Here is a 549,457-nt window from a genome sequence, read left to right on the forward strand (position 1 = left end):
CGCCCCATTATATTTTAAACTTAGAGAGGCCCATGAACAGATACCTTACTTCAATGAACTGACTTTTATACAACTTCGGAAAGCTTTTACAGAGTTATGATTAAATACATTAAACTCTGCTTATAGAGATGGGAGACACAGAGGCAGACCAACAAACAAACGTGTTTGCATTAGGGGATGTGCTGAAGTAAAGGACCTTATGCATTATATCTTGCGCTGCCCCTTATATAATGAAGCAAGAGAACGGTTTTTAGCACCTATAACGACAAAGTCCCCTGGCCAGAACCCCTCTGACATGATTTTATATCTCCTCACAGACATAGATAAGTATGTGACCTGGCGTGTAGAACTCTTTGCAACTGCCGCTAGAAAAATTAGAGCAAATTATATAGCCAAGATAGCCACCAACTGTAAAGAAGATGAATTTTTTTGACCCTATCTACATCAAGCTATATTCTATCTTTATCACCAAACTCCAAATATAATTGCACATTGTATTAACATTTTTTAATATATTAGTGGCCATGTGGTGATTTCAGCCCATACATTTTATTGTTTAATGACTTAACCTGTATATTAAGGTACTTTTATAGCTCTGTTTAGAGTAGGTAATGCCTTGATAATATAATTTTTTGCATTAATCCGGCATATTTTCTTTTAATTGTTGAATGATTCTGTGTACATTGCAGCGGCCTTTTCCTATGTGCAATAAAACTGACTGACAAGGGGCTCCATCCAAATGTCAAACAGAAAGTAATCTCTCAAGATCTGCTGTTGACCTGACAGTCAACACTAGTATTGCAAGTTGTCTAACAGGATTTTAACATTTACCAATTCAGTATCTGCCAGACAGAGCTGGGCATGAAGCCATTCCATGAGAACAAGCATTTTGAGCCACGTGCAAAAAGTTTCCACAAACAGGAAGGTGTTACTGCTGAACTTTGATTTGTGAATGTTAAGAAAATATCATGCAGAGTTGAACACCATCTTTGTAAAGACTGAAGAACGCTGTTAGCCATTCTAATAGCATCTAAACAACCCTTGTTTCACTATTGTGCTTGAATTTACAATCTTCTATAAGGATGCTGTTGATATAATAGGGGGGGAAATACTCTCAGGCTGCCAACTTGTCCCCATTTACCTGGGAGCAAGTCCTACTGAACGCAGTGGAACTTACTTTTGAGTAGATATGCATGTAATTGCAGTCAGGGTGGTCTCAAGGCTTTTGGGGAATCCATTGCATCTACCACAGAGGTCCTGATACAGGGGGAAACTACAGCTGCTGCTACTACTACTAATAATAATTTATTGTTTTACATATGTTCAGAGGTGGTAATTATAAATTTACATATTCTAGGACTCAGCCCTGCTGCTAAAAAGAGATTCTGGGGCTGAGTATCCCTCCCCGCTTGCTTACTTGAAATATTGCAACCAGAAATGTCCACCAAATCGTGAGTTTATTAAAAGAAAACAAGGCCATAAAAATGGTCTGCAATTCCTTCAGTCTGTTGCCACTTCTTGATCTGGTCCTATTAGAAGCTGGGACCTTATTAGCAGACATTGGTAGGTGGCAAGGTGTATGTGTATGTAAATGTTTGTCTGCTTATTTCTGCATATCAAGCTGTTGTTAAAGGAACAAGTCAGGTCAGGATTTTCCCCCCTGATCAGTTAGCAACCCTAGCTAGGACCCTCATTTAGACGTGACCTGTAATATTGTTTTTAAATTTACTCACTCATGCACTGAACCTTTGTTTATCTCATTCTGTAATCCATGATATAGTTGGAAGTCAGGTTATTGTGCAATTGTTTTTCTGTCCACTTGTTGGGTTGTTAACATGCAGTCTGGCCCTATGCATGTTTTCTCTGATTTCAATGGAATTTGCTCATAAGTAATTGTGCAGAGAACTTGCAACCTCAGTGGAATTTCAGTCGTGAAACTTCTTTCTTCAGTTCATAGGTCTGTTGTGAAAAATAATTCCCTCCCCCCACATCAGTCTTCTAGAATTTTTTTTCGCAATTTCAATAAATGAAGAAAAAAATTACTCTACAATTCATCAAAGATTATGAAACAAGTCTAAATAATATATTGTTTTAAAAAGAAATCACCCCCTTGACAGTATTTCCAAAGAAAGCTGCAAACCACTTCATTTATTTTCTTTTTTGATTAAGCTGTGCATAGTATTTGCAATGAGTCTGCCTGGCAAAAATCCTTACATAGCTCCTTTATCACGAAGTCTCTCAGCAGTAATGCTTAAAAATGCTACTGTCGGATATCCACGTTTGTAAAATCTGTTACAATTCAATATGATTTTATCATACTATAAATTGGCAATTGTTTATCCACAGCATGAATTCAATTGCTAGTTCCCTAGATCAGAGGAGTACTTCAGCAGCGAAAGCAATTAAGCAGTAAATAGATTTTGAGCTTTGTGGGGGCAGGGGACATTACCTATTTTGTCTCTGTCAGCTCTGGAGGATTGCTTGGAAACTGCAGTTAGTGCAGAGCAGGCTGCCTTGAACACTTTCATCAGCAATCCAGTCTGCGCCCTAGCTTCCTACAACCGTAGCCTTTTACACACATGCGCACACATCCCACTTGAGAACTTTAGCCGTCTTGAGCATTCTCTGAAAGCTAAAAAACTGTCTGCATCAGTATTTAGTGACTTGAATTCATGCCAGTAGGAAATAGAATTTTCACAATTCCCTGCATTTCCAACGTTCAGGCTATGTGTGCAATTTATAGCATTGTCCACAACACAAGAGGGAGGTATCAATAGGAATGGGAGATTGCAGAATTTTTGAGGGAAATCTACATACGATCTATCTAGAATCACATGTATTATCCATCATGGGCCCCGAGCTCCTGATGAATCGTAAGTCCACTTTCACTTCAGAGAAAGGGGTATTCCAGCTGAGGATTTAGGACAAATGGTACTGGTGTTGCACTCAAAGTCAAGCAGGAAGAAAGCCTTGAAACCTGTCTTTTCAACTTCTTCTTCTTAAAGCTCTTCAGTGCCTGTACCTCAAGAGGCACCTTCCATGCCTCTGCCCTTGAATTACTATAATGAATTTCAAAATTGCATAAAATCACCTACAAATCACCCACCCTAACTCAGTGTGTAGCATGGGTTTCCAGTGTCTGGGGAGAGCACAGGCCTGTCTTACCCATAGAGGCTAGTGGCGCGGGGCGCCAGGGCACCAAATTCTGGAGGGCGCCAGGCAAGAGTCCGGGGAACACCAAACGAGCATGCTGAGTGAGCGAAGGTGCGTGCGCCGCTCCCGCCGAGCATCAGCTCAGTTTTTTCCCTTTTAGCCTGCAGGCACCGAATTCTGCGGGGCGCCAGAAGGCTAAAAGGGAAAAAACCAAGCCGACACTCGGCAGAAGCGGTGCACGCACCCTCGCTCGCTCGGCGCAGGCCTGCTCACTCAGTGTGCTGGTGTGCTGCCTGCCATGCCACTGTGGCACAAAGCAGCTAGCTAAGCCGGGAGGCAGCGCGTCCAGCCTCCGCCTCCTCCCCGCCAAAGGAGCCACCCTCCAGCCGCTGCCCGCCTCCTCCAGCCCTTAAAAAAAGGTTGATAACTCTGGGAAAGTGGTGCGCCAGAGGGATCTCTGCACCACGGCACCAGATGTGCTTAAGACGGCCCTGGGAGAGCAAATCACTGACACGGTCAAAGCACCCTGCCCCCCCGAGCCAGGTGGGGTCGCACTGTGCTGCCTGCCTGCCAACGCAGGGGGGAGCTCAGCCAGCTGACATGGCCCTTGGTGGGCGAATCCCCCCCGACATCCGTGAACATCCTGGGCCAGGATGTGCTGGGGTCACCCCTTGCCCACCTCCCTCCGTCTGTGCCCGCTCACTGTGGACCTGGGCTGCTCTGCCGTCTTCACCAGGTCAGTACAGGGATCCCTGCAGAAGCCAGCACCTGGTTGCGCCCCCTCAGAATTTTGCATCCAGGGCCACCACCACCCCTGTTCTCCCGTGCTACACCACTGCCCTAAGCGCAGCATCAGAAAAACCTTGGAAAGGGATCTACACTACATTCACACCAAATGCCTATTGAAGTGTCCTTTGGAATTTACATTGATGACTCTGTAATGTGAGCACTGCAAGATTTAATATTAAAATTCCTTCCTCAAATGTCCTTTTGGAGTCATAATTGTTCCTTAAATTACTGGTAGGAATGTTAAACTACTTTCCAACAATCTGACATGATTGCTGAGGCTGAATCCTTCTTGTTGCTAGTGGTCCTCAGTACCTTCTGGAATCAGGCGAGGTCACAAGAAAGACCTTCCAGGATCTTGCACCCAGTCAGGAACCCTGTTTTGGACCCCATTAATTGGGAGAGACAGGATGTCACCACAGATTAACAGCATTTCTTTTGCATAGAGCACCTAAATTAAACTACATGGAGCTGACTAAAATTCAGTCTGACAGTTGTGAAATTATTACATATTTTAATATGAACATGCTAGTTCCATTGTGCTCAGAGTATCTTCAAAAGCTTGCAAACTACTTCAGAACACCTGCAGTTGCCGATAGCAAACAAAAAGATCATTATTACTCAGAACTTGCTTTTATATAGCCAGTTGAACCCACAGCAACACTGGTGAAAGTCACCAAAAGAATATGTTCACTGTAATTTGATACCTAATAAGGTGTACAGTCAAATGGTATGTAGTCCTGCTAGAATTTGTCCTTGTTTCAAATTGTTGTTTGAGGGACATTATTGTTCTTTTAAGGGATTTATTATTATTATTTATTGATTATACAGTAATCGTCCACGGAGTTGTGCCAAGTTCGTTGGATTCTCAGCTCAAATCCCTACATGGTGAATCTGTTGAGGGGAATGGGTTTAATCTCCCTAGTTGAAGGATTGGGAGAGGGTGGAAATGGAGAGGAAACAAAATGAAACTGTTTTGGGGTTTTTGGCCATCAACCTGTGGGATTTGTACATAACTGGATGTTGAATGCAGTGGTAGTTGTACTGAATGTGAAATTTGTATTTGTATATAACATATATTGATTTTTGTTGAGACAAACTGCTTTGAAATTTCCTGAAAAATAAAGCACAATAAAAGTTAAATTCATCCTATTTTCTCTTTCACAAATATCAACAATTTTAATATGAGAAAATAAAGATTAGAAAATCACATTTTGGGAAAATTTCTATCACAATCCTTTACTTCCACATGAAGGCAAGCACAGGACAACTTATTCAAAGCAGAATTCTAGTAAGCAGTGTCTAATAGCAGAGGTTGCTAATTACAGGTGTATAATAACTTTTATCATAGTTGGCTCAAAATCACTGCTAGGCTTATTTCTTGCATACATGAGAAGTACAAATATAAAGACTGCGAACTTAAAAGTGCTATAAAAAGACAAATGATGTATTTTATTATATACGAGAAGCACTTCAGGCTCCATATAGGTTTTATTTGTACTCCAGCCTGACATTTACTGGGGCTTATTGTTCTTGGAGCTTTTAAAATCAGATGGTCACTTTTCAGATACTTCTAACAGCAAAAAAGCCATCCAAATGTTATTGGACAGTAAAAAAATAAAATCATTGTCAAATATTTATACAGTGGTACCTCAGGTTACATACGCTTCAGGTTACAGACTCCGCTAACCCAGAAATAGTACCTCAGGCTAAGACCTTTGCTTCAGGATTAGAACAGAAATCGTGCTCCGGCGGCGCAGCAGCAGGAGCCCCATTAGCTAAAGTGGTGCTTCAGGTTAAGAACAGACCTCCGGAATGAATTAAGTACTTAACCCGAGGTACCACTGTACAGCCTAAAAAAACAAAGGTGCAATCCTAACCCCATCACTTTTATGTCATATTGTATTTTATCGTACTGTCTTACTGTAAAATACAATAAATAAGGAAAGCAATAAAAACACAATTTAAAAACATACAGCATATAGCACAGCACATTACAATTGCTACAGTAGGCAGAAAAATCATTAAATGATTGAATAAGGCCCTCAGCAATTTTTGCGTAGTCCTGGGGGTGGGGTGGGATTTGGGAACAACGGGGTTGTGCCAATGGAAGTTAAGCCAGTGTAAACGACAAAAAGAAGCATGCCAAGGGCCGGGAATGGGCATATTGAGGTGGGGAATGAGGTGAACCAATCCTAACTCCTATCATTCACTTATCCTACCTACAGAGATTAGTGAAACTAGCAACATCATAAATGCAAATATTACTAAATTAATTCCACAGAAGTCAAGAAAATGAAAGCTTACACTGCTTCACACCTCCTGCAGGAACAGTTAGGATGCTACTTAAACTACACAGGAGATAGGCCATAGGCCTGGTGTACAAAGGTAAAGGACCCCTGACAGTTAAGTCCAGTCGCGAACAACTCTGGGGTTGCAGGGCTCATCTTGCTTTACTGGCAGAGGGAGCTGACGTTTGTCGGCAGACAGTTTTTCCGGGTCATGTGGCCAGCATGACTAAGCCACTTCTAGTGCAACAAAACACTGAAAACAGAGCAGCGCACGGAAACGCCGTTTACCTTCCCGCTGGAGCAGTCCCTATTTATCTACTTGCACTTTGATGTGCTTTCAAACTGCTAGGTGGGCAGGAACAGTGACCGAACAATGGGAGTTCATCCCGTCGCAGGAATTCGAACCACCGACCTTCCAATCCAAGGCTCAGTGGTTTAGACCACAGCGCCACCTGCATATAGGCCTGGTGTATCTGCCTGTTTAGGGGTTTCTGTCCATTCTCTTTATTTTAAAATTTTAATAGTGTTGGCAATGTTAAAAATACAGTCAAAATACAGCACAGTTTCTACTAGGTAATCCTTTTTTATTTTTTGATACCAACAGCCCAGAGGGTGGTACTTTGAAAGCTAACAGCTGAAAGACTGCATTTAATGAGAGATCGGATGCCAATTTTCTAGTAAGGCTAAAAAGCATTTTTATTAGTCTTCTGTAACTTACTCTGTAAAACCACTTCAAATACTTGTTTTTAAAGATACTGTCATATTTGAACCAAAGTACTTCAGTGCTTGCAGCAATATAGAGAATAAATGCAAATCACAGGAGTCTATGCACTTTGCTAACCAACTGAAGTGTCTATGGCTGCAATCCTACATGCACTTACCTGGTAGTAAGACCATCTGAACTCTACTGTATAGGGCTTGCTCCTGAGTAGACACAGGATTGCACTGGTACAATGCGTGTGGAGGGAGAATTAAGCCACAAAATGCTAGGACTCTAGGGAGTTGGCTTGATGACCCATAAAGCTGAGAACTTAAGTGTTTCTATTTTTGAAGTCCGCATGTAAAATATAGTAAGCATTTTATTATTTATTATTCAGTATGTAACGCGAGGTACCACTGTATATATATTTCATGTTATAGCAAGTTTCTAGAGAGTACATTATGAGTCTTTGTAAATTGTGTTTCTAAAGGAACTTTTGTTATTGCCAAACGCCAATGTGTTCACACTATTACGTTTGTTATGAATAAAAAAATCACTTTAAGTTAGAGCTTAATAATTATTTCACTATTAATATACTTCTTCTTAATTGTATTTCACTACAGTGGTACCTCGGGTTACAGATGCTTCAGGTTACAGACACTTCAGGTTACAGACTCCGCTAACCCAGAAATAGTACCTCAGGTTAAGAACTTTGCTTCAGGATGAGAACAGAAATCGTGCTCTAGCAGCGCAGCAGCAGGAGGAGGCCCCATTAGCTAAAGTGGTACCTCAGGTTAAGAACAGTTTCAGGTTAAGAATGGACCTCCAGAACGAATTACTAATACAGAGGTATCACTTATTAGTATAGATGCAGGTAGGTAGCAGCGTTGGTCTGCTATAGTTGAAACAAAATAAAAAAACTCCTTCCAGGAGCACCTTGGTATCCGAAAAAGTGTGCATGCACACGAAAGCTCATACCAATAACAAACTTAGTTGGGACGCAGGTGGCGCTGTGGGTTAAACCACAGAGCCTAGGACTTGCCGATCAGAAGGTTGGCGGTTCGAATCCCCGCGACGAGGTGAGCTCCTGTTCCTCGGTCCCTGCTCCTGCCAACCTAGCAGTTGGAAAGCACCTCAAAGTGCAAGTAGATAAATAGGTACCACTCCGGCGGGGAAGGTAAACAGCGTTTCCGTGTGCTGCTCTGGTTCGCCAGAAGCAGCTTAGTCATGCTGGCCACATGACCCGGAAGCTGTACGCCGGCTCCCTCGGTCAATAAAGCGAGATGAGCGCTGCAACCCCAGAGTCAGCCACAACTGGACCTAATGGTCCAGTTTACCTTTAAGGTGCTACTGGAAGGAAATTTTTTTCGACTAGTAGTATACTTCTTAATTGTATTTCAGAGCAACAATTACTTTGATAAAATACATATTTTGTTGTGTGCAAATGGCTTGAGATACCTATTAGGTCCATAAATTACCATATAGCATATATTCAGCACAAAAAACAGTGACAATTTTGTGGACAAAGGACAGCTGGACATATAAAGGGCCCCATTACCTTCAGGAGCTGAGGGCCTCATCAAACCTAAATCCGCCCTGCATATATGTCTCTGTGTATGTGTCAAAACAAAAAAATTTTTTTCCTTCCAGTAGCACCTTAAAGACCAACTAAGTTAGTTCTTGTGCATGCACACTTCTTCAGATACACAGAAGTGTGCATGCACAAGAACTAACTTAGTTGGTCTTTAAGGTGCTACTGGAAGGGAAAAAAAAATTTTGTTTTGACTATGGCAGACCAACACGGCTACCTATCTGTATCTGTGTATGTGTGTGTGTTTATGCTGCAAACCACCCTGCGATCCTCGGATGAAGAAATGTGGTAAATAAATAAATAAATAAGACCACGACTTTCGGAGGCAGAGCAGCCTCTCTGAACGCCGGTTCCTGCGAGGAAGCGAGCTTTTCTCCGTCGATCCCGCCGCGCTTTCACGCGCCCAACGGCGAACCAACCAGGCGGCGCCCTCGGCCGCGGCGCGCATGCGCCAACGGCGAACCGCGGGGGGGGGGGAGAGGAAGCTGATCCTGAGGGAGGCGTTCGCCGCAATGGCGGCTCCGGCGCCCACGGCCGCTTCCTCCCCGCCGGCCGCCCCGACGCCCCCCGCGCCCTCTCCGGCCGCCCCTCCTGGGCCAGGGGCAGGAGCCGCCGCCCCGCGCGGCAAGAAGCGACCCTCCAGCCCGGGGAACGGCAGCTCCGCTAAGAAGAAGCGACTGGCGACCGTTGGCGTCGGAGGAGGCGGGAGCTGCCCTCAGGTACTGACGGGCGCGGAAGTGCGCCTGCGCGGGTTTGCGCCCGAAAGGGAGGGGCGGAGGAGGAGAAGACACGCCTCTTTCCCCGCCCCCTCTTGGAACGATAGCAGTAGAGGCGTGTGTGTATATATATATATATATATATATATATTTATATGTATGTATGTATGTATATATATGTGTGTGTGTGTGTGTGTGTGTATGTACATGTATATGTGTATATATATATATATATATATATATATATATACACACACACATTTATATATTTATACACACGTATATTTCACAAATGATACAGTGCGCTTCCTCTCCGTTTATTTCCAAGCTTTTCATGTGTTCTGCAGTCCTCTCTGGTGGTAAACCACCGTTGAATTCAGTGGATCTTTCTTCCGGGCAAATATGCATAAAATTTGGGAGCGGAAGTTTTTTGTTATTATTTCGTAAAATTTATACACTGCTTGATTTTTTTTAAAAAATCAAAGCAGTTTAAAAAAGGCAAAACAAGAAAATCAAGGAAAAAAATAGTAGCAAGTTTTCTGTGTGTGTGTGGAAGTGGAGATAAAGGCTCCTGAAAGTTTCAACGAGAGTTTGATGGAAAGTACATGAAATCCTCCTTGTGTTGTATTCAACACATTGCTGCCATAGCTGGGCTGAAACAAATTGTTTTATTTCTTGTAAGTGGCATTATCATTCACCATTATTACAACACAGTTATGAGTTTATTTATGAAGATATGTCTCTGACTATTTTAATCCTTCTTAAGTGGCATAATCACTATTATTGTACAGTTATGTGTATATTTATGCAGATATATTTCCAACTTGTGACACTGAACAGCAAATGGGAATGTTTGTAGTTCAAAAATTAGGGCGACAGCAGCAAGTGGTTTTTTGCGAGATTTGGGTTGTATTGTGTGTGTAAATATGGATAAGATTTACTCAGTTTTGTTGGCTTTGGGTGTAAGCATTGAATATGCATCTACCAACCCCTGAGGAAAAGCAAGCATATCTGTGTTGCATGCAAGTACAGGCAACAACCAATTAACCCGTGTCTGAATGATGCACAGTTGTGCATGTGCGTATGGCACTGAACCCGGAAGTGACCCGAAAACATGGGGCTCATGCGAGGGCCAGGAACAGAACCCCCACACAAAATGGTTTTTGACTGTGCCTTGGGATTGAACAAATAAACCAGACACCCAATTAAGGAATACAGTAGAACCTCTACCTGCGTCCCGCTCTACTTAGGCCCGCTCCAAGTCGCGACCGTGGCAAACCTGGAAGTAAACACCGGGTTTGCCGCAATTCACGCACGCGCAGAAGCTGCTGCCGCCATCTGCACATGCACAGAAGTGGGCTGCCGCCAAATGCGCCTGTGTACAACAGCGCTTCTACCAGTGACCCGTTTCGCCATAAGGAAGGGCCTCCGGAACGGTTTGTGGTCATGAGTAGAAGTTCCACTTACTGAAGAGATCTGGTACAATTCTACTACTCTCATAGTGAGCTAGAAGCTTGTGGTCAAATAATCGCCTGGTTCCTATACTGACTGGAAAGAAAGTGTCTTAGTAGTTTTCTCTGCACTCTTCCCCAAATCTCCGTTTTTCAACTACCTTTCTGTCATGTTTGTAAATATTCCATTCTATTGCACCAGCTCAGCCAATCCATGAAAGTGGCTAAAGCACATTGCGCAAACATTAAGACAACCAAAAGAAATTCTTTAAATACATTAGTGGCAGGAGATAATCTAATGAGGCAATGGGACCATTAGATGACAACAGGGTGAAATGTGTGCTAAAGGAGGACAAGGAGATTGCAGAGATGCTAACAAATTATTTGCATCTGTCTTCACAGTGGAATATGTAGGGCAGATCCCAGTGCCTGAACTAACTTTTGCAGGAAGGGAACCTGAGGAACTGAGGCACATAGTGGTGATGATGGGACAAAATTCTAGGCCTAATATTAATCGAAAGAAAATCTGACAAATTGCTGAGTCCAGATAACATCCACCTGAGAGTTCTCAAAGAACTCAAATGTGAAATTGCTGCTCTTTGAACAAAAATATGTAAATTTCCCTCAGATCGGCCTCCGTACCTGAGGACTGGAATAGTCATTGTAAATCCAATTTTTAAAAAGGGATCCGGGGGGATCCTGGAAATTACAGGTCGATTAGCTTAACATCTGTCCTAGAGAAGTGATGGAAAACAGTGTTAAATATAAAATAGCCAAGCATGTAGAAGAACAAGCAGCATGGCTTCTGCAAAGGCAAGTCTTGCCACCCAACCCTATAGAGTTCTCTGAGTTTGCCAACAAATATATACCAGTAATTAGAAGTAATCCAGTTGGCATAGTGGACTTGGGTGTTCAAAAAGCTTTCAACAAGGTACCTCACTAAAGACTCCTGAGTGAGCCTAGCAATCTTTAAATAAGAGAGGACATCTTGGGAATCAGGAATTAGTTAAGATGCAGGAAGCAGAGAGTAGGAATTAATGGACAGTTCTCTAAATGATCTAGAGTTAGGAGTGAGCAATGAGGTGGCCAAGTTTGCTCAGGACACTGAATTGCTCTGGGTCATTAAAACAAAAAGAGTTTGTGAAGAGCTCCAAAAGGACCTCTCCGAACTGAGGGAATGGGCACTAAAATAGCAAATATAGTTCAATGTAAACAAGTCTAATGTGATGGTGTACATTTGGACCAAAAATCTTAATATCACATATCTGCTCACAAGGTCTGATCTGGTGGTGACCAACCAGGAGTGAGAACTTGAGGTCATAGTGGATACTTCAGTGAAGATGTCGACCCAGTGGGTGGCAGCTGTGAAAAAGGCAAATTCCATTCTAGGGATCATTAGGATAAGGACTGAAAATGAAACTGCTGGGGCCATTCTACAGTTATATGGTGCAACCACAGTGTAATAGTCTGTACCGTTCTGGTCATCTCTCCTCAAAAAGGATATTGTAGACTTGGGAAAGGTTCAGAAAGTGCACCCAAAATGATCAACTCCCGTATGAGGAAAGGTTATTTATTTATTTATTTATTTACTTACTTATTTATACCTCCCCTTTTTCCCTGGCAGGTTTCAACATTCAGGACTTTTTAGTTTCAAGAAAACATAAGAGGTGACATGATAGAAGTTTATAAAATAGACTTTTAGAAGGCATCTGAAGGCAGCCCTGGTTAGGGAAGTTTTTTAACATTTGAAGTTTTATTCTGTTTTTAATGTTCTGTTGAAAGCCGCCCAGAGTGGCTGGGGAAACCCAGCCAGATGGGCGAGGTAGAAATAATAAATTGTTGTTGTTGTTGTTGTTGTTGTTGTTGTTGTTGTTGTTGTTGTTGTTGTTGTTGTTTTGTTGTTGTTGTTGTTGTTATGAAAAGTTTTTCTATGATCACAGTTGGCCACTGTGAGAACAGAATGCTGGTCCTTGGCCTGATTCAACAGGCTCTTCTTGAGTTCTTGAAAGATTACTGATCCAGTGGCCACATTCAGATGTTGCAGGAAGCTACGCCATGGCAACTTTGGGGCCATACTCTCACTCTTACAAGTTTGTGGTGAGATTTAAAGCTTCCAAGTTGCAGTGTGGAACAAAATGCCCTTTTCCATTTCATCTGAATATTTAGATGAAATAGGAAATTGTGATTTGTAGTTATGAAATAATGAAACTAATTTTTGGTTTTTGCTGCTCATTTTTAAATGATGGTTATCCTCCAGATTTTGCTGGACTCTTAACTCCCATCATCCCTCACAGTTAAGAGTATTATCAATGTGTGGCGAGCCTCAGGTTCCGTACCTCCAGTCTTCCATATCCAGCTCTTCCACCAAGGATCTCAAGAATAATGCCATGTTATAATCACAATACCATGGATAGCATTGCTTATTGAACAGGGGGGAAAGGCTTGGCCCATTCCATGCAAGAGATTCTGAATCTGTAGAAATCAGCAGATGAAGCATGGAGCGAAGTTATTATAGCCTACTAATTTCTACAAAATAAGCTTACTTGTTGAAAGCATAGGAGCCAAGGCTGGTAAATAAGTTAGCAGCTCTGCATGTTAGATATGTTCAGCTAAGAGATAGTGACTGACCCAAAGTGAGTATCATGGCTGATGTGAGAATCTGAACCCAGAACTCTCCAGGCCAAAAAAATTAGTCTACCCATGACAAAACAACTGCTGTATTGTTCTTCTTTGGCTTTTGTTTTTAGTAGCCTATCAAGAAACAAATATTTCTTTGTGAAATTGTGTGTTTGTGTATGTTCAAGTGTCACAAAATAGGCTCCCCTATCCATGTGCCTCTGATCTTCTATATAGGATATATTTTGTTCCTAAGATTACCAGGTGGAAAGGTTTCAGTACATTTAATAATTCTTCAAAAGAATGAACTTGCATGATATTTTATTTAAAAGATTTAAGACACTGTCCTCACAAGGTAGTTTACAAAATGTTACAAACAATAAAATAACCCACCAACCCAACTAATTGAAAACAGGAGCAGTAATTTTTTTAAAACAACAACAGTGTATTGCAATTAGCTAAAGACAGACTGAAATAAAAGTTTCCATGGACCACTTGAAGGCTAGCAATGATGGGGCCATGTGTATTTGCCTAAGAATGAAGTTTGAATAATTTAGTCTGGGTTTAATCAAACATGTCTCACAAGTTTTCCTCAGATAGGCTGACTTGCCAGCTGCAACTGAATGGGTAAAAAGTGCTCCTGGCCACCTATAAGGCCTGCACATCCATGGACAACACTGAGTCCAGGAAACTTCCCAGATTGTGTACCCATCTCCTCAGGGAGAATGCAATCCCACCGAGAACCAGAGACAAATATCCATTCATACCAGCAGTTTTCCCAGCCCAGAACACATCCAGTTTATCTGGATTAAGCTTCAGCTTGTTTGCCAACATCTAGCCCCAAACTGCCTCCAGACACCTGTTTCCAGATTTCATCGGATAAACTCCACCTGCTTCAATTCTTGTTTGTAGAAAGTGTTAAAGATGTGTGTGTAGTCTCCCTGTCAGCTCCTGGATTAAGTTGTTGCACGTTACAGATTTCTGAACAAAGAAGGGAGCAACAACTTTATAAATAGGAATGTAATCTAAAAATGAACAGTCTTCTACCCCCAAAAGGATTTGTGCTACCCCAAAGAGGATTTGTTGCATATTCAGTTTGAAAAAGGCCGTCCTGGCAAATTGCAAAGAACTGCCTCCTATTTACTTTGCCTTTGGATTACCCCTGCCTTGGAACCAATCAAGAACAGATTATAGAACTTTCCCCATTATGTTGCTTTAGGGATTTAAAAAGGGAGGAGGAGGGCTTTATTTTTATTTCCCAAAGTGTAAAAAGCCTCAGATTCTCAAGATTCTAGATTTGCTTCTTTCCGACAAACTAGAATAGACTTCCTCAAACTTGGCCCTCCAGATGTTTTTGGCCTACAACTCCCATGATCCCTAGTTAGCAGGACCAGTGGTCAGGGATGATGGGAACTTTAGTCTCAAAACATTGAGGGCCAAGTTTGAGGAAGCCTGAACTAGAACAATGCCGTCCCTAAGGAAACATGGTTGCTGTTGTTTTTGCCGCTGCAGCACCTGGTCCTCTCTAGATGTTTTGGACTACACTTCCTATAAGCTCCAGCCAGCATGGCCAATGGTCAGGGATGATGGGGATTGTCCACAATATCTGGCGAGCACCAGGTTGTGGAATAAAGATCAGCAGAAAGGAAGCCAGCATTTTCTCCCAGAATGTCTATACTGGCCAAGATGGACATTGTTTGGAGTAGGGCAAACAGAATCAAGTATCTGACCACATTCTTGGGTTTCAATTGCAATCCCACCAATACAAAAATGACTAGAAGACTCTGGACGCTTTCGCTGTTGACTCCTGAACAATGGTAGTGTCAGGGTTGAGTGCATAGCTAAAGCTCCATAATTATGCAACCACTGTTGCTATGCTGGAGGTTTGGGAATTTCCAGGTTGTGGATGTTAAAAAATTTGCTGTAATAAACATGTTCTTCAGTATGCCTTTAACATGACCTAAGATAACCCTTCTAAAACCCTGAACATCACTTGTATGTATGTATGTATAAATAAATAAATAAATAAATAAATAAATAAATAAATAAATAAATAAAGTTCAGCCAAGTGTTGTGCTATGAAACAAAAGTTTTCCAAAGTTCAGCTAGATACTTCAGAGGAGGCCAAGAAGAGCCCTGCCAGTGCAGTGAAGCTTCCTGTGTCACAGATTGACACATCTGTTTCCTCCAGGAGTTTAATGGAAATGTTGCCATCTTTGTTAGTACACTTGAGCCATTCAAAATGTTGCGCTCAAGTACACACACACACACACACACACACACACACACACACACCGTTTATAGAGCTTGCTTGAGACAACTTTATTCCACCACTGATGTGACTAAATCTACTAGTATTTCATATATTTCAGTATTTTGGCTCTCAAAGCACAAACTTAAAAAAGATAACCATTTGAAAGTAATTTAGTGTTGCAGCCTAAGAGGCAGTGATGTTAAATTCTTGAGAATAATCTTTTGGAGAATATTCTCAAGAATATTTTCGATTAATGAGGTGTCTGCATTTAAAGCAGCTGTGTAGACAATACAGAATTTACAGTTTGTGGAGAATATTCTCTGGAGAACTTTCTAGCACTACTAAGAGGCCGTTGCTTTTTAATCAAGACTCCATGAAGTTATTCTTTGCTGTCAGAATGCACTATAGAGAACATAGAAAAGCTACCCATCACTTCGTCAGAAGTGCTCCAGTTGGATGCATAAAATAGTAAACAGTCCTTCTTGGACCAGCTAGTTTCAAACTATTTTGAACTGCTGTTATTTCAAAGCATTATTTTGAATGTGCAAATCAACATCTACATACCAGAACTGGTCCTTGTCTGGGTTCTTGCGGGGGGTGCTCTTCTCCAGACAGCGTCAAGGGATTGGAAATATACTTTGTCGAACAGTCCCCCTCGCAAGGGGTCAGGTTTAGGTGAGGTTTTTCTGATTATGGAGCACATGTGCTCAGGCACAACTTTGCAGCACCAAGAGGGGGCTCTGAAACAGCCCAGAGTCTGGAAGAAAAGCCCGTAGCTCTAACAAGTGAAGCATGTTCCCCCCCCCCTTGTGTTTTTCAGTTAAGATTATAAGTGCACTAAGATGTCACACTGAAGAAAAAGAAGTGTTTTGAGAGGAAAGGGAATCCTGTGGCCCTCCAGATGTTTCACTGCAAGTACCATCTTCCCAGCTATGCTGACTGGGTCAGATGTGAGTTGGAGTCTGGAAGCTGGATGCAAATAAATTCAGACATCCAAAAGCTATAATCCAGAGATTTCTTGCTCATGCTTCCACCTTTGAAGATCAGAGTTGTTCTCGCTCGCTCACTTTTTAAAAATGTGGAAGACTGGGACCAAAGCTCACAATCTGAAAGAGAGCTATTGCTGAATAAGGAAAAACTATTGTTTATTAGAATGGGAAACAAAAGACGAGCTGGTTAAAGCGTCAGTAACCCACTGGGCAATGGATATAGGGTACAATATAGAACAAAACCTCTGGGAGAAACTTTAGAAGAATGATTTGAAATTTACTGCATACTACATACTGAAAGAGAACTATATGAAAATGATCCAGAGATGATATTAACTCCAAGTAGATTGGCTAAGATGTATAATGCAGAATCTGATTTTGTGTTGGAAATGTAAAGAAGGAGCCTTTCTTCATATGTGGTGGGCATGCAAAAAAGTTTTAAAATATTGGGAAATGATATCTAATGAGATTGAAAAAAATGTTCAGAACAACTTTTCCCAAATAACCAGAAGCATTTCTGTTAAGGATTGTTCAGACAGAGGTTCCCAGGAGTCAGAAAAAATTATGTATGCAACAACAGTGGCTCAGATTTTGCTAGCTCAAAAATGGAAAATGAGGGAGGTCCCAAGCAAGGAAAACTGGCAGCTCAAGATGATAGAATATGTAGTTAGCAGGCCTAACAAGCAGAGTAAGAGAGCCAGAAGAGCAGGTATTTAAAGAGAAGTGGAATTATTTTTGTCAAGTATATTGAAAACAATTGTACACAGTTGAAAACGCTGGCAGTATTAAAGTTAAATTCAACAATATAATAAACACTGAAGTAATGTAAGATAGGAAAATAGAATTAGATGGATATATCAAAATATGCAAGAATGGTGGATACTTAAATGAACCTTGAAAGGGGAAGGAGGGAAGTCAATGGATGTATGGTATAATAAAAATGTTTAATTTGAAATGTAAAATTTGTAAATTTTATAAAAATTATATATATGTAAAAAATGTAGAATACTGACTCCCAAAAGTCCTGGTTCGTGTCATAATCTTGGATGTTGCTATCAACAGCATCTTTTAACATGTTTACTTCTCTTTCTGATTGTGTGTGTGATACTGAATGGAGTTTTTACAACTTCTTGTTGTTTTCTTTATGAGTGAAAGTGGACAATCTTCTAATACTTTGATTAAAATTTAGTAGGGCTGCTGGGGGCCAAACTAAATAATCACAATGGCTGGATATGGCCCACAGGCCTCTTATGTAAAAAACCTTTCAGTACATTAAATGGCCTGTAAGCATTTTGAGTGAAACCATACATCACTCATGTTTTGTGATTTGCTAGATTGCCTGCCATTAAAAAGGGAAATGGTGACTGCTGGGCAATGATACTTCTCCATTCTCTTGCAAGCCTGTAAGTAATACAACAGAAGAAAAAACCAAAAACTTTTACAGACGATTTTAGCTTTGATCCTAAACATGCTTTCTTCAAAATACTATTGAGATCAATGGATTTATTTCCAAGTAAATTAATTCAGGATAAGGGTACTTGCTAAAACATTTTTTGTAGCTGAAGTTCTCAAATGAAGCTTGTGATTCAGAAAATGTGATCTAAAGGGTATAATTTGATTACTTAGGCTGTGTTCCTTTGTGAACAGTTTTATACACATTTAATAAGTTGAGAGTAGGTCCCTTTGGACTCTGGCATTATTTTTGAGTATATGCCAAGGTTTTAGGGGAAGAAATGGAGGCAGAGAGAGATTTTACTTTCTTGGGCTCCATGATCACTGCAGATGGTGACAGCAGTCACGAAATTAAAAGACGCCTGCTTCTTGGGAGAAAAGCAATGACAAACCTAGACAGCATCTTAAAAAGCAGAGACATCACTTTGCCGACAAAGGTCCATATAGTTAAAGCTATGGTTTTCCCAGTAGTGATGTATGGAAGTGAGAGCTGGACCATAAAGAAGGCTCTTCGCCGAAGAATTGATGTATTTGAGGAGACTCTTGAGAGTCCCATGGACTGCAAGAAGATCAAACCTATCCATTCTTAAGGAAATCAGCCCTGAGTGCTCACTGGAAGGACAGATCCCGAAGCTGAGGCTCCAACACTTTGGCCACCTCATGAGAAGAGAAGACTCCCTGGAAAAGACCCTGATGTTGGGAAAGATGGAGGGCACAAGGAGAGAAGGGGACGACAGAGGACGAGATGGTGGGACAGTGTTCTCGAAGCTACCAGCATGAGTCTGACTAAACTGCGGGAGGCAGTGGAAGACAGGAGTGCCTGGCATGCTCTGGTCCATGGGGTCACGAAGAGTCAGACACGACTAAATGACTAAACAACAACAACATATGCCAAGGTTTTGGTTATTGAGGCCTGAAACATAATAAAGACTGAGCAGGATTCTGCTTCATAATGTAACATGGCTGTAGAGATCCTAGTGTCTGTTAGGGTAACCAGAATTCAAATAGGTTTGTGTGACAGGACTTGCCTTTACAGAAGCCATACTGGCTCTGCTTCACCAAGGCTTGTTCTTCCTGCTTGGTTATTTTATCTTTATACTTGCCACCAGTTTTCCTGGAACAGATGTTAAGCAAACCGGCCGTAATTTTCAGGATCCTTCTCTGGATCCCTGTTAAAAACATAGTGTTACACTGGCCATTTCCAGTCCTCAGATATGAAGGCTGATCTGAGGGACATGTCTTTGTTTGAAGACCAGCAATTTCATATGTGCTGTGGCAGACTCAGAGAGAGAGAGAGAATTTAGGTTGCCAGTGTGTACTCTGGAGCCTAGAGCTGATAAATGGGCACTTCCTCATTTCCATGTTATATAATACAGCCCTAATTAAAACCAAGACTCAAAGAAGCTTTGTGAAGTCCGGAATTCTTAATTTTGGTTCAACTAACACAAGAATATACACAATGTGCCTTGTCGCTTTCCAGAATTCCAAATTCAAAGTGAAGCTAGACTGTTCTTGGCTCAGTTGTGGCTTGTATAAATGGGTCCTGAGATGGCAGAGCTCTTTCAGCAACAGAGACTTAGATTGTTGTTCTTTGGAAAGCTTCTTCAAAAAACAATGTTAAACTGATTTTAATAAAACGTCTTTCTCAGTAACTAACTGTACTTGGACTTCACTAGGGTTGTCACCCGAAGACAGCAGGGTGGGGACTTAGCCCCCACAGAAATATTTCAAGCCCTTCTGTCACTTTTCAGGTTTCATTATGAAAAGGATGAGTAGCCATTTTACTTCAAGAGAAGTAAATTTTAAGGAAGCAACGTGCAGGTAGTATTCTGTCCAGCTGGTTAATAAGGCGTAAGCCTGTTCTACTTTCCAGTGTTCTCGCAAAGGATAGCTGGCAAGCACTTGGCACATCATTTAAAATGATTTACAAATTCATATATTTTGAACAAATTATAGAACTTTCATCTAGGTTTTAGTTGTTTTGCACTGACTCATATTAAAAGCAGATGAAGATTTTCTCCATCACTTTATCTCTGTGCCAGGGAAATCTTCGCCTGCCTAATTCTGTATATTGGGCGCATTAAAGACACAAGAGCGGGGCAGAGATAGAGACCATAGCAAGTGAATGCTACTGGTCATGTAAGGCTCAGAAAGGCTGCCAATTTTTTTTTTATTCTGTACAATTATGAAAGGTCTGTGAGAAGCCCATCTTCCTGTACACCCTAGCCCTCCTCAGGCATTCTTCTATGTCAGGCATGTCCAAAGTCTGCTTTGGGGGCCTAATCCAGTCCGCTGGTCAGTTTAATCCAGCCCCTGTGGCAGTTTATTTCCTGGGGTAAAATCCTAAAAATACCTCAACAACATCAATCCTAAAAAAAATTCAACAACTCCAATCCTAAAAAAAGCTCAACTAGCTCAACAACTTTGGGGTAAAATCATAAAAAAGCTCAAAAACCTCAATCCTAAAAAAAGGTTAACAACTTGGGTTGGCCCTTTGGTCATCTCTCATGGCCCTTCACTTCATCAAATCTGGCCCTCTTTGAAAAAAGTTTGGACACCACTGTTCTATGTAAACCAGCCTCCCAAACTAACCTGGTTCCAAGTGCATTCCGCGCCTCAAAACCATCCAGTTGCCATCAAGCAAAGATTTATTGTTGCCTTGTTTGCGCCTGACTTCTCCAGCCAATCTGTGAGAAGCCGAGGACGAGGGAGCAAGGACGGCATGGCTGGCTGTCACATAGAAGAGGGAGCGAGCTTGTTTTCTCCTGCTCTGTCAGGTACGACTCGAACCAGTGGCTTCAAGTTACAAGAAAGGAGATTCCGACGAAACTTTCTGACATTAAGAGCTGTTCAACGTTGGAACAGTCTCCCTCAGGAGGTTCTGGGCTCTCCTTCCTTGGAGGTTTTTAAGCAGAGGTTGGATGGTCATCTGTTATGGATGCTTTAGCTGAGATTCCTGCATTGCACAGGGCTGGACTAGATGATCCTATGGGTCCCTTCCAACTCTAACCTTCTGTGGTTGTCCTTTAATCTTCCTGCCACACTTGCCATTGTCTCCTGTCACACCCTTTGAGAACCACTGCTGAAGCAACAGGTACAGTGGTACCTCAGGTTAAGTACTTAATTTGTTCCGGAGGTCCGTACTTAACCTGAAACGGTTCTTAACCTGAAGCACCACTTTAGCTAATGGGGCCTCCCGCTGCTGCCGCACCACCGGAGCACGATTTCTGTTCTCATCCTGAAGCGAAGTTCTTAACCTGAAGCAGTATTTCTGGGTTAGCGGAGTCTGTAACCTGAAGCGTATATAACCTGAGGTACCACTGTAGTTTGCCCTTCCCACCTTTGTTTCCAGTAAAACCTCCTGAATTTCTTAAGGCTTTTAATTTTAAAAAAATTTAACCATGATTGTTTCTGCCTTAGCCTCAAGAACTATGAATTGGTAGAATTCAGTGCTGCCAATCTGTCTGTGGAATGATTTTTGCTCCATCAGAGGCATCCACTAGGAGAAATGGAAATGGATATGTCAATTCCCCTTTCCCATTGCAGCCACCCTTCCCAAATCTGTCCCAGAGGGTTGGGGGACCTTTGGGAATAGTGTGGGCTGCAGAGACAAGAGGGAATAAGAGAAAATTGCCTCTCTTCGTCTTGCATTGGTAGACATCTCCATTGCCCTAGAATGAAAGCACTGAATTTCACTCCATATTTTGAAACGATCTAGCCGTGCTCACTTTTCCTCCAACACTTGACTTGCATTGTCTCTGTAAATTTGATGGTCCACAAATTATGTATTTCTGTATTTCCGCACATAAATTGGGTTAAGATTAGCCACAACAAGCAGACCAGTGTAAGTGGCTTGTGAGCAGAACCTACAGCAGGTAAATGGGCGTTGTGGGTTGGGGAGCTGTGAAGTCGCATTTTTGCTCACTTGTGTTTTTCCTCCTCAAACCTGACAAATCTTTTTTCTCCCAGAATACCAGTGCAGAGACAGTGACTGAAAACAAAACTGTGACCACAGATCCCAGTACAGGGCCAGTAGAAACATCTATAAAACCATTGCCTTTTAAGTCTCCAAGCTTCGTCGTAAGTATATAGTTATACATGCTTAATATTTTATCCACCATGACGCTGGTCTTGAAACTTTCCAGATATGAGGCATACTGTATATTTTGCCCAAACCTGCAATGTAGGGCCCACTTAAATGTATATGCCCAACGCTCTCCCCCTCTCCCCTTTGCCACACTACTTTTTCTTGTTCTCTCCTCCTTTTTTGGTTGCTGTTTTTCTTCTTCCATTTATTTATTTGTTTGTTTATTTCTAAAACTCAAGAGCTGGTCATAGCAAATAAATGCTGAAACAAGTTGCTTTTACTTGATACCTGAATCCCACCAGGGAAGGCCTAGCTGGATCTCCAAGGCAGGGAGCTGAATAGGCTGGGTGCCACAACAAAGAAGGCCTTTCCTACCATACCCACCAAGCCAGGGGTCGGCAAACTATGGCTCACGGGCTGGATCCGGCCCAATTGCCCTCAGGATCTGGCCCACGGACGGACCGTGGATCGTATGGATTCTGTTTGTTAAATTTTTTTCATTAAATTTTTTTCCTGCACCGCCATTTTTTGGGGGGCGCCATCCCCCCCCCACACACACCATGGCGCTTCCTCCCTCCCTCCTCCTGGCTTTTCCCCGCCCTGCATAGAGGAGGAAGGGAGCTGGGCTGAGCTGGCTGAGTGCCATTTTGGGCAGCTCCTCTCTGGAGCCAGCCAGCCCTTTCGGGCCGCTCGTCCTGCCGCCGCCGCCAGCCTCTGCCACTTGCAAGGGCAGGCACAGGAGGGCAGGCACAGGGAGAGCGCAGCGCCAACAGCAGCAGAAGCATAGGTAGGCAGGGGGAGGGGAGGGGTTGGAGAAGCCCTTGAGTCATTGGCCTCCCTGGCATGTGGTGGGAATAGGCAGCCCAATGTCTACACTCTGCAGTTTTTGCTAGTTACATTAATTAATTTTAGATGGACATGTATGGTAAAAAAAATTAAAAGAGGGGGGCAATGTTGTAGGTTGTGCCTAGGAATAGGTCCCAGGTCTAAAAACTGAAAATGCAAGTGTTGGGTTGAAATAACGACAGACAGGTAGCGAGTGTCATCTGGGAGGCATCTCTCGAGCAAGTCTCGGGGAGTCCCTTTTATCGAATATTACAGCATTGCCACATATGTGCTTATTGCTGATTGGTCAACACAAGTACAAAGCAAAGGTTGCATTAATCACCAATAGATTAAAGGGTGGGAAAGGGAACACAGAATTGGACAGGCGTGAAAACCTCCTTATTAAACTTTTACTAGTGATTGATATAGCATTCATCCATAGATGTGGTCAACTATGCATTAAGAACAGGTCAGGTACGAACTCAATGTGAACTGAACATTCTAGGAATGTTTCAGCTTAGAACGGTTTGCACAGCATCATGTGCAGGAGCGAAGCGTGAGAGCAAGACTTCCCATCAGGCCACAGTCGTGTATAGGATCATAGCATCCAGCATCCCATCATGCAAGACTGTTCTTTCCAATAGTACACTGCTGCATTAACAACACTGGACAGTATTCAACTAAGTTCTTCTCAGATCCATTGAAATTACTGAACCTCAGTTAGTCATCATGTCTGTTAACTTCAATGGATCTAGTAGGACTAGCATTGAATACCACCCACAGGATTTTACTCAGGCTTCCTTTATTTGAAGAAAAATAACGTTTCCATAAAACTTTTCTCATTAAAAGTCTATTTCTCCATTTTATTCATTTTATCCAAGCGCACTAGTTTCGGTACAGGTCAAAATGTCCTCCTGTTGGTTGCTGCTAAAGAAATGTTGTTCATTTTCTGCCTAACTTCAGCTAAATGGATGAAATAATTTTAGTAGCAATTCAGTCCAGCAACGAAATGCTACTTTGAATGTATTAATAGTGCATTTGTTTTTTAAACCCATTTTTAACCATTTCAGCACTCTGGCATTGGTGGAGCTGCAGCTGGCAAGAAGAACAGAACCTGGAAGAACCTGAAACAAATCCTTGCATCAGAAAGGGCATTGCCATGGCAACTCAATGATCCAAGCTGTAAGCTGCTTAGATGCTTTCCATGTATTTATAAATAACAGCTTTCTTGAAAATACACCTAAATTGTTTTCTCTGCATGAGATAGATTGTGACCAAGTTTACCTATGCAATTAAAGATCAGGTGGACATTTTTCACCATAAAAAGGAAAGGCGCATGAATGAAATGACATGGGACTGGGGTATAAATTACCTGCAAAGGATGAGAAATGTGAATGCAAATAGCACTGGTTCACTTGGGACTATCCACTGCCTTCTCTGTGTGTGTTACAGTGCCATCCTGTGCATGTCTGCTCAGAAGTAAGTCCTACTGAGTTCCTGTGTGAATTCAGTCTGCATATAACACAATTGGCACCTTTTTAAAATAAATAAATAAATCAGTCTTTCATAGTTGTCAATAGATCCATTCTCCACTAGCTGTAATAGCAAAATACTAAGGACAGATAACAAGATAACATCATTGTCATGGCTATCTAGTTAACAGGCAACTGGCTGGCTGCTGTAGGAAACAGAATACGGGAAATTGTGTAATCTTGATCTAATTTAAGAATGCATATTCTCAAGAAATTAAGTTTTGCAAACCATACACCTTGAGTTTTCAGCCTAACAACTTTGTGTGAAGAGATTCTTTGAATTAACAATGAGATGGTGTGCACATTTCAGTTGCAGCATTTTGGCAAGCCTCTAGTGTCCTGGGGCCCACACTTGTCAGCGGTACCTTGGTAGTGCAAACTTCTTAAAAAATCAACGTAGGGCACTGGCTTTCAGGCTTCTTGCCATCATGGAACTCCTTCCACATTTATTTTTCCACCAAGGAACTCTGAAGAATCACAGAATATTCTGGTTTGTGTTCTAGGGTGCACACTCAATTCATAGGAGACCTGCCTAGGGATTATTGAGCCTATAGAATCTCAGAAACACATTCTCATATTCCCTAGAGGCTGTGCATTTCATGGTGTGGCTGGTATTCTCAGAAAACTACATTTTACAAGACCGATGATGGCAGACAATCTTCAAGAAATCCCTGATAAGCAGTCAGTGACCCCCAGACTTCCTAGAAACACCACCGGACTAGAGTGGTAACAGCCAACACAACCCTGAGATTTCTTGCAAGACTGCCCAATTAACTTGGTGTAACCTAAAGCATATAGACATAAGAAAAGAAAAGAAAGAAAATGTGTGTTTCTCATAGTAGAGCCGTTGCTCTATTGTAGACCATCTGACTTAGATGTAGAGGGTTCCAGGTTCAGTCTTTGGCACCTTCCAGTAGAGATAGGAAATATTTCCTGGCTGAAACCCCAGAGAAGTGCTGTAAGTAAGTGTGGACAGTTTTGAACTAGCTGGATTTTGTATAAAGCACCTTCCCTTGATCTACGTTCAGAGCATGGGCTAAGAAATGTGCTAAGAAAATGCAAGCAAAAAGGACTGTAGCTGGAAACCATGCAGTGCTGATACAACTTTGGTCAGGAGTTTATTTGAGCTAGCATCTTACTTTGGATGTAATGCTACGCCTCTGCAATACTATATTTATTTTATTTACAAATGTATAACACCCTATTCTTTGTCAGACACACTCAGACTTATAGCTGGACTGGATGTTATGGCTGCAGAGTAACTCACAACATGATGATGGCCCCAACTCATGCGGTGAGTTACTCTAATGATGTGGCAGCGGAGAGGATTAGTCCTGCGGGAGTGGCCACTTCCCCATGGGGACAGTAACATCTCTACTAACTCCCAGCGTAAAACGTAGCCCCTTTAATATTTTTTGCAGCCACTTAATTAGGATTAAAGGAAAGTGGCAGTAGAAGGCTGACACTTTATTAGACTTTAATTCTTTGTGCAGAAATAAATGTGCCACTAAGTGTTTTTCAGCATGCTGGCCTTAGCCTGGTGTGTTCCTAGTGCCTTGTAGCTGGCAACCTGCTGATGATGCTATTTCTACTGCATTCTCTGGTTTCAGAAATAAATTTGCATATATTAGGAAGGTGGTTAGAAAGCAAACAGTTGAAGGATGTAAAAACATCTGCTCGGGAGTATTTTTCAGAAGATATTCATGCCATACATAATGATTAAAAGAAGCTGATCTGCTAACTTGGAAATGCTTCAGCCATAAAATCTGTACTGAAATCATCTGAGAGGAAGCGAGTTACAAAGACACAAAATAGCTTTGTGGTGAATATATGCTGAAATTGAGGATATTTTAAAGCACTTTGCCTGTAGAAATGTTTGCTTGTGGCAGTGTTTGCTATTACTCCCCAAGCAGCTCCAGTGACTAGGAATTTCCAACTCCTCATTTAAGCATTCACACAATTTTCTAGGTCATTGACCAGGCTTAAAGTGGTACACGCTTAAAGATTTATCTGATTTAAAAGATTAGTGTATGCTCTCTCCACGCACCCTGGATTATATTAGTCTTGAGCAATGTTTGTGGTCTTATAATATGAGAGGCATATGCCAAAGGCTGTGTTTTTCATGTATAATGCTGATGAACCTGCAAGCTACAGGGTGTTCAAAAAGTAGCTATACACTTATGGACAATGTAATACAGGTGGTGTATGGTTACTTTTTGAACACCCTGTATTTGCAATATATAACAGCAATTTCTCCCAGCCAGTTGCCTACATTTAGGTTCCACTTTCAGATCTGGAGACTAAACTCTTCTTCTCATCTAGCAACAGAGATCTGCACCAATAGCTGGTACAAAGGCACATACATTTCCCTTCTATGTCGAATGTCCTACTGACCCTATTGGATGCATCTTTCAATGTGACTAGAGATGCATATCAACATCTGAGGTCACAGGTCATTGTGCATAACTAATTGCCCACATGGGTGATGCTGTGGTCAAAACCACTGAGCCTCTTGGGCTTGGTGATCAGAAGGTCGGCAGTTCAAATCCCCACGATGAGTTGAGCTCCCGTTGCTCGGTCCCTGCTCCTGCCAACCTAGCAGTTCAAAAGCATGGCAGTGCAAGGAGATAAATAGGGACTGCTCCGGCAGGAACGTAAATGGTGTTTCCGTGCACTGCTCTGGTTTTGCCAGAAGCGGCTCAGTCATGCTGGCTACATGACCCGGAAAAACTGTTTGCGGACAAATGCCGGCTCCCTCGACCAGTAAAGCGAGATGAGCGCCGCAACCCCAGAGTCGTTCACAACTGGAGTTAACTGTCAGGGGTCCTTTACCTTTACCTTTTTACTGCTGAATTGGGATCTTTGTTTTTATCTTTCTCTCTTGCTATTTATAATTAGCATTTTGTATTAGTCATTTAGCACCATAAATGTGCGTACTTTTTTTTTTTTAAAGTAACAACAAAAAGACAGATTCCTGCTTCACAGGCGCTTACAATCTAGAATTTGATGCAGGGGATGCAATGGTAAAAAGAAGGGTAAACAGTGAAAGAATATGTTCGGTTCAGTGACACACACTTAGGTAGATGAGAAGTAAGGGAATAAGCCAAATTCTTAATGGAAAAGGTAGGGTTTATGGAGGTTTGAAGGAAGAAAAACAGCTGACTTAATGTAACTGGGAGTTCCAGGCGCAAGGGAGAAAAGGTGGTCATTTGAGAGACTGAGTGATCAGTCCTATATGTTTCTACTCAGAAGTCTCATAGAATTGAGTGAGGCTTATTTCCAGGTTAACGGGTATAAGATTGCATCCTAAGAACTTTGGATGACTGGGGATGGAGCTGGAGAGCAAAGGTTTGTGTGGGTGGAGAGATAAGGCCGAGAGGCAACACCATGAAGTATTTGAAGCTACAAATAAGTATGTGCTAGATCTGGGAGTGGATGAGAAAGTTTGTGTAGGGATTTTAAAAGAGGCACCATGTAGTCTGCGACACCACATCTTGACCAAAATTGGTGAAACCATTATTTAAGACAATAATTTGAGTAATGTCAGCATTTAATTTGGTTTAGTACTTGCTAGTGGTGTGCTTCACATTGTTTCGCTAGGCAATGCAACCTGACTCTTCCATGCTTAAAAAAAGGTAAAGGACCCCTGACAGTTCAGTCCAGTTGCGAACGACTCTGGGGTTGCAGCGCTCATCTCGCTTTACTGGCCAAGGGAGCCGGCGTTTTCCGCAGACAGTTTTTCCAGGTCATGTGGTCAGTTCTGGTGAACCAGAGCAGGGCACGGAAACGCCGTTTACCTTCCCGCTGGAGCAGTACCTATTTATCTACTTACACTTTTTGGTGTGCTTTCGAACTGCTAGGTTGGCAGGAGTTGGGACCGAGCAACGGGAGCTCACCCCGTCGCGGGGATTCGAACCGCCAACCTTCCGATCGGCAAGCCCAAGGCTTAGTAGGGATTAATGCTTTCTGCAAATGCATTCAAGCTGACAAAGCTAGTGTGCTCTGCATGTGAACAATGTCCTGCCATCACTGCCACTAGCCCCTCTCTCGATTAAGGGTGTGGATTCTCAGGGACTGGAAACAGGACTCCAGTCAAATTGATGGAATGATTCTAGTCAGGCCTCAGGCCCAAGAATTTGTAAATTAAGAACTGCTTTCCAAAAAGAAGTTAAACAAGGAATTGAATGCTTCTTTCTCTCTTACTGGCACACCTCCAGATTTCAGCATAGATGCTCCTCCTTCCTTTAAACCAGCCAAGAAATACTCTGATATTTCAGGACTTCCTGTAAGTATTTTTCTTTTCATATTTCTTAGATTGGCTTTGGTCTTACTCTGTCCTTATTCAAACTCCTGCACAGAGGGATGGTCCTAAATAGCAGTAACAAGTTCTCCCTGTTCTGGGGAACCATGTAGTACTTTTGGACACTTATCCTCAATTGGGAGAATTGTAAAGGCAGACAAACCTCTTGGAAAAACCAACCTGTCACTGCAAATCTTCTTCAAAGTATAACCAAAGCACAGCATTGGCTGGGCTGTATGGCACACACTGTCAGTTCACCCAGAACAATGGTGAGGTCCAGCCAGTCTGCCTAGTATTTTTAGGAAGTGATTATTTACTCTAAAACATGCCCCAGTGCTCTCTGCAACACACTTGCATTCTCTGCAGGTGGAAAGTTTAAAGAAAAAACTCTGGCTGTACAATAAAACACATTTTTAACAATTTGCCTCAAGACAGTAGGGCCTATGATCTTTTATTTAACTCCTATTTAGTTCCTTTCAGAGTAAAACCTATCCCCCAGGTGGCTTACAGAAGATAATTAGTTTCATGTAAATGCGAGATAATTTATAGTTTCATATTTATTTATTTTCAGCATTTAAATCCTGCCCTTTATGCTTTCATGATGGCTTACAAAAATCAGTTCTAAGACAGTCCCTGCCCTTAGGCTCACAATCTAAAAAGATATGATGAAGAGAAAGGACTCAGGGGCGTCTTGCAAGTGGTGCGGGGCACCAGGGTGCCAAGTTCTGGAGGGCGCCAGGGAAGAGGCAGAGGCTGGGCACTGCTTCAGGCGGGTGAAGGCAGTGAGCTGATGCTGAGAGGAGCTGCACCCAGCCTCCGCCTCTTCCCCGCCGGGGGAGCCACCCCCCCGCCGCTGCCCGCCTCCTCCAGCCCCGCAAAGCTGCCAGCAGCACCGTAAAAAGGAGGTCAGCTCTGGGAAACGGGTGTGTGTGTGCCGGAGGGATCTTTGCACCACGGCACTGGATATACTTAAGACGGCCCTGAAAGGACTGCATAGCAGGCGAAAAAAGGAAGCTCAAGCAAAATTTCTTGCAGCCAGTGTCAGTGGCGATTCTGGCAGTCTTGTCCTTGATAAAGATCAATCCCTCCCTTAAACACCCCCCACCTTTGATGTCACGCAGCAGGAAGGGGCCTCTGGTAGCCTTTTGAGACCTACCTTTGTAGGTTCAGGCAAAATTCCTACCTAAGAGAACAGCTCCCTTGAATGGGATGAGTCCTGTTTCACTAAGGAAACTGTTGCAGGTGTAACACACCTTATGCCTTTTTTCTGGCTGTTTGGAAACTGGGAAATTCAAAAGGACAGTTACCAGAAACAAACCAATTTGAGTTACTTTCATGGAGTGCTTTCTAAGGGTTAAAAAGGTAAAGGACCCTTGACAGTTAAGTCCAGTTGCAAATGACTCTGGAGTTGCGGCACTCATCTCACTTTATTGGCTGAGGGAACCGACGTTTGTCCGCAGACAGTTTTGCTGGGTCATGTGGCCAACATGACTAAGCCGCTTCTAGAGAAACCAGAGCAGCGCACGGAAACGCCATTTACCTTCCCGCTGGAGCGGTACCTATTAATCTACTTGCACTTTGACGTGCTTTCAAACTGCTAGGTTGGCAAGAGCTGGGACCGAGCAATGGGAGCTCACCCCTTTGCGGGGATTCAAACTGCCAGCCTTCTGATCAGCAAGCCCTAGGCTCTGTGGTTTAGACCACAGTGCCACCTGGGTGCTAATTATGTGCACTTAGTAAAATGCAGTTCCCTTGGACTCTTTAATTGTACATTTTTAGACATAGTGTGTAAGTCGCTCTCTAAGAGGTTCAGTTTTCCAGTTCTTTTTGGGTGGAAAGCTTAGGAAACGAGTGTTCAGACACATACATAATTGTTTTGTAGCTTTATGCTGTTGTGTACTTTATGGAAAATTGAGAGGACACACCCATACCTCAAGGAGCTTAAGAGCTAAAAGCAGACAGAAAAACAACAGAAGAAAGGTAGGAAAACAGAGTTATGGGTAAATGAGGAAAAAATATGTGACTATTTCCATAGGTAAAGCCATCTTGAATCTTTTTGGGGTATAAGGCAGGGTAGATTTTTTTTAGTAAATGCAATAAAATAAAGGTATCAAGAAATCCCTTTATTTTATTACATTTACTTAAAAATGTCTACCTGTAATTCAAGCCTGTGGGGTAGGCAGACTTCTGGTTTACCTTCAGAAAGCTCACACTGTCTGTCATTTTGCCTCTAAGTCTAGGGAGTTCTGAATGTGTGCCACATGAAGTAACACAGAGATTACCAAAAACACCCGACAGCAAAAGGAATGTTTGCTTTTTGTTCCATTTTGGCTCTCTTTAGTTTTCTAGGGAGTTTTTCCTTTTACCTTCTAAGTCTGCCTTGTAGCACTGCCTATATTGTTGTGGGCGGAAGTCTGCTCTTGCCTCCAATAAGAGCTCTTAGCGTCACCTGTTTCATTTAGATAACTGGATTAGTGGGTGTTGCTGTTGTTTTAAAAAACCAGCTAGAGATCTTCAAAGGAAGCCCTAAATTCGACTTTGCAATTACTTCCTAATGTAAGGTGCAAAAGGAGTATTGTAAAAATCTAAGATGCTCCTTGTCTTCACAGTGGCATCCCCACTTGTCCTGGTTGAAGCTGGGCTTGCATACTTCTGTAAAGAGTCTTGATCATTAAAATGGAGAAAGCAGTGAACATTTTCATCCAGATGCTGTTTGTAATTTTTAAACCGGCATTTGGAAATGGTTGCGGCATGCAGAGGAGGGGATCCTGCACCACCACATGATCTGCATGTGGGGATCTCTGGTTTGGTCCCTCCAGGAGCAGAACTGGGAAAGACTCTAGCCTGAGAAGTTGGATACTGGCAGAGAAGCCAGGGCTGGGCTAGAGGAACCAGTGGCCCATCTGACCAGGGCTGTCTTAAGCATAAAAGGTAAAGGTACCCCTGCCCGTACGGGCCAGTCTTGCCAGACTCTAGGGTTGTGCGCCCATCTCACTTAAGAGGCCAGGGGCCAGCGCTGTCCGCAGACACTTCCGGGTCATGTGGCCAGCGTGACAAAGCTGCATCTGGCGAGCCAGCGCAGCACACGGAAACTCCGTTTACCTTCCCGCCAGTAAGCGGTCCCTATTTATCTACTTGCACCCAAGGGTGCTTTCAAACTGCTAGGTTGGCAGGCGCTGGGACCGAGCAACGGGAGCGCACCCCGCTGCGGGGATTCGAACCGCCGACCTTTCGATCGGCAAGCCCTAGGCGCTGAGGCTTTTACCCACAGCGTCACCCGCGTCCCGGTCTTAAGCATATGTCAACCTTTTTTTAGGGAGGGAACACCAGCAGCGGTGGAGGAAGCCTCTTGGGACGGAACAGCGCTGCTGGTGACGCGCCCAGCTTTGCGGGGCTGGAGGAGGCGGGCAGCAGCTGGAGGGCGGCTCCTCCAGCGGGGAAGAGACGGGGGCTGATCACGGCACCTCCCGGCTTAGCTGGCTGCTTCGTGCCACAGTGGCCATGGCAGGCGGAGGCTCCGGGCGTGGTGCTGCTTCAGCGCGGCATGGCGGAGGCAGGCGAGGGCAGCGAGCAGGCTGGGGGAGCCGGCCCCGTGGAGATCTGCAGCGCCTGATGCCCGGCTCAAAGACAGCTAGCAGGAGGGGCGGCGCACATGCCTGAGCCTCAACCTGCTAGGCGAGCAAGCACGCCGAGCGAGTGGGCCTGTACCAAGTGAGCAAGGGTGCGTGTGCCCCTCCTGCCGAGTGTTGCCTCAGTTTTTAGCCTTCTGGCACCCCACAGAATTCAGTGCCTACAGGCTAAAAGGGGAAAAACCGAGCCAAAGCTCGGCGGGAGCGGTACACGCGCACTCAGCGCACTCGTTCGGTGTTCCACGGACTCTCAGCTGGCGCCCTCCAAAACTTGGCGCCCCGCACCACTAGCATCTATGGGTAAGACGGCCCTGCATCTGACACAGTTTAAGGCAGCTTCATTTGCAGCATGTCCAGCTGTTACTTTTGGTCCTTGCATAAAGGTGTCCATCAGCTGCTACTTTCCAGAACTTCACTGCACAGGCAGTTCTCAACAAGGATGTTGAGTAGCCCTTCTGCCAGAGGCATGTAGAGGAGCTGTTGGGAGCCCCCATATATAGTGTTCAAGGGCTACACTAGAAAAGCAACATCCATTGCAATGGGCCAACCCCTGAGGTTGGGGCGGGCTCAGTGGGCTTCCTAAATCAAAAGGGATGGATCATGCAAAGTATTAGCTTTTGCCTCAGCATGTCATCATTTTTTAATATTGTCATTCTGCAGCCATCATATTAAAACAAGAGTTTCATTTAGGGGTTGCATTTGCACTTTTTAGATTTCTCTTGAAATTTAAAAGATGAGCCCCTGGTCATATTAATGCAACAGAAATTTCATTCAACGCTGGAGGTGGGGAGAATTAAGTGCTCAAACATCTGCCTCCTTTTGAAGACAAACCAGCCCTGTTGCTATAGCAACAAAGATAATTATATATAGCTCAGCTCTGTCTGTGGTCTTCACCCTAAGCTTACAGAAGTTTAAGACTTTTTCTCATCAAAGTACAGTGTTACTTTATCTACCCTATTTTTTGCTCTATAAGACTCACTTTTTCCCTCCTAAAAAGTAAGGGGAAATGTGTGTGCGTCCTATGGAGCGAATGCAGGCTGCACAGCTATCACAGAAGCCAGAACAGCAAGAGGGATTGCTGCTTTCGCTGCATAGCGATCCCTCTTGCTGTTCTCACTTCTGAGATTCAGATTTTTTTTTTCTTGTTTTCCTCCTCCAAAAACTAGGTGCATCTTGTGGTCTGGTGCGTCTTATAGAACGAAAAATACGGTAACGTATTGTATAATTTGGGAGTGAAATTTATATATTCCAGTGTAGTTTATATAACCCCATTGCAGTTATTGCTGGGATGCAGCAATGTCTCAGTGTCTTATTTCCTAAGATGAAGAATATGAATTGAAGATAAGTTAAGGCCACACAGTTTTTGCATTGCTGTAGTAAATATATCTAGACAGATAGTTTTAAATAGAAAATATTGCTGCTGGAATATCTCTCTAGGCATCCATCAGTGTCTAAATGTTTCTCCAGGAAGAATCAGGAACTCCACCTGGCATAACACTCAAATCACAAAGTTATATTGTGGGTTGATTTGCCTCCTCTCACACCACTGATGGAAAACTCGACACAAGACTATAATAGCCATTGAGAGACCCATCTTCCTCCATGAATTTGTCCAGTCCCCTTTAAAAACTGCCTAAATTCCATTGTTAATTATATACTATCTGAGGAAGTACTTATTTTGTCTATCTGGAGCCTACAGCCAATCAATTTCATTGAATTTTATAGACCACAACTAAGTTTAAAGTCTTGTGTCAGGTTTTCAGGCTGCTAAATGGAACCTCCATACTCAGAAGAAATAGACCTTCTGAATACCAGTTCTTGTTGGGCAAACGATCTTTATTTTATTTTCTTACATTTATAATCCTACCTTTCTTCCGTCATGGAACCCAAGGCAGCCTACATGTGGTTCTCCAGTGCTTACCCACCCAGGGTGGTTTGCTGGCACTCGCTGAATGTTGCTCTTAGACCAGGGGTCAGCAACCTTTTTCAGCAGGGGGCCGGTCCACTGTCCCTCAGACCTTGTGGGGGCCAGACTATATTTTTTTTGGGGGGGGGAATGAACGAATTCCTATGCCCCACAAATAACCCAGAGATGCATTTTAAAGAAAAGGACACATTCTACTGATGTAAAAACACCCTGATTCCCGGACCCTCTGCGGGCTGGATTGAGAAGGCGATTGGGCTGCATCCGGCCCCCGTGCCTTAGGTTGCCTACCCCTGTGTTAGATAATCCAATGAAGTATATTTATTCAGAAATCTAGCTCTGCAGGTTAGCTGATGAGCATTCAGAAAGTAAGCTTGTCAGACCTAGTTCTTCTAACTGCCCATCCATTTGTTGGTGTAACCTGCCTTACATAATACAGTTAAATATCTTGCCTGTTTATATGTTATTTATTGACATGGTTCTCTAAAGTTCTCTTTCAGAGGAGATCACAGAAATGCAGTTATTTGGGTTCACTGTTAACAGTGTTTGTTTCTTTAGCTTTTGGTGGAAATTAACATTTCACAACTAAACCACATAAAGAACTATTTAACTGCTAGGAGTCTGGATGAGCAACACCACGGTGACCAGTCATTTCCTTTTGCTCTTTACATCGTATTTTGTGATCTTGAAATAATTATGATTTCAAAAGCTTTGCTAAAGTTGCAAAAATATATTCAAGAATATCGCCATCATTTTATTAAGGAGACAATATGCCTCTTTAGGGCAAACAACGGGGGTGAACCATTTCCATAGTGCCCCGATTTGTGTGTGTGTGTGTGTGTGTGTGTGTGTGTGTATAAATAATTTTATTTATTTATTAAAGTTCTTATGTTACATTGGTAAACGTTATCATATTACATCACAAGGCTTATTATACTATAATTTTCAACATGTATATTTCAGAGGGAGAAGTGGCTGGGGCTGGCATGCTAGTTTAGTTGGACCTTTGCTTTAATTCATTATAGTGTGACTAGCATATTTTCACCTGTTTTAAAAGTGTGAGTGTTTTCACAATTTTCAGCTCAGATGTTTGTGTGTGTTCTTCTTTTAGGCAAACTACACTGACCCACAGAGCAAACTGAGATTTAGTACCATTGAGGAGTTTGCCTACATTCGGATGCTTCCATCTGATGTTGTTATGGGTTACCTCACTCTAAGGAAAGCATCAACTGTGGTTCCCTGAGAAGAGGAAACAAAAGCCAAAGCCTTGGGAATCACTGTGCATTTGTGTGTATATAATAGGTCAAAGTTCTTAGAAATAAAATATGAATTATAATTATTGATTTAACCTTGATGCTTATATTTCCTTTGTAAACAATTTGAGCAATGTATCATTGTATTGGAGCCACACTTACAGTCCTCCACATTTTATACATTCAGTACTTTTCTTCCAGGGTTTTTTTATTTATTTATTTCTGGGTGTTAGTTTTGGCTTCTTACATTTTTCTCTTAAGCATTTTGACGTGACCTATATTTTTCATGAGATATGCTGCTGTCTTACATCTCTGAAGGCACTGGCCAATAGGAAAACTACCTAAAGAAGTACTGTGTACATACAATTGGTTGGGGGATGTTAAGGCAGCAATCTTACATGCAGTTACTTAGGAGTAAGCTGCATTGAACTTAATGGGGCTTACTTCTCAGTAGATGCGTATAGAATTGCGAAGTCTTTCTGCTAGTAAGCTGGTAAACGAAAGCAGATGTATAATTATGTTCTGCCAGCCTGGCTTGTGGTTGGAAAATTATACGGTTCCATACGAAGAGGGTACGTTAGCAATTTCTTTCACTTTCCCCCCCTGCATCAGAAAGAGTACTGCAGTACTCAAACGAAAAGTTACTGCCTTTCTTTGCTTTTGGACCAACCCTTTTTAACACTTCAAATCTCTTGGAGAGTTAGCAACAACCTTGCATAAATCTGATTTAAAGGAGCAGACCCTTATTAGGGAGTTAACTTCCACTTTCTTTTACTTTTATTTGCTTTTATAAAAGCACAAAATCAACCACAGAACAAAATCATCACAGAAAGGAGGTATGAAATATCAAAGCAGAGACAAAGAGGGGGGCAGAGACATCCGTATTCCATTCCAGGCTTTTGATACAATGCAAATTATGACATGTCTATGAAAATAAAAACTTCACTTTCGAGTCAGAGGCTTTACAAGAGTTATGAGAGGATAGTGACATTTAAGAATCACACAGACAAAAACACACCCAGAGAAGATCTGGTTAAATAAAACTGCCATAAACTTACATTTTTCCTGGACACTGAATACCAGCAAACGATAGAAGTTCAACAGCTCTTTCAGAAAATATGCAAGCTTGTGCAGTGCGACAGATTTCTAGAGGAAGAGAATTCCATAACTTTGGGTAAAAAGGTAAAGGTGCCATATTTTTCGCTCCATAGGGCGCACCGGACCATAGGGCGCACCTAGTTTTTAGGGGGAGGAAATAAAGAAAAACAATTTTACTTTCCCCACCCCAGCCCCCAGAACAGGTCCAGGAGTGGTGGCAAGATTGCACCCAACCTCACCGCCGCTCCCAGAGCTTGCAGGGGCTGGGGACGAGGGAAGCCCGAGCTTCCCCCGACCCCAGCCCCCAAAACAGGCTGCTATCCACCCGAAGGCTTGCAGATAGCTGCCTGAAGCCCGGGGAGTGCAGCAGGAGTTGGCGCTGCGCTCCCCGGGCTTCAGGCAGCTATCTGCAAGCCTTCGGAGCCCAGCGGGAACTCCCGCCGCGCTCAGAAGGCTTGTGGATAGCTGCCTGAAGCCTGCATTCGCTACACAGGACGCACACACATTTCCCCTTCATTTTTGGTGGGGGGAAAGTGCGTCCTATAGAGCGAGAAATACGGTACCCCTGACCATTAGGTCCAGATGTGAACAACTCTGGGGTTGCGGTGCTCATCTCAGTCTATAGGCCAAGGGAGCCGGCGTTTGTCCACAGACAGCTTCCAGGTAGTTAACCACAAATGCATCTCTTTGGGCCCTTGCTGTTTGAATTTGGTGCCTCAGCAGTACATTCAGGAACGTCTTTTCAGTTGTTCTTAATGATTGTTTGGTACAAAGGAAAGAAAACAAACTCTTGAGTTATGTTGGGCTTTAGGCTGATGTGGGCTTTATTGGTTAAAAAACAACACCTTGAACTGCACCTGTAAAACACTAGGGGATAATACAGATGATGGTACCTTCCTGAGCAAAGAGGTGGTAGAAGAGCAAAAACAGAATTCAGTATTTTCCAAGAGCAACTAATGCAATGCATAAGGGAGGATGGATTCAGAATTAGCACTTGGATCAAGCAAATCTGACATTCATGATGTGCACCTGTTTAGTAATGATTCATCGTTTATTTACACACATTTTTTCTATAATATAGCTAATAATAATAATAACAGTAAGCACTTTTAATTATTCTGTCAACATTTTCCTTTAAATGTGCCAGCTTTGGGCAGCTGGCACACTCTATGGGAGAATGGGCAGGGGTGCATTCTCAACTGTCTCTCAGATGTTTGGCTATATGTGGACAGATAGCTAAGGGAAAAACTCCTGCAGCACCTGTGACGGGAAAGAGCCACTCAGAAAACCAGCACAGGGCTAGTCACGCAGGCAGGCTTGCCATGCCCCTCCCTTCTCACCATCTGGTTTCCCCTCCAAGTTCTGAGTCACATTCTTCCTCTTTTCCCAAACAGAGGGCTCCAGGAAGTAGGTTGTTTGGCTTGGAATTAGTCAGAAACAGGTGGCTCCACCTATTGGGAGTTAGTCTAGAGTCTACAACAAGCAGCCCTTTGTTATGAACAGCTCTCCTGGACAACAGAGGAAAGAGTAGCGGCAAAGCCACTACTAGCGTTCAGCAGCCTTCGAGACGTTTTGATTAGCCAGAACAAATGGTGCTTTTCTGAAAACCCACACCTTGGTAAACCTTCACGATCTGAAGGTGTTATCCATGGGGCCTGATGGTGGTGTAGCCTACTGGGAGCAGACCAGTTCAGCACTCACAGTTATCTAGGCCAGGCATTGGCAAACTTGGCCCTCTAGATGTTTTGGGACTACAACTCCCATTACCCCTGACCACTGGTCCTGTTAGCTAGGGATGATGGGAGTTGTAGTCCCAAAACATCTGGAGGGCCGAGTTTGCCTATGCCTGCATTATAATCTCCCAAGTAATTCTGATAGAGTGGAGGAAGGAAGGTCCTCTCCTCTCTCCAGGTGCCTGCAGGCCAGGTACCATGACTACTAGGAAGTGTAGTTTTCCAGGTGCTGCAGAAATGCTTGCTGCTGGGAAGTTACATCTCCCAGGGCTCCTGGCATCCAGCCATAGCAGTGTATCAGGCATCAGATGGGAGTTTGGGGACACCTTCCTGCTTCCTTCTGGTTCATCACTGCTGAAACAGCAAAAAAAGGGGGGTGGACGAAGGAGCACAGATATGGGCATGTGCGTGGGCAGGCAAAAAGAAGGACTTGTTCTCCAGCTTGGATTAATATCTAGGATGCAGAAGAACATATGGGGTCCTGCAGCTCACCTCATATTAAAAATGAACACTGTAAAGCTGACAAATTTTGTATCTTCAAGCCGGGAGTGGAGTGGAATGTGCATTTTGGTGACATGATCCCATTTTATCCTTTTAAGGTAAGTTAGGTTTAGGGACGCGGGTGGCACTGTGGGTAAAACCTCAGTGCCTAGGACTTGCCAATCGTCAGGTCGGCGGTTCGAATCCCCGCGGCAGGGTGAGCTCCCGTTGCTCGGTCCCAGCGCCTGCCAACCTAGCAGTTCGAAAGCACCCCCGGGTGCAAGTAGATAAATAGGGACCGCTTACTAGCGGGAAGGTAAACGGCGTTTCCGTGTGCTGCGCTGGCTCGCCAGATGCAGCTTGTCACGCTGGCCACGTGACCCGGAAGTGTCTGCGGACAGCGCTGGCCCCCGGCCTCTTAAGTGAGATGGGCGCACAACCCTAGAGTCGGACACGACTGGCCCGTACGGGCAGGGGTACCTTTACCTTTACCTAGGTTTAGAGATGACTTGGCTGAAAAGGAGTATGCCTCTTTTGGGAGACTGCTGCGCAACATAGGGGCCACCACTGAGATAGTCTAGCATGGCTGCGTGTCTCCAAATCATCTCCAAATGGAGCAGAGTATGAACCCTGGATTTAAGAGCCTGGGGAGGAAATGTATGGAGGGATGTGTTGATATTGTGGGCCTAATTTGAATACAGCTTTAAAGTAATGATCAGCACTCTTAGTTGGGCTCAGAAGCTGAGATTTGGCTTCACATTATGCTCTTTCCGTTAAAAAGTAGTGCTCTTTAGAGATATGAAGCAAAGGATGGAGAGAACTGGATTTGTTGGCAGGCTTTTGCCATCCACTATGGCGCTGTGGGTTAAACCACAGAGCTAGGACTTGGCGATCAGATGGTCGGTGGTTCGAATCCCCCTGACGGGGAGAGCTCCCATTGCTCGGTCCCTGCTCCTGCCAACCTAGCAGTTCGAAAGCATGTCAAAGTGCAAGTAGATAAATAGGTACTGCTCCGGCGGGAAGGTAAACAATGTTTCTGTGCACTGCTCTGGTTTGCCAGAAGCGGCTTAGTCATGCTGGCCACATGACCTGGAAGCTGTACGTTGGCTCCCTCGGCCAATAAAGCGAGATGAACGCCGCAACCCCAGAGTCGGTCACGACTGGACCTAATGGTCAGGGGTCCCTTTACCTTTACCTTTATTTATTATCACCTTCATCTCTCAATCAGCAGAGTCAGGCTATCTAACGTTAACCAGTTTTCAGAGTGGGAGGAAAAGGACTCTTTAACTGCTAAGGAGAGGCAAAGGAAAGACAGTGCAGAAAGAAATGTAGGCAGTGGGTCCAAGATTGCATTCAGCTTTCTCTGCCTGTTTCCAGGGGAGATTCGGAATTCTCAGTATTCAGAGCTTGACTTACAAGTGACTATTTTTCACATAATGCAGCTAGGTGTTAATTGGCAGGCAGGGCAGCTAAACCCACACTAAGGCAAAGTGATCTCTGCAGCTCTGTTTAAAAGCCAGACCACAGTTTGTCTCCAGGCATCCTATCCAGAGAGCATTGCAGTCGTCCAGGATCACCGGTGCATCCATCACTATGGAAAAGCTCCAGTCCTTGAGCAAGGCCTGCCACTCATTTATCCACCAAAGCTGATAAAAAGCACCCCTGAGCTTCAAGGACCAGTCCCTGGGAGGGGCGCTGTTGAAATGTCTCCAAGATTTAACTCCCGCCCTCAGTCAGAAATTGAGTCCCAACAGCTGCCATTGTCACACAAGCAAAATGCACTGTAATCTGAATTAACACCAGCTTTGTCAATTTGTAATGAAATGCCAGTTAGCATAGAATGGCTTAATGGTGTTCAAGGAGCAAGAAGACCTATACCTTTCCTTCACGGTTTTATTTTGTATACTGTACTGGGGTCAATGAGCAATGATTCATTGTACACAGAGTTATACTCACAACCACCTTTTCCTTATTCAAGTTTAATTTAAAGACGTCCTCATTAGTAGATCTTATACTTGCTTACCCATAACTGTTGCCTTGGCATACGTAAATCCCTCAGGGTCCCTTTAGAAAACTGTTTGCTGGTTTCCTTTTCTTTGCCTCTTTAAGCTGAACAACATTTATCCTGGTAGCATTCACCATTGCCAGAAATAGGTAAAGGTAAAGGGACCCCTGACCGTTAGGTCCAGTCGCGGACGACTCTGGGGTTGTGGCACTCATCTCGCATTACTGTTCTTTCATTGTTTACCCTTCTTTTTACCATTGCACCCCCTTCATCAAATTTTAGATAGTAAGCTTCTGTGAAGCAGGAATCTGTCTTTTTGTTGTTACTTTAAAAAAAAAATAGTACGCACATTTATGGTGCTAAATGACTAATACAAAATGCTAATTATAAATAGCAAGAGAGAAAGATAAAAACAAAGATCCCAATTCAGCAGTAAAAAGGTAAAGGTAAAGGACCCCTAACATTTAAGTCCAGTTGTGAACGACTCTGGGGTTGTGGCGCTCATCTCGCTTTACTGGTCGAGGGAGCCGGCATTTGTCCTCAGACAGTTTTTCCGGGTCATGTGGCCAGCATGACTAAGCCGCTTCTGGCGAACCAGAGCAGCGCACGGAAACGCAGTTTACCTTCCCGCCGGAGCAGTACCTATTTATCTACTTGCACTTTGATGTGCTTTCGAACTGCTAGGTGGGCAGGAGCAGGGACCGAGCAATGGGAGCTCACCCCGTCGTGGGGATTTGAACCGCCGACCTTCCTATTGGCAAGCCCAGTGGATGCAATTGTCTTATTGATTTTCCTTTGACACCAATTGCAACCTCATCTCCTTAGAGCCCATTTGGGATTGTATTGGCCAAATCTCTGTCCTTTCATATGTCTTTAAGGCCTGGTCTACATGTGCATCAAAATGAGATGGTAGCGTTCTGAGGCAGTAAAATGAGCTTCTGGTAAATAACAACCTATTGAGAAAATATGAGCCCTTCAAATAACCCTGAATACAGAATTTAGCATTCAGAAGGGTGTGTGTAGGACATTCTTACAACGGAAAGGAAATACTGGCAATAAAATTGCAGAAAATATTGAATAATACTCTACAAACATATGGCTGAAGAAAAGGAAGTAAAAGCATTAACAGATTCAAGCATTACTCAAACTGGCATTTATTTATTTATATTTATTAGTCGCCCCATAAAATGATTTCTCTGGGCACAGTAAATGGATCAGACTAATTGTAAAATGAATCTGTAAGGCAGCAAGCCAGAAAATGTCATCTGCTGGCACCGTCTTAAACAAATAACCATGAAAGAAGAAGAAAAAATGCCTTAAACAGTCATTTCACTCCCTTTGAGTATTTGAAGTGGGCCACGCTTCGGCCATAAAAATGACATTTTGTAAACTATTAATAGAATCTCCTAATGCCGGCCTTGTCTCGTTTCAATTAAATTTTGACTTTGAAATGAGATGGAAGGACAGAAAGGGGAGCAGATTCGTAATGAACTAGCAGCAAATTATATTGCACTCAGAATGGAAGGCAAAACTGGGCCACAGACAGTGATTAGCGCCGGCTCTGTCCAAAACTAATGAAGCAGAGATGGACTGACAGAGCCGGTACTGAGGTCATATTTACAAGTGATGACTCAATCTGTTACACATTTAACTGTAAATTGGTTAAATCTGAGTTCCATCCCAGAACAGCCAAGTGGCCCCATCTCCCTCCGTCTCTTTCAAAAGCTGCTTCTTGTGGAGCCTTTGGCTTAACCCCTCAGTCCTCATCTTTAGTTGAAATGGAGCTTAAGTGCTTGTAACTTTTGATAACGTTCATCCCTTTCGGCTGTCCCCTTTTCATAGTGACCTCAGGGTCGCCTAATGTAAGTGCCGGAGTAATCACTTTGGACTCCAATGGCAGCTGTGATTACTCAGTCCCTTCTAATGCTTTGCATGTTGGACTTAACATCAACGTTGGTTTGGTTAGATTCTGGGTTGGCATGCCTACTGCAGCAACATCATTTTGTGAAGTTTGTGTTTCCCTAGCAAAAGTTGTTACTGGGTTTTGAAAGGGGCACAGTCTTCTCCGAAAGACCAGGGAAGGAAATCGGAGGAAAGCGCAGCAGGAAAGAGGGCAGGACTCAGTTTTTGTCTGGTCCAAATTGTCTCTGTGGCTTCCCCCCTTAAGGTAAAGGTAAAGGGACCCCTGACCATTAGGTCCAGTCGTGGCCGACTCTGGGGTTGCGGCGCTCATCTCGCTTTATTGGCCAAGGGAACCGGCGTACAGCTTCCAGGTCATGTGGCCAGCATGACTGAGCCGCTTCTGGCGAACCAGAGCAGGCACGGAAACACCGTTTACCTTCCCACCAGAGCGGTACCTTTTTATCTACTTGCACTTTGACATGCTTTCAAACTGCTAGGTTGGCAGGAGCAGGGACTGTTGCGGGGATTCGAACCACCAACCTTCTGATCGGCAAGTCCTAGGTTCTGTGGTTTAACCCACAGCGCCACCCGCGTCCCTTCTCTTCCCCTCTTAGAGAGGGCTTAAAAATAGTGCCGTCTTAAGCATATCCAGCGCCGTGGTGCAAAACTCCCTCTGGCACATGCACACACACCAGTTTCCCAGAGTTGTCCACTTTTTTTAGGGAGGACAGCGCTGCCAGTGGGGCTGGAGGAAGTGGGCAGCAGCTGGAGGGCAGCTACTCTGGCGGGGAAGTGGCGGAGGCTGGACACGGCGCCTCCCGGGTCAGCTGGCCGTTTCATGCCACGGTGGCCATGGCAGATGGAGGCTCCGGGTGCGGCGCTGCTTCGGCGCGGCATGGCAGAGGCAGGCAAGAGCAGCAAGCTGATGCCAGGAGGTGCTGCGTCCAGCCTCCGCCTCTTCCCCTGGCGCCCTCCAGAACTTAGCGCCCTGGCGCACCGCACCACTAGCCTGTATGGGTAAGACGCCCCTGCTTCAAATGTATGTAAGAAAAGGTTACTCGTCCTTTTTCCTCCTCTTCTACTTTGCCACTTTAAAATTCCCTGCTTCTGCTTTGCTTTTGCTGACCATTTTATGAAGTACAATGTAGACATCCATTTGAGCCTGTACATCTGATTTAGACTGTGTGGATTTATTCTGAAAGCCATGCTCTGAACTGATACTGCCAGCTTGCCCCCCTCTTAACAACTGTGACATGTCTTTGCCATATTTGAAAAGTACTTAGTCTTTAAATTTTTTTTTAAAAAAATAATAATATTGAAACTACCGTAAGCCACTGCCAGCCCTCCAACTTAACCATTAGCTTAATCTAGTCCAAGTATTTGTTGCAAAGTCTGCATCCTCCAAGTTTCTCTCACTTGAACAGTCATTGCTTGTTGACAGCATGTCAGTTGCTTTATAGCAGTACTACCAAATCTTTCTTCCTGCCAGGGGCCTTAACTGCTTATGAAATGAACGATATAAATCAAGTGCAGAGCTCAAATGTCCAGCTGAGCAGGCGACTGCATCGAAAGGGAGGTGGAATGTACAGAAACAATGAATCTTGTGAACTGATGTCTGCGGAAATGGGAATGGTATATAGAGTTCGGACTGATTTAAGGGGATGTCTGGACTGAGAACTGGGTGAGTAAGTAAGGAACTGTGTGGTGTTTCGGCTTAAAAAAAAAAAGATGTACAGCAGAGTCTTATATATGTTTGCTTGAAAGGAATTCCTACTAAATTCCTAAAGGTTTCCTCACACGCAAGGCTGCGCAGAATTGCGGCCTAATCCTATGTACAGCTAGGCATCGCTAAGCCTGTTGATTTAAATGGGCTGAGGCATAAATAAATGTGAATAATTTTGCTATCAAGGTTGCAGTTCTGTGCACAATTGCCTGGGATTAAACCCCATTGAACAAAGTGGGCTTTACTGACAAGTAAATTTGCAGAAGATCAGACCGTTCAGCAGCAATCCTATGTCTCATATGTATGGAGCATGCCCTATTTAAATTAGCTGGAATTATTTCTTAGTGTGGTCAAGGCTGACCAGATTAAGGTGGTTGGGGCCCCCAGTGCAGTTCCCAAAAGTGTCCCCTTCCTTCTGCCCAAAAGGAATGCATAAAATCAGATACTGCAAAATGAGCCCTTGAATACTAACAAGTTTATCATGGAATAAGCTTTCGTGCACTACAAAAAATACTCAGCCTGTGGTGCTTTACATCTCTCAGCAAAAAAACCCCACAAGTATTTATTTCTTTGCCAACCTTGATAAACAAAAAGAAAATATTCTGAGCATGTGCAGCTTTGCATTTTTAGCACACTTTGTTAACACATCGTTGTTTTTGCTCACTTCCTTCCCACCAGGCCCCAAGGCAGCTGAGGAAGTATATTTCTTATAGTATGTGTGGTGGTGATGGGACTTCATGTTTCACCATCTCTCATTCTTAATATATAGTATCACTTATCTAGTGTCATAAGGCTTGCCGATCAGAAGGTCAGCAGTTCAAATCCCCGTGACGGGGTGAGCTCCCGTTGCTCTGTCCCAGCTCCTGCCAACCTAGCAGTTCGAAAGTACATCAAAGTGCAAGTAGATAAATAGGTACTGCTCCAGCGGGAAGGTAAACTGCGTTTCCGTGCGCTGCTCTGGTTCGCCAGAAGCGGCTTAGTCATGCTGGCCACATGACCCAGAAACTCCCTCGGTCAATAAAGCGAGATGGGCGCCGCAACCCCAGAGTCATCTGCAACTGGACCTAATGGTCAGGGGTCCCTTTACCTTTACCTTTAAATAGTGTCATAATATTGTCAATAAGAGTGTTCTCTTTCTCTCACTTTATATAGACTTTTGAAATTGCCACCCTGTAGATCAAGACCATCCCCCGAAACATCATACATACATCACAGAAAGGGTGTAGCTCAAGACCAACCCCCCAGATACATCATACCTACATCACAGAAAGGGAGGTCTACAGGAGAAATCTGAGTGCTTTACCTCCTGTCTGCCAGGTTACCTGTTTAATGGTCACTTGATTGGATTGCCTGGGGAGCCTGGCCAGTCTTTTGTAATGATAAATAGTTCCTGAGCCAGGTCACAGGCCCACACCCTGTTCATATCTTAACTGTGCCCTTAAGACAGGATTTGTGAAGGAAAGAGACAATGAGGAGGTTTCCCACTTTGACCTTGCAGAGAAATAATTGAGGTCAATTTGTTCAGGCCTTTTTTCTGTGGGGTATTCAGACATGTGGTTTATATATTTATGTACGTGTTTGCTTGGTACATTTATGAACATTTATTACATATCTAAGACCTTAAAATTCTTATCACACCTGTAACCTTCTTGCAATGAAAGAACCGCCAGAAGGCCCTTGGAGCTGGACCTCAGTGTCCGCGCTGAATGATGGGGGTGGAGATAGTTATTGTGCCTCCTCCCACTCTCCTCTTTTCCATGCTAAACATACCAGGAGCTTGGGAGTAGCCAGGATTTGTGTGTGTTTTTTGGCAGCGGCGGGTGGGTGTGTGGAAATTTCTGTTGCTTTGGAGTGGGGAGATGCAGAACTCCTAGGAAATTTTCAGGGGTGGGGGTTTGGGGCTGGCTTTACTAACATTTACAAGGCAGCCAAGTGCCTTTTCCTCATTTATTTATTTATTTATTTATTTATTTACAGCTTCACATCCCCTGGAAGTGGAAGTGAGGCCATGCCTGGCATCTACAGGATGAGACCTGCACCATCACAAGCAGGCTGAAGCCTTTCAATAAAATGTTTTAATAAAGAAATAACCTTCAGCCACCTTGTAAACATTAAATTCCAACTACCGCCCATCGCTCAGACATCTCCCCCAAGTTGTCACGGCCTCCACAGTCTTAGGCAGCAGTTTGTTCCGCTTTTCATTCTGTGCTTCTCAAAAATCATATTTTATTTCCTTGTTATAGTAACTGAATTATGGTGCTGGAGGAGACTCTTGAGAGTCCCATGGACTGCAAGAAGATCAGACCTATCCATTCTTAAGGAAATCAGCCCTGAGTGCTCACTGGAAGGACAGATCCTGAAGCTGAGGCTCCAATACTTTGGCCACCTCATGAGAAGAGAAGACTCCCTGGAGAAGACCCTGATGTTGGTTGGGAAAGATGGAGGGCACAAGGAGAAGGGGACGACAGAGGACGAGATGGTTGGACAGTGTTCTCGAAGCTACCAGCATGAGTTTGACCAAACTGCAGGAGGCAGTGGAAGACAGGAGTGCCTGGCTTGCTCTGGTCCAGGGGGTCATGAAGAGTCGGACACGACTGAACGACTAAACAATAGCAACAACATTAACTGAAATTTTCAACCTGTTTGATTTTACGCCATAAGCCACCTTGAGAATCTTTGGTTATAAATGCCGTATACAACGAAACAAATAAAGGGATGCTGCGGTGACTCATTGCCTGTGCTTTTCCATGTCAGAGGTGTCTCATCAAACAGGAAGAGGAGCGCGTCTTTCCACCAATCTGTCTCCACTTCTCATCTCTCTCCCCTCTCACCCCAACATCCTGCCTGCTCAGGCCCCCAGCTACACTAGACCAACTGGGCTTTTATTACCATTACGATTAAAGCTCTTTGAGTTCTCTCTGTAGTTTTTAACTGCTGGCAGATATAATATCCTGAATCACATTTCCTTCTCGGGTTTGCGCTGCAGCTGGCCTCTCATTGGGTCAGGACTTTTATTTTTTAACACCTGGATAGTGGTATCAGATACTGTCTCTCCCCTTAGCTATGTGGCCTTTGTCTCTTGGAAGCAGCTTGTTTGGAAAGACCCAGGTTTCCAAATGACAGCTATTGTGTTGAGTCCTGGGCCTGGCCTTCTTCCTTCCTGAGCTTTAAATGTGCTAACAGGCTGCGATTGAATCTCTGCTGGCTAAGCCATCTTTTACCCACAAAGCCGGGCCATCCTTTTCTGTATCCTATATGGGCCAAAGTAGAACATTTTAACAGCCTAGGAGTGTATTGGAAGCTCTCTGAGACCGAGGATCACATGCAGGGTGTGAACTGGCAGTGGAGAACAATTTCCCCTACTGAAACAAACCCATTGTTACCTTCAGAATCTATTGTGTTGACTGAAGCCAAGCAAAGTTCAGCTTTCATTTTCTCTCTTCCCCCAGTCATTACTGAGGTCTCTTGCATTCATTTTAATGGGGGGTTGTGCGGGACATCCCCCAATTGACTGAACCTATGGCGTTGCCTTATACTGGATCAAACTGTTGTTCTGTTTGGCCAGTACTGAATATTCCAGGGAATAGCCAAAGTGGTGCCATTTGGATGTTGTGGATTACAACTTCAGTCATTGCTCGCCATTAGTCACGCTGGCAGGGGCTGATGGGAGATTTAGTCCAAAACATATGGGGCACATCTTGTCGCTTACACATGGTCAACTCTGCTTGACATCAACTATCCAAGGTGTCACCCTGAGGTAACCCACATCCCTACCACATGAGATCCATGATCTGGAGAGTCCCCAGATTCTTAAGCCTTTAGGATGGGAAAACAAAGATAGAAGCATGGAGGGTACCTCAAAGGTAATCTAGAAGGCTATAGTATCCCAGAAAGAAAGGAAGGAAGGAAGGAAGGAAGGAAGGAAGGAAGGGGAAGAGGATGAGGTTAAAAAGAAAGAGAAGGCCCTGTCTGCTACCCTAAAAAACAAAACCAACACTTTGAATGGAGACAGAAGCCCATGGAGATGGCAAAGCACAGTATAAAATGTTCTTCTTGCTTTAGTCCCATTTAGCAGACAGTGGGAGCTTCCAAAAAGGGTGGTTTAATATTGCAAATGATATTGAGGTATTGCTAATGGGTCATTGGCAACAGGTTTTTCCTGTAAAGTGAAAATTCAAATAAAATGGAGGGAAAATGTGGGCTGTCATCTTGATGCCAAAGATGCCGCAAAAAAATGTGCATGCGGGAAGAGAAATGATCCTACAATGAGCGCCCTCTCAGATCTATTCTGGACATCTCAAAGGCAGCTCCACAAATACTTTTCTAGCCAAGTCAGCTCTCCTGATATGAATCCCCACCTACTCCTTGAAAAACAAGAGGGATATGAAGAGGCTTAGTACATTTAAAAGCACAGGCACCATCTCTGAATCTGGCAACTATGCAATTTATTTCCACAAAGGAAAGCAAATCTTAAAAGAAAAGCCAGTTCTGTTACCTTGAGCCACAAAGTGAGATTTCTATATTTGGTTTAAATCAACAAATGACTTATCAGAACCTTATCTTATTTCCCTCATTCTCTGTGGCCTAAAAAAGAAAGAGCGTGAAGCAGGTGCTCAATCTACCTTTTTCACAGGACTGGAAAGCAGTTCCTGACTTTCTTCTCAAGGGCAAAGGATTAAAATGTAAAAATTGCATCAAAACGTTTGCACAGAAAAATTAAATTTTCAGCATGGAGATGACAAGGAAGAAAGCAACAAAAGGCATTATATTTCTGAAAAACATTTCACTGATTTTGATTTTTACAAAAGCACATATTCTTACCTGCCTACAGAAATACATTTAAAAAATAAGTAGAAAAGCACATTCGGAACTTAAATCAGCACTGTATTTGCCAGAAAGCATGGGTTACCTCAGCCCATAATACATTTCCTGGGTATGCTGGAAAGAAAATGTGAACACCGTAAGAATTGTGAATGGGTATTAGGAGAAACTCCATTAAAAAAAAATCCTATTATGGGAGAACCAAGGGGTGGCAGGTCTTAATATACTGTGACTGAAAGCTGTGGAAGGAAATGGGGTCGCGAGCAATGTTAGGGGGAGCACCCACAGAGGCAGGGGCTCAACAAATTTTGGCCTTGCACAGGGCACCGCTGAAATTTGAAAGACCAAAGTAGGGCCCCTGCTACTAGCCCCTTGGGGTCATCTGTAATGGGAACCACTTCAAATTCTATTATTGGGATAATTTTGTATGACGGTAGTGAATCATAGAATCATAGAGTTGGAAGAGACCACAAGGGCCATCGAGTCCAACCCCCTGCCAAGCAGGAAACACCATCAGAGCACTCCTGACATATGGTTGTCAAGCCTCTGCTTAAAGACCTCCAAAGAAGGAGACTCCACCACACTCCTTGGCAGCAAATTCCACTGTCAAACAGCTCTTACTGTCAGGAAGTTCTTCCTAATGTTTAGGTGGAATCTTCTTTCTTGTAGTTTGGATCCATTGCTCCGTGTCCGCTTCTCTGGAGCAGCAGAAAACAACCTTTCTCCCTCCTCTATGTGACATCCTTTTATATATTTGAACATGGCTATCATATCACCCCTTAACCTCCTCTTCTCCAGGCTAAACATGCCCACCTCCCTTAGCCGTTCCTCAGAAGGCATCGTTTCCAGGCCTTTGACCATTTTGGTTGCCCTCCTCTGGACACGTTCCAGTTTGTCAGTGTCCTTCTTGAACTGTGGTGCCCAGAACTGGACACAGCACTCCAGGTGAGGTCTGACCAGAGCAGAATACAGTGGCACTATTACTTCCCTTGATCTAGATGCTATACTCCTATTGATGCAGCCCAGAATAGTGTGTAGATTATGGCTACATTCCTCAAACTAATTATTCCAAAAGCACTCTTATTTGATTCCAGTAGTATTCCTCTGAAGCAAGCGGCTGGAGGTTATGAGTCATAACCTCAGGATGCTTATTTCGGAGGAATATTATTGGGATTAAATAAGAGTGTTTTTGTCTGTGTTTATCTGCAAAGTGTTTGTCTGTGAAAAACAGACAAAGAACCATTGATGTTCCCATTGCCAAAAGACTTTGGAATAGAATCAAGACTTAATTAATTGTGGCTTTCATCTCTTGATAAAGTTGTGATAATTTTGAACAATATTTACAAGAAGCTGTTGGGGAGGAAGATTCCCTTTATATCCTGCTGTACAAAAGAAAAATAAATAAAATTATCAGTAGGGTGGCAGAGTTTTCCCTGCAGCTTGATGCTACTATAATACTGTCTGTCTTGATGAAATATTATAGTTTAACAGGCACCAGTGCTTGGATGTGACACTAAACTATGGCATAGCATTGTGTGCCTGGGCCTGAGACTCATGAAAACCACCCCCCTCCAGCACAGCTGTGAAGAGGAAAGCAAAGTCTTTCACTTCTGTTTTCAATTAACTGCAGTTTAACATTGCACCTGAACCCCGAACTGTAGTTAACATTCACTGTGGTTCATTCAATCATACAAACTTCATAAACCATGGTTTGAAGTAATCTCATTTCAATAAACTATAGCTACAGTGGACGCTCGGGTTGCGAACATGATCCGTGCAGGATGCACATTTGCAACCCGCAGCGTTCGCAACCCACAACAGCGCATCTGCATATGCGTGGGTTGCGATTCGGCATTTCTGCGCATGTGCAAAGCGTGATTTAGCGCTTCTGCGCATGTGTGAGCGCCAAAACCCAGAAGTAACCCGTTCCGGTACTTCCGGGTTTCGGAGGGTCCATAACCCAAAAAGACGCAACCTGAAGCATCTGTAACCCGAGGTATGACTGTAATTCTAAACCCTGCTTGTCTGGTTACTTAAAAATCTAAGTGAAAACAAAAGCGCCCAATAAAATATTTCGTAAAAATTATTAAAAACAAAAGCATCCAACCTTGCAGCTGTGCTGCAGGAGGTGAAGAAGAGGTGGCTATGGAATGCATTCATTAATCTTTGTTCACATAAAATTAAGTTGTAATTCAGCGTTACATCCAAACACAAAGTTACGGGGGGGGGGGGGAGGAACAGGAGCAGCAGCACCCCCAATACATTTGTATTAGTGCCTATATAAAAACTAAAGAACATATGGAAAATTAACAAATGTTTAATAGCATTTCACCTTACATAAGCTGAGCTGGTGCAATTATATTTCCCAATAAGCTTTCTATTTCTAACGACTTGTTTTAAAAAGCACAAAAGAAGTACTAACAGCATTGCAAACACCTTGATCAGTATCCCTAAAGGCCTGCCAAAACTCCAACTCAATTATTTACTATTCAGTGTCTCTTTTATGCTGTTTACTATAAACTTACTTTCTCTACTACCTCATCTCCTGCCCCCAACTCACACTTTTAAGATTACTCTATTTGCTGAACTTCAGAACTAAAAATGTCAAAGGTGCAAAATCAGCATGCAATTTTTTTAATTGATTCCAGCCATATTAACAGCTGTGAAATTTGGCAGCAATGCTGCAGAAATGATTTAGCTCTTTAAAATAAATAAACAAACCCCACTCAATAGGATTTTAAGTGGATATTGTTAGGAGTTTCTGGGTGCTAGGCACTTCTTAATTACTGGAACCAGGAAGTGTTAGAATTTAATAAAGGCTCAGGGTGTTAAACTGAGTGCTAGACTACTCTAATCCCTGGATTTAACAAATTTCAACAGCTAATTAGGCCAGGCTAGCTTCCTCTTGAAGTGACAAGCTATGGGGCTATTAAGAGGACAAAGAATCACAGAGGACAAAGAACCACAGCTGTGGGGCGGCAAATGGGTAGGTCTCCCTCCCTAAATAGATAAAGCCAGAGTTTAGAGTTTAGGAATGATGTCATTGTGGAGGAAGCTGAAATGCCAGAGAGGCAGAACATGATGTTTTGTGTCTGTTTGAATCCAAGGCTGTAGCTATGGAAGAAGCAAGAGCCTTTGGGGTGCTGATGCCCCTCCATCGCAGGCTCAGGTTGCATGTCTGTGTAAATAAACCATATATCATAAAGACACCACAGTCTCCAATGTGTCTCATTTCCAAAAGAAAACGTGAACCCTGGGTGAGCTTCTGGAACCCCTGGAATTTCACGCTGTTCAGGGATTGGTGGTGGCATGCTGTTTTGGGGCTTTTTAAAAAAACAATTGCACCTCAAAATTTAGGAGAGAGCTGTTGAATGTCAAAAGTCAATGTTTATGTAGCAACTGGGGAGCATGACTCGAACCAATGGCTTCAAGTTATATTCTGATTAAAAGTGCAGAAAAGCTTTCTGACAGCAAGAGCTGTTCGGCAGTGGAACAGACTCCCACAAGAAGTGGTGCACTCTCCTTCCTTGAGGTTTTTTAGCAGAAGTTGAATGGTCATCTGTCATGGAAGCTTTAGCTGTAATTCCTGCATTGCACAGGGTTGGAATAGATGACTCTAGAGAGCCAGTGTGGTGTAGTGGTTAAGAACAGTGGACTCGTAATCTGGTGAACTGGATTCGTGTCTCCGCTCCTCCACATGCAGCTGCTGGGTGACCTTGGGCCAGTCACGCTTCTTTGAAGTCTCTCAGCCCCACTCACCTCACAGAGTGTTTGTTGTGGGGGAGGAAGGGAAAAGGAGAATGTTAGCCTCTTTGAGACTCCTTCGGGTAGTGATAAAGCGGGATATCAAATCCAAATTCTTCTTATTCTTCTTCTCTTGAGTCCCTTCCACCTCTATGATTCCATGAACTTATTGTGAAGTAAGAGGCACAGAGCATGAGCACTGAGCCTTTAATTCATCTGTGCAGACTTAAATTTGACTACATTTGGCCAATTATTAACATGTTTGCTGAAAGTCTTGCTTGTTTTCTCCCAGGCACCATTTTCCCTTTCTCAATGGTTTTTTTTCAGCCTGAAGCTGAATAAATTGTATACAGTGGTACCTCGGGTTACAGGCGCTTCAGGTTACAGACTCCACTAACCCAGAAATAGTACTTTGGGTTAAGAACTTTGCTTCAGGATGAGAACAGAAATCGTGCTTTGGCGGTGCGGCAGCAGCAGGAGGCCCCATTAGCTAAAGTGGTGCTTCAGGTTAAGAACAGTTTCAGGTTAAGTACGGACCTCCGGAACGAATTAAGTACTTAACCCGAGGTACCACAGTAGATGTCTGCTCCTATCACTGGATGAAGAGAAAGGGGGAGGGAGGAACAGGAAAAGCTTCGTTGCTTCTCCCCAACTGAGAGGAGAGGAAATGACACCACACAGAGCTTTCTTTACCAACTGCATTTCTACGGTCCGAGTCTACTTAACAGCAGTGTGGCTATGTAAAAGGTAAAGGGACCCCTGACCATTAGGTCCAGTCATGGCCGACTCTGGGGTCGCGGCGCTCATCTCGCTTTATTGGCCAAGGGAGCCGGTGTACAGCTTCCGGGTCATGTGGCCAGCATGACTAAGCGAACCACAGCAGCTCATGGAAACGCTGTTTACCTTCCCACCAGAGCAGTACCTATTTATCTACTTGCACTGGCGTGCTTTTGAACTGCTAGGTTGGCAGTAGCAGGGACCGAGGAACGGGAGCTCACCCCGTCGCGGGGATTCGAACCGCCGGCCTTCTGATCGGCAATTCCTAGGCTCTGTGGTTTAACCCACAGCGCCACTCACATCCCTGCGTGGCTATGTAACTCACTAGAATATGCAAATTGTCACAATGCCCATATGGTGGGACAGAGAAAGGGAGGATGTGACAGAGACAATATTTGAGTTTGGGGCTTCCTGGTTCATACTTGGGCACTCTTGGGCACTCTGCTGCACTAACTTTCAGAATAACACCCAGATAAACTGCACTGCATACATTCTAGGACGGGCTTAGGGTTTTAACAAAAAAATGTCAGTGTTCATTTTTAGATACCGACGAGGCCATGCTGTCATCCACATATAACATATCCTGACCTTTTAATTGGAAATGTTCTAGTTCCAGGGTGGAGATGATGCTTTGCTAACATTCTGAGAGATTTGGATGCTGCATCTGACTGAGGAAACAAGACTAGACGATATTTCATGCTGAAGACTGAAAGGAAAATAAACCTTGCTCCTGTTTGTGACAGCAGTCCCAGTCAGCTCTGTAAGTGGGCAGCAAAAACATTCTTTCTTTTTTCCTTCAGCAGATCTTGGAAGATGCCCAGAACAGTATTTTCCTAGCCTGGCTATATATTTTTTCCCTTTGGAACTACTTGTGTTAGAGTTGCCTCAGTGACTAAGGGGAATTCTCTGAAGTCAGTAGGTTGGGAATGCTGGGGGGATGCACTTACTTAAGAGATATTTCACAGCCCACTTATAAACTCATTTGCTCAGAAGCAAGTCTTGTTTATTTGTCTGGGGTTTTGTACCATGTTTCTACCTAACAGCCCAATCCGATGTAAGTTGTTTACAGACTAATAAAGCCCAACATCTTTCCACGTTGTAATGGAAAACTGAACATCATACCCAGCAGACTCAAACTGTGTGTCAATTCCCTTGAAAATAGCAAAACCGTCCCCACTTTAGGAAGACTGAAAATGTGGGGATGGAAGCATCACTCAACCTTGCCTGGAGGTTAGTTTCACTGCAACTATCTTAGTAATGGTTAAACAATGCATAAGATTTATTAATAGTCTTTTTCAACATAACAATGAATTGGCAAATGGAAAACAAAATTTTACTTTATCTCATTTTTTGTGAGCATATTGTATCATAGCAAGCATGCTAGGGGCAGATAATTGATACTGGAAAACGAAACAGACATCAGTACTCACAGATTACGTCACTGCTCAAACTTTTAGACAAGATGTAGAGAAGATAAAAAGGAAATTTGAAGTCTAGAGTTTAATCATCGGCTGTGGATGATTTCAGGATTACACTCCAATTCATTTCATGGATTAGGAACACAACATGTGATCGGTGCAGCAAAATGGGTGGAATTAACACTTGCCCTGTTGGTCTTTTTTTCTGTTGGTTCTGATCCAGCTACCAGATTCTCACCTCCTTTTCTCTCACTGGGTTTTCCATTTTGTCCTCTGAATTGGAAGAAATACTATTTTCCCAGTTATTGAAATAGTGCTCCAGTTTTCTCCCAAGGGAAATCTCCGTCAAATACTCACCGTAACAGAACAGCAATGCATCCTGATACAGTTATGGCACACACTCCATCCCAGCGCCTGCTCCACCCCTCTTTCTCCCGAGAGAGCCCTGAATTAATTGAGGCAATTTTCAAAGCTGACTGCATTGAGTGAAACACAAGCATGAAATGTGTCTCCTGTAGTTGTGTATATATTTTCAAAATGGTAAACAGAAGGCAAGGGGGCAAGGGCAAATAGCTTTGACAGTTTGTTAGATTACCATTTTGCTCATTTATTTGCTTGACTGCTTTATGGGTAACAGCCTTCGAGGACTTAATGCCCCGCAGTCTCACTGCTTCACAAAAATGATCCATCTATTCAGGTATCCTCTGGAAACTCTTGCTGAAATGTAAAACACACTACTTCCTATAATTTTATTTTTGGAGATCTGATTTGTGGATGGCATCAAAAAGCAGATGTCTAGCCCCCCTTTATGAACTCAATTATATGATGTCAATTGCTGCCACATCCTTTGCTAGAAAGCGCTTACAACTGTGCTCTCTGTCGTGCAAAGAGGACCCTTCCCCCCAAAAAAAACTTGTTAGATGTTAATTTTAGAGCTCCTCTTGCCAAATGTGCAAATGCCGAAAGATCTTTGACATCCAGATGTTGGCAATTCAATGAATTTCGATGAATGCCGACACCATCGTGAATATGATTTCATGTTCTGCTAACATTTGGCTTTACAGAGCAATGGGGTTTTCTACATCTCCACTTGGCTGCATCTGTGTTATGCTCACAGCTGGTAAAACTACACCCCTTGTTAGATGTGTAGGCATGTTGGTGGGATGGGGTGGGGTGGGGTGGGGGAATCAAATCCTCTAATTTTTAAGAATGAAGGAAGCTGCCTCCTCCGCTTGACCTCTTGAGATTCTTCCCTAGAGATAAACGTTGTATGAAAAAGGTGGGGAAACACACAATAAGGCTGCTTTCAGATTTCTAGATGGGTGGCTATTGGCGTTACTCAACCACTGATCTTCTGTTGCAAGCTAGAAGCAAAATTGCAACTGACTTTCCACACTATTGGGCTTTTTTATGTGCATACCCCCCCCCTTTGTTCTTTCCACACTAGTGGGGGTGTCATAGCTGTTGTGGGCGGGGCCACTTGCATCTCAGCACACATTCAGTATAACACTTCTGGTGAGAGTGCCATCATTCTGACCTTGCTTTGATTTTGTTAAATTCTTTTAATTATCACTAAATTACTTCTCCAGGTTCTGCCCCCCCACCCCCCGCATAAAAGAGAGGCACAGCACCGTAACACGAAAGTGATCTAATGCTTTAGTGCCATAACACTATCCAGCCCTACTATAGTATTATGATGTCAAAACCTCTGTTTTATGAGGGAAAGGAGCTGGAAAAGTGTTTTAGCAATAATTAGAAGATCAATTAAAGGCACAAGATTGGCACCCACTGCAGATGTTATCATGGATGTGTGGTGAACTGTGATAGGTACATCACTGCTCATGTAAAAAGCCTACCCTTTTAAGAAGACAAAATAGTAGTGATCTGCATCATCACTCCTTCAGAAAAAGCCAGGCTTCTTGAAGTCTGAGGAAAGATGGAAGAACCAGATGGAATTCACCCACCTAGAAATATACTTTGTCCCTTCTGTGCACCTCTGAAAAACATTTCTAGTGCCATCACTGCTAGTGAACAAGGCTTAGAGGGGAAACAGCCAGAGTTGTTCTGGCAGTAATAAATGATTCCCCCCACACCCTGTTAATGCAAAATGTGACATATCACAAAATCAGACATTCCCTGGGATGTGGTGCAGGTGGGAAACATCACATTTCTAAAATTGCAATATTATCCTTTTGCCACCAATGCAGTTCTGCGAATCCAAAGTACCTGGTGTTCAGAGAGGGCTCAAAGAACAAGGATATATGGAAAAGACAAAAGCACGCTTAATCCTAGCTCACACATTTTGACAAAAGCGTACTACTTTAGAGCACACTCAAAAGGTGGTTTTGCTCTGGAAAGGACTTCTCTGTTTGCTTCCAGGCAAAATAGCCGTTCCAAGAAGACAAACAGAAGAGGATATTTCTGAAAAGGCAATGATTTGCACGCAATGCCTAGTGACTCTGCTGGAAATTTGCACCCCTATCAAAAGATGCAATGCACCCAGAGTTGCCAGGTCTATGGGTTTAACCTGATGTTCCAGGGTGATCTCTAGAGGAAAGACTTATTATCTCACAGGGTTGCCATATGTCAAAAATTTGCCGGACATATCTGGAATACTGGAAATGGCAGAATGTCCATTTTTGCCAATTTCCCATAAAAATAGCTCAAAAAAGGCAAAAAAAGCTCAGCAACTTTGGAAAAAACTAAAAAAAGGTCAACAACCTTTTTGTCCAGATTGTCACTGTTTGAAGTATGGCAATCCTACAAATATCAATGGGGTTTTGGTTTGGCATGAGAGCTTTTGCAATTTCCTCCCCACCATGTCAACCAGGGGACGCGGGTGGCACTGTGGGTAAAACCTCAGCGCCTAGGACTTGCCGATCACATGGTCGGCAGTTCGAATCCCCGCGGCGGGGTGAGCTCCTGTCTTCGGTCCCAGCTCCTGCCCACCTAGCAGTTCGAAAGCACCCCCGGGTGCAAGTAGATAAATAGGGACCGCTTACCAGCGGGAAGGTAAACGGTGTTCCGTGTGCTGCGCTGGCTCGCCGGATGCAGCTTGTCATGCTGGCCACGTGACCCGGAAGTGTCTGCGGACAGCGCTGGCTCCCGGCCTATGGAGTGAGATGAGCGCACAACCCTAGAGTCTGGCAAGACTGGCCCGAACGGGCAGGGGTACCTTTACCTTTACCTTTATGTCAACCAGACACTTTCCCTGACTGACCAGATGCCATCCTGTGGCCACACCACAGACCATAGCCTCTGCCCTTATTCCACCAGACTCTACCCCTTGGTCCACCAAGTAGCCTCCTTCTGTAGCTCAAAGACTCTCCCTCCACATTTTAGGATCGGAGCTTCAAGAGAACTGGCTGGCCTAATCTAACCAGCTCCACGGAGCCAGATGAAAAATGTGATATGAATTTATTTCTTTAGGCAGTTTCCCTTTATTTTATCTTGGGCTCTTGGGTCTCCTGCTAATTATTCACCCTTTCAGTGTTTGGCCAGTTTTCAAGATGAGAGCTGAAATCCTCTGCACTCTTGCTTAGGATAAATAAAAATGCGTAAGATTAGGGTGCATATTTTACATATTGGGTTTCAGATTATAGATGATATTTCCCAGATTTCATCCCACTCCTTTCTCCTATTTTAAATCTCCCCCCGCCAGTAACTACAAAGAGATAGTGAAAAATGAAAGCAGAGTCCATGTTTCTGGTTTGCCTATGTAACTATATACCAACATGTGATGGTTCTTCTGCCTTGGATTACTCTGAAATGGTTTCTTGGATGTTAATTATGAGCTTTCAAACCCACAGATTCATCTGTGAATCTTGCTTTTTTTTTACACTGGCACCGTGGTTACGATTTAATAGGCGTCAAGAAGAGTTTCTGGTTTGGATTATCAATTACAGATGTTTGTCAGTAGCACTGCTTCCTTAGAGTTTAGAGCTTTCTGAACCCTCTTATGAACACCATCTGCTCCTGAAGATTAACTAGATTTATACTAGTTCATGATTCTCAACCACAGCTCTCTTGAAGAGTTTTCTCCCTTTGTTAACATCATATCCTTTTATGTGCTCATAACGAATCCCACAAAGAAGGAAGTTGCATTCTTGCCTATCACAGTGAAGGCTGAATCATGCAATTAATTTGCTTTAACTTTTCTGCAAATGAAGTTGTCAACGTCTTCCTTAGAACAAAAAAAAAGTGACGTTCTATTTTCTGCCAATCCTTATAGAGTTGAATGGGAGTTTGGGGCTGAGCTAAACTGATTCCCCTGCTCAATACTACAGCGTCCTTGACAGGTGAGCATCCAGTCTTTGCTTTAAACACCTTCAGTGAGTGAGAGTCCACCACTCCAGTGGTATAAGAGTGCTGAAGGTCGGCGGTTCGAATCCCCGTGACGGGGTGAGCTCCCGTTGCTCGGTCCCTGCTCCTGCCAACCTAGCAGTTCGAAAGCACGTCAAAGTGTAAGTAGGTACCGCTCTGGCGGGAAGGTAAACGGCGTTTCCGTGCGCTGCTCTGGTTCGCCAGAAGCAGCTTAGTCTTGCTGGCCACATGACCCGGAAGCTGTACACCAGCTCCCTCAGCCAATAAAGTGAGATGAGTGCCACACCCCAGAATACGCCACGATTGGACCTAATGGTCCTTTACCTTTACTAAATGTGTGTTGGAGATGTGACCTAAGACTGTGTTAATCAGTATGGGCTGACGACTTATGTTCCGTTTATGATCAAGTAAGCTTGTAATCCTAAGCCTGGGGTGGTGAAGGTGGCAGAGGTGCCAGGTTGCCCCCAAGACTGAGGGGTCCTGACAACGGTCGCACACATGTCAGGTCACGCATGATGCCTGTGCGACGTTGTGACATCTGGAGGAGGCCAAGTGCTCTGGAGGAACTGGCCACCAAAACTGTGCCATGTGTTGTGCTTGCGCATCGCACATGACATCAAGCACATGCGCCACGCACTGGTGCCCCTCAACACTGAGGGGGCCCAGCCCCCTTCCAACAAATATCAAGGGGTCCGAAGACACCTCAGTCCCCTAAAGTTCGCATGCCTGGAAGGTGGTATAACCACTCATTCAGTGACTTGCACGGCAGCAGGATGGAAGTCACACTGAAGGCAAGCTCTTGCACTCCCCCCAAGAGGATCTCTTGGAGCAAAATAGGCATCAAAATAGCTAACAGGCCAAAAGCCAAACTTCCCATAAAAGCTGATGGGATCTAAACTGCGGGTGATTAACAACGGAAAAGTTATTGGGGTCGTGGTGGTAAACAGCTCACTAAAACATAAACTGTATGGCACAGTTTGAATGTAACATGTTTGACTTTCTAATTCATAGAAACTGGGAATAAACATTGAACCCACGCCCTCCCCCCTTTGCATGCCGGCCTTGTTGCACCAGCCTTGGTTAACTTGAACCAGAGCTCCCCACTGCATCTGAAATGGGGAACTGTAGCTTAATGTCAGTTTACTAGCCAATATTTTAAACCGTATTCAAGCAATGCATACTTATGTAACATCTGAGGACATCTTCTTTACTCAAGCAAGCCTCATTTGTGTGAATCAGTTTAGAAATCTGATCCATTCACTCTTATGAGCAAAAAGTACATTCTTCCAACAAGTACACAAGTGTTTTTTACTCTCCTGCTATAATTGTTCTCTTCACCTTCATGACTCTGTTTTTAAAATATATGTTATCAGCTTCTCCCTCTGGAATTTATTTCATTTTCCTTTGCATCTAATTTTTATTATACCAAGGTGATTCATAGAAAGAAAAAATTAGTTCCAAAAATGGCCTGAATTGAACACACTGGGCTATAGCCCTCCACCTACTGACAACTAAAATAACAGATAAGCTGAAAATAACCAAAGACAGATGGCAAAGGTGCAACAAAAATGTCTAGGGCCTTTTGAAAATATATTTGAAAGAAAATGAGGTACTTGGGAAGAAATATATACTGCTCTTCTAATATCAGATTTTTTTTGTCCCTCAGTCCTTTCACCCTGGCTCCTCTTCTTCCAAAAATATAAATGAAAAATTCAACTACACACACTCTTGTCTCTTCCACTCCTGAGAAAAGATTCCAGAGACTGACATTTTATTACAGGTGCCTACCAGAAGCACACAAACTAGGACCAACCAATCCAAGAAAACTGAGCATTTTGCAAAAGGCATTTGCTTTTTCATTGACACTCTTTATACAAAAACAAAACAATGCACCTGATTAAAGGCTGCAAGTTTTGAATACAGAAGTTAACAGAAGTTGGCTTTCAAAACTTGGCAAGTGTTTGGGTGGGAGAGCTTCACTTTCTTTCCCCCTTATGTGTGAAAAGAAGGGAGAGCAGGCCTCCCACCAGCAGTGGCGGAGCTTCATGCTCCAGCACTGCGGGGGTGGAGAGCAGGCGGGGGCGTGGCTGGCGCACGTCCCAGGGGCATGGCGCACGTCCCGGGGGCGTGACGCGCTGCCTGCGGGGGCATGGCACCCAGTGGGGGGCAGCCACGATGGCACCCCATCGGGGTAGCGCTGCCAGGGGCGGTGCGCTGCCCCCGCACCCCTCTTCCTCCGCCAGTGCCCACCAGCCCCACAAACCTGTCTGTGGAGAACCTATAGGGACTGCCAATGTTTTACGATTATGTAAAACGGTGCCATAAACTTACTGCTATGTTTCTCTCTCTCTGTGGAGCTAATCTCATTGAAAGAAAGCAGAGGGACTGGAGTTCAATGCAGGAATCCCCTTCCCTCCTTTTAGGGGTGTGGTGGCTTTGCAGGATTACCAGCACCTCTCCCCCCTCCCCCCGGACGATGCAGAACTGTGTGTCGGGGGTCTATTCCTGCCAGAGCGCAAGCTTTGGCTCCTGTTCCTAGCTCGACATCCTGCTCCACGTCAGCCTGTCGAATTGGCCAATGGCAGGCTGGTGCAGAGGGTCGGTGTGATGGCCTGGGACTCGGGCTCAGACTCGGAACCAGAGGAGTCTCAGTCTGCACCAGACCCTTTGCCTCAGGCATCATCTGAAGCAAGTCTGGGGCCTGATCCTGAAGAGTCCCAGTCTGCACAGGTTCCCCTGCAACAAACACCAGCTGGGCCGAGTCAGGGGCCTGAGCCTGCCCTGGCTCCAGATGCAGGGATTACCTCATTGCCTTCAGCTGGGCCATCACTTACAGCTGCTCCACTACCAGTTGGGTCAGGGGAGGCTGAGGCGGCCCCTGGGTCTAGTAACCCACCGACATCTCCCGAGCTGCAGAGACTAAGGTCCGAGAGAAGGAGAGACTTGAGTACTCGCAAGAGGAGTGCTTGTCTTCCAGCGAGACAGGGAGGTGAGTCACAGGGGGATCAGGACCGGCCATTACCCCGACAAAGATAAAAGGCTGTCAGACACCTCCCCAGGTTGTGGGAGCAACATTGCTGTATGCCAGATCCTGCCTGAGATCCTGTACCTGTCCTTGCCTGGTTTCCTGCCTTGACCCTGTCGGATTGACTCCTAGTGGAACCTTCGGATTCTGGACCGGACCTGGACTGTGGTTCTCGGGTTACCCCCGGGCCCAGCACAGTTGGGCTCTCTGTGGGGCTTGTCTGAAGGAACAACCAGGCTTCCCTTAGGACCACTCAGCCCACACCAGTTCCCGACACCAGCTCTTCTTCATCAGAGAAAGAACCAAGTACCAGGCGATATGAAGGACCAATGGACAAGTAGTCTGACCTGAAGCAGTTTCCTATGTTTCTATTACAACTTTCAGGTGCACACCCAGTCCACAACCGCACTTCCTAAAAGCAAAGCATTTAGAGCAATCCATTGACTTTCCTGCAGATATCCAAGTGGAAAACTTGGATATAGCAGCGGCACTGCTGGGAAGGACAAGTGCCTCTTGAGATGTAAATGCTGTGAACTCTCTCTCCGTCAAAACCCAAGTTGTAAATATGCGTGAAATAAACCATATTTCTTAAGGATGCTATCCTCCTTTGTGCCTTTGTGAAACACCCCCAGGGGAGCGCCTGCAATGCCTGGAATCTTGTGTAGCTGCTCAGAGAAGACAGGGGTGGTGTGTAACAGTATGCTACTATTCGAAAGACAGGGCATGGTTTTCCTCTGGTCATTCTAGGAGAAAAAATTGCCGGGCTCCACTGGTGCTATTCAGAGAGGCCTTGACATTTGCAGCTTTATGTTGTATAGGATGAGAATGAGACCAAGAATGAGAACATATTGAAGCTATAATATCAGAGTTTCCCATTTCGTGTTGTTGACTTTTTTCTAGTAAGACGCAGGACCAGCTTGCAAATTTAATTATTTTTAAATAGTTACCATCTGCCTTACAAATTTTAATGTATTATAGTTATAGTTGCTTAATGCCTTAAGAAAGCTGCCAACTCTTAGTAGACACTTGTGAGACCCAAAGGTTCAGGAATAACTTCATTCAGGATCAGTCCTTTTAACAGAGCACTGAAGGCAAGGCATATTCCCAACCTTGCCAGGAGATGCAGAGGATTTGAATCAGGGACCTTCCAGGGGAGCCAACTGTAGGAGGCTCTTGGTGCCCAAGTACCCACAACAAAATTGTGGGTACTCAGCACCCACACCGCAACTTCCGATGTCCCGCGAAGCACTGGGAACCCTTGTTCCTGATGTAGATCTTTATTCTCTGCTTGTTCCTGATGTAGATCTTCACTCACCCCTACTTTCCTGGCCAGGAAGGGGCTTTATTTTGTGGTTCGCCACAGGTGTCAAACCCTTGAGCTAGCCCTGGCCACTGATGTCCTCCAGTGACAAGTATCCAGAGGTGTAGTGCCAGGGCCGTCTTAAGCATATCTGGCGCCGTGGTGCAAAGCTCTCTCCGGCACACCCCCCCCCAAGTTTTTTAGGGAGGACGGTGATGCCGGCGGGGCTGGAGGAGGCAGGCAGTGGTTGGAGGGCGGCTCCTCCAGTGGGGAAGAGGCGGAGACTGGACACGGTGCCTCCCGGCTCAGCTGGCCGCATTGTGCTGCAGTGGCCACGGCAGACGGAGGCTCCAGGCGCGGTGCTGCTTCGGCGTGGCATGGCGAGCTGATGCCGGGAGGCGCCACGTCCAGCCTCCGCCTCTTCCCTGGCGCCCTGCAGAACTTGGCGCCCTGGCGCCCCACGCCACTAGCCTCTATGGGTAACATGCCCCTGTGTGGTGCTTCTGATTCTGGAAGCAGCATATAGCCGTCATGACAACTGGATTTCCAGTTTCATATACAGCCTTAAAAAAAAGCATCCATCCGCCTGGCTGTGTTCCTTGCAATTTTGCAGCCTGCTCAGTTTTGCATAATAAGCAACTACACTGCAGGGAAAGAGGCTTCCACGTCAATCTGTGGTTTTCACAAAGTGCAGCCCCAGATAATTTATTAGGAGGATTTGCAGCACATTATCTAAGTACTGCTAATTACAAACTAAGCTCCAGAGACGCAAGTCCAAACTTTCCAGCTACAGTTTCCATTAATAGCCTGGATGAACTGTACGGGTTTTGACCAACTTTTATCACTGCAGGCTGCAGCCGTGTGTAATGAGGTAAGACCTTTGCTGGCAAAGCGAGAGCGAGAGCAACAGCTTAGCTGCAGATGAGGAGCAGCGTGTGTCCTTGAGTGTTTGTCAATCACACAGGAGCATTTCCCAGCTTCTTTAATAGTTCTCCACTATTTTAATCTAAACTGTGAATGTTCACTTTCAGCCAAGTCTACTGGCTTCCATGGTAAAGGAAAGGTCTAAAATGCCCCCATGACAAATAGGGAAACTCCAGCCCTGCCATGAAGCCCAAGAATTTTAAAATCTGCTACTAAAACTGAAGCACCTTCTTTCGCAGTTTTTCTTACTTAAATAATTTTGGGAAGGATGAAAAATCAGCACTATTCAGGCATTGTGTTTTGTCAGAGCAGTATTTTGAGAGGTATTCACACCTCTGGAATATTTCCGTACACAATTTTCGCTAATACACACATTTGTGCAAGCATATTTTTTTTTTTGCAAAAAAACTGGGCCTAAAAACTTGACACTTGAGGTCAAACCATGAACTCTGACAACTGTAGCCACTGCAGGGTGAAGGAAAAGCATTAACCCTCAAAAACAGCTGGACTGCACAAGTCAGCTTTGCTTACAGACATGCTAGATCCCTCCTCCAGATTATTTTCCACTGTGTTTGCCAATAAAGAAGCTAGTCGCTACTTCACGTTTTATGTTTCCCTTGGCATATCAACAGGAAGAAGAGGAAACAGTGAAGGTTAGCATCTGTTTAGATGGGGAAGACACAGAGGCAAGAAGGAATAACAGGAACTTAGGGGAGAACCTAAGCAAGTGCCGTGATTGGCTTGGGAAACATGGTCTATTTATTTAATACGGTACTTGATACTCTGCTCTCTCGGGTTAGAGGGAATTAACTTTTTAAAAGTTAAAAGCCAGTGCTGGTGTGTGAATGCTGCTTCCTGTATTATGTGGCATTTTGAATAGATCATGGGAGGAATTCACTGTTATGCTATTAAGATAATGCCATATCTGAAATATCACACTTCCTCATACAAACCTGTCCTGGTGTGAGATCTTTGGGGGAGGGCCTTCTCTCAGTCCTGCCACCCTCAGAGGCCTGATTGGTGGGGATGTAGAAGATGGCCTTCTCAGTGGTGGCTCCTTCCAAACCACTTTGGAACTCTCCCAAGTTAGCCTGGCTCCCTCCTTGTTGTCCTTCTGCTGGTCCTTCTGCTGGCAGTTGAAGACTTTCTTGTTCCAACCGATTTTTGGGAAATGACAGCTTTTAGTTAAAGGGCTGTTTTATTGGTATTGTTGCACACCACCCCAATCTCCAAGCGATGCAACATTCCAGGGGTACTTTGGAATGAGGCACAGCGGACTGTGGTGTCTTTATGATATATGGTTTATTTATACATATATACAACCTAAGCCTGCAATGGAGGGGTTCACAGCATCAACACTCTAACAACGACGCAGCATAAATAACTGATTTTGTTTACTGACTCATCGGGAATATTTGACCCCCCAGGTAAGGACGGCACTGCCTCTTGCACTGCACTGAGTAGTTTTGGAGTTGGGAAAGTTAATTCTTTGGGCTATTGGAAGTTCTGTCCTTCTGCCCCATCCAGAACATAGATGACTCTTGGTTCTTCTCCAGAAGAAGCTTTAGGTCAAAATCATGCCCTTTAGCCCTGCAAGCCTCTTCCTCTCCAACAATACCCATCCACCCCTCTGCCCCTCTCTATCTCTTTTACCCTCTGGTGCTGGAGTTGTCTTGTTAACACTCCCCACCCCCCCGCAACCCTCTGCATTTTGCTGTCTGAATGCATATGGATTTGGCTGGCAAGGTTAAGCTGGGAGAGGCTTGAAGTGAATAGCCTCTAATATGATTTCAGGTGCTTAATTGGCCTTTAATAGGCTACTTTATATTCCGTGTGTTAATCTGCCGTTACCTGCTGCTAGCCTTCTGAATGGGCTGGGCGATCATTTCAATTACTTCTGCTTGTCAAGCGGGCTGCAGCTTGTGACTTGCCAAACACAGCACACATGCCAATAAATCTCCTGGGAGTTGCCAAGCATCTGAGAGGCCATAATACAATATTGCTGGACTCTGTGCTGTGTTTGGCTTAGTGTATCATAAATTGTGCAGGTCTACAGTAGCATGTTAGCGTCAACGCTAAGGACCACTTCCTTGCTGCAGGGTTGCTTGAGCATAACACAGCAGAGGGAATAATTTATGTAACAGAAGATGAATCTCCCCACTCCTGCACCTCACCTTCTGTGACCACATCCCCTTTTCTCTCAATCTGGCTCTGATGCTGGATGTGTGGTTGGGCTGGTGAGACAACCGCTTCAAGTACAGAGCATTGGGGCAGCAAGGCAGGGAAGGGTTCAATTCAGCTCTCCATGTATCCTTTAGAAATCCAGCTCAGGCCTGGCATTAGCAACTTGGCACCCTTGGGAAACTGTGAGGGCCCCAGGGCCCTTTGAAATCTGCCCTTGGCCCCAAACTAGATGACTGGGTAGGTGTGGCGATCACACAGGGTCCCCAGACGTTTCACCGTCTATTGATCCCTGTGCCACCACTTTATTTCTCGCTGCCACCACCCGGGCCCTACCTGGGACAATACTGAGTCCAGTCAGGGTTAAATTGGAACATAAACTTTTGCTTATTTATTGCAGTTTAACAAACGTGTGGTTTCATAAACGGTATCGGTCAATTACAATCATGGGGTGCCTATCCAGACCTATAATTTCCGCTACCTGCTCTCACTCACTAAACCACCTCTCAGATATTTCCTTGTCTTCCTAGCTCCTATCTGTTCCTGACTCAGCTTATTTCACTACACGAACTCAACCTACCCACAGACTCTATCCCAATTCACTCCCACTCCAACCAACCAGCCAACTCCCAACGAACTCCTCCCTTTGCCCCTCCCAGAGCTGGTTTTATAGTCCCTCTGACTCCACCCCCGGGTCCTGATTGGGTAACCTGTTTAACTATTTCACCTCCAGCACTCTCATATGTTAACATCACAGTAGGCAACCCACCATTTTATATTTCCCACAGTGCCCCAAAGAGACACAATCTCAGGCATATTGTGCATAGCTGTCAACCTTCCCTTTTTTTGCGGGAAATTCCCTTATTCCAGCGCCGTTTCCCACTGCTATCCCGGATTGTTAGATATCCCGTAGACTGTCCCAGGGACAGGTGAGGCTGCTGATCCCTTATTTCCGAGGCTGCTGATGCCTTATTTTCAAATCTGAAAGTTGACAGCTATGGTATTGTAGGAAATATATAATGGCAGCTTGTAGCTTCCCACCAATGCTAGTAGGTGGGCCTGCAGCTGAGGGCCCACCAGTGTAGGAAGACACTTTGACCCCCTCAAGCCTGGAGATGGCTTCTTATGTGAAAGGGGCAGACAAAAGCAGCAAGCAAATGGCTCAGGCCTACCTGAAGTCTCTCCCCACTCAGAGATTGGGGTGCACGCAACACTATTAGGGCCAAGCCAGATGTAACTGGGGTACCCATTTGTTTCCTGATTTTTGTCTGCTCCGATTATATCTTGTTTGGCCCTAATAACATTGTGTGCACCCCAGTCTCTGAGAGGAGACAGACTTCATGGAGCCCTGGGTTTGGTTTCCTTGGAATAAAGGTCGATAGAAACTATGGTGTCTTTTTCTATACAAATATATGCAACCTGAGCACAGGATGGAGAGGTTCCCAGTATTAACACCCCAACAGATACAAAATCACAGGCCTGGATGGAACCAATGGATATCATCCAGACTGACCCCCACCCTGCAACAATATAAAATGTTTTGCACTTCTTCTTGATAAAGCTCTGTCTCCTACAGCAACCTGTTGATCTCAAAGATTATTTAAATTGCCTTTCTGCTTTATAAAATATATGTCCCTCTTGAAAAATATGGTTTTGCCTCATAAGTATACTGTATTGGGTTTTTTAAAAATGAAATGAAATGAACTATTTCTGTTTTTGGAACTATTCTCCATAAGTTCCTGTCTGTCATTTTCTGTAAATAACAGCTGTTTCCCAGGCATTTGTTAGATGCTAATTAGTCTGGATCCTTTTGCAAAAGCATCACCGGGCATGCTTGCTTTAAAATACACAAATCAGATGCTAACAGACAGTAGCTAAACTCCTCCATTGTTATCAACGTCCATCTTGCCATATGGCTTGCAGGCTCTTGCCTCTCCTGCACCCAATCATATTCTTTTCCACGTTCCACAAAAATCTGCTCTTCTCGCGTCTGCGCGTGCACGGGTCGCGATTCGCCGCTTCTGCGCATGCGCATGACATCATTTTGAGAGTCTGCGCATGCGCGAGTGGCGAAACCCGGAAGTAACCCATTCCGTTACTTCTGGGTCGCTGTGGAACGCAACCTGAAAACGCTCAGCCTGAAGCCACTTTAACCCGAGGTATGACTGTAGTCACTTCCTTTACATCACGTGTGTTATTTTGACCCTAATCCTGTGCTTTTTGTTCACAGAAATACAGGTCCTCCTTGACCGCCCTCTTCGGAGGCTGAGGCTGGTCACATAAGGGGAAATCCACCCCCCTTCATACAGTGACGGAGCAAGCCGATCAGGCGCCTGGGGCGGTGTGCGTGCCCTGTGCCCAGGGATGGGGCCAGCCACCCACGGGGCGTGACGAGCTAGGGCAGGACTCTCCGCGGGGCCTCTGAGCAGTCTGTCTGCCTTCTCCCACTCAGCCGCCCTACAGCTGAGGGGGAGGCGGCGGGAGGACCGTTTGGGGTAGCGTGGAGCCTGCAGGCGCCCAAGCCACCACGTCACTCCCAGGAGAGATGCATGGCTCGGGCGCGCTGCAGGCCCTGCGGTGTCGCCCGGCATGTTGTCAACCCCCCCAGTGGTGACACCTAGGGTGGCCCACCCCCACCGCACCGCCTTCCTCTGCCCCTGATCCTGGCCCCCTTTCAAATCCCCCGCCTGTTCACACCGCAGGGCAAGGGAGAAGGACTTACTTTGCATTTCCAGTTAGGCTCTCCAAGGCCTTGAATTGTTTCTTAAAGGCCCTTGCTTGGCCAGGTCCTTTTGCATAGGGTAGCCCAGGAAGTCCTCTGTAGCTTGCATTTCTCCCTTCCAAATAATCCCAAACCCTACCATTTATTAATCTCTAGGGTTTAGTGGGTTCCCCCTCAATCTATAACAATATTCTGTGCATAGCTGTCAACTTTCAGATTTGAAAATAAGGGATCAGCAGCCTCACCTGTCCCGGGGGCAGTCTACGGGATATCTAACAATCTAGGATAGCAGCGGGAAGCAGCGGGAAACGGCGCTGGAATAAGGGAATTTCCTGCAAAAAAGGGGAAGGTTGACAGCTATGATTGTGTGTAATGTTGTAACTAAGGTAATTCCAAAGGGAATGTCAAGCAGGGAGGGAGGGAGGAAGAGAGAGAGAGAGGAATTCTAGTGGAGAGAGAAGATTGGAGGAGGCTTGGAAAGCGAGTTTGAATGTTGGGGGGAGGCAGTTGAGAGCGGTGGGTTCTAGAAGGGGGGCTCTTGGTGGGGGACGTGAAGCTGGGCTGGGCTTAGGATCAGTAGGAAAGTCGACGTTGCCAGGGGCATGTGGCAAAGAGGGGCTCTGCCAGCTGCCTGGGAACAGAGTTCCCTGAATTTAGGTGAGCCACAGAGCCAGGGCTTGGTTTGTACTGCTAATGCCCAGATTCCTCACACCACCCCCTCCAAACACCTGGGAAGCAGCTGAGTCCTGCTGCGAAACGTAAGCCAGGGTCTCTAAATTTATGTCCCTGACATTTCCCACCTGTAACATCTTCCTCTGTTTTTATTTTCCTTTCGGTCTCCCAGATCCTAAGCCAGGCAGCTGTGGCCCCATGAAGAAAAATGTTGATCACGTCTCCTACCTAGGCAGTTATCTTTCCACAAGGCCCAACATTGATGCCAAAATCCAGCATCGCCTGAGTTCTGTGAGTGTGGCTTTCTCCCGACTGAAGTGCAGAGTGTTTGAGGACCGGGACATTTGCAGGGAAACCAAAATGCTTGTTTACAAAGCTACTGTACTACCAACCTTACTATATGTTTGTGAAACATGAACCACTTATAAATGCCATCTCCAACTCCTCGAAAGAGTCCATCAACAGTGTCTCTGAAAAATTTTACACATCACTTGGGAAGACAGGCGAACTAATACCAGGGTACTGGAAGAAGCACAGATCACCAGCGATGAAGCAATGATTCTTCAACATCAGCTTCGTTGGACTGGTCATGTTGTGCAGATGCCTGATAATCGCCTTCCAAAGCAACTACTCTATTCCGAACTTAAAAATGGAAAGCGTAATGCTGGTGGTCAACAAAAGAGGTTTAAAGACTATCTCAAGGCAAATCTAAAAAAATGTAGTATAAACACTGACAACTGGGAAACAGGCCTGCGAGTGCTCCAGTTGGAGAACAGCCTTTACCAAAGGCGTCATGGGTTTTGAAGACACTCGAACTCAGGACGCAAGGGAGAAACGTGCTAAGAGGAAGGCTTGCTTGGCAAATCCACACCGTGATCAACTCTTGCCCGGGAACCAATGTCCCCACTGTGGAAGGACGTGTGGATCCAGAATTGGCCTCCACAGTCACTTACGGACTCATTGTTAAAACCGTGTTTATGGAAGACAATCTTACTCGGCTACGAATGATCGCCAAAGAAGAAGATGAAGAAATGGCAGAAGGGGAGGCCTCTGTGGAAGTTGTGGTACGTTAATTCCATGGGAAATTTATTCCTCACATGTGCCAGGAGGTTGTGGTGCCAACCTGAGCGAAACAGGGTTGGGTGGGGGGGAGCAGGCCCATCTCTCCCCAGCCCCTCACCCCCTCCTTCCAAGCCAGGGTTGGGCCATTATGTGCCCAGGCAGGAGCGGCGATCGTTGGCAGCCAGTGGTGACGTGGGCATGGGCAGCCTTGCAGGGGTGCTTGTTCTGTCCCCCTCCTTCCCTGAGTCAGCTGGCCAGACACCCTCACCAGCGCTCAGGTTGTCTCCGCTGTAGTTTGGGGGCAGGCCCCTCTGTGGGCCCTATGTCCCCACCGCAGGAGGGCCCTGCCTCTGCTGGCTTGCCTGCCCATGGGCTGCTGCTGAGCTACTATGTGCCATGCAGGAGGAGGGATATAGCGGGTGGGGGGAGCAGGAAGGAAGCTGAGAAGGCAGATGGGGGGGGGAGAGAAAACATTGAGGGGACTGTGCCCCAGAGGAAAATCATTGGGGAGGGCCCACAGGACCCCTGTGTCCTAGAGTGGATTCCTATGCCAGGATAATACAATGTCCTTCTCCCTTTGCAGGGCCATGGTTTGGGAAAGGCTCCGGCCAAGCAGCAGCCCAGCAGCACCATGGGGAAACCCCAAATGTGCAGGTATGCTGGGCAGTGGCGTAGCGTGGGTTGTCAGCACCCGGGGCAAGGCAAGTAATTGGTGCCCCCTAACCCAGAGGGGCAGAGAGCTGCGAGTGTGAGCGCGCGCCCCCCCCCAGATGTTGCGCCCGCTGCGGCTGGCCCCCTCTGCACCCCCCACGCTACACCACTGATGCTGGGACCTTCTGTGGCAGAGGACGTGTTTCCCAGTCACCTTGCCAGCTGGAGGAGGAAGGCCTGATTTAGATATTCCTATAGTTTTATGGGGAGGATTTCTCTGTGGTCCACCTGGCCAGGACATGGGGGGTGATTCTCTCCCATGCCAACCCCATATCCCAAGGCTGGGCCGGGGCAGTTTTAGGATGGCACGACCAGTGTGCTCACTCTGGGCACCGTGCTGCAGAGAGTGCCAAAACAATGCTGAAGAACAAAGGGGGGCATGCCGAATCTTATGGTCGTACAGGGCTCTGTTGACATTTGAGAGCCCAAAGTTCCCCATTGGTTGGGCACAGTTCCAGATTAATACCTGTGGCAGTCAAAATATTGCTGGGCTCCTCACAAATTATCTCCTGATACTTTTTTGATTTTACCAACCAACAATACTAATAAACCGATTTTATTACGGAAAACAAACAGTATTTATTTTAATCTGTTGTCACGGGACCCATAGGCCGGTTCCTGCTCTGCCCATTGGGCAATGTGGCTCTGGTTGGGAATGCTTCTGTGGAGATGAACTCCACCCCCCAGGGTCATTCCTTCCTTCAGACAAAAGCTGACATGCTGTGTGGAACTGCACCAGGGGAAGATGTGGCTCTCCTTGCCTTCTTAGCTCATATTTTTCTCTAATTTCTGCATCCCATGAAAATGTCCTTCCTGAGATTCTAGCCAACCTCAACGGCTGGTCTCAGCTACCATAATGAACCTTAGAATAAAAGAGATACATGTTATTATCTATAGATTTATCTTGAAATCCTCCAACCAATCAGACCAATGGAGCTTGTTTCTTCCTTAGGAGAGAGGCCGGCCAGAACAAGGGGGAAAAGGCTCCCACGCCAGGTAAGTGGAAATGCCAATTGAGTGCCCTATATGATAGAAATGCTTCCTTTCCGTGTCCCCCCACCCTCGTGTGCCAGTCTGGTGCTAGCAGGTGGGGAGCCAGGAGCTTGCTGATGTCTCCGTTTTCTTTGCAGGGAGGGAGCCTTTCCCCAAAGTATACCTTGTTCTGGTCAAATCCCTGGAGAGACGTGAGGACCCTCAGGTACTGGGGCAGAGGGAAGGAAGGGGTCTCCGAGGAGTCTGCCTGCCTCCTCCCCCTCAGCCGCCCTACAGCTGAGGGGGAGGTGGTGGGTGGACCGTTTGGGGCAGCGTGGAGACTATGGGCACCCAAGCCCCCCCTTCACTCCCAGGAGAGATGTGTGGCTCACGGTGAGTGCCGCCTGGCATTTTGTCAGCCCCTCAGTGGTGACACCTGGGGTGGCTGCCCCCACCGCACCCCCTTCCTCCGCCTCTGCCTTCATATCTACCTCACAGCTTGGGATCCAATGGATCTAACTTTTCCCTTTTCTTGTGAGGAATCCTATTCAGAATAAGGGAATTTCCCTTTAAAAAAGGGAAACGTTGACAGCTATGAGGGACTGGCTGATCTGCTGTGTGACTGGAACTTGTCAAATGCAATTACCATAATTAATAATTATAAACAATGAGGAAACAAAAAAACCCAACCTAAAACACTTTTATGACTTATCAAGGATGTCAATTATCTCTCTCTGTAGCGAACAGAGCTCCTTTCAGCTTCTGCTCAGGCAGATCCACGCCTTTCCTTCTTCTTTCAAATGCTGTGACTCTCATTCTTCTTCTCTCCTTCTGGTCTCTCCTCAGCATCTATTCCCAACACCGTTAACAACCATTCCACCTGTCCTTGGCCACACTGTCCTTGCATTCTAAGCCCCGGGGTAGGCATTCTGTGGGAATGTTGAGGAAAACCAAAGAGGATATATTGATTAAATAGCATCCCTCCTCACTCAATGCTAGTGAGCAAGTAGCAGAGCACATTCCGTTGCACACTGCTGGAAGCAAGTTGAAGGGTTCGTTAGAATCATTTAAGTTAAGCAGTCCAGTCTGGCTTGTCCAGATTGGATTGTTCCTGGTAAATTTCCCCTTTAGGTAAAGGTAAAGGGACCTTTACAGTTAAGATATGAATAGGGTGTGGTCCTGTGACCTGGCTCAGGAACTATTTATCATTACAAAAGACTGGCCAGGCTCCCCAGGCAATCCAATCAAGTGACCATTAAACAGGTAACCTGGCAGACAGAAGGTAAAGCACTCAGATTCCACTTTCTGTGATGTAGGTATGATGTATCTGGGGGGTTGGTCTTGAGCTACACCCTTTCTGTGATGTATGTATGATGTTTCTGGGGATGGTCTTGATCTACAGGGTGGCAATTTCAAAAGTCTATATAAAGTGAGAGAAAGAGAACACTCTTATTGACAATATTATGACACTATTTAAAGGTAAAGGTAAAGGGACCCCTGACCATTAGGTCCAGTTGCGGATGACTCTGGGGTTGTGGCGCTCATCTCGCTTTATTGGCCGAGGGAGCCGGCGTACAGCTTCTGGGTCATGCGGCCTGCATGACTAAGCCGCTTCTGGCGAACCAGAGCAGCGCACGGAAACGCCCACTGGAGCAGTACCTATTTATCTACTTGCACTTCGTGCTTTCGAACTGCTAGGTTGGCAGGAGCAGGGACCGAGCAACGGGAGCTCACCCCGTCGCGGGGATTCGAAGCGCCGACCTTCTGATCGGCAAGTCCTAGGCTCTGTGGTTTAACCCACAGCGCCACCTGCGTCCCTAAATTTCCCCTTTAGTTCCCTATTAAATACAATAATGACACAACAGTCTTCTTTTAAAAGTAATGATAAAGTTTACTTACGGTACATTCAGTTCACAGTATTGTCCTGAAGGCAGCCTTTATCTTGTAGTTACAGTAGTAGAGGAAAGAAGTCTGAGCTAGACCTCAGACTTTCTACCTTGTGGCTTCCATCCTCTGTAAGGACGAGCCATGTGTTGCTGGCTAAGAGCCAGAAGAGAGGAAGATGGCTGCGCGGCTTGTCCTTTTATAGGGTCTGCCAGGGTCACGCCCATCTACCTGGTCACACACAGGGGGATGAGGTTCCAGAGCAGGTATGACAGGAAGTCCTCCCTGCCTGGGGCCACATTCCCCTGTGTGTCCACTCTAGGCAACAGGAAATGTTGTATTTGACTGCTACGGTGATGATACATCCCACACATTCATTTAGAACAGGTGTGCAATTTCCCCCTGGATACTAAGCGCTTATCCTGACTTCTGTTTGCACCATGCCTTCCAGGCACAGGTCTGCACTTTAAAGCAGGGGGGGTAGGCACTTCCCCAGGGGAAATCCATGTTTTACCGCTGAATCAGATCAATTCACAGAATCCACAGAAAACTTGATTGTCATTTGCTCCCATTCAGGGGGAAGCAAAACAACAACAGCAATGCCCAGACACAGACTTTAAAGCATGGGTAGGCAAACTAAGGCTCGGGGGCTGGATCTGGCCCAATCGCCTTCTAAATCCGGCCCGCGGATGGTCCAGGAATCAGTGTGTTTTTATGAGTAGAATGCGTCCTTTTATTTAAAATGCACCTCTAGGTTATTTGTGGGGCATAGGAATTCATTCATTTTCCCCAAAAAATATAGTCCGGCCCCCCACAAGGTCTGAGGGACAGTGGACTGGCCCCCTGCTGAAAAAGTTTGCTGACCCCTGCAGTTGAAAGTATGGTCCTGTACCGAGAAATGTGGCCCAAAAGGAAGTCTGGATGAGCCCTTAAGACACTGATTTCCAAGTATATTATCATCTGGAGTGGAATTCTTCCATATTTGGGGAAGCAGAGGAGTTGCTGAACTTGCACAGGAATGGCCATCTGCATCACCGTTGCTATTCCTCCTTCCTGAATCTAATATACCGTTTGGGGTTGTGTGCCAGAAATTACATGCTTGGTTTCTAAGGGCTAGTTCATATATATGCACATCACTTGTTTCACCCACAGCCCATACTTATGTGTGAAGCTCCTATATATGTACACACACACATGCACACACATGTTATCATAGGTGGTCATCAAGTGATGAACGTGCACTTGTGGACCAGCCTAAGGTCTGTTGAATAAAAAGCAAATATTGCCGTAATTTAGCTTTGAGTCATGCAGGCCTACAACATTATCCCAGCTGCATTAGGGCAGGTTGCTCTCCTGGCAGAATAAATCTTGAAAACATTCACATGCTCACCAAGGAATGTTCATCTCATAAGAAGCGTCACCTTGCATACTTTTCTGTCTCATAAACTTGAAGGTCAAATGAAACATTCATTGACAAATACAGAATATGAAACAGTCTCAAATCCATGTGCTAACAACCCACAAAAGGGAAACAGATGGGGCAGTGAGTCATGCACCCTCTGTTTATGGATCTTTGGGGACCTTTAAGGCAAAGCCCTATGCTGGTCACTGAAAGGGGAGTATTCATGTTCATTTAATTCAGATTTCCATTCATAGAGGGTTAGCTGGGGAAGTAATTTGATTGCCAGCATATAATGGTAGAGTGAAGAGCTGCAATTTAAAAATGAAAATGCAGTCTCTAAGTCCTTAGTAACAGTGAGGATGCTTTCTGGATTAAGCTAAAGCAATGGCGAACTTTTTCCATTTTGCCAGTATCCTTTTTACTGATTTTCTTCCATGGTAAAAATTATACATTCCAAAAAAAATACAGAAGAAACAAAAGATTTCCAAACCAAAAGATTGGTTTATTTACCAAATAAACAAATATATATAAACCCTTAAATTCCTAAAGAAGACTTGTATTATTTAAATATTTTTGTTGATTCACAATTACTTAATTTCTCCATGTGACTTCCAACCTCCTCACTGAGGGTTCATCCTTTTTTTATTCTTATTATTATCACTGCTTCCATATTCCTTCTCTCCATTTCTTTCTTTATTCTATCTCATGTGTTATTTATCTAACTTGCAAATTGAGGAGTTTAGTCAAAGCATGTCCAGGTTTTCACTTGTGGACAATGTTTAATTAAATATTCTTTATAAATTCCCCATTCTTTTTTTTTTTTTTTTACCTTCGAGTTGGCTGTCTCCTAATTGTCTTTGTCAATTTTGCTAATTCGAGATATTCAAACAATTTCTCCTGCCACTCCTCTTTTGATGGTATCAGTTCACCTTTCCATTTTTTGGCGACCAGTATTTTCGCTGCTATTGCAGTGTATAAGAATATTCTTCTTTTTTCCTTAGGAATCTCTGGTCCCAATATTCCCAAGAGGAAGAAGGCTTCTGGTTCTTTTGTGAAAGTTTGTTTGAACATTTTTAAAAATTTCCTCGTTTATCATATCCCAATTTTTTCAAATTTCAATGCAGCCCCACCACATATGAACTTCTTCCATTTTGATTTCTCTTCTGAGAAACCCCTGTACATGGATCACAGAGACTTTAATGCCGAAAAGGATCCCACTGGTTCTTTCTCACAGGCCTGGCTCCAGGTACGCGTGGGCCTTGAGCAGGCTGCTTATCCTTCCAAGTGTCCTGATTTTCCAGGGACAGTCCCAGAATTACAAAAGCAATCCTGGCTTCTGATTGGATCCCGGAATGTCCCTATTTCCCCTGCCAGCACCACTGCCACCAAGCTCAAGGAGGAAGATGAGCCAACACTTGTCCGGAGCGACGGCAGTGATGGCAGTGGTGCCTGTGCAAGAGCATTGCGTTACTTCTCCATAGTCTCTCCATGGCTGTCGCTGCTGGTCCCTGGAGCAGCTCCTGGTTGCCCTCCTCTGCACATGTTCCAACTTGTCAACATCCTTCTTAAACTGTGGTGTCCAGAATTGGACACAGTATTCCAGGTGTGGTCTGACCAAGGCAGAATAGAGTGGGACTATTACAGTGGTACCTTGGGTTAAGTACTTAATTCGTTCCGGAGGTCCGTTCTTAACCTGAAACTGTTCTTAACCTGAAGCACCACTTTAGCTAATGGGGCCTCCCGCTGCTGCCGCACCGCCGGAGCACGATTTCTGTTCTCATCCTGAAGCAAAATTCTTAACCCGAGGTACTATTTCTGGGTTAGCGGAGTCTGTAACCTGAAGCGTCTGTAACCTGAAGCGTCTGTAACCCGAGGTACCACTGTACTTTCCTTGATCTGGACACTATACTCAGGGCCGTCTTAATCATATCCGGCGCCGTGGTGCAAAGCTCCTTCCAGCGCGAGCCCCCCATTTCCCATTTACTTTAGGGAGGACGGCGTTGCCAGTGGGGCTGGAGGAGGCAGGCAGCAGCTGGAGGGCGGCCCCTCTCGCAGGGAAGATATGGAGGCTGGACGTGGTACCTCCCAGCTCAGCTGGCCACTTCGTGCCGCGGTGGCCACGGCAGATGGAGGCTCTGGGTGTGGCGCACCTTCAGTGTGGCATAGCGGAGGCGGGCGAGGGCAGCGAGCTGATGCCAGGAGGCGCCACGTCCAGCCTCCGCCTCTTCCCTGGTGCCCTCCAGAACTTGGCCCTGGCGCCCCGCACCACTAACCTCTATGGGTAAGAGGCCCCTGACTATGCTGCTGCGGATGCAGCCTAGAATAGTGTTGGCTTTCTTCTTGCTGCTGCATCACACTGTTGACTCATGTTAAGCTTGCGGTCAAGGGAGATGGCCCTAAATTCATAATACAATCAGGATTTATGACCTGGTGAAAAATTGTATACTAAACCAGGTAACTGATGAATTTCAGAATCCCTGCACTCTGCTCCAATGGGCACAAAACACTTGTTCCACTTTAGGGAGGGATAGGCTTTCATACAGGCAACTCTCAACTTTCTGGACATCCATCCTCCACTGTGAGCATGTGCTTCCTGTACTCATTAAATTTATTTTTGAAAGCATCCTTGCATGGTCAGGCTACTCAAATGCGTGTGTGTGTGTGCGCGCGCGCACGCGCGTGTGTGTGTACGTCTACGGTGGGAGATCTAGTATATGTGCCTTTCCCTCCATATCCACATGTATACAAGATTGGGATCTTGGCTTTTCCACCTTTGAATTTTCCTAGCTGACAGTATAATTTATCAATGTCATCCTGAGAGGGTAGTTTGACAACAAACAAAGTAGTGGTAAGCAAAATAGACATCAGATACTTTTGCATCCATTTCTATGTGTAAATGAAACCTCCAGACTAGCTTTGGCTCTTATTCATGCTGTTGTTGACTCGCAGAAGTGGCTCTTCAATGAGGTGGGAGCCTCCACGGGTGGATTTTTCAGCACCAGCTCAGGCCGCGGAGAGGGAGGCTCAGTTGCCAAATGAGACACAGCCCCAGTGAAGTGGGAGCAGTTTATTTTGGTGAGGTTTGTGCAGGAAAACTGTGCAGGCGTTTTGTGGCACTGCTTGTTACTTTATGGAAGAGCTGTGCCCTGTTAATTTTCGGGTCTTACTCATAATTAATACGTATAAATTTGTTACTGAATTTCACCTTTTGTGATTTCTGATTAGGTGAATCATTAAGGAATTTTGACCGAGGAAAGAAGAGTCTCTCTCTCTCTCTCTCTCTCTCTCTCTCTCTCTCTCTCTCTCTCACACACACACACACACACACACACACTGTGGGGATCACTGCATCCCTAGTAAGCTTTAGATTCCTGCTACATACTGTATTCTCAGTAAACCTTTCACTACAATTTAGGCCTCTTTACACTAACCATCATAACTAAAAGGTTTCTTGTGACATACTGACTTTGTTTCACAAAGAAGCAACAACCAACATGCCATTAGCTACACAATGAAGCTTGTTACCTAATACCTGCCTGGATAAGATCACAGCAAAACAATTCTCAGTTGCTGCTTTTGCCCTTTGGGTTGGCTGGAGGTTATGCATGGCAACAACTTGAGAAAGACAAAAATGCACTTCCAAAGAGAGAGACTCTGATCTTATTCCTCAACCCAGTAACATTGGCCAACTTGGATGACCCCTGCCTTGAAGAACAACCTTAAACCATCACATACAAAGCAGAGCTGATGTCTTTCTGAGCATGTGCAGATGAACTGTAGTCAAGATAACAAAGGAGCATCAAAAGAGGAGAGTTGCTTGGACAATTGTGTGTGTGTGTGTGTGTGTGTGTGTGTGTGTGTGTAAGAGCCTGCTTGAAGGCACCATCTTTGGTCACCAGCTTTGAATACTCCAGAAGCAGTGACAGGCTTCTTGCCATTTGCTCCTAGGTTGGCCATCTAGCTGCAGCCAAAGCAATCTAATGGTACGTCTGTAATGGAAAAACGGTATTTCACTGTAGCCATAAAAACTTGACCTCAGTACAAAAACTATGTACCAGCCCAATATAATCCCTTCCACAACTTGGGAGGTATTAAAACTTCACAATGATAATTGTTGGGAAACAGCTACATTTGCAAAGAAAAGAAAAGAAAAGAAAAGAACGCCTTCCTTTAACCTCAAACTTCAGAATGGCTCAGCTAATTTTGCTTGAATGCCATAGAAAGAAAAGAAAAATTATCTGCCTGAGGCAGACATAAAGGCATGAAAAAAATTCACTCAAATACTTAGAAAGTAACAGAAGCAGGGAAAATAGCACCAGGGCTTTAGACTAGTAAGTGTGAACCATAATAGCAGTTAAAAACAAAACAAAAGTAAAAAAAAATGTACCTATAAGACTAGATAGATAGATATAGATAGTGGATTTATTATGGATATTTAGGAGTCAACTAATTGAAAACACAGTTTGACAAGCGTCATGATTAGAAAAGCCCTCTCTTCGTGACTCTTCGTGACTCCATGGACCAGAGCACGCCAGGCACTCCTGTCTTCCACTGCCTCCCGCAGTTTGGTCAAACTCATGCTGGTAGATTCAAGAACACTGTCCAACCATCTTGTCGTCTGTCGTTCTCTTCTCCTTGTGCCCTCAATCTTTCCCAACATCAGGGTCTTTCCCAGGGAGTCTTCTCTTCTCATGAGGTGGCCAAAGTATTGGAGCCTCAGCTACAGGATCTGTCCTTCTAGTGAGCACTCAGGGCTGATTTCCTCCAGAATGGAGAGGTTTGATCTTCATGGCACTTTCAAGAGTCTCCTCCAGCACCATAATTCAAAAGCTTCAATTCTTCAGCCATCAGCCTTCTTTATGGTCCAGCTCTCACTTCCATACATCAGTACTGGGAAAACCATGGCTTTAACTATACGGACCTTTGTTGGCAAGGTGATGTCTCTGCTTTTTAAGATGCTGTCTAGGTTTGTCATTGCTTTTCTCCCAAGAAGCAGGCATCTTTTAATTTTGTGACTGCTGTCACCATCTGCAGTGATCATGGAGCCCAAGAAAGTAAAATCTCTCACTGCCTCCATTTCTTCCCCTTCTATTTGCCAGGAGGTGATGGGACCAGTGGCCATGATCTTCGTTTTTTTGATGTTGAGCTTCAGACCATATTTTGCGCTCTCCTCTTTCACCCTCGTTAAAAAGTTATTTAATTCCTCCTCACTTTCTGCCATCAAGGTTGTGTCATATCTGAGGTTGTTGATATTTCTTCCGGCAATCTTAATTCCGGCTTGGGATTCATCCAGTCCAGCCTTTCGCATGATGAATTCTGCATATAAGTTAAATAAGCAGGGAGACAATATACAGCCTTGTCATACTCCTTTTTCCAATTTTGAACCAATCAGTTTGTTCCATATCCAGTTCTAACTGTAGCTTCTTGTCCCACATAGAGATTTCTCAGGAGACAGATGAGATGATCAGGCACTCCCATTTCTTTAAGAACTTGCCATAGTTTGCTGTGGTCGACACAGTCAAAGGCTTTTGCGTAGTCAATGAAGCAGAAGTAGATGTTTTTCTGGAACTCTCTAGCTTTCTCCATAATCCAGCACATGTTTGCAATTTGGTCTCTGGTTCCTCTCCTCCTTCAAAATCCAGCTTGCACTTCTGGGAGTTCTTGGTCCACATACTGCTTAAGCCTGCCTTGTAGAATTTAAGAATAACCTTGCTAGCGTGTGAAATGAGCGCAATTTTGCGGTAGCTGGAGCATTCTTTGGCACTGCCCTTCTTTCGGATTGGGATGTAGACTGATCTTCTCCAATCCTCTGGCCACTGCTGAGTTTTCCAAACTTGTTGGCACATTGAGTATAGCACCTTAACAGCATCATCTTTTAAAATTTTAAATAGTTCAGCTGAGATATCATTACTTCCACTGGCCTCAGTGGCGTAGCGTGGGTTGTCAGCACCCGGGGCAAGGCAAGTAATTTACGCCCCCTAACCCGTGGATTTGCGCCCCCTAACCCATGGATTTGCGCCCCCTAACCCATTGATTTGCCCTAACCCCAGATGTTGCGCCCGGTGCGGTCCGCCCCCCCTGCACCCCCCACGCTACGCCACTGACTGGCCTTGTTATTAGCAGTGCATTCTAAGGCCCTATTTTAGGCCAAATATGTTTTGGCTATGAGGCGATTCCACAGTTCAATCTTTACTAGGTTTTACTGAATCCAGGGGGACATTCTGACCACTATGCATAAGATTGTCATTTATGATTACTACTGTGGGCCTATTCAGGCATTTCATAGGTTTACATTTAAAATGTGAAGTGTGGGTGTGCAAACCTGATGTTTTAAAATACAGATATCTGACAGTTACACTCACTAGAGAGCAACCTAGGGTGCCAACCTGAATAAAATATTGTGGGGGCCCAGGTATGCCCCACCCTGTATAACTGATCACACAACACAGTGCACACGCCATTTGAATGGGAATGCCCATCAACTTCGTTAGGGCCCGCCACCCTCAAATATTTTATTGTGGGGGCCAAAGTGCCCCCGACCTCTTTGAATCATAGAATCATAGAATCATAGAATCATAGAGTTGGAAGAGACCACAAGGGCCATCGAGTCCAACCCCCTGCCAAGCAGGAAACACCATCAGAGCACTCCTGACATATGGTTGTCAAGCCTCTGCTTAAAGACCTCCAAAGAAGGAGACTCCACCACACTCCTTGGCAGCAAATTCCACTGTCGAACAGCTCTTACTGTCAGGAAGTTCTTCCTAATGTTTAGGTGGAATCTTCTTTCTTGTAGTTTGGATCCATTGCTCCGTGTCCGCTTCTCTGGAGCAGCAGAAAACAACCTTTCTCCCTCCTCTATGTGACATCCTTTTATATATTTGAACATGGCTATCATATCACCCCTTAACCTCCTCTTCTCCAGGCTAAACATGCCCAGCTCCCTTAGCCGTTCCTCATAAGGCATCGTTTCCAGGCCTTTGACCATTTTGGTTGCCCTCCTCTGGACACGTTCCAGTTTGTCAGTGTCCTTCTTGAACTGTGGTGCCCAGAACTGGACACAGTACTCCAGGTGAGGTCTGACCAGAGCAGAATACAGTGGCACTATTACTTCCCTTGATCTAGATGCTATACTCCTATTGATGCAGCCCAGAATTGCATTGGCTTTTTTAGCTGCCGCGTCACACTGTTGGCTCATGTCAAGTTTGTGGTCAACCAAGACTCCTAGATCCTTTTCACATGTACTGCTCTCAAGCCAGGTGTCACCCATCTTGTATTTGTGCCTCTCATTTTTTTTGCCCAGGTGCAATACTTTACATTTCTCCCTGTTAAAATTCATCTTGTTTGTTTTGGCCCAGTTCTCTAATCTGTCAAGGTCGTTTTGAAGTGTGATCCTGTCCTCTGGGGTGTTAGCCACCCCTCCCAGTTTGGTGTCATCTGCAAATTTGATCAGGATGCCCTTGAGTCCATCATCCAAGTCGTTGATAAAGATGTTGAATAAGACCGGGCCCAAGACAGAACCCTGTGGCACCCCACTAGTCACTCTTCTCCAGGATGAAGAGGAACCATTGATGAGCACCCTTTGGGTTCGGTCAGTCAGCCAGTTACAAATCCACTGAGTGGTAGCATAGTCAAGACCGCATTTTACCAGCTTCTTTACAAGAATATCATGGGGCACCTTGTCAAATGCCTTGCTGAAATCAAGGTAGGCTACATCCACTGCGTTCCCTTCATCTACCAGGCTTGTAATTCTGTCAAAAAACGAGATCAGGTTCGTCTGACATGACTTATTTTTCAGAAATCCATGCTGACTATTGGTGATCACAGCATTCCTTTCTAGGTGCTCACAGACTGTTTGCTTAATGATCTGCTCCAGAATCTTCCCTGGTATTGATGTCAGACTGACTGGGCGGTAATTATTTGGGTCCTCTCTTTTCCCCTTTTTGAAAATAGGGACAACATTTGCCCTCCTCCAGTCTGCCGGGACTTCGCCTGTTCTCCAGGAATTCTCAAAGATGACTGCCAGTGGTTCTGAAATCACATCTGCCAGTTCTTTTAATACTCTTGGATGCAGTTCATCTGGCCCTGGAGACTTGAATACATCTAGACTAGCCAAGTATTCTTGTACTATCTCCTTAGTTATTCTGGGCTGTGTTTCCTCTGCTGAATCATTTGCTCCAAATTCTTCAGGTCGGGCATTGTTTTCTTTATCGGAGAAGACTGAGGCAAAGAAGGCATTGAGGAGTTCAGCCCTTTCTGTGTCCCCTGTTTGCATTTCACCATCTTCTCCTCTGAGTGACCCCACTGTTTCTTTGTTCTTCCTTTTGCTACGAACATACCCATAAAAGCCTTTTTTGTTGCTTTTAACCTCTCTAGCAAGCCTGAGTTCATTCTGTGCTTTAGCTTTTCTGACTTTGTGTCTACACGTGCTGGCTATTTGTTTGAATTCCTCTTTGGTGGTTTCCCCCCTTTTCCATTTTTTGTACACATCCTTTTTTAATCTTAACTCAGTTAAAAGTTCTTTAGATAGCCACCCTGGCTTCTTTAGGCACCTTCCATGTTTCCGTCTCATTGGTATTGCCTGAAGTTGTGCTTTTACTATCTCCCTCTTAACAAACTCCCAGCCATCATGAACTCCCTTTCCTTTTAGTATTACTGTCCATGGGATCTCACCCAGCACTTCCCTAAGTTTTATGAAGTCGGCTTTCTTAAAGTCGAGAAATTGTGTCCTAGTATGCTTGGCTGCTCCTTTCCGCTGTATAGTAAACTTCAGAAGAGCATGATCACTCGCGCCTAATGATCCTTCCACTTCTACCCCACTAACCAGGTCATCAACATTGGTTAGGACCAGATCTAAAATGGCTGTTCCTCTTGTTGCTTCTCCCACTTTCTGGACAATGAAGTTGTCTGCAAGGCCAGTGAGGAATCTGTTTGACCTTATGCTCTTGGCTGAGTTTGACATCCAACAAATATCCGGGTAATTGAAGTCCCCCATTACTACTATCTCCCTTCCTTTTGCATGCTTGGCCATCTGTTCCAGGAAGGCATCATCTATGTCCTCCGTTTGGCTTGGGGATTTATAGTAAACTCCCACAATGAGGTCTCTGTTATTCTTCTCTCCCTTAATTTTGACCCAAATGCTCTCACTTTGGCTTTGAGGTTCTAAATCTTGGATCTCTTCACAGGTATACACATCCCTGACATATAACGCCACTCCTCCTCCTTTCTTGTCTGGTCTGTTTCTCTGAAATAGATTGTATCCCTCCATTATTACATTCCAATCGTGGGACTTATCCCACCAGGTTTCAGTGATTCCTATTATGTCATATTTAGTTTGCTGCACCAAGAGCTCAAGCTCATCTTGTTTATTTCCCATGCTTTGCGCATTAGTGTACAGACATTGAAGTCCATTAATCATTCCCCCGTGTCTCTTATTTAAGGATTTTTTCCTCCCACCACTAGGTCTGCGTGCTGTTTGCTCCATTCGGTCTATGACATTTGGATGATCATCTTCATCAATTGATAGACTCCTACCTTCAGGACCACTGTCTCCCTCCCCCACATTAGTCAGTTTAAAGCCCTCCTGATGAGGTTTCTGAGATTTTTTGCAAAAACATTCCTCCCAACCGTTGTGAGGTGCAGCCCATCGCTTGCCAGAAGTCCATCTTCAAGAAACTGCATTCCGTGATCTAAGAATCCAAACCGTTCCTGTTTACACCATTTGCGAAGCCAGTTGTTCACTTCCACTATTTTTCCCTCTCTCCCTGGGCCACGTCGTTCAACTGGGAGGACAGATGAGATGACAATTTGTGCATTTAATTGCTTCAATTTCCTGCCCAGAGCCTCGTAATCTCTTTTGATCTTCTGGAGGCTATTGCTTGCAGTGTCATTGGTTCCCACATGAACCAAGAGGAAGGGGTATTTGTCAGTGGGTTTTATGATTCCTTGCAGTCGTTCAGTTACATCTTGGATCTTAGCCCCGGGGAGACAGCACACTTCCCGAGACATCTTGTCAGGCCCACAGATAACTGCTTCTGTTCCCCTCAGTAGGGAATCCCCTATCACCACTACACGCCTCCTCTTAGGTCTGGTCGGGGTTCTTCCGTGAGCTGTCCGTTCCAAGGTCACCTGCACATTCCCTGAGGACTGACTTTGCTGCTCGTCTTCATATACCTGATCGACTGTAATGAGGGAGAGATCCTCAAATGGAGTCTGCTCTTCGTCTTCCATGCTAGGGGAGAGGACCTCAAAGCGATTGTGTATTTCTAAACAATCCGAGCGAACCCTGGCCCTCCTACTTCTTTGAGTCACGTTTCTCCATATATCTGGCTCCTGTGTTGGTGAACTAGCCTCCTTCTCAGGGGAGTCCCCTGTCTCCTCCTTGGTGGAGACGGTGTGCTCTGTTGCTTCCAAAAAGAGCTCCAGCTCTCTAATTCTTTGGAGCGTAGCTACACGTTCCTCCAGTTGCTGGACTTTGTCTTTTAAGAGGGCAATCAACATGAGTTGGCTCCTACGCTAGAGAGCCAGAATTGATGGTTGAGAAACCTTGGTGAGAAACCAGGATCTCTTGCTGTATATTTTTAAAAACAGAAAATGCCTGAAATAGCAAAATAAATATGCACCTCCATAAACTTGGTTGCTTGCTTTGATCACTTTATATATTAAATGAATATTGATGAAAACGTCTGGCTTTTCTGCATTGATCCAGGTACAGTCCATATCGCTTGCTAAATGAAAACTTGAATATCCAAATGGATACTTCATGTGTGGTTCTTTAGCCTGAGGTAATGACCAAACATGTGCCTGCACGGTCTTTATTTAAAAAGGCAAAATCCCACTGATCATCTGTTCAGGACAGGGGGGCCAACTTGCCCCCCACATTAACCTCCCAAGCTTGTTGCAGCCGCTGCCTGGCTCCTGGGCTGCTGGGCAGAGGCTGAGGCGCATGGAGGGTGCCTGGCTGTGGTGGGGGCGGTGCCCCCCTAAATATTGGGGGATGCTGCCCCCTGCCCTGCCCAAAAATATTGGGGGAGCTGAAGTCCCTTCTGCCCCCTATACCTGGCGCCACTGGTTGAAGAAGAGAGAAACTGGATTCCATCTGCTCCACTCCCTTCCCCCCCCCAACAGCTGTTTGGTGGGATTTCAGACTTTCCCCCCTTAAGGGCTGTGTGTAGCATGCATCGTAACAGGCTAGAAAGAGCAGTGAAGGGGGGGAAATCTATTCAATCTGCATATATGGATAAACCTACTGAATTTGCACTTCTTAAGACAATAGATAAATTTCCATGAGGATCAGAGCAAAGCGCAGGGTCAGCAAAACATGAGTAAACAACCAAATAAAAAAGTCTTACTTCTTTCTTAAAGCTAGCCACAGCAGCGGCGTAGCGTGGGTTGTCAGCACCCGGGGCAAGGCAAGTAATTTGCGTCCCCTAACCCGGGGCAAGGCAAGTAATTTGCGCCCCCTAACCCCTAACCTGCCGCCGCTGCCAGCTTCTTCTTGCTGCTGCCTGGGCTGGGGTATTTACGGTAAGGTAGCCATGGCGGCGGCGGCGGGTCTGTGTCAGGTGATCTGAGGCGAGTTGCCGCTGGCACTGCCGCCCAAACGACGCCGCTTGCCCAGAGGAGGAGGAGGGCAGAGAGGCGAGGAAAATGCAACATGGCCCAGCAGCTGCAGCAGCGGCGGCGGCGGCGGGGCTGTGAGGAGGGGCTGCCTGGTGCGCCCTCCGCGGCCCTGACGCGCGGGGACCGTGGCGAGCGCTGAGAGCTGCTGCCTGCCGGACGCCTTCAGCCCGGACGCGCGCACAGCTCGTCGGTTCCGCGAGACATGGGGCTCTGCTACAGCCTGCGCCCGAGGCTCTTCGGCGACTCCGGAGGCGGCGAGCGCCCCCCCCCCGATGTTGCGCCCGGTGCGGCCGGCCCCCCCTGCACCCCCCATGCTACGCCACTGAGCCACAGTAGGAGCGGTCCATGTTTCCCAAGGGTGGGGGTTTCAGAATCAGGAGGCCACTACCAAAAATCCCCTGCCCCATGTCACAGACCCTGGGAGTCATTTTGGACTCACAACTGTCCATGGAGGCGCAGGTTAATTCTGTGTCCAGGGTAGCTGTCTACCAGCTCCATCTGGCACGCAGGATGAGACCCTACCCGCCTGCAGACTGTCTCGCCAGAGTGGTGCATGCTCTAGTTATCTCCCGCTTGGACTACTGCAATGCGCTCTACGTGGGGCTACCTTTGAAGGTGACCTGGAAACTGCAATTAATCCAGAATGCGGCAGCTAGACTGGTGACTGGGGGCAGCTGCCGAGAACACATAACACTGGTCTTGAAAGACCTACATTGGCTCACAGTATGTTTCTAGGCACAATTCAAAGTGTTGGTGCTGACCTTTAAAGCCTTCAACAGCCTTGCTCCAGTATACCTGAAGGAGCATCTCCACCCCCATCATTCCGCCTGGACACTTAGGTCCAGCTCCGAGGGCCTTCTGGCGGTTCCCTCATTGTGAGAAGTGAAGTTACAGGGAACCAGACAGAGGGCCTTCTCGGTAGTGGCACCCACCCTGTGGAACACCCTCCCTTCAGATGTGAAGGAAATAAGCAGCTATCCTATCTTTAAAAGACATCTGAAGGCAGCCCTGTTTAGGGAAGTTTTTAATATTTAATATTTAATGCTGTATTGTTTTTAACACTTGATTGGGAGCCACCCAGAGTGGCTGGGGAAACTCAGCCAGATGGGCAGGGTATAAATAAATTATTATTATTATTATTATTATTATTATTATTATTATTATTATTATCATCATCCTCCAAGTGTCCCTATTTTCCAGGGACAGTCCTAGATTTACGGACGTCGTCCCAGTTTCTGATTTGATCCTGGAATGTCCCGCTTTTTGTTAGGACATCCCGATTTCCATGGAAGAAATGTTGGAGGGTATGGGGTTATGTGACCCCAAGCCAAGGAGATAAGTAACTATACAACCTTTAGAAGACATCTGAAGGCAGCCCTGTATAGGGAAGTTTTTTCTAATGTTTAATGTTTTATTATGTTTTTATATATGCTGGACGCCACCCAGGCAACCCAGTCAGATGGGCGGGGTATAAATAAAATTAATAATAATAATAATAATAATAACCCCAAGATGTTAAACAACAGCTAAATGGTCATTTAAATCCCCACTCCCCATGACCTAGATCATAAATTGCTAAACACTCAAGAATATATAACAGAGGGAAATGTGGGCATCACAAACCATTACTTGCTTTGTGTCTTGGTGTAGAAACTGGCTAAAAACAAACTTTGCTGAATGAAAGTTGAGTAGTTGGGATCAGTCTTCCTTAGGAGGAAGAATGAGTAACTCTGTCTGATTTCGGTGTGAGCTAGTCATCTCCAGGGTGAAGGAAATATGGATCACAAATTTCTGAATGCTTTAAAATAAACAAATGACGGTGAGGACTTCGCCTCAGCCAAATCACCTCACCCCTCACATTTCTCTCCAGGCCAAACTGGCCCAAGACCATTTGCCGCCTGAAGGAGAAAAAGAAATGGCGTCCTTGCTCATGTCACAGTTCCAGGTAAGCAAGAATGGTCAAGTCATACTAGCATGTGATCTAGAAAATTTCACAATTGCCTCTCCTTGGGAGTAAAACTACTACCACTCCCACCATTTATTATTGTTATGATTATTCAGACTAATTGCTGCCTTTTCATGGCACCCAAAATCAGCTGTTTGAGGCAGCTGCTTCACTCTGACCAGTGGCAGGACTGACCCTGTCTATCATCTAAGTGCTATCACGCTTATCATCACTGCTATTTTTCTAGAAAAAGAGGTGTCGGAACTCACCCAGAACACCTCCCTCATTCTCTTAGAATGGCAATGAAGCCCACCTGATAGGTGCTGGAGCTGAGTCCTGGTGAGTTCTGGCTGAAAAAAAGCCCTGGTCATCAGTATTTTAGACTGTGCAATCTGAGCTACACAAATCATAAATTGCTGTATTTACTTGATGAGTTGAAAACTGCCCCCTCATGACGCTCGAACAGTTTTCTTCCTGCCTTCCTAGCTTAGGTCACTTCCAGTATTGGAATTCCCGGCACGAATTCCAGGCACCAGAGCCCAGGAAGGGATCCCTCTCCTCAGCCACGGCATTCAATACCTCTGAGGGATAAACACAATGTTAAGCCAGTTCCCTCTGAATTCACTTCTTCATATTCAAAAAGTTATCTGAAAAACTGCTCTATCTTCAAGAACAGCTGGAATGACAGAGGCTTGAAAAAAGAATCTGATAGTCCAGAGCATTAACATCTTTGAACCCTTGGCACTTCAGAAATCCAAAAGAGGCAAATCACATTAAAGCCTGCATTTTGGGTAGCGACAAAACCAAGCAGGAGCCAATTCCAACCAATCTCATTTTCAAGCAAAGCGGTTTCAGATAGTGATGAGGCTGAATACTGAATAGCTGTTGATGTGATATTCGTTCCAGCAGGGAAAGCCCCTGGGCACTGAATTCTTTACTTCAAAATACACTATTTTGTTTGAGCAAATTGCTTAATGAAACTCTTTCTAAACAGAATTCTGTTGCCCAAGCACACTAAGGCAAAACGTTTGTATCAGGTTTGAAAGTTGAAAGCTTGTTGCATTCTAAAAAGATAATTTAATCATATGATCACCTACCTACTAGCGATGAAAGTGGATTACTAGAACACTACAATGCCTAGCTGATACCCTAGGCCAGTTTCCCCCAAAGTGTTACCTGTGGGGCATGGTGCCACCTGCAGAGACATCCCACTGCACCCACAAGTCGCTGTCAATCCTTCACTCTTATTGGGGTACACTAACAGCAACCCCCACTGGGGTGAAAGGGATTTTCTCCTTCTTTCTAACGTCAATTTTAGGGTTTGCATATTCCGCCTTCAGAGCAGCAGTTTTGCCTGTATAATAGCTGTTTCATGGCCCAAGAAAGAAGAAGAAACACACGCACAGAGCAAATTACGGTACATTAAAAAAAATACAAGCAAGGGTGAATAAGGGTCATTGCCACATCACTGTTATGTTAGGTTTGCCATATCTTGAAGAGCAACAAAGAGGACAGCTCAAGCCACTGCCAACCCAAGCTGTGCATGCCTGCAGCCGTGCCCGAGCAGCCCAAGCTGCCAGTTCTGATGCCGGCACCCGAGCCAAAACCCCCAAAAAGAAAATAAATAAATAAACCTAAAAACCCAGACATTTCCTTTAAAATGTAAAAATCCCTCCAGATGGGCATGCTGGCCCCCCAAAAAAGAGGACATGTGTGGGATTTCCCGGACATATGGCAACCCTGTGTTATGCAACAGGCTAGATTTGATTAGCTGAACAAAGGATGGTCAGATGGAAATGAGGTGTTTGGCTTACACTGTGCAGGGCGTTAGAAGTGATTTCTTGATGTCGCATTGTCAAATGACCCTTTTCCACACCAGTTCATCGGCAGAGGAGCCCTGCACATTTTTTGTGGAACCTCAGAGCGTTGCAGAGTATTCTGGAAGCTGTTCCATGGAAGGGCGCATTCTCAGGATGACAATGACCTCAAGGTTTTCCTCTGCAGACTGTCCCGTAGAAAGAGGCCCTCACTTCCTTACTGCTGTGCTGGGTGTGGGAAGATGGTGGACCAGCTCTTTTGGAGAAGTTTGCCTGCCATTGCCGAACTCTTAATAAGCTTCCTACGTGGAGAGCCAGCGTGGTGTAGTTAAGAGCGGTAGACTCGTAATCTGGTGAACCGGGTTCGCTTCCCCGCTCCTCCACATGCAGCTGCTGGGTGAACTTGGGCCAGTCACACTTCTTTGAAGTCTCTCAGCCCCACTCACCACAGAGTGTTTGTTGTGGGGGAGGAAGGGAAAGGAGATTGTGAGCCGCTTTGAGACTCCTTAAGGGGATCTGTCCAAGGAAAGGATTGGGTGACATATTTTACAGGAATATATTGCCCCCATCCTGACTCACCCTCACAAGTTTACCATACTCAGTTTATTAGAACTGCCAGAATGGCCCAATCAGATTAAGGGGCTAATCGTAAGCCAACTAGCCAATAAAACTCCAGGAGAAGACATGATCCCAATGGAGAGCTATAAGATAAGACCTGATTTCTGGTCACCCATTTGTGCAAAACTGTTTTCACACATTAACAGCTCAGGTCACATACTGGAAGGGTGGAAGCGGAGTATAATTGTCCCCATATATATAAAGGGTGATAAGAAAAGCCCTGCCAATTATAAACCCATTAGTTTGTTAGATGTAGCCTCTAAACTATATCCCAGGCTCCTCCTTGGGAGACTGAAAGAATGGGCAGATACAAATAAGGTGATATCTGAAGTTCAGGCAGGTTTCCAAAGAGGGAAATCCACATTGGACCAGTGCTTTGTGATGAAATTTCTGCTATTTAAATACATCCATAATTTGAAGCAAAAATTATATGTCGCTTTTATAGACCTAAAGTCAGCTTTTAATATGGTCCCAAGATACGCATTGTGGCAAAAATTGGAAAAGACAAATATGGACCTCCGTCTATTATTTCTCATCAAAACATTATATACTGACTCCTTAAGGGGAGTGAAAGGTGGGATATCAAGTCCAAACTCTTCCAAAGACCTCCCAGGATTCCTAGGAGCACAGTTTGAAAATGACTTTGAATTATGAATTCATACCCTCCAAGTGTCCCTATTTTCCAGGGACAGTCCCAGATTTACAGAAGCTGTCCCAGTTTCTGATTTAATTCCAGAATGTCCCACTTTTCTGTAGGACGTGACTATTTTCACTGCAGAAAAGTTGGAGGGTATGGAATAAGATGTCCCCAGGGCTTTCTTTTTCCCAGAACTCGGTTATGGCATCTCTTAGGTGGGCGCCATTGCCATTATAAGAGACCAAGGGAGGCGTTGATGGTGAGTTCCAGCATCTCTTTTTCTAGAAAAATAGGGTATGAATGTTGGAGGGTATGAACAACAAGCAACTGAGACCAAGATTAACTGCAGAGAGGTTCCGTAACTGCAGAGGTGTTTGCTTGCTGTGATAAATGCTTTGCCTAAAACTTGCAGTATTCTCTGAGGCTCAGGAAGGATTTTTTAAAAAACAGCCCTCAATCAGACTAGGAATCAGTGTGCACAGAACTGAGGAAAAGCTTCCAATGAAAAGAAGGGAGGAAAGGTGAAGCAAATTGTGTCGGGCCAATTTCACGACTAACATTAGAAATTCTCCATATTTCAGAAGAAGGCTAGAATGGAATGCAGATTAAAACCCAAACATGGAACAAAAATGAAACGGAGTATGAAGAAACCTGCTGGCCCTCAGCTACAGCCCTCAATTATATAAGCAAGTTGCTTGTGGATGAGGTGAAGCTTTCCCCTTCTGCGATTCTCTTGGGCAAAATGTGCAGTTCACACGAGGCAAAAAAGATACTCCCTTCAGACCTCCTAGAGAAGTAAAATGTTCTTCACACCACAGCATTTCACACATTACACAAAGTGGGTTTCCCACAAAGTACTTTGCTTCTTTAGTGCTTCTCTGAGTTTTTGTTGACAAAATTAGTCCCAAGAGGTAACCCAAGAATGCTCAAATAACTCTCCAAAGAACTGAAAGGGGCTTCTAGCTATTAGAATTTCATGCCACTTCAAAAGAAGTTTTAAAAACAATTAAATGGGAATTCTTAACAAAATGCACAGCTGTTTTAAGTAATGAAATCGGAAGGATACAATTGCTTAAGGATATTTTCATGCAGTGCTATGCAGACACTCCTGGGAGATGCTAGGCGATGGGTACATTTCTAGTCCATCAATGACAAGTGTGCAACTAGTCCAAAGTGTGACCTAGGCTCCACCTGTTGCTCAGCTTGCGAGTGTCCCTTTTGAAACCTATAGAAGGATATTCCTTTAAACTACCTAAAAAGGCAACAGACTTCAGCTGAGGTTGTTTTTTTAAGTAAGTTTCAGAGATAACGGAATCAAGTTCTGATGCTATTCAGGTCAGTATAGGGCATGGGTAGGCAAACTAAGGCCTGGGGGCCAGATCCTGCCCAATTGCCTTCTAAATCCGGCCCACGGACAGTTCCGGAGTCAGTGTGTTTTTACATGAATAGAATGTATCCTTTTATTTAAGACGCATCTCTGGGTTATTTGTGGGGCATAGGAATTTGTTCATTTCCCCCCCCTTCAAAATATAGTCCGGCCCCCCACAAGGTCTGAGGGACAGCGGACCGGCCCCCTGCTGAAAAAGTTTGCTGACCCCTGGTATAGGGCCCTGCCTTATATTTATCAGCAGATGCTAGAAAGGGGGAACACAGTGTCGCCCTAGAGCAGGCATCCTCAACCTTGGCCCTCCAGATGTTTTTGGCCTACAACTCCCATGATCCCTAGCTAGCAGGACCAGTGGTCAGGGGTGATGGGAATTGTAGTCTCAAAACATCTGGAAGGTCGAGGTTGAGGAAGCCTGCCCTAGAGCCTTGCAAAAAGGTAAAGGTAAAGGTACCCCCGACTGTTAGGTCCGGTCACAAACGACTCTGGGGTTGCACGCTCGTCTCGCTCTTTATGCCGAGGGAGCCGCCGTTTATCTGCAGACAGCTTCCGGGTCATGTGGCCAGCATGACTAAGCTGCTTCAGGTGAGCCAGCAGTGCACGGAAATGCTGTTTACCTTCCCACCGGAGCGGTACCTATTTATCTACTTGCACTTTGATGTGCTTTCGAACTGCTAGGTTGGCAGGAGCAGGGACCGAGCAACGGGAGCTCACACCGTTGCGGGGATTCGAACCGCCGATCTTCTGATCGGCAAGCCGTAGGCTCAATGGTTTAGACCACAGCGCCACCCATGTCCCTTGCAAAATCAGGTACAAAACCAACAAAATGATAATCATGAAATGGAAGATGGGAGTGAAGACCGGGGAAGTGCAGGAGCCACTGAAACACGAAATCATGAATAGAGGGTGGAAATAACTCCTGCGTGCCATGTTTTGCCCTGTGGTAGATCACTATTCTAGACGAAAAGGGTGACTTTTAGAATCAAGATTCGGGGGGGAACCATTCAAAATGGCAGGGGAAGGCAACGTACTCTTCAGGCTGAATAGTCCAGCCCAATTTAAGGGCTGTCAGCCCTGTATGGTTTGGCTTGATGAAGCTGGCTGGGCTCTTTAAAGGTCACTGCAAAGAGAAGCAATCAGTCACAGATGGGCAAAGGTGTCGTTAGCTTGTCAGCTGGAGCAACAGAGCTGGGTCTGTGTTCAGCATTTATTCAACAGGCTGAGGTGGCATCCAGCAGCCATATATATCCCAGCATATTTTCTAATGAAAAGGACAACAGCCCAAGACTCCATAGCTCAGACTCACACTATTGGCTATCGATCTGTGTTTTGTGTTTTGTGTTTAATATCATTAGCATCTGCTTTTACAAGGATGCAAGAGGCTCAGTTTCCTTAAGTGGGTGGTGTTAATGATCCCCTCGCCGAGATTTATAGCATTTCAGCCTGTTCCTTAAAAGAAAGCCATACTAATTTCCCAAAGCACTGGCTACGGAGAATTATCGCTGAAATATCACGCAAGGAGAAAGATTCTACATTCCAAGTGCAGTACAGCTGGGCTCTGTCTGTCTTGCAGGGAAATTCTGTCTTGCAGGGGGCTGTTGAGAAACTGCCAAGAAAATGGCATCCACCCAGTAATGTTTCCAAGCAGGACAAGTTCATAGGTCCCAGGCCCTAAGGAAGTCAGATTATCCTCCACCAGGGCCAGGGCCTTCTCAGTGATGGCTCCGACCTGATGGAATGCTCTGTCCCAGGAGACCAGGGCCCTGCAGGATTTAACTTCCTTCTGCAGGGCCTGTAAGACAGAGCTATTCCACCTGGCTTTCAATTTGAACTTAGCCTGATCTTTTATTCCCCTTCCTTCCTTCCCTCCCCCTCCCCTTTTTATGAAGATTACACGCTCTGGGATCCCACAGCTAATTCTTCCCTGGTCTCCTCGCTGGCCCAAATAGGACTAACTTAGCCAGCTAGCCTTGGTGATCATCTAATGTTTATTGGATGGATTTCCCCCCTAAATTGATTTTTGATTTTATTGTTATTCACGTTTTATACTGTATTTTATGCTGTTTTTTGTTGCATCAATTAAGTGTTTTAAAATTGTTGTTAGCCGCCCTGAGCCCGGTTTTCTGAACCAGGAAGGGCGGGGTATAAATTTTATTTATTATTTATTTATTTATTTATTTATTTATTTATTTATTTATTATATTGGGAGGCAGGAAATTACTGTCAACTATTGGCAAGGGCTGCTGAGGGCTAACTGGGCGTGTAGGCAGTGGCGGAGCTTCAAGCTCCGGCAGGGGGGGCAGAGAGCAGGCGGGGGCGTGGCTGGCGCGCATCCCAGGGGTCGTGGCGTGCGTCCTGGGGGCGTGGTGCCCAGCGCAGGGGGGCCCCAGCTGTGATGGCACCCCACTGGGATTGTGCTGCCAGGAGCGGTGTGCTCCCCCCGCACCCCAGTTCCTCCGCCGGTGGGTGCAGGGACTGAGCTTGCGGACCTTCTGCTGTGCCCCAGAGGCAGAGCTTGTCCCTACCTGAGTTTCTTGCCCTCCCAACTTTCTTTCAGAAACGGAATCTAGCACAGGAGATATGTTATGCATGAAGAGAGGATGTTCCTGTTTGCTGTCATTGCCAAGAAATATTCAAAAGGTCACATTAAATAGATGGAGGAAATGAAGTGTAAAGCAATCTAATCTTGATACTGGTGGAGGTCATGATACTCCTCTGTCTTGCAAATTAAGGCAGCGTTTAGTTGTGTTATTGTGGCCTTGGATATTTTTGCACTCTTTTGTAAAGAAGCTTTCTTTTTTAAAGTGAAAAGCAAAAATATGCACCTCTAATTAGGAGATACAGGATCATAAAGTAAAGTTTCCTTTTGAAATTTTGCTTTGCTTTACAAAAGTTGTTTAAATTCAGTCCCACTGAACTGAATTTTAAGATATTAGCAAGTGCTTTGCATTTATGCATTTTAAGTTTCCTGTCGCTCATAAGAGGACCACAACAAAGATGCAAAGGATCTGGGACTCACAAATTTTCTGTCTGAGCCCAGGGCAGACAGGTCTGCTTTCTTATAGCATAGTTAACAGTTGCTCATTCTACATCTGCCTATTTTATTTCTTTAAATTTTGTTTGTTATAATTGCTCTGTTTTATATACAGCACATTATAAAATGAAAATAAAAATAAACTTTACAAATAATAATAATAATAATAATAATAATAATAATAATAATAATGGTGTGATGTGACTTCATGACAATATATATTTCCTGTAGTCCAGATGGATGATTTATGTATGGATGTGTGATGGCCTTAGGGGTTGCTTGTGCGTAGGTTAGGTTGCCTGGTTAAACCGTTTCTGTCTGGACAGCCATCCACTCCGTGGCTGTTCAGTCGCTAGCAGAATCCGTCAGTGGGCGTTTCTTGAACCTCTTCCAGCACAGATGTTCTTTGATGCCAAGTCGCCGCCTACTTTCCCTGCGCGGAAGTCTTCTGCGCAGGGTGGGTGTGGGCAGCGGAGGACCTGTGCTCTCCTCGCTGGTCTCCTGCGAAGAGTCCTGGAGCCTCCTCTCTGCTTCCCCCATCGGCCCCCCTCTATCCCTGGTGTTGCGCTGATTTTCTTCCCCAGCCAGAGACCTGCCTCTCTCCCTGCTTGGCCCCTCTCCAGCATCGCTGTGGAGCCTCGCCTCCTCTAGTTCCGATGGCAGTTCCCTGACATCCATCTCCCCCCCAGAACCCCCTCCACCCCCGGCCCGACCTTTGGATCCAACTTCGTCCCTGTCCTCGGCCGACGATGCAGGGAATCCCCGGAAGGAGCTGTCGCCATCCTCAGAGGATTCAAAACCCGCTTCCCACCCGCTCTGATCTCTCCCCGCGGGGTGGGCCTCCCAGTCTGAATCTTCCCTCTCCGACGCTTCTCCTCCCTCCTCTTCGGAGGCAGGAAAACCCTCAAAGTCGTCCTCGTCATCGGTGGTGCCAAATTGCTCCTCCCAGAATCTCGCTGGTGGTTTTGGTTTGTGTGGGAACCGACTGTGGAACTCTTCCACTAGATACCCGTCATTGATTGCCTCCGCGGGAACCCACGTGTCTTCTGACCGGTGTTCTCCCTCCCAAGCTACCAAGTACTCCACCTTGCGCCCTCGCCACCTGGAATTGAGTATTTCCGTGGCTTGGTTGTGGTGTTCCCTCTCCTCTACCTGCGGGTGTGTGGTGACTTCTCCCTCCCGTCCCGGGAATTCCCACCCCTCCCTGTACAGAGAGAGTAGGGACCTATGGAACACCGGGTGTAACTTCATGCTGTCAGGCAGCTTGAGCCTGAATGCCACGGGGTTCACCTGCTGTGTTACCTCAAAAGGTCCCAGCCGCCTCGGCTGCAACTTCTTGCACCCTCCCTTAAAGGGTAACCCTTGGGTTGACAACCACACCCGGTCTCCCACCCGTATGGTCTCCCCTTCCCGACGGTGCTTGTCTGCCTGCCTCTTGTAAATTTCCTTGGCCCGTTCCAAATTCATCTGGAGTTGCTGGTGCAAGGCCTCCATTTCTTCCACAAACTGCTCTGCTGCAGGTATGCTCCACCCTTCCTCCCCCCTCCCCGGGAAGGCCCTGGGGTGACACCCATAATTGGCCGTGAACGGGCTCATTCCCGTGGACACGTGTTCAGCGTTATTGTACGCAAATTCAGCCAGCGCTAGTTTCTCTACCCAATCGTTCTGTCTCTCGCTGACGTAGCAGCGTAGGTATTACTGGAGTATACTGTTCGCTCGTTCCGCTTGCCCGTTGGTTTCTGGGTGTCTCGCCGTCGAGAAGCCCACCTCGACCTGCAGCAAGCTCATGAGCTTCCTCCAGAACCTTGAAGTAAATTGTTTCCCGCGATCTGAGATGACCCTCGAGGGAGCTCCATGCAACCTGAAGATGTGATCCACAAACAATCTGGCCGTTTCCTCTGCCGTCACCGCATGTGAGCAAGCTATGAAATGGCACATTTTTGTCAGTAGATCGACTACTACCATGACTGCTGCCTTCCCCCTTGATTTGGGCAAATCTGTCATAAAATCTATGGACACCACCTCCCAGGGTCTTCCCGGCGTGGGTAAGGGTTCCAGTAACCCTGCAGGGGCCGCCCTCTCCCCCTTCGCCCTCTGGCAGCAGTCGCACCCCCGTACGTACTCCCGTACATCTTCCCTTACCCTTGGCCACCAGAACTGCCTGGTGACAAGCAGCATGGTCTTGTACTGACCAAAGTGCCCCGCTGTTGGGTTGTCGTGGAGTTGTTTGAGTACCCTTCCCCTCAAGGTCTCCCCCGGTACGTACAGCACTCCCTTATAGTACAGTACCCCTTCCTTTTCCTCAAACTCTCCATGGTTTTCCCTTCCTTCCCGTAGTTCCCTGATTTTAGTTTGGGCGAACTCGTCGTCCCTGGTGAGACCGGCTAGTTCTCATTTCCCAACCAACACTCCCCCACACACCCATCTGTCCTCAGGGAACACGTGTCGGGCTTCTGGCGGTCCCTCTCCTTCCATGTACTCCGGCTTCCGGGAGAGAGCATCGGCTCTAACGTTCTCCTCTCCCGGCACATACTGGATCTCGAAGGAAAACTTGGAGAACTCTTGTGCCCATCGAATCTGTCTCTGGTTGAGCACTCGCGCAGTCCTCCAGTACTCCAAGTTCTTGTGATCCGTGCAAACCTGGATCTTGTGCCGCGCCCCAATAACAGATGTCTCCATCGGCGAAACGCTGCATAGATAGCTAGCAGTTCGCGGTCATACACCATGTAGTTCTGCTCCAACTTGCTCAGCTTCCTCGAGAAAAAGGTGCACGGCCTCCAGTCTTGCTGGGTTCCTGGCTGCAAAAGTACGGCTCCTATGGCGCGGTCTGACGCGTCGGTCTCTAGCCTCATGGGCTTCTCCAGATCCACGTGCAGGAGCTGCTCTTCCGATGTGAACGCTTTCTTCAGTCTTTCAAAGGATTGCTGGGCCCCTTCCATCCAGACGAACTTCTTTTTGCTACTGAGACAATCTGTGATGGGTGCTGTTAAATGGGCGAAGTTCTTGATGAACTTCCTGTAGAAGTTGCTGAACCCTAGGAACCTCTGCACGTCCTTCCGGATCTTGGGAGCCTTCCATTCCAGTACCGCCTGCACCTTGCTGGGGTCCATAGCTAGGCCCTTGTCTGACAACTTGTACCCCAGAAACTCGACCTCCCTTGCGTGAAATTGGCATTTTTCCAGCTTGACCCACAACTGGTGCTTCTGCAGTCTCTTTAGCACTTCCCTGACGTCTCTGACATGTTGCTTCTCATTGTCAGAATAGATTAAGATGTCGTCCAAGAAGGCTACGCAGTTTTTGTACAGCAGGGACCCCAACACGTGGTGCATGAAAGCTTGAAAGCAGGCGGAGCCCGACTGTAATCCAAAGGGAATAACTAAGTACTCAAAGGCTCCCAGGAGGGTGAACATGGTGGTTTTCCATTCGTCCCCCTCCCTCATCCTGATCAAATTGTATGCTCCCCTGAGGTCCAGCTTGGTAAAAAATTTCCCCTGCCTCACCCGTGTTAAAATGTCGTCAATCCTGGGCATTGGGAAGGTCACGGGTTCTGACACCAGGTTGACGCCCCGGTAGTCCACAACGAGCCTGGGCTTATTAGTACCCTTTTTGTCCACAAAGAACACCGGACTGCCCCCCACCGCCTTTGATTCTCTTATGAAACCTCTTTTCAGGTTCTTGTCAATAAATTCCCGCAACTCCTGCATCTCCCTGTCCGACATGGCATACAGTTTACCCACCGTCAGCTGAGCCCCTGGGAGTAAGTTGATTTGGCAGTCAAAGGGCCTATGGGGGGGGTAGTCTATCCGCCTCCTTCTCGCTGAAGACCTCCTGCAGGTCAGCATATTGGGGTGGCACCTTCTCTTTTGGCTCCACAGCCACTCCAGCCACCCTGGCCACTGTCATCCTTGGGGTTTCCCCCCCCCCCATACAGTGTTCCAAGCAGTAAGCTGACCCAAAGGTGACTGACCGCCATGCCACTACTGGATCATGCAGTGCCAGCCAGCTCATTCCCAGTATTATTGGGGGTCCTGACAGTGTGGCTACATGAAACGCAATGGTCTCTGTGTACCTGGAAACCCTCATTCTCATTGGCGGGGTCTGGTGCATCACCTCCCCTCCCAGAAGTTCCCTGCCGTCGATGGTTGTCACTTGCAAGGGAAAATCCAGAGGCAGCAAGTGGAGTTGGTGTTCTAGAGCGAAGCTCTTGCTGAAGAAATTGCAGGAACTGCCTGAATCCAGCAGCCCCTTCCCCTTGACTGGGTGCCCATTTGGGAGTTCTAGCACCACTTCTATGGCTATAGCTGCCCTGGGAGGGTCTGGTTGGGGCACTTCTATTGGTTGTTGGCTTGGCTGCTGCCCCCGCTGATTGGCAGCCAAGCTTGGCCGTTTCCCTGGGCCTGATCCGTTTCCCCCTTCCCCTCACAGCCAGCCGCTCCCATCATCCCTTGCCAAGCCTTTCTTTGAGGGCAGACCCTGGCAAAATGTCCTGGCCGTTGTCAGAGGAAACACTTCTTGTCGGTTTTCCAATCCTTTCCCTCCCTCTTGCGCCCTTCAGTGGAGTTTGAAACCTCTCTCGCGCGCGCCCCATCTATTTCCATTGGCTCAGCCGGCTGGGAAGGCTGCCTCAGTATTTCAGGAATGCGGTAGTCATGGCAACGTTCCCCTCTCCCTTCGCTCTTCTCCTGAGCCCACGCTTCCTGTCTTACGCCAATCGCAAGCACAGCCTTGGTCAGCTGGTCCATCGACTGCGGGCGGGGCGCACGGGAAAGCTCATCCTTGACCGTTGGGGACAACCCCTCCTCAAACAACATCTGAATGGGTTCAGCGTCCAGATCCCACCCAAGCCGGTGGATTAACATCGCAAAGCGCGACCAGTAGTCTCTAACAGATTGGCTCCCCTGCTTGCACCCCATCAATTGCCGTCGAACCACATTTTGCTCCACTTCGCTGGAATACATTGCATTCATTGCCTGAAAAAATTTCCTGGCGTCTTTCAAGGCGGCATTTTGCGTTGCCATTAGGAGCCTGATCCATTCCTGTGCCCCATCCTCCAGATGCCCCACAATGTAGGCCACCCTCTCCCCATCATCCGCAAAGTCATCATGCAGCAGTTCCAAAGCGTACTCTATTTCCGTTCGGAACGCGTTGTAGTCCTGGGGATTCCCCCCAAACTTGTGCACCAGCCCCGGTACCTTCCTTGTGATGGGGGTGGGTCTGACCTTGGTATGCTGAGCCCTCCGTTCGTCCAGCCTCGCCATCAGCAGAGCCACATGCTGTTCTAAATCTCGGTTCCTCTCCACCAGATTCTGCACTCCAGCTGCTCGCTCCGTGGCGCCGGCTTCTCCGGTTTGACTCATTATGCTCCCCTGCCTGTCGCTGCGCACAAGCAACTTCAGGGACTGACGGATTGCTGTGATGGCCTTAGGGGTAGCTTGTGCGTAAGTTACCGCCGCTCTGGGCTAGGTTGCCTGGTTAAACCGTTTCTGTCTGGACAGCCATCCACTCCGTGGCTGTTCAGTCACTAGCAGAATCTGTCAGTGGCCGTTTCTTGAACCTCTTCCAGCACAGTTCTTTGACGCCAAGTCACCGCCTACTTTCCCTGCGCGGAAGTCTTCTGCGCAGGGTGGGTGTGGGCAGCGGAGGACCCGTGCTCTCCTCGCTGGTCTCCTGCGAAGAGTCCTGGAGCCTCCTCTCTGCTTCCCCCATCGGCCCCCCGCTATCCCTGGTGTTGCGCTGATTTTCTTCCCCAGCCGGAGACCTGCCTCTCTCCCTGCTTGGCCCCTCTCCAGCATCGTTGTGGAGCCTCGCCTCCTTCTCTAGTTCCGATGGCAGTTCCCTGACAGGATGATTCTCAGAAATGCCACCAAGAAGGAAGCAACTATAAGATTTTGTTCTAAGCTGTTTTAAAGGTTTGTTGACAGGCAGGAAGTTGGGACATAAGTTTTTTAAAAAAACATAGTGCTTTTTTGAATATTCAGATATATCTGACCTTAAACTGTCAAATAATCCAGATGTTTTATTTTTTTATTTTTGAGGTGGGGAGAGTCCACGTACATAAATGGAGTATTTAAGGACATGTCTCTAGACAGTGAAGTGTTTTTCAATATCTTGGGATTATTTTCTCAGCCAATAACAGCTGGGATAAGCATTGCAGTCCAGCAAAGCTTTCTCACTCAAGTGTTCTGCAATATTTTGCTTCTGAAAATCTGAAAATAATATATAATGTTGCCAAAGTGCTGGTTTCAAATTGCGAGCAGCACTTCATCAATCCCACAGAGAATGAGTAAGAGGTCTGGGTGGAAAACATGGGTGTGGGCAGATAGAAATGCACTCATAATATGAATCAATTGCTCCGATCATAAAGGTGTGGTTAATATTGCACTGCAATAATAAAATTGCCATTGGTGCTGTACAGTAGAGCAGAGATGAGATGAGGCCACAGCAGCTGGGCTAAGGATAGACGTGATGCTGCAACAGTATGTGGGCCACATTGTCTCATGGAAAACCACCTTTGCTTTTCCATTTAGCTCAGGCAGCACATGTTCTTCTGTCAATAACCTGGACCCAGTTATTCAAAAAATCAGCCAATTGTGTTGCATGGAAATCACTGACAATACCAAGGCATGTACAGTGGTACCTCTGGTTACATACGCTTCAGGTTACAGACTCCACTAATCCAGAAATATTACCTCGGGTTAAGAACTATGTTTCAGGATGAGAACAGAAATCGTGCTCCAGCGGCACGGCAGCAGGGGGAGGCCCCATTAGCTAAAGTGGTGCTTCAGGTTAAGAACAGTTTCAGGTTAAGAATGGACCTCCAGAATGAATTAAGTACATAACCAGAGGTACCACTGTAGTTAGACAGTGACTGGGTTCAAATAAAAATTTTTTAGCATTTTAAAAACATGCCCACCAACGCATATTCAGCAGTGGGGGGAACCCTGAATGGCCACTCTATTGGCGGGGCATCACAGCAACAGACCTAAGGTAATATGTTTAGCCTGGTTCGCTTTTGATAAATATTGATCACTGTGTATTACACTTAAATGAAAAACCTTAAGAGTATCACTGATGCATTTTCAAAACAAACTCAAGCCATTTCAACTTGCTCAAACCTACATTATATACATCTGCCTGTCAGAATATATAAAAAGGTGAAAGGTAAAGGACCCCTGACAGTTAAGTTCAGTCGCAGATGACTCTGGGGTTGCGGTGCTCATCTCGCTTTACAGGCCAAGGGAACCGGCATTTGTCTGCAGACAGTTTTGCCAGGTGATGTGGCCAGCATGACTAAGCCGCTTCTGGCGAAACCAGAGCAGCGCACGGAAACGCCGTTTACCTTCCCGCCAGAGTGGTACCTATTTATCTACTTGCACTGGTGTGCTTTCGAACTGCTAGGTTGGCAGGAGCTGGGACCAAGCAATGGGAGCTCAGCCCGTCGCGGGGATTCGAACCACCGACCTTCTGATCGGGAAGCCCAAGAGGCTCAGTGGTTTAGACCATAGCGCCACCCGCGTCCCTGTCAGAATATGTAATATCACTCATTTCTTTGAAGGCCCATCAGCTGCAAAGGTGCAAGTGCAACTTGGCTAACGTAAGAAAATCCCTGCATACAAAGACAAAAGGCTGCCCAGCCCAGCATTTTGTTTTCAAAGTGGCCAACCAAATCACTTTATCCTAACCTCCAAAGCAGCTTACAAGTTCCTTCAGGACCAACTAATTCCCCTGTGCTCTACGTCAGCCACTGAGAGCCTCTAATGGGGCACTTGTCGTGATGCCCCACATACCTGAAGTTTGCTTGGCTTGTACTCAGTTGGCCTACAGGTGTGGCAGGCCCTGTCCTGTGGAACTCCCTGCCATTAGAGGTTTGCCTTCTTTCAGACAGCTTCTGGAAACTAGACTGTTCCTATTAAACCAACCACAATGTCTTTACTGAAGTTCTGTGATGTGCTTGACAATATTTTTACTGATTTGATTGTATTCCTGTTATGTCGTATTTAACCTTGATAAAGGTTAATTTTTTTTAAAAAAAATCAAGAATACATTTCTGCTTCCATATAATAGCTATATCAAAAATACAGTAAGCCCTCATCTTATATGCATTTGACTTGCATGTGGCTGAAATTGCACAGGTCAAGTCCCAAGCAAGGTGGACAGCTTAAAAGCTCTTTTTGTGCCCAAGTTTTTAAGCTCTTGGCCTCACTTGCTGGTCAAGGCCTGCCCACTTTGCCAACTTGGGGAGCTCTTTCTTTTTCTCCTTCACCCATTAGCCAACAGCTTCACTCCACATGACTTCCATGCATATGTATTGTATAACCCTTGGAAGTGAACCCTCACATAAGACGTGGGGTTGCTGTATAACAAGTCATCAAGATCCTTCCCAAGGACACTTGGTCGTAGATGGCCTTGTAGGAAGAGGGCACAGAACAGCTGGAACAGGAATTGGCACCTGATGTTTCCTCTTTCTTTCTTTTTCTTACAAATGGCTGGAGGAGAAGAGATGGAAAACAACCCTCTTTTCCCACCACCTCCTCTCTGCTGGAACTACCTCAGAGGGTCCAAAGGAGCACCCATGATTAAGTCACTGTACATAGGTTTGTACATAAGCCCCGTTTGTAAGTTTAGCTTATGTATTTACAGTACATTTCATTATGTAGCTGAATTTCTATGTGCCACTGCAACACAAAACCTCCTTTATGTAAATTTATAGGACCTCTCCTCCCCAAGTGGTGTAGGAGTTTAATTTAGTGGTGTAGGAATTTAGGAATCCGAGTTGCCATATGACTCGAGAATAGGAGCAGGGAAGAAATTTGATTCAGCTTGCATTTAAAGGCGCATCTATGAAATTTGCACTTTCCAAAACTATATGAGAACTAAAAAACAGTCATCCTCCAAAATTTACACATCTCCGAATTTTGCACTGCAGAACTCCAACCAATGTTTATAAAAATGTATATAAGTAGATATTTATAAATACCTTGTCATGTGAAGCTTGTAGTGGGTTTCCTAATAGCTCAATATCCTTGATAGCTCAAAAAGTGATTTAATTGTGTCTCGTTCTAAATGTCTGCAAAAGGTTGATGCTCCCACTACTTTTCACAATAGTTTAGAAAAGGGAAAGCCAATAAACCAGTCAAGCTAATCTCCTGACTTGGGCAGAATTGTTCTCTTTGGTGCTTTTACTGGTGTTGTGTCTAGACTAGTGTTTAAATGAGGCAGGAGATGAAGGCTTCCAAAACCTTCTGTGGTTGGAGAAATTAGTCACAGCTCAATGGAACTTGGTAGAAATTCTAGGTTTTGCCCTGGTTCCAACCACTGTCATCCCTTTCCCATACAAAATGGTACAGACAGGATAGCAGCTGCCTAATATTAAGACTTTGAAGTGCTTCCAAGACTCTGGTTCTTGTGGCCTAGTGGTATCCAAAAGCTTGTAACAAACTGTTCCGGCGTTGGAAGTGAATAGCTCAGGAGGAAAAGCTTCCCCCATGGATCCAGTTCAGATTATAAATCATGGATGGAACTATATTGTGATGGCATCCAAAGATGATCCAACAGGGTATTCCACTTCTTAAGGCACTCCCTTATTGGAAAATTATCCTTAACATTAACTAGGCAATTATGAACAGTCAACACAATAAGAATCGTAGAGTTGGAAGGAACCCAAGTGTCATCTAGTCGAATCTCAGCTGAAGCATCCATGACAGGTTGGCCATCCAACCTCTGCTTAAAAACCTCCCAGGAAGGAGAGACCTCAACTTCCCGAGGGAGACTGTTCCACTGTTGAACAGCTCTTACTAACAGAAAGTTTTTCCGTATGTTTAATCGGAATCTCCTTTCTTGTCACTTGAAACTATTGATTCGAGTCCTACCCGAATGAGCTTGCTCCCTCTTCCATGTGACAGCCCTTAAGATATATAAAGATGGCTATCATATCTGTTCTCAGTCTCCTCTTTTCTAGGCTAAAAATACCCAGCTCCTTCAAGCACTCTTCATAAGGCTTGGTTTCCAGACCCTTGATCATCTTGGTTACCCCTCCTGTGCACACATTCCAGCTTGTCAACATTTTTCTTAAATTGTGGTGCCCAGAATTGAACACAGTATTCCAGGTGTGGTCTGACCAAGGCAGTATAGAGTGGTACTGTTACTTCCCTTGATCTGAAGAAGTGTGCATGCACACGAAAGCTCATACCAATAACAAACTTAGTTGGTCTCTAAGGTGCTACTGGAAGGAATTTTTTTATTTCGTTCCTTTGATCTGGACACTATACTTCTGTTGATGCAGCCTAGAATGTACTGCTAGTAAGCCAGGTGCCTCCATCTTATATTTGTGCATCTGATTCTCCCTGCCTAAGTGCAGAACCTTACATTTGTCCCTACTGACATTCATTTTGTTGGCTTGCGCCCAGTTCTTCAATATGTTAAGGTCATTTTGAATTCTGATTCTGTCTTCTACAGCATTAGCTACCCCTCCCAGTTTGCTATCATCTGCAAATTTGATGAGTATCCCTTCAAAGTATCCTTTGTCCGAGTCATTTATAAAGACGCTGAATGATAACAGGCCCAGGACAGAACCCTGTGGCACACCACTTGTCACTTTTCCCCATGGTGACGAGGAACCATTAATGAGTACTGTTTGGGTTCGGTCTACCAAACAGCTACAAATCCACCTAACAGTTACCTCGTTCACCCCACATTTTACCAACTTCCTCACGAGAATATCATGGGGGACTTTGTCAAAAGCCTTACTGAAATCAAGATACACTATGTCCACAGCATTCCCCTGATCCACCAAGCTTGTTACTCCATTAAAAAAAGAGTTTCATCTGACATGCCTTGTTTTTGAGAAACCCATGTTGGGTCTTACTAATCACAGCATCCTTTTCTAAGTGCTCACAGACTGACTATCTGTTCTAGGACTTTTCCTGGTATCATTGTCAAGCTTTTCCCCATTTTGAACATGGGGCCAACAGTTACCTGCCTCCAGTCTGCAGGGACCTCACCGTTCTCCAAGAATTCACAAAGACAATAGAGAAAGGCTCTGAGATTACACCCACAAGCTCCTTTAGTACCCTTGGATGCAGCTCATCAAGCCCTGGAGATTTGAATTCATTTAAAGTAGCTAAGTGTTCCCTTACTACCTCTTTTCATATCTTGGGCTGCAGCTCCCTCCTTACATCATTTATTCTGTTACCATCAGGTTATCATCAGGGAATTGCTTTCCTTCTGGTGAAATCCCATGAGATCTTGGAACTCTTGTGAGATATGCTGGAAGCTGCCACTGCACAAGCCCACTTAGTGAGGCTTCAGTGGGGGATGTTGGCAAGCAGGAGTTGCCGCAGGGGGACCTTACGTGGCAAAACAGGATGGGCTGCTCTTGCCACCAGTGAGTTGTTACTGTCACTGTGGATCCTTCCTTCAAGCCTCCCACTCCCTTCCTTTTATACCTTCATTGCTCACCACAGCCCTCCAGTTGTCCTTTCTCTTACCTCTTATTGGGGTGTGTGGACTTGAGTCCTGCCCTGCATAATTGATCACAACACACACACACACACCATTTGAATAGCGATGCCCCTCAACTTTCACGGGGGCCAGCCCTCTCAAATATTCTGTTGGGACCTCAGCCCCTAGGAGTTCGCTCCTGTGCTCTTATGGAGTGTTTGCAAGCGCTTAAACTTCTCTATTGCTTTAGCCCGGCCATTGCTTTTTTTAGGCAATACTAATTCTTCTTCCTCTGCCTATATTTTTTGTTTGCTGCCTCTTTGCTCATTCCCCCATTTTCAGGGGCCTCGTTTCTCTGTAGAGCGCTGTGACTCTAATGTTAAAGGTCCTAAAAGGTCTTGTTTCAGTGTGTGTGTGTGTGTGTGTAGAAGTATATATGGGTAGAGGAAGTGCATGTGATAAGAAAACCAGGGGATGGAGCCACAAACAGATATTGCTGGGTATGCATTTTAAGAGCCAACCGTGTCATGATGACGAGTCACTGAAGGTTTTGCTTTGGAGGAAGACATTTTGATAGACAGTGGACTGCCATTACTGGCCACCATCTGTACATAATCCGAGGGAGGGTGGTTTGGTGTGGGCCTGAGGCCACGCAAAGGAAACACTCGGATCCCAACCACCTCTAAATTTAAGCTCAGACTTGACAACTGATGAGCTCCAGAAGCTGGGTGACAAAGCCACACTTATGCTGTGGTTCCCCCCTTCCTCTTCATTTAAAAGCTCTTTGATGGTACTACTTGCGACTCCAAATCCAACAACTGAAGAATCACACCAGCATTTCTGTGGCAAGGGGCTACTTTGATAATTTGAGACAGACATCATTCTTAACTTCATTTTTTAAAAACAGAATCAACATTTGCTTTGGCAATATGGCCAGGTGGCAAAAGGCTAGCAGTTATTATTATTAATCTCGTAAAAAGATGTTTATGTGTAAGATGGGGTTTTTGGCCAAAGGGTTGTGGGGATGGTAAAAGAGAGAAGGGAATGTGCTTGGAAAACACATTCAAACCTCCAGAATGTAGTGAAGTGTTCAGGGTCGGCTTTAAGGGGAAATCCAGCTCCCAAACGTCTAATACTTGCTTCTGTTAGGCCTAATAAACACAAACCACAAGTGTTGTGGGGCCGGGTGGTGTGGAGGGTGAGGTGTGGTCCCTTCTGCTCTCATACACAGCTTTGTGTGACTTCACAACACACCAAGCCTGGTCAAATTTTCACCCTTCCCTACGTGTTTCTGTTATTCAAATCATGTGTTATGATTCAGAAACCAGACGGCACTTGCTCACCACATACAACTAAAACATACAACTTGTGAGCCACCAGATCAAATGCAGTGCACCAGTTATCTGTTGCGGCCTGTCAGGAGCTTGACAGACACCCATTGTTTTTGCAGAAGGTTTATTGACACCCATAAGATCACCGTGGCAACCTTAACCTTAACCCTGGCGTGTGGGAATCCCTTGCAGACAAACACAACGCCTGGAGACAGACAGTATCCAGAGAAGAAACAACTCCTGCGAGGAGTGCAGAGAGAAGAAATGCCATGGTGCATCTGCACCAGCGAAAAGAGATGCCTTTGTCTGCCCTAGCTGCAATAAAACATGTCTCTCCCCTATCGGTCTCTACAGCCACAGCAGTCGCTGTAACTCTCCAATGGTTTGACTTCCCTCCTGAAGGTGCACTCCTCCATTGTCTCTCAAGACAGATGGATGCTAACAGAAGGGGGTGGGGACTAGGTATGATGTAAAATGTGCCTTTGCAGTCAACAGCCAGCTATTTTATTTTAATGCAGATAGCATCAGCTTCATAGATTGATACTTAACCATTTGCCCCCGTTATGAAGAGGATGAGCTTCTCAGAAGCTCATACTTGTGAGAGGAGGAGGCTATTCCATGGTCATGTTGCTTGCTTTGCAGAATGTACAGTGCCTTGCAGATTAGCAGTGTCTGTTGGGTACTTACTCCCCCGCCTGAACGGTGCTAATAAACATGTCACAAATAATTCCCCAGTGTTCTCTCCTCTCAGGGAAACAGACTTTCTTGCATCTGCCCCTGGAACACCCTAACACTTGAAGGAAGCGCAGAGCTGGGCTCAAAAGAATCAAAACTATTCTTTGTCAACGTGCTTCCCAAAGATCTCAGCTGCTCTTTTTAGGGGCTCCTAGTTTCTCTCCAGCAAGCCTAGCATGGGGGGCTTCTGCAATCTTTGCTGTGGGTGTGAAGTACTTAAGTCAAGAGCAGAAACTAGAAACCCAGAGGCAAAGCACATGCCACTAGCTAAAGTCTCCTTTATAAAGTAGATCCCCTGTAGTACTGACTGCTGGCTTCCATATTGTCTACTAGGTAATAAAAATGTTTTCTCATGATGTACCCTATGATTTCTCTTCTGTGACCACCTCCCTTAGCTCACTGAACACTACTTTCCTGTGAGGTCATTCCCTCCCAACACTAATCATTGCAGTCAGACTTAATGTATGAAAGCATTTTCTTATTTTAGCCACTGGTTTCATGCAGGAACAGTGAGACCTGCCGCTCTTCATACAAGTCTGATGTACTAAACCCCTTGTGTGAAATTCAACAATTAAGTCCCAAAATTTTAACAGTGTGTGTAGTGGTTAAGAGTGGTAGACTCGTAACCTGGTGAACCGGGTTCGCATCTCCGCTCCTCCACATCCAACTGCTGGGTGACCTTGGGCTAGTCACACTTCTCTGAAGTCTCTCAGCCCCACTCACCTCACAGTGTGTTTGTTGTGAGGGAGGGAGGGAAAGGAGAATGTGAGCCGCTTTGAGACTCCTTTGGGTAGTGATAAAGCGGGATATCAAATCCAAACTCTTCTTCTTCTTCAACACCTGGTGCTGCCTCAATATAGCTGCATGCTTCTTTTGCGGGGTTCCATTGAAAATGGCTTCTCCATGCAAACCAGGAAATGGACCCCCTCCATCCATTTCTCTTCATCCCACCCACTGTTCCATGTGGCCCCGGGTGCTAGCAACCCACACTATGCCACAGAGGTCTCATAAACACCTCTTTAATTTTGCAATAAGGTTTTCAGGCATGCAGAAGTAAGTAACCTCTCATGCAGATAGGGTTGTTCACAGAGGGTACCTTTAAAGCACATCCAAAGCTTTCCCTCAAAGAATTATGGGCATTGTAGTTTGTTAAGGGTTGCTGGGAGGTGTAACTCTTTGTGGGGTGAACTTTAGGGCCCAGAATTCTTTGAGGTGGGAGATGCGCTTCTAATGTGCTTTAAAGGCAGTGTTGTTGTTTTCTGGGGGTACTCAAGGATACCTTCCCCCTCCAAAAACAAACAGAAAACCATTAAAAGTGTGGCACTTACTGTAACAACTTCATGGTGAGCACTTTTCCTAGAAAAAGGAAAAGCACTTTTTAAAGGTATAGTGTGTATCCAGCCTCAGTCATATGCAGAGTAGGTTTATGGAAATAAATGAACTTAAATTACGTACTTAACTAGCATAAGTCCATCACTTTCTGTGGGTCTGTATCAGGCATAGGCAAACTCGGCCCTCCAGATGTTTTGGGACTACAACTCCCATCATCCCTAGCTAACAGGACCAGTAGTCAGGGATGATGGGAATTGTAGTCTCAAAACATCTGGAGGGCTGAGTTTGCCTATGCCTGGTCGACACTGAGAATGGATTGGTTAGATGCAACCCGTAAACATCTCTTGGTAAAACACTGTGAGAAAGGAAAGACATTTTACTTCCTTTGAGGTTGAGAGAAGAATGTCTCCCGAATCGCAAGTCTCCTTAAGGCTCTTTATATTTCCCCCCCTTAAATTGCATGTAACTAGTAAAGTTTTCCATGATTTGATGTTCTAATTCAAACAATGAGCTGAGGATATTTCTGCCTTGTAGGTGATTCTACTAAATGCTACTCCCCAACAAAACATGTTAGATGTACCCATATGAATCGTGAACAGAAAGAAAGAGCTAAAGCTAAATCCCAATGTATTTAGTAGTTTTAATATTTTAATATTTTTAATATTTTTTAGTATTGGCTAAAAAAAGCAATGGCTGAGCTAAAGGATTTAACAACAGTTTATTCTGTAGAATCCCCCTTTGCAGTATCTTGATTAATTGGTCACTTTCTAGTCCTCAAGAAGGAGGCTGATCTTAGGGATAAGCTGCATAAATTTGTTAGAAGATGAGCAAATTTCACATTTGTGTTGTTTTTTTCCTTAGGTTGTTGCCATCTGGAAGTGGTGATTTTTCAGTTTTTAATTTCTCAACCGGGCCTATAATTTCATCTCTTTTTGTCACAATTCCCCTCAGACTCCCTTCCTGCGAAAGTTAGTTCAGGCACAGGGATCTGCCCTACCTGCTGAGAAGACAATGCAAACAACATATTAAGCTTCTCTGCAATCCCTTTTTCTTCCATTAGCACAACTTCAACTCCCTTGTTCTCCAATGGCCTTATCTGTCTTCCTAACTAGTTTCCTGTTTCTAATGCATTTTTTAAAAATTGTTGTTGGTCTTCCTGTTTTGAGCGATGTGTTCTTTGAATATATTTTTTTCTACATCCTAGTCTGCTTGCATTTCTTTTGCCAAAGTTTACATTGCTTGTTGTTTTTCTTGTTTGGACAAGACTTCCATTTTCTGAAGGAAGCCTTCTGGCCTCCAAAAGTTCCTTTGACTTGGCTCGCCAACCCCTCTAACATCCTCTTGGCCCTGATGCTCCCTTTCCTGATCTGTGGTGTACATTTCAGTTGTGTTTCTGGTGCTTTGGTTTTAAACAACTCCCAAGCATTCAGGAGAGACCTGACCCTCTTAATGTTGTCTTTCACCTTCCTTCTTTGGTAGAGCATTAGACTCTAAGTCTTAATCTCAGAGTTGTAGGTGTAAGACTCAACATGGGTGAAAGATTCCTACATGGCAGGGGTTGGACTTGGATGACCCCCATGGTCCCTTCCAACTCTATGATTTTATGAATTCTTTAATCTTCAGGAAGTTTCCTTGTACGAAGCCAAATGTGACCGTGTTGAACTTTCTTGGCAATTGTCCAGTTACATATATGCCTGCCCCCCATTGGGCAAAAGATTCCTGCATCACAGGGGCTTGGACTAGATGATCCTCGTGGTCTCTTCCAACTCTATGTCAAATTTGGTAGCACTGTAGTCACTGTTTCAACCAGTTCACTTGCATATCAGACCAAGTCCTGGGCACCACTTGAGATTAAATTCAGAGTCACCATCCCACTGGTCCCATGACCAAATGTTCTCATCATTTAGCATTTTTGCAAATGCTACGTCTTTGCTGTGACTAGATCGTGCAGGCACCCATTTTAAATGAATCAGCTATTATTGCAGCGCTTTCTCCTTTGGATGCCGCCTTGATTCCATTCTCCAACTCAAAATCATCAGGGCATTTGGGCTAGGGGAACTACTGTTGGAGTCAGGTATTGCCACCCACAGCAACTTATGCGGAGGAGATTGTCCCTTTCGGCATTCCTAGCATGCTGGTCTCTGTGTCCCCTTTGACGTGAGTGATGTCGCCTCCAGTACCTCCTTCCCTGTCCTCCCCATATAGTTTTAACCAGAAATTACAATGTGCTGCCATCTCTAGGCTCTCCTTTAAAATCAAGCCCTCCAGTTTGCCCATTTGGGCTCACAGGCATCTAGCATCAGCATATCAACACCTATATAGAGTATCATTCTCCCAATGTCTTTGCCATCTTGTTTCCTGGCACTTTCAATGCCTAGTTCCACCCTTCTCCCATCTGGATCTTTAATGCTGGTTTTGGAGGTGGGAAGAACTAAAACACATTAGCTTCCCCCTCCTGCCCTTTGCAGGCAGTGACTTTGCTATGAAAATAGTAAAGGTAAAGGTAAAGTTACCCCTGCCCGTACAGGCCAGTCGTGTCCGACTCTAGGGTTGTGCGCCCATCTCACTTAAGAGGCCGGGGGCCAGCGCTGTCCGGAGACACTTCCGGGTCACGTGGCCAGCGTGACGAAGCTGCTCTGGCAAGCCGGCACCAGCGCAGCACACGGAAACGCCGTTTACCTTCCCGCTATAAAGCGGTCCCTATTTATCTACTTGCACTTAGGGGTGCTTTTGAACTGCTAGGTTGGCAGGCGCTGGGACCGAAAGACGGGAGCTCACCCCGCCGCGGGGATTCGAACCGCCAACCATGCGATCGGCAAGCCCTAGGCACTGAGGTTTTACCCACAGTGCCGCCCATGTCCCTTGCTATGAAAATGGCAGAAGTCAAAAGGTGGCGCTAGGAAGGTGAGCTGCAAAATTTCAGAAGGATGGGTTCAGGGACCAAAGAGTGAACGGAAACAACAGCTTCAGGCTTATATTCTGCTCAGTTTGCACCACATGTCACAGACTGAGTGCCAGTCTGACTTGACAAGAATGGAGGCGGCACAGAAGAAGAATAACATGAATGTCCACCATTTCCAAGCAAGTGCCACTAGCATAACTATCAAAGCACAGAACAAACAAGAACAAGGTGATGCGTTATTTCAGTGTCCTCTCCCCAAAGCACTGCAGTTGGACAACCTTGGTAAGTTCATTCATATGCTTAGAAGCTAGACCTGTCAGTTACAAAAGAGATTTTGCTCCCACCATCCTAATGCTTTTATATACAGCAAGCTTAGAGATAAATGTTTCAGCTTTGGAAAACACTCTCTTTTTGTTTTTTGAACATCTGATTTGCTGAAATGCTCTGAGACGTTGTGGGCAAGCCATGAAAGTCTGGAACAGCCCCACTTCATGATTCACAATTTGTTCTAATATTTTGCCCACCACTAGTATAGATATATATATTTGTTGTTGTAATGGTTATAGGGGTTGCTCGTGCGTAAGTTGCCGCCACTCCTGGCTAGGTTGCCTGGTTAAACCTTTTCTGTCTGGACAGCCATTCACTTTGTGGCTGTTCAGTCACTAGCAGAATCCGTCAGTGGGCGTTTCTTGAACCTCTTCCAGCAAAGAAGTTCTTTGACGCCAAGTCGCCGCCTACTCTCCCTGCGCGGAAGTCTTCTGTGCAGGGTGGGTGTGGGCAGCAGAGGACCCGTGCTCTCCCCGCTGGTCTCCTGCGAGGAGTCCTGGAGCCCTCTCTCCGCTTCCCCCATCGGCCCCCCTTTATCCCTGGTGTTACGCTGATTTCCTTCCCCAGCCGAAGAGCTGCCTCTCTCCCTGCTGGGCCCTTCTCCAGCATCGCTGTGGAGCCTTGCCTCCGCCTCTAGCTCCGATGGCAGTTCCCTGACAGTTGTGTTGGACAATTGCTGCTTGTTTTTCTGCTGAAATATTGCAATTCTCAGGCATATCAATAAAAAAAGTTTACTACTCCGGAAATGATATACCAAATTGTATGGTCATTAAACACCCTGCTTTGAACAACAACAGCAGCAGCAACAACAACAACAACACCATGCAAATACTATGATTTTACCAGGTTAAGCAGGGCGCAGAGTCACAGCAAGATATATGTGCTTCCAACACCAGTCTTTCCAACTATGTGTAAAAACTAGTATTTCTGCTTCTTTGTATGCTGCAAGCCTTGCATAGATTTGGCAGTGATGAGCTAACAGATGGTAATTCAACAGTGCTCTTTTGCAGAGGTCATTAATAACATCGAGCATCTGTAATATCTAACTTACATTTGTGTCTGTCCATGCATCAACCAGCCCCAAAAGCTACAGGAGATATGAGACAATACTGTTCTCATTACCCTTTTCACAAAACTATTCTTCACAACTCACCTAACTATTAGATATTTACAATCTCTTTGCGTAAAAGCACTGAAGCAGGTAGACTGCATAAGGAAAAGCAGCAAAGTGACCTACATCTGCAGATACCAGAAAGAAAGGTAAAGGACCCCTGGATATTATAGTCCAGTCAAAGGCAACTATGGGATGTGGTGCTCATCTCGCTTTCAGGCTGAGGGAGCCAGTGTTTGTCCACAGACAGCTTTCTGGGTCATGTGACCAGCTTCTGGCGCAATGGGACACCGTGACGGAAACCAGAGCGCACAGAAACGCTGTTTACCTTCCCTCCGCAGTGGTACCTATTTATCTACTTGCACTGCATGCTTTTGAACTGCTAGGTTGTCAGGAGCTGGGACAGAGCAATGGGAACTCACTCCATCATGGGGATTCGAACCGCCAACCTTCCGATCAGCAACCCCAAGAGGCTCAGTGGTTTAGACCACAGCGCCACCCGCTCCCTCTACATATACAAAACGCCACGGTTAAGGGTGCATTACCAGGTGCAGATATGGACTGGGCTTGGCAATGGACTGAATAAGTGCCATTAAACTGAGACTCAATCCAGGCAAGAGAGGGGTACTCTGGGTGGGTGGTTCATCTGCCCTGTTAGATAGTGATTAGCCTGTTTTGGATGTCGTTGCACTCCCTTCTAAAGGAGAAGGCTTGGAGCTTGGAGCTGCTCCGAGATCAGGGGCGGCGCATCCTGGTTCACCCCTTGAGGCATCATGGGACTTGCCACACTGCTGTGCTGCTGCCACTGTGCCATCCTGCTCCCCCACTGCAGTGGTGCCCATGAAGCTTTGGCAGTGGTGCTGACTTCTGGGGAGAGCTTGTGAGGTCCTGCCTCTTTCAGGAAACTATTAATGTCTGATATTTTGTTGTGTTCTCTTATATTCTTGTCAGGGAATCAGGAGCAGGAGCACTGGGGAGAGAGGAATTGGAGAGCGAAGGGGAAGAATCTGAGGGCAGCGTAGGGGAGTATGACAGTGGCCCGAGAGATTCCATGAGCTTCTCCAGCGAATCAGAAGATTCCCAGAAGGGGGCTCCGATGGTCAGGGCAAGGGGGGTCCCAGGGGGGATGCACCAGAAACAAGGAGCCAGCGGGGACCCCCAAAGCAGCAGTTTCCCCACCAGAGCGTAGTGGGGGGGAAGAGTCACATGTGTCAGGGCCAGCGTCTCCTCCGGAGGGGAGAGAGAGTGAGTCAGGGCTGACCACGCCTCCATCGGAGAGTGGGGGAATGGAGGGGAGGTCAGTTGCAGCTAGCCCACCCGAAGGGGGAAGCAGTGACAGCAGCAGTGAAACGGTTAGGAGGAAAGCTGCTGGCTGGGCGCGCGCGCCAAGTTCAAATGTACAGGCGCGCGGGACAGCAGGAGACTCGGATGGGGAACCACCTCCTAAAGCCCGCCGGAGGGAGGGAGAAGGCTCAGGGGAATCAGCGTCAGAAGAGGCTAGGAAGGGCGAGACCCCGGCGGGCAGGTGGACCCAGAGGAGGAAGGAGCAGCGGAAAAGGTGGAGCAAGGCGAGGGTCTTAAATTGGTGTACAGGGGGAGGAGATTCAGAAGGGTCATCAGCGGTCTAAAGCTTGAGACGTGGGGCTGCGCGCTGCGGCTCTGGAAGTGAAACTGAACTTCAATAAAGACTTTTGTATTTAACCAAGAAGCAGCGTTGGTCCTTTGTGAGCTGGGACCTTGGGCAGCTCTGACAATTCTGGTGGAAGCAGCCCAGTCAGAAGTGGGGTACTACTACTACTACTACTAATAATAATAATAATAATAACTTGCCAAGATCTTGTGAGATCTTGTGCACTCCTTGAGAAACCCCCCAAGATCTTGTGAGTTCTCACTGGAAACCAGTGCCTCTGCCACTTCTCCAGAGGTGGCATGGGGCATGGGATGCCCGTGGTGGCACTGCCTCATGCGATTCTGCTTGAGGTGGTCACCTCACCTCGTCTCATGGGCAAGGTGTCTCATGGGCCCTGTCCTAGATCCAGTATTGTCGCAGGTGGCCTCAATGATTTGAAGCATGTTTTATCAGCTTTGGTTAATTTACCAACTCAAGAACACTGGTTTCAAGCTTAGAGGGCAAAAGCTGCCTGCAAGGATTGAGTGACTGCTGAGGAAACATGTGATGGGGGAGCCAGCCCACAGCTACACAATCACACGTCTAATTCTCTTTTAAACCATTAAATGCTATGATGCCTTGCTGCTGAGCGTGTGGAATATCCCTTTTTTGCAAGCAATAAGGAAAACTAGTGATTTTAAGGTATTTTTAGAGCTGACCTTCTACTGAACTCCTCAGTTGCATGACATTCCCACTGGCGCAGTGGTTAGTGTTCTATAGCAGAGAATTGCCCCCAGAACAACACAAGCCCATTGATTTAAATGAGCTTGCATAGTTGTAATTGAGGAAGGACTGTAGGTTCTGACCATTAAAATAAACAACCCTGTCTATTTTTACTTGTGGCTGCTTTGTGGGTAGCCATATCATGAATATTAGGCTTTCCAATTTATTACTTCGCATCGGGTCATCAAATCACTCACACTATGGAAGCCAATGCCCCCGAGGTCCAGGCCTTTCTGTCCTAGGTTTCCCCCCACAGGCTGCTACAGGATTGTCAGCTATTTTGTGAAATACCGTTCTTGACTGCAATAAAATCCCTCATAAAAACCATAGGACAAAATACCTTAGCCTGAAGGGGCAAATTACATTTTCAGCAGGTTTTTAGAAAGGAAGACAGAACACTGCTCATAATGAAGTCTCCTTCACACAAAAAGTAAGGATTCAAAAAGCCATGAATTAGACCCTGCTCTCATGTTGCTTGTGTAAAGGGGCTACACTTATAGAAAGAGGCTGTGTCCCAGTGTGGCTCCCTCCCCATGGGGGTCTGAGGCAGGGAAGTCTTTGTGCATAAACCTCTGTGTGTGTCGACTTCCCCAGATGCTTGAATCCTGGTCGCTCAGAGTTCCCGGTGTCACAAAAGACTGCATGTGTAGAGGTCTGTGAGTGAAGGCTTCCTTGCCTCAGAGGACCGTGCGACCTCAGGGGCACTTGTGGATGGTACAGAGACAGCCCAAGACATTTGCCATCTGAGGTGAATCACAAAATGGTGCCTCACTTCCCACCAGGGAAGAAGGCGTGAGTGAAGATCTACATCAGGAACAAGGGGGGGCGGAATAAAGATTTACATCGGGGTCTGCTGCTCCTGTGGATCCTGCTGCCTGAGGCGATTGCCTCAAGGGTGGGCTAGCCCTCTGATGGTGGGACCAAGAAGAGCCATAAATCAGTAGGATTGGTGCCCAAGGCACAGCCCTGCAGCAGACGCGCACACACACACAGACTCCTTATGGTGGTAAGGAGTTGGCGTCAGTCATCTCTGCTACCATATATTCATAGGGTCAAAGGTAAAGTAAGTTGTTGTTGTTGTTGTTTAGTCGTTTAGTCGTGTCCGACTCTTCGTGACCCCATGGACCAGAGCACACCAGGCACTCCTGTCTCCCACTGCCTCCTGCAGTTTGGTCAAACTCATGCTGGTAGCTTCGAGAACACAGTCCCACCATCTTGTCCTCTGTCGTCCCCTTCTCCTTGTGCCCTCCATCTTTCCCAACATCAGGGTCTTTTCCAGGGAGTCTTCTCTTCTCATGAGGTGGCCAAAGTATTGGAGCCTCAGCTTCACGATCTGTCCTTCCAGTGAGCACTCAGGGCTGATTTCTTTAAGAATTAAGTAAAGTAAGTTACTTAGGCACAAAACAATTTGGATTCATCAGGTCAAAAAACACATAAGCCCATGCTCTTTAAACAGTCTCAAAACTAGGGAAATCTTTCAATTTTTTGTGTTCAAAACAGAAATTAGTTCCTGAGGAACTAATACAGTGGTACCTCTGGTTGCGAATGGGATCCATTCCGAAGCCCCATTAGCAACCTGAAAGGAACGCAACCTGCATCTGCACACGCACGGGTCATGATTCACCGCTTCTGCGCATGTGCATGATGTTATTTTGCCCATCTGCGCATGCGTGAGCAGCGAAACCCGGAAGTAACCCTTTCTGGTACTTCCAGGTCACCGCGGGACGCAACCTGAAAAGACGTAACCTGAACTGAACGTAACAGGAGGTATGACAGTATCTCCTGTTTTGCAGTGTAGGAGACACAAGGAAGGAAAGGAACAGCAACAAGCAGGGCTTTTTTCCAGGCAGAACTCCCTGGAAGTGAGTCCCAGAACCTCTCCGGTGGGCACCATTGCCATTATAAGAGAACAAGAGAGATATTCATAGTGAGCTCCAGCACCTCTCTTTCTAGAAAAATAGCACTGGCAACAAGGGTAATGTGATGAATAGGATTAAATGTTGTTCTGTGTGTTTGGGCTTTGCAGGGGAATGGGGGGTTAAGACTCAGTTCCATCAAAACGTTGGGATTTGAAGGAGGGATGTAAAAGACATGTCCCCGTTTAGATGTTCTGCCAGGGACTTCTGCGCCGGAAGGTCAAGTCAGGAAACCTAAGGTGGCTGGATGTGGTAGGTTTGCTGTACTGCACTAGTAAATACCAATGATCACAAAGTGAGTATGTGACCTTGGAGAGCTTGGGTGAGAAAGAGGGAAAATATATGTTTCTGCTGGTTTAGAAGGGGAGCCAGAGCTGGAACAGGAAAATGGGATTTCATACTACAAATAAAACATGAGAAATGAACTCTCCTTTCCACTTCTGCCATTGTATGGCATTCTGTGAATCTTTCTCTAAACCACCTATTTTGGTGGTGTATGAAATGTTAATTCCTGCTAATTCACTCTGACTAGTTTGCGTGGCATAATTCCACACGGAGTTCAAGAGGATTATCATGTCCCCATGTAGTTATCTCAGCACTGTAACACAACAGTTAACAAAGACTATGATAAATAAATGCTAATGGGAGTCATGAGATTAAATTTAAATGACCCACCTTCAAATAGCTGGAATATCATGAGCAATAAACTTGAGTCAATAAATAGCCCAATTCCTTTACAACGGTTGTTGTTATTTGTGGTTTTTTGTTTTGGTTTGTTTGAAAAGGAGACAACTCTTTTGTGAGGATGTTTAATTCAGCTAGAACACATTTGGGACTCAGCTACACAGGTCAATTTATAATGTTAAAATGTGTTATAAAAATATGACATCAGAAGGCGCTGTAGAGCAGAATCCAAGGTCAATGGCAGATTGCCTTGGGAGCTTCCCCCCACCCCATGGGGGTGGGTTCATAGTGTTTTTTAAAATATATATATATATATCTGTCTAGAGCAAGCCTTAGAATCATTCAGACATTTGGGAAGTTATGATCTGGTTATTTTGAAGAAATAGATTTAGCAGAACACAGAAGCTTGTAAAATTTAGCAGACTGCAGAAGCTTATAAAATGACTGGGGAAATAAAGTGGATTACAGCATGTTGTAGAAGTGGAAAGTTGTAGAAGGGAAGTTAAATTGATATATGTACCCAAGTCGTTACTTGCTCCAAATGTGCTCTGGTTGGAAGAAAAGCGCCACAATGACAAAACACAAACTCATTTAATAAGATTATTGATATTAATTCAAGGATGTGTAATGATGAGGTGGGATTTGCTGGGAACAAGGATTGTAAAGATTTGTGGCTAGAAAGGTTCAAAGCAGAATCAAGGTTGTAGGTAATCTAGAATGGGCAAACAGAAATCCAGAAAGGGAGCAGACATTCTTTTTGTGGATTCTCTTCCTTGATGTTTTGTCCCATCTACATTACTGCCTGGGTTCTGCCTTTCGGTTTTTCTAACTGTGGGTTTTCCCACCACCATTCCTGGCAAACACCACTGAGACTGATGACAGACAGAATGGCAAATGAAAACAGAACCAATAGCCAGGTACGTATCCAGCATACACCTTACCATTGTAAAAATATTGTCACGACATCTTTTTGAATAAAATTTATAGAGAATGTTTGCAGTGCACTGGAAAATTAAGGGCTTTATTTATTTGACTAATACAAATTGGAGATTTCATAAATCCTGCAAAATGAAAATCAGAAAAGATTCAGTCAGACCTTGACACCTATTTCAAAGTCATCTGAATCTTAATATTCCAAAAGATGCTCTACAAGTTATATTGGAATAGCAAAAGCAGGCAAGCCTCCTGTGCTACAAAATCTTCTGAGATCACAGTAAACCTGTTCAGCTGCAGTATGAGAAACGCACTCTGAAGTACACACATACATATTTATGTCTTGAAGGGGAAAATGGACAGCGAATGCCTTCCATTCTTTTAACCTTTTACACTGCCACCAAACAGAAAGAGTAGGATATTTATTTAAAAATACATCCAGAATTGGCAGCAAAATATATTTTAAAGGATGTTTTGGGAAAGTAATGACAGGAACATAGAAAACTACCTCATACCAAGTCAAACCATTGGTCTATCCAGTTCAGTGCTGTCTATGTTGGTTGTGGCTTTCCATGATTTCAGATACTGTATTTTAATATTTTGTTGGAAGCCTCCCACAGTGGGAGGCCCAGCCAGATGAGTGGGGTATAAATTTATTATTATTATTGTCAGGGGCTCGGGAGCAGGAGCACTGGGGAGAGAGGAAATGGAGAGCGAAGGGGAAGAATCCGAGGGCAGCGTAGGGGAGTATGACAGTGACCCGAGAGATTCCATGAGCTTCTCCAGCGAATCAGAAGATTCCCAGAAGGGGGCGCCGATGGTCAGGGCAAGGGGGGTCCCAGGGGGGACGCACCAGAAACAAGGAGCCAGCGGGGACCCCCAAAGCAGCAGCGGGGGATCAGGACCAGTTTCCCCACCAGACCGTAGTGGGGGGGGAAGAGTCACATGTGTCAGGACCAGCGTCTCCTCCAGCGGGGAGAGAAGATGAGTCAGGGCTGACCACGCCTCCATCGGAGAGTGGGGGAACGGAGGGGAGGTCAGTTGCAGCTAGCCCACCCGAAGGGGGAAGCAGTGACAGCAGCAGTGAAACGATCAGGAGGAAAGTTGCCGGCTGGGCGCGCGCGCCAAGTTCAAATGTACAGGCGCGAGGGACAGCAGGAGACCCGGATTGGGAACCAGCTCCTAAAGCCCGCCGGAGGGAGGGAGAAGGCTCAGGGGATTTAGCGTCAGAAGAGTCTAGAAAGGGCGAGGCCCCGACGGACAGGCGGAACCAGAGGCGGAAAGAGCAGAGGAAGAGGTGGAGCAAGGCTAGAGTCTTAAACTGGTGTCTGGGGGGAGGAGACTCAGACGGAGCATCAGCGGTCTAAAGGTTGAGACGTAGAGCTGCACGCTGCGGCTCTGGAAGTGAAACTGAACTTCAATAAAGACTTTCGTACTTAACAACGAAGCGGCGTTGGTCCTTTGTGAGCTGGGATCTCGGGCAGCTCTGACAATTATTATTATTATTATTATTATTATTATTATTATTATTATTATTATATTCCTGGCCCTACATGGAAAAACCAGGGATGCAACCTAGGACCTTCTGCATGCAGGATCTGCCCCTGATCTATGGCCCTTTCCCACAACTAACAGGCAGCAAGGAAGCATTCACTCAAAGGGCTCCTCCAGACCACCTATTTATCCAGTATTCCCCATGATTTACTTGCACAAAGCTTACATGGTGGTTCCACTATCTCCGGTCTTTATTGAGCATTTGTTCTGATTTGCTTATGGGGTGGGTTACATGACAATAAGCTGTCATGCTTATCTGAAGGAGCATCTCCACCCCCATCGTTCTGCCCGGACACTGAGGTCCAGCGCCGAGGGCCTTCTGGTGGTTCCCTCACTGCAAGAAGCCAAGTTACAGGGAACCAGGCAGAGGGCCTTCTTGGTGGTGGCGCCCTCGCTGTGGAACGCCCTCCCACCAGATGTCAAAGAGAACAACAACTACCAGACTTTTAGAAGACATCTGAAGGCAGCCCTGTTTAGGGAAGCTTTTAATGTTTGATGCATTACTGTATTTTAATATTTTGTTGAAAGCCGCCCAGAGAGGCTGGGGAAGCCCAGCCAGATGGGTGGGGTATAAATAAATTATTATTATTATTATTATTATTATTATTATTATTATTATTATTATTGCAATTAGCTTGTGGCATATTTACACATCTTCCTGTTAGTAACTCTTTCACTACACATGTTCTGTGCGTGTCACAATGCATTTTAAAAAGTGGGTTTTTGTTGCACGAGGGTGACAGGGCACTTTGCTTCACTTTAAACTTCACAAACCTAAAGTTACTGTAAGCACTTGAATCTCTGACCCGGCAAAATGGTGAGGCCCCCTCCCCACTTGGAGCAGCCAAAAGAGCTTACCAGCCTTGTGAGGCACATGGGATAGTTATTCTCTTATTTAGCCACCCCGGAGTTCGACCAAGCTGGATCCTTCCATTGCATTGGATTGGGGGAAGTGAGGAGGCCATGCTTGTCTGTGAGCAGTAGTGCCTCAGAAGAGGGTGAGCCTATTGTTGGATACTTTACTGTAACCAAAAACTTCAGTCTTGTGTTTTATCCCCACCACAGCTATTCACCGTGGGTTATAGCAAAGCAAACAGTCTAATTTGCCAGCGCCTAAACAACATCAAGCATCAGAACAACTTGGCCACAATATGGGAATTTTGCCCATGGTATAACTATTTTCCATCCTTCCACTTTGACTCTCTGGCACACTATTCGCATAATCTAGCAATCCCAAAATATAGACGCGCCTTTACCCTCGCAAGACTGAATGTACTGCCCTCGGCTGTACCTGAGGGACAATTCCAACAGATACCATACGAAAAACACTTACGTCCCTGTGGAGATGGCAGCACCAAATCAGTGGTGCATGTCCTCCTGGCTTGCACTCTTTACAAAGACCTGAGGAACGAGATTATTAGGCCTCTTTTATTGACCATTCCAGGTCACCCAACCACTGCCACAGTGTTCTCCTGGCAGATCAAAAGGAGCAGATGGCTACATAGGTTGCAATGTTTCTAGCTGGGGCAATCAGAATAAGGTCCACTATTCGACTGCTGATTTAGGACCCTAAACTGTGTTTTATATAACCGACTTTTATTTTCTTCTGTGTATATCGCAATGCTTTTTGTTGCTATGGCCGATGGCTGATGCAAATAAAGTTTCATTCATTCATTCATTTACTGTAACTGAGGGAAAAATAAATGGTAAGTGTTTAATGGCCAGAGTATGAAGATTCATATCACATAGTGTTCTAAATTCATGAGTACTTTGAGATAGAATACATGAAGAAGCAAGAAACGTAGTACAGAAACATGTTGGAAAACCACATCACCTCAACATTATTTATTACCTCTGTTAAGCTGTAAAAGTTAATCTGCTGTACACAAGTTTTGGTGTTGCACAAGCTGCATGCAAGTAGCTGCCTACCGTCTCTGTCTTTTTATTTTGGCATGCAGTGCAATCTTCAGCTACCCTTTTGTTTAATTGCCAGAAGGGAGTGCCATTAAGGGGGGTGGGAAATCATATATTAAGGTTAGCATGAGAGACTTCATCTAAAACCAGATGAGCCTGCAGGATCCGGCCAGTTACCAATCCAGTTCTCACAGCGGCCAACCATATGCCTGTGGGGAACCTGCAAGAAGGAATGGAGGGAGGGACAAAATGGCATTGCCAAAGTGATTTGCACCAGCTGGGCTTGCAGTGTGCCTTTAAAAAAGAGAGCGAGAATAAATGGGCTTCCAAAAGAAATGACCAAAGATTGGAGGGATGGAGCTATAAAAAGAGAGTGAGCAAAAGACTGCAGTCCTGAGATGAACAATAGTGTGAAAGCAGCCATAAGCCAAGAGAATGTGTAACATATTTTGCCACTTCTGTCAATCCAGGAATTTACTTGGCCTTTGCACTGTATTATTCTTCAGGCAGTGAAAACTGCAGCTCCAGCTGGGTTGGAAACGGGCACATCAGGGCTGAGCTTAGCAGAATTTGGTGGGTCATAGGCAAAGAGTGAGTCTGGATGGTCTGGGACACTGCAGGGCAAGGGCAGATAAAAAATATGGTTCTGCAGTTCAGTGGCTTGTCAAACAGCAATACGTGGCCTTCCGGATTGTGGTTTTACTGGTTGGACTGAAAAATACCAGGTTGTTGGCACCAGTATGCTGGTGCATTGAAAGATCATAGTCATGTATTCGGCTATTATAAAAGAAATTGCTGCCATTTGCAGAGAATTGTTATGGAAAATGTGGTTTTTCCTTACCGCATTCGGTACATAGCGATAGCAAATGACAGTGCGGCTTTTCTGAACAAGATATTCAGCCACTGCTTTACATCACTAAGAAATTATGAAAATGCATTAAACACACACACAGAGAGGGGTGGGGTGGGGTGGGGGTGTGATGTTAAGCTTAGGTAAGAACATTCTGCCCAATTCTTGTTCTCTCTCTAAAATTTTATTTTCCTGTGGCCACATTATTTATGCATATTTTGACACATCCCCCCTCAGCAAGGGCTGTGCTTTTTGAACTGTCCCTTATCATCTTATTTTCCCGATTCATAAAATTCTGCCTTGTGAAAATCCTCCGAAGAAAGCCAAATCCTCCCCCCCCCCCAGCTCTTATGTACCTGGCAACACTTTTCACATTGCTGACAAGGAAAAAGTGAAAAAAATGCTTGTTTAAAGCTTGGGTTTATCAAATTTAGATTTTTATTCAAATTACTGCCACAGCTCTAGGCTAGCTGACAACATTGCCTTCAGTGCCAGTCTGTTTCCAGCTCTCAGAGTGTATTGGCTTTCAGAGTGTCAACCTCAGATGTATTGTCTGGTTTCAGGGTATGTAAGTTAAGGTCCATTTTCTTATTATGCAGTCTTTCTTCCTACACTGGACCCTCTCTAAGGCTGAGAGAGACCTGTGGACCCATATGACAAATACTACCAGGTTCTTTGAGACGAGAACTCGATCTGAGGAAGAATTAATAACCCTGATGAGTGACGATTAAACACTGGGGTGGAGAATCTGATAGCTTATGTTTGATCTGTACTTAGTTATTATCTGTACAATAAACAGGCAAACAAATGCAAATTAATGAAATCCATAACACTGCCTACAAAGTACTGCTTGGCTGCTGTAATAATTAAGGAAAATATTGACTCAGTAAATCACAGAATGTGTGAGAGAGACTTAAGGTGCTTTGATTTATACTTATGGGGAAACAATAATGAGACACTGGATTTGTTCTTGTTTCTGAATAGTTTTGGAAATAAGAAGTTGAGTTGGGGTCTGAGTTCATTATTCCTCCTGCAGCTGATCAGTTCAGCACTGAAGCAATCTGGGGTTGCTGTTCAGGCAGAATATGTGCTGTAAAGAGTTGCAACGACACCCGTAAATGCAGAGAATAATTCGCAAAGAGCTAATCTTCCATAGGGTAGGGCTGCCAAGTGAAGAAGAGAATTTGACAACTTCCCAGCATTCCCGTATGATAAGGCATGGGGTGTAGCAAAATTCTTTTCGTCACTTGGTAGACCAGTGCAGATGACTTGCTTCCCGAGTAATTATGAGCACAAAAGCTGAAATAAATTAACTTCCCTAAAAAATGGCTGTCTTTATTCATGCTCTGGTGTCAGGGAGGGAAGCAGGCTCTGTGAGAAACCACCAGCGCAACAGATCTTTCCATTTAAGACTCTGAAAAGTTCTAAAGTATGTTGAATTAAGTAACCTTTCCTTCTGATGTAGGGACAGTGTTAACTACTAACCTTTCATATTTTAGTATACGAGTGCCCTCTGTTGGTGCTAATTACATTTTACACTGAACTGGGCAGGTGGACAGATAGATTGATTTGCTGTGAATATATTAGCCATCTGATAAGTAAAGTTATCTGAACAGCATACAACATACAGTAAAAACAATTTTAAAATTATATTGTACAAAAATGCATTTCTAAGAATAATGTGAAAACAACCAAGGCAGCTGCAGAGCCCACAGAAAACTTCTTCAGCACAATGATTAATGGGATTAGAGTAAGTGGTTTTAAGGTGGTCTTAATAAATGATGAAAAGAGGTGATAAACACACACTTTCCTGATTCAGATCACGGGAAAATCAAGCGACTCCTTATTCCCAGGTTTCTTTCCATTCTCTTATATCTCAACAAGCCTCATTCATCTTGCTCTGCTCCTAAAGAGAACTTGAACGGGGTGCTGAATTGTTAACTAGCTGCAGTGAAACAGAGCTCATGTCAAGATAACCATCAGCTGTACAAACCGTGACAAGAAGGAATTACCTTGTTACATACAAAAGCTTTCAAAATTATTGAAACCTCTCTCCTTCTCATTACTGAACTACGCAGGACAGATTATTACAAAAATAGGGCAACTGTTTAATGCATATTTTTAAAGCTTTGTGTATAGATTCTTGCATTAGTATTACTTTTAAAAGTCACTTGTAATAAGATGAGTAAGATTTTAAAATTGGATTGTTGTATATAAGGTTTTATGGATGTGCATGAAGAAGTATATTATAATGGAACCAAGAGGGGGTGTGGAGGGAAGTTGACCAGAAAATTACGGTTTAATTTCGTTATGATTTTCCCCCTGTTCCCCCCCCCCTCGTTTTGTTATATTTGGAAAATCAATAAAATGTTATCAAAAAAGAAAAGAAAAAAGAAGCCTCTCTCCTTCTCAAAGAAGGAGCCATAAAAGTTGCAATCCACATTAACCACCAAGTGATTCTTTTTCTTCATAGAGGTTGGAAGAAGGAAAGTAAAAGGTTGGGTCTTTACTTCTATATAAATTGGGGGTGCAGAGAGAAGAAATGCTTTCATATTCGCCTCCAGTCCTATTCCGGTTCGCTCCCACATTTATAAACATGGAGGCAAAGAGCAGAGTCACACTGAGTCCCCCCCGCTGCCCCGCCACGTTCCGCACTCCTACCAGGATGTCTGCAGGTGCCTCTGTGGACACAATTGTACCCAGGAAGGCTTCCTCAGGATCTGGATTCCCACATGACTTGGCTTCAAGAGCCTACATAAGGGTGCCATACAACTTTGGGCAAAACTTAAAAAAAACTCAACTTTTTTAAAAAATAAATTTTATTTTCAACACAGAATTACAACAAAAATTACAAACATTGAATCCAAAATAATACTATACAAACAAGAAAGAAAAACAGAATGCTCAACAACTTTTGTGTCCAGATTTTCACTTTTTGAACTATGGCAACCCTGCCCTACAAACGTCCATACAAATGGGTAGAAATTGAGCACAGTTCATATTTTAATGTAAAGCTCCCTAATTCACACTTTCTGCAGCAATATAACAACTATAATTCCTTCAAAATATGCAGTTTTTGCAACGCATTCCTCCAGCTAAATCATGTGTGGATATTCAGGGAAAGTGCATGCAAAAAATGGTTCTCTTAGTGAAATTAGCATACAAAAATGCATTTTATTGGGGTGGTTTGCCTCAGAAACAGCATGTAACTGGATAAATTCACACTAAAACGCTGGTGAATTTTCAAGAGAACTTTATTTGGAAAAAAATCAGAATTGTAATGTGGAATTGTGGAGAACTGATTGCAAAAATGAGAAACTGAAATGGACAGATTATTCTGTTCCTCCATATGCGCAGAGGTCACAGGGGACAAGATTACAATCCCAGGAGGATGGCTGTTTGGGCTGCTCCCATGTTTTATATACATAGGCATTAACTGCTCAAATAGGACTTCCTAGTCAAGAAGAAGAAGAAGAAGAAGAGTTTGGATTTGATATCCCGCCTTTCACTCCCTTTTAAGGAGTCTCAAAGCGGCTCACATTCTCCTTTCCCTTCCTCCCCCACAACAAACACTCTGTGAGGTGAGTGGGGCTGAGAGACTTCAGAGAAGTGTGACTGGCCCAAGGTCACCCAGCAGCTGCATGTGGAGGAGCGGGGAATTGAACCTGGTTCACCAGATTACGAGTCTACCGCTCTTAACCACTACACCACACTAGTCAACCATTTTCAACTGCTTTAATCAAAGGCTGTAGCAGCATACAGAGAAACAGACCATCAAACAAAACAAAACAAAACAAATCCGAAATAAAATGAACAAAATAATTAAATGCCAAATCTTATTTAACAGCACTTAGATACTGCTACATGTGTCATCCCAGTTGGATGAAGAACCATTTGTGATTAAAATGGACGCTGATTAATACAGATGCTCTCTAATTCAATAGCTGCATATGCTCCTATTGAGTCTTTGCAAAAATACTAAATTTTAACTGATTAGCCATTCTGTGCCCTCTTCCCTGAAAAACAGCTTATTGGCAGCTCTTTTGACAGGTCTCCCTGCACACAGTCCAGGCTGCTCTGTGTCCGCTTACTTTGACAAGAAGAGGCAATGTAACCCTGACCGTACACTTCATTGCATCAGATCTAAATATCAGTTTTGTTTCCCTTTTGTAACATCTTTCAGTAAATAATGTGAAAGAAGTGCAACAGGAAGTCTGTAAAGTGTAGAAGTAAAATGCATGCAAAAATAAGTGATAAACGTTTCCCAGATGCATGAAGTGTTGCATTGCACAAAGGGATGGCATGATAAGAGGATTGCAAAATAATGAATAGCATGAATAGAGAGTTGTTGTTCTGCATCCCTCACACTGCAGAAACTGGGGATCATGCAAGGGATGTTGGCTAACAGCAGGTTTAAGTCCTGGTTGATGGGCATTGCCACTCAAATGGTGTGCATGTGCCATGTCTTGTGATCGTTTACGTGAGGCAGGGCTTACGTGGGCTTCCCCAATATTTTATTCAAGTTGGCACCTCCGCTCATGGCACATAAGCAGCTGAAAGGATTCTTGATGTTGTGGCTGCCACTGCTTTCTTGTTTTGCTGATTAATTTATTTTCTGCTGCACTTCACCTTGGCACTGGTGCTGATGAAGGGCAGGCTATGATCAGAGGCAGCATCAAGTGTCTGCATGGCTGGATCGGGGTTGCCTAACACCTTAAACTACAGCTCCCATAAGTCTTTATGGGAAGACATGGCTGTTTAGTGACATTGTAGTGTTTTACTTGTTTGGTGGCCTAAGTTGGTCCAGCCACACTTCAGTTCTAAAATACAATAGTAGAGGATTAATCTGAGCAATCCAGTTCTTATTTTCTCAATTAGTTAGCATTTACTAGCAGCAAAAGCTCATCAGAAAGATATTGGTTCCAAGATAGCACAGAGTTTGAGATAAGAGCTAAGGTAGGGCACAGAGAGGCTGCTGAGGGAAAAAGAATGAAGTCACAGTTACTTCTCTCTGTTGAGAAATACTTTTTAACTCACAGCTATCAGTAACCTAGATTCACTCGGTTTTTATGAGATGTTTAAGATTCTGCTGCTAAAACTGTAGTTGCTACTGGTTACTGTGCCCTTCAGTGAAATATTACTTTGCTTGTGTAGCTCTGCAGAAATCCCCAGTGACCCCGGGAGGGAGGAAGGTCACTGGAGAGAATGATCTTTCCTCACATCTTCAGTTCAGTTCAGAATCCGTTTTCTGATGAAAGCAACAAGATAGAATATGGGATGTATCTCAGGGAGATAATGGAACTCCTGGCATATGTGAGAAGGTTAAAAGTGGCAGACCTCAACTTCTCAGAGTTGTGTGTGTGTGTTTATATATAGTTACCACAATACAAATATATAAGGGGGGGGGAGCGAACTACAGGTCAGAGAATTTACTTCTGGATTGAAACAGCAAATTTATGCCACACAGGCTGGAGACAGACCATTTCTTGTAACAACACAGCAATTTGTCCAGGCTGGTTGTGCAGGGTTATGGAGAGCAAGGTGCAGTTTGTTCAGTTCTAAGCCAGTTTGTGAAAGTAATTAATGAAAAACCTTTATATCAGTAAAAATGTGGCCCTGGTCTCTGTGCTCAGAATGCTGTTCAGTGGTACCTCGGGTTACAGATACTTTAGGTTCCAGACACTTCATGTTACAGACTCCGCTAACCCAGAAATAATACCTCGGGTTAAGAACTTTGCTTCAGGATGAGAACAGAAATAGTGTGGCGGTGGCGTGGAGACAGCGGGAGTCCCCATTAGCTAAAGTGGTACCTCAGGTTAAGAATCGACCTCCAGAACAAATTAAGTTCTTAACCCGAGGTACCACTGTATTAAGATTTCAGCTGGGCTGCCGACTAGCGAGTGGTGCTTGTACCTCCTTTTCAGCTCCCCAAGGGGATGAGCTCTTGCCAGTCATTTCACCTGGCCAGGGCAAGAGCTCCTGGCACCAGCTGAAGGGCAAGAGCGAACAGGTTCTCACCTTGCGCCTCTCAGCCAAGGGTGAGCAGCCCAAGCATGACGTGCTGGCGAATGAGACATCAGTGGAGCCTTAGATGGTGCTGGCCAAGTCACTGGTGGAGGAGAAGAGCCTGGCACCTGGTTGGCTGCAACAACTTGAATCTGTGGCTCCTTGAATGCAAGACTGATGTTCAAATTTGCCACCAGTGCTGACTGTTGATCAGACATCAAGGTTGTGTAGTGCCATGCATGTTGCGTGTCCAGACCCCGAAACCACCCCCTCATTGATGAATAAGACACAAGGACACGGATATTAGGTTAAAGTTATTGGGCAAATTTAGGCCACAACTTTATTGGTTACAGAATGTGAGCAGTATTGGCTTAGGCATTGGAACTGACCCGACTAGTATATCTGACTCCTGCCCGTCACGCAGGGAGTCCTGTAAGGGTCAGCCACAGGTAGGGGGAGCCCCATCAATGAGGAAGTGAGTCAAGAGGAAGCTCTCCAGTTGACGCCTCGGTTTGAATGGGGCCCGGCCACGCCTCCCCAGCCAGCGGATTAACTAGCTGGTTGATTACATGGCCGGGAACCTCCGGGAGATGCGGGACTTCGTCCCCCACCCCCAGAGGGGAGTGGGTGGCTACGTAGTCCACCACAACTCCTCCCCACTGTGAAGTGTAGCAGATTTATGATTATGTAGCTGGGAGTGAGGGGGTGGAAATAGTTCTATCACTCCAGAGTGAGAGCATGCTTTGCTACAGATCTGGGCCTCTACATGAGATGGGAGAGGAGTGTTACATAGTCCAGTGGGTGTGGGGCACAAGTCCACAAGTGCTCCAGGGATTTGGAGAACACTTTTTATGTGTACATTTGGCAATATTGTAGAGTGTGAATGGTTTACATATGAGTGCAAATGTTTGAGGTAGTGAATGGTTGCAGCGGTTGTGTTGAATGGATGGCAAGTGAAATTGGGTGAGTGATTGTACATATGTTGTGTTGACTGAAATGTTATATTGCTTTGTAGTACTCTCAGATTTTTTTATTATGTTTGTGGCTATTACTATATTTTGTTATATGAATCGCCTGACATGTCTTTATTGCACTTTGTGTGTGTGTGTGTGTGTGTGTGTCTATTGCAAATGACTTCAATGTTGTTGTGAGATTAAAGGTAAAGGGACCCCTGACCATTAGGTCCAGTCGTGGCCGACTCTGGGGTTGAGGCGCTCATCTCGCTTTATTGGCCGAGGGAGCCGGCGTACAGCTTCCGGGTCATGTGGCCAGCATGACTAAGCCGCTTCTGGCGAACCAGAGCAGCACAATGAAACGCGTTTACCTTCCCGCCGGAGCGGTACCTATTTATCTACTTGCACTTTGATGAGCAGGGACCGAGCAACAGGAGCTCACCCCGTCACGGGGATTCGAACCGCCGACCTTCTGATCGGCAAGTCCTAGGCTCTGTGGTTTAACCCACAGCGCCACCTGCGTCCCTCTTTGTGAGATTAGGCAGTCCATAAATGGAAACAATAATAAAAGCTGCTGATGTTCTTGGACTCCTCAACTCCCCTCAGCCCCAGTCAGTGTGATCATGGTCAGAGAGTTATAGGCCAGGAACATCTGTGGGGCTATAGACTCCCCAGCCTTGAATTACAGGGACATACTCATTTGTGTCAACTAATGGGGCAGCTTCATGCCCACAGAAAGAGTGCAGGTATAGCAGCTCCACCTGCTGCCTCTTGCTCTCTGCCTTGTGTCTTCCCTGGCTCTCTGTAGGCTGTTCCCGCAGCTGCAGGATCCAGGCCATGTCCCACTCCATGGTGACCAGAGAAGAAACTCCTTGACCAACAACTGTGGTGTCTATTCTTCAACAGAGTCGGTCATCTGCTTGCTCCAGACAGGCTTCTCAACCATTGTATGCTCTGTCAGCAATGCAACAGGTGAAGCTGGTCCTGCCTTACAGCTGATGCCATGAGGAGCACAGCAGCTGCTACTGTTGAGCCATTGTCCAAGACACACAAGCCCAACAGAGGGACCAGTTGGCAATCTTAGGCACTTGTGTTTATTTTCCAGGATCCAGTCTATCCTGGTTGTTGCTCAATAAAGGATTTGATTTGCCATTTGTGCCATGTTTTTGTTGCTAGAGAGTGCTAGATGGGGATCATTCTGGAGTGCTGAACTTTCAGAACAAAGCTGTTCATTTTGCAAGTGTTGACTTTTCTGTTAGGGATTATTTCAACCCTTTTAAACTACTTCCATCAGTATATTCAACAGAAACTGGTTCATTAAAACAAGTTTACAATGGCCCTGCTGTTCTAGCCTATAGCTGCAGTATTTCTTTCATTAGCTCGATAACTTTGGATAATTTGGGTCACAAATGGCTCCCAGCAGGCTGCATGGTTTTTTTTAAAGGATGTAGAATGTCTCTCACTGTCTTGCAGAAACAATGAGCAGCTGACCCTAGAGGCATGTTAATGATAGTAGCAGACCATTTTGTATTTCTTTTATTTAAAGCTGTTTTTAACCACAGTTTTCTCAAAATAAAATCAAGGTGATAAGCGACAAAAGGTAAAAGTCCAGAAGTCACAGAAAGGGAAGGAATAAAATAGAAACAATTTAGAGAACCAAAGAGAATTTTTTATAGCTGGAAGGGCCAGCCCTCCATTTTTTATTTGTTTAAGAGAGTGTTTTTTCAGCCAGTTTTGGATTTATGCATAATTTTAATTTAGGATTTTAAACTCTGATTCTTGGAAAATAATAAACTAGAAACCCCCTTAAACATGGCAATTCTAACTTTTTAAAAATAGCATTGTCCTCATCAGATGAAAAGCCAACCTTTTCTTTTGCCTTCAATTTGAGTTTGAAGTAGTTTAAATGAACATCGATATAATTCATTGCCTGGTTGTTCCTAACCACTGCAAACCCTACTCACTAATAATAATAATAATAATAATAATAATAATAATAATAATAATTTATTATTTATACCCCGCCCATCTGGCTGGGCCTCCCCAGCCACTCTGGGCGGCTTCCATAGAAACCAAAATACACTAAAATATCACACGTTAAAAACTTCCCTTAAGATGTCTTCTGAATGTCAGGTAGTTGTTTATCGCTTTGACTTCTCGTGGGAGGGCGTTCCACAGGGCGGGCGCCACTACCGAGAAGGCCCTCTACCTGGTTGCCTGTAGCTTTGCTTCTCGCAATGAGGGAACCGCCAGAAGGCCCTCGGCGCTGGACCTCAGCGTCCAGGCAGGACGATGGGGGTGGAGACGCGCCTTCAGGTATACTGGACCGAGGCCGTTTAGGGCTTTAAAGGTCAGCACCAACACTTTGAATTGTGCTCGGAAACGTACTGGGAGCCAATGTAGGTCTTTCAAGACCGGTGTTATATGGTCTCGGCGGCCGCCCCCAGTCACCAGTCTAGCTGCCGTATTCTGGATTAGTTGTAGTTTCCGAGTCACCTTCAAAGGTAGCCCCACGTAGAGCGCATTGCAGTAGTCCAAGCGGGAGATAACCAGAGCATGCACCACTTTGGCGAGACAGTCCGCAGGCAGATAGGGTCTCAGCCTGCGTACCAGGTGGAGCTGGTAAACAGCTGCCCTGGACACAGATTTGACCTGTGCCTCCATGGACAGCTGTGAGTCCAAAATGACTCCCAGGCTGCGCACCTGGTCCTTCAGGGGCACAGTTACCCCATTCAGGACCAGGGAATCCTCCACACCTGCCCGCCTCCTGTCCCCCCAAAACAGTACTTCTGTCTTGTCAGGATTCAACCTCAATCTGTTAGCCGCCATCCATCCTCCAACCGCCTCCAGACACTCACACAGGACCGTCACCGCCTTCACTGGTTCTGATTTAAAAGAGAGGTAGAGCTGAGTATCATCTGCATACTGATGAACACCCAGCCCAAACCTCCTGATGATCTCTCCCAGCGGCTGCATGTAAATGTTGAAAAGCATGGGGGAGAGGACAGAACCCTGAGGCACCCCACAAGGGAGAGCCCAGGGGTCTGAACACTCATCCCCCACCACCACTTTCTGAACACGGCCCAGGAGGAAGGAGCAGAACCACTGTATGACAGTGCCCCCAGCTCCCAGCCCCTCAAGACGGTCCAGAAGGATGTTATGGTCGATGATATCAAACGCCGCTGAGAGATCCAGCAGAACTAGGAAACAGCTCTCACCTTTGTCCCTAGCCCGCCGGAGATCATCAACCAGTGCGACCAAGGCAGTTTCAGTCCCATGATGAGGCCTGAATCTTGACTGGAAGGGATCCAAATGGTCCGCTTCTTCCAGGCGTGCCTGGAGTTGTTCAGCAACCACTCGCTCAATCACCTTGCCCAAGAATGGAAGATTTGAGACTCGGCGATAGTTGGCCATCGTGGCCGCATCTAAAGATGGCTTTTTAAGAAGTGGTTTAATAACCGCCTCTTTCCGCGGGTCTGGGAAGGCTCCCTCACGGAGGGAAGCATTCACCACCCCACGAAGCCCATCGCCCAGTCCTTCCCGGCTAGCTTTTATAAGCCAGGATGGGCAAGGATCCAGGAGACAGGTGGTTGGCTTCACTCGTCCACGCAGCCTGTCCACATCCTTGGAGGTAACAGATTGGAATTGATCCCACGCAACTTGACTAGACAGGTCTCTAGCACTCTCCCACCCCGGCCCTGCTCCCACGGTGGAGTCTACTTCTTCCCGAATCTGAGCGATTTTATCTGCAAAAAACTTTGCAAAATCATTGCAGGAGAACATGTGGCCCGATTTTGCAGGTGGTTCCGCTAAATTGTGAACCACCTGAAAAAGTCTCCTGCTGCTGTTTTCTGCAGATGCAATAGATGCGGTGAAGAAATTCTTCTTCGCCGTCGCTATCGCCACTTGGTAGGCTCGACGTTGAGCTCTAACCTGTGTCCAGTCAGATTCGGAATGAGTTATCTGCCACCGGCGCTCTAGCCATCTCAACGATTGTTTCATTGCCCTCAGATCTGTGGAAAACCATGGGGCTGTCCGGGCTCCATGCAATCAGAGAGGGCGCTTCGGAGCCAAACAGTCAATAGCCCTGGTTAACTCCACATTCCAGCGGGCCACCAGGGAATCAGCTGAAAGGCCATCAACATGGGCTAAAGCATCCCCTACCACTCTCTGGAAACCATTTGGATCCATTAAGTGGCGGGGGCGGACCATCCAAATTGGTCCCACCTCCCTGCAGAGGGTATGGGTCGCGGAGAAGTCCAGTTGCACCAGGAAGTGATCTGACCAGTCTTAACAGAAGCTGTGTGGAAAAATAGCCAGGAAAGGCAACAGAAGTCTGTTTTTTGCAGCTGATCTTGGGAAAATTGCATAGGAGGCACGCCACTTGCTTTTGGGGAAATTGTGTTTGATGCCAGAATCGCTCTGAGCTTTCATACAGATGTCCACTATGGGTTAATGCAAACTTACTTTGTTTAAGCTGTGTAATTTAGGGGGCCTATTTTGTTGTAGGGACGTGGGTGGCGCTGTGGTCTAAACCACAGAGCCTAGGGCTTGCCAATCAGAAGGTCGGCGGTTCGAATCCCCGTGACGGGGTGAGCTCCTGCCAACCTAGCAGTTCAAAAGCACCTCAAAGTGCAAGTAGATAAATAGGCACCGCGCCGGCGGGAAGGTAAACGGCGTTTCCGTGCGCTGCTCTGGTTCGGCAGAAGTGGCTTAGTCATGCTGGCCACATGACCCGGAAGCTGTCTGCGGACAAACGCCAGCTCACTAGGCCTAAAGAGCGAAATGAGGGCACAACCCCAGAGTCGGTCACGACTGGACCTAAACGTCACTGTTAGCTGCCAAGGGATAGATTATTAACCTTGGACTGAACACAAGGTCTGTATGTCCCGTTTAAGATAGTTTAATATTGTGGAAACAGAAGCATTTTAATGGTACATGCAGAGGGTAAGTGGATGGAAGGGAAAGCGAGCTAGACATGCAGGTATGCCAGGTTTTCACCTGGAGATGGTGCTTGTATCTTTAAATATTCCTGCAGAAAGGATGTCGCAGCCATGCACTCCACCCCACCGCCACCCCATATATACATTAGAAGAAAAAGAGTTTGGATTTGATATCCCGCTTTATCACTACCCGAAGGAGTCTCAAAGCAACTAACATTCTCTTTTCCCTTCCTGCCCCACAACAAACACTCAGTGAGCGAGGCTGAGAGACTTCAGAGAAGTGTGACTAGCCCAAGGTCACCCAGCAGCTGCATGTGGAGGAGCAGGGAATCGAACCCGGTTCACCAGATTACGAGACTACCGCTCTTAACCACCACACCACACTGGCTCTCATTACATTAGATCAGCCTTGCAAATACATGCTCAGAAATGACAAACCTATGAACTTCTGAGCAGACCGCCTGCCCAGGTATACCTATTTTGAAGTATTTGCAGCTTATCAATGGGATGAGAGGAGCAGAGAAAAGCATCAACTATAATTTACAAAAAGGCATGTGCCTTCTCACCTGGAGCCAATTCTTACTCAGACATTCCCTGGGTCACCTGTGCATTTGTCTTACGACTGGAAAAGAGGAAAGACTGCCTTGCCAAACAAAGGCAATTACATTTAGTGAGAGGCCAAAATTTGGTGTTCCCAAATGCAGTTTATCAATTATGGATCTAATTTTGCGCCTCCTCGGCTCAGGGTCCTGTGCAGAGTAACCGCATGTACCATCCTAAATCCAGTTCTGGAGTAGTAATAATAATAATTTATTATTACTAATAATAATAGTATTAATAATTTACTACTACTACTACTACTACTACTAATAATAATAATAATAATAATAATAATTTATTACTTATACCTCGCCCATCTGGCTGGGTTTCCCCAGCCGCTCTGGGTGGCTTCTAACAAGAGATTAAAATTACAGTTCCACCCCCTCAGAGGTGCAGAATTTCCTCCCCACAGAAGTGCACCTGGTGACCTCATTATGCAATTTCCATTTATGTAGTTTCACTCTCCTGGCCTTTAACAACTGAGATACAGTGGGTTTTTTTGGACCAACCCTACTCCTGTCCTTTGTTATAACCTGCCCAGGGACCTTATGGCGGATAAGAAATCGAAATTACTGCCATTACAATTACTTCACCACAGCTGGTGACAGAAGCATGGACAGAACAGGCAGAAATAGCTGCCCTGTATGGAAAGTAGCATCCTTAATTGTGGGGTGGGAGAGCTGGAAAAGAATTCACTGTCTACCCATGTACTATCTGAAACCAAAGGGTCACATTGGTTGCCAAATGTGAAAAATCTTGGCATTGTTTTCAGCTCTCCCATGCCACTATAATCGTAGACAGAGGAATCCTTTTGATCATTGTACATTTTTCACTGTGGTGCCCAGATCTTCCACATTTGTACTCAAGCCATGTGGTTTAAGAATGGGGTAGATGTTTCTATTTTTAAAGATAGTGTTTATTTTGGAAGGGAATAAGAAAGTGCCGTCATTTCAGTTCTTCAGGATTGCGTTGCCAAATGGTAACATTGAATGAAACGCAAGTTGACAGTGCCTCTCTGAATTAAGGCTGCTTAGCTCCACAACCTAATAACTTTAAACAGTGCATTAAATTAATGAGTTTTCTGTGTTACTGTTCTTTTTAACTTTGGAGTCACTAGGAAGACGGCACCAGGTTTTGCTGCAGAAGCTGATCAAGTTATTCTATGGTTTATTTGTATATAGTGGTACCTCGGGTTACATACGCTTCAGGTTACAGACTCCGCTAACCCAGAAATAGTACTTCGGGTTAAGAACTTTGCTTCAGGATGAGAACAGAAATCGGGCTCCGGGGGCGCAGCGGCAGCAGCAGGAGGCCCCATTAGCTAAAGTGGTGCTTCAGGTTAAGAACAGTTTCAGGCTAAGAACCGAACTCCGGAACGAATTAAGTACTTAACCCGAGGTACCACTGTACTGCTGTTTGGCCCAAAGCAGCAAACAGTATATTAGTACAAAATAAAGCTGTAATAAAAGTACAATAAATAAATCAGAACAATATTAACTTAGTTGTTGTTGTCATCTTGGGAGACCAGTGCACCTTTGGAGATGAAGTCAAACCTAGAGTTACAGCGCCTGCCGTGGCTGTAGAGACCGATATGGGGCAGATGAAGCCATTCGGTTGTGCTGCCACAGATGCACCACAGCATTTCTTTGCACTCCTTCCAGCATTAATTTCTCCCCTGGTCACTGCTGTAAATAAAAAACCCGTGGTCGTCTTCAAGGGATTCCCACAGCAGGGTTGATGTTGTCAGCCTTCATGTCACATTTACAGACATCTTTGTAGCACAGAGTTGGTCTGCCAATGGGCTTGTTGCCTGAAACCATCTCCCTATAGAGCATCTCCTTGGAGATCCTTCCATCTTGCATTCTGCGGACATTACCAAGCCAGCATAGAAGTTTCCGAGACAAGAGTGTGAGCGTGATGGGAATGTGGGCTTGGAAGAGCACATCTTTGCTTCAGACTTTGTCCTGCCATGTGATGCCCAAAATCTTCCTGACACAGTGCATGTGAAAAGCATCGCTCCTGACAGTTGTAAAATAAACACTACTTATTGGGTTCAAAACAGGCTGCCTTGAAAATAATCTTTGGCTATCTTAAGTCATACAGTATGCCCCATTGAAAAGCCATTGCTTTGCTTTCAAGCAAGGAAAATCAGGTACACACTTCTAATATGTACAGGATTTAGGATGTGTGGAGGGCACATAAAATAGTAGTGCAGGTTGCTACCAATTTAACCCAGATGATGGCACCACTTAAAAAATAATGTACATAAACTGTTACCGACTTGTCCTTTAGGTCCCAACTCTGAAACCTTCAAGAGAGCCTTTTCAAAAATTTGGCAGGGTGAGGCGACCTTTTCACATGGAGGGAAAGCCTTTTGGCCTCAGATCCAGAGCGGCCGTGCTACTGCTGTGTCAGGTGGGGGAAATAGGCTGCTGCTAAGAACATGCGTTTCCCCATGTTCTTAAATTGCCGAGCCCCCATACATTGGTTTTCATCATGCTCTAACTCAAGGGTGGGGAATCTTTTTCAGCCAGAGGAAAAAGCAATGAATGCAAAATATGCATTTGAACAGTAGACTAACAGTAGACTACATACCCCTGGGGCTGGGGGGGGGAATGGTTGTTCTGGGAAGAGTCCCAGGAAACTGGTTGAAAGCAGCTGCAGCAGAGCTTATGTTGACTGGTGGCGATGGGCTCTCTGCTGCCTGCTTAGAACTGGTGCCCCAAACTGATCTTCTTGGGTTGAGTGTGAAGGTCTGTCTTTGGTTTCCTTGTCAAATTTGTTGGTGGGCGATCCAACCCTAAGTGGAGTGGCTACCTCAGGCTATCACTGCACTGAGGTCCAAGTCCATGTGATCCTCAAGCAGGGGTGCTGAATATAAGCACGGGGTGGAGTGGATTCTTTATTAAAAACAAAAGTTCTAGAGAGCTCACCAGAAACCCTGCCACTTGGCAGGGCTGGTCTCAAAGAGCAGAAGTCCTGAGATAACCATGATTGTGCCCGGCTTGTGGGGCAGTGCTATCCTTAAGGCTCTGGAAAGCCCTCTGGGAGTTGCAGCCAAACACTGTAGTGATCAGGTGGGACTGCTATGACGAATTATAACAAATATAGAGTAAGCCATCTGTGTCAGCAATGAAAGCATTGCGTTGACTGGGTTTAAACTATTTTGATGTGATTCTTGATCAATCTACACCTCTGAATCTCTGGCCATTTTCTCTACTGCCCATCTCTCTTGCCTGAAAAGTCACGTACACAGCCCAGTTGCTTAGACAGGCAAGCTCCTGGGTCATCAAAGACAGTGGGCAAGTTTCTTTGAAGTAGCTTTCTTATATATTAATCTTAGGATGTTAATCTTAGCGCCAGGAAACAGGTTTCACATTAAGGTGATAATGGTCACGGTCCTCCTGGCCCTCCTTCTTATCATGTGTACTGATTGTTTATGACCTCCGGGGTTGCTGTATTCGCTCCTTTGTAGTATTCATTCATTTACCCCAAAAGTATGTATGCCTAACTGGTGTTTATAGTTTAACTTTGTCCCCACTTGAAGTTTGTTTAAATGCTCAGAGGAAATCTGATTGGTTCTTATGAACACTCTGTAAAAAGTTCTTTTGTGAATAAAACTACCTGGTCCAGGGGCTGCGCACGGACAAGCACAGAGACACACGATTATACGCACCCTTCCCAGAGTCTTGCTGGTTCAAGCCTCTGTCTGTATTCTTATTAATCAGAGTTCAATCCTTCCTTTACTTTGTGAACGCAACAAATACCTACCAAGTTTCCAAGTGAAATGTCAACATCTAACTTACCTAAACATTTATAGCAACAATTGTAGGGTCAGACCCAAATTCTTTAAACTTTTAAAGAATACGCCAAGCCTGCAATAGTTTTTAGACATTCAATGTAGAATTTTATTTGGAAAAATATCATTTGTAAAGGTGTGAAGATTAAATATATGCCATGATAAAAGCTTATCATAAATGCTCTAGGTCACACTACAAAAAATAAAATATTCCCAGTAGTGAAAGTTGTGTGCATTTTCAGGTATGGTCTTGTGCATTTGGCATCCAAGCCACCAATCTCCAACATTTCCCCCCAATAGCAGCTTCATTCATTCTTCTACCAGAAATGAAATCAATGACTATGCTTTAATATACTTGCATGAACTGAGTAGAAATTTTATCTACAAGTCTCCCCACATTTTGATGATGTGATACCCCTGTGTCTTTAATAAAGCAACTAGAAGATTATATTTTGAGGTTTGGTAAACTAGGGCCTCTTCACGTAAGTTTTTTAAAATAAAACTTCACACACATTAGGATTGTTTTCCTGGGTGCTCATTATTTTGTGAAAAATGTATGTGCTTTTCTACTACATGTGCATTTTACCTGTATAAATGTTGCACAAATTTGCCACAAACTATGGCTTCCACACACATATTACGAGAAACACACTGGCATATGCTTCAGTGTACACAGTTTTTCCAAAGTAGTATCTTGGGTGAAGTAGTCTTCAGTCAGAACTACAATCTGCAGTCTAAAGAAATGGTTCAATCTTTTTGTTGAAAGCTTGAATGCAAATTTGTGTCTCCAAATGTGTCTCCAAAATTTAATGTAATTTATTTAAGTTGTAATACACTAAGAACACTTTAAAAGAGCTAATTGTTTTTAACCTTGAGGCAAATAAAGATTTTCAAAGTTTCACTGTAAAAAGAGGTACTAGTAAGCTAGCCAGTCAGTCTCACAACATAAGTAGTTTTCACTGTTTCAAAATGTCAGTATTTTAACATTCTACTTCCTATCTAAAATTCAGAAGAGTATTTTCAATATCCTTTAAAAAAATTGGTTATACCTAATGCCATGCAATAGTTCTCTACTGAAGTGAGCTTCTTTGCAGTAGGCATAAAGTTGTTTTGTGTTATCTGCAAAACATAATAACCCAAACTGCTTAGTGGGAAACAAACCAATTCCATTAATGGACCATAGTGTAATGGGCAGCTACAGACAAGGGCACAAATAATATGATAACAAAGATGGTGAAATGTTTGAATACCCAGCATTGTACATTGTGAGAGTACATTCCAAAATACTTTAGCTGAAAAATGTGGTTTTATGCCACTATTCCATAAGAGCACTTCATTTGGTCTGCAATCCTAAGCCCACTTATCAGGGAGTAAAGGTCACTGAATTCAATGGTCTTACTTTTGGTAGTTATGCATTGGACTGCATTACTAGTTAGCAGAATTTTGTCTGGCAGTTAATGTCCTCAGAAAATACTCCTTACTTTCATCACGCAGCTGTCACAAAACTTCAAAATTTCAAGGATACATGATAGTAAAGATGGTCCACTAAAATGATCTGAAGGTTTAACATAACTCAGTTGTATACACAAGGTACATACAGATTTACACCGTAGAAATGGTATTTTGGTTACATCTGTAAGTTTCCTAGTAACTGGAAATGCTAACTTGTTTCTCCAGCATTCTGATGACCATGTAACACTATTATTATAGCCATAAAATACACTCAGAAAGCCACAATGAACCATGTGTACTCTTAAATGTTGAAAGGAAGGGGAAAGCGTCAGACTTTGGGCAGTCCTGTATTTTAGAAGGGAAATCTATTAGAGACACTGTCTCTCTAATCCAGTGGTGTCCAAACTTTTTTCAAAGAGGGCCAGATTTGATGAAGTGAAGGGGCCGTGGGGGCCAACCAAAGTTTTTGACCTTTCTTTTTAGAATTGAAGTTGTTAAACTTTTTTATGATTTTACTCCAAAGTTGTTGAGCTTTTTTTTTTTTTTTTAGGGTTGCACAGTGGACAGATTAAACTGTTTGGAGGGCCTGAATTAGGCCCCCGAAACAGACTTTGGACATGCCTGCTCTAATCTATTAGCAGTTCTCTAAATGGTAAGGGACTTGTAAAAACAATTACAGTCGTACCTTGGATTTTGAACGCCTTGTGAGTCAAATATTTCGGCTCACAAATGCCACGACCACGGAAGTGAGTGTTCCGGTTTGCGAACTTTTTTTGGAAGCTGAACGTCTGATGCAGCTTCCGATTGAGTGCAGGAAGCTCCTGCAGCCAATCAGAAGCTGTGCCTTGGTTTTCAAACATTTTCGGAAGTTGAATGGACTTCTAGAACAGATTTCGTTCGAGAACCAAGATACAACTGTATTAGGAAAATAACAAAGTGGCTAGGAAGTGGTTTACTGGATTTGAAATCCAATTCTTGTCACTTTTAGTATTGCTGACTTTGATTAAAAGCTACCTGTGAAAAATATTTTGGCAAACTGAAAATAAACATAGTTCTTAAAAATTACGAAGTCTTTTAATATGAGCTCACCATTAAAAACCCAAAACAAATGTGGCCAAATATTTCCTACAGGCAGGCTGAAGCAATTAGGCAGATTTTTCTCATGGATATGCCTCAGGCAGGACAACCAGCTGGAGGCAGGGTATACTCAAAGGCAATTCACGTTCCAAGAGTGGCATGGGAGCTGCTTCTACATGGCGGATGCCAATGCCACTTCAATAATATTGAAGTTGAATGCATTGCTCTGATGAAAGAGAGGCCACACAAACAGCTCCTGTGCCATGCTAGTAACCCATGGACCCCTCCTTTACCTAGATATTAACATAATGGATCATAACTGAGTGTTAAACCAATCTTGCATATGAATAAAGAACAATTTTGAAGAAAACAAAGTGCACACTTTATTTTTAAATAATGTTATGTGTGGGTCAAGGCAGAGACTATTGTAGAAGAGGTATTTCCTCCTGCACGAAAGGGAAATGTCTCATCTAATATGGTACCTGCTACTTCAGGTTTTCATAAGTAACCTATTTAAGGACAACCATAGCCCAAACAGACCCCGAAACTGAAATATACATTTCCACTGCCATCTGTTCACTGTAATGGCATTTCCATTCATCTTTTATTAATGCCAATGTTAAATCGGACACAGATATTGTCAACTGTTCCTTTTCATCAATGGAAAGAAATATAACTCTTGAGCTACAATGCTATTGTGCTCATTTATTTCACCGTATGCAAAAGCTAAATTGACCTCAGAACCTTCTAGTCTGAAGGATTCAACTTGCTAAGTCAAGAAATAAATACAAACTCCAGTGTTCAAAACAAACTTTACAAAAGTAGCCTCAAAACAGGCATGTGATAGTTTGTACCTACAACTTGTGAAATACGGACATTAAAATATGCAATTCTTCCAATGACTGGATTCATTTCCCAAATACATCAAGGTATTTATGCACACTTTCACTTTAGCTTCTCCACATACAAGTGTCAATCCAGTCCACAAGGAGCGCAGTGTAGAGGCACAGCTATAGGAGGGTCAGATTCCGGCTTCCTCCTCCCACCCTCTGCAGGAACAGATACCACACAAGGTCATTGTGGTGAATGGGAGGGCCTGTGTTGTGTCTCCCAAAGTCCCAGCTAGATAGCCATCCCCACTCAGTTAGAGAACGAGAACTCAGCACGTTCCTGGATTAAGCAGGTGTGTTTAGGCCTCACGTCCTCTGCAGCTGCCAAGTTTCATGATGCATCTGCACCCATCTGTGTGTGTTGCGGGTGGGGAGCGAGAGAAGAGGGCTTCATTATACCTTGTGGGGTTTCTTCTGCATGCAGGCACTGAACTGCAGTTGACTGGATTTAACCCATAACATAACAGATATTTTTTATAACACCTTCAAATGAAAACCAACCAACCAACCAACCAACTACTGGTCCTAATATAGTCCATAAGATGCACACTGCCATCACAAGGTGTTTTTTTTTTTATAACCACTAATGTGTACAGGATCAAACCCTTTAGTTACCATATAGTCTGATGCTGACAGATTTCATGTACTGGAAGCTATATGGATATGAAATGCATGCAATGGGTGCACTAGTGTAGGAACTCAAGACTAAACGTAGAAGCAGACACTTTGATATTATGGTTTTACTTTGTTTTAAGTAAGTATAACCATTAAAAGTGCTTTGTATCCATTCATTAAACAAGTATTTTTGAGTGTCTTTAGCTTGTCACCTCTTAACCAACAAATCACAATTATTTTCTTTGGTGCTTACAAATCAATATTTCAAGTCAAAAACCTTTAGCCAGCATGGAACATTCCTGTGCTATACGCTTTAGCTCACAGACATTTTTTTTAAAAAAAACCAACACACCTCAAAGCTGACAGTCACATTCCTCAGTAACATACCCAGAGAATCTATAGAACAGATTTCTCTTTCCACCCTGATTCATTACTCTGTTAACACCTTTAAAAATACAATGTAAACAACATCCTATTCTTCATCACTAGTAAGAGCTAGATAGATTAATCCAGTGCTACATTTCCTAGAAAATATTAAAGCACCTTCATAAATTTGCACAAATTATTTTGAGTACATTGTCTGTTTTTACTTTAGTGCACTGATTATGCTTCATCAGTAGAGAAATTTGCTTGAACTGAGATTAGATGAAAAAGCTTAGTTACAAAGCTGTTTTAAATAACCACCACCCCAAGCCATACTGCAAAGAATTCTCTAAGTCTGTTATACAGCCACCACTGATATAGCATCCTGACAAGACTAATATTGCTGTCTTACTAATAGCTGATTAAAAGGTGACTATGAAGTTGCAATAAGGCATCCTTCACAAAGCAGCACAAAATTATACTTAACTTTTAGCAGGTGCTAGACTTTAATGGTTTAATAGCTATACCTCCTTGAGACAAGAATATTCTAAGAGCAAAAGCTGTGGGAACTGAACACCTAGAATCTAATTATGCAGGTAGCAAAAAAATATTAATATCAAATTTGAATTTACAACAGGCTCCGACCTAGAATCAAGTCAACAAAACTTGATGCAAGGTGTGGTTTTTAAGAGGAATTATTTGGCAAACCAGGCACCCAAATCCCAGGTCTGTGTAATAAGCAAACAAGAGGCAGCAGACACTTCCACTTACAAAGGAAATGTGCGTGACCTAAGGCAACGTGTGTCAACAGGGATGCTCAACAGGGAATGCTGCATCAGTGAAAGCTGTCAGGAGGCACAGCTGGAGAAGGGATCCAAGACCACGACTCTCCTGAGCTCAAGGCTCGCTTAAGAAAGAGGAGTTCTTCCTAAATACTCCATGTGTCATTCTGTGGCAGTTTTCTGTTCCTCAGGACTTTCTCTAGAAGACCTGTAAAGGGAAAAGGTCATTTTGCTGGTATCAAAACTTTTAGTAAAAATAAAGGATAAAATATTTATGAATGAAAACCAGTAGTTTTTTCAGCTTCCACAAAAAGATACAAAGAAATGGAGAGTATTTGGGGCGTGTGTGTGTGTGTGAAGAGTTATCCAAAATTTGAACTGACCAGAGGTCCTCCTTGTGACTACTGAATCTCAAATTTAAACTACAACGCAGGATTCCTGAATTTAATATTATACTTGAAATGAACTTGTGAAAAAGACCCAACATTTATTGTTAAATACGGCTGCAGTTAAAGGAATAGCTTGAAATAAATATAATCAATTATAAAATAATGAGCATCCATGTATTTTGACACTCATTTATCTACTGTCTTGTTAACAGATTTCTTCTGCATATGCTGTTAAGTCTGTCCACTTAGGCATTGGTACAAAAAAAATTTATTAAAATTTGTTACACTATTTATTTATTAGAATTGACATCCATTTCTGGCATCTCACTTGTACAACAACCATCTGCTTGTGCAAACAGGATTTTCCTCCCCTCCCCTGTCATCTGCTCAGGAGGTTTGGGGGACACTTCGGAGCAGCTGTGGGGGCCAAGGGAAAAGAGAGGAAAGCGAAGTCCTGTCATCACCTCTGATAGCACAATGTTGGAGCTTGACCTGCATTTACACCGGGGCTCTATTTATATCCTCACAACAATCTGCAAGATAGGATAGGCTGAGCGATAAGGAGTTGTCCAAGGGAACCCAGTGAGTTAGCATCTCTTGACTTAATATACCTTATTTTTCGCTCTATAGGACGCACTGGTGCAAAGGACGCACCTAGTTTTTAGAGGATAAAAACAAGTAAAAAATATTCTGAATCAAATGTTGTATAAACTACTGCATTTAATAAACAACCAGCACTCTGTCTCCCTCTTCTGCCTTCAGGGACAGCCTCTCTAGCCTCCGCAGGGCAGCGGGGTGCCTTCACCCCGCTGTCCTGTGGAGGCTTTGCGCAGCCTTCCTGAAGCTAGAACAGCTTCAGGCTGCAGGCTGCTGTCTGCAAGCCTTGGGAGCCTGGCAGGAACTCCCGCCGGGCTCCCAAAGCTTGCGGACATCTGCCCAAAGCCTGGGGTGCGCTGCGGAGCGCACCCCGGGCTTCGGGCTGCAGGCTGCTATCCGCAAGCCTTGGGAGCCCAGCGGGCACTCCCACCGCGTTCCCAAGGCTTGCGGATAGCTTTCTGAAGCCTGGAGAGCGAGAGGGGTCAGTGCGCACCGACCCCTCTCACTCTCCAGGCTTCAGCGAAAGCCTGCATTCGCTCCAAAGGACGCACACACATTTCCCCTTCATTTTTGAAGGGGAAAAAGTGCGTCCTATAGAGCGAAAAATACGGTAACACTCTTAAGCACTGAAACACACTGGTAGTGTAAAACTTGTGCTTTTCAACTCTTTGGAACTTAGCTCCCCCGCCCCCGCTTCTAAACTTATTTTACTATAAGCACCAGGCAGATAGGTGGATATAGAAACTGTGCACACAGCTGCATATTTGCAGCCCACTGATCAACATATACAAATTACGATACTAATAGAACACTGACAGAAGAAGAGAACTGGAACAGGGTGTTTCACACGCCCTTCTCAAGCCAGCCGGTCAAGGAAGCAGGTGGAGGAGCTGCTGCCGTCAGAAGCTCCCATGTACTCCATGCCTCTTCTATACGTATGATCTAGTTGAGATCCCTGCATTGCAGGGGCTTGGACAAGATGACTCTCGCGGGTCCCTTCCATCTCTACAATTTCATAATTCTATTATTCAGTCCCTTGTGGCTGCAGAGTCAAATGTCTCTGGATCTGCCTGCTGTAGGATGCTCTCCATTCTGCAGAACTGCCTCCCGGTGTCTTGAGGTTTCCAAGGGGGCTGCCCCACAATTTGTGATCTATTATGTCCAGTGTATCATGATTCCTCAGTTGAAACACAACTTCTTCCTCCCCCTTCCTCTCCCCTGCTTGCTCTTTCTTACTAACTAAATTCAGGGATCAAATAGCTAAAGAAGGGCATAATTTAATTACCAGAGACTTTTCTTTTGGATCGGATTGTGCCCCCGGGTGTTTTGGATTTCTAGATATTTCAAATATTTTTTATTTCTGCCCTTTGGTTGTTAAAGATAAAGGGAGAGGTCAGTAAACTACAGATTAAGAAATACCTTACTAAGAGACAATAATATGTGACAACTACTGTAGAAGCTTACCGGTATATCTGCAAAGGCCAAGGCATCTGTGATGGCGTGGGCAATGCACTTGTGGGGCTCACAAGCATAGCACTATAGATATTGGAAGCAACCACAAGTGTGCAGAGCAGTATGGGTCCTATAATGGCTCCTTCCACTCCTAGGTAATAGGCTCCCCCAGCTACTGCGAGGCCCGTCAGGTATGGGTGGCCCCCTCTGCAATCACAAGACGCCCAGTTAAGTTACAATCATATTCTAATTCTAACCCCTTCCCACCAAAAGTTTAGAGAAGAAAATTTAGCATTCATTTCCAAGCATACTTTTTAAAGGAACATTTATAAAAGGGTCATATGCCCAACGTATTAGCTGCATTACAAATATTAAAAGAAGGGTGCTTCCTCCAGGCACACTATATAAAGTTAAGTTATAACTTTAACATCTATGCAAGATGGTGGAAGGTTTCTGGGGAAACTAAGCAGGCAACTTTGGATAAAGGTCCAAGTGTGTGGAGCACATGAATGGTGTGAGAACAAAACTGCACAACGAACTGCCCACAAGTTATTCCTGTGCCACTTCTGGGGTCACCAGACTTCCACACACTGAAAGCCTTATGCAAGTGTTATGTCCAGCATGTGGGATATTTCATTCTTTCATTGCACGTGCAGGCTGTACAACCTCATCCAAACTGGTCCAGCTTCATGATGTAATAAATAAGTAATAAAACTAATGTTATGGTTATTGTTATATCTAATAGTTAAGCACAAAAATTAGGCCTGGTTGAAGAGGAACATTTTTGCCCGGCGCCTAAAGGTTTATAATGAAGGCGCCAGATGAGTCTCCTGGGAGGAGCATTCCATAAGCAGGGAGCCACTGCAGAAAAGGCCCTGTTCTTGTGTTGCCACCCTCTGAAACTCTCATGGCGGAGGCATGTGAAGAAGGGCCTCAGGGGATGAACTCGGGGTCTGGATAGGTTCATATGGGGAGAGGTGGTCCTTAAGGTATTGTGGTCCTCAGCAGTTTTATATGGGTTTTAACGTATTGTTACAGAATGATTTTTTTCCAAGATAGTAAAGAACCAATTTTGAAATATTTACCCGGATATATCTGAATAGATTGCTGTGTCTACAAAATATGTTGGCAGCAGATGGCAAACCAAGAGCAGCACAGCTTTGCATCCTTCTCCCTGTACAAGCCAGAGGTCTAGAACGGCAGGTACGGCTGCCCAGTATGTTCCCAGAAATGGAACAACTCCAAGAAGTGCAGCCAGTGCTAAGGATAGAGAAGGTCTGGAGTTAGAAATGACAATTAAAAAACACAATTATGTCAATGGAAATAGTTTCAAAAAACATTGCATCTCTTCATAGGACACAGTTGCATTAACAGTCACAGGACTATTTAGATGCAGTGTAACTGATCAAATCAAGAGTGTATAATTTGTCTTGGATTCAAAGTTCCTGGTCGCGCCTTAAGCCATGGACTTACAATGTCTTTATTCATTTTAAAAGTTATATCCTGCCATTCAGGTGGAAAAAGATGATTCATCATACTGAAGCGAAAGATGGCTAATCTTCCTGAAAAATGGACACCTCATTTAAGGACCAGTGTGTACACGATTCTTTGCTCTGAGCATCAATATATCTATTGCTAAAAACTGGTTATGATTTTGAGGCAACTACCAGAAGTGGATACAGTCCTTTTCACTATTACACATAAAAATAAACTCAAGCTTGTTTTTTTCTTTCTCACCTGATGGTATGAAGACAATGTTAATTCCAAAGACAGTATGAGTCAGCCAGGTGTACAGTCCATAGAACCCAGCCATTTTGAGGGATGCATCAAACACACCTCTAGAAGGATGAGATAATTCCATATAAAATCTATTAGTTGAGCAGAATCTATGTATTTAAAAATTGCTAAAACAAACCTTAAAGATCAAAGCTATTTGCTACACAAATGGCACATTAAATGAAGTTTCAGGGCTACTTCCTGCCACAGTTCAGGATAATTTGCTGTTTCCCATTCATTATCTATTCATTTTGTATTTGTGCTTTTATTATTATTTTCATAATATTATTTTCACAATATTTATTTTATTTTTAAACAAACTTTAAATAATAACAACAAAACCTACGTAAAAAATTAAATGTCGCAGCTCTTAATTGAGACCTTCCCTCCCCAGTGCTAAGAATACAGATCTGGCATCTTGGACCTCTCTGAATACCCAATTTTCTACGTAAATATTCTTACAGTCCTAGAAACTGTGAATGTAAGCACTTCATAACCAGATGTTTGACATTCTTCTGATATAGCGAGTAGTCTTTCTATGTAACAAGAGGGCTTGCATAGTGACTAATACTAGACTGAGCCACAAATGGCATGGAGCCACTAGACTTCCTTCAGCAAACCACTCTTCCTTAGCACCCTACTGCCTGCAAAATGGCAGCCACACTGATCTAGCTGATGAGGTAGTTGTAAGGATGACAAACATAATGCATGTGAAAAATTTGAAACAAAAAGCATGATACAGACACAATATACGTATGATTAGGGACCAAAATATCACTTAGATACTATAGTGTTCAGCAGTATATAAATTGCTGCATTAAATAGTAAAGCAAATATTAAATGTGCTAAACACTGTAGATTTTTAAAGGTACTACCAGAAAATTATGACTGAAGATTTGACTTGTGTTAGTGTGCCCAACATCTATGGTTGAGGGAAAAAGTAATCTAGGCTTCCTAGTTTGCAGCTCTATTGCAAAAGGAATACTGGATAAAACATCTGTGACAGAATCCTCCAGAAAAAACCTCCTGACCCCCATATTCCTTTGCTAAAGTTACATTTTAGTACCTACAGCTTTCTCCACAAGCACTCCTGTCCAGAATGAAATGTGTCTGCCTCAAATATGCAACTTCTAGACATCACATCAGCATTCACAAAATTTTCAAATGCAATTAAAACATAACACCCCTAAGCCTAGATAGCACTGATCTACATTTCTGCAAAAGATGCAGCCGTGGTGAGTTAAAAAAACATATCTGGAGCTACTCAAGAAATGTGCTATTTGTGCAAATAGAAATGCAAACATTTAAAAATTGTTAGTTACTGTAGCTGGGTAGGAATTTGGAAGGTATTGCTGAACTGTAACAAAAAAAACCCTGACAAAGCCAAAGTACTTAAAATAAAATATTATGTATGTCCAGCCCATTTAAATGGAAAGTTTGCTAAACACTATGATTTAAATGTTCCAGTGTTAAAGTACTTAAAACACAATATTTATCCGTATTATTATGATGCATCGTTTTAAAAAGAGACCATGATCTTTAATCTGGCCTGAGAATTTGATGGAAGACAACAGCTACCCTTTGGAATTAGTGTTACATCTGAAATTACAGAAAATATTTCATGATACGAAGCAATTTGAAAACTTTCCTTTGGGCCTTTTATGCAAGAAAAAGAAAAAGTAGGATACCAGTTAACTGGAGTTGCAAAAACCTCCATAGGCTAAAAGTTTTACAGTTTCAGCAAAATGTTGAAGGAGCATTGTTTGGACAGTATGGATGTTTATAAAGAAAGTTTTATTACTACAGGCTATGTACTCGAAGCCACGGAGATGTTGAGCTCAGAAAAGGAACTTTGCTGATACATGAATTTTCACGTGTCTCAGAGAAATAAAGCAAAGCATTTATCACTCCACAGCATAGTGTAACAGTAACAACTGCTTGGATGTAATTTACTAAAGGTAGAATTACATTCACAGGTGGAGCTCTCTCATTTAGGTACAGCAAAACTTCAACAGCAGCCATCTCAATTATGGCCTATTTCTCAATGAGGTGGTAAAACTGGGTCTGGTAAAACTGCAGACTGCTAGTGGAAGCTCACAGGACTGGATGCTCCTCCATGCACATTCTTTGCACACAGAAAACTAGCATTTCAGGGAGATGGCTAGACTAGAACTCATTTCTCTTACGAGCTAATTTCTATGTGCATAGAAAGGGTGCCTTGTAGAGCATTCCAATCATGTGAGCCACCAACTGCAGTCTGAAGTGGTGCAGCTCAGAAACAGGTTTATCAATGAGTTTGTGTTCAGCATCTTTAGTGCTGCTGTTTGAAAAGCCACACTTGATAATATTGTTTCCGGAAAGGTTTCACAAAAGATTTAGGTTTAAAATCAGCGAATGTCTAAAAGTGAAGAAATTATTGCTGCTAGGAAAAATGGTGCCCCGCAAGACGAATGCCTCGCAAAACGAAAAACGCGCAAGACGAAAGGGTTTTTCGGTTTTCGCGTTGCTTCACTAGACAATTTTCCCTATGGGCTTGCTTTGCAAGACGTAAACGACTTGCGAGTTTGTTCGCTTTTTTCTTAAAGCTGATTGAAGAGGCGCAGTTGCGACGGACCGTGCTTCGCAAGACAAAAAACATCGCAAGACAAAAAGACTCGCGGAACGAATTAATTTTGTCTTGTGAGGCACCACTGTATACTCCAATGATTTCAGAAAGCTAGCCCGGGGGGGGGGGAGCAAAAATAGTCCCAAAGCATATATTTTGAACCATCAATACTTGGTTTAACAAGTACGTGCAAGACAGAGTATAACCTGGGACAATGCAAGAATGCTGTAAGTCCTATTCTTTATTGCACAATTCTCTTGGCACTGAAAGACCATCAAATTGCACGCAGATTACCAACGTCATTTAACCCATCCAATTAAATGATGTTGAGATTGCAGCCAAGCATTCACGCTGGTTTTCCTTAGCATATTACATGTTTTAAACTTTAATATGCTTGAAGACGAATTGTTTTCTCTGGAGATTGTATCACCATATCATTTCCATCATCATGCTCATTCACTGATTGCAGTGGCCTGATGCAATTATGACAAGTAATCATAATTGATTTCAGTAACCAAGATTAGGTTAAGTTTGCATCAAATTACCTTTAGCATTTTGTCTTAGGAAAAATGAGAGTGGTTTAGCAAAGAGATTTTTGGAAACTTTTTTTTTAAGAGACCACTCTGCCCATTGAGCATAATTATTTGTGGTTCTTACGGTGGATGAAGAAAATGAAGAAAGCAATAAAACTTTCTCGGAAAGAAAGCACACATGTAAACCTGATCACTGGCTAACATGTTTCAAGCAAAAATACTGATATGGGTATAGGCTCTTCCAGAACTAATTCATCCCCATAAAGAAACATACCCTGCAGTAACTTTAAGCCATAGCCATACGCGTGTGCATGCACTCATGTGAAAATATCGCACACACTAAATTGCACTGAGGCCGTGACAACGTGCAACTTAGTAATGTGCAATATCCCCACCAGAGCAAGCAGAATGGGAGCTTCGGGGAAGAAGGGTCTGGTGCATTCAGGAAGAAAAGAGCATGCCACTTAGTGGGAGGACAATGGTTCAGGCAAAAGGTGTGCATGCAACTCAGAGATACATAAGTTCAACGATCTCTGCTTCGGTTGCGCAGAACATAAGACAGGTTAGGTAATGCCCTGTTAGTTTTAAGAATAACTCTATCAAGGAGGCTCCATTTTTACTGAATGGTAAGGTAGTAATGAAAATGAGTGACTGTCATCTGAACCATCCACAAGTAATGGTTTTAATTTTAAAGTCTTAAGCTATAATCAATAACCAGCCTACTGCTGAGGCAATTCATTCTAAACTCTCAAAATACTACACTATCAGTTTATTGCAGTACACTTTTATAAAAGTGAGAGAAATACTATTAAATGGCAAATACATCTGGATACAAATTTGGCTGCTTTCGAGTCCCCCAAGTCAAGGCATTGCCTTCATTTCCTTGACTGGTAAGGTATCCTTGAACATGCTCTTATTTACACAACAGATGCATCCAACCTGTCTTCTGGCGTCAAGTATGAAATATTCTCATATCCCAATAGTTCACAGAGTGAATGAACTTTTCTGTGACGGGGAAGGCAACCTTTTCATTTCCTGAAGGCCATGCGAAGTCTCTGGTGTAGACATGCCCACCATATAGTCATGCACACCTCCCACTTCATATCAACATGCATAGAAAGTATTTCCTCTATGAGACCCAGATGGTCATTTTACTGAAACCGTGGGAATTTGGAGCCTGCTCGCCATCATGTGACCCAGAAATGTACCATTAAAAAAATAAAGTTGTCCAAAGATAAACACACACATGCAAATTCACAGTGACTTCAGATCTTTTTCTAACACACGTGGAAGCTTCCAATTTGCTTGGGCTTCAAATGCAACCAATAGTGTACATGGGGTAGGAATGACCCTATAGTTTTCCTTAGGGAAGTGGCTAAAAGTGCAACATGCATGGGAGACTCAAAATTCATCTTCTAGAATGGTGTCCAAGAAATACATATTAAATTATTTGCAACTCCTGTACTTAATTTTTACACTGCAGCCTGTGTTTTTATAATACACCTATTAATTCCCCAAGCCAGCAAAAGTTGGCTCCTGGAAAAATGTAAATTGCAACAAACCATTGTTTCTGCAAAAGCAGATGTGAAAGCATTAAGTTGCCTTTTACAGAAGCAAATTCTTACATTAAGCCAGTACTGTCTAATCTGCAAGTGTTTTTCCCCAGCATAGCAATGTGAGATTCATAACTTGGGAGCTGCCTGCAAACAAACTCCTTTCAGATGAGCTGAAAGTCATAATGGAAATACTTTGTAATGAATATGGTCTAGAGACTGATAGCCATTAAACTATTCATTACACATAAAATAATAAGCAAACAGGATTAAAAAAATTAACTGTAGCTATAACCATACCCTATGACTAATTGTGATCACTGGTACAAAAAAAAATTGATCACTTGTTTCTGCAAAATTGTTTAGCCTTAACATATATACTCCTTTAGTCTCCCTTCCTCCTTTCAAATTGTTCACAACTTCTTCCTCTCTACACCAGAAAATGGCATGCCCAGCAAGATATATGAATTGAGATATATTCCAGACATGTAGGCTACATCTTTCAAAGCAGATACTCTACATACCTAGATAGTGTTTTAAAAAGTAAAAATACGATAAAAAATGAAAGATATAGTATAAAACTTCTAGGGGAAATGATTAGGTATTACTTTGGTCAGAAAGTCCCTGAACCCCAAGCTTCTGCTTGCAGGTAATCAACAGGGTGGCAGGGGACTTTATTTGGCATGCTCTGGTGACGAAAAGGGAAGGAGGCAGCCAATCCACTGGAGAGGAGCCCAAACGGGGCAAAATGGGAAGCAAAAGGCAGCCCATTTTCAAAGAGGGAGCCAATTAAGCATGCCTAAAAGGGGAAATAGCAAAAGGGGGGAAAAAGGTAAAGAGAATAAAACTTAGTTTAAAAGAAATGCAGGAGCAATAGTGAAGAGACTGCTTCACTGAAAGGTAAAGGTAAAGGTAAGGACCCCTGACAGTTAAGTCCAGTCGCAAACGACTCTGGGGTTGCAGCGCTCATCTCGCTTTACTGGCCGAGGGAGCCAATGTCTGTCCGCAGACAGTTTTGCCGGGTCATGTGGCCAGCATGACTAAGCTGCTCCTGGCGAAACCAGAGCAGCGCACAGAAACGCCGTTTACCTTCCCGCTGGAGCGATACCTATCTACTTGCACTTTTTGGCGTGCTTTCGAACTGCTAGGTTGGCAGGAGCTGGGACCGAGAAACGGGAGCTCACCCCGTCACGGGGATTCAAACCGCCGACCTTCCAATTGGCAAGCTCTAGGCTCAGTGGTTTAGACCACAGCGCCACCCGCGTCCCACGCTTCATTGAAAAGCAGAAGCAAAAACTGATCAGGGAGACACCCACATCGCAATAAGTTGTTTCTCCTGCCTTCGTTAGCATGGGAGGATCCTGAGCCCAACCCAGTGACCTGGCAGTACAGAAGGAAAATGAATTAACAGAACAAAGAAGACATACCCCAAAACTATACTTATCATACAACTTGTAAGAAAGTAACAGTGCACCTTATGGCCTCTTCGACAGACTGGCCAACTATATTGGAGGAAGGGCCAGGCTGTGACAAGGGAGTCAAGTTGATCACCCACTTCACTGGCTTGTAGTATTCATCACTGGAACTTAAAAGGTAGAACAATGTGGTCAGGAAAATCACCTGCAAACAGACAAGAAATAAAGCAGCTGAGTGTTAACTAGAAACATACAGTGGAACCTCAGGTTATGTACCGTCCTCCTTACGAATGCTTCGGGTAAGGAGCTCCACTAACCCGGAAGTAGATGCCCCTAGTTGTGAACTTTGCCCCAGGGTGTGAGCGGAAGTCGTGCACCAGCGAGAGGCCCCATTAGTGAAAGGGCGCCTCATGTTAAGAACGGTTTCGGCTTAAGAACGGACCTCCAGAAAGAATCAAGTTCGTAACCGGAGGCACCACTTTAGTATGATGGGGGTAGGGAAGAGTGCAATTCTGCTTTGCACCTCTTAATATAACGGAGAAGGGAATAAAACACTGTTTAACATACTAGATGAAACCCACCTTGGGCTGCTTCACCTTGGGCAACAAAACGTTTTGGAATACAGTGGTACCTCGGGTTAAGTACTTAATTCGTTCCAGAGGTCCGTTCTTAACCTGAATCTGTTCTTAACTTGAAGCACGACTTTAGCTAATGGGGCCTCCTGCTGCTGCTGCGCCGCCAGAGCACGATTTCTGTTCTTACCCTGAAACAAAGTTCTGAACCTGAAGCACTATTTCTGGGTTAGAGGAGTCTGTAACCTGAAGCATATGTAACCTGAAGCGTATGTAACCTGAGGTACCACTGTAGCCTTGCTTGGTGATGGCGTTATTTGCAAACATTCCATCTCACCCAATCTTTGCCATAACAAGGTTATTTTTAGCAATAAAATATTGCAGGAAATGGACGTCCCCTCTGACCCATCCACATTCACTGATCAATCTAATAACCTCCACCTGAAAGAAATTATCGTTTTTATGTTAGCTGCAACATTATTCAGAACTAGAATCCTGTTATGTGGTATTAAAAAAGCTTTATTGACTGCAGTGTTGGAATACATGCACATCAAACGAAGATACGAAGAGGGAAGGGTGGCCCTGAAGACTGCAGCTATTTGGTGGCTGTTCATTATCCAAATGTCTGGTGACACTCAAAGCTCAGATCGACCAAGCCACTTAACTTTTGTTTGGGACTATATGTACCTTAACACTCCCCCACCATGTCCAAGCTTGATGGCAAAGCTTCCCTGAGCTGCACTAATCTGTTACACTTTATTTTGCATCAGTGGATACACTGTATACATCTGTTTTATATTTTACAGTACTATTCTTTATGGATAATTCTGCTAGATTTATTTACTAATTGCCTATCTGATTTGAACCTTTCTATTTTTGCAAGCTCCAAATTTCTTTTGTAAAAAAGCAGTTTTGCTGCAGTTACCAAATATATTTAGATACATATATAAAAAAATATGGTTTTATTTTCTCCATTTCCAATTCAAATTATACTCAGGAAATACTTCTGGTGATTAAAAAAAAATCCTTAAGAATCCAACATTGCCATTTTGATTTTTCTAAATGTAGAAAAGAGCCTAAAGAGTTAGCTTCAAGTTCTTTTCAATAGCACTGAAGTTTGTATTTTGATTATCCAACCCAAAGGGCAGATATTCTTTCCATTCTTTACCAACTCAGCTTTTGCAACTAAGGGACCCAACACTGTTAGCAAACCTTTCTTTTCTAGCATTTTTTTTAAAAGAGAAAGCTGTGCTTGTTTTCCCATCACCCAGCAAAACCTACAATAGCCTCTTAGCGCAGGTCATTGCTTGTATGTTTAAGGGGGGGGGGGGGAATCACACATTCCCAAGCCAGAGCCCTTGACATAAGCCAACTCAATATCCAATATCTAGGTGATCACAAGCCCTGGGGCTATGTTCCAGCCATTAAATTTCCCACAAGCATCGCAGCTGTCGTAACACAAAACTTAAATGGAAAGAAATCACCTCTAACATGACTAGTTGTGCCACACAGCTGTGTATGCCAAATTTAGAATCAAAGGGAACACTGAAAAAACTAGCCACACATGCTAACATAAAGCTCTCTCCACTCTTGCCAATTAAAACTTTGAATTTAAAGCAACACATTTTGGAACATATTTTTTAAAGAATAGCCTGATTAGTTTTTCAGATACCTTTCAATTGAATAACTTTCTAATGAAATGTCTGAAGTAACTGATATTTTGAAGTCTTGTTTATTCTGTTATATTTTACTCCAATAAGACCCATTTATCCTAAATAGAACCCAGTAAGGTAGACATGTATGTAAAAATTTTTTTGCAGGTAGCTCTTAGAAATATTACATAATCAATACATTTTTGGAAATTTTAAAAATGGTATTAATTTAATTTAATTATTTTAATTTAATTATTTTAATTTAAAATTTAAAATTTTGTAACTTAACTTAAAAATTTAAAGTAAACCCATCATGTGACATATCATATTAAAGTCCATGAAGTTCTGAAGAGATTGGTATTTTTAGTTTTGAAATATCTTAAATCTGGGCTGAGCTTTGTAGGTTTATGTGTAGTCTGGCAAGGCCAAAAATATCATTAAAAAAAAAATTCAAACCCTCATAACTCAAAAACGGGATGAGATAAATTTTAGATTTAAAGTTAGTTTTGATCATTCAGCAAGTGTACAAAATATTTAAAAAATCAGATCAATTGATATGGAGTTACCCTCTTAGGAATATAGGAAGAACAGAGTTTGCTATAACTTTTCTCCTCACCAAAATATTACTGAATACAGGATACCTGTCATTTTTCAGAGACTGGTGCAAATAAAATATTGATAGTCTACTCATTTGCCAGACAGTGGTTCAGATACTGAGGTGCTCTCCACTCTGTACAGCAGTTAACAGAATAATTTTGATTGCAGATGATATGACCAAACAGCTGAGCTAGGAAGGTACCAGAAATGACTATCTAATGTCTAAAGAATAGCCCTTACCAGGGATGGCCTGACCAGTTTTGCCACCTGAGGCAAAATGGGAATTGCTACCTCCTATCTATCCCGCCCCACTCCTTTCAAACGTCTGCCACTGCCATGCCCTGACTCTCTCCTAACTCAGCAGGAGTCAGAGAACTCCTCCATGCATTACAGCTCTGTTTTCCCATGAAGCCAATTGGCAACATGGCATGCAGGAACGCTCCTAGCTCTCAGCAAATTTGGCAAGAGCCAGGGCACTCCTCAAAGCCTTGCTGCTCGACTTCTCTGTCCAGGTTTAGGAAAGATGCGCAGCAATACCGCATGCTGGAACACCTTCCTCTCACCGCCAGTGGCAGAAGTGCTGCTGTTTACATTACCCCTTTGGCTGGCTGGCTCTGCTTCATGCAGACTCACACACTCTTGACAATATATACAGACCGGCCACTCTACAGGGCAGAAGCTATCTAGCAAAAACGTAGAATTCACAGGCAAGAAAATTCTCTTTTTTCTCTACTTGGCACCATCAGAGCATAATAAAACAGTGCAATACTCATTTAAAGGGTGTGTATGCATTGCTTTAAGTGTCTCAGCAGACAGAAACGCATAAAGCCTATAGAATTTAGTGAGAGTGTTAATGGAAAACCAAGTTGTGATCCTGCAACCTCTTCAGGAGATGGTCTACAGCCCAAGATATAGCTGCTCCTGTCAGTGAGTAGGCTCAAGAATAAGTGAATGCAAGAAAGTAACTGCCTGAAGAAATGTAAACCCTTTTTTCCAGAAACAACAACCAAAACCCCAGCACTTACCAGTGAAAGCACAAAATTGAGAAGAGCAGTGCCACTGTAAAAGAGAACAGTTACTAAAGTTGTAACTGTGGTGAAAAGGAGGCTCACATTGTGGCTCATCACTATCCAGAGGGATTCCAGGATCTGGAAAAGAGCAGAATCAGATCCTGAAGTCACTAGCTTAGCAGAACTGTTTTGAAAAACACTGTGCTTTCAATACGTAACGTGTCAGGGTCATATGGAGATTTTTGTTAGCATCAGTGCCAGCAGCAGTGGATCTTGTGACTGGAAAGCCCCATTATTTTCTTTGTTATAAATACAAATTGACTCAAACTATGTTGAAACACTACCATGAAAAATATAAAACCACCTAGCCTAATAGGTGAAACATAACGTAAAACATAAAAAAGCAGGGGATGCTTTTTTACTCAACTGAATATTTTTTTCTGTGAATTAACACCATATATTTAGATATTTGAATCCAGTTTGGAAAACGGGAACAGGTATCTTCCATATACTTTGGTCTTTCAAATCCCTTTACATAATCAAAAATATAACTGGATGTCAGACTCTCCTGTCTCTAAAAAGAGCACTTCTTGGATACATAAAGAAAATAGATCTGGATCTAGACAAAGATCTAGAAACAACCTATTTGACATCAGTGAGGCAACTGATAGCATTTTACTATTAAAGGCACGCACCGAAAGAAATGTCTCAATGTTCTCATGAATAAAGGAGGCAACATCTTGCCAATCAAGCATGTCACCTGGCCAGCTGTTTTGACGGTTTAAATGTGGCTTGTGTCCTTTGTGTCTTCCTGAATGAGTTACATTCTGTAAAATAAGCGAGAAACATTTAACTGGTGCTCACAAAATTTCTGTGAATTATTTAAGGAATGCATGAAGTTACAAGGGATACACACACACTATTAAAACTCTCTGAGCCTGCTCAAATTCTCCCCATCCACCCGACAATTTTACCCAGAAGCAAACAGGCCTGGGCGATATATTGATGCATAATTCAGGACTCGTTTGGGAGCCAGAGCGCGCTGATGTCTTCACCTGGTGGTGTATCACAGGTGGGGCTTGCCTGTGCCTGACTCCCTCCACCACCAGCGCTGGGGTAAAACTGCCTCAACGATGTTTGGCCGGTTGATTGTTATGTTGAAATGCTGACATCGCCCAACCCTAGAAGCAAACCTTGAGCTCAGGCATTTCCTACCCGATTCCCTTCATGCAAGTACAAGAACCAGGAAATACTGAATTTATTTAACTGTGGGGTTTGTCTTTTCAGTTTGCCAATATCGCTAATATTAATTTGCCCTGAGTCAATAGACTGGGATACTTACTTTCACAAACCACGAATGATATAGTCTGTCCCAGAGCTCCAGAACTTGTTTTTCAATCACAGCGGTGTTGTTCACTTTGTCTCCTAATATTTTGTGGAGCTACAACATACAAGAGGGAGTTTTATGTCAAAATAACTGAAAGGCAACATGTCAAAGTGAATACAGTATCAGGAAATCTAATTTTGTTTACATTTTTTTACTAATTTGCTAGCTAAAGAGAGTAATCCATCTTGAGTGGATTCCCTTCATTTATTCTGCTGCAAGCAATACTGCAAAAGTCGCAGAAAGCCAGTAGCCACTAGCTGTTCAGCTAAGCTGTTTTCTCCCCCCTTTTGTAAAGTAATCTTTTGTTCCTTTAATCCATAAACACTATTAATTAATTTATTGTTTGTTTCATAAAAAATTTTTTTTGAAGCTAGTGCATGGCAGTCTAGCAGACCCTGCCCAGGGAAGCATTGTACATGTTGCTTCCTTGTAAAAGCAGTGGACAGTGAGTGGTCCTAGCTGCTTTGAAAAGGGCATTTAGGAGACCACTCCTAAAAATGACCTTTCTGGACCACGAGAGCATTCTAACTATTGGCTGACCAATAGTTCCTTTTGGGGAAAGATGCTAGAACAAGTTATTGCCATGCAACTCCAGGACATTTTTTGTCAACATCTATTAGGGAAGTTTTAAATATCTGATGTTTTATCGTATTTTTAATATTGTGTTAGGAGCCGCCCAGAGTGGCATGATCTTCCCAATTTCCCTGGACTTCTCAGCAGCTTTCAAAACCATCAGTCACGGAATCTTTCTGGAACAGCTGCCTGGGCCAGGGATCGGGGAGACTGTACTCCAGTGGTTCTACTGTCTCAATGGCAATTTCTAAAAGGTGGTACCCGGGCATTATTGTTTTGCCTCATGGTATGCCACAGAGCTTTATTTTGCTCCCTGTTCTATTCAGCACCTATGTGAAACCACAGAGTGGGGCCAAGTGTTCAGATCTTCAATGATTTTATAAATTAAGCACATTACAAACATCTGAAATCAGTGTTTCAAAGCTTGTAAATCCTTCAGGGCATTATATTTGAGTAGTAGTTTACTGATTTCTTAGCTGAAGACATTGAAAAAAAGGCATCTCTCCTAATTGTCTTCTAACTTGGTAATCCCTATAATCAAGTAATAAGACTATTCCCTTCTTTGTCCTTGGAATGATCCCATGTTCAAGTTCTTTAAAATGAGCAGAGATTTAAACTTTCTGCTGTTAATTTAATTTCTTTACTGAACTGTATTTTCTTGATTTGATGGATATTGGGCATAATAACAAGGCTCTTCTATAGTATATACGGTAGTTGCAGAAAGACTGGTTTCATCCTTACCTTATGTGTTATCCATTCTCGGCCATACTGATAGACATTATTGGCAGCTGAATTCAAAGCCTTTTGAAAAACCTGAGCTTCAGGAAGCCAGCTGGTTTTAAAAAGTAAATTAAAAAAAAATTACTATTACAGATCAATTTGTTTGTGTCATTATAATAAACGGCCGAGATACAAAATACTGATTAGCCATGCCCGGTGGGATTTTGATCCCTCTCCCCCAAACAGAATATCCCCGTGCCATTTAATTATTTGCTTTTAGAAGTCTACTCAGGATTTCAAAAGATATTTAAAACTTGGTGCATTGGGCTGTTGTTGAAGGAATATAAACCTGAAGTTCCCTGGGGCATGTTAAACTGGTCCTGTGATACTTTGATTTCAGTCAAATGCACACACAGGCTTCTTTTTTAAAACTATAATCTTATTAACAATTTCCATTTTCTAACAATATGGCAGGCTTATCTAGATCAAAGGCAAACAACATGCTTCTATAGGAATCACTCTCATCATATAGTGGATATAGTTTTGGGGTTGATTCCTATAAAGAAAATATTCATGTCTCTTGGCACTGAACACGGGCATTCTGCAAAGGAGTACAGCCTGGTAATATCAGCTCTGGTAATATAAGTAGCATTAAGAATTCCTCCCTTCCTACTATTTATAAATTTAATTGTTCCCAATGAGAAAGGATTTAAACCATGGGTAGGCCAACTAAGGCCCAGGGGCCGGATCCGGCCCAATCACCTTCTAAATCCAGCCTATGGACGGTCCGGGAATCAGCGTGTTTTTACATAAGTAAAATGTGTGCTTTTATTTCAAATGCATCTCTGGGTTATTTGTGGGGCATAGAAATTCATTCATCCCCCCCAAAAAAATATAGCCCGGCCCCCCACAAGGTCTGAGGGACAGTGGACCAGCCCCCTGCTGAAAAAGTTTGCTGACCCCTGATTTAAATGATAGCAAGTAGGTGTTAATCCAAAGTTAAGTGTTCTGAAGAACATAAATCTGCAGTTATGTCAAATGACCGAATCACCTCTTCCTTAGCAAAGGATTCTAGAAAGTAATTTGTTTTGAGAAATCCTGCCTCTACTTGTGCCAACCATATTTGTGGACTTAAGATTAAGAGAACATTTGTACACTACTGGGTATGGCATTTACAGAATTGTTCTTCCAAATTCTATCACATTATTTCAGTATTCTTACTTGGCCCATTCTGGATGATTGGCTACAGTTTCATTGATCAAGCTGCTTGTGACTTCAATCATATGCACGCTTTCTTGGTGCACCTAAGTTAGAAGGGAAAATGTAAATGAAATTAATGCAACTTAGCATACATCATGTTCTAAATTAATGGAAAGGCAATGGAGCCTAGGATTTAAAAGCAACATTAAAACATTTTTTGTGCTATACAGATAATGCAATACAGTCATAATATAACAAGCTACGTAAACCTCAAGGCAATAAACTAAACCAGATATTTTGCTATTGACAGATAACTTAAAGTAAGGTTGGCCTCAGGGGTTAAGTGACAATATTATTTTCCCAAACGAATTGCAAACCATTATGGTTCCCAAACAGAATCAACCAAGAGCCCACAAGGAGCCGAAATGAAACTTCATAAGGACCTAACACTGTGAATTTTTAATTAGTTTATATATAGCATTATTTTATTACTATCATTTCTGTACAGTCATACCTCGGGTTACAGACGCTTCAGGTAGCATTTTTTCAGGTTACAGACTGCCGAAACGGAACGGGTAACTTCCGGGTTTCAGCGGTTGTGCATGCGCAGAAGTGCTAAATTGCGCTTTGTGCATGCACAGAAGCGCTGAATCACAACCCGCACGTGCGTAGACGCGCAGCTGCGGGTTGCGAACATACATCTAGCACAGATCACATTCACAACCTGAGCGTCCACTGTATACTTTTCCCAATAGTTATGCAAATACATGCCTAAATATTTGTTGTTTTCATTACAGTTACTTTTCCTGTAATATATCCGTTGAAAATTGAAATTAAAGTATTTATTAAAAAATAGTCATGCACATATCAAAGTTAAAAGTAACAAAGTTAAAAGGCAACTATGTACTGTAGACATGAAAGCATAACTATCATCAATAAAACAGACTGTATTTAATTGGACTCAGTACCTTTGCTGTAAGGAGCAGAGCTAGCAGAAGGGTGCCTATCACTAGCACAAATATAATGAAAATGCTAATGATTTTATCTAGCATTTTTTCCAGCCACACGATCATCTGCGCAGAACAAAAAGGGGGAAAGGTAAAACAGAAAAGTCATTGAACATTTAGAAATCAAAATTGCATGTAAACATACTCAGCTCCTACTAGCAGCCTTTCCTCTCAGTGAAATTTGGTTGGATCCAGACTTAGACCATGCTTAGAACAGGCCCACAGAAATCCATGAGACATGCAACACAATCCTACCCATGTATGCTCAGAAGACCTATTGAATTCAGTAGGACTTATTCTCAGGGATGTGGACACAGGATTGCAGCCTTAGTCATAACTAACAGGTCCTACTAATTTCAATGGGAATAGTTTAAACTTGACTAAGCATGGAACTGACATGTTGACTGCAAGAAAGCGTACTAATATAGGTGCATTGACACATAAGACAGAGTGTACAGCACTAGAATTGAGAAATATTAAGAGATTTTATTACTCAGCACCGCAACACAGAACAATAACCTTCAAAATAGTTTAACATAATTTACCAGACTCAAGAGCAACTTTTATTAATTTCTCAGCTTCGTGCATTTAATAACCAGAGGGTCATTATCTATGCATGGAAAGTATAGCTTGTAATAAGCTGCTAACTTGGTGCCTTTGTAACTACAAATGATTTTCAAAAACATTAACCATCAAACTCCTTTCCATCAACGAAAGGCAGGGTGCTTCCACACATACACACATTTAGTGTATGCCACATCATTTATTTAACTGCCGAGAGCCTATGTTTGAGCAAACTTACACGGTTTTAAATGTAGATTCTGTTAGCCCATTTGCTAACACCAGATGTAACTTATACCACCCGTCTTTGAAGGCACTGTCCTCAGAGTATGATCAGAAAACAGTAAAATCAACACAATATTTGTCTCACAAGTCTTTAGTGACTTGGAGAGGTGCAGGTAACATAAGCAGCACTGCTGGTTTGCACATGCAGCTATGGGGACCAACAATACTAGCAGTAAAATGGGAGTTTCAAGTGCTAGGAATTCAGTAGTAAGAGGCACAAATGCTGTTTGTGAAACCAGAAGCAAAACAGAAATGAGGAGATGGAAGCCATGGTCTGTGAATGAGCCAGAAGAGTATGTGCAAGAGGCAGTGTGATCGGCACTGATATCAGTACCAATAATAGCAGAACTGTGTTTGCTATTGGTTTTGGCGCCGATACCAACATTAACCAGGAGAGAAAATGGCTCTGGGTCTGGGATATTTGGGGCGGGGGGCGGGGAGCAAGGAACAGACAAGGCTATGGATACCAGAAGGCCAGTGAATGTTGGCATGGATGGCAATGCAGAAAGCAACCAATGAAACATCAGAGGATATTGAACATTTGCAACATTTGATGGGTTGGAGATATGGGAGAGAATGAAGCTTTCCCTGCTAGGTAGAATTTCAGCCATTAAAATGAATTTATTGCCAAGGATGCTGTTTTTATTCCAAACAATCCCAACTGTAAACAATTCAGGCTGCTTTAAAGAATGGAAAAAAGAGATTTCCAAATTTATTTGGCAGGTAAGGTAAAGGTAAAGGTACCCCTGCCCGTACGGGCCAGTCTTGCCAGACTCTAGGGTTGCGCACCCATCTCGCTTAAGAGGCCGGGGGCCAGCGCTGTCCAAAGACACTTCCGGGTCAAGTGGCCAGCATGACAAGCTGCATCTGGCGAGCCAGTGCAGCACACGGAAACGCCATTTACCTTCCCGCTAGTAAGCGGTCCCTATTTATCTACTTGCACTTAGGGGTGCTTTCGAACTGCTAGGTTGGCAGGCGCTGGGACCGAGCAACGGGAGCGCACCCCGCCACAGGGATTCGAACCGCCGACCTGACGATCGGCAAGTCCTAGGCGCTGAGGTTTTACCCACAGCGCCACCCGCGTCCCTAGCTATTTGGCAGGGGGGAAAGCCAAAAATTAAACATAAAATTATGATAGATATAAACGATGGAGGAGGTTTTGCTGTGCCAGACCTGCAAATGTATTATTTTGGTTAATAATACATCTTATTTTGTGTTGGTTAAAAGAATGGATTACACTGGATAATGCAGACATCCTGGATCTAGGGGTCACAACTTAAAATATGGCTGGTATGCATGCCTTTGGTTTTGGAAGGTGAAAATTAACACCTTTATGGCTATCTCCCATCGAGGCAATTAAAATTAAGAGAGTTAATATGGATAGACAATAGGCGGCTGGCGGGGAATTGATGTATTTCACTGGAGAGGAACCCAAACTGAAATAAATGGAAAACCTAAGGAGCCAAGTTATGGACTGGTTGCAATATCATCAGTTATACTACATGTTTAAATTAGACAGAAAGAACGGTTTTTTGGAAAAAAGCTCACAATTCAGAAAAGAACTCCTGCAAAACAAAGATAAACATTTGTCTAAAATGTATATAACCTGTTAGAATGGGAAACAAAAGATGAACTAGTTAAAGCCTCAATGACGCACTGAGCAATAGATGTAGATTTTAGCCTCTGGGAGAAACTTTGGAAAAGTGACTTGAAATTTACAGCATGCTGTTCTTTGAAAGAGAATTATTTGGAAATGATTCATAAATGGTATCTAACTCCGAGTAGGCTTGCTAAGGTTTACAAAACAGAATCAAATAAGTGCTGGAAGTGTAAAGAGGTGGAGGGAAGGTTCTTTTCATATGTAGTGGACATGTAAAAAGATAAAAGAGTATTAGGAAATGATTTATAATGAACTGGAAATTACTTTCCCCCCAAAACTAGAGTCCTTTCTGCTGGGGATAACTCAGACTGAAATCCCCAGGTTTCAGAGAGGGTTATTTATGTATGCAACAACTGTGGCCTGTGTTTTGTTAGCCCCAAAATGGAAAGTATGTGAGGTCCCAACTAAAGAAGATTGGCAACTTAAGTTGACAAAACAAGCATAACTTGCAGATTTAACATATAGAATAAGAAGAACATACGTTTAAAGAAGATTGGAAAACGTTTACTGGGTATATGGAAATTAACTGTGTACAACTGAAAATGCTGGCAGCATTAAGATAAATTCAACATGAATAATTTTTGATGGATGTAATAGAGGAAAACCGATTGGAATAGTTATTATAAAATACGCAGGGATGTAAGATATGCAAAATGAACCATGGAAAGAGAAGGGAAGGCACGTTAAAGTATGTAAAATGTTTTATAAACACATCATCATAACCCCGGGAGAGTTTAGACACAATTGCCAGGGCACAGCAGCAGTAATCCAGAAGACGTAAAGATGGCTAGGGATCCTCATAGCAACCTTCAAGGGGAGGAAGATGCTGGTGCCACTGTGATTGTAGGGAACTAGGTTGCAGCATAGCAGTACTTTCCCTCTAGTGTAAAGTAGTCTCTACCTGGATTGGGGAGTAAACATGACAGAGGAATATAGAGAACAAAGGATCTCTGTTCTTCAAACATGAACAAGCCCTAATGATCACCTTGGTGGAACTCCTAATGGTGTTCCCAGCCCAGAGACAAAAAGTGGGAGTGGTGGAAGTGTTATTGAAGTGGAAAGGAGTGGCACAAATATTGATTTGCGTGGGTACTTCACATCACAACCTGGAGAGTGAAGGGAAGAACGTTCCTTGGTCTCCTCTTCAGAAACTGAAACAATTACCTGCACATCTGGAGAAGGTAAACAACTTGAGTCACCAACACTGGCTGTGTATAGCCAAGGCATTATTAACCATTCACTTGGGAGACAGGAAGCTCTTTCCAAAAGCATCACCCACATGTGTGTATATTGATGATCTTCTGACAGCAAACACCACTCTAAACCCTGTGCTCTTCTCTTACAGAAATATTATAATTGTCATATTTATCAGTGGTTTGTCATTGTCTCCTATGCATTTTGCAATTTTAAAATAGTTGCTGCACCACAGACACTTCACTACAATTGTAACATCAAATAACAGTGAAGTGAAATCAAAAGTAGAGAACACACACATACACATGAGAACGAGAGAGACAGAGAGAACAGAACAGAACATTAGAGTGAGTGGAATCATGAGATCTCAGAGATATTTTCCACAGTGCTGCTGGGTGGTAGTTGAAGAACTGAGCAGGAAGGTGTAGCGTCCATCTCTGACAGCATGCATGGTTAGTTCAGCGGGTGCAGTTGGCTCCTAAATATGTGCTAGTTTAAGCTCTACACATTTCTGAATTGTGCTCTGTACAGGACCCTCTTTGTGTGCCTGAACAGGGAGTACAAAGAAGAACAATGGTTTATGTTCCTCTTTTATTATTGATTACTATATACTCTTTATACACTTGCACTGCTGTCTCACAGCCCTTCTATACATGGGTCACATTAAAGGAATAAAAAGTTCAACTATGCAAGCATAAGTAAGGCCACCCTGAAAGAAATAAGCAAATTTAGCCATGTGATGTTAACTTGGGACTGTAGCACACATTAAGTGAACACATTGGAAAAGTTATTTAACATGTTTTACTTGCAACTGCAAAAGGATTATTTACAGATGCACTTATTCACACTTACGGAACAAGTGGGACCATCAACAAAATGTTGCAGTGTAGGATGCTCCTGTTCATTGTTCCAACTAGGTCACCATGCTCTTTTCTAGAACACTCCACTACATTCCATCCTCCCCACCCCAGTTTTCCACTCTTCACCCGCAACAGACACCGTTTTGTGGCTATTGAGTACTCAGTCATCACTGAAGTATTTTGGGATCTCTTTCCCCCTTAGGGTTCTTTTTTTTTAAAGTTTTTAAAATATTTCTGCAACCCTTGGAAATCCTCCAAGCCTGCCAATCCTCTTGGGTGTATCATTAACCATCCCTCTCCTTCATGGGTGCAAACTGATGACTGAATCATCTGATTAATCATGCAATTTTCTTGGCTACTCTGATTTAGGTCAAGACTTTGAAGGTTTTCCAATAGTTCAGAAATAAACTAAGGGCTGATACACAAGAGGCCCCTAATCCCTTATCGAAGGAGTAACTAGCTTCAAACTCTGGTGTCAAACCCTAGTAATAACAAACCCAGGTTAGCATTAATCACAGTTAAGATCAGTGCTGACACAAGGCTTAGTAATAGTTAAAGCCATGGTGGGAGTTTGTGCGGAAGGGAACGAAACCCCACAGTTCACTTCCTTAACCACAATAAAAGGATCAGAATCACAATGTGTGCTCTAGCTCCTTGCTGCAAGTCAATGTGAGCTAGCGGCAAATAAATGAATGGCTTTCTTTTTAACTCAAGAGCACCTTGCACCTCATTGATCACGCTTTACCTTTCTGGTGATCTTGAATTCTGCATCAAACCATCTGCGTATTTTATGTGTAAGGAGTTGAAATATACTTAAGCTAAACTTGCATCCACTATCCCTTAACAGGCTGGTCGTAATCAGTGATTGCATTTCCTGCCCACACAGAAAAATATTCTAAGATATTAGTGATTTAGTTTCATAATCAAGTAACTAATTGAAGTTATTAACAGTTACAAACAAATGTCATGATTATCTATGAGTTAGAGATACCAAACCATAAAGTCGCAGAAGGTCATTCACTTAAGGAAGAGTAAGCATGTAGTCAATGAAACTCATTTTTAATTATTTTTTAAAAAAATAACTTTACACAAAAGTTGTGTTTTGAACCCTAGGACAAAATAAATGCATTAAATGAAATTCTTGTAAATATTGTTTTCTGAGTATTATTCTTAGAATTTCAGGGGGGAAAGCTGCAGTGAATAAAATTTCAAACTGTTTTAAATAGTGAATTCAGTATAATTAATGAAATTTAATTTAAATGTTTATATGATGGAAATCATCCTTTGAGGATAAAGCACATTCTTCCTGTGTGAATCGCACACAATAATTTGGCATGGCAAGCATCAAATATTTTATATACATCTTTAAGTGTTTTTCAAACAAATATTTGTGCATAGAGTATTATGTACGAAATATCTTTCTGAGCAAAAATGCAATTTTTCTCTCAAATCAGTATTTGCAGGGATCAGGTTGTATCTGAATAAATCATACATGGGAGTAGGCCTAATGAAATCAATAGTCTATTCTGAATATGACTTAGTCAAGATACAGCCCATTAGGTCTACTAAGAGATAAATAAACATATGCAATCTTATGTCCCATCAATCTTAGATCAGCCTATCAGTAATTTACATTGAACTGGCTTCAGCTTGGTTAAGAAAAGCCATATGCAAGGAATAACCATGTATTTATATGTTTTATAGCTTTTTCTTGAACATTATAGGAAAAACCAATTCTAGCTGCAACTGCCAATTGCATTCTACTGAACTTCCCAAATGGTATCAGTGTAGACATATCAGCCATGGTTAATTGGTTGGGCAATTTGTGCAGACGGAGAGGGGGAATACACAAGCTTGTGGCTCATCGTAATTCCTTAAACAGGCTTTTAGGTTTTGTTTGAACTAGCTCAAAGCAGACTTAAACAATTTCAAATATTAAAAGTATAGAAAAAACTATAGTCAAGGGAACCTGAGATGATGATCAATATAGTAACTGGAATTCTGCTTTCTTTCCCTTCCCCTGCCCAGCAACCTTCCAGGTTCAGAAGCTTCTTCACATCAAGTTAGAAGCCTCTCATCTCCCAGTTGCAAATGAAAATCCCAGGTAATCCATGTTTTGCCCACATTCTATATTCTTTATTCACCATCACATCACTGAAAAGCTCCATCCTCATGTTCTTTTAGAAACATTTCCCCCCCAGAAGCCAATTAGAGATGATGAGTGGAATTCTGTGTTTGGCAGCAAGACATGGGGCTCCCAAAGCAGAGAGGGGATACCTACAGGTGAGAACAGCGAACTGAGAAGGGTTGCTGAACTCCCTGCTTTTCTTTGTAATTTCATTTCTTGGTTGCCTGGGAAGGTAAGTGGGGGAAACCACCTGCAGGGAGGGGAGGCAGAGAGAAAGCAGCAAAAGGGCAAGAGTTAAACAAGCACCCTCCTCTTGCCATTCCTCTCCTGCTAATAACTCTCTTCTACTGGCACCCAATTTGCACTTCTGACAGCAAATGAAGTAATATGCTTACATGAAGACCATATTATTTATTATTCACCAACAGTTGTGTGAGCATTCTACCTAGGTTTATATATCTATTCCTCAGCTTCAAGTTCTTGGTTGTGTATAAACATGAGCTAGGTGGAGTTTGGTTCTCTCAATTTGAGGCAAATGGAACATATATCATTCAATGTCAATGTTCAGTACATAATCCTTCTTCATCAAGCATGCTAAAGAAAACTAGAGGGCATTGAATGACCTTCTGTAGCTTATATCATGGCCTGGAATAAAATTGCTGTGATGCAAATCAAGAGCAAGCCATGTTACCAACAAGAAACAAAAACCACTTCATGCTGGGAAAGGGCACAAAATATATTAACTGCAAACAAACTGTCTGCTTATTTACCTTCTTATTAAGCCAATGCCACAGCTTGGGAGAAGGAAAGTGGGAGAACGCAGAAGAGAAAGAGACAAGAAGACAGTGAAGAATTATTGAAGAATGCAATTGTAGTGCAAAAATGAAAAACACACACCCCTGGATTATCCAAGGAATGAAATGAAACCATTCCAGAGACAGACTTTCATCAAAGCCGTAAAGACGTGGCAGAAACCATCAAAACCTTTTTTTCAATCAGAAAAAAAAATGTACAGTATTTCAAAATTTTAAAACATGCAATGTACCAACAAAAGTCGGATTGCACTGCTGATTTATATTAGTGTATTCTGAGCTGAAGTTTATGGGCCACTGTGAGCTAAAATATACACAACTGCATTGCCTACAGAAAACAAACCGCCTTCTGGGGTTGTTTGGATGACACTCTTTAAAAGGGTTCATTCTTCTGGGGTGAGAAAAATGCTAAATTCATTTAACAAGCCATGGGACTGGAGATAGGGAAGAGAAAAGGAGATTACTTACCATGTATTTTTTCTTCTCCCTGACTCACCAAGGGCATTCCAAAAATCTTTGGCAGCAGGCTTCCCCCCTTGCAAGGTGCAATCACTTTAGCTGCTCCATCAAGGGGAGGAGCCTTCATTCTACCCAGACTAAACTAGAATAACCCCTCAACCCTATAAACTGATAACAAAACTCATTAACTTGATGTGCAAGAAAGACAACTGTATAGAGAAAAGAAGAGGACCATAGGAATAACCCCAGGGCTCCCTGCCTAATCAACTACCGACCCAAAGGACAGCACAGACATGCACAGAACGCCCTCTGGCAGTCATGGAGAACAGGAATAGGATATCTTCTTCTCCCATGTCTCAAAAGGGCACTCCAAAAATGTTCAGAATTCTTTAAAAATCAGTACAGTGGCACCTTGGTTTAAGAACAGCTTAGTTTATGAACAACGCTGCAAATGCGGAAGTGTTTTGGTTTGTGAACTTTGCCTTGGAAGCAGAAAATGTTCCGCTTCCTGCTGAGTGTAAATTGAGTCCCCCACTGCTATGGGAAAGCACGCCTTCGTTTAAGAACGCTTTGGTTTAAGAACGGACTTCCCGAACAGATTAAGTTCGTAAACCAAGGTACCACTGTACTGTCCCAGGGTGGGGTCCAGGGACTAAAACTTTATGAATAGCTACTTTCTGCAAGGCCCTTCCCCTAAATGCTGCATGTACTAAGGGCATCAATTGTTCAATGCCTTAAAAAGTGTGTACAGGAAATTACACTACCACTTTGCAAATTTCTGCCAAATAAGAATGACTTAAGGAGGCTGCTGCAACCCAATTACCTAGAAATGGTGGATTTTGATACTTTCCTAACCTCTGAACCAATCTGAAAGAAATCAAAAAGAGATTCAGAGTGTCTGTCACTCTCCCGAAGTACAATTCAAGAGCCCCTTAAATGCCCAGTTTGTGCCACATCTTTGCCTGTTGATGCACCAGCTTAGGACAAAAGGTTGGAAGGGAAACTTCCTGATATCCATGTAAAAGGTAAAAGAACCAACAATATTTTGCTTCTGGCAACCAACACGCCTTGGAAATTTTGAGGTATTATCATAGTCAGAATCCAAAGAAAAAGGAGGAAAAATTTCTTCTCCCCCGCCCCCCAAGGGGCAGTATTTGGCATATCAAATCTGTATAGATAAAATGATGCCTTTGTAGAGTGAATACAACAGTAGGATATTTAAGTAGTTTGTTCCCATTAATGAGATCTGCTCTCAACTGCCAGCAGAACTGCACAGACCTCTGATGGGTTTCTATTCCTTTACTGGTTACAATAGTTTATTTCTTCTGTGGCACAGGAAAAACTTACAACATGGAAAATATGGGTGGCATTTTCAAAACACTGACGAAGCATTCCTTTGGCTCTCTACAGCAAACTGATAGATAAAAAAAACCTTGTCCTGCTGCAGCGATTCATTCTACTCCTGTCTGATGGAACATCACAGCTCAATAATGTCCAATGTGCCTACTCTTTCAACAGCAGACACACTGATGCTACACACAAAACATGTAGCATTGCAAACCCAGATACGGAGCAGCTCTTAACATTATGCAGCTGGAAGCGGAAAATATCACATGAGGCTGGGTATCAACCAAGTTGGATGACACAGCTAAATATTGCAGCCCATGTTTAGGAGCTTGCCATCTGCACGTCACAAGCAGTACAGCATTCACAATTTTTTGGTTGTGAATGGCACTGTTCACAAAGCATGTAAGTACAGTGATCAATTTTAATAATTATTAGTTAATTATTAATTGATGTTAATGGTGTTCTTATTATCATTATCTTCAAATGTATGTTAAGTTTATCCTTTCATATGTGCTATTATGCACTATATATGCATTTTGCTCTACATATGACACTATTTGAATAATAAATAATGCTAAAATAGATAATGTTCTTGGAGGATCAGCATTTACATATCCTCTTGTTAGGTTTGGTTTATGACTGACTGACTGGATAACTCACTCCAGCTGAATTTTCAGGCAGAAAATGTCCTTGGCATAAACTGAATATGCTCCCAAAGTTAGGTCAGGATTGGATTAACACACAATTCTACCTATAAAAGTGTAACATGGCCTATACTGGTCCTCTGGGCAGAGGGTGGCGAGTATGAAAATTTGGATTCAAAAGGTATTTGTATTCTTTGAATTGAGACAGAGATGCCTTGCAAAGAATCTTGAATCTTTAGTATTTTCAGTACTGGTGAAGAGATCCATTTCAGGTTTTCATAATCATTGAACTAGATTCAAAAGTATTTTGGGATTGAGGACTCATTCCATCTCTCTGCAGATACACTTTCCAGAGCGAGTCTGCAGGCTTGACACTCCAATTTGATGAACAACAGGGGGTACTATGCCCATTTCATTATGTCACTGGTTTTTATGTGGTGTGACGTAAAGCACCCACCTCCCTGTCTACTTTTGAACACCTTTGACTGTTCAAACAAGGACATGGCTGTTTTGAAACAAGTTCTGAGATTTACTAGTTCCTGGTTGCAGCCAACCAATGCTTCTTGTGGGTCTCTAATGAAGGCCTGTATCCTTTAAGGTGAGTGTCAGCGATGACAAGTTTCAATTCTTGAAAAACAACAACAAAACACTGTAGAGAAAGCCACCAGTCTAGGGAGAGGTATAAATGATGTAGGAGATCTGATTCCCAAGCCTGAACCCTCTGTTGTCTCTCTGAAGTCAAGAAAACTTGAATCATCTCTTGATGGCCTGAACACCCACAGGAGTTTTATGAGGTAGTTTGTTGCTTCCCCCAAGTCCAGGACCCCAAGAAACTTGCCTCCAAGTCAGAAAGTAAATTCTGGCACGTATTTCTTGGAAACAATGCTTCAGACACAGGAATCTGCCGCCATCCGTTCCTGGATGCAAGCAAATAGGAACAGTCAACCTCTAATGGGCATGCTGGGTTTTGCCTGGCATCAGGTGGCGCTCTAGTTCTTGAATTGTTTAAAGAAGATCCATAAAGATTTGGACAAGCATCTCTGCACTCCTCTGCAAAGGGGTTTTGGTCTTGATCACTTGAATTTGGATGGGCTGTATGACTACCATTTTTTTTTTTTTTTGGTTGCTTTGAGAAGTGAAAAAAGTCTTGCAACTTGGAATTGTGCTCCTTTTTGCTGTGAATAGCATTTTTTTTTTGTCTTTAGCTTCAGTAAGTCTAGCATTCAGTGGTTTACCACACACCTTTGCTCCAGCAAAAGTAGTAGATGGAGATGGTTATGTGAACTTGAATCTATTTCCTTAGCCACGCTTATCCAAGCTACCCCACTGGTGGCCTATGCTCTCAGTTCTTTAAGGGCATTACTGGTACATGGCCATTACCATATTTTATACAACAATTGGAGAACACAGTATGTTGGCTGTTGTGTGTTTTTTATTTTTTTCCAGCCATGTCTTTAATGGTTTGTTTTTTTCATTGTGTGACAAATGGAAACATTCTTTTTATTTAACAAAACCTATTTTTTTAATAAAAAAAAGTTGGACTCATCAAAGAACAAACATACCAGGAATGTTGTGGAAACTGGTATCTTCCTCAATACATCTTTGAGCTGTTTGGACTTCAGCTCTGTTATAGTGAGCCCATCTACCCAAAGGCAGCTCAAAAAAAAAAAAAAAAAAGTTTAGAAAAAGTTTTAGAAAAAAAAGTTTAGCTGCTGAGGCCTGAGAATTCTTTCAAAAAGCAGCTTCTACTCTCTTATCCCTTCTCCATCAACTGGAATAATGGCATTAGGTGAAAAACATTTGGCACTTCAGCTTCAAGGTTTGCCAGGGCTGATGGAGACTAGGGCTTCAACAGGATTACCTGCTAGTTGCACCATGTCATTCTGTGCTTTAAGGTGCTTAACGGAGAATAATGGGAGAGTGGTGCTTGAAGAAATTGCAGCTGGAGGCCAGTGAGCAGAAATAAGACTGTGCTTATCAATTCTATATAATATCTGATCATGTTACTTTTGTAGTACATTTTAAAAGGTGACCTGTGTAGACTGAAATGGCAGGAGCAAACTGCTAGGCCATTGCCAAGGCAAAGAAATAAGGCATCATCAGTAATACTGGACAATAGAAACTAGATGACCTACAAGAAAATAACCTACTACAAAATTAAGCAGCTTTCAAATACAATTAATTATCTTCTTAAAGGCCAGTGAAACAGTGATGTGGGGCGGAAAATTTTCCTTAATTTTTCAATTTGATTAAGTTGACTACTAACAAAGAAATAGATGCCAATTGCAAATCAGTATTAGGTAAGCTTTTCAAAGCTTTTAGCTTTGATTACTAAACAGAAGTAAAATAAACATGCTAAATTAGTTCATTCTCGTAAGACATCAGAATATTTTCCAATGCAAACTGAAAACATTCCTATGCAAATTACTCGTACTTTGTATAGGACTTTCCCCCAGAAAATCCACACAAGTGGTAGCAAGTCAGTAATGAAGTAGCCATGCACTTTCATTCTGCTACAATGACCGCAGCATGTCAATCACTGAGGAAGCAGTGGGAAATTACAGCATGCAACACTGGAATTCACTACACAGAGAATTCATGCATTTACTACAAGGTAGATGAGCAAATCTGAAGATAAAATCCTAAACATAATCTATTGCAATACCTTCTAGAAAACCAGAACAAGAAATAAGATGAAGAGTGGATCCAACCTCAATCGTCATTCCAGATTTTATTTTTTTTATGAATTGCTTCCCAGAAACAATCCTGAAGTGATCTAACAATAAAAGCATCAACTATAAAAATTAATTGAAGCTCAATATAGATGGGATAAGAATGTCCACTTACAAGGCTTGTTGAAATAGGAAGACCTTCAATGGATGCTTTTGTCATTTTTATGTATACCACTTGGTGACATAACCTTGGTGATTAAGGGATTAAAAATAGCTGGTGCAAATAAACAATTAAAAGATCACAGAGATGACACCATGAGAGGGAGTTCCAGAGGGTAGATGTCTGATTCCTACATCGTAGGAAATGGACAACTTGATGAGATGGTATTTGCAGGAAGGCTTCCACTACAGACAGCAGTGATAGACTGGATATATAAGGGATGAAATTTTTTTTTAAGTATCCTAGTCTTAAACTGCATAGGGTTTTGTACACCAGTACTAGCACTTTAAACTAAGCATGGCAGCTCATTGGACACTTTCAGCAGCACTGTTAACATATTGGAAATATTCTGCCTCACTGAGCATAGGGATGGGCAATGTCAGGTTTTCAACGCATCAGGGCTGTTCAGCTGGGGGGCAGGAGCACTGTATAGGATCCCCCACTCTGCCACCGGCTTGCATGAGCCAGCAGTGGGATGGGGGCTCCGTTAACTGCTTGGCTGAGGGGAGAGGCAACCGCACAAGCCGGCAGTGGGGTGCGGACTCCGTGAAACTGCTTTGCTGAGGCCGATACAGCTAAAAGCTCATACAACTAGACATTCAATTAATATTCAGTGGACTCTATTGTTTGTTTTGTCCCAATTATACTATAATAAAACAGTAGAATGATAATGATTTACTCTGTGCTTTAGCTTGCAGCGTTTATTGAACTTTGCTTATCTAAGATATTAGTCTAGACACATAGGAAAAGCTGTAAATAATCACAGTGCTCATTTGCAGGTATGATAAGGTGGTTCTAAGTGTTTACCGAGATAATATAACAGAATAGTCAGTGCCATCAGAAAATGTAAAAGATGTACAAGGCACTGGGGGAACTTGATGATTTTGGACTGATTATTTAAAGCTGAAGCTTGATATTCAAAGATCAATGATTACTTAAAGACACCATCCATTCCTGTTGTGTCATATTCCCCCTCTCTAGTCACCTAGAACTATTTACCCCACAGCTTGAGTACTGCACTCTGTAGTCCAGGACCTTTGCCCCTGATACAGCAATTCATTTACAAGCAACCCCCCATTTATGCGGGGGTTATGTCCCGAGGCCCCGCGCCCACACATGGAATTGGGTATATTTGAAACACCATTGGAAAAGCCTGCAAACACCCTCTAAGCCTCTCAACATCCTTGAAAAACCCTTTAAAAAACCAGCGGCACTTACCAGATGCCAAACTCCACTAAGCTCCCTCCAAGGCTCCAACTCTCCACAGGCCTCAACCATTGGTGCAAAGGCTCCTGGGATAGCTGGGGACTGTTTTCATGCCTTTTTTTGCTCTTTCTGAGCTCTTTTAGGGGCTTTTTTTGCAGTTTTTAAAGTCATTTCCGGGTTTGGTGAAATGCACGTATGTGCAGTTGCACACATACCGAACGTGCATAAATGGAGGGGTGTCTGTACATGGAAACTGTATCATGATCTATGTCCACAGTGACTTTTCTGAGAAAGGTTTCTCTTTTACCATTTTTAAGGAATATTTTTTATTTTATAACAAACAAACAATAGTCTCCATATGACTAGACATGGCAGGTTAGAAAGCAAATTTCACCCACAACTGTTACAGCTTCTCAGACTGGCCAAGTACTACACAACTGGAAAGGCACCCTAACGTTTGTGGTTACCTTTACAATCTGTCTCAGCAGATTTTTCCATTAATGTAGCAAGCTCTCACCTGGCCTACTGTTTCCCACCCTTTGAAAAGTGCAGAATGTGGCCCAGCAAGTCATCTAGAAGAAAGCGTCTCCATTACTAATGCCAAGGAGGTATGTATTTGACAACTCCTTTGGATGGGTTTATTACTGGGAGTCCCTCTTTGGGGAGGGAAAAAGAAATTTGGTCTGTGGAAGCTCAGTTGACTATAGACAAAAGAGGTATTGGCTTGGAAACCAAGTTCTCCGATCCAGTGGGGACTCCCATTGGCAGACATGTGTATGATGATCCTAAAACCTGCTGGAGCAAATTTTCATGAAGCACAAAGGGCTACAACCAGCAAAAGTCCCCTCCCTACCTTTCACCTGCAGAAGCATCCTATGACTTCTGTTCAAAAGAACACTGTACCTAAGCCATTAACTACAGCAACCCTAACTGTGTAACTAGTACTGTTTACAACCTAAAACCCAAACGGTGCAAACTATCTTCAGGATTGTACAATACTAAAGGGTTCTGTGCATTCATTACAGTGCATGAATGTATTTGTAATTGAAATAGGCAAAACCGGTTTGACTCTGCCCCTACTCCCCCAATATATCTGATGCTCTGGTTGAAAATCAGGATAAAAATGTTTAAATAAATTTTATATATGATACACACAGAGAGACGGACAAGTTTAAGAAGCAACTTTAAATACCTTACTGTCTAGCTTTAGAATGACTCTTCCGAGGCCCTTGATTGGTCGCGGTGCAAGAGCTTCTTGACGTTCTCTCACAAAATCTTCAAGGACATGCCACCAGACGCTGCAGTGACTCCCCAGAAATTTCACCACTCCAAAGTGGACCACAAGTTTTTTGACAACCCACACTGCAATATTAAAAGAAGACTTACTAAAAATATGGGGGAAATGAACACAGCAATATTGCAGAAAGCTATGCTAAAATGGCTGCTACATTTCTTTTGCTGATATAGGCGGGAAAATAATTTTGGCCACCTGAAACAAAAATTTTCCAAAATATGTGCTGCAGGTACATAATAGCTAATAGCTTCACACAGATAGTAATACATATTCCGTAGTTACAAGAGCTAGAGTCAAATAGGTACACACACCACACCTCAACATTAAGAACTTTGAAGGCTCCTTGATTCCAATTAGTGGTAAAAATTATGAAGGATTCTAAAACTTCCAAAAATATTTGGTTTTCTGATATACACATAGCATAAATGCACATGTTTAAATATGTTTTGGAGTCTCACAATACATGGAAAGCCTCAGAGGATCCTAAACCATAGTTTGAAACTAACATGGTGCCTGAAATTACTCATGCCTACGGCTTTCAATGTGAACTGCACACAGCTCAGTCTGCTGCTGCTGGAAGTACTGTTTGGGAAAATCAAAATTATAAGAAGAGTCAGTGGAGGAAGAGCAACTTGTTGGGTACTTACTTTCCCCTCACGTAATGGAGACTGACCGGGAGTTTCTGAGGCAATTATGTAACTAGCATAAAGATTAAATATGTTCTGCTCATTAGCACCAAAATCTAGCTTAGCCGTATGCTTTGAGGCTAAAATTATTTATACAGTATTTATAAGTATTCTTTTGATTTCAATATCATCCCTCCTCCTATGGGAGTCCAGAAGTACTCTAACTACTTTGATGACCACTTTGGAAAAATCTTCAAGGCATCAACTGTCATATGATCACAGGCAGGGTAGCCAACAGGGCTGGGCGGTATCTGGTTTTCAACACTGTGATATATCACCAGCTAAACATCGCAATATACCAATATATCATGATGTCTGAAATAAGGATGGAACTATGCAGAGGCAAACAGTAGGGCTTGATGGTATCTGGTTTTCAATTTCATGACATATCACCAGCTAAGCACTCATTACCAAACTGGGAAACAATGGTCAACAGTTTCAGAACAAGCCAGGATGCTATTAATTTCATAAACATGGTTTAAGACCCTGGTTTGTTCCAGTTCACTGCTTATGTTCCATACAGTCCACACCTGCTCAACTGGTGCCTCTTACTATTTATACTCTGTAGCACAAAGTGACCTAACATGCTAGGGTATGCATTAGGAGGCAGAATCAAGAGGTCCACAGAAGATGCCTGCCCAGTTTCCTTAAATTCTCCTCTGTGCCACATCCCACAGGGATTCAGAGGATCTGACCCATAATGGTGGCTTTTCAGGGAACACAAGGAGCTGCAGTATAGAGGAAAGGGTAGCAAAACTCCCTTGCACAGCCACTGTTCTGCTCTCCTGAGTCTTGATTCAGCTAACTGAAAGTTTTCTGTTTCCTTACAATTTGACAAACTCTCTTTTCTCCACCTTCACAACTGATCTGCACTGTGGAGACTTTGGTTGAAGGTTTCTCATCTAAGTATTGTTTTACCTCACAATATAAGAAAATAGTGAACAACCTGCAACAGGTACTGGCAGCAGCTGTATTATCCAGAGATTCAACCATATCTGAACTATTACAATGGCCCATGCAAGCAGAACAAAGTAGATATCACTTGTATTCTTCTTTTTGAGAAGTGTTCCAATCTCAGGTCTCTGTCTGCCACTCACAGTGGATGGAGAAGATGTGGCACTACTTTCTGTGGTTCCTGGAAGAAGAAAAAGTCAGCTATATAATACATTCAACAAGACTGGCAAGTTTTAACTTTAACTTGAATTTTGTGGCACTCCCTTCCAGTTGAGGTCAGACATTTTAACTGCAATCTGATTCTATCATTTTAACAGATTCTTACCTTTTCTGTATTCAGTTCTTGTAACCACTAAGAGACAATTGCAGTTAAGTGGTATATAAATTGTTTAAATAAATAAACTGCTATTCAGAAGCACAGCAGTCATCAGAACTGTTTGTAAGATGCTTGGGAAGCCATGTCTACCAGTCTCATGTAAACCCATACAAACTACTATGCATTTAACACCACACTGTAATTTCCCAAAAGCCCAACGTATCCAGAACTAAACAAGTTTAATCATACATTTCTAAAAAATAAAGAAAAACTTAAAAATGAGAATTGCTTTCAAGTTTTCAGTGAAATATTTGCTTTCAGTGCACACAGAAATAACTTTTGCTGCAGTATTTTAATCAAAGGCTTAATGCCTGGCATTCTGAAATCTCAAAAGGAAGCTTATATACAAATAATCTATTCATACACCAAGGTTTGGCTAAGCATGATTTGGTGTGATGTCTAAAGTCCAACTATGGTTTAGCGCAAAGTTTCAACTGAAACCAAGAATCAGATATGTGGTCTGACAGATGATTGTAAACCATGGATTTGTCTCCTGTTTGAATTTACAGAGCATAGCTGTAGCATTCCAAAGATTACTGTATTGAGTAGACAGAAAATAGAAGTTGATAAGCAACTCTAAATTACAGTTTACCTATACATTTGCCTCAAAAACTCTGCAAAATACAAGCTCAAAACACAGAACTACAATTATAAAAGTTTAATCTAATAGTATATAAAAACCTCCCTGATAGCATATTCTCATACTCTTAGAGCATTCAAGCTTTGTGTTTTGTGCAGAATACTTCTCCTTGAGTTTCCAGTATTTGACTAGCAGGATTAATTTCTGCAAGAGTGACAGTATGAATGACCCTTCACAATCAAACATCATATATTGTATGATAGCAATTGCTCAAGACTGCAATCAAAACAGGCTAAACAGAAGTCATCTGACTGAATTTGGGACTGCTTGGTTTATAAACTGCTACTTCATATTTGGAATTATTCTATTGGTAGGTTTATTTAGTTTCAGCTGTATGGTATGCATATAAACATAACATAAAAGTAAGTTTGGCAGAACAAATCACAGATGGGGTTCTGAATTATTGCTTGCACAATCCATGGTTTTGGATGGTGCTGAAGCCCTATTTAAATTTGACAACATGGTCACTAAAATCTCAGAAATTAATTTGTGTATCATGAAAAAATCCACATGAAAATAATATTTAATCAATTGAACAATTTAGCAAGAAAAAAAACCTGGGAGATTTCTCTCACAGTTCTCAAATTTCCAACTATGTTCAGTGAAATTTTGAGAATAGTCCTTATTGTTTGCAGAGTGTATTAAAAAACCAAGTTAACTTGACAGAATCTGACTTGCTAATGTAATCACCACCTGCCCAGAGAACAGTTTATCCATACAAATACTCAAGGCTTACTTGTGTGCCTTATCATCTGACAAACAGTTAAACTGTTATCTTTCAATATAGCATTCAGCCATTATAATGTCACATCACTAAAATCACCATTAACATGACAGTTTAAAATACAAGCTGCATATTTTGCACTTTATGCAGTAATCTTAAGGAACAAATGACAAAGCTGAAAGATGAATTACAGAACAAACAAGCAGTAACAAAATAAGCATAGCTAAACTGCCCTGCGATCCTTGGACAGAGGGCAGTATATATAGTTAATAAATTCAAAGAGCAAGATTAAAGCATGCAAACATATTGAAAAATGTCTAGCATTCTTACAGAATATTCAGTCACCTGAGGATTGCGGTGAATGTTCCTCATTATTCGATTCAAATCCTGTAATTGATATTGCCATGGCTATTGTAGATGCTGCAATAGAAACCATCTGACCAGGAAGCTCTACCCCTATAAAAAATAAAATACTTATAAATGTCTGAAAGTAGTTTAATTGGTTTTTTTCTGCTCCTATTCATGGACTGTCAACAGCTTCAGTCACACCAGAATAATCCTAGACAACATTCTTTTTCAGCAGCTACCACTCACTTAAGATACTCTAGGAGTAAGCAACTCATTGTCCTCCAGATATGTTGGGCTACAGCTCTCATCATCCACCATTACTGGTGATGCTGGCTGGGGCTGATGGAGCTATAGTCCAACACATTTGAAGGGCCATAGCTTAGCTATCTCTACTATGGGACTACAATAAAAAGAGAGTTTCTCACCTGAAGACTCTTTCCCACTCGGGTGCTCGTGCAACATACCCACAGTCATTAAGACAACTATAACCAAAAACACTGGAATCTTCCAAGAACCTGCTGCGGAAGCTGAAAAAAAGGAGGACCTATGAATAAAATCAACATCCTTTTTCCTAAATAATATGCATAAACTAATAAATGGAATGAACAGAACCATCAGGTACCTGACAGATATTTGCAAAAACCTTATTATAAATGAAGTGAAAAGACTACATTTTGACTGGATATATTTACTTTGATAATACTACTTCTGAAAACACAAGCATTATTTCCAAAGGGAGACAACAAGAACTGTAATAAAATAACCACACTCTGGGCGGTTCATATAAGGGAAACCACCATTTTCTACTAAATCAGGAGTAGCTAACCCATGACCTTTCAGATGTTTCTGGACTAGGACTTCCACTGACCATTGGCCATGCTGTCTAGAAGTTGTAGGTCCACAGAATCTGGTTGGTCTTGGACTCTCACATTCCTCCCTCTTCTTTCACATATCAGAGCAGAGTGAAAGCTTCCAGTTTTACCACAAATTAAGCACAGAAATTCAGCATCAAAATTTGTGGTTGAACTATTGTTTGTTTGTTTGTTTATTAAATTTGTACACCGCCCTAGCTATACCTGTAGATCTCAGGGCGGTTCACAACATAAAAAACAAAAATTATATAATGAAAACAAAAACAAAGACAGCCCAATAATTCTCCCTTGGTTAGTGACATCTGGATCTGAACCATGGTTGGATCCTCACTTATTCTCACTAACTGTAGTTTCAACAAACCAGCTTGCCGAGTTTAGATGTCACAGGGAACTGTGGTTAGTTTGCAAGTGGAAGTGGGACCTTTTGAACTCCTCCTCTAGCACAAGAAATAGAAGATGGGAGCATGCAACCCTGAGGTTCTGGCAGATTCATTCACAGAATGAAACCATGGTTTCCCATTACAACTGGATTCCAGGCATGTTTCAGATACAATGCAAAACCATGACCACACCTAAATTTATAATCCTAATTTGCAAGGCCAGCATGAATCATTGTTTACTAGTGCGTATTTGTGAATAAACCCTATTTATTTTAATTAGGTTTTAATTCAAGGAATTTTAGAAAGTATTTGAAATGGGAGGTCTTTTGTCTGGTTCACTGAAAATTGGTTTAAGTGTTGCTTGTGGCCTTAAATGACAACTGTGAGGAAGGGTTGGTGTTGAATTCTCAGTATGCAAAATAGAAGGTAAGCATATGATTGGTCCTCTTCACCTACAGCCAGTAACTGAATTTATTTGAATGCAAAGTATTATTGGTACAAGTTAGACATCTCTTTCAGAAATCTGTAGAAATACTTTATAGCCAAGTCCTGAAAAACAACAAATAAATGAAATAAATATTTTTATGAGGTTACTCACCCAAATGGAAGAGCAGTAGAATCCAGACAGGAACAGAGATTGTTCTCAAGTAACGTTCAGTGCTTGGGTTCCACTTGAATAATACAGTCAATAAATAGCCTGCTATCAAGGTCCATATCTTAACAGGAAAAGGGAATAAAACAGCTATCAGTACTCATCCCTGGAAAACCCAAGTTAGCTGCCCAACTGGCAACTTTAATTATTAAGCACAATAAAAACAGATTACATTAAAAAAAATGGGCTTCCTTCAATCCAAATAGCTTTTTAAAGTCCCTAGCAGCTTTGTCTCTTCTTTTAAAAATCAAGGTACAACAAGATTTTGCCTATAATGGAAAGGAAAAGATGTTCTGTGGTTTTAAATGATGAGCTGTCCCATACATTAGGGCTGGGTGATATATGGTTTTCAACATTGTGCTATATCATGACATCTGAAATAAGGATGGAACTATTTAGAGGCAGGGACGCGGGTGGCGCTGTGGGCTGGCCACATGACCTGAAAGCTGTACGCCGGCTCCCTCGGCCAATAAAGTGAGATGAGCACAACAACCCCAGAGTCGGCCACGACTGGACCTAAATGGTCAGGGGTCCCTTTACCTTTACCTATTTAGAGGCATTGGCTGGCTTCACGGTTTTCCCCACATTGTGATTTCTGCATAGCAGGCACATACACATGCATACCCACACCATGATTCACAATATATTGCCAGGTCAAAAAATATGAAACCGATATCATGATATGGACTTCAAACCAGTTTTGGAAGATATATCAATATATTGCCCGGCCCTACTACTTCTCCTCTTTGCATTTTATATGAGACTTCCTGGCTGTGCCTCAGTGCTTACTCTGTAACTGAAGGTTTTCTTTTAAGATGGTGCAACCTCTGGCCATCCCTGATATAGGCATAAATCCTATATAATCCAGTATTACATATTGGATTCAGCTTTTTGTTACAGTGCTCCCCTATGTTTTCTAGTTTAATGGGAACAAGTAGCCATTCTGAAGAACCAAAACCCAAGTACTGTTTTGTTAGTGATCGCTATTCATTTTGAAACAACATAAGGGAGTGAAATTAATGCCACAGAGTCTTCAGGAACTCTCACAAAAGTTCCTGTTACAATTCCCAAAATGTATCATGCTAACTAAGAAAAGGCAGTGAAAACAACAAAGGACTTCATCAATATGAAAGACTATAAAAATACTAAGCACAGCAATATGACACTAACACATGCTCTAATCCTTCCTGATGGCAGAACCAATAGAAACATTAACAGGACCTGCCATATGTCACTAGTGACAAGAATGCCCCCCCAAGAATGCCAAATACTGCCAACCTTGATGTCAGAAGAGCAAATGCTTAAAAGATTTCACTCTTCAGCATGCTTCATAACTTTAGGTTTACAATGACCTCTAATTACACGAGTCAGACATATATTACGAAAACACAAACTGCATGTTGTTGTAAAATGTTTGTACCCCTTAAGAAACAGAGATTTTACATGTGCAAAAGAGGGATGTACTGAAACAGTACACATATCTACAAGTCTTTGTTTCAGGGCTGTGTGAATTGAGCAGTGATCTTATGCCGTATGACACAGTAAGTTATGATCTACATGTTGCACAGAATGAAGACGGATTTTCCACTTTATTAGTTCAGAATGTAGATTGGGGGTGGAGCGTTGCGTTATGATATATTCACCAGTGTAAGAATAAAGTAACACACCAAAAAAAAAACTTTAGCAACCTCTTCTCCTTCACATGCTTGTTCACTACAAGCATGGTGCAAATTAAATCTTCAGTCTCAAGTGGTACAAAAATATATCACTTCATTCTACCACCTCATTCTGCGTAATGCGTCAGCTCTAGCAAGAGAAGGCTCCTCCGCCTCTTCTGATGTGTGAGCAATAGCCCTGAGACGTGGTGCCCAGTTATTCATTTCTGAAAAGGATCCAAGTTCTCCTAGACACTGCATTTCCTGACTTACTCTCAGAGTAAGCAATTATTATTTGTATAGTACCCACAGTCAGCATAGTGCTTCAAAGACAGGGCCCTGCCCCAAGGAACCTATAACCTAAATTCAACACAGAGAAAACTACAGAGAAAGGGAGAAGAAGTACAGTACGGTGAAACAACAGGATAAAGAGCTACTGTTTCAAGCTGCAATCCTGCCCATGTTTACCTGGGAGCAAGAGCCATTTAAATTCTGTCTAAAGACGTATACAGGATTACACTGCCAGTTACACTTACAGCAGGGCACAGGAAGGTTAGGGAAGTATAATGACTGTTGTTTAAATGTATTTTTAATGTTTTGTGGGAAGCCGCCCAGAGTGGCTGGAGAAGCCCAGCCAGATGGGTGGGGTATAAATAATAAATTATTATTAATTATTATTATTAATAATAATTGTAATAATACTAGGGACTGAGCCAGTCTTTACAAAAAAGTGGGGTTTGAGAAGGGATTTGAGAGATGTAAATAAAACAGCATGATGTTGGTATACAGGGAGGCAGTTCTAAGCTTATGGGACAACAAAGGAGTGAGCTCTTTGCGGTAGCAGACCTCCAGGTGGCTGAAGATGGCAAAGCTGGAGAAAAGGATACAGGGAGGGGTGCGTCAGAATGCAAGAGCAGAAGGATTAGGAGGAAGGGCCATGGACGGCTCTGAAGGGCAAAGACTGGAAGTCAGTGTAGGGTTTAAGGAGAGGCTCACAACATCAAAATGACAAGAGAGGGGCATCTGTTAGATGCGGGGGAACCAAGACCAGAGAGAATATTACAGTAGTCCAAGGAGTCTACAGTAATTTTTTTGCAAGAGAAAAAGGAAGAAGCAGCATGACTTGGTCGATACCTGGTTTTCAGGATCATGATATATCAACAGCTAAACATCACAATATCTTGATATATCATGATATATATCTGTGGTGGTGGAGGGCCTTGCTGGGCCTCCCCGTGGTGACAGAGGGCCTTGCTGCACCTCTCTACAGTGGCAGAGGGTCTCACCGTACCTCCCTGGAGTGGAGGAGGGTGTGCTGTGCTTCCCCGCTGCAGCAGAGGGCCTTGCCATGACTCCCCATGGAGGGCCTTAAAATGTAAGGAAGTAGTAGATTTAATAAAAATATTAAATAAACTTCCATATATTTTAAATATTTTCAACTTTTCAACTAAGAGTAGTTTAAGTGATTTACTAGTCAAGTAGCATCTGCTTCCCCACTCACAAGGTCTAAATGGAATCTATGCATGCATAAGCCCTACTGAGTTCAACTAAAGTTACTTCTACTTTCCTGGGAGTAAGCCTCATTGAATTCAGTAGGGCTTGCTTGTGAGTAGACACACATTTGCTTGCACTGCTTACCTAAAAACACCCTCCCCATCATTCTCACATAGTACCCAAGCTCCCATTTCAGGATAAAGAAGCCAGCTAAATCTTCTCCACCCCCCACAGAACGGTCCCCCCAAAAGCCATCAATCTCTCCCTTTTCATCAAAGGGAAAGAGGGAGGGCAAGCAAGCAAAAAGATATAGGTAAAGGACCCCGGACAGTTAAGTCCAGTCGCAGATGACTCTGGGTTTGTGGCGCTCATCTTGCTTTACAGGCCGAGAGACCAGGCGTTTGTCTGCAGACAGTTTTTCCGGGTCATGTGGCCAGCATGACTAAGCCGCTTCTGGCGCAACGGAACACCAAAACCAGAGCAGCGCACGGAAACGCCATTTACCTTCCCACCGGAGCAGTACCTATTTATCTACTTGCACTTTTTTTGGTGTGCTTTCAAACTGCTAGGTTGGCAGGAGCTGGGACAGAGGAACAGGAGCTCACCCTATCGTGGGGATTCGAACTGCCAACCTTCTGCCAACCTACCCCCTGGGAAGTTGTCAAGTCTCCACCTCTGGTTCACCAGTATATGGCCTTGTTGAAACACTTATGATGATGTTATTTCTATACCAGTATTCAACAATATGGCAATTTATTGCACAGCCCTACTTGGTAACAGACTGAACACAAGAAACAAGGAGGAATCAGCCATAAAGCTGTTCATGACTGTTCATCAGAGTAGATTGTAACTTTGTCAATGGATAAACGAGAGTAAGAGGGAGTAGGACTTGGCAAGGGAGATTAAAAGTTTGGCTTTGGACATACTGAAATGACCAAAAAGCATGTGATGATCAGAGAGTCAGCTGGAGATGCAGGACTGAAGAAAGGGAGACCGTTCAGGAGTAGAAAGGTAGGGCTGGATGTCATCCATATGTGGCACAGAAAGCAGTGAGAGTTGATACCATCAACCAGAAATAGTGTTCTGAGGGCCAAAAACAAATCCCAAGTGACTTCAGAAGAGAGAAAAAAACCAAGGATAAGCCTTTTCTGTGGTGACTCTGAAATGCTTTCCCCAGAGAGGCTCACCTGGCGCCATCATTACATGTCTTTGGACGCCAGGCAAAAACAGTCCTCTTTACCTATTAAATAATCTATGGTCTGTGAAAGTGTGGGGGAGAGGGCTGTTATTACTATTATTTTACAATTAATCTGTCTGTCAGTATGCTTTTTACTATGCAGTATTGTGTTTCTAATGTTGTACACCACCCTGAGATCTTTTGATAAAGGGTGGTATATAAATTGAAAAAAATAATAAAACTGTAAAAGAATGATTAACATCTGCATTCTTACCATGCGTACTCAAAAGTAAGTCCTACTGAATTAAGTGGGGCTTACTTCCAGATAAGTGAGGTTGGGACCTCAGCCTAAACTGGTAGGGAAAAGAACCATATCAAGACAGAACCATAGAAACCTAGACCAAGGCATAAAAGGAACCAAGCAGGAGAGTGATAAACTGTATCACAGACAACATACAGGTAAAGAATTGAGGGCAGAATAGAGTTTTTGTGAGGGTAGTTTCAAGAGAATCCAGGGAGTAGATATCAGAATGAAAAAATCAAGATCTGAGTTAGAAGGAAAGTAAAACACAATGGGAGTCTGGAGACAAAGGGCAGAAGAGAGAGGGAAGATACATCAAAGGATGGCTTTTTGAAAATAGGGGAGACAATAAACACGGTTGAACAGAGGAGGGAAGGGGGCAGAGGAGGGAGAGTTGCTTTTGTGGTGGGAGGGGATCAAAAGGACAACTGGAAGCATCAGGGAACAATAGGGTAGTCAGGCCAGAATGCAGATGCTGTATTCTGCACATACTTAGAGGCACACTTGTTTAGATGACCTCTTCCAGGCTGATCTCTGGTGTTTAGGCAAGTTCCAGAATGTAGCCCCAGCTCAAAGGAAGCCCTATTGCTAGGATTCAAGCTTTCCTAGAAGCTGCATCCTCTAACCGCTCTGTGGGCGCAGATCCAAGTGGCTGCGATTAAATATTCAAGATGTGGGAGATTGCCCACAAAATTCCCCATCATGTCACATCTCCTAGGTGCTGAAACTGGACAGGTTCTAGTGCAGAGCCAACGCTCAATTAAAGCCCTGTGCACACTGCTGTAAGTCAATCTTTCCTGGGATCTGCACCTTCTTGAAATTATCTTAGATATGTTCCAGTGACTGCAATTCATTATTCAGGGTACAGTTTACATATTCTATGTTTATCCCAAGCCCTTCTGTCACACCTTTTCAGTTAATTATCAAATTGTCCTGTGATCTATCACAAGAGCATGAAAGCTACACCTGCTGAAATTCCCTTTTCCACATCCATTAAAGCTCAAGGACCCCAGGTTTTCGTCATCTAACCATCTAACCTATCGACCATGAGTGTTTAATTCTTCTTTGCTGCTTTATTTTGAGTTAGGGCCAAGGCTGAGTGAAAAAGAGTAACACAGGAAAGAAGACAAAATTATCCAGTGTTCCTACATTCCTACCAACCACACAGCCTAATAGTTCAAAGACACATGCTTTCTAGGTAAACAAGGAAAGCATGTGAAATGTACATACAGTATGAGAAGTGGTGTAAAGCCTGGAAAGATGAAATCATGTAAACAATACTAGCTTTGTTGTGAATTAATCTGGTTTAGCAGTCACAGTTTAGGTGTAAAGGTGTCTAAAAACGTATTGCTCTTTCTTCTTGCTAGTTTAAATCAATTCACCCTGCCAAAACCACATTCTCTTGTCCCAACCAGGGGTGGGCATGCAAACAGGAGCCTATTTGCTGCAAAGTAATCTGTGGCGCTGTGGGTTAAACCACAGAGCCTAGGGCTTGTCGATCAGAAGGTCCCCCGCGACAGGGTGAGCTCCCGTTGCTCAGTACCTGCTCCTGCCAACCTAGCAGTTCGAAAGCATGTCAAAGTGCAAGTAGATAAATAGGTACTGCTCTGGCGGGAAGGTAAACGGTGTTTTCATGCACTGCTCTGGTTCGCCAGAAGCGGCTTAGTCATGCTGGCTACATGACCCGGAAGCTGTATGCTGGCTCCCTCGGCCAGTAAAGTGAGATGTGCGCCGCAACCCCAGAGTCGGTCACGACTTCAGGGGTCCCTTTACCTTTTACTGTTCTTGTGAGCTAACTGCAGCAGTTGAAGGACAAGCAACCACTGGAAATTGGGCACCTAAAATGTGAGTTGTTACTGAGATCTCTTCTTCTGGACCTGTTGCCTATTGGCACTTCGCTGCCCCTCACCTTGATGTTGAGTCGGCCACGACTGGGCCTAATGATCAGGGGTCCCTTTACCTAATCTGGTTTAGTGGTCAGTTTTGCACCACCGTGTAGGTGTGAAGCATTCTCAATGGGAAACTTAAATCAGCTTCCCCTCTCCTTTCTTCCTGGCGTAACCCAGTCCACCAAGGGGCAACCCAAAACCACTTTGCGGGAAGCCGCATCCTCTCGTCCGAACCGAGGGAGTGCACGTGTGTGGGCGGGCGCGCTTTAGAGGGCGGGGGGGGGGGACCCTGGGATGCGACTACGCGCTCTGCACATGCCCCGGAGGCTCTCTTTTCCTCCGCCCCGAAGTCCCCACTCACCCAGAGGCTGCTGAAGCAGTCCAGCCCGGCGCCGATGACCCCGGCGGCCTGGGCGAGCGCGGCGCGGGCCCCGAGCGAGGCGCCGAGCGCGTAGCAGCCGTAGAGCGCGGGCCCGCCGGCGCCCAGCAGCACCAGGAGCCTCCTCCGGCGGATCAGCTGGCGGCCCAGCGCCTCGGCGGCGGCGTTGGCGAAGCAGAGCGGCAGCAGCAGCGCGGCGGGCAGCACGGGCGCCCCGGAGCGGCGCAGGCGGCGCAGCCAGGCCCGGCCCAGCGCCGTCAGGGAGCTCTTGAAGGGGTGCAGGAAGGTGCCGCACAGCGCGGCCCACAGCAGCGGCCGCAGGAAGGCCTCCAGGATGAAGTAGACCAGCACCGCCGCGCCGCAGCACAGCCCCGCCAGCACCAGCGCGCCCGTGTTGTAGAAGGCCTGCCGCAGGGGCTTCTCCAGGCGGGGCAGCGGCAGCGCGGGAGGCGGCCGGCCGGGAGGGCCGGGGCTCGCCGCGGGCTCCGGGCTCGGCGAGCCGCCGCCGTCCCCGCTCTCGGCCATGGGCTCGGCGCCGGCGACGCCGGACCGCGGCTGAGGGGCCGCCTCAGAGGAAGGGGCCGCGGAGGATGCTGGGGGCTGTAGTGTTTTCTTTTCCCCTCAGGCGGCTGCTTAGGCGCTGGGAGATGCTGCTCTTTTTCTTCTCCCGGGTCGTGGTTTCGGCTGGAGCCCGCGGGGGATGCTGGGAGATGTAGTTCTTTTTCTTAGGGCATACTTTGGCTGGAGCCCGCGGGGGATGCTGGGAGATGTAGTTCTTTTCATTCTCCCAGGTTGTGGCATGGGAAATGCAGTCTTAGCAGGGGAGCCTGGGTTCCCATTCACACCAATAGGCATTCCCTTTTGTGCTTCTCCCCACCTTCTGATTTGTTGCTTTTATTATGCCAATTACGTACAGGCAGAGCATGCGTGCAGATAGCTGTGCGGGAAGCCTTTTTTAAAAATAAGTTGCTTTTAAAAAAAACCAAACTCATAGAAAATTGGAAGGACCCAAGAGGTTCATTTAGTCCAACCAAGGAATCCTTTGCTCAACATGGAACTCCAACCCACGACCCTGAGTTTAAGAGTCTCATGCTCTACTGACTGATATCTGACATCAGTATTTGCTGTCACCTGGTTATCTTAATCTGCTAGGACACAGCAATGGTTGAGTATGGGTAGTAGTAGAGGGGTAATAACCTTACTCCTCAAATCTTTATAAAGAGAGCAAGCTAGAAGCACATGAGCTACTGATTCAATACTGCCATCTCCACGTGGGCATCAATGTTTTTCCAGTGGAAATTTTTGAAATCGACCCTCAAGTACAGCTGAAGGCAGTATATTTAATATTGTGTAAGTGAAAGCATGTCAGTATTTTGGAACTGTTAAAATTTGCAAATAGGGTGCCAACGTATCAAAATGACTAGGTGGAAAATAATCATACCATGGGCAAAATTGTAGGTACACATCCTTTCTGTTAACAGCTGTCAGACTACTGCAATCTGCTCAGTTATTGCAAATAATATTGCAACTTGCTCAGTTGATTTGGGAGGGAGGTCTTAACAGAGACTGCTGCTGCCACCAGCTGGACCAGTGTATATTGCAATGCTTAATGTTTGCACCTTAGTAGGTTGAGCAAGAGACCCAACTCACGGACTGCATTCTTGGATTGACCCTAAGGTTTAAAGAACATTGATTGAAGAAGTAAGATGGGCAGTAACCAAGGAGAGGGCTTTTATGGGACAGCTTTCCTAGAAAGGCCAACCTAGTGTACCCTTGGCATCTTTCCAGTGCCACATGAATACCTTTCTGTTCTAGCCAGGTCTTTTGAACACTTTATGTAGCCTGGCACCTTAATATTTTTTCATTTTTTTCTGTGTTTGGTGTATCTGTACACTTTACATTTGTCCCTACTGAAAGTAACAAAATGAATTTTAGTAAGTGTAAGGTTCTATACTTAGACAGGAATAACCAGCTGCATAAATATAAAATGGGGGACACTTGGAGTGCAAGTAGTACGTGTGAAATAAATCTAAGGGTCTTGGTGGACCACAAGCTTAACATGAGTCAACAGAGTGATGCAGCAGCAAAAACAGCTACTGCTATTCTGTGTCAACAGAAGTAGTGTCCAGATCAAGGGAAGTAATAGTACACCTCTATTCTGCCTTGGTCAGACCACACCTGGAGTAATGTCTAGTTCTGGATGTTACAATTTAAGAAGGATATTGACAAGCTGAAACGTGTGCAGAGCAGGCAACCAAGATGATCAAGGGTCTAGAAGCCAAGCCTCACGAGGAACAGTTAAAGGAGCTGGGTATGTTTAGCTTAGGGACGCGGGTGGTGCTGTAGGTTAAACCACAGAGCCTAGGGCTTGCCGATCAGAAGGTCGGCGGTTCGAATCCCCGCAATGGGGTGAGCTCCTGTTGCTCGGTCCCTGCTCCTGCCCACCTAGCAGTTTGAAAGCACGAAGCACAAGTAGATAAATAGGTACTGCTCCGGCAGGAAGGTAAATGGTGTTTCTGTGCGCTACTCTGGTTCGCCAGAAGCGGCTTAGTCATGCTGGCCACATGACCCGGAAGCTGTACCCCAACCCCAGAGTCATCCACGACTGGACCTAATGGTCAGGGGTCCCCTTACCTTTATGTTTAGCTTGGAAAAGGGGGAGATGGAGAGATGATAGCCATTTTCAAATATCTCAAGGGCCGTCGCATGGAAGATGGAGCAAGCTTGTTTTTTCCTGCTCTGGAGGGAAGGGCTTGAACCAATGATTTCCAGAAGAAAGGAGATTCTGACCAACCCTCTGCCAGTAAGAGCTCTTCAACAGTGTATCATACTCCCTCGGAAAGTGGGCCAATGGTCTGATCCAGTAGTCCATTCTTATGGAAGCCTCTAACTTTTTATTGACCTTCTGAACACAGGTTTGCCTTGCTATGCTGTCCTGGAACTCTTCCCTCTGATGGGGAAAACTTCCCGTGTCACCATGATCACCTCCCTTGTTCTCTTATAATGGCAATGGCTCCCACCTGAGTTCCAGTGAGGAAAAAAGCCCTGCAGGAAATTCCAACTAAATATCTGGAAGAAATTTCTGAGGGTAAGAGCGGAACAGACTCTGTCGGGAGATTGTGGACTCTCCTTCCTTGGAGGTTTTTAAGTAGAGTTTGGATGACCATCTGTCATGGATGCTTTAGCTGAGATTCTTGCCTTGCAGGGGGTTGAACTAGATGACTCTCAGGTTCCCTTCCAACTCTACAATTTTATGAGCCCCTACTCAGAGAACTTCATGGTATGGGGTGGAATACAAATGCTGTATCTTTTTTGGAAAAAACTTTTATTAATGCATCCAGGCCTTGGGAGGTGGAGGATTTTGGAGGCATCTCTGTGGTTTTGCATATGCTATTTCCTGTTGCTGCTATTTCTTGATTTGTAAATAACTGCAGCTTCCATACGAAGTGGGCAATCTTCCTCCTCCCTGGGGGCACCCCATCTGTCTTGCTGCTCCATCACAGTCGACTCAGCTCTATCGAGAAACTTTGCATGTTGTCCTGTTGCTTGAGCTGGGGCAAGGTGGGTCACAAGTTGCTGCACCTTCTCTTCTAGCAAAACAACCAGCTTGCATATTCTCCGGCAGAAAGACAAACATGGCACAGATGTTGCAGGTCACTGCAGCAGCTCCCTTGACCGCCTAGTACTCTGGATCTCCCCCTTAAACTCCCCCACTAAATGCCCCTGTTCGCAAGCTCACAGAAGCTGCAATGAGCCAAGTTTGACTGCTGCTGGCTGCTAACTCCTCCACTTTCTCTTTCAGCCTGGCTTCCTCTGTACATGTACTGAAAACAAACTCATTTTTTTACTTCATTTGGTGGAGGGTGTGTGTGTGTTCTACACCAAGGAGATGATATGCTTCAAATGCACTGAGATCATAGTTGTTTTAAGCAAATGCTTGTGAGGTATAAAGCCTAACAAAAGAAAGTCAGAATGCAAACTGCATCAAATTATCTTTACTTATCTTTTGTCACTCATATTTCACACAGTACATCTGACATAATACTGACCTCTTTTTAAATTTCCATGTACTGAACATTTTGTAGAAATACACATTTAGTTCAAATACACTTTTTAGTTCATCCATAGTTCTGAGGAACAAGTCGTTCCTTTATATTGATTCCATGTTTATTGATTCCTTGTCAGCAACATAAATTATATTTCCGTACCCTTGGAGATATCATTTCAAATAAAGGAAAAATACAAGATAAAAGGGTTCTTTTTTTCTTCTTTCACTTGCTTCACATTTATGCATACATAAGAAACGGAACACAAATTGTGTCAAAATATATACACATGTAAACATCTTCTTTTAAGTCACTTACCTCATATAGTGCTGCTTTTTCCAGAAAATGTACACTCCATACTGGAAACTTAGCTATTATTTTCACTTGTTTGTATCCTTGTAGGAGAACTTTTCCAATGGCACTACTTTGGCTATGAAACAATTTGAAGGGGGCAGAGGAACTATAATTTCCTAAGCCCTGCCGGACTTGCTTTAGCTTTAGTTGGGGGTAAATTACTTTTTCTTTCCCCTTTTCCCCTTCACACATTATTAAAATGGTTCCCTTCCCACTGGTTTCATGCCTCCAACCTAGTATATCCTTTTCTCAGCCCCCATTGCTGTCAGAGCAACAACAGTGGAGGAGCGAACAAGAAGGCATTTGTGGATGACCTTCCTTTGCTGCCTGCAGAGAAGGAAGTTCTACAAGATCCATCAACCTCTCAGCCCCCCTTCCCAGTAGCACAGATTTAAAATAATAATAAATTAGGCAAAATGTGGCCATTTTCTTAAAATGGTCTGTTGGTGACTTTTTCAGATAGAAAAGTTATTTTCTTGGCTGAATAATGATTATCTTCTATCATTTCCCAAAAGATAATTTTTAATGCTGACTTGTTTTAGAGCCCTATAAATACTTAAGCTTATGCACAATTTTATTTGGGAAGGTAAAAAAATAATTAACATTATTTTGACTCTGGGAGCAGTCACTTAAATTGTAAGTATTTAAACATATATTACCTAAATAATCTCATGAAATATGATATATTTCTATTTTTTATTTACTCAATTAAATGTAATTTAGAGTTAGGAAATAGAATTTACGTGTTTCTCATAATATTTCACCATCACACCCATAGGTTTAACAATGCAATCCTTTCTATGTCTACTCAGAAGTAAGTCATGCTGTGTTTGGCTAGGCTTTCTCCCTAGTAAGTAAAAGGAACGCAGCCTTAATCTTTCATGAAACAAGTTATATATCTACTAAAAATGTTCTGCCAATTACAATTGTTCCTTGATTATTCTCAAATATCGTGATTGTTTGGCACACAACTATGGCTCAGGTAGCAGAGGAGCTCAAGCTGCCAATGAATAACTAAGTGTCCAATGATACCATTTCCAATAGAAAAAGCTCCTGTCCTGAGCAATGCTCACTAACAAATGGTCTCTGTTTGCAGTCGTCATGGGGTTCCCATCAATAAATAGAATGTCAATGCAACAATAAGCAACAAGCAGAATGGAGAAGAGAAGGTCTGATAGGCAGCTGACGGCATAAAAATATCTTCATACTTGTAAATACTGACCACACGCTCCGAGACAGGTGGAGAATCTATGTCATGCCTAGTTATAGAACCTAAAATAGTTAAAGAACAGAGAGCAAGAAATTGAGCTGGGCTGCATAAGATGTTAACTCTATTTCTTGCTAACTAGCTAGCATTCAAAATGGTCAGTCTGATCCAATACAGTGGTACCTCGGGTTACAGACACTTCAGGTTACGCGTTTTCGGGTTGCGCACCGCACCGAACCCGGAAGTACCGGAATGGGTTACTTCCGGGTTTTGGTGCTCGCGCATGTGCAGAAGCACTAAATCGCCCTTTGCACATGCGCAGAAACGCCAAATCGCGAGCCACGCATGTGCAGATGCAGCGCTGCAGGTTGCAAGCCTGCCTCCCACACAGATCACGTTCGCAACCCGAGGTTCCACTGTATTTTGCTCTTTTTTTAATGTGCAAAGGAAAGCATGCATTCCTACATCAAAGATGGTAGCAAGGTAGTCTGGTATGGCTTGGTCCTTTGTGAGATATCTTCTTACAGCAAAGAAAGCTATGCATAGATCTGTAACAGCTGCCAATTCCTGGGAACGTGAAGGTCTCCTTGCCAGCATATAGGCATAGTGCAAGGAACTGAGTTCTCTACAATAAAAACCTAAGTATACTTACTTATTGGGGAGATCGCCCTAATAAGGTTAAATGAACATGCTTTGGATTGAGAGAAGAGACAAAACTACAATAATTCTGGAGTGCTATGTAACTTCTTCAAGTGACATCATGAACTAAAAAATAAAGCATAGCAATGACAGCTTAAATACAAATCATGCAAACTACAGTGGAATGGAGTTAGTTCTGCTTATGGTGAATACATGATAGATTAGATATTGCTAACTTCATGCATTCCTACTGGAAAACACTACTGCTTTAAATTAACTGCAGTTAGTTAGAAACTCAAAAGAAGAACAACTTACCCTGAATTGCTGGGCCCCAAGCAAATAAATAATACCAGCTCAGATGAAGATCTACAATAGTTTCATCTCTGGGAACCTTCACAGGACGCTTGAATCGACATGTTACGCGGTTGTTTTCAAAAAGTCCTTCTTCGTCTCTAGCAGGATTTCTTGGGATTTCTTTTGCCCACTGTCCAACATTGTAGAAGTGATGTATTCTGACTCTTCCATTGTCATCGTGAACACAGGCCATGACATCATCTCCACCCTAAATGGAGAAACCAAAATAAGGATTCCACTGTGACATCACCTGTACCCATTAGAAACGAAGGAATTGTTCACATGAGGTCTTCAAATCACAGACAAACCATTAACAGTAACAAATCTCTTAATCAGGAAGAGGTGTCCCTGCTACACCCTTGTGCAAATTAATTGAAACAAACAATGTAGTTTATTGTACAAAACTCACATATACATGTACAAAACGCACATATACATACATTAGTAACGGATAGGACCTCTGCTATTTTTAAGCAGCATTTGAACACGGTTTGGCATGGAGTCTACTAGTTTTGAACAGTCACTGTTGATTTTCGGATGCCTGTACCACACTTGAATCAGCGCCTGAATGAGCTTCTCTATAGTCATACAGTCTACAGCACGGAGGCGACTTTTGCATACAGCCCACAAATTCTCAATGGGATCTACATCCAGAGAATTCCCTGGCCAATCAAGTACCTGTATTTGCTGCTCTGTCATGAATTTCTTCACCACTTTTGATGTGTGACAGGGGGCTAGGTCCTGCTGCAATATCCCAGTACCGTCAAGATACCTCTTTTCCAGCTCTGGAATAACTCTCTTTCGTAGAACCTCAATATATTGTATCATTCCCTCTATTGGCTGCATGCTTCCGACACCATAATCATCAAGTGACTTTTTGTGTTTGTTTTGAGTACAGGATTATGAGTAAGACAGAAAACGTGCTTTGTTTCAATTAATTTGCACAAGGGTGTATATATAGGCTGATTCTGTCAGAAAGTTCTTCCTGATTTAAACTTACCCCCTGCCTAGATTCTGCCAGCTACATTCTCCTAATAATAATAATAATGGGTTACCCAAGAGATAAAAAGAAGTAAGGCTGAAAACGGGCATTTCCAACATTTCTCTTTTTATGACTTTTCTAGGGATTAAAATAGGGCTACTCCTAATAATAATAATAATAATAATAATAATAATAATAATAATAATTTATTATTTGTACCCCACCCATCTGGCTGGGTTTCCCCAGCCACTCTGGGCGGCTTCCATAGAAACCAAAAATACACTAAAATATCACAGATTAAAAACTTCCCTTAAGATGTCTTCTGAATGTAGAAACATTCCTGTCACATCTATTTGATGTCCATGTACCTGCCTTGTTCATGTGCAAGTCGGGGTGGGCAAATCCAAGTCTGACATCAAATTGATGTATGTGTGAGGGAAGCTGAATGCTTCCCAAGGTCCATCACCCCAAGCACTTTTCTCCCAACTCACCTCCAATAACAGAAGAGTTGGGAAAGAAATGCCTCTACTGACCGAGCACACAAAGGTAAAATGGGAGAGGATTTGACCCCCTTCTTGTGCACGTTGCTTTTAACTCTGCTGCTATGCTGTATGCATGAACATGGCAAGTCTGGCCCCATGACTAAGCAAATGGGTGAGTATTCGGTGTTCTGGAAAATGTGATCTCTGAGAAAAGCTGTGAAGCATCAACAGGTTTTTTCCCTATTCCTATTTTCTACTCCTATCTGCATGCTGCTTAGTAAAAATAATTAGTAATGTTTACTTTCTAGAGACAAGCTAGAGCAGGATGTGTGTGGGTGCGTAGAAACTACCCAGTTGCACACAGGCAAAATTTAGACATATTGCTCTGCCCACCTTGTCTCTGGCTCCGCCCACTACTGGCATGAAACTGGCAGAAGATTGGCAAGAAGGTTATGTTCCTCGGGCTGACAAATGCTCCACAGTGCTTTACAGCTTCATCTGAGATGCTTTAAAGCAGATTTTGCCACCATTTAAGTACCAAGTACCCCCCCAGTTGCTGACGGGGTGAACCTCCCCCTTCATCCAGCGTCAGGATGACTAGAAAGTCCATGTTCGGAGGCTGTGATCTCTAGCTCCAGACTTCAAATCTTAACATTGAACTGAAAGGTAGGGGCATTCAAGCCTGAAATGCACTGTTCTGTTGACCAGGCCTTCTGCTATTTATTTATACCAGGCCTGGATAAGCAAAAGCCTTCTTACTGCTTGGCCATTCACATGTGCTGATGCTTCACAACGTTCTTTCCATCTGTGCCCAAAGAATGCCCTGACGCTGAGCACACACCATCCATAGCAGCTCCCTAAGCAACCCTAACACGGTGGTGGTAAATTATGGTAGAAATAGAGAGGGTGTTCATCAGACAAAGAGAAAAGAGCTCTTTATTTCATATACCCCCTCAAACAATTCCAATAATCTTTGCCATCTGCTTTGATGGACAATTGGAATACATGAGTCTTATTTTTTCATCAAGAATGGCATAAAAGAATTGCCCTCTCTTGTTTTCATTCCCCATTGCTTGAGCACCCAGTCTAACATCAAACAAGTGGACCTTGGGCATAAAATGGAAACGTTTTACTTTTAACACTTTTCTAACTTACCATTTCATGTCCAAGTATACAATTGTGCAAATCAATACATTAACTTAATTTTTATTCATATGTCCTTTCTTTCTCAAAAACGAATCAGTGCTTCATTATTATTAACACCATCTTACCATTTTCTTGTCAGAGGAAAATCCCACAGCTACCCAACCATCTGTCTCGGCACTCAGTTCAAACTCTATGTCAGCTCCTATTCTGCGGTAACTGAGAAAGTAGTCACAAGTCTCTGCATTACATCCTGGTTTACCATACCTACATGTGACAGAGGAGACAAAAAAATCACTGCCTATAATTCAGAGATATACAAGGAACGTTTCTGTTTAAGTCTACCTGTACTTTCAATCCAGCTGAAAAATTTGCTACTGACTTAGGGTTATGTCTGATGGAAATCTATGGCAAATAGCACTGCAGTCCAATCCCTGAGCATGCATAGGACAGCAATATTAAGCACACAAATGTAGGCTTCATATAGAGATACCCAAGCCTAAATGTCTCTAGATTGGGCCTCTGGTGTTTTTATTATTTAGCAAATCATGAATAATTACTTTTAATAATAACAGGGTTATATTCAACATAGTGCTAAGTTGCAGGATCCATTAGCACAACCAACCAAATTCGTCACGGGGGTTCCCCCCGATCTTCCAGACATAAACTTGGGGATGGAGTCCCATTGCGTTAGCACTAATCATTGCACTAGCACAGCGATTTAGCTGAATGAGGAAGTAGTTTCACAAATGTCCCAAAATGACTTTATTATTTTTATTACTTGTATTAAAAAGGTGTAATCCACTTCTCTTGGCACTATGCCTACTTACAAAATCTTAAAATAAAAAGAGTGTGTCTAATCAAACTATAAATCAACAAAACCAAAAGAATAAAAACAGAAGAGCAGAAATTCCAAAGAGAATAAAAATGACTGAACAGTTTTAATGCACACTTAAAAAATGGATGTTGGGAAGGTCTATCAAATATACCTGGGGAAATAATTCATAATCCAGATTCCATATTGGATAAGGCCCTTTCTCTTAACCTTATCAAGCAAACTACCAATATTATTACATAAAATGTGCAAAAGCATTATCATGCATCGCTGAAAATGGGATAAACATAAACCCCAAAACATAAAGAATCGGTGACAAAGATCACAAAATCAAGTTTAGCTTAATGCAATGGCAATGTATATTCTACTAAACTATTAATCTATTCATTTGTGACATTGGTGCATTGCAAGAGACTCTTCTCCTGTATTAATTGCTTCTGTTAATTTGTCAATTTCAGCCGAATCTAGTCATTTCAATTGCCACTTCCAAACTGCTAGAGGGTGAGGGGCTTTCCAGTGCTTCATCCATATCTTACCACAGCAATCAATACACTGTACATAATTTCCTCAATTACATTCAGTAAGATCAAGAAAGGGTCTAAAGCTAAAGTATTTCCTGATATAATCTTAAGTACACCACTACAAACGTTTTTAAAAAAAGTTCTTAGCAACATTTAAGTTTGGCAGCAGAGAATATCCTATTAAGCTGAGCGGGTGTTACTGGAACAACAATTTATACAAAATTTCTTGAATGAAAGACTTAAGGAGACAGTTCTGATTGACTGAGATACAGAAAAGCCTATTTATTAAAAAAAAAAGTGATTAAGTCTCCAAGATCCTTTTCCAATGTAAACATTGGGCCCAATTAGTGCCATTGCCTTCCGTTAAGAGTTTGGGTGTAATCCTTGACGCCTCCCTTTCCATGGAGGCGCAAGTTACAGCAACAGCCAAGGCGACATTTTTCCACCTTCGCCGCATCAAGCAGTTGGTCCCTTACCTTTCCCGCCCCGACCTGGCCACAGTGATCCATGCAACGGTCATCTCCAGGCTTGACTACTGTAATTCGCTCTACGCGGGGCTGCCCTTGAAGCTGTCCCAGAAACTCCAGCGGGTGCAGAATGCTGCAGCGAGACTCCTCACGGGGTCTCTGCCATGGGAGCATATTCACCCAGTGCTTTTCAAGCTGCACTGGCTCCCGGTGGAGTACAGGGTCAGATTTAAGGTGCTGCTTTTGACCTTTAACGCCCTTCACGGCCTAGGACCCTCGTACCTACGGGACCGCCTCTCCTGGTATGCCCCACGGAGAGCCTCAAGGTCCATAAATAGCAACACCCTTGTGGTCCCGGGCTCTAAGGAAGTTAGATTGGCTTCAACCAGAGCCAGGGCCTTTTCAACTCTGGCTCCGGTCTGGTGGAACGCTCTGCCTCACGAGACCAGGGCCCTGCAGGATCTGATTTCTTTCCACAGGGCCTGTAAGACAGAGTTGTTCCGCCTGGCCTTTGGCTTGGAGCCAATTTGATTCCCTCCCTCTCTTTCTTTTTTCTTTTCCTTCTCCTTCTGCGATGAGGCTACATTTAAATATTTTAATGTTTTCAATATTTTAATGTTGTATTTTTTAATTTTGTTTTTAAGTTGTAATCATTTAACTTGTTTTTATTATTGCTTGTAAGCCGCTCTGAGCCCGGCCTTGGCTGGGGAGAGTGGGGTATAAATAAAAATTATTATTATTATTATTTTAAAATGAAAACAACAAACTAAGTTGTTTCCATTCTGCTCTTAAGTAATTCTACATGTTATCCACGTAGATGATGCTGTTCTTGTTTTCTACACCCAGGTAGGCCAAATCATCAATCAATTTCGTCTACACTGTCAAAATGAACAGTTTTCCATTAATTACTTATTTAGTTATTTATTTATTATTGAGATTTATATTTCATCCATCATCCTGGGGTTGCACAGTGGGTTACATCAAAAGAAGAAAGAACAGTTTATTAGCATAAAATATCTAGAACATATACTGTATGTCTCTATGTTTTTAAGCTGTTTTGAGCATTTAGAGATACAACTAAAAAGCTGACGATACAAAGCAGTTAGGTACAATGACACCATACAACACCAATCTGTCAAATAAGGTCCACCTAAACATTTGGGCCACCCATATTTTTAGCAAAAGTAAATTTCTTTAGGCGTTAATCTCGGTCTGAGTTTAAGAAACAAAGCTGGTAAGGCAAGTGCCACGAATTCCTTCATGTATCCTGCAAACAAGTTCCAAGTCACACAGTAGCCCATCATCATTACTTTAGTCTTTGCCAGTCTTAAATTAAATGCAACTTTCTGTCCAATGGCTGTGTGCCATAACCTCTTAAGTTCAGGCATCAATCATTCACATCTCAGTCATATTCCAGTTTTTTGCTACTTGGAACCTGGCTACTACTAGCTGAAAGGTTATCAATAGCTTCTGTAATACGGTCTCGTTATTTTGGTTATCCCAGAAAAAAGAGAGATTTTTATATGGATTGTGTTTTTATGAAAACAGAAAACTTTGGGTAGGCTATGCACCAAAAGGTAGCACATAAGTAATTTAATAAATGTACTGATTGATTGATTGATTGATGGATGGATGGATGGATGGATTGATTGCATTTCTATACCACCCCGCTAAAGGAGTTCACAGCAGTGAACCACAAGCAATAGACAATAAAAACATAGGTAAAGGTAAAGGGACCCCTGACCATTAGGTCCAGTCGTGACCGACTCTGGGGTTGCGGCGCTCATCTCGCTTTACTGGCCGAGGGAGCCGGCGTTTGTCCGCAGACAGCTTCCGGGTCATGTGGCCAGCATGACTAAGCCGCTTCTGGTGAACCAGAGCAGCACACAGAAACGCCGTTTACCTTCCCGCTGGAGTGGTACCTATTTATCTACTAGCACTTTGATGTGCTTTCGAACTGCGAGGTGGGCAGGAGCTGGGACCGAACAACGGGAGCTCACCCCGTTGCAGGGATTCGAACCGCCGACCTTCTGATCGGCAAGCCCTAGGCTCTGTGGTTTAACCCACAGCACCACCTGCGTCCTTTAATAAAAACATATTTAAAAAATAAATAAGGTTTGGCAAACAAGAGTTCTTAAGTGGAAAATATATTTCAAATTCCAGTAAACATGCATGCCATTGGGCTCAAGATTGCAATGTAACAGCCATAGATATATTCTAGCATTAAACATTTATATAAACAATTCATGGACAGCACATGTTTGGGAGCCAGAATGTAAGCATTTATAAACTTAAAAGCAAACATGTTTCATACCAACCTAAAGCATCCTTTTGTTTTCCCACAGTCATCCACTTTAATTTTTGCAAACGGATCCACTGGAGGAGCAGTAGGAAAAGGATAACCTTGAAGAATCAAAACAAATAATCAAATATGTGACAGAATATACTTTCTTTTAAAGAATAAACATTCATATAAGTAAGTTTTGTCCTGGCATATATAGTTCCAATTCTATCAATGTTTAAATTTTTTAAAAATTTGGGTTGCTCCTCGCCACTTGTTTTTAGCAGTTATTTATTTTAGGGGGCGGGAGGCAGGGCATTTTATATGCCAGGATAGATAGATAAGACAGATATAACCCTGGCGTATATAGTTTTAATTTATTAATGTTTAATTGTTTTGTTAATTTTGGGGTTCGCGCTCCCCCTTGTTTTAAGGCATTCTTATTTTGATCTGTAAAGGGTAACCTTGAAGAATCAAAGCAAAAAATTAAATATGTGGCAGAATATAATAAACATATAATAAACCAAACTGCCAGGATAGAGAGACATAATCCTGGCATATATAGTTGAATCGCTTTGTTATTTTGGGCGTTTGCTCTCCCCCTTGTTTTAAGGCATTCTTATTTTGATCCGCAAGGCTCCTTGAGTTCCCGTCAGGGAAAATCATCATCATCATCTTTTTTTCTTAAAAAATGTTTAGGGATACTCTCCTTTTCCTACTCATATTGAAATAATAATAATAAATTTTATTTATATCCTGCCCTCCCCAGCCAAAGCCGGGCTCAGGGCAGCTAACAACAATAAAATAATACAACATTCTAAAATCATTTCATTATAAAATTAATTCAAATCAAATTGATGGCAACCATTGGGCTATATAGTGCCCCTCAATGAGGCAAAACAGAATCACAAAATGTTTAGGGGTATGTGTACCCCCAGAAAAAAGTACCCCACCCCGTGTACCCAGAAAAAAGTAATAATAATAATAATAATAATAATAATAATAATAAGGCCTTTGGCCAGATCCAACCAGGGCCCTTTCTTAACAGGCTGGTCCCGGGGCGCCCGCTTTCCAAGGGGATCCCCGCTGGCTGTTTGCGGGGCTCCGAGCGGTGGGCCCGAGAAGCCCTGAAGGGGGAAAGAGGGCGAAGGGAGCCGCCGCCGGGGAAAGGCCTTCCCGCCTGGCGCCGAGGGCGAGCCTCTCCTCCGAAGCCCCTCTCCCGCCCGGCTCCGGCCTGGGGCCCCTCACCCTCGTCGGAGAGGAAGCGCATGTCGTAGAACTCGCTGGCGAAGGTGCCGTACGAGGAGTCGTGGCGCTGCCGCTGCTCGCCCGCCTGGGCCCCGCCGGGGTCGGCCTCCCTCCCGCGCCCGCCGGCGGACCCCGCGCCCCCGCCGCCCCCGCCCCCGCCCGCCGGGCTGCCCCACGACGAAGAGGACGGCGCGGGCCCGGCCAGCAGAACCAGCCCCAGCAAGGCGGCAGCACGCGCGGCCATGGCGGCGGCGGCGGCGGCGGAGGCCCCCTGACTGGAGCCGGGCTGCTTCGTCTTCCGTGCGCCGGCGCCTCCGCCGCCTCCGCTCTCCGGGCTGGAGGGGCTCAGTCCCCGGAACCGGTTTCCTCAGCGCATGAGAGAGCGGGGATGTCGGGAGGGGGGGAGAGGAGAGGCCTCTGGACATGTGCAGAGCGCCCTCCCCACGGCCGAAAGGTGAGGCGGCAGGGAAAGGGGGCTCAGGAGCATGTGCAGAGCGCCTTCCCAGCGCCATCACTGGCTGGACGACGGCCGCCGCCAGACGACCCCATCGCTTACAAAAGGGGAGTGTCGGGCCCAGGCCATGGGAAACGTGGTCTTTTTTGCTTTTTACACAGGGAAACACACACAAACACACACACACACACACACGGGCCTAGCCAAGGGGGGGGGAGTAGGGGGGTGGCTGCCCCCCTCTATCAATTAAAATCAATACAAAGCAATTAAAAATTGAGCTTTGCCGCCCCCCCAACAAATGCTTGTGTCCCCCCCCCAAAAAAAAATTCTGGCTACGCTTATAGACACGCATCCCTCCCAAAAATCTACAGTCAAAACATCGCAGGTCTTCCCTGTTTCGACACAAAACGTGGAGCTTGACCCGTGAACCCGGGTGAGTTTTATAATGGGATTCTCCCCCACAAAATCAAACACGTGTCACTCCTGCCTTCTCAGGCTGAACTGTAAACATTACAAATCCTGGGCTCTACCCATGGCATCAAAGTTGAGAAAGTTGAGAAATTTATTACGGCCATAGGCCCATACAGGTAAAAACAACACCTAAATAACAGCTTGTGCCGTAGGGAAATAAAAAAAACAATCGCTAAAACACCACTATAACAATAAAATACTATAAAATGGAAAGGCATACTACGCCTTAATTTGCTTGTAGTGCTCCTTGGCGTCGCTTTTGGGAAAGGACAGCAACTAGGAACCTAGCCACCTTCAGGGTCGTGTGGGTATCCTTGTCCTGCAAGATTTGGGCAAGGTGGAATTTTGGTGGGGTACCCTCTAGTTTCTGTATGATTGATCCCAACAAATTTGCCCGTGGCACATTGAACAAGGGGCAAGTGAACATAGTGTGCTGGAGCGACTCCGGCGTCACCTTATCACATTCGCACACAGCGGGGGCTTGGCCCTTTGAGAACCTATGTCTCAGGACATTAGAGGGAAAAACGTTAAACCTCGCTTTGGTGAAGGCCAGTCTATGTGGAACAGTCGAAAGGGAGGAGAGGTATGATGGAACACAGTAAGTTAAAGTGATACCAATGTTCTGGGGCGAACAAACACCTCCCCCCAGCGTATAATTTCGCTGTAAATCGATGTCATCCAGTCTTTGGCGGATCAGTCTCTGAGCAGTGATTTGGTCTAGTTTTAGGGAATCTGAGGGAGAGATTCCATAACTCAGGAGTTTGGCATGAATTCTACTAGTCCAAAGGCTAGAGAATTCATCTCGCATGGCATCAAAAGCACTTTTGGCCTGCCAGCTGATTCTGAATTAGAACTCCCATTATCCTTGGCTTGCTGGGGCTGATGGGAGTTGTAGTTCAGAAACAGCTGGCAAGCCAAAGTCATAGAATTGCACAGCTGGAAGGGACCAGGGGGGTCATCCGGTCCAACACCCTGCAGTGAAAGGATCTGTTCCCCCAACATGGGGCTCAAACCCACAACCGTGAGATCAAGAGTCTCATGGTCTGTGGACTGAGCTCTCTCAGCTGGCAGGAGTCATGTTCTAGCACATGACAACTCCTGCGTCTTCTGAGGTCCCCCATGCAAGCAACTGTCAAGAACCACTCAGAGTCAAGGGATAAACAAATTTTGTCACACACATACATATATCCAATCCTTGCCCACTTAAACTATGGATTCAGGGTTCCATGGTGTCACTGTTGCACAAAAACATAGTACAAGGGCATCAAACCTCAAGATTTTATCACGGAACACCCCCCCCCAAGCCATGAACAAATAACAGATCACATCCATCCCCATGCAGCCAGTGTTTCCCAGTGCTTGCCTTGCTGGAAGTCCCACCACTTCTCTCTTTTGAAAATATGCAGTCTTGTAATGCACTCCATCTGGAAGGCCAGAACTATTTTGTAGTCTTGAGACAACTATCAGAAAGGGCCCTAGAAATAACATTGCACAATATTTTCGTTGTGGGAAATCTCCCCCCATCACTTCACCAGAAAATCCATATTTCCTCTGCAGGAATTAATACAGAGATAAATTACAACATTTTGTGAAAATTGGTATCATATTTGTGTGGCAGCATGGCTCACCTTTTTCCGATGATCAAACACTTTTCAAGAAAAGCACCTTATTTACACCATACGCGTTCTCTTCCATAATGAGCATTTTCAGATATGCACAGTCAATTTAATATTTAAGCAATATATATTTAGTTATATTACAATTGTGCACTTTTTTTCATAAAAGCACAACTGTGAAGAAATCTTGTTTATTTGAATTTAAGTTTGAATAGGTAGGTATTACGTAATGTGTTCTGACATTTGTATTGTAATGTACATTGCAGTGTATTTGATGCGGGAAGTTTTTTGTCTGGTTAGGGGAAAGTTATTTAAACTGCTATGTGTGGCCTTAACTGAAAGCTGTCAGTTAGAAATGCTGTTGGGCAAAACAATGATGTTATGCATATTTTGATTGGTGGGTACAGGTTCAGAATACAGTGGTACCTCGGGTTAAGTACTTAATTCGTTCCAGAGGCCCCTACTTAACCTGAAACTGTTCTTAACCTGAAGCACCACTTTAGCTAATGGGGCCTCCCGCTGCTGCCGCGCCACCGGAGCACGATTTCTGTTCTGATCCTGAAGCAAAGTTCTTAACCTGAAGCACTATTTCTCAATTAGCAGAGTCTGTAACCTGAAGCGTATGTAACCTGAGGTACCACTGTATACAGTTAGACAGTGTGATTGGCAAGGGCTGGTAAAGGGTCAAGGTCAAGGACCCCTGGATGGTTAAGTCCAGTCAAAGTTGACCCTGGGTTGTGGCGCTCATCTCACTTCAGGCCAAGGGAGCTGGTGTTTGTCCGCAGACATATTTCCGGGTCATATGGCTGGCATGACTAAACCGCTTCTGGCGCAGCAGGACACTATGATGAGTGCCAGAGCACATGGAAACACCATTTACCTTTCCACCGCAGCAGTACCTATTTATCTACTTGCATTGGCTTGCTTTTGAACTGCTAGGTTGGCAGGAGTTGAGACAGAGCAACGGGAGCTCACTCCGTCATGTGGATTCAAACCACCAACCTTCCAGTTGGGAAGCCCAAGAGGCCAGGGCTGGACTAGAAGTGTATATATGGCAAGGTTGGTTGGTTGGAGAGGACTGGAGTTGTTGGGGGCTCGGTGTTTGTGGAATCAGCCAGAAGAAAGCAGCCAAGAGGATCAAGGAAGAAGAAGGAAGACCTGAGAGGCAGGTGAATCATGGAAACAGAGAACTGTAGAGTTAGAAGGGTTACAAAAAGAGGCTTCCACAAAAATAGACTGCTGCATCTGACCGTTGGCCCATATAGTCCAGCATCCTGTTCTCGCAGTGGCGAACCAGATGCCTGCGGAAAACCCACAAGCAGTACCTGAGCGCAACAGTACTCTCCCTTCCTATGGTTTCCAGCAACTGGTACTCAGAAGCGATGCTTCTTCTGTCAAGGTAGAGCATAGCCAACATGGCTGGTAGACACTGATAGCCATCTCCTCCTTAGTTACGGTGTTGGTGAGACTTAACGGGGATTGTGGGAATAAAAGAGCAATTTGGCTAAAGGGTTTTAATAGGGTAACTGCTCCCTTAAAATTGCCTTAGTATAGCATTAATAGTTGAGTATCAGCAGTAAAGCAGTGCCAGGAGAAAACGATTTGCTCACGTGGCACCTGCAAAATTAGATTTTTGCTCAGGGAGGCCAAAGTGTTAAATGCCAAAGAAACAAGGTAGTACCTGAACAGTAAGACTGATTCTGCTGTGCGACCCTGCACAAAAAAACGGCTATAATAAAACAACTCGTGCCAATTGAGGTAGTAGGCTGGTGTGGAATGTGCCTGGGTTTGACTTCTTTTGCTTCACTCTCAACATTATTTGATCTCTCATTTGACAAAAATGAATCTTTTTTTTAAAAAAGTACTATAAGTGCAATTTTATACCTGTTTTATACCTGCTGATTTCAATAGGACTTACTCCCAGACATCCATGCATAAGGTTGCAACCTAACTTTGTTAAAGCCTCGCTCATCAGTCTCTAAAGGAAATTTTAAAACAGAGGATGCTTCTTAAATGAATTTTGCATTGTTGGAGAGAAACTGGGAGATCATCTTGCTTGTTTTGTATTAGCTCCATTAGTTGCCTAGATGTGTTTGACAGAACACCTATATAAGTGTTGTCGGTTGCACACCACTAGCCTTAACAAAACAGACATTAAGGCCCTTTGATCAAGATACTGCAAAACCAATTTTGAATCATACTGGTATTGTATATTTGTGTCAGTTACAAGGTACGGATATACAAGCACTTGTAACTTGCATCACTATGATTCCTGGAATCAACCTACTATAAATGTTTGCATGGGAAATATTTAGTGTGCATTAACACCTATTAACGATTCCAGCAAAAAAAGAAAAAAACGGACAGGGATCAGCAACTGGAGGCCTTGGCCAAATCCTACACCACCCTGAATATGAACAGTTCATCCTTCAATTGTAAATCCATAAGCAAGAGGGGCATGAGCGTGCCATGGTGTTATGTGCACACACATAGGTCAACACATAGTCCTGGTTGGTAACCTAAGGGGCAGTTTCCCCTCCAATCCACCACACCCATTACCAGTTAAAATACTTGTGTCAGAAACCATTAATACTCTGCCCACAAATTCACATTTCCTGTGAAATCTTCAACACAGCTAACCAGATGTTGTCTGTTCAGTAAATATTTCTATATAGATGGTGTTATTTAGCACATTAACTAGTTTAACCGCCCATTGTTACCATGCAGACTTGCTCAATACTTGGCAGCTTACATGAGCCATCTAGGATAGTTTTATGAATTTACACTGTCTTACAGGTACATCAAGGGACGCGGGTGGCGCTGTGGGTAAAACCTCAGTGCCTAGGACTTGCCGATCGTATGTTCGGCAGTTCGAATCCCCGCGGCGGGGTGAGCTCCCGTCTTTCGGTCCCAGCTCCTGCCCACCTAGCAGTTCAAAAGCACCCCTAAGTGCAAGTAGATAAATAGGGACCGCTTTATAGCGGGAAGGTAAACGGCGTTTCCGTGTGCTGCGCTGGTGCCGGCTTGCCAGAGCAGCTTCGTCACGCTGGCCACGTGACCCGGAAGTGTCTGCGGACAGCGCTGGCTCCCGGCCTCTTAAGTGAGATGAGCGCACAACCCTAGAGTCGGACACGACTGGCCCGTATGGGCAGGGGTACCTTTACCTTTACAGGTACATCTGCAGTGTTATATGTCACTGCATTCAGGCAGCACTTTATTCAGTTTTTCTTGATGTTTCCTTACCAGGTAATTTTTTTGCGTTTTATGTATCATTCAGATGACGTAAAGCTCACTTCTAGAAATCTAGTGGAACTTCTGTGGTGTTTTGGGGGGGGGGGTCTGCTTACAACCCCATTAACTCAGAAAATCACAGGACTTGTTTCTTTCTTGAGAATCCCACCTCTTAAGCTTTCGAGTTTACTAACCTGCTGACACAGCTACTCTTTTTTTCTCTAATAAGAGTTTTCCTTGTGTCTCCTTGAGGTACTTTCTTCTTGAGACATTACAGCTGTGGAGAACTTAATCCTCTTGTGCCCCAATTTTGACACACATTCCTAAAATGCTATTCTGTTGTTTGGCAAGTGGGGAGAGTGAGGAGCAACTGTGTCCTGGGGAAGCCACTGAGTGTTAGCAGTAGGAACTTTTGCCTAGATGTTATATTGACTGGATGTGTATTATGTGATCCTTTTCCCCTGGGCCTGCAAGTGTTTTTACTGTCCAAGGGCAAACAGAAACAGAGGTGCAACAGCAAGGCCACCGATTGCTAAACCTGTTTAAAAGTTTAATCATCTCTCACGAAATCAGTTGTGAAATGTTCTGCTGTGCAAACCTGCACCATCCTCCTGATTTTGAGGTGTTCCCTCAACTTTCAGAATATGAGTTAATGTTACCCAGCCTAAGTGGCATAGCTTCTGCTCACGCTTGAAGATGTGACAGGTCGGATATGAAATATCCTTTTCATATACCTTTTGCTGGCCTGTAATCAGAAAGTTCAGATCAGGACTTGTGCTTTGAAATGAATTAACTTTATCTTCTTCACATAATGGTTTCCAAGGTAGTTCATTCACACCCCCGATTAGGGAAGCTAATATTGGATGAATGCGATTTCCTCAACCTCACATGTCATCCCAAAGACCACTGGTCAAATTAGCTATTAAGAAGTCATGTGCACTTGTTGTAGTACAGCGTTGAATTTCAAAACAGATTGGGCACTGATGAAACACTGGGAAGTCCATGAAGCTCATCTCCTTCCAGTAAATAGGGCATGTCACAATATGGAATTATTTGGCCCTAGGAAACCAATGTGTCAATGAAACTAAGCGCTCCAACGTATATCCCTCACATATTGAGCGGGAGAATGGGGCTGTGTCCATCAGCTCTGCCCTGTGGATGCAGCTAACAGACATACACCCTGCCAGCCATGTGCTGGTGCTTATTTGAAGGGGTCCTATGAAGAAGAAGAAGAAGAGTTTGGATTTGATATCCCGCTTTATCACTACCCTAAGGAGTCTCAAAGCGGCTAACATTCTCCTTTCCCTTCCTCCCTCACAACAAACACTCTGTGAGGTGAGTGAGGCCGAGAGACTTCAGAGAAGTGTGACTGGCCCAAGGTCACTCAGCAGCTGCAGGTGGAGGAGCAGAGATACGAATCCAGTTCACCAGATTACGAGGCCACTGCTCTTAACCACCACACCACACTGGCTCTCAATGGCTATGAATGTATGTATGAATGTATCTCCTTCAAGAGAGATCCAGGGCAAATGAAGATTGCATCTTGCGTGGAAGACATTATGTGCTTATGTTGCTGGCACACGTATACAGAAACCCTTAATATGAGACGCATTGCCAATGTGCAGAGCAGGACCACCCAACACAACCCCCTCGGGCATCTTCTCAATGCATGGAAGGATCTGAGAGAACCTCACTAGTGGTAGCAGCAGCAATGGTCATTGGCCCACATAAATAGGTAATTTGCTGTAGCTGATGAGTAGTTTCGATTAGTCTGGCAAATGTACCCTCTACCAACATCAGAAACAAATCATTACTAATAATATAAATTGAATACAATTGTATGAATGTTTATTTCTAGTTACAAGAAACAGAATCAGTCCCTCAATTGTACAAAAATACCTGAAAGATTACAATTAGCTTCACAACCCCCCCCCCCACAAAGCTATTTACAGTTATGAAGCAATGCATATTGAGTAAGAGGTTTTGTCTCTTAAATTAATACCTTTTGCATTCCCTGAAAACTTAACTTTTATTCCATATTACAGTCACTAAAAAGTCTTGCATTGTGACAATATAATTTACAATAAGCAAGTCTTGCCACTGGAAAGGTGCATTGATTGGTCAAAACGGTCAGGTACTTAGTGCAGAAAAGAGAAGACAAAACATCTAAAAACTGAGGCACGTGTTTCTTCAAGATTAATTCAACAAATAAAAAAGCTGTTCATTTTCAAACACCTACTGTTCTATAACTTACCTACTGGTTTTTTAATTTTATTTTTTTTAACCAGGTGGTTTGACATTTTCCTTCTCAACATATTCCAAGATTGCTACATGAAGTATTTTATTTTAGAAAATAAAGATCACAGGCAAACAAAAACAAATGATAAAAATTCAACAGGCTCCAGAAATAACCCTGAGCGTCCCTCTTTACATTCATGTCATTTAAATACAAAAGAAGTCAAATGTCCTTCAGTCCTTGGTTTTGAAGCAGCCAACCAGCTGTATCTGCTGCAAATGTTTAAGGTGGGATTTTAACAATTTCATTTCCAGCAAAACCAAAAAAAAAAAGGGAGGAGCAATAATGGTGTGCTCTAGTAAAGTAGCTACCACTTTGATGTGGCTCATTTCTTTAAAATAGCTCATTTTAAAGTTGGGTGTACAAAATAGTCAGCTATCTACATAGAAAATTATGATAGTCAAAGAATGCAAGTTTTATAAACATGAAACAATGCAAAACGATTTTTTAAAATTTGCTGAAAACTAAGTTAAGACACAAATTTATCTCAAAAGTCTAAATGGTCTTATCGAAACTAGAGAATGAGCATGTTAAATCATTTTTAATATATATAGGAGGGGTGAAACAGAAAATGCAGAGTGAAATCAAAGATAAAATTTAGCTTAATATGATGTCTAAAGAACATTGACAAAAAAAATAATATGCACATATAAAACCAGCAAGTTTCTAATAAAAACTAAGTCAAGTTTCTTCATTTTATATGTAGACATTTCATGGGGGCAAAGCTACTAGAATGTGTTCTGTAAACTAAGATACAGTGTTTCTATACCATTGATAATTCAGCTGGTATATGTGACTCAAGCTGGTTATTTTTTCTTAAGCTTCTCTCACCACTATAAGAATACCTTGTGAATAAAGAACTGCTTTTCCAACTTCAGCCAGCGGGATGGGCTATATATTAGTTACATGAGATAATCAGTAGAGATAAAATTTATTTTGCAACAGTAATTCTGAACATTCCTAGGGTGAATACACTTCTTGCTTTATAAACCGTGCAAAGTACACAAAGCACATCATGTGTGTATTAACCATGATATTCAAAGTCTGACAGTCATAAACCATATGGCAATCCAATGGGAAATCAAACCAGCACTGACCTTCCTCTAATGCTAGCTATCGCCAGAAGGAAAAGCACAGCAATGTAAACATGGAACAAATGAAACATTTAACAAGAGATTGTCCTGGTTCAGATATTATAAAGCCCTCCAAAATGTGTCTCCCCATGAAGGCAGCTGGTAGCATCTGACCCAACCTAACTATGCCGCCTGCATTTTACTTACCATATGTGCCCAAATTTCCATTTATCAATTTGGATTAAAGCTGGGTCAGGTATTATTTGCTCCATACAGCCAATGCCCACCTGGAAGGCTTTAGAGAGCCTAAAACAGGCCTTGAAAATATCTGCTTTGCATATAATGATAAGCCAGTTTGTTCAACAAATCACAAGTTAACGACGAATTGCTCAACAAAGGATCAAATAATATATGGCTTGTTTCTCAAGAGTTTGTTTTGTTTTCCAGCTGCAGCTTGCTGGACTTCTGGACTTCTGCAGCTTGCTGAACACTTTGGTTGGAGTGGCCAAACAAATCATGGTTAAGGAAGGGTGCTTGGTTCACTTGCAATGCCAAACTATAACTAAAACAAGTCAAGATTCATAAGCCTGCAACAAACAATGGCTTCACATAATGATTTGTTGGCAGTAAAGAAATGAGAAGTTAAAACCACTGGGCAGGCTCATATGTAATGCTACACCACGGTCTTAATAAGCCATAGTTTAATAAACCATGGCTTACCATTGTGTGTGAACCAGGGCCTTATTTAAATGATGAACCAGGAATGAAGCAAGACTAAACCAGTTTGCCACAAACTAGTTTGACCAACTAATATAAATACTTTAGTGCATATACCCCCTAGTATTAGGTTACTGAATTGTCAATGGTAAATTCAGCAGTGGCATGAAGGGTTGAATATCCAATTTCTATTAGCAATAAAACAGGCCATTAAACCAGCACTACTGCATATTATCACCCAATCATTCTGGTGGCACTTGCATAACTTTTCTTTGCGCAGGTCTGAAATGGAGAGCAGTCAATGGATTTTGCCCCCAGTTTTGTACAGAAGTTTTGGCAATCCTGCACAATACAAGCAAGACACAGTTCAACTGAAGAAGAAATTATTCAAATTTACCTGACTGGGCATCACTGTTGCCCTACCAACACTTAGGACAGGCATAGGCAAGCTCGGCCCTCCAGATGTTTTGGGACCATCACCCCTAGCTAACAGGACTAGTGGTCAGGGATGATGGGAGTTGTAGTCCCAAAACATCTGGAGGGCCGAGTTTGCCTATGCCTGACTTAGGAAAACAACTCTATGGGGTTTAGCCAGTGTTAGTTACACTCATGAGTAGATCCATTGAAATAAATGGACATTAGTAACGGAGGTCCTTAATATTCTCTATGGACCTACTCTGAGTAGAACTTAGTTGGAAACAACCCTATGTCTGTGCCAGTGCAGTCATATCCAACAATCTAACCATAATTAGGAGACCAGGATACTCCATGGCCACTTCCCTCTTTCTTTCAGTTTCGGAGCTAATTATAGTTAGGCTTACCGGTACATCTTTACTGGGATTTTCAAGTAACTCTAGACCCAAGTCATTTGCAAACAAGGTTAAAGACTTATTTGCAGTCTGTGTTTTGGTTACTGAAAATGCGGGTTCAGAGGCTGGAGGGAAGGATAATGCAAACACACGGGGCCCTCTTGAACTCTCAACCATGGTTAGGAGATTGGACAGTGATACACCTGCACGAAAGGCCCTGTGACATGGTCAGAAAGCAAGGAAACACTGAACTTGTGTCCTACTAGGTAGACTAAACAAGTGAAGCCCCACCTCCCAAAGCTGGTTCCAAATACATATTGTCACTCTAGCCTTTGTCAGTGGATTTTCCCAAAGGGTCATGCAGACCAGAGGGCTCTAGTAGGCTGAGAATGTGGGGGAAGACAAAACACATTCAGATTAAAATGGGTTAAAACACATTTATGCATAGAATCAGAATCCTTTGCATGACTAGCTATTATTAGTGTCCTGCACACAAGCTACAGCCATTATATTTTTTAAAAAAAACCAATCATTCTAAAGAGTACATATGTTGGTATGTGTATATTGCCATAGTTGTATCCACACTGTTTCTTCAAGAGCATCGGTACATAACATAGCTGCTGATTTTCAGAGCCATCGAGTCATATTTTTGTCTTCTAGATCCTTGTTAGGCTGAAGCAACTCATGAAATACAGGATTTAGATTAATACCCAAATCCTGCATAAGTGTAAAAGCTTCATCAGCTCCTAATATAGGCCATATGCAATATCCAAAAAGTAGGAGTGCAAAAAACAAAAAATAGTAGAGTGTGATCAATACAAAAAGTAAACACACTAAGTCTTAAATTCTCAAGATTATTCCAGGGCAAGAGTTCTTTTCAATAATTTTGCTTCACAAACTTGATTCTGTTAAAATGGACCAGCCAAGGGACAGTTTCCAGTTTTGTTTAATGATTTTACACACCCTTTCCTGATTTTAGGGGTTGCTAGGACACTCAGCACCAAGCATGTTTAGGTGTTATACAAACCAGCAAAATCTCAGTCTGTTGCTCAATTCATCCTTTTCCAAATCCCCAAGGTGCATAATTCTTGTGAACAACTATTCTGCTAATTCCCCAGTGTCAACCTTCCTTTTATAATATTTCTCTAGCAACTTCCATCACTGAGCAAAGTCGGTCTTCAACATGGATCAAAATAGAGGTCATAAGGCCACACGTATGCAGTGGTGTTTGAGTTTACACGGCAAAACTCCCTTGTTTAGTTGGTAGAACTCAACAAGCTGTATTAGGTCAGTGAATTTGGTGCTCCCATCATCCAGACTGAAAAATATCTGTCCGTCATCTTCACACTTGAAAAATTAATAAAAAAAGTTAAAATACTAAAACCATGTCAAGTTAAGCAGCAATATAACCAAATTAGGGTGCTAACTAATGGATGGATGCACATCAACAAAGGGTGTCAAGTGACAGAACTCATCTATCAATTGAGCTAATACTTCAGACTTGTTTAAAGTTGGTTTTACCTCATCCACAATTCTGATATTCAAAATAGAATATTTCAAATTTTGGGCACAGCAAAGCTCCATCTTTTGACTTAACCCTTAGCCCATAGTCCCAACAATAATAAATATAATAACATTTTATTTATATCCCGCCCTCCCCAGCCAATTCCAGGCTCAGAGCGGCTAACAACAGTAAAATAATACAGCATTCTAAAATCAATTCATTATAAAATCAGTTCAAATCACACTGATGGCAACCATTGGGCTAGAGTTCTGTGAGGATTACCAAAGGAGGGGGTCAGGCTGTGCCTTGGCCAAAGGCCTGGTGGAACAGCTCTGTCTTGCAGGCCTTGCGGAAAGATGTCAAGTCCCGCAGGGCCCTAGTCTCTTGTGACAGAGCGTTCCACCAGATCAGAGCCACAGCCGAAAAAGCCCTGGCTCTGGCTGAGGCCAGCCTAACCTCTCTGTGGCCCGGGACCTCCAAGATGTTTTTGTTTGAAAACCGTAAGGTCCTCTGTGGGACATACCAGGAGAGGCGGTCCTGTAGGCACGAGGGTCCTAGGCAGTTTAGGGCTTTAAAGGTTAAAACCAGCACCTTAAACTTGATCCTGTACTCCACCTGGAGCCAGTGCAGCTGGTGTAGCACTGGGTGAATGTGCTCCTACAGCGAGGACCCCGTAAGGAGTCTCGCCGCGGCATTCTGCACCCACTGGAGTTTCTGGGTCAGTCTCAAGGGCAGCCCCACGTAGAGCGGATTACAATAATCCAGTCTGGAGGTGACCGTCGCATGGATCACAGTGGACATTTGTCCGCAATCCTTTTACCATTTTATCCTTCCCTTCCGTTCTTATATTTTCCCCACCCCACTCCCCACCCCAAGGCAGCAAATTAGTATTACTGGTATAGAACAGGACATTGGTTGCTCACCATGAAGGTATCCAACAATGGGTTAATATCTTTGACTTGCCCAGGAAGGTCGGAAATGAAACTAATTTTTTTCCACCAAGCCTGGTTCTCTTTCCTCACTTTTGTCCCTCAAAAAGGTTTAAATAGAATGCATCTTGAAAATAATTAGGGAAGGAGAACTAGGGAGGTGGCGTCTGGGCAGGCCAAACTATAGGGCGCAAGGTGATGCTGACTTTGTGAAGACGATATGGACAACATCAGGCTAGGCACAAGGATGGAACAAAGTTTTGGGTTATGTTAGCCACTGAGAAACAGGATGTTATCTTGGATGCCTCTGCACACCAAACCAAGATGAATCTTCCAGTTGACGTTAGAGGTATCCAACAGTTAAAAAGTTACATTACATTCTAACTAGGGCACGTGGCTGAGCCAGGAAGTGGGGAGCACATTGAATTAACAGGTCTCCCTTGTTCGGCAGGAACCAGGGTAAGGAAGTCTCTAGGTTGAGGGTCTCAGAGAACCGAGGCTGGAAAGGGGCCTGCTACACCTGTATCTCTTGTATAAGGGCAGCAGGAGAAGTCAAGAGGTCCTTTTGGCACTCCATGTATCTGCACCTCTGCCCAGGCTATCTGAAATGTAAACATGTACCTTGGGAAGGGGTGGTTCGTGGAGAAGGCAAAGAGGTCTATCAGTGGGTGTCCAAGCGCTCCTGTATTGCTGCAAACACCTCCCTGTTGAGGATTATTCCTCCTACGCCCAGGTAACTGCAGCTGAGATAGTCTACAGTTGCATCCCTCTGCATTGGGACAATTGCTTCCTTCAATGCTGACTTGAATGCTGTCACATGGGAGAAGTGCTTGCAGTGGTTTGGCCCACAATATGCCTTCCTGACTCTTGCCCATATCATAGCTTTAGGAGGAGGTCCAGGGTGTGGTTAACACATTTGCAAGAGGAGTGTATGCCTGATGTCCTGAAACAGGTGGGCACTCTTTAAAGAAAGTCCTCCCTGAAAGTTGCAGCACTTGACAATTATCACCTGGTCACAAATACTGTCCTTTGGCAGTAATGTGCTTGAGAGGGTGGTGGTATAGCTACAGACACTATTGGAAGAAAATGATTCTCTTGACCCACTTCTGGGTTCATGTCTGCTTTGGGGACAGAACTGACCTTGGTTGCCCTGACCTTTGGGAGAGGGATGGGGAAGTGAAACCTTGTTGCTGTTGCTTAATCTCTCAGTGGCTTTTGATACTGTTGACCACAGTGTCCTCCTAGACCAGTGATGGCCAAACTTGGCCCTCCAGCTGGTTTGGGACTACAACTCCCATCACCCCTAGCTAACAGGACCAGTGGTCAGGGATGATGGGAATTGTAGTCCCAAACCAGCTGGAGGGCCAAGTTTGGCCATCACTGTCCTAGACTATCTTCTGTGAGTTGGGAATGATCATTACGGTATGATCCGTGCTCATGGAGGCTGATGGGAAAAGCCAGCAGCTACAAGTTTGACATGGTTAGGGAGTATTGCTCTCGGTCCTGGGCAAGGGCATTAACCTGTTGTGAGATACCTCTGACAACCAACAGCCCTTACAAACACAACGGACACAAAAAATGGGCAAACTTTTCCATTTTCTTTAACAATGATATTAATTGTGCTACTGGGGGAAAAAACGATTTTGAAATTTGAATTGTGGATTTCCACTTGTTAATTTTTGGCTAATAAAAAAAGAGAGCCAAAATTAAAAATCATGCTTTGTTCACAATTTTGTCCCATAAAGATATAAACAACTTCTTCACAAAAATAAGTTAAGACTAATATATCTGAAATATCACAAACATTGTAGCCCAAAATAAATTACCCTATATTAATTTTAAAGATTGGCTGTCACTGGAGATAATCTGGCATTTCAGGATGTTATTCTCTGAGAAATAAAAGCATTTGTATTGTCCATGTTGGAAATACTATGGCTAGAGGTCTTTCACTGAGTATTACACATGGAAGATGAGTGTGCATATACAGGTAAGGGTTTCTAAATTCAGCCGTTTTCTGAAATAATAATGATGACGACATCTTGATTGATCTGGTCCATTGTATGAAGAGGAGACCGTGTGCCTTTTCCCCAGTGTGCAGCTCTGCCGCCTATGCTGTGACAGAACACCTGAATAGACTGATGCAGAAGTCAGTCAAAGTTGCAGGGTCAGTTTCTGGATATCTTCCTGTGGCTTTTAGGCTTTTGAACATTGGATTATACATGCACATACATTCAAATGCTCCATTGCTGCATTGGGGGGGGGGGGAGATAAGCAACTGCCCTCTTCTGACTGATGGACCAGATCAGGGAAGAGGTCTTGCCCAACTTAACATATTCTATGAAAAGTACAGAGAGGAAATGAGAAAAAATTCTAGTTTCTGAATGCTATCATTGGTTGAACTGAAAAGCCTTTCAGAAATCTTCATCAATAAAACCCATTGTGAATTCTGCACCACATTTTTTAAAAGTGCCGTACTTACCGGCAAAATCTGGAAATGCTTAATTTTTTGATGGTGACACAGTGTAAGTACAAATGCCTTTGGGTTACTCTGACTGTCCCGGAGAAGAAATAACCTGGGAAGCAATATTATACTTTATTATTAAATGGACTACTATTTGGAAATAAATGAACATCTCCGTTTCATTATTTTACCAGCTGACAGGAGCGATCCAGCAGTAAATCACACCAAGCTAGTTGGAGTTAACTCTTTGTTAGCAAAAACAGGATCTGCATAGGTGTGTCAGGCCTAATAAGCACAGCAACTTTTCTCTGGCAGGTCCTGCAGCCATGAAGCAGTTGTTAAGACTGAAGGTCCTCCTCACAGCTGCTCAAGTCCCCTCTTCTCCAGTGTTTTTCACAAGCTGTCTGAGACTGTGCCTGCATGCGGCCACCCTCTCCACTGCCCTTTTCATCCCTCTTCTGGTTCTGGGAGACCGGGGGGCAGGGAGCTTGTCACATGCTTCTTCACCAACAGGGTTCCTCTATGGCTCTTGACTTCCCTCCTCTCCTGCTTCTGCCTTGAATTCTGGACTTATCTCTGCCACAGACTCTCCCAGCTCCCCAGGTTCTGCTCCCTAAGCCCTGCTGCCTCTTCCAACACCTCCTTTCCCCAGTCTTCTCCCTCTGACCTCTCATCATTGCCCCACCACTAATCCCTGGGCTCTGAGCCTTCTTCCCTTGGGGTTCAACATCTGTTTCCTCCCACCATTCTCTGTGTCCAACCAGTCTGTTGACACCAGCACACATTAGAGTCTAACTCTAACTAATTTGAAATTTGGCTGATGAAATTATGACAAACCTTGCAACCTTGGAAATGCTCGTGAACTGTCAGATAATCAATCAATATAAGTCTTTTTAATTACCCACCATCAGGGTTGCAGGCCAGAGCAAGGAGAATTTATGCAGAACATTTGAGCATTCATATGGAAGTGTAACGTAAGTCCCAAATTAAAACCCTGGCATTGCCAGGCAGCATGAGAAGATCTGCTCAGACCCTGGAAAGGTGATGCCAGTGGACAACATTTTGAGCTACATCCTGTGATCCTACAAACCATCAGTAACATAATATGCCACCAAATTTCCTCCCCACCTCCATCCCTCGCCAAGGATTGTATGCCATGGTCTTTTCAGACTAGGTAAACTAGGTACTTTTACATGAAAATTTGGATCATGGTTGTATCTGGGACTCTCAGCACAGCGGCAAATATCACGTGCAGGGAGGAAAAACATACCCATCCACAAGACCCTGCTGTTTAATAATCCTGTGCGATTCTTCTCTAGAGATTCTGCCGTGAAACCAGTTTTGTGTCCTATGAATAACTGAAGAAGAAATAACTGGTCATTGCTAGTATTCAGCAAAATTCTTCTATAATTAATTAATATATCAATATATTAATATTTATACGACGCCCATCTGGCTGGGTTTCCCACAAAAAATGAATCATTCATAAAAGCCATTGCACAAAATGTTTAACACGAACGGGACTCAAACTAAGCATCAACGTTCCCTTTTAAAAGGACAAAGAATAAACTCTAGCTTTCTGGCTCCAGAAGAGCAAATATGGCTTAATATAATTTAAGTTAAATTTTAATCAACATGGGCACTATCCAACCACAGATGAGCACTTAAGTTTGACTGAATTCAGTGGAATCAGGGGAAATTAATTACAGTCTCAGCTTTCCCACGAAAATTATACGAGATCATCTCCCTCTCCAGATACTTGTCAGTTTCAATTTTTCTTACCTGTGTTCAGCATGGAAGGATGAAGAGGACTTTGGCTACCCAAGATATTCATTCTTGTGCTGCGTTTCTGTAGAACAAAGAAGCAAGCACAAAACCTCAAATTATTAATATTACTATATGCAAAAACAACATATCAAAACGTTTAACCCAGTTTCAGTTTCTTCATGCCATGACAGGAAATGTATTGCAATGCAGTGAGAATATGTGAAGTTTCTGTACCTTAAAAATAAAATTAAAAAATTAAAAGTTGAATTTTTGATTTGGCTTCTAAATCAGCCAAGAAGCTCATTGGGGGAAAAGTGGCAAATTTCTCCAATCCAATTTAATTGTTATACAACTATTACAAAATGCTCTTTGGATGAAAAGTGTGTGTGTGTGTGTGTCAGGTTTTTTGTCCACATGGAGCAATAATCAAATTAAGTCTCTCTTAAGCATTCGAGGAGGCTACTTGGTACTCCATTGATAAGCCAACAACACGCCATTAGCCGTCTGTCAATCAAGGCCATCAAGTATCTTCTTCAGCCCTGGGTTCAAACCTCTGCTAAACCACAAAGCTTACTGAATGATTTTGGACCACTTATTGTGACTTAGTCTAATCAATCACAGTGATTTGAGGTTGTGGGAGAAGAAGCATCATTTATACAATTCTGAGATCTTTGGAGGAATTTTTTTAAAAAAAGTTTGAATTATTTTTGTGGAATGCAAATCACTTTACACACACACACACACAGAGAGAGAGAGAGAGAGAGAGAGAGAGGAGAGAGAGAGAGATCTGAGATTTCTGTTGGAGGCAGGGTGCAAGATTCATGAAGATCTTACAGCATATTAGAGGTAAAAACAAAAAAACTCAGTTCATTTAGGAGTAATTGTTATAACAATTTTATCCAACGCAGCACAGACTATCACCTTATTGTCTGCAGGCCCATTTAACCTTATATTGTATATGCAATTTAAATCACATTTAAATTATATATAATGGCAGGAACAGTAATAGCAACTAACAACAACAATTTGGACTACTGTAATTCGCTCTACATGGGGCTGCCCTTGAAAACGACTCAAAGGCTGCTTCTGGACTAAAACGCAGTTGCCTATTTTTTTTAATTTGACTGTAATCATGAGCCATATTGTGTTGATTCTCAAAGATCTGCACTGACTGTCGATATGTTTCTGGTCTGAGTTCAAGGTTCTACAGATGACTTACAAAGCCCTGAACAAATTGGAGCCCAAATGGCACAGCGTCTCTCCAGATATAGTCTGGCCCAGGAATTAAGATCATAAAAGGAGGCTGTCTTCAGGGTCCAACCTGTGGGAATTGTATTCCTTACAGTCACTGGCATTCCCATGGTGCCACCCCAGTTTTAGAATGCCCCTGAAACTATGGTTCTGCTTCCAAATTATTGTCACCCACCTAGAGATCCTAGATAAAAAGAGAGATAAATATTTCAAACAGAGGGGACAGCACCTCAGCTCTCCCGAGGAAGACATATATGACCCCTTCATGTGATGGGCGTGTCCAAGACGTACGTCTCGCATATGCGCATAACCTTGCTGCCCTTCTGAAACAGCACTTGGCACACACCCATGCTCATTTTACTGTGAATACAGTGGTACCTCGGGTTAGATACGCTTCAGGTTACATATGCTTCAGGTTACAGACTCCACTAACCCAGAAATAGTACCTTCCTTTGGGCGAGCAGTTCATGTTTCTGCCTTGCTTGAATCACTATGATTATATTATCTGTTCTATTTGTATCGCCTTCCACAATACAGTGGTATCTCGGGTTATATATGCTTCAGGTTATATACGCTTCAGGTTACAGACTCTGCTAACCCAGAAATAGTGCTTCAGGTTAAGAACTTTGCTTCAGGATGAGAGCAGAAATCGTGCTCCGGCAGCGCGGCGGCAGCAGGAGGCCCCATTAGCTAAAGTGGTGCTTCAGGTTAAGAACAGTTTCAGGTTAAGAACAGACCTCCAGAACGAATTAAATACTTAACCCGAGGAACCACTGTACTGCAGAATGGAAAACATGACAGGAAGCTATTGCAAGGTCTACCAAAATATTGAGTTTCTGCAACGTACTACTGCCTCCCCACTGCTTCTGGTAATGTCACAAGGAATTCAAACTGTGTGGATTCTGGCTGGCCACCTCACCAGCAACAGCTCACTTGGAGAACCAGGAGCAATGACATGGAAATTCGCGGTGCTTCCAGTCTCCACTCACATGATCAAATTCCTTCAGACGTTCCCGCCACCAGCCACACCACAGCGGCTCCCATGCCACTTCTGACAATGTTAAGCCAGTTGCTCTTTTCTCAGACCCTTGTTCATAAATAAATTTCCCGTCGGTGGTCGTGACCACTACACTGCCATGGCCACGGGAGGTTATCAGCCAGAAACCGCGAAGACGGAAGCTCCCTTACCCTCCAAGCATAGCCTTCCTCCAGAGCGGCACTCTGTGCTTCTGCTGGGTTTTCAATAACTCTTCCTATTTGTCCGGAAAAATCCATTGCTACTAAGGAATTTTCAGACACACTTCTCTGAAAGGAAAATTGTTTTAATGGCATTATCCAGAAAAGGTAACTACTGGTTACTTTTATTATTTTTGCATGCTCCTCCAACCTTTCTCCAGATTATCAGTTTTTAAAGACTGGGGTGTTTTTTTTAGCATGCCATAGGCAGATGCTGCTCTGCTGGGCCAGGAGAATAAGAAACGTAAACATGGTTTTGGTGATGGGTTTTCACTGCACAAAGCTTTTGTTGGCATAAGTGTGGATAAGCTTTCATGTGAGGAGCCTTTTGAATCTGGCTTCACATTTAACATTTATATTCCTGGTAGCCCAGGAATAGCCCAGGTGTTAACCAGTCTCTGCAAGTGTATGGATTTAGTACAGTTCAAGGTTACTTTCTATTTCCCTTCTTGAAATTATTTTTTAAAAATCATTCTGACTTAGGACCGTGGAACCCTTTGTAATGATAAGACCATACATCATTCTCCCCTTGGCATGTTTTATTATTGACTCAGAAAATTGCATTGCTCTATCCCATATTTCTTTTCTGGCAAATGTTACAACTTATCTTTGTTTCCTTCCTTTCTCTAAGCTATTCCCCCCACCCCCTTCGGTTCTTTTTTTCTGTAACCTGATTGTCATTATTAAAATTCCATTTAAAAAATTTGGGCGGGGGGGGGGGGGGGAGAGAGACCGGCTGCTGGACACTTCAGATATATATATTCTCTGTTCCTTCCATGACTTTTGAACTCCTTTTACTCCATCTGCTTCTCACAGTTATCCTTTCACACCTAATTTCTAAACTTCTTGGCCTATCTGAACAAGAAAATCTTCAAGGCTGAGGCCTGGTCTATAAGAATCTAGCCTAGCAAGAGCAAGTTTCTATACTTCCAGGGCTAAGATTGACCAGAAACTGTTGCCTAGCAACAGCAGAGTCCATGGTCTAATATTCCCCAGAAATTATAAGAACTTGCATGAAAGTGGCTTCCCAATTTCTCTCACAGGCCCATATAAGTTCGGCACAAACAGTTGGGCCTGATGACCATTTAAGGTCCCCAACCCTAATCTGCCATCTGATTGGATTTTATTCTGATCCTGATCTGATTTTAGGATGTATTTTAACTGATTGTCTGATTTTATGTTAATGTGTCATACATTTGATGTTAGCCGGTTTTGGCTGGGGAGGGCGGGGTATAAATAAAAATTATTATTATTATTAATGTGCTTCTACCCACTAATGTGGGGGAGAGTGTGTGCTTATTAGCAGCCTTTCTCAACCTTGAGTTCCCAGATGTTGTTGGGACTGCAACTCCCACCATCCGCAGCCAGCAGAGGTAGCAGTCAGGGATGATGGGAGTGGTGATCCAACCAACAACTGGGAATCCAAGCCTTGAACTTGAGGAGCAACCAGAATTAGGCTATAAGCTGCTATGCTTCAGACAGCGGTGCTGATGAAACCCTGGTGCCAGGCACAGCTTAGCCCTTTCCAGGCAATTGTATTCCTCTTGATCCAGCATCTGGCAACTCCAAAGTCACTACTTGTGGGCAAGAAGCTTCTCGTTTAAACTCTGAGCTGACTATAACAGAACTTAAAATTATAAACTTACTATAGGAGTGGTGAAATGCGGAAGCGCAGCTTTCCTCTGTTGTGGAATTCTGTAGTTCTGGTACAGCAACATCCCATACTGCAGATTGTAGTGCGGGGGGAGAATAGACAGGTATTTATTTTCTTTATGTATGTTTGTTTATTCAATTTTTTAATTAACCACCCTTCACCAATAGGTCCCAGGGCAGGTGGCATAATAATAAAACCATAAAGCACAATGGGAAACAATCAAACCACTAAAACACACAGAACATGACCAAAAAAATCACTTACAAGTAAGGTTAAAGGTAAAGGTAAAGGGACCCCTGACTATTAGGTCCAGTCGTGGACGACTCTGGGGTTGCGGCGCTCATCTCGCTTTACTGGCCGAGGGAGCTTCCGAGTCATGTGGCCAGCATAACTAAGCTGCTTCTGGTGAACCAGAGCAGCACACGGAAACGCCGTTTACCTTCCTGCCGGAGCGGTACCTATTTATCTACTTGTACTTTGACATGCTTTCAAACTGCTAGGTTGGCAGGAGCAGGGACCAAGCAACGGGAGCTCACCCCATCGTGGGGATTCAAACCGCTGACCTTCTGATCGGCAAGTCCTAGGCTCTGTGGTTTAACCCACAGCGCCACCCTTGAACTTGATGAGCAACCTGAATTAGGCTATGAGCTGCTATGCTTCAGACAGCGGTGCTGACGAAACCATGGTGCCAGGCCCAACTTAGCCCTTTCCAGGCAACAGTCACCTATTTCTGAAAGCCGTGATTAAAAGGTGCAGTGTTTTATGTCTCCTGTACACAGTACACCCAGAGCTGGAGCCACCTCTAAAAGGCAGTGAGTTTCAAAGTTGGGAGGCGGCACCACAGAAAATGCCCTCTTGCCCCTCTTGTTGAAATAGCTCTGTAGTAATGATGATGGCAGAGTGATCAGTTCCAGGTTGTCAAAATGGGTCTGAGGGATAAGCGTTCCTATTGGAGTCTGTGCAGGGGCTCACCTAGGGGCTGGCCAGGTTGGCCCTTGCCAAGGTTGCAGGCCCGGGGTGGTGCAAAAAGCTAGCCTCTGCACTCTGGCTCAGAGCAGCTAAGATCCTGCCTAACTGTGTTCTTTCCCCCCAGGCCACTCCTCCAGGTGAGGCACACAGACTCCTCTGGGTGCCTCAGTGGAAGAATCTGGAAGGGTACAAGGGACTGCCCGGGGGGGGGGGGGCGGCAGGAATACATCTCCTTACGAAGGGTGCAAGGGAGTCTAGGTATGTCTCTGGGTCTGTGACTAGAGGTCAGTCACCGCAGAGAGCCAAGAACAGAAGGTCACCAATATTTATTTATTATGCCGTCAAAATGCAGATTGGAATCAACATAGCACCACAGGGTGTAGCTCGTTGGGCTGCCCCTTCAAGTGGTAAATTTACTTGTTAATTAATAATTTGGGAACCACCAAGTTCTTACTAGCAGCAGACAGATTCCCATTCAAGTCTGTTGGGGGGTCCACATGGGGCAGAGCTGAACTGGCCAATCTCCTTCAGGCTGAGGGCCACAGTGACCCAAGGCCAACTCTACAAGGTCCACATCTCAAATCGGGCATGTCCAAACGTTAAAAGTGGGCATGATGAACCACAGTTATCTTTCAAAAGACTTTCCCATCAGCTATTCTGCACTATTTTACAATGTTTTCTTTTCATTCCTTATTAAATTGTGTGTGTATATATATATATAATATGAACAAATATTGTGGAGTTGGGGCTCCACAAAAAACAGTGTGGCATCATAATATCACAGCAGGGACCCTGCTACAAAAGTAATAGTTTTGTTTAACTATTTTTTTAAAAATTAAAGAATGAAACATTTTGGAGAGTCTTGGGAGTGACAAAATCCTATTCCTGGCTATAGCCTGCGGGTTATCGACCCCTGGGGTGGAAGGAAGAGCAAGACTCATCATACCCATCTGAATGATTCCACGTTCATGCTTTTATAATAGTTGTTGATTTGAGAGAAAAGGGACTTCCAGGCAGGGGCCACATACACGATTTGCAGACCATTTGGGGGCCACTGTGATTGCATCAGCCACCTGTTTAGAACTCGTATGGCAGCATTAGTTCTCTCAAACACCCACCTCCGTGGGTGTGGGGTCTGGGGTCCCAACCACAAGTCTTGCGATGGCCTTCACCTGAAGGCCACCATAAATGTAAACTGGCCCCAAAACTAAGGTACCTTGAGGAGCCTAAAGGCGGTCATCCAGCACGTCCTGCTCTGCTCGTCATCCGCACACAGAAACCTCAATTCTTTTGTTTCACTTCTCATTCGGTTGGGCTACAAAACAAAGACAAAACAGAACTTATTCTCACAGCAAAGGCAACCAACCATGATCCATCCTACAAGGCAAGTAAGGGCTATTATCCCCTTTTCACAGATGTAGGAGCAGTGGCCAAGAGTGCTGGCTTGCTGACATCACTTAATAGGTTTAGGGTTCAGGTGTGAATTGAGATTTGCTTGTGGTTAAGCTCTTTCCTCACTAACATGTCCTGTATCCATGGAACTACCTTTTTCTGAGTCATTCCTGTGATGCCATCGTAAGTCAATCCTTGGCTTAGCTCAGCATGGCATGGGAGCAAGAAGGGCAGGGGGAACACTGAGCAGCTCCCAGCTCCTGCACCTTTGTGTGGTCCCAGTAAGCCATTGTTTAGCTTACTGTGTCATGACAACCAGGGCAATATAAGAGACAGCGCTGGGAAGCTAAGCCTGGGGAGCTCGTTCCTCTGATGTATCTCAGTCTATTTTAAGAGCAGCAGCTGTCACGGCACAAACATATAGCAAGTGGGGCTGACACAAACCACGCAGATCAAAAAAGGGATCTGGGCTTAAACCCGATAAACCTGATCTTGGATCATCTTTCCTAGTAGGTCCTGACGAAGAGAAAATCCGCAAGATAACTGAAACTGTAATGTTATTTTTAAAACTACGTGATATGGAATAATAGAATTGTAGAGTTCAAAGGGACTCTGTGGTCCAGTCCTTTGCAATGCAGGAATCTCAGCTAAAGCATCCATGGCAGAGGGCCACCCAACCTTTGCTGAAAAGCCTCCAAGGAAGGAGAGTCCACAGCCACGTAGGAGTTTTAACATTTCTAATTACAAACAAAACTATCTACCATAACCGGAGGGATTAAAAAGGGAAAGGACCCCTGACAGTTAAGTCCAGTCATGAATGACTCTGGGGTTGCGGCACTCATCTCGCTTTACTGGCCGAGGGAGCCAACGTTTGTCCGCAGACAGTTTTTCCAGGTTATGTGGCCAGCATGACTAAGCCACTTCTGGCAAAACCAGAGCAGCGCACGGAAACGCTGTTTACCTTCCTGCCAGAGCAGTACCTATTTATCTACTTGCACTTTTTGGTGTGCTTTCGAACTGCTAGGTTGGCAGGAGCTGGGACCGAGCAACAGGAGCTCACCCCGTTGCAGGGATTCAAACCGCTGACTTTCCAATCGGCAAGCCCTAGGCTCAGTGGTTTAGACCACAGTGCCACCCGCGTCCCTCTAAAGTAGCGGTTCTCAACCTGAGGGTCCCCAGATGTTGTTGAACTACAACTCCCATCATCCCTGAGCTCTGGCCTTGCTAGCTAGGGATGATGGGAGTTGTAGTCCAACAACATCTGGGGACCCACAGGTTGAGAACCGCTGCTCTAAAGGTAAAGGACCCCTGACAGTCAAGTCCAGTAGGAGGGATTACCTTTATACAAAATCCATAATCTGTAGGAGCATTGTGGAGCTTCTTGCCTGCTACCAGTGAGAAAACGTTGCTATCTTCAAGGTCTGCTAACAACTGCAGGTGCCTTGGTTCCTATGGGAAGGGTTGCAAAGGTTAAAGATACAGCTTTAAGGCACTTCAACTGGCCCATTCCCTGAAAGTAAAAGTACAGCCATACAAGGGCAGTGAAGACACTCTAAAGGGTTATTGATACGAAAGTCAAAATGTAATTGTGCAAGACCACGAACCATTCCACATCCAACATGAGATACAATGATTTAAAAATCTGTTTCTTTGGCTGCAGTGAACTGGTCTAAATATCTGTGGCATTTCACTGACAATCAATATACCAAAGCACAGTATTGGGTGCTTCATAAACTGTAGTCAGTCCGCCTCTTTTTACGTTGCATTGCACACCCCCTCCCCCATATGAAGCACATACACCTTAGAATATCTGATGAAGACCAAAGACCTCAAAGTTCAGAGATTCAAGCCAGTTATACTGCAAAGAAGGACCCGCTCTGTCATGGAATGCACACCTCCGCTTTTAGGAAAAGCTCTGAAGACCCTTTTGCCTTGGAAGTTCTTCTCTAGCATTAGCTTTTTTGTTGTTATATTTTTAAACTGACAAATTGTATACCATGAGCAGCTGCAGTTTTGTTATTCTATTTGACAAGTATAACAATTCTGTCATTTTAAACAAACTGGTTTGCTTCTCAAACTACTGTATATTTTAAATTGTTGTCAGATGCCAGCAGTGGTGTCCAAACTTCTTTTTTCTTCTTTTTTTAAAAATGCTTTTTATTAATTTTTCATCAACAGAGGAAAAAAAAAGAGAACAAAAAACAAAATGTACAAAAATAAAACAGTCTTTTAAAATCATCATTTTGTGTCATCTTCTTTACACTGTGAGTTTGTGCAGTGTGTCCAAACTTTTTTCAAAGAGGGCCAGATTTAATGAAGTGAAGGGCTGTGAGGGCCGACCAAAGGACCAAGTTGTTGACCTTTTTTTAGGATTGAAGTTGTTGAGGTTTTTTTAGGATTTCCCCCCAGGAAACAAACTGCCACAGCACAGGGGCCAGATTAAACCAACCAGAGGACTGGATTAGGCCCCCAAAACAGACTTTGGACATGCCTGTGAGTCCAAAGGCAAATTGAAAATATTTTATAAACTCTTATCACTTTAAAATAACAGTTGTGAGCAATGAATAAAATATAGATTTTTAACTTAATACTTTGACTTTAACTCGAATTGAGATAATCAAGAAGTGTACCACTTAATGGGTTTGTTCTAATGGGGCTTGTGCAAAAGAGCTTTCCTGTGGATTGTGCTCAAATACCAATAATTTTTTTTCAGAAGAGGCACCCTCAAAGCATAAAGCCTACCTTTGTTAAACTAACCTAAGTGAAATTACCTTTGAAGTCCCTTTCGTAGAGCAGTAAAGTCCAGATCTCCTCAGGCAAGCGTACTGCTTTTTCCAAGACTTCCTCCCCTGTTCTTTCACATGCAAAAATCCTTGGATTTCAGGACAGCTATTTGAGTTTAAAAAATTCTGTTGGAGATTAAATGAAAATGCATGAGACACTAATTGGAAATTCAGGACTTGCTGGAAAAGGACCACCTTAAATTGATAGCCCAGTACTTCAATAGAAATATTTGGTATTTCAGTATAATTCATTGGCAGGGTAATTATGGACTGATATAGGAGATAATTAATATGATATATGGAAAAGCAGAATTTAATGAAAACAATTGGGGATTATGCAAAATAACTGAAAGATATAAGACATTAATTTAATGACTTGAGAGACCTCTGTGGGGGTAGGAGTTTGCAGTATATATCAACATGCCTAAATAGCAGAGGCTTATGCAGGTTAATAAGAGTGCTATTTAAATCATTTTAAATAAGCATAAAACATCAATAGATGTAGATATAGATGCTGTGGAGGCTATGAAAAATATGTTTAAAAATAAATGTAAAAATGTCAATGATAATACTTCTAAAAAAGAATGAATATATAAACTGAAATAACAAAAGCAGATAAAAATAAAGTGAATAGATTTTTTAAAATGAAAGCAAATCAAGGAAAAAAAACAAATAGGAATTTAAAATAAATAGTCTCTTTCTCTTATTATACTTCAGGAGAAATAGTAATGAACTTTGTGTGAGAAACTTCCAATAGAAAAATAAATGCGATTTTTTTAAAAAAGCAGAGAAGATACTCCTAAATTATTACTAAAACTTAATAAGAATTTAAATTGGACAGAGATTTGTAGCTGATCATGCCAAACCCAGCACAGTAAAATAGAAATGAGAATTGAAACTTTGGTTGCAATCCAACCCCTAGATACACCTGGCTGGAACGGGGACTGGATTCAGCAATACCCTCCTACTCCCGTGTAAGATTTGTCTGCCAGAGAGAGAGATGTCCGGCACAAGAAAGAGGTGCATGGCAGGAGCAGGTAACACCAGAACCAACTCCTGCTCATTTCACAGACAAACTGGACTAAGTTAAGCCACCTAAAGCATGGTGTAACTTACGCTTCTCCATAGACATCAGTAGAAAAGAGCCAGTCCTCAAAACCTGCCAGTCACACCCAGACTGCTGAGGATGCTCTCTGGATACAGTGCAACTCCCAACGAGCACAACTGCCACCAGGATATAGACCAGGCATGCTCCATCCTCAGTTCCCATCTTGCCTCTCATAGTGCACCATGTTGCCTGCATGGATGCCTTTGTGCAGGGACCTTTCTGTCTTTTGGTGACATCCATAATGTGATGCTTGAGAATCCCACTGCACTCTGCTTAAGGAGTGGGCTGACTCTGGCTCCCAGCCTGAGCCTCAAGAGATTTTGCAACCCTAGTTAAACAACCGGGTTCTGTGAGTTTGCCACCCTCCAAAAGAATCAACAGCTTTATCATATCCTGTTTCTGTTACCCTTTCACCCCCATAATGGAAGCAAAAACGGTAACCTCTGAATAGGCCTAGAATATTTTAAACATAAATTCTGGGATTTATTGAAACGACAATACAGTATCCATTCAACTAGCCTTGAAGTATGCATCTGCAGACCCAAACTCATCCATGATATATTCAGTTTCTTAACATGGAAAACTACTCCCAACTCTACTTCAGCCTACCTGTAAAAGTTGTGACTGTGGAATACAGCCGTTTGACTGCTGACACCAAGCAACCATTTGTTCCGGGAAAAAGTTCTGGGGAGTGTGAGGAAGAGAGAGAAAAAAGAGACAGGGTAACATTACGGCATCAGGATGCTTCAAACCTCTTTTGTACACAGAATGAACTTCCTCTGAAGCAGGGTAGAAACCTCCCATTGCCCCTGCCCACTGGAAAGGGGAGGGATAGGGACTGGAAAGGGCTGATAACAGAGTTCACCAAAATCTGGAGACCTAGCTGAATGAACTATGTCACTCACTGGTTAATATATTGATAGAAGTATGGAAAAATATAACAAGACAAAGATTAGTGTAAACCAAACTTCCCCAAGTGTTCAGCTCTGGAAGTCTTAATCTCTGGAAGCTACAATTAAAGACATCTTAAGAGAATGTGTAGAGTGCCTCCCTTGATCATAACTAGCTAGCCCTCACATATCTGGGATTAGGGCTTCCAGGTCAGAGAACACAACTTTTGCAAAGGTATAAATCCCTTTTAAGAGGGTAAGCATCAGTGCTCAATGCTTTCAAGTCCAATGCGCTGCATCTCCTTTTCTGGCACAGCAGCTCACAGGACTGCATCAAAGCTGGAGCATGTGCAGACGAGGATGATCAAGGATCTGGAAACCAAGCCTTATGAGGAATGGTCGAGGGAGCTGCGTATGTTTCACTTGGAGAAGAAAAGGCTGAGAGATGATATAACAGCCACCCTCAAATATCTGAAGGGCTGTCACATGAAAGATGGAGCAAGCTTGTTTTCTGCTGCTCCAGAGGACAGGACCCAAAGGAATGGATTCAAGTTACAAGGAAAGAGACTGTGACTAAACATTAGGAAGACCTTTCTGACAGTAAGAGCTGTTCAGCTGTGGAATGGACTACCTCAGAAGGTGGTGGGCTCTCCTTCAAGGCAGGTTTTCAACAGAGGCCAGGTGGCCTCCCTGTCAGAGGCCATCTCTAGTTGTAATTCCGGCACTGCAGAGGATTACACTGGAGGGCTTTTGGAGACCCTTCTAATTTGAGAAGTCTAAAAGTCCCAGAACCAGTATGCCAGGCTTCCTCAACCTCGATCCTTCAGACGTTTTTGGCCTACAGCTCCCATGATCCCTAGCTAGCAGGACCAGTGCCCAGGGATGATGGGAACTGTAATCTCAAAACATCTGGAGGGCCACGGTTGAGGAAGCCCGCAGTATGCAAACAATCTTTGACTCCTGTGCCTTTGCCATACAAGGGCTATTGTGCAAGGCTTGTAATGATCCCATAAATACTCAAAGGCACATCTTAAGCAATTCAAATGTTTAATTTAACTAGGCTTAACATTTGTGGAAGAATGGGCTGAGAAACAGATAGTTCATTTGCCTCAAATGATATTATTTGCTTCACAAATAATGAGGAACAAGCTTTATGATATTCAGAGCAACAAAATTTAAAATTCGGCTTTGTAATTCGGAATTTATGTGATGTGATTTAATTTGATGTGATTGGCTGGTTAATAAAAATTATTTTTTTAAAAAAAAAGATATTCAGAGCAATCATCATTTACATTCATTGTCAGTAAAACCATGCAGCTTGTTTTGAGGCATACAATGATGGATGATGACAAAGTGAATTTATGAAATTGCCTTATACAGGGTTAGAGCATGTAATTCCATATTCTCTGCTTTGACTGGCAGTAGCTCTCTAGGGTATTTCCCAACCCTCCTGAGATCCTGCTAAATGGAGAGGCCAAGGATCAAACTGAGAACCTCTTGCATTCAAAGAAGGTACTTAACAAATGAGCAATGCCGGAAGAGATGGATGGGTGCCTCTTCACAAGACTATCTTCTGCAGGTTTCTTCATGAAAAATAAGAAGCAGAGGGCATGGGAATCCACAGGGAGTTAGCATTCCTTATTACTACTAGTTATTCTGCTGGGAGTTATTCTACATATATGTTGTAAGAATCTTTCATATTATTGCTATGATACCATCTAGTGTTTTAAAACCCAATCCAAATTATACAGTGTAGAAGGCACATGGAGAAGACACCCCCCCACACTCAGACGTTATGAAAAAACAACAGGATACTCACCACAGGATTCTTAAAAAATTCATATTTTGCATAGTTCTTCCTGAACAAAAATTTACTTTCACTTCCCATTGTAGACTCAACTTGAACAACAAGCTCATGATCTTCTAAGCACCTCTCTAAGAACAGAAAATAAAATATAATATTTCGAATTAGTAAACAGTGGAAGCAAGTTTGTGCTCCTGTGTGTGCGCGCACACATGCAAACCCAGCACATATAAATAAAGGACATGGACTATGTGCCCAAGAATGCAGCAAACATTCCCTTCAGGCTGTAAACTAAAGAAGATTGGTATGTCCATTACTGATCTTCCCACTGAGTAGTTGCTGATAAATTTCTAAGAAGTGCCAAGGTTTCTCAGAATATACTGGGGAAACCACTGTTCTAAAACAGGCCACTAGCTCAGATGTTAGGAGCCATCCAATATCACACAAATGGTCCTCCCCGTCTCTCCTTCCAAGGAAAGTATTAATTCAGGAAGGCCCAAAAACTTCTGCCTAACAATATGGTTATATGAGTGCTGTTACCTATTATTTAATATTGCAGAAGAAATAGCCAAGTTTGGTAGTCAATGTGCGGGTGAAGCATAAATGGGGTTACTCTGTTAACCACAGTTAAGAGGCGTAAGTCATGTGTGGGCAAGGTGGGGCAGGATCTGGATCAGGCCAGGTCCAGGCATCACATCCAGCATTCTGTTTCCTACACTGGCCAGCCAGATGTCTCTGCAACCCCCATGAGCAGAGCAGCCCTCCATCGCAATGCTCCCTAGCTTCTGCTTCAGAACTCTGGGGATTTCTAATAGGAATCATGACTAGCAGCTGACAGATTTCCCTTACTTAAAGATGTCTATGGGACACGGGTGGCGCTGTGGGTTAAACCACAGAGCCTAGGGCTTGCCGATCAGAAGGTTAGCGGTTCGAATCCCCGCGACGGGGTGAGCTCCCGTTGCTCGGTCCCTGCTCCTGCCCACCTAGCAGTTCAAAAGCACATCAAAGTGCAAGTAGATAAATAGGTACCACTCCGGCGGGAAGGTAAACGGCGTTTCCGTGCACTGCTCTGGTTTGCCAGAAGCTGCTTAATCATGCTGGCCACATGACCCGGAAGCTGTACACCGGCTCCCTTGGCCAATAAAGCGAGATGAGCGCCGTAACCCCAGAGTCGGCCACGACTGGACCTAATGGTCAGGGGTCCCTTTACCTTTAGAGATGTCTAGTTCCCTTTATAAATGGCCATTGCCACATCTAGTAGAAGCAAACTTCATGAAATATATTAAGCATTGTGTGATGTATTTTTAACTGACTGGCTGTTAACCCAAGATCTAGCATGATAAGGGAGGGCAAAAAACGTCTATCAACTTTCTCGATATCGTGCATGAATCCATCATATCCTTTTAGCCCCACATTCTCTTCTCAAAGTAACAAAAAACCCTTCTGTAGTGAAGGACCTCCAGCTTCCTGATTGCCTTTTCTGCTTTATTCTGCATGTTCAGCAACAATACAATACAGTGGTACCTCGGTTTATGAACTTAATCCATTCCGAAAGTCCGTTCTTAAACCGAAACCATTCTTAAACTGAGATGTGCTTTCATAGAATCATAGAGTTGGAATAGACCACAAGGGCCATCGAGTCCAACCCCCTGCCAAGCAGGAAACACCATCAGAGCACTCCTGACATATGGTTGTCAAGCCTCTGCTTAAAGACCTCCAAAGAAGGAGACTCCACCACACTCCTTGGCAGCAAATTCCACTGTCGAACAGCTCTTACTGTCAGGAAGTTCTTCCTAATGTTTAGGTGGAATCTTCTTTCTTGTAGTTTGGATCCATTGCTCCGTGTCCGCTTCTCTGGAGCAGCAGAAAACAACCTTTCTCCCTCCTCTATGTGGCATCCTTTTATATATTTGAACATGGGTATCATATCACCCCTTAACCTCCTCTTCTCCAGGCTAAACATGCCCAGCTCCCTTAGCCGTTCCTCATAAGGCATCGTTTCCAGGCCTTTGACCATTTTGGTTGCCCTCCTCTGGACACGTTCCAGTTTGTCAGTGTCCTTCTTGAACTGTGGTGGCCAGAACTGGACACAGTACTCCAGGTGAGGTCTGACCAGAGCAGAATACAGTGGCACTATTACTTCCCTTGATCTAGATGCTATACTCCTATTGATGCAGCCCAGAATTGCATTGGCTTTTTTAGCTGCCGCGTCACACTGTTGGCTCATGTCAAGTTTGTGGTCAACCAAGACTCCTAGATCCTTTTCACATGTAGTGCTCTCAAGCCAGGTGTCACCTAATGTTTCCAGGTGTTTCCCTAATGAGGCCTCCTGCCGCCGGTGCCCTTCCACAGTTCAGCTTCCATTCTTAGACCGAGGTAAAGTTTGCAAACTGGGACACTACTTCCGGTTTTGCGGAGTTTGTAAACCAAATCGTTCGTAAACAGGGCTGTTCTTAAACCGAGGTACTACTGTATACTTCTTGAAACAGCACAATATTCCAAGTGTGGCCACCCCAGCATTCCCTCCAACAGTCAACTTAAGTTGTAGAGATCTACCAATTTGAAAGGAAAATGGGGCCACATAAAATAAGGAAGTAGTTTTTACACATTCAGAGAACACCCTAGGTCTGCAGAAATATAAATTATATTAAAATTATAAATAAAAATAAAAATTCATTAAAAAAACAATGAAAAGAAAACAGAACTGGAACATAAACATAGATGGACTTATTTCCCACTCATATAAAAGGAAACCCTAGAAGCCAAAAGTAAAGAAATAAAAGAGACTAGAGCTAGAAAACACATTAAAATCCCAGTCTATCAAATACAATGAATGAATGAATGAATGAATGAATGATATGGAGTGTGCCAGCTCTGCTGGTGTCCAGTGCCTCTGTACGAAGTACCCTTGGCAATGTGCATCCCCAACCCTACAAAATGGCATCTGTTGTGATCAAAGTTCATTGAGGATCATGAAAAGGAGTTCCCTTCTGAAGACTGAATTCCACCGTCCACCATCTCATAGACAACTTGAGCAGAGGAGATAACCTGAGCACCTTGCGATGGTGTTGCGTTGCAAACAGGGTATGGGAATGAAGTTTCAAAATTGTTGGTGGGGGCGCTACTAAAAAATACAGCTAAATAATTGCCATTAGAACTTCCCAGGCCCCTAGTACTTCGATTCTAAAAGAATCGATGTCCCAGTTTAAATGCAATGCTAAGATAAAGCAAGGCTTAGTGTGAACGAACAAATGTGCAGGTTCCCAGAGGGGGGATCGTAACAGCTGCACCTTGTTCAATAAAATTCAGAAAGTATTCCCATTTGGAATACTCCATACTTTTCTGCTTGCCTCATATAAAAAACGATGTTGTGGAGCTGGAAAAGATTCAGAAAGGGGAAACCAAAACCATCAAGGGCTCAGCGCAATACCCCATGAGGAATGGTTACAGCATTTTGGGCTCTTTGATTTAGAAAAAAGGCAAGTAAGGAGGGACATGATCAGAAGTGTATAAAATTGCACATGTTGTGGGAAAAGTGGAGAGAGAGAGCGCTCTCATTTACATGTTGTGCAAATCCTGGATCTGCAACAAAATGGATTTCAACTAAATTCAGAATGCAGCTGAAGCAAAATACTGACTGATAAGCATAATGTTCCTTTCCCATCATTGTGAATTACCAAGTTATTTGTGTATGTAAACAGAAGCTTTTGATTTCCTCATCAGCCTGCTGCCTAATTCATTCAGCGATGTCACACAGCAGAGTTTGACAGCACAATTAGTCACCATGGAAGCTATTGTGATGTCACAGACACTGAATTGTGGCATCATTGAAAGAATCTGGCAGAAGGAGGATATTGGACACAAAGGACAAAAGCCTCTGTTTACACAGCACCTTGGTAATCTTGAATGGGAAAGGTCCTATAAAATGAGGACCTAGAATTTTAAAGTGAGAATCGGTTAAAAGAAGAACATCGTTCAAAAAGTTTTTTTCTTCCATATGTCTTTGGCAAGTGTACAAGTCTCTTTCAAAAAGTACTACTTTCCAAGAATCATACAGTTAACTTTTTAAAGTCAAATCACACTGACATCTAAGACTTCACAAATATGATAAATGGCCCCCATAAAATATCTCTAATCAAAGGGACTCTTGTGATTTAAAAATATGTTTTTAGATTGCTGACACTCATAACTCCCACCAACACCATGCCTTCTTTTACTGCCTCAGAACAACATCCATCAAAATGAAATTCACTGTTAATGCCTTACTACATGGGCACATTACTCAGGAACCTTTTGAGTGAAGAGGATTATACAGCGCAACACACCACTAACAAATCTGAAAGAAAGGATACAGGAAGAGAGAGACAGAGAGGCAGCATCCAGTTTCCAGGTATATACCATTAAACCAGTTCCACAAAGTTCTCCCGCACCAACAGTAACCATGGCTTCTTAATTCCAGCAAGAGTTGCTGCCTGGAAGGGAGAGTGTCAAGGCTTATGCAAGAACTTCCAATCTGCAGCATGATGTGCTGCTGCCATTTCCACCTTCCTGAAACGAAGTCCAAGGAAGCATCTCTCCCTGCGTGGGGCTTTCTTGAAGTAGACAGCCATGGCAGTGTGCTCGAGACCCAAGCCTGGTGATCGGCTGAGCTGTCTAGGACAGGGGTAAGCAAACTTTTTCAGCAGGAGGCCAGTCCACTGTCCCTCAGTGGGGGGCCAGACTATATTTTGGGGAGGGAATGATGCAAGAGCACCACAAGCCCCAGTGGCTGCGGGACGATGAACGGCGAGCGAAAGGGCTCCGGAGAGGGACTGCTTAAAATGGTGGCTGCTCAAGCGCTGCTGCTGGCACCGACAAAGCCCAGCCCCCTTCCTCCTCTAGGCAGGGCGGAGAGAAGGCGGGAGGAGGGAGGGAGGAGGCGCCGCCGCCACCGTGTGAGGGAGAGGGAAAGAATGTGTGCACTGGCAATCCACACAGCGATTCCCGGACTGTCCATGGGCCGGATCCAGAAGGCAACTGGGCCTGATCCGGCCCGTGGGCCTTAGTTTGCCTACCTATGGTCTAGGACATCAAATTCTCTTCTGGGAGTCCAGCTATATTTGCATAAACTGTTCATTTGCCAAAGTCCATCAGTGTACAGTATTACAAAGAATGCCCAGATACATTTTGTGCATGTCTCCCTCCACAAGAGTTACCGTACATACACAATCAGTGAATATTGTCACCTAATGTCACTCAGTTCACGCTCTATATTTAGGGGCATTCATAACAATTATCTGGGATCCTCAAAATTTACACGTGAATGTCAGTATCTGCCATGTATTTGTTACCCTCTATTACAGATAAATTAAAATCAACATCAAGGTCAAATATATTGCATCTTAATTGTTGCACCAAGTGTTCACCTATAACAGACAGAAATCCATTCGTAATATTTAAAGCAGATCACCTGGAAAAAGTGGACCGATTTATTGCTATGTGCTGGATATAAGATAACTTCCTTCCCTACCTAATCCTAGGAGAGGGTGATGTTCCACTAGGGTCCAGCTGTTATCATCCACACAATGACTTTTGTAAACGAGCAACTGGCAGAGGTCCCGGGCTGTCATATCTGCTAGGATCTCGACCACTTTGCATGTTCCGTCTTCTGTAAAGACTTTTATATCCTGCAATACAAAAAACATATATGCCTTTAAAATAGCAATCAAAACATTTTTAAAAAGAAACTGATCACTTCTACGTGATCAGTACTGTTTATATTCTGCACTACAGTAGTAAAGTTCTGTACCAAGGTGCAACCCAAATTCTGCCAATTAAGCATAATCTGCAAGACCTGGGAAGAGGCAAGGAGTTTTGAAGGACACTGGAACCTTATTCGTGTGCACATGCAGACACTCAGACAAACAGTGTGTTCGTTTAAGTGCATCTCTACCTATATTGACTAGATAGAGAATAAATAAAAATACATATTCTGCGCTTCTGTGCTCCCACAAAATCACAATCTGTACTTGATGCTTCTTGAATTCCCAGGCTCCGGAAACATAATTTATTTTGCAATATTGTTGGTCTTCTCCAGGAAGGTTGGACAGAGTAGACACAGTCAGATAATGCACTATGCCAGCAAAAATACATCACAGTAGTACTAATTAAAAAATTAATACTATATCCTACACCAGGGCTTCAGAAACAATTTTGTTTCGTTTTGGTTTTTCGGAGGGGTGAGAGGTGCTAATCTCACAGCGTCCAGGATTGGTCCTTCTATTAGTGTGCAGTAAAACTCAGCGGAAAATCTGTCCTTTGAAAATATGGTTATCTCATGGGCATTTAAAATCAAAAGATTCATTATGAGCATTATTCACACACACTTCCCTCAACCCCCTTCCCCAGATTCCAATATTCTTTTGCAACTAAATATACACTGTATATGCTCTAAGTATTAATAAGGAAATATTATAGTTAGCAAGCTCTCTATGACCCTCACAGTTAGACGGACGATTCCTTACAGCCCTATGTTACTTCAATAGCATTAACTCTGCAAAAAAATGTTTCCCAAACGCAGAACATCAAGATTTAACCCTGTGTTAACCTAACATTTAAGAGGCACTTTCTAGTTCCCAGGAAAACAAAGCAATTTCTTTTTGGGGACGGGGTGGTGGAATGAGGTAATGAGATGGTGGGAGAGAGAAATAATCTTACCTCAACAGCATGAAAAAGGCAGTAGTCAGAAGAACAGGATGGCATGTTTAAAATATAGGTAATCTCTTTCGGAAAGAGTTTGCTGTTTACCTCTCCTGCAACCTCTTGGCACTGCAACAGGCTGCTCTGCAATTTCAGCAGATCACTGTACCCGAGTCGGTCACAGAGTTCCTCTGTCAAAATGTGCACCCTTTCCCGGAGGAAGGCAGGCAACTCTCCCAGAGCGTCATTCAAAGGGTGACGCACCATCTTTTAAGGTACGGAATCAAAGCACCCTGGAGAGACCAACCCCAGCCCTTCCTGTGACTGATGTGATCCTGGCCATCGCAACCCATAGACTTCCAAATTATGCTCCTCAGAAAAATTTTAGAAAGAAAAAGATATTGCCTTTATGCCCACCCACATGCATTGAAAAAAGAGAAAAGAAACAGGTGCCAGCACATCACGCAGCAACCCAGAAGCCACTTTCCGTTACTACAAAAGTTCACGAGGAGAAAAGAGCCATTCTAAAGCCCAAACCAAGCCTGCTGCGTGGACTGGCAGCTCCTTTGCCGAATCATTTGCAACAGCTCAGCTAGCAGGAAGAAAGCACTTGAACTTCCCCAAAGCCGGCTGCTGCAGCAGCGACCCCTTCTCTCCCGCTTGCAGTCTCCCCCCCACTTCCCCCCATTGCACCCTTTAAGCTCGAGGAGCTTTTGCTATTATTATTTTTACTGAAAGATTTTCATGGATAACGAAGGTACATGTAAAGTCTCTCGCAAGGAGCTTTTGTAAAACAGGCAGCAAATAAAGCAAGTGGGAACGTCACCGGAACAGGGCCAGGTCTGTGCTACGGTTGAGCCGGCCGGCCCCTCTGTTTAATGGAGGGGAGGTTGTAGCCTCCGCTGCCCCTCCTCGATAAGGGTATCCTGTTAAAGGGATCTGGGGGTGTGGATCCTGTCCAAAGCCTGGGCATGGGCTAGGGCCACGCCACAACCCCAACGGGGACCCCTCGGGTTGCCTCTATTTGATGTAAGTCATAGGGCTCCCCCTTCTGGCAGCTTACCCTCAGCTTGACTCCCTGCAGCTGGACAGGAGTCAAGATATAGCCTGGTTTCACCCAGTGCCTAAGCCAAACCGCTCACATCTGTAACCAATAAAGTTGTGGCCTGTTTTAGCCCATAATCCAAAATACAGTCATACTTCTTGTTACGTTTGCTTCATGTTAAATCTTTTCAGGTTGCATCCCGCGGCGACCCGGAAGTACCGGAAAGGGTTACTTCTGGGTTTCACTGCTCGCGCATGCACAGACGCTCAAAATGACGTCACGTGCATGCACAGAAGCGGCAAATCGCGACTCGTGCACAGACACAGGTTCCATTCTGCTCGTGTTGTGAACGGGGCTCCGGAATGGATCCCGTTCGCAACCAGAGGTACCACTGTACTCAGTACAGTGGTGTGTTTATTAATCAATTAATTTATTAATCAATTATCATGGTGTGTTTATTAATCAGTGAGGAACTACAGGGCACGGGGCCTTGGCATACAAGTCCGCTCACCTTTCAGGGCATCTGGGCTCTCTTGCTGACCTGGCTCAGGGGCGGCAGATTGAATCCCAGCCACGTCACCCCCGCCGGGCCAATTTTTGCAGGAGTTCCCGCCGCGCTCTGAGGCTTGCGAATAGCGGCCTGAAGCCTGGAGAGCGCAAGGGGTCGGTGCACACCCTCTTGCTCTCCAGGCTCCTGCCACTTTGCTGAAGGGGTGCTGAGCAGAGAGGGGGAGAATTTTTTTTCCCCGTTCTCCCCCTCCTATGGTCCGGTGCGTCCCACAGAGCAAAAAATACGGTACCTGTGAGAAGCTCCAAGGCAACTTAAGCCTTTTTTCTCAATTTGACTTGTTTCTAAACAACAGATTTTTTCAACACAAAAGCACTGCCTGCAACTGCATTGGCAATGTGCAATACCTAACTTTAAAAAACAGGGTTGTCAACTTTTCAACCAACTTCTGTAGCTGTTTGAGTGTGCAGTTGTAGCTGTTATAGGTCAAGTCTAAGTGCGGCTACATCTGAAGGTATCAGCAAGGGATACTCTTATTTTGTTGTGTTGCAGCAAAGCTTCACCTGCCATTTCCTGCAGAACAAACTGCTGTTAACAGCAGAATAACAAGACAGAAGTTTTTCCAGGCTAGTAAGGAATCCTATAACAACAACAACAATTTCAGTTTAGTTCTGCTAGAGGCTACAGCAGCAGCAACAGCCACAACAACATATATTTCAGTTTAATTCTGCTAGAGGCTAGAGTTAAAACTGTGACTTAACGGAGCCAAAAGCCTCTGCTAAGAAAACCTCAGGAAAAAAAATTATCTTGAATAAACATTGATTGCAGGAAGTTTTCTCAAGAACACGCTTCAAGTGGAAGGGAAGGGGGAGTGAGTTTAAGAATTAATCACAAATTTATTCCAGAAATCATATTTAAAGGACCTCTTGATACACGAGACACAGATGCAGGAGCCAATTGCTTTTAACAATGACTCAAAAAGTTTTCCAAGTTACATCAGCTGCACGAGGCACCCTCTATTCAACATTAAGGGTGAGAATGTTCAGCCAATCAGAGCACCAGATTGGCTGAACATTCAGTGCTCCAGCACACAAAAAGGACCCGATAACACTCCTCCGTTGGCAGGGTAAGAATTTGCTTTTTTATTATTTTGAAGAGAGACTTAAAATGACATTTAGTACAATGGTTTCATGTCACCAGTTTTAATTTATAAAGTTGTGAATACTCACCTACTTAATAAATTCATCCATGCTTAGGTGCCCACCTTAACGGATTATTAAAAATGGCAAGCCCGACATCATGTCCAGGCTTGGTGCTGGAATCGCAAGGCCATTATGCAAATCTATGCCAAGACAGCACTTGCAGTACCGTTCTGGTCACCTCACCTCAAAAAGGACATTTGGGAGAAGGAAACCGTTCAGAAAAGGGCAACCAGGAGGATCAGAAAAAGCCACCCTGTACCCAGAAGGTTATGCCAACTGCTGCTCATAACCAAGACACCTTCTGGGGAGCAAGGTGATCAAGATGAGGGGCAGCGAAGTGCCAATACGCAACAGGTCCAGAAGAAGAGATCTCAGTAACAACTCACTTTTTAGGTGCCCAATTTCCAGTGGCTGCTTGTCCTTCAACTGCTGCAGTTAGCTCACAAGAACAGTAAAAGGTAAAGGGACCCCTGACCGTTAGGTCCAGTCACAGACGACTCTGGGGTTGTGCCGCTTATTTTGCTTTATTGGCCGAGGGAGCCGGAGTACAGCTTCCGGGTCATGTGGCCAGCATGACTAAGCCGCTTCTGGCGAACCAGAGCAGCACATGGAAATGCTGTTTACCTTCCCGCCGGAGCGGTACCTATTTATCTACTTGCACTTTGACGTGCTTTCAAACTGCTAGGTTGGCAGGAGCTGGGACATAAAAATGACAGTAACAGCCAATGGCAACCAATGAGTTTCATAGCCAAGTTGAACCCAGACCTCAACACTCTGCCCACTTCACCATACTGGCTCAACATGCAATTTGTGTTCACGTGAACATAATAGGCATGCAAACTTCATCTTCTACTTGAAGTACAGTGGAACCTCAGTTTTCGAACGTAATACGTTCCGGAAGTCCGTTTTGACTTCCAAAACGTTCGAAAACCAAGGATCAAAGGGCTGTCAGAAAGTTCCATTGAGAAAAATGGAGAAACGCGCCTCAGAAGCCATTCGACTTCCAAGGTGCGTTCAAAAAACAGAAGCATTCACTTCCGGGTTTTCTGTGTTCGGCTTCCGAGACGTTTGAAAACCAAGGTTTGACTGTATTTCAGAACTGTTACAGCTGCCAATAACACCACCGGCAGCAGGAGATGTACCGTAGCATGGTCAATGGCAAAGCAGGTAAAACGTTTGCTGCCATCTTTCTCCTTTCCTTGCTACTGCCCCCCTCCCCCCCAAAGGAGGAGGGAAACCAGACCATCCCTGGAGGAAGACATGGGATCCACCAGCCCTCTGCAGATTTGCAACAGCTGGCCTGATACCAGACTTTTGGGTGGGCTGGGGAGGTTAAAGGGGGGTTATTTTTTTTGTTTGCTAATTGGTGGGTGGAAGTATTATTTATTATTTGAGTATAATATTATTTGTTGTTATTTATACAAAGGGTGTGTTGTGTTTGTTTCGCTCTCCCCTTTTTTCTTCACTTATGGTAGTGTGTGTACAGCTGCAAGTCACTTGGGTGACAAGCGACTAATAAGTCAAACAAACAAACAAACAAACATGAAACAAAAGAAGCCCTGATCTACTCTGTAATCAGCAGACTGGAACGGAGAATTGCTTTACAAGAGTTGGTCCAAGGAACAAGGGCACAAACATTAGCACAAACAGCTTTGCAGAGCGTTTGGTACGTGAAACAACTATCTGCACATTTTCCAGAGGTGTATAAAGAGCAATTGCAAGACCTTTTCTATTTTTACAGCTTTGTTGACTCACACAAGATGCTTTCAACTAATATCCTTTGGCACAGCAGGCACCTACATGTAACTGTTGCAAATTTTGCATTCAAAGTATTTGTACACAGCTAGAAATTACAGCTTACATTACGGGTTAGATTTTAGTTTATACCCATAAGAGACAAGCGCAAATGTATCCCTATCGTGATTTATGACTTCCTTGATATTATATGTGAGCTGGAACTGGTCTGTGACCGAAATAATAAATTCATTCATTCATTCATAAGAGAAAATCAAACTTAGGTTATGGTATCATAGCTGCCTACTGTGGAAACAAGATTTATCTTCGGCTTCCTGAAGGAGCGTCTCCACCCCCATCGTTCAGCCTGGACACTATGAGGTCCAGTGCCGAGGGCCTTCTAGCAGTTCCCTCCCTGCGAAAAGTGAAGTTACAGGAAACCAGGCAGAGGGCCTTCTCGGTAGTGGCGCCCGCCCTGTGGAACGCCCTCCCATCAGATGTCAAGGAAATAAACAACTATCTTAATTGTAGAAGACATCTGAAGGCAGCCCTGTATAGGGAAGTTTTTTATGTTTGGTGTTTTACCATGTTTTTAATATTATGCTGGGAGCCACCCAAGTGTGGCTGGGGAAACCCAGCCAGATGGGCAGGGTATAAATAAATTATTATTATTATTATTATTATTATTATTATTATTATTATTTGCAGTTGTTATTGACACACTTTGTGGACAAATTGTGTAGCTGTCTGTCCCATTTTACCATTCATCGCCCCCACCCCCCTCAAATTTTGAGGGCAGGAGTAAAGGCCCTGAGCTCAGAAAGCAGCAATCTCAAATATAGGCTATGTGTTTCTGTATGTCGGATGGGTAATCCCCGGCCCTGCCGATGTTATGGGGTTCCTAAGTTCCACCAGCCAAGGCAATGGCAGTGGAAACCCAACACCACTTGGAAGGGCATGGATTAGCCATCCCTGCTTGGAAGGTACAGGAAGCAGCTTTTCAACTCCACCCAAGCTTCATGACAAGTTCTTCACCAAACTCTTTGTTGTGCTAAACTGTTATATAAAAAAACCCCTCCATTTCATGAGGGACCTTTCTCCATTTCAGGCACCTCAGAGGAAGCTGCCTGCTGCCCCCCACCCAGCACAGAGAGCACCAACATTACATCACTACGAAAAACTCTCCATGGAGCCATGTCAGTCCAATTACCAGTGAGTTCTGCTCTTTCCCGACGCATCAAATATTTGACCACCCCAGTTGTTGTCCTGCCTGACCTTACTCGGGTCTCCTTCTACAATGTCTACCAGCTTTTCAGGCTGCCCTCAGCTGGCTTCCTTTCCAGCCCTGCAAATTCCAGGACAGAGAAGAGCTTTGTTTTAGGAGGTTCACATTCACAGCTTTGTCTGCTGCCACAAAACGATCCCTCAAGCTGCAGATCAAGCTTTCCAGCAGCTTACACATTCTTCAAGAGCTAGATTTCTTGTGCATACAGATCACTTTTTACAAGACCCACCCTAAAGAGCTGCTCTTATATACATATTGCACAGCTCTAACTCGCTCTGTTTTTATTTGGATAATTGAGTTTAAATAATTAAATGTTACTCTTGCAACTAAGGTGAAGTCCTATTTTAAGAAACATACTCTGTGAAGACAGAGCACCCAGACAGTTAATTATTTCACATTACTTTCATTAGCTGTCAATGCATAAAACAACGAGTTTTTCAGTTAACACAATGGTTTAGGAAAGACTTCCTTCCTTTAGTCAGACAATAGGTTTATAGCCAGTATTTTAAACACATTTTGATTGTGGGACCATCCTTTTAATCCAGAAAGAAAACTAAAAGGTACAAACGAGTAGATTACTAATGAGTTAATAACATCAATTAGAGCTCTAGAATGGAAAATAAAAAGTTATTATTTCCAAGTTATATTTTGCAAGTAGAATATCTGTGGTTAAAATGTGTATTCTTCTGAAAATAAACTTTACAGAGCCTAAGCTGGTGATTTGGCAGTGATTGATATATGGAATGATAAAAATCCAGTAATAAAAGCCAAAATAATTTAAACCAACTAAAATGAAGGAGGGTTGTCGTTTCCTGATTTGAGAGCTATTATCAGGCAAACAGTCTGGTTTGAATTGCTGAATGGTATTATCAACCAGGCAAGGGGGAAAAAGAACTAGAGAAATGCTCTGTGGAATTCCCCCCCAACACATTCTGTGGCAATGTCCACTCACCCCCTCCCTGGGCAGGGTTTGCGACACCGTGCGGGGTTACCTGGCCAGGTGCCACTCACCTGGCTACAGGGTGGCCATCACCCCAACCCCATCTCGGCAAGACAATGGGCTGCCAGCTGGGGGTGGGGTGAGGCCTCTTGCGGCTGGCGCCTCTTCCCCTGGCAGCGGGGGTTGTATTGGGGGCTGGGGGGTTGTTGTGGTTGTTGTCGTCATTGACACAAAGGTTAGAAAACTGGAGGAAGAGTCCCAACAGTGTTTTTCTAACTTTAGGAGGATATGGGAGAAACCAAACTGCGCCCATCAGTCCCATCTCCTGTACTATTTCATCCATTTTAACAAAAATGGGACTATATAGGGTGATTTGCTAACTGGGATGGAGGAGAGCTGGAAAAGCGGGTTGATTTGCTAACTGGATTGGAAACCAGAAGAAAAAAAAGTTCTATAAGCCAAATAAGGGAATGTTTGGGTGAAATCAAATTCATATTATATGGCTTTCAAATTGCAGATTTTTAAAATGGTTGTGAACTCGTAGAGAAGGACTAAGGCAGCTAAATAACTTTGTATAATGGTACCTCTGGTTGCAGACAGGATCCTTCCCGGAGCTCCGGTTGGATCCCGAGGCTTCCGCAACCGGAGGGACCACTTCTGCGCATGTGCACAGGGCGGTAGAGCGCTTCTACACATTCACACGGCATGGTAGAGCACTTCTGCGCGTGGGATGAAACCCAGAAAAATACTTCCATGTTTGCCGCGTTCGCATCCTGAAGGATACGCAACTGGAGGTGTGCGTTTCCAGAGGTACCACTGTACTCATATCTTCAATATTGTACCATTAGAAAAGATAAATTAGAGCTGCTTCCCGCCATTATTATTTTTCTCTCCAAGGAACAGTACATTTTCAATACATTCATCACAGGGCACAGTGACCCTACTCATATGCTGTGTGCATATTTGCTCGGAAGCCAGAGCCAACTGCAGGTTCCTGGGTATATATATTTACTCCCAGCTGCAAAGCACATTACCAACTTCATGTAAAAACCATGCTGTTTCCCACATGAAAGCGACTTCCCTGTAGGAAATCAGTAACAAGCAAAGGGGTCTTCAAAAAGCAATCTGATGGGATCACCAGAAATGGCCTTGGTAGTAAGAGTGGCATTTGGACACAAAACGAAGCCATGATTTCATGCTGCATGGACACAGGCCCAAATAAGCCTGAGGGAGGGGTCAGGGTCATGTGCTCCCACCCCCCTCTTCCTATTGTGTGGGTAGGAGAAGTTTGTAAGAATTTAGTTTCATTTTTAAAGAATCCCATCATAGGAAGATTCACATTCGAACAAGGGTTCTGGTTTAAAACAAACATGGGGTAGTTTTAAAAGTTAGCATCATAACCCATGAGGTGAGGCTGATTTGTTATGAAATTTACCAGTTCGTATGAAAAAAATGTGAAAGACGTTATTTATCCGACACTGTTCAATAAAAACCCAATTAGTTCACAATTATATTGGAGGTTTCTATGCTGAAGATATTTCTCACTGGCTAGAATGCCTCACAGCTCCCTTCCTCCTGGTGCTCCCCTTTTCTTCTTTAATTTCCATGACAAGGAAAGACCAAAAAACATCCCTTCTAATTTAATTGCATGGCTGTATTAAAAACTTTTTAAAAAGTAATGCAGCTACTGTAGAAACAACATTAAGTCAGCAAGATGGCAGGCAAGAGCTCTGGATATGCCATATAAATCCAGTCACTGATAACTCCAAGCAACTTTTTGGTATTCCAAAATAAATGAGTCGTTGCCTACAGTACTAAAAGTCAAAGAATATACCAAACTTGTATTTCTTCATTCACTAGAACAACCTTCCGTATGCAGAAGGAGGATTTTGATGTGTTTCGTACGGACAAGACTTTTTTTAAAAAAAGCTTTGAAGTCTGCAGACTGTGTTACTTACAAGTCTTTACACTACTCATGGGAAATAAGTTGTATTTTTAGTAAAACATTACATTTCTCCTCTTCTTCTTGTGATTAAGGTGCCAGTTCCAAAATCCCAAAATCAAGAACTCAGTATGATAAAAACAGTCAACCATTCTAAAAAATGCAACAGAAAAGACAAACCTCACCTGTTTATTTGCAGGCTGATTCTGAGGTAGAGATCCAGGGGCCAATACAGGTGAGCTTGTGGGGCTGCAAAGCTCAGGAAAAGGGTTCGGTATGGCAGGCAAAGAGGATGTTCTGAACTGTTCCTCCTCTTGAAGGCGTCTGCAGAACAAAAGAAGGCTTTCAGGCGGGTACCTGGTAGGTATTAGCCTCAATTAAAGTTGGTGCAGATGTAACCCTAAGTTTTGGTTAAAGATGCCATGGCAGGGGGTAGGGAGGGAAAATCATGCGCCAGATGGGAGGGCAGGGAAGCACATGGGCATCTATCTGAAACTCAGGAAATGTGCAAAATATTATTTAATTTATATACTACGGCTTCTAAAGCCAAGGACTGGTTTGATTACCATATTTTTTGCTCTATAAGACTCCCTTTTTCCCTCCTAAAAAGTAAGGGGAAATGTGTGTGCGTCTTATGGAGCGAATGCAGGCTGCGCAGCTATCCCAGAAGCCGGAACAGCAAGAGAGATTGCTGCTTTCACTGCGCAGCGATCCCTCTTGCTGTTCTGGCTTCTGAGATTCAGAATATTTTTTTTCTTGTTTTTCTCCTCCAAAAACTATGTGCATCTTATGGTCTGGTGCGTCTTATAGAGCGAAAAATACGGTATTCCTATACAAAACCACTAAAACCACTCATCCCATTGCACACAGATAGCAACTGAAGCAGAGGGGAAATGTAATTCACTTAGTTCTTGGCCATTATCAGAATCCAGGACTATGTATTTTTCTATTGGGCTACACTGGCTTGCCATGTTGGTGTGCTCCAGAACTCTTAAAAGGAAGGCATTGCTTTATCGCTTCCATACCTGACTGCCATGATGCGTACTGGCTGAGACCTCTGCACTTTCTGCTTTGGAGATACAGGCTGCAGTGAATTTGTTCCTGAGGCTGGCAGCTGGCCATTGTGAAGGAGTGGGGTGCTTTCTGAATGCACGTTGTAGGGGGTGTACAAACTTTCAAATGAGGAGTTCATATCATTAACTAACGCTTCCAAGTCCACATCATCATCTGAAAAGAAACAAGAAGACAGACACACTGACAGTCAGAAGCAACAAAACAGGGGCACAGCTGGCACAACTGGTGCATATTGGAGAAAGAATGTAAGGGACAGGTTTGCCCAGGTAGGTGGAACACATACTGGACTGATTCAGTTGCAATGCTAAACCAGGATTTAGCATTTTGAGAAAGCACTCCTCTTTCTACACACCCCACCCCTTCAACAGCACTCCTTTCGCTTCTGCTTTACGTTGACCACAGCTTGTGGCGTCATTGAACTTGGGTTAATTTTTAATATGGGTCGAAGCAATAAGCTGATTTCTAAGGTCAATAGACTGCAAGAGGGCTGGGGTGTAGCTTAGGAGCCTACCACATCACAGTGTAGAAAGCAAAGAGACATTCCACTGCAACCTTGGGGAGCCCCCTGGGAAAACTGTTCCGTGTGGTCTGAAGGTTGGTTACTCCTGACTCAAGAGGACGGACCTCTGGACCTTTTCTCCCATTTATTTACAAAGCCCTCAACAACTTGGGCCCAGGAAACCTCAGGGACCACATGAACCTTTATATTCCAGCTTGTTCACTGAGATCATCTGCAGGAGTGTCTCTGGTCATTCCCCAAGTTGGTGAGGATCGTTTGGCGACAACAAGAAATTTAGCCATTAGTCTAAAATAGTCATTGGCCCAGTCCTGTGGAACTCTCTCCCAATAGATTCAGGGGGCATCTTCTATGCCAACTTCTAAATACCTGCTGAAAGCTTTTATTCCGCTTAGTCTAGGCAGGCAATTAAGAGTAAACCTCCCACAATGGTTTACTGATGCTTGCTTTTAACATTTTTGCTTTTAATTTGTTTATAATGCTTTTAATTTGTTTTGGCTTTTTTCTTTCTACTGTTGTAAACTGCTTTGATATGTTTTGTGGTTTAGCGGTATATAAATACTTTTTAAAAATAAATATGGGGTCGTGTGTGTTTTTTGTAGCGCTCCGCTTAGAATCTTTACAACCAGGATTAAGCAGAGTTGTCAGAGATGGAGAGCAGCACAAAGTAAAAGGTAGCTGGTGGATTTGAAGCAGGTAACCAGCAGGTGGCAGTGCTTCCTTTGAAAAGTGCAGACACAATACTTAACACTTATTCTCAGGAACCAAGCATTTGCAATCCAGGACTTCATAAATAAATAAATAAGTGATTGTTTGCACATTTTAAGCCAAACTAGCGGATATGACTGAGGAAAATAAGAGCAACTAAATTAGAATGCCAGTAAAAATTACTGAAACATTTCATAATATGCTAGTACTTGAAACACACTTTCAAGTTTGTTCACCAAGCCTGTGTTTAGAACTGGAAATTGAGAAGGCATACAAAGGACTAAGGCTTCCCAGAGTTGGAAACCAGGCTTAAGCGAATCCGAGGCTGAGCGTCTGGCTGGGCAGACTAAGAACAGCTCGGTCTTCTAATTCATGATATAGCCATACCTTTGGGAAAATGTGATATGGCACTGAAGTGCATTCACACCAATGCTTCTTTGGGGTGCGGGACATGGCCATGCGAGGTGCCCCCATAGCATTTAAGAAGCAAAATATGTAGGAAAAGAAACTTGGGGGTTCCTATTAGATACAAATGCCACATATGAAATTAGGGGTTTTTTTGCACTACTTTACCCATGATTTTGTTTAATAGCACTAATACCAGTCTTTGGGGAGCTCCACTTTGTACATCCCTCCACTAGAAGAATTATCCATTGATTCCCGCTCTCTGCTTCCTGTTTCTCGGCCAGTTACTGATCCACAAGAGGGCCCTCTCCTCTTATTCCAGGATTCCCAAGCTTATTCAGGGCTCTTTGGTGGTGAGGTGCATTGTTGACAACTTTTTAAATGTCTAAAGGCACGGTGTCAACTGGATCACCTCTAACAGGCTTGTTGGCCCTCTCAAAGAACTCTAATAGGTTACTGAGCCGGTTCTGCCCTTTGGCATGAGGGATAGGGAGCCAATGGCCCTTCAGTCGCTCTGCTAGGAGATGGGAGTTTCTCATCCCTGTTCTATTCGCTTAGCAATTCTACTAACAATGCCTTCCACTAGTTTACCCAGAACAGACACTAAGCTATCAAGCCTTTAAGTTTCAGGACTCTCCCCAGATCTTTTTTTAAAAAACAAAAAACAAAAATTGGAGTTACATTGGGCACTTGGCAATCCTGAATTAGAGAGGCTGGTCTTAAGCTATTTTTGTTAGAAGATCAGCAATTTCACACTTGAGTCCTTTAAGAACTCTTGGGTGGATGCCATCTGGATCTGGTGACATGCCAGTTTTTATTTTGTCAACATGGCCCAGAACTTTATCTATCGTCCCTACTATTTGCCTCAGTTTCCCAGAGTCTCTTCCTGTGAAAGTTCAAGCACATAGTAATACCCTATACAGTGGTACCTTGGGTTAAGTACTTAATTCATTCCAGAGGTCCGTTCTTAACCTGAAACTGTTCTTAACCTGAAGCACCACTTTAGCTAATGGGGCCTCCTGCTGCTGCTGCGCCGCCGGAGCACGATTTCTGTTCTCATCCTGAAGCAAAGTTCTTAACCCGAGGTAATATTTCTGGGTTAGCGGTGTCTGTAACCTGAAGCGTATGTAACCTGAGGTACCACTGCATCTTCCTCTGTGAAGGGAGATGCAAACAATTCATTCAGCTTCTCTGCAATCTCCTTATCCTCCTTTATTTGCTCCTCAAAGTTCTTTTTTTAGCATCCCTTGTTCTCATTTGGACAAGACATTTTCTAAACGAAGCCTTCTTGATTCGAAGAGCTTCTTTGATTCTGCTCATCTTTGCCCTTTATGCAGGGCTGGTCCAAGACATTTGGGCACCTGAGAGGGACCCCAAAATGCCATGCCACCCCTCCCCTCCCCACCAGGGAAGAAGGGGTGAGGGTAGCTGTGGACCCTGCTTCCTGAGGTGGTCACCTCACCTTGCCTCATGGGCAGGCCGGCCCTGCCTTTCTGGATCTGCAGTAAACCTTCTAGCTGAGATCCTAATACTGCAGCTTTTAAAAGAAAACAACTCCCAAGCATTTGGGAGAGAGTTGCCTTTGACTTTAGTCTTCCCATTAACAGCATTTGCAGGAACGGTGTAAGGTGGCATGTAAAATACTTTTTAAAATGCTAACACATGGCACCGTTGAGCAATTGTTGTGCTGTTCAGAAACTGCTTTCGTCTCAGTTCTTGCATCCAAACCAGAAAGGGAAGCCTCAGGAGCCATCTGCAATGGCTGCCAATTCCCAGAGCACCTACAGGCAACCAGGCCGCGTGATCCAGCCATTGGCACACCCTGTTATCAGGCAAGTCTGGAGCTGCCACTGCTCACAGCAGGAAGACGAGTTGCTGTTCTCTGATAGGAGGAGCAAGGAATTCCCCCTTCCAGGTTTTTTGGTTTTGTTGGTTTTTTTGCCTTTGTTCAGGCAAATTGCACATAGCAGCACACATACTGCCATGAGGGTGAACTCTCCTTGCTGGAAACGTGGGGCAAAGAGTAGTTTAGGAGACCTTAAGGCACGACGGCCTGCTGCTACTTTGGAAATAAATGCTTCCTTCAGGTACTGAGTGAGCTTCTGTGTGATGCAGACATGTTAACCAGGACTGAGTGCCAGAAGCTAATAAGGAAGGCATCATCTCTCTCCTCATTGATATGAAACCTCACATGAACCATCTCAAAATTAAGCTCCACTTCCCAAAACCACTTGTAACAGATTATCCTAAAATCACAATGAACTAGTCCCAAACATTCTGAATTTCTCACAGATCAGCAGGTTTTCTCCCCTAAAAGGCAGCTACTGTGAGTGAGACAACTATTGACAGACACTCCTGTTTTTGTAAAAAAAAAAAAAAAAAAAAGGTAAAGCACCCCTGACAGTTAAGTCCAGTCACGAACGACTCTGGGGTTGTGGTGCTCATCTCGCTTTACTGGCCGAGGGAGCCGACGTTTGTCCGCAGACAGTTTTCCTGGGTCATGTGGCCAGCATGACTAAGCCACTTCTAGCGAACCAGAGCAGCACACGGAAACGCCATTTACCTTCCTGCCAGAGCGGTACCCATTTATCTACTTGCACTGGTGTGCTTTCGAACTGCTAGGTTGGCAGGAGCTGGGACCGAGCAACGGGAGCTCACCCCGTCGCGGGGATTTGAACCGCCAACCTTCCGATTGGCAAGCCCAAGGCTCAGTGGTTTACACTACAGTGGTTTACACCCGCATCTCATCCTGTTTTTTTACCACAACACAAAAGATCAAGGAGAACATGAATTTCAACAACCAGCTTGTGGAGAATTGTTCCGATAAAGCACAGGCTGTAGTCAAAATTCATTCTTGGCTTACTGCTTGCGGTCTGGGGGAGACAAACCATTAGCCTGAGTTTGCATGTAATGCTAAGCCAAACCAGAGCACAGTTCCCAGTAGCATTGCAGCTGCATGGCCAGGGAAGGAGCAGAGCAGCAACAGTTTCCCCTGTGAATACCCACAGGCATTTTCACTTAGCCAGGGTTTTAGAGTGGTGCTACATGCAAAATGGGCCTTAACGCTTCTCCCATTAGCCATGGTTAGGAGACAGAAGTATTTCCCCAACATGTGAATTCTTGAAGGGCGGATGGGGGCAGATAATGTATGTATGTGCAAGCCCACATATCATAACACGGCCGCTGACCCCAAACACACACCTCACTTCCCAACCATCGCCACATTGCACAGAGTAGGGCGGAAGGAATCTTCTTTGAACATGAGTTCATGCTTAGTATCAGTCACCAACTGCATGAAGATTCCCACTCTCTTCTCCCTGCTTAGTAGCCAACCTGGAGAAGCGTTTGCTACTTTGCAGATTTGTAGTTTCTCCCAATGAAAATATTGTGCTATTGTTGAGTCTGATTTTTTCCCTCCCCCGTATGGAGAAACACAGCCAGCTAAACTCTGTTCCTCTTACCTCCTTGATGATTTAATGAGAGGCGGCTTGTCTGTTCTTGGAATCCGGGTTCCACTAGATCACGTCGAGTATGTGCTGATGTCTGATCTACACTGTCCTAGCAAAAGGAAAAAAGCAGGAGATCTCGTTCAGAAATGACATGAACAACCTCTGCCTCTCAGAATATAAAGAGAACTGGTCTCTTATGGAAAATAAAGCAACAAGCAGGGCCATTCCAGGTGTTGTTCAACTCCAACTCCCATCGGCCCTTGTCAGGATGATGGGAGTGGTAGTCCGGCAACAACTGAAGGGCCAAAGGGTCCCCACCCCTGCTGTAGGAGGGCCTGGAAACCAAGCCTGATGAGGAACGGTTGAAGGAGCTGGGAATGTTTAGCCTGGAAAAAAGGAGAATGAGAGGAGATATGAAAGCCATCTTCAAATACCTCAAGGGCTATTGCATAGAAGAGGGAACAAGCTTGTTTTCTACTTGTTTTATTCATAAATTAACAGAAAAGCAAGAGCAAGCCTTGGCTGAATTTCGGTTACAGTTCACACCCTACAAATCTGTGCAGATCAACTGCTGTCATCAGGCCTACACTGTGGACCATATGCCAAAGGGGTCTTTCCTAACAACAGTCCCTGGAATCTGTCTGGAATGCCAGGGCCATATCCTGGAAGATATGAGGCAATCAAAGGGGACAGAGGCACTCTGAGCACCACAGTTAAGCTCCAGAAATGAAATGGCTTAGGCATGATGTGCAGGACTTTCCCCAAACATCTTGCTGCCTGAAGTGGAACCCAAATGTGTGTGGCCTCCTGAGCTATTCCCTTCATCTTTGTAAGTTTTCTTGATCCACAACTAGTGATGTGAGGTAAGAATATTCTCAAGAATGAGAATATTCTCAGCTAGAAAATTCTCCGGAGAATATTCTCCACAAACTGTAAATTCCAATGAAAGAACCAGTTTTACAACCCACATTTTAAAAAGTCTAGTAAATAATAAGTCAAGCTGTGATATTGCCAGTGTAAGTAATGAATAATAATTTTTTTCCCCAATCCAGTTACATTACTGGGCATTGTGTCATTCACCATTGGTAGTTCTGAAATGTGAGCTACAAAAAACTTTTTTTTTTTAAATGCTCTTCATTTAATTTGATGAACATTTGAATTCATATGTATTTCAACTTCAGTGATGCCTCGGTTTACAACCATAATCCGTTCCGGAGGTCCGTTTGTAAACCAAAACAGGTTGTAACCCAAGGTGCACTTTCGCCAATGGGGCCTCCCAAAAAAAATTCGTTCGGAATCCAAAAAAATGGGTTATAATCCAAAAAAAGTTTGCAAACCAGGACACGAACTTCCGGGTTTGATGTGTTTGTAATCCAAAATGTATGCAAACCAGACTGTTTGCAAATCAAGGTACCACTGTATATGTAATAGTCTTTTTTTCTATTTTGGTGTGACCTTATTCTTAGCAATTCTATACCCGTGGCCATACAGCGTGATATTTTAAAGTACCTAGGCCTATACAATTATGTGTAACAGCATATGAGTTGGCCTCGATTTAAACAGTTGACGTTTCTATATTTTTATTTAGTTCCAGTAACTGGTTTTTGAACTGCCATTCAATGGTACAAGGTGCCATTTACCAGAGACTGACATACTGAAATATATTACCATATAATCATAATATATTTAATGTTAATGGCTTATCTTTTATATGTATGCATATAGTTTTATTTATCAAGCTGTTTTAGTCACCAAAACAGTTATTAAGTGTTACAGCTATTAGAAGAATAAGATAGCCTATTACTGAATTTACATATATCAAACCTTAACATGCCAATTGTACTTTTTGACTTGTCCTATAACATGTACATGTTCCAATGGAATAATAAAATATGATTTAATTACAGTGGTACCTCGGTTTATGAACTTAATCCGTTCCAGAAGTCCGTTCTTAAACCAAAACCGTTCTTAAACCGAGGCACGCTTTCCCTAATGAGGCCTCCCACCACCGGTGCCCTTCCACCATTCGGATTCCGTTCTTAGACCGAGGTAAAGTTCTCAAACCGGGACACTATTTTCGGTTTTGCGGAGTTTGTAAACCAAATCGTTCTTAAACCGGGCTGTTCTTAAACCGAGGTACCACTATACTGAGTTTCCTCATACCAAACCTTAACGTGACAATTATTGGTGCCATCACCAGTGAATATTCTCCTATTTTAAATGAAAATTTTCTAATATTCTCATTAATCGAGAATATTCTTCAAAAGATTTTTCTCTAGAATTTAACATCACTACCCACAACCATTGGGCGTTGCATGTGACCTTTCACAACCTAGGTTAAAATTAAACCTGGCACACTAAAAACAAAAAAACAAAAAACCACAGTGAGCTGCTCAATGCAAGTTTAGAAGTGTGCTCAGTTTCATTTGAGTCTGGGTTGGTCACAGGCAACACTAAACCTCCACAGAGAAGGAGGACACTCATTATCCCAGAGGCTCACCCCCTAAATCCAGATTTCAGTTGTACACTGAAATGCGCCTTAATTTTGTCCTCAGAAAATGCAGTTTATTTTGCCTGGGGAGGTTTTGTACTGTGCTCACACATTCACCTACGTATCATTTCACCGTCTATTTATACAAGGTGTTTAAAGACAAATAACAGCAGGTTGCCAACTGCAACAGCAATCTAGGTGGACATAGGAGCAAGGTCAGAAGATTAGAAAGTGTTCTGTGTCGTGCCCAATCCCTGCCGAGGCTGCGAATATTCTGTGCGCAGAGAGACCAGGCTTGCAATATCTCACCATATATTTATACTTGGGGAAATGAATACTGTCTTCCTTCTAGCAATAAAGATTTTTAGTCAAAACTCAAGGGATTCCTGCATTTAATTTCACTGCTGCAGTGAGTTAAACGCTATTTCAGACCCTACTTTTAAAACATTACCCACTATAAAATAAATTTACATTGCCCATTTGATCCAATTATACAAGACACCCTCAAGAAAATAACTGACACAAGGGAAACAGGAGGTTTTAGACCATGGGTAGGCAAACTAAGGCCCGGGGGCCAGATCCAGCCCAATGGCCTTCTCAATCCAGCCTGCGGACGGTCCGGGAACCAGCGTGTTTTTACATGAGTAAAATGTGTCCTTTTATTTAAAATGCATAGGAATTCGTGGGGCATAGGAATTCGTTCATTCCCCCCCCCCCAAAAAAAATATATAGTCCGGCCCCTCACAAGGTCTGAGGGACAGTGGACTGGCCCCCTGCTGAAAAAGTTTGCTGACCCCTGTTTTAGACCAAGTGACCAGTAGTGGTTTCCAGATATTTCAGCTTTAAGGTGAGGGTTTGTTGCAATACGCTGCAGAGCACCTTTGCAAAATATGGTCCTGATGAGCCCACGCTCCTGATGACCTTCCCCTGAAGGGATGCATCCACCAGCTTAAACCAAAAAATGGCGCCTCACCTCCTGTTTAGATTTTTAAAAATGAAGGCATGTGCTGTGGTCAAAAATATATGTGCTTCCTTGGGCTAGTCATCGAGGCGGGTGGGAGTACAGCTTGAGTTTTCTTTTATTTGATCAATTCCAATTGCCCGATCTGACTCAATTTGTTGCAATTTGTAAATGAGATACAGAAAGTGGTTTTGAATCATTTTGATGAGGTGGCAAACAGCAACAGTTGTCACTGTGTTTTCTCCACAGTTGTGTATGTCTGGTTTTAAAGTATAGTGGTACCTCGGGTTAAGAACTTAATTCATTCTGGAGGTCCGTTCTTTACCTGAAACTGTTCTTAATCTGAGGTACCACTTTAGCTAATGGGGCCTCCTGCTGCCGCCGCACCGCCAGAGCACGATTTCTGTTCTCATCCTGAAGCAAAGTTCTTAACCTAAGGTACTATTTGTGGGTTACCAGATTCTGTAACCTGAAGCATCTGTAACCTGAGGTACCACTGTACTGCTTTACTTATACAGAAGCAATTACTCCCTTTGGGAAAGGGAGATGGTGTATCAAGAACATGGAATGCATTGCTAAAAGTCTACAGTCACTCTACTCAAAACCCATACCAAATATTTATTTAAAGAAGGAATAAGGTATTGGAATTCCAAAAAGGTAACTTCTTGTTTGCCTTGTCAATGCCTACTAGACTTCCAGTAAATAACTGGTCAATGTATGTGGTTATCCCTGAAGAAGAGGAGATATTAATTTTAATTAATAGGGGGGAAAATAAAATTTCAACTGCATGAGAGATGTATATTAGCTTGAGAATAAACTCAAAGCTGAACATGAAATTCACCCTTCAGTATATGCCCTCGAAATTACACAAAGCTATTGTTTCCCTTCATCAACAAGCTTTCAAAGGGTTTTCTTAAAAAGATGGAATCTGCCATTAGACCGTTTTATAGTAAAATTCACCTACAGTTGTCCTATATGACTTGTGGACCAAAAAACCCAAACACAGTCTACAAAAACATCAACAACACAATTTTTGCTACCTGCCTCAAACCCACCATTTAGGTCTCCAAAACCTCCAGCCATCAAAGCCTTTCTTCTGCTTCTCAATTCTCCCAGCCTTTGTGTCTGTTCTTAAAGTGTTTTGTTCTTGCTTCACTTCAGCCTGAACCCAGGGTTAAGATCAGAACTCGTGCATCTTTTCCCAAAAACCTTGCAAGGAAAGGCAGTACCAATCAGTAGCCAAAGCTTGTAGGGAGAGTGTCAGGAAACCTACTGAAGGTCAGAATGAGCTTAGGCTTAGAAGAGATGTTAAAAATAACAAAAAGGTATTTTGAAGCTTTGTTCAGAGCAGGAGGAAGAACCGGGAAATGGTAGCTCCACTGCATTAAGAGGGTGACTTACACCTGGCTTGACATAACCAAACATGTGAAAAAGCCTAGGTGATTTACTAAACCACAAGCTAAACATGTTAGCAGCGAGATGCAGCAGCTGAAAAGGCAAAAACTATGGTAGGCTGCATCAAGTGAAGTACAGTGGTCCAGATCATGATATCACTCTGTACTTCTTCAGACAGAGCTCACTTGGAATACTGTCACCAGCTCTGAGCACCACAGTTTAGGAAGGATATTGACCAACTGGAATGTGTCCAGAGGAAAAGCAACAAAGATGGTCACCAAGCCTTATGAAGAAAGACTGAAGGCTTTAGTTACGTTTAGTCTGGGGGAAAACACAATTAAGTGGTGAGATTGTGTTGTCAATATTTTGTTGGGAGTTGCCCTGAGTGGCAGGGCTAACCCTGTCAGATGGGCGGCACATAAATAATAAAATTATTATACTTAATATGATAGCAGTACTGTACTCAAATACCTGAAGAGCTGTCACATTGATGGAGTGGTTGTTTACGCTGCTCCAGAGGACAGGACCCTAACCAACAGGTTCAACTTACAAGAAAAGGGGTTTAAACTAAACATTAAAAGGTAAAGGACCCCTGACAGTTAAGTCCAGTTGCAGATGACTCTGGGGTTGTGGCACTCATCTCGCTTTACAGGCCGAGGGAGCTGGTGTTTGTCCGCAGACAGTTTTTCTGGGTCATGTGGCCAGCAGGACTAAGCCACTTCTGGCGCAATGGAACACCGAAACCAGAGCAGCGCACGGAAACACCGTTTACCTTCCCGCCGGAGCGGTACCTGTTTATCTACTTGCACTTTGACATGCTTTCAAACTGCTAGGTGGGCAGGAGCAGGGACCGAGCAAGGGGAGCTCACCCCGTTGTGGGGACTCGAACCGCCAACCTTCTGATCAGAAGAAGAAGAAGAGTTTGGATTTGATATCCCGCCTTTCACTCCCTTTTAAGGAGTCTCAAAGCGGCTCACATTCTCCTTTCCCTTCCTCCCCCACAACTAACACTCTGTGAGGTGAGTGGGGCTGAGAGACTTCAGAGAAGTGTGACTAGCCCAAGGTCACCCAGCAGCTGCATGTGGAGGAGCGGAGACGCGAACCCGGATCCCCAGATTACGAGACTACCGCTCTTAACCACTACACCACATTGACAGTGCCACCCGTGTCCCTAAACTAGACATTAGGAAGAGGTTATTGACCCTGCAAACATCTAGGCAGTGGAACAGTGTTCTTGGGGAGATGGGCTGTCTTTCCTGAGGAACTTTAAAGCAACAATTGGAAGGTCACTTATCAAGAATGCTGTAGCAATGTATCTCCTGTATTGCAAGGGGACTGGGATAGATGCAGCCTCCAGCTCTTATGATTCTACAACAATACTGCCTGATCTCTAAACCATGGTGATAGAGAGGAAGAGGCTTGTAGACCTACATCCTCCCTTCAGCTTTTGGGTGCAAATTCTTTGCACACATGGTTTCATTTTTCAGTTGACCGTGAGACTGTGCATTACTTCTACACCAGTGCCTACAAACCCTTGTTTGCTCCAAACTGCAACATCTGCAGCTTCTGTGGACTGGCAAAAGCCATGCTGGCTAGGAAAAAGACCAGTGCAGAAGCAAAAGACTACCAGGCCCCATAATTAGGCAAAAAGAAGGGGAGAATGTGAGAGAGGGAGGGAGAGAAGGAAAGTACAGGCACAGCCCTCCCAACAGTTTTTATGACTTGAACTGCCACAAATTCAAAGAAAAAGTTCCTTGAAGGAAAGCAAATAAATACGGATAAAAGATCTAAGCAGACATTGCACACACTGAATAAGTACTTTTACAGTAATTTTCTGTTGTCTTCTGAATCCAAAACTAATCAAAGCTATCCATCTAAAATAAGAACCAAATTAAATGCAAGCTACATATATAGATGGGAAAGACTAAGAGAGCACGCACCAACAAGGAACAGCAGTTATCATGAACTGGCACTATTCTCCTCTTGGCAGGGTAGCCCTTCACACTGCCAGTTGCCTCCAAAATTCGCAGGGAGTACTTCATTTTCTACTCCTCTGCAACAGCTCATTTTGTTCTTTTGTTCCCTCCCCCCTCAATTTGGGCTATTGACACACTTGAAACAAAAGGAAATTACTGCAATGCTCTGGAAAGAAATACATTCCAGCACTTCTGCAGAAGCAACTACAATGGCTCTTTTAATACTTCATGAACACACTGAAACTGCTGCATTAACTTTCCTCCAAGTTCACAAGGCTCCCGCATTTACCAGTGTGGTTTTGGGGAGAGACGTTTCCTTGTGTGCTGTTACTAACGTGCCCCTGCACACACGAAACGAGGGAAAGCTAATCGATTTCAACCCTCCCCAACTTTCCTGACAAAGGCTAGTTAAAGCATTTGTTATGCCATTTGACGTTATCTATACATGGAGCAATGCTGCACTGTGGCAGCTATCAAATTCAATGCCTCAAGAAGAAAAATGAGGAAAATTGTGAGAGATCACTACCACTTATATATTTACTTAATATATATATCACCAATAACAATATCAAATGAGGGATGTATCAAGTACCTTAAGTAAGCTTGGAGTACCCAAATGACCCTCCATGAAAATATTCCCAGGGTAAACCATTTGGGAAAGTGGGGCCCTCGTTACAGGAACGGGGTCAGCTTGTTCTCTGCCCGTTCGAATTTCAGTAGGCCAGCAATTTACAAAATGGACAAAATACTTCCAAGTGATCTGAAACAAAAGCTGGAGACTGTTGGGACTGCTGTTACAGTGGTACCTCGGGTTAAGAACTTAATTTGTTCTGGAGGGCCGTTCTTAACCTGAAACTGTTCTTATCCTGAGACACCACTTTAGCTAATGGGGCCTCCTGCTGCCACCGCGCAATTTCTGTTCTCATCCTGAAGCAAAGTTCTTAACCCGAGGTACTATTTCTGGGTTAGTGGAGTCTGTAACCTGAAGCGTCTGTAACCCGAGGTACCATTGGACTGCACTGCCCAAAACTCGAGGAAAAGAAGCAGATATCCATGGGACAAACACTGCGTAAGACTGTTTACACATAAAAGTTGATCCATCTGTCGCTGGTGCAATACCCAGCTCTATTTCTCAGTCGCATCTGAATCAGGAGAGGCCGTGCAAGGCCTGGACTGCTGCCTGGACTCAGCGGTAGGATGGACAAGCGCCACTAAACGGACTCTGAATCCTGGCACGACACAGGCATCGTGGGCGGGCGGTTCTTGAGTCAGGATAATTGGTCAACTGCCTGCTTTGGATGGAGCTGTACTCCCTGTGCAGTTCGGGGGTGCCCTTGGATCCATGTCTCTTGCTAGAGGCCCAGGCGACCTCCTTGGCTCCGAGAGCCTTTTACCAGCTTCAGTTGGCAAGGCAGTGATGGCTGTTTCTGGAACACGATAGCCTGAGCACTGTCACCCATGTACGGGCAACCTCCAGGCTAGTTATTGCAATGTGCTCTATGTGGAGCCGCCCCCGCGGGCTGTTCAGTTAGTTGGAGAACAGCCTTTACCAAAGGTGTCATGGGCTTTGAAGACACTCAAACTCAGGACGCAAGGGAGAAACGTGCTAAGAGGAAGGCACGCTTGGCAAATCCACACCGTGATCAACTCCCACCCGGAAACCAATGTCCCCACTGTGGAAGGACGTATGGATCCAGAATTAGCCTCCACAGTCACTTACGGACTCATTGTGAAAACCATGTTTATGGAAGACAACCTTACTCGGCTACGAGTGACCACTAAGGAAGAAGAAGCCCCACAGGCTGCAGCTGGTGCAAAATGTGGTGGCTCAACTGCTCACTGGGGTGGAATGCCACCACCATATCATGCCACGGTGGGGCGGAGTGCACCGCTTGGCAGTTAGCTACCAAGCAAAGTTCAAGGTGTTTATATCTGTGCAGCTTGGGACCAGAATACCTACAAGTGTCACCCACCCACCCCCCATAGCTGCTTCCCTTTATATATCAGAAAGGTGCCTTCTCCATTTTCTTTTCAGCACCCAATAAACACAGTCTTCTTTCAACAAGCTCTGATTCCCGGTTGGTTATCTGTACTGGATTTGAATTGATTTTATAAATTTGCTGCTGTTGTTTTAAAAGCATATACACATATAATTGGTTGTTTTTTAATTAAACATGTGTTACATGTATTATGAATAATAATTTTTTTTAATAATAATATTAACATACAAGCACACACATTTCTGTGTCCAAACCGTGTGGTAGTTTAGTACAAAGCACAAAGCCAAATTGTCACTTTAGGTGTGTGCACTGATCTGTAAGATTTCTGCCTTAAAGGGACACAAAGAGAACCCTAGCTGACAATGCAGCTCAGCTCCAAAGCATCAAGGTACAAAGAAGCTAAGGCCAGGCAGCCTCCCTGACTCACCCCACAGTAACTCGAGATTCATGGGCCATACAAACTCAACGAATAAAAACAGATAGAAAACCAATAGGACTGTGGCTGCCATCCATCATATTGACTACATAGGTCATCTGTAATGGACTTTTGTGTCCATAGTTATCTTTGCAAGGAAAGAGGTTGACAGAGAAAACCCAAAATACCATGGTTGGAGTCCGCGACCAGGAGGAGGAGGAGTACCAGGAAGAATGGATGAAATTCGAAGACTATTTAGTTAAATATACTAAGATAGTTTAATTGAAAAAGTTTGCAAATTCCAGATAGGCTTAGGACTTAATTATGTGCTTTTAGAGAATAATATGTTTAAAGTCAAAATGAAAACAAAGTAAGAGGTTAAGTGATTAAGTTAATTTTATGAGAAAATAGGTTTTGGAAAACTGTTACAATGATATACACTGAAATGCAGCCAGGGGGATTTGAGGAAGTCACTTAACAATGTTACTAAGATTGGATCAAGTACAGTTAAGATGTATGTATGTTTGTTTGTTTGTTTAAAATTTTGGGAAACCAATAAAAAAAATTGGGGGGGGGACAACATAGTTGGGCATCCATTCCCATGCCCCCTAGCAGCTCTGCCAGGTCCAGAAACCATCCATCAACACTGCTATCAGCTGAGTTGAACTCCGCTTGTTCTCCCCATGGAGAACTCAGCAGCACAGCTGACCCCAGGTTCTTGAGGGTGCCCTGGCCGCAGCAGCACCTCCCCATATGGCATTCGGTATGGGGGCAAGTGGGTTTCAGGGAAACTGCCTCATGGGCCACACTGAGACTACACCACACCAAATTAGGACCATGGGATGGAGGTTCTGGTTGCCACACCTCAAAAAGGATACTGGAGAGCCAAAAAAGGTGAAAAACAGAACCACTAAAATGATTGAGGGCTGGAGGAAATCTCATATCAGGAAAGGTTCCCAACAGCAGGTCTTGCCTAGGGCTGTCACACATCCGGAATTTCCTAGATGTAGCCGGAATATGGCAGTCGGATACAGTGTCCGGGCAGAAATTGCTGAGATGTTCAGGTTGTATGACAACCCATGTCAGAAGTTTGTATTTTGGCGAATTTCCTTAAAAATAGCTCAAAAACTTAATTTAATTTGACGGCGCCTATATGATATCGAGAGACAGAATAATTTGGACACAATATGGAAATTTTGTCCATGGTATGATTATTTTCTGCCTAGTCATTTTGATACGTTGGCACCCTATTTGCAAAATTTAACAATTCCAAAATACAGACATGCTTTCACTTACGCAAGATTAAATATACTGCCTTCAGCTGTACTTGAGGGTCGATTTCAAAAAATTCCGCTGAAAAAACGGTTATGTCCATGTGGAGATGGCAGTATTGAATCAGGAGCTCATGTGCTTTATAAAGATTTAAGGCGTGAGGTTATTACCCCTCTACTCTTGTCCATGCCGGGTTGCTCAACCAATGCCATTGTGTCCTTCTAGCAGAACAAGATAATCAGGTGACTGCAAATATTTTAGCAGGGGCACTTAGAATAAGATTTATTATTTGATTATTGATGTAAACCTCCAGAAGGTATTTTGCATAGTTATTACCCCTATCTTCAGTACATTTTATTTTATTGCTATTGCTAATGCAAATAAAAGCTCAAAAACTTCATTTTTTTGAGATTTTGCAAATATGGCAACTGGTATTCTGGGTTCATGTCTACACAGAGACTGCATTTGAATTAGAAGCTGAAGTCTCTCTCTTTCACTTTCGCCTCCCTCAAAATTATGTGTTATTCACATCAAGGCGTATCTTCTAGCTCCCTGGTCTTCAGCTGGTGAGCTGTGGCCTGATCCAAGGTGCGTCACAACAGCAGCACTGGGTCCCCAAACACAGGCTTAGGTTAAAAGGGGGTCCTAGGTCTGGAAAGACTGAATATGTTTGTTCCAGCTTGCAGGAAACAAGAGATAATTTAATGCCTTTACTTCTGGTGCTTACGTGAGCGGAGGGGTGGGATGGAGAGGGAGGGAGGAGCAGAGGAACTGAACTCTGAACTTCCCCTCAAGCTTCTTTTAGTCACTTCATGATGAATCCCTATACTGGAATAAGAGTCACTGATTAAATCACTATGTTATAACGTTCATTTCCTCCTTAATTGAATAAAGAGTTCAAGTGACTGTGCTCGATCACTGCTGTGACTCCCAATTGCATAAGAATAGGAATGCACACGCCGTAAGTCATCCCTGTTTTCTGAGAAATTCTGGAACTCCAATCTGAACTTCCAGGAACACGAGCAAAGTGCTGCCAATTCTCGCTGCTGCATTATTTTCTAAACCAAAGAGACAGAGTTTTGGAAAGACCTCCTGAACACGGCAAAGAGGAGAGGGTGGCGGCGGTTTTTGTTTTTTGTTTAATCCCCACAAGATTAGAGATAGTTTCCAAGGGAATGAGTTTGAACAGCAAATGGATTAAAGGAAAGTTCCTGGATCAGCAAGCACAGCTTTTATGAGGAGGTACATAAACAGCACACAGAACTTAGCAAGGAACTTAGAACCAGGATCAACCTCCTAAACTCCTAAGCTCCTAACTGGAGGGCCAAACTAAATGCAATACTTGTCACATAGTTTGCCCTTGCATTGCTGAGTTTTCGTGCTTTTTAAATAAATAGCTAGTGTGCTTCTGAGCTAGATCAGGACTGCAGCAAAGCAGGCTTTAACCCCTTTGGTTCTCCTGCAGTCTCGGGTTGAAATCCTGCCCCCCCCCCCCGCCATTCACAATGCTTTGTTCCTTTACATGTACCAAGCATGGGGGGTGGAGAGGAGAATCTGTCTCGGACAATGGAGGCAGGAAAAGGTTAAAGAATCTCTTGCACCACACAAAGGTGCTCCTAACCCCGCAGGAGCATATTTCTCATTTTAGGCCAGGTTTGGCCCTAAATCCCTCACCTAAATGCAAGACAATCAAAACTTTTACAAGTTGTGTATGACAAAACAAGCTCCACAAACAAAAGGTGCAGAGGAGGAAAAAAGATCCACCAATCTCAGAAGGGAAATCTATGTTAGGGACAGTGTTGGTTTTTTTCTGGGAGTACTCAAGAATATGATTTTCCAGAAGAAAAGCACTGGTTAGGAACCAGAGCCCAAGTCCCTCTGAGAGGAAGGAGGATCAAGAATGGTTGCTAATTTCCTAGGGCAAGCAAGATGCAGACCTCCTGAGAAGAACTGCAAGGAAAGAAATTAAACTTTCTCAAAAATCTCAAAGCCACACTTCCTCTGGTTGTCTCCCACATACGCTTCGGTCTGAACTCACAACTGCTACCCTTTTCATTGCTTTGCTAAAATTGCAACTGTGATCTACTTTACAGGGTGGCTGTTGTGAGGACAAACACACTTTAGAAATTTAAAATACTATTACAAAATGTAGGATAGCGCAGGGAATGATTCCAAGTCAGAACTTGCATGTGCAGGGTCTGATTGTGTACGTTATTTTTTTGCTTCATTTTTAGGTTTCCCTCCACCCCGTGGCTTCAAACCTGCCCCCCCCAACCCTCTCCCTATTCAAAATCAGGGCAGGCAGGCTGGAGGAAAACAATTATAAAGATCGTACGTCCATCAGTATGGCATTTATCTCTCTCTTTTCTCCTCAAAAGAACTCAAGGTAGCACTCCTGGTTCTCATTTTCCCTGTGTTCTCCTCACAACAGGCCCGTGAGAGAGGTTAGCCTAAGGCAAGCATAGGCAACCTCGGCCCTCCAGATGTTTTGAGACTACAATTCCCATCATCCCTGACCACTGGTCCTGTTAGCTAGGAATCATGGGAGTTGTAGTCCCAAAACATTTGGAGGGCCGAGGTTGCCTATGCCTGGCCTAAGGGATGGTGACCAGGCCAAGGCCACACAGCAGCCAAATGGACATTTCAGATCCTGCTCTCCAGTTCCTCGTCGGCTTAGTATTCCACATTCTAGAAAAAAGGTGTAGAATTGCATTAAGCGGGATATTAATTTTCCCCCATGATTCTGAAAGTACCTGGGAGCCCTTGTTAGAAGGCCTGTGCGGCACTTTTCAAGAGTAATGAATTCAGGCTGGCGTCCTGTAAACACTTCCCAGGGAGCATTCCTCATGCAAACCAGCGGGACTCACTCTGTGAAATGTGCGGCTGTTGTGGCAGGGATCCACCGGCAGTCCCTATAAGCAGTGCCTGTTATTAGTATAGCTTCTGCAGCCTTAAATGGTTAGGACAGCAGGTTTAATGTGACTTATTTACAAGTAAGTGCACACAGGACAGGATTTCTTGCAACGTTGGTCCTAATGAGAAAATAATCCGACTAAAGTGACATTTGTTTTAGTGGTTCGCCATAATAACTGCAGTAACTGCTCACTTTGTGATGTCTTTTATACCAAATGATTGCTAGAAAAGGGCTGAACATCTTCTCTCACCTCATTACTACCTCTGAGCAGGTATGCCTGAGCCATTTATCCTCTAATGTGAGTGAGCAAAGAGACTCCAGCTACAAAAGCTGAGACCAGAGACCATCTTGCCTGGGAGTCCTGAAACACCTGCTCCCTGCTCTAAAGGTATTTTTTCACCTGACCTGGCAAGGGGGGGCCTGGGCTGACTCCAGCTACAAAAGCTGTGCCGTTGAACAGCCTCTTTTTGTTGCTGTTTTTAAATCTTATTATGAATTATGTGGAAATTGTGTGATTTGGTCATGCACTTTTTTGATGTGCTTTATTTATTGTTTACAACTACTTTTCTTATGTTTGCAATTATGTAAATCATCTCATGTTGCAAGTCGCCTTGCGCATGCTTTGAACTATGGAAAGGTGGCATTCAAATCACATGATGATGACAATGATTACTTTTACTGTGTAGATTCTAGAGAACATTCCTCACTTGCAACCTTTCTTTATCATACTGTAGGACTGCTGCAGCAACACTTCTGAACAGAGAACATCTTGCCTGATGATTAGCAATGGTGCCCAAGTTGTACTTACCGCTATGCAAATGAGCACATAGACTGTTGCTTTGCACACTGTTCCTGGCATATTGCGAACGTGATGATGTTTCTGACATCACATAAGAGGGATACAGTCGAACCCCACCAGTAAAACCATTTTCTCCATGCTGCTCATGTGGGACAAGGTCAGAATTACAGAAATAGGAGTGGACATGCAAGAACCAGCAAGCAACAGAAGGAAGACACGGCTAGGTGGGTGCTCTACAAAAGACACATTGTTCTGTTTCCCATGCTTGCTGAATCGGGGACCTGAAGCATCTAACCAAGACAGGCGCACGAGACACCCAGGACTCACATGAACTGCTGCTATCAGCTATCAACAATGAACCAACTCAACGCCTCAAGTTCCTACCAAGCACACCTAGGAAGTACAGAAGATCACTGACTGTGTACGATTCTATAGAATGAGCGTACAGTCGTACTTTGGAAGATGAACAGAATCCATTCCAGAAGTCTGTTCAACTTCTAAAACGTTCTAAAACCAAATCACGGCTTCTGATTGGCTGCAGGAAGCTCGTCGGACGTTCAGGTTCCAAAAGAATGTCTGCAAACTGGAACAATCATTTCCGGGTTTGCAGCATTCGGGAACCAAAACGTCTGAGTTCCAGGGCATTCGGGATCCAAGGTACGACTGTATTGTGATCCTGAGAAAACAGAAGATTCGGCAAATTCAGAAGTGTTCAGAGGTCTCATTAAGTCTGATTGTGTTTGTTTATTATTCTGCCATGGAACTTCACTTGCAGAGTGTGGCACAATTTACAGGGGGGTTGAGAGCACTCTTCCATTGTCTCCCAAGGCAGACGGATGCCAACCAACCAACCAACCTTGTCCAGATTACTGGTAAGAAAGACTTCTCTTTCCAGACGGAAGTATGTTCAAGAAAACAGCATTTATATGTTCCAGTTGTAGCCTGGGGATTAATTAGCATGTGCAACACAGAACTCAAAAGCACTTTTTGATGGGCAGATCTGATGGGCAGATCCTTCTTGTCTTTGGTAAACACACGTAGCCTTGCATGATTAGTGTTTTGGTACCTAAGATACCACATATAGGGCAACTCAAATCTCTCAGCATCTGAGTAACATTCATCTCACCCCTGAAAGGTGACACGAGTGCTGCAAATTGAAGGATGCCTAATACTTGTCCCAAGTCTAGTATAACTTGCTGCTGAAATGGAATACACAGGATGAAACGGTTAAGTCAGCTATGATTAAATGGGCACAAGATGTTGGACATAACATTATGTTCGCTGACTGGGAACAGTTGTGGACCACCGGTATGAAATTTACGGCATGTAATGCCCTAAGAGAGAATATTATGAAAATGATATACAGGTGGTACATGACACCAGTCAAGCTTGCAAAAATATATCATTTGCCTGACAATAAATGTTGGAAATGTAAGGAGGTTGAAGGTACATTCTTTCACCTTTGGTGGACATGCCCAAAGATTAAGACTTTCTGGGAAATGATTTATAATGAAATGAAAAAGGTATTTAAGTATACCTTGAAGAAACCAGAGGCTTTTCTCTTGGGCATAGTCGGCCACTTGGTGCCAAAGAAGGACAGAACTTTTTTTATGTACGCAACAACGGCAGCAAGAATATTTATAGCAAAGCACTGGAAGACGCAAGATCTACCCACTCTGGAAGAATGGCAGATGAAGTTGATTGACTGTATGTGTTTGGCAGAAATGACCGGCAGAATCCGCGACCAGGGAGAAGAGTCGGCAGAAGAAGACTGGAAGAAATTTAAGGACTGTTTACAGAAATATTGCAAAATTAATGAACTTTGAAAGATGCTGGATTGAATTTATGTGGTCTCTAGCTGTTATGATAAAAAGAAATGGGATAAATATTGTTTAAGTTATAAAATTAAAAAAAAAGTTGATTGGAAAATAAGGTGTTAGTTAAAAGGAATGTTAAGAGATTAGGATTTGCTGGATAATCATTTTGAACTGGAAAACAAGAAGGGGAGGTATGAGGAAGTCAAAGAAACATGTTATTGAAAAATTGATATCGAAATTGATTTGTTTTTAATATTTTTCTTTTTCTTTTTCTTTATTGTTTGTATAAAATTGGAAAACTGAATAAATATTTATAAAAATAAAAATAAAAAATACTTGTCCCAAGTCTAAAGGAAGTTGCTATAACTACTGATCAGCTGACTAGTGGTTAGAGCAATCTTGTCTGAAGATGCGCTTTCAGTGCCAATCAGCTGGCAGGCACTGGGAGCGCACCTTCCATTTTGTTTACAAGGTTACAAAATGAACTCCTCCAAGTCCATTTTGAGGAAATGGTTTGAGTTTTATCCATCCTTCAAAACAGAAAGCAGGACTAAGGAGTTCCTGATCCCTGCTTACCAGCGCCGATGGGAAGCCCTGCTTGCACAGAAACAACTGGCAACTTTTAAGCCCCTGCTTGTTCCTTTGCAGCCATGTCCCTGGCTACCACAAACTGCAAATCACATATTACATCAGGTGTGGTTGGCAGGGAGCCGCCTCATAGGCTGGGCCTAAACAGACCTGCAAGTTCCTCATCACTGCTTTACAGGCTATGTTTCAGTTGCTTTCATGGTTAGCAAGAGCACCAGCAGAAGCATAACATTTGTATCTGGTTGAGATTACTATCATTTCTCCATAACCTTTTTTCAATTCCCTCCCCAGCATGAAACATCGGTCTTGCGCCAGCCTCCTCGTGGCTTCCATGAAGATTGAGATAGCCTCTCCTACATGGTAGTCCTTCGTTGGTTTTGATACAACTAGCAGGAGCCACCAACCCATATTGCTGTTGCAGGAACACCCCTTTTAATAGCACTGCTCTTTGCCTTTGATCTAGGTGTGCCAAAATTGGTTCACTATTTACAGAGCTGTGATTATTTCCCCTGAAAATAGCCTAAACTGTAATATGTCATAATAAAGCACCTTGAGAAGGACCTTCAAAGTAAATTTTGAGGGCTTCAGTCACCCTCGCTTTCTGAGTCATCCTATGTACAACTGATTTGGAATAGCTGCTTGCTTTTAAAACACCAAGACCAACCACTCATTTTCCAAAGCAGTCTTTGAATACTTACTGGCCTAGTAGTACAGGTTAGCCATCATGGCACAAAAAGCAGCTAAAGTTAGCCCATAAAGCCAGGCACAGTCCTCCTGCCATGCATGGTGGCCCACCTGGGAAACCAAAGATAGTCTTCTGCTGCCTAGCGGAGCCACAATGCACAGCTCAATGGGTCACAACTTGTGCAGGTCTGAAACGTGATACACTCTCCCCAGTAAAAATATTAGTTGACGAATAGTAAATCCACAGCCTTCCAGAGGCCTTGTGTAACCTTACCAGAGCCCGGTAAGCAAGATGGAGGGCTTAAAAACTTTCAGTGTCAAGAAAACTCGGCACCAGAAAGAGCCATCCGCCATGCCCCTCTTGAGACCTTGGACAGCCCCTTCTGATTGTCCCATTCCCCGGCTCTCCATCTATTTATTTATTCACCCACCACCCATGCAAAGCTACAATCACGTAAATAAATCCTACGTAAGTTGTGGGTCTACCATAGTGCGAAACTATGGTTTCCCAATCTGTACATGAGTCAGCACATGCCTCGGGTTCCAATGCTACCATCTCTCCTCCTCCTTTGAATGCCAGGAGGATGAGTTTGGAGGATCTCGCTCCCCATTTTAAACAAATTGCAGTTCCGTGTCAAGGTCCAAACACAGAGAAGTATGGTTTGTTTAAGCTCTAGTTTGGCAGCTGGTTTTGGATCCTGGTTTGCAGTCTGTTTAAAATTGGAAGGGAACTCTTCAGATCTCCTCTGGCATGCAACTGAGGCTGAGAGGGAGAGCACATAAGCCCAAGGCTCACAATGAATCGCTGATACAGCAGGAAAGCCTGGATTCCCTTTAAATCTGATCCAGGCCACTGACGTAATTAAGGCTAACCAGTGAGTTACTCAGCTCAGTAAACAGACTTTACTCCACCACTACAGCTGGATTCCATGCATTTCAAATATATTTAAGTTATAACTTACTATTCGGTAAGGATGGTGCAAAAAGGAGTCTGGGCAGCCAGCTAAAGCCATTTGTGCCTTCAGAATATCTTCAAAATTACATCTACTGCTTTGCGGCACCTGCAGTGTAAAAACAAGATGGTGAGAAAACTGTGCTGGAGGCGTTGACAAATTGTTAATATGGCAAACAACTTGGAGATGGAGGGACAGAGAGGGGAAGAGAAAAGCCTGTGCCCTTCTGCCAATCACACTATGGAAGTAATATTGGGAGCCTAGCAGTCAGGTTCATGCCATTCAGTGTTATTTTATTGCATAACAGAAGGACTGGAATAAAGCCCATAACAGCTGCTAGGCCACATAAAATTTTACTAGCATACCTGACTTGCCCAAACACCCACATACTTCTGTAAGTCACGCAGAGCACAACAAATTCTGCATACAAAAGAACACCCCCCAAATTACAACAAGGTTTCCCTGCCTAATCACTCGGAGAGTCTTCTGACTTACCACAAGAGATCTGACAAACGGCTACTTATAAACCTACGAAACATTCGAAAGGTAGAAATCTATTTTATTTTTAAATTACTGAGTCCTACCACTGTAGGTAGAGGTCTCTTTGCCTACAAATTCCTATGATCTGCATGTGCAATGGTGTAATCCGCTTAGAAGCAATAGACAGCAAAGCTTTTGCACTGATATCGTTCACACTAAACACAGGCTTATGTGCAGTATACTGCACATCACCTAGTCTGCTGGCTGCCTGGATTCAGTAACTAAACACACAGCTACTCTGTTTAGCTGACAATCACCTCGAAAGAGCTCCATTTAGGAGTACACTTCTTGGTCAACTGCTTTTCACAATTCTGCTAGGAAGCAAACTTCTATAAAGTCATGCAGAAAAAGGCTTATGAATGCAATTATTCCTACATCTTTTATAATAATAAGCAGGTTTTGTCTGCAATCCTATACATCCTAACCTAGGCTTAAAAGGTAAAGGACCCCTGACAGTTAAATCCAGTTGCAAACAACTCTGGGGTTGCGGCGCTCATCTCGCTTTACTGGCCGAGGGAACCGGCGTTTGTCCGCAGACAGTTTTTCTGGGTCATGTGGTCAGCATGACTAAGCCACTTCTGGTGAAACCAGAGCAGCACACGGAAACGCCGTTTACCTTCTCGCCGGAGTGGTACCTATTTATCTACTTGCACTTTGACATGCTTTTGAACTGCTAGGTTGGCAGGAGCTGGGACCGAGCAATGGGAGCTCACCCTGTTGTGGGGATTCGAACCGCCGACCTTCTGATCAGCAAGCCCAGAGGCTCAGTGGTTTAGACCACAGCGCCACCAGCGTCCTAACCTTGGCATAAGCTCCACTAAATGCAGTGGGGACAGAAGCAAGCATGCATAGGGTTGATTACCTAGTAAAAAAAGGAGGGGACAGGCACCCTTAAAAATATCAGTGAGCAACTACACATTACGGTGGTACCTTAGGTTAAGTACTTAATTCGTTCCGGAGGTCTGTACTTAACCTGAAACTGTTCTTAACCTGAAGCACCACTTTAGCTAATGGGGCCTCCTGCTGCTGCTGCGCCACCAGAGCACGATTTCTGTTCTCTTCCTGAAGCAAAGTTCTTAACCTGAAGCACTATTTCTGGGTTAGCAGAGTCTGTAACCTGAAGCGTATGTAACCTGAAGCGTATGTAACCCGAGGTACCACTGTACATGCAATGAGGACTATTTCTGAAAGTATCCCCATTCATGCAATGGTGTCATGCAATGGTAAGAGTGCCAAAACATTAGAGGAAGAGATGAAATTCCATCTTCAGTGCCAGCTCCACTGCATCACATATGTGTATTCCCACTAAAACAATAAGAATATGCGAAGAACGCCCTTTCATAGGCCACCTGAATTTGCAGTTTCAGAAGAAAATGTTCCAGAAGGCAGCATGTGCTCTGAAATACTGTACTTGCAACCCATTCTTCTGATTAAGCTGACACAGTTAAAAAGGGGAGCCAATGCCTTCATCTCAAGGCCTAGACAAGAGGCTTGTAGCCTCTGACAACAAATAACTGAGAGAACCACCGTTTTCAGGGGATCTCTCCTCCAGCACAGTCTGTTCCTAAGCACCCATCTCCTCACAAACTCAAGCAAGGAACAGTCAAAGGAGACAGAGCCATAACTCAGTGGCACCGCACAGGATTTGCATTCAGAATGTGCCAGCTACAATTCTTTCGCATCTCCAGTCAAAGGATCTTAGGCAACGGGGCTGCAGAAAATGGCCATGGCTTCAAGGCCTGCAGCTCAGTGGTAGGCTATCTGCTTTCTGCATGCAGAAGGGCAAAGGCTAAAGCCCCAGGATCTCCAGGCAGGACTAGCAGATGCCTGACTGAAACCCCAGAGAACCTCTGCCCGTCAGTGTCGACCAGGCATAGGCAAACTCGGCCCTCCAGATGTTTTTTGAGACTACAATTCCCATCATCCCTGACCACTGGCCCTGCTAGCTAGGGATCATGGGAGTTGTAGTCCCAAAACATCTGGAGGGCCAAGTTTGCCTGTGCCTGCATTAAGCCCACAAGTTGCGCTCACTTTTCTTACACGACCTTATGCAGGCAACTGAAAAATGAATAAATAAATACATTTGAAAAACATGGGATAGATCAAAATAAGTGGTAGTAAAATGTCAGGAAGAGGCAGGAGAGCACATGACTTAAGTGCATCATGCCAGGCCTTTCTACCATGCATGCACAGGACAGACTGCTGCTGACAATTCTTTTCCTCTTCCAAGGTGAGCTGTGCAGGATCACAGTTGGAAAGGGTCCTCTGGTGCAAAAGTGCTCAGAACAACTGGTCCCTTCGGATAGGATCTGGCAGGAGGAATCCTTGGGAAGCAGCTGTGCCATGTGACAACCATCTACTCTCCAAACTTCTATCTATTTGAAGACACAACTGAACTGGGGCCTGCAAGGTTCACGGTTGCTTGACCCAAGGTAGTGTCATCAGCAAGACCCTCCTGACACTGATCCATCAGTGCCACTTGGTTCCAAGTCAGATCTAGGGACAGGAGCTGGAAGACAGTGACATCGTCAGTCAGAGACCACTTTCTCTGGCAGAGGCTACAGATCTGGTGGATGAACTTCCAGAAGGTAATATGCATGGGGAAATGAACATTAACGCCTCATACAGCATTCTAAAATTACAGAAATCAGGCAACGATTAACCAAAGTTCAAACAGAACCTAGTCTATTCCTTCAGTAACCCATTTCATTGTTCTATCACACGCTTCCTGGTCCAAGTCCACCATTCGGTCACAAGGCGAGGCCTTGGCTCTATCCGCCGGTTTGCAATGGCCACGGGAAAGTCAAGACACGTCCGCCCGTGCTCCCTTTCTGCCTAACCTCTTGCAGCTCTGGCCTCTTCCATTTCTTGAAACGAAATGGAAATGACTAACCTATGAGATCATACTGAGCTCCTCCAAGGAAAAGCCGGGAGATAGACATAATAAAGAAATAAAAATGCACACCAAAAGATAATGCGGGTACATTCCAATAGAACACGATGCTATGCCCACATTGTGCAATTGCAAGAGTTTATTGTCAAGAAATTAGCAAGACAGGAAGCAGCCTCACAGAGTCAGACCATTGGTCCACCCAGCTCAGTACTGTCTGCTCAGGCAGGTAATGGTTCTCCAGGGTTTCAGGCCCGCGTCTCTCCCAGGCCTGCCTTGAGTGGCCGCCAGGGATTGAACCTGCAACTTTCCGCTCCCAAGATATGGTGGCCCTTCTCCATATTTAAGGTTCCCAATGCCAGTTGTGGCTGCTTTCATACAGATTGCTTTATTTAGTTTCATCTCCAAATCTGGCCTTGGGTATTCCTAAAAATCTAAGCCAGGTACCTGCCTACCATCATTTTGCCTTTGATATGAGAAAATGAATATGACCATTCATAGACGCTATTCCTGTCTGCAACTTCTATCCTTCTCAAACAACACGGCCAGAGACTCACGCCCCTAATTTGGCATCTGTGTTGTGTGGCCTTATTTACTGCTGTTACGTTGAAGATAACACATCATGTCCTTCAGCATTACTACACTTAAATTATCTCAAAAAAGATAAAACACAATGGAAATTCCCCAAAAGGTACTTTACTAATCTTTCAAAAGAGAGAGAGAGAGAGAGAGATGAACTGGGCCTATTTACACTGCAGAATGAAAAGGTTCTGGGGATTAAAGTGAATTATCAGCAACTACAATTCCCAGAATGCTTTGAAGAAAGCCGTGACAGTTATGCCACTGTAAAAAAAACCCAGGGATGTTTGTCCCGTGAATCTGCCTCCTGACCTTTCCTAGCCAAGTGTCCTGAATCGGACAGGCACCAAAATAAACTGTGATCATTTCCGTGGGAAAGATGACAGAATTCCCACCTCTATGCTAAAGTGAGGGTTCCCCCCCCCCACAAGATAAGGGCTTTTCTGCATGAATGCGTTAAGACTAAAAACATGGTTGTCCTTCAGACAAAAAAGCCAAGGGGCGATGGCTAGTCCAAGAGGCAGATTTACTGAAGGAAGCGTCATCCAGGTCTTGCTCTCCAGTTACGTAGCATGGATCTGGCAAGGAGGAGAGCAGCATGGGAGAGACACAATCAGTTTCCAAGTTGAAACTGCCTAATGTGCCTCCACCAGGACTACTCAAAAGGAGGTAAAGGTAAAGGTACCCCTGACCGTTAGATCCAGTCGTGGACGACTCTGGGGTTGCAGCGCTCATCTTGCTCTATAGGCCGAGGGAGCCAGCGTTTGTCCGCAGACAGCTTCCGGGTCATATAGCCAGCATGACTAAGCCGCTTCTGGCAAACCAGAGCAGCGCATGGAAACGCTGTTTACCTTCCTGCCAGAGCAGTACCCATTTATCTACTTGCACTGGTGTGCTTTTGAACTGCTAGGTTGGCAGGAGCTGGGACAGAGGAACCCCGTTGCGGGAATTTGAACCGCCGACCTTCTGATCAGCAAGCCCTAGGCTCAGTGGTTTAGACCACAGTGCCACCCGCGTCCCTGACACTCAAAAGGAGACACGTGGCCAAAGAGACACCACTGTATTGCCGAAGGTGAGGGGATGTAGGGCATCTATGAGAACTGGGGAAAGGGTTTGGCGGGGGAGGCATTAATAGTTAGGAAATAATGTGGGACCCAGTTGCAGCAACAGTTCTCAGTTACCACACTGACAGAATATTGCCAAGAAAGAGCTCATATATCACTATTGAGTAATCCACAACGCAGGACTGTAGTCAAATTTTGTACCCCAAGATTGAAAGGTGACAATTCCATTAAGCAGGGTTGTGCTTTTTCTTTAAAAAAGAGAGAGAGAGAGAGGCACTGAACTCTTCAAATGGAAATCATGACCAAGCAGCAGAATGAAAATTTAGTCAAGGCAGTTTCAAAGGGTGAATAAGTTTTGAAAACAATAAGCCAGCCATAAATCACCAATTGCTGCAGATTTTTTTTTTTACAATTGAAGGCACTTAGCAAGTAGAGGCTGTTCCTTTAAATAGCACTCACAGTGGCCTATGCAAAGGCTCTGGATATCTAATTTGCACGTCATTCATGGTTCCTGCAGATTAAATATGATGCACAATATGATGCAACAGAGAACCCACAATGAACTTGGGGGGGGGGGGGGAGACTTGCCTCACCTTCCTTTGAGCAAAAACCTCTACGAGCCCAAATAATGAGTACGCAATAAAGCAGAAAAGTTGTGGGCAAAACAGGCCCCAGAGTTTGCTCAAGGGACCTAAGCCTGGGGAGACCCACCATGGCTTATGTCTACAGCACAAGCCAAGGACCTCCGACTGTGACCAACATACATCTTCTGTAGCTTCAGTAACAAACCCATCAGGCAGGCGTATGATGAGCGGACATGAAAACAAGTGGCAGACCTTCCTTAGCACCATGGGAGTAGCACACACATGTAACCCTGAGCCTATGCTAGTTTGGGATGGCCTGTGAGTGCAACAGAACCATCCTGCCATTTTCTTCTCAAGCAGTAACTGTGCAAGGTGACATGCAAACACACACACCGCAACTGTAATTCTCAATGCCTGTAAGTGACCTCTGTATAGTCGTTATAACATAGTGATTACTATATAGTGATTATAAAGGCAGTTGCTAGAACTCTTGTTTAAGTTGCCCAATCCAGACTTTTAAATAGCCATTTGCCAACCATGTGTAGGAGTTGCCTCCAGGTAAATCTGCAGGGAAGATTCTGTAAACAGAGCGAGAGTTGGCTCCTTCTCTTCTCCTTTCATGCTGTTGACTTACATTGGTCTGCATGGGGCAGACTGACTTAATAGTTTCTGCAGACATATTGTCTGTAGACACCCATGAGCGTTTTGTTACAGGTCTCCACTTATTCTAATACTGAACCTGATCAATTTCCCACAGCATAGCCAACCACAGATAGGAACTCCCTAGGTATGCAAAAGTCTTAATTTCACAAACTAATAAAGAGAAAAAGGACAACCCAAGACAGCCTGACAAGGACATAGCATGCTCACTGCCCCCAGGAGCCAAAAACAGAGGGCACTTCTTCCAGAGGAAATGTTGGGGTGGGGGGGGAGAATTGTTTAAGAGAAGCCTCCTGCACTTCATCTGAATGAGCCCCCATATCGCTCCAGCTCATGTGAGCAGGAGATATGGGGAATTCCTCAAAGGTACAGGCAGGCAGGAGCCTGAGAAGGTTCCAGAACCTTCTCAGACTCTGTCTGCCTGCCTGCAGCTTTGCCATCTGCAGGCCTTTTGAGCTGGCATGACGTATCACCAGCTCAAATTGTCTGAAACCGGCATTGCCATCTGAACCCCAACACAGACAATTTCAACACAGTTTCAGACAATTTACCAATATACTGGTGGCCTCAACCTGCCTTCCCTTCCTGCATTGAACCATTCAAATTTGGTGCCAGATGAACGTTGTTGTTGTTTAGTTGTTTAGTCGTGTCCGACTCTTCGTGACCCCCTGGACCAGAGCACGCCAGGCACTTCTGTCTTCCACTGCCTCCCGCAGTTTGGTCAGACTCATGTTTGTAGCTTCGAGAACACTTTCCAACCATCTCGTCCTCTGTCGTCCCCTTCTCCTTGTGCCCTCCATCTTTCCCAACATCAGGGTCTTTTCCAGGGAGTCTTCTCTTCTCATGAGGTGGCCAAAGTATTGGAGCCTCAGCTTCAGGATCTGTCCTTCCAGTGAGCACTCAGGGCTGATTTCCTTCAGAATGGAGAGGTTGGATCTTCTTGCAGTCCATGGGACTCTCAAGAGTCTCCTCCAGCACCATAATTCAAAAGCATCAATTCTTCGGCGATCAGCCTTCTTTATGGATGAATACCTTCTTTATGGATGAATACCAGATGAATACCTTCCTGAATACCTGTCCCTAACCCACAACATTCGGTACAAGAAGGCAACTGTGCTATAGCATTGTCCTGCTGAAGTTCAGGGACAGGTGAGCAGGAATTTATTCACCAAGGACAGCAGCACAACAGGTTTGCACTATTCAGAAGGATGTTAAAAATCCTAGTTCATCCAACCCTCGCAGACTCTGCAATGGTCTTTAACATTTTCCTTTTCCCTTTCCCATAAGGGGGCAAAGACTAAAATAATCTCAAGGGATAAAGTGTGGCCTTACACCCCAGCTCCACCAACACTCATTCCCCTCAAACTAATACTTTAGCCAATTAATCTGCTGATTAAAGCACACAGACTTAATTAAGTTCATTAACTTTGCACCCCTAAATTCAGAGCCAAAACCACACCCAAGATGCCTGCATACAACCAAAGGTGTTGGTTCACTTTGCCTATCTATAGGATCAAAAGCCTTTTAGCGAAACAGCCCCAGTGAATTCTTCGCCTTGCAAAAATATTATTGAGGGTTCCAGACGTGCCAAAGTACGATTTGCTTGGAATTTCTGTTGAACTATCGTTGACGGCACAGTATTTACATCTGGGGATTCTTGAAATTGTTTAGACTTGGCAAGCTTCTCTCATTACATCACTGCCACAATGTGATTACTACTGCTTGGTACCCTGAGCCAGGCAATGGGGACATCCTGCTCTCCCCGTCTCAAGGCCAAGACAAAGAGCAGCGTTAGAAACAGAGATATAAAAGCAAGGAGCCAAATGACACCTTAAACCGAAATTATGGTGGCCACAACTATATGTCTAGGCGCAGTTTTTAAAAACAAGATTACAAAGCAAATGAAAACAAGGTGGGGGTTCTAGCTGAAGATGGAATAAATGTTGTGTGCAAAACAGAAGCTCTTTTAAAATACAGAAGCAATCAAGTGGAAAAGCAGTCTATAAGAGATGTGACTGCAGTTTCATTCTAGCAAAACTAAAAACCTCCTGTACCCAATTAGAGGGGTAGTTTGCCAAAACCTGTATCTTTATAAATTTGTGAACAACTTTGCGTAGAAAACTTATTTTGGGTGGTTTTTTTTGGGTTTTTGGTTGTTGTTTTTTTGCAATTTGGAGAGTTTGAGCCAGCCATAGCAAAACACGTCATACAGAGAGCACAATGGGACTTAAATTTAGGTATGTATAGGACAATAACACCCAATGAACTTTATGGCTGAGTTGGGATTTGAACCCTGGTCTCCCAAGGCTCTAGTCCTACAGACACTCTAACCACTAAGGGTAAAGGTTAAGTCCAGTAAAAGGCGACTATGGGGTGCAGCGCTCATCTCGCTTTCAGGCCGAGGGAGCCGGCGTTTGTCCGGCTCATTCACTCAGTTTGGAGAGAGCCTTTTGGAGTGCCTCACACCCTCTTTTAGTTAAAAACTACCCTGAACAATTTGGTGTCATCAGAAGACTTTGCTAACTCATCTCCAAGAAGGTCTAGAAAGATGCTGTGTCTCGTGCTGCAGACGGGGTTGAAAAAACAGACCACACACATCTCACTCACTCAACCTCCATTCCTAGAAAAAACGATGCAGCAAAATCCAAATAAAGGGGACAGACCTTTATTCTTCCAAGCAAGCCAGAAAACATATTATTATGAGAAGAAATGAGAGGCAAAGCAAAAAAAGTGGATCTTCTTTACTGCCAGAGCCATTTCACTTTTGAGAAGAAGCCCCACAAGCAATAAATTGATTTAACAGTTTGCAGCTTGTGTTTGTTTGCAAACCTCAACGTGTCTCACAGAAAAACTGAAGGAAAGGGGTGAAAATCAGCAGGATCTCTTCCTGATCCCCATCCCCACCCTGCAAGAGAGAAGCAATCTATTTGTTTGCAAACCGCAATGTGTTTCTATCTGCAAAGTGTGAGATTTAAGGGGAGGGGTGAAAAATAGGCAAATCTCCCTTTCTGCCCAGTGCCCCCTACCCCTTCTTCAGAGTTTGCATGCAAATTGTACAACAATGAAAAATGTTCCCTCTGACTCAGCACATCAAGAGGCTGCCCACCCCCAGCCCCCCCTCCTGCCCAGGGAAAGGAGATTTTGGTCGCAAACCACATCACTGGAAATCCTGATTTGGTCGCCAGGGGGCGCTCCCGTGTCGCAGAGAGCCAATGGCGACTGGTGAATTTCGAACGCTGACCAAGAGGTATGGTCAAACGTCAGATAATACTGCTCTTCTAGTGCCTTCCTCCGTCCAACACAAAGCGATGTGTGCTGGAAATCTTTCCACTATTATTATTATTATTATTTTTCTGAGAAAATTCAGAAATAGATTGCTTTCATACAAATCAGAACACAATAGTACTCAGATTGTACTACGAGGGTGAATACTAGAGAATGCAATGTGGTATTAAGTTTTCTGGTGACTATCCCTTGGAAGCACATATAATTTTTTATGTACACTGCTCTTCAGGTGTGCTAAAAGTAGCATGCTACACATCTGCAAAACCTTCATTACCCACCCTTAAGTGTAAAGGAATTACCGTATATGCTGCTGAGCATGTGAATGCATTTCAAGTCTCTCCACTCCTTTTTCAGTGCTTAATTCCCATTTCCAACGATAACCAAATTTAAGTCCCTTTGCTCTTATTCATGCCCTTTGCTAGGCGTGCCTTTCCCTCCTTCACTATGCTTCCCTGACCGACAACTACAGATCAAAAATTCCTAGGAGCAGAGATCTGTCTGTTACTGCATATGCAACCCTATTGTAGACTTACACTGTATGTCAATACAGGTAAGTCAATAAAAATAATTTCCAAGTACAGCTTTGAATTTGAATATAAACATTTAAACCCTGCTAAGTACATTTTGAGTGTTTCCCCTTTACCAAATGTTTCATTCCTCCTACTTTGGGCTACCAGAAAACTTCTGAGATATTTATACAGCAAGTAATGGCTGGTGTTTATTAAACAAAACTTTGACGAGTCATTATGTCAAACATGCTGGATCTGATCTATTTAGGGTTGAAGATAAACCATGCCATGTCAGTGACCAAAAGGGGGAGAAAGTAGCAGAGATTTCCCAGTGACTGTGGAGAAGGCAAGGCCATTTGCCATGAGTGGTTGAGGGAAAGGCCCATGGCACAACGATAAAGCACAAGTTTTGTCAACAGAAAATCCCAGGTTCAATCGCTGACGTTTCCTGTTAAAGATCTCAAGTTGCAGAACAGCCTGTGCTCAAGACTCTGGAGTGCTGTTGCTGCCAAAGGAGGCCGTACTTGGCTGTTCCACCAATGCTCTCAACTCAGTGCAAGGCAGATCCACAGATCCAGGGCCAAGAGTTCTGCTGGAAGGAGAGCAGGCATGCAACACAGACAGAGGAACACTCAGGGTCCCATGCGCCCCTGGCAAGGAACTGCATCGGCACCCTCCCCCCGGAAAAATCACTTTACTGCAACAGCTACGCTACTTGTCTAAACCTTACTGCTCAAAAGAAATTAATTACTGCTCCATGTAATTTAATGGCGTAAGAAATAAAGAAAGAAATAATGCTGTGGTCCCTGCTAGGGTTCATCATTAGCTATGGTGAGGGGCAGAGTTCAAAATTAGCAGGGCGCCAGGGGCATTTTGAGCCTAAAGATTCTCCACTTGCGAGCACAAAAAGTCTGGGTGTCATTTTTTGTGCTTGGCTGACATTCAATGATTACTGAAATGTATGTGCTTTGAAGAGTCAAAGTATATGCTAAGGCATGGTTAGGCAAACTAAGGCCCAGGGACCAGATCCAGCCTGCGGACGGTCTGGGAATCAGCGTGTTTTTAACATGAGTAGAAAGTGTCCTTTTATTTCAAATGCATCTCTGAGTTATTTGTGGGGCATAGGAATTCGTTCATTTTTTTCTTCAAAATATAGTCCGGTCCCCCACAAGGTCTGAGGGACAGTGGACCGGCCCCGGCTGAAAAAGATAGACAATATGTTGAGGAGTTTGACAATAAAGAGTAGAGTGTTTTGAAAACTGAAGTATGGTACCAATATTTTTATTATAAACACCAAATTAAACATGTACAGTGGTACCTCGGGTTAAGAACTTAATTCGTTCTGGAGGTCTGTTCTTAACCTGAAACTGTTCTTAACCTGAAGCACCACTTTAGCTAATGGGGCCTCCCGCCGCCACCGCACAATTTCTGTTCTCATCCTGATGCAAAGTTCTTAACCTGAGGTACTATTTCTGGGTTAGCGGCGTCTGTAACCCGAGGTACCACTGTATTAACAACTTCTGTTAAAAATGTGATATTAACAATGTGTCACTTATGAGAATTGTGTATTACTTCATGCTTATCAAAATAATATATAAAAAGTGTTGCCGAGCCTGCACACACTCCAATGGTGACTAGACAATTGTTTTAGCGCCCACAACCCAGGTGCCATTTGGTTCCTAGCTTTTCTATCTTGGGACTCAGCTAGACTGGTAAAAAAAAAGTGATTTATATGCACTGTGCCACCAGATGGCGAAGTGGAGTCCCATTTCTCTCTAGCTGTTTTCCCTGTTTAAACTTACATTGCTTTAAACTGAAACGCTTCTTTGATGTGTCTAGAATACAGCCCCCGTTTCTAGCACTGGTGAGAAGTGTATACAATAATGCATGTTGTGGAGAAAGTACATACAGATAAGTTTGTTCCTCTTTCGTAATACTAGGACCTGGAGTCATCCACTGAAAGCAAATGGCGGAATATACACAGAACTATGGAATTCATTCTCACAAAGATGCAGAGATGGTCACCAAAATGGACTGCTTTCCAAGAGACCTAGATATATCAATGGATGATAGAGGACCATCATGGCTTGCTTGTAGTTATGACAACTGAAGGCAACCTCCAGCATCAGAGGCAGCAGACTTCTGAAAGCCAGGTGCTGGGGAACAAGAGCAGGAGGGCCGCGTGGGCTTCCCATGGGCATCTGGTTGGCCACTGGTGGCTGGGCCTTTGATGCAGCAGAACTCAACCTTCCCCGTCTCCCACTGCCGAAGCGCCAATCAGGCCCACAACTCCTTCGTGGTGCATGTTCTAGTTATCTCCCGCTTGAACTACTCCAATGCGCTCTACGTGGGGCTACCTTAGAAGGTGACCCGGAAACTACAACTAATCCAGAACGCAGCAGCCAGACTGGTGACTGGGAGCGGCCGCCGAGACCATATAACACCAGTCTTGAAAGACCTACATTGGCTCCCAGTACGTTTCCGAGCACAATTCAAAGTTTTGGTGCTAACCTTTAAAGCCCTAAATGGCCTCGGCCCAGTATACCTGAAGGAGTGTCTCCACCCCCATCGTTCTGCCCGGACACTGAGGTCCAGCGCCGAGGACCTTCTGGCAGTTCCCTCATTGCGAGAAGCAAAGCTACAGGGAACCAGGCAGAGGGCCTTCTCGGTAGTGGCGCCCACCCTGTGGAATGCCCTCCCATCAGATGTCAAAGAGATAAACAACTACCTGACATTCAGAAGACATCTGAAGGCAGCCCTGTTCTGGGAAGTTTTTAATGTGTGACATTTTAATGTATTTTTAATCTTTGTTGGAAGCTGCCCAGAGTGGCTGGGGAAACCCAGCCAGATGGGCGGGGTTGTTGTTGTTTAGTCGTTTAGTCGTGTCCGACTCCTCGTGACCCCATGGACCGGAGCACGTCAGGCACTCCTGTCTTCCACTGCCTCCCGCAGCTTGGTCAAACTCATGCTGGTAGCTTCGAGAGCACTATCCAACCATCTCGTCCTCTGTCGTCCCCTTTTCCTTGTGCCCTCCATCTTTCCCAACATCAGGGTCTTTTCCAGGGAGTCTTCTCTTCTCGTGAGGTGGCCAAAGTATTGGAGCCTCAGCTTCAGGATCTGTCCTTCCAGTGAGCACTCAGGGCTGATTTCCTTAAGAATGGATGCGTTTGATCTTCTTGCAGTCCACGGGACTCTCAAGAGTCTCCTCCAGCACCATAATTCAAAAGGGTTTTGAATTATGTTTTGATGAGCAGGGTACAAATAATAAATTATTATTATTATTATTATTATTATTATTATTATTATTATTATTATTATTAGTTTCACCAGCACAGCAGAACTAGGCACAGCACCCACTGGGTCCCAAGATACAGCCAAGGGGAGCACTAGAGGGGACTGAAGCTAACAGTAGCGTTGCCCTCACCTTCTGTCCTCAGAGCAGCTACTGAGTGGTGTGCACAAAAAGCTCCAAGGTCTCTGCCTACTTTCTGTAAGCAGGGTAATAGACGCAATGGGCAAAACCAGTGCCTCTATCTATATCCCACCTTTTCCCCCTGAGTTAAGACGGTTCACAGATAAAACAGGAACTGTTAAAAACATTGGGCGGGGGGGGGGGAGAACGACAATAACTGTAAAACAAGTAAATATGAATATAATTAAACTGCATGTAGCTCCCTTGGTAAAGCATGAGACTCTTAATCTTATGGTTCAAGCCCCACACTGGACTAGATGACCCTCGTGGATCCCTTGCAATTCTACTATTCTATGCTCCTCTCTCTATAAATATAAAAGATATATTAAAAACATAAATACAATAAAAACAGCATGGTACCAGCCCCCTCATTCGAAGCAGTCAGTTCCCCAAAGCATGTTGAACAAGGAGACAAGGAAGGAGCCAGTGTGGCTTCTCTAGAGAGGGAGTTCCAAAGTCTGGGAGCAGCCTCCGAGAAGACCCTGTTCTGCATGCCCACCAAGTGTGGATTGGGGGGGGGGGGGCCGAGAGACAGACCTCCCCTGAAGATCTCAAAACCTGAGCAGGTGCCTACAGGTGAACACAGTCCTTCAGATAGCTTGGACCTAAGCCTTGTAGAGCTTTGTGGGTTATAACTAGCACCTGAATTTCCCCTGGAAACAGTCAGTCAGAGGAGATGTTCCAGCAAGGGAAACCGTCTGCTCCCTATAACAAACTCCTGTCAGCCCCAGCAAATCTAGGTGGTGGCATCTCTCCAGAGCCCGGCAAAACCTCAGGGAACACGCTGACTAGCACAGCCTCACAGGTTCGTCCGCATAGAAGCAGGACACAGGCCTGCGGGCTTCTGCCCTCAGCCCTGGCAACTCCTGGCAAAGGAACACTTTTACGTGGCTCTGCAACCCTGCCTGGAGCCTGGTGCGTTCTGACAACCGCCGACACGTGAAATGTTTCGCCCTTCGTTTTAAAAAGTTAAGCTTAGGCCACCTCCATCCTCACTCCCTGCCATCACTGGGGCGCCTGCCAAGATGGCTGCCTATCTGGCCAGAAAGGAACTGGAACACCCTCAAGGGGTGACCCATCTTTACAATGAAGCATGGTGCTCTCTTGCGGCAAGGGCAGGAGAAAGGTCCCTCTGCTCCACAGCCCTGCAGGGTCAGAAGCAGGCATCCCTGCTACGCTCTGCCAAGAAAGCTCCTGGCTTCTCTGCCGGGTAGGCCAGGTGCCCTAAACTCTCCCTAACTGGCCCTTTTTTATTCCATAAACTTTGTGCACCATTGGATTGCAGGAAAATACCTCAAAGTGGTTTACGAAGAAAGGTAAAACAATGAAATTATAACTAGAGGGTTTGCAACCATCATTTAAAACATACATAGACTGTAACTACATCCATTTCTGAAGGAAAATCTTAAGAGGAGACACCTCTGGAAGAAGTATTTTATCAGTTAGCTGGAGTTGCCAATCAGTCACAATATTGCGTTGTTCTACCCCAAGTAGAAATCAATGAACCTAAGTTAGCCAAGTCCATCAACCATAATGGGTCTACTCTGAGTAAGAAATGCCCTGGATACAAACCTTTACTCTTGGGCCAGTTGTCAGAATTAGGGAACCAAGTCAAAAGAAATAAATGTTCCAACAGAGCTGGGTTTGGTGTTAACATGCAGACAAGGTCACCCTAAGGAAGTGGTGGGAGACTTAGTCAGGCAATGCAGGTGCGGGATGGAAAATCTTTCTGCTGAGAATGCAAACAGTGCTACTCCATATAGCTGCACGATATATATACAAAAAACATGTAGGATGGTGGCATCATTTTGCAGGATGCAGAACTCGCGAGGCATGTGCGTTGATTTCCTGCAGACATGCTGATGTGGCAACAAGCTCCAAATGAAATCCACACATCTCTCATTCAGCCTGCAACCACTTAACTTATCGGCCCAGCAGGAAAACCTGTGCAGGGCACTTACACCTTAGATAGATAGATAGATAGATAGATAGATAGATAGATAGACAGACAGACAGACAGACAGACCGACCGAGGCCAAGCGGAGGGCAAGGCACAGAAAATGCAGTCACTTGCTTCAAAGGGAACATTCTGCACTAGGACTGAGAGATAGCTGGTTTTCAGCAAAGTGATTTATCACCAGCTAAACACTGCAATATACAGTGGTACCTCAGGTTAAGTACTTAATTTGTTCCGGAGGTCTGTACTTAACCTGAAACTGTTCTTAACCTGAAGCACCACTTTAGCTAATGGGGCCTCCTGCTGCTGCCGCACCGCCGGAGCACGATTTCTGTTCTCATCCTGAAGCAAAGTTCTTAACCTGAAGCAATATTTCTGGGTTAGCGGAGTCTGTAACCTGAAGCGTATGTAACCTGAAGCGTATGTAACCCGAGGTACCACCTTACCGATATATCACTATGTCTGAAATAAGGATGAAGAAATATAGAAGAATAGGCTGGCTTCAGTTTTTCTCACATTGTGATTTTTGCATACCGCGCACACACAGACACACACACACACACAGATCATGATTCACAATATATTCCCAGGTCAAAAATTATGAAGCTGATATCATGGTATAGACTTCAAACTGGTTTTGGATGATATATCGATATATTGCCCAGCCGTATTCTGCACGTGCTCAGGGTTCGCAGCCCTGAAGGTCCCAGAACTTTTGCTATGAAGAGGCAGAATACATATCACAACTGACTAGGTAATCAGGACTGAGCTCCCAAGATAATTTACTGTGGGAAGAAAAATGAAGAGCCTTCGTGTGATTTGGCATGGAGCTTCTGGGATGAACAGGAATCATTGCTTCTGAGTAGATTTTGTAATTAATATAGGTACTGTGTTCTAATAAAAATGAATGCTTCAGATAATATGAGTACCATTTGACAAATCAAATGTCAAGCCTGATCTCCAATCTCTCCAATCACATGAGCTGCAGGGTAGATCACTTGGATAGAGAGAGTACATATCACAAATGCACACACACCTGGCGTTTCTACACAGATTTTGTTCATGCCACCAAATCTGGAACCAATAGACACTTCAACTTATTCTCATATTACGGTAAATTGATTCAGGTTCACATAAATCATGTTCCTGGGGGCAAATCTATGGCATCCCAAAGCAGGGCAAATTAATGTTCAAATTTGCCTTTCACCATAAACAAAACATAACAAGTTTTGTATTTCAGTATAGAACACTGAAGATGCTACAGCTGGGCACTAGCATTATTCGCCTAATTCAAGGAGAGAATGAGATTAGTCCGCCAGGTACCACAAACATTAAGAAATAAGTAGATATCTTTATTCCTCTTTGAGGCGCGCATCAGGTCTCCCGCCAACTCTGAGCTAGTCAGAACTTATTCCAGAGAGAACAATCAAATGGTTGTGCAGCGGTTGCCAACCTTTTTGGGCCCGTGGGCACATTTGTGAACTACAGAAACTGTTGTGGGCACCGCAAAAACACACCACAATCAAGTCTATTTGCTACAATTCTATTGGCTTATCTCAACTCTAATTTTGGGAAGCGGGGCCTACAGGTGCCAGAAAACACACCTGGCACGAACTTTGTCAACTGCTGCTGAACAAATTAGAAACTATAATGCTACTGAACATTTGTGCCATGTCAAAATGTGTGCTCCCAATTTCTCAAATGTTTTATTCCCTTGTGAAAGAGGCTTCTGGTTTTTCTCCCTCATTCTCAGAGCACTTAAGAATTTCTGTAGAATTTGATGAGTGTGGGGCTTGAGCTTTCCTGAACATTGCAGGGTTTTTCTTTCAAATAAACTTTACGCCAGCTCTGCGCAGCCTTTCTGGGCTGCCCATATTTCCCAATCTGAAAAAGCCCCATGGGAGGAGCTCATGATACTTTCCACATGGCTTCAAATTGAAGCACAAGGACTCAGGAAGGCTGCAGTGTTCAGGCCACTGGTGAGATGATCTGCAGAATTAAAGTAAGGAAATTCACCATCACGCCTCCCTTGGTCACCTTAAAAATAAGGTTAGTGCAAGAAGAAGAAGAAGAAGAAGAAGAAGAAGAAGAGGAAGGAGAAGAAGAAGAAGAGGAGGAGGAGGAGGAGGAGAAGCAGCAGCAGCAGCAGCTCAACCACCCATAAGAATTTCATCAAAATTCTCTCTGCCCTTTGATAACTTTTGAATGCAATTTATTTTCTTATTAATTGATGGAGAACTTTTTTTTAAAAAAAAAGCAGGTTTTTTAGTTCCACATTACTGAAAACACAAGATTGGTTTGGATGGGTTCATCCCATTGTTTGGCCTCCAACATGCAACAGAACCAAACAGGTGAGAAGATCACCTCGAACATATGCTCACCTGTAGAGGGCCTTGCAGAGATATCTCTGAGGCAAAGGCTCTGCTCTATTGATTTATCTTCATTATGAGCTTCCTGCCTCTACATGAACTGTTTGTGGACCTCTGTTTCACTCTGTTTTAATTCCTTTTTTGTTATTGGTTGGGGAACAGATTGTAAAACTATAAATTAATTTCTTTTAAAAACTGAAAGCAAGCAAGTATGTACTGAAGCGCTGATACAAAAAGACTCCCTTTTAAAAAGAGGCAGCACAGGAATCCTGGATCGCTAAAGCAACTTCTAAGAGATGCAAGCTGATTTATATCAGAGCTAATTGTTAAAACCGGCAGAGGCATAATTACAATAAAATGTTTGTTTCCATTCTGTTTAATACCAGCCTGTGCCTTCAGATTACAGGCTGGCGAGCCACAAGTTATCCTCTCCTAACTGGGCACTTGTCTAAAATAGATGCACTATTTTTAGCAAGGTACTTAAGTATCTCAACTACAGCCTGTGCAGCAAAAGGCTGACATATGTCACTTTCTCATTCCAGGAGGAAAAATTCAATATTAAAAACAAGTACACATGCAAGACATCTTGACCGGATATCTTGGGTTTTCAAATATTGTTTTTAGTTCTACCCTTAAAATAACAACATAAATATGGGAGGGAGGGTAAAAGAAAAGATGGACCGCTCATACAGGTTGATGAAGAGCCTACTGGGGGTGGGGAGAAGGGGGGGGGGAATGCCACAAAATACTTTCCCTGAGCCACAGCAATGATTCCTTTCATTTTCAGTACAAGACTCTAGAGTATCCTTCTGAAAAAGGCAAATGGGCTCCAAGGGGCAGAGCTTTTTGACAGCCTTTCCCAATTCTGCTGATATTAGGTTGAACATAGCTTAGGGCCCCACTCTCTTGGGGCCCCCCAAAAAATTTAAAGGGGAAAAAACTGGGTGTACATTTCAAAAATTTAAGATAAAAAAACAAATAAAACAAAACCTACATACAACAACAGTGTTGTGTAGGCTCCTATGATGTAAGTAATGCCCCCCCTTATATATAAAGGGCCCCATCACCTTCAGTAGCTTAGGACCTCATCAAACCTAAATCCAGCCCTATTCCCAACTTGGGAGCGGAGCAGGATTGGCAGTGCCTCCAGAGTCCTTTTGCCCAAGCTCCGCCTTTACCTGCCCCACAGCTGACATCCTATACAGGACATCAGGCGGAAGCCAGGTGGGGCTGGCTTGACCTTGTGGGCCTATTGGGTGGGGCAGGCACACCTCACCAGGCCTGCGTTCCAGAGGTTCCTTGCCACTGCAGGACACCTCAGTGTCATTTAAGCCCTCAATACTCAACCTAGAACTCTCTCCTGAATAGAACTATGGTTTTGACAATTGCACAGTTAAGCTCTGAGCTACTGATAGAGATCGAGATATGAACCTAAGTACCATAAGCAGTTGGGAGGAAAGGAGGGGATTTATTAAGCACTGCTCTAATTTATTCAATCTGAAGCAATTCTGATAGCTTCTGGATTCCCCTTTGAGAAAAAACACATTTTAAAAATCACAGCCAATAAATATCTTTTTACTTATTATATTTTAAAAAATAATCTTTTCACAGGGCGGGCACAGGTGGTAAAGGTAAAGGTAAAGGACCCCTGACAATTAAGTCCAGTTGCAAACGACTCTGGGGTTGTGGCGCTCATCTCGCTTTACTGGCCGAGGGAGCCGACGTTTGTCCGCAGACAGTTTTTCCAGGTCATGTGGCCAGCATGACTAAGCCGCTTCTGGCGAACCAGAGCAGCACACGGAAACACCGCTTACCTTCCCGCTGGAGCAGTACCTATTTATCTACTTGCACTTTGACGTGCTTTCGAACTGCTAGGTGGGCAGGAGCTGGGACTGCGCAACGTGAGCTCACCCCGTCACAGGGAATCGAACCGCCCACCTTCCGATCGGCAAGCCCTAGACTCAGTGGTTTAGACCACAGTGCCATCCACGTTTTAAAATTAAGGTTACCAGACATCCCCATTTCCCGGGGACAGTTCCCAGATTTACAAATCAGTCCCCATACAAAATCAATTGATTTTGTCCCCAGATTCATTGAAAAAAATCTGGCAACCTTATTTAAAATATTACTTGCGTATTTTACATTGTTTTATCATTGCTTTCAATGTTCATTTTTTTGTACGTCACTCCAAAAAGCAACTAATAAATTCATCTTTTTCCTAACCAAAACTACTGTCATTCGGATATCCTCAGTTTTTATGCTGTTTATGTAGATGTGAAGATAAGCCATATCTCATTGTCTTTGAAGTGCAACCATTTCCTCTCTTATAAGACACTCCCATTCAGTTGCCACCATCTGCGTCAAGAAATCTGTTTATCAAGGTATAAACATGAGCAAGTGGCAAATCCAGTTCCCCATTAGAGTGGTCGCATTCACATGCCAGGTTATGCCATACAACATGGATGAATGTGCACAAATCAACCACACTTGCTTCACTCCTGCTCACTCCATTTGGGAGCTAAGAAGCCACAAACCCTGGTTTAGCATTGCACACAAACCATGAATTGTGGTTTGTTTCACTCTGAACAAACCATGATAAGTTAAGGTCAGGGACAGTGGTTTCTGTCCTGCTTGAATCAGACAGACCACTGTGTAATAAGGGTGTAGCAGATAAAACCAATACATCTTGTACATGAACCAGGCCTAAGGATTCTGCAGCCCCTCAGAGGTTGTCAGAGCTCCAGCTCCCATGGCGAATGATCAGGGACAATGGGAGCTGTAGTCTAATGTCTGGAAGGCCAGTTTTTCCATCACTTCCCCATGGTACATGTACCCCATGGTACAACAATACAGTTGCTTTTTGTTATTAGATTTTCCAGTTCACTCACAGTCTGCTGCCAGCAAAGGACTTAATAGTAATCTCCAGCGCACTGCTAAGTTACACCATCCTGATCTGAGGCCACTTTCATTAGAATACTTGCTGTCATGATGATAGTTGGTCCAAACCTTTTCCCTTTAGAAGGCAGGTAGGCTAGGCAGGTATTTGAACAGGGCTCTGCATGTCTAAACACTAACAAAATATTCCTTTCAGACATGTGTATGGAGGTTTTCTGCTTCAGTAGAAGTTCTGGAGCAGAACGCAAACGGCATCTATTCTCAAGTCCAGATTCATAGATCCTATTGAAGCTGCCGGCCAGTACTTTGCTATAATGGGATATGCATTTGAATGTAGTCCATGAAGGCAGAGGTTCCTTTTGTGTTTAAATTGTTTTGTCTTCTTCCTTTAGAACATCTTATAAACACTCATAATTCCAAGCATCCAAAAGCTGAAAAAGAATCTTCCAAAAGGAGACTACAGTCAATTGAGTTTCTCAGTAACTGTTTGCGGCAATTTGGAAAACTAAAATTTGGAATCCTGTCACTTTTGGAAGGAGACTCTCTAGTTTTGGGAGTACATGTTTTTCTCCAACTGCTTTAAAGATTTACACAGATGCCTATTTTCCCATTTTTCAGGACTGGGACCACTGATGCACAAGGGAGCCTCAGAGACTTTCTTAATTATGCAAAGTTCCTTCTTCCTTCTCAGTGGCACTCCAACCGTATGAAATTAAGGGAACTGGGAATCTGTGGGGTGTTTGTACACCATCTAGTGTGGCATCAAATGTTTAAACAATGTCTACCGGATCTCCATGAATAGGATATCCCTAGATTACTTCCCAGAATCCTCTGCAACACTCGGGGATTCCATAGCAGACCAGAAAACCTTCCTTGAAGTTAGAAAGTTTGGAAACTGGTACTACCAGTCTTTACTCAATGCTGCAGTTAGACACCAGCTGACATTTCCCAACCTAAGCAATCAAGAAACAGACCATCCTGAAGCTGGATGGGCAAGCACATCCAACTGCTGCATCAGCAATCTGATATTATTATGCCTTAAAACATCATGTAAAGCTCTAATTCCGCCAATGATTCAACATCAGAAAGATAGATAAGAGGACAATCCAACCACAGAAAAATATTTTCAAGTCCTAATGATTTTGTGCAAGAAAGGAGGGAAAGGAGTTAAACATTTGTTAAGCTCTGCTGAAATTAGTAAGGGGGACCTAAGGCTATATACACATTCGGGGAGAAAGCCCCATTTAACCTAATAGTTTATTCAGAAACAACTGCTTCTAAATGATCTACACAAGTGTAATATGTAGATTTGCGACCTTCACTTTGGCTAGATGCTACCTTGGAGGTATTTAAGCAGAGGCTGGATGGCCATCTGTCAGGGATGCCTTAGTTGAGATTCCTGCATTCCAGGGGGTTGGACTAGATGACCCTCGGGGTCCCTTCGAACAGTACAAATGCTACGATCCTATGATCTCAACTACACTTCTTTACTGCAGCTTGCTCTTACAGCAAGTCACTTGCCCCAGTATGCAAGAAAGAGAAACACATACAATGGAAATAGAAATGGCAACAACTATGGCAGAGGTTTTTAAGCCGTGGCCTGTGGAAAGGCTGCACTTATTTTCCTCAGTGTGATGATGGAAGACTGAATTATCCAAAGGTTAACAAGCCCCTAGGCCAGGCTCCATGGTTCTCATAATGCAGCGCTGGTTTTGATGACAATGGGAAAGAATGCTTTGCTTTTCACATCCCTGTACAAGATGGGATTTTCATCACTTGCCACCCTCAAATCCAATACAAAAATAAGATGACTGCTGAACCCAACCCAAGGCTAAAGCTTACAAAGATTACTTACGCCTGACGTTTGCTGAGAAAACATTTGCACCCACCACACTGGACAACAAGATCACAATTAATATAATGAGTTGCAAAGGTACTTTTGATTAGTAGAATGAGAAGTTTAAGTGGTCCAATAAGATGCCAAGAAAGGGGTTCATAAAATGAGTTTGGAAACTGTGCTAATGTGAAACAGTCGCTGTACCAACACACCAATGCAAGGGCGCAAAAGGAAGCAACGTTTTCCCTCTGCCAAAGCAGGTAATGTTCAACAAATAGACAAGTGGGGAGGGGGAGAGATTTGTAAGATGATGCTCTGAGTACACCCCCATGGATACCATCATCAAAACAGATGAAGAGGGAAGCAACAGCTGCCAAAGGACTGGGATATCTTTCTGCAAGCAGTGCCTACAAAACAGTAAATAAGCAGGAGTAACCTTCAGAAGTGCCTTACATAATTTAAGGCCAGTTGATGGCCCTGCATTGTGCAGGGAAACCAAGCACTTTTCACCCTTGCATTCATGCCAAGAACCTCCCTTGGGGGGGGGGGGGTTCTAAAAAGATGCACCATAATTCTGCGACCTCCACCACTTCTCTGGCTATCCACCCATCGGAAAAGGCGGCGAAGGGAAACAAAAAGTTTGGGGAATCCTTTTTGCCCAAAATATCCAGTGCCACACGCGCAATCGTCGCCAACAGACAGTCGTCGCAACACAGCGGCCACAACGTGGCTGGCAGAGACAAAACTCCGTCGGCGCAGCCCCGAAGCCGGCGCCTTCCCAGCTCAGTCTCTCGCCCGCAGCCGGGAGCCTCGTTTCTTACCGGACGAGGAGAGCCCGAGCTCTCTTCCGCCTCCGCCTCTGGCCAAAGCAGCCTCCTCTCGGGCACTTTCCCGGGACGAGCGCGGCCCCCGACCCGCACCCAGGGCAGCGCGCGCCGGGGCGGCGGCGGCGGCGGCGATTGGGAGAGCCGGGCAAGCCCCTCCGCTCGGCTTACTTGCCGAAGGGGAGGCGGAGGAGGAGCAGGCGGGCTGGCTCCACCCTGGGTTTATGATGCAATGTGGAAAGGGCACCGAGGCTCCGGAGAAGTCTCGCCCGCCTTGAAAGGAGAAAAGAAAGAAAGAAAGAAAGGGGAAAAGAAGGCGAAAGCGACCCCAAAACCCGGGCGCCGCATCCCCCGCCGGCCGCGCGCTTTGTGCGCCGCTTCTCCCCCCGCCGCGCGCAGGTCCCTCTCGGGCGGCGGGGCCGCGCGCGCAAAGTTGCCCGGAGGGACGCGGCGGGCGAGCCATCCTGCGCGCGCTTCGCCAACTCGCCGGAAAGTCGGCAGCGCCTCCTTCCGAGCCGGAGCGAGCGGCCCGGATCCGCGGCTGCGGCGGAGGGGCGAGGAGGACTTCTGCGCTCCCGGGACGGCCAGAAACTTCCTCGCCTTTCTTAGGCAGAGGGGCCGCTGCGCGCCCGCCTCTCCGCCGCCGCCGCTTCCACGGCTGTGCCCGCCCGCCCGCCCGCTCACCAGAGTCCGGGCTCTGTCCCCGGCAGCCCCTCGGCGCGCCCGCGTGGCTCCCGCTCGCCTTCCTGGCGCGGCCCTCCGAGCAAGTTTCGGACCGGCCGGGCAAGAGGGAGAGGGAGGGACCCGCCGAGACGGGAAGGGGCAGCTCTTCCTCCGGGAGGAAGGGGAGGGGGTGCACGGAAAGCGGGGGGGGGCAGCGCCGCCCTGGAATGAAGCGCCCCCCCCCGGGGCGGGAGAAGGGCAGCCAACCTCCAGGCGTCCGTCCTCCGGCCACTCCGGGCTGCGCGCCGCCGCCGCCGCCTTCTCCTCCTGCTGCTGCCCGCGCTCGCTCGCCTCGCTCCTCAGCTGACTCGCCTTCCCCGCTCCCAGGCATCGCCTCCGCCTCCGCCGGGCTTTAAACCCTCCCCCGCCGCCGCCGTCCCCTCCCGCCGCTTGTTGCGCGCAGCCGCAACCGACGGCGCCCTGGGCGCGCGGGGAGCAGGCACCGGGCAAGCCGGCGAGCGGGAGGCGCGCGGGGAGGGCCCCTCTCGATGGGGCTCCCGGGCCAGGCGAGGCGAGCCTTCCGCCTCGGGGACCCGGCGCGGGCCGGACTTTCTCGGCGGGACGGCGGCGTTGGCGACCGGGTGGTGGGCGCCGAGGGGCCGCTCCGCGAGGCGACGCCAGCCCCTTCCCCCTCCGGGCAGCCATGTTCTGGGCGGCCGGGCTGCGCGCTGCGAAGGGCCCTCGCTCCGGGGCGCAGCGGACGCCTGGCGGCCGGCGAGGCGAGGCGAGGGCAGGCCCGCTCCCGGCGCCGGCATCTGCCCGGGAGGGCTGGGCCCCGAAACCCCAGGATAACAGGAGAGAGCGGGGAAACAGGTCTGCTCCCGAGCCCTCTCCGCACAGCTTCAGGTCGCCTCTCCGCCGGTCGCTCTCGTGGTCGCTGGATTTGACCTACCGCGACAATTGCTTCTGAATTGTGACAGCATTTTATTATTAGACTATAGCATTTGAGAGGCAGCGTAAGGCCAAACATGTCGCTCAGATCCCTTTTTTAAAAAAGGGAAATGACAGGTAAAGGGTCCCCAAAGGCTTTGGAATAGCTGGAGATGCCCCTGGGCTGGAAGGACCATTTCAGATAAGACATTCCATCCCTACCCCCATCTCCTGCCGCACAGCACAGGGCAGGTACTGAGGTCGTGCGGGGAAAAGCAGCAAAGGGGGAAGGCAAGATTTGGAACAGAAATGGAGAAGAGAAAGGGGGGCAGGGAGTGAACTGAAAGGATCCTGGGGGTGTCTTGAGAGATCTGGTGCAAGGCAACAAAGTTGTGGCTTACAGGAGTGCTCTGCTGTTTGTGTGCATCTGTGCTCAAATTTGTATGACTATAAATCAACCTAAACGTTGCAAAACCACCAAATGTCTCCAATGACCATTCCCTTCAAAAGAAGCCAAACCCCCAAGAAAGTGCTGCCCCTGAATCTTTTCGTGGTGTGTGTAGAGAGAGAGGGAGTGGTCTAGTGGATCACAGTTTTTATTAAGACCACACAACACTGTTTTGACCCAGGTGTGGGCAACCTATGGTTCTGTCGCCCAACACCACCTTTTGTCGTATGTGAAGACCATGTCTAAAGTTCAGTGCTCTGACACCCTTCCCCCCACCCTCAGCTGCACAGAGCAGTGTCCCAGACACCCTGGAGACACTTGCAGGCAAGTTCTCTGCCAACCGAGACCAGGCACTCCCCTACGGCCATTGGCACTTCTGCCAAACACAAGTACCCGGTACTTTTGCAGGATCACAGCCTGGGCACATGGAATAAAAGAAGCATCTGCTATGGAGCACAGTGTTTCTCTACAAACTGCATGGGGAGAGTATATTCGGTCTCTGCCCCCCGGGGGGGGCAGGCTGGGGCATGGGCCAAGGTGTGTTTCCACTTGGAACTTGTTGAGGTGCCCATGCTCCTCATCTCCAGGGAGCTTTGAAAGTTCGGGCCTTGCCAGAGTGACAAGGCTTTTGGCATGAGCAGAGGGGCCAGAGCTAAAGGGGTCTTTGCTGGGGGTTTGGGCTCCCTATGAGGGTTGGAGAGAGACCCCAGCACATTCCTCAAAGGGACCCTGGAAATGAATTTCAATTTTAAATATCTGACATGCAGAAAGACACCGCAGGCAGCGTGGGTCTTCTATGGAACTTGTTGCCCCAGCCTTCTGGAATCAAGATGTGGTAAAAGTGATCAGCCTCTCTTTTTGAGGATGAAAATGTTAAGGCCAAGGCCGGCCCCCATGAGGCAAAGTGAGGCAACTGCCTCAGGTGGCCGGATCCACAGGGTAGCCGATCCAAATGTAGATCTTTATTCCCTGTAGTTCGAAAAAGCTTTTTGACACTGCCACTGGAGAATTAAAAGCACTTGAGCTACAAGAAGCTGGGGTCTTCCTTGACTCATCAAACTTGAGCTCATTTCCAAGGGTAAGTGGGCTGTATCTCCATTCCATTCCAGGAAAACAGCTGACCTTGCACAGGCATCTAAAATTGGCTTTCAGGTTATTAAAGTCTAAAGAGATGCCCGTTTGCCAATATTCATGAGTCAATAGGACTTACTCCCAGGTAAATGGGATTGGGATTGCAGGCTAAATTGTGTACAGTGTGACGTTAATGGCATACATTTTATAGAAAATAAAATCACTTGAACTGGAATCAGGATAGCTGGTGGGTTTTTGGACAGTTGCTTGTGACAATGAAAAACAGGCTCCATTTGAACAACTGTTAAAGGTATCTGTGTGTACATTTCCTTGTAATTTTGAAAGCCTGTTCTGAAAGGATACACTAATGTTTGGGAGTACAAATGCTTTGCCTGATTCAGCAGCTGATAAAAAAGTGTATGAGGGATATTTCTTGGGCATCCTGAAATGGGCCTGTAGATATATTTAGTTTTTGTGTGCAACAGCTGCATTGTTTGACACAAAACTGTTCCGTGATTTAAAAAACTTAGTGAGAAGGTTCACCGCAAAACTGGTTACCGTATTTTTCGCCCTATAGGACGCAATTTTCCCCCTCCAAAAATGAAGGGGAAATGTGTGTGCGTCCTATGGGGCGAATGCAGGCTTTTGCTGAAGCCTGGAGAGTGAGAGGGGTCGGTGCACACCAACCCCTCTCGCTCTCCAGGCTTCAGGAAGCTATCCGCAAGCCTTGCAAGCCCGGTGGGAGTTCCCGCGGGCTCGCAAGGCTTGTGGGCAGCAGCCTGCAGACCGAAGCACGGGGCGCGCTGCACAGCGCGCCCCGGGCTTCGGTTCCCCGACCTGGTCTGAAGGCTGGCAGCAGGGAGAAGTGCCTTCCCGCTGTCCCCGGACCTGGTCTGAAGGCTGGCGGTGGGGAGAAGAGCACTTCTCCCCACCGCCAGCCCCACAAGCTCGCGGAACAGCGGGGAGGCGGAGCGCCGCCATCCCGCTGTTCCCCGACCTGGTTTCGGCTTCAGGCAGATATCCGCAAGCCTTGGGAGCCCGGCGGGAAGTCGCGCCGGTCTCCCAAGGCTTGCGGAGAGCTGCCTGTTCTGGGGGCTGGGGTCGGGGGAAGCTCGGGCTTCCCCCACCCCAGCCCCGCACCTGGGGGGGAATTAATTTTTTTTTCTTTATTTCCCCCCCAAAAAACTAGGTGCGTCCTATGGGTCGGTGCGTCCTATGGGGTGAAAAATACGGTATATATAGCCGTAGAAATGGAGCCTTGTCCCTGCAGCCTACGAAGATCTTACCAGTGTCTGAGTGAATAAAGGCAGAATACTTCAGGAAAAGAACACTTAATTGGAAAATAAGCTGCAGCTTATTGGAAGAAAGATTGCCACTATCATGTATGAAGAGAGAGAGATATATTGATATAGATGAAACTCTATATATTGATATAGATGAATCAAGGGGTTGATCTTTTTTGGTGATGCTCCAGCATGCAGAAAGGGGCTGCCTATTCATCTGGGCTGCCATTCAAGGCAACTGGTCTAGAACCCAGCAGCCTTGTTGAAGTTTTAAGTACAGTGTGATAAGGAAAGGAAGCAATTAATTTCCATCTGTATTTTTTAATTATTTAACTTAAAATATTTATTACTCACTCTTCATTGTAACAACACTCCTAAAGCAGCATACATAAAATCAGAGCACAACATATACAATAAAATAATAAATTTATCATACTAACAGCCAGGAGAACTAAAACAATAAGTGTTCTTAATAATAAACAAAAGAAGAAGAAAGAAAAAGAGAGTCCCGAAATATATGATGTACTTTCTTTTGTCTGTCCCTAATCTTCAGCTTCATTGGATGTCTACAAGATTGAGTGTCATGAGAGAGAGAGAGACAAAAACTGAATACAATATTTGGTTCGGATTCTGATTTGGCGCTTCAAAAAAGAGTTTGATTCATTCTGAACCAAGTTAAAGGCTGTCTGATTCAACTCGGGGTCTGAAACTAAATCCCAGTTCAAAAAACTGAAACTTTGTGCTTCTCCACTCACTGTTAGGGGATTTTTTAAAACACTTATAACTACCTATCCCTTTACAGAAGTGGATGAAATTGTGAGGCATTGCAGCCCTTCTGTGTGGACAAAGCCTGCTAAAGTCCAGATAAATTGGCCTGGCAGCACTGGGCTGGATAGCTTTGAAATCCCTCCCCCTGCCTGCCAAAGAAACTATTTTGAGGGAGAACTGGGTGGGGCAAGAAGAGAAAAGAATATGATGCTCTAGCGCTAATGGACCCAGAGAGGACTGATATTCTCAAACCAAGTGTGTCCCAAACACACTTTTCTTTTGGATAATTTGTACCTGTATGAAGTTGCTTGGTGGCATGACCGACACTCTTGGGTTCAAGAAGATATATAGATGTACATGGCATGCCAGGGTGCTCAATGAAGAGGCAAAAAGCTTCCCTGATAAATCATCCTTGTTTAACATTTAAAACCAGTAAAAATAAATAACTGTTCCCCATCCCCCTTCACTCTTGCTGTTTCAGCCCTGGAGAGATAAGCGAGATCTGCTGGCCGTCATAAATTTTACAAAGAGAGTTACAAAGCAAGTGAGGAAACAATTGATGGTTCTATTTTCACGAAGCACTAGGAGATTCTGGGAAAAGAAGCAGCTCTCATTAAGCACATTAAAAGGTGCTCATGAGAGGGAACAGACCAGGAGGAGGACATGTTGGAAGCAGAAGAGGTAAGATTTAGTGAGCAGGAAGAAACTGTGGCAGAGAGCAGTTCAGACTCCAGGGCTGAAGCGAAGGTTGGAGAGGAGGGGGGGAACCAGTTGCTGGAGAAGAAGCCAGGGGGGTCTCCCCCTTGTGCTGCAACCAGCTCCCTTCTCCCCTGGTCTCCCAGGACACAGAGAGAAATGAAAAGAGCAGAGCGGAGAATGGTTGTGCACAGAAGCAGTTGGCGACTGGGAAACACCCTGGAGAGGAGAAGCCTTAGAGAGCAGTGGGAAGGCCATCAGTTCTCGCAAGTGCAGCCTGGCCCCCAGCAGAGACATGGTGCATGTTAGGCCGGCAAGGGGGGGGATTTGGTGGGGCTCTCCACAGGGCTGGTGGGCTGCCCTGGGCATGGAGGATCTGCTGCTAGCTGCCCTGTTCAGCAGATAGCATGGGAGCCAACTCCTAGGGCCTGAGGGGTCTTCGTACCCCCCATAAAATATTTGAGGGACCAGGCCCCCTCAAAGTTGATGGGCACTGCCATTCAAATGGTGTGCATGCGCTGCGTCATGTGATCGATTATATGTGGTGGGTCTTACCTGCCCCCCTCCAATATTTTATCTAAGTTGGCACCCCCGGCAGGTGGACTTGGGGGTGGCAGCTACCTGTCAGCGAGTGCAGTGGGTTGGGCTAGATGACCTGAGGGGGTCCCCTTCCAACTCTACGGATCTCTCCCTGCCCTTAGTTAATGACCAACCCTAAGGAGCCCTGTGTTTGGTGGGGGGGGGGAGGTGGTGAGGAGGCTGAAGTGGCTATTAGCCACCTCCCCCCACTGTACACTTGTCTTCTGTGTTTATTTACTGGCTTCACAAGAGTCTCGAATCATTTTGACTAGAAGCCTAAAATATTTTTAATTTTACCTCCTTTTAATTGTATATATATATTCAGTTCTGTACATGAAATGGTATTAACTGTATTGTGAACACTTTAATTCACAATATGGGGATTTATTTTGGTGTGTGGCTGGCTCACTGTTTCTGTGGGGAAGTGCTCTTGCGGCCCAATCGGTCTGAGAGGTTGGGCTGCCCTGCTGTAGCCGACTGGGCCGGGTGGTTTGCAAATGCTCACTAGTGCTCTGCAAGTCCAAGCGGAACAAAGGCCAAATGAGGATGCTTTATTAAATCAATCCTGAAAGGAAAGCTGTGTATCAAATCCTTAGTGCTGTGGTCAAGCAGAATAGCTGGTCACGCGCACTAATGCTCAACAGTGACTCTTGTTGGTTGGTTGGTTGGATGGATGTGAAAGCACAGGTAAACACCTCCTGATCCATGCAATTAGAGCTTTTGTGTTCAATAGAACAGGTTGTGCTGAGTCTTGTTGCATTGTTGTTCCTACAGGATAAATAGTGGAGGTCTGACCATCACCTGGTTACTTGTGCTCCTAGTGGGACATAGGTAGAAGACGGAGTATTGAAACCTGAGTGAAGAACCTGCTCTGCTTCTGTGCAAACTTATTAAACCTTTACTTCCAGTCATAGATTAGATTACCATGATATCCAGCATCATGCTTCCTTTTATCCATTGATGTTTTAAAAAATGGTAAAGACAGAATGATGGAACGATGTGGCATTTGGAGACCACATGCAACTTGACTCATGTAAAAGGCCAATTTTGTCTTTCAAATATTAACAAGCAGAGACACAAAAGCATAATGGGCAGTATCGCGCACTTAAATCTGCAGCTTTGTTTCAAGTTTGAAGAACTAACCACAAATGTCAGTGAAGATAAAGAGTATGCCAAGTTGCTAAATAACTTGAAGGTAGGTAAACCAACTGCAGAAGAGAAAATAACAAGGGTTGCCATATGTCCTCTTTTTCCAGGACACGTCCTCCTTTTCATGATGAGAGTGGCCAGAGAGACCCATAGTTAAAAGTAGAGGTCGGCAAATGTGTCCTCTTTTTTGCTCTTCAAAATATAGCAACCCTTAAATAACATTGGAGAAGATACTGGTTTTCTGTAGTCAGCCAACATATGAATAAAGCAGGAGACATATTTGTCTCATTAATAAATGAATATTTTTTCTTTGTATGTTTAATGGCAACTTTGAAAGTAATTCGCCAGTTCAAATGTTAATATGAGAAAAAGAAAACATAACTGAAACAGCAACAAGGGCTGCAGATAATATTCCACAGTATATGTTTGGGGAAACTCAACAAGAAATGTGAACTGGAACACGTTTTTGGAACTGTTAGAAGTGTGCATAAATGCTTATGTTGTACTTGGGAGAAATCTATGTGTTGGAAAAGGATTTAGTTAAATGCTGTGGGTTTTCCAATATGACATATACCAAAAACAGGTGGAACATCTAATAATCAAATTTGACAGGGTTCCTGAACCAGAAAGTATCTATAGAAGGAAAGGTTCCTCTCATCATATCATATGCTTTGACATTATTTGTTTTTTTAAAAAAAGTTTATATACCGTTTCAGAAAAAATAAATCACAGTGATTTACAACAATATAAAACCAAACTATAACATCGTAAAAACAAGTAAAAAGCAAGAATAAATTAAAAATATAGACCATTATGGGGGATGTACTCTTAATTGTCGGCATCATGGCTCCAGAGCTGCCTTTGGACAGTATTGTGGGTTTGGAGGCATGAGTTACGCAGCTTTAGAGCATGAAAGGTAACTGATCTGCAGCTCTTGGTATTTGATCTGTTAAGAGCAACCTGTAACCCAACATGCAGAGATGGATGTAATATATTGCACCGTTTATTTTTATAAAGGATTTATTTTCCCTCATTGACATGATGAAGCAACTTCCCAAGGAGTTGTGCTGGTGCCAGGCTATTTTGCATTAGGCAAGGCTAACTACTTGCACCCGCCACCCCTCAAAACGGCTAATTTCAATTTTTTAAAAAAATGGATTTCTTGTAGAAAAAATGCACAAAACTTGAAACTGCTAAATTTATCTCAAATTGCAAGACTAGGTAATACAGCAATCTTTGGTTATCTTTATCAAATACAAATTAAAGTTTTTTAGCACACAAATAATTCTGAATAATATTGTGAATTGTGATGTTAAAATTTAAGTCTCTTAAAAGTTTCAATTTCAGGCACATCATAACCTCTCTTTGTGTGCTTTTTGCTTTGCAAAGTTTATCACCAGTTCCTTCAGGTCAAGTGGCGATGTTTCTTCCAGTCTTTTGAACCTGTTTCTTCTAGGGCTGGTTCAACATTTTTTAGCTGAACAACTTGCAGCAAAAACAAATAAACACAGGAGATGGACTTGGAGCAGTCGTTTTCCATTCTTGTCGTCTACCCTTCAGATCCAAGACTACTGATAGCTGACGCGTCTGCTGATAACCCACTTACTACCTTCAAAGCAAATGATATCGGAGAAAGGGAATTGCAGTCTGGAGAAGGCAAGTTGAGAGGAAGGAGTAGGAAGCTCTCGAGCCATAAGACTCTTGCTTTGTAACCTATCTTAATAATATCCAGATATGCTTAAAAAGTAGAGATCAGGCTGGATTTGTGGAAGGTAGAAAAATAAAGGATAATATCAGAAATATAATAGACATAATGGAATATCTACTGTACAAGTAAGAAGAGACAAACAAGCAGCCCTGATTTCAATCGATGTGGAGAAGGCTTTCGACAAAATCTCATGGGAATTTATGAAAAAACTATTAAAAGAATTGTGTCTAGGTGAAAAATTCCAAAAAGGTATAAATGCAATATATAACCAACAGAAAGCAAAAATTATTATTAATGGAGAGTTTGGAGAAGAAATCAACATCTTTAAAGGTACAAGACAAGGATGCCCCCTATCCCCAATGTTATTTATAATAGTATTAGAGGTTCTATTAAAGAAAATAAGGCAGAACAACCAAATAAGAGGAATAGCAGTTGGTGAAAAAAGATACAAGTTAAGAGCCTTTGCAGATGATGTTATGATCACAACAGAAAATCCCCTACAATGCACACCTAGAATATTGGAATGCATAAACGAATATGGCAGATTAGCAGGATTCAAATTAAACTATGGGAAAACCAAAATACTAGTGAAAAATATGGAAGAAAAAGATAAAGTGAAATTACAGTAAATTACAGGATTGGAAAATAAGGTATCTTGGAATAAATGTAACAACAAACACTATAGATTTAAGTAATGAGAACTATGGGAAAACATGGAATGAAATAAAAAACGACTTGCAAGTATGGGGGACATTAAATCTTTCCTTACTAGGGAAAATATCGGTAATAAAGATGAACATATTAACAGGGATGATGTTTTTATTTCAAAGTATCCCAATACTAGGAGGAGATAAATGTTTTAATAACTGGAAAAGAGATTTGGCTAAATTCATATGGTCAGGGAAAAAGCCAAGAATAAAACACAAAATAATGATAGATAAGAAGGAGAGAGGAGGATTTGGTCTCCCAGATATGGAGTTATATCACGATGCGGTGGGTCTGACCTGGCTAAAGGAATGGATCAAATTAGATGACTCGGATGTATTGGATTTAGAGGGAGTAGAGACGAGATTTGGATGGCATGCCTATCTAATAGATGAAAAAGTGAGAGTACATAAAGGCTTCCTAGGGCATATAATCAGAAAATCTATATATAAAATATGGGAGAAATATAAAAGACTCCTAGAACGGAAAACTCCCTGGTGGGCATCGCCAGCAGAAATTGTCACAGTGAAAAAATTAAATATGAAAGAAAATTGGGCTACCTATATAACTGTATTAAAGGAAGAAAACGGAGAATTGGAATTAAAGGATTACACAGAAATTAAAGCTCATATTAGTGATTGGTTCCAATATATTCAAATTAAGTATAGATTAGCGAAAGACAAAAAGTTAGGATTTGAAAAAGAAATATCAAAATTCAATAAATACTTAATACAAGAAAAATCAAAAAATACATCTAAATTGTATAATCTGATTTTAGAGTGGGAAACAAAGGATGAATTGGTTAAAGCATCAATGATTAAATGGGCGCAAGATATTGGGAAAAATATTATGTTTGAACAATGGGGAAAATTGTGGAAAGAAGATATGAAATTCACTATGTGTTATATACTGAAAGAAAATTATCTTAAAATGCAACATAGATGGTATTTAACACCTGAAAGAATAGCAAAAATGAATAAAAATTGTAGTGATGTCTGCTGGCGATGCAACACAGGAAAAGGTACTATGATACATATATGGTGGAATTGTTTAAACATCAAACAATTTTGGGAAATAATATATAATGAAATGAAAAAAATGTTTAGATACTCATTTAGGAAAACACCAGAAGGTTTTCTATTGGGAATAGTACCAGGAAGCCTAAAGGAAGAAGATAAGACCTTATATTTATACGCAACAGTAGCAGCAAGGCTATTGATTGCGAAAAACTGGAAAAGTGGTATAATACCGACAAAAACAGAGTGGCTTGCCAAATCATTGGAGTATTACAATATATCCAAAACAATGGAAGAAATTGGAAGGATTTCAAAAGAAAAGATAGATAGGGACTGGAAGGTGTTTAAAAGATACTTGCAAAATCATATCGAAAAATCAGAACTCCTATTAGAATAAACAAGTTCTGTTTCAAATACTGAAATATCAAATAAGATGGATAACAATGTGTAATAGAAAAAGAAGTATGAAATTAGGCTAAAGGTGTGTGAAAGAAAGTAATAGAAGTGGAAATAAATTGTAATTGAGTAGATTGGAAGTCAAACACAAAGGTGGGGTGAGGGGTGGTGGATGGTGATGGGGAAAGGAATTATTTGTGGGATTGAGTGTAAGTATGTTTGAACACTTTTAAGGATTGTATGAAATGTATGTTTGTATGCTTGTATATGTGTATTAATGATGAACTATTTTAACAATAAAAATTTATTAAAAAAAAAAAAAAGTAGAGACATCACCTTGCCAACAAAGGTCCGTATAGTAAAAGCTATGGTTTTCCCAGTAGTGATGTATGGAAGTGAGAGCTGGACCATAAAGAAGGCTGATCACCGAAGAATGGATGCTTTTGAATTCTGGTGCTGGAGGAAACTCTTGAGAGTCCCATGTGCTGCAAGAAGACCAAAGCTCTCCATTCTGAAGGAAATCAGCCCTGAGTGCTCACTGGAAGGACAGATCGTGAAGCTGAGACTCCAATACTTTGGCCACCTCATGAGAAGAGAAGACTCCCTGGAAAAGACCCTGATGTTGGGAAAGATGGAGGGCACAAGGAGAAGGGGACAACAGAGGACGAGATGGTTGGACAGTGTTCTTGAAGCTACCAGCATGTGTTTGACCAAACTGCGTGAGGCAGTGGAAGACAGAAGTGCCAGGCGTGCTCTGGTCCATGGGGTCACAAAGAGTCGGACACGACTAAACAACTAAACAACAACATGCACCAATAGACATGAGGGGAAGATTCCATATATTGGCCCGAATGCAGGGACTGGGGGAAAATATGCCGAGGTTAGAGGTGCAAAACTCCTACCCTGCTGGCAATCTGTTTTCTTATTCTGGGCCAGAGGAGCAAGTAAAGCAATTGCAGAACCCACCAAACTGGCTGTGGAAGGTACAGTGTCCAAAATGATTTCTACAACTCCCCAGAGGAGGAGGAGACATGAGGTGGTGACTTCCTACTGAGGGGGACAGAGGTAGCAATGTCAGGTGTCCCATTTTAAGCTGGACATCCTGGATTGACAGACACCTTCTGATCCCAATTCTGGATGTCCTACTTTGAGTCCTGTGCTCTGTCTGCACCAGAGCAGAGGACCAAAAGACAGGCGCTTTTTGATTCTGTGCTGTGGCACAAGTCAGTTGGCTCAAACTGGAGTGTGGGACCAAAAAACAGAAGGGAAAACCCTTTGTGTCGCCACTCTTCTTTCTCCTTCCATCACAGCACTTCTGGAAGTATGTCTGCGACAGCGAAGGAGGAGGCAGAGGCTGGTCCCTGCGGCATCTCCCAACAGCTGGCACAGCTGATGCTACAGAGGATGACAATGAACAAAGGTAGGAGCAAGGACTTGGTAGTGCAGAATTCAGTGGCCAGGTTGCTCAGCGGGACAAGATGGTTTGAGCATATTAACCTGATCCTGGTCTGACTGCACTGGCTGCCAATTAGCTTCCAGGCCCAATTCAATGTGCTCGTTTTGACCTATAAAGCCTTAAATGGCTCAGGACCACCATACCTGAAGGACCGCCTCTCTCCATATGAACTGACCTGGACCCTGAGATCATCTTCTGAGGCCCTTCTTCGTGTGCCTCCTCCACAAGAGGTCCAGAGGGTGGCAACACGAGAACGGGGCCTTTTCTGCAGTGGCTCCCCATTTGATGAATGCTCTCCCCAGGGAAGTTCGCCTGCCGCCTTCATTACACACCTTTAGGTGCCAGGCGAAAACGTTCCTCTTCAACCAGGCCTTGGGCTGATTAACATCCTATACCCTTTTAAATGTGTTTGTGGGAGGAGGTTTATTGTTTTGTTTTGTTTCTGTTCTTGTTTTTATTATTTGTGTTTTTATCTTGTATTTTTATGCTCTGAGATCTACAGATGGACAGTGTTATACAATTTTAATTATTATTATTATTATTAATAATAATAATAATAATAATAATAATAATAATAATAGCCTCCAACCAACTCTATGGTCTTCTCTACTTCATATATATATATATATATATATATATATATATATATCCTAATTCTAATATATGAAGGGCTTTTTTTCAGTCGGAACTTGCAAGAACTCAGTTTCGGCACCTCTCACCTTGGTGCCATTGCCCTTATATGAGAACAAGGAAGCGTTGTACCTCTTTTTCTAGAAAAATGTTGCTGAATATATGAATTACTTAAAAATGATAAAATTTGACAAAACATAAAATTAAAGTAAAATCTTACCAGCAATTTTTAAGATATTAGAAAAACTAATCCGTATCAAGCTTCCCCTCAGAGGTCAGTTCTGTGTCCCTCTGAAGTCTGCACCCAAGATGGCTGCCTATGAGGAAAGGCCTTTGGGACTTTTTAAGTTAGAAAGAAAGCAAATAAGAGGTGATGTGATAGATATTTACAACATTATGCATGGCATGGAGAGAATGGATGTTTATAACATGACACCGCGGGCTTTAATTCTGAGTAAACATGAATAGGCTTTGGCTGTACGTTTTCCTATTCAAGTATGGCAAAGAAATAGAAAGATTTATGAGTGGAGCAGTTCCCCCATTGTCCTCTGCCCCACTTAGGGCAACAATATTAATTACTTAAACTACGGTATTTATTAGAGGTCTAGCTTGTCCATCCAAGAGGCTCAAGGTGGGGCTAAGATGTCTCCTGTGTCCCTACCACCACCTTTTCATGGGAACTTTGTTAAAAGAAAGTAAAGACACAAGACTAATGCTAATAATATTAATATTTTAAAAAGTAATGAGCAGCAATGCTACTTTGTTTTTGTTCAGGCATTTGAGTGGGGTTTTGTGATGATGTAACGCATTGGCCTGAACAATGAAAATGTTGGTTTGATTATATAGTACATAGTCTGGATTTATCTGTTACAGGAGGTGGATACTGTTGAACCTGAGCACAAATGACTTTGCAGTGTTCCCCAGGGCCAACAACGTTACCCTGCCCTTGGCTGGAAAATCAGCCAGAAGGCGGCTGAGAAAACTCCTCAGAGCCACTGCATTTGAATGGCTGCAGCTCAATTTCTACTCAGTTCTTGGCTGCTTCAGGAAGGTCTCTCCTGCCCCTTCGTTTTAGCAGCCTAGAATCCAAATGTTAATGCTTAGAAATACATTTCTCTAAATTAACAAAAGGTCTCTAGTGGCTCACAACCTGTATGCTCATGTTTCTCATACAGTCATACCTCAGGTTACAGCCGCTTCAGGTTGCGTTTTTTCGGGTTGTGGACTGCCAAAACCCAGAAGTACCAGAACGGGTTACTTCCGGGTTTCAGCAGTCACGCATGCGCAGAAGCACTAAATCGTGCTTTGTACATGCACAGAAGCGCCGAATCGCAACCCACGGGTTGCGAATGCTGCAGGTTGCGAACGTGCATTCCGCACAGATCACGTTTGCAACCCGAGCGTCCACTGTACATTACATAAGGATAAAAATCAGTAAGTTAATGTGAATGGTCAAAAACAGTTGCACAAACAGTTTTGTGATAATCCTTCTAACCTTTAAATAGGGTTGCCATAACTTGAAGAGCAAAAAAAGAGGACAGCTGAAGCTGCTGCCAGCCTGAGACAGGGAAAGAGGCGCAGAGGCGCGCAGGGCCACCACCGCCACGTCCGCACGCCTCTTTTCCTGGCTCAGGCTGGCACCAGCCGCGGTGTGCAGAACAGCCTGTGCCCACCCCTGCACCGCTGCCAACCCGAGCAGAGTCAGGACCCTAGCTCCTAAATAATAATAATAATAATAATAATAATAATAATAATAATAATAATAATTTATTTGTACACTGCCCATCTGGCTGGGTCTTCCCAGCCACTCTGAGCGGCTTCCAACACATTAAAAGCTTCCCTAAACAGGGCTGCCTTCAGATGTCTTCTAAAAGTCTGGTAGTTGTTTTTCTCTTTGACATCTGGTGGGAGGGTGTTCCACAGAGCGGGTGCCACTACTGAGAAGGCCCTCTGCCTGGTTCCCTGTAACTTCACTTCTCGCAGGGAGGGAACTGCCAGAAGGCCCTCGGTGCTGGACCTCAGTGTGCGGGCAGAACGATGGGGGTGGAGACGCCCCTTCAGGTATACTGGGCCGAGGCCGTTTAGGGCTTTAAAGATCAGCACCAACACTTTGAATTGTGCTCGGAAACGTACTGGGAGCCAATGTAGGTCTTTCAAGACCGGTGTTATATGGTCTCGGTGGCCACTCCCATTCATCAGTCTAGCTGCCGCATTCTGGATTAGTTGTAGTTTCCGGGTCACCTTCAAAGGTAGCCCCGATTGCTCCACTGTGGCACTTCTGCTTCCAGGGCACAGTGCCCTCTCACACATGCACATCCCCTCCCCCCCAAAACCCCAATTTATTTATTTTTTATTTAAAACCTAAGCCTGGACATTTCCTTTAAAATGTAAAAATCCCCCTGGGTGGGCATGTTGGCACCCCAAAAGAGGACATGTCCAGGTTTCCCCGGACGTATGGCAACCCTACTTTTAAATGCACACATTGAATTTCTTTTTTTTTAAAAAAACAACTTGACCCACCAACAGCCAACATCTGAAAAATACCAGTTATATGGCGCAAAATGCCAGATTAATTCTGCTGGGCAGCTTTATGAAATCTGAACAGTGACGGAGGGCAAAGAAGGAACAGTTTCATGCCCACCATCCCCAACTGAAAAACTTTATTTACATTGCATGCATATCCCACCTTGGCTTATGACACTGTACACAGTCCTCCCAATTTCTTCCTTACAGCATCCTGTGAAGTAGATTAGACTAAGAGATAGAAACGGACCAAAATTCAGCCCCCAAGCTTCATGTTTAAGGGGGGTGGGGTTTGACTCTGATCTCGCCTGCTCTAATCAAACATTGCACCCAGAATGAACACCTTGTTAGGATACAGTTCCGTGCCACCTTAAAAGGGAACAGGCATGACTGTTGTGTGTCACATGCCTGTTTACTTCCAGCACTTGCTGGGAACTTCCGTTTGTATATAGCTTTTCGATTCCTGCTGTTTTGCTGGACACGAAGGGAAGCAGACATGTTTTTTCCTTTGTTCCTGAACTATGCTAAATAAATGCTGTAAATATGCTTACACATTTCTCTGTCCACCACTTCTGCTTTGAGAAGATTTATTCACTCTGCTGATAGAGCGTGCACAGGTCTCTAAACGTATCGGAGGCTTGTGTCGCTGATTGATTCTGTTCCAAGGGAGACTGGTGATCATCTGGGTGCCGGCCGGTGGCTAGAGCCAGCTGGGGGCCTGCCTGATGGCCCCGTCTCTCTGGCAGTATCCCAACACACCTTTGAGGAACTCCTCCCCTCCTCGCCCTTACAAACTCACTCTGAAACTTTGCAGCTAGACTGATATAAAGTTTATTTACACATGTGTGCAACCTGAGCCTAGATGGAGGCAGCTTAGAGCATTTACACCTCAAGAGGTCCTATTCCTTCGATTGAGGCAGCCTCAGATTCAAAGAGGCTCCAAACATCATGTTTGAACCTCTCCGCACTATAAAGCAGACAGATTGTAGAATTATAGGTTTATCTATTTTTCATTTCTGAGTCAATCACATTTATCAGCTTTTTTCTTTGGTAGCATCGCTCAGCAGCAGCCTCATCAGAGGAGATGAAGCTCTCTTTGTGGTTGCTTTAATTAGGTTTTGATAGTACATTTTGAATTTATTTGATTATTATGTGAGAAGGCACAGAAGAAACCTGGCAAGACAAAAGGACATTTGTGTTTGGGTGGGTGCATACATTATTTACAATGTGGAATGGCTGAGCAATTGCTTTGAATACTGATAGCTCACCACTTTAAAGTGGCTCTATCTTTTTTCCCCTCCTTTAGCTTAGCCTGAGACAAGATAAAGGATTACAAATAATTTTATATGTATGACTTAGTGCAAATTACAGGAAAGCAAATGTAAATGATGATGTATCAGGATTAACGCTTCATGCATCAAATTGCACTGCAAACCAGGTGGTTATTGGCAGAGCAGCTCATATTTTTTCCATATAGCTTCAAGGTCACAAAGCTTGGTGGGAGAATAACAGACTTGCTCTTTTGGAAATCATTTGTAGAATCTTATTTCTCTCGCAATGCAGCGGCCATCAGGTGAATCCAACTTCTCTCTCACAGACATGATGACCTCTGAACCACTTTATATAAGGAACATATAGATAAGGATACAACTCCAAGGATACTTGTAGTCAAAAGCATTTTTGTAAGCGTGTCATTATGTGGTTCTGCTAGGTGATGGCTGCTGTGGTTTAAGGCTGCTTTTAGCTTGTGCTGAGAGGGAGGTGGGTCTATCACCTATGGACACTGGAGAAAGGAGTCATATGGTAAGCAGGACGTGTGGTGGTGCAAAAGGGCCCCAAAGGACCTCACAAAACCCATAAATATTCTTAAGGAATCATAAATGATTATTTTTACATACATAACTGTTATATGCTTATCTTGGTTATATTCTCCAACAAAAACATGACAGGTCTAAATATTCCAATCAGGGAAACCCATAATGGGAATGTCCTTTACTTGTTAATATTTTGAATAAAAGTTTTCCATAATACAGTAAGATATAGAAAATGTAATGGAAATGAATGGAAATACAAATTGAATAGTGTCCTTTCTCAAAGGTAGTTCTTAACCCTTGCCACTTGCAGAAGGTAGCAGCTCCTCCCAGCTCTCACCTGGGACCTCTCCTCTCACCCTCAACCACCAACATTTCCAGGTCCCTCCACCAACCATTTACTTACAGTCTCTGAAGACAGGCCCCAAGCAGAGGACATCAAGGAAGAAATGAAGGGGTGGGGGAGAAAAGAGAAAGAAGCAAGAAGGAAGGGAAGGGGATAAAAGGAGAAAGGAAAAGGAAACAGTAACGAAAAATTGAGCCAACAGCAAGACAGACCGTCGACCATTTCCTCCTCTGGAAGTTCCATAATGGGAATTTCCCAGAGGCTAAGACATGCACTAACCTAGTGATGTCACTGCGCATGTGTTATGTCATATCATATCGACTTTCTGCTGCCTTTGCTATGGAGATCCCCAGTAGTCTCTCTTTCTCCATCTACTGTTTAAGATCAGAGTGGCGACGTAAAGGCTCTTCTACAGCTGGTCTGCTGCATTTTTTTCTTTATCACTTTTTTTTTGAATGAGCACCAAAGCTTTCCAAAGTGTGGAACTGTGTAGATGTTTCTGGAAATGCTGCGTTGCTGCATACATTTATACATGCTGCTGTCCATGGAGCAGAGCGAGTGGAGGCAAGATTTGCTTTGCTCTGTGTGTGCTGTCTCTTGCATGTGTTTTGGACATACGTCTTGACATAAGGTATAAGCAGTAAGTTGAAATATGATGTAATGATAAATTTAAGCAGTAAAAATAAAATACTACCAATGATGTAATATGCAAGCTGCATACTTACATTTGCTTTATCTCATACAGTCATACCTCATGTTACATTTGCTTCATGTTACGTTCTTTCAGGTTAAGTCCCGCGGCGACCCGGAAGTACCGGAAAGGGTTACTTTCGGGTTTTGCCGCATGCGCAGAAGCGCCAAATTGCGCCGTACACCTGCACAGATACGGTGCTTCAGGTTGCGCTCTTTTCATGTTGTGAACGGGCCTCCGGAACAGATCCTGTTCACAACCAGACGTACCACTGTATTAAATTATTGCTAGTATTTTATATATTTTTCTTGCTGCATTATGTGAAGTAAGCAACTTTCATTCTAGTGGTGTTACGAAGTATAAAAATAACTCGTAGACTGAGAGGCACATGACTAAATTGCCAAAAGTCACCAGGGGTTTTCTTTACAACCAAAGGGAAAACGTGACTGAGAAATTTGCCATTAATGATGGGTGCAAAAAATGGCAAGAGGAAAGTGGACCACAAATCTTGTACCCATGATATCCACAGTGCTGCTTGTGAAGAATCAAAATGGCAAAATGCAGCTGCAACTGACACTGACTAAGCAAATTTTCATTTTTAAGACACTGGCAATATACCAACGACTGTTGTGGAAATGGCCCATTTTAGGCAACAAACAACTAGCTAGAGCCTTTCTGAAAGCTACTATGAAATGACAACAAAATGTGCAGCCAAAATTGTTATTTGCTGTGCTACACTCCCTCTTTCCACAAAATTTACTGTAAACCTTTACTTTTGGGAAAGGATGTGGATCTTTAATTACCGGAAAAAAGCACTCAAGAATCAAAGGCAAACATTAAAACACGTAAAGTTTAAGAAATATGGTCTGCACACAGAACTGTTGATATTATGTTGGATGCTTCAGCATGAAAAGAAGAAAACTATTGGAGACAGGTCCTTAAACGTATTGCCAGTGTGACCCTGACCTTTGCCACGCAGGACAGAGCATTGAGAGGCCATGCAGAAACTGCTTCAGTTGAGGGAGGGAACATGGACATTTTTTAATCAGTCACTCAATTGCTCTCAAAACCTGATCCTCTGACTGAGGATGTTTATTGTAAACCAGGAGGAACAGTCAAGTACTTGCATCATGGTGCTGAGCCAGAGGTGGACTGTTCCGGAAGCTTTGCTAACGCCATCTTGGTAGTCAAGATAACCTCACAATTACCGTATTTTTCGCTCTATTAGATGCACCAGACCACAAGACGCACCTAGTTTTTGGAGGAGGAAAACAAGAAAAAAAAAGTATGCTGAATCTCAAAAACCAGAACAGCAAGAGGGATCGCTGCGCAGTGAAAGCAGCAATCCCTCTTGCTGTTCTGGCTTCTGGGATAGCTGCGTAGCCTGCATTCGCTCCATAAGACGCACACACATTTCCCCTTACTTTTTAGGAGAGAAAAAGTGAGCCTTATAGAGCAAAAAATACGGTAATTATAGAATCATAGAAGGGATTCCAAGGGTCATCTAGTCCAACCCGGTGCAATGCAGGCATTTCAGTTAAAGCATCCATGACAGATGGCCATCCATCCTCTGCTTAAAAACCTCCAAGGAAGGAGAGTCCACAACCTTCCAACTACACGACCCTCAGGATCCCTTCCAATTCTAAGATTGCTCCAATCAAGACTGGAGATAAGAGTATAGTTTTAAAGAGATATAAAGGTGGTGTCACAAGCAAGTATTTTGTCACACTTGTTTATTTTATTCTGCTGGCACCGCTGATCGAAAAGGTTCTTGCATCATGGTAGAAAACGGTGAAACCTTTTTACCCAGTGTGACAGTGAGAGGAACTGGCACACCACAATCAACGCTGCTTCTTTCATAGCACCTTTAATTCTCTAAAAAAGAAAGTATTATACCTTGCCAGCCTCATCTGTACAAAACTGAGATAAGTATGACACATAAAACTTGTGTTTCTTTTATTTGTGGCACTAAATTCAATTAGTATTTTACGTTATATAATATGTAGCCACAGGATTGCGGATGGCTAACAGTACACTTTGAAAGGTTAGCAACATTACACAGTGCCTTTAAAAATCATTTTGGACTTCGTCCAGTGCTGTAATTATTATTAAACCAAAAACATGTATTAAGGTGCATTTTAAAAACTCTTTTACAACATACAACAAATGTGTAAAACCCAGACAATAATAATTCTTTATGCTAATTTTCTTATAAGAAAATATTTTCAAAATATGTACATCATCTATGAAAGTAGCTTAATTTGTTTAAAAACATGCCATTTAAAAATGTTTCGGGCTTAACTGATGAGAAATCAGGCTTGATATGTGAGATGAGCATAAGCCCATTGAAGAAGCTGGAATCCTGACCCACTAGCAGCAGTTTTGGAAACAAATTATAGCCAGTAGTTCCCAGGAAGCAGTATTAATAGCACTTTTAATTGCACTTTGACGTGGGGCACATCTACTGGAAAGTTATCTCTTCAAGTCCCACTGAAATAAATGGGATCTGTGCAAGATAAGAATAAGACTAAAGTAATGATAATCTTGTACGGCTCCCTTAGGGTGAAGGGTAGGTAATAATAATTACCCACCCTTCACCCTAAGGTCCCAGGGTGGGATACACAACAAAATACAATACTAATAACAGTTCAAAACAACTACAAAGACAAGGTGGGTCTTAAAAATATACACATCAAGTGTCAAACGCCAGGATAGAGCGCTGTTGCCTTCAAAATTTTCCAGAAGCTATGCAGGGAATGTGCCAGGCACAGCTCTGTGGGCAGTTCCCCTACTAAGGCAGCCCCACATGCCCTCTGCTGGGCTGCCACCTCTCCTTGGGGCTCAGCATATCTGCAGATGTTACTACAGTGGTAGCTCGGGTTACAGACGCTTCAGGTTACAGACTCTGCTAACCCAGAAATAGTACCTCGGGTTAAGAATTTTGCTTCAGGATGAGAACAGAAATTGCGTGGCGGCAGCGATTTAGCATTAGCTAAAGTGGTGCTTCAGGTTAAGAACAGTTTCAGGTTAAGACCGGACCTCCGGAACGAATTAAGTACGTAACCAGAGGTACCACTGTATTATGTACTTTAGGTAAAGGTAAAGGACCCCTGACAGTTAAGTTCAGTCGCAAACGACTCTGGGGTTGTGGTGCTCATCTCACTTTACTGGCCGAGGGAGCCGGCGTTTGTCCACAGACAGTTTTTCCGGGTCATGTGGCCAGCATGACTAAGCCGCATCTGGTGAACCAGAGCAGCGCACGGAAACACCGTTTATACCTTCCCGCCGGAGCGGTACCTATTTATCTACTTGCACTTTGACGTGCTTTCGAACTGCTAGGTTGGCAGGAGCTGGAACCGATCTCACCCTGTCACGGGGATTCGAACAGCCAACCTTCTGATCAGCAAGCCCTAGGCTAAGTGGTTTAGACCACAGTGCCACCCGCGTCCCATTATGTACTTTATATCCCCTTAAATAGCCTGTCAAGTGGATCCCTAGTGATAACTAGCTTGGTCAAAACATTGCGGATAATCAATCTTCCTTGATTGTAACAAGCAGTGACTTCAGCATGTGGTAATTTGAACCACTGAGTTTCTGTCATAATCCCTCCATCCCATTTTAACAGATCTATAGTCTGTATACTCTGAGGTTTTAAACTGCTTTTGTTTTAAAAAAGAAATTAACTAAATGGTCCAGAACAGCTACGTATTTTTAACTGTGAACAAGCAAAAATATGTTGGTGCTGAGTACACACAGCAAAAAGTGTTCGCCAGCTAATTAACCTGCCATTGAGAATAGTGTTATTGGCACGGTTTGACTATTTGGGGGCAAGGGACCCACAAATCCTTGGCACAGAAGCTGTGTAGCAACCTGTGAACCAAATAAAAAATAGAGAGAAACACAGAAAATGCAGCTTATTTTTGGCCTGTAAACTTCTTGGAATCCTTTTGCCATGGGTGTCCATTCAAGCCAGTAAGAAATTCATGAGAAACTGCATACGAAACGGATGACAGGAGCATTTAGTATTCAAACAAGCAGAGGGACCTGAAATAAAATAAACATATATTGTAATTTATATTTTCAGTCTCAAAAATGACATTATTATGTTAACCTATCTTTGTATGTCTAGTTGTCAGACTCTGTGTTCCTTGGCCAGGGAGGGCGGGATACAAAATAACAACAACAACAACAACAACAACAATAATAATAATTTAATATTATTACACCCTCATTATATTTATTAAAAATTGCATACAGCCCAATTTGAAGCAAGTTTAAATGTGGCCTCAATTTCACACACAAATTGTTATCTGTCGCATTTGATCACATTTTCCCTTGCTAAAATATTGAACAGAAGCGCAACAAATGTACTTAATTAGGAAACCTGATTTAAAATTATTTCTCTCTCTCTTCAATAACTCCATCTCCTTCCACACTCATTTCTGTTGTTCAGCATGGACTCTTTTACCATCTGGCAACTAAACATGAAGGATTTTAAATATTGCAGTAAATAAGGGTGGTATTCATTCAAGTTCTACTCAGAATAGACCTATTGAAATTATTGAACCTTACTTAGCCATGTTCATTAACTTCAATGGGTCTACTCAGAAATAAACTTAGTTGAATACCATCCTATATACTTTCCATGGGTGAGGAGCACCTTTATAGAAGAACAGAGCAGGAAGTGAATTTTTAGTTTAGTTTATTATGTTTATTTATCTCTTCATACACCCAGAAGTGTACTGAAGTGATGTATAATAATAAAATATGAAATATATAAACAATTTCATTGATCAATGCAAATACTGTTTTCCCCCTCTTGTCCATTCCACACCTTTTATTGAATTCTGTGGTCTCCAATACAGGGCACCATATTTGACCTAACAGATGAGGGAAAACATACAAAGGGGCCCATGCTGAACAAGAAACCAACCTCACCAACGACAGCATTATCTCCCCGTGACCTTTGACGTCATGGTTTGTTCAGCATTGTTGTTTACAGAAATACAATAGACTTTGAAAGCTACAGATTTCTTCTCCAGTGACTAATGGTTTTCTGTGGTTTGTACTGTCTCACGAAATGACTTGAGAGCTGTAACATTTCGTTTATAACTTTTGTGGGTTTGTTTTCCTTTAGAGGGCAAGCAGATAAGTTTACGTATTTGCGTGCTTGTGGTAAGATCTGAGGTGGGAAAATTCCATCTGCATTTGCAAACGCACCCGTGATCACTTTCTGGGGCGGTGACCCTGGCCTTAATCTGGAGTGGCTCCTGGGACCTGGTGTGAGCCAACTGAGAGCAGTGACTATACTTCTATGGAATAACAATGTCATGTAAATGGCCAGTTACCAAGAAAATTCAACACGAACATATTAAGCTCTGAAATAGGAAGCTTTCCCCCAAATGAGGAGATTGGGGAAAAGGAAGCTGAAAGGCAAAGTCAAAAGGGTCAAATCACTCTAAAAATCACTGGGAATAGCATCTGGTGCGCAGCTGCACGGGAGGCACCAGTGTTTAAGTTGGCCCTAAGATTTGGACCACAAAGGGGAGTCTACCTGTGGCAGAAGGAGAACAGAAGGCCCAAAGTCTTGCCAGTTATGGTATGCAATTTGTAAGAGTTGCTTCGAATCGATATAAGAATATTGTCTGTATTTTATTGTCCCATAATAAAATTTTATTGTCCCATAAGACTGATTGTCCCATAATTTTATTGTCCCATAAGACTGAACACAGGATGCTCCAGATTTTCTGAGGAGCCACACTAAGTTGCATGACAAACACTCACAGAAATCACATAATAGGTCATTTAGCCTGCTGCCTGACCCTAGGCTATCTTCATTTCACAGAAATCTGAAGTATTTCACTTCTACTCCTTTCCTACTTGTGCCAAACAAGCACACTTGCTTCCCTATCTTGCGTTCAACCACAGGCCCCAAACCATGCCTCCTCCTGTTCATATTCCGCCTTAGAAAGATGATTACCTTTCTCAAACGCGCCGCCCCAGTTCCCGAGCGGATTGCTTCCATTAGCGCCTGCCTTGCATCCCCTGGGCTGTCTGTTCTTGGACTTGCAATGTACCTAGGACTTTTCATTGTCACTTGAGGTGGTGGAGGAGGAGGCGGTGGCAGCAGCTGATTCCCCCGTTGCTCTGTTGTAGAGGCCTCTCTGTTTTGCAAGGCTGCTTCTGCTTTTTGGAAACTCTGCAGCTCTTCAGAAGCAGATGAAGAGATCTACCATGGAGAAAAATGAAGTTGCGGGGAGGTTATAGTAGGATTAAAGGAACAATGATACTGGGTGCATATTGCTAACATACCTCCCCAGTCTCCAAGCGGTGTGAGATTCCAGGTGTTCCGGGCGCTTACCCAGGGTCCACGTTTCCTTTTCAGAATGAGGCACAGCGGAGACAGGGGTGTATTTAGGATATATGGTTTATTTACAGATATATACAACCTGAGGCTACAATGGAGGGGTTCAGAGCATCAACACCCCAAGAGGTTCTTGCTTAAGATTACCAGATGTCCTTGTTTTCTGGGGACAGCCCCCGGATTTACAAATCAGCCCCCATACAAAATCCATTGAGGTTGAAAAGTGTCCCCGGATTCATTGAAAAAAATCTGGTAACCTTATTCTTGCTTCTCCCACAGCCACAACCTGGGATTCAATCAGAAATCAGCCATGGCTTTTCATTTCACAGCAAACCCTGCGCTCAAACTCCAACTTTGTCTAAGAGATAGAGGCTTCAACCAGAGCCAGGGCCTTTTCAACTCTGGCTCCGGTCTGGTGGAACGCTCTGCCTCATGAGACCAGGGCCCTGCAGGATCTCATTTCTTTCCGCAGGGCCTGTAAGACAGAGTTGTTCCGCCTGGCCTTTGGCTTGGAGCCAATTTGATTCCCTCCCTCTCTTTCTTTTTTCTTTTCCTTCTCCTCCTGTGATGAGGCTACATTTTAATATTTTAATGTTTCAATATTTTAATGTTGTATTTTAATTTTGTTTTTAAGTTGTAATCATTCAACTTGTTTTTATTATTGCTTGTAAGCCGCTCTGAGCCCGGCCTTGGCTGGGGAGGGCGGGGTATAAATAAAAATTATTATTATTATTATTATTATTATTATTATTATTACCCATTTGTCATCTGTCACAGAGCCCCCTCTCTTTTGCTCTCTGAATGGCCCATCACCTTTCCTTTGTTTTCTTAATGCCCAACACCTGAACACAGGAAGCTAGCCTGGCTTGCTGTATCCATGGGTTAGAAGGTCTGGCATGCACAAACATAACGATATTTTAATCTCTTCCCTTCTGGACAATTTTGCCTTGTTCCACAGATGTAAACCTTGTGACTCTAATTTCCCTATTAATCACAGAATTGTAGAGTTGGAGGGGACTTCCAAGGGTCATCTAGTCTAACTCCCTCCAATGCAGGAACATCTGTTCCCCTCTCACATCATTTAAAGGAACTGATGATTAAGATTTGGCCTTGAAGCAGGCTCAGAAATTCAATCCTGATTTATTTGTTTGAACTGTGGGATCCTGGAATTTATTTTGGCACATAAGGCAAAAATGTTGCCAGTTGGCCACTAAGTTAGGTTGGAAATGACAACAAGGAGTTTGGAATTAACATGATTTATTAGCCTTCCCCGGAAGCAGTATCAGAAACTAGTAACGGTGATAATTACTCTGTGCCTTCAAACTTTGCTTCATTTTTTTTATCTCAAAAAAGTATCATTTGAATCCTATTTTAAAAGGGGAAAAGGACTACGCAAATCAATGAGGGTTTCTTCCAGAATAATTAGCTTTTTAAAGTGCATACACCTGCATTTCACTCTCAAACTGCAGTCAAGCAAATTAAAAATTAAATATTCACGCAATGGTTGACAGAAGCATAAATATTGAATTCTTCCTCAGTTTATAATTGCTAGATGCCATATCTGGGCAGCTCTATTTCCTGTACTGCAAAGGCAGAGTGCAGGAACTGTTGAAGTTTCAGACCACTCTTAGGTTCCAACAGTAGATGACTTCCTCTCAGCAGCTATAGGACAACCATCTCATACGAACAGAACAAAGGAACGTAAGTGATTACTTTTTACCACATTAGACCATTTGAACATCTAGCCTCGTGTTGCACACTCGGACTGAGAGCAGCTATCCAGTCTCAGCTAGAGGTCGTTCATGTATTCTAACACAGAGCTAATGTCCCATCCCTCAAAAACGTTTAGATTGATTTTTAAGTAAATAAATCTTTATTATCAGCTGCTACAGGTACAACTCTGTCAGTGAATCAGAAGTGATAGATTCTGCTAGGAACATACATGGCTCCCAGTATGTTTCCAAGCACAATTCAAAGTGTTGGTGCTGACCTTTAAAGCCCTAAATGGCCTCGGCCCAGTATATCTGAAGGAGCGTCTCCACCCCCATCATTCTGCCCGGACACTGAGGTCCAGTGCCGAGGGCCTTCTGGTGGTTCCCTCACTGTGAGAAGCAAAGCTACAAGGAACCAGGCAGAGGGCCTTCTCGGTAGTGGAACGCCCTCCCATCAGATGTCAAAGAGATAAACAACTCCCTGACATTTAGAAGACATCTGAAGGCAGCCCTATTTAGGGAAGCTTTTAATGTTTCATAGACTACTGTATTTTAATTTTCTGTTGGAAGCCACCCAGAGTGGCTGGGGAAACCCAGCCAGATGGGCGGGATATAAATAATAAATGATGATGATGATGATGACATGTCTACTCTGGCTTATTTTTTTACTTACGGTTTGCTAATTGAAGCAGAGCTTCATCTATAGCATTTCCAGGACAGGGATGACATAGTGCAAAGGATGAACAAGCTACTGAAAAGATGCAAGGTCTCTGTTCTTACCTTTCTCAACTTTGAGGCTCCACTGTGACCTCTAATGGCTGCCAGAAGGGCAGAGCGCTCATTCTCTTGTTCTGTGATTAGTGGCTTTTTCTGAGGTCCATTCGCCATGCTGGGTGAAATCTAGCATGTGACAAAACAGATATAAACAATTTATTTCTACCTAGTTTGGAAACAGGGCAGGGGTACCTTTACCTTTTTTAGTTTGGAAACAAGGTAATTTGAGCATCCGGAATGTCACTCAGTTGGATGTTGGCTTACCTGACTTTGGCCTGAGTACACTGAAAATTAAATGGGATTTGTAGGAGCAGGCCTTGTTTATCAGAGCTAGAAAAATCAGTCTTGCCATCTGTATTATGTTCAACTAGATCTTATTACTTTTAATGAGTACAGTATTACTCTTATACTATATGCCATTCATAATTAGCTTCAACAGACACTTTTGCACTTTCTGCTGCTTTAAAGAAGCAAAAAACACACAGTGCAGAAGTGATAGTAGCCTGGTGCAGTATCTTGCCACTATATATATTTTTAAAATTAGAAATAACAACTGTTATAAAACAGACTGGTACCTGCTAAGGTTGAAAGGCAGGGCTCACTATTTAATAATAATAATAATAATAATAATAATAATAATAATAATAATAATAATAATTTATTTCCAACCCTGCCCATCCAGCTGGGTTTTCTCAGCCCCTCTTCTTTTAAGAAGTCTAAGAGCTGTTCCTGATGTTACAAGAAACTTCATGCATCCAGTAAGAGGCATTTCCTATAACATCCAGATATGCTTTCAGCTAAGTTTTTTTGGTTTTGTTTCTTACCTTTCGGAGATTTTCTCTTCCTCCTGCATTCTGGATGGCTTCCATTAAAGCACTGTGTAGAGATGTATCTTTTAGAAGTGGCTTCTGGATGACTGGCTTAAACTTCTTCTTTGGCCCAAAAACTTTATTATCACCTCCCACGTCAGACTCTACCCTTTTGCTTTCACATGCACTGCCAAGTTTTTCATCTTTTTCTGAAACTACATGATTAACAACAGTTGTTCCATCTAACTCTGATGGTCTACTGTTGATAGGATGCCCATCGGCTGACTTCCCAGAAGAGCTGGAAGTGGTGGAAGATGACAAATTGTTGGATGAACGAAGGAAGAAAGGACAGTTAGCCTCATCTCTTTGCTCCCTCCTTTGATTAAATATAGAAGGTGTCTCTCTAACAACTACATTTTCTATTGAACCCCATCTGGGCTTCTCTCCTGTGAGACCACCATCTTTAGAAGGTATTGTGGTAAATGGCTCTCTGTAGCAATGAGTGCTATTTCTTATCTTGGAATGAGCACCAAGTGGTAGAGTACTGGATGCATTTTGGCTGCAACTGAAGATATCTACGTAGGATTTTTTTGTTTCTGCTGGCTGCATTTCTCCTGGGCAGGTTTTGGCCAAAATAATGCATCTTTTGGGAAGTGGTTCTGTTTCAGTTTTTACCACTTCTCCATCCCTCATCTCTTCTACTTTGTCATGCCTTTCTTGACTGGTTTTAAACTGGAGTGGATCGATGCATTTTGCAATGGCAGAGGCTACGTAATGGCTTGATGTTCTTCTTTGGGGCTTCTGAAATGGGAGCTCCATCTTATCTGTCTTAACCACTGGAGTCGTCAGCATTTTAACCGAAGACGGTGTGGCAGAAATGAGTGGCTTCCCCCCGCAAGGTCCAACATTACTGTCAACTGTCCTGGAACCAGCTAGTGGGGCTGTTGCTGCCTTCAGACTTGCAAGGGAGTCAGGCTTTGTTTCACCTATTTTACTGAGGGGTTTGAAATTGGTGATGACTGCTGGCTTGGTGGGAAAGCCTACTGGAGACTCCCCCAATGGTGTTTTCAGAGAGTTTGATCTCCAGTATGCTTTGGCTCTCCCAATGAGAGTTTCCTCTGGTTCACTTGAAGTCGTATTTACTGTGACCTTTTTTATAATACCAGCATTTGGAGCCACCATGTTGCCCAATTCATCTATTTTAATGGCACCAGTAGAAAGGGAGGCATCTCTGTCAAAATACTTCACTTCAGGTTTGGGAGGTACAACTTTAAAGGTGGTCAGACCTATTTTAGGTTCATAGTTTGTGATTCCATTGCGAACACGGTAACACCATAAAGATGGGGTAGAGATACTTTGCTGCTCATCTGGGTCTTTTGTTGATGCATATCTGAATTCCAATTCAGATTTTATTTTGCTTGGAAGTCCTTCCTTGGTATTATCCTCTTTCAATTGTTTTACTTTCTCCTTTGTTCTATTTCTTTCACTCATAACAGTAAAGTTGGAAGAAACCACTTTGGATCTTTCAGACTCAGTACCATTTTTTGTGAGGATTTCCAGGGACACATCCTTCATGTCCGTTTTTTCACAGGAAGGTGTGTGTGTCTCTGATATATATATCTGTTCTTTCTCAGTTTGGCGTCCAAACTCTTCTTTAGGTGACTGTTGTTGTGATAAGCTCTTGGATAAATTAGAGGATATACCATCTACAGATCCCTTGCTCAAAGAACCAGCATTATTATTTTCATTAGTAAGCTTCCCTAGGATAATGGAATCAGCTGAAATATGTTCATTAGCCCCTGACTCAGAAAACAAAGGTTCTCCTTCCTCTCTAGTGGGGTGGATTATAATGTCAGTTTCGGGAATTTCATCTATTATCGTCACTGGCACAGGAACTGGAACATCTTGGGCCGTCTCAGCATCCCGTGAAAAAGGGAGGGGTGAGCCATTCGTCTCACTAGATACAGATCCGCTTTCAGAATCATCCTGCATACTCTCCATGGCTGCAAAGAATACCAACAACATCTTTCAAAACTATGAACCATGACATTATCCCAAAATATTATCACAGTCAGGGGATAATAAACCAAGGGATTTTAACAGCAGCACCCCTTATATTACAAACTCCAGCTGCAACAGCTGCTTCAGATGCAGTGTAGAGGGTTGTGGTTAGAAAATAAATATAATAAAATCTCCACTGGGTGTGTTGAGTTGGTTGTATTATATGAACACATCCATAATTTTGTAAGCACTTTTTGATTTATACACATTCATGCTAAACATTTACCAATATGTCTTCTGCTTACTGTGCAGTGTATCCCAGCAAATGGAGCTACACTGATATCTGGTTAATCACGAAAATGTACTATGAGAATGTGCCAGCTACACAGTTTACATTACTGGGTAGTGAGTATAAAACAGAGAACATAGTCCTCATGAAAGCAAATTGTGTGTATTATGCATTTGCACATTATGTTTTCCCAGATATCAACACAAAGAAAATTATTGGTAATAATTTATAAACTGGAAAATATAGCATTCCTCAAGCAGGCCGTGAGACACATTTGTGAGAAGCTATTAGAAAAAATTCCACTTGTCTGGTCTGAAACATATAAAATACTGAATATCTATCCTAGTAACTGAATAGGAATGATACTGTAGTCCTTTCTCCCCAGCTCTGTATAATATATATATATTTACAATCACCAGATAAAACAATAAGGAAAAGTATGCTCTCTCCCATCAATGCTGTAGATAACTAGGCTTGTTTTTAAAACAGCAACAATCTGCTGAACTGAATTTCTTCAGCACATAGTTCCATGAAAAGTATGATAACAGAAAATTTGCGTATCCAGTACTACTGCATTTATTAATTATTATTATTTTACTATCAAGGGCTACTCAACATCCTTTCAATGTAATGACCAAAGTAAATAACAATATTAAGAAATTCATGGGCTTGTTTCAGTTTTTCACTATACCCTCATAATATTTAGTAACAGATTGTTGTCTACTGTGAATAACCTCCCACAACAGTGTCCCCAAAAGGTAAGACAATTTGGCAATGGAAGCTGAACAATCTGATGAGGTATTTGCTGCTACTAGATAGAGCCTGAGTTATGAGATCTGTCCCACCTCTATGGAGTTTCCCAGTTTGACTGCTCTCTCATCTGCCTAACTGATGGATTGTCACCATTTGCCTTTTTCCTGCATTCTTTTTGCAATTCAGATGTGCAAATTTAAACTTCAACCTACCCATTAGGTCTTTGTCCAATGCAGCCAAGGTCTGAGTAGCTATGAACACATCTGCATTTTCAAACTTAGCTTCCATCATTTCGTCCTCATCCCTGCTACTGACAACAAAAGAAAAGAAATGGAATGAAAAGGTGGTTCTGTTTTTTCTATTGATACTGCATAACCAAATTTAATCAATTTAACATCAACTTGTGTGTGTGTTTGTGTGTGTGTGTGTGTGTGTGTGTGTAAACATTGACTGTTTCTTTTAACAGCGGGGAAAACCAGATTACATTTGTTTAGATAATGTTTGCACACGTATCTTGCTCTCAATGAAAATTTAACTGCAGCTTCTGTAGTGAAATTCTTTGTATTGGAGAGAAAAATAATAGCATAATGTTCAAATTATTTTCCAGAATACAAAGTAGCTACTTGATTAATCACTTTCCAGACATCTCAATAAAATTTAGAAAATAGTAAGACATGGCAAACTGTTTCAATTTCTTCTGAAACGCAAGGACTTAACCTGTAGGGTATCTGAATCTGGCTGTAATCCTGGGAGTAAAAGGTAAAGGTAAAGGTACCCCTGCCCGTACGGGCCAGTCGTGTCCGACTCTAGGGTTGTGCGCTCATCTCACTTAAGAGGCCTGGAGCCAGCGCTGTCCGCAGACACTTCCGGGTCACGTGGCCAGCGTGACGAAGCTGCTCTGGCGAGCCGGCACCAGCGCAGCACACGGAAACGCCGTTTACCTTCCCGCTATAAAGCGGTACCTATTTATCTACTTGCACTTAGGGGTGCTTTCAAACTGCTAGGTGGGCAGGAGCTGGGACCGAAAGACAGGAGCTCACCCCACCGCGGGGATTCGAACTGCCGACCATGCGATCAGCAAGTCCTAGGTGCTGAGGTTTTACCCACAGCGCCACCCGCGTCGCTTAAATCCTGGGAGTAAACCCCACTAAATGCAACAGTATTTACTTCTGAGTAGGCATGGTCAGGATTGTGCTGTCAATCTCCTATCAAAGACCTGAAAGTGTCTCATTAAAATGTGCAAGAGAGAATGCTTTCCTGTATTTTGAAATGCTTAAATTCTGTAAATATTTAGTTCTGCCTGACCAAGTTCGCTTGTCACTGGCTCAAACCCAGATTAACATAACCCACCCCCAAATCAAACTGTGCACATATTAGGTAGGAGACACATCATGCTCCTTCTGAGGTAGTTTGTCCAGCTTTGGCCTCACCCTGCACTCTGCTGTCAGCATGCAACAACGGCCAAACACCCTGGGAAATGGCTCTGACTGGTTGGCTAAACCACACAGATGTTGCTAGACTATAGCTCTCCATCTTGCATGACGTGTGACAGGGGATGATGGGAACTGTTGTCACACAACACCTGTAGTGCACCACACTGGCTACCTCTGCTTTAACCTGGGTCTTACACAGACAAACACAATTCTGAAGATGAAACTGTTCCAGCCACTTTGTGTTTTGGGTTATAAAATGGTTATAAAAAGGAGGGTCAAAAGCTCAGCCCATGAAACTGACAGTCAGGGAGAAAAGGAAGCCTAAAGGGGTGGAAAAGAGAAACCAAATAAATTAAAGGGAAGAGAAACAAAAACAGAACTCTACTGTCTTCTTGTTGCCCAAGATGTTGGCAGCAGGGTAGAAATAAGGTGCAAGAGACTCTAAGTTGAGCAGTTAATGTGCATAACAACCAGCTATTGTGCACATTCACCAGGCCTCAATGAAGAGGGAATTGTGCACATTTCCTAGTCAATATACACAATTTCAATGGGAAATGTACATATCTCAGCTGAATTTTGTACAGTGGGCAGGGGAGGTAGCAGCCTTTGATGTGAGTGACTCCAAACTTGGAGCGGCACACATTCCTTTTTCTTGCAGTACTGTGCAAATCCGGAATAGTGGAAAAATACATTTCAATTTTTTAAAAAAATGAAAAGGTGTGTGTCAGGACGGGTAAATAAATACCTGCAGTTTTGGGCAAATCTAGAGCACAGGGAAAACTTGCACTTATAAAATAAAAAGGTGCCCGTGCACAAATAACAAATGCTTGCATTAATGAACTTGTGGTGGGTGGGAAAATACTAATTGAAGGGGACGAGAACAAACTGTGTGGCTACATCAGGCACCACCCACTAGTGTGGAAGGGAAACACAGACAGAGATTTTGAAGGCATAAAATTTAAAGTGTTCATGGATGGATGGATGAAGGCAGACAAACAGGCACACCGAAATAGCGACGTACATACACATGACCCAGCCTAAATGAAACACAACTCCAACAAGTCATGTGACACCAAAATACTATGTTTTGCGCAAGCATATTTAGCTATACACAGCACACTTAAAAACAAACAAATAACTTTCCTCCAGAGCCTTTCCCTTCTCCTCTAGACCTTTTTGTTGCTGACAGGCCTGCTCTGGCTTGCATTCAAGTAAAACACAAGGCCTTTTCCTGATAGTGTTTCACAGGTCAGATAACTATTACCAGTGGCTTTTTTCACACACTCTTTTTAATATAGGAAACAACACGATAAACTTAAGACCTCTCCCCTCTAAAATAGAAGGTGCTGAAATCACACCACTTGGGAATTTCTTGAAGTAACAGATGGATTAGCAGAGGTTCACACAACAGGAATAGCAAAGACCCCAAAGCACTAAATTATTGACTTTTGCATTTGTTAAACCAAGGCCACTGTGTACTGTTGCTCCGATGTAGTCAGCCATATGCAAAAGCATGGGTTAAAATAACACCTTGCCAAATCAACACCGTAGGAGCAAGGTCTTTATGAGAGAATTTGTGTGCAAAAGGGAACAATTAAACTACAAAAAGCTACTGTTAAGCCAAATGAAAGTCCTGTTGGCAATTTATGGGTAGATGCTATAATACGTAGGTGGTACAAAAAGAATGAATCTGAAATATTTGAAATAAGCTCATTAATAGAATGTAAAAGAAAACAGTGATGAAAGCTTATGCAAAGCAGTTGTTAAAAGCATGATCTGTGGCTAGGATCTGCATTGGTGCACCTCATTGGCGATCTGCATTGTCACCTCAACAAGTGACCAAAGGCAAGTTCCCATCAACCTAAGTCACATTTTCACTTATGCAATCCTGGTTTCCTCTACAAGATGACTGAGATCATTCAAGTTCAGCAGAAAAATAAAAACCCATATAAATACTAACATTATCTAAATTGCCTCACAGATGAGACCTACCTTTGGGAAACGATTCCAGACTCATCACTACTGGAGAATGCATTCCTTACAGAGCACGTCTGTTCAACATACATGGAATCCATCTCGGTCAAGGTCTCCTGGGCCCCGATGGACTTGTCTCTTGACCTCACGCTGTCATTCTGAGACTCCAATGAGACAACATCAGAGGGGGAACTCATAACACCTGAATCTTCTGTGGTGTCCTCTGAGGTAAAGCAGCTGCTAACAGAGATCGTGTCCTCTGTTTCTGACAGTTCCAGAGCTACATCTTCCATGCTAGAAATATCACGCGAAAGGTGTAAATTGCCTAGACGAAACATGGCAAAAACAGTTAAATACCATTCGTCACTCTTTCGAAATAAATAACACATTTAAAAAGCCCCTCCTCCTCTGTTTATCAGAATGCACCACAATGTGGCTTTTTCCCCTTTTCTTTTCGTGTGTGGGCAGTGAATAGAATAGTAAATTCTCTATGGTGAAATGTCAGATTTCCATGTACTTAAAAGAATGCTCTGCACCTGTCTCTTACATGAAAAATTCAGCGAATTTGAATAAAAATGGGGGAATTCTGTTGGACTGACCAGGAATAAATGAAATACTTCAGAAATAGTATATACAGTGAAACAATAGTGCTTATGCATTTAATATAGATAACTGTTATATCGTAATAAAAAAATGCCCAGCAAGGGCAAAAAAAAAAAAAGAAGATGATAAACTGGGGTGCAGCTGCTCTATATGTCAAAAGAACACAAGAGACTCACATTTAGGAAATTAATATGAACAATATCTTTGATAGAATCACTGTGGATGGAAGCACCAGAACCCTTCAAAATAATTTAGTACTGGAATATTCCAGTGTCCCCTTGACCAAAATATGGAGGGGGATCTCAAGATGGAGAAATAACTGAGGGACACAGTCAAAGTTCGGAAAAATGGTAAAAATGAGCGATCAACAAACCCTCACACTGACTGGCTAAATGTATAGTCAGGATATGACAAAGAGTTTTTATTTCTAGATTTGACAAATGCACATTTGGCTGACAAAAAGGGAAGGCAACTTTTGACTTAATCCTGAGTGGTGCTCAGAACTTAAGATAAGATATAAACTGTCAGACTACTTGGGAATGTGATGTTCTTAGCTTGAAAAATATATATGAGTGAAAAGCTGTCCAGACGTCAATATGGTCACATTTAAATTGAAAAAAAGAATAAAAAAGCATATGAAAAAGAATGAGGAAACTATTAGACCCAACATTTTTTATTCAAATAGCAGGAAACCAGATAAAGGGAGTCAGACTATAAAATGATTATGTGGTGAATTACGGTAATTCTTTGAATCAGCCTTCACTGCTGAAGATGTTTGATAGAGACTCTCCTCCCTGGAAGAGAGGGGAGTGGTTGTGGGCGGGAGCCCAAGCTCCGCCCCTAGCAGGGGGCGTTTGCCCCCTGCCTCCTCCTCTCACCTGGCTGGCGCCCACGCCCCTCGGCAGGCACCCAACCAGGTGCCTCCGAGGGGGCGTGTACAGCAGCCTTTTGCTGCGGCGCCAGCCTCTCCTCGGCCTCATTCTTCTTCATCGTCTCGTCGCGAGTCACCCACCCTCCACTCCCTTTTAGCTCAGGGTCTTAGTTCATTGGCCTTGCTATGGACCTTAGGTTGGTCGCCCTGGTTGTCCGGGGGGCCTGGTAGGAGTTTTTCCATTTGGCATTAGGCTTTTTGGTTTTTTCGCCTACCTCGTAGCAATCGTCACAACTTTTGTGGTATTGGTGGGTAGGTTAGGCATTGGAATAATGTGTTGTGGTGTGTCGAAGGGCTAGGTGTGGCCATCGCCTATGCCTTCAATTTTTGGGTATTCCGTTAAAGGAATCTGGCGGTCGTGTACTCTGTCCGATGCCTGCTTGGCGGGAGGCCGTGGCACGACCCTCGGTGACATCAGGGGAGAGCCTATAGTTGGATTAGCATCAACAGGCTCCACCTACTGGTGAATAAACCCCCTTGTTTTAGACATCCAATGCCTAAGCCAATACCTTTTCACTGCTGTAATCAATAAAGTTGTGGCCTTTTCTTGCCCATTAACCTTATATCACGTGTCCTTGCGTATTCATTTCATGTCGCGGGGGTCGGGTCCTCGAACCACAAATATTCATGCCTCAACTAGTAATTTTGCAATGAGCATCTGACAAACTTCATCAAACTAGAGATGATGTTCTAGAGCTAAATTAAAGGTAAAGGGACCCCTGACCATTAGGTCCAGTCGCGGACGACTCTGGGGTTGGGGTGCTCATCTCGCTTTATTGGCCGAGGGAGCCGGCGTACAGCTTCCAGGTCATGTGGTCAGCATGACTAAGCTGCTTCTGGCGAACCAGAGCAGCGCACGGAAACGCCATTTACCTTCCCGCCAGAGCGGTACTTATTTATCTACTTGCACTTTGACGTGCTTTCGAACTGCTAGGTGGGCAGGAGCAGGGACTGAGCAACGGGAGCTCAACCCGTCATGGGGATTCGAACCACCGACCTTCTGATCAGGAAGTCCTAGGCTCTGTGGTTTAACCCACAGCACCACCAGCGTCCCAGAGCTAAATTGGTGAAACACAAATGAACATGTCACTGGGTCTTCATGGCAAACATCTCAAGAGTTCTTAAAGAGATCAACTCTCTGAATTGAGCTTGAATTCTGGTAAGGGTGGGTGGTTCCCATGTCCAGGAGATTAGTCAACTGCATGTACTGGACAGGATGGCACCCCGTCTGAAGGAAGAGGCTTGCAGCCTGGGGAGACTCCTTGACCCATCCCTGTCACTAGATGCCTAAGGGACCTCTGTGGCCAGGAGTGCGTTTTCCTAGCTCTGGATGGTGCACCAGCTCCTTTCACTAATCCGAACAGTATTTATTGATGTTTCAATATGGTTTTTATGGATATATTGGTTTATTTTGCTTAATAGGTTCTTTTCTGCCTTGCTATTTCCTTTATGAAAGGGTAGTTTAATAAATTTGTAAATAAAGTTTAAAAACCCCCAAATGTTTAACCATTTGAGTGATCCTCCCATTGAAATCCGCACCAATTAAAAGGGTTCAGTTTTGAACAGACTTTGCCAATAAGCAGCAATCCGAACCACACTTACCTAGAAGTAAATGGGACACGGAACACAGAGGGACTTACTTTTGAATAAACATGCACAGGATGGTTCAAGGATGCTTTACAGGGCAACCCTAAATCTACTCAGAAGTAATTGCCATTGAATTCAAAGGGACTTATTCCCAGTTAATTGGGGCTAGGATTGCAGTCTTAATTTCTTTTATTTTAAGACGAATTTGGACATACAGGATCAGATGCAAAACTTTCGTTTAAAACAATATAAAATTGAAAAACTTTGCAAAGAACATCACAACCACCAGTTCTGAAAGCATAAATCTATTGAAGTGTACATTTCAGCATTTTGTACATTTACTGAAATGAATCAAGTTTTTAACGGAACAATAGGTTTTCAGCAGTGAAGGCACTGTTGTATTTAAGCTACGTGTGCCTGTTAACTTAGATAAAGATCATTATAAGTTTCTACAGAACCTCAGCAAGCTTGTTGCAAAGAAACAAGTAGATTATAAAGGAAAATGGGTTGGGTATTTTTTAAGAAAACATTTATTTTGGAGGGAAGGTGATAGGGAGTAATGACTATTGAAATAAAAAATCTCACAGTGAACATGCTTTTCAAATTGAGTTTTTTTCCTGTTTTGGAATACTCAAAATGATTCATGTGTTTAGGGCATGCATTTGTTACGTATCCAAAATTTAAACTTTGAGTAAAGTGTTTGGAGATACCTGCATCTTTGTCAGTGAAATATTAAATAAAATTAAAGGACAAGTCTCCTTGATTGAGACCATGCAGTACCCATTATGCACAAAACTCAATTTCTGGCAGCACAATCAGTAAAACTTAAAAGGTTACAAATCACAATGAAAGCTCTGCAAATTCCAAAATTAATGACTGTGGGTGCTGCTAAAGGTTCCTGGCACTGCCTAGAATTTGGGAGGCAATGAGAAATCGCCCAATTTCCAGCACTACTATTGTGTACCCCCACCAAATTAAAATCAAGTTACATATGATTTGTTTATTTATTTATGACATGTGAGTGCCGACCCATAGCATAAAGTTACCTGGGTCATTTACAATAAATAAGTTAAACACTATTTAAACAAAAAGTAAAATATAGTATTATCAAATTAAATGCAACACATACAAATAATAAAGAAAGAGATTCAGAACAGCACCTATACAAACACAGATAAAAGGCAGAAAATACATAACCACCCGTAGAAAACATGATCAGAAAAAAAACCCACGCTAAAATTTTAAACAAAACTTTCTAGCCATTTAAAAAAATAAAATGCACGAAGGCCAGAAGAGATACAATAGCAGAGCAGGAAAGTACACAAAGTAGACAGTCGTTTTTTAATAAATGCACAATGCATTACATGCTGATGTTCATTGGTGTGTATATAAAACTTAATGGCTCTCTCTGTTTCCATTAAAATGTCAGAGCAAAGGATGATTTGCAGTACTATTATCTATGCAGCCTCTTGAAGTAGCAACCTAAAAAGGGGGTGGGACAGCTCTGGGACAGCTTCCCAGAATGGCAGTGTTGCTCTTTATAATCTAACAAATTTATAAAAAATATGACAGCTGCATCTATGAACTTACATTTATGATCTTAGCTTTCAGATACACTTAGTAACTGTATTGACTCCCCTCTTGTTGAAATCACGGCAGAAGCTGTATCAAGAAATGGTAGCGTTGGAAGTGTACATAACCTAAAGGTCAGTAAGGATGAATTTACATTGCAATGAAAAACCTTTTACCCCAATTCCTTATTGCAGCCACTTCCCCTCTTACAGCGGTGGGCAAACAGTTTGGCAAGCGTCCCACAAATTCAAGTGTGAGATAGTGCCATTCTAGTGCATGACATCTTAGGCATTAACCAGTTAATGCGTCTGAAGGAGCGTCTCCACCCCCATCATTCAGTTCGGACACGGAGGTCCAGATCCAAGGGCCTTCTGGCGGCTCCCTCACTGCAAGAAGCGAGATTACAGGGAACCAGGCAGAGGGCCTTCTTGGTAGTGGCGCCCGCCCTGTGGAACGCCCTCCCATCAGATGTCAAGGAAATAAACAATCTGACTTTTAGAAGACATCTGAAGGCAACCCTGTATAAAGGGTAAAGGGACCCCTGACCATTAGATCCAGTCGTGACCGACTCTGGGGTTGCGGCGCTCATCTCGCTTTATTGGCCGAGGGAGCCGGCATACAGCTTGTGGCCAGCATGACTAAGCTGCTTCTGGCGAACCAGAGCAGCGCATGGAAACGCCGTTTACCTTCCCACCAGAGCGGTACCTATTTATCTACTTGCACTTTGACGTGCTTTCAAACTGCTAGGTGGGCAGGAGCAGGGACCGAGCAACGGGAGCTCACCCCATCACGGGGATTTGAACCGCCAACCTTCTGATCAGCAAGCCACATCGCCACCCGCGTCCTTAATGTTTGATCACCCTATATAGGGAAGTCCTTAATGTTTGATCTTTTATTGTGTTTTTAATGCTCTGTTGGGAGCCGCCCAGAGTGGCTGGGGAAACCCAACCAGATGGGCAGGGTATAAATAATAAATAATAAATTGTTGTTGCTGCTGCTGAGAGCCTGTCATTCAAACAACAACAACAAAAATCCAACGAATTAGCAATTGTGTCACTGACTGGAAATTAAGATAGAAACCTTAGCTAATGGGGGGTGTGCCCAGTTCCAGCTGAAGTGAGGGGACCATTCCTTCTCACCTGCCTAGGGAGCCCGAGTAGGGATGATTTAATCTATTCTATTTATGGTACTTCTGGCCAGGAGGGCTTAAGTGCCCTCAGGCCGGCAGCTCATGTAAAGGTTATTGTAGGAAGAATCCTAGAAGACCCGCTCCCTGCCTTGCAGGCCTTTTCCCACCTGGCCTGGGAGGGCGGGGCCTGGACTGACTCCAGCTACAAAAATTGAGGCTGAAGATACTCTTGTTTAGCGGGGTTTGTTGCTGTTATTGTTTTTTTGTTATCTTTATTTTTAGATGTTATGATTTATGTGGAACTTGTGCAATTTGGTTGTGTGCTTTTTATGTGGTTTATTGTTTTTGATTACTTTTGTTATATTTGTAATTAAAGTTAATCTTTTCATGTAGTAAACTGCCTTAAGCATGGTTTTTTAAGCACGGAAAGGCAGCATGCAAATAGGATGGTGGTTTTATATGGGGACTACTGTGGCAGCATTCCAGCCAAACCATGGTGGAAGCCCCCCATGCTATGCCAATGCACCCATCCTCCCTACAAGCAGGTCAGCAGGCACCATGTTTGGAAGACCTTGCAGTGGATATAAATGGTTGCCATATTCAGGGCTGGGAAGGAATTTGCTTGCAAACAAATTGGGCCTGTTTGGGGTTTTCACCTTCATCGTAGCAATTGACACAACTTCTGATGTATAAGGCAATGGGTTGTATCTTTAATCTATTCCTGGGACGTGGGCGAGAGTTGGTGCGTCACCTCCGCCCACCCTTGAGCAGATGCAATATGTCAGGGTACCCCTCCAAAGGCATCTGGGTGGAAGATTCTGTCCTGAAGCCGAAAAGAGGTGCAGATGGCCTAGAACTTTCAGTGGAGACCTGGTGGAGGGGTGGCTTAGCTGACATACATCTTGAAGTGATCCTTAACCTAGGCATGACTCTGTTCAAACATCAGCCTTCAATCAGGAGGCTGATTTAGGATACAAACCCACTGTCTAAGCCAGCCTTTCTCAACCTGTGGGTCCCCAGATGTTGTTGAACTACAACTCCCATCACCCCTGGCTAGCAAGGCCAGAGCTCAGGGATGATGGGAGTTGTAGTCCAACAACACCTGGGGACCCACAGGTTGAGGACCACTGGAAGCCAAAGCCTACCTACATCTGTGACAAATAAAGTTGTGGCCATTTTCAATTCTATAACGTTGTGTCATTTTCCTCTCTCCTGTTTACTGCCCCCCCTTCCCGTCCAAGGGGTACTGGTTCCTGAAGAATGGCCTGATGCGACTGATGACCAGCAAATACTGAATGAGCCATAAAGACTCCAGACACAGGCAACTTTCTCAAATAGAGAACTGTAATGATGAATATCATGACATTTTCTGTATGTGGCTGTGTAAGATTCCTGTATGTGGCTTTTTATGGCACTTAATATTTAGAAGAATGAATAGATTATAATATCTCATTTTTATTATACTTACAGTCAAGCAACATAATATATCAGCACAGTTTAATTCACTTGTGTGTTGCTCATTGAAAACAGATTAGATAATTTGGTCCACTTAGCAGTGATGTCTGTGTTAGGCCTTAGCCTAGCAGGTTTTCAAGAGGGGGCCTGTTAACCCGTAGAACCAGGTAAACACACATTAGAGCAGCCATGATGGTTCAAAATGGATGACCCTGTGCCATCTCTGTACAAGCTATTTGGAACTTTGTTCTAGGTTCCCGTCTGCTTGCAAAACCCTGACATCCTGAAGTATAAGAGCAGTAGAAAAACAACTATGAATCCAAACAAAAATGAAAGCATGATATTTTGGCAAGGCGGTGCAGGAGTAGGTCCAGGTGCCCTGTGTGGAGGACTGCGGATGAAACCAGGCTCCCAGTTTCTCTTTCCCCCTCCCAGGCAGATTACGGTAATTCATGGTCTACTTCTAGGGTTGCTACCTAAACCTTAAAATACGGAATCGTGTACTGATTTAATACGGGGCGCAGTTTGTCCCATATTTGAAGTCATCATCAAAATTGTGTGGGCAGAGTGTGGGTCTGGTTGGGGTTGGGGGAGAGCGAGAGTTTGCATGGGCAGAGGGTGGGAGAGCGAGAGTGAGTGGTGCGCATGGTGTCACGGGTGAGGCAGCGAGGAAGGGCAGGCGTCCGAAGAGCAAGATTGGAAGAAAAAGAAATCACTGATTGCAGTGTCCAGAGCACAGCAGAGCAGCTAAAACGCGCCACATTGAGGCACCTGCCCCCCAAACCTCTTCCTTGTGTGGCAATAGGTGGTGGTGAGCTGGCTCAAATTCTCACTCTTCAATTGCTTTGCATGTTGAATGTAGAATAACTACAATTCTTTCCCTTCCAGCCTTGCCTGGCTGCTCCTCGCCATTCACCGGTGGCTCAAAGCATGTGGCACGCCTCTCCCCCTTTTCCTTTCCTGCACTTACGTGCCACGCAGCCTTTTCCTGGCCTTGCTGCAACTGTGGGAAAGGTGACTGCAAGCTAACTAGCCCAGGGCAGCAACATTGGGAGGCATTCTGCGGCCTGCTGCTTTTTACTTCTCTTTGTATTGATGAAATTTATTTGTGTTTATGAAATCTATTTATGAAAATGAGATTTATGCAGCTCTTAAAACAGGGCAGAGACTACGGCTCATGAGGGATAATGCTATTTGCTTAAAGGAATCTGCAGTCCTGTTCAAGGCTCAGGGCTTAGCCACACTTATTGACTGATTGAATTTATATACCGTCATATACCTGGAGGTTTTACCCAGCTCTTTACAGGCAGGTGTCTGCACGTTAATGCTCTGAGTGTGGGGGTATGGTTGTTGTTTTCTTCTGCCCTGAGCTCTCCCCATGAAAACCCACTCTTTAATTTCTTAAAATAATAATAACAATCAAATTCAATGAATAATAATGTGTTTGTGGGAGGGGGGGTTACTGGTTTGTTTATTATGATGGTGATGATGTATTTTGTGTTCTCATTTTGTATTTCTATGTTGTGAACTGCCCTCCAATCTTCAGATGGAGGGCAGTATACAAACATTTTTCTTCACCATCAACATCGTAATTTGAAGCTGAATCAGAGCAAATGTCAATTAGGGTTTTCTGCAGATGAACTTTTGCTCCAATTGAGCTTACAAGAGCAGCTTTTCGCAGGGAAAGCTCCAGAGAAAAAAGACACAAAGTTATAAGCCATGGACCATGCTTGGAAAGAGAAGGTAGAAGGAAAGTGTGTCTAAGCTCTTGGTGTGTTTGTTGTTGCAGCAACACTCAAATCTGTCTTTCCATCCAGGTGCTACCTGGAGCTATCCTGGGTGTTACTTATCTTGCTTCTTTGCCTTTTGGGCTCTGACCTCTGCTTTTTTCAACTTCTGTTATCTTGGTTACTATCTCCTTTGTCTAACCTTGCCTGGGGGAACCTGACCTTTCCTTAACCAGACTTTGCTTCCTGAACTTTCCAGATGCTAATAGAATACGATGCAGACTCTTTGCCTAGCACAAGACCCCATTTGCGCTAGAACCCCTGGGCTGGGTCAGAATAGCAAGTGACTATACATGTACACTAGGGACACAGGTGGCGCTGTGGGTTAAACCACAGAGCCTAGGACTTGCCCATCAGAAGGTCGGCGGTTCGAATCCCCGCGATAGGGTGAGCTCCTGTTGCCTGGTCCCTGCTCCTGCCAACCTAGCAGTTCAAAAGCACGCCAAAGTGCAAGTAGATAAATAGGTACCCCTCTGGTGGGAAGGTAAACGGCGTTTCCGTGCACTGCTCTGGTTTGCCAAAAGCGGCTTAGTCATGCTGGCCACATGACCTGGAAGCTGTACGCCAGCTCCCTCGGCCAGTAAAGCGAGATGAGCGTCGCAACCCCAGAGTCAGCCACGACTGGACCTAATGGTCAGGGGTCCCTTTACCTTTATACACGTACACTAAAAGTAAGTTGCATTCATTCCCCACCCAGAAGTGTAACTTCTAGAAACTCTGTGGAGGTTGAACTTAGCTTTTTCTCAGTGGCAAAAGGGGTACTTGAATTTCATCCTTCTGTAGCTGCTCTTTTCTCATTAAGCAAATCACCACCAGTGCATCTTTGAATGAGCTAGGTAATGCTGCTCTGAGGATGGTTTGGTTTAGTGCAGTGATGGGGAATATCTGCCCTGTGGGTGTAATGAGGCCTGGCAGGGATTCTAATTTGGCCCACTATTCTGTTTTCACCAAACTATGCCCACCTGCCCCGCACCTGATGCCGGTGTGCAGTAGGTAAAGGTGCTGTTGCAAAAGATTATTCAGGAGTTTGAAGTGTGCTCCAGATTGTTCCTTGGCAAGTAGTGCAGCTTGGTGCTGAAAGAAAGTCCCTTTGAAGTTGGTATCATAATGACAATAGGTGACTGGAAGGTGGGCTGACCTACCCACCTGTCCATACGGCTTGCAGGTGAGGTCACAAGTTGTATCCAGTTCCCCACCACTGATTCATTTCCTTCTTTAAATATGAATTGACTTCACTTCCTTCTCTAAATATGAATTGACACCAACTCTGACCAACAGACAGGTGTTTTTCATAACCCTGTCACCAGTGAATGACAGAATCTTTGACCTCCTAAAGACAAGAGCCCACACACCTAGGAGTAAGCCCCATTTAAAGCCACATCTGTGTGAACACGCATAGGGGACTCAATATGTGTGTTATCTCAACCAGGTGACATGGGAATCATCCCTCAGCCTTCCCCAGGAAAACCTGTGCTTCAGCACTGAACTGGAACAAACAGCAACCAGATTTTCCATGGATTGCCATTTGTTCCAATTTAGTGCGAAAGAGTGGATTTTCCAAAGGAAACTGGCAGGAGAAAGGCAAAACAGCTCAGACCCATGCCTAGGAGGAGATGAGGAACTATATCACCTTTAGAAGACATCTGAAGGCAGTCCTGTATTGGGAAGGTTTTTAATGTGTAATGTTTTATTATGTTTTTATATATGTTGGAACCCAGACAGATGCGGCAACCCAGACAGATGGGCAGGGTACAAATAAATTATTATTATTAGCATTAGCAGGGGACAAGTGGAAAACCATTCGGGCCTGTGCTGTCTAAGCACAGGGCAAGCAAAAGTGTGGAAGAACCCTGAGTTGCGTTTCAGTACCAGAGTTCAGTTTAACCATATATCTCAGAAAATGTTTAGACTTCCTCTGAAGAACAATTATTCTTAACAATAAACTTAAAAGGTTAAAGCTACTGGAAAAATGCTGGGGAGGTAATGTATGTGAACAGATAGCATTGATTTCAAGATTTGTTATCCTGTCATAAACGTACGATAACTAAATAGTACAGTGGCCTACATTTCCAAGCCAAATGTGTGCACTATAAACTTGTTTTAACTTGTTTAGGCATTTCTCACCCATGTGAATGCTTGTGTGTATTTGCACACAGAGAAATGATTCCAAGGTGCAAGTGGTTCTGCAAAAAGGACTAATTATTCAATCCAGCACAATGCATTACATGATAAAAAAAAGTTCCAACACCTACAGCCTTTTCTGTGCATAATACAGCTCTGGCTGTGAACATCATTTCATCTCATAAAACACACGCTTAACCATTAGCTTGAGTAAAAAATACATGCTGATCAACATTCATGATCAATTTTCACTGTTTCCAAAACACCTGCAATTCTGTTAACTAGGAGCTGATTAAAAAAAACAACCCAAAACCCCCCACATAAGAATGCAATACTCTTAAAGGGAATATAAAAACAAAATTGTGGAATCAGATTTACCATGACACAAACAGTGGTTTAAAATAATTTGATACATACTAAACAGTATATAGTGTACTTATAGAATCACAACAAAATAGTTAAAGACAGCAATAGTACGAAAAGTGGAGAAATTATGAATGTTTTTAAATGTGCCTTATGTATTCCTATTATGTCTGATAGACCCTTAAGAGTGCATACTTGTCTAGTCAGAATAAAATCTTAATTCTCAATGGCCTATTCACTAGAAGCGTGTATGGCATTGCAATCCTTTGCACTCTTACCTGGGAGTAAGTATCATTACTTTTCATAGACATGTATAAAATTGCACCACACACTGCTTACGGGGAAAGCAACAAAAAGCACCTTGTATTTTAACACCAAGTACACCTGTTTAGGCAGATGTTACAGGACCATAGAAGTAAAGAAAATGTTCTGCATATTTAAAAAAGTGCTGTCCTACAAACGAGGGGCGAGGAACCTTCGGCCTGTGAGACAAATTTGGCACGCTAGGCCTTTCCATTTGGCCCACTGACATGACGTCAGGTGAGGGCTTGTAGGAGTGGAGCTTGGTTGACAGGGGCTTTGTGAGTGCTGCCAACTGATGTATCAAATCACATGATGGTGGTGACAGATGATGGACGGATGGCTGGCTCCACCCACCAGTCAAATTCAGCCTGCAAGCCCAGCCCTGCTAAAGATCTGGCCCGTGAAGCCAAAAAGTCTCCTCTGTTCTATAACTAAAATGGGTGGAAAATGAGGAGTTACACCGAAAATAATGTGTTTTCAACAAAAGGTTGCATATATGAAAAAGTTGAACACCTCTATTGTGGGTGAGGTCTGGCTCTCCAGATGGCGTTGGACTCCATCTCCCATCAGCTTCGGACAGTGTGGTCAGGGATGATGGGAGTTGTTGTCTAACAAGATCTGTAGGGCTAAATGGTCCTCATCCCAAATCTAAATAAAACAAAATACTAGACTCAAAGAAGCAATACAAATACTGGATTATTTTGAATCAACATATTGAGCAAGTCGCAGAATTTCTTTTCACTATTGAAGAAAATTTATCTCACAAAGGTGAGATATTTCTATTTGTTCAACGAAGGAGGAAAAATCAGAAAGATGCCAATGAAGAAGGAGAAAAAGTCAGAAAGATGCCATTCACACACCATTTTTTCCTCAGTGTGGGAAAAGGGAACATATAAAGAATGAAGGCAGAAAGGCAACGAGGTTCAGAGGTATGAAGATCATAGGAAGAGGCAAGCTGTGTCAGACGGGCTTGGAACGTGAAGGGAATGATGCACAACAATAAACTGTTGGGGAGGGAAAACAAACAATATAATTAATGACTGAGCAAAATATTTTAGGCTGCAATCTTACCTGAAGTGAGTCCCATTAAGCTCAATGAGGCTTAGTTCTTAGTAGACGTGTATAGGATTAAACATCCAACACATTCCTTTATGACTGCTGCCAGCAGGAGCAAAATTAATGCAGTTTTTGTAAATAAAATTGCAACTGTTCTAATATACAGATGTCCCACTTTGGTATTCTCAGTAGCCACCCTACTCGATAGACCTCTGGTTTTGAAACTAAGATCACGGAACCCTATTTAAGGATGAAATCATCGCCTCAAACAAGAACTTGCAACTTGAATGGGAGATAGAAATATTAACCTCAGGTCCCTGCACTAGGGAATTATTTCAGCAACTGGGGTGGGTAATGAAATTCATTCCCAAGCTGCGGAGAGATCAGCATTAGCAGCAGTGAGGATGGCTCTTTACTAACTTAAAAAAATTGGCTGCCATCAACAGCAGAGAGACCCTTCCTCATCAGTCCAGCCACTATTTCGTTTTCCCTCAGAATGCATTGCATTCAGCCACAGGGAAGTGAAGGATGTTTTCTATTAAGCACTTAGTTCATGAATGGTGATAGCATTTTTTATTGCTCCCCATATACAAAAAGCTCCCTGCATGTAATAAAACAATGCATTAGATCAGGCTTGGCCAAACTTGGCCCTCCAGCTGATTTGGGACTACAGTTCCCATCATCCCTGACCACTGGTCCTGTTAGCTAGGGATGATGGGAGTTGTAGTCCCAAAACAGCTGGAGGGCCAAGTTTGGCCATGCCTGCATTAGATGGTTGGGAATCTTTGGGGCAGATTACTCCAGTGGAAAGCTATTGAAGGTTGCATTCCCAAAAACAGTCAGGGCCAGACATGCATACGATCATACATGCAATTGCACACAACTCTTCCTTATTCAGTGCCCTGGTTTATCAGCGAATCAGCTTTCAGGGGAGGGTATTTTCATCCCCATTATGATGCTGAGTTCGGGATGCTTGCTGGGATGGGGACAGAAATCAGATGATCAGCATCCATCATCTGGAGACCAGGGACAGCACATTTCTATCTGGTGCGTGGTGGGCCCACAGAGAGTGTGGCTGGGGCAAGGGCGTGGCTGAGGAAGAGGGCCGGATGTGGAGGACTGTCAGGCCACATTACGCCAGCAGCCTAGAAGTTCCCCATCCCTGCATTAGAGATGTTTAGTACAAGTCCATCTGGTGAACCAAGAGCAAAGCACAGAGCATGGAAGCCTAAGGTCCACTGCCAATCTCACCCTGATGGCCAAGTACTATATGAACAGGCTTATATTTCAAAACATTTCTTGATGGCATAATATATTGTTATCTACGCATACAAGCACCACACAGAATTCAATGCAATCTTTTGACGACACTCCTATATATGCACTTGCCTTGCAGTAAGTTTCACTGATCTCAATTGGACTTACTGCTGAATAGATTATATTATTGCAACTGGGTAAGTAATTCCCACAAACACAGTGGAAACTTACTCTCCAGTAAATATGTTCTGATGAGGATGTTAACTCATTAAAATTTCTGCAAACCATGCATGTGACAAATCATTCTTTTAAGGCTGACACAGAATGAAAGTTCAACCAATCTCAAAATAACATAATAGAGAAAAGCAGATTAATAAATTAAAGACAAAGACATCCATGGATCAGTAATGTTAGAAATGCACACAATACATATATATGTATGCTTAGTGGTCCAAAAGGATAGATCATTTAAGGAGAATAAATAGGTCAAAGCACAAAATGGCAAGCAAACACACCACAACGCTATAGGCTCCATTATAACAGAATTCAATAATGATCTATGTTCCACATAGCAGGAGAACAGCCATTATTTTCCGTTTCCAAATAAAAAATCTTTGGAAATGTGTAAACTTTGCTTTGGGATTTCCAAAGTACGACACATGGCTGATGACCAGAAACAAAACTGACACAACAAAATCATGATAGAAAAATGAAACTGAGCTTTGCAACACAGATTGAGCAGCAGTGGGTCTTGTCAGGACAGGGGCCAATCCTGATCTCCTTTTCCTCAAATGCTGCCACCACCCCTAAGCTTGGTCTGAGGGGAAGACTGTTACCTTTACTAGAGACTTCTAGGTGAGCCAAAACTTGCTCTTTACCCCCAGACAGGCAGACAGTAGCCTTGGAAATAAGTCCCACTGAGATCAATAACATTTACTAACCTGAGGCTACAATCCTATACTCACTTGCCTGGGAATAAACCAAGTAGACACACATAGGATTGCACTAATTGTTTTTCTGGAGTGGTATCTGTATCTGTGTCAGAGAAAGAAATGCTACTTAAAAGTATTTATTTATTAACAGTGGCGTAGCGTGGGTTGTCAGCACCCGGGGCAAGGCAAGTAATTTGCGCCCCCTAACCCGTGGATTTGCGCCCCCTAACCCATGGATTTGCGCCCCCTAACCCATGGATTTGCCCTAACCCCAGATGTTGCGCCCGGTGCGGCCCGCCCCCCCTGCACCCCCCACGCTACGCCACTGTTTATTAAGGTATATACACTGCTTGATTGCAAAACATCTCAAAGCTGTTTATAAAGTAATAAAAGGATAAAATCAAGAGAATTCACAACCATACTTTAAGACATACAAAAATCAAAATACTAAAACAGATTAAAATTACCTCATCTTTCTTAGCATCTGGGTAGGCTTGTCTAAACAGGTTTTTAACTGACATCAAAAAGAGTACAGTGAAGATGTCTGTTTGATGTCGCTAGGCAGGGAGTTCCAAAGTTCAGATGCTGCCACTCTAAACGATCAAATTCTTACCAAGGCAGCATAGGTATTATGCGGCACCTTTAACCGATCAGACTGGTCAAGTGGGCACACGTGGAGCAAGGCCATCTCATAGGTAAACTGGTCCCAAGTTGTTATGGGCTTTATATACCAATACAGTGATACCTCTGGATGCGAACGGGACCCGTTTGCATCCTGAGCAGAACGCAACCCGCGTCTGTGTGTCATGATTCGCCGCTTCTGCGCATGCGCGTGACGTCATTTTGAGCGTCTGCGCATGTGGCGAAACCCGGAAGTAACCCGTTCTGTTACTTCCAGGTCGCCACGGAATGCAACCTGAAAACGCTCAACCTGAAGCGACTTTAACCCAAGGTATAACTGTACAGTGGTACCTTGGTTCTCAAACTTAATCCGTTCCAGAAGTCCGTTCCAAAACCAAAGCATTCCAAAACCAAGGCGCGCTTTCCCATAGGAAGTAATGCAAAACGGATTAATCTGTTCCAGACTTTTAAAAACAATCTCCAAAACAGCAATTTAGTATGAATTTTACTCTCTAACGAGACCACTGATCCATTGAAAGCAATCATCAATGTACTGTACCATAAAATAAATAAGACAGTATTGTAGATGATGAAAATAAAAATTATTTTTTTCCCTTACTTGCTCTGATGATAGTCACTGTTTGGAGGGGGTACTTTTATCCATTTCCGCAGTCACACAATAATCAATCAATCAATCAATCAATCAATCAATCAATCAGCTGAACTGGGTTCCACACAGTCACAAAAACAAATTAACCGAAAAAGCCTCAAAAACAAAAACGCAAAATAAATAACCAAAAGCGCCAAATACAGTGGTACCTTGGTTCTTGAACTTAATCCATTCCGGAAGTCCGTCTGACTTCCGAAATGTTCGAAAACCAAGACGCGGCTTCTGATTGGTGCAGGAACCCCGGAAACAATAGCTGACAGCCGCATTGGACGTTCGGCTTCCGAGAAACGTTTGAAAACCGGAACACTTACTTCCGGGTTTTTGGTGTTTGGGAACCAAGGCATTTGAGAACCAAGGTACCACTGTAGCAACACCTTGAACTTGGCCCGGTAGGAAATTGGCAACTAGTGCCAATGTGAGCACAGGTGTTATATGCTGACAAGGCCTCACTCCTGCCAGCAGTATTAAGGCTGACAAAAGAAGAGAGCACCAAACTACCATATTTTTCGCCCTATAGGACGCACTTTTCCCCCTCCAAAAATGAAGGGGAAATGTGTGTGCGTCCTATGGGGCGAATGCAGGCTTTCGCTGAAGCCTGGAGAGCGAGAGGGCTCGGTGCGCACCGACCCCTCTTGCTCTCCAGGCTTCAGGAAGCTCTGCGCAGCCCTCGGGAGCCCGGTGCGAGGTCGCGCTGGGCTCCCGACGGCTGCGCGGAGCTGCCTGCATTCCGAAGCCTGGGACGCGCTGAAGAGCGCGCCCGAGCTTCGCACACCTCTCCACAAGCCTGGGGAGTCCGGCGCGACTTCGCGCCGGGCTCCCTAGGCTTGCGGATAGCAGGCTGTTCTGGGGGCTGGGGTCGGGGGAAGCTCAGGCTTCCCCCGTGCCAGGGGAGGAAATAATTTTTTTTCTTTATTTCCCCCCCAAAAAACCTAGGTGCATCCTATGGGGCGGTGCACCCTATGGGGCGAAAAATATGGTACGTACAGAGAAGAATATTGTCTGGGATTTTCAAGCGTAAGAAATGGCATGACAGATTATGAAAGATATTGCAGCCTTTGCAAGTGAATGGACAGATACTTTATAAGACTAAAGGTACACTCCTACACAGAAATAAGGTTCACTGTGTTTTACCCTTAGGTAAAGACTGAAGACAGAAGACCTTTTTACAATATCTAAGATGGTATTATTTGTTATTTAGGTTTTGAAGTTTCAAAAACATTTTGCATCTAAGAAAATTCTGCCATCAGTTTTACTCCCATAAAAACATTTTTGAAAGTGATTTTTTGGAATGGGAAGTGAGCAGAAGGGAGCTGCACAGCTATTTTGCAACCTACCATAAGATTTGAATAATCAGCAAATAGTTTGCATAATATGTATATCAGGCCATTCCTATCTGCGGGACTGAGATATGGCAGTCCTGAGATTTCTCCCCAGCAAGCAACATTAAAAAACAAAAACCCTCAAGAGGCAAGTTCTAGATACTGAAAGAATTCCAGTGACAAGTTCTTAAGTTTGATATTTAACAACTGGCAATTTATCTATTTAACACAGCTTTGGAAAGCGACAGTTTTTATTATACACACACATACAGAAACGCTGCCGGTGCTTCTGAATCAGAGGTCTACTTGGGACAATATTTGGTGGGGAAACTTCACAGAAACAACTCTAGCATAATGAGTCTTCTATTCTGACACTTTATTAACATCTGTGGATCAATTCTGTAAGACACACTTTATGGAAGACATCTCCCACCCCCCAAATCAAAGTCCTTTCTACCTCAAATAGCCCTTTGACATAGACCTAATTCTCACCTTTAAGAGTTCAGGTGAAAGCTCATAGGGCAGCCTTTTCCCCATGTGGTACCCTGCAGATGTTTGGGGCTACAACTTCTATCTGCATTAGCCAAGATTGCCAACAGTCAGGGATTATGGGAGCTGCGTCCCAAAATATACAGAAGGCATCAGGCTGGGGAAGGCTTGAATAGATGCATTTGCAAAGTACTTAAAAAGCAACAACTGAATTCAGTATTTTGTGAATCACACAATGGAACTCTGTTAATGACCGCTCCCCACGTTAAACGGGGGGCGCCCTTTGCGTGGTCGCGCACAGCCCCCGGGACCTTATGTGGCCCCATTAGCACAGGCTTGGCTTTGCCTTCCCCAGGTGGGATACCTGGAGGTCTCCGCCTACCTCAGCCAGTTGCCCAATCCCCCCTGGGGAGGCGTTGCCAAGGTGATCAAGCCAGGTAGGGGGAGGAACTACCTGTCCACACAATAGGAGGAGGATCTTACCTGGGAAGCGTCAGTTGGCTCCAGAGCTTCTCCCACCCTACCCACCCCTCAGTTAAGACTTCTTTTGCAGGTTAACCTTTTCTCCACAGGTACGCAGGTGCTGCTACGTCAAGGTTGCTGTTGAAGCGCCAGAAAGGTATTCTCCTGCATTGGCAGGTTTGCCTTTCCCGTAGCAAAATGTCACAACTTTGGCGGTATCAGGCCTTGGGCAGAATCCTTTAGTCTATCTTCCCTAAATGGGGGGGGCGTGTAGCGGTGACCCATGCCCCCCTCCTCTTTGCGGTGGCGATACCAGGGTTCCCCATTAAAGGAGTTTTTGAGGGGAGGCTTTGACAAATGCCAAGAGGTTGTCACTGCTCTCCCCTCCAACGGCGGCAAAACGGGGGTGGGCTTTCTCTGCTTGAACATATGTTCTCCAGAGCCAGCCCATCTCCCCCCCCCCCGATAACCCTGATGTTCCCCAGATCCCTGGCAGAGGACTTGGAGGGATAAACACCCAATGCCTCAGCCAAGGTCTACCCACATCCGAAATATAATAAAGTTTAATCCCATAGCACGTTGTCTTGAGTCGTTATTCCACATGGGGAATTTGGGGGACTCCGCCTGTCCATGCAGTGACCACGTTTATATTTTGTATTTTCACGATGTATGAAATGTAAAAGTGCTGATAGGGGATTGGGTGGCAGCTGACAGGAAGCGGCTGGTTTGATGGCTTTGCTACATCACAGTGCAGGAAGACCACCCTCAGGCCACTTGGCACTGGGACAGAGGTCTGGGCTAAGAGACTGAACTGGAATAGGAATTCTTTCTCTTCACTGGACAATAACCTAAGAACCTGTCCTGGGCATCAGCCTTCCCACATATGGTTGTTTCATATTATCCCTAAATGATTTCTTTACATGGACAAAGAGATATTTGCCAGAAGGCTTAGAAAGAAATTTTACCCGGGACCATGACTGGCAGCTAGGAATACCAATTTGCTTTTCCTTTTCATCCGTCTGAACTGAGCATTGCTGTTTTGCAATGGGAGGTTGGTTCCTTCCCACCAATTTCAGGATGGAGTGTGGTCTGAGTGTAATATTGTCACCATGCCATACATGTCCTGATATACTGTTTTATTGTGTTTATGTTTTGAAAGTAAAATATTGTAAAGAAAAAAACTGCATCACAAAATTCATATACATGCACATTTTGGATGGCTGTGTTTTGAATCTTGTTTTTTTTCTGAAAAGTGAGGCTATGATAAACTTGGCTTTAAATGCAAACTGGATTGAATTTGTCCCCTATCCCTAACCTTAGCAAACACTAGCTTCTCCTTGAACTTGCTCTCTGTATCTGGGTGTTAACTTGGGTGTTAGGCTGGAGGAGAATTAGAGGTAGTTTCTTCAAACTCCCCATCCCCTTTACGTGGCCTTGGATGGAAGGGCTCAGGTCCCAGTTTTGTTACTGTGACAGAAATGTGGTCCCCACCAGTGCTGTCAAAAGTCAGCCTTCCTTCTTGCCCTGTCAGCAGACGGGTAGTCAGTAATATGGGGGGGTGGGGGCTGTCCATGCAGTCCCAAATTGTCTGTAATAAAAAGGCAGGCTGCTTTAACCCAGACAATGGTTAGTTTTCATTATCTTTTCCCCTCCAATCTTGCTCCATCCCTGACGTCAGATGCAAATACACTTATAAAAATTCTATTAAAAAACAGACAAAATTAACTGAAAAACTGTGGATTTTGTTCTTCATTATTACTTTTTTAGCATTTAAAAATGCCGTCTCCCCTTCCCCCCCCAACACAGTTTTATACCTATAAGTCAGGTACTTTTGAAAAAGGCAGAGCTGTAGACTGTAAGTACTAGACAGATATGAGAATAAATGTGGGCTATTTAATATTATAACTCAAAAAAGTATTTTTGTGGAAAATGGGCTACAACGTTCATTGAAAGCGAGGAAAACAACAACAAAGCTATGTTGAAATGAGAGGAAACAACAAGAAAACCCCAAATAAATAAATACTTTATAAAAAAGAAACAAAAAACAAATAATGAATCTCATTTTAGTATCCAAATGCATGAATTTCATGATTGTTATCAGTAAAGAGCTGACATTCTTGAAACAAATATATTAGTCAAATTAATATAATGCATTGTGCATTTTTTAAAAAGGAGACAGAGTGGAGAGGAAAACACATGTATGACTGGAAAGAGAACAGAGGAAAGTCTGGAAAAAGCCCCACCCCACCCCCGGCCACGGAAGTAAAGAAAATGAAATATGCAATTATTCAAACCTACGTTTAGGTACCAGCTTGGGTGGGTCTGTAACATCGGCTTCACTGTACAATACGGTTGGATCCATAGTATCTCTGTCAGGAGGAGGGTATGGTGGGGGCGGGGGGATCACTAACTGGGGTGGGCCACGTGGGTTGCCTCTAGGAGGCTTTTGTGGCACATGCCGTCCATTACCTACAGGGGAATCAATTGGAATTTACTAGTTACTTTGATCATCAAGTCAAATATCCATTGCTTAGTTTTGCTCTGACTGCGTGTGAAAGCCAATTTTCCCAAGCTGCCACCCACCGATTAGCATCTGGGAAGTTGGCTATGTCAAAGCATATAGGTGTCGACTAATAAATATTGACTGTTTTATGTAGTGGGCATCTAGGAAAATCAATCAAAGACCGTTTTTCATAATTGTGAGAAAGCCTGCTGGATGGTATAATTTGCAAGTATGGTATGGTGTAGGTATGCTTTGGAGTATTTTTTTTATGATAATCAAAAACTTCAAAGCATGTGCTCACAAAACCACAAGGTACTGCCTTGCAATATATTTTTCCTTACTTCAAGCCCTATTTGTGGTCTTGCACTGTCTGATCAGGTCAGATGACCCATCATTCTTCCCTTGTATCATGTTTTATTCTCTTTCATCCACCTCTCCTACTCAGGGTAGATCCATTCAAAAATGCCTGATGTAAAGTTGATTTGTTTTAATGGGTCTACTCTACTATTTAACTGGATATCACCCAAACACCCATTCATATAAATGCTGTTAAAGTCTGCATACATTCTTAGAAGTTATAATGGAGGCACCGGGACTTATTTCTCTCCAGACATTGCAGAACTAAAACTCTCATAACCCTGACCACGTTGACTAAGGCTGATAAGAACTTGAGTCCAGAAACTTCTGGAATGTCACAAGTTCCCCATCCCTGCTGTAGTGGTTTAAACTTACGTAAAACATTTCTGCCAACACACACTAAGTGGGGCATAAGTCAACAAGTCATCACTTGGTACTGCTGTGGACATGTTCTTTGTTAGACGTCTACCTTCCTCCAAGGATGGTGGGGTGGCAAATCCCCCACATACTTTTTCTTGCAAATTAGCTGAGACCAACATGCCCAACGACACCAATGAACTCCATGGCTGAGAGGGGGTACTGGAATCAAGATCTCCTTAGGCTAAGCCTGACACTTTGCTCACTAAGCCACATGACTGATTCTCTTTCATCCAACATGTTCTGTGCAGTGGGCATGTAATTATTAGGGTATAATTCAAATCTTTCATTGTCACCAGTAAATATACAGAGGTTGAATGGGGATGGTTGGAACCCATAGGAGTCAACTCCTAGGGGCCAAGGTCCGTTTGCACCCCCCCCAAATAAAATATCTGAGGGGGCCGGAGACCCCCAAAGTTGATGGGCATTGCCATTCAAATAGTGTGTATGTGCTGCATCCTGTGATTGATTGTGCAGGCCAGGGCTTACCTGGGCCCCCTCAATATATTATTCAAGATGGTACCCCTTGTGAGAACAGAGAGATTAAAGAGATGTACAATGTTCTTAAAACAGTCCTTCATAACAATATTATTTCTAGATATATAAACAAGCACATCAGTGATACCCAAGCTAATGGATTTTTATTGCTATTTAAAAATTGGAACACTAAATATGAGGTAATTTAGTGAAAATAAATATAGACATAAAGCCAAACAGTTTCTTCCAAAATGGGAGGCATTTATAATGTAAGCAATTAAGAGTGTTCATTTATGCATGTACTGGTTGCTTTAGAGAACATGAGGCCATCAGATGGAATCTTAAATGCATCACAGAAGCTGTAACTTGATTAATTTAATGTACTGGTTGATTATTGCTGCTGTGTATGATTTCTCTCATAGGTTTTAGCAGTCCATCAAATGGCAGCTTGCTAAGGATCTGACTAAGCACAATACCGACTGATTGTGAAGAATTTTCAGCTGAACCAAATTAATTCGAAACTTGGAAGAGTATGCCTTTTTTTTGCCCTGGACTGATTTACAACTTATTATTTCTAGACATGGGACAATTTTGCCCATAGTATCCAATATACACTCATAAAACAACAACCATTAAGTTGGGTTTTATTGTACTTGTATATATTCAATATACACCACTTTTCATAAGTAATCTCTGTAGCTAGATAAAGGTGGAGGAATGTTGTCTGAGTACCTAAGAAAGGAATGTTAAAGCACTAGGAGAGTGCTGTTTAATATTCAATATTACAATGAAAACTGAAATATAACCAATTATTTAATATACACTATATGTTACACACTCTATCTGTCTATCTATCTACTCCAGCAGAGTTCTTCAACCAATTCATAAAATATAGATTATTTCTTATTTCCAGACTTTCATTCTGTCATGTTAATAATTTTCCAGATTACACTGTTTCTTGTCCATGTGGGAATATGTTACTATTAGTACCAATTTATCACACAACTTGCAGATAAGCATAAAGCACATGCATCAGGCGCAATCATAACAAATTGTTCTTACCAACGGTGCTTTTCCTCTTGTCTTCCATTTCTTCTGTCCTGTTCTGTATTGGAGGAGTTGGTGGGGGAGGGGCACGCCGTTTTTTCTTCTGTAAATCATTTTGCGATTCGCTTGGGGACATCTGCCAAAGATGTGAGGGGAGGAAAACTGTACTAAGTATTTGAACTATTGCTTTTGGAGAACCACAATTATCTTCAACACTTTCAATATGTGTGTATGTTTCAAAATGGCATTATGGGCCACAAAATGGGGTCTTGTAAATCTCTCAAAAATGTTGCCTGTTTTGGAAAAAAGGTACCGTATTTTTTGCTCTATAAGACTCACTTTTTCCCTCCTAAAAAGTAAGGGGAAATGTGTGTGCGTCTTATGGAGCGAATGCAGGCTGCGCAGCTATCCCAGAAGCCAGAACAGCAAGAGGGATTGCTACTTTCACTGTGCAGCGATCTCTCTTGCTGTTCTGGCTTCTGGGATTCAGAATATTTTTTTTCTTGTTTTCCTCCTCCAAAAACTAGGTGCGTCTTATGGTCTGGTGCGTCTTATAGAGCGAAAAATACGGTACGTATTACAGCAAATAGAATAGCAGAGACTCTTTTCCCCAATGACACAATTCACACTCCAAGTGCTGGCTGTCTCCTACCCTTTGCGGAATGACAATGATAAAGACTTGGAGAGATTTCTTGGTGGACCCTAGTTGTGGGTGATTAAATCATTATGGACATAGTTAGCTGGGTGTGCAAAGGGTGTGCAGACCACATGGTGAGTTGCCTGCCTGGGGAAAAGGTTTTGGATGTTGCACGTTGTCTATGTAGCCTGGTGGGCAGTGCTGGGAATGTGCCAGTGGTGCCTATTTGGGTCAATAGAGAGCTATTTGCCACCAAATGTACACATTGGAGGTGTGCACTGCCATTCTTGCAATGATGGCCATGCCTGCAGACACACATTTGTCACATCACATTAGTTTTTTAGGTGCAAGTTAAATCACCTTAGAAGCATACCTAGCTATTCGATATATTTGTCATATATATGGACTAGTTTCTCAGTTTCTCAAGACCATTCACCTCCTTGTGAATTGGGAATCTATTTCTTGAAACTTTGGGGAGGTATTTCCTGCAGTGCAGATGTCTGACTGATTTCTGGGTACATGGGCTGCGATCCCAATAGCCCTTCCGTTCCAAGAAAGCAATTTCTCTACATGACAGATAAGGTGATGTCTGCCCTTAACAGCTGCAGTTTCCCAGCATTCTGGAGCTTGAGTGAGCATGGGGAGCCTTTAAACGCAACATGTTAAACCAAAAGGGGGTTTGTGTGTGTGGCTACTTGAATGTAGGTCTGGAGGTCATGAGTCTGGAGATAATTCTAGCTTACCTTGCACAGCTGGTGCAAGGATCATCGAGATGAAGTATGCGGAGTAGTTTGCAAAAGGGATATAGAAATGATATGCTCTATTGCATGACAATGCTTTTGAATTATGGTGCTGGAGGGGACTCTTGAGAGTCCCATGGACTGCAAGAAGATCAAATCTATCCATTCTTAAGGAAATCAGCCCTGAGTGCTCACTGGAAGGACAGATCCTGAAGCTGAGGCTCCAATACTTTGGCCACCTCATAAGAAGAGAAGACTCCCTGGAAAACACCCTGATGTTGGGAAAGATGGAGGGCACCAGGAGAAGGGGACAACAGAGGACGAGATGGTTGGACAGTGTTCTCGAAGCTACCAGCATGAGTCTGACTAAACTGCGGGAGGCAGTGGAAGACAGAAGTGCCTGGCATGCTCTGGTCCATGGGGTCACGAAGAGTCAGACACGACTAAACAACAACAACATTGCATGACAGAGTCTGCATACTTCTGTGTGGCACCTCTAGTTAAAAGACTGAGAAGTCTAACTTATCTAATCAAGGTCACAAAATCACAAAGTTCTTTTTCGTATGGCCATCACAGCTTAACTCAATACGCAGAATGTGGTCTTGTTCCATTTCACACATGCAACTTAGTACATGACAAGTACACTATATAACTTAGTTCTGCATCATATATATCGTTATGTAAGTGGTAGGAGATTTGCCTTCCTCTATTTGTTCTGCTCTTTTCTGTACATTTTCCTGTACAACCCCCAGGTATGGTGCTTTGCTCTCAAAATATTTCTTGCAATGTGCGCTTGTATTTTTGCCATATTCATGCTGGAGAGCCACCATCCATCACAGCAGACATTTACGGCTTAGCATCAGGCAGCTTCAAATGTTCACATCCCTCCCCCACTCTTTGCAACACTTAGTCCTGGGCTGAATGTGTCTGCCAGGAAATGATATTCATAAACAAATTCCCTATGTTCAATGACTAAAGTAGTTTTGATTTCCTCTCCTTTTCACCCAAGGAAGTTACTTTGCAGCACCAAATATTTTCACATGCACTGAAATGCGTAGATTACACATGTCTGCGTACGTTTGTTTTGGCAAGAAAAAAATGTGGCTTCCTCTATTTCCCTAAATACAGTCCTTTTTGTCACCATCACCTAGAAAACAAGGAACAAACTCATGCAGAAACCTCCAAAATCCACTAGACTTTAATTTGGATTCAGGATTAAAATTTATTTCCAACAATGTTTGATGCTTTTGTGTAAAGAAGGGAAATAACTTTCAATTAACTTATTTCATTTATATCCTGCCTCTTTCTTTTGGGAACCAAAGGTGAGTTCCCAGGCACTTTTATCTTTTTTAAAAAATAAATTTTATTAGAATTTTAAAAGAGAGCTATGGAAAATATTATCCAGTATCTTTTTTATCCAAACTAAAGCGTTAATCTGGAAAAAACAATCAACACAGATCCAGAGGAAGAGAGAGAGAGAGAGAGAGAAAAGAAGAAGAAGAAGAAGAAGAAGAAGAAGAAGAAGAAGAAGAAGAAGAAGAAGAAGAAGAAAAGAAAGAGAAAGAGGTAGAGATTGAGAGATAGAAAAAGGATTAAAAGGAAAAAAATAAAGTTAAGAAACTAAAGAAATTTAGACTCTTTGCCTGTCAGCTATATATAAACATTATTCAACTCATCCACTCCAACATAACACCCAGCAGGACTACTTTCTATAAACCAACATTATCTTCAGCCTTCAAACCCAAATGTCATTACAGTGGTACCTCGGGTTACATACACTTCAGGTTACAGACTCCACTAACCCAGAAATAGTACCTCGGGTTAAGAACTTTGCTTCAGGATGAGAACAGAAATCGTGCTCCGGCGGCGTGGCAGCAGCAGGAGGCCCCATTAGCTAAAGTGGTGCTTCAGGTTAAGAACAGTTTCAGGTTAAGAATGGACCTCCAGAACGAATCAAGTACTTAACCCGAGGTACCACTGTACTTCATTTTCTTTTCCACACAAGAAGTCTATAACAGGTTTCCAGTCTTTAGTAAATGTTAACCATGACATGTGAATTTTGCCATCTCAACCAACTCCAAACCATTCCTCCATTGGCTAAGACCAAGTGTAGCAGCCAGACAGTCTCTTATCCAAGCACTGACTAGACCAAGAACTGCTCAGCTTCAGAAAAGCTTTTGCATCCTATGCCTTCAGACCAAGTCCTGGCACTGATAGATTCAACAGTGCACTGAGATCCAATGTAATGTTGGCATGAAAAGCGGGAGATTTGGCACTGTTCTGCAAGCTATTATTATTACACAAATGCAACAATAAAAAAACCTGAATACAACAGGTAAACGATGCACAACACTTTTGCCCGTGTAAGACACCTGTTGAATTTGGTTGCAAGAACACGGTTCCTGCTCATGGAATAACTGCTGTGCTAGGGGGCTGCCACAACCAGATCATACCCCCTATGTTAGATTTCATTCATCGTTATTTGCTAAGTTCTCCTAGGACGTGAGTGTGTAAATTAATGAAACTTAATTCATAAATGAGTATTACTATACTGATACACCCTAGATGCTCATGCATCCCTGTCGATTTGCAAGCACTTTTAAAATAGAGTATTAGGCACGGGTTTAGCAGCATGCTTCTTTAATAATACAGGACCTACAATGCAAGACTCAACAGCAGCATCCCTGTTAGATGCCCATCCAGCCTCTGAGAAAGTCCTGTTGCTTCAGTGGCAGCTAGTCTTCTTAAGGGGAAAAGCAGTATGTCAGCATCACAGCATTGCATTGGGAAACATTCTAGGACGGGGTAGGCAACCTAAGGCCTGGGGGCCGGATGCGGCCCAATTGCCTTCTAAATCCGGCCCGCGCATGGTCCGGGAACAAGTGTGTTTTTACATGAATAGAATGTGTCCTTTTATTTAAAATGCATCTTTGGGTTATTTGTGGGGCATAGGAATTTGTTCATCCCCACCACCACCACCACATGGTCTGAGGGACGGTGGACCGGCCCATGGCTGAAAAAGGTTGCTGACCCCTGTCTAGGAGTCTGAAGGCCAACTCACAGTTCAGTTTTTGGGACTTAGGTATAAACAGCACACCTGGATTTAAATGGCAAAACACACAGGTAACATTCATTAATTGTGAATGGTGCATGTACATTATAAGTTGGATTTTGGAGAGAAGTATGTTCCTGCTAACACTTTTGTTGGTGAAAATCCCACCTTTTAAATATACGTGCCATTCGCAATTGATGTGCATTCTTCCATTTCAACTTAGGCACTTTTTGGATGCAAGTTCATGATGTTATCTCTTAATGGTTTAACTTCTCCTCATGACCATTTACTTCAGTTCTCTCCAAACCTACAGATGACAACTGATGGGAGGAAACCTCTGAAAGTTACCACAGAGCTCTTAAGTTTTTCAAAATCCTTTCTTTGTTCTTGAGAAGGCAGTTTATATTACCTTGTCTGGAACAGTCTGGGAAACCCTTACAAGGGATTCAAAAACCTTTGTGTCTACTGCTTGTCATGCAATATTATCTGCTTTCAGAAAAGTGAAGGTCTTCTAAAATCTCAGTATGGCCTACACGTCTGACAAACCTGGTAGACTTTGGTTTATTTGCAGAACATTTCTATGCTGCCAAATTACAAAGCTGCACAGAACAGTATGTTCAGGTTCTGATCATCTTGTCAGCTCTGAATGAAGGGCTTGACGGGGACTGCATGTGGAGGTCAAGCACTTGTATCTTGATCTCAGCCAGATGGTACTTTATGGTCTTATTCCCAAGAGAGGTACCAAAGAGAGGTTTGATAAGACACCTGAGAGCTGCTCCATAAACTAACTGCCCTAAGTAACTGTACTATTGTAAAAGTCGTAATACATTTCTGGCATTAGGGGGCAGGGGAAACTAAAAAGGTTTTCTTATACGCATAGTGAATTCAAGGCTGTGACTTGGATCCTTTTGCCAACAGACAAGACCAAGCCTTAAACCTTTTCTGCATGAAAGTAAATATATCTGAGAGAGGACAAACTTTTGTCTTTGCTACCGCCTTTTGCTTTTGAGTGGACATGCTATTGCCTTGGTACAGGTACACTAAAATCCCTTCTTAGAAAATCTCAGAGGAAAAAACAGTCACATGCAAACCAACGAAGGCCAAACACAGCTTCAAAATGAACCAGGAAGTCTCCATTTTTGTTGTATGGAGAAAGGAGTTCCTGGGTTAGGTTGGTGCTGTTTTGGGTTCTTCTCCAATATGTGTATAACTCGGAATCCATGCCTAGCACTCATCGGTGCTGTTTTTCTAGAAAAAGAGGTGCCGAAACTCACAGTGAACTTGTTAGTGCCAGAGAGGAGCCAGAACTGAGTCCTGGTGAGTTCCCACTGAAAAAAGTCCTGGCACTTGTCAATCAGAGCTAAGACTTCACTTATCGGCTAAAACACTGAAAAGTGCTCACATCTCACAAAGCATTTGCTTCTGCCCATTTTGTTGCACAGCTTTCATTCTAAAAAAGCTAGATTCTTGCTTATTTTCTTAATGAAAGCTGAGCCTCTTACAGGTTCTGGGCCTCTTACAGCAGTACCTCTGCATTCCCTCTCCTGCTCCTACTCACATGAGAAAGAAACATCTTTGATAAGCTGAAGAAGAAAAAACAGCATAAAGAATTATCAGGGGAAGGGCTTGAATGAGTTGGAAAATATTAATTTAATATTTGCAACCGTATAAATTGCCACTGGTGGTGCAACAACGATGATGCACCTCGGGATAGGCAGAAAGGATGTGTATGATTATGGATTAGACCTACAGAAAGAAGACATCCATCCTAGAGAATTTAATGGTGTGTTAACCAGAACATATCCTGAGCTTACACTCAGAAATCACTTCACAGTCGACAGGAGACAGAGAGGAGATATGATAGCCATCTTCAAATATCTTAAGGGCTGCCACATGGAAGATGCAGCAAGCTTGTTTTCTCCTGCTCTGGAGTGGAGGACCTGAACCAATGGCTACAAGTTACAAGAAAGGAGATTCTGACTAAACATCAGGAAGAACTTTCTAAGAGCTGTTTGGCAGTGGAATGGACTTCCTCAGAAGGTTGTGGTCTATACTTCCTTGGAGGTTTTTAAGCAGAGGTTGGAGGGACTTCTGCCATGGATGCTTTAGTTGAGATTCCTGCATTGCATGGGGTTGGACTAGATCAGGCACAGGCAAACTCGGCCCTCCACATGTTTTGGGACTACAACTCCCATCATCCCTAACTAACAGGAGCAGGGTCAGGGATGATTGGAATTGTAGTCTCAACACATCTGGAGGGCCGAGTTTGCCTATACCTGGACTAGATGATCCTTGGGGTCCTTTACAACTCTATAATTTTATGACCACATGCTTAGCTGATGGTTGTAAGGCTTGGTTTTACATATTTTGTTTTTTTGTTCTGCTGTAACTTTTGACTTTGGATCAATGTTGTGAACACTTCATTGTAGGGAACACTTTCCAGTGGAAATATTTTGTCAGCAAAAAGGATGGGCGGGTTAAGATTAGTTATCTCCTTGACACCTAAATCAGAAAACACGATCAGGAGACTTGGGTTTGTTTTTGTCTTCCTTCAGAAAGGAAGGGAAGTTTCCTTTGATTGCAAGGTCTTGTGTGACATATCATCTTAACCTTTCTCGCGTAACACATTTCCTTTGTTCCCTCCACGTTGAATGGCATCTCTCGTGCATCTAATACTCTCCTGTGAGTAAGAATAGGGTTTTTTCTCCTTTCTGAGGCAGGATGCTGTGAATCAGTTTCTCCCATTTGGAGCAAGCGATGGCTCAGGATGCACATTTCCTCCTGCAAAGTTTTCCAGTCTAGCTCCCAGTTATTTTAAGCACCTTCAGGGTAGGAAACCTAAGTCAGTTTCCATTGAAGAAGCAACACTGATGGTGCTGTAAAAATAATAATATGAACTGACATCTTGCAGTCAGTTGCAAAATGGGACCTTTGAGTTCTTACTTGCTAATATACATAACGGAGGGCCGAGTGAGGCCATTGAGGAGAGGTTCACTAAGGAATTTGTTGCAGAGGTGGGACGCGGGTGGCACTGTGGGTTAAACCACAGAGCCTAGGTCTTGCCGATCAGAAGGTCGGCGGTTTGAATCCCCGCGACATGGTGAGCTCCCGTTGCTCGGTCCCTGCTCCTGCCAACCTAGCAGTTCGAAAGCACATCAAAGTGCAAGTAGATAAATAGGGAAGGTAAACGGCATTTCCGCGCACTGCTCTGGTTCGCCAGAAGCGGCTTACTCATGCTGGCCACATGACCCGGAAGCTGTACACCGGCTTCCTCGGCCAATAAAGCGAGATGAGCGCCGCAACCCCAGAGTCGGTTACGACTGGACCTAATGGTCAGGGGTCCCTTTACCCGTTACCTAACACTGTACTCTAAACCATTTGAAACTACTCCTAACTGTAATTTATTTGCTTTTATTCATTTATATACAAAATTCCAGCCTATGTGCTACTCAGGGCAGCTAACAAATAAAACCAACCATAATTTATTTTATTTATTTATTTATTTATTTTTACTATAAAATAGTAAAAAAACAGATAAGTTTCAGGTGCCAAAGCAGCATCAGATTTTTGCCATATGGTGAAACGCAGTAAGAGAAGGGAGACTGACCGATTCTCTTGGGCCGAAGAATTTCCCAGTTTAGGTACTGCCACATAGAAGGCCCTTTCTCTGGTCTCTACCATAGCTGGAATATGGAGAAGAACCCTTCTGCCGGATCTTACGATATAGGCAGAGTGCTATAGAAAGAGGTGGTCCCGAAGTGCTGGTGCCGAAATTTAAACCCCTAAACAGCCTTGGCCCTGTATACCTGAAGAAGCGTCTCCACCCCCATCATTCAGCCCGGACACTGAGAACCAGCACTGAGGGCCTTCTGGCAGTTCCCTCAATGCGAGGCTACAGGGAACCAAGCAGAGGGCCTTCTTGGTGGTGGTGCCACACCCTGTGGAATGCTCTCCTATCAGATGTCAAGGAGATGAGTAACTATATAACCTTTAGAAGACATCTGAAGGCAGCGCTGTATAGGGAAACCTTTTAATGTGTAATGTTTTATTATGTTTTATGTTAGAAGCTGCCCAGAGTGGATGGGGCAACCCAGTCAGATGGGTCGGGTACTACTACAACTAATATATAAATAACAACAACAACAACACAGTAGCTTGAACCTAAGGCAATTAAGGCTTTAAAGGTCATCACAACTACTTTGAGCTGTGCCTGGAAACAAGTCCATAAGAAGCGCAGCCCTTGAAGGGCAGGTGTAATATGACTTTGTACAACAAAAACTGAGAAGTATAGTTTTTGTAAGAATGCTGAGACAGCTTTGTTAGCGATCCCCAGCTATCCTCTTCACAAAACTACCATCTCACTTTTGCTTGGTTGACAATCAGAACGCAAACAGGTTTGAAGCTTGTTCATATCTGTAGCCTAGACATGCTTGTGTGTGAGTTGTTTTACTATAAGCTGCTCTGAGACGCATGCTTGAAGAACAGCCGATAAATAATATAAATCACATCGATAAATCAAATCAAATAAATGAATATAAATCATAGGATCAAAGAATTTTAGAGTTGGAAGGGACCACAGGAGTCATCTAGCCTCAGCTTTCTATTTTGTAAAGAAAACTCATGTTTATCCATGTATAAAAGACACTCACGCATAATAGAACCAAATTCATTGTCACAAAAGAAAGACAAGTCACAAGTGACAGCTGAAATTTACTGAATGTATATGAATACATACATATAGAAGATGCTCCCTCTGCCAGTTGGGACTCTTCTGGTTTTGTCAAGGAAACAGAATGTGTTTCTTTATTTAATCTAAAAAAGACAGCCTTAGCACAGTGGCTCATAGAATCCTATCCTCTCTAATTAATAGAAGAAGAGAGAAAGAAAGGAAAAACTCACTTCCAAATAAGTTCAATGGGACTATATTAATGCCAAAGCATTACACTTTTATTTTATGTTTTAAGAAAAATCAGATCTTTACAGCACAGGTGGACAACCTGTGGCCCAGCGACCACATGTGGCTCCCAATCTCATTGTATGCAGCCCCTCTGCTTCCTGAAACTGCTCTATTTTTCCATGCCACCAGAGTTCCTTCCTTCCTTCTTCCCTTCCCTTCCTCTATGTATCCCTCCTAATTTTTCTGGCATTTAAAAGTGTTTTTCCTCTTTCTATGGCTGGAATGTAGTCTGCTATATAAATGTAAGATTCACATCTGTTGCCCAACCCACTGCTTGCCATTGGCTTTGCCCATGAGGAAATACGGTCCTGAAGCAGCAGATGTTTTGCATGTCGAGGTCCCCAGGTCCACCCCAATAACTCACACATCACACAGAATTTTTGTTTAAGGTTTTTGGCATAATTTTGGCCTCAACCTTATTAAAATACAAATTTGTGAGTGGTTGCTTAGGCATTGGTTGCGACTATCTACCCCCACCATGGGGGACAGACTGACATTCCGCACGATGCGAAAGTCAGAATGGGGGAATACACTTGGGGGTAGCGATGGAGCAGGGAACCTGCCCTCACCCCAAATGCAACCAGGAGCTCATTGCTATGGCCCGAGCCCCCTTGACAGAGCGGACAAGCAATAGTTAGCCCCCAATTCCTTTAACGGAATCCCTTGCAGCAGCAGCATTAGAGGGGAGGCACAGCCAATCCATGCCCCTCAACCAACCAAACCATAAACCAATGCCTAACCGCAACCTTACAAGTTGTGACGATTTGCTACGCAGTAGGCAAAAACCAAATGGCCCCAGCCAATCAGCCAGATGGACAAAATTCCTACTGGGCCCCTGGCCCAAAGCAGACGACCCCATGAGAGGCATAGCAAGGTCAAAGCGAACAACCCTATTCTTGGGAGGGAGGGACGGGCAATCCGATGCACGGGCGAAAAGAGGAAGCCCTAGCCTCGTGCAAGGAGTTTTAGCATTTCTGGCTGTCAATCAATAAATGGCAACATTAACTTCTTCCCAACAACAAGGGAAGCCCCAATCGCATCAGTGGCCAACGATCAGTTAGCCCGCCCCCAACTTTGGAGTGTCCTGGTGGCCCCCACCGCAACACGTGCTCTCCATGAAGGAGAACACGCTTTCCCAAACATCCATGCAAACCTTGGCTTTACTGCACTTTGCAGATATTGTGTCTTTTTACAAACTGAAGGACTGGAGGAGCTCCTGCTGCTCCTTATGGAGATATTACGACTCATTGAAGGCTCAAATTATTGTTAGCATATTTTAACCATAATGTACTTTAAAATTATGGTATGTCCATTGTATTTTAAAATATAATGCTACTGCACACTTAAAAGACTATAGTGTAAACATAACTTGTATATGTACTGGGAAACCAAATATATTGTGCGACTCGCTTCATTGTGTGATATTGACTCTACTGTGGTGGTCTGGAAAGCCATCTCCCTTCCCAGAGAAATGGAGTTGCAGGCTGGAGATGAGCCCGCCCCATGCGCGGGGGTGTGGCTAGCCCCCGTGTCATAGGGAGTCCCCTCCGTGTCACGCTCCCAGGCTGACCAATCTGAGTGGCAGGGGGTGTGGCGTGCTCTATTTGGGCAGCCCACGGACAGAAACTTGCCCCTTTTTCTGGTTCCTGCTCGCGCAGTTATCCCTCGCTCCCTCCCGCCCTAAGATTAGGCTCTTATCCTTTGACCTTGCTATGGACCTCGGTTGGTCGTCTGTCGAAGGAGTCTGGTAGGAATTTTTTCCACTTGGCAAACTGGCACCAGCCATTTGGTTTTTAGCCTACCTCGAGGCAAATCATCACAACTTTGTAAGGTTTGGTGGTTAGGCATTGGAGTATTAGACTGGAAGGGAGGGGAGGTAGTGGCCATCACCTACCCCTAATTCAAGGGTATTCCGTTAAAGGAATCCGGGGGACGTGAATCTGTCGAAGCCCAGGTGGGGGCTAGGGCCATGGCACGACCCCTATCAGTGACCCTGGGGGAGCGCGAGTTGGTTTGCATCAACGAGGCTCCCCCTACTGGTGGATAACCCTTCTGAGACTTCCTGCAAGTGGGCAGGAGTCAGATATAGGCGATTCGGTTCCAGTGCCTAAGCCAATACCACTCACATTCTGTAACCAATAAAGTTGTGTCCTTTTTTAGCCCATTAACCTAAAATATTGGTGTCAAGTGTCTTTATTCCAACAAAGGGGAGGGTTTGGGGCTTTGCCACACAACTGAACCTACAGTATCTCCGAGGTATGCCTGAATACATCTGTTAACTAAAGATATATTTCTCTGTTAGCAGTTAACCAGCGGGATGGCTAGATTGGCTCCATCAATTCACCTGTGCAGCTCCAGGCTCATAGGTGCCCGACCCCACTCCAGTCTTATCCAGGTAAGCTGCAGCAACATGGAGCCAGGAGGGCAGCTTGCAGCTCAACTCCACCCGACAGACTATCTCTGGTTATACATGAAATGCATTAAGAGCTTGGAATAGGTCTTCAAATAAATAGTTTTAACTTTCTTTGATAACTGGGCTTACTTCAAAGTAAATGTGTGCATACTACTGCAGCCTCAGTCATGCCTAACTTTAGGAAGATTAAGGGTCAAGATAAAGAGTTTCCTGATATGTGTACCTACCCTGTCACAGAATATGTTCAAAGCTTTATGAAGCCTATCATATATATATTTTAAAATTTCTATTTTGTATTTTTCTCTTGGTTCTTAAGAAAATGACTTCCACTGAGAAAGAATTTCTGTCTCTCCCTTTTTAAAATGTATTTTCCTTTTCCTATTAAAAAAAAAAATCCTGGAGTCTCTCTGAAAATAATCATATTCTCCCATTGCAGGATATTCCTGTTAGTAACAGTTGTACACAAATAAACGTCTGTAAACAAACATCTTATCTTTTTATGGAAGGAAGTCAATTAATAAGGAATTGACGTTCTTCCTTGGGGATGGAATGCAAGTTCATCCCCATAAACTAAAGAAATAAATGAACACGCTGGCATTTTCGCAGACTGGATAACCTACACACCTTTAAGTTTTGTCTGTTGGTGTTTCCAAAGAAACAGTACCCCAGTTGCTTCCTTCCTGTATAATGCTGCTTTTTCTTCCTTTCCCCCTGAGAGTTGATTTCCATGTTATGCATTTCATTCAGGAGAGTTAGTCCTGTTGATGTGGAGTAAATTTATTCTGGTGTCTACATTAAGACAAACAGCTAGGCCAAACCAGATTCTGTGACTTAACTATACCGTACCTAAATACAAGCAAATCCAGCAATGTTTTTGTCACAGAAGGAGCTTGCAGGTATACTCTCATAACTAAAAGCAAGGCAAATGTAGCTCCTGGTAGGTAGGGTGTGTAGAAAAAGACTTTGGCCTGTTTCTGGTTGTTATTTTAGTCATAAGGAGTCTATAGCATTTAGCCTGACCTGTTGCATCCAGGCCTCAGCAATGCAAATTATTCCAAAGAGAAAAGCTACTAAACTTCATTTTCATAACTACATGTTCAGCTTTCATAATAATTCAGAGTTTCAGAAATACACAAAACATCACAAAATCGGGTTAAGGATTGATCTAAAAGATTTTTTAACTTTCCTCATGGGCCAACATGGCTACTTTTGCTTTTTATAGAATCACATTGGTGTTAATTGCCCCCTTAGGATACCACCTCCTGTGTCTAATGAAATGGGTGCAAGTTCTTTGATATTTTTGCTACAAAAATCTAACATGGATACCCCTCTGGAATTCTGACTAGTATAAACTATTTTTGGAACAGAATTTACTTATCAGACACAATATTATAAAAACACTATACTAGCTTTGATCATGCAAAAGTGCTCTGAAATTAACTTTATTTACGTCATCTCCCTAAGGACACTGTAATTTAGGAGCATTTTAGAGTACTTAACATGAAATCAATGTCCTAAATTTTAGGAAGGTATGAGAAACTGGAACCCAGATCTAGTAAGAAAGAAACCTGACTTTTTTGGGTCTGAAAAGTGAGAAACGCCTTCATGACACGATCTACTTGGTGGCGGTCCTCCATTTGAGGAATGCCCTCCCTAGCGAGATGCATCAGACTCCCTCACTGTTGACTTTCAGGAGAATTTTAAAAACACTCAGGCATTTGATGGCATTCCTGTTTACCTAAGCATTTGATGGTTGAAAGTTCTGTTCCCGGCAACCCTGAATTTATTAGTAAAGATAAAGGTAAAGGGGACCCCTGACCATCAGGTCCAGTCGCGGATGACTCTGGGGTTGCGGCGCTCATCTCGCTTTATTGGCCGAGGGAGCCGGCGTACAGCTTCCGGGTCATGTGGCCAGCATGACTAAGCCGCTTCTGGCGAACCAGAGCAGCGCACAGAAACATCATTTACCTTCCCGCCAGAGCGGTACCTATTTATCTACTTGCACTTTGATGTGCTTTCAAACCGCTAGGTTGGCAGGAGCAGGGACCGAGCAACGGGAGCTCACCCCATCGCGGGGATTCGAACCGCCGACCTTCTGATCGGCGTAGGTGACTGCTTTTAAGAGTTTTAATGTTTTTAGAAAGTTGTTTTAATCTGTTTTTTAGAAGGTTGCTTTTAACTATTTTATCAGTTTTTATTGAATTGTTTTAGAGTATGGACATGTTTGCCACCCAGGGCTCCTCTGGAGGAAGATGCAGGATATAAATTTAATCCAAGGATCTAACTCAACAATAAAAGGAGCTGCTACCACTCTGCATCTCCTTCACCACCTATAATGTTTTCATGTAGCCTAGGAATGTGTGTGTCACAGGAAAAGCATGGGAGACACACACACACACACACCATAAAAGATCACAAGGTTCATTCAGATCTTCCTTTTCCTCTCAGAACCAGCTACTCAAAAATACGGACACAGGCGTTTGAATCTACCGTGGGAAGCCAAAATAACGTGCCATGTGGTCACTGTGTACTTCCCAGAGGAGGAAGGAACACAAAAACATTCCAAGCCCAGGAGTTCCTTTCAGCATACTCCAGACATTTCTGTTTTGACTACTTAATCTCAAGCATTTTCTTGGCCAGGCACAGGCAAACTCGGCCCTCCAGATGTTTTGGGACTACAACTCCCATCATCCCTAGCTGACAGGACCAGTGGTCAGGGCTGGTGGGAGTTGTAGTCCCAAAACATCTGGAGGGCCAAGTTTGCCTATGACTGTTCTAGGCTGAATAATGATGTGAAGACTAGCACTCGCTGCTCTAAATGCCCCTAGGCAAACAGGTTCATTTATTTAAAACACTTCTATACTTGCCCTTAATCCAAATCAGGGTCCAGGGTCCAGCAAGGTATAGACTGTGCTGAGTTTTCATGATTCGGTTTGCACTTTGCTATACAGTCCTTACCTGACTCGGTGTTTTCTCTGGACTGCCCGTCTCCCCGCCCGGCATCTGAGGAATCACCACTGGGGGCGGAGGAGCTCTCCTCTTCTTCATTTCGGTGCTTCCAGTAATTCCTGAGATGTTCCCCAAAGACTGTGATGGACCCAAAGTAAAGGAACGTGAATCCACTGAAGAAGAATATGGAGCTGTTGCAACTCCCTGTAAGTAAATATATTCACAACCTCATTAAAATCTCTTAGATATGACGTTTCACAGTCAGTCCCTAAAATATGTATCTTGGGAAGGGGGGAATGCCCCCTCACACTAACCCATCTTGAACATTTCCTCTCGTGTTTTTAGATGCGTTAGATGTTGCTGCTAATACAATGTGTTGAAGAAATGAACCTATGCTGCCAATTTTCGTAGTAGACCAGTATAAAGTAAGCAGCACATAAGCGGCACACAAAACACTACCAAACCATTTGATCAAACTTATCAACGAGATGTCTAACTCTTGTGCGTAACATCACCGACACTTCGTTAGATCAAACTTATCCTCGTTGATCTCTAACCCTTGAGCGCAACATCATCAACACTTCATTTGATCAAACTTACCTTTGTTGATATCTACAGAAGCCTGGCTAAAGGAACTTTAAAGACTGAATCTTCCTTTTGGACACAATTTGAATGAGTTTTCTGTTTGTGGCTTCTGTAGTAGATCTCGTACATAGCTCTCTCAATTTTTGGATTATTAATATAAGATTTAGTACGTAGAATGGTTTGGTAGTGTTTTGTGTGCCGCTCATGTGCTGCTTACTTTATACCGAGCTAATACAATGTGGCCAAATCTCCAGGAAGAGGGAAGTCACTTTCCCACTTCCCTCACCTGCCTGGATCCCACCTTCTCCAAGGATGGAGAGCAACAGGCCAAGGGGAGCTGCGTATGCGAGAGTGTGAGAGCTGGGCTGATGCTGGAAGCTGGGTACACAGAGACATGTCTTGCTCTGTGCTGGACTTTGGGGCTCCCCTAGAAACCTGGTGGGAAAATCAAAAGGGATCCTAGGCAGAAACTTTGTGTCTGAGCAGACTGGGGTGCTGTCCCATGAAGGAGACAGGAGGAAGCTAATGGGAGCTGGTGGAGGCCTTTACAAAATCACAGCATTTACAGTTTCACTCCATCAGAGATGGGCCTTCATTGGGATGCTCTAAACATGCCTCAGTATCATCTTACAAACATTAAAAATTCATGAAAAATATGGATTCAGTCCCCAAGAACTCATCCATGTCCTTTAAAGGACAAGGATAAATGTCTTTGAGCAAATATGTTAGAATTCTAATAACAAAAATTCAATTCTAAATCATGCAAGAAGAACATGTTTAATATTTAAAATGAAAACATGACATAAAAATGCCACTTGTGAATATCTTTGTATGCACTTGATTTCTTCTTACATCTCATTCCATTCATACTAAATTTCCTTTCTTCATGACTGACACACAATGAACCTTGCTTTCCACAGTCAGCTAGCCGCAAATCCCACAAGACAGGCCAGTGCAGATATAACACCCCAACCCTTTGACAATGATACAGGCCAAGGCCACAATTAACGCATGTGAAAAGTGGAGATGCAAAAACTGAAAGTGGCAACATCGACTTCACTAGATAAAATGTGATACGAATGTCTACCCTTTAAAAGCATGCGTAGTAGGATACAGAAATATTCAGGAGAGGGTTACCTGGATTGGACAGCTTTAAAGGGGAATCGAGCAAATTCATGGATGATACAGCTGTCTGGATGATTACAATGGCTGGATGATTTCCAGTATCAAGAGGAGTATGCTTCTGAATACCAGTGGAAGCTGAGAGCGTTCGCAGATGATCTAGTATTAACTTTACAAGAGCCAGACACTAGTACGAGAAGAGTTTTAGAGCTAATAAAGTATTTGGTCAAGTAGCAGGTTTTAAGTTGAACAAACAGAAAACGAAAGTACTGGATAAAAATCTAACAGTTGCTGAAAGAGAGAAGTTTCAGAGTGAAACTGGTTTAATGGTAGCAAAGAAAGTGAAATACCTGGGGATTAATTTGACATCTAAGAATGCGAACTTATTTAAAGACAATTATGAGAAATGTTGGACAGAAGTTAAGAAAGATTTAGAAATATGGTCAAATTTGAGACTCTCCTTGTTAGGCCGAATTGCTGTTATTAAGATGAATGTTTTGCCGAGAATGTTGTTTTTGTTTCAAACATTGCAGATTGTGGACAAAATGGATTGTTTCAAGAGGTGGCAGAAAGACATATCTAGATTTGTCTGGCAGGGCAAAAAACCCAGAATAAAATTTAAGATATTAACTGATACAAAAGAAAGAGGGGGGTTTGCCCTGCCGGACTTAAAATTGTATTATGAATCAGCGGCTTTTTGCTGGCTGAAAAACTGGCTGCTTCTTGAAAACACAGACATTTTGGATTTGGAAGGGTTCAATAACAGGTTTGGCTGGCATGCATATATATGGTATGACAAGGTTAAAATTCACCAAGGTTTCAAAAACCATATTGTTAGGAAGGCACTATATAATGTTTGGACTCGGTACAAAGACTTGTTGGAAAACAAAACCCCTAGGTGGTTGTCACCAATGGAAGCTAAGGAAGTGAAAAAACTTAATATGGAATCAAAATGGCCAAAATATTGGGAAATTATAGAACAAGAGGAGGGAAAAGTGAAATTGCAGAGCTATGAGAAATTGAAGCCAAAAGTAAGAGATTGGCTTCATTATTACCAAATAAATGAAGTTTTCAAACAGGACAGGAAAATTGGCTTCCAGGTGGAGAGATCAAAACTAGAAACAGAACTGTTGGAACCCAATACTAAGAATTTGTCAAGAATGTATAACTTGCTGTTGAAATGGAATACACAGGATGAGACGGTTAAATCAGCTATGATTAAATGGGCACAAGACATTGGTCATGACATCATGTTTGCTGACTGGGAACAGTTATGGACTACCGGTACAAAGTTCACGGCATGTAATGCCTTAAGAGAGAACATTATGAAAATGATTTATAGGTGGTACATGACCCCAGTCAAGCTTGCAAAAATTTATCATACGCCCAATAATAAATGCTGGAAATGTAAGGAAACTGAAGGTACTTTCTACCACCTTTGGTGGACGTGCCCAAGGTTCAAGGCCTTCTGGGAAATGATCTATAATGAAATTAAGAAGGTACTTAAGTGTACCTTTCATAAGAAACCAGAGGCCTTTCTCCTGGGCATGGTAGGCCAATTGGTGTCAAGGAAAGATAGGACGTTCTTTATGTATGCTACAACAGCAGCAAGAGTTCTTTTAGCAAAGTATTGGAAGACACAAGAACTACCCACGCTGGAAGAGTGGCAGACGAAAGTGATTGATTATATGGGACTGGCTGAGATGACTGGCAGAATCCGTGACCAAGGGAAAGAGACGGTGGAAGAAGATTGGAAGAAATTTAAAGTTTATCTCAAGAACTGTTGTAAAATTAATGAGTGCTAAAATGTCATGGGTAATGTAAAACAGAATTGCAGTGATAAATAATTGGGTAAGAGGAAAAAGATTAGAAACTGAATTATAAGTACTGAAATTAGGGGTTGCTGGAAAAGTTTAAAACAGGGATGCAGAAAAGGGAGGTATGGGGAAGTCGTGGAAACAAGGTTCAAGAAAGAGAGGTTAAGAAATTATATGTGTTTACATGTTTGTTTGTCTATGTGTTGTCAATTGTTAGTTGTATTGTGTTTTAATATATGTTGTAAAATCAATAAAAATCTGAATACCAGTGGAAGCGTCTCCCTCGGAAGGTGGTGGACTCTCCTTCACTGGAGGTTTTTAAGAAGTTGGATGGCCGTCTGTCATGGATGCTTTAGCTGAGGTTCCTGCATTGCAGGGGGTTGGTCTAGATGACCCTCGGGATCCCTTCCAACTCTACCATTCAGTGAGTGATACTGCACTCATGTCTACAGGCATCTGGGAGACCACTGGGAGAACAGCATTCTGGACTATATATACTTTTAGTCTCATCTTGAAAGACCTACACTGGCTCCCAGTACATTTCCGAGCACAATTCAAAGTGTTGGTGTTGACCTTTAAAGCCCTAAACGGCCTCGGTCCAGTATACCTGAAGGAGCGACTCCACCCCCATCGTTCTGCCCGGACGCTGAGGTCCAGTGCTGAGGGCCTTCTGGCAGTTCCCTCATTGTGAGAAGCAAAGCTACAGGGAACCAGGCAGAGGGCCTTCTCGGTAGTGGCGCCCGCCCTGTGGAACACCCTCCCATCAGATGTCAAAGCAATAAACAACTACCTGACATTCAGAATACATCTTAAGGCAGCCCTGTTCAGGGAAATTTTTAATGTGTGACATTTTAGTGTATTTTGGTCTCTGTGGAAGCTGCCCAGAGTGGCTGGGGAAACCCAGCCAGATGGGCGGGGTACAAATAATAAATTATTATTATTATTATTATTATTATTATTATTATTATTATTATTATTATTATCTAAGCAGGTACACCGGTAGGCTTGTGCTGAGAATCACGCACCATCGTGGCTTGTGATTCTCATTATCAGAAAATATACAAGCCATAGTTTACTAATTCAGATGAAACAGCAAACTGTATTTTGCCACAAACTGGGATTGAAAATTGCTAATTTCTGCACACAAGAGGAGGAGGAAGTACAGTGGTACCTCTGGTTGCAAATGGGGGTCCGTTCTGGAGGCCCGTTCGCAACATGAAAAGAGTGCAACCTGAAGCGCCATATCTGCGCAGGTGCGCAGCGCAATTTGGTGTTTCTGCGCATGCGTGAAGTGCGTTTTAGCGGCGGCGAAACCCGGAAGTAACCCTTTCCAGTACTTCCGGTTCGCCGCGGGACACAACCTGAAAAAACGTAACATGAAGCAAACGTAGCATCAGGTATGACTATATACAAGTCCAAATCTCATTTGAATGTAGTCTTTCTCTGGCAAACTGTATGTTACCCCAATTTCTCTCAGACAATTTGAACTCAGCTCAGACGCTCCACTAAACTTAGAAACAGACAAGACATGAAGTGGGAGATTCATTATAATTTTATTTTATTTTAAACATCAAAGTACCCAAGTGATCAGTTAGCAGTCTTTGTGCTCTAAGTCTCTTGAACTTGAATAAGGTCCTGATTTGGTTTTATTTAAATTTAGAATATTTAGACTATTACTCCTCTCCCATCCAAGGTTTGCTAATCTCTGTTGCCAGCTGCTCAAAATGTTTACATTTGAAGGACTCTATCTATATGCACTTAAAGAATCTCTACTCAGTATCTGATCTTAACAGATGCCAGACGGAAGGCAAAAAAAGTCTCCTTCTGGAAACTCTTGATTAATTGCCTTGAATGTGTTTTTAACCCCAGTCGGTCAAATATATTTCCATTAGGATTTTAAACAATGCAAACCACAGTTACTACAACCGGCAGACCAGTTTCTAGTATTATCTGAAACTCTGTGGATCCAACATAAAAACCTGGAGTTGGAGTTCAATTATACCAGAGCATGTCATTAGCAAACTGAGATTCTACTAAATTTTATGTTAACTGTGCAACGCCTATATTAATTACAAAGCTGATGATCATCACCTCCCACTTTCATAGTCTGAATCCAAGACTATTTTAGCCATGCCTAAGGATCTGGGGGTGACCAGCAGGATTTTTGCTATCTTTCTTTGACCATTTTAGGTTTTTAGCAAATCTTTGCCCTTGTCTACCATTCCTTTCAAAGCTTTTGTAACATTTTATACGTGACAATCCTGTGCCAAATTGTCTGTTCCCATGGAACTTGTTAGCCCGGCCCCAATACTTCACAAACCTGAATTCGTTGGGTGGGGTGGAGGGTGTGGTACATCTGAGGGGGCAATAGAGGAGAGCCACTTGACTCAAATGAGAAGAGTCCATGCCAACATATAGAGGACATAAATAAACAAACAAACAAACAAACAAACAAACAAACAAACTTTGGAACACTGATCTTTTTCATATATTTATGTTTCTATACTACTTGATAAGTATACCCCAGGTCTATTTATTTTTACTGAATGTACTTTTCATGGTCTAATTTAATTTTAATGACATAAAGAAACTTAGCAAGTTGGTTATTTGGGTGTATTCCCTGTGGGGAGTATACAATATAACGGGGGGGGGGGGGGAGAGACCTTGTTAGTCTTTTGCAGCAAAGTCACCAAGGGTCTAACAAATTTACAAAGACTAACAAATTTAAATCATAAGGTTTTGTGAACAAAAAAGCCCCAAACAACTCTATAAGATAGTGAATAACTCCCCCACTCTTCTTTGTTGTTGGTTAAACAGGACTTAGTTCCATCAGAACTATGAAATAGACCTCAAATTGCTTGCACTTAGTGCTTGATTAATATTATTGCATCAGCACCACCCAGAGGCCATGTTAGTACTTACATCAAGGTACGGTTCACTTTCTGTTGTGGACTTTAAAGGTTCTTCACTGTCATAATCCCCAACCGTCCTCATCGAACACTCTTCTGCCTAGAGAACAAATAAACACTCTATATGACCACTCCAAAAGTGGTAAATACATTACACGCCGCTAGCTAAAAACAACAGACCATTAAAACACACCGTGGATGGGAAAGCTAGGAACCATTTGCCTAATATCTGGAAAAGCAGGCCATGATGGGAGCTGAAACCAGGACTGGAAAGGATTCCAGTTCATGCTACATGCTGGAGTGAACCTTCCCCTTTTGCTCTCCTCAGACCCATGCTAGGCTCAGAATGCTAATCTGTGGATTACGCCACATAATCAATGGAATGAACTGTGTGTGGGTCCACACAGCATTTACGAGGTGACTGGCTCTTTATTTCTTCAGATTACCAGCTGACAGAAACCACAGGAGGGGAGAGTCTCATTTCTTTTGGACCTGGTCCTCACCCATAGAGAGGAACTGACTGATGAAGCAAAGGTTTCAGGGAACCTTGGGAGGAAGTGATCATGTCCTCTTGGGTGTCATAATACAGAGGCAAGGGAAAGCTGAGTATAGTAAGATATGCATTCAAGACTTGAAGAAGGCTGATTTTAAAAAGCTGACGGAACTACTGAGTGAGATTCCACGGTCAGAAATACTCAAAGAGAAAAGAGTGCAAGATGGATGGGAGTTTCTTAAAGGTAAAATATTGAATGCACAAAGGCAGACAATTTCAACAAGAAAGGAAAGTTGGAGGCACCTAAAGAAACTGGTGTGACTGCATAACAAGCTTACGGATGAGCTGAGATGAAAGAAGGGTATGTATAAGAAATGGAAGAAAGCAGAAATCATGAAGGAAGAGTCTACAGAAGTAGCCAACAGTTGCAGGGTGAAGTTCAGGTGAAGCTCAGAATGAACTCAGGCTTGAAAGAGAAGTTCAAAATAAGAAAAAGGTTTCTTTGGCTATGTTTGAAGCAAGAGGAAGAACAAGCAAGTAGAAAAGATGGAGAAATGTTACGGGGTGCCAGAAAGAAGGCAGAACCGCTAACACCTACTTGCCTCTGCTGCCATTCAAAAGGAAAGAAGGCCCAAAGCAGAATCATAGAATTGCACTAGATGACCCAAGTTCTTCCTGATGTTTAGTCAGAATCTACTTTCTTGTAACTTGAAGTAATTGGGTTCAAGTCCTATCCTCCAGAGCAGGAGTAAACAAATTTGTTCCATCTTCCATGTGACATCCCTTAAGATATTTGAAGATGGCTATCATATCTCCTCTCAAATCTCCTCTTTTACAGGCTAAATATACCCAGCTCCTACAACTGTTCCTCATCAGGCTTGGTTTCCAGACCCTTGATCATCTTGGTTGCCCTCCTCTGCACATGTTTCAGGTTGTCAATATTCTCCTTAAATTGTCGCGCCCAGAACTGGACAAAGTATTCCAGGTGTGACCTGACCAAGGCAGAACCGAGTGGCACTGTTACTTCCCTTGATCGGGACACTCGACTTTTGTTGTTGCAGCCTAGAATAGCATTAGCTTCTTTTTTTGCTGCTGCATCACACTGTTGACAATGTTCAGCTTGTGGTCCACATGACCCCTAGATCCTTTTCGCATGTACTACTGGCAAGCCAGGTGTCTCCAACCTTATACTGCTTTCCAACTGCTCTTGCACTGTGCCTCTGAAGACTAGAGAGTGTCTAGAGTGGGGTGGCCAAGCAAACCAAGGTTAAGCAAGGCTGTTAGGTTCATACACAGGGCCAAATCATAGTTAAAACAAACCACAGTTCAAAAAAAAAAAAAAGCCATGAAACCATGGCTTCACATCATGCCAGAAAACAAAACCATTCTTAGTCTGCTGGGCTGAATTTAGGTGTTCAAACAAACTACACACTGACTAAAGTAAACCACAGTGGTATCCTGTGTGAATTAGGCCATACCTGTTAAAATAAGAGAAAGTAGTTTCCTGCATCAACAGTCACTTTGATTCATTAAGTTTGATTACAGCCATATACCTAACAGGTACAGCTATAAACATATACTAAGGAGTCATGGGGGGAGTTCACATGCAGCAATGGAAACAATTAGTTTAATAAATTAAACTAACTGTTAGTGTCTGTATGGTCTTGTCATGGCCTTTGGCTAGTACAATAAAGCTTATCTACATCTACAATAAATGAGGGGAGACATTTACCTTAATGTTCATTTTATTAGTCTTGAAAAATCCCAGAAATCGTTTCTTTTCTTTTTCTGTTGTGTCACAGCTAGTTGAGTATCTTCTTGTTTCTGTAACACACACAATGTGTCATAACTACTCCAGCACAAATGATCAATTAAAGAATTTAAAAATCAGCTTACTAATTTTGAGGGTAGAAATCAGTGCTACACAGTGCTATTTCAACTTTAGGCATTTGATGTCTAAATCACACTAATTCAAAGCACAGAAGGCGGACAGCTTGAAAGCTCTTTTTGTACAGGGTTTTTCCAGCACAGAAAGAGCTTTTAAGCTCTTTGCTTTGCTTACTGAGTTCTGGGATGCTCTCGCAAGATCTCGTGGAAAATAGGGCCAGCCACATAAGATCTTGTGAGGTACCCCAGAGTTCAACAAGCAAGGCAGAGCGCTTAAATGCTCCCCACAGAATGTAACCCCTGCACAGGAGGAGATCGTACTGTACACAGATTTATACACAAATTCATTCTAATCAAAGTTACTGCAGTATTAATTGCTCACAGGAGGGAGAGGTCATGCATTGTTTTTCCAAGATACTGATTTAGACCTAACTTTACTTACTTGCATGTTAGTCTTAAACTCGTTATTAAGCATTTAGGATTAGAACCACTAGTATTATCTTATACTCACTACTGTATTTACCCAACCAAATGTATATGTAAGTTCATGATAGGTCAATATCAAATGTTTCACCATGACACATTTGGTAATGAGGCCACAGACCGAACCTTGTATAGCTGTTCATATTTGTCTAGAAAAGTTGGATGAGAGTTTGCTGAATTGCTAAACTGTGGGCCACATTATATGTGACACCAAATAGTCTGGTGTGTCTGCCACATTAAACTATAGGTAGAATAAACCTATAGAATAAACCTTTAATGTAAGCAAGTCATGTTGCTGCATACTGCAGGAGTTTGGGAAATTTCACTCCTTACCAGCTGCCACTACATTGCAAGGAAGCAAGCCATGGTCTAGCTCCGGAGTAGGCAACCTAAGGTCCGGGGGCCGGATGCGACCCAATTGCCTTCTAAATCTGGCCCGCGGACGGTCTGGGAATCAGCGTGTTTTTACATGAGTAGAATGTGTCCTTTTATTTAAAATGCCTCTCTGGGTAATTTGTGGGGCATAGGAATTTATTCATTATTATTTTTTCAAAATATAGTCCGGCCCACCACATGGTCTGAGGTGCGGTGGACCGGCCCATGGCTGAAAAGGTTGCTGACCCCTGGCCTCTAGCTTGTTGTTTAATCCAAATGCAGGACTTTGCATTGTCTATCTCCAAACAAACCACGAGCAGAAACCAAAGACAATGTCCCATCGCCATCTAGCTGCCAAGTCCAGTCAGCTTGTGTGCATGGAATGCAATGGTGAATCATCTTGCCCTTTGCCTCTGGTGGAAATAAGTCTTGGACCAGCCCTGCCTCCCCCTAATGCTTCTCTGCCCCCAACCACCCTCTCCCCTCACTGCCCCTTTATTACTTGCAAACAGTGCCCCCTAATCCTGCTTTCTTGAGAGCCGAACTCTTGCTATGCTATGCTATGCATAAAGAGTGAAGCTGATGGCTACAAAAGGGGACCAGAAAATATCATCTGCATTGTGCATATATGATACATTCCACAATAAGTTCACAAATGTGTTACTAACTTTTTAAACCCATGTTTCCATGGAACGCACCATTTCTTTTCCTTTTCTTTGTTTAGTATTTCTTTATTCACTTTTTCAGTAACCACCACCAAAGAAAGAAAATACATATGGTACAACCCAAAGCATAATTGCACAGTCCAAGCATGACTTATTAGCTAATTAAGTCCTTCCAGAGTGCCATGCACGGTTGGTGGCGCCGCAGGTCTGACTTCCTTCACCACAGAGGTAGCAAAACAACACCACTATTCTCCAAAGTCACTGTCAAACCCATAAGCCCCTTTCAACGGAATGGTATGATTCTCTAACACTGCAATTTCCCAAACACTCTGTCAAGGACAGACCCTCTTCTGTTCTCCAATACCTGCTAATTGTGCAACAGCAATCTTAAAGAATGCTAGCATATGTAAGTTATTATGATTATTACCATCAAATATCAACAACAATGCTAATGGAGCGGTATAATAAGCCAACTGACCCAGGATTTTTTCACACTCTACAAATACCACCTTGCACAATATTTGTGACATGTGAAGTAATTGTGCCTATATCGTTACAACCCTTCCAATACCCTTTAGTGAATGAGTGGACAATGCAGCCATTTTTCAGCAGCATAAAATGCCAGCTATTCACTAATTTCAGGGAACATTTCTGCATCGCTGCTTATACTGACCTCAACGGTTTACTTTGCTGCAACCTGCTCTATTTTATTATTATTTCATTTACAAATTGCTTTCCATGGGGCACCTCAAAACGATTCACAATACAGAACACATAGGGAGAAAGCAACTACATATTTAAGAACAGCTAAATCATTTGCATCCCCTTCATGGATCACTGCCTTGCCGTGGCGAAGGGGCTTGAATAACTCAGAGAAGCTATGAACTATGCCGAGCAGGGCACCCAAGATGAACAGGTCATAGTGGAGAGTTTTGACCAAACGTGATCCACCTGGAGGAGGAACTGGCAAGCTACTCCAGTATCCCTGCCAAGAAAACTCCATGGACAAAGACAACAGGCATATAAAAGTTATGACGCTGGAAGATGAGCCCCTCAGGTCGGAAGGCGTCCAACATGCTACTGGGGAAGAACGGAGGACAAGTACAAGTAGATCCAGAGCTGATGAAGCGGCTGGGCCAAAGCCGAAAGGACGCTCAGTTGCGGATATGCATGGAAGCGAAAGGAAAGTCCAATGCTGTGAAGAAAAATATTGCATAGGAACCTGGAATGTAAGAACCATGAATCTGGGTAAGTTGGATGTGGTCAAAAATGAGATGGCAAGAATAAATATTGACATCCTGGGAATCAGTGAACTGAAATGGACGGGAATGGGCGAATTCAGTTCGGATGACTATCATATCTACTACTGTGGGCAAGAAACCCGTAAAAGAAATGGAGTGGCCCTCATAGTCAACAAAAGAGTGGCGAAAGCTGTACTGGGATGCAATCTCAAAAATGATAGAATGATCTCGATACGAAGCCAAGGCAGACCTTTTAACATCACAGTAATCCAAGTTTATGCACCAACTACTGGTGCTGAAGAAACTGAAATTGACCAATTCTATGAAGACTTACAAGACCTTATAGAAGTGACACCAAAGAAGGATGTTCTTCTCATTATAGGGGATTGGAATGCTAAAGCAGGGAATAAAGAGATAAAAGGAACAACTGGCAAGTTTGGCCTTGGAGATCAAAACGAAGCAGGGCAAAGGCTAATAGAGTTCTGTCAAGAGAACAAGCTGGTCATCACAAACACGCTTTTCCAACAACACAAGAGACGACTCTACACATGGACATCACCAGATGGGCAATATCGAAATCAGATTGATTATATTCTCTGCAGCCAAAGATGGAGAAGCTCTATACAGTCAGCAAAAACAAGACCTGGAGCTGACTGTGGCTCAGATCATCAGCTTCTTATAGCAAAATTCAAGCTTAAACTGAAGAAAGTAGGAAAAACCACTGGGCCGGTAAGATACAATCTAAACCAAATCCCTTATGAATACGCAGTGGAAGTGAGGAACAGGTTTAAGGATTTAGATTTGCTGGACAGAGTGCCTGAAGAACTATGGGTGGAGGCTCGCAACATTATACAGGAGGCAGCAACAAAAACCATCCCAATGAAAAAGAAATGCAAGAAAGCAAAGTGGCTGTCCAACGAGGCCTTACAAATAGCGGGGGAGAGAAGGCAAGCAAAATGTGAGGGAGATAGTGAAAGATACAGGAAATTGAATGCAGATTTCCAAAGAATAGCAAGGAGAGACAAGGCGGCCTTCTTAAACGAGCAATGCAAAGAAATAGAGGAAAACAACAGAATGGGAAGAACCAGAGATCTGTTCAAGAAAATCGGAAATATGAAAGGAACATTTCGTACAAAGATTACCATAATAAAGGACAAAAGTGGTAAGGACCTAACAGAAGCAGAAGACATCAAGAAGAGGTGGCAAGAATACACAGAGGAATTATACCAGAAAGATATGGATGTCTCGTACACCCCAGGCAGTGTGATTGCTGACCTTGAGCCAGACATCCTGGAGAGTGAAGTCAAATGGGCCTTAGAAAGCACTGCAAATAACAAGGCCAGTGGAAGTGATGGTATTCCAGCTGAACTATTTAAAATTTTAAAAGATGATGCTGTTAAGGTGCTACACTCAATATGCCAGCAAGTTTGGAAAACTCAGCAGTGGCCAGAGGATTGGAGAAGATCAGTCTACATCCCAATCCCAAAGAAGGGCAGTGCCAAAGAATGCTCCAACTACCGCACAATTGCACTCATTTCACATGCTAGCAAGGTTATGCTTAAAATTCTACAAGGAAGGCTCAAGCAGTATGTGGACCGAGAACTCCCAGAAGTGCAAGCTGGATTTAGAAGAGGCAGAGGAACCAGAGACCAAATTGCAAACATGCGCTGGATTATGGAGAAAGCTAGAGAGTTCCAGAAAGACATCTACTTCTGCTTCATTGACTATGCAAAAGCCTTTGACTGTGTCAACCACAGCAAACTATGGCAAGTTCTTAAAGAAATGGGAGTGCCTGATCACCTCATCTGTCTCCTGAGAAATCTCTATGTGGGACAAGAAGCTACAGTTAGAACTGGATATGGAACAACTGATTGGTTCAAAATTGGGAAAGGAGTACGACAAGGCTGTATAATGTCTCCCTGCTTATTTAACTTATATGCAGAATTCATCATGCGAAAGGCTGGGCTGGATGAATCCGAAGCCGGAATTAAGATTGCCGGAAGAAATATCAACAACCTCAGATATGCAGATGACACAACCTTGATGGCAGAAAGTGAGGAGGAATTAAAGAACCTTTTATTGAGGGTGAAAGAGGAGAGCGCAAAATATGGTCTGAAGCTCAACATCAAAAAAACGAAGATCATGGCCACTGGTCCCATCACCTACTGGCAAATAGAAGGGGAAGAAATGGAGGCAGTAAGAGATTTTACTTTCTTGGGCTCCATGATCACTGCAGATGGTGACAGCAGTCACGAAATTAAAAGACGCCTGCTTCTTGGGAGAAAAGCAATGACAAACCTAGACAGCATCTTAAAAAGTAGAGACATCACCTTGCCAACAAAGGTCCGTATAGTTAAAGCTATGGTTTTCCCAGTAGTGATGTATGGAAGTGAGAGCTGGACCATAAAGAAGGCTGATCGCCGAAGAATTGATGCTTTTGAATTATGGTGCTGGAGGAGACTCTTGAGAGTCCCATGGACTGCAAGAAGATCAAACGTATCCATTCTTAAGGAAATCAGCCCCGAGTGCTCACTGGAAGGACAGATTGTGGAGCTGAGGCTCCAATACTTTGGCCACCTCATAAGAAGAGAAGACTCCCTGGAAAAGACCCTGATGCTGGGAAAGATGGAGGGCACAAGGAGAAGGGGACGACAGAGGATGAGATGGTTGGATGGTGTTCTTGAAGCTACCAGCATGAGTTTGATCAAACTGCGGGAGGCAGTGGAGGACAGAAGTGCCTGGCGTGATCTGGTCCATGGGGTCACGAAGAGTCGGACACGACTAAACGACTAAACAACAACAAACAAATCATTTGCATATATAAACACAAATTCTCTCACACACAGATTTTTTTAAAAAAATATCAGTTCACAAACAATAATAAAAATAAAATAATAAACCTTTATTGTCACTACACTATCTGTGTGGTGGTGCAAAAACAATGCAAATCCAATGCAAATGTAACTAGAATCAAACTATCCACTTAGAAGGCCTCTTGAAAGATGTACCTCTTCAACAGGTGCCAAAAAGTTGAAAGAGAAGAAATCTGTCTGATATCTAATAGGAGGGAGTTCCAAAGAATAGGTGCCGCTACACTAATATCCAATTTCAACATTGTGCAGAATGAGCCTCCTGATAGGATGGGGATCAGAATGCTGTGATCAGTTGGGTATGCAGAGGATGAGACAATTTTAAGATATCCTGGTTCCAAGCCCTATCAAATAGAATTACAGTTGTACCTTGGTTTTTGAACAGCTTAGTTCTCGAACCTTTTGGCTCCCAAACGCTGCAACTGTTCCGGTTTGCAAACTATTTTTGCAGTGGCGTAGCGTGGGGGTGCAGGGGGGGCCGGTCGCACCGGGCGCAACATCTGGGGGGGCGCGCTCGTCGCCTCCGGAGTCGCCGAAGAGCCTCGGGCGCAGGCTGTAGCAGAGCGCCATGTCTCGCGGAACCGACGAGCTGTGCGCACGTCCGGGCTGAAGGCGTCTGGCAGGCAGCGGCTCTCAGCGCTCGCCGCGGTCCCCCCGCGTCAGGGCCGCGGAGGGCGCGCCAGGCAGCCCCTCCTCACAGCCCCGCCGCCGCCGCTGCTGCAGCTGCTGGGCCATGTTGCATTTTCCTCGCCTCTCTGCCCTCCTCCTCCTCCGGGCAAGCGGCGTCGTTTGGGCGGCAGCACCAGCGGCAACTCGCCTCAGATCACCTGACACAGCGTGGCAGCGGTGGCAGGTTAGGGGTTAGGGGGCGCAAATTACTTGCCTTGCCCCGGGTTAGGGGGCGCAAATTACTTGCCTTGCCCCAGGTGCTGACAACCCATGCTACACCGCTGTATTTTTGGAAGCCGAATGTCTGACGGGGCTTCCACAGCTTCTAATCAGCTGCAGGACCTTCCTGCAGCCAATCACAAGCCAGGCTTTGGTTTCTGAACGTTCTGGAAGTCGAACTGACTTCCGGAATGGATTCTGTTCAACTTCCAAGGTACAACTGTACTATATGCTGATGTATTAAAATGAATTCAACAGTAAATCAAAGCAGTGCAGAAGAATCACTGTGGCACAAATAAAGACAAATATTTAAAGACGCACATTGACATACCCTTCCAAAACTTAGCTTAAAGGTGCACAGAAAAGTTAAATGTCCATATTAAAAACTGCCACCAACCTGGACCACGTAAGCTTAGCAGTTAATGGCAATACTCATGCCAGCTACTCTTTACAATTAATTATTACAGAATTTTACTAAGACATATGGCACAAGGAGCATTAGCGCAAGTGTTTATTATTTTATTAGAAATAAAAAAGAGACAGTTTGAGGACTGAGAGATCCAGACAGGGACAAGCATTGCTTATTTTCTGTGAATCTATTAATGATCTGAAATGTTTGATTTCCTTCCAGACAGGTTTCAGTTTATAGATGTTAATGCTTGCCAGCTGACATTCATGCTCATGCAGAATTTCAGTGAGTAACATCTGCCTTATAGCCCACTGTTGGTGTTATATGCTGGTCCAGCCAGCTCATATTTAGGACAAAAGTTGGTGGAAATGCAATGAGAGAAGGACCTGCTGCTGGCACCTTCTGCTTGACTTGCCCAGGGGTGCAATCATTTGGGGAACGAGTGTGTACATGGCCGTGATTCCTTCTAAATGAAGGAACTGGGGGAGAAGGAAGAAAATGCCAATACTATCTGGAAGACTTTGGCCACCTACTTGATCATTGCAGCTTGGCTTGTTTACTCACCAGGCTAGTTACACTGGACAGAAGGTTTTGTACTTTGCTGCTTCAGAGAAATTGACTAACTAATTAAAAACTATTCCAAGCCAGCCCAGCCCACTTGTGAAATTCATGTTACACGTGAACAATGTATGTACATCCTTTCCAGGCTCATGTTTCTTCCAAGTATCAGTTTATTTGATGGGATTTGTAATATTTTGTTTAACTAGAGTTGAATGACATAACCTTCCTAGTTCTGGCAAATTATTATTGCTGTGAAAGAACATTCCCTTCATGTTTTCAATATTTTTTATAACCTTGCTGTTACACCTTGCTGTTTAAGATAGAGAAAGAAATCTGCTTTGCATTACTTGTAGTGCCAATGTTGTGTGAAGATGTGAGTAGTAGCTCTTACTCTAGGTGTGGGGAACCTGATGCCCTCCAGATGTTTTTGGGTGGCAAATGCCATCATCCCTGACCATTGGCCATGCTGGCTGGGGCTAATGGATGCTGGGAGTCCAACGGCATCTGCAAGGAGACGGATTCCTCACCCCAGTCTTACACAGTGAACCTCAATGCGTTAATCATCCAAGCCATGCAGAAGAAGGAGAAAATAAAAGGGAAACTCTCTCTCCAAGTCTCATTATACAGTACCTCTATTGTTCAGAGAAGGTTCAGACTGAGCTTTTGATGAAAGAACTGGAAAGGACAGGAACAAAAAGGATGAAAAAGGAATAATTAAAAGATGCAGAACATAAAGCCTGATTTGCTTTCATGCATGTCACAGGGCTGAGGCACTTTAGCTAAATGCAGGTACTCATCAACAACCAGGAAACTGCAGTTAAAGATAAAAAGATTCAGAGAATGACCCCATGTCCCATCAGAAGGACTCAATCCGTTTTTCTTTTGGCGCTTGCCTTACAACTTCACTGAGGCTGAATTTTCCACCACCTTCCTCATCCTCTTCATTGGCCTTTCCCGAGAGCCCTTTGCTGCCCAAGTCCCAACTGCCAAGTCTTGCCAGGGCAGTTTCTTTCACATGCCAGCTTCTGGAGGAACCACTTCTTCAGTTTTTAACAACAGCTATAGGAACCTAACTGACAGGACGTTGTTGACAACATGAGACAAAGACTGCAAACCATAAGGCCTATTGTAAAAGCACTTCATAAATAGAATGGAATGGCAAACCAGGGAGGGATTATAGATCAGAAGAAAATATCACAAGAAACTGTCATTTTTTTCTAGTCTGCAGTTGTTATTTTTTCATTATTATGTCTCTCCCCACCCCCACATCTGAAGTGAATGGTGTATGATCACACAACAATAAGGTAATTAATTACATTATTAAATTTGACCACAACGAACCAAGTAACATTTTTGTGGAATATGAACTGCAGCAGAATGAAAATGGTGCTGCATGTGATGCATAGAGGATAGAATGAGGAAAAATGCCTTTTTACATTTGTAGTAACACTCCAAACCAGACAAAGATTTGGTGTCACTCACATGAAAGGCTGCTGCTTCCTTTCCTCCACTTTCCCTTTCCTGCCTCCTGTACCTAAAAGGGTAGATTTTATTTTTAAAACAGCTGTTTTGTGCAAGAGTAGTTCTTCGCTAAAGAGCTGTTTTAAATATAAACGTATCATGAATGTTCCTTCAGCAACTATCAGTGGAAAACAACGGGTGCATCCTTTTCTTTGGGGCATGGAAACCAAACAGAAGTAGGGCATGTTGCAATCGACAGCACCCAGCAAAATGTCATCACACGTGTAAAAACAACAACACACACAATGTGCTTCACAGTTGGGTAACCTTATTTTACATTGGATATTTCACCCCTTATTGGACTGCCCACCGAGAGGGAAAATCCAAATTTAGTGGAGGGAAGGCTTGGATGAGGAGAGACAAACAGCTTCAAATCCACATTAAACTCTAGTTCAGATGCACCCCGTGCATTAAGAGATTCCCATTGTCATTCACATGCATGTTGTTTAGGCAATATGGTATGATATAGCATCCTATATTCCATAGTTAGTTCCAGCTTCACCACAACCTCAGAGTTTAATGTCTGCCAGGGATAATGTGAAGAATCAAAGTCCTTGATTTGCCTGTTAACATGGAGTCTATGCAACGGAAGCTACCATCCCATGTTCCAAACACCCATCTGGCAAGCAATATCATTCATGTACAATGATGGAGCTGGAAGAGATATTGGAGATCGTCTAGTCCAACTCCCTGCCACAGGTAAAGCATTTCAAAATACATTTCCTTTCAGCCAATTAAGTGAGACAATGGGCAGGCCAAAGACTAACTCTGTATTGGTGCCAGCACAATATTGAACATGGAGGCAATGTGCCATTGTGCACTACAGATGTGGAGCAGCCATGTGCCAGGGCCAAGCTCTGAACAAAAATTACCAGTGGCACTAACTGTATGAAGGAGGCACTGCTAAGAGCAACTACTAGTGGACCAAGGCCTTCACCTATAGAGTTCCATACCATCAAATCTGAAGGTCCATGACAGTTCTACAATGGGCTTAGATACCATTTTGGGAAGACTGCAAAAGACAGTAAAGTAAAGGGACCCTGACCATTAGGTCCAGTCGTGACCGACTCTGGGCTTGCGGCGCTCATCTCGCTCTATGGGCAGAGGGAGCCGGCATACAGCTTCCGGGTCATGTGGCCAGCATGACTAAGCCGCTTCTGGCGAACCAGAGCAGCGCACGGAAACGGCGTTTACCTTCCTGCCGGAGCGGTATCTATTTATCTACTTGCACTGGCATGCTTTCAAACTGCTAGGTTGGCAGGAGCTGGGACCGAGCAACGGGAGCTCACCCCGTCGCAGGGATTCGAACCGCCGACCTTCTGATCGGCAAGTCCCAGGCTCTGTGGTTTAACCCACAGCACCACCCGTGTCCCGCATACTACTACTAATAATAATAATAATGCCACAGCCCAAAATGGATGAGACACCCCCTCTTCTCTCTCTCTTTCTGCCACCTCTTTTTCTTTTCCTTGCTCTCTTTCTTTCTGCACATTCCCCACCGCTGCTCTACATATCTTACAAGTGGTACTCTTAATAAAAAACCTATGCCTTTACAACCCCCAGCCTCACACCCACCAAAAAACCCCAATTAGTGCCATCTGCAAATATCAGTACAGTTTTCTCAGTGTACATTAATAAATGTATTGACTTACCTCTTTTCCTATCCCATGCATAGAGCTCCTTTATTCCCAGTTCATTCAGTGACTTTGTAAGTTCCAGTTCCTCCCCAGTGAAGGTATCTCTCAGGAGGACAAGGCATTCCTGACTGACCTCACATTTCTCACAAATCACTGGGACGATGCTTTGGAGAGGCACCTCGGGACTCACTCGGACCACTGCCTTTTGTGTCTTGAGATAGTTTACGACCAGCCTCACTGTTTTCTAGGGAAGCAAAATAGAAAAGGAAAAGACTCTGTGAGCCACAGCTCCTCAGAAGGTGGTGCTTTTGCACTGCAGTTGCAAAATACGATTATTCATACTGGCAAGAGGGTTAAAGAAAGATCAAGGAGTGTCATATTCATTGCACAGGAATGGCATTACAGAGTCAGAACAGGATTCCTTAGAGCTTTCTTCGTGTAGGTATGCATCAACACATTTTAATCGCTTATGAAATACCTGTATACGCAAGGCTGAAAAACAAAATTACTGTGAAGCAGATAGCAGTTATTCAAATATTAGATTGAGAGAGAGTATATGAGCAATAATAGCCCTTGGACTCTAAGCAACTTGTTCTACAAGGCAGTTGCAAGACCTGTAGATGAGAACTGTCCAGTTGTTTCTATTATGGAATAAAAGAATTAAAGGGTTGGAAGGGACCTAGGAGGTTGAGTCAACCCCTTCAATGCAGGATCTGCAATGTTAGGATGCAGCTACTGGATTGTATTCCTTCAGTCTTTGCTCAAATACCTCCAGCATAGAGGGGTCCACCATTATCATTATCCACCACCATTATCAAACAGTAAGTTCCTCCTAATGTTTAGCTGAAATTAGCTCCCTTGCAATTTCCACCAATTGGTCCCAAAGCAACAGGGGACAAGTCTGCTGGTTCTTCTGATTTGATTATTTTTGTACCTTAATACCAGGCTTTACATTATCTCTACTGAATTTCACATGCTGGCTTTGGCCAGCAGTTCCCGCCTGTAAAGATCATTCTGAATCTTGATTCTATCTTCTGTGCTGTCAACGATCGCTCCCAGCATTGTGTCATCTGCAGTTTCAGTTCCTGCACTAACCATACTTCCTCTAGAATGATACTTAACTCTTAATCTCCACCAGGTGGCATAATTTTTCATTATGTTGCAACTTTGTCCATTTTACCTGCCTCCTTCCAAAATTCAGAGTTTTTCTTCATCAGGACTTCTACAGTTTTCTGTTAGAAAGACCTAAGAGCCAATGTTGATGGCATCTGTCTGTCTCTCGAGAGTGAGTATACCTCCAGGGGTGGAGTCAAACCACTTCATTAGCAGTGACCTTCCCAGGGCACAAGCCTGGGCAGTGGGGATGGAGGTCCTGAGCTGCCCAGATGACACATTGTCCTTGCTGATGTGATCCAAAGGAAAGCAGAGCAGTATGTTTGGCACCAGCTTGGCTTCAGGCGTTGCCAGAAGGAGGCATACAAGACACCACCCAACCATCTTAGGGACTCCAATCCAGATATGTGTAGGGTTTACTCCTTAGCCTTTCTTCTCCTGAAGTTGTCCTGCGAGGCAGCAGAGGTTCAGGATCAGAGTACAGCTGATGTTTAGGATCAGAGCTTCCCTTCTCCTAGAAGGCCTACCTTCCCAGCTAAATGAGCCTCATCTGCCCCTCACTTCCATCTACAGCATTTGCAGAAACAGCCTTCTTGACTGTTGGACCCACTATTGGTCTTGTCTGCTCAATCCACCAAGCCTGTCTTTGCAGGCATGGCAAGTCCCTAACTCACTGGGGTTTGAGATCCATCGGCTATCCTCACTTGGTTTAGCTGGCCAGTCAAAGCTGTTTCCCAGGGTGTGGCCCCTGTCACATGCTGACAGCTTCTAGGAGCCACAGGTGAGAGCTGAATGCAGGGTGGGGACTAAGGTGGACTAACTACCCCAGGAGCATGATGTGCCCCCACCAGAATTACTAACCCTCCCCTAACACCCTAAGACCCCTTACAATACAAACAACAAAAGACCAAGTCAAACCAAGGCCTAACACAGCCTTATCCTCCAACGAAAACCCAGACTTCTAGGAAACCAGGAGACCAGAAAGAGCCCCCCTCCCCATCCATAAGATCCAGGGAGAGCTCTCATCAGGCCCAGGCCCAGGAGGGAACCTCAGGGTGCCTTGTCTGTGGCAAAGAAGCCCCTGTCTAAGCTGTATGGTGAGCCTAAACCACCTGTTAGTCCTTGAGAGAATCAGCATCAGAAACTGCAGGCTCAGGCAGCAGGCCAGTAAAGGAGCATAGACTTGAGACCACAACGTCACCATGCTAGTCAACAGTAAAGGGTTCCTTAAGCATCTGGATTTGGACAGGGTCTGGAAGGCTACTCTTTATAAAACTTCAGTTGAAGTCTGCTAGTAGCTGGAACAACACATGCCTTTTAACTACTTACTCACGCAACTAGACTCCCCTGCAGTCGTCCTGCCCTCTGACTGAGTGGTGTACACACTCCTCCCCCTCTTAATTTTATCCTCACAACATTTCTGTGTGGTAGGCTTGGTTGAGAGACAGTGACAGGCCCAAAGTCACCCAGTGACTGAGTGAGAATTTGAACCCTGGTCTCCCAGGTCCTAGTCCAGCACCCTAACCACTACCCCACCTTGGCTCTGGATAGAAACCACATGGCCTTACAGACGTTGCTGGACTCCAACAACACCTGGAAGGCCACAGGTTCCTCAACCTTAAGTACAAAATGACAATTCAACTCACAAAAGGCCATAGTCAACTCAAAATAAACCTGCAGTAACTACTTATTGCCATATACCCAGGCTCTACACTGGCTGTCAGTTAAGATTACAATTACATCGCAATAGTAAGCTCCAAGCCAAGTTCAATACTGCACACATGGGGGGGGGGAGACTGTCGTCAACATTTCTTGACATCTGGCAAAACAGTTATGCAGTAGAAAGTTCCAACCTCAGGAATTTTGGGGGGAGGAAGCCGCTTCGCCTTTCCTTCAGGAACCTTCTCCTTCAGAAGTATCTTCCATACATCCAGTGCCCCTATCAAAGTATTTGGCTTATAACTCAAAGTCTGTTGAGTCCCTGAAGACTGCAGCTCCAGGGTGTGATAAGCTGGATTTAAGTGGTACCGGCTGCACAAGTCAACTAAGAGGTCCATCACAGCTTTACTGGAAGGGAAAACAGAAAAGGCTACTTAGAACCAGGTTTAATAGAACACAGAAGGGTTTTCACGCAGGTAGAGAGAGCAGATTGAAACCATATCCAGATAGTACACATACACATATATAAAAATCAACCTGGACTATTTCAAAATAGCCATGTTCTTCAAAACATCCATTGGGAAACTTTGTGCCTCTATTTGCTGACACGGGCATAGCCAGTGTTGAGCTCAAGGCAAGAAGCCCTGCACCTTTTGCTCATGGCCCGTTCGTCTTCACACCAGAACCACATCCACAGATCAGCTGCTGAGTGGGTTGTAGGGATGGAGAGACAAGCTTGACTGCTCTCATCCATCAGCTGTGTGACAGCTCTTGATCATTAGCTATGAACAGGGATGGGCAAATCTACCAATTTCAGTTTCTCATCTTTCCAATCTTAAATTCAGTTATCCACATTTCCATATCACATGGTTTATTTTGTTTTAAAAATATCCTCATGAAAATTCATCAAATTTCTCATAATTATATGTATTTTTGCATGCAATTCTGCCTATATTTTTTTTACAAAGCAGTTTTCTGTAACACAATGCATTTTTGTATGTTATTGTCACTAATACATGGATTTTTAATGTACACTTTATCCCAGTACATGCATGTTTGTACACATTACTCGGCTGCAGAACTTCATTGCAAAATTCAGAGAACTGCAAACTTTTTAAGGATGCACTGAAGGATTGTATTGTGTTGGAAAGTGTGATAATTAGGGAGGTTTGCCTTTAAATGAATCAAATTTCTCTCCCATCCCTAGAATGGAGGAGAACCCACCAAGCCTCAAGCCCTTCAGCCACTAAAGGAGGAGTCTGAGAGAAAACCCACACAATGGGAGATTTTGCTTTAAAACACCAACTGAATCGCAACTCGGCCACGAACCAAACCCAAAAGAGGAAGAAAGCCAATGTGAAGGACAGAGCCTCATGAAGTCTTGCCAGAATATGGAAAGCGTAGAGAGTAGAGGCCCAAAATGTCCCCACCCACAAAGCCTCCACAGCACGACTGGTGGTCATCTGAGTGGTGGAGATGCCTTCACATGCCCTCCGCAGCAGCAAGCCCGCCTTACCTAGGGGTTGGGGGAGTGAAGAGCACAAATGGGAAAGTCCTCCATGTGACCTCTGGGCAACGGCTAAGAGGCAATGGAGGCCTCTACATAACCTCCTTAATTCTTGGACATGTACTGGATTGCTCCACACCAATCATATAAAATGCTGGATAAGAATTTGTTGTTCTCCCAACCTTTACTAGATTTCATCCAGTCTTAGTCCATCTGCTTTTCCTCAAGATGTTTGTGTGTGTGGAAACATCCTTTCCTAGTCTTTTAAATTTTCCTCATGTGGCTCTCTTCAGATATATACACAATGCTTCAGAGGCAAAATGGTGTCCTATACTATGCACTGCACATTATTAAAATTAATCAATACAGTAGAGAAAAAAATTGATTACAGTGGTACCTTGGGATGCGAACGGGATCCGTTCCGGAGCCCCATTCGCACCCTGAATGGAACGTAAGACGCGATGGCGCGTCTGCGCGTGTTGCGTTTTGCCACTTCCATGCATGTGCGTGATGTCATTTTGAGCGTCTGCGCATGCGCAAGCGGCGAAACCCGAAAGCGCTCAACCTGAAGCACATTCAACCTGAGGTATGACGGTATATGCATATAAATTAGCCTCTTTGCAAGATGAAATACATGTGCACTAAAAACACTGCTAGGTTATAAGGAGCAGGGGCAGGGAGGGAACATCTGAAAATGATTGCATTGTCTACATCTCTCCTCCTAAAAATAACATCAGTGGGTAGATACAAACTGTTTCAAATGCCTGAAAGCCTTACCTGCCATGCACAGTAGTTTTCTGTTCTTCTCCATCTGGAAAAACTACTATAAAGTCCACCGTCCTGTTAATCAGATTTTCCTTCATGTTTATCACACCCTGATCAGGCAGCGCTCCCAGGTCTGTAGGTAATTTGTGTTCATTATTAACTGTACAGGTGGCAGGAGTTTGGTTTGGTGGAGGTGGAGCACGAGCCTTCATTCTTCGTCTGAAAAAGAAAACAGTAGGAAGTTGGTTTGTTACATGCACATGCTCCAAAAGAGCAGTCGATACCACCTGCCCAGGTGATAAACACCTGCTTCCTTTGGACAGTAACAGGATGTGTTACTTAGATTTTAGTGCTTCATAGCACACTTCCAGGACGGAGTAGTTAGTACCCTGTATGCCAAGACAATCACCCATCCAGGCCGTCACCTGCAGTAAGCGGCCAGAGGCAGACACCCAGGGTCCCTTGGCAACCCACTCAGAAAAAAAAACACTTTACCACAATAACCACAATAGAAATTACTACATTTTAAGCAACCCAAGTACTCAAAGCGCCCAGAGTAAGGGTGAGACAACTTCAGTAGGGAAACTGGAGGGGACCAGTTTCATCAAGCCTTAGGTACACCTCTGCAAGAGGCCTAATAAGTCTTTGGATCATACCTTTCTAGCTTCATGCCATCTACGAGTCTTTTATAAAATGCTGAAAGCACAGAGCTGAGGACAGAGCCCTATGACTCAAGTCCTCCCTCTGGGCTGACACAGAACCATTAACAAACATTCCCTGGGTGTGGTTGTTCAACCAGCTGTAGTATCAACCTTACAAGTAGTATCGTCAAACCCACATTCCAAAAATGCAATATAGTAAAAACTCAGACAGATGCAGCAGATAAAGCAGAGACTTCAGAGTTTGTCCTAGGCCTTGCTGAAGCCCAGAGATACCATGTTTGTGGCATTCCCATGATCTACCAAACAAATAACTCTCATCAAAAAAAGGAGGTAAGGTTGCCTGGGATGACTTCTCCTTCATAAACCTTGTAACCAAAGCTTTCTTTTCTGGATGATCATGAGGTACTTAATGATCTGCTCGAGAAATGTGGCCGCTGTTGACATCAAGCAGTGATTTGTAATCCACCAGAGCCATTCCACACCCTTTGATGACAGGGGACAACATCTGCACATCTCCAGGCTTCTGGCACCTCCTCTGATCTCAAATATTCTCAAATATTTCAAAAATATTCAGAATTCGCAAATATTACAAACAGCATCTCTGAAGTAACACCTTCAAGCTCATTCAACTCCCTTGGGCTTAATTCATCTGACCCTAGACGTGTGAATTTACGGAAAGTAGCTTGGTGTTTACTAACCATCTTCTTACCTATCCAGGCCGCAAATCCCTCCTCACATTATTTGCTCTTGTTGTTTTAAATATAATGATAATGGCAGTAGACATCGCAAACTATTATTCAGGCAGGGAATATAACATAGTGCCAGATTTCCACAAAATCACTCTCCAGTCCTTTAGCCTCTCCTATTTGTTCTGCAAGTTTTTCTGTTACAGCTGCACTTATATTACAGAAATACATATCCTTCAATATCTCTTCTAACTCTGCAGTGATCCTTTATTTCTTCCCAGAGCCTACTCCATTTCATAGATCCTCCATTTGCCCTCTCTGCAAATAGTCCTCTAATTATATCCTCAATCTGCCTTTTTGCCCGTAGCCCAATTCACAGACATGGAAAAACTCAAGAGAAGTACACTTTTTATCTTTAATTCCATCTGCAAACTAGCCTGCCTGAAATCCACACTGCTCTCATTAATTTGCAACACCTCCTGAAGTGTTTACCTAAGAAACAGATTGACCCCATAATCCCTAAACAAAACTATATAAAAGATTTGCATAGCAAGTCACTTGCTACTATACTATTATCTTACCTCTCAGAATAAGCAGCTTGGCAGAAAATGCAAGAATTGTTCCTCAAAACAAAAATAGCATGAATACAATCCCTAAGATTTATGAACACTGAGATCCTGGAATGTAAAAAGAGCCATACCCTTTGGACCAATAAGGATCTTAGTTATTTATTAATAAAGATCACTAACAATGTAACCTTGGCATACCAAAGCCCAACTAGCAGACGTCACCCTGTCAAATGCTTTTCACAAGGCATGCTCATAGCCTTCATTTCCTCACATCAACTCTGTAAAGTGACATATATACAGTTTTGGTGAAAAGTGCAAGCCTAGGGTTTTCACCTTCAGCTTGTAAGCTGTATAAGACACAACAGAAACCTTCCAGTGAGGTACTAAAGTACCTGGGTAAAGGTTCTCAACGTAACCTTAGAGAAAGTCTCTGGAAAGCAGCGCTACACTATGTGCAAGCTTGTTTGTCTGAACAGCATGAACACTCAAGAAATGCATGCATTCAGTAGTTTGATAAACTGCTGATACAGTACAGGGTTCCACTAGCATGAAAATATACAAAAGGAGTTTCCACAGGTGTGGCAGGTGAGAGTTCTGCTCCCATGCACTTCTGGTGTTAAAATTAAACCACATTATGTCTGCATGTTTGCCATGTTCATCTATAGTTTGGCCCCCAAACAGTATTTGGCTTAAAATCAGTCTGGGATGTGAATGGCAAGTTTCACTAGATACACCCATTTCAGATCCTTTCCCTCACTACGAAAATTGAGATGGCAGAATTCATGCAAAAAGGGCTCAGAGATGCTAGTTCTGGGCTTCCTATCTGAAAACGTCTACATGGCAGAACTAGTCCTGGAATTTTGAAAAGCAGAGTTGTGCTGCTTTCAGAGGTGCATAAAACCATATTATTAAGTGGAACAGTCACATGCATTAAGGGGTGCAAGTGAAATACTCATATGGGAATCCAATGACACCTTTAAAAAAGATGTCATCACTTTTCTATCATCACCAGCTATCAAAATCTGTACAATGAATGATAATCTCACCTGAAAAATCTTATCTGAATTGTACTAAAGTGGAGCTGGGTACAGAGTAAATTCCACTTAACGTGATTCTGTAAACTGCTTTTGTTATCAAGCCTCGTCCTGCAATGTCCCTTCTGTTCCCTGCCTAGTAAACTTCGGCAATTGCTCAACAGTGCTCTGTGCCACACAGGCAGGACTGATCAGAGTCTCCCCTTTTGCTCTCGCGCCCCCCCCCCAATATATTTTGAGCGGATTATTGTTAATGCCCAGTTCCTGCCACTCTCCCAACATGTTCCTTTTTCCTCACACGCTCTTAGCAGTCTTCGTGCGGGTGCGGAGATCATATAAATCTCAGTTCATTTCAAACTGCTAATGAACCAAACATGCATCGCCAGTGAGGTAATGAAGTGTCCTGCTTTCACACAATAACCGTGTTGTTGCTGGAACATTATAATGAATAGATGCCTCGGCTGCTATTATTAGGAAATTCCACAGTTTGAATTCTAATGGGATTGGCGTTTCTTGTATTAAACGTCTGAGTGCCAGCTTTCATTTCAGGCTATACTTCCCTCAAACTCTTAAAAAGATGTTTGCTGGAAGAAAAACACTGTCATGCCTAGCCCTGACCTAGCACCAGGCATGGAGGACAGACTGGGCACCACACAGGTTGAGGGTCTTAAGGAGTAGGCAGGGCCCCCTGAGCCCAACGCTGATGGTCCCCTGAAGGGGCCCTTCACATATCTAGTGAGGAACCCCTGGAGCTCCCATTGCTGGAAACAACATAGGTTCCTAGCTTCAAGGTCCTGATTCTACCCACTCTCCCTTGATGTTGTACCTTGCCACACGCACACACAAAACATACATGCATACATGTATGTCTGTGTGATCTAGATCTTGGACTGTTTCCTAATTTGTTTCTGGATTACATCTGGAACTAGATTGATTACATTTGATTTACATTTGGAACTAAACTGATTGGAACTGTGCTTGATCATGGTTTGTTTGGACTGTGTTCCACTGGTTATCTCTGTCGTCACTGGTGAGTAGTTCGGCTTATATTGTCTGTTAACTGGGATCCCTGCCTCTGAGGGCATCTCCTGGAATGTTACAAACATTCCCAGAGAGAATAAGCATTATACATGCACACATTCACACTTACATACACTGCATTCGTAACGTCGGTGTACAAATATCTGATATTTCCTTATTAAAGTAATGAAACAGAAACTGCCATGGAATGCACGCAATCACAACAGTTGTTATCCATTATTTTGCTAATGCTCGTACTGAACAATTTCTGAACAACTGTGCTCATACAATTTCTGAAGGAATGAATAAATGTTTTGCAGTGCTGAAAGCTAACATGTTAGCCTTCTGCACCTGCAGACACTGGGGCTACCCGAGTGAATAGCAGCAGCATCTTACTCACAAGCCAGTTTGTCTCTTTTATTATCATCCCCATCCTGCAACTAATACACTGCTCATTTTGTTACTCTGTGTGCCCCCTTCTCTGGCACAAAGCAGCCCCCGTTTGTGCTTCCCTGGCTGTGCCCAAGTGATTTGTTTAAACTCAACTTATCAACCTATTCCTATTGCACATAGGTCCTGCTATAGGAACCTAATTACCTCCTGAAAAAATGGTTCATAAGGCAAGTGTTCTTATAGAAATGTGAACATTTCCATGATTTCTTATGAGGAAAATTCCAATGCACTCCTGACCCAGAAAGATTCAGCCTGAAATGATTTATATATAAAAAAAACCCTGAACATAATTATGATGAATAAAATCACAAACACCATTACCTTTATGCCATATACCTGTCAAACAAACAATGAAAAACAAACGCTTCACCTGACATCATGGTGATGTCAAGTGATGGACGGGGGGCAGCCCCACCCTCCTGTCAAAGAGGCCCCCAGGGTGTGGGAGACCATAGGATCTTGGCTGCCAGCTGGACTCGGTTTCTAATCCCACTCCAACCAGTCTTTGAAGCAATCCGAAATGTGTGAAAAGTGGATGGAGCAATTTTTGTTATTCCCTATTAGACTCACACAGATGAGGCATCTGAGGTCGAAACTTTCGCTCCATCGTTGGAGTGAGATCTGATAGATCCTATGGCCCCTGAAATGCTCTGACGGGGACTCAGAGGACTGCAGCTCAGTTGTTTTTAAGCTAGGAGAAATATGTGGGTTGGGCTTAAATTCTGCACATCTTTTTCCTTTTATATTTAGTCTGTATAGCTAAATATATGAACACTAACATAATTAAATCCTCCACAGCCCTTGTGACTTATGACATATATATTTAGTAATTACGCCTATTTATACATAACTGAATATTAATCTTGAAGATCAGTTCAAGATATCATTTATATTGGGCTCTTCCAGAAAAAGTTTCTTTGGGGGAGGGTGATCACTATATTTCAGGGGTGGCTTGAGGAGTTCCAGCCTGCCTGGTTCTTTTAAAGGAGCTTGACTCACCTGTAGCCCTCCGGAGGTTTTTGAAGTCGAACTCTCATCTGCTTTAGCCAGCATGGCCAATATTCATGCAAAACTTAGAGGTTAACCACCCTTGCTTTAAAGTTACTATCATCTTGGAATAGCAGCATTTAATCTTTTACTTGTTTTAGGAAAACAAAAAAACAACAGAAGCACATATAAAATTAACTTCCCATTCTAAAATGTATTCTATATAATTGACTTTTTATTTTTATTCTTGGTATATCATATTGTTGTTTTATTGCTATGACTGATGGCTGATGCAAATAAAGATTTATTCATTCATTCATAACTTCCCATTGCTTTTTGACACACATACTATTACATTTTTTAAATCAAATATTTTTTATTCACACGCTATTACTACGGCAGGCTCCAGAAAGCTTCAAATTTTTGGTCATATGATTATTTGACTTGCCTTTTAGCCTTTGCTGCAATCTGATGCAAGCTGTTGGTGGCCTCATATCATCTGTGGAGCCCACAATTCAACCCCTACTATGTATGTTTTAATGCACAATATAAAAGCTTTGAAAATATAGAAAGCACCTTTTTATTAGCTAATCTACCGCTATGAAAAACCCAGGGAAAAATGCCCCCAAACTATAACTGTTTATTTATAATAATAAAAAATTGTTCACTACTGTTTCGTTTAAAGAAACCCAAAGGGGTTACCACAATTATTATATACACCAAAAAAAAAAAACTCTCATAAATTTAAAACACATCACCGACTATGAAAGAAAGTGGTATCTTAACTGTCTGCAGAAGCCTGGTGGCAAAGAAAATATTTCAGCAAAAGTTTAAAGGTGAATCTAGAAGACACCTGCTGAATTGGAAGAGCATTCCACAGGTCTGGGATAATGACCCGCAGAGCATTTCTGACTAAAAGAAGTCTGAGTTTCACCACCGGTACACCAACAGGACATGGGACACCCTCCACTATCCTGGGAAAACCCTTTAAACCCAATTTTATTTTATTCTTTGGTAGATTTACAAAATGAAAAACACACACCAATCAATGCATTTTAGAAAGGGGCAAGATTAAGCATGGAAGCACAAAGCATTAAAAATAAAATAAAAACAAGACTACTTGCGCTCTGCTCCCTCCTTCTTCCCACCCAGGGCGGTGTGCCCCTCTGCCTGCCCCTCAGAGCCAGAGCGTCATGTGGGGCTGGGCCTTGGTGGCGGCAGCCTCTCCTCCTCTTCCTCCTCCTCACCCTAGAAATCTAATGGGGAATCAAGATCTGTTGGGAGTGGTAATGCTGTGAGCCCTTCCATCTTATTCTCATGTTGTAGATTTGTGTAAGTGAGACCATATATCCTAAAGACACTACAGTCTTCAGTGACCTTAATTCCAAGGAACTCAAACCCTGGGTTTGGAACCGCTCAAATCTCTTGCTGCTCAGAGCAATAATATTTTGTTTTGATTAAGGGGAAGGACAGTCTAGGAATTATTAAATTGGGACTTTCTGAGATGCAGGAATCTTGATTTATTTGTTTTATCAGCAAATTAGACTTGCAATTCATTAGTCCTTGAAATGACCTCTTACGAGTGTGTGCTTCTATTTTGACTGTCGAGACTGAACACTGTAAAACAAATATACAAACATTTGTCCCCCATTGAGTTATCCAGTGCATGCTGCTACGCCCATGTCCTGGAGGACTGATCCAAAATAACTGTGGCATTAATATTACACAACTGTAATTTTAGATACTGCTAGAGAAGCAGGAAGAGCTTTCAGGAGTATGACTGAAAAGGAATGCTGCAGTTTTATAGCATCTCTATACCTCAGGAATTATCTAGATACAGCATAGATATTTAAAATGCTTCTGGGAGCCACAGCTACCGGGGGAGTGGGTAGCCAGGTATTTTGATCTGGGTGAAGCCACTGAGGCTCTCAACCTCTGTGTGTGTGTGTGTTTTTGCAAATGCGCCTGGGGGGTGCCAAACTGGGCTTTTGACCTGGGTGAAATAAAGCCTAATTTTGCTCCTGCTTGTTGATTATTGCAGCAAAAAATGTAATCTAAAATGCCTCCTACACAAGGAACAACTCACTAACTGAAAACTGTTTAGTTTTTGCATTTGAACATTCATTTGCATCTCATTGTCTGTAAATCATCCACCCAATAGTTGCATAGTAAAAATATTATTTAGAAATGAACTCAGATAGGTTGACTGTGGCTTTCTCCCACTAGACAATCCAGAGCACACCCACAACCAAAAGGAAAGTTCCAGGAACTTTGTTGGCCTTCACATTTTGTACTTAAGTTCTAGCTGCTGCCTAGCATTCTGAAATTAAGTGAATAAACCTCCCAGACCAGGGGAAGCTTGCCCTAATGGATTTCTGAACCTCAGGCTGCTAAGAACATTGACAAGCCTACAGTGAGGGGGGAAAGTATTTGATCCCCTGCTAAATTTGCCAGTTTGGCGAACCAGAGCAGCGCACAAAAACGCCGCTACTCATTATAATGCGCATCAATCTCTGACTTTTGTCTTCTGGGTTTCTGGGGGTTTTCCTGTTGTTATTCTGTCTCTCACAGCTACAATAAACTTACCATTAAAATTATGGACTGGTCATTTCTTTGTCAGAAGGCAAACGGGCAAATTTCGAAGGGAATCAAATACTTTTTTCCCTCACTGTACCTGAAGCATGTTTATATATCAGTAATACTCACTAAGAAAAGCAATGACAAACCTAGACAGCATCCTAAAAAGTAGAGACATCACCTTGCCAACAAAGGTCCGTATAGTAAAAGCTATGGTGTTCCCAGTAGTGATGTATGGAAGTGAGAGCTGGAGCATAAAGAAGGCTGATCGCTGAAGAATTGATGCTTTTGAATTATGGTGTTGGAGGAGACTCTTGAGAGTCCCATGGACTGCAAGAAGATCAAACCCTATCCACCCTTAAGGAAATCAGCCCTGAGTGCTCACTGGAAGGACAGATCCTGAAGCTGAGGCTCCAAGACTTTGGCCACCTCATGAGAAGAGAAGACTCTCTGGAAAAGACCCTGATGTTGGGAAAGATGGAGGGCACAAGGATAAGGGGACGACAGAGGACGAGGTGGTGGGACAGTGTTCTTGAAGCTACCAGCATGAGTCTGACTAAACTGCGGGAGGCAGTGGAAGACAGGAGTGCCTGGTGTGCTCTGGTCCATGGGGTCACGAAGAGTCGGACACGACTAAACGACTAAACAACAACAACAACAATACTCACTAAGCTCACTGAAACAACCTCAAGTATATATAAAATAGTAGTCTTCATGGTGTATTACAGGGCAAAGTAATCAGTGAGAAAAATAGGTCAGTTTTTAACTGGCGGCACAGGATACTGTTGTATTATAACTGTTACTAAGGGTGAAAGGGCACACAGGTAACTCAACTTCGGGCTGCTAAATTATAAGTGTTGGACTAGATGACTCTCTCCAACCGTGCAAGAGCGCCGGCCACCTCCTATGGACAGGGAGCGGACCTGAGTGAAGACTGCAGCCCTCAGGTCTGCTCCCCAAGCCCCACCCCCAGGCTGCCACAGAATGGGCAAATTTCAAAATTGGGTCAGGCAGGAACCCAAGATGTTCCACAGCAGCCGAGGAGGAAGCCAACAGCTGCAAGCATGATGGCACTGCTCTGGAGAGTAGCAGAGCCACAGCGACGGATCTCAACCGCCGCCCACCCTGGACCAGGTAAACAGCCATTATGGGGAATTTACAACTCATGGCTGTAATACTTAAGTAACTGTTGTAATTATGTTATTTGTATATAGATGGTACAATATTTTTAAGGCTTAAAGAACTAGGAAGTCAATTAGACCCCATACACATTTTTTTGTAGGTATTCTGCACTTTACAGAATCTTGGATTGTTATAATTGTTTGCTTGGAGGGAACCGAACTATGAGCATTGGTTTGCACAAAATGCTAAGCTAGTACTCTGGTTTGTGGCCTCCCAACATAGCTAAGAGAGGGGATCAGTGTGCCTGAGGGTGCTTGCTAGTTCCAAGTAAACTGTAATTTGTTTAGCTTACAATTATGTACAAAGTAGGCCTTCTATTGAAATATAATCAGAATTTGTATTTTCCTTTAAATGTAGCATTTAGTGATAAATTGGGGTGTGGTATGTGTCCTTTTTCACTGATCCAAGCTTTGGATGGGATTACTTAAAAGAAGTTGCCATGCATTATCCTCAAAATCAGGTTCCTGTGCAAAAGGCTGTTGTGTGTGAATTAAGAACTAGCACCTGGGTCTGGGCATTCAAATGTGCACACACCAACTAAACAGATGGTGAGTTTCACTGCCACCAATTGCCTATTTTCAGCTGAGTGTGGGGAATGACTGCCCCCACCAACAGTACCAGGAGATTAGAATGATCAAAGATGGCAGCAGTGACCCAATCTTCATCAGTTGCATGTATTCAGATCCTAAAATGCAGTGCACTCAGACCAGCACTGTAAGCATCTATGGACAAATGCAATCCTGCATAATGTGATGCAGGACTTTCAGAGAGAACTAAAATTATTAGGTCTCAAATGGCATACCATTTCTGAGATAAGGAAGCGTCACAACAAAATAATAATTACCATGTATAATTAGCAGCTCACTATACGAAGTTTCGCTCATTTAACTAACAGCTCGAGGCAAAATATTACGCATTTTTGCAACAAAGGAAACATTTGCTAAAAAGCACTACAGCAAATGCTGATACAGCTATTAGAAAATCCGTACCTTTGAACGTTCTAAATTAAACAACCAGCACTTCCAGTCATTTCTTTAGCATTTCATTATTGTACCATGCGCAAGCACAAAAATACTACAATAACTTTATAATTAGGAGAAAGCACGCTCTTAAAAAGCAAACGCATCAGAATAACGCAAGCCATTATTCCATCATTGACTGCTTTTCTTCTATCGAGGAAAAAGGATTCATTCATTCACTCTCAAAGACACAGCACTTCCTGACTACTTTAATTTCAACATCAAACAATTCAAAGAAATTTAATCCAGGGAAGCCCAGGATGCTGAATGAAGTAGCTTGTGATTTTCTGTTTAAATATAAACTCATAAAAGATGTACAACTATCCAAGTACCGTAGAACACATCCAGCCTGGTGCTATACATAGTGCAAGGTTCTGCTGCAATCTGAGCTTAAACAGTCTTACTAAATGATCCTAACACAGTATTTCTATTCGGAATAAAAGCACATTCTGATAAAGTTGCAACCAACCTGCTTACTGTATGCTAGTGAACTTTTTCCAAAATACAGAACTTACAATTTACAGCCCTGGTTTTCAAACCTTTATACTTTCAAGGAGGTGTTTCCACATGAACCTCTCTGCCAAGAAACCTCTATGCATCTGACACAAAACCCCAAAATGTTGTAGGATTCTGAGAACAAATTATGAATTTTCTACATGAAAATCACTGCCATGCAGGCAATTGTTCTTAGTATTACTTATAGGCAATTTCACAATGGTTTAACAAGTTTAAACTAACATCAAAAACATTATGATAAAAACAAGACATGAAACAACCAGTTTCAGGAATGGCAATACCCAAAGCATAAAAGGAGCTTGTCACCCACCAGAAAAGGAAGGCAGCCCCAAACGCTTTCAAAGAAAAAGAAAAACCACACACACTTTGCCCCTTACCCCCAAAATGACACCAGGGAGGAAGTTATGCAAACCTCTCACGAAATGGTGTTCCAGAACATCAGAACTGCTCCTGAGAAAGCCTATTCTGGCTGGCCACAATCCAGCCGATGCCCAAGATGGAGCATGGCTTAATTCTGGCATCTCGCATGCCAGTAGGGTTCATATTTCCTGAAATAAGCAGGACCCAAGCAACCTATGGTTGTTGTTGTTGTTGTTGTTTTCTTTAAAAAGTACAAACCAACACCTGGATCCCAAATCAAACCGGCTTCTGCACCTATTAGCAGGTAGGCTGCTGCATTCTGCACTGACATTTCTACACTATTTTCAAAGGCAGCCCCAGGTGGAATGCATTACAGTAGTCTAGTATAAAAGTCACCAAACCATTGAACCATAAGCCTCAGAAAACGAGTGAAATGGCCCCATAATCCTGGAGAAGGTATTGGTATTTGCCATAATGTCCAATCATCTGCACCACTTTTATATCTCCAGATGACATATGGCTAAGCACATGACAGAAAATAAAATTCTGTTTATGTGATCCTCATAGATGCCTCCCCTCAAAATCAGGGAGCAACAATCACATGGATTGGGCATAAGCACATTGGGGTACAATCCCCTATTCAAACGTTATATACAATGGGTGGACTTTTAAGGCAGAGCCAGATATAAACAATCCCTGCAAAGAGGCGAGCTCCCGTTCCTCGGTCCCTGCTCCTGCAAACCTAGCATTTTGAAAGCACGTCAAAGTACAAGTAGATAAATAGGTACCACTCTGGCGGGAAGGCAAATAGCGTTTCCGTGCACTGCTCTAGTTTGCCAGCAGTGGCTTAGTCATCTGGGCACATGACCCAGAAGCTGTCTGTGGACAAACATCGGCTCCCTCAGCCAGTAAAGCAAGATGAGTGCCGCAACCCCAGAGTCATCTGCGACTGGACCTAATGGTCAGGGTTCCCTTCACCTTTACCCTCTTTTACTAGGGCACAGCTCAATAATTTCTATTTCTAAAAACTCAGCCCTCAACTATTGGAAGATACGAAGTGACATTGCTTTTTGAAAACTACGACAGCTAACTTGAGAACATTTTTTAATAAACAGAGACTGAACTGGATGAAGTTTACTTGATTGTCGGGAAGGCAAAACCCAGCAGTATTTACGACTCAGAGCTTTTCAAAACAGGATTTGTACTATCTGTCCCAAGTACAGGCTGGTGGCAGCAGTCAAAAAAATCATGATCCAAGGGGCCCCGCACTGGCTTGAGACGGACCCTTATGTGCCAGGCACTCCTGCACCCGGCCCCACTCCTCCCTGCCTTGGATGCTCTGGGTGGGTAGCACAATACCTGGGCTTTCGATTCGGAGTCGCTCAGTTGCTCTGTGCTCTGGTCATGCGTGCTTCCCAGGCACTGCACACTGGGTAATTTGATAGCAGGCACAAATGTCCACAGCAGTGCAACTAAGGAAGAGAGACAGCAGTGGGTGTGGCGCTGCCTAATTTTGTGCTTTGGGGTGGGGGGGAGAACATATGATCAGGCCTCCCTCTCTTAATAGGGTAATGTAATGCCTCATGATTTGGCACTACCACTGTTTTGCACCAACGAAAACAGCAGAAGGCATGCTCTCTTTGCTCCCCCGGCAATAAAATAAGAATAAAACAAAACCTTGAAGGGGCCAGCTGCCTCTTCTGTGGACCATGGTAGGGATGGTTGGTGTGTGAGAGAGAAATGATGAGGAATGATTCATAAGCAGTAAACAGCTGTCATGGACTGGCTGGATGCTAAAGAGGAGTGAGAGGCACCTGCTAGGGAACGCCGAAAGGAACCCCCAAGGGAAGAAGACTCAAAGCCCAGCGATTGGTGGTCAGAGGGACAGCAGGCAGGGAGGAGGTGTCATAAGCCATGGGTAGGCAAACTAAGGCCCGGGGGTTGGATCCGGCCCAATCGCCTTCTAAATCCACCCCATGTGTTTTTACATGAGTAGAATGTGTGCTTTTATTTAAAATGCATCTCTGGGTTATTTCTGGGGCATAGAAATTCGCTCATTTTTTCCCCCTTCAAAATATAGTCTGGCCCCCAAAAGGTCTGAGGGACAGTGGACCGGCCCCCTGCTGAAAAAGTTTGCTGACCCCTGTCATAAGCTGAAGAGGCAACAGGGTTTAGTGAGCTGGAAGAGGCTGGAGCAGAGAACAGTCCAGAAGCAGAGGCAGAAGCAGAGGTCGGGGGGGGACAGGTGATGAGATATGCTGAGGAAGCCAGGGGGTCTCTCCCTCCCACTGTGACCAGCTCCCCACCCCCACCGCCCAGTCTCTCAGAACCTGCAGAGGTATGGAGGGCAGAGCAGAGTTGGACAAGGTGCCAGTGTCTCCAACTGCTTGGGAATGAGCCTGGAGAGGAAGAGACTTAGAGAGCTGTGGAAAAGTGGGGACCTTCAACTGCCTCATTGGGGCAAGGTCTACTGGGAATAGCTGTTGTGCTCATGAGGCCTGGGCTGTTTTGTTTCTTTGAATAAAGAGTTAACTTCACAGACACCTTATAAGTTATTGCTGGCCTGCTCCCAACACCAGCCTTGACAGTAGCATCTCCTTTTGCAAATAAAACAGAGCAGAGAGCCAAGCAGTCAACAAACCAGAAATAAACAATATTGTCTTTAAAGGGGGTGGGAATCCCTTTGAATAGAAGAGCTATTGTGCTGGATCCCTCCAAAGATCCATCTTGTCCAGCCAGGTGCTTCAGGAAATGCACAAGCACAGTTTGAGGCCAATAACCATTTTTCGGTTGCTTGTCTCCCCTCCTTCAGCATATTCAGGGGTAGACAACCTCTGAACCAGGAGGATGAAATATGTCTATCAAATGATATTTAGCCAATTGATATTTTAAAGTTCTCTAAGCCAGTGGCCAAAACCATATGATGTGTTTTGTGGAAAAGTCAGTTATCTTCTGCTGCACTTCAATTCCACGGAGGGATCTCAAGTTCTAGTTTTACAAAAATTATGAAAACCTATGAGTACCAGGCAAACAAAACAGTGCTTGTTAAAAATATCTAAACTACAACTTGTAATTTCTTACCTACTTTCTCAGATCTGCACCATGCAATTCTCTATATGTTTACTCAGAATTAAGTCCCACTACGTTTGCTGATCAGAAGAACGGCGGTTCAAATCCCCGTGATGGGTGAGCTCCCGTTGCTTGGTCCCTGTTCCTGCCAACCTAGCAGTTCAAAAGCACGTCAAGGTGCAAATAGATAAATAGGTACCGCTCCGGCGGGAAGGTAAACAGCATTTCCGTGTGCTGCTCTGGTTCGCCAGAAGCAGCTTAGTCATGCTGGCCACATGACCCAGAAGCTGTACGCCGGCTCCCTCGGCCAGTAAAGCGAGATGAGCGCTGCAACCCCAGAGTCGTCCGCGATTGGACTTAATGGTCAGGCGTCCCTTTACCTTTAATGTTCAGTGTGTGAGGCTTGCTCCCTAGGAAGCATGTTTGGGAGGTTCCGTGATTTAATTTCGATACCTTTAAGAGTATAAACACCATGAACAAAAAGGCAGCACAGCACAATCGACAGAAGGGAAAAAATAAATTTTTTGCCTATGTTTTGGTTCAGGACGTTAAGACCATCAAGGGGCTGCACTAAGGACGGTCCACTGATAATTGTTTGTCCAAGGGCCACAAAAACCCTGCAAAACTATCCAACAGCTATTTAAAAAAACAGTAGTAACAGCAAACATGTGCATTTTTTACCTTACATATATTGTACATTGCCAAGACCCATAACTGAGTCCAAGCATGGTGTTTTCTAAAAAAAACCCCAGTAATAATAAGGAATTGGTCCCATAATGCATGTCTAGCCTTCTGGAGCTGAAAAGGTTGCAGAATGTCCAACTCACTCAGTTCTTATGGGGTAGGAAGAAGGAGGTGCCTCCTTTGAAACACAACAATGTTGTCATGTCACCAGAGCCCAGCAAAATCAGAGGTGGCATTATCAAGAGGCTCCAGAATCAGGTTAACAGAAAGAAAGTCAGAATGTCACAAAGTTCAAGGTGTCAGTGGCCAGACCCAAGGTCTATGTACCTGTCTAAGGAGGCAAAGGAGACCCCAGAACAGACTCCAGAACTGGCTTTGGTAAACACACAACCTAGAAACATTTTTAAAGGAGTTATACAATGCGTATGTGGTATGCACTTCATGCGGATTTCTGAAATAATTATCTTTTTTAAATATTGTATTCAGGATACTGATACTGTACAACATTTTTAGTCCTATTTGAATGCATGCTTTTTCCACTGACCAAAAATCCCTGAAATTGCTTTGGATTAGAACTCAGTTTGTTCCTATAAAAAAACAATGTAAATGCAAATGAACTCAAAAGAGCCCAACTTTTGATCCTCTCAAAATATCAGAATCCATGAAAACCTATTTCAACAAGAATAGTTCCTCTCAGATGAGGAACTCAGAAGTGGTATGCACATGAAGCAGAACCAATGGAAGTATTCCAGATGTTACAATGCACTATTTTAGAAGGCAGATACAAGACATATAAAAGCTTTCTGCAAAATGAAAATCTGCCACATTGAGAAATGTTCTATCCCATCCATCTCCATGATTTTCCTTTATTAGAGGATGATATTCCTTGAATATATGGAGATATTCCTTGAATATGAATACAGTGGTACCTCAGGTTAAGTACTTAATTCGTTCTGGAGGTCCGTTCTTAACCTGAAACTGTTCTTAACCTGAAGCACCACTTTAGCTAATGGGGCCTCCTGCTGCTGCCACCCAGCCGGAGCACGATTTCTGTTCTCATCCTGAAGCAAAGTTCTTAACCCGAAGCACTATTTCTGGGTTAGCGGAGTCTGTAACCTGAAGCGTATGTAACCACCGTATTCCTTGAATATGGAGATCTGTCTATGCAGTTTTGGCATGTAGAAACAATGCAAGCTTCCTAATGCACAGAACTGTATAAACAGAAAGAAGGAAGTGATCTGTACCCAAGGGAGCGTTATCATGAATCAGACTTAATGAAAATATAGATTAGCTGTCCATTATTTAGGATATGGAAATCTAAGCCTTACTGTTAACTGCACTTATATTCCTTGTCATTGTTGTTAAAGAGAGTATTCTTTTTGTAACTGTTTATACTGAATTGTGTACATTTTATTCATAGGTTTCTGAAGATTGTGATGCTTTGGAGCTTTAATATAGAATTGTACGAAAAATATTAAGCATTTACAGAATAAAGCCCAGTTGTAATATTGCAAATTCCTGCATGGTGGGATTCCAAAACGCCTTTTGTGTAATCAGTTGTAAGCATTGGAATGACTTCCCTTAAACATGGATCCGAAGCAGCAATATACTATATATTATTTGAGGGAAAATTGTAGTTGGTGAGGAGTAAATATTTTTGATATTTGTCTTTTTAAGAAAGCTTTTTTAGTCTGTTCTACTGCTTTTAAGATTTGTATTTAAGATGGGTCTAGAAATTGCACTTTCTAGGAGCATGTTTTCCATCTACTAATGCACCTAGTTGTTGCATTTCACAATTAAGGTGAGCCACAGTTTTATTCAATGAAAAAATGTTGGTAAACATATATTCAGATGATGCCCCAAAGGGACCTTGCACAAGGGAATGATATTCTTGTATGTCACAGAAGAAGACTGTGTAAGTCAAAACGTGTTTGCTGCAATCATAAACTTCAGAACACATCTGATATCACCTTCTGGATAAAACTGATCTGTGCAATTATACACATTCAATGTATCTTATTTATGTGAAGCTCTATACCGTTTGTTAACATTATTGTTTATAATTTTATCTCTCATTGAAGTTTTTTTAGCCTTCTATATTGTGTTTACTGAGTACCTTGACTTTGGTTTTTTTGCACTGATAAATGCAAGTGGTGAGCGAATAAATCATTTACCTGAACAGGAAGTCAGGAAAACAGCAGTTAATAAAACCAATAAATACTGTAAAACAGCAAGATTGATTTAGAACAAAGTGAGCACAAACAATACATGATTAAAGGTTAACTCCTCTACGTAACTGGCAGTAGCAAGTCACACATTCTAAACATCTGACAAAGATGGCAAGATTCCAAATGGCTGTGTCTCTGACTCGTTTTAAAATAAAGACTGGCTTCGAATTTCAGTTGCAGCACACCATGCAACGCTTTACAACAGCCTTCAGCACTCTAGAGCAGCTTTGGACTACAATTCCCATCTGTAGGGCACCAGATTGACAAGAGAGCAGCATTTATCTGCACTAATGCATGATGTAAAGGTTTTCAATATACCAGGGAAGACATCTTATACAGCCAGCAAATGATAATACTATTAATGATTTAGCTAGAAACATAAGTTTGCATTCCACTTCTGTGGAAAAGTGCAGAATGAAAGGACCCTGAATCTTGCTTATATGTCTTATAAGCAAGTGCTATTATATGTACAGTAATCCTGCTTAATTTTATTTTTGTCTAGCTCTTGCCTCTTTGAAAGACCAATATTCTCAAAGACATAGTAATAATTTGTGTATCAAAATACTACCATTTAAATGCAAGATACATGCCAGTAAAAAAAATCCAAAAGGTCTCCCCCTTTCATCCACTGTCTAGATTTAGTAGTAAAAAGAAGCAAATTCCCACCAGTATCTGATGTTAAAATTAGAAATTCAATACTGGCTCAATTAGGACTGAGGGGGGAGTGAAGAGACGAGACCACACCACAGATCACAAGTTCCCCATGAAAATCTGTGGCGCCGCTTAGTATTCCCACAAGAGAGGGTGGCCTATGCACCTGTTACAGTTTTAAATACACTAAAAAGTATACCTTTTGATTGATTTCTTTAAAAGTGAATTTTGACTACATAGCTAAGTGTCTGGAAGCCATCCTCAAAACTCTTTTTACTAATCAGCAGTCACATGATATTCTCAAAAGAGGTCTGGGACTAAGAGTGCTTCCACACAGGAGCACTATCTTGTTCAAATTTTTTCGTGTGCACAATTGGCACATGAGTATCTACACATTCTTGTTTCTTCAGTCACAACATGGACAGCTATATTGCTGCCTACCATACGCAGCAGTGGTGGAGCCTGACAAAAATGAATCAGCTGCAAGTTTCTGTCCCTCCCTTCAACTCCTCCTCCTCTGAACACTTTTTCCCCATTCTGGTCCTGCATGCAGCTATTTCAGTACCTGTGCATGCACGCCTATAAAAAATTAACGTTTGCTTTTGTGCTGTTGCACAGTAGCTGCTATCAGCCTCGGTTATCCTGTTTCACAGTGGGCAAAATGGAGTCTTGTACTGGCGGGAGAGGCAATTCCATTCGTGTTGTCTACATTTTAAAGACTGTGATATGCCCAAGACTTGCACAAGAGTGATAAAAAGTGCTGGTGAACTTCAATACTACCACTGACAGCAGAAGTATATATAAATTGTAACTTACCGGTATTTGATATTTTGTGGAACGGAAAAAATCCACATTAAGTCAAGAAAATCTATGGGTTGGCATTTTGTTTATATCCCACTCTCCCCCCCCCCCCACAAAATGGTGGTAGACGCAGGTAAAGCTGGCGCAATCAGCTGGCAATGATGGACATCACTTTCTCCATCTTTGGAATTTGCTAAATTCTTTGTCGCAGCATTTCATTGTGGCAAGAGGTTCCGAAGCTCAGCTTTCCCAAAGCTAAGTACGGAGATTTCCTCTGGAGTCACTAGGTTTGTCCACATAGCCAACTTGATTTGAAAAACCACTGTTTTCTGATTTGAAATCGGCAGCTCACATTCGTACACATTTGAAATTGAATGCTTCGGTTTGAATTTGGACTTCCATGTCCACACCTTTGGGTGGCAACTCGTCCAATCGACCAATAACGCCCTGCCTGCTCATTTGTTAATTCCACCCTCCACACACTTTCCTGTCCTATACACGTTATACTTCTAGTGGAACTTGGAGGAAGTCTGAAAACGTTTCTGTCACTCGTGTCTCCGCAGTACTCAGCCAGTCCGAATCCAAAAATATAGCTATGGCAAAGAGGCCCCTCCCATGTGTTGCTGGGCAGAAGACACGTGACTGGCAGGGGCTCCTACTCCATCTGTTGTTATGAGGGCTGACCAGTGTTCTCAATACCGTAATGGGCTAAGACAGCCTGAGAATGTTCAGATCATAGCTGTCAACTTTCAGATTTGAAAATAAGGGATCAGCAGCCTTGAAAATAAGGGATCAGCAGCCTCACCTGTCCCGGGAACAGTCTACGGGGTATCTAACAATCCGGGATAGCAGCAGGAAGCAATAGGAAACGGCGCTGGAATAAGGGAATTTCCCTCAAAAACGGGGAAGGTTGACAGCTATGGCTCAGATCTCTTTTCTTCACAAGTCGTGCCTCAAAGCAAATTCTTCATAGCTGGCCAGGAGAAGGGTGCGGTCGCTAATTTGAATAGCTCCAGCTTTGTTAATAACAACAATGGTAAACAAAATGTGCATCAATATTTTATTTTGCTTAATAATCTACACTAATTTTGTGAATAGAGGAGGAGTCTTGGGAAGAGAAATGGTGGATGGCATCTGTGTGGGTGAAGCATCCCCAATGGTGAAGCAGGTGTACTCAGTGCATGCTCATGCCATTTATTTCTGAGGCTTATAGTTCCTAATTGTGCCTCCCTGGACCAAGCCTATGGGAGGAGGTTGCAGGTTGTGAGGAATTGGGGGTGTGAACAGTTAAACCCCTGAGGCTGCATCACACTTTGGGTAGAATATTGCCTGCACATTTTCCTTATTGGTAAGCCAATTGGCAAGAGCCTCGTTGTATTTTAAAAAATAAACACACCAGAGGATCAGGAGACTGAATTTAAAAATCCTCCTCTGTGGTATCATTTCAATCAAAGGGGTAGCCAGCGAGCCAGGGCTCATAGCTGAAATAAAAACAATTGTCAAACTAGCTTTAGAAGCTAGCAAAGTAGATTACCAGGAATGATACATCTGATGAAGTGGACTTAGGCCATAACAGATGTTCTTATTTTAAGGTACTAGTACTGTTACTTTGCTAAAATTGCACTATAATATACTTTACAGGGTTGTTGTGGGGATAAAAACACTTCAACAAACATTAAATGCTTTTAAAACAGTAGGATGATGCAGAGGATGATTCAGATGAGAACTCAATGTATTTTGGGATCAAAACCTGCATAGCCCACCCAAGCAAGCTAGTCATAAAAGACAGCCACACACAGGATTTGCCAAGGACCTACATGTAAAGTCCAGTGTTTGTAGGACAAAATGTCTTGGCTTTCTCACAAAGGTTTTTTTCTTTGATTTTTAGGTTAAGCTTTCTTATGATTCCAATCCTTCCCCCTCCCCCAATTAAAAACTGGGAGCAGGCTTATTTCTATTATTCCTCATTCTTTGATATAATGTTCATATCCACTCCACCATTCCTTCAAGGAGCTCAAGGTGGCATTCATTAGTTCCTTTTCCCCAATGTTACCCTCATAACCACCCTGTGAGGTAGGATAGGCCGAGAGACAAGGACTGGCCCAAGTGAGTTTCATGGTTGCTTTTAACCTTGGTCTCCCAGGTCCTAGTCTATTTAATATCCCTCCACCTCACTCCATATTCTGTAAAAAAGGTGTACAAGTTAATAAGCCAGAAAAGGGGAATAATCTTTCCCCATTGGTCTGAAAATATATGGCGTCCCTTGCTAACACTCCTGTGTGACACATTTAAGATTAACCCATTCAGGCTCCACTCCTGTACCGAGAGTAATCCCCATGGAATTCAGGGGAGCTCACTTCTGAGTACCATTTCTTTGGTATGAACCCACACTAGCAATTGTGAAGCAGCGACCCCTTCTGAATCAAGGGAAGGCACTTAAATTCTAAGAATGAACAAAGCTGCAAGGTTTAAGTGCCCACTGTTTCTTTGCAAAGGTGGAGAGATTCAGACTAGGTGAGGGCCACACAACTTTCCTCCCAGTTAATTAGTCTGAACAAGCACCAACTTGATGAATATCCACTTTATGAAATCACGTTTCTCTTCTGAATATATGAGATTTGACAGGAATTGGATCTATGGCTTCTTTACCTCATATCCACCTCACAAACTCTTAGCCAAGCCACATTTTTCCCTTCTGACTTTTCCTATAATGCTGCAAACCAAACTGTGGGAACCTCTGAACCTGAGCCTTTAAGGCCCACAGATATGCAAACAATGTATTCTCACCCAGTTATCTGGAGCATGGGCAGGCAAACTAAGGCCCGGGGGCCAGATCCAGCCCAATCGCCTTCTAAATTGGGCCCGCAGATGGTCTGGGAATCAGCATGCTTTTACATGAGTAGAATGTGTGCTTTTATTTAAAATGCACTTCTGGGTTATTTGTGGGGCATAGGAATCCATTCCCCCCCTAAATATAGTCTGGCCCCCCACAAGGCCTGAGGGACCATGGACTGGCCCCCTGCTGAAAAAGTTTGCTGACCCTTGATCTAGAGCCTTGGTTTGATCGCATACCCCAAATCAAGGTACACAGTAGCCAAATCCAGCCAGTTTCTTCTAGCACCAGAGGAAGGAAATCCAAAAAACACCTCCCCTGCTCCTTGTGCATAAAACACCCTAATGATTAATTAAAAGCATTAACCAATTGCTGCCCCTTTCATGACATGCAGAACCAGCTGTCTGAGGCAACCACCTCACTCTGCCTAATGGAATAGCCAGCTCTGCTATTATCCCAACTCGCCTGCCCAGTTTCATGTGAAAACAACCCAGTTTTCCAAACCCACTACTATATATTTATTGTGCCGTTTAAAATACCTTTAGGAGTCTTAATGGTGTTGAGCAGCTAATTGCTCACATCCCACCGTAGACTTTCTCCTCTCTTTGCAATTGCAGCCCCTCCTTCAGACACAGCGGGTACCCCCTTGCCGAGGAATCCCCAGAATGCCTCCCCCAGGCTGCTCCCCCCTCCGCTGCGATGGCACAGAGGATGCTCCTCGCGAATCAAGCTGTTGCCGCCTCGCTCCCATTTCCGCGGAGCCGCCGTTTCCAGCGCCGCTTTCCCTCGGGAGCAGCCTCCATCCCCCTCCAAGAGCGGCCTCTTCTCCCCTCCGGCCGGAGCCTCCTCTTGGCAAGCAGCCTCGCCCCGGAGCCTGCCCTTTCGCGGCTCGGCTTTCCCACTCGGCTCCTCCCCGCGCTCTGGGCAGCTGAATGGGGGAAGCGAGCGGGCGGGGCGGGCGCAGCCGAACCCCCAGACGACGCTCTCGGGGTCCGCGGCGCCTCGCTCGCTCGGTGGCCGCCCCGGGCGCGCAGAGCACCAGCAGCAGCCGGCGCTAAATCCTGGCCGGTGCTCAACCCTCCGCGCGGCGCGCAGCCGACGGAGCAGCAGGCGCAAGTGGCAGCTGCTCCGCCGCCCCCCGACCCAAGAGTCCCGCTCGCGGCTCCTTACCCGCTGGGGGGCTTGCAGTTCCCCGGCTGCAGCGCCGCCGCCGTCTCCATGGGGGGCGCCTCCTCCTCCTCCTCCTCCGCTGCCTTCGGGCCGGAGCTGGGCGGGATGCCGCTTGTTGGCTACAGGGAGGGGGTTACAAGTGAAAGAAAAGGGCCCGGGACCCCGCCGAGCCGCCTTCTTCGTCGCCCGCGCCGCCCTCCCTGCTCACATGGTGCCCTCCGTCTCCAGCAAGGCGCCTAAAGGGGAGGCAGAGAAAGGGAAGGAGGAAAGGTCAGGCTGGCGGCCGCCGGGCAGCCCGCGAAAGCCCCTCCAGGGACCTGCAGCGCCCGCCCGCCAGCCCGCCCGCTCTGCTCCCGCGGCACCTTCAGCCTTTGACGACGCCTCCGCCGCCAGGCGCTGGGCAGGCGGGCGGGCGGAGAGCCATGCAATATGCATGCGTCTGCCCAACAGGTATTTTCTTTCCCGGCTCGGCCTTCAACGACAAGGTGGAACGAGCGGGAGCAAAAGCGCAACTCGCTCGCGAAGGCGCAACAGAAACGCGCGCGGCGAATGGTTAGCCCGGAAAACACAGCCATAAGCGGAGAGGGAAATCGGAGCGAGGCGAGCGCGAGGGGGGCAATGCCTTCTGACAGCCGCTCGGGGCTCTCTGCAGGCGGGCCTGGCGCCTGGTCCGCTCGGGGAGGCTTACCTTCTCCGCAAGCGCGCACCGAGCCCGACTGGTCAGCGGAGCGGGCGCCTGGCTGGGACCCCGGGATTTCGAAAAGGAGCTCGGAGCCGCAGGAAACTAAGCTGCGCGACGCCGGCCAGCGCCATTGCTGCCAAGCTGCTTACCTCGCGGCTGCCCGCCGCACCTCCTGCCGCCGGACCGAGCCGTCGCCGCGCCGCGATGCCGGCCCAGCCGGGAAGTTCAGGCGAGCGGCGGGGGGAGGCGCGAGCGGCGCGTTTCCATGTGACTGCGCGGGACAAATACACACAGCGGCGGCCCGAGGAATCTCCCGAGCCCGAGGCAGCAAGTTGCGCGCCCGCAGGAGGAGGCAGCCCGCCCTCGGGTCGCGCCCACGAGCAGAAGGCGCCCAAGCAAAGCGGGGCGGGGGTGGAGAGGACACGCTTTGCTTGCATAATCCGGACTCGAAAGGGAGCTTGACTCGCCCTGGAGAGTACAAAGGCAATTAGCATAGGTTGCGCCCGACAGTGTGGTGTTAAATTAAGTCGGGCAGGCAGCAGATCTGGGTGTTTCCTTATGACAGACACTAAGGCTGCATAACTGCGTAGCCTTTGAAATGGGCAAGGGTCTTTTTTGACCTTGGGCTCTTGCGCATAGCAGTTTGCAGTTGTGCAGGATAAGGCCATCTAAAGCAGCAGCTGCTATCCCTAAAGTCCGGCATGTTGTCAAAACTAGTGTTCCCGGGCGAGTTCCCTCTGGCTGGCTGCCTCCCAGGCTAGAAACTGGTATGTGAATATACTGATATACAGAGGATATAATATATTGGCATCTAGAGGTGACTAAGTTATTGTACTACTTCCTGTTTTGCCAATTTCATTCATGGGTAAGTTAAACATGGTGAGGGAGAGTGGCATAGCCCTGGGGAAAGAAAGATTGACACTGGGATCTGCTACCCTAGTGGATTCTGTTGCCTGAGACAGCCCCCTCACCTTGCCTCAGGGTTGGGCTGGCCCTGGGTTTGCCCCAATAGGAAGTGACCTGAAAAGCGCTCTGTGTATGCAGGTAGTGCTTGAGAAATGCATTCCTGGCACAAAAGAGATTACAACCATTCCAGCAAAATGCACTTCAGACGGACATGAGGATGATGTGTGTACAGCACCTGCACAAGGCACCTACACCTAGCACTGAATGCCCATTATCACACAGGGTGTGCATGCCCTAAGGCTGCAATCCTTAACTGCACTTACTTGGAAGCAAGTAGCATTGGACTATATAGGACTTAATTCTGCGTAGACATGGGTGGTGGAAAATGGAAGCTTATTCTTTACCATATTATTGATTTTCTGATATAACAAAACTTAAAAAATATCCAGATCAACTGGTCAACCCACAGGAAATCTAATTATATTAAGATAGGTTTTGTTCAAATATAACATTTACACAAACACAATGTAGGTTCAATTCTGAGTGCTAGTTTTGTCCTTCTACAGTTTGAGGTCAGATTGTGAACCTATCCAGACATTAAAGATCTGCTTGGCTGTTTTTGTAGACTCTGTCCTTAAGATCAATTTGGTTAGCAGGCATGAGAGACAGTTTAGAAGTAGTGCTCAGGTTGTGGAAATCCTTCCCTACTGAGCTGCTTTTGGCCCCATAATCACAAGCCTTTCGATAGGCTTTAAAACTGTGTTTCAGATAGCTTTCTCTTAAAGTCTTATGTTACACTTACAGGTTTAAATTGTGGAGCACATGAAATTTTATTTGTTTATTTGCTTCCAGGGCAGTTCACAGTATTCACACTAAAATAACAATAAAACCAGTAATAGGACAATGATAACATCCATTAAAATGCTATACAATGCGGTAACTGTATTTCTGCAGCTAGGTTGTTCACAAACTACACAGATGACAAACCTATTGGTAGCAAGGATAAATAAAACAGGAATAAAAGGAGAATTCCTGGGTGCTAAGATCCAAGCTTGGGACAAGTACTCTTGGGCTCAGTACCATGTACATCTATTTCCAGTATTCCCTACTTTTAAAATGTTTCGATCTAAGCCCTGATGTCTCTTACATAGTTTAATTTAATCACACTGCGTCCTGCACCTTCAAACAGAATTCTTACACGGGTAACTCCCCAATTGCACATGCTCTATTTGTGCAAGACTGCACACACTCGTGGTGCCGAGATCCCGGAAGCGGATCCTGGAAATAGAGAGCACCCCAGAGAGTCCTCCTGGCTCATGAGGACACCCTCCCCAGCCAGAGGGGCAGCAGGGCTTTTTCAGCTGAAACGTCAGCTGCTAGGTGGGGAGGCTGAGTAGCTTCACAAAGCCCTGCTGTCCCTCCGGCTAGCAAGGAGACTCTCCCGAGAGCCTGAAGAGCTCCTCTTCAAGCTTCGGGGTGCATCTCCTCGTGAGCCACTAGGACTCTAGGGTGCTCCCCATTATATGTGATTTTGCATGTGTGCACAGAGCCCCAGAACAGAACCCACACATAAACGGGGAATCTCCTGTACATGCATATTTTTCTCATTGCTTTTCTGCATTTGAAGGGAGTGTATATTCTAGACAGAATGAGCATTGTTTCTCATCTAACATTTTTTACAGGCAGATCATTTCCCTCAATGCAAATGTTATGTTAAAACCAGGCAGCATTTTATGCCAGGCAAACAAAACAGAATTCTTCACCTTCGCTCCAGCTGTCTTTCAATACCTCCCCCTCAATCGCACATCCCTTTGTTTTAATTTGAACCAATGCTAGGTAGATACGACCATAGGACAGAGGAGGGCAGAAGGTAGATTGGTATCTCTTAATATGTGTCTGGGTTATTTTGAAACACATTCCCAAGGATTTCTGGACTGACAACTGTTTAAGAATAGCAACAACAAACCCCACAGGTTTAGCTCCTTGGGCATCTGCCAAGACACACACTGCAACAGGGTTCTCTGTCCCTGCTCCTCTTCCTCCTTGATGTGCCCTTTCCTACTGTGCAGCGGTGAATACTGGGCCTACAGTGAACCAGTAATGGAATGTGTAGTAGTGACAGGGGGAACTGAAAAACCTGGATGCAGCAGTGCCTCAATGCTTCTTACGAGATGCTACCAGGGCATTTCCCAAAACTTAGAATAACAGCTCAGATTACTGATTATGTCGTGGAACAGATGAAATAGCTTACTCCCCCTGACAGAGAAAATTCTGTTATATTAGTGCTAAAACTGAGTCGCACACTCAAATACTTTTGTTGCTGCTACTGTACAACAGAACACGAGACTAGTCTCAGTTTATAAAATGCTAGACATTCCTTATCTCCGTCACTTCAGATGAATGACAGCTCACAGAACAGACAAGTCATTTAACACCTGTCTAAGTAATGGGATGGATGCTTCGTACGCAACTTAATCCCATTCTGAGTGAGCAAGCTCAGGCAGTTTTGTGTTTGCAAGTGTACATTTTCTATAGATGTCAAATAATCTATGATACAACCTTTTATCACATATCACGAAGGGTTTACACTTGGAGCAATGAAATGCCATGTGTAGAAATGGGTTATAATAGAGTTAAACACTGTGCAGTTATTATGGGTTGGAGTTAAGACTTGTTAGCTTGCTCTTATAATTACTTTCATTTTTCTATCCAGCTGTGTGTTAACCTGTTAATAAATAATCAGTCTTTTGTTCCGGGCCTACAAAGTGAGTAATCCTGTATTATACTAAGTAAGAACATAATACTATGGCAATGCCATTATGGTATCTAATTTCATTATGATAAGATTCAGTCCTGGAGTATTGCTATGGATGACAGCTTTTAAGCACGAAGATGGAAATTCTGAAAGTTTGTGATAACAAAGAAACATTCCTCTTCCTGTCTGGCCCTGGTGTCATACTACTTGGAACGTGTAGATATGTATATGTGATTACAAAACAGGTACAACTATTTATGGGTGTGCCTCTGAGAGCCAGAACATGTAAAATAGCAAAAGCAACAATAAACGTGACACTAATATTTCCTAAGCAACATACTAAACCTCAGACTCCCATCTCAGGCTGCCATTTAGGATTTTAACCAGGTGAGGAATATGATTCTCAGCTTGTTTTTAAAGTCTAGGTAGGCTTAACCCTATGTCTCCCTTGGCTCAGATCAGGGGAGTTGGGGGCAGACAAACATAGGCTGCTGGTATTCCCTCTCTGGCCATGCTCAGTGGGACTTAGGGGCAGTGGCGTAGCGTGGGTTGTCAGCACCCGGGGCAAGGCAAGTAATTTGCGCCCCCTAACCCGTGGATTTGCGCCCCCTAACCCTAACCCCCAGATGTTGCGCCCGGTGCGGCCGGCCCCCCCTGCACCCCCCACGCTATGCCACTGCTTAGGGGGAAAGGCATCTGACAGGGGAGCTTCTGGGTCATGTGGCCAGCATGACTAAGCCGCTTCTGGCGAACCAGAGCAGCGCATGGAAACGCCGTTTACCTTCCCGCCGGAGCGGTACCTATTTATCTACTTGCACTTTAACGTGCTTTTGAACTGCTAGGTTGGCAGGAGCAGGGACCGAGCAACGGGAGCTCACCCCGTCGCGGGGATTCGAACCGCCGACCTTCTGATCGGCAGGTCCTAGGCTCTGTGGTTTAACCCACAGCGCCACCCGCGTCCCTGTGTTACATATAGTTCTTTAATAAAACTCTCTTGAACAACTCATCTGACCTGCTTATCGTTAAACAGCTATCATTACCATCCAGTCTGTTCCCTGTGTCCCACTAGACTTCCCCAGCTCCTTCCCTCATTCTGGGACTTTTTATGCAACTCCCTGTCCCTCATCCTGCATTCTGCCTAAGGCACAGCAGATAGCTCCTTCCCTCCCACCAGAGACTTAGAATGCCCCACCTTTCTTCTCCAAAAGTCCACCTTTCTTCTCCAAAAGTCCAAAAGTGGTCCCATCCTTAAAGGACCAGGCACCAGCAAAAGATTAGAATGTTAACTGAAGTTTGAAGCTTGCATATACAAAAATAATCACATTTCATTTACTTGTTTGTTTAGAACTATCCAGTTTTTCTACCAAAATTCTCAAGGCAGCTTACAACATTATCAACTGCCATGAGAACCACATAATCAAAACAAAACACAAACTAGCCCCGAAGGAGATGGCATCTGATGTCCTTTCCTACAGGAATAGCCCTGTATGCCAACCCTATCATCATTAGGGAGCGTTGCCTCGTGGGTGAGAGAAAAAAAGGATGTGAAGCACTCACATATTCCGTCGTACTTTCCCACAATGTATTTCACCTCTGGTACTGAAGTTCCAGATTCAATGTAGTAATTTAGAATGAATACTTTACTAACCAGCAAACACCCATATAGGTGCACTATCCATCAGCTGAACGTAACCATCTCTATCTGAGCAAGCTGACTTTCTATTCTCTTAAAGTCACAGCAACATATCAGCATAGGGGTGTGCAAAGGGGGTACTGCGAGATAGGAGAGAAAGGAAGGTGTGGAAATGGGGGTGATCTGTGTGCAAAGGAGAGTTGAGGAAAGGGAGAGAGTGGAGCAGAAATGGGGTGAAAGTGAAAATGGGGGTGCTAAAAGGGCTGCAAAACGGAGGGGGCAGAAGGCATGGGAATGGGAGTGAAAATGAAATCAGGGGCACGAAAGAAACCACAGCATACTTGAGACTGAAACGTAAATATTGTAAAACTATGTTTTAAACAGGAGTTTTAAAACTACTATAGAAAATGTTCATTTTTTTATTTCAGTCTAGTTAGTGATGCTATATTTATCCTTTGGAATCAAGGGAACAGATGCACTACTCCTTTAAAAACATGTACATGGGCCAGCTTTCTTTAATCAGCTTGGTTGAGTTTTCCTCCTAACACTAGAAGTCAGGGACACCCAATGAAGCTGAATTTATAGGCCATTTAGGCTAAACTAGTTGAAGCGTAGATCCATGACTAGCTCTTTCATAACAGATTAAAAAAAAAAAGTTAAACATAGCCAGGGGCATAGCGTGGGTTGGTGGTGCCCAGGGAGGAGATTAAGAATCTCATCCTCTACCAACTGAGCTATCCCTCAACCTATAATAATAATAATAATAATAATTTATTATTTATACCCCGCCCATCTGGCTGGGTTTCCCCAGCCACTCTGGGCGGCTTCCAAAAGAATATTAAAATACTGTGATACATCAAACATTAAAAGCTTCCCTAAACAGGGCTGCCTTCAGATGTCTTCTAAAAGTCTGGTAGTTGTTGTTCTCTTTGACATCTGGTGGGAGGGCGTTCCACAGGGAGGGCGCCACCACCAAGAAGGCCCTCTGCCTGGTTCCCTGTAACTTGGCTTCTTGCAGTGAGGGAACCGCCAGAAGGCCCTCGGTGCTGGACCTCAGTGTCCGGGTAGAACGATGGGGCTGGAGACGCTCCTTCAGGTATACTGGACTGAGGCCATTTAGGGCTTTAAAGGTCAGCACAAACACTTTGAATTGTGCTCGGAAACGTACTGGGAGCCAATGTAGGTCTTTCAAGACTGGTGTTATATGGTCTCGGCGGCCGCTCCCAGTCACCAGTCTGGCTGCTGCGTTCTGGATTAGTTGTAGTTTCTGGGTCACCTTCAAAGGTAGCCCCACGTAGAGCGCATTGCAGTAGTCCAAGCGGGAGATAACCAGAGCATGCACCACTCTGGCGAGACAGTCCACAGGCAGGTAGGGTCTCATCCTGCATCCCAGATGGAGCTGGTACACAGCTGCCCTGGACACGGATTTAACATGTGCCTCGATGGACAGCTGTGAGTCCAAAATGACTCCCAGGCTGCGCACCTGGTCCTTCAGGGGCACAGTTACCCCATTCAGGACCAGGGAATGCTCCACACCTGCCCGCCTCCTGTCCCCCAGAAACAGTACTTCTGTCTTGTCAGGATTCAATCTCAATCTGTTTGCCGCCATCCATCCTCCAACCGCCTCCAGACACTCACACAGGACCGTCACCGCCTTCACTGGTTCTGATTTGAAACAGAAGTAGAGCTGGCTATCATCCGCATACTGATGAACACCCAGCCCAAACCCCCTGATGATCTCTCCCAGCGGCTGCATGTAAATGTTGAAAAGCATGGGGGAGAGGACAGAACCCTGAGGCACCCCACAAGTGAGAGCCCAGGGGTCTGAACACTCATCCCCCACCACCACTTTCTGAACACGGCCCAGGAGGAAGGAGCGGAACCACTGTATGACAGTGCCCCCAGCTCCCAGCCCCTCAAGACGGTCCAGAAGGATGTTATGGTCGATGGTATCAAATGCCGCTGAGAGATCCAGCAGAACTAGGAAACAGCTCTCACCTTTGTCCCTAACCCGCCGGAGATCATCAACCAGTGCGACCAAGGCAGTTTCAGTCCCGTGATCCAAATGGTCCGCTTCTTCCAGGCGTGCCTAGAGTTGTTCACCTATCCACCCCTGCTCCACAGTAGCTTCAGATTACGGTAACTCTCCCTCCCCACTGCTGCAGCCCCAGTCTAAATCACCCCCACACCAAAGAAAAATAGTTCAGATGATCAAGCCATAGATCTTCCAACATTTACTTTAGCAAGATCATGGAACTGTAGCGTTGAAAGGGGGTAATCTAATCCAAACCCCTGCAATGCAGGAATCTCAAGTACGTAGATCATATCTGACAGATGGCCATCCAACTTCTGCTTAAAAACCTCCAAGGAACTGGAGGTTTAAGTCCAGTTCATGAATCAATAACATTTAAAGCTTTTCCTGGACTTAACCACTTTGGACTGCTGGAAGGGGAATAGTGTTTGAATGTTCTCCTATAGAAAAATTAACTGCATGCAGACCATTAGCATACTATGGAGGAAGTTTTAACAAAGCCATCTCCTTAATGTGTTACTTTTCTATGTACAGTAAATTGTGTGTGTGTGTGTGTGAGACAGATAGAGAACCTGAAGGATCCAACAAAACACAAATGTACACCTGTGGCCTTAAAGTTTCCTCATTTGACTGTATTGACAATGATTCCATGGCTCTCATGATTACTCATATTTTCAAATGCTGAGCACCAGGCATGTGAATGTACAGTCACACCTAGATATCAGCCCAAATCTCCAGCAAGTAAAGCCAAGGTTTACACAGAACTATGCTGATTTATACAAGTTGATTTTTCCAAGCTGTAGAAAAATGTCACCAAACAAGAATTTCTACTTAATGTCCGGGCACACGGATACAATGCACTCAATGGAAATAATTCAGCTTCCATAGCAATATGTAGGCACATGGTGCCACCTAATGAGGGTTGGCACATACAAATGGGGCAACCACTTCAGACAGCAGAATCCACAGGCGCAGCAGATCCCAAAGTCGATCTTTATTTCCCCCTCCTTGTTCCTGATGCTGATCTTCACTCACCCCTTCTTCCCTGGCAGGGAGCACGGTGCCATTTTGTGGTTCCCTGAGGTGCCAAAATGAATTGGGCTGGCCCTGCATCTAATATTACGTATGCTTATCCAGACATCTTCATTAAGTACAGCGGTGTTTACTCCCAGGTATACGTGCATAGAATTGTAATCTTAAGATGCCGGTTAATTCAATAAGGCTAATTTTATGTAGGATATTAACAATAAATGAAGGAGCCACTGCTTTTTAAAATACAGTGGTACCTCAGGCTAAGTACTTAATTCGTTCCGGAGGTCCGTTCTTAACCTGAAAGTGTTCTCAACCTGAAGCACCACTTTAGCTAATGGGGCCTCCTGCTGCTGCCGTGCTGCCGGAGCACGGTTTCTGTTCTCATCCTGAAGCAAAGTTCTTAACCTGAAGCACTATTTCTGGGTTAGCGGAGTCTGTAACCTGAAGTGTATGTAATCTGAAGCGTATGTAACCCGAGGTACCACTGTATACCTGAGAACAACTGACCAAAAACTATTCTTGGTATCGGTCGCCTTTACAATGCTCATCACAGTCCTTGTTCCTATGTTATCTCATCTCGCTGGATGGAGCAATAAATGTACAATTAAATAAATTACTCATCACAGGCCTCCGTTATCAATACTCATTTATTTATTTGCATTTATATACCGGTATACTGCCCATCATGCGAGCATCATAGGGTGGCCTTCCACAGAACCACAAAAATACATAACATAATAGGAAACACAACACACAGCCCGCCACCGCTCTTCCATGTATGTTTTAAAGCAAATATTTTCCAATATCATAAATCAGCGTGTCAGGATGAGGAGGGCTCTTCACCCGTTCCCTGTTCCCAAGCCTGCTCTTCTCTGCGTCCACTTGCGCCCTGGCACTTGCGCCCATTCCTAGAACATGACTGATCCTTCTCTGAGGGCGGTTGTCTTTTCTTTTTTTCGGCCTGAAGCTCCGAAGCCCCGAGGAGAGCTGGGCTTCCTTCGCAGCCTTTGCCCGTCGCGGCTGCGCTGGGCCTTAAATCTGTTTTAACTCCAGGCAGACTGGCTCGCCTCCAGGGTGCGCGCTGGAAACACGGCGCTGCTGCCATGTTCTAGACCACGAAGCAGAGAGGCCTTCAAGGGCCCGTTGGCAACAGTGGCGTAGCGTGGGTTGTCAGCACCCGGGGCAAGGCAAGTAATTTGCGCCCCCTAACCCGTGGATTTGCGCCCCCTAACCCTAACCCCCAGATGTTGCACCCGGTGCAGCTGGCCCCCCCTGCACCCCCCATGCTACGCCACTGGTTGGCAATGAGGCTCGGCGAACGTGAAGCCACGACCTGCCAAGCGACATATAAGGCCGACGCGGATTTATTGGTTTTATTTCATTTATTATACAGAGCCAGGGTGTTTTACTGGGACCAACGAGCCACACCATAACCGTGATGCCTTTCCTTGAAGTGAAACTCGGCTCGAAGCCTTGCAGGTGGCAGCACTTGCTGCTTACTGACCCAAAGGAATCAGGGCAGATTTATTCTTATTTGGGGCGCCTCATTCCACCCCCGCCACGCCTTTCTCTTTTTTTAACTGACACCTGAAAGACGGAGGGCGGGGCCAACGGCTGACAGAAGCCGCCTTGAGCAACGGTCGCGGGTAACCTTTCGCGCACGCGCAGTTCGCAGGGGGCCCGCGAGCCGACCGACACCGCGCATGCGTGCTCCGCGCCTGAGTCCTGTCGGGGGCGGGGCTTATATAGTGTTGCTGCAATGTGGCGCAGGCGCACTTCGAGCCTGTCTGTCAGAAGCTTCCGGGAAGATAGAAGCAGCCGCAGCTGCCCAGGTGAGCGGCTGAGGGGGAGAGGAAGAGGGACGGGCGCGCCCGCCCGCCTCCGGTCCTGAGGGAGAGGAAGGCGCAGCTCCTCTCGGGAATAACTGGTAGGTGGGCTAGTTCCGAGTTCTGGCGTTCTGCGGGGAACGGACGGCTGCTATTATTACCATAAGAATTCGTTAGTCTTGCCCACGCCAACCCCAAGCGCCTTGCAAAGCAACCAAACAGACCAACCCTCCCCTCATATAAACTATTGCAACCAAGTGGGTGGAGGGGGGAGAAAATGCATTTAAAATAATCATATTTCAAACCAAACAAACAGACTAACCCCCCCAGCACATAGGTAAATTAAAACCAAGTGAGAGAAGAAAGAAAATGCACTTGAAATAACTGTACCAATGTAAATTATGCCTGTATACTTTCTTGGTGAAAAAATAAATATAAATATGGAAGCAAGATAAAAGATGGACTGATAACTTGACACTGCACTGTTCAGTGATACTCCATACAATTGTCTGGTTTTGTTCTGTGGAAGAAAGCATAAACAAAACAAGCCGATACAAGTAATGCAAGGTATGAAACGGCTCTTCCACTGTTATATCCTCATATATCTAGGGATGTAACAGTCTGGGTGGGAAAACACCTTACATGCATGCAGGTGAATAATTTTTAGGCGATTCTATTCCAGGTTCGTCAAAGGGGGGCAGTTGCCCCCTTGGTGGTGTGTATGTGTTTTGTCTCTTAGCTGCTAGATAATGTAAGGAAGCAAGCAAGCAGCACTGACACTTTGGAACTCCCTGCAGGTATCTTGTGTGCATTATTTCCAGCGCCTGCTGGAAGACATTCTTTTTTAGACAAGCCTTACTCAGATGTTTATAAAGTTTGTATGAGTGTTATTGGGGTTTTTACTTTTTGGTATGTTTTCTCAATAATGGTTGTGAATTTTTAAAGCGATTTTATTTTTCTCTTTTTTGTAAACCGCTTAGAAGATTTTTCTACAATCAAGCAGTATATAATTTTAAATAAAATAAATACCAATATTATACAATGTAGGTCTTTATTATATGTAGGTATAGGGACGCGGGTGGCGCTGTGGGTTAAACCACAGAGCCTAGGACTTGCTGATCAGAAGGTCGGCGGTTTGAATTCCCGCGATGGGGTGAGCTCCCGTTGCTCGGTCCCTGCTCCTGCCAACCTAGCAGTTCAAAAGCACATCAAAGTGCAAGTAGATAAATAGGTACCACTCCGGCAGGAAGGTAAACGGCATTTCCGTGCACTGCTCTGGTTCGCCAGAAGCGGCTTAGTCATGTTGGCCACATGACCTGTACGCCGGCTCTCTCGGCCAATAAAGGAAGATGAGCGCCGCAACCCCAGAGTCGGCCATGACTGGACCTAATGGTCAGGGGTCCCTTTACCTTTACCTAAAAGTTGAAAAAAATTTAAAGGACCCCCTGGACGGTTAAGTCAAGCCAAAGGCAACTATGGGGTATGGCACTCATCTAGTTTTAGGCCAAGGGAGCTGGTGTTTGTCCACAGACAGCTTTCTAGGTCATGTGGCCAGCATGACTAAACCGTTTCTGGCGCAATGAACACCAAGAGAAACCAAAGCATACGGAAATGTTGTTTACTTTCCCGCTGCAGCAGGACCTATTTATCTACTTGCACTGGTGTGCTTTCTGTCCGGACACTGAGGGTCCAGCGCTGAGGGCCTTCTGGTGGTTCCTTCGCTGCGAGAAGCCAAGTTACAGGGAACCAGGCAGTGGGTCTTCTCGGTAGTGGCATCCGCCCTGTGGAACGCCCTCCCACCAGATGTCAAAAACAACTACTAGACTTTTAGAAGACATCTGAAGGCAGCCCTGTTTAGGGAAGCTTTTAATGTTTGACGGACTATTGTGTTTTAATATTTAATATTTTGTTGGAAGCTGCCCAGAGTGGCTGGGGAAATTCAGCCAGATGGGTGGGGTATAAATAAATTATTATTATTATTATTATTATTATTCAAACTGCTAGGTTGGCAGGAGCTGGGGCAGAGCAATGGGAGCTCACCCTTTGTGCAGATTTGAACCACCGACCTTCTGATCGGCAAAACAAAGCGACCCAGTGGTTTTGACCACAGCACCACCTGCGTCCCTACTATCAAATATAGGACGTACATATGATAGTTACTAATGACTTACCACTTTTTTTAAAAGGAAGCTGTGTGTAACACAGGTTTTACTTTGCTGCCTATGGTGCTGTATGCATGCACACAGCAAAATGGTCTACACACTACATGATGCTATCCAATTTCTACACAGAAGTAGTAAATCCATATATGAAACTCTTCATGTGGGAAGCAGGCTGCAGTCAATTTCTGCTTTCTGCTTTATTCCCCTGTTGTCTGCATAGTATGTTCTGGAGTCCTGTCTCCTCTCCTGCGGGAAAAACCCAAGATGCAATGAAGGTAGTGTATCTTTGGTGAAAACAGGCACAACAGTCTGAGAGTAGTGGGGCCATTCTGGATTGAATGTAGTATATTTATATTGTAGACCTGAGCTCTGAAAAAAACCAGTCCTGCAAGTTTGAACAAGCCATGCAAGTTTGAACAAGCCATGCAGGCTTAAGTACATTTCATAGAGCAAGAGAGAGGAATGAGCAACACATGGTGTAGGGAGAATTTGGCTATGTAGAAAAGTACTAATTACCTTCTCTACCTCCCATGGCTTCACCAGTTCAACCTCTAGGAGTGAAATGTTGCATATGTTAACATTTTTATATTGTTTATAAAATGTATGATAGGCTTCATGTGGAAGAAAAAAGGTGTATAGCCCATCTGAAGCATGGGATGGCGGCTGATGGCTTCGTTGGGTGTTTATTTGCTGGCATGCACACCTTTCATTTCAGTTGCAAAACTGGGAAGAAGCTAGGCTTATTCCTCCTTGCCCCAAGTGTAGATGTGCTGTGTTGTCTTTCTTTTTTCATACCACACAAACATTTTGAAACATTTTAATATTGCTTATTTCCCCCATTTTTAGTATTATAATAGAAAGACATCAAACTGCTGAAATCCCATACAGTAAAATTATTTTGTATGATAGAAAGAAGTATATTACCATTAAATATTATATCAGAACAACAGGAATGCAGGTACTGCCACTTTTGAGGCATTTGAAATCATTACAGCCTGATTTTATGCAGAATCAAATGTGCTTAAGCTTGTAAATTTCAGTATGTTAAGCATTACAGTGGTACCTCGGGTTAAGTACTTAAGTACTTAAGAAGGTCCGTTCTTAACCTGAAACTGTTCTTAACCTGAAGCACCACTTTAGCTAATGGGGCCTCCCGCTGCTGCTGCACCGCCAAAGCACGATTTCTGTTCTCATCCTGAAGCAAAGTTCTTAACCCAATGTACTATTTCTGGGTTAGCGGAGTCTGTAACCTGAAGCATCTGTAACCTGAAGCGAATGTAACCCGAGGTACCACTGTAGTTTGCTTTCTTACTCTCTTTTGACTTTCCCTCCATTTTGATGTCCTTCCAAGTTGTTTTGTGGTCATCAATCCTCCTTGCCCCCTGAACTGGGCTTCTCCCCTCCCCTCCTCATGAGCTTTCATGCATGCTGTGCTGGGAGTCCTGCTGCCCTATGCAGGGTCTGTCTCTGGCAGTGGCTGTTTGCTTTCGTGTGAGTGTAGAGATACACACACCCCAGTCCTGGCTGAACTGCGCTTCCCAGGATGCTGAACAGTGTGTGCTTGCAGCAGGGAATGCTGGGAACTGTGGTCCATCAGAATCTGACAGCTACATTGGGGAGTTCCAAAGTTATCAATCAGAAAACCCACAGTGAATGGACACTCAACTTCACATGGCTTATCTGGTATCAGAAAAAAAATTGTCAGTATGAGCCTGTGAAGATGAATAATCAATGAGTAGATATAAAATGGCACAATTAAACTGCCTGTCTCTTTCACTGTTGTGTTGCAAGCATTTACTATGCAGCTGTCAAGGTTCATGTGTTCTTATTTGCTTAACTTGTCTTTGTCATTGCCAACTGGGTTGGGTCCATTGCTTTTTATAAAAGATGTGTAAAGTCTCTAAATATTTAATTACCCTGTTTCTTCAGTGTCCCTTGATATAGAAACACATCTTCATTTTAAGACTTTGCTCCACCATGGAGGAGACTGGCCGAGAGGCAGTTGCAACAGCTGTGCAGAGAGTTGCTGGGATGCTGCAGCGGCCAGATCAACTGGATAAAGTGGAACAATATCGTCGGAGGGAAGCACGGAAGAAGGCTTCAGTGGAAGCTAGACTGAAGGTATGAAACCTCAGTCCTAACCCTGTATTACAGCTGAGGATGTAATAGTCTAGGTTATCTTTGTAAAGTCTTTATGTGTAGAACTATAGTGCTAGAACTATAGGGTCTCCTCTTTTCCCCTTCTTCACTGTGTTGATCTTAATTTCTGAAGTGAGGAACAGGAACATCTGATTTACCATTGGAGGAAAACAACACTCCTGTGGCATCTAAATGACTTAACCACACAATCCTATAATGTCTACTCAGAAGTAAGTCCCACTGAGTTCCACAGAGCTTACTCCCAGGTTATTGGGTACAATAAAGGATTGCAGCTAAAGAAGTGTATTGAGGCCTAGTGTTTCATCAACCAGAGCCCACTTCATCAGATGCATTTGAGCTCTAGCTCATGAAACCTTATCTTCCAAATATATTATTCTTTAAGATTTCACAGGTCCTTTTTTGGTTTTTGGAATAGCAAACGAACCAAAACTACCACTATGGAATTTGGCATTCCCCCACTCCCTTCTCTACTTCTAATTATTTTTAAATTAGTTCATTCAAGTTGGCTCCCTTGCATGTCACTATCTGTGTTTCCTTCATCCCACAACAGATAGGTTCTTAACTAATGTAGTAATTTAATTTCAAGCTTTTCTTTTCAGGCGGCAATCCAGTCACAGCTAGATGGTGTCCGAACTGGCTTAAGCCAACTGCACAATGCACTGAATGATGTAAAAGATATTCAGCGTTCTTTGATTGACGTCAATAAAGACTGGCGGCAAAGTATAAACACCATAGAAAGCCTCAAGGATGTTAAAGATGCTGTAGTTCAGCACAGCCAACTAGCAGCTGCTGTAGAGAACCTCAAAAATATATTCTCAGGTATGAGTCTACAATGCGTGGCCTCACTCTGTGGGTAGAATAGAAATGTAATGCTATAGTGGCGTTTTCAGAGGTACCATTAAAGTCTGCTTGAAGCTGCCATTTTTCATGCAGCTATGGTTCTGAAACCAGGTTTGTGTGACATAATGTGATTACATTTCTTTCTGATTTTGCTTTTCAGTGCCAGAGATAGTACAGGAGACACAAGACTTGATTGATCAGGGGGAATTACTGCAAGCCCACCGAAAGCTAATGGACTTGGAGTGCTCTCGAGATGATCTGATGTATGAACAATATCGTATGGACAGCAAGAACACCCGTGATATGAACCTCATTGACAACTATTTTGGAGATATGCAAAAACTTTCTGAAGAGCTGGCCAAGCAACTCTGGATGGTCATTCAGAGGTCTCTAGTCACTGTCCGCCGAGATCCCACCTTGCTGGTTTCAGTTGTCAGAATAATTGAGAGGGAAGAGAAAATAGACAGGCGCATGCTAGACAGGAAAAAGCAAACTGGATTTATCCCCCCTGGCAGACCTAAAAAATGGAAGGAGAAAATGTTCAATGTATTGGATCGAACAGTCACCACCAGAATTGAAGGCACTCAAGCAGACACCCGAGAATCTGACAAAATGTGGCTTGTCCGTCATCTGGAAATAATTCGCAAATATGTCCTTGATGATCTGCTGGTGGCTAAGAACCTTTTGGATCAATGTTTCCCCCCACACTATGAAATTTTCAAAAAATTACTGAGCATGTACCATCAGGCACTGTCTTTACGCATGCAGGACCTGGCTTCTGAAGATCTGGAAGCAAATGAAATTGTTAGCCTTTTGACATGGGTTTTAAATACTTACAAAAGGTAAGGGTACTGTCTTTTGGGTGTAGTAGCAAGTAAACATAAATGAAAGAACACATGGTTTTAGATAGATGCATACAGAGGTGGAAAGGTGGATTATATTTGTATATACTGCTGAGCCACAAGCTATTCTTATACATTAAGCCTTTTTATAGCAGGATGGAACTCTGGTCCATATAGCCCAATACTAATCAATCAATTAATTACAATGAACAGATCAAAAGTACGCCAGAATAACTGAGCAAAACAGATTCAAAAGTGAAACATGAAAACGGTTATGTTGAGCTACAGTAATCCTTAGTTAATTTCTGAAGATGGTCCTTCCAGTTTCAGATGATGAGTTCTCTTCTTCTCACCGACACTGACAGAAATTTCGGGTTTTATCTTCTATCTGATATTTAATATAAAATTGAACTGGCTTTTCCAGTAGTTAGGTCAGTGAAGGGCCAACCATGTGCTGCCCAATTCCAGCATAAAATTTATAAAACAGAAGGACATGTTCTATAGATTCTACTCCTTGATTATTACCCATGAGGAAAGAGAGTTGCCAGAATCTTGCCAGAATAAAAACTTTGCAGCGACATGAAGATTTCTATGTTAGGCATCTAACTGGGGGGTGGGGGGGTGGGTAATAATAATTTCTTGCAGTTGCACATGGATTCTGTCTGTTCTCTCCAATTCAGCATAGAGATGATGGGAAATCCAGAACTTGCACCAGAGGTGGATGTGAATACCCTGCAGCCATTGCTTTCTCAGGAAGTGGTGGATGAGCTTCTTAGCACATATATGTCAACTCTTACAGTAAGCAATAACAGTAATTTTGCTCACTCCTTCATATGGGGTTGGAATATTCATTATTCTTACTTGACTGTTCTCTCACCCCAACCCTGCACAATTCAGATTTTACCATGCATGTTTGCAAATCCGTTGTACAACTTGCAATTTGTGTCCTTGGCAAACAATTTTCATTCCACTAGAAACTTTCCTAATATGGCTTGAGTGGCAGCAGGCAAAACTTGAGTTCTGCTTCATGGGCATTAGTGAAGTGCATGGGCCATTTTAATTTAGTATCCAGATTCAATATACTTGCCTTTCTTTCTTTTAAATTTTAATCTTCCTATAGTCCAACATCATTGGCTGGCTACGAAAAGCACTGGAGACAGATAAAAAAGACTGGCTGAAAGAAAATGAGCCAGAAGCAGATCAAGATGGATACTATCAGACTACACTCCCTGCTATTGTGTTCCAGGTATAAGCAATTGGCTTCAGTATACTGATTGGGGCAGGAGGAAGGGGCAAAGCTCTGAAAATGGGGAAATGAATAAAATGATCGATGAGTGCATGCTATTCTGCTTTGTGTTTGTTTTGTAGATTGAATTTATTTCAGTTGGCCACTTAAAGCTGCAATCCTATGCACACTTTACAATGAGTAAGCCCCATTGAACACAGTGGAAGTTACTTCTGGGTAAACATTAAACAAGTGCGGCTGAAATATTATTAAAACCTATAATTTGGCACTTAATTCTTTAAAGGCATGGACTCCCTTCCCAGGGCGCACCACTACATTTGGTCACATTGGACTTGTACGTTTTGGATCTGCTCTGCAACCACATAAACTCTACTGTAGCAACAAAAGTGTAGGGCTATGGCTGACATCTGTGTGGCATCCACAAAATGCCCATGACTATGGGCAGAATACGTTAATAGATGTGCTCGCTGTACAGTACCATGACGGGGAGGGGGCAAAATGTGTTGTTCTATGGGCATAAGCTCATAGAATTTGCCTCATGGCTTCAGTCTGCAAAAGGAGCAGGGTTACTAGCAGGCTGCTGCATTCTTATTAACTGCAAGATTGCCTTATTGGTTTGTGTTTTTAGATGTTTGAACAGAATCTTCAAGTAGCTACACAGATAAGTGAAGATTTGAAAATAAAGGTACTCTATTTGTGCCTTCAACAAATGAGTTCATTCCTCAGCAGGTAAAATTAAATGTTAGCTTTCAGTCACTGTTTCTCTATCACTTAGGAGGGATGTTTTCTCTGCACATAGACTACCTAGCAACTAGAACCCCCTACCTGTTGTTCCCCTCAGTTACTCTGTTCCTTAAAAGTAGTGTTTAGCTTCCTGCTCCCCCTTGTGACCAAAAATGAAAGCTTTGTACCATTCTTATGTGCTTTGGTCACAGGGTGCTTCCAGATACGAATTACCGTATTTTTTGCACCATAACACTCACTTTTTTCCTCCTAGAAAGCAAGGGGAAATGTCTGTGCGTGTTATGGAGGAAATGCCTACGGGTGGCATGCCTACGGATTTTCCTCCTCTAAAAACTACGTGCGTGTTATGGTCGGGTGCGTGTTATAGAGCGAAAAATGTGGTATTTAGCAGCACACAGTCATTGAGCAGCTCACAGCTCATGCTGAGAGTTTCCCAGAGAGGAACTCACAACTGCTTTGCTGCTCCCTTGTCCTTTTTGCTGCTACAACATGCTGAGCCTGGCTAAGCTTTGGTTTAGCATGATGTCTGAACCAGGGCATCAAGCAGGTAAACTCCCCCATTAATCACAAGCTGCAACCAAGGTTCAGACAACACACTGAGCCAAACCTTGACTTATTTCAGTTCAGAACAGAAGCAAAGAGAACCAGGAAGGAGCAAAGCAGCTGTGAGCTGCTTTCCAGGAGCACTAGTGAAGTCTTGCTAAGCAATGATTAGACTTGGTGTGATGTGCAAACTAGCCCTTTGTGTCTCTAAACCAAATTTTAAAGTGCTGATGATGACACTAAAGGCCCAAATGGTTTAACATCAGATTATCTGATGGACTGCATGCACCCATATTGGCCTGTCCAGACCTAAAAGATCAGCTTCAGAAGCTCTGCTACCCTGCCTGACTTCAAGATCTATTAAGTTACATAATTTTTTTACTTCATTCCAAATTAGCAGACACTAGAGATAGGGGCCTTTTTGTAGTGGGTCCAGTTCTGTGGAATTCCACACTAGGTATATATATAAGGCTCTAACGGTTTTTAAACCTGTTTTTAAAATAGACCTTAAGGCATTTTTATTTCAGTCCAGTTTAATTAGGATGGTATGTGCTTGACTCTCTTATTTTTATCAGCTGCCATTATATTGGTGTAATTGTTTTATATTTTTGTTAAATTGTTGCTGTATGTTTTGTTTTATGTGAGCTGTCTTGGGCAATTTTTCCCTTTGAAAGGCTGTATACAAATATTGAAATAATCAAAATACTTGGTGGTTCATTGTAAAAGAGAAGTGGCGGTACTTCCTCTTCCCTTCTGCAGGCCAGGAGCTGAGTTGTTTCTCTTTTTCCATTCTTGGGTTTTGCCCCATTCTCCATTACACAGGTACAAAGAGGAAGCAAATTTATATAAAGAAGAGCATCTAAGAAATCGTCAGTACCATCTGTGCTACGTTCAGTACATGGTTGCCATCATCAACAATTGTCAGACCTTTAAGTAAGTTCATCACTGAGATTGTGCTATGATTTGTGTGGCAAATGCAGTTTTGCTGCTTTAAAAAAGAGACATACTATTTCTATTTGAGGACAGCTCTTGAAAACGCAGTGTGCGTGTTTCAGTGAGGTAGATCTTGAGTAGGAAAGATCCAACTATTACATGATAAAAATAAAACTCTTCCCGGGTCCCTGAAGTTTGCAACTCTTTATTCAAATCTTTGCAGTTTTAGTTTTGTTTTCTTTATGCAGAAAGATTAAAGTATAAATGAAGAAACTTATTTGGCCCTTTATACACTAAACAACAAGTGGATAGCCTGTCTGAAGCATGGTGGCAGGTTATGACTAGATGGTTGAGCCCGCATCTGATTCACTGTTACTTACATCTGCCACGCAAACTGTAAAGCTGGAAGGAAGTTGGGCCTGTGCCATATAAGAAAAACGTGCTCTATATCTTCTTTTATGGGGTGCTCCATAGTTAGGGCAAGTAGCAAAAACAACATCCCATCATTATAACCTTGAAAAAAATGTAGCTTATAAAAATGGCAGTTGTTGAGCTAATAATTTGAAACTTGGCATGGATGATCTTATCGGATGAGGTCTACAACTAGGCCAAATTTCCAATCCAATAAAAAGATTCCATAGGAGCAGCAAGCATTAAGTATGCTGCTCCTTTATAGCTGAGAAGAGATAAGAAAACACTCTGATAAGAGTGAAAGCCTTAAGGATGACAAGAAAAATGAGAGAATGGAGGTTTGACAGGAACATTTTGTCAAAGTTTTCTTTTAAAAGTTGCTGCTCTGGCTGGCTGTCCTTTCTTCGCTCTCCTAATAATCAACTCCTTCCCCCATTTTAAAATATTTTATTGCATGGGTTCCAGTGAAGTTTTGTTTAAAGTGAAGGGCTCAGTCATAGCAAAAGTTCTGAGAACCACTGCTCTAGAATGGACTTCATATACCTTCAAATTGCAGGGGAAGGATTGGTGGTGGTAGGCAAAGACATCTGCCCACTGTTACTTCTTTTCTTGGTAAGGAGCCATCAGTCAGTGTCCAAGGAATCTTGAGCTTTCATGTAACACATTTTGGAAACCACTGGCCTAAGCCAGTTATTGGTTCTCCAAACGTGTATGTCACTCAAGGTGCGTTTGCACAGTCATTTTTCTCAACTGGTAATATCGGGCAAGAGGAACTATTATTAATTCTCAAGCAATTGTACTTAAGTTATCAGAGCTTTGTTGTAGCCTCTTGTGACATCGCAACATATTACCTTAACTGATTGCTTGAACTGGCTCTTGTATGCACCCTATTGGGATGCTGAAGGATCTTGTCTTGTTTGTCAAAGGGAATCCATCATCAGTTTGAAAAAGAAATACTTAACTCCTATGATGGAAGAGCTTATGACAAGCAGTCATGCATGCATTGATGCAGTTCTGGATGATGTTGCCAAGGAAGGATGTGCAAGCCTGCTTGATGAAGTCTTCATGGATTTAGAGGTTAACTTTTATTTCATTTGGCATCCTCTGTTTAAAATTGTTGAATAGTATCTGTGTCTATCTAGAGTGGCAAACAGACAGAAATGCCCAGATATGGCTGCTGAGATCCATCTTTGTAGCTACTTAATAGGTAAAACGGGACGCGGGTGGCGCTGTGGGTTAAACCACAGAGCCTAGGACTTGCCGATTAGAAGGTCGGTGGTTCGAATCCCCGTGATGGGGTGAGCTCCCATTGCTCGGTCCCTGCTCCTGCCAACCTAGCAGTTTGAAAGCACGTCAAAATGCAAGTAGATCGATAGGTACTGCTCCGGCGGAAAGGTAAACAGCGTTTCCGTATGCTGCTCTGGTTCGCCAGAAGCGGCTTAGTCATGCTGGCCACATGACCTGGAAGCTGTACGCCAGCTCCCTCGGCCAATAAAGCGAGATGAGCGCCGCAACCCCAGAGTCGGTCACGACTGGACCTAATGGTCAGGGGTCCTTTTACCTTTACCTTTACTAGGTAAAATGTTAACACATTCAAGTTTTCTAGAACAGCACTGGGATGTACAACGATAGATCTAAAGTTGAAGGATGTTGTCCAAAAGTGATTCGATCTAATTTTCCCTATGTGTGCATTACTTCTCTTTCAGCCACATCTCAGTGAACTAATGACAAGGAAATGGCTGGCTGGATCCAATGCAGTAGATACAATTTGTGTAACGGTGGAAGATTATTTCAATGATTTTGCAAGAATAAAGAAGCCCTGTAAGAAGGTACAGAATTTGCAAAGTTTTATCTAAGATAGGTACTTAAATAGTGTAGCCTAATGGGGTGAAATACTGCTTTGCCATTCCTGAGCATTTATTATTATTTTGACTTTGAATTCAGTTAAAGTAATAAAAACAAAATACAATGAAAAATATCTTAATAACCTGTTTCTGTAGTAATGTAAGATCTCTTGTCTGTAAATGAGCAGGATATGCAAAGTTAATTCCTATGATCCATTCCACTCATGCTATTCAGACTTATTTTCCTCTTTAACAAGTACTACCTGTACAAACTGAAATACCTTACAGAACAAACAAACGTTTTTGGCAATTTCAAAGTTCTGAAACTGCAATGAATTTTCCTCCTGAAATTTGCACAATAGATCTTCAATGAGTTTCTCTTTCTGAGAACTAACTATTGCAAAGTAGCTCACTGGTCTGGTTTGTGTGAGATATTAATCATCCGTTTGACCACATACACAGCCTCCTATCCCTGACATTTAGAAGACATCTGAAGGCAGCCCTGTTTAGGGAAGCTTTTAATGTTTAACAGGTTATTGTATTTTAATATTCTGTTGGAAGCCGCCCAGAGTGGCTGGGGAAACCCAGCCAGATGGGTGGGGTATAAATAATAAATTATTGTAAATTATTATTATAATTAGCTGTAGTTCCCCAGTTTATAAAACTGGCAAACCATGGTTACCAGCTTTGGAATAAACCTGGGTTTTGTTATAGATCTGGGAGGACCAACCCCCAACCCCCCGCCAGCTAAACCCTAGAAATTAATAAATGGTAGGATTTTGATTATTTGGGATGCAAAGGGGAAAATAAAAGCTGCAGAGGAATTCCTGAGCTAGCCTATGCGAAATGACCTGGCCAAGCTAGGACCCTTAAGAAACAATACCAGGGCCATTGAGAGCCCTTGAGGTGACAGGAAAAGTGCTTTTTAGCAAGGTGTGCTGGGAAGAAGAATGGGGAGAAGAAAGATAAGAGATCCATCTTGGATAGGCTGGCTGCAGGCATGCTGGGAGAGATGCTTTTGACTCCAGTGCAAGCCCTGCTTGAGATGACCATGCTGTAAGATATTTACTTACTTACTTACTTACTTACTTACTTACTTACTTACTTACTTACCTACTTACTAACATCAGTTAACTCATCTGTTCCTCTTCTCTTTTGCCTCTCATCCCTGCTCTCAGACTAGTCCATACCCACTGAACAGTTTCTCCCTATTACTAGTCTGCATAGCTGTTATCTGGAAATGAACATGCTCACCAATTTATCTGCCACAGATTTTGGGGTCAGTCCAGATGAAGCTAACAGCAAGCTCCATCCCCTAATAGGTGTTACTAAGTCAGTGTTAATTTCTTACTGCTCAAATGAGTGTAGTGCAGAAATGAAATACTGGTGAGTGTAGTGCAGAAATAACACATACTGGTTGCCAGTTGTATAATTTGAAGGTTTCTTTCAGAAAATGACTATTGAGTGCCATCGTAGAGTTGTTGTAGAGTACATCAAGGCTATTATGTTAAAGCGTATTACTTTCAAGAACGCAGAAGAAAGAAAAGAAGGTGCTGAAAGAATGATCAGAGAAGCAGAACAGTTCAGATTTCTGTTCAAGAAACTTACTGCTGTAAGTATAAGAAAACCACAATGTCAAAAGAAGAAATTTTTAGCAATAATTATGAATTAGCATCCCCACAACCTATTTTAAAATCAGTGCATTAATCCATCTGCTTTGAAACTGCAATGTTAAGCAGTATATAAACTGTTGAAAGAAATAAATATTTATAATCTACACTTATATTAGGAGTGAGGAACTTCTGGCCCACAAGCCAAACTTAGTCTGCCAGGCCTCCCTATTTGACCTGTTTGGGGCAAGTCGCACCCACTTGCCTTTCTGGGCCGTCATATCTTATCTCCAGTTCAATTGTGTCTCTTAGCGCACATCCAGGAAATTCAGAGACAACTCAAATGGAGAACAGAAGAGCGTCAGTTAACCAGCCACTCAGTGGAAATAGATAAATGAATCGGCCTCTATCTCTCTCAAAAAAGGATTCCAAAATCGACTGAAGACTAAGTGTATAGTGAGAATATGATAGGCCATCCAAACATATTTGTTTGGAAATTATTGTGACATAAGTAAAATATACTAGTCATACAATAATTCTGTACGTGCAGAATTGCTGAAATGTTTTTAGAGTGGTTTTGATGTAAATGTCAAGTTGAATAAACACTGTAGCCACAGTCCAGCACAATTAGACACACTTACTCTCACTGTAAATGAGCAACATGTTACCAGGTGCTAGAATGTGGCCTACATTTTTAAACAATAAAAACAGAAACATGACAAGGTGTTGCTGCTGCTCTGCCAGTTTGTTCCCATGTTCTGTCATGCATATTAAAGGTAATTTGAGATTAATGTCCGAAAATGATTATCCATTTTATACTGTTCAATAGGGATCTGGAGAGGAAACAGAAGGACTTTGTGACGTCATTGAAGCTATTGCAGAAGTATTTAAGTTGACAGATCCATCACTACTTTACCTAGAAGTCTCAACTTTAGTTAGCAAACACCCAGATATCAGGTAATACTAGTAATTTCTAAAGTTTGTAACAATGCTTTCTTCCATTCAAGGTCATGAGAAGGCTTGACAAAAACTGTTGAAAGGTAGTTTTATGTCAATCCCTTGATTCCACAATTTAAGGTTACATATGCAAGAAAGGTAAGCATACAAAGTCAGTATCTGAACACACACAACTGAGTCCCCAATTACAAGAATATGTTCTTTTTAGTGCTATTTGGAGTAGGCTTTGGCAAATAGGTGTCTTGAGGCAACACTGCACATTGTAAAGAAAATGCAGAGCCCACAGCATCTAATGTGGGGAGGGATTTGCAGGGTAGTTGTTGGGATGGGAAGGCAACATTTCACCCTTCCTCTGCTTACTGATTCTCTTCTGCAAATGCCCCTCCCCTGTTACTTAATGCCAGTGTGGTGTAGTGGTTAAGAGCGGTAGTCTCGTAATCTGGGGAACCAGGTTCGCGTCTCCGCTCTTCCACATGCAGCTGCTGGGTGACCTTGGGCCAGTCACACTTCTCTGAAGTCTCTCAGCCCCACTCACCTCACAGAGCATTTGTTGTGGGGGAGGAAGGGAAAGGAGAATGTTAGCCGCTTTGAGACTCCTTAAAGGGAGTGAAAGGCGGGATATCAAATCCAAACTCTTCTTCTATCTCCCAGACTGAACTCCAAAAGCAACAACAAGCCTGGCTGGGGGTTATGGGCAAGCAAGTTCCTTAGCAGAGTTATTTGAACCAAGTTGAGCATCCTCACACTTGCTTGCAGTTCTCCTCCACAAGAGCCCTCCTCCATCTCTGCATTAAGATTTTTGGCAAATGTGTGTTTAGGAATGTGCCTTCAGTCCTAAAACCCTGTAGAACCATATGAGATTGGATTAGTGGAGCAACCATAGTTCTTTGTGACTTTAAGGCTGTGGTTCCCAATGTGGGGCACATGGCCCATAGGGGGGCAATTTGATTTTTAGGGTGGAGGGTTTGGGAATGAGTTAGACCAAGTTAATTGCCTTTTAGGCTTCTTCCATGTGAATGGGAGTTCACTTTTTGAATAATAAGAATTATATGTCACCGGGGGGGGGGGGCGGGGGCCAGCATCAGGATAATCCAGAATGCGGCAGCTAGACTGGTGACTGGGAGCGGCCGCCGAGACCACATAACACCGGTCTTGAAAGACCTACATTGGCTCCCAGTACGTTTCCGAGCACATTTTAAAGTGTTGGTGCTGACCTTTGAAGCCCTAAACAGCCTCGGCCCAGTATACCTGAAGGAGCGTCTCCACCCACCTCGTTCAGCCTGGACATTGAGGTCCAGTGCTGAGGGCCTTCTGGCAGTTCCCTGAGAAGCAAAGTTACATATAAGCAGAACACACAAGTAAACCAGGAGCTTCACTCCTGCATGATTCAAAAATAGTTTCTCAAATCATCACATGCTACTAAAGAATGCATAGCCCCACTATGTTTACCTGCAAGCAATTTAAATTACAATAAAATTGCTTTCCAAACATAAATGTGACAGTCAGCTCCTAAGCACTGAAGCAAAACCCATCTATAATGCAACTGTGCTTCTCCGGAGAAGCACATGGTCCCTCTGGTACATCTGTCCCACCCAGTTGTGAAAATGTAAAAAGGTAAAGGACCCCTGACAGTTAAGTCCAGTTGTGAACGCCTCTGGGGTTGCGGCACTCATCTCTCTTTACTGGGCAAGGGAACCGCCGGAGTGGTACCTATTTATCTACTTGCACTTTGATGTGTTTTTGAACTGCTAGGTTGGCAGGACCAAGCAACGGGAGCTCACCCTGTCGTGGGGATTCGAACTGCTGACCTTCAGATTGGCAAGCCCTAGGCTCAGTGGTTTAGACCACAGCACCACCCGCTTAACAAGGCAGTGGGAGGGAAATTATAAGTCACAGAAACACCTTAAAACAGATTAATATAGAAATGTAATTACAACATAAAGATGGAAAGCAAGGAACCAAGAGTGCCTGAGTAGACAGTGGTCATCGTGATGGCTTGCAGACCCATATTGTACAATATATGTCTTGTATGTGGTTTGTGGAAGGATTCTCATAACAAAGATAGCTGGAAAAATTGGCCTGCAAGCACTCCAAAATTTAGAGTGTCTAGAAGATAAGTTGGTACTTAGGTGTTTAGTGTAGAATGTGTACTCTGTGAATTCCCCGTTGCCAAAATTATTCCCATTAATGACTTCTGTACTAATGCTGTTCTTCTTTCATTGGTAGGGATGATCATATTGCAGCTTTACTGACAATGCGAGGAGATGCCAGCAGAGAGATGAAGCAGACCATAATTGAAACTCTGGACAAAGGCCCAACCATGCCAAATCCAAACTATGTGCCCATTTTTAAAGAAATTACAGTTCCAACATTAACTGTGCCAAAGCTTCTTAAATAATAGCAACATATTTTGGTATGGATCACTTTGGTGTAGTGTTGATATACTGTAGCCTAATCTGGCTTTGCACTTAGAAAACACATGGGAATTTCATGCTGGACTTGTAGTTTTTGTGTCTGATGTTAGCTTAGTCACTTGAAGAGTATGCTGTATTCTGATGGCCAGAATGCTTTAAATTGATGTCTTTGCCATCAGTTGTTTTGACAAAGTCTGTCTTGAACTTTTTGTGTGTACTCTGATGACTAACTGAATAGGTTTTAGAAAATGTATTAGGGATGGATTTATGCTTTATTCATGAAAAAATGAAAACTTGAAATTGTTGAGGTACATTGCTTATTATTCCCCCCCCCCCCCCGTTTAACAGACTTACCGTACTGGATTTGAAAGCAGATGTGTATAAAGGATTGCTAAATGTGTGATACCATTCGCATTGGGAATGGAGACTGTTCAGAGCTTCCCTCTCCCTTCAGGAACCTTTAACACAAACTTTATACATGCTCACTATTTATTTTGTGTATTGCATGTCATTCCACAACACAAAATTTTCTAGGTGGCTTACACTGAAAAATATTGTCAGCATAAAATAAATAATTAAAGCATGAAATTAAAAAAACACGTCATTCTAAACCACCAAGATTCAAATAAAGATTTCATAATTCGTTTAATAAGCATGAGTAAACAGGAAGGTCTATACTTGGTGCCCCCAAACAAAACACATAGCTTTCTGTCACCAAATCAGACTGTCATTGATCCAGGAATTTTGCTAGTGGCTCAAGAACCATCAGTGGCATCGCGTCTTTCACCACCTAAGCCTGGTACATCACCTGCAACACAACCTGAATAGAGAGCCTCACTACATTTACCCATGCTCTGGTAACCTCCAGATTATACTGGTTCACAAGTGAGGACTGACTTTTGAAGACTGTCCGGAAACTGCAGTTAGTACAAAACAAAGGAATGGAGAAACAGAGCTGTGTGTCGTACTGTTGACTATCAAATTTCCAGGTGACGGCTCACATTAATTTCATATACAGTTATACCTTGGGTTGCGCGTTTTCAGGTTACGGACTGCGCCGAGCCCAGAAGTACCGGAACGGGTTAATTCCGGGTTTCAGCGCTCGCGTGAGCGCAGAAACACAAAATGATGTCGCGCATGTGCAGAAGCGCCGAATCGCGTCACGTGCATCCGCAGACGTGGTGCTGTGGGTTGTGAACCTGCCTCTCGCACGGATCACGTTAGCAACCCGAGGTATGACTGTAGATTTTAAATAGTGTATGAGATAGAATGGACCATTGTGGGACCCCACAGCTCAAAACCCAGAGTCAATCAACTTTCCACAGTAGTGTCTGGTAATTATGCTGCAGGTAAGAGTAGAACCACTGTAATACAGTGACTCCTCAAGACATTGCAGGACACCATGGTCACTGGTGTAAAACGCTGTAGAATTGGAAGGGTTCTCAAGGGTCATCTAGTCCAACCCCCTGCAATGTAGGACTCTCAGGAGCGACCATACTGTGTTAACCATAAAGAGTGGGTCTTATGATAGCAAGATAAATAGTTGCTTCCAATCCAGGGGCGGGGAATACCCTTATGGAGCACTTAATTCACCATTGGAGGGGGATAACAAGAAGGAAAGATGGATTTGACTCTATGCTCTCAGGTTATTAACAATAGTGCAGTACAGTGGTGCCCCGCAAGACGAATGCCTCGCAAGACGAAAAACCCGCTAGACGAAAGGGTTTTCCGTTTTTCGATGCGCTTCGCAAGACGAATTTCCCTATGGGCTTGCCTCGCAAGACGAAAACGTCTTGCGAGTCTTGCGATTTTTTTTGCTCCCCCCCTTTTTCTAAGCCACTAAGCCGCTAATAGCCTTTTAGCCGCTAAGCCGCTAAGCCTTTAATAGCCGCTAAGCCGCTAATAGCGCTAATCCGCTAATAGGGTTGCTTCGCAAGACGAAAAAACCGCTAGACGAAGAGACTCGCGGAACGGATTATTTTCGTCTTGCGAGGCACCACTGTAATCTCCCTTTTGTCCCCAGTCACAGCAGCCACTATGAAGAAATAATCTTAATTCTTTAGTCTATATGAGCTGAATCTGTATTATAGAAACAGAGAACTTTTTAAAAACTGCTTTTCAGACCCCATTCATTTTCCAACTCAACAGCATTGAAACTTGTGAGTGTTTACATTTATAATATATTTTTTATTAAGAATAACAATTTTTTATTTTTTATTAAGAATAATAATAGAAATTGGTCACCAGACACAAAGCAAAATACAGTTACTGTACTATGTATGTAAGAAAGGAAATTGTAGTAGCAGGTTAAGTTAAATACAAACAGATGTATGAGTACTTCCAAGTGGCAGTGAATGAAAGAAACACAAACCAATCAGCATCAAAAGTGTCCCTGCCTGAAACTCCAGCTAGCCCCCTGCCAACCTGTGTCTACAATACTGAGCTGGATGGACTTGGCATAAGGCTGCTTAGATGGCTATGAATTGGGAAGGATATAAACTGCACAGGCTTCACAGCTGCCTGCCCTGCTGCTCTGAGTGCAGATGCATCTCCTCACTGCCCAGTCGCATTTAGCATTGTGCTAAAATGCTAAATAAGAACAGCCTGCTGGATCAGGCCAGTGGCCCATCTAGTCCAGCATCCTGTTCCCACAGTGGCCAACCAAATGCCTGTGGGAAACCAGCGAGCAGAACCTGAGCACAAGAGCAACACACTCTGTGTGTGGTTTATAGCAACGTATTCAGAAGCATTGGTGCCTCCGAATGCGGTGGAAGAGCCAGCATGGCTAGTAACCATCGATAGCCCTTTCTTCCTCCATGAATTTCTGTGGTCCTCTTTTAAAGGCATCCAAGCCGTGGCCATCACTGCCTCCTGAGGGAGGGAGTTCCACAGTTTATGCGATGCAAGAGGAAGTCCTTTCTTTTATCTGCCCCGAATCTTCTCACTTTCAGCTGCACTGCATGTCCCCAAGTTATGAAAGAGGAATGCTTTCCTCCGTGCCTCCGCCATGCCGCACATCATTTCATAAACCTTTCTCATGCCACCACCTCTCACTCGCTTTTTCTATAAACTAAGCTGGACCATAAAGAAGGCTGATCGCCGAAGAATTGATGCTTTTGAATTATGGTGCTGGAGGAGACTCTTGAGAGTCCCATGGACTGCAAGAAGATCAAACCTATCCATTCTCAAGGAAATCAGCCCTGAAGCTGAGGCTCCAAGACTTTGGCCACCTCATGAGAAGAGAAAACTCCCTGGGAAAGACCCTGATGCTGTCAAAGATGAGAGGATGAGATGGTTGGACAGTGTTCTCGAAGCTATCAGCATGAGTTTGGCCAAACTGTGGGAGGCAGTGGAAGACAGGAGTGCCTGGCGTGCTCTGGTCCAGGGGGTCACGAAGAGTCGGACACGACTAAATGACTAAACAACAAGAAGAAGAAGCCCCAAACTCCCAGTCTTCCCTGGAGAGGAAGTCTCTCCATCCTGCCTTGATCACTTCGGTGAGACAACCAACTTTTTATAAAAGAACGGAAATGGTTTATTGAATATTTACAAATAAACTGTAAACAGATAAAAACATTGGCAGGATTATTGTAATAACCTGCAGTTTTATAAGAGTACAGTGTCATACCTTGGGTTAAATTTGCTTCAGGTTGAGCATTTTCGGGTTGCGCTCTGCGGCAACCTGCAAAGTAACGGAACATGTTACTTCCGGGTTTCGCCGTTTGCGCATACGCTCAAAATGACGTCACACGCATGCACAGAAGCCGCGAATCGCAACCCGCAAATGTGGGTTGCGTTCTCTTTAGAATGCGAATGGGGCTCCGGAACGGATCCTGTTTTGCATCCAGAGGTACCACTGTATATTTAAAGTAGATGAATAAAGTAAGTTAATTTGGAATACGCAGAAAATATATAAAAAAAAATTAAGGAACTGCAGAAAGAAGGGGGAGGATTCAGTCGAATTTTGAAACGTTCAAACGATTGTAAAGTTATTGAAATGTATAAAACTGAAAATCAAAAAATTAAATAATAATAATAGATCATTTTCTAATTCTGCAAGGTCCTTTTCGAGGTGAGGCGACGACCAGCACCGAACTGCCCTCCGGATGCGGCTTTTCGTTCCGAGCACCTCCGCCGCGCCCCTGCCCGCGCCCGTCCCCACGAGCAGATGCCACGCGGGCACCGCGGGCACCCCCTCAAGGCGCGCAGCGAAGACCCTCCCGCGCCTTGAGGCGGCGCCTGCCGAGGAAAGGCGGCGCTCCCTCCCTCCCTCCTTCCCGCCCTCCTCGCCGGCCTGAGGAGGAGCCGAGGCGCCGAGGCGTTTCTTTCTCGCCGCCCGAGAAGGAGGAAGCAGCGGCTCCTGCTCGCTCCGCAACGCCGACGCGGAACCCGAGGTCCCTGAGGGAGCGGCCGCTTTCCTCCGCCCGCGTCCAGCCCGGGCGATGGCGGCGATGGGGAGAGCCGACGCCAACTTCCTGTGGGGCGTCTTCCAAAGGTGAGCGAGGGGCTGCGGGAGGAGGAGGCGGAGGAGGAGGCCCGGGCCGGGGACTCGCGTGGGCCGACGCGCCCCTTTCGCCGACGCGCCCCTGGTGACCGCTGCCCGTTGTGTTTTGCCTCAGGGTCGACAAGGACCGCAGCGGCGTCATCTCGGAGGTGGAGCTCCAGCAAGCGCTCTCCAACGGTGGGTGGACGAGGCCCGTCGCGCGGCCTACCTGGCCGGCGCCTCCCCGCGCTGCTCGCGCCGCCGCCGGCGTCCATTTGGTGGTACTCCGCCTTTTCCCCTGGCGGGGACTCAGGGCGGCCTCCCGAGAGAAGTGGGAACAGCTGGGAGGGTGGGTGGGTGAAACAAGCATTTGAAGGGGAAAAAAATGTATAATTCAAACTAGAGAGAGAGAGAGAGAAGCTACGGGGGTTGTAAATTATTATTATTAATTTATATTAATAAATAATATCAAAAATAATACCATTTATTTATATTAATTATAAGTAAATACTTATACAAATTTATTTATATCCAGCCTTTTCCCCCTGACTCGGACTCAGGGCGGTTTACAGATGAGACCAGCTAAAAGCATAGAGAGGAAGCATTGAGAAAATAATTAAACACTGATAGAATTAAAGCTGTATTTCCTCATGATTTAAATTATTATTATTATTATTATTTTATTTTATTTTATTTATATCTCACCTTTTCCCCTGATGGACTTGAGGTGGTGTACAGATAGAAATGTAAACAGCTAAAAATAATAGGGGCAGGGGGAAATAGTTTAAAAAACAAACATTATTAGAATTGAAACTAACTAACGCTCTCTCTTAGCTGTTAAAAACATACTATTACAATAAAAACAATAAAACAATAAAAACAGCAGGGCGCCAGCAGCCCTTTTGGTAGAAGCAGTCTGTTCCCCAAACCCTGCTGGAACAAGCAGTCCAGCTTCTCTAGGGAGGATGTTCCAACTTGGCCCGGGAGTAGCCACTGAAAAGGCCTTCTCCCGCCGTGCCTGTCTCATTTTAATTCAGAATACACCCATGTTGTGCAATAAATGAAACAACCCTAATAGTGAAAGGGCACCCAAAGAAATAGCAATACTGAAAGTAAAATTGGCCAGCCCAGGGGAAAGTCATCTCACGTACAGTGGTACCTCGGGTTACATACGCTTCAGGTTACAGACTCCACTAACCCAGAAATAGTACCTCGGGTTAAGAACTTTGCTTCAGGATGAGAACAGAAATCGTGCTCCGGCTGGGCGGCAGCAGCGGGAGGCCCCATTAGCTAAAGTGGTGCTTCAGGTTAAGAACAGTTTCAGGTTAAGACGGATCTCTGGAGCGAATTAAGTACTTAACCCGAGGTACCACTGTATCTTGAGGCTTATAAATGGTGCTGAAAGGTGGGCATTCCCAGGGCAAGAGCGTTCCAAAGAGACACTGCAATTGATGAGAATGTCCTGTTTCATATCCCCAACAACAGGTATAGGCAAACTCGGCCCTCCAGATGTTTTGGGACTACAATTCCCATCATCCCTGACCATGGGTCTTGTTAGGGATGATGGGAGTTGTAGTCCCAAAACATCTGGAGGGCCGAATTTGCCTATGCCTGCTCAACAATCTCTAGCAAAAGTGGACAGAACAGGGTGCTTCCCAAACCTTGGAGGCCAGGGGAGAATAAGTAGCTACTTAAGAGTTTTAAAGGCAAAAAGGGAGGTTGGACTTTGATTAGAGAGACGGGGGCCCAGTTCTTTGCATAACCCTAATGCTTTGTGTTTTGTGAGGGTGGGGTGGGTCAGTCTTACAGCATAGCCAACTTTGCACAGTTATTGGGAGAACAAATAAAGTACACTGTTCTGAAACACAAATGTTAGTAATAATAATATAATAATTTATTATTGACACCCCGTCCATCAGTATTTTTTTTCTTGAAATACATTGATTTCCTAACCACCTCTCCATAGGAAAGTTCACAAGAACATGTAGATATGTTATGTTGCTATCATATGCATCTCTGTGCCAGTTATGGCTTTCCACTGTGTGTGTACCCAGTGGGGAAACAGTGAATGTTGCTCATGATAGAAAATTGTATGTAATAAGGGGAATATGCTGCAACCTAACCACTGGTTACATAACCAACATAAGGCAGAAAAAGCAAAAGTCTCTGAAGTGCAAAGGCTCCTTCATGTAAGTATTAATGTCAGAAAAATCCAGCATAACTAACCCTTTTGATTATAAACCTATGGGTATAGGGCAGTATACATATGTAATAAGTAATGATAACTTTTTAAAAACCTCACAATTATTAAGACTGGTTAAAATGAATATGCTCCTACTTGAATATCCCTTGAAAGCATGGGGCAAAATTGTTGCCCCTGATTATTCTTTGAATATTACAAGTCTAGAGGTAACCCAACGTGTATTAAGGGGCATTCTTGTCTCTAGGTGATAGCTGGCAAGATATGAGGACACAGAGCCATAACTTGGGAGTAGTGTGTGAAAAGGGAGGCTTTTGAAAATAACAGGTTGGATGAAAGCAACCTCCTGGTCATTATTCTCAGATGCTTGGAATCACATTACATTGATATATTGTAAGCAGTTGAGTTTAAAGGAGCTAACATGATCATGAAGGGTTGATTTGTTTATCCCTCCCTTTGCATCTTCTCACTTCATAGTTTGTGCCAAGCCCTACCCTACAACTTGGGAGGAGCTGCACAGAGCAGCTTGCTAAATGGCCTACCTTGCACCTCTGTTAAAACCACTTGCCTGGGCCTGCTGGTTGTTCCTCATGCCTTAACTAGTGTTGCTGTCTATTGGGGGGAGCAAGACCCCCAAAGGCTTTTGCAAGCATTTGTGTATTTCCCTTTAAGACTGCACCACAATTGGGCTTACCAGGGAAGGCAACATAAGCCTTTGAGAGTTTCTACTTCCCTCAAAGATTGCAGGACGATCAGGCTTAAAAGGGAAGCTAGCTAGCTAGCTAGCTAAGCAGGATCACCTTAGTGCACCAGTGAACTCCTTGCCTGAACTCAGCAGAATCACTTTCTGTATTGGCTGGTTTGAAGGGGCAGCAGTCCTGCTTAGTGCTGGGTCCTGGGTTTGTGCAACAGTTCAAAGGATCCTGAGAAGCAGCTGGCTTTTACGACTTAAGGAGCTGCACAAAGCAGTGTTGGGCAAACATTGTATTCCTTGATTCATTACTTTTTGAATTGGGATGGAGCAGTCTTTAATACTGTAAGAATGATAGAATGTAGAATCATAGAATTGTAGGCTTGGAAGAGGGATCCAAGGGTCATCTAGTCCAACCCCTTGCAATGTTTTTAAAATGGTATAATATTTTGTAAATTATTAGTAAAGGAGTATTTGTATCGTATAAAGCTAAAAAAAAGAAATGGTGGTGGGGACCGTGAGTGAGAATCGGTATTGATTGTGTCTTAATGGTTCTTATCCTCTCATCTTCAAAAATTCATAACACTTAGCATTTCCTGCACACATATTTTAATGATTTGCTTCCATTCTCTTTTAGGAACATGGACTCCATTCAATCCAGCAACTGTTAGATCTATCATATGTAAGTGATCCATAACATCATGCTTTTAACATTTGGGGGGCTGGTTGTACTCACAAGCAGCATTTTTAGGTGTTTCGTAGTATGTCAATAAAATAGTTAAACAAAATTGTTTCAGTGGTGAGAACTGGAAGAATATTTTGTTTGAAAAGACGTCCAGTTGCATTGCCCTCTTAGCCCATTACTATTTACATAGTTTAATATCTGCAACGGGGACCAAAATACTCCCTGTTTGAAATGCATTGCTTGCTTTTTTACTGAGTTGCTTTTGAGTAGTCATATGTGTGGTTTTTCACATGGATTCTGCGGTTGCATAGAAATTTTGAAACTTCTAGAGCTAGATGGCAGATTTTTGATGGGATGTCTGCCCCCAGGGCAGTGTGACCCCAACTTTCCACTCTTCCTTTACTGACTGCTGCAGTGGAGGAGTCTGGTTATGCGATGGTACAAATCACCAGTTGAAGAACCAGTTATAGGTAAGCATTCGGGGGTTGGTTTTTTCATGGTCTATGTGTGTGGAGAACCGTATGGGTAATAGCAACCCACATTATCCAGAGGTGAGGCAAGTGGGCAGGCAACCACTGACCTTGGCATAGCTCTGAAAGGTGTATCCTCTCAAGCTGAAACACTCATACTATAGGATTGACATTGAGGACTACAAACAGAGAGCAGTATAATAAACTTCAAGAACAGAGAAAACTCAAGGAACAATGTGGATGAAACAACTGTCCTTGTTGAGTGTATACAGATTCCTAAGAAAATCTGAAGCCGAGCTATCTTGAAGCATGGGTTAATTGTGGATGGAGACCAAATCTTCCTGAACACCGTGTCAACACTGCTTGCTCCCTCCAACGACTCATAGAAAGTGAAGAGACAAAAGCTGAGACTGAATCCATCTATTTTTATTGATAAAATCACTTGTTTACTATACAACCAGTGCATGCAGGGAACACTGCAGGTTTGACAAAGGGCTTTGGGCAGAAAACTGGAAGAACTGCCTTCAGTAGAAAGAACAAGGCAGGCAGGCTTGAGGACTCCATTATCCTAATGCAAAATGAGAGATTTAAGTATCAGTTTCTTGGTGGTTGTTGGCATCTGTCTGTCTCGAGACAGTGCCCTTATCCAAACCAAAATTGCTTGGAGAAATCTGTTTAGTGTTTCCGCCACCTTCTTGGGATTAGAGTATAGAAGATAAAAGCTTTGTGCCATCTGCATATTGATGGCACTTCTGCCCAAACCTCCAGGTGACTATACCCATGATTTTGTTGCTGGGGCTGATGGGAGTTGGACATCTGGAGCACACCAGGTTTCCTACCTCTAATGTAGATATTGAAAAGAATAGAACCTTGTGGCATCCCAAAGGTCATGAAGTAAAACGGAAGTCATCTAACAGCACCCTCTGGATCCTACCCTCCTGGTAGGATCAAAGCCACGGCAAAAGAATGCTCCCAAGGTGATGTCACATAAGGATTCTATGGTTGATGTGGAAAACGTGTGAAAAGTTAAAATGAACCATCAGGTTTGCACTTTTCTCTCCCATCTGTTCTTCAGTGCTGGTCATCCAGGGAGATGTCCAAAGCAGTTTCTGTTCCATACCAGGCTGGAAGGGATCAAATCGGGGTGTGTTGCAAAGTGTTGCTTTAAAATGGCAGATTAGAAATTTTCCAAAGGTGTAGGATCCAGATTTAGATTTTTTTTTTAAATTGCTCTCTCCTTTAAAAACAAAAGCGGACATCACCATTCCACAACTGATATTCACTGAAGGTGAGTCAAGTTTTCAAAAGCAGAGATGCGCAAGGAACCTAGGAGTGCATGGTTGGTTTCATCCCTCGTCCACTTCCTCAGACAATAGTGGCTGAAAGGCAACCAGATGGTATCTTTGCTGCCTTCGCTTCTAATGATGTTGAAATTGTGGCATCTTAAGTTGGAGTGAATATGAGCAATTGAATCTGCGGAATGTAATGCAAACTGATCACAATGGAACTTCATTGGTTCCATCTGATGTTCTCCACCAGACCATTATTAAGCAGATTGCTAACCACCTGACAAGGCCCCTTTGAGCTACATTAAGACACGTTGGCGTAGAAATATGATTTTCCTTAGGCTGCAATACCTGCCATAGAGTAGGCCCTAAAACCGGATCTAACCTGTTTGGTCATATTCATCCTGTGTATTCATCCTGTGTTCCCCACCAAGAAAACTTTTTTAAGAGTGAGCACTTTGTCATGGGCTCGTTGCTTGCCTGTGTCATATTATTTTAGATTCCATTTTGGGAATCTGTGGACTTCTGGTGCATTGAGAAGAGCCATCCTTTAAGAAACCTTTATTCAAGGAGAAGTGTTGACTATACCGAATTCTTTTTAGAACCCATATCAGTTTACATAAGAGCTGCTTCTACCACTGTTCCTTGTTTTTCTTTACAGTGGTGCCTCGCAAGACGAAAACAATCCGTTCCGCGAGTCTCTTCGTCTAGCGGTTTTTTCGTCTTGCGAAGCAACCCTATTAGCGGATTAGCGCTATTAGCGGCTTAGCGGCTATTAAAGGCTTAGCGGCTTAGCGGCTAAAAGGCTATTAGCGGCTTAGTGGCTTAGAAAAAGGGGGGGCGAAAAAAATCGGCAAGACTTGCAAGACGTTTTTGTCTTGCGAAGCAAGCCCATAGGGAAATTCGTCTTGCAAAGCGCATCGAAAAACAGAAAACCCTTTCGTCTAGCGGGTTTTTCGTCTTGCGAGGCATTCGTCTTGCGGGGCACCACTGTACATTAAAAGGTAAAAATCCATATAGTAAACTTTTTAATGAGGTATTTCAGTTATTCCTGTCTCCTAATCTTAACAGAAATGTAATAGAGAATGATTGGTGTCTCATTCTGTAACTTAAATGAATTAATATTCTGAATGTTTGTTTCAGCCATGTTTGACAGAGAGAACAAAGGTGGTGTGAACTTCAATGAATTCACAGGAGTCTGGAAATACGTATCTGACTGGCAGAATGTCTTTCGCACGTATGATAGAGACAATTCAGGAATGATTGACAAACATGAACTAAAGCAAGCACTAACAGGTTTTGGTAATTCATTTGTAATTATATTGATCATGTATTACAATCATCTAGGGTTGTCAACCTGGTCCCTACCACCCACTAGTGGGCGTTTCAGGATTCTAGGTGGGTAGTACGGGGTTCTATGGCACAAGCTGAATCCTTCTTCCATTGAGCACTGGTGGGTGGTAGGGAAATTTTACCATCAAGAAAGATGCATTAGTGGACAGTAGTTATAAAAAGGTTGAGTACCCCTGATCTAGACTGAGGATTAAACCTTATCACGTTGAAATATTCCAAAGAGGAAATGAGCTTGTTATTGTTGTGGTCCTTCTAGAAGAAGTCTGAAAATAACTACCCCAACATTACCATTTTAGAGTAATTGTTTAACTGAGAAAAACTACAAGAATGAAATATAAAAATTTCCTCCTAGTTTTTACAAGTAGCTTCATATCACCTTTACTAATTTATTTAAAGGTCTAAGAACTTGGTTTAGTTATTACCAAGGAACAGCTGGAGAAGAAGTATTTATAGCTACAATCCTCTATTCACTTACCTCAGCATAAGCTCCACTGAACTTCGGAAGACTTCCAATAAGTAGGCATTTATTGGAATTGCACTGTTAGAATTAGTATTTCAAGAATGATCAAGGATATTACACCCTGCACACTGAAAGCTGTGAGCTGGAGGGACATCACAGCTTACACAGCTGACAAATGGGGAAGCAGCGGCAGCTGCTACTCTACTCCACATGTCAGCTTTTAGGCAGGAGGCCTCTGCAAGGCCCTTCTGTGCCTCCTGCCTCACAAAGGAAACCCTCCCCAGAGGATATATTCTGGGCTCTGAAGAGCGTCTCCTTGTAAGCCAAGAGGACTCACCAGGGCGCTCCACATTTCTGGGATCTGCTTCTGGAATCCCAGCACTGTGCTTGTGCATGGTCATGTGCAGATAGAGCATTCATAAATGGGGAGTTGGTCCACAGTTGAAGACCTTCGAAAAGACTGGGCAAAGCTGAAGGGTTTTTAATTTCTGCCAAAGGCTCCATCATTGCTTATTAGACAGTATGTTGTTCATTCCATCAATGAAATTAATTTGGTTTTTCCTAATTTTAATAAACCTTTGCCTTCATATTTGGAAAGTAAGGTGACCACACTATGCATGCAGCATAGCATCTGCTTGTTTTCATTACCAACACATTTTTGCTATTGAATTTAAGTGGTCCTGAGTTTGCATGAATCTCCTGTAGTTTTTATGACTTTGTTGTATTGTTTTGTGGTGTTTTGTGTGGTTTTGGTTCATTCCATCAATGAAATTAATTTGGTTTTGGTTGCGGTGTCATATTGTTGCCTAATTAATCCATAACACAGAAGACTCGTAGACTTTCATTTTTTATTTACTTTGCTCCTGAATACCTTCAATTCTTTCAAGGTTATCGACTATCTGACCAATTCTACGATCTCCTCATTCAGAAGTTTGACAGACAAAGAAGAGGACAAGTGGCTTTTGATGACTTCATCCAGTGTTGTGTTGTCATACAGGTAACAAACTGGGCTGTTGAATAGTTACAATTTAGAACGACCAAGTAACAGTAAGTTTAGCATATATATCAGATAATTTGAAAATCCATTGCTGATTTGAATTTAGTGATAGTGTTTTGTTTTTCAGTGCTTTTCAGTTTCTTCAGTATTTATTTTGTCACCTTCATTTGTGCTGTCTGTAAAATCTGATTTTTCAGGAAGATGCCAGTTACTGTTTATTTTAACATAGTAAGCAGTAAGAGTGTGGCTCTAAAGACCTCACCATCAGCAGTTTTGTTCCAATGAGCAGCAAGCAGTGAAGAATTTTTCTAGGACTAGAAGTAGAAATAAGGAATTTATAAGTAGAATCCTCTAGATTATATACGCCTTTAGATTATGTATTCTAGTAATTCAGCTGACCATTCGCTCAGCTTCGATTCCTGTTTCACAAATGGAAGCTATGTTTCAGTAGAAGAACTCAGTAGTTTCATCTATAGGTAAATCTGTTTTAACATGTTTTTTTCAGAAATGGACGGATGTCTTCAGACGCTATGATACTGACCAGGATGGCTGGATCCAAGTGTCTTATGAACAGTATCTCTCCATGGTCTTCAGTGTTGTATGACAGCAAAAACTGTTGCGCTAGAATGTGGACCAGAATTGCCAGCTGCCTGATTCCAAAACATAAGTGGATAGCTTCTCACTCTCTCAAATGTTGCAGAGAGGATGTTTAGAAGCATATCATTTTTCTCTATAATAATAATTACTAATAATCATGTCCAATATCACCTGCTGCTTCAAAACTCAGCATTGCATTATGTACATTAATGCTTTGGAACTTTTTGAAATGCCAAACAGTCGTAGCAATGCATGTGCCTTGTTTACCTTTTTATAGAGATTAAAAAAAGCCTGACTTGTATCCTGTGTCCATATCAAGGGTGATTTAAAATTCATAGGCATTTTAGCTGTACAGCTGTGAGTTACTTGGAGGGACGCATGCTTCTGTTCCTTTGTTTGGGGGCAACATCATGCATACATTTGGTTGCATGGAGGCACTTACCCTCTAGCGGCTCCAGCTCATTCTCCCTGCATTTGTCTGCATACAGCAAGGTAGTAGAAGCAGCGGGAGATCCCATAGTTGTGGAAGGGCCACATTTGTCATTTTGGTAGTGAACTTACAGAGTGCTTCGTTTGCCTTGGTAGCCCAGTGGCCAAAAAAATAATCCCAATATCCACCAAAGCCCAGAAGAATAGTGAGGTTAGGAACATGGGACAGGGTATAAATAGACCCATCAGGAAAAGTCACTTTGAAAATAAGAGGAAGTACAAAAGATGGACAGAGTGGATGGCTAAGACAAATTCAAGTGAGGGTCAATAACTTACTTATTTAGAATGTTATGAATGTCAATTTGTGTGTCCGTTCATGAACTTGGTAATGTTTTAAGTGTAATGGAGACCAAGCACTTCCGATTCTGAATACGCCGTGTAAGTATACGTACACAGTAAACCAGGTCTCTAGTATAGCTAATGTTATTGAGATTTGTGAAAAGTGGCATTCTCTTTCACTTTAGAAGAATGGCAGAACTTTAGCTCCACTCTAGAATATATTGTCTCACATTTAAGCAGGTGATGGAATTTATGGTTTCCACAGCTGGAGACTGTCACACAACGTCCAATGGAGAATGACGGACAATACTATACTGGGGTGTATGGGTGTGCCATTAAGATTTGTATACAAGAACAGTAAACCAGTGCCTGCAGACTAGGAGCAGAAGAGGATAAAAATAAGAGGAAATAGCAGTGCCACACAGACTCTGGAAAAGCTTTTTTTTTTATTTAATTTTTAATTGTAAATTTGTCAGAGAAGGCTTAGCATTAAGCATGATTTACCGTAAGAGTAAACAGAAAAGCAAGTGCTGAAACTTTAAAGGCTTTACCAGAATGTACTTTTGTTAATTATATGAACAGCTACCCACAGTTCAGGAATGCATCAGAAACACTTTAATATTTACCTTGAGCAGGCTTCAGATGCTATACAGATTTGAGCCATGTCTTTTCTTTCTACTTCTTAAGATCTAATGCTGATTAGCTTTCTGCTATGGTGAAACAATCCTTGCCAGTTCAGTTGATTGCAAATTCATTTCACTCAGAGTTTGAGCTAATGCATGAATATCAATTTCTAGGATAGAAGAAAAATTGTCAGTTTACTGTACCTTTAAAGACTACAACCACTTCAGTTTTTGTGTACAATAGAACATAGCAGCCATGTTCACATGCCATGCTAAACATGTTTGGACCTCTAACCACACTGAAATTTTACAAAAGTGTTGGGCACACAAATCAGTCAAAGATGGGACTGGCAGCGCCCCCCCCCAAAAAAGAAACAAAACACAAAGGAGGAAGAGGACAAGGATCATTTAAGTCCAGCAGTGGAGGCAAATCCCACCAAAACATTAATTGGGGCAATTCTCTTTTCTGTTCAGCACTGTAAACAGAAGAACTTCATGTATGTTATACTAAGCTATGATAATATGTGATCAGTTTTTCCTCCCCCATCTCTGCTTTTTCACTGTTGAATCCAGCTGCCAACCAGCTCCCATTAAGACCTCCTCTCCCCGCCTTCAAATCTGTTCTTCCAACCAGATCTATGTTATTTTCTGTCACTGCACACACACTTAAGAGCTCCAAGCATACATACATACTTTGACATTCAAAACTCTTGGTTCTTGTCTTATGGCACAGGTCTTCTCTAAGGGAGATAATACCCAGCCTCCTTTGTGTTAACCCAGTAAAGTTACAATATGGCAATATACTTCATGCACTTACTTTGAAAGTCTGGATAATGGGGAACCAGTTGTAGAAGCATGCTTGTCAATGTAACTGCATCCTTTCCTCGAAGCTGACTCATGATATTGGCAGTAAGGTCACTGCCACATTCACCCCATTACATTATTCAGGTGTGTATTTGGCTGTTGATAATTACTGTATGAGCTACCACCACCAAAGGATGGATAAGGCCTCAGATCACCTTCAAAGTTTGATTGCTGGAAGCCCAATTGTTGTGGCCAGCCAGGTCCACCACTTTCTGAAGAAAAGGAAGGTTCAGACATCTGATTACCACTCCCAGACCCATCACCATACCAAGAGGGAAAATTCGCTTGTTGGTTTATTGAAGGAAGCTGTGAGATGATGCTATCCGGATATGTTCTTGAGTCACAAGAGTCTTGCATACTATCCCAACGTCTTGCTTCACTACATGCCATTCTGTTACCAAGTACTTTGCTACTGTTGAGTTGGTGATATATTGTATATCTCTTTTGTGTTGATGTAAAGCAGGAAGGCTTTTCTACAGCTGGAGTTGACTGGAAATAAGCAGAAGCAGATTGGTTGAATTGCTTCATCCATTCATTGATTCCACCACCTAAGCCTGGCTGATGGATCTTGCCAAATGAACTCTTAAGGGCAGACATGGTTGCAAGTTCATTCGAACTCATGGCAAACGAAGAGGCTTACCCTCTCATTTGACAGCTGTACAAATCAGTAGGTGTGTGTGCGAAGTACTTGATCCATGCTGCAGTAGGGACTGTAACAGTGCAAGTCCATCAGACAGACACCCATGATTCCATTTACTGTCTCCTACAAAATTTTTTTGAAAAATATGACGAAATGCTATTGCTATTAAGCACACACACCAAATCATACTTTTCCAGACCAGCATTTCCCAAACTTCTAGAAGACTAAAGAAAATAGATTCTTAAAATATAGCAGCAACACTCCCAGGGCACTATTTGGGAATGACTGCTGTAGAGCTGGTTTGCACATAATGCTAATACAAACTATGATTTGACATTAACATGCAGGTTCCCAGGAGAGACTCTGACTGTATTTCTCTAAGCAAAACCATGAGAATTTTGGCAGGGTGTTTTCCAAACTAGGGTTTGAGATAAATCACAAAATGCAAACCTGTGCTTCCCTGCATAGATTTTATAGCAGCTTCCTAACCATGGCAACTCCCCACGAAGTCCTATTGAATTCAAAAGAAGTGCTGTTGCCATACAAAGTGTAGACAGGATTAAATGATTATGAAAGCATAAGCATGCATGGTATCTGAATTAAGATTAAATGAATTTGGATTGGATTGAATCTGCTGTGATGTGTGGTGCAACACTCTTTGTGGCAAGGTTGGAGGGATGATTGTGCTGTACATAGCAGTTGCCTCTATAAAGCGCTATAGCCAAACCCATCTGGAGTACAACTAGAGAAACAGCAAATGGTGGTAACTGAGCTAATTACCTGGGGTATTTCCGCCCATCATTATTTCACTGAAGACATCTCTACTGTGATAATCTTTGCATTTTCCAAATGTCTTCTTGGGTTTACACTGCTTTGCCATTTTTTGTACTGGTGCTATCGGTGGAATTGCAAGTCGAAATTTGGGAGTTGTTGCTATGGCTGAACAAGTATGACCTGGCCTCCATCTCTGGTATCTTTTCTGAAATCTGTTAATGGCTGCATAAACAAATTTGACACTTCATTAATGAAATAGAGAATTAATTATAAGTTTTAAATCACAGGCTTTATTGTTTAGATTGAGCTTTTCAATGTGTGCTTTTTTTTTATTACAAAAACTGAACATTATAATACTAATGCTAGTAGAAAGATTACCAAGAGAAATACTCACCTCACAATAATATATCTTGCTTAACTGTTTCTCAGATTCTGGTTTGGAAATTTCTTCAGACTGTAGTTTGGTAAACTCTTCACTGTGGGTGCTCATTTTGCAGAAAGTGCTTTGTTCAAAAGGCTGTTTTAAAGGACTGTTACTCAGTTTAATCCTGTTAATGGACAAATGTGTTTTTTATAAAAATCAAAAGCTTGAGGGTAGCAGATTGCTATTTTTTAATGATTGATATAGACAGCACTTTACAGAGTAAAACAGCAGAAAAACCAGTCTCTGTTCCAATAAGCCTATAATCTTGACTGAGAGAAGAAATAATGGTAACAGCTACGCATATTCAAGATTGGTTTATGTATGTAGGGGAAACTAAAGGACTAAGGCAAAAGTTTCACAGAAAATTTATAATTTGAGGAGCATTTTAAAGTAGGAAGAAGAGGTGGCATCCACAGGAAATGGTAAAATAGGATACTGGGGCTGAAAGGAGGTGAAGGCCAAGCCTGGTCTGAACAACAACAGAAGTGGTTAATGTTGGCTGCAGACGTGAGGAGACCACAGGGTGGCAGCAAAACAACGCAGTTTGACCAAATGCTGCAACGATAGGACACCTGGGTGTGCAAGCAGGCAGCATAGGGCCCAGCAAGGAAGCGAGAGGCTCTCTCCAGGGGACTCCTCGATTTGCCACAAACACAGCAAGATGGTGAAGTGGCCCTGAACCTCAGTGGACTGAGTTCTGAAGGACAATTCCCACTCCCTGGCATATGTACCTTCAACAATCATGTGCTGGAAAATGCAGTATTACTGGAAGGAGGGAATAGCTCAGTAGAGCATGGGACTCTTAATTTTAGTGTCATAGATTCAAGCCCCACATTGGACAAAATACCATTGCATTGCATGGGGGTTGGAGTGGATGACCCTTGTGGTCCCTTCGAATTCTCTGATTCTACTCTTTCATTATTATAAACTTTGATAAATGTATGCCTTTGCCTACATGGAGTGTTTACCATGGTGGCAAATGTCTGCTGTGGCTAGAGCTGTACTCCCTCTGAAGAAGCAGGTTCACAATTGGGGGGGGGGGATCCTGTTCCTGTACAGTTGGCAGAGCCCCTCTTTGCTGACCATGGGATTGCCACATTCCCCGGCCTCCACAGGAGACTCACAGTCCCTCTCTGCGTCTCTGTTCCTTTTTGGCCACGGTCAAATGAGGGCGATGGCGACTGGACTTCTGATCCTGAGCTGAATAGCTGCCCAGCCCATCTTCAGGTCCCCCACCAAGTGCCCCCTTCTAGAACCCACTCCTCTCAACTGCCTCCCCCCCCCCCGCAACATTCAAACTCGCTTTCCAAGTCTCCTCCAATCATCACTCTCTACCAGAATTCTGGAATCCAATTTGGGAAGGCTGGCTGCCCTGCTGTGGAGAAGTCCATCTTGCAAGGACTCTGCTGTAATCTTTCTTAAAGCTACAACTGTCCCAACCTTTGGAGCAATATTTTATATGTCCTGCTCTGTCGAGTCATCCTATTAGAAGCACATAAGCTTCCAGTTCCTGCTTCCTAGGAAATTAGGGGAAGTGAGCTGCAGGTTCTCCTCCCAGTTCTAAAAAGCAGGTGTCTTCCCCTAAATGATCCTGGGAATTGTAGCATCCATGGCAGATGGCCATCCCACCTCTGCTGAAAAACCTCCAAGGAAGGAGAGTCTACTGCCTCCTGAGGGATTTCTTCCCACTGTCAAACAGCTCTTGCTGTCAGAAAGTTCTTCCTGAAGTTGAGTCAGAATCTCCTTTCTTGTAGCTTGAAGCTATGGTTTCAGGTCCTGAGGGCCTCTGGAGCAGGAGAAAACAAGCTTCCTCCCTCCTCCCTGTGATGGCCCTTGAGATATTGAGAGGGCTGTATGGTGTGGCTCTCATATCCATGTTCTGAGAGAGAGAGAGCAAAATGGTTCTCTGTCCCCTTTCTCCACCCCAAGCAGAATTGCAAGGGGTCAGTGCATCTGGCTGGTAAGAAGATGGTCGGAGTTTGGAGCCCAGCCAGGGCTGGCTGTGGGCAGGATCCTGACATTGTTAGGGGTTGGACTAGATGACCCTTGGGGTCCCTCCCAAATCTACCATACTATGATTCCATCAAGCAGCTAAAGGAACGGGTGGGGGAGCAAGATGCAGAACAAAGGGAGGCAAAACCACACACCCCAAGAGCACCCTCTGGCCTGACCCGCCATGGCCTCATCCCAGCACTCTTTGACCTCCCTGATTTTATTTGTATTAATTCAGCTGCCTGGCAACCCAGCAGCCTGGCCCCTCTTTGCCAGCTGATGTCACAAAGTGCTGATTTGCATGCAAGCCTTATAGTGGCCTGCAAGAGGGTTGCCTGTCAGATGATGGTGAGAGACTTGCTGAGACAAGTGATAATGAGAAGGAACTCTGAAGGTAGGAGCCCCAGAGGAGATGAGTGGCAAAGAATTATTATTATTATTATTATTATTATTATTATTATTATTATTATTATTATTAGTTACAGGTACATGTGGCTTGGCTCCCTGGTTTGACTTGTCCACAGATGTTGTCAGCTTGGCAGGTACTCAGCTGTAGTCCCCAGATTATATTTTCTGTTGTGAATATCTGGTTGCTTACAAGGTTGAACCACATGGCCTTTCCAGGACTCTATTTTCTTAACTCTAAGGCTGTGTACACGTCACACCTTGAAGTCACGGGGTAATTCCATTCAAATGTCAACCTTCAGACTCATCATTCCTAAATATGTTGCAGACCATTTTAAAGAGAATTTCTCAAAGTTTCAGGATCTTGCCTCTGTGTGGGATGGGTTTTAACAGGAAGGATACGTTAATTGAAATTTATCCCTCCAGATACCCACAAATGTGAGATGAACAGTTTTTAAATCCTCTGTTTGACAGCAGAACTAAAAACTTAGGAGCAGCCGCCAGGACCATATAACATATAACAGGATCTATGATGGCTCCCAGTACATTTGCGAGCACCATTCAAAGTGTGGGTCCTGTATACCTGAAGTAGGGTTGCCACCTGGTCCTTAAAAAACAGAGTTTTAAAATCCCATGCTTGACAGCAAACTTAAAAGGATAGGAATCAGGCTGCAAAACCTTGTTTTGAGCAAGTCCAGCTATGAAGCTAGCTGCCTTCCCTCCATTTGCCCCACTTAAGAAAAAATGAGGCGTCAACCTGGGAACTTTAAAAATAAGCTTTACTTACTTTATAATCATGCATCAGTTCACAACAATAGAGGCATTAAAAACTGTGCAGGAAAAATACTGTTAAACATTTGCAGGAGACCCACCCCCCGAACCCTTGAAATAGATAAACGGTAGAATTTTGATTAATTGGGATTTCAATGAAAGCACAGGCTGCAGAACTGTGTCAGACAAGGAATTCCTGGGCTGACTTTTGCAAACCAGGCTGGGGGGCCTAGCAAAGAGCAAATCTGTTAACACACCTGAGCTTGCTGGGCACACGACCCAAGGGGAAGTGGGGATGAGCCCCAAAGGTATGGTGGGTACACAGCCTATGGTTTCAAGGGAAAGGTCTCTAGCGGGCTTTAGCTTGCATGAGGCAGAAACATAGTGAGATTTATTTTGTATTATTTGTTTACACCATCACTGCGTGTGACCCTTTACAAAGAGGTTCCTTAGACGCCTTAATTTGACGCAAGGAGCCAACAGTGAAAGGCTGAGGGTCCAGGGTGGTCCCGGAGTCCTGCGGAAAGACATAAGCCAGGATTTGTCAGTTTAGACTTCTGGGTTCCCTGGCATTTCCCATATGGAACCTCTGTGACAACAGGGGGCCTCTGTTTTCATTTTCCTTTCTGTCTCCCCGGTCCTAAGACAGGCAGGGCACAGAGGCTGCTGTGGTGCCGTGAAGAAGAGGAGGTCACCATGTATAAAAATGGCATTTTGGAAATCGTGGTATGTTAATTCCATGGGAAACCCATTCCCCACATGTGCCAGGAGGTTGTGGCGCCAACCTGAGCAAACAGGGCTGGGGTGGGGGGGAGCAGTACAAGATAAAGCCACCATATAAATAGAACAGGTAAGAAGAAGGGAAAATTTGCATGGAGCAGGGAGAACACCTTACAAGTTGAGTATATGTGTTTATGCTGTAGAGGCATTTATGAAAAAAGGCTTGCATGAATAAGACTGATTTGAGAACCACCACTCAAGATCACAAAATCGCTTCTCCGTGTGGGCATGGCTCCTTCCCGGCTCTGTTTGGTGCAGAAGCAGCAGCCAGTTTCCTCCCATTAAAACATCATATTGAGTTATTTCAGAGAGGGAGGAGACTTTGGCTGCTGCTTCTGCGCCAGGCCGGCTGGGACGGAGCCGAGACGCCCGTATGGAGGCCAAGTGGGGAAAGCTTATAAGATCAGGTAGGAGGAAATGCCCCTTCCCAGGTCCCCCCCCTCCTGCCCCAGACTAGCGTGGCTGGGAGCCAGGCGCCTGCTGATGTCTCCATTTGCTTTGCAGCGAGGAGAAGGTTCAGCCTGGGGGCCGCTGCATCCCAGGAGGGACTGGAGCCCAGACGAAGTCTTCTTGTCTCAGAGGTGATGGGACAGGGAGAAGGAGGGGGGCCTTAGGAAACACACAAGAAGGGCCAGCAGGATCAGGCCAAGGGCCCCTCTGGTCCAGCCTCCTCTTCTCCGAGGGGCCACCCAGATACCACAAGCAGGATTCGAGCGCAAGAGCCCTCTGCTCACCTGGGACTTCCTGCAACGGCTTTTCTGAAGCATTGTTGTCTCCATCAGGACTAGCAGCCTTTGACGGCCCTTTCCTCTGTTCAGTCGCCTAATCCTCTTTCAAAGCCATGGAACACCTACTTCCGCTTTTGCAGTGTTCGGGTTCCAAGTTGTTCGTGAACTAAGCTGTTCAAAAACCGAGGTACCGCTGTACAAGAATCTCCACACATTAGGCGATACTGAACAATATTACAAATTCCACACTTAAATATAGAATATTTATTAACAAATGCTGGATTTTACATTTTAGGCAGCAGCCGAGTATAAATGTAAGTAATATTATTTAAGATTGTAAGAGTAATAAACCTTTACAAAAAGGCTCTCAATAGTGCTACTATTTTGTCAAGCAGACAGGATGCTGTAATTTTGAGCATACTTTCTTCCTTTCCAGAGGAATATACCAAAATAAGGAATTTATTCTACTTAGCCTCAGCTTGATATATTTTCAGGCTACTAGGACTGTTATTATAGAATAAATTAGAAATATAGTGTCTTAAAATAGTAGTACAAAGTCTATTTTTGTTGCTTCCTCTTTTACCTTTGCCGATCAGTTCAATAACTCAAATTAGACATTTGAGGTAATATATGTAAATCACATAATCTATTTTTACATGTGCAAACCAACATTTTAAGGATAAAAACCAAGCATAGAAACTTTATTCAGAAACAGTTATTTTGCAAACTTTTTCTATTCATATTAATACTGTTTAATCACTTAAAAATGATGCTAAAGATATGAAGATCATAGAGCAACTGGATAATATATTTTATGAACAGTGAGCATGATTAAGCTAAAATATTAATTGATCACTTTACATTGTGCATTATAAGTTTGTGTTCCTTCAAATAAACAGCTGCTACTTATTTTCATTTGGTAGTGAAATTGTCTTCATAGTGAAAAATGGTTTATAATTTCTCCCCTATTAATACATTTCAGGAACATGAAAGTCATTATTTTCTTGATAGAGAATGTGCACATTTGATTATGATTCTCCCTAAGGAATAAGTCTCTTTAGCTGGTATTCAACTAAGTTTTACTGAGAGTAGACTTGTTGAAATTAATGGACCTAACTTAATCATGTTCATTACTTACGATCGATCTACTCTCAGCAAAACTTAGTTGAACATCACACATTGAACTCAATATTCTGAATAGATATGGATCAGATTACGCTGTAAATTAGTAGCATTTTATTTTTTTTTGTTCAGGAAGGCAACAGGACACATGAATGACTAGATTAAATATCCAGTGTTAGTATTTGGGTTTATAAAACAAAAAACAAAATCCTGATTACACAGTGACTTAATTAAATTCAATGTACATTGCCCATTAAAAGCTTTGCAGAGATGCAATTGTATATTCCATATAAAATATGACTGGAAAGCAAAGCATTACATACAAATGCAAGCAAGGAGATATTCAAGTTAAATCATGTTTTACAGTTCTGTATTATCGTTCACGCCCCATCCCCAGAGCCCATAGGCTCTGGCTTCAACTTTGTCTGCTGGTTGCATACCCCAACAAATTAATGCGGCGCTAACAGTTGGACTTAACACCTGCCCTCATGAATCATAGAAGCACCAGGCACTTCCAACTGGAAGGAAATAAACTGGGATTTCCTGAGCAGCATGAGTAGAAACAGTGCTAATCACCATTTATGCCACTGCAATATGTTGATCTGTAGGATCAGGGGTTCCAGATTACAATTTAGTAAGAGGCAACAATAATAGCCAAACATCCTCAGCAGCCATACCTTTAAAAGCTTGCCCAGGCAGATTAGAGATCTTCCCTACTCTTATGCCCCATCTCCAGTTAGGATTGCAGTAATCCCCTACTTTGTGTCCTTAGAGACTCCGTTTCTCCTGATATCCACCTTCTCTCTTTTTTAACTTCTCCTGCTTGGAGCCTAAAAGACTGGAAATGGGGAAGTATGCCTTTTGCATCCCTGTTGTTCATATGAGACTATTTTTTTTTTTTTGATAGCACAAGAGAGATGTTTGAAGTACCTGGGAGCTAAAGAACTACCGGCAGAGAGAAATTAACTGCTATGTTGTTTTATGCAAACATTTTCTTTTTCTTAAAACAGACATTTAAATTGGCCTTCAATTTCAGTAGGGAATTGCCTGCAATAATATTGTACAGTGCTTTTATGAATATTAAGGCCACTTCTCTGTCATGTTTTGTGGATGTTCGGTACTATATATATGGGTACCTATCACACACTATCCTTAAGTTAAGGAGGGCTAACCATGGCTAGGACACTGTGTTGCCCCAAAACAATGTCAAATAGATCCTTAAATCCCTGCAATGGGGAGTGCCCTATTAATGAGAAACTTCCTCTTTTGTCCCATCTCTGCACTAACAAGGCAGTTGTGAACATCTGGAAGAACACCTATACCATTTGTTGTGAAAATGCACATCCCATTATTTTATGAGGTTGAGAGCCGGCTAATGTGCTTTCAGGAAAAGTAGTTTGTACTCTGCCAGACATGCGAGAAGACTCTAAGGGCTCGTGTTTGACTGTCTGAATAAAGCTGGGATTTTTAAATTCGCCCTGCATCTTCAGAACTTGCCTATTCAGCACCCTCTCTTCTACTAAACTGGGGTTATAAAATTCATTCCAGTAATGTGTGTCTTGTGTACCCTCCATTGCTTCTGCGCAGACGGAGTTTTGGGAGCTCAGAGGAACTACCTCCTTGCTGTGAACTCCTTTGCCAGGTCCACTTCTGCTGAGGTTGGGATGGTGCATCACAATGTGTTGCCAGTTATACGGCGGATAAACACACTGCTTTGGGGTTTGGCAAGGAGACAGATGCTCACTGAGGTCCAGTTCTGTTTTGAGGTGAACCCTAGTAGGAAAACGGATCGCTTGCTTTTTCCTTGTGCTGTTTTCACCAATCCAGACCCGACTTGCTGAAACAGCATCTATATTTTCAGAATCTGAATCGTATTCAGTTTTGATGTTATGAGCCAACCCCGTGTTGTACGGAGTTTCTGAGGATACTAATGGACATTGTAACTTCATGTATTCTCCAGAATAACTCTGTGTTGTGTACTGCTGCAAGCTTGGATGAGGCTGGCAATTTTCTGTGCCACCCCAGGGAGAAGGACAGGTTGATGATAAACTAAAGAGCCGTTGGTCTCTGTTGTAGAAAGGTCTAGGAGTTTTGCTTGAACATGTAGTCTCATTACGCTGACTTCGAGAACAGTAATTTGATGGATTCACTGAAGTCGAAATGCCATTTCTGTTGTTACTGTATTGAGTACCGAATAGCGATGCAGTAGGACCAACAAGTTCTTGCTGAATAAAACATTCTTTGTCATCCGTACAAGGTTCAAACTTGACTTTTATGCTGTCCTGCTCTTTTTTCCTTGGGGCCCACTTACTATACTTCATCTGTACAAGGTTTTCCCTGTTCCTTTTTGTGTTTGCGGTGCTGCTTGCTATCTTCTGATGACAGTCTTCCCTTTCAATAAAGGTAGAAAAAAAATATTTTTAAAAACTTGTAAAAGCTTTTCCCCCCCAGCAACACGTGAAATATGGTGATGGAGAAGAGCAAGAATTCATTGGCATATCACTGCTATCAGCTGCCTGTTTTTCACTTTTGATTGAATAGTGCATTATTGTTTATTATATGTTATAAATTTACCAGGGTGTATGTTGCGCAGTATCCTCTCATTTATGTGTGTGGATGATTCCATTAAATATTAACTTACATTTTCCTGCAAGTTTCACAGTTGCAAAAAGTTGACTCCAACAGTAGAAAAAACGTGACTAACAGGTCTTTTACTTTCAATGCGTCTACTCTAAGTAGAACTTGACTGGGAAGTTTTGGGTTTTATCCACCTGTCAGTTAAAAGTGTTTACATATACCTACATTTATCTTGAAGAAGCAAAAAAGTTTCAGAAAGCTTCTCACTAATTTAAGAATTTCCACTGGATCAGAAGTTTCTCTAATCCCCCATTCTGCTTCAGCTGCAGTCACAAGTCTCTTGAAGCTCATAGCCAAGGCATGAAGGTGAGGAACACCCCCTGTTCAGCGGCATTTGCAAGTATACAATTTATTGACATGGGGTTCTAGTTACAGAGATGGGGGCTTACAGCTACTGGCAGTCGTCTCCTCCATGGATATGTTAAATCGTTATTCAAAGCGAATCAGCCTATCTTCTGGCAATGAAATCCCACAAGCTATAGGTTGTATGAAGACCTTTCCTTAATGTACTGTGTTTTATCACTGAGATTAAAAAAATATTTCCATACCATTACCCAGATGTCCAGTCTGGCTCCTTATGTTTTGCTCTACAAGTGGCTGTGCAAAGCACGAGGCTTTGGCAAGCGAGACAGAGTTTGTGCAGCTGGCTGTCATTAATAGGAGGCAAACTTGCTCTCAGTGTCAGGGAGGAGCAACAGCTCTAGATGCCTGTTCATGCCTAATTCTCTAGCTAATCTATTTGTTAAGCACCAGAATGCCCCTCCAATTGACTGTTAATCAGCCCACTCCTGACAAGAATGAAAGCACCTCTCCAATAAGTCATTTTTGGAATGAGAGAATAGCAGATTAAATAACTCTATATAACTTTTTGATGTTAATTTAATATCATTGTGTAAACTATTTCCCCCGACATTCTCTCTCTCTCCTTTTCCACTTTTCTTATCATGTTTCGCCTTTCACGCTATACAGATGTTTGTAGTTTTAAAATTTTAAAAATAAAGTTTAAAAAAAACCATGTATGGTTTGGTGGTCAAATATATATAACATACAGTGTCTGATTGGCACCCTCCAGCCATTTCCAGCAATGGGTATTCAGGTGCACACTTCTGCCTGAGACACCACCGTCAGACTAGATCTCATAAGCCTACACAGTAAACCCACAATTTATGTGGGGATTATCTTCCAGGGATGGTGCCTAAAGTCAAAATGGGGTATAGTGAAAACACACTGGGTTGAATGGCAGTTGGGATTCTCCAAGTCCCCCCCCCCCCGAATGCCCACTGCCCTTTTAATTTTTTTTGCCACGCCTGTAAAGCTGAATGCATAAGTTGTGGGCTTAAAGGTAAAGGTAAAGGGACCCCTGACCATTAGGTCCAGTCGTGACCGACTCTGGGGTTGCGGTGCTCATCTCATTTTATTGGCTGAGGGAGCCGGCGTTCAGCTTCCGGGTCATGTGGCCAGCATGACTAAGCCGCTTCTGGCGAACCAGAGCAGCACATGGAAACGCCGTTTACCTTCCCGCTAGAGCAGTACCTATTTATCTACTTGCACTTTGATGTGCTTTTGAATTGCTAGGTTGGCAGCAGCAGGGACCGAGCAGTGGGAGCTCACCCTGTCGCAGGGATTCGAACCGCTGACCTTCTGATTGGCAAGCCCTAGGCTCTGTGGTTAAACCGACAGCCCCACCCGCGTCCCCAGTTATGGGCTTGCAGTATGTAAAAAAAATTTTTTTTAAGCCTCATTGTGTATGACCAAAATCTCTGGTTGCCCTTGGTAACTAAACCCTTGATCCAGCAACAATATTTGTATGTAACAAATGAGGTGAGCTAGCCTTGTTATGAGGGGAAACAGCTAACAAGCAGTTTGTATGAGTGCTCATGTATCTCTTTATCTATCTGGGTGTGAACTCCAGCATGGGAGAAAGGGTGTACATAGCTTCCAAAAAAATCAAAAGTAATAATTGAATCAAAAACATTCACAAAATCTAGTGTCTTCTAGTACATGGAGGTAAGCACCTTTTAAACATGCTTCCAACTGTATGGAATACTTGCACAAGTAAGAGCTTTGCCCATGGCCACTGAGGCGTCTGCCCACAAGCAGCTCAGAAAGGATGTGATTACAAATATTGACATTATTGACCAGTAGAGGGAGGCCTTGGTAGTGAGAATAAAATTCTAAACTGTGTTTAGAAACATGCCAACCAAAGCAATATTGGTCTGACTTCAACTCTCACCTCCATGTGTCTGAATTGTTTAAAAATTCAAAAGGTAGATCCAACAAAAATCAGCAATTGTTTAGGCAAGTAGAAGCCGCACCAGATGTTTTTAGTGAGATGCTACAGGTTATCCTCGTGAGCAACAGTATTTTCAAATTAGTGTATAAAGTACAGCATGTCAGAGCTTATGGGAACTGCAGACTTCATGAGCCACGTGAGGAGGGGGTGTCACCTGGAAACCAGCCAGAGGTGATAGGGCACAGAAGATCTGTGATGGATGGGCACAGGGACCAGAAAGGAGCTTGGAGGCAACAGGAGTGGATAGCATTGTGGTCTAAAGAACTCCCTTGAAACAGAGTCCCATGCTGCAATGGCACAGGGGTCCATGCCCAGACTCACTGTCCTACCAGCATGCCAGCTCCCGTTACCCACTCAGTGGCTGCGGAAACCCGGCCAGATGGGCGGGATATAAATAAATAAATTATTATTATTACATTATTATTATCTGACTCCAGAAACATCCATGCTCATGAGCAACTGCTACTTGGGTGCCCTTAATTCCATTCATTTCTTTGGCCGTGAGTCCTTAGCTGAATGTTGCACTTTCTACACCAGTCAGAACGACAAAAAAGCAATCTTTCCTCTTAGCTTATTTCTCACACAATATGTTTATATTTTGAAATGCTTATGTTTTAAGCATACTTACTTGGGAGCTTGCTGTAGAGCAATGGCATATTCTGAAGAACCATTTCGGTATTGAACTTGAGTACTGGCCTGTATCCAAACCCAATGGTCTTCGTTTGCTTGCAGCCTCTTCAGAGAAATGGCATTTTCTCTATTATTTTTTCCTATAAAATTTGAAGGACAATGTTTTTGGTGGAAAATATTTTAAGTATGCTACTTTATGAATGCTTTAGCATCTGATAAGTACACAATCTATCTATTCAATGAAGCACTGAACACTTATTCAGGATAGAGAAAACATAAGTCTAAGTTTGTCATTGCCTAACACGGGAGAACCATTGCATGAAAGCACACTGCTTTGATTTAAACCCTTTTCAATCACGCTGTTTCAGCACTACACATGCTTGTTCAGCCAGCCGAAATAACTAGATAGCAACACCTAAATGTGTGAAATCTGTACACAAACCTCTAGCTAGCTAGTGCAAAGGCAGTCTTTAATTTCAAAGGGGAGCCAGGGCAGTTATTTTTGGGGTAAGTTACTACTGTTATATCTCTGGGACATTTTAATTTAAAATGGCAAAAAACCACACAACCAGTAAAGCCCTAACACTGCAGAACAGTCAATAAAGCAAAAAAAAAACTTGAAGGAAAAAGCCTGGCAGGCTGACAAAGAATAATCTGTGACTAGAGATGGGAAGGAAACTTGGTCACCCCCAACCTCTTTCTCCAGTGAACTGCTAAATGCAGCCCTTCAATTCCTGAGGGGGTGGAACCCATAACACCATTTGTGTGAAATCTCATGGGTCTCTGCTTGCATTAGAGGGATTAAAAAGGTAAAGGTACCCCTGACCGTTAGGTCCAGTCGCAGACGACTCTGGGGTTGCGTGCTCATCTCGTTCCATAGGCCCAGGGAGCTGGTGTTTGTCCATAGACAGCTTCCGGGTCATGTGGCCAGCATGACTAAGCCACTTCTGGTGAACCAGAGCAGCGCACGGAAACGCTGTTTACCTTCCTGCCAGAGCGGTATCTATTTATCTACTTGCTCACCCCGTTGTGGCAATTCGAACCGCCAACCCTTTGATCGGCAAGCCCTAGGCTCTGTGGTTTAGACCACAGCACCACCCACGTCCCCATTAGATGGATTAGTAAACAGCTAAAGAATGGCAAATGTTTCAAGAGGACGGCTGCCATTTATGTATTAGCAACCTGAGCCACAATAGCAACTGCAAAGAAAAATGGGGAAGTTTTACCTTGAAAGAAAAAATCAAGCAAACACCACATAAAGTTATTACATGGATAAATGCAGAATAATGATTTTAAAAACCACTGGTGAAAATGATACCTTCTTGGAAAGCGTTCCTTCTATGAAGATGAGCCATATACTGTTCAGAAATAGCCTTTGAGCTGCAAAGATTAAATAAAACCAAAACGTTTTTATAAATTACACTATGGATATGCACGCATGCCACTGTCATAGTAAATGCCACAAAAAAGCACTTCAAAGCAACTTCTGAATTCTACATTGAAAGAGTTTGCACATCAATACATCCATTATCTTACCTGGGTTCCTAGCAGAAGTCATACGATTGGATTAATCATTCTTAGAATGCTACAGAATAGGTTTCAAGTACTGTAGTGCAATTATATGTTTGGGCATGTCCCTTTATCCCATTACAGGACAAAAAGTATTGATGGAATGTAAGATGCTACTCGTTTGACAGGTATTGTATTGACGTTATTTACTGGCAGGTTGTCAGTGCAGCATTTGCCAGATCATGAGTGATTTGAGTGGTAGCATTAAGCACAGACCTTACTCTTATGTGTGCATACACAGGACTGTAGCTTTACAGTGCTTTGCCCATTTTTAGCCTTGGCGTCACCAACTGTTACCTGCCTCCCTCTTTGCCCCCACCAGGCTGTGGAGTGGATCTACCCCCTGCTCTGAGCTTCTATTGCTCAGGCACTTTGAGAACTTAGGGTCCGGGGCTATGACAAGTACTAATAGGAAGTCTCAAGATGCATTTGTACTTGCTTTGCATCTGTTGTGGCTGCTTGATCAGATCTGCATTTTGATTTCACAAAAAGGCTTTTCAGCTTCATGTCAGTCACAGAAGGAAGCAGAAGTGGCACCACTATGCAGAATAAGGACAGCTGAGGGTGTAATATTGCTCCTGAGGATGACTTCTTTTTCTGCCCAAAGAGAAATTTCAGTTTGCCTTGAAAGTGCATTGCCTGGAAAAGAGGAAAAAACAAGTTGGCAAGCATTGTTCCACAAAAAAACATTCGAAATGTGTAAACCTCATCAAATTGTAATGTTCTGACTCTGCTTGCTTGGTTCCTATCATTGGGTAGAGTCATACGTTGCCATAGTCACTTTGGATGTAGCTAGAATCCCTACCACTACCTTGAGAAGATCCACATGGATAACATAGTGGAGACAACTCTGATGTGGCAAGGAATCATATCACGATCCAGTGAGGTGTATCAGATGGAGTGTAAGACTTTGGGTTGACTTGGGCTTCAATAATTGTTTAGCTGTGAAGTCGCTAGGTTTCTCTGGGCTGGTCTTCCTCTCATTTGCCCAGCTCACAAGGAAGGAAGCAACTCTACAATTCTATGATTCTATGAGCTGAGATGTGAAAAACTCCATGTATTCCATCCTGAGCCACATGAAAGTATGAGAGTAGAAATGTGCTTTAAAAATAAGAAATCTGACCCACCTGGCTTCTCCTTAAGAGTCATTCTGAGATCCAACTGCGCAGAAACAGCTTCCACCACTTTGGTTCTCAGAAAAATTGCATACTGTCCAAAAGCCTGCAGAAGGGCCATGGTTCCCTGGCAGAGGATGTGAGTTGCCATCAAATGTTTCCGAGCTCCATCCCTGGCGTCACCAGCTAATGCTAGGAGACCCTTGTCTGAAACCCTGCACAGCAACTGCCCCCCACTGTGGACAGTAGAAGGCAGCTTTCTCTGTGGAACCAGAAAAGCCATTTTTGTGCAAGAGAACCTCATGGACCCCATCAACTGTGAATGGTTGTATCCAATGATCCTGTTCCACTGATGGAAGACTTCCAGCAGCAGAAAGGGGAAGGAAGCAATCTTTAACTCTTCCATTTCTCGCCTGTCATATAGTTCCCTCCTGAAGTGTAGGCATTGTAGTTGCAATATTGCACCCCTTTACTGCAACGTTGCAGCAGCAATACTTTAGGAAAATACCGTATTTTTCGCCCCATAGGGTGCACCGCCCCATAGGACGCACCGCCCCATAGGACGCACCTAGGTTTTTTGGGGGGGAAATAAAGAAAAAAAAAGTTATTTCCCCCCCAGGCGCAGGGCTGGTGCGGGGGAAGCCCAAGCTTCCCCCGACCCCAGCCCCCAGAACAGCCTGCTATCCGCAAGCCTAGGGAGCCCGGCGCGAAGTCGCGCCGGTCTCCCCAGGCTTGCGGAGAGGTGCGCGAAGCCCGGATGCGCTCTTCAGCGTGTCCCAGGCTTCGGAATGCAGGCAGCTCCGCGCAGCCGTCAGGAGCCCGGCGCGACTTCGCGCCGGGCTCCGGATGGCTGCGCAGAGCTGGGCGAAGCCCGGGGCTGCAGGCACCTCTGCGCAGCCCTCGGGAGCCCAGCGCGACCTCGCGTCGGGCTCCCGAGGGCTGCGCAGAGCTTCCTGAAGCCTGGAGAGCAAGAGGGGTCGGTGCGCACCGACCCCTCTCACTCTCCAGGCTTCAGCGAAAGCCTGCATTCGCCCCATAGGATGCACACACATTTCCCCTTCATTTTTGGAGGGGGAAAAGTGCGTCCCAGAGGGCGAAAAATACGGTAATTGAAACTTACATGGGGGTTATGTTCCAGGCCCCTGTGGGCATAAGCGAAAATTGCGTAAAGTGGGGAGCACCGCCTAAACATCCCATCTGCCGCTCTCTCCAATCCAGATCAAAAATTATGTATCCCAAAATATCCACAACTAGGATTGAAGCTCTGGAGCCGGCAGGAGGCTGGAGGATGCGCAGGAAAGTTGTTAGCCAAGGAGGCTGAACAGTGTAAACAAAGCCCTGCTGCACCTCTAGACGCTTCAAGGCTTCATCCACCCTCACTGTCGTCCTCTCCAGGCTCCAGGGAGGGTCTGCTTGCGAGCCATGAGGACATTTCCAAGTATGAATTGGATTATTTACTTATTTCCTGGCACTGCATGTAAACGCAGTAGTGAATGAGTAGAAAATGCATAAGGGGGGGGGGAATGCCTTTATAAAGAATGCTCTGTTTCAAGATTTCTACATTTCACACGTCATTATTTTGAAATGAACTAATAACACGTATGATTTACTTACACGGAAGCCAGAAGTACTGTCTAAAAGACAGCGAATTCGACAAGTGAAGCACCGAGTTAAAAAGGATGAAAAGTCTGATGGCGTACTGGTACCCTCCTGTGCTTTAAACATTTCATTAAGGATGAATTCTTCTCCTAAAAATTGTGATACGAAAGTTACAGTTCCAACAATGACAACAGTTAAAACAGACACGCATCTGAGGAAGGGTGCGTCCGTGAGAGAGAGTGAGGGAAAAAGAGAGAGAGAACTCACATGCACACCACAATCATTTAAAAGAACTTTGGGAACTAGTTTACCCCTCTTAGAACTACAATTCCCAGTACCCTTGAACTACAGTTCCCAGGATTCTTGGGGGCGGGGCTGCCTGTAAGGTGGGATCAGAGACTGAGATGGCAGGGAAGAGTAGCAGTGCTCCGAGCAGAGGATGGGGGTGGGGGTGGAGCAAAGCAAAATGGAAGCAGAAAGAGGGCAAAGCTTGACCAATGGCAAGTGGGTGGGTAAATGAGATAAGGAAAGATCTCCCCACCTCTGCCCCATTTCTTCCTCCTTCCCGCCACACCATTATCTTGCAGGTATCTACTTGTATTGACAGACTGTTAATCAAACATACCTGACTCCGTTGGCATATGTTGTCCAGAAATGAGTTGTGGCGGATTCATGGCCCAGTGTAGTTGTTTGCAGAAATCCTGCCGGTCATCCACATGAACGTAATCATATATATTTTGATGCATTACATCAGTCTAAAATAATAATATTTGATTACATTCATACTGTCTTTTGCATCTGATTGCTCGCATTTTTTAAAATATAGCACAAATAAGTTTTGGGGTATGTTTCTTTTTGGAAAGCTAATACCTTTTCTCATAGGAAAGAATCAGTCCCTCCATTTCAGGTTTTGAGCCCAAAGGACAACAATTTTGTGTGTAAGTGAGCCCAACATGGTGGGCAACTGAATGCTATTTGGGTGGACGTACTATAATCAGAGTTCCTTTAACACACAATACCATTTTGAGACTGTATACGGATTCTTCTTGGTGTATGCTTATAAAGGGATATGAAGTACTGGTGTGATTTTTAGAGTTTTTGACACCAAAAATGGAGCAAAATGGAAGACTGAATACAAATACAGCAAAATATGTAAGACTCCACATATTTAATTTAATCCCCTTACCTGGTGAAATCCTAGATAATCCACAATTGTTGGTGATGCATAGAATATCATTCCATCAGCACTCACCACCAGAACAAAACCACTCAGTGACTATGGAAGAAGAAAAGCAAAGGAAGAAATGATGAAACAAAATGGCCAGAAATATATTTTACTTATTCATTACAGGTGTCATGTTTTTTCTTAATCTGCCAAATAGTGAATATACACACATGGTAAATAATAAGGATTTGGGGGCGGGGGTAATATTATTACCAGTGCTTTTTTCCAGGGGAAAGCAGGGGTATGCATACCCCTAAACGTTTTGTAAATCTTTGTACTTTTGTCCATTTACTGTATTTATTTTTCCCAATTTGAATTATAAAATGGTAATTTTCTTCAGTCAAAATGAGAGTGCCCCTAAACTTTTTTTAAAGAAAAAAGCACTGATTATTGCTATCATCATCATCATCATCATCATCATCATCATCATCATAGCCTTCCCCTCAAAGGAGACCAGGGTGATGAAATGTGATCTTTACAGAGAAGATGTCTTCATGTGGTTTGAAAAATATATATCTAAATTACAGTAGTTCAGCAGGATGCCCTATGGGCTTTCCTTGAAAAATCTAGTTATAAATCACTGTGTGGTGTGGTACAACAAGCTGTATGATCCAGACCCTCTGGAGTGGGAGCATTTTGGTGATCTTGATAATGCTTGTGCCTCCATATTTCATCAGGCTTTGGAGATCCTGGATGACATTTGCTAATCAATGGCATACAATATTCTATGGCAAGAGCCAAGAAGGTGCCAGAGCCATCAATAAGCTTCTTGTTCTGCACTGAGCTACTTCCCTCTTGATCCTTGTTTTCCAGAGTCTGCAATGTTTACCCTGCAGAGAAGCCCCTGCCTTCAGCCTCCACAAAGACTGTTCCTTTTGCATTCAACTGTCTTTCTCCTGTAACCTCTTATAGGAAATATTATGTGCAGTGGTTCCTTTGGATTTTCTTCTAGAATGCAGATCAGCACTAAGGGTTCACCCACACTTCCACTTTCCCCATTGGGAAAACCCACTGTCTACCAGTTTTTCTCCAGATTGACATTTGCTGCAATTTAGCGCAAAAAAATGGGGCTCTGTGCCTAGAAAGAACGTGGCATGTGGAAAACCAGTCAGACGCATGTTTCCTAGGCATGGGTCAAGTGTGAACCAGCCCTACGCATGCAAGCTCCCTGGAACTGGTATTTTAGAATCTTATGTTGCTCTGTAACTTGCCCCATACATTGAACGGTCTGAAAAAATAATAGGTAACACAGCCAAACTCTGATATAGTCAACTCTGGCCCTTTCTATTTCCCAGATTGGGACCTGATAATCCGGCTGCTAATTTTTAAGGGGGAAAACTCTTATCAATGTGCTATGAATCCTATATTTGTTTTGTTAATAAAACAGCCCAGCTGGCTTCTAAAATGTTTTTAGAATCCTTTTTAAAAAATGATGTTTATAGTACCAAGGAGACTTGCAAATAAACAATGCTACTCTTTAGTCTATGAGAATAAATGACAGCATGTTGTATATCCACATGGATTCAATTACTGTACAGGCAAAATTTCTATTCTAGGATAAGCACTTGAAACAAATATGCACTGTAAACATTTGTTGATGATAAAATAGAATGGGATTTTTTTAAGTCTCAAATTTTGCAGAAGGAACAGAATAATTTTTTCTCTCTCCCCCACCCGAGAAAAAAAAGTACACGGCTTGAAAATGTACTCTGTTTTCTTTGCTCAATGTGTAGATCTAATTACATGGTCACAAAGTGCTACTTAACGATTAGCCCATCACAGTTCACAGTAAGTTTAATGTTCAAAGTATTTTACTGATTAAAGTTATCATTTTCTTGCAAGAAGCGTGTTTTAGAAACATTAATGCAGACAAATACTGTGAGGTAGCCCTAACCTCTCTTGGCAACAGCTTTTATAATAGAGTATTTTCTTCCAATGCTTTATCTGAAAGTATGCCAAGAACTACTTCAAAGACGTCTTGGTCAAGGTCACAGTTAGTAAAAGGTTTTTTTGTTGTTTTTTAAGCGAACTCCATAGCCACATTTATTTCTCTTACTATTGTTACTTGAAATAAATAAGAGTGGACTGTATTGCAATCTCCAGCAAGGAAGTTGCTATAGCTACCAAAGCATAAACCGTCAAAGCCTTGAAACATGCCTTGCCCTGACATATTTTCAAGTCACGCAACATGGTACTACATTTTTAGACCCTGAACTTTTAGTTTATCTGGAACAGCTTCATTTATGAGCACATCGCCCTTTTTCTGCCCATTAGGGTGGGCCTATTTTCCAAATGGCTATTTTCAGAATTTGGAAACAGAACACACATCCCTGTTATTTCTTTCACAAGGATGTGGGCTTGTAAACATAGAGATGGGAAAGGCAGACAGGCTAGAGAAATGGCCTTCCATTTGTACTAGGGCACACAGCTCTGTGTGTGTTGGATCCATTTTACAGTGAGGAGAAAAGGGACTGAGCCCCTGTACAAGAGGTCAGTCAACAGGTATGGCAAGTAAAGTGACTCAGGGGAGCTGAAAGATGCATGTTGTTTCAGCAGCTACTGCACCTCTTCTGAAGGCTTATATAGTGTGGTCTCACAGACCCTTCCCAGGACCAGCTGCAAGTATTTCATTTTGCCCCTGAGGAGTCCTTTACTCCCAATGACCGACTTAGTCATGAGTCGCTCTGTTCCTTTTCGGGCTTATGGTTCTTCACTAAGGGCTTGTTAACGGTTCTCTTTTGTACCACTCTTTCCAGGCAGAGTAACCTGTACTTGTGCACTGACCATTCACCCTGGCAGTCAGCTCCTGGCAGCCCTAGCTGAAGCCACAAAAACTGCAAGATGACCTACATGCCAGTCACTCACCTGTTTTCCTGTGATGGGTAGGAATCTACTACAAACATAAAGCTACATGCATCTTAGAAAAGCTGGATTTGTTTTTATCTTTCAGGCCATAACTAACATAAGTAAATGTTGGCGATCGGGTTGGTAAAAATGTATGAGAGGTTGGAGCTTTAGCAGTCTTATTTGCCGCTCTGTATTTCAGAGGTTCAAGAAACGCTGTCTATCACTCACCTCCAGTAAGAATCTGCCTTCTGGTATGGCAGGCTCCTTGAGCAGGTCAACTTCCTTTATTTCATGACCTGCGTGCTTTTTCAAACACTTCTCCTGAACAGCTGTTGGAAAGGATGAATCGGTACATATTTAACATAAGTGGCAATGTGTAAAACAACAAGAGCAACCAGAATTTTATTGTAAGAAACTAATAACTAATACTAATAACTAAAACTAATAATTAGTAACAAACTAATCCAAATTATCAGTCCTCAATAGCCTGCAGGACCACAAACACCTGGTTCACAATGAGAAAAAGACAGCCTGCACTTTGTGTTGGCAGGGTGACACAAGGCAGATGGGGATATGAGGCGGCCTGTCTTGTGTTCCCCTCAATGCTGCGGCTGGTTGCTCAGCCAGACACGGGGCTGGCTCTTTTGACAGTTGTTGCGCCCAAGGCACCCACTGCATAAAGGGTTGTGGTGTCTAACAGTGTCAGGCTCAACAATGCCAGCAGTAATGCAGTGCCTTTTTCTCCCCCATGTAACTGTCTCCCCCTCTCCTTTTTCCCCTTGGGAGAAGATTTGAATGTTCTTTGGTGTTTCAGATGCACAGCCAGACATTTAAGATACAGAAATCAGCAAAATACAACCTTCACTTTTGAATGAAAAGGTAAAGGGACCCCTGACCATTAGGTCCAGTCGTGGCCGACTCTGGGGTTGTGGCGCTCATCTCGCTTTATTGGCCGAGGGAGCCGGCGTACAGCTTCCGGGTCATGTGGCCAGCATGACTAAGCCGCTTCTGGCGAACCAGAGCAGCGCACGGAAATGCCGTTTACCTTCCCGCCAGAGCGGTACCTATTTATCTACTTGCACTTTGACATGCTTTCGAACTGCTAGGTTGGCAGGAGCAGGAACCAAGGAACGGGAGCTCACCCCGTCGCGGGGATTCAAACCGCCGACCTTCTGATCGGCAAGCCCTAGGCTCTGTGGTTTAACCCACAGCGCCACCCGCGTCCCTCTCTTTTGAATACTTGCCCCTTAAAATAAGCCAAAATTGCTCTCCCATTTGAGCTTTATATTTCCACAAGGTGGTACCATCTTCCAATAAGCAGCTCCAAGCGTTTTGCAGGTTGCGTGATGAGAGCTTGCCAATGTATCTTCCCTGGATGTGAGCAACTGCTGGGCACTCAGCCACCTCCGCAATTGAAAACCCCACCCTCTGCTTCCTCCCCCTCCTCCCCAACAGAGCTGTGTGTTTTTTTGTGTTGTTTTTTTCCAGAAACACCAGGGGGAAAACATGCCTTTGGTATAAAAGAATTGCGCTGAGTAACCAAGGCTTTGCTGTCACGCTATGAGAACAGACTGTCAATCTTTCCATGCAACTGACAGTGGCCTGGCTCTAGTTTAAGCCCTTGCGTGAGAGCAGAGAGCCCACATTCCCCCAAGAAATGCTTCATAACAACAGCTGTTAAATATTGATGACGCCTGGCGCACTCCGAATGCTCTTCGTGAAGGTTAAGCCTTCATGTAATGGAACCTAACTCTGTATTTTTGTCTGCTAATAATAAAACCCAAGTAATGGACTTTTAAAACAAGATAATAATGCATTAGAGGAAGAGAGGAAACCAGCAAATTAAAATAATCTCTCTTTCAAGTAAACTTTTTCATTGCAGAATAGAAGAAAGCTTAAGCTAGTACAGTAGTTGTGTTTGCCGGGATTTTCTGTAAGCAGAATATGTAGAGCTCTATAGCCCGAGGAATAGTAAGAATGGGTATAGAATTATGCCTGCAACACAATAAAAATTATGAAAAATAGTATTCTGCTGTGCTGCCTCTAGCTTTCAAAGGGACCAGCGGGTTAATAAATATGCAAACAGATAAAAAAAAAAAGCTTTTTCTGCCTAAAAGGAAATTGTGTGTGAAGCTCAGTATGCTGAAAGGAGATATGCACATAGCTGTAACATGTCAAAATAGTTTGACGTATACTGAAAGCATTGCTACTGCTCACTTGCAAATTACAGTTCCACGCAGGGTAGTTTCCCTTAACTCTCATGGGAACAGACAACTTGCATACATGAACACTTAACTGACAGTGTAACCCACAGTGGCTTAGAAACATTTCTAAGACAAGAAAGTCACTTAAATGTGCAGGAAATAAAGATGTTCCAAGTGTTAAACACAAATACAAGGGCTAAACCTGCAATGAGAAGCATTTATACACGGAGCGCTTGATTCAGGATAGTAGATCTGGGACCCAAATGGTTTTTTCAGTGCTGAAAGATTCAAGTAGGCCTTTATCGCTAAAAATACATTAGAACAATGTATTTAGCCATCACATGAACTGACCTGGCGATGCCTGTCTTTAGCCATTGAATCCAGATAAAGGGCTGGCCACATAGTTTAAGTGCAGGAGGACTGCAAGTTGTATTATTGGATCTCAAAATCTTTATCATTATTCATTATGATTTATTAAATTTGTATACTACCCTTCCTCCATAGATTTCAGGGCAGTTCACAACATAAACATACAAGATAAAAAAACACATAATAAAAACTTCACTGCTTAGCCAGGGGCCAACTCCAAATCATACAAAAGAACAATTAAAGCAAGTAGACTGCTCAATATATAATTAATTAAGCAAATTAATTAAGCATAACCTATTGCAATATCCAATATATTTCACAACTACAACAATAGTGACACCAGTAATGCTAGCAATAAACAAGATCCTACTCATTTGCAATTCAACTCAGCCTTTATATTATTTATCCATTTCAATTCTTTTTGTTAAACCTATTGTACATTTATCACCCGGAGGTCTCCAAGCAACTTACAGCAATACACACATAATCACTCAAACACACAAGTACCATAAGGGAAGAAAAAAGAGGAGGACATATAATACATTAACATAACATTTATGGGGGGGAAACAAAAGCAACACACCTGCCATTCTATTTTGCACCCATCAAGATACTTCTTCTCCCTGGACTCAACAGAGACTCATTTTGCATGTGAATGTCATTTCTGAAGACTGGTTCTATACCTGCTGATTGTAAATTCTGGATATATGGCATTGCTGACTCTGTTATAGTATTGCAGTTTGGAAACTGAACTATGAATCTGGATAGTCCCGTTTTATATCCAACCTTTGCCCTGAGGCTTAGGGAAGCCATTCTGTTGCAGTACTCCATTTGCAATATGGAAAAAATAATATTGACCTGTCTTACATGACGTATGATGCTGCCTTATCTCTTGGTCCATCTAGCCAAGGGCTGCTCAATCTCCCCAGGTGAGATACTTTTAACAAAGTTACACTTGGGAAAACTCCGTCAAGGCATTCCTCCGAGCAGGTAATCAACACTATAAAATGCTATAAAGCCTGTCAATCATCTGGTGAGCAGATGTGCATTCACAAGCACACAGGAAGTGTGGAAGATGTTTGAGTCGGTGGCTCTGTTTTTAGTATAATGCTCCAAATTTTCCAAACACAGATTTTAATTTCAATTGAACCCCACTGTCTATACATATGTTTATCACTCAATGCATAAAAATGCTAGCCAGAATGATATAAACAGGAGGAGAATTATACAAAATACTCAGGAGCTACAGGGAAATAATAGGAATTTTGTAAACTAGATTATGAATCTTTCCCTCAGAAATTTTCCACTCGTGACTGACCCAAAGCCGAAGGTCAGGTTTATAGCCAAAGACATTTTGTCTTAGCCGGGAAGAAGGCAGAGGCAGTAGCTCATTTACACACTGCAAGTCTACCCTAGAATCATAGAATCATAGAATCATAGAGTTGGAAGAGACCACAAGGGCCATCGAGTCCAACCCCCTGCCAAGCAGGAAACACCATCAGAGCACTCCTGACATATGGTTGTCAAGCCTCTGCTTAAAGACCTCCAAAGAAGGAGACTCCACCACACTCCTTGGCAGCAAATTCCACTGTCGAACAGCTCTTACTGTCAGGAAGTTCTTCCTAATGTTTAGGTGGAATCTTCTTTCTTGGATCAGACCTCTATTCCTCAGATCAAAAGATCAGTTTCATAACCACTTTTTTTTGAAGTTGCAACTGAGCCTGCCACAGTCACGCAATCCCTGGCTCCAAATTGTTTTAGCTCTTCAACTATAGAAAAAATAATAATTCTGTATCAATGTGATACCAGGAATCATATATACCCCAAGAAGCCATACAAATAACATACCTGGATGAAGTATTACACTATTTACTAGTTAATAATGATAATGATGATGATGATAATAATAATAATAATAATAATAATAATAAATGCCTTCGTTCAGACCTTTCCATCTCTAGTAAAACAACATAGCTTCACATAAGTTACCAGTATCAACAATACCATGTAAATAAAAAATGGAATGTTTTTAAACATGAGAAATATTATGTTTAATATTAACATAACATGTAATGTAATTATAACAGGCCAACAATAACGAGTCGTGAATTACCAAGACCTTGCAAGCATAGCGCATGATGCTTGCACAATCACATGTCTTCGTAAACTGAACAGACAAAACAGTTAAATGAAGCACATTTGTTGCTGTGATCTATATCTATCATCTATCTATCTATCTATCTATCTATCTTCTATCTATATCTATCTATATCTATCATCTATCTATCTATCTATCTATCTATCTATCTATCTATATCTATCTATCTATCTATCATCTATATCTATCTATCTATCTATCTATCTATCTATCTATCTATCTATCTATCATCTATCTATCTATATCTATCTATCTATCTATCTATCTATCTATCTATCTATCTATCTATCATCTTGTTGTGTCCACATTTCCTTGGTGTCAACTCTGGCAGACACTACCAGTTCTTAGGCTGCATCTCTTGATGTCCTAGGCAGGTTGGGTATATCTCTGTACTCAACCCAGGGTTTCACCAACTGTAGACCTCACTCTATGAGGAAGAGATGTCTTTTGCGATTTTCACATCAGCTTTCAAAGAATGTAGCCTTTTAAGAAGGCAACGACTGGATCAAGCACTGGGTGGGCATCATCTGGTGGCAAGTGCCTATGACACTTTTAGCTTTATAAATGTGTGTGCCACTTTTCAAGCAAAAGTAGTTCCCAAAGAAGTTTACAGGGTCTGCTCAGAAAGAGCCCTGAAGGATATGGCTAAGAATTTCCACACAACTGTATATTTAAAGTCTAGTCACATCAAGCACACAACAGGCAAGTGAAAACTCAAATCAGAACTCGTGTCTCTCACCGCAACGCCTTCTCTTTTGCTTCTGCTTTTCAGCTTACAAAGTGGGGTTTTCCCTATGGAGAATTCTTTAGTGGTAGACCATTTGTAGCAATTGGAGAAACATTCAAGGAGCGAGAAGGAGTGAACAGCGATTTCCCGCGCTTGCCTACCTCTCTCTTGCTGCTGCTGCTGCTGCTATACAGGTTTGCAAACCCCAAACATATGGACAATATACGTAAATACATTGAAATATACTCAGAGTCGCAAAGTGATTTCATGCTCTTTATTCAGCTCATAGTGGTGAGGAGGAATGAATGAATGTCCCCTCAAAGTATCTGCTTATATACATTATTTACACAATGGGCTGCACATGATTGGCTAATTCCGGAATTCTACTGTAAGCCAATCAGGTTGTGGATTCACTTCTATCTGGAGCATGATTGGGTGGTTCCTGCCAACCAATCATACTGCTGCATTGTTCTAGGACCAATCAGTCTGCTGCTTCTGAATCCTATTGTTCTAGGACCAATCAGACTGCTGCCTTTTGGATCCTATTGTTCTAGGACCAATCAGACTGCTGCAGTTTGGATCCTATTCAACTCAGTACATAACATACATTTACACATGCCATTAACCATCTGGGTGCATATGCATCTCACTGGGGCCTCCAGATATGCAGTTTGTCTACACTCTATGTGCTGCCAAAAACAGTGGTGCACATGTATCAAACATGCCTGCCACATGAAGTATGGAACCACTCTCGTCACAGCAATGAAAATGAGTGCAATAAGGGCAGGTTCAAAGTACCAGCATCAGGTTTTGTGGTGGTACACAACCACCAAGTGTAAGCTATCACTTAAAAAATTAAAAAGAAGTTTGGGCTGTATTCTCAGAACGTTGCCAAGAAAGAAACAACCGCTGCATTATCAATCTCAAAACCTTTATTGGCATATAAACAAAATTCTGAAAAGTTCGGTACAATAAAATCACTCAGCAGAGTTGCTGTATTATCATCCCCTTTGAATAAGGGTCATGGGAGGCGGGGTATTGTTAAATGGGCATGGTTAAGAGGATGGGACTACAGCAACAGTGCCTACAAGATTGACACTGTTTTTAGTTACACCACTGTTCTGTTATTGTGCGTGCCAAGCAACAAAAAGCCTTGCACTTTTTTGGTGCTCCTGCAGTGGGAAAGCTGGGCTGCAGCTTGAGATGCCAGAAGTTCCAGGTGGTGCTAAATGCCGCAGCCAGACTGTTGGTGGTGGCAGGCTGACTCCTGCCAGAACATTACTGCAACGGCTGCCCATCTGCTACTGTGCCAAGCGCAAGGTTCTTGTGTTACTGTAAAAGGTCCTTAGCAACTGGGTTCTAGCACGCCTTAAGGACGGCTTTCTTCCTTATATGCCTGCCAGATCCCTGAGACCTTTGGGGAAGTCACTGTTCACCAGCTTCCATGGTTCAGACACAGGGGCTGCATCCACCAGGAGCCATGGGTTCGGTACTGTGGGCCCAATTCTGACAGACTCCCCTCCTGGCTCCTTTCCTGTTGAACCTCCCTTGCTTGGTGAAGATCTTTTTATTTTGGCAGACATTCTAAGTAAGTTTTCTGGTTATATGATCAATTTTACTGATTTTATCTTTATTATAGCTGTTGTAAGCTGACTGTGCACAACACTTAAAAGGGATAGAAATTATTGAAATAAAAAGATAGACAGAAGTCATTCACTTTTCATGAAAATGCCAGAAAGATTTCTAGAAGGTGATTTTAAACACATGAGGCTTTTAAAGAATTCTTATTTCTAATGAACTGAACTATTTTCCTTTTAGAAATTACTCTGAAGTATTTGCATTTAATAACCTTGTCTGATACCTTGTTTTGATATTAGAAGTAACTACAGGGAGGACACCTAGTGGTGATTATACAGCTCTGCATAAAAATCTCATTAGCAATACAGCATTGGGCAGTATTCAGAGTGATATAATCTGTCTCCCAACGAAGTGTTTTCCAAAAATACACCAGCATAAAAATGCAAATACTTCAAAAATTAGATTTATGAAACTTTTCATCCACACTATTTACATCTAGAGCGCTTCAAGTTCCACTTCTTCAAAGAAGTAGTAACTTTCTTACTATTCACACAGAGCAAATATTCCTTAGGTCAGTGGTTTTCAACCGGGATGCCGTGGCACCCTGGGGTGCCTTGAATGATAGTCGGGGGTGCTGCGGGCAACACTGGTCTCCGTTTCTCCTTCCTTCCCTCCCTCCTCTGATGCCCTCTTGTGTCTCTGCCTCCCAAAGGCTTGCACAACTGTTTGTTGCAGCAGCCCTGGCTGCAAGCTCCCCAGGTGAATGGTGCCTCTGGGGCTGGTCAGGGGGTCCTGGTTATCAGGAGTTGAGGTGACCTCGGACTAAGCAAGCAAGTGGGTGAGAAAGCCTAGCCAGCCTTTGCTGTTGGGAATGGACAGACAAGTCCCAGGCCCCTGTGGGGCAGGCGGGAGGGCAGCTCAGAGACCAGGGGCAGCAGCAGTGGCCGCCCGGAGGATTCTCAAGGAGAGGAGGCTGAGGAAACGCTCCACAAGGGAGGGTATTCGAAAAAGGGTGAGGGGCTGCCTGCTCTACAAGCAAGGGGTGACATAACTGGGCTCCTGAGCCCCACAGGGGAACCACTGAAATAATGTAGTTGGTCAAGGGAGCCGTGGACACGAAAGGCTTGAAAACTACTGCCTTACGTCACTGCTAGGCAATCTGTGTCCTGGGGGCTATATGTGGCCCCCAAGCCAAAAATAAATAAGTGGAAGAGAATGAATGGATGATAGATTAACAAGGAGAGAGATGGGGTATGGGGAGAGAGAAAGAGAATGAAAATATGATGGGTGGATGAAGGGGGCTGCTCTCTGACACCGGTATGTGTCCCCCAAACACTCTTCCCACACAATGAATACAGTCTTTGAACCCCAAAATACTGCTAATCCTCATTAGGCAAAGTGGGACAGCTGCAGGGGGAGAGCAGCCCTAGTTGTCCCCCCAGGCCACCTAAGCTATCCAGCTGCCCTCCTAGATGATGGAGGACGTGGACCTATCCTCAGTGGAAATACAATTTCTTCCCCTCAAACACCCACCCACAATTGTGGGAATTTTAAGATTAAAGGAGGCATGGTTTTTACACTGCCTGACTGTAGTAAAACTTCTAAGCGGACTGCAAGAAATAGGAAAATTATCAATAAGAACTTAAAATTATTTAAATGTTTAAAAATAATTAAAAGTAAGGTAAAGGTAAAGGGACCTTTAGGTCCAGTCGTGACCGACTCTGGGGTTGCAGCGCTCATCTCGCTTTATTGGCTGAGGGAGCCGGTGTACAGCTTCCGGGTCATGTGGCCAGCAGGACTAAGCTGCTTCTGGCGAACCACAGCAGCGCACGGTAACGCCGTTTACCTTCCTGCTGGAGCGGTACCTATTTATCTACTTGCACTTTGACATGCTTTCGAACTGCTAGGTTGGCAGGAGCAGGGACCGAGCAATAGGAGCTCACCCTGTCGCGGGGATTCGAACAACTGACTTTTGATTGGCAAGTCCTAGGCTCTGTGGTTTAATCCACAGCGCCACCCGCGTCCCAATTAAAAGTAAAAAGAGACTAATATACACTGATGTCAACATGTTTGGAGTGGCCCATCTAAAAATGTAAACAGGCAGGGAGTCCCAGTGTGTAACCACCGCAGTAACTAACAACTGCAGATTAACAAACCAGTTCCATAGACTGAAACTATCAAGTGGGCACATAAACTGACCTGAACTTATTAAGGGCTTTGCATACTAATAGCAATGCATTGAACTTGGCCTGGTAACAAATCAAACCCGTGCAGATCTCTGAGCAAATGTGCCTTACTCCAGGCAGCAACTATGCCGCAATATTCTGCACTAATATTCTGTGCTAATTGCAGTTTCCAGATCAAGTGCAAGTGATTATTCTCAAGGTACTCAAGGATACGCAGTAGCAGCAACTCGTTTTGTTGCTGTTAAAAAGTGTGGCACTTACTTGCAACAACTTCATGGTGAGTACCGGTACCTATTTTTCTAGGAAAAGTACTGCATATAGATATTAAATAGCTCTGGGATAAAATAGTGCTCTGTGGCACCTCAAATGGAGTTTGGATCTAGTGTAACTTTACTCCAGCTTAACTTATACTGGCTTGTTTTGCCTTCATTTATTGTGCATCAGATTGCTTCCCTAATAATTATTAAATTCTCAAGGATGAAAATATGACAACACATTTATGCTGTGTAAGGTGCCCCCCATCAAATGTGGCATGTAAAATACACTTAATATCTCAACATGTATACTTAAAGAAGAGAATAAAGTTAAAGCACATTCGTTTTTCTTTTCATTTGTTTCATTGTTATGTTTTTGCAACTAATATATCACATTCAACCAGCTGAAGTTTCATTGTCTTGATTTTGTCCCTAACATAACATTTCTTCTCAGTACACCAAACAAGGAAGCAAAACTATCAATACAATAAGGGCTCATTAATCTATTCTCTCATTTTCTTGAAGAGATCTTCAACTGAACTTTACCAAAAAGATTAAAGAAATTCTGAGGCACGTGCAGGGCATGCTTCATGTTTTACTCATGTGTAAATTGCCATTCTGAAAACCTGTTGCCAGATCATGAAACTCTGGAAAATTATCTTTAAAATGATATAGAACACCTTAAGTATATAGTAGGCCTGCAACACACATGGGGTTACATTCCAGGGATCACGCTTAAAGCCAAAATTATCTTTCCTGGCACCCCCCTCCATCTCCACCCCTTTTCAATTATTTTAATTCCCCTCCCCCAATGTGTAGAGCTAAGTGCGCACAAGTTAAATGTGCATGAGTTGCAGGCTTACTGTATATGAAAATGAAAGTTGTGTCTGTAGCATGACATTTTCATAGAATTTACCAAACACACAAAAAGCAAAAAATGATTAAAATTTTTTCACAAACCTTTAGCTCGCCCCACTAATTTAATCAGGGGATTAATCAACCATCTAATGTTTTAAGCCCTAGTATCTAGTAATAGATTCTGCCATGTATAAAAAGAGAAGGTAAAGGGACCCCTGACAGTTAAGTCCAGTCGCGAATTGTCCACTCTGCAGACAGTTTTCCTGGGTCATGTGGCCAGCATAACTAAGCTGCTTCTAGCACAGAGGAACACCGAAACCGGAGCAGCGCACGGAAACGCCGTTTACCTTCCCACCAGAGCGGTACCTATTTATCTACTTGCACTGGCGTGCTTTCGAACTGCTAGGTTGGTAGGAGCTGGGACCGAGCAACAGGAGCTCACCCCATCGTGGGGATTCGAACCACTGAGCTTCTGATTGGCAAGCCCAAGAGGCTCAGTGGTTTAGACCACAGCGCCACCCACGTCCCCATGAAAAGAGAAAACTTTAACCAAAAACCCTCCCTTCCTTCCATCCATTATGCAACCAATCTTTTCTCTTCATGAGGAGACCTCAGAGGAAAAGACTAGGGCTAGCTAAGACTTCCTCCCAAGCAGCAGTGAGAGGAGTCTGCCATTGGCCAAGTGCACAGTATGGGACCAGGTATTTGAGGAACACCTTCTTCCACATGAATCTGCTCACCTGTTGAGATCAGCAATGGAAGTTCTGTGCAATGTTCAGAAGCTGCCAAGAGGTTCAGCTAGTGCTGAGGTGAAACAGGGTTTTCTCGCTGGTGACACCTAGGAATTGCAATCCTCTCCCGCAGGACACTCATTAGGACCTCATTTTACAGACATTCTGAAGTTCAGCGAAAATGGTTTTGTTTGGAGTAGGGTTTTGTTTTTTTTTAAATTCAGGTTTGCTGCTTCGCTTCTGCTGTTCTGTTTTTTCCTGCCAAGTTTTGATTTATCATTTTATATGCATGTTAATTTTATATGCATGTTAATTTTGAAGACTTTTGGTGAAAACGCCATATAACCCTATAAACATAAAGAGATGAATTGGCCGCTAAGTAGAGAAGAAGGTAACAAGGAGGCACTGCTGTTCATCCCCACTTCTGTCCATTATTATCTGTTTATCCCAAAACAGTTGCTGTCTCAGATCAGCCCTGATTTTAATTAATAGATATATACATGCACCTTAACAAGAATTCTGGAAATACACCTGCCAGGACACGAACCTTTAAAAATTAAATTGCATTGGCAAAGGATTAAGGATTGAGGATGACACAGCCAGTACTATTGGTTGGAAAGGTGAATGATCTTGGATGGTTAAGGAATAATGATATTGGATGCAGTTTGTTCAATGATTCAATGGAGCATCCTCTAATTGTTTACTCCATTTGTACATAACTGATACTATTTTGTAGGCGGCAGGAGATAATTTTGTGCATGGCAACATTGCACATATTGTTGTAATTACGTAAGCCTGACGTGTAAGGTTTCTACACATAAGTCAACATTGGCATACTTCAACTTCTATTGAAAATATTTTCAGATGGTGAAACACCAGACACTGTTAACAAAATATTCTAAATTGTTTCTAAATCTGCAAGATGCCTCATCATGCACATCAATGAACATTTGATTTAAATTATACAGTGCGCCAAAATGTAGCTCATTCCAACATTCAAGACAGTAAAGTTCTGTTTGTTCTGGAACCAAAATCATTGGCTTATTTTTTAATTGCAAGATCATTGCTTATGGAGAACTATAGTCTGCCTCTGTGTGTGCTATCACCAGCTCTTGCTAATAGATTGCAGGTGGGATGGGGAGTTGTACAGTTTACTGGATTTAGAAAATCCTGTTGGCACCCTTGCCTATGCTTGTCCAATGTTGAGGACATCAACCACCTACCACCTCCATGAATATACAATCTCTGGACCTTAATAAAGGCCCAAGCAGAAGACGCCAAAGAAAAAAGAAGAGAAGAAAACAAAGAAGAGAGATTACAACAAAAAAGAAAGAAAAAGAGAAAAGGAGAAAGAGAAGCAGGAATACGAAGAGAGAGAGAGAAAAGAAGAAAAAGAAACAATAAAGAAATATAAAAGGACCTCTGCTAGTTTTCCATCTGCTAGTTACATAAAAAGGGGGGAAATATTTCTAACATTCAGTCCATGGTAATATCCATCTTCTCCACTTTCTGTTAAACAATATTTCTTTTACGTAAATGTGTCTCGAATTCATTCCCACTCAAGTCCAAGAGGGATTCCCAAATTGTTGTTGTTGTTGTTGTTGTTATTGGTAAATGTCAACCGTGCTTTTTGTTTAATATCAACTTTAACTCCATTAATTCCCACCACAATTCCTCCATATTGAGTACTAGTAAATTCGTTTGTCCATTTCCATGTTAAAATCTCTCTACTGTGATCACATACTGGAATAATATTGCACAATTCTTTTCTTGTTATATATCCTTTAGTTTATACCCAGTTCCATATATTCAAATTCCATTTCCTTTCGTGCTTCCATTCCCTGTATTGTTTAACATAGTATTCCGATCTCCTCCTCTAGGACCATCCACTTACGTTTCTTCCATTCTTTTTCCATACATATTAGTAGCATCATTCTATGAATTTGCTCCAAATTGTATGCAGAATACTTTCTCTCTGCTAGAACTGAAGAAAGGCCAGGACGGAAGTTTTTCCAAAGATTTCTCTCTCTCTCAACATCATTGATACGATTAATGCCAGATCCAGATGACCATTTATGGTTTTATCTTCCCCTTCTCCTCCAAGCCTCTGTATGAAAGACATTTCCATTTCACCATCTGCTTTCTCCAATTTTGCTGTTTCATCATCCAGTCCTGCCAGGTTTTCATCAATTTTGTCTGAAGCCTCTAAGTAATCTCCAGTTCCATTTTCCATTTCATCTCTCTCTGATTCATTTTCTTTCCCCCTTTCATCAAACATTAATCCAATCATTTTTAGTTGTTCAGCCATCAACTATTGAAGAATACCAACAGTCATTGGAAGATCCAAAGGTACATTTGCCACACTGGATGCAGACAAAGAAATATCTCTAAGCTGTATTTTTCCTTCCCCAAAAATGTTTAAGAAAGAGAGGGTGCAGACATTATACTCACAACGGGTTCTTACGTAGTGTTTGGGTGAGATGTTGGTTCCTCAGCTCACCACCTTGTTTTAGCCCCTGACTAAGCCCCCAGGCGCAGACAGCAGAAAACGGCTTTGATCAGAGCATTTGAGGTTTTTATCTCAGAGGTCTTTGATAATCAGATGTCCAGTCTGATTACCATCAATCACATAATTGTCCAGGACCTTCCCAATAAATTTCACCTTATGCTTCTCCCCCAACTATCCCATCCCCTGCCATTTCTCCTAACTCTGGTCATGTTAACTATGTTGGACTACAACTCCCATCATCCGTAGCTACCAGGACCAGTGGTCAGAGATTATAGGGGTTGTAGTCTAACAACATCTGGGGACCCAGGTTTAAGAAAGGCTGAACTAGCTCCATGGCTGTTGATTCATCACTATCTGACAAAAACTGACAAAGCCTTTGGTCTAGGGTACCCAGGGCCAGCCCAAGACAATTTAGCACCTGAGGCAAACCTCAAAATGGTGCCCTCCTGCCAGGGAAGAAGGTGTGAGTGAACATCTGCATCAGAAACGAAGAAGGAATAAAGCTCTGCATTGGGAACAAGGGTGGGAGGAGACCAGTAGTGGCTTCTGTTTGCCAAGTGGTGGCACTGGATGGGAGCAGCTGAGGAGGCGGCAGATCCAACCTCCAAGGAACACGCTGCAGCCATTATGGCTTCTGCTGCCTGAGGAGGTTGCCTCCCCTTTCCTCATGCGTGGGCCGGCCCTGAGGACGGCTACTAGGATGTGTGCATGTATACATGCCGCTGCTTGTTTTGTTTGCAATGCGGTTTTTAAATCTGGTTTTTAAGCAACTGTATTAGTTAACTGTGAGGTTTTTAAAATTTTAATTATGCTTATCTTATTTTCCGATATAATTTTGTAACAGGTTGTAAGGCATTTTTGTCTAAAAGTTCTCAAAAAGCAACTTAGAAATGTGAATATTAATATAAAAACCAAGCAAACCTCTGTGTGTACTGTGCTTCTTCAAACAGACACACACACACACACACACACACTCCATACCACAGGTTGTGGCTCACATTTTCAAGTGCTCTCACTTATAAACTTTGATAAGAGGACACAAACATATATAGCACTTCCAAGTATTCAAAGCACTTCACAGATCAACAGTGCGATCTTTACAGGAACCTTTTAGTACAGGGCATGATGATCCCTCTGTCCACACTGCACAGCTTTTATAAAAAATCTGCCCAGTTTCAGTTGTGCAGGTTGTTATTCAGCAGCCACAGATTATCAAATCTCAGCATAATAATATGAAATATGCATGACCTGCCTCATGCAGCCACTTTGCTCTTCCTTTCGTGCAAATGGCAAAGCAAGCCAGGAAACCTCAGTAACCAGAACTTCCTGTTATGTCTGAACCAGAAACTGTGGTTAATGTCTTCTAAACAAGCTAAGACCAAGAGGCAAACTTTAAACCATGGTTTCATACTTAGGGCTTGTTTGAAAGCTATTCATCGTTGTTCCCCAATTCCGATGCGGCAGGAAGTTAACTGCAGCTCCCAGCCTTGTTTGCAGCATGTGAGAGCCTGTAGTCACGCATATCGTGGCTTATTACCTACTTATTTAACCAAGATTTAATTGTTCAGATGCAGCTAGCCTTGCACAATGCAATGCTATGCACATCTAATCAGAAGTATGAATTCAGTAGTATTAAACGCACTCTATACAAATAATTCCTCCACGACACTGGAAGCTACGGCCCAGGATAGCTGGTAGGACGATGGACAGGGCAGAGGGCAAGGCAGCGAACATCTGGCAGAGCGAAGGGTAGGCAAAGCCAAAGGTCACAAGAAGCAAAGCCTATAAGGCCTGGGCATCCCATTTCTGGGGGTGTCACAGCAAATGCTCCAAATACATAAACAAGCATACATCATCATCATCATCATCATCCTACATTTTTATTTATACCCTGCCCTTCCTGGTTCAGAAACCGGGCTCAGGGTGGCTAACAACAAATTTAAAACACTTTAAAACACTTAATTATAAAAGCAGCATAAAATACGGTATAAAAACATGAATAACAATAAAAATCAAAAATCAATTAGATAATCCCCAGGGCTAGCTGGCTGAATTGGTCCTACTTGGGCCAGGGGAGAATTAGCTGTGGCGTCTCAGAGCGGGTGATCTTCATAAAAGGGGAGAGGGAAGGAAGAGAAGGGAAATAAAAGATCAGGCTGAATTCAAATTAAAGGCCAGGCGGAATAGCTCTGTCTTGCAGGCCTGATGGAAGGAGGTTAAATCCTGAAGGGCCCTGGTCTCATGGGACAGAGCATTCCACCAGGTCGGAGCCACCACTGAGAAGGCCCTGGCCCTGGTGGAGGATAGTCTGACTTCCTTAGGGCCTGGGACCTCTAAACTATGGTTATTCATGGACCTTAAGGTCCTCTGCAGGGCAGAGCAGGAGAGGCGATTCTATAGATACAAGGGCCCTAAGCCACTAGTATCATGGAGCAGGTCTACTCTTCCTGGTGGAGGTCTGGGTAGACATGGTCTCTGAGAACTTGTGCAATATTCCCTCAGACACCAAGAACAGATTATTACGATTTGAAGCCTTACCTTGAAAGAAGCTTTTGACTCTAAGGTAACTGACGCTGAGACGCAAGACGGAGAGTTTGTCCAGTTTAGCTATTATGTCCGGTGGGAAAGGCAGGAGACTGGCCAGGTGATCTAACTCAGCATTCAAGCGATCTCTGTGTCTCTTTGAAGGGTTAGACTTCCCATTCCCATGCGTGGGCCTCCTGTTCGGGGAGAAAATGTCCTATGAAAAATCCACTGTCTTAAGCTCACTGACAGTTGCCAGTATCCGCTCTCTAATACTGTACCAAAACAGAAGAAAATGATGGCCTCCTTTGTGATGGGATGTTGAGCTGCTTGTGCGTAAAGTTCCTAGTCCCTCAGTGTTTGGCTAAGTCCACAAACCACTGTCTGTAACGGAGCTCCATAAGCATGGCTCCGTCAGTCGCTGGCAGAATCCGACAGTGGGCGTTTACGGAATTTCTTCCAGCATAAAAGCTCCTTAACGGAAACACGTCTTCTGGACTCTCTGCGTGACAGTTTCCGGCGAGGAGTGGGTGTCCCTATAGGAGGTCCTGAAACCTCCCCACTGTTCTCGCTGGAATTGTCTCTGAGCCATCCCTCCGACTCACTTTCCCTTGGAGCTCTTTCTCTCCCCCTGCTGGTTCCCTCCTCCGCTGATAAGTCTCTCCCAACCTCTGGGAGCCCTTGCACCACCGGTTCTTCCGATGACAGTTCCCTGACATCCTTGAAAAATGATTCTTATATAATGTGTAAATTAGGGGGTCATACACAAACGGCCTGGAGTGCCAGTTCTCTCAACCCAAACATTTCCACAGAAAAATCAACAATTTTGAAAGAGGTATTAAACTGATGCTTAACAGGCAAAAATTCTCCCCGCTACCTTAATGTGTACCACCATCTCCCACTTCTTGTGTCACCAAATCCTTTCACAAACCTCTCCACTGCTCCCAGTCCCCAGTTTCTGTAGCTTCCAACAGAGTTATTCCATATCAAGTGATCCATTTCTTTACCTTGTGTATTCGAATTTTCTTAATATTTTGTACGCTTGTTGAATGATCAAAACTAAGTTTAAATCTAAAATTTTAATTTTTTTATCTCATCCTGTTTTTGAGGTATGAGGGTTTGAAATTTCCAAAAAAAGGGAGAGACAATTTTGGCCTTGCCAAATTACACAACAACCTTAAAAACTCAGCCCAAAAATTCAAAACTAAATATACTAATCTCTTCAGAACTTCATGGGCTTTAATATGATAGGTCACATGATGTGCTTACTTTAAATTTTAAAGTTACAAAATTTAGAATTTTAAAAAGTGCTTTTAAAAAATGATTTAAAATTTGTATTGATTATTTAATATTTCTAAGAACTACCCTCAAAATTTCATCTTGAGATCTCAATGGGATCACATTCAAAAAAATATTTTGAATATACATGTCTGCTTTATTGGGTTCTGTTTAGGATAAGTGGGTCTTCTTGGAGTAAAATATAACAAAATAAACAAGACATCAAACTACAGTATCAGTTACTTCAGGCATTTCTTTAGAAAGTTATTCAATTAAAAGTAATAATAATAATAATAATAATAATAATAATAATAATAATAATAATATTTTATTATTTATACCCCGCCCATCTGGCTGGGTTTCCCCAGCCACTCTGAGAGGCTCCCAACAGAATATTAAAACAGAATAAAACATCAAACATTAAAAACATCCCTATCTGAAAAGCTAGTCAGGCTTTTCTTTTTAAAATGTGTCCCAAAGCAGAGTGATAGCTTGCTGTTGCATGATAGAATTAACACTTTGAAATAATTCTTGGTTAGAAATAATTTCATGAAGTCTGAAGATAGTCCAGTAACTTGTACTGAGTGTTGCTGTACAGTATGAGGGAACTGGATCTTCTCCTCAACAGCGCTGAGGTAAATGATGTAGAACATAATAACTTTATGAGTTTAGGCAACCACTATTCTATTCTTACCTACACTCTGACACATAAAAAAATCTTACAACAAAGTACCCCTTGGGTTAATAGAAGATATGTATTTGCAAAATTCAGACCCGAACTGCAAAAGCTTTGTCAGTGGTTGAAGCATAGACTGAATTCTTTAAAAATTGAGTTAGCCTCAAAATCCTTATACTTTTTAAAGATAATGATAGAGAAATACTTGTGTTGAAGGAACAAGGAGAAAAGTATGGAGAATACCTAGACTACGCTCTTACACCAATTTAAAGTCTGGCGTGTACCTTTAATATACAGGACACTAAGAGAAATTGTTCGCTCTATTGCCTTAAAGCAGACTGAAGCTGTTCTCTTCGTGGGGCATTTCCTCTGCTTGTTCTTCACATCAGCACAACTTCAATTAATTACTGTTTGATGGAGCAGGGAATGTCTTTCCCCGACCTACGCAATGGCTTTCACACTGTAAGGTAAAGGTAAAGGAACCCCTGACTGTCCAGTCGTGGCCAACTCTGGGGTTGTGGCGCTCATCTCGCTTTATTGGCCGAGGGAGCCGGTGTACAGCTTCCGGGTCATGTGGCCAGCATGACTAAGCCGCTTCTGGCGAACCAGAGCAGCGCACGGAAACGCCTTTACCTTCCTGCCGGAGCGGTACCTATTTATCTACTTGCACTTTGACATGCTTTTGTACTACTAGGTGGGCAGGAGTTGGGACTGAACAATGGGAGCTCACCCCGTTGTGGGGATTCGAACCGCCGACCTTCTGATTGGCAAGTCCTAGGCTCTGTGGTTTAACCCACAGCGCCACCCGCGTCCCTCCATGTACGGTTACGTCCAGTCAAAGGCAACTATAGGGTGTGGCACTCATCTCGCTTCAGGCCAAGGTGTTTGTCCACAGACAGCTTTCTGGGTCATGACTAAATCGCTTCTGGTGCAACGGGACACCATGACGGAAGTCAGAGCACACGGAAACGCCGTTTACCTTCCCACCGGAGCGGTACCTATTTATTTACTTGCACTTTGACGTGCTTTCGAACTGCTAGGTTGGCAGGAGCTGGGACCGAGCAACGGGAGCTCACCCCGTCGCAGGGATTCGAACTGCCGACCTTCTGATCGGCAAGTCCTAGGCTCTGTGGTTTATCCCACAGCGCCACCCGCGTCCTTTCACACTGTAGCTAGAAACAAATTAGGAACTGCTTAAGAACTCCAACTGGTATGAAGTTGGTTGGTGAAACAACACATCAGATGGTAGTATTTTGTAACAAAGTACAGAATACATGGGGATGCGGGTGGCGCTGTGGGTAAAACCTCAGTGCCTAGGACTTGCTGATCGCATGGTTGGCGGTTCGAATCCCCGCGGCGGGGTGCGCTCCCGTCTTTCGGTCCCAGCTCCTGCCCACCTAGCAGTTCGAAAGCACCTCCTGGTGCAAGTAGATAAATAGGGACCGCTTACTAGCGGGAAGGTAAACGGCGTTCCGTGTGCTGCACTGGCTCGCCAGAGCAGCTTCGTCACGCTGGCCACGTGACCCGGAAGTGTCTGCGGACAGCGCTGGCTCCCGGCCTCTTAAGTGAGATTGGCGCACAACCCTAGAGTCGGACACGACCGGCCCGTACGGGCAGGGGTACCTTTACCTTTACCTTTACAGAATACCTCGCCTGGGCCGGTTCACTCCCGTGGAGATCACTCTGTGGGCTGGATTTTCGGCTCCGCGGAAGCGAGGCCCTGCTCCGTGCTGTGCTGGTTTAGCGTAGCGAGTGGGTGGCTTGGTCAGGGGTGGCTCGTGGGCCGCAGGTTGCTGACCCCTGGCTTAGATGGTTCTCCCGCTGCTCATTTTATTTCCACAACAGCCCTGTGAGGTAGGCTAGACTAAGAGGCAATCACTGACTCAAGGTCACCCAGCGAGCTTCGTGGTCAGGGGGGATTCGAACCCTGGTCTCCCAAGCTGTAGTCCCAACACTATAACACGGGTGCTTATCCCCCCCCCGTTTTATTAAATTTGCTTAGTAACATAGCATTATTATATATATTCTATAAAACAAAGAATACAGAACAAAATTCATTCATACTACAATGCCTAACTACATAACATTAATATATATGGTTTCTGAAAAAAGGCTTACATAACAAAATCAATTCAAAATACCATCCGGTTTACTTTTTTCTTTCTTTCTTCCCCCTCGCTCCCCACTCCAGCCCCCCCCCCCGATCAGGCCTTCCTTCTTCATATCTTTATCCATGTACACAGTCTGTTCATTTGAGCTTGTATGTTAGGGTTGGCTTCTCCTCTTTCTACCCAGTTCCTGTAAAATGCCCATTTATGTGATTCTTTGGCATTTATTTTCCCATCTATCCTCTGCCACTATCTGTGCAAATATTTCTGATTGTACGTATTCAAAAACATAATCATTCCATTTTTCCATATTCCATTTGGCCTTTTCTTTCCACCCCAAAGCAATAACTGCCATTCTAGCTAGAATCATAATCTTGTACAACTCTTGCTTATTACTCTTTACTTTGTTATTTCCCAGTATTCCCGAAAATAACAAATCCCTATTAACCTCTATGTTTATTTGAAATAATCCAGAAATTACCTTTATAATCTTTTGCCAATATTCCTTAACCAGATTACATTCCCACCACATGTGTGAGTATAGTCCTTTTTCCTGACCACAATGCCAGCATTTGGGACTAAACCCTTTCACTATATAGGCCATTTGTGCTGGAGTTCTATACCATTTTAATAAAAATTTTCTACTTAATTCTTTATACTTTTCTATTTTAATACTGTTTATATTCTTCATCAGTTCTTGAGCCGTGTTTGGATGGATCATACCTTCCTGCTCACGGGTGCTTATTTATTTAATTACAGGTGCATGGACAGAACAATGTTCACTGCAAATACAGGCCATGTGCAGAGGCTTAGACCTTCTTCCCACCATGACGTCCATGGAAATGGATGCCACTTCCCTGCGCTGCAGCAATACTGATGCCAATGGGATCTTCCTTCTAAGCCTCACTGCAGCACATGCAGGGTGTGTTTGCTCCTTGTAGTTGCAGTGTGGGGATGGGTTAAACCATGGGTAGGCAACTTAAGGCCCAGGGGCTGGATGCGGCCCAATCGCCTTCTCAATCCGGCCCGCAGATGGTCCGGGAATCAGCATGTTTTTACATTAGTAGAATGTGTGCTTTTATTTAAAATGCATCTCTGGGTGATTTGTGAGGACTGCCTGGTGTTTTTACATGAGTAGAATGTGTTCTTTTATTTAAAGTGCATCTCTGGGTTATTTGTGGGGCACAGGAATTCGTTCATATTTTTTTTACAAAATATAGTCTGGCCCCCCACAAGGTCTGAGGGACGGTGGACCGGCCCACGGCTGAAAAAGGTTAAACTGAGTTAAGCTCCCTTCCCCACACGCTGAATTCCCAATGAATGTTGCTCCCCCACACCTACAAATAAAGGAAAACCACAACAAAGAGATTAAAAGGAACTCAATTGGTGACATCCTGTGTAGTTTGGCTCTGTCATGACACTGCCCAAAGGATCCTGGTGAGGCGCACAGAATTTTGTCCACCCCTCAGAGAACTTCCATTCATAGAGTTGAAGTAATTGCAGTTAAATCTGCTTAAGTGTAATGATAACATACACAAGGAGAGCACAGAGCATGGCTTAGGTTTCTGCTGCACTGCCACTTTGAAAAGATACAGCCTCCATCAGGCTGGGACAACATTGTCCCAGTTCAGATCAGGGTAGCTCAGTCAGGAGAGTATGAGACTCTTAATCTCAGAGTTTTGGGTTCCAGCCCCACGTTGGGCGAAAGATTGTTGCATTGCAGGGGCTTGGACTAAAATCCTTGTGGACCCTTCCAACTCTCTACAATTCTATGATTTTATGGAAGAGGGACATATTAGGCCACAAATATGTCTAAATATTTGGACCCTTCGTTGTTTCTCGACAGAACTCGCTGGGTTCTTATGAGAGACAGCAGGGAAGAAAGAGAGCTGGCTGGCACAATCAGCTTGTTGGAGAAAGGTAGCAATATAAATGGGTTAAATAATAATAATAATAATAATAATAATAATAATAATAATAATTTATTTATTTATACCCTGCCCATCTGGCTGGGTTTCCCCAGCCACTCTGGGTGGCTTCCAACAAAATATTAAAATACAATAGTCCGTCAAACATTAAAAGCTTCCCTAAACAGGGCTGCCTTCAGATGTCTTTTAAAAGTCTGGTAGTTTTCTCTCTCTTTGACATCTGGTGGGAGGGCGTTCCACAGGGCAGGTGCTACTACCGAGAAGGTCCTCTGCCTCGTTCCCTATAACTTGGCTTCTCGCAGCAAGGGAACTGCCAGAAGGCCCTCGGCGCTGGACCTCAGTGTCCGGGCAAAACGATGGGGGTGGAGATGCTCCTTCAGGTATACTGGACTGAGGCCATTTAGGGCTTTAAAGGTCAGCACCAACATTTTTAATTGTGCTTGGAAAAGTACTGGGAGCCAATGTCTTTCAAGTCCGGTGTTAAGTCTTATGTGGTCTCAGCAGCCACTCCCAGTCACCAGTCTAGCTGCCACATTCTGGATTAGTTGTAGTTTCCGGGTCACCTTCAAAGGTAGCCCCACGTAGAGTGATTGCAATAGTCCAAGCGAGAGATAACTAGAGCATGCACCACTCTGGAGAGACAGTCTGCGGTCAGATAGGGTCTCAGCCTGCGTACCAGATGGAGCTGGTAAACAGCTGCCCTGGACACAGAATTGACCTGCGCCTCCATGGACAGCTGTGAGTCCAGAATGACTCCCAGGCTGCACACCTGGTCCTTCAGGGGCACAGTTACCCCATTAAGGACCAGGGAGTCCTCTACACCCGCCCGCCTCCTGTCTCCCAAAAGCAATAAAGGTAAGTCTTATGTCAAAGGCTTATTGTGAGAAGAATAAAATAGAATAAATTGACTGGATGGGATAAATACTTAACTGTTTCTGGATGGGTTTTCGTCTTTTCCTCCCAGCATACAGACATTCTCCTGGTGGAATCATTGTCCTAGGATGGAAGATGAAAACATATCCTTTTACATTCAGGTAAAGTAATGTTCTTCCTAAGATATGCAATTATAAAGAAGCAAATTGCTAATTAAGTTGCTAACAGGTGTTAGCTGATTTCCTAATTAATACTGCATATAACATTAATATATATATAAAATAATTTATCCTGTATAGAATGGATTTTTCATAAAGCATAAATTTTTGCACTCAGTATCATCCAAATCTGAGAAAATTCTATTAAAGGTCTAACAGCCTATATTTCCGTGCGTTATTTCCAAAGTTCCTCTCTTATCCTAGCATAGAAAGAGACCACATGTTTGGTAAGTTAAAAATGGTTTTAAAAAGGAGACATCCAGAGAGCAGGAAGCTGTTGGGAGGAAAATTGGGTCAGATTGGGTCAATCACATTTTAAAACGTGTTTTTGTTTTTTGGGGTGCTATTGGGTTGTTGTTCTCATTTTTATTAGGTATACAGTGGTACCTCGGGATGCGAACGGGATCCGTTCCGGAGCCCCGTTCGCATCCTGAATAGAACGTAAGATGCGACTGCGCATCTACACAGGGCGCGTTTCGCCGCTTCTGCACATGCACGTGATGTCATTTTGACTGTCTGTGCATGCGCATAGTTACTTCCTGGTCGCCGCAGAGCGCAACCCGAAAATACTTATCCTGAAGCATATTTATCCCAAGGTATGACTGTACAGTCATACCTTCAGGTACAGAAGCTTCAGGTTGCGTTTTTTCGGGTTACGGACACGCCAAAACCCAAAAGTACCGGAACGGGTTACTTCCGGGTTTCGGCAGTCGTGCATGCGCAGAAGCACTAAATTGCAACAGGATGGGAACACGCAGCACTGCGGGTTGCGAACGCTGCGGGTTGCGAACATGCTTCCCGCACGGATCATGTTCGCAACCCAAGCGTCCACTGTATTGTGGTTTTATATCTTGATTTTATTCTGTGAACTGCCCTGAGACCCCGGGGTATTTTGTTGGGGGAACCCATACTTCAAGATCCAAAGGGGGATTCAGATCATCTTCTTATTACTGCGTTAATGTCCAAATCAGTCCCAATCAGTCCAAACAAAATTCATAATTCTATCCAGTCTTATCTTGGTGTTTCCACATCATATCTTGTTCATATAATTTCTATTTTTCCTTTACGATCTCTTCTGTTAGTCTCCTTAAGCCGATAAGCAAAATAATAATCCTGTGTGGATTTCCCGTTCCTCCACTAAGTCCAGATGGTTTCCATATATCTCCTTCGTAGATAACATCGCTCTTTCCATCATAAATTTGGCATTTGTCGCTCTTAAGTCCCACCGAGAAGTTGATCCACGATATGTAAACAACTCTATTTCTCTCTTTCTCCTCCCAGACCCAAGAGCTCCAACAATGCCTCCCAAAATGGCGACGGCATTTTTAACTGCGTCATTCCAAAACTCTTAGCTTTCCAGCTTCATCTTGAAACATTGCTTTGGTTCGAAAGTTTATCTCCACACAGCCTTAAATCCACAGCTTAAGTCCTTAGTTTCTGACTCATTAGGGGAGGGGATTCTTGTTAAATCACATAAGAAAAAGGAAGGCAGGTTTTTTTTCCCCCTCCCCCCTCAGTCATACTGTATCTTGACGTATCTTCTCATATTTTATTCTTGTCTTGTTATCAGAGATCTCTTCTGTCAGCAGTCTTTACTCCCCTTTTTCCTTGAAGTATGTGCAATTTATCTCGTCCAAATTGTTTCTTTTGAAGATGCTTGCAACTAGCGGCGCGAATCAGGGACGGCGTCCAGGAGTGCCGGAATCCCACAGGAGGGCTTTGTGCCTAGTGCCCCAACCCCCACAAATTCGGGGGTGGTATAGGGCACAGCAGGCAAGGGCCATCCCCCCCACAATCCTGGGGGGGTTAAGGAGGCTAATTACCCCCATCATAGCCTCCAAATTACCTCGTGTGGGTCGGAGAGATGTTATTGTCAGCCATCTTCCGATGCGCCACCTAGTGGCCCCCCTATAGGGCGGTATATAAATCCAATCAACAACACCACCAACAACTGCAGCACCTCCTCCTCCTATGGATGTACAACCATCGTCCGCTGCCTCCAATGTAAGCTGCATCCCTCCCCAGAATGTGGAAGAAGCTCTCTCTGTTCTGAGACTGGGACTTCAGAGCCACTGAGGTACAGCATCACTGGACGGATGCTGCTGCAGGGGCTTCCTGGTTTGGCCAGCAACGGAACATATGCCTGCGCTGCCCAGGGTGGTGTGCTCCTGGGGGGGGGGCAGGACACAGAGGGTGCCCTCCCAGGTGCGGGATAGCCGCTCAGGTGCACGGAGCTCCCAAGCCTCCCCCAGCTGTCAAAATGAAGGGGGAAGGGGGCAATGCCGCTGGCAAAGCGGCGCATCTCTCCCTTCCCCCGACGCCTCGGGGTAGGCTTGGGAGTCACCCCCTTCAGCAAAGACACCCGGGGAGGTCCGCCCCCCCCGCCTCCGTCCCTGGGTTCGGCAACAGCAAAGCTGTGAGGGGATGCTGCTGGGTTGCTACCTGACCATTGTAATTAAGGACTTCTGGGCTGATACCAGTGGAAATAGGATTTATTCCACTAAATCCAGAACATCCAAAGATATTAAAACAGCGCCGGTTGTTTTGTTTTTTTGAGACTGTGTATGTAAAATCCTAGTGGAAATTACAGAGGCTGAAAGCATGGGATGGATATAGCAAGTTGAGGTCAATCCTGGGCTTAACTTGTTTTTTAATTTATATCAGACTTCTATGGTCCATTACGTCTTCCCAGTTTATTTCTTTATGCTAAATCAAACTCCTTAAATGTCTGTTCAACACTTGACCTTCAGCTCCTGTTATTCTCTCTGGGAAGTACCGGTCATAGAAATGTAGAGCTGGAAGGTGCCACGAGGGTCATCTAGTCCAACCCCCGCAATGCAGGAATCTTTTGCCCAACATGGGACTTGAACCCGTGAGATTAAGAGTCTCATGTGGCTTGATAATAACACATCATGCTAGGCACCCCCACTTCACATTCTTTTAACATATAATCAGAAACAAGCCCTGCTGAATTTAGTGGGAATCATTTCCTGGTAAGTATGGGTAGCCCTGCAGGACAAGGAGGAAATTCAGAAACTCTGGAAACTATAAAAATGAAGCTGTTCCAAGGGGTGGGAGCAGAGGCACCCCCCTACTGTTTTTAAAAAACAACACTAAAAGCATTCTAAATCAAATAAAAGCAAGAAATAGGAGCACAAGTCCTATTTAGGCACCCTGTTTTTACGTGCAGTGAAAATCCTGTGATGGAGGATTCTCACTCCAGCCCATCATCTTCTTTGACACCCCCCCCAGCCCTCCATGAGCTGGAGGGCAAATTTCTTAACTGATCAGCCTCTTGGATCTCCAGGATCTCGAAATCTAATATAATCAAGGTTCTTAATCTTGTAAGGAAACTCCAGGCAGCTCCCTGTTTTAGGTGGCCTGGGTGAAATAAGATAATTTAACACCCAAAATAATCCATGTTCAATACCAAACGAGCCTACCCCAGGGAGACAACTGAGGGAGGGGGCACTGAAGCAGCACCTCGGAGGAAGATTTTAGTAGTCAAGAAATTTAGCGTGAGAAAATAGGTTCCAGCCATGCGGGAAATTTTCCAGTGCTTCATTTTTCCATAGGAAACTGTTCATTTCATTAGGAATGATGAACGGATGCAAATCACAAATAAGTATTAAGCAAGTTTTGAAGTGTTTAGCTTTGTTGGCTAAAAACAAGTAAAATAAACATGCTAAATTAGATCACTGTCCAAGACACCAGAAAATTTTCTGATGCTAACTGAAAATTTCCCAGGGCAAATTACCTTAACATGTCATCCTTGACAGTGACAAGGTGTGAATTGCCATGTAGTATTTCAGCAGCTGCACACTGGGTCATCAAGCTATCCACTACGGCCCCAAGAAATTATAGATTCAGGAAATGTGAAAGCCTCTTTAAGCATAATGGTTGTGAAAACAGCCTAACTATGCCACACCATCAAGAAGTGTTGGGTGAGGAGGAATGAGATGGCATCACAATTGAAAATTATATTGTTTTTGTATTTTAGCATCTTTTAGATTGTGCACACTCTATCAAGCACAAAACTTAAGTTATATTTTAAACATGTTATATTTTTGTAAGCTGAGCTCTATACCTACGTACAAAGACCAACATATATTTTGACAATTTGAGCAGCCATCCAAATACAGTATTTCATTTTTGAGTGTGTTTTTGTTTGTTTGTCCAGACACATGCTAGAAAGCAGGTGCGGCACTTGGGATAAGAAATGCACTCACACATCCAAATCCATATAAATATGGAACAGCGTGCACAAAAATGTAACTCAGAAATTAATCCCTATTCTCATTTCTAAGTGCAAGTATTTCCTCTTTTCTCTGGAAGATTTACGCAACTGCAGTCGTGGGGCCGAAAGCCACCGAATAAACATAATCACACAATGACATCAGTTTAAGACGTATCGGACAGTAAAATGAAGAAGCCTTCTGCCCAGCAAAAATGCCGTATCAGGAACTTGTCTGAAAAACAGTTTGCCTGCCATGGCTGAACTTCCTCTCTTAAGGTGCAGCCCCAGAGGAATGTGGGAGATGCTCTTTCCAGGGGAAGGGCCTGGCTCAGTGGGAGAACATCTGATCTGTGGGCAGAAGGTCCCAGGTTAGGCCCCCACCATCTCCAGGAAGGGCAGAGAATGACTCCTGTCTGAAGCCCTGGGGAGCCACTGGCAGTCAGCGTAGACAATCCTGAGCGAGATGGACCAAAGTTCTAATCCACTATAAGCTTTCTGTATTTCCTGTCTAAGGTGCGCTCTCAAGCTGGCCCAGAAGACCTGCCTTTGCATCACACACAAATGGAATGCCTGGACTGCCATTCCTTTCTGGGTGGGATTTAATCACATACTGACAACTTTAAAAGGTAAAGGGAATCCTGATCATTAGGTCCAGTCGTGGCCGACTCTGGGGTTGCGGCGCTCATCTCGCTTTACTTGCCGAGGGAGCCGGCGTACAGCTTCCGGGTCATGTGGCCAGAATGACTAAGCCGCTTCTGGCGAAACCAGAGCAGCGCATGGAAACGTCATTTACCTTCCCGCCGGAGCGGTACCTATTTATCTACTTGCACTTTGACGTGCTTTAGAGCTGCTAGATTGGCAGGAGCAGGGACAGAGCAACAGGAGCTCACCCCGTCACCAGGATTCGAACCGCCGACCTTCTGATCGGCAAACCCTAGGCTCTGTGATTTAGACCACAGCACCACCCGTGTCCTGACAACTTTAGGATCCACAAAGATCAGGTATTTTGTGATAAGGGCACCATCAGGGCAGTGCACTAGAACATGTGGGGTTACACTCAGAGGCACCATTGTCTAACCTCCCCAGAAACAGACCAGAACTATCAATAAGAAGGTCATCTAGTAAAAAAGTGACTCTCTACATCACACCACAGAATTTTTACAATGCAGAGGGGTTCCAGGCACCAAGTCAATGTGATTAGGACTCCCTGAAGATTAGAAGTTTGGAAACCACAGTAAAAGATGATGGACTACTTTCACCGACAATATTAATTTGGTGACTTCATTTTAATCATATTTCAATTGGAATTTTCTGTAGGATGAGTGTGAATGGCACTGCTGCAAACTTAGTTGTGTCCATCTCATTAGAAGAAATGTTTAAGGCAATTTTCAAAATGCATACACTATTTACTCAAGAGAAATCTTACACAGCTTCAAAGTTAGCTTAAAATTAGCCCATTGAAGTATATAAAGTTCACTTAGCTAGCAGTTTAAAAGGTCCGTAAATCATCTAAGAGCCTGACTCACAGTTAAGTGTACTTGGATTTAATTTAATTCTGTCTGCTAATCAAAGCACTCATATGGAATTATAACTAAAATTATTTTAAATTAATTTATTAGTAAAGTATTTAAGGAATCCGTTCCAGACCCGTGGAAGTCAGCAACTTGAGGAACTCCTTTGTGTGGTTCTAAATGAAAGCTAAATTCTTGTAGGATAGAGAGCATTTGTGGGCTGTAGCCCTGGGTCCAGGAAGTAGGTAAACTGTTCTGGAGTGGGTAACCCCCCACACAATGGGACACAATCCAGGATGCTCTAGATTCCAAGCTGCCACTGAAGGCTTCTGAGGCCTCCATGGTAAAAAGGTAAAGGGACCCCTGACCATTAGATCCAGTCGTGACCGACTCTGGGGTTGTGGCGCTCATCTCGCTTTATTGGCCGAGAGAGCCGGTGTACAGCTTCCGGGTCATGTGGCCAGCATGACTAAGCCGCTTCTGGAGAACCAGAGCAGTGCACGGAAACGCCGTTTACCTTCCGGCCGGAGCGGTACCTATTTATCTACTTGCACTTTGATGCGCTTTCGAACTGCTAGGTGGGCAGGAGCAGGGACCGAGAAACGGGGGCTCACCCCGTCGCGGGGATTCGAACCGCCAACCTTCTGATCGGCAAGTCCTAGGCTCTGTGGTTTAACCCACAGCGCCACCAGCGTCCATGGTAGAATTGCCTATATCCACTATGGGCGTTTCATGCTTTAATAACCAGGACCAGCCCAAGACATTTTGGTACCTGAGGCAAACCACCAAATGCCTCCCTCCCCACCAGGAAAGAAGGGGATCTACATCAGGAACGGGGTGGGGTGGGGGGTAATTTTCTACACCGGGAACAAGGGTGGGAGGAGACCAGCAGCGCCTCTATTGGCCAAGAGGTGGCACTGAATGGGGACAGTGTAACTCATGGGTAGGCAAACTAAGGTCCAGGAGCTGGATCCAGCCCAATTGCCTTCTAAATCCGGCCCGGTCCAGGAATCAGCATGTTTTCCCATGAGTAGAATGTGTGCTTTTATTTAAAATGCATCTCTGGGTTATTTGTGGGGCATAGGAATTCGTTCATTTTTTCCTTCAAATTATAGTCCGGCCCCCCACAAGGTCTGAGGGACAGTGGACCGGCCCCCTGCTAAAAAAAGTTTGCTGACCCCTGGTGTAAACAAACAAATAAACAAGCAAAACTTAACTGGATTATGTAAATATAACTGCATCTCTGTGCTCAGGCAGAGCCATAGCTATGGCCACGTTGGGGGGGGGGTAGCCAGGCTTTTTGCCCTGGGTGAAGCCTCCAGAGGGGACCATTGAGGCTCCCAGCCTGTGCGTGTGTGTGCACAAAGTTGCACGGGGGTGCCAAACTGGGTCTGTGATCCGGGTGGTTTCGCCCCTGGCTCAGATACTGTGGAATTTACTTCTGAGTAAATATGGAGAACATTTACCTGGCTAGCATCCTGAGTTCCACATAAATAGTTTAGTCTTATTTTGAAGCAGAAGGAACTTAGAATCAGAATGCAACACTCTTTATTTGCACTAACAACCTTTTACTAGCTTACACCCCCCTCTTGAAAGTCACCTACTCAGGCTATTGCACCATTTTTTATAAAGTTGTGCAAATAGCAGGGAGAATCCTATAAAGACATTTTCTCTTCTCTCAATCTTTTCGGGCCATGACCCCGAACGATAATCTGCAAGGGTTTTTACATACTCACTAGAGTAGAGTGAAAGAGAGAGCACACAATGAGAGTAAAAGAAGCGGTAAAAAAGGCAATGTGACGCATAAGCAAAGAATCATAACAACAACATCAAAACTAATTGGACTGTTACGTTGAGAGTGCACGTCGGAGTTCGTCTTTAGTTTTCCTTTTCTGTGTTCCATCCCTTGGAGCTCTCCTGGCCCCAAGCCGTCACTTGGCTCTGCTCAATGACCCACCCTTGCATCGTGGTGTTCACCTTCTGTTGTCGGATATATCTGTTTTTATGTCCCTGTGTTTTTATGTTTGTACATATTTTATGGGCTAATAGCCGTAAATAAATAAATAAATAAAAGAATCATAGCTGCCAACTTTTAATTTCTAAAATGAGAGATGTTTTGCGGTTTAGAAGCCTTGTTCTGAAGCTCAGATGTGTCAGTGGGGAAAGAAAGGCACTTTGTATATTCTCAGAGTCTCTCTTAACCTATGTGTTCCCAAACTAGCATTAAAAGCAGGTTCCAAATAAGAATAAACTTCACCAATATAAATATGTTTCGAAACAAATATTACTAATGTGTCTCGCACTATCCATGTTTACCCAGAAACGAGCCGATTTAAAATAAGACCGGGAAATAAGTCCTATTTTGTAATTTGAAATTCCAGTTAACAAATATTTTTAGTTTGTTGGGGGAGACAACGGGTTTTGAAGGGTGAACTCTACTGCAACTCAAATCCTGTTAGTAACAGATCGGGTTGCCGGATAAGAGACCCAGGACGGATCCTGCACCTCGGAGAACTGCGCAGAAAGGAGTCCTCCGCCACTTCTATCCGTCTGCCATCACTACAGCAGCATTGTGATGGGAAAGTTGCTGCACCAGCCACTCTGCCCTACTAAAGGTTCACCAGTCCTACTAAGATCGGAGGAACTTGCTGCCAGGTAATAAACGCGCAGAAATAACTCTTGGGAAAGTTGTCCATTCAGCAACAGGGACACAGGCGCTCTTCTCAGCAAACAGCAATGGGTGGAGGGCGAAGCGCCCACTGAGCCCAATCCTGCTTGCTGAGCTGCGAAAGCCCGCGTTTGCTTTCTACCGTCCAGAGACACCTGTCCAATAAAGCAGGCTTCCAAAAAACCCAAACCGCTCCGGGTTAGCAAATCTGCGGGTTTTTTTTTTAAGTAGCCAACAGAAAGCTGTTGCAAAGCCAGCAACTGAAGGGAGAGCCGGCCTCTTGCACCCTGGGGAATATTGCGCAGGAGGGGATTCCTCGCTCCCTCTGCAAAACCCCGAGCCCCCCAAGCTGCTTCGAGACTCACCGCACTTGGCAGCCCCGGCGGTGCCCGTCTCGCCTCCGCGCGCTCCGCGGGACTGGAGCCGGAGCTTCGCCGCCGCTTCCCCTGCTGGAGCCGCGCCTGGCGGGGTCGGCGTGCAGGAGCGTGAGGGCGAGCGGAGCCTCCCTGCGATCAGAGCGGCTGCTTCGCACGCGATGTTGTCGTCCCTCCCGCTGCTACGACGCGCAGGCGGCATCGGAGGGCGCGCAAGAGCCGGACTGCGCCGCCCGAGGCGCCGGGAAGCGCCAGGCGCGCGCCGAGGCCGCTGCTTTCTGCCCAGGCAGAGCTTCGGCCGCGGGACTGGTCCGCCTGGCTCGGGATCGGGCCGGCCCAGAGCAAGACCCGCAGCGGCTTCCCGGGCTTTCAGGCGGGGAACATTCCCGGGCCCTTTTCCTGGAGGGGATGAAGCGGGACCTTTTCTGCCTGCAAGCGAAACTACCCGCCCTGCGCCAGAGCAACGGGCACTCTTTATTCCGCCATGCACACAGCCATGGAAAGGACTCTAATCATGCAGGCACTTATTTTGGAATCGATTTTATTCATTCAAAATATTTTATCACTAACGTTATTTATTTATCTATTTATTTTTAAATTGTGCAGGTCTATGGTAGCATGTGCAAGAAGATCAAACCGATCCATTCTGAAGGAAATCAGCCCTGAGTGCTCACTGGAAGGACAGATCCTGAAGCTGAGGCTCCAATACTTTGGCCACCTCATGAGAAGAGAAGACTCCCTGGAAAAGACCCTGATGTTGGGAAAGATGGAGGGCACAAGGAGAAGGGGACGACGGAGGACGAGATGGTTGGACAGTGTTCTCGAAGCTATCAGCATGAGTTTGACCAAACTGTGGGAGGCGGTGGAAGACAGGAGGGCCTGGCTTGCTCTGGTCCAGGGGGTCATGAAGAGTCGGACACGACTAAACGACTAAACAACAACAAATGGTAGCATGTTAGCATCAATGCTAAGGACCACTTCCTTGCTGCAGGGTCGCTTGAGCATAACACAGCAGAGGGAATACTTTATATAACAGAAGATGAATCTCCCACTCCTAAACCTCACCCTCTGTGACCACATCCCCTTTTCTCCCCGGTCCAGTATACCTGAAGGAGCGTCTCCACCTCCATCGTTCTGCCCGGACGCTGAGGTCCAGCACTGAGGGCCTTCTGGCAGTTCCCTCCCTGCAAGAAGCAAAGCTACAAGGAACCAGGCAGAGGGCCTTCTCGGTAGTGGCACCTGCCCTGTGGAACGCCCTCCCACCAGATGTCAAAGAGAAAAACAACTACCAGACTTTTAGAAGACATCTGAAGGCAGCCCTGTTTAGGGAAGCTTTTAATGTTTGATGCATTACTGTATTTTAATATTGTGTTGGAAGCCGCCCAGAGTGGCTGGGGAAACCCAGCCAGATGGGCAGGGTATAAATAAATAAATAAATAATAATAATAATAATAATAATAATTTCTCTCAATCTGGCTCTGATATTGGAAGTGTGGTTGGGCTGGCGAGACAACTGCTTCAGGTACAGAGCATTGGGGCAGCAAGGCAGGGAAGGGTTCAGCTCAGCTCTCCATGTACCCTTTAGAAATCCAGCTCAGGCCTGGCATTAACCAGCTTGGCACCCTTGGGAAACTGTGAGGGCCCCAGGGCCCTTAACGTTATTATTTATTAAATTAGGTTGGACGCGCCTTGTCTACCTCCTTCTGACAACTCCTGAAGCCAAGCTGGTGCCAAAGTCCGGGGCAGCCCAGGACCTCCATACACGCTGCCCAGACTTGTGTCCCAAGGGGGTCGCTTCAGTGCTGCTAAGGCAGCAAAAACAATGCAGGGAGTCGCAGTTGCAGGTTACTGGTCTCTGCAGCCACAGCTGGTGCTGTGATTCTCCTGCTGTTTGACTTCACCCCCAAAGGTGCACTCCATTGTCTCTGTAGACAGATGGATGCCGCCAACAACCTTATTTTATCTTTCCTAAGGCAATACAAAGCAACTTACAACCAACCAACTTAGATACACTAAGAACAAAGCACGTGGAAATACTTTAACAACATCCTGCCCACTTCTAAAAGGCCACAGATAGCTAAAGCTATTTTTTTTTTAATGTTTAGGGGTACTCTCATTTTCCTACTCATATTGAAATACTGCCCCTCAATGAGGCCAAACATAGATTTAAAAAATGTTTAGGGGGTCTGTGTCCCCCCCCGAAAAAAGCACTGGTTAAAGCACAAAGACCTGGTTATAGAGGAGTTTTTGCCAGGCCCCCAAAGAAATATAATGAGGGCAGGCCTTCTTAGGGAGAGTATTCCACAAGCAGGGAGCCACCGCAGAAAAGGCCCTGTTCTCATGTTGCCATCTTCTGGACCTCCCGTGGAAGGGGCACACCACCCAGTTAAAGAATGAAAGGTAGTAACTTGGGGCAGTGAAGGACAGAGCTGAATGTTGATTAACAGTTGCAGTGCTCATCAGTGAACTTCCCTGCTCCAAGAGAGCTCCATCAAAGAGAGCTAAACAAGCCTGATAAAGTCCTCTTTCTGCCCGCCTGCTTCCGGATGGCAGGGGCACCTGGAGAAGCCAGTTGGGCTGTCTTGAGTAAAGCAACAGGTCTCCAACCATGACTGAAAAAGGAAGGGGGGGGGAAAGAAAAAATTCCCAGTGAGGAACCTTAAGTGACAGCAGGAAATGAAGTGGCCCATGAGTTTGTGCATGCTGAGGGAAGCAAGCTCTGGGGGAAACGCCAGCAGAGAAATGAAACCTCAGTCAGGAGCCATGTTGAGATCAGTTGTAAGAAGTTGTTCAGCGTAGAATCATAGAAGTTGGAAGGGACAGAGTCCAGCCCCATGACATGCTGGAACCTCAAGCTAAATCATCCATGACAGATGGCCATCCGACCTCTGCTTCTAAACCTTCTTGTATGTTCTTTTCAACCTACGCACGAAGCCCCTCGTCTCTCAATTCCATCTCTGCCATCTCTGCCAGTTGTCCCTGGATTTATATCTGATCATAAGTCCATTCATTTCTTCTGGCATCACAGCAGCATCCTTTGTAAGGATGTCCACTCCAACCCACCATCCACAGCTGTCCCTTTTCCCTTTACCTTCTCTTCTTCCAGCAGAAGAGGGTCCATATATTTATCCACAGGTCCTGTGCGTTCTTTAGTCTGATGTATGTCTGATCAGGGACGCGGGTGGCACTGTGGGTTAAACCACAGAGCCTAGGACTTGCCGATCAGAAGGTTGGCGATTCGAATCCCTGCGATGGGGTGAGCTCCCATTGTTCAGTCCCAGCTCCTGCCCACCTAGTAGTTCAAAAGCACGTCAAACTGCAAGTAGATAAATAGGTACCGCTCCGGCGGGAAGGTAAACGGCGTTTCTGTGCGCTGCTCTGGTTCGCCAGAAGCAGCTTAGTCCTGCTGGCCACATGACCCGGAAGCTGTACGCCGGCTCCCTCGGCCAATAAAGCGAGATGAGCGCCGCAACCCCAGTCGGCCACAACTGAACCTAACGGTCAGGGGTACCTTTAAAGCCACACATCTCATCCTTTAATTCTGTCAGTCCAACAGTCTCTGCATGACCATGACAACATCAATCAATGAGGAATTCAATGTTGTTTTTGCCATATTGAATTCTATTAATCTGCTTTCAGGAACTTGTGTCTGTTCCTTTATATATGCATTCTTTTGCCACACCGGTAAGGTTCAGTATTGTTTTCGCCGCTGAAACGGCATGTCCCCAATGGAGATTTATAGGCGGTAAAAGAGTGATGGTTTAAAACAAATTAAGAGCTATCAATTGCATTCTTTTGAAGTCATTTCTAGAAATCAGAATACTTTAAGGAAAGTATGTCTCTAGTTATGTAACTTTTTAAGTCATAAATTATGTGGGTGTAAGTGCCATTACCCCAGGGATAGGTTGTGCCTTGGAACTGGGTGCGAGAGATGAATCAGATAAAGACAAGGGTGAAAGCTGGAATTATGAATCCATTGACATGGCAAATTGAAAGGGGAAGATAAGAGTCATCTTCAAAAATAAAGTCAGGTCAGGTTATGGCAGGGATGGGAGTCACGCACAGGGCAAGGAGAAAAGCAGACAAGTACATGCACAACACTTGAAATATGCTAGCTGTGCCCAGGTCAGAGAACCCAGAGGAAAAAGAACAAAGCCAATGCCTAAAAATACGGCCAAGAAAGTATAAAGAGGAGAAAGGGCTGTAGCTCAGGGGTACAGTACACGCTTTGCATGCAGAAGGCTGCAAATGCAATCCTTAGCACCTAGAGCGGGAGTGGGGGACCTGGGGCTGCCCAGATGTTGTTGGACTCCAATTTCCATCATTCTGAGCCAGCAAGGCCAATGTCAAGGATGGGATTTGCAGCCCTGGAACATCTGGAGAGCCAGAGCTCCCACTCTGCATCAAAATGTACAGCTGGAAAGGAGTCCTGTCTGAAACCCTGGAGTTATTGCCAGACATTGTAAACAATACCAACTCCAACTCAGTGTACGGTGCTTTTTGTTTTTGTTTGAATTTTGAATTTTACTGGTGCCATCCCCGTCATAACATTGCAATCCTGTACTGCTTTATTGATGCACAGTATACTTTATGGATTGGTACTTAGGTTAAAAGTAAAATAAAAATGACCACAGCACAATGGGATTTTTCAGTGAGGAAACTTTCAAGATTTATTAACAACTCATGATTTATTGGAACCAATTATGTGCATATACAATTTTTCCTACTAGCAATACATTTTTATCCGAAATCCTTCATTTTGATTACACATTATACAATAAACAAGGCACTAAAATGTACACCTAGTAGTCATCTTATTATGAATTCTTTGCTTGACTTTAGTCTCTTCCTGATGAAAATAAATATTATTAAACAGATCCTGCACCAAAAAATTCCATCATGAAACTAAGTTATATAATAAAGATCTCCTAATTCCTTAAATACATCTATATGAAGTACAAGGTCACAGTTCTGTAAACCAAATGGAGCAAAAATCCATTATTTGGAGGTGGGGGCAGTTTTCAGTATTTTCCACAATGCAGTTTAGTAAATTAATCTGCTAGAAGCAGAAACGGCTTTGGTACTAAATTAGAAGAGCTCATAGATTTCTGCACATAGAGATGTGTGTGGGAGATGCTGAAGTAGTAAGTTCCCCACTGAAGGGGCTGATCCCCAGGAGGACTACATGAATCTGCAGAGCAGGTGATCCAACCCAAGTCAGAACCACCCAGATACACTGTAGGACTACATGAAGTAAGAGATCATGACTGGCAAGATTAACTTTGGTCCCCGTCTGAAATAGGAAGGTCAAGTTAAGAAGGGCCACTTGTTCCTAAAGTATGTTTTATCTCTCCAATAAGGAATACCCAGTAGGCAAAGGAGGGGATTGTTCTATTTGCCTAGATAGTGGGCCAACACACAACAAACTATTTGGTCCCCCGTATCAATCTACCCAGTGTTAGTTTTACTACACTTCAGGTATAAACGTGTGGCAAAATTCTCATATGTATCAGCCTGGCTAGAGGTTTACGTGGGCAGAGGAGATCGGCTCATGCAGCCAGTGGCGTAGCGTGGGTTGTCAGCCCCTGGGGCAAGGCAAGTAATTTGCACCCCCTAACCCGTGGATTTGCGCCCCCTAACCCTAACCCCCAGATGTTGCGCCCGGTGCGGCCGGCCCCCCCTGCACCCCCCACGCTACGCCACTGCATGCAGCTAACCACTGTGTCTGTCTTGCTGGGTCAAACTGCATCTCAGCTAGAAAAAAATTCTGCAGGACTTGCCTCTCCGCTTGAGAAGCAGAGTTCTAAACACGTATTTTACAATGGCCAGGAAAGAAAACTAAAGCTTGGTTGTTTGTGGAAAAACAAACCTGCACCACAGAACTCTTTTGAGTATAGGAGCGAACAATATTCTATATACTTTAAAAACTGTAATTATACCGTCAACTTTAAAGCAGTTTATTTAGGAGTATTCCACCTGATATCAGCAACAAGACCCTGAACTATATGTCTCACAGCTGCAAGGCTGCATTTCAGAATATGAACACCAATTGTTACCATCAAGAGTACACTGGAGTGTGTGAAAGTAAAACGAGCCTGCAACAAAATGTTGTGACTCTCTCTCCTACCTGCAGCCCAGAAGCCTTTAAGGACCCTTACAAGGGTTCCACAGCAGCATTAGAGTACCATAAGCCTCAATCTTCCCTTTCCCCACCTACTTAAAAATAAATTCTGCCTACTTATCTGTGGATGCCCTACTAGAAGTAACTTGCTTTGCTTTTAGATTTATACACTATATTTTTCAAGTACTGTACCAATTTATTTACCGTATTTGCAGGTCACATTTAATAGATGCCACAGCACTCCCAGTTGTGAAATTTTTACATATTTTCAATACGTACCTTAGATTTGCAGAATTGCTTCCAAAAGCACACTGAAGTAGTACACACCAATAAAAAGAAGTCCTAGGCATTGTTGGCGGTGATAAAGCTGTATAAACTAATCTGCATTGCAAGAGTACACAACAGTGATAGTGGACAGAATCCAACAGGCCTGGAGTACCAGAAAAAAAAGTTTCACTTGCACATTTCACCTTGCTTAGGGTACAGTTGTGGCGTTAATGGAGTTTTGGAAATGATGTGATGGATTTAATCACCGAGGACACCGACAGCTTATGGCAACAGCACCCTTTTAACGACAACATACTCTGTTTCTACATTTAGGCTTCATTTTCTTGGGCACAAGAAAGGGCATCCATACACACCCAACACCCACCCCAAATCTTGGCAAGTGGGGATTCCACATGTTGGCCTTGCTACTTGAGAAAAGGTGCAAGCGTTGGGAGCCCTGAGCCAACTAGATGAAACAATGTTGAGAACTACTCAGGTAGTAAACTTTAGGACCATTCCCTGATAGTTGTTCTGTGCCTAGCTTGCTCATTCATCCCGTGGGGTTTGCAGACATAGCTGTCAACTTACAGATTTGAAAATAAGGGACCAGCAGGCTCGAAAATAAGGGATCAGCAGCCAAAATAAGGGATCAACAATTACTTTTATAAAATACATATTTTGTTGCGTGCAAATGGCTTTAGATACCTATTAGGTCCATAAATTACCATATAGCATATATTCAACACCAAAAAACCAGCAACAATTTGTGTTGACAAAGCAAGCTGGACATAGAAAGGGCCCCATTACCTTCAGTAGCTTATTTAAGAGACATCATCAATAAGGGACAGCAGCGGGACATGGCGCTGGAATAAGGGACTGTCCCACCAAATAAGGGACGCTTGACAGCTATGTTTGCAGATGGGTATGAAAACATGGTAGACTCGGCACCAATCCTGGGAAAGAATCTACCACTTAAACGCTCTTCCGTACACCCTTTCCACCACTCCGTTCCTAAAATGCAGAATTCCATCCTCCCTGCCCCCCAAACTGTTGTTATTTCTTCTCCCTGATCTCTTTAGACTCTTATGCCAAATTGCCCTCATCACTGACCCTGACAATCCATCCCTGGGTTGGCAAATACTTGGCCCACCCATAATTAAGAGGTGGGGTGGGTGATAGAGCCTGTCATTTATGGCCAATGCTTAGAGGTTTTGTCTGGCATTACCATTATATATTTAAAGCAGGCATGTCCTGTATAACTAGGGCACATTGCTCAAACACAGCACATTACAGAAACCCACACAGGCAAGCAGGAGGTTGGGGTGGGAGGAGCAATACTCAACAAATAGCTATTTGAAAATTTGACAAGTGTTAAATATTAAGGATCAGTCATGAAAATGGTATATAAGCATTCCAGCAGGCCTAAATAAACTTGTGACCCATCAAACAAAACACAGCTCACTAATAAGCCTCCCGTTTTTGCTGCTTACATGGAACCACAGAAATGGGGGCACCTGAAACACATGGCAAGTCACGGCATCTGGCTAATTGCTGCAGTCAGCCTCATGGGTCACGAGTTGCAGAGACCGTAGCTGAAAGCTGCCATGATGTTAAGAAGCCTGAAATATACATGGACTTAAAGCAAAAAGTTATGAGTTGTGATTCTGAATGGCTAAATAAATTAAAAATCGTTCACAAGAATGCACATTTAACAATGATCTAACTGTAATTTTTAAAGGATATTTAAATGTTCCCACCAAATCACAGAGAGAACCAATTCTTAAATTTGTTAACCTCCATCAGATTTATCATAGCTCAGAATTACAAACTGCAAGCCATTCCATATATTTAAAGTTGGCTGATTAAATGCATGGTACAGTCTGATATTACTCAGGCCTAAGTTCCTTATGATGCAATCCTATACATCTGCTCAGAACAGTCCCCTTACTCCTACATGCCTGCCCAAATCGTAGTCCTGTTACATGAACTAAATCCCAAATGAAGGGGCATAGCATTGCACCATAAGAGGGATTTTGTCTTGTGTTTCTTTAACAGGGCCTTTTTGCGTCTCATGGCAAACTACTTTTAAAACAGAGGGGGATTTCAAAAGCAGCACAGGGCCCTGGAGCTTTAAAGGAAAAACCCTAGAAGGCTTGCCCTATCCCTTAGGGGTGATTAGGTAGCTCTCTGATTCTTGGCCTTACTTTATCCGGCATGGTAGATGAGACCCAATGGGCATACTTGGAAAATGGAGAACGTGCTCTGCGCACCAATCATATAAAGGCTGTGCTGCATGTGGCGCAAAATGACCACCATAGCCAAGAGCAGGGGAAAAAGAAGAGCCCCTCAAAATGGCCTCCCAACTGGGGGGAAAACCAACGACATTGCCCACCACCACATTTATGCAGAGAGAGAAGCTCTTTGCCCCTCTCCTGTGACCAGGGACTGAACATGAAGAGCAAAGAGTCTCTTGTGGGTTTTTAAGGGACATTTTACGAGGACCTTGAACGGGTTCCACAGGAGGTACTGGTGGGCATACTGGTGTCTGTGGGTGACGCATGGGCACCCCTGAGATTTCGACTTGTAAACATTTCTATTTCTCTTCACCGTATTGTTCAGGTCTCTAATGTTTATTTTCAGAACACTTGTCTGAATATTGATGAGGCTTTGGTTATTTCCCCCACCCTTCACCATCTCATTCATATATAGTTGTCCCTTGACATTTCTCAGTTCTGTATACTGTATTTAAAGAAACAAATACGAAGATTTTAAAAAATACCATCCAATTAAACAGTCCTATTAAACAAAAAAACAGATTATGGACCATCATATAAGAAGTTGTTTCACAATAATCAAACATTAAAATGGAATAAAGAAGCTGAACCCCACATGAAAAAATATCGAAAAACAAAAGTCAAGAATGTGTACCCTAAAACTGATAGCGACATCTCACAAAGGGCAGGCAATGAGAAGAGGAGATTCTGATTTGCTGAGCAGAAACTGGTCCATTAAATTTTAGATCAAGCTTCCTCAACCTCGGCCCTCCAGATGTTTTTTGGCCTACAACTCCCATGATCCCTAGCTAGAAGGACCAGTGGTGAGGGATGATGGGAGCTGTAGTCTCAAAACATCTGGAGGGCAGAGGTTGAGGAAGCCTGTTTTAGATGAACTAGTATTTTAGACAATAGCAAAGGCTTGTATTTCTCTTTGTTCATACCAGATCAACTAATCAGGGCCGCAACTCAGCACATGTGCAGAAAAGTAGCAAAATTTTGTATTGAACAGTTCAGAATTCTCAGCATGCCTTTGAAAAGAGGTCCAAACCCTTATCATGAAAAATATAACTTTGGTGTGTGGAGAATGCATGGTGAAATTTCTAAAGTAGGGGGGCAATTTAATATGAAGCACCAGGAATCTGGTGGCAGAACCTTTGGGCTTTGCTGTAGCTCATTCCTTTTACCCCAGATTACAGCCGAAACAAAATGAATTGTACACGCTAAAGAAATACAAGGCACAATTCATACATCTCACAGTATCTAGATTTTCTTCTTGCAGAATTTGAATGTGGTGAGGAATTCATACAGTTCTATATCCAATATACCAGGAAACTACTCTATTTAGACAAAAGCAAAGAGGATGAAATGTTGAGTTCTACATATTATTATCTAAATAATAAGAATATAAATGACAGGGGAGGGGAAAATTCAAGGGAGAGAGTGTCCAGTATATAAATCTATTTTACATGGTAACACTGAACAGAAGACAGAAGAGGAATAAAAAAGAAATGATAAAGTAGTATTTTAAAAGTTCAGAATGTAGAATGTGAAAGAAATGCAAATATCTCAAGACTGGCAGCAAAATTGCAGTGCAACTTGTGTCCCTCTCCACCGAAAATAGACACAGGAGCGGCAGTTGAAAAAAACTCCATTCTGAACTGCTGAGAAACTGAGGCTCATTGAAAAGGGAAATAGTATTGGCATCCAAGTAGAAGGGGGAGCTGGGCAGGGGCTAAACCTAAACTACTATTTTCTGTAATAAAATATATGAATGCATGCTAGTTTCTCTTTACTTCTGACAGCTAAATTCACTGCTGAGTTTTATGCTCTCTGCACTGCTTCATGTTAGAATTAAACTGCCTGCCACACACGCTTGTTTTAGGAATGGAGGATGGAGAATGTTATCTGGGTGCTAAGCAAAACCTAATGTCTCGTTGTAAATGAGGTCCAAACTGCTCTACCTCAGCTATAGAGATGTCCACATGGGTGACCCCTCTTTTACAGGTAGTAGTTTGTGATAATTTTGGCAAGGGTAACTTGTCATGCAGAGGTGAGAGCACATGCACCTTCTGAAATTCCCAGTTGCACACAGGAACAGGAGCCCCATTCTAATTTAGACCAGACAACCCTAATATGTACCAAAGACACTAAAATGAGTAGGCAAATGAGAAGTAGCCTAACATTTCCCCTCAAAATATTTTCAAAAGGGCTAGTGATTTATTTCCTGAGGCTTGGGGCTGCAATTGCTCCCTCGTTTTCTGTTGGATTATGCTGAAATCTGCATTTATTTTTGCAGTGGTTTGAATTCAGTATTTAAGCTCTACACATGCATTATCTAACATAATTATTTTCCCTTTGGAAAATTATTTAAAATACTAAGTTATAAACTCATTTAAGAACCACAAAAATCTCAACAATATAAGCACAGCCCTCTTTCCAGTTATCTTCCCATTCCCTTTCCCCATACTTCTGATAGTTTCTTGTTTGCCTGGGAATCTGTTAACTGTGAACCAGTGTGCACTTTGTAAGAAGTTTAATAAGATCTGTTCAACAGTTCGAACAGAGCTCCTCAATAAGAAGTTGCACTAAAAGATGCATTACCAAAATACACAAATTTTGTTTTTCCAGAATGAACATATTTGTACCCGGTCTTATAGTCAAAGGAACACACCAGAAAAGACCTGAAGCGACTCAGTTTCTTTGAGCTTGATTCTATTTGAGAGGAGTGAGGTAGAGCAAGGATTTCATGTCATCATGTAAATGATCGGCACCTAGATCTCCATCTCATTCCCCAAGTTGGTATTTCAGCACACCATCCTATCAACAGGAAAAAGAGGAAGCCTTTATGGCTAATTCTGTGCAGTGCGCATGTGGAGCACCATAAACGATGATCATTCCCTTTAGTTAATTCAGAGTAATTCCCACCACTGTACTCCGAACTCACAATTATATACTATTTAAAAATCTCAACTCTAGCCACCCCCATGCCCCAGAAGACAAGAGGAAAAACTCCTTACCCTTTTCCTTGACATACCAAGATGGGAGCGCTGAAAGCAATGACAAATGTATGGCGCTTCACCAACATTAAGCAACAAGCTTGTACCCTTAGTGGAGGAACCTTTGGTCCTCCAGTTGCTGCTACAACTCCCATCAGGCCGAGCAAGCATGGCCAATGACTAGGGATGATGCAAGTTGTAGCTGCATTGTCTGGACACCCAAATGTTCCTTATACCTGCCTGAAAAATTGACTATGCCTCCCCCTACTTTACTAGTAACCCTCTGCGACTGTAAATATAAAAGAGGGGCAGCTCTAATCCACTCATGCTAGTTTTGCAACAGATTTGACAGCACTCTTAAGTAGCTCCAGGTCTCTGTCTTAGCAGCAGCACAAGGTCTGAAAAGATTTACCTGTAAATCCAACACAAGGAAAACCACCTGAAGCCCAGTGAACACAGCAAGGTTGCCCCATTTTGAGAAGAAGAAAAAGCTAATATCACCATTTGCACTTATTAGTCGTAACTGCCAAATCTACATATGAAATTGTGGAAATTCATGGTTGCTGTTTCATTAAAACAGAAATGCGCCTGCTTCTCTTTTGTCACTTACTTAGAGGGTGGTGGGTTCTCTCATTCCCTTGCCTCCCATCAAAGATGAAAACTCTTCAAGAGCTCAGTCACACATTGTGATGCTCAAAGCGTTTGCCAGTTACCCAGTCAAGGAGCCACAGCCACTCCCTGTGTGGTGGCAGAATTATCAGCATTTGCCATGTGTACTCATTACATTTTTACAGGGACTTGCATGTAAAAATGCAATGTGTTTAAATAGCCCCGAGTTACACAGTAAATCTACATTTTAACCTCCTTACATTTGGTTGGTGCTCACTTCAGATCCCTGGCTCATGTGGACTGGGACCAAGAGATAGGTGCAGTACCGAGAGGGTGATCCTGTCATGCAAACAAACTGGACCCGCATCGTACTAGATGGACGGGTGGCTCCTTACTGACATGACGAGAAGCCAAGCAAGCTGAAATGAACCAAATGGAGAGGTGCCAAGTATCCAGGTGATGCTGCAATCCTGTATACACTTACTGTGGAGTACACGTGCACAGCTGCAAATCACACACAATGGTAATTTTCTTGATGCCTTCTTCAACCGCAGAAAAGTGGCCAGACAGTAGTAATTTTGCCCTAAATTATATAGCTGGCAGGTGAGCCATGCCCTATAGTGCAATCTGAGTGCAGCGTCATTAATGGTTAGGGGCAGGAGAGAAATGTGGTGGTGGTGAACTTCCCTTGTGGCCAGAGAGCTAATCAATTGTTTGAAAGCTTTCCATGCCCTCTTCTGAAGCAGTTGCTGCTATGATGCTGCCCTTTCCCCACATTCTATTAATAAACGGAAAATGTATTATGTCCTCTGGCTCAGAGATGCAGCTGAGTCAGTGTGCATCTGCTAGCAGCCCCACCTCAAGAAACAATTATGGAGGATAAGTCAGAATTCTTGCTTCTTGGAAACAAATTTAAATTTCAGACTTGAAATAAAATACTAAAATGCGCAGCTACGTATCTGCTGTTAAGAACTTTCTAGACAAAAAGTGTGCACCACAGAATACGCCTACTGACTTCCTGTGTGTATAAGGGGATGCTCCAAAAATGAAAATAACTGAGTTATTGGGCTTAAAAAACAACAAATAGATACCACATTTTTCTTAGCTCTTCCTTAATGTTTGTTCACAGCCAAGTGGGGAGGCATTCTCTCAAACTAAAAATACAAAACTAGCATAACTGAACCCCTCCTCATTCTCTTCTAATAAACCAGTGACGCCAGTCCATTTTATGGCTGGCTGCTGCCTTCTCTAGGGCGAATTAGGGAACGGTCTGTTGAAAGATGAGACGGGCCACTCTTTTGTAACAGTTTGAAGTTTCCGCTCCCAGTACATTTTTTTTTTGTTGAGCACCTCCATCTTGATTCTGTGCTCCTCTTCCGCCATCTCACACTCCCGCTCGATCTGCTGAATCTTGGCCACGTGAACCTCGTTCATCTGGATCAGCTGCAGTTGCAAGATGGACATTTGCTGATGGTGCTCTTCTTCATGCATCTTTTTCAGATCGCTTTCCTGGGCAGCTTTACTTCTGAAATTTTTACTGCCTGTTATTCTGACTGCTGAACAGGAAGGCTCCGATTGCGAGGTTCCTTCGCATACCTGGAAATGTACAAGATCTTTGTCTTCATCGCACAGTTCTCTGTTTATAACGGTGAAAGGTTCTGGGGAAATAAAATAAAAAATATGACCATTATAATAATTTTCAATTTTTTCCAACCCAAGAGCCAGTTTGGTGTGGTGGATATAGTGTTAAACATACATTGGGAGACTTGACGCCCAAATTGAAGAAGAAGAAGAAGAAGAAGAAGAAGAAGAAGAAGAGTTTGAATTTGATATCCTGCCTTTCACTCCCCTTCAGGAGTCTCAAAGCGGCTAACATTCTCCTTTCCCTTCCTCCCCCACAACAAACACTCTGTGAGGTGAGTGAGGCTGAGAGACTTCAGAGAAGTGTGACTGGCCCAAGGTCACCCAGCAGCTGCATGCGGAGGAGCGGGGAATCGAACCCGGTTCACCAGATTATGAGTCCACCACTCTTAACCACTACACCACACTGGCTCTCAGCTATCAATGTCATTGACTCAGCTATCAATGTCAAAGTGCAAGTAGATAAATAGGGACCGCTCCGGCGGGAAGGTAAACGGCGTTTCCGTGTGCTGCTCTGGTTTGCCAGAAGCGGCTTAGTCTTGCTGGCCACATGACCTGGAAGCTGTCCGCGGACAAACGCCGGCTCCCTCGGCCTATAGAGCGAGATGAGCGCACAATCCCAGAGTCGGTCATGACTGGACCTAATGGTCAGGGGTCCCTTTACTGGGTGGTCGCTATCTTCAGCTTAACCACTTTATAGAGCTGTTGCAGTGAGGATAAGCTAGGATAACCTCATGGGCTCCATCTTGACAGCCTTGGAGGAAAGATGGCGTATCAATGTGATTTTTAAAAACGACAGTAAATTACTGCACAGCCAAGCTTGCATCATCTTTCCCTGAAGCAGATTCAGGACACTGGACATTGTGACAGCATCAAACTACAAGCACTACCATTATAGGGTGGAAGAGGATGGGGCTTTCAGAGTTGAAGGCAGTCTGAAAGAGGAATGGCTGCCCTGGGTGTGTTGGCATCCCTTACTTCCTCTCTGGTGCACAGGTATGGGTAAAAAATGTTTGGCCAGAGGAAAGACGAGGAAAAGGAAATTCGGCTCTCTTTAAAGCTCTACCCTTTGCCTCCACCGTCAAGGCTTTTCTCTGAGAGTAGCTCTATAGGGACCTTCACAGTTAGGATGACTGATACCATGTTGAACTTTGTAGAGTACCTCCAAGACACAGGAGGTTTGATATGATCTTTTACTTTCCTCAGAGGACTGGAGGCTGTCTGGGCCACATGCCCTTTGAAGGCCCTCAAGCACCTCAAAGCACAAGATTATCCCCTGCTTCAAAGTTCAGAGTGGGGGGCTTGAATTCAGCAGGCTTGAGAAAATAGGGAGGAATGCTCAGAGTGGCCTCTTGGAGTTCACCTGAGATGTCTTTTGAAGTGTTTGTACTGAAAGAAGCAGGCAGGGAAGAGAACAACAGAACTACAATTCATATCCTCCTGCTAAAAGGTCTCTTTCAACTCAATGATTTATTTCGAGAAGCTATAACCTACAGCTGGGTAACCTGCGGCTCTTCACCTCCTTTGGTGCAGACTTCAGGGATGTAGGAACAGATTGGGACATAACACAGGTAGGTTTTTTGAAAAAAGGAAGATGACAGCATTGGCCACAGCACAGATTTGACTCTTTTCACTGAGCTCACCTGCTCCAGTCCATCTTAAGTAGCTTGCCTTACAGAAAAGAAAGTTTACTGTCCTTGAGACAGGTGCTGTTTTTGTATGCAAAGCTTTGCAAAAAGTTTCTCAACTTGCAAAAAAGGGAGGGGGTCAGAAGCATGAGGGGACGGAGAAGTTGTGGGTAAAAAATCCTTTCAAGAAGTGCTGAACTGCACTGAGGGAGCAAGGGTTGGGGTGTAGAGGACAGAATCTTTTGCTCATCATACTTATTGCAACGTTGCTGGAGGAGAAGCAAAGCGAAACAGATTCTGAGGGTAAGAAACAGGTAGAAAACATGAAGTGTGGTGTGTTTTGACTAAGAAGAGCAAGGATTTTGACAGGGGAGAAACGGAGCTGAGGTTATTTTTGCTTTCCACCTTCCTTCCTTCCCTCTGAAACTCCAGAACATTGAACCAATGCCGGTATTAGAAATCTCCAAGTGTAATTTGCTTTTTGTCCTGGCTATGTGAATGCTCTGTGGACTCCCTGGAAGAGTGTGTGACAGGTGTGGATCCTCTTTGCTGGTGCTTTGCACTCCTGTGCCTGTTTGGGCTGCACACTCATGCCTTCAACAAATGCTTTGATGTTTCTGTTGGAGTGTGGTACTTTGGCATCAGTGATGCGTGAGTATGAGGGGTCGTGAGGGGTCCCAATCCGTGTGTGACTGAGGCACCACTGTGCCCACGTGTGTTACTTAACGGTGTCCGCCTAGGGTGTGTGCTTTTCTTGTGGAGGGTCATGCATATGGTGGGCAGAGCAGCGGTGCTTGCTGGGAGCTGTGTGAAAATTGGCTGATGCAAGGCAGGGTTGCTAGGGGCACCTACACTTTGCAGCTTCTATTGTGTTCATGGCCAAGCCCAGTGACTGTTCCACTGGTGGGTTGACTGATATCGATACTTTGCACTGCTTTGCTGGTTGGCAGCTTTGCCCATGTGCCAGCCACAGTGGCTCCTTGTGGACTTGCATAAATGGGAGTGAATGAGAGAATTAAGGGATGGTGTATGAATGGGACAGAAAAGGCCCTGCCCAGGCTTTGGCCCTGCCACTGGTTTGTGGCTTCTGACCACGTTCCTCCGAGGAAATGTGGTTGTTGACCACAAAGGGTTACTCTCTGCTGCTCTAACCTGTGGGCCTCCCACAAATGGATACAAGCATGTTTTTGATGTGTTAACTAAGATATAAACAGTTTGAATGGTAGGTATTATTTTTATGGCTGTACTGGAACAAAATGCAGTGGTCTTCAATGTTCTTACACCCAACCTAATTGCAACCTGAGGCTCACATATAAACTCACATGTGCACATATTTATGAAGGTTAATCTGAATTTATAGTCAAACCTCTCAAAATGGCTTAAAAAATAAAATCATGATAATGTGAACTTATTAAAACTAATTATCCCAAATAATTAGAAATGCATGCACACATATACCAGGCATGGGGTCAAATGGTAAGTTATAGGGTTGTTGTTTTTTTAAAAAAAGAAAATTAATGTCTCATTCTCTTATTCCCCCCTATCATTCACCTTTTTCTCCTCTTCAGGAGAAAAATGGTACTGCTATGACACACCTGAGGGAAAGGGCATGACCCTATCAAGTGTCATGACTCACCAGTTAAATCCATATAGATTGTGTTCATTTACTTATACTGGAAAAATCATAGCACCACAAGAGGTATCACCAGGTGAGCAAACTGCAAATTTTCTATGTACTTTTGGAACGTAAAGCTACGAGAATAGTTTACTGTAGATCACTAGAAAAGAACTGTACCTTGGCTGGAGGCTTCTGCCTGATATTCAGAATCCTCTTCTGGTGGACTCTGTAAGAAGTACACCTGCTCAGGTACCATGCTGGCAATCTTCTCTTTTCCTAGGATGTGATTACCTAGAAGTGGACTAATGCTCCTTTTTACCTTGTCTCGCCTTTCATGTGCCATTATTTTCTTTGTCCGTGCTTTGATGTTCTCCCAGCATTTTTTCAACTGCTTGAAATCTCGTAGTGATACACTTGGTTGAGAATTATATTCATGAGCAAGGGCCTGCCAGGTCCGTTGTTTCAGTGCAATAGTCCTTGCATCACTTTTTTTACACTCAAGTACATATTTGTATTTCTCAACTAATGCCAGCAACACACTCTTCTCCACTTCAGAGAAGTATTTGGCAGGTTTTATCACTTCGCTGTTTTGCATTTTCTTTTGATTCTCCAGAGTGCCAAAATAACCTATAAAAAAACAACAACAGACAGCTTACTTTTGCAAGCATGATTGATTTCACAGCAAATAACATTCTGCTCAGAAAATGTTCTTTTTCGTCACAAAAAAAAGTGTTAGAATATTACACTATCATCAGTCAGTCAGTCAACACAATCACCAATAGTAGAGTTCAGGACAAACAAAAGTGCTACTTCACACAATTCAGAATTCCCTACTACGCAGTGTTCAAAATTAGCCAGGCACCCACCGGTATAAAGTTTACGGCATGTAATGCCTTAAGAGAAAACATTATGAAAATGATCTATAGGTGGTACATGACTCCAGTCAAGCTTGCAAAAATTTACCACACGCCCAATAATAAATGCTGGAAATGTAAGGAAATTGAAGGTACCTTTTACCACCTTTGGTGGACGTGCCCAAGGATTAAGGTCTTCTGGGAAATGATTTATAATGAAATGAAGAAGGTGCTTAAATGCACATTTGTGAAGAAACCAGAGGCCTTTCTCCTGGGCATGGTGGGCCAATTGGTCTCAAAGAAAGATAGGACGTTTTTTATGTATGCTACAACAGCAGCAAGAGTACTTCTGGCAAAGTACTGGAAGACACAAGAACTACCCACACTGGAAGAATGGCAGACCAAGGTGATTGACTACATGGGACTGGCGGAGATGACTGGCAGAATCCGTGACCAAGGGAGAGAGACGGTGGAAGAAGATTGGAAGAAATTTAAAGTTTATCTCAAGAACTGTTGCAAAATTAATGAGTGTTAAAATGTTTTGGGTCAGGTAAAACAGAATTGCGGGGACAAACAATTGGATATGAGAAAAAGGATTTAAAGGAAAAAAAAAAGTGTTATAAGTTGACATTGGGGCTTGCTGGAAAACTTTAAAGTAGGGATGCAGAAAAGGGAGGTATGAGGAAGTCGATGAAAGAAGGTCTAAGAAAAAATGTGAAGAAATTATACGTGTTTATATGTTTGTTTGTTTTTGTATTGTTTTGTATTGTCTATTATTATGTGTTAAAAAACCAATAAAAATTTTATAAAAAAAAAAAACAAAATTAGCCAGGCACCAGGCGCATTTTGCATGTGGCTTTTAGCCACTTGCAACCAAGTGAAGAGGCCTGGGCGCCAGGGGAGGTGCATGCGTGGGGATCATTGGGTCTTGACTGTTTTCACACACGATCACCGCATCTTACAGAATTCTATCAGTTACATTTTGTCTGCACAATCAGAATGAATTTCAGGAACCAAAATTCTTTTTTTCTGTGCAGCTGGAGCAGGAGCCGTGAACAATGTTATAGTTAATTGTTGCCGCTTGTCTTAAATTACCCCACCCCACTGCCCTGCTCACAGTTGTGAAGAATATTCTTATGTTATGAATGGTCCGGGTCACCATGAAGAAAAAGAGGTAAGAATAGGCCTATATATCTGTGGACTGTCCCTGGATAAAGTGACTTTTCTTCTTTAAGTTCTCAAAGTGCTTAACCTAGCTCAAGGTTGTCATCCGAACAAGTAAAATGTTTAGCTGATAATCAAACACTGTCAGTTCATCATTTGAAAAATAAGACTTTAGAGCCATCTAGCCCCCAAATGGCAACTAGACATTCTGTTTGGGCAACTGTAATCAGGGGTGCCAACTGGAATAAAATATTGGGGGGGGGGGAGCCCAGGTAAGCCCTGCGCTGCAAAATCGATCACAAGACACAGTGCATGGACACCATTTGAATGGCAATGCCCAGTGCTTTTTTTCTAGAAAAAGAGGTGCTGGAACTCAACATGAACACCTCCCTTGTTCTCTTAAAATGGCAATGGGGAGGCAGCCCCCTCAAATATTTTATTGGGGATCTGGGGGAGCTGGCTGTAACCTTGGTTTAAGGAGCCTTTTGGCACCTAAGCTTATATATCTGAGTTTCTAACAGCGATAGCCCCTCAAAACCACTAAGTTAGATGGCTTGAAAAAAGAGCAAGAGCTATCATTTCCTACTTGTTACCATGACAGCTAATTGGAACACCCCTGTGTAGGGCAGCATACCTCTACGTGCCAGAACCTAACAGCAAAGGTTGGGCATCATCTTCATACCCTAGTTTATCCAATTAGTTATCCATATTGACAGCAGAGTGGATATTGGAGTGGCTTTAGAGGGCTGAGGGATGCAAGACCTGACAGGGTAGGGGTGCTAACACGTTGTCATTGACCATAAAGAATGGAGATATGGAATGTAAATGTGATTTGGTAAATGGAATATGGTTTTTTGAATTCAGAATGACAGATAATGGGTCTCTGCTTTTTGCTGGAGTCCAGCCCATGTGGGAATTATTGGTAATGAGATGGCAGAAAGGAGAACCTTTGTGAAGTTTGTGGGGTGGAAGTAACAGCTGACTATGTAGCATAGGATTGTTTGAGATACAGGGATGAAAGGGAACCTTCCCCTCACAAACTGAGTAACTTTGGGATTCGCTTTGGGGTTTGGTTTAACAATTACAGTGGTATCTCTGAATGTGAACGGGATCTGTTCCAGAGCCCGTTTGCATCCAGAAGCGAACGCAACCCGCATGTGCGGGTTGCGATTCACCACTTCTGTGCATGTCCTTTTGACCGTCTGGGCATGCATGAGCAGCGAAACCCGGAAGTAACGCGCTCCATTACTTCCAGGTTGCCGCAGCGCGCAACCCGAAAATACTTATCCCGAAGCTACTTCAACCCGAGGTATGACTGTATAACTGAGTAACAACATTATAGCCAGTAGGTAGCAATAATAGGGTTTCTTCTCTTGCTTTGCAGCACTAATAAAATCAAAGAAGAACAATACAGGTATCCAGCTTCTTGACTAGATTGTTGCTCCTGTGTTGCAGATCCATGGTAGATCCATGGATCAAGCCGTATCACTGCCCAAACTCTCTGCTAAGATCTTGGGAGCACACGATTGCAGTTCCAACAAACATACCTTAAAACCAGTCCACTATAATGGATTCATTATATCTCAGATAACTCTAGGCCAAATATTCTTGTGAAGCAGGAATGGTTAACTGCAAGGATGCCTACCTTTCGAATCCACACGGTCCTGACTTTCCTCCCCAGAAGCGGCCTTGAAGATTATGATTAATAAAAGACAGGAAATTTCATTGTAAGTACCTCTCTCTCTCTCAACACTTAATTATGTATCCTGTTAACCCCTCAAATATTGACCCACACTCAAAAACATGAAGGGAGTGGGGGATCATCCTAAATTGCATTATGCTTTTCCCATGTGCATATTCAGCAAAAGAAGCAATTCCCTGCATTAATAAGGATAATTCACAATACATTTCAGTTTATAGGTTGATGTGTATGTATGTTTACTTCCAAAAAGGTTACCTCAGAGTAAAAAAGTGTAGATCAGCCTTACTGAAGCTAAGCAGGCCTGGCTCTGGTCATTGCCTGGATAGGAACAAGGCAAACATTGCTTGGGCTTCTGTGACAGAAGAAAGTCTGGAGGTAAACATAGGAATGTAAACGTACAAACGACTTCTTGAAAATGCCATGGAAGGCCACAGAATTTATCGAGGGAGAAGTGCAAGCTCTTCTTCCATAACAACCCCAAGATGGACAGAGATGGGAAAACCTATGGTCCGCCAGGTGTTGGTGAACTGCAGCTCCCATCAGCTTCTGCCAGTAAGATCAATGGCAAGGGATTGTGGGAGCTGTAGTCCAGCAATATCTGCAGCGCTACAAGTCCCTCATCTTCCCTGCACTTGGGGGTTAGCCAGGCTCCAGAGGGTCTGCCTTGGTGTTTTTGAGATCACTTCATTTGAAATGGCAAAAACTGGCAGCGGGGAGATGTATATCCCATATACACTCCTTCGGTATTCCTTCATCAGGATTTACACAGGGAAGCAGCTGAAACAGCCACAGTGGACTGCAATATTCTCGATCTTAATTCTAAATATTTACAAATGCTGCTACCAATATTAGATGTCAGAATGCCTCATCTAGCCCAACTTCTTAAAGCAAAAATCCTTAAAAAGCGCAATGCTATCCACGTTTACCCATGACCCGGGGGTTTCGCCCCCAGACAAGGGTGTAGAGGACTGCAGCCCCAGACTTGCAACCCTGCACACACTTTGCCCGAGAGCAGACTTACTCCTGAGTAGACGCAGGCAGGGCTGCACAAGTTACACGCGACGATGTTGCGCCACAAGGACCGGGTGGGGAGCAAAATGACCATCTGTGGCCCAGCGAGCCTTTCCCCTCTGCAGACAAATACAAATTTCCTCAACCTGTTACACATCTGGCAAGGTATCCTGGCCGCTTTTCTGGGGCAAAGAGGTTGCAGAGAGACGGGGCAGCGTTTTCCTTAGAAATAAACACCATTTTACATATGCATTTTAAACACACGCACACGCACAATTACCAGGCTTGGGTGGACCACGGCCTCCTCAGGCTTCCTCCCCCTTCTTGCTTTTTCCTGGACGCTGCCGGGTTTTCCTCTCTATTTTGGAGAACAGGAAAGCACAGATCCCAGCCTGACAAAGGACGCCTCGCCACCCACTGAATGCGCATCGGCGGCTGCAGGTTTGCAAAGGCAGGCGCGCAAGCGGCGGTTCAGACAATAACGAGCAGCGCTCATCTTGCCGTTGCCCCGGCGGCGCGGGAGGGGAGAGAGATAATCCCCGTAACGTGTGAATATATACGGGATCGGCCTCAAATTCCAAGGGGCAGCGCAACAGCCCCTGCTCTTAACAAAAGCCCCACCATTAATTGCCAATCTCTCTCTCTCCCACCCTCCTCTCTCCCTCTCCGCGGCTGGGTTTAGAGAAGGCGGGATCCGTGTCGCTTCCACCTTCCTCCCCTTCTTCCCCGACCACTAAACCACTCCCTCCTGCTCTTCCCAAGTTCCGACGCGGGTCTCAAAGCGGCGGCCACCAAGCGAAGCCAGCGCCCCGGGTGGAAACGTTGCAATCCCATAATTTCGCGCTCGGGGCACGAAGCAAAGGCGAGAACAAATGTGTGCATGCGTGTTTTGCATGCATGCGAAAACTGACAGCAAGCGTTGCTTTTTCTCGCCGCCCCGCTGCACTAAAGACAGAAGCCTGCCTTCCTTCTTATTTTGCAAGACTCGTAGCAGAGAGTGACCGAATGGCGCCGCTCCCGCTTCTCTCTGGGAATCCAGTCCGGGTTTTCCGACCCGGTAGCTCCGCCGCGGCTCCGGCCGGGAAAAGTGGGTGGGGCGCGCACTGCGCACGCGCACTGTCACTTGCGTGGTGACAGCCCGAGAGGAAGGTTGTCGGCGGCGGCGGGCTCTGTGAGTAGCTTGAAGGAGGCGAGGCGGGTCGGGGGCTGGCGGTGGCCCGGGGGTCGCCTTCGCGAGGGGCTCGCCTGCGGAGGGCCTGCCTTTGGCGGCGGGAGAAGTCGGAAGAAGAGTGCGGAACGGCTGTTGCTGGTGTTGTGTTCTGTATACTCCGCCTTTCCCCCTGACAGGGACTCGAGGCGGCGCACGGGGGGAAGAAAGAACCGTTTCCCCCTCCGGATATGGACGGGACTTCAATTCCCATCACCTCGGGGCGTTGGCTGTGCTGCCTGGGGACTGGTGGGAGTGGGAGTTTAGCTCTCTATTTGGAGGGCTAGGGGAAGGGCAGGGAGAGTTTAGCAACCCGCTTCACCCCTGGAGGCACACTCCATTGTCTCTGGACGGATGCCAACGACAGCAACAATCCGTTGAGTGGGGACCGATGGGAATTGTAGTTTGGGTATCCCAAACTACAACTCCCAAACTACAACTCCCATCAGTCCCCACTCAACAGATTGTTGCTGTTGTTGGCATATAGATATGTCTCTCTGGGGGGCCGTGGGATCCCCCAACCCTGATTTCTGCTCCATGTCCTGTTTCCTACAGTTGCTGGCTTCTGCAGAGTATTTTGCTTCCTTGCTTAATTATTTACTTATTTGGGTTTTTTTGCAATTGCACATGATGTAATGCACCCTTGCCCCGCAGTGAGCTCAAGGTGTCTGTCTTCCCTTCTCATGCGATCCTCACAACAAGAGAGAGTTTGGATTTGATATCCCGCTTTATCACTACCCGAAGGAGTCTCAAAGCAGCTAACATTCTCCTTTCCCTTCCTCCCCCACAACAAACACTCTGTGAGGTGAGTGAGGCTGAGAGACTTCAGAGAAGTGTGACTAGCCGAAGGTCACCCAGCAGCTGCATGCGGAGGAGCGGAGACACGAACGCAGTTCACCAGATTACGAGACTACCGCTCTTAACCACTACACCACACTGGCTCTTCTCATGCGATCTTCACAACAACCCTGTGAAGGTTGGTCAGGTTGAGAGTTGGTGTCCAGCACGAGGCTGCCCAAGTGGGGCTTTGTCTTAACGTCCTATTCAGACACTCTCAAGCCAGACTTCACCAACCTGGTGCCCTCCAGATGTTTTGGACTACAGTTCCCATCAGCCTCAGCTGCTGCCAGCAACTGGCTAGAACTGGTTTTTACTTATTTACTGCACTTCTATACCATCTTTCCTCCAAGGAGCTCAAGGTGGTGCACATAGTTTTCCTCCTGCCCCTTCTTATCCTCACAACAACCCTGTGAGGTAGGTTAGGCTGAGAGTGTGTGACTGGCCCAAGGTCACCTAGTGAGATTCATGGTTGAATATCAATCAATCAATCAATCAATCTTTATTACGGTCCAGAGATCCAACAAATCATTACAAAGCAATGCACAATTCAGACAGCCTACCTCCAGGTTAAACAAACATTTTGTTCAGACTTAAAGATAGGGATCGTTGGTTAAACCACTGATAAAAACTTCGCCACTGCTAATGTTCTAGCGTTTGTCCGGTCTTCCAATAGGCACCTGACATAGTGAGCCTCTCATTTTCCCGGGAAAGGTACCAGCAAGGGTAATATCAGTTCAGCCCTGGCTTGCTCGTATGTCGCACAGTGCAGCAAAATATGTTTTATAGAATCTCTGTCTTGGGCACACGAGCAAAGTCTGTCCTGGTAGGGGACTCCTCTCCACCTGCCATCCAACACTGCAGAAGGAAAGACGTTTAGTCTGGCTTTGGTGACTTCAATAATTTGGTACTCGAAGCTACCAGCATGAGTTTGACCAAACTGCGGGAGGCAGTGGAAGACAAAACTGCCTGGCGTGCTCTGGTCCATGGGGTCACGAAGAGTCGGACACGACTAAACGACTAATCAACAACAACAAATTTGGTACTGTCAGGTTTTTAATGTAAGGTGTTAACTTAAAGACATGCCCATATTGTACTCCTACTGCCAGCGGACCACAGACTGTGATCGAGATCGCAAGTCACTGTGTGTATTATCCCATAATCTTTGCTTTAACGTCTTTAGGGCGCCTTCATAACCCAGGTAATAAAGTGTGGGGGGGTGACAGACCAATAGAGGTGGCTTTTCTAACCATGGTTTTCTGCCATTTGCTGACAAACTCCTCATTGGTCAGATGTTGATACAAACCCTCATGGCTGAATAAGCATTAGAACCCTGGTCTCCCATGTCACAGTCTGACACACTAACCCAGGGGCAGTCAACCTTTTTATACCTACCGCCCACTAATGCATCTTTCTTGATGGTAAAATTTCATTACCAGTGCTCGATGGAAGGAGGATTCAGCTTGTGCCGTAGAACCCCCTACCGCCCACATAGAATCCTGAAACGCCCACTAGTGGGCAATAGGGACCAGGCTGACAACCCCTGCTCTAACCACCACACCACACTGCCTCTCAAAACTGGCTCCCCCTGGAGGGCATCAGGTTGGCCAAGGCTGCCTTAGCCCCATGCTAGGCTCTAACCATTAGTCTCCCGCTTTCACTGTTGTTTATCTCCAGTATCTGGTATTCAGAGGAATATTGAACAGGAGGCTCCAACATAGAGGCTTATAACTGTTTATTGTTCTGTCTGTCTTCAGTATAAAGATGCACAAAAATGTGGCTAATAAATAGAATATTAGTAATAGTGGTAGTAATAATAATAATAATAACAATAATGTATTGCTTATGGGTGATGAGCTGAAGAGGCCCTCATAATTTTTCACTTTCAGCCCCTAGACCTCAGCAAAAATAAACATTTCTGGGGCCATGGACACACTTGGAAATTTGAGAAAATATCCTAGCTAACAAAAAATTACTGCCATATTGGGACCACCATCCAGCTCCCCCAAAGCAATTCCTGTTGGTTTAACTCCCAGGCTAACCACTAGACTGCACTGTCTCTCCACTTGGACTGGAGCATTCTGGTGCTATGTTGCTAAACGTGGCAGACAATGTGGTCTAGTGATTTGATCCTTGGGCTGCTTAACACATCACTTGCATTTTAGAGGGAGCTGGGGTAAATCATGGCCCCACAGCAGTTTTCTACTCAGGTTAACTTGGCTGTAATGCCAGAAGGGTATTATAGGGAAGCCCTGTATAGGGAAGTTTTTAATGCTTGATGTCTTGCTGTGTTTGATGTTTTCATTTGCTGGAAGCCGCTCAGATGGTGGATATTATTACTGTTATTACTGCCATAATTTGAACATATTTTGTCAAAATAAAGACTTTTTTCATATATTCTTTAGTTGTCATGTGTGGATTTCTTAATTCTTGACTCCTTCATTATGGAAAATGAAAATCAAGATACCTCAACTTACATGCCGTACAATGTCACTCCTTACTACTGTAATGTCAGTATTGTGTCTCATGCTATTGAAAGATCTATGAATGATTTTTAGGTATACCTACACAATGGTATACCTGAAAGGATGCTGGAGGATGCTCTCCATTAGATAACGCTATCTCTTGACGAGAGTACACTGAATTTCCTGGAGAGAGGGATTGACTCTTAAAGTCTGTAATGTAGATGTGTTTTGGTGGTGTCTTCATTGAAATTTGGCATCTTCTTATAAAACAGTCCAGTTATAATCCTGAAGAATGGCATCCACCGGAATCACAAACTGGGCTGATCCGTTCCAGGGGAGGGAGGGGGGCAAGCTGGAATGTGGGGAAACTCTTTGTAATTGTGTTTATACACTGAAAATCAATAAAACTCCTTATTAAAAAAATAAAAGAACGTGAAGAGTCATCTTGTCCAGCATCCTGTTCTCACAATGGCCAAACAGATGACTGTGGGAAAGATGAAAGCAGCACAAAGCATTCTCTTTTGCAGTTTCCAGCAACTAGTATTCAGAAGCCTACTGCCTCTATCTGTGGAAGCAGGCTAGTAGCCATGAATTTGTCTAATCCTCTTTTTAAAGCCATCTGAGTTGGTGGCCATCGCTCTCTCCTGGGCTTGGCCACAACTGCATGTTTACTGCATGTTTGCAGCTGTTTACATTTCCATTTAATTTGCATAGTTCACATGACATTACCCTCAAACAACAACAGTCTAAATTATCTTCCTCTGTAAATTCGGGTTCACCTGATACAGGGATAAGCTGCAGGAGAAATTGGGCTCCAAACTGCTCCACATTGGGGGTCACAGATTATTAGTTTTGGTTTTGGGGGGTGGATGGATCAACTGTCACTTTCTACTGTCCTTTCCATTCTCACCCAGTGCTTTCATTTCTTTTTTGCCTGTGCTCATAGCTATTTGCAGTGCACTCCTGAATGGAGGATTTCCCCCCCTTTTGATTCCTCAGATTTGCACAAAACTGTAGAATGCTTTCTCACACTTCTTGGCCCAGGAATGCCACTGAATAATAATAATATGTTGTGTAAAATAATAATTCTTTTGTTCTGTTCTGAACCTACTGTGGATCAGTATAATTTGTTGACCTGAAGCTTTTGTGATCTTAATGGAAGAATGTTGTTCTAGCACATCTGCTTTTAATTGGTGAAACATTTCTACGCAGATGTGAACTGTGTCTTTCCTTACATGGAAGCTTCAATTTGGGACATTTAAGAAAGAGGATTGGCTTGAAACATGAACCTTTTCAAGTTTCTACCTTGTATCCTTCAACAATGGAGTTAATAGATTGTCTTTCTCTCCCAGATTTTTTAAAAGAACAACCTCCTGTTCAACCTTCCAGTGATGATATGGGAACAAAGTTGCAGTTCAAGCCACGATTTAAGTGAAAAACATCACAGTTGGATGCAAACATCAGTACTAGCACACATAAAATTGGTTAGTTTGTGTCCACAATTAAAGAAGTACCTAATGAATAGGCCTCTCCTGATGCTGAAACACAACATCAGCTGTGTTCTAAGGAACATGTATCAAATCCTACATCAGACAAGCCAGAGAGCCAGGCAGCACCCACTCAGACTCAGACAGCTACACCCAGTATCTCTCTTCCAGGATCATCGGCAACATCTGACAATGACATAACTGCAGAATTTGTCAGAAGTATAAGAAACATGGACTTTGATGAAGTTGCTGCCATCCTACACAAAATAACAGCATCAAACCCATCATTCAGTGGTAATTTTTTGTCTGTAAGCCACTTTGCAGCATATAATTATATTTAATATAATAGATATTAATGAATCAAATCAAATTTGAACCTTAGTGAGGCTGCTGAAGACATTTCTGTCAATCTTCCATTCTCTGACTCTCTTCACCACAAAGCCAATGTCAATCCAAAAGTATTCCTATAGCCAGGAAAACCCTGTCTTTAGGGGTCTTCGCCCTAGCTGTGCAGTTTCCCTCTGTGGTCATGATAGCAATCCAGCCACTCAGTTCCATGTTAACCTGAAAGGCTGCCTGAGATCTGTATAGACACATAGACTATCTGGGGAAATAATACTATTTGTATTATTTTCAAAATAATTGCCTATATTTTTGAAACAAAAGTAACCCATACCCAGTAAACCCAACAGTTTTCTCCAGACACCGCCAAATGTCCATTATGAAAGCGTATATTTCCATCTAATGACCACCAGTTAGAGTATAAATTTGTAAAACAGGTTTTTATTAAGTGATCCACAAGTTCGTATAAACCCTTGGAGCGGGACTTTGGTTTTCCGGGGTATTTGCGAACAAAATAAAACTCCACCAAGGGTCTTTGTACTTTGTTCCTCTTGTCAGTCTCAATGTGTGCACCAACTTTTCTGCAAGAGCAAAACACCATACTGTCTTGTACCAAGTGTTCAAGTTCACAACTTTTGGGAAATTCTGCTTTTGGAACTTTGCCCCCCCCTAATATGGAAGCTGTTCATTCTTAATTTTTGTTTATGAGGAGCCAGTTATGGCATTCTGCACATGTGTTGTAGCACATGTTATTTAAGAAGTGCTGCACAAGCCCCATTTTGAAGGGGAAACAAGGTTATAAATGGCAGCCCTACCAAGTCTAAATGTCATCAGCCACCACAGCTGATGTGTAAGTGTGCATACAATTGCAGCTGTTATAGGAAAACCCTTGGGCTCACTTGGATTACCAAAGACACCAGCCAGGAATAGACAAGCAAAATAGCAGTCAGTAGGCATGTTGTTGTTGTTTAGTCGTTTAGTCGTATCCGACT

At 43.7% G+C, this 549,457-nt stretch overlaps 10 protein-coding genes and 5 long non-coding RNA genes across 64 annotated transcripts; 8 read left to right on the plus strand and 7 right to left on the minus strand.

Moving 5' to 3' along the window:
• Positions 1-5,721: 5,721 nt before the first annotated feature.
• On the minus strand, positions 5,722-427,994 carry COBL (cordon-bleu WH2 repeat protein). Of its 25 annotated transcripts, none has more exons than XR_014540982.1 (17): positions 424,361-427,993; positions 401,184-401,390; positions 399,094-399,307; positions 396,143-396,371; positions 393,600-393,644; positions 385,323-385,414; positions 383,111-383,197; positions 376,674-376,868; positions 361,932-362,052; positions 359,414-359,584; positions 338,477-338,783; positions 335,264-335,361; positions 332,024-334,011; positions 331,206-331,325; positions 328,330-328,578; positions 325,791-326,393; positions 5,722-6,682 (listed from the first exon to the last, which is right to left on the minus strand). XR_014540982.1 is itself a non-coding variant. In XM_083582438.1 (17 exons), the coding sequence occupies exons 2-17, from the start codon at positions 423,720-423,722 to the stop codon at positions 326,376-326,378; spliced, it is 4,188 nt and encodes a 1,395-aa protein (XP_083438564.1). In that variant the 5' UTR covers positions 423,723-423,908; positions 424,361-427,994; the 3' UTR covers positions 324,066-326,375. The 25 variants fall into 25 exon arrangements, 23 of the variants coding, with proteins under 23 accessions (XP_083438564.1, XP_083438547.1, XP_083438557.1 ...); XM_083582438.1 differs by lacking the exon at positions 5,722-6,682 and adding an exon at positions 423,673-423,908 and having other exon boundaries at positions 324,066-326,393; positions 335,264-335,358; positions 424,361-427,994; XM_083582421.1 differs by lacking the exon at positions 5,722-6,682 and adding an exon at positions 423,673-423,908 and having other exon boundaries at positions 324,066-326,393; positions 424,504-427,993.
• Positions 8,986-35,644, plus strand: INO80C (INO80 complex subunit C). Of its 3 annotated transcripts, none has more exons than XR_014541072.1 (6): positions 8,996-9,240; positions 21,969-22,079; positions 23,982-24,093; positions 28,661-28,728; positions 30,626-30,723; positions 35,408-35,644. XR_014541072.1 is itself a non-coding variant. In XM_083583579.1 (6 exons), the coding sequence occupies exons 1-5, from the start codon at positions 9,034-9,036 to the stop codon at positions 30,693-30,695; spliced, it is 543 nt and encodes a 180-aa protein (XP_083439705.1). In that variant the 5' UTR covers positions 9,001-9,033; the 3' UTR covers positions 30,696-30,723; positions 35,408-35,644. The 3 variants fall into 3 exon arrangements, 2 of the variants coding, with proteins under 2 accessions (XP_083439704.1, XP_083439705.1); XM_083583579.1 differs by having other exon boundaries at positions 9,001-9,240; positions 30,651-30,723; XM_083583578.1 differs by lacking the exon at positions 30,626-30,723 and having other exon boundaries at positions 8,986-9,240.
• On the plus strand, positions 71,189-91,393 carry LOC310748120 (uncharacterized protein). The gene is made up of 5 exons (XM_083583706.1): positions 71,189-71,461; positions 72,043-72,113; positions 73,123-73,166; positions 73,301-73,368; positions 89,918-91,393. The coding sequence occupies exons 1-5, from the start codon at positions 71,375-71,377 to the stop codon at positions 90,062-90,064; spliced, it is 417 nt and encodes a 138-aa protein (XP_083439832.1). The 5' UTR covers positions 71,189-71,374; the 3' UTR covers positions 90,065-91,393.
• LOC310748229 lies at positions 143,193-147,567 on the plus strand. The gene is made up of 2 exons (XR_014541226.1): positions 143,193-145,206; positions 145,251-147,567. It is a non-coding gene; the product is annotated as an uncharacterized lncRNA (long non-coding RNA).
• TMEM245 (transmembrane protein 245) lies at positions 146,288-195,976 on the minus strand. 2 transcript variants are annotated; one of them, XM_083582732.1, is made up of 18 exons: positions 195,272-195,976; positions 188,341-188,458; positions 186,916-187,017; positions 186,488-186,598; positions 184,395-184,583; positions 182,661-182,830; positions 174,879-174,902; positions 167,382-167,486; positions 166,435-166,517; positions 165,235-165,325; positions 163,876-163,974; positions 163,229-163,360; positions 162,549-162,671; positions 158,762-158,907; positions 152,558-152,658; positions 151,906-152,080; positions 150,833-151,027; positions 146,288-148,590 (listed from the first exon to the last, which is right to left on the minus strand). In XM_083582732.1, exons 1-18 carry the CDS (start codon positions 195,812-195,814, stop codon positions 148,545-148,547), a joined length of 2,553 nt encoding a protein of 850 aa, XP_083438858.1. In that variant the 5' UTR covers positions 195,815-195,976; the 3' UTR covers positions 146,288-148,544. The 2 variants fall into 2 exon arrangements, with proteins under 2 accessions (XP_083438858.1, XP_083438859.1); XM_083582733.1 differs by lacking the exon at positions 174,879-174,902.
• LOC310748230 lies at positions 167,493-172,193 on the plus strand. Its single transcript, XR_014541227.1, has 2 exons — positions 167,493-168,989; positions 169,368-172,193. It is a non-coding gene; the product is annotated as an uncharacterized lncRNA (long non-coding RNA).
• On the minus strand, positions 199,270-210,202 carry FRRS1L (ferric chelate reductase 1 like). The gene is made up of 5 exons (XM_083583719.1): positions 209,849-210,202; positions 208,638-208,722; positions 204,625-204,763; positions 201,851-202,097; positions 199,270-200,961 (listed from the first exon to the last, which is right to left on the minus strand). The coding sequence occupies exons 1-5, from the start codon at positions 210,090-210,092 to the stop codon at positions 200,789-200,791; spliced, it is 888 nt and encodes a 295-aa protein (XP_083439845.1). The 5' UTR covers positions 210,093-210,202; the 3' UTR covers positions 199,270-200,788.
• On the minus strand, positions 217,447-304,614 carry GRB10 (growth factor receptor bound protein 10). Of its 16 annotated transcripts, none has more exons than XM_083583056.1 (18): positions 304,380-304,614; positions 280,025-280,123; positions 261,763-261,859; positions 256,623-256,824; positions 255,783-255,921; positions 245,773-245,929; positions 240,279-240,394; positions 238,179-238,253; positions 236,450-236,587; positions 235,017-235,127; positions 233,503-233,601; positions 231,310-231,387; positions 229,616-229,732; positions 227,192-227,258; positions 226,680-226,767; positions 225,428-225,521; positions 220,383-221,862; positions 217,447-220,188 (listed from the first exon to the last, which is right to left on the minus strand). In XM_083583056.1, exons 2-17 carry the CDS (start codon positions 280,073-280,075, stop codon positions 221,716-221,718), a joined length of 1,776 nt encoding a protein of 591 aa, XP_083439182.1. In that variant the 5' UTR covers positions 280,076-280,123; positions 304,380-304,614; the 3' UTR covers positions 217,447-220,188; positions 220,383-221,715. The 16 variants fall into 16 exon arrangements, with proteins under 16 accessions (XP_083439182.1, XP_083439177.1, XP_083439187.1 ...); XM_083583051.1 differs by having other exon boundaries at positions 225,428-226,022; positions 226,117-226,767; positions 304,380-304,530; XM_083583061.1 differs by having other exon boundaries at positions 304,393-304,523.
• Positions 308,040-310,854, plus strand: LOC310748249. Its single transcript, XR_014541247.1, has 2 exons — positions 308,040-309,324; positions 310,693-310,854. It is a non-coding gene; the product is annotated as an uncharacterized lncRNA (long non-coding RNA).
• A 5,356-nt stretch (positions 427,995-433,350) lies between the features above and the next one.
• Positions 433,351-451,893, plus strand: EXOC3 (exocyst complex component 3). 4 transcript variants are annotated; one of them, XM_083582861.1, is made up of 13 exons: positions 433,351-434,544; positions 438,630-438,821; positions 439,460-439,679; positions 439,861-440,542; positions 441,223-441,340; positions 441,663-441,788; positions 442,417-442,517; positions 443,898-444,008; positions 445,346-445,496; positions 446,126-446,248; positions 447,714-447,875; positions 448,703-448,830; positions 451,057-451,893. In XM_083582861.1, the coding sequence occupies exons 2-13, from the start codon at positions 438,678-438,680 to the stop codon at positions 451,226-451,228; spliced, it is 2,238 nt and encodes a 745-aa protein (XP_083438987.1). In that variant the 5' UTR covers positions 433,351-434,544; positions 438,630-438,677; the 3' UTR covers positions 451,229-451,893. The 4 variants fall into 4 exon arrangements, with proteins under 4 accessions (XP_083438987.1, XP_083438986.1, XP_083438989.1 ...); XM_083582860.1 differs by having other exon boundaries at positions 434,488-434,639; XM_083582863.1 differs by having other exon boundaries at positions 434,492-434,639; positions 438,665-438,821.
• Positions 451,894-455,391: 3,498 nt separating this feature from the next.
• PDCD6 (programmed cell death 6) lies at positions 455,392-464,767 on the plus strand. 2 transcript variants are annotated; one of them, XM_083583686.1, is made up of 6 exons: positions 455,392-455,739; positions 455,864-455,925; positions 459,256-459,300; positions 462,203-462,355; positions 463,760-463,869; positions 464,375-464,767. In XM_083583686.1, exons 1-6 carry the CDS (start codon positions 455,687-455,689, stop codon positions 464,471-464,473), a joined length of 522 nt encoding a protein of 173 aa, XP_083439812.1. In that variant the 5' UTR covers positions 455,392-455,686; the 3' UTR covers positions 464,474-464,767. The 2 variants fall into 2 exon arrangements, with proteins under 2 accessions (XP_083439812.1, XP_083439811.1); XM_083583685.1 differs by having other exon boundaries at positions 455,540-455,739; positions 462,203-462,361.
• Positions 464,768-464,910: 143 nt separating this feature from the next.
• LOC310748161 lies at positions 464,911-468,831 on the minus strand. The gene is made up of 4 exons (XR_014541141.1): positions 468,530-468,831; positions 468,142-468,357; positions 466,675-466,933; positions 464,911-466,027 (listed from the first exon to the last, which is right to left on the minus strand). It is a non-coding gene; the product is annotated as an uncharacterized lncRNA (long non-coding RNA).
• A 4,653-nt stretch (positions 468,832-473,484) lies between these two features.
• Positions 473,485-520,375, minus strand: AHRR (aryl hydrocarbon receptor repressor). Its single transcript, XM_083583071.1, has 11 exons — positions 520,232-520,375; positions 511,290-511,355; positions 504,385-504,566; positions 488,501-488,601; positions 485,387-485,476; positions 484,826-484,955; positions 484,216-484,349; positions 481,926-482,125; positions 481,236-481,297; positions 479,916-480,057; positions 473,485-476,748 (listed from the first exon to the last, which is right to left on the minus strand). The coding sequence occupies exons 2-11, from the start codon at positions 511,349-511,351 to the stop codon at positions 475,674-475,676; spliced, it is 2,178 nt and encodes a 725-aa protein (XP_083439197.1). The 5' UTR covers positions 511,352-511,355; positions 520,232-520,375; the 3' UTR covers positions 473,485-475,673.
• Positions 520,376-524,884: 4,509 nt separating this feature from the next.
• Positions 524,885-543,138, minus strand: MSANTD3 (Myb/SANT DNA binding domain containing 3). Of its 4 annotated transcripts, none has more exons than XM_083583448.1 (4): positions 542,402-543,138; positions 537,574-538,023; positions 525,944-534,167; positions 524,885-525,788 (listed from the first exon to the last, which is right to left on the minus strand). In XM_083583448.1, the coding sequence occupies exons 2-3, from the start codon at positions 537,989-537,991 to the stop codon at positions 533,758-533,760; spliced, it is 828 nt and encodes a 275-aa protein (XP_083439574.1). In that variant the 5' UTR covers positions 537,992-538,023; positions 542,402-543,138; the 3' UTR covers positions 524,885-525,788; positions 525,944-533,757. The 4 variants fall into 4 exon arrangements, with proteins under 4 accessions (XP_083439574.1, XP_083439573.1, XP_083439572.1 ...); XM_083583447.1 differs by having other exon boundaries at positions 542,396-543,138; XM_083583446.1 differs by having other exon boundaries at positions 542,408-543,137.
• Positions 534,917-539,642, plus strand: LOC310748225. The gene is made up of 3 exons (XR_014541222.1): positions 534,917-535,146; positions 537,347-537,487; positions 539,288-539,642. It is a non-coding gene; the product is annotated as an uncharacterized lncRNA (long non-coding RNA).
• Positions 543,139-549,457: the final 6,319 nt, after the last annotated feature.

Source organism: Podarcis filfolensis, assembly GCF_964270895.1.
Source record: "Podarcis filfolensis genome assembly, chromosome: 13".
In the NCBI taxonomy this organism is placed as follows: domain Eukaryota; kingdom Metazoa; phylum Chordata; class Lepidosauria; order Squamata; family Lacertidae; genus Podarcis; species Podarcis filfolensis.

Coding starts and splice junctions, on each gene's coding strand:
- INO80C (XM_083583578.1), top strand. CDS start 9,034: ATGGCGGCTCCGGCGCCCACGGCCGCTTCCTCCCCGCCGGCCGCCCCG. Junction 24,094..28,660: donor GCAACTCAATGATCCAAGCT/GTAAGCTGCTTA, acceptor GCACACCTCCAG/ATTTCAGCATAGATGCTCCT. Junction 28,729..35,407: donor CTGATATTTCAGGACTTCCT/GTAAGTATTTTT, acceptor TTCTTCTTTTAG/GCAAACTACACTGACCCACA.
- LOC310748120 (XM_083583706.1), top strand. CDS start 71,375: ATGGAAGACAATCTTACTCGGCTACGAATGATCGCCAAAGAAGAAGAT. Junction 72,114..73,122: donor GGGAAACCCCAAATGTGCAG/GTATGCTGGGCA, acceptor TTTCTTCCTTAG/GAGAGAGGCCGGCCAGAACA. Junction 73,167..73,300: donor GGAAAAGGCTCCCACGCCAG/GTAAGTGGAAAT, acceptor TTTTCTTTGCAG/GGAGGGAGCCTTTCCCCAAA.
- TMEM245 (XM_083582732.1), bottom strand. CDS start 195,814: ATGGCCGAGAGCGGGGACGGCGGCGGCTCGCCGAGCCCGGAGCCCGCG. Junction 186,599..186,915: donor GAGTGGGAAAGAGTCTTCAG/GTGAGAAACTCT, acceptor TATTTTTTATAG/GGGTAGAGCTTCCTGGTCAG. Junction 163,975..165,234: donor GAGAATGGATAACACATAAG/GTAAGGATGAAA, acceptor TGTATGTTGTAG/CTCCACAAAATATTAGGAGA.
- FRRS1L (XM_083583719.1), bottom strand. CDS start 210,092: ATGGCCGCGCGTGCTGCCGCCTTGCTGGGGCTGGTTCTGCTGGCCGGG. Junction 208,723..209,848: donor GCGCTTCCTCTCCGACGAGG/GTGAGGGGCCCC, acceptor TGATTCTTCAAG/GTTATCCTTTTCCTACTGCT. Junction 200,962..201,850: donor TTGGGGCCCAGCAATTCAGG/GTAAGTTGTTCT, acceptor TAACTATTTTAG/GTTCTATAACTAGGCATGAC.
- GRB10 (XM_083583056.1), bottom strand. CDS start 280,075: ATGGCTTTAGCTGGCTGCCCAGACTCCTTTTTGCACCATCCTTACCGA. Junction 256,825..261,762: donor CTCATTAAATCATCAAGGAG/GTAAGAGGAACA, acceptor GTTTCTTTTCAG/ATGATGATGTGGACTTGGAA. Junction 226,768..227,191: donor TCCTTCCATGCTGAACACAG/GTAAGAAAAATT, acceptor TTTCTTCTTCAG/TTATTCATAGGACACAAAAC.
- COBL (XM_083582421.1), bottom strand. CDS start 423,722: ATGGAGACGGCGGCGGCGCTGCAGCCGGGGAACTGCAAGCCCCCCAGC. Junction 399,308..401,183: donor AAAACTACTGTGCATGGCAG/GTAAGGCTTTCA, acceptor TTTCCCTTCCAG/TAAAGCTGTGATGGACCTCT. Junction 331,326..332,023: donor GAAGAGAAAATCTCCGAAAG/GTAAGAAACAAA, acceptor GTCACATGCTAG/ATTTCACCCAGCATGGCGAA.
- EXOC3 (XM_083582861.1), top strand. CDS start 438,678: ATGGAGGAGACTGGCCGAGAGGCAGTTGCAACAGCTGTGCAGAGAGTT. Junction 444,009..445,345: donor AACAATTGTCAGACCTTTAA/GTAAGTTCATCA, acceptor TGTTTGTCAAAG/GGAATCCATCATCAGTTTGA. Junction 445,497..446,125: donor AAGTCTTCATGGATTTAGAG/GTTAACTTTTAT, acceptor CTTCTCTTTCAG/CCACATCTCAGTGAACTAAT.
- PDCD6 (XM_083583685.1), top strand. CDS start 455,687: ATGGCGGCGATGGGGAGAGCCGACGCCAACTTCCTGTGGGGCGTCTTC. Junction 455,926..459,255: donor CCAGCAAGCGCTCTCCAACG/GTGGGTGGACGA, acceptor ATTCTCTTTTAG/GAACATGGACTCCATTCAAT. Junction 459,301..462,202: donor AACTGTTAGATCTATCATAT/GTAAGTGATCCA, acceptor TGTTTGTTTCAG/CCATGTTTGACAGAGAGAAC.
- AHRR (XM_083583071.1), bottom strand. CDS start 511,351: ATGATTCCACCAGGAGAATGTCTGTATGCTGGGAGGAAAAGACGAAAA. Junction 485,477..488,500: donor AAGGCAGATTCTTACTGGAG/GTGAGTGATAGA, acceptor CTTCTTCCATAG/TCACTGAGTGGTTTTGTTCT. Junction 482,126..484,215: donor ACAGTACTTCTGGCTTCCGT/GTAAGTAAATCA, acceptor CCTCTTTTCCAG/GCAATGCACTTTCAAGGCAA.
- MSANTD3 (XM_083583448.1), bottom strand. CDS start 537,991: ATGCAAAACAGCGAAGTGATAAAACCTGCCAAATACTTCTCTGAAGTG. Junction 534,168..537,573: donor GGCAGAAGCCTCCAGCCAAG/GTACAGTTCTTT, acceptor TTATTTCCCCAG/AACCTTTCACCGTTATAAAC.